At 39.9% G+C, this 564,809-nt stretch overlaps 7 protein-coding genes and 2 long non-coding RNA genes across 28 annotated transcripts; 4 read left to right on the forward strand and 5 right to left on the reverse strand.

The window, feature by feature from the left end:
• Positions 1-17,226: 17,226 nt before the first annotated feature.
• On the forward strand, positions 17,227-296,109 carry LOC139106073 (uncharacterized). 2 transcript variants are annotated; one of them, XM_070662553.1, is made up of 16 exons: positions 17,227-18,636; positions 62,580-62,752; positions 83,392-83,533; positions 109,504-110,310; positions 110,706-111,763; positions 198,393-198,582; positions 260,974-261,162; positions 272,000-272,093; positions 275,717-275,914; positions 286,794-287,006; positions 287,236-288,876; positions 289,515-289,763; positions 290,239-290,694; positions 290,852-291,127; positions 291,417-291,683; positions 291,834-296,109. In XM_070662553.1, exons 2-16 carry the CDS (start codon positions 62,589-62,591, stop codon positions 292,004-292,006), a joined length of 6,117 nt encoding a protein of 2,038 aa, XP_070518654.1. In that variant the 5' UTR covers positions 17,227-18,636; positions 62,580-62,588; the 3' UTR covers positions 292,007-296,109. The 2 variants fall into 2 exon arrangements, with proteins under 2 accessions (XP_070518654.1, XP_070518655.1); XM_070662554.1 differs by lacking the exons at positions 290,852-291,127; positions 291,417-291,683; positions 291,834-296,109 and having other exon boundaries at positions 290,227-290,354.
• Positions 147,628-149,399, reverse strand: LOC139105987 (uncharacterized). Its single transcript, XM_070662380.1, has 4 exons — positions 148,620-149,399; positions 148,469-148,519; positions 148,217-148,361; positions 147,628-148,116 (listed from the first exon to the last, which is right to left on the reverse strand). Exons 1-4 carry the CDS (start codon positions 148,788-148,790, stop codon positions 148,067-148,069), a joined length of 417 nt encoding a protein of 138 aa, XP_070518481.1. The 5' UTR covers positions 148,791-149,399; the 3' UTR covers positions 147,628-148,066.
• LOC139106076 (uncharacterized) lies at positions 176,862-333,662 on the reverse strand. Of its 5 annotated transcripts, none has more exons than XR_011546296.1 (6): positions 333,627-333,662; positions 333,407-333,529; positions 333,204-333,242; positions 255,970-256,536; positions 178,440-178,553; positions 176,862-178,341 (listed from the first exon to the last, which is right to left on the reverse strand). It is a non-coding gene; the product is annotated as an uncharacterized lncRNA (long non-coding RNA). The 5 variants fall into 5 exon arrangements; XR_011546299.1 differs by having other exon boundaries at positions 255,970-256,008; positions 256,203-256,536; positions 333,204-333,529; XR_011546297.1 differs by having other exon boundaries at positions 176,862-178,024; positions 178,219-178,341; positions 333,204-333,529.
• Positions 296,650-314,089, forward strand: Ndg (Nidogen). 3 transcript variants are annotated; one of them, XM_070663029.1, is made up of 20 exons: positions 296,653-296,956; positions 303,829-304,107; positions 304,306-304,511; positions 304,588-304,679; positions 304,924-305,070; positions 305,590-305,823; positions 306,147-306,675; positions 306,838-307,004; positions 307,304-307,432; positions 307,508-307,606; positions 307,946-308,110; positions 310,033-310,158; positions 310,561-310,683; positions 311,004-311,350; positions 311,705-312,041; positions 312,299-312,527; positions 312,779-312,954; positions 313,090-313,198; positions 313,295-313,413; positions 313,675-314,089. In XM_070663029.1, the coding sequence occupies exons 1-20, from the start codon at positions 296,732-296,734 to the stop codon at positions 313,809-313,811; spliced, it is 3,975 nt and encodes a 1,324-aa protein (XP_070519130.1). In that variant the 5' UTR covers positions 296,653-296,731; the 3' UTR covers positions 313,812-314,089. The 3 variants fall into 3 exon arrangements, with proteins under 3 accessions (XP_070519131.1, XP_070519132.1, XP_070519130.1); XM_070663030.1 differs by lacking the exon at positions 310,561-310,683 and having other exon boundaries at positions 296,650-296,956; XM_070663031.1 differs by lacking the exons at positions 310,033-310,158; positions 310,561-310,683 and having other exon boundaries at positions 296,652-296,956.
• Positions 316,986-413,183, forward strand: Neto (Neuropilin and tolloid-like). Of its 2 annotated transcripts, XM_070662556.1 has the most exons (10): positions 316,986-317,275; positions 320,528-320,885; positions 369,937-370,391; positions 371,169-371,406; positions 388,901-389,161; positions 390,606-390,763; positions 391,599-391,845; positions 393,278-393,393; positions 403,948-404,085; positions 404,595-413,183. In XM_070662556.1, exons 2-10 carry the CDS (start codon positions 320,738-320,740, stop codon positions 405,618-405,620), a joined length of 2,787 nt encoding a protein of 928 aa, XP_070518657.1. In that variant the 5' UTR covers positions 316,986-317,275; positions 320,528-320,737; the 3' UTR covers positions 405,621-413,183. The 2 variants fall into 2 exon arrangements, with proteins under 2 accessions (XP_070518657.1, XP_070518656.1); XM_070662555.1 differs by having other exon boundaries at positions 316,986-320,885.
• Positions 413,184-437,557: 24,374 nt separating this feature from the next.
• On the reverse strand, positions 437,558-445,463 carry LOC139106265 (uncharacterized). Of its 6 annotated transcripts, none has more exons than XR_011546318.1 (6): positions 445,365-445,463; positions 445,133-445,290; positions 444,699-445,056; positions 442,709-442,997; positions 442,196-442,285; positions 437,558-438,984 (listed from the first exon to the last, which is right to left on the reverse strand). It is a non-coding gene; the product is annotated as an uncharacterized lncRNA (long non-coding RNA). The 6 variants fall into 6 exon arrangements; XR_011546321.1 differs by lacking the exon at positions 445,365-445,463 and having other exon boundaries at positions 444,699-444,807; positions 444,940-445,056; positions 445,133-445,356; XR_011546319.1 differs by lacking the exon at positions 445,365-445,463 and having other exon boundaries at positions 444,699-444,807; positions 444,926-445,056; positions 445,133-445,356.
• Positions 445,464-445,815: 352 nt separating this feature from the next.
• LOC139106264 (homeobox protein unc-4) lies at positions 445,816-557,183 on the forward strand. Of its 2 annotated transcripts, XM_070662869.1 has the most exons (9): positions 445,816-446,108; positions 446,296-446,338; positions 481,061-481,229; positions 511,242-511,273; positions 517,975-518,101; positions 518,271-518,307; positions 550,165-550,337; positions 554,336-554,539; positions 555,065-557,183. In XM_070662869.1, exons 7-9 carry the CDS (start codon positions 550,287-550,289, stop codon positions 555,722-555,724), a joined length of 915 nt encoding a protein of 304 aa, XP_070518970.1. In that variant the 5' UTR covers positions 445,816-446,108; positions 446,296-446,338; positions 481,061-481,229; positions 511,242-511,273; positions 517,975-518,101; positions 518,271-518,307; positions 550,165-550,286; the 3' UTR covers positions 555,725-557,183. The 2 variants fall into 2 exon arrangements, with proteins under 2 accessions (XP_070518970.1, XP_070518971.1); XM_070662870.1 differs by lacking the exon at positions 445,816-446,108 and having other exon boundaries at positions 446,118-446,338.
• On the reverse strand, positions 460,130-467,852 carry LOC139106261 (5-oxoprolinase). Of its 3 annotated transcripts, none has more exons than XM_070662862.1 (22): positions 467,680-467,852; positions 467,013-467,200; positions 466,620-466,805; positions 466,260-466,495; positions 465,966-466,128; positions 465,807-465,892; positions 465,509-465,710; positions 465,122-465,382; positions 464,823-464,933; positions 464,487-464,688; positions 464,192-464,411; positions 463,986-464,124; positions 463,628-463,905; positions 463,261-463,521; positions 462,927-463,032; positions 462,695-462,862; positions 462,363-462,610; positions 462,051-462,162; positions 461,759-461,983; positions 461,442-461,623; positions 461,166-461,325; positions 460,130-460,734 (listed from the first exon to the last, which is right to left on the reverse strand). In XM_070662862.1, exons 2-22 carry the CDS (start codon positions 467,175-467,177, stop codon positions 460,510-460,512), a joined length of 3,936 nt encoding a protein of 1,311 aa, XP_070518963.1. In that variant the 5' UTR covers positions 467,178-467,200; positions 467,680-467,852; the 3' UTR covers positions 460,130-460,509. The 3 variants fall into 3 exon arrangements, with proteins under 3 accessions (XP_070518963.1, XP_070518964.1, XP_070518965.1); XM_070662863.1 differs by having other exon boundaries at positions 467,670-467,852; XM_070662864.1 differs by lacking the exon at positions 467,680-467,852 and having other exon boundaries at positions 466,260-466,442; positions 467,013-467,154.
• Positions 468,372-477,543, reverse strand: Fatp3 (Fatty acid transport protein 3). 4 transcript variants are annotated; one of them, XM_070662867.1, is made up of 14 exons: positions 477,453-477,543; positions 476,575-476,631; positions 473,028-473,178; positions 472,620-472,857; positions 471,955-472,186; positions 471,154-471,355; positions 470,816-471,008; positions 470,427-470,570; positions 470,149-470,286; positions 469,994-470,060; positions 469,821-469,911; positions 469,579-469,732; positions 469,440-469,495; positions 468,372-469,358 (listed from the first exon to the last, which is right to left on the reverse strand). In XM_070662867.1, the coding sequence occupies exons 2-14, from the start codon at positions 476,589-476,591 to the stop codon at positions 469,263-469,265; spliced, it is 1,779 nt and encodes a 592-aa protein (XP_070518968.1). In that variant the 5' UTR covers positions 476,592-476,631; positions 477,453-477,543; the 3' UTR covers positions 468,372-469,262. The 4 variants fall into 4 exon arrangements, with proteins under 4 accessions (XP_070518968.1, XP_070518966.1, XP_070518967.1 ...); XM_070662865.1 differs by lacking the exon at positions 477,453-477,543 and adding an exon at positions 475,132-475,427 and having other exon boundaries at positions 476,575-476,626; XM_070662866.1 differs by lacking the exons at positions 476,575-476,631; positions 477,453-477,543 and adding exons at positions 475,132-475,427; positions 475,496-475,856.
• Positions 557,184-564,809: the final 7,626 nt, after the last annotated feature.

Genomic DNA, 564,809 nt, shown 5'->3' on the forward strand with positions numbered 1-564,809 from the left:
TCTCGAAGTGCTCGTTCTCCGACGTCTCCTGTTCTGTGCTCAACTTACTGAAGCCGCTCCGGTTCGGCTTCTTCCTCGGGTATTTGAAACTCCTGCAGCGTGCCGACTCTCCAGAAGGCTCTCGTCAGCTTCAAGTTTTCCCTGTCTTTCGACCTCCCGGCATCTTCTTTCGCATGGTGAGTAGACAGCTCGTATACTTTACGTTAGCTTTGCTAGAAAATGCGTCGAAAGATCTCGCAAAATCACGACTGGGCGTTACGAATATGTCGTTCCACGCATGTGTGATGGTAAAAAAAAAAAGCGTTTTTTCCATCGAATTAATCATTTTCTAACAATGCTGATCTCGATCCAGCGTCGATTGGAATATTAGTTTTTCTTTGAGCGATGAATAACTTGTGTCAAAGTTGCAATTTTAATTTTCTTTCGGTTATCTTTGTCGATTCAATACGGAAAATAATTCATAAAGTCGAGATAACGAGTAACGTTGCTGCTGTAGTGATTGAAAATAATAAAAGTTTCATGCAGTGCATTAAGATAAAGACAGACAAAGGTTGAATAAGAATGAAAAAGAAGTACTGCAACTTAAAAAAAATATTTTAAAGTGTTTAGCTTATCGTACTTTATAAATACATATTTTAAAAGTTATTCTTATATATTGCTCTTTGGAAACGTTAACATTTTCAACGTTTAAATTATTAGTAACTTATGATTTTCCTAGATAAAGTATTTCAAAAGCGTGCATTGCAACAAGTGTAGATTCTAAAATACTGCATTACGTAAAAGCATGCATTTTTTTATCATCATCCATTAATAAACAATGTGGAGAAAAAAGAATTAAAGGAAATAGCATAGTACATTAAATAATTAAAAAAACATTTTTTTTTATTTTCTAACAATAAAAAGTAGGTAATAACGGGTGCAAATGTATTACAGAAAAAATTTAGAAAAAGCAGTACATTATTTTAAATTTTATGTTTACAAGACTTTGGGACATTCTGTACAATATTAGGAAATTATAGATCTAAATTTTTCTAAAACGCGCAACGTTTAATGTCATAGCAATTTATATACTTTTTTTATTATTCAACTTTACTTACATATCTCGGAAACTTATTTCGTTAACGTTAAACTGCGTGGTTGATCCATACTTTGGATTAAACGTAGATAATATCATTTCGGGATAAACATCGTACACGAAGCCTCTCACGATTTTCACGACTGCCGAGTTGGTTACAAACAGATTGGCAAGAATGAGATACAATTTTTCTCGAGCGTGGGCGACGCTGTAGCTTTTCGTACCAATCGCAGGGTGACTGTATTCTTTGTCGAATGTACCATTGTTGGCGAAGAAGCACAATATCCTGCCGTTTTCTCTGTCGACGAGATAAATGTAGTTCAATTCGTTCGCAAGTGTTAAAGCATGGGCGAACAAAAAATGCGTAGAGCAAAGGCCGCGAATAGGCTGGTCTTAAAAGAATGTGGACAGCTTAGTTTAGCATTTACTTTTACGCCACTTGTAGTTAATGCTATCAATTTTACCATTATTTCTGTTAGCGCTTCAATGTTCTCAACGCAAAATTATTTCATTTTTCTTATTACACTTAATTATTTTAGAATTGCAATAGTTATCAATGATAAAAAAAAAACCACCTATAATATGTACAGCAAGATCATTTAGTTTACAAAATCTCAAATTGCTGCGTTATATTCGTAAAAATATTTATTACTTGTTTATTCTGTTTTTATCATTCTCTGAAAGTTCATAGAAAAACATTCGAGCAAAAATGAGTTTTTTCTTGCGGATTTTATCAACTGTCACGGATATCGCATGATATAACACTAGGATAAGCTACGCTTTTAAACCAAAATTGCCTGTGCTTTGCGGCGGGAGCTCATGTGTCTCAAAGGAAACTCCACGGTTGATGACAAGTAAAAAAGAGAAAAAAGATAACACGGCGAGGTAGACCCGTTAGATTCTCCCTTCAGCTTTGTTCTATGTTATCTGAAAAAATTCGTAGTAAAGATATATTTACAACAGAACATTTCAACTTGCGATAGAAAGCATCAGTAATTTACGCGGATGTTTTAAATAAATCTTTTTTCGTTATTTGTATTGTATGTTTCTAAAATCTTTGTTGTTACTATCATAATAAATACGATGCACATATATGCTAGAAGAATAGCATATAGAATTATTTTGTCAATTCTATAAAGTAAAAAGCAAGATACAATTCGAGTTAAAATGAAAAAAAAAAGCTTCATTAACTGATTATATCGGGTTCGTGAGATATTTAAAATCTTGGATGTGTTGGCTTGTCGTATCACGGATGGTATACAAGTTCTTCACTCTTACACGCCTCTCGGTGGATACTTGAGGCCCTGAAGCATAGCCACTATACCGTAGGGGACTAGCTGGCTAGCTACCCTAAAAGTGCACCGTATCGGGGGTTGGTTCAACGAACGTGGGACCCTAGAGATCCAGGCTAGAACTCAGAGAGCGAAAGCATGATAGAGAAAAAGAGAGAAACAGATAGAGGAGGATGTTCGCCTCTTTGATAACTACCAGGCACTATTATCCAATTCGAGTGCAATTTCATAGTAAAACGGTCGAGGATATTAAATCATAAGCGGGTGCAAATCGATAACCGCAGTATGCAGTAACATAATTACCATTCATTATCGCAATTTATACGACACGGACATTGCTGCCACGAGCTACCGCTCAATTAAATCTGAGGAACGCGATCGTGAATAAGTCTATGAGGGACGTTGAAATATTACTATTTGATCCTACGATATCAGATTTAAGAGGTACCTCAGCTCAATAGCTTTAATTACTGAGATTTATTTAAAATACCCAGCCATTAACACATTTTATTATTGAATCAATTTCCATAATGTTATTTTATAATTTTTATTATTCCGATAAAGAAAATTTTCGAGTAATAATTTTTTTTCAATTGAATAAGAAAAAAATGCAATAGTTAATAATTTATTCGTCTTTGGTTCATTACGTCAGGATTCGGTTCAGCCGAGATTAAAACGTGATTATACGCGATAGCGGAAGATAATCCGGAACAGAAAAAAAAAAAGAGAGAATAAATGATATCGTGGGGACACGGAAACGTGGTGACATAAGCGTCTAGCAGAAGGATGATTACACGACCATATATCTAAATTAGGAACGAGCATCCATAACTCATTACGTTCACAATTCTCTTTCGTCAGGCGGTCGCACGCCGCTCGCATAAATCACAATTTGCCCTACTGATGGTCGCAGGTGGACAAGAATAGCGAGATGCAGATCTAAAAAGCTATGATTGCGTGCAATACGGCGCATGGCTGAAACGTGCAATGCGTGTAATCGATCTCTTAGGACGATCTTTAGTGCCAGTAACTACAAGAAAGATATTTCTTTTCTTTTTCTCCTAATTAATCCAATAACTCTTCTTAACACTGATGATCTAAAGAGTAAACGGATTAAATGCTCCTATTAATCAATTTTCATTAATTCAAGAGAACAAGGAGATATATTATTTGGTACTACTATATTAAAGAAACTAAAAACTTTGTGTAATTTTAAGCATTTTATTCACTTTAAACATGTATACAGAGATATACAGATAAATACAGATAAGTTAATATAACGTTATATTGTATTTATATATGCCATATAATAGTAATAGAGAAAAAAAGGACAAGAGATAGAAAGAAAGTGATATTCTAAGGTATTAATGTGACATTTTTTATATTTATTTTTGTTATAAGTAAGCTAGACAAGATATATGTTGAATGACGGATACGTGTTGTGTGTGTCAGCTGCTTTTACCATGATTAGAGCGCGATATGATGGAAAGCTGCGTGCACACGCGTAGACACGCTTATAGGCGCATGTAAGCACAAACGTTCAAGTGCATTGACGTATCTGAACATCATATGCACACATTTCGTGTTCGGCTAACGTTAATCGGCATAATATGTAAGATATCGATGTTTAAATTCGCTAAAAAATATGTAAAGATTATATTTTACTTGGTTCACATTGTATTTTTTTCTCAAGAAAATAGTCTTAAGTTTAATTTGACAATGACATTTTCTAATGTTTTACAACATGCATATATATTGTTATAGTATTATGTCTATTCGGGAGATAGAATTTCAAATTTACTACAGAGAGATTAAGGATACGCATGTTACAAACTCTGAGGAAAGTTTCGCCGTGCTCTCCGCGCATGGATCTGCATCGGTTAAAACCGATGTCTCGTTGCGACAAACCGTATAATGTGACTCGTATTACTTATTATACGAGTCATATTATACGGTTTGTCGCAGCGAGACATGCCGGAGATACGTAAGTGACGGTTCTTCTGCATGTACTTGTATGTAGTATGCTCATTACGACGTCTCGAGTTAAGCCGAGCGTGTTTAGCGCCGTTGACGGCCGATGCGCCAAAGGAAATCAGCTTTTCCTTCTCCTCGTCTTTTTTCCTTGTTGCGATCATGAAGGCGCCCATTCATTACGCGTCTTATTATAATTGACAAGTCAAGCGGCGAGCTGAGATATCTGTCTCTTCCCCTCTCCCTTCGAATCTCGTCTAGGGATAATTATTAAGTTTATGGGTATCCGCAAATCTCAATTCAATCCAGCATCTGCAAGAGTATCGTTCCGTGATCGAGTAATCGTCTGAAAATTAAATATAGATTTCTCTTTAATGCTCAATAAGAAAGAAATGTCAACTCGACGTGTCTTTCTTAAATTGTTGTCGAAGATTTGATTTTATTTCCAAGCTACATTCCGCGTAATCAATTCCGAATTAGGCGAGTTTTGCAATCTCACATGCGACGCACATTCATCACTAAAGGCTAGCGTTTAATTGCGTTTAATATTTCTGCTCGGTGGGCAGAACCGATGATTATCCCATAATATTACGCGAAATATTCAGTTTTGATTACACTGGACCGCAAACGTTACAATGCTAGAAATAATTAAACGCATAATACTTGCGAACGATATAATGTACGTTGTGCATAATGCATATCTCGCCGATATTTTTGTAGACATTAATCCATGCGCGATCTCAACGAAGCTATCAAGTTTTAATCACATTATTAATGGACGTTGCGATTATCGGACGTTTTTTAATTAATTTCGAACAGCATATGTAACTGTGAATAATGCAGTGCGTTTGCCGTTAATGAGATTTTTAATCTATATTTTAATTTATAACATTGAAAAAGATTTTAATTTTATAATGTGCTTCGAAGCAAAATACATGCACGCATCAACAATATATTAATCAATTGGTAATAATTATCAATACTTTGTCTCGATTAAGTTTGGCTTTAGTTTGATGTATAAGTAATTTCTTTAAAAATCTGCGCGAAAGATAACTTCTTTATTTCCCGGAAGTATTTTGTTTTTGACACTTTAACACGTCACAATTAAAGAAAAGAAAAGAAAAAAAAATTAAAATTTATTTTATTTATTCTTATTAATTTTTATTATTAGTTACAAATATTAATAAATTCACCTCAGTTTCTAGACTGACTAGACAAAATTGAGAATGCAACAGATTATAAACTTGGTGTCAGAAACTACATTTATTGTGTGTATGTGATGCACATAATGACACAAAGAATTTAAATGAAAAACTAATGTATCAGATAACCTATTACTATATCTAATCGATAATGTGGATCGTACTGAACATGTCACATAACTTTTAAGTATGTCATTTTAATACTTACGTGATATTAAAAATCTGCAGTTTTACAATCGCTGCTACGAAAACGTTTAAGACGTCATAAATGTGTCTTTAATTTGTCATAAAAATGTTTTAAATCTGTCTTTTTAGACATATCGCACGTATGATATTGCACGAACATTTACATCGTTCGCAAGTATTATGCTTTAATATTCCTTGAAATCACCGCGATTGATGTATTTATTGAACACGAGGTTGCATACTCATATTTCCACGTACAAAGTTAGGAAATTCGATAGACTAGTGTTCGATTGCATTTCTGGCTAGTAAAATACAGTGATCGTACGTCATTGTACGACAGGACTGTCGCATAGTCGTATCGGTTCTCTCGATTCTTCGTAATCGACACGGAATCGCTGGCCTTCGACATGTATAAGGCCTCCTCTTCCTATATGTAGCTTGCGCTACGTTTCCAGATCGATGTAGCCTGCCATAGTCTTCGGATGGTTTCGTATCCGGTTACACACCCGGTATGTGTTAAATGAGAACTGACAAAAACACGTGTAACTTTCAATCGACCGAGCAGTTGCTCAAAAGATTGCCGGCGGGGTTCCTTAATTGGGTTAAATAAATTCGGCCGGACAACGCCTGCTGACGTGTGGGCGACACGTGTGTACGTGTGTGCATGTGTGCGCATAATGCGCTTTAGTGTCTTCGTCGATATTACTAACACAGCATGTGTTGCAAACGTGAGGATGCGTTCTCGTGTGAATGCGATAAGACACACCGCCTTTTTCGTAGCAAAGGGTTGAAATTTGATGCGAGGACACCGTCCAGGAATTTAATAAATTTACCCTCGCGATACGCTCACGTATTGTAAGTTTCAGTTGTTTGTATATTTAATTAGCGAAATTGGTATTTTGAGCAATGTGATAAAAATAGTTAGGCATAAACTTTTTAAGAGCAAATGTAGGAAAAGTATTTTAGATTAGTATTTGAGACAGTATTTCAAAATGATCTGAAAAGCATTTCAGATTTAGGTCTTTTAGCTGCTCGAACGTACTTTTTTTTTCTCGAAACAGAAATAATTTCTTTAAAGAAATAGAAAGAATTTAATTCGTGGACAATTCAATTACAACGTAAAATTATTTTAAAAACGTTTACAAATTTTTATTTTATTTCGCATATTATATAAAGAAATATGAGACACGATTTCACAATTAAATCAAACAATTCAGTTTGTATATAAAACAACAGGAAATCGTTTGCCGAACAAAATTGTGTTAACCAATGTAAATGTAGAACAGATGAATATTTATCGATATACATCGATATTGTTCAAACGGTCGTTTCAATTAAAAAAAATTTATTTTTGTGGAAAGAGGAGGGTCAGTTGTTTTTTTAATTTACGGTGGAATTTTAATAATGACACGAGCTACTAGTGCGAATCGTCGATATAACGTGTAACAAATAAACTACATAAATGAGCTCCGCGGAATCAATCGCTGCGTTAAAAATATCCGTGGAAGAAAAGAAACAGAAGGCTAAAAAAGATTAAAACGACGAGTGAGAAGGACTTGACAGCACGGTGCTGTTGGGGCAGGCGGAGATGGTGAGATTGGAGGACGAGAATAAAGTGCTGAAACGCGACAGCGCGGAATATGAGAGTCGGAGCCTTGCAGCGAGGCGCAACAACCTTTAATAGAGATCCGCGTTCCTTATTTTGAATCGTAATTTCGACACCAACGAAGACAATTCCGCGAAATCAGACGACGGTCTTGACGACACGTCAGAAACATGAAAAATAATGGAGAACCGTAGAAGAACGCGGAACAAAAGGGATCATAATTGAAAACAAACTTGATGAGATTAATAAGAAGAATCATAATATAACTCATAAGTTTTGCACAGCTGTAATTACCCTCGATGCGAAGTCTTTCTAATTTTAAAGTATAACTCGGAATCGTAAAAGTTGAAATTTTTTATACATGTCTCTTAGTACCAGATATAATAATAATAATACAAAATATAAAAAAGTTTAATATTTCAATATTTGTCTTATAAATTCAATTACGTTGGAAAAGTTTAAGCATTGCGCGAGAGATTTAAAGGTCATCGTTCCTTGAATTGATTCAGAAACTTTCCGAAGGAAATCAGCGACAGCTGATTATATGTATGTAATACCACAAGATAAACTGAAAGAAAAAAAAAAAAGGAAATGAGCAACGTAATGAAATGAGTGAAGAAATGTAAATTTAGCAAACTAATTGACACTGTCATTATCTGCCAACTGATAATAAAGCTACATACGTTATATGAAGAACAGTGAGTTATACAAATTGAGTCGGCCAATTAGTATCATTAATAAGTTGCATTAATTTATTACGGGCGGAGTATATGCTTTACTGAGATTGTAATATCAACAAGTTACCCATTTTCATTATTTCTCCCAGCCAATTATGACGTTAATTAAATACAACGTTTAACAAATGAAGCGCATTTGTATACGTATTCATTTCTTTTATAATATCTGTCTATGTGTGAGGAATATTGTGAATACTACGTAAAATCCACGGTATACATATATCACTTATTATATAACATAAAAAAAATTTTTAACAGAGGAAACAAAACACGATGATAGCGAGTTTATTGGAGAAATCCGATTACCTCCATCTATAATAGGATTTATATCGCATTAGATTTGTAAAATATTTCTGCGGCTGGTGATTTAAAACGTACATGAAAATTAACAAATTTATAGTAAAAATGCTTCCTTATCTTTTTCATTCCGCAGCTTAAACTTTTAGCCATTTATAATGGAGATATTTATGATTCGGAAAAAATTGGCTTCGAGGCATTCGAAGGATTCTCTCATTCAAATGTTCTCAGCACGGCCCTTAAGGCTATTTTCACAATGATAAATTTACATTACTTAAAATAATTCATAGGAAGAACTTGCGAGCACTGAAAATGCATATTTTATGTCAAGGCGAAAGCTTCTTTTAATGCCATTGTCGCGAATTCTACAATTATCGAAGAAGAGTGCTCAAGACTGCTTCTGGGATCTCGTCTGTAATCTCGGTTCGCACGGAAACAGCAAAGGAGACCGTTCAACCGCATGAACTAATGAGAGTTTGGAGATCAGAGTTAAGTCTGATTGCTTCGGGATTCGAAGTCTATCATCGTCATGCGGCCGGCAAAGGGACACGAGGGAGGGTGGGAGAGAGGGATAGATAGATAGATATGGTAGGTCAAGAGAATATCCGAGGCAGCATCCACGGTAAGCCTCGCCGTCGTCCGAGCGGACAATGGGCTCCGTAAAATCGCGTGAATTAGTAAAGGGCCTCTCTAGGCGAGGGAATAATCGGGAAGTGACTAGATAAGATCTCTCTGTTCGACTCTGCTCGCGGAAAAGCAGGATCATAAAGTGCAGCGTGGCGCGCGCGCGTGGCGGGCTAGTCGTATTGTAAATTGATAGCGATAAAATCTACTCATCTCTCTTACTTTATCTGAAGTCGAGGACGAAGGGGAGTCGATAATAGTCGGTAACGTTTGGTCACGGAGACGCGAAATGGCGAGATTACTTCAAGGCGTACCTCTAAGGTCTCATGAAATTTCACAGGATCTCCATCGTGCATTCGTGTGTTGAATCTTCGCGGTTTCTTTTTTTTTCCCCCATTTTTCAGGATACCGCGGTCGATATATCGAAGGTATAACAGACGTGAATATTGCATGTATTTTCAAAACCGTGAATAATGTTTTCAGATATCTCTCTAACAGTATCGCTTCTTTCACTGTGCTCACACTATGCAGCGTATCGTTTTAAAATGTAATAACATTACAATAAGATTATTTCGAAATAAATTTCTAATAAAAACCTTTCGACAAGACCAAAGGTTTCAGATTTATTTGGTTTCGATGAAGTCTTTGTGCAGTGAAGGTGTGCCCGGTTTCGTGCGGTATCTTGAAAATGCGAAAGAAAAAAAAAAAAAAGAAAAGCTGACTCGGAGCTGCAGACAGCTCCTTTGCGATATCTATCTGCGCAAATATTAGGTAGATCAGTAGAAGCGAAAGAGAGACCGATGTTTTCATTTAATATCTGTTGAAGGTCCGCTCGGCCCGCGTCGACTGCCAACCGGCATTCAACGGAAAGATTGCGAGAGTCATTTTCCGCGAGTAGCGTAGATGTTGCCTTTGAGATAGCTCACTTCGAAGCAATAGGAAAGTCCTGGATGCTGCGCACGCTGCGAGTTACATTATACTTAATAATAGTTTTCAACCCGACGCAGTCACATGCGCGTTAAATACAATACCTTTAAATATTAATATGACAAAGCATCCGTTCGTTCTCCCTAAATATCTATAAAATAAATCCGCATGCAATATGTTCGGATATTAAATAGTAATTTCCATTAATGCAGATATAATGTGATTTATTATTGAATTAATAATATGTCTAATATTTATTTAATCAATTAATTTATTACTAATAATTCTGTTATATTTAAATTCATTAATATTCCATTTATTTAAGTTATAGGTAAATTATAGTTACAGATTTAGCGAATAAATTAATTAAATGAGTATGAGTATTAGTACATTAATTAACGATTTGATTTAATGGCGTGGCTCTCTTGTTGAGATACGACGTCAGTTAGAGTGATAAATCTGTAACAACGCGAGTGTAATGTCCCATGTGCGTCCATTGGCGTACTGCCAAGAATCACAACTGTACGGGACGGATGATTGTAGCATAAGTAACATTAAGCGTCGCTCCTACGCGTTGAAAACTTAATCAAGCAATTACTACTCTAAATAATTAGCTAATACGCGTAATTTCACGTTTAACGTGCCATGTAAGATACGTATCGCATCTTCTGCAGTACCACGTTGAAAATTATTCTGTGCCGAGGAGTTTTCTTGGAGGGAAGGGAAATGGAAAAGAGGCAAAAGTGTATAAAAATTTGTTTGTACGGTATGATAAGATGCGATCACGCGGCAGGTGCCAACAAATCTTTACATACGCGATCGGAAATGAATGTACATCATATTTAACGTGGTTGATTAATGCAACGCTCAGATATGCGGCGACAATACGGGGTGGCCGCTATATTCCGAAACGGAATTCCACCTGCCAGCGTAGAATTTAATGTCATCATGCTAGTGTTTCCTTCGTGCGAGCAATACGAATCGTCGTCGGTAGCGCGCGGAGACAGCGGTAGATTACCGTCGACGGCACGGCAATTCTTGCGGTGTGACACAGTGCAATATTTCAATGCCGTCTTGACGATATTTTTCAGCACTGCCGCTGTACCTAGGTGTATAAGGTACACGGTGAAAGTGGGAAATGTCACCGAATGATTGCAACCCCACGGCGCTACCACGTCGAAGAACCAAAACGAAAGCTCACGCTTCGTTCGAGCAAACTAGACGAGAGACGAGATTGTAATAATATCAACACCGATTTGTGAAATTACACTCCGAGAGTTATCTTCTTTTAGCAGTTTTGCCCTCTTTTACTTGCAAGAATTTTGAAAAGGGTAGATCGGTGAGATACGGAAACCGCGTTCATCGTGACGTGTTAAAGGAAATTACATTAAACGATTTCGCGGACGAAATATTTTTGGCAACGTTGACGGGGCGACATCGGCGTCGCGAGGAACATGATTCTGATTACGACGGCGAGCGCACGGTGAAGAAAAATAGCGAAGCTTCTTTCAGCTTCTACTCCGAGAAAAGAAGAATTGCGACCCTCGGTGAAAGCGAGGACGGCGAAGTCATCAGTACTGATAAATAAAACGTTAAAGCTGCACATCGTGCTACCAAATGTCTGTCGTCGCGTAGCGGTATTCTTATTACGCTTATACGCAAACACGCACAAATACATATACATATGTATGTATACGTATATCCTCCAACCCTTCGCTTCGTCTTTCTCTTTCAGTCGAGGGTGCGTTGAAAAGTGCTTGGCTGGCTACAGCGCGCACACGTGAGATCACCACCCTCCGCTTTTCTCTCTATCTCTTTCCATTGCGACGTCGCTGCCACCACTTCGAGCTGGTGAAACGCACGTACTTGAACCAAACAAAGGCAACCTTCGTCGTCACCCCTTTACCCGGGATCACTCTTAACTAGTAGCTTAGTATGTACAGGCCCAGCTGTAATATTACGATCTAACGTGTGCCTATACTCTGCGTAGGTACGCATGCGAGCTAGCTGCAAGATACGTAGGTTCCTTTACCGTGGAATGTAATTTGAGTAATTATTGTTCGCATATCGCTGTGGATTAATTATTTCCTAGGCCGTGGGATTATTTCGCGGCGGCGTTGCGCGAACTGCGTTCAATATGTAACGCAAAATTGCGGATGGTGTTGTGTCAATCGTCGCACATATTCGACAGAAATGCTTTTTAGGATATTGTATTACTATCGCTCCCTTAAATTATAACGCTGAAAATATGTACGCTTGTTTCTTCACGTAATACACGAACGGTGTAAATTCGCGAGATATATATATATATATGTATCATATATATAAAATACACGGTTAGGTGGAAGTAACGGTTAAAAATAAATCTTTGTAATCGCTCCATGTACATGCGCTCTTGAGAGGCAGCAATTTGTAGACTAGTTGAAAAAGTCGACGATGCAATTTTGTCCGCAGACACCGAGCCCGCATTCGTCGAGAGCCGCTCGCTCTTGTTGTGCGCAGCACCGCGATCCACCCTTTTAGATCTCGCCACAGCGAAAACAAGGAATAATGTGTTCGCCTCGTAACCGCATTGAACATAGCGATGCCTCGTCGCGTCCATTTCGCGTAGAATAATGTGGCGAAAATTGTAGGGGAGGGTCATGCCCTGGCACTGGCTTGTCCGGTCTTTACCGGACGGTATTTTCTCCTTCACCGTCATTATGTCGCGTAAGACAAAAGATTTATTCGCGCGACTTTTAACGCTCGATAAGAAAAAGTAAAATTGGTTTTAATTATATTTCTGTGAAATTCAAAGAGCTGCTGCATTTTGCGCTCTGCAAAATTTAACTCTTATATAAAAATGTTGCAACTTCAAAATGGTAAAAAAAGTTTTGAGCATTTGTTTGCTTTGTGCAAATTGTTGGAGCGGAAAAAAAAACGCGAAAATAACATTTTCAGTCGTCGACTTATTTTACGAACGGATTTCATTTCGTAAATCTAAAATTTTTTTATTTTTATTTTCCAGTTGTCAGTTACGACACACGACTGAATTCATTTGGCTGTTTAGATCAAAGCGCAATCGTTTACTGGCGCCAGTCAGGATTATATTTGTCCGTCGATCGTGCGCGCTTCCAAATTCATTTCCGCAAAAATCTCGGTAGAAGCACAACACACGCGTCGATAAGTTAATCCTTCTGGTCGAGAATGAGAATGAAAGGAATTGATGCATGCGCATTGCGCGAACTCACGATAAAAAGACCGCGTGTTTCTTACTTTTCTTTGTCGTCTGAGACGACTTGGCTCAGCTTTTCATTTCGGGCAAATTGTCAAATGTTTTGACGGTGCATTTATTTTGTTGATTACAACGCTTGACGATGTAAGAATTTAAGGAAGGTAGCGGCGACGTTAATGCACCCGTGAGAACGTTGCCGAAGCGCAAAATTTCTTGAACCGTAACGAAACGCGCAAAACCAGGTGGCGATCGAAGCTCAGGTTGCAAAATCTTCGTTCCACCGTTACCAACGATATTTCTAAAATATAACTCAGCGTAATTACAACATTTAAATTCCTAATACATTAAAAAATAATCTATTTTTTATACGTACCTAATATTATTTTTATAAAATTAATCAAAAGATTCAACGTTTATGATTCGTAAAATCTGTAACTTATTTTACAAACTATAAAATTAGAATTTCCGCTGTAATCCATTTTACGTAATTTATAAATCATGATTCAAATCTTTTTAATCCTTTATGTTTTATAAATATTGAATGGGTTTTTTCATATATGTGCATCTATTTATGCTTTGAGATTAATCCGAGCTTAGTCTGCGTTCTGCCCTTTCGGCAGATGAGTGGTCTCTCTTTAATGGAAGTGGTGCGTTTAGCTTATTCGCGTTAACGCTTTCTCTCCCGAATCACTCTGGCGTTAGGAATTGTTCGACTAGGACTAGTGCCGCTGCTGTTCTGGTCTGGTCTTCTCTGTGAACTGCGTTTTAGTGTTATGTATGTGAAATTATCCGAATAGTAATTACGGCACGACAAGTAGTGCACGATGACTCGATTCGCCGATTATTTGTGACAAAAGATTATCGTCGCGAACGATCCTTTGTAACGTCGCTTGCAGCAACGATATTCCTGCAAAGGCGGTAATGATTTGCTTGAATAGACCTTGTTCGCTGGCTCTGTATTACATTTAAAAGTGTGTATACACTCACCGAAAGGAGATTTAGAAAATCCATTACATATTTGTCCGACGTAATAAAAGAGCTCTTATGTCGCGCGAATGAACAAGTTACCGATGAACATTGGACAAACTGCATTTACGATAACGCGACGGCATTAAGCACGTGGTGACAGTTATATTTGCTGTACGCGACACATCACCGGCCGGCCGGTCGGCCGGCCGGACAGTCGCATTTCATGTGGACTAAGCTGCATTTTGACGTCGCTTACGCTATCACGCAACAATACAAGGGACAACTGTAGAATTTCCCATAACGAAACTTGTTTGCGCGCGAGTCCAGCCGCATTCGCCAGACGAATGCCAGAGTACAGAACGGAATGGAATAGGAAGTCTCTTTTGCAGTACCGGTCCGTGTTACAAGATCGTGCGGAAAACATAAAGATAAGGAAGGATACGGTATACGATCGATGTGTAAGCCTGGTATGCGGCGGGAATGTAACATAGTATCGCTCGAGAGAAGGCGCGCAACCGAGTAAGAACGTCTCAATGGAAGTAAAACACACGTGATTAGAGCGCGCTTAAAATTTATGGATCTGCGCAAGTCTTGGGTGCAATAAACGCGGCTGCGTGACAGCCAGCAGAAAAATGATGCCTCGAAACTCGTTTGTGTTCTTTGCATTCGTGATAAATACGGGACGGATTCAATGATCGCGTTTAACATCGAGAATTTTAAATGTAATTAAAATCGCACGACGTTCTTAATTGATTATTTTTTATATAAAACTTCATAGCAGAGTTTCAGTTAAGAAAATTGTAACGAAGAAGTACGAGTCGATCTTCAATTGATTTTCTTGCAGTTTTCGATAGCAATAGCATTTGGATTGACGGAAAGATCCACGCAGTAAATATACATATATGCTAAATTTTAGCTTGGTATGCGCCTCGTGCTTCGACGAGGTAAGCGCGGTAGCCGTAAACTGGAAAAGAGGATAAATAAGCGTTATGAATTTTTTGGCTGATTAACGTAATTTGATTAGATTTGCGGACAGATCATTACACTGATATACGCGAATTTAGAGGCGCGTAGCGCGCGAATATTGCGCAATTTTATGGTATTTCCAATCTCCCGTATATTTTTCTCTTTAGTTTTGCGATACGCCCTTTTCCACATTCCCGTAATATAAACCACTTCCTCTTTTTCACGCCTAAGGGTAAAGAAAAACGGTAGGATGTTTCGCAGGCCGTAAACACAGGAAAATTATCGCGCGGAAAGGATAAAAGGTGGCCGGTGCAACGTAATAGCGAATTCTTCTTTTCTGCGTCCGAGGTGGAAAAATAGGCTTCGCCGCACGTTGGCGAAAGCGCGCCGCTCGCGATTGCGCCGAATTTACGGCACCGTTTCGAATGACAACTCGATTTTTCGGGCATTAACGCCGAGATAATTTCTAGTGAATAAAAACGTAAGTAGAAACAAACCACCGTGATTTTTTTTTTATCGCAGGCAGGCGTGATATACTATTTACGATTGCGATAAAAGCATAGACTTCTGAATATTCAACGATGTTCCGTAAATTTATGCATAAAAGATAAGTTGTGCTTCCTGAATTATGTATTGTTAAAAAAAAAAAAAAAGGATAGAAGACAGGTAATATATTATCAAATTATCGTTTTATCTTCAGTTTATTTTGGAGAGATACTACAATTATTTGTAAAATCGTCTGTTACGTATAGTACGAGCAAGATGTCGTTTCCGATTAGCGTATATTGTTCTGTACGTGGCGCGGTAGAGCTTACGTCTAATTGCATGTGCGATGAATAATGAGAAAGAGAGAGAGAAAGAAAGAGACGGAAAGTAAAACAATAGGGTGTCTCGGAAACAGGGGCGAGATGCGGCCGCAGAAAGGAGAATAAAGGTGTCAGGTAATGTGATATATGGGATCGATTTGAATCCGGCGTTTAAGCCGCGAGCCATAATTCAATCTCGATCGCCTTTTCCCTTCCTTCTCCACCTCCGCGATTCTCCCTTTTCCTTCTTTTCATCCTCTTTTTCGGCACCCGCCTCTCGCTCTGTCGTGTCTACTATCCCTCAAGGGCATGTTCGATACTCGATATATACTTAGGTACATATCCGAGCTACTCTCGCGATGCCCGGTCCGGGGCAATATATGTATATACACGTATCGCGAGCCCCGCTGACTCCTTAAGACCTCGTATACCCTGTCTTCTTCGATTACGAACGGATTTCTTTATGGGATTATCGAGCCGCTCAGATTCGATATCGCATCCTCGTAATTTTCGCCTCGCATTAGCGACGCCGGCGGAACGGCCGGTTTGAAAATGTAAAATTTCAATTTTACAAAAGTCATTTTATTCTCTTGTCATCGAATTTTCAAATATTTTAACATTTTATACATGTAAAATATTCGGTGGGACACCTAACGCGCCGAGTTCTCGGCGGACTCAATGAAAAGCATGTGTCCGTTGATGCCGATTTCACGTAATTCCGAATATTTGATTACAGCTCTCGACGATGAAATACATCCGATAATGGTAACGTGATTAAATTATCGAAAAAGTAATCCGCCGCTTGCGTATCTCGTTCGGTGAATGAAATAAATCGATAGGAGCGCGCGGTGCGAAAGTCGCGCGAGGATGCGGAATTTATCTTATGCGGAATTCGGACGTTTTGGAAAACGCGCCTTACGTCGTTGACGCGACGAGACAGGGCACCACGTTTTTCCGCACGAGTGTGCGCAACGTAAAAATGCATGTCGAGACGTCTGGCTCTGGGGAACGTAAAAGCGGAGAGGGTCGATGATATTTAAAGCGAGAAATCTCAAGATCACGTAGCTGATCCTCCGCGCCTACGTAAATCGTTATCGTGCGTTAATGCAACGAAAGCATTCTATCGCCCATTTCTCACAATTTCAATGTAATTTCGCAATCTCGCAAATTTTCCTATTGATATCAACATTTTAAGGCCAATCTATACACATTGCAATGTACATTATAATATATTTACAACAGAAAAAGTTATGCGATACAAGTTTCCGATTAGTTTAATCCTATACATTGAGATTGACGTACAGATAATCAACGGCTTTTCTTCTTCTAGGTGCGATCGATCGCAGTAAAGTGTGACGATAAATGCAGATCAGTCTGTAAATGAAAACGGCCACTTTAGAAAAAAAAAAAGAAAACGTCGAGACGCATCCTCTGCCGAGGTATCTTGTTTGTGCAGCGTCGCGAAGGGGCTGCTTTGGAGCGTTTGTGAGGATGCGCATGCACACGATAGGTGGTTCGTCGTCGAGAGAGCGAGAGAAAAAGGAAGCTGCGGAAAACGAAGATGGTTACGTGTCGTACGCAAGTCAGACGGTGAGAGCGATAGCGCGGAGTCAAGGAAAGAAAGACGGAGCATGGGGTCCCGTACGCGTTGAGCGCTCGCTTTCGCGGCGTACGGTCGAGTGAGAGCGGGAGTGGGGGTAGGAGCGAGGGTGGCGGTGAGAGGGGGAGGAAGCGTAACCGAACGGGAACCGGGCACAAGGGCAGTTGCAGTAGACGCGCAGCCGCCGGGACGTGCGCATATTGGTGTCCGCGTTATACTCCGGGAAGCCGTGAGAGAGGGAGAAGCCCGCGAAATCGAGATCAACACCTAGGGCACTGTAACCTCGGGTCTCGCGGTTGCATCACGGCGGCGAAATCGACAGGACGTTTCTCAAGTGCCACGGAAGCGAGTGTCTCACCGAGTCGAGTAAAATTCGACTCGTCTTCGCGGTCCGCGGAGTATCCGCGCGATGACCGGCGACACGCTGGATCCGCGTGAAGTTGCAGTGCGTCGTTGTCGGCCGTGGAAGATGGCCACTCGCTCGTCGTCCGGCTCAGGCCGCGGCATCGTCGACTAGAAGAAGGTATGATGATTTCGGCGTATTCGTCAAAGAACTCTGGACGCTTTTGCGTAGGCGATCGCACTCGGCTCGCGATTTAACCGCGTTGTGTTGCTTTCGCGGCGCGTTGAGAAGCCACCGAGCGACCGCAGTCGATCGCGCCAAGACGTCGTACGGTGTGATGAATTTCGTCGGCGAATTGACGACGGTGGACCGATCTTTGTTTCATCTAATCGCGGGACGATCGAGGGACTCGTTTAATTAAAGTGCCAAGGCTCTCGCGATTCGAATTATTCCGCGATGAGTCGCGTATCGAATTATTTCGGTGCGATCGCGCGCGCGCGCCAAGCCAAGCCGGGCAAATTGAGCCGCAGAAAGTGAACTCTCGTCCCGTTCGAGATTCGAATTCCCCGCCGCGTTCTAGCGCCCGAGCTCGCGCTTCGTAATTTCGGCAATTTTACGGAATTCCGCGACCGCGAGTTCGCGAGTGTGTGTGAATACAACCGACGCAGTGTGGCCGAGTGACTTACAGCGATGGGTCCGCGTGGAAGGAGGATGCCGCGGAAGGAGGAGGACGATCTAACGATCGATGATCAACAAGCTCCGCGCCGTCGACACCGCTGAAGAGCTCCACTTCTACCACGACGTCTAATTCGCCAGTTCCGGTGAGTCAAACTTGTCTGCAACATACATTATACGTTCAATTGTTGAAGAATGTTTCTCGTTTTGTTTTTTCGCAAGCCCGAATTTTCAGTATAAATTAGGTAATGTCGAATCGAGAGAGCTCAGGGTATTTCAGCAATCAAATTTCCGCGAACGAACACATCTTTTTTCTAGTCGATACAGTATTATATAATTGTCACCGTGACTTTCGTGAGGCAGAGTACTTTTTCGCAAAATTCGTTTGCCAACTGTCGCGCGATACCGTTCAATTTCGGTTAGATATGTTCAATTTTTTGTCTCGTTATTACGTTAACGTAGATATTGGAAGCGTTGTATAATACCTGGTATTTCGAATGACTTTTCGAGGTATTTTAGTATACCTGTATTACACAGCATAGTTATGCATACAGAGTTACCCTGATTGCTATAATTGCAAGATCGTAATATCGGATTTACGCGATGTTTGTTTGCTGTGTAAACGGATATTATGAAAATAGGTATTCCTAGATATTAATAACACAAATGATTGATTATCCCAAACGTTATATTAAAAAAAGAAAAAAAGAAGGAAAAAAAGAAAGAATTTATGTGAATAACAATTAGGCGCATTTCGTAGCTTGCGAGATATTACGTAGAGCAAAGATCAAGCTCAGATTTTACAGAAACATAAAAATCATTTAATATCGTCTTTTACGGCAATTTATAATATTAGATACACGTTTAATTAGTATGACAAATTATGACATTATTGAGCTAAATCGCGACGACCTTAATTACGGACGTAGTCGCGGAAAAAAAAAAAAAAGAACGTAGAAAATGGTGGCGCGGCGTCCTGCTAGACGAAAAGATTGTTATAGTCTGGTGCATCTTCCGCGGAAGGTTAGTGAACGCGACACGATTCCGTTGAAGAAGACCACCTCTTCAAGAAGGCGCTTAAACGTCAACATCTTAGAGAGCCCAGTCACTCGCTACGAGTGCATCGGTGGAGTGCGGCTCCGTCCTCTCGGTGACGTCTCGCTTTCCTCTCTTCTCGGTCCTCCCTTTGCCCTTCTCTCAACGAGAAGCGGCAAGAATTAATGCACGATATAACGAGGAATTCATATCGGCGGAATATTTTCAGCCGTTCTATTAATTGCGCCTCCATTTCCGCTTCACCGATCGGCGCTCGTGATGTACGCGAAATATATTCTCAAGTTGATTACCGCACGGTTTGTATTCACAAGCGAGATAATTTGGAGGATAATGACACTCGAGGGGGATGGCAGCGTTTATTTAAAGGAAGGCAATTTTTTTTTTTTTTTTGAGGGTTTATTTTTTTCTTCCCGTGAAGATTATATTGGTGCGAAAACCGCGGAAAGTATTCCGCCGTAAATAATTTCCGTGGTTTTTGTTCGAAGTAATATCGGTTATCGAAGTAATATCTGTTATTGAAATACTTTGTTACGAACTATACCTCGCATCGGATAATTAAAAAAAAAAGAAAATAAATAAGTAAAATATAATAAAAAAGAAAAAAAACGGTCAAAAGTATTTGTAAAAATTTTGCAAAAATACTGCTGAAGAAAAGGGTAGCACTAAATATTTAAAGCACAGCGGTTGATCGTAAAATACAATACATTTAGAGTAGCACAACTTATCGCGCGCAAAGTGTTGAAGATGTTACTACTTATCGCGTCTCTTTCTTAAAGCGGCTTATCGTACAAGGAATATTCCGGTAACTTATAATAAACTCTATTAGAACGAGATAGTTTAAAACAAAGTATGTATGAAACTATTTAATATAATATTCAAGATATTCGCGCTATCATATTTCATTTCAAAATATATTCGGTTACACCATATATATAATCAAGAGAGTTTAATACATAATACACGAACACAATTTACAACAAGCTGTATTGAGCGTAAATATGATCTGTTATAGGATACGTTTGGTGCAACATTGTTTGTAATATTCTGAATAACGTAATATATCGCGGATTGAGGCAACATATTACAATGCGGAATATGTGTGAAACAATATCTAATCACGATAGACTAGATTAGTTCATTCCAAAGTATATTGCTCTTGGCGTGTAATGCACAGGAAAATTCGTATCTACGTTAACTTGGCATATGGGTTTATCGTGGTAATATTCGGCGCTTCGTAACTTATCATTATCTATATAATGTATTATATACAACACATATAATGCGAGATAGCTTATTGAAGATTACGCTTGAAACTACTATCGATTATACGGAGCATCCTAGCAATTAGTTACTTTATCGCAGAGTGCATTTAGAGCATCGTATCGCGACGGCAATCGCTAGACAAAGAAGTTGATAGGAAATGAACACAGGTGACGGAGGTGAAAAAGGGGAGGCGGGGTGGGAGGGGGGAGGGAGATGGGGTGGAGAAAATCACGGTGTAGAGGAAAGCCGGAGAAAATTGAAGAGGTCGCATCGTTGATGAGTGCGCTGAACCAGGCTCTTCAGATCTAGGGGAGGTCCTACTCTAATTTCAGCTAGACGCCCCTCCGCGCCGCTCTCCCCATTTTCGCGGTCTTCGTTTTAGAGAGGCCGTGCGCTGAAAGCGAGACTGTGTGTCACGCAAGTATGGAAGAAAGGCACAAGAAAGAGCAGAGACGAATCACTTGTCCTCGAACAAGTTCCATCCGCCAAGTGCGGTGAGAAGCTCTCCAAAATGTGAGGTGACGGGAAACAGAGGATGGTCTTCTGTCCGCGACTTTCCACCTCGCTGAGAAATTTTCCAATTGAGCGCCTAACCTTCAGTCAGATTAATGTTTAACCCCGTTAACAATAGACGCTTTTAAGAAACGTTGCCTGGGCCTAAGAATAAAAAAAAAAAAACCTTGGCCGGGATGCACCACTAAAAAATGCAGTACGTTACTTAAGCCGGTTGCACTTAAGCAATATTTTCAACCGCAACGGTAACTTTAGAGTCACGATAAATCACGTAAGAAGTTGGTTTTACGCGGTGAGATTGTAACATATTTTTTTCAGATATATAATTTTTTTTTTATTGTAGAAGGAATTATTTAAAAATATATATTATAAATTTATAATTTAATAAGTAATTGGACTTTTAGTTGGATATTTTATAAATTAATTGATTTATTTAATCGATTATTATCACAATTGCACATATAGAAATAATTTGCAATATTCTTGAACGGATTACTTTTATCAAGTGTAAGAATTAACACTATTACGTCGCCGTATTCACAATATTTACCGTAATTAGCAGCGTAAAATTTGCGAGTCATAAACGGACGTGACAACCGAAAGAGGAACGGAAATGCGTGTGGAGGGTGGCATAGCGTTTCATTTTGAACGAGGAGCATTCTCCACGGCCGGCTGGCTCGTACTAAACAGGCAATATTACCTATTGACTTTGGCTCGCAGAACTGGCGATGGTTGGCTAACCCGTATACGAGCTTCACTGAAATTTGTCTATATGCGATTTTATCTTATGTCAATTTTAACTTGAAGCTTAATTATCAAAATAATTAATTTTAAAATATTGACATAGAATCATAAACTCTTTTTAGCGAAAAAAAAAAAAAATTTAATTAAATTAAACGGTACTATGTTATATTGTGTACGTGTTTTTCTAGGGAAAAGCGTTAGGTGACTTTATATACTCGTTTTATACTCGTGCAGGGTCTCTTTGCTAAAAAACTGTGGTGGTGAGAGAGGAACAGGCGCCGTCGACGAATATTGTCTTCGGTATACCCCTATATTCCACCTCTGGATTACAGAATTAATTTGTCTCTCCAATAATTTTTATTTTTCCTAATATTCTTGAAGATTGCGTTTTCTGTAACGTATAGATCTGTTCTCGTAGCTGTACATCTAAATTAAAGAATTTTTTTTTTTTAGTTTTTAATGGATGGATTACTTTGCCGGAAATTTTGGTCAAAGTACGACCTCGCATGTTCATTCCGACAGCTGTCCAATTTGTCTCGCGTCTGTTGCATCTCCAGCATCTCGCGCGAGACCTATTCAGCTTCGTATCGGGTTCATGGACGCTCGTAAAATTTCGGTCTCTGCCCGCGAATACATAGATTTCTTTACGTTTTGTCCCTACGATCTTATCTTTGTATCTTACTCCTTTTAATCTCTTAATGCATCTTTACGGAGAGACATTCTCGAATTACAATCTTCTATTCCGTTTGTCGCTCCGCGTAAAATTTGATTTTTCTTTTTCTTTTTTTTCCCCTTCATAATTTACGTGATCACAACAAGTTCACCAGTTCTGAATAATTTTTCTCGGCTGAATAAATGCGTTTCTATCGCTGTAATTATTTTTTCCGCTTCTATTATGTAAATTTGTTCCGCTTGATTATTCGTTACTCGATAGAAATGTTATTGTGGAAATGATATTATAACGTGTTTTCTTTGTAAGAAATATTTTCCTGAAATTGTAATAATAAAATCTGCTGCCGTATAATGTATATACATGTTAAAAATAATATTGTTCCGACATATTGTTATCGTAATTTTTAATATCGCATTCCAATAATATCATGTTTGATTTAATTTAAATTCTATACGCCGTACGTGTTGTTATTCACATAAATCTGCTGTTCTAAATATATGGAAAGAATAGAACAAATAACATAAAAAGTTAAAACAATTAAAATTTAAAGTCAGTTTCAACATTGAATAATTTATTGAATTGTAAATTTTGTACATTAAATTAAAATTGTAAAAATATGAAATAAACTAAGAGCTCTCTCGTAGTGATAGGTGATGGCTTGCGAAACGGCAATGTACATTCTTGTATCTCCATAATGGAGAGTCAAATATCGATGGATTATCGGACAGTATGCGACATGTAGACTGTACGCCATTCGTCATATTATCGGTTTACCGATGTGTATATTTTTTTTACACGTTCTAATTATATCCGTCTCACCCTACGTACGGTCAATCTGGATTTCGGTTGGTCGACGAGCGAAATAACTCGAATCATATTACACGTGTGTTAATACGCCGCGCAACGCACTGACCCATGCCGAAACGAGCAACGAATAATAATAAATAAACGAATCGGTAATGGTAATGGAACGCTCGAATACAAGTCAACTTTTTTCTTTCAACAAATGAGTTACTTCGCCATTTAGCGTTGTTTCTAATTTTTATCGCAATATTTAATCGGAAAATCTTTGCTTTTCTGTGATCATCGAAGCGTTGTGGCATCGGCGTGTATACTGCCACTGTCGCGAGGAACAATTTTGCGATAATTTTCTCAAACACTATTAGGAAGTGCACGTACGTTTACAGTTCTGGCGTGTAATTTGGCTAGTTGATCTGTAGGAAGTCGCTGCGAAATCCTTGGCAATATATATTAGCCTCTCGCAAACTCGTGTCTCTTATATCTTCGATAATTATTCATTTTCCTGCGCGTAATTTGGTTTGATTTAATTGCAAACGATGGATCGTTCGTCGCGTTTGCAGAGGTTTGCCCGATTCTCCTCGTTGCACTCTCTTTCTCTCTCTCTCCTTCCACCGGCAACGACCCTTCATGGATTTCCCAGACTGGTTCAATATAAACTGCAATTTAATTGCCGAGCCGGCCAATAAACCATGCTTCCTCCGTAATTTTGCGATCGAGGACTGCTCATTGCAAAATCAAGGACGGCACGATCAAATTCGGCAACGATCGTAATTAAGACATTCTTCCGTCTTATTCCTGCTTTTTTTTTTTATCTACTCGTTTTTATCAGAGACTGCGATCGTGTTTTTAACGATAATCCTTTTAATCTTCGATCCTCGATGCTCGTTAAAGTCGTCAACTGCGATAAAATATTCATATAATTATTTAAATATTAAATATTAAATATCGCCAAACATTTCTTAATAGATTCCTCGCTCTTTTTAATTGCTTGCAAATTATTAGCCACTGTTGAGAATTGAAAAGTATTAACAATTTTGGGTGATTTTATGCATTATAACCACATGGCTTCCATCGCGCGCGCTGCATCCAGTTGCTAATTGGCAAGGTGAAATAAACATGGCTTAAATCAAATTGGTATTTTAAATGTACTTTATCTGGTTATTTGTGCATTTTCTCCGTAATTATTTATGTCCGGGCATAAAGTAAGAGATATCCTTTGAAAGTACGCCGCTGTGATTTTTGGTATTCCATAATATATTATTCGGACATCGGTAGCGATTATCATTCGAAGTCCGACGTTCTGCGTAACGGCGAGCGAATGAACGAGTGCTGCGCCGTTTTATCCGGCGACGACGGTAATTACCGGGCTACGCGAGGGCCGTTTCGTGCCATTAAATTAATCCGCCGCTATCGATATCGCCCGGCCGCGACAAAATCCGTAGCCTTACGGCGATAAATACGCAGCTACGGCGGCCGACCAGTCCCGCCGTATTTCATTTGCGGCTTGCGATTTGTCATCTTTTATGCGCCTTTTACGTCCCGACTTGTTTCTTAAACACTCGTTTCTATGCTCGTCTAACGCGTGCCTTACCTGTGTTACCGGGAATACGTGTCGCGTATCAGCTGTATTGTACGTTGCACGCCGTAGAACACGCGCGCTGAGGAAGAACGGCGACGCTTATAGCTACCTAGTAGGCGTAGACAGTGTCATGGGATATCGGTTAACATCCGATCGAATACATCGCCCAAAGCAATTCCAAAGGATGATATTGTTTCGCGGGAACAAGAATCTAAATCGACTGGCATTAGAAAAAAAAAAAAAAAATTTGTTTTGCTTACAACGCTGTCAATTTCGCATCACTTTAATACTGCACGTATTTGAAACAGCTAGTATATTTGTTAAAAGAAAACTTTAGCTATTAAAATTATATTTAATCTATTGAAAAAAAGCTAAAGCAATGAGGAAAAACTTGGATAGGATTTAAATTAAAGTGAAGAGTTGAAAAAGCAAATCTGTTTAACCGTTTACATTGATTATCGTTTTTAGTTTAACGATCGAAAAGAATTCCGCAATTTCTTACTATTGCACGTTTGCACGTCGGTGGGGTGATGAATGGATCGTCGAGTGAATAAGAACGGTTCCGTTGAAACTCTCCCTTTAATAAGTCTGTGTTTAAACGAAGGTTTTGCGTCTACGGCTCAATTGGGACTCTGCAGTTGAGAAACGGCTGCATTGAAAACCTGAGATACGTTCGCAATTTGCATACACTACAAAAAGGTTGCGCAGTCGTGTTTTTTTTTTTTTTTTTATTGTGTACGATTTCAACGAGTCTTTTGCAACGAGAATTACTCATATCGTTAAACATCGTTTTTATCCTGAAATATGCGGGGAAAATTCGTTAAAGCACTGTGGACGAAAAATGAAACTGTTCGTACAGAAATATAAATTTTATATATTTATGAAATACGGATTTTGTATAAAAGAACTGTATTTCCATGTTTCATATTTTTTTTTTTAACAACATTTTACTAGAAAAAGTATATTATTTTGAAATCAAATAATGCGACTAATTTTCTACGTTTTCTTTTCTTTTTTTTTTTTTTTAATAAAAAATTGTTGTTGCCTTTTTTAATTACTTTTTTTTTCAATTTGATTAAGGGAAATATTGTTCTCATTGATGGATTCTAAATAAGATAAAGACAAAAGCGCACCATCTGGTACTCGGAAATGTCCGTCGCATTACTCTTGAGAGCTCACGACTCTCGAGAGAGACGCAGCTCTCTTGTCGCGCGCGTGTATTCTTCGTGTAATTAACGTCTCGTAATTATAAGTGCGCAACAGAGAGGAAGAGAAAAGGGACAGGAGAGAAAAAGAAAAGTCGCACGTTTTACGCTCGCGCAAATGTGTTCTCACTTTCGATCGCAGGTATTACAAGCTTTCACGTGGTCGCGCCGTACCGCACCTCTTTAGAAACTCTAAAGAGGGTGTTATGTGCATTACGAACCTCTCGAAGATGGTTCAAGAGTTGGGGTTTACTCGCTGTCCATTGGCCGAGACCTGGTTCGTTCTTAGATCTTTGTCGAGGCAGTCAGTATCCTTGCCGTTCCTCTTTATTCTCTTTCTCTCTTTCTCGTTCTCAATTTTCTTTCTTATTTCTCATTTTCTCTCGGGCACTATTTACACGCGCGGTGTTTACGTTCGTTCAGCTGCATGGCTGGTCGTCGGTCGGTCACGTATTTTGCAAACGCCGCGGGGACGTTTTTAAGTCACCATCACGCTGAGAATCATCCGCGTTCGTGGGAAAACCGACATAGAAACACCTCTCTTCCGCATCTATCTCTCTTTCTCGACCATCCGGGACACCACTTCGGCATTGACGAATGGAGGTGGTTGACCTCTCACAGTTTTTTAAGAGACGCGCCAACCTCTCTCCACACCTGACGCCCGGCAATGAAGCTGTACGGCGATTCTTCACCGGCGAAGATAGGTCGGTTGGTGAGCGCGCTCAGGTGTCAATGGGATTAATGTTGCTCGATTAATGGGACGGTTCGCTGTGGGTGGGTGCGGAATAGCCGGGCTCGGTTGATAGCCGAGTGTTAGTAGCTCTAAATATACTCTTTCTCGTTCTCAGGTAATTTTCGCGAAGCTCGTTTAGCTTTATCAAGGTAATCGCAACTGAACGTCTCTATTCTCTCGTAAGCGAGAGAAACATTGGGATTTCCGATCTACCGCGTTGATAGCTATTGGCTGTCTACCTAAATCACCCCCGTCAATCGATTCGATCGATTATGCTCGGGTAATGCTGCAATAAAATGATGAAATAGAACTGTAACGCGAGCGGAAAGGAAGAGGAACAATAATAGTTTATCGTTCGCGATAGTACGTTAACACGAATAATGCGGAAAGTTAGCTCCGGCTGATCGACACCGACGTACCCGGGCGTTTTCTTCCCCTCGCCTCTTCCGGTTTTGCGGTCAGTCGAGCGAACGCAAGTTATGCGTTTCGATCGCTTCGCGTAACGCGCGACAAACTACAACGAACAGTTACGAACGATGAGGAAATTATTAGTTAGCTCGATAGGTCCTTCGCTCAGTTAGAAAGATAGTGCGACCCTCACTGTTTAATTGTTCAGTTTCACAGTTGCTCGTTATCGCCGCAATTCTCTAGACAACGGTAGACATTACTTTCTTCTGCAATATAACGTAGAAACTTTAAAAAAAAATTTTTTTTTAAGAGTACAAGAAAACTAAACTGATTTCAATACAAAATTATAATAAAATTTATGTTCTTACCTTTGAAAGTGACTACAAATATTACTCTTTGGCCCAATTTTCACGTAATTAGTGATTAAATTAAAAATATTTTTTTTTCTATTTAAATACGCGAATACGTGATTTTTTTAACGAATAGAAAATTTTCCGGATTCGCAGTCAGCGCGCTCATTGAAAGTTTGAATCACCCGCCATTCATCAAACTTATATTAAGCTTAATGAAGCGAAGTACAATGGCATAGCGGGAACTATGTTATTAACACTTGTTGGATTACTTCTTTTATTTTTCCAATATTCTGGGCTTTTATGCAGCTTGCGCTCGAATTCGGTTTTCACGATGCGTCTATGCAGAAATTTATATTGCCTCATTTATCTGCGCTTTTATTATCGTGACATTGTTGATTAAAATGATGCTTTTAATTGCGCTTTTATACTGCATAGACTATGTTGATTATTGGCTCGAGATAAATAAAATATCAGCAGCGCGATCGCGCGATATCATGATATTAAAACTCGCTATCAAAATTTCTGCACGACGCAGATCGCATATCCGATACGGACCTCCGAGAATTACGTCATTAATTCGAAAGTTTTACTCGTCCGACGTCGTTTCATCTTTTGCTGTCTGGTTACATTACTTTTTTTTTTCGAGCTTTAACTGCGTTCACATTTTTTCTCTTCTCCATTAATTACGATGAATTTCTGCCGCTTAACAAAACACTTTTTACTTTTGTCAAGCTCCGGGTACTCGTCGAATAGGCACGAATTGCTATTCGGTTGTGAAATTGGTCACGTGGCTGGAAATGTTTTGTGAACATGTAGTCGAGTGAGAGAAAAAAAAAAGATAGAGAGAAAGAGAGAGCCTTGATAGGGAGATGCACCATTTCGATCGAACCCGATTTGTTACGTAAGCTAGTATGCCTGGTGTTCTACGAGAAAATCGCGTTTATCACACCGTGAAAACCCTTGTCACGTGCAGACGCGGAAGATATATCTAAGTTCGTAACTGTAATGTTCCTCTTGCAATCCGCGCACTATCCGCACGTATTTCAATTTCGTTTATGATCCTGTCGTGCCCCAACTCAATAAATGCAATGCTGCTCATTTGAAGCGTTTCTAAGACAATAGCCAAGATATTTGCACTTTTAGTTAAACGTCTCGCGACATGATTGAAATTACAATGTACTCAATCTAAAATACTGCATTAAAAGAAAAAAAAATGCAATTAACTTAAGAGCACGGGAACAACTGACGTCGCATGTATCGATCGCGTTTCCATTCGTAATTTCTCGTAACAATCCCGATTCGAGCACGTAACAGGACCATCTTGCGTCGGACACATAACGTAATTATGGCTCCGGCGGACGTAGTCGCGTAACTGCATTGACGGAATGGCGAATGCCGAAAAAATATTACTAACAGTCTCGCGATTTCGTTCGCGATCTCCGACGCGTATCGATTCCCGGCGAGGCGGCCAACGCGGTTACTTCCGGTCGACGGCCAGATTTCACGGCGAATTAAAAATTTCGCATCCTGCCGGGGTGCGCTCACCGGTCGATGAATAAAACATCGTTCTGCGTGGTTAGCCTGATTATTTACACAGGTACACGGTGAGCAGCTGCGTGAACCGAAATCAATGTAGCCGCGGCTATCGCCTGTTTAGTACACGTCGAGACGCGCTTTCGCGAACGTGGCGCGATTTTTAACGTTACCGTTTCGAGCAATGAAATTGCTCGCGGTGAATATATTTTTGCATTCAAGGGAACAGACTATTTTTTCGCACAGAATCGTTCTAAATTGGAAAGACCGTCAATGCTCGCGCGATATAGACATATTCCGAATAATAAAGCACTTGGACGTAATTAAACGCACATGCTCGCTACACGAGCTCTCCTTCCGTCTGCTTGATCTCAATGATTAAAAGCTGCACGGTCGACGGTAGAGGATAAGGTTTGTACCTATCGCGATGATTCGCTAGAAAGAAAAGGATCGAACCTCAATAGTGAAGGGGCGAGATGCAGCGAGAAAAGTTAGTTAATGAGACTCCATGCAGATCGCTGTGTGATCGATATGCAGATATCAAGCTCTTATATAGGACGTGCATCCCAACATCTGTGATTATCTGGATAGATAATTGAGATGATTATTGCCAATCCAATTATATTCTCTCAGCTTAAGTGTATCTTGATATATGCACATTGAGCTTTGAACTTTAAAAGGCCTTGAATATATAATTAATATGTGTAATAATCTATTTTTTTTTCTTTCTATAGTTATTTTTCTGAAATATATTCGTCATACCAATGTACTAATTATAATATAAAAATTTAATTAAATTTTTTAATAAGATTTTAAATTTATACTTTAGAATGTTTGACTTTGAAATATTTTTGCACAATCTAGTCACAAAGTATACCTCATATTTCTCTGAAAAAAAAATCATAAATAGTGCTAATTAATTCTAAACAAATATTGAAGCAATGCTTGTCAAAGAATAAAATTACGAGCGTACTCTTGGTCCAAGGTCGATCGCTTTTAATACGTTGCAGGACGGATGTTCAGGGTGCCTGTCGAGGCGAGGGTCGATCAGTTCCCCATACGAATTGCATTTGCACGCGTTATAGACGGCCACGTGGCCTTATTCCTGAGGGATTCTTCCCGCGCATAAGCGAGTGGGCTGTAAAATCGTACCGAGCGTCATTCATTGAAAAAGGAGTATAGCGTAGAGAAAGATCTTGTTCGTGCTAAGGTTAGTTTCGCAGTGGATTAAAGGGTCGATCGTCGAATTTGTTCCGCTCATTAATTCTCGCCTAATTCGATCGACCTAATGTAACGCGTTTTCGAGAGCTAGAACGTTTACTTCGTATCGACGAAACAGTTACTTTGTTATCGCACGTAGTCGTATTATCTCGGATTTAGTTTGCGGTAAAGGAGAAAGCGCAATCCAATTAGGACTGTGATGTTATTATCATATAATACTTTAGTCATAATTCGAGTAAACGGATTCGCTGCGCCGTGTTACATTTTCCAGATTTATTCTGCAGAGATTTAAATGCGTATATTTGTTTATTCTCTGTTTAATTGATTACTATGATATAAAATTACAGGAATGAAATAAGTGGAGTAACAGTTTTTTTTTTGTAGCATAAATTATTATTAATGTTATTAATTTCTATAAAGAAGGAAATATCTCTGCATTAAAATAAATATGGCAAATACTGGATATGTAGACGCGCTTTCATTCGTTCCTTCCGTTAATAATGCAGTTGAAACGTCAGCAATTTGAGACCCTCACTAATGCGCCTGTAGACTTGTAGACTGCACAAACCATCTACGACGTGACTACGCATATCGTCGACTGCGGTATTAAATATTTACTTGCTCAGTACCGAGCATCTTCTTGAATCCTCCTGGATCCTCTTGGATTCTCTCAGACAGTTATGTCTATTCTGGATATTGCCACCTAGGGACAGTGTTAACTTCGAATCCCGTACGTTCGAGATATTCTATCTCTAACATCTCTCTGGACGATATACGCGTGGTGGATTGATAATGTAATATTAATATTGTACATGAAATGGAAAAAAACATCTTCCAAGTCTACAAGATTAATAATTTGTCATTTATAATTGAGTAAAAAATATAATTAAACTTCGAAGTCTACAGTAAAGTCTTATCCTATCGACCGAGCGTTACATTCGCGTGGAACGAAGATCTCGCAATTATTTTATCCCTTAATCTTGGCACGGATGACATCTAATTGTGCATTATCATAATACTGCACTTCCGTTGGTAACTTTCGTCGAGAGTCGCAATTCGCCAATCCGCCTACGGTGATAGCACAGCGAGAATGAGAGTAATGAGAGAGAACGCGCGATGCGGAGACAGATTCAGCAATGTGCACCGGTGAGTTTTACTTTCTATAGCGTGACGAATGAATAAAGCACTCGTCCTATTCAAGAATAAAATCGAACGGTTGCTCCAGGTTGCGTCCTTTACACTCGCATTTACTCTCGGCGTTATTCTCGAAGGACAAAAGTTCATCATTTCGGGATTTCTTTCTCTAAAAAAATTTCTACTTTTAACGTTAACTTTTTATTTATAAATCTTGTCGCATTCATACCAATCGTATTTCTCTCGTGCATAATTATCACCAAATTCTGTGCTCTCGTGTAAATTCAATTTTTCTATTAAAATAATTTCATTAAATCGCGATAGGTATTGGGATACATTGCAGAAATAAAACAGAGTGGCTGTTATTCGAAAATCTAGTAAGGCAAATGGTTTTGTAAATATGCTTCTATTTTATGTGAAATTGTTTGTACGTAAACCCTTGATATCCGCCTTACGACCACTCAAGCGATCTGAATTCGCATTTTATTGCTCTCTAATACTACGAACGCGAAGGATTCACTTCTCCCCTTTTCTCGTTTGGCTTTATCTTCTTCCGCGGATTTTTCGTCGATGTCGACGAGAGAAAACGGTCGGATATATACATTAAGCTACCGTGACTTTTATTATACCTTCTTCCCGCCGATCTTGAATTTCTTCGAAATCAATCCCCCGCTATTGAAGGCCGGACGACGATCCTGCGTCTTATCGTTGCGCGATGACACTGACATCATTGTGTACAGATATCTTTAATTCTTCTACGTGTATGATATAAGAAGAAAGAATGAAATTCACGAAAGAGAGAAAGAACTGGAGTTAAAGGACTAGTGATTCGGTCGAGAGCTAGAGAGTTCGTTCCAATCTCTCGAGCTTGGCTCAATTGGCTTCCGTCGCTTCGACAGACTCGTTATAATTGAAGAAGTATAAGAGAGGTTACATTGTTATGATAGTTACTACGTGCTTGATACCGAACAGATACCACACGTGTGATAGTTTTAATTTAATTTTTGTCGCATTTTCAGTATAGCGTATCTCAATTATTGTCATTAAGAAACTAAATACATTTTAATTATAAGGTAAATATTAAGTTAGATTTGCATTTAATTAATTAAATATACTTGTCGGTTTCTTAATTTTCAACTGACATAAGGCACATGGATAATTTATCATTTTTGACAAATAAATTACATTACAGATTGCATAAAATCTTTGTACATTTTTCGTAGGGCGACAATGACACGTTGCATTACTTTTCTCAGATTTTATCTAAAGACGCGATACAGTTTCTCATTAATTCTCCACGAAACCACAATTAACGTTCAGAGCTTAGACGATAAATTCGCGGCTTCAACGTAGCTTCGTAGCAAGTAGAAGGAATATTCTCTCTTTCTTTTTGTCTCTCTTGTTCACGACGGTCCTCTCGACAGGACGTTGAAAGCTCTTCGGGTGCCTTGCGAGCCAATATAAAGCGATATATATCCGTTTTCCCAGTGAAAACCAACCTAGTCAGAAGGACCTGCCTTATTGAAAGTGGAGAACATCGTAGTAGGGAAAAAGGGGTACGGACAGAAGTAGGAGAGGATTTATTGAAACCGCGTGGAGCACTGTTTCTATATCGTGCCATCGTCACTCGGTGTCGGCGTTCGAGTTACCGACACTCGAATATTTATACGTTGCAGGCATATGTATGCGGGTGCGCGTCTCATTAATTTGTTTAATAAATAACACGTTATCGGTATTTATACTGCGAGCGATATAACGCGATTCGTGATAAGAGACGACGGGGATATAGATAACGATAGACAAAACATCATCAGATTTATTGGAATTATTGCGTCGCACTTTTAATCAGCAGTCACAATTTTTTAGCCATCGTCGCGCTTTGAAGAAATTCTTCAGCGTGATACTAAATACAAAACTCTAGATTTAAACTGGATTTTCCGATATGTTTGTTTAGAGGATGCAATTTAGAATAGGCGTGCCTTTGATCGCGGAAAATAGTTTTTATTCATTTATATTGTACACCAAAGTTAAGTGATTCCTTTGAGAAATGCTACATTTAAATTGGAACGCTTTTATTGCAATACAAATACATGGTTACTGCCAAATCGATGTTCGCGTTGGTGTGACTTTTGTATCGCAGAAAAGTTCACATCTTTTTCATGCCGAGGCTTGCGAACACCTTTATTTGATGCTCACGGATAAAATGTGAAGATAATTTTGAATTTCTCAACGATTCCCTTGTTACATCGGTTATTCTTATCCCTGTGGAAAGTAAAGATTTTCACGTAAATTTCTGTTTAACGCAATATCTTAGATCTTTTGTTACAGACGCGTAGCAGGAGTTTTACTTCTCTAATATTATCCCCATGTATTTCTGGTTGCCGGAGGAATTTCCATTAGTGGAAGCACGAAATATTCTTGTATCGTCCGCGCGTGCTTTCGTCGTCGCGAGCTTCTCGTTTCCACGGTAGATCTTCGATACCGTTGGATACGTGTAATCTTCGACAGTGGGCATTACCTCTGGAGTAGCGAGCGAAACGTGGTAGTAAAGTAACGGAGTATAGTTGTGCGCGGCAGTAAGGAATTTGTCAGCAAATCGTTTTTCCGATGTCGCTTCTCCACGAACTTTCCTAGTTCGGGATGTATTACGAACCGACAAACGCAGTAATAAAATTCAAAATCGAAATATAACACATTTTATATTACACGGTGAAAGTAATAAAGAATAATTGAAAAAAAAATTGCTAGAATTATATCAGAAAGTGCGTTTAATTGATATATTATTTAATTTCGGTTTATATTTTGTCAGGATATTTGCAAAAATAGTCACTCGGCTATAAGTAAGACTATAGAAATTCTTACCTACCTCTGTGTCTATCTGTCATATTAACGGTACTATTTACCCACGATCCCATTCTATGTCGTCGTTCCACTTTGCAAGATTTGGGGAATTGTGTAACCGACAGCGCGTAAACGCCTAACGCCACAATGCGCGCAGGAAATTCGCATTAGCGCGCGGCCTTTGGCGTCGCGTCGTTTTGCGCCGATCGTTGGGAATTACGGTGTGTGCAATGCGCGACAGCCAGAGAACATTCCCAATAAGATACGAGCAATAAAGACTTGGCGTTCGCGGCGCGGCGGGATTCGCGTTTATCCATTCGTCCGTTCGTTCGCAGATTCGCAGGTTCGCACGCGCGTTACTGTATCGAGTGAGTACCGAGCAGAAAAAAAACGAGAAACATCTGAGAAAGGAGAGAACAAAAAAAAAAAAAAAAATTAAAGAGAACTGAGGGGGAAAGATGTCGTCATTTTGAGATTTATGTTGATCGATGCTCGATCGTTAATCGGCCAATAAGAGAGAGAGAGGCCTTATGCACAGTTGGCGGGACAAAGCCGGCTATTATTTTTCAGACACGCGTCGTTCGATCGACGCCTCGTATTTCGCATACTTTATTACACGGTATTACCCGGGCCCATCTTCTCTCTCGAGAGGAGACCCCTCCGTCCTTATGCCGGGCCCCGTGGGCGAGTCTTTACGAGTAAACCGAGCTCGGCAGGCGCGGGAAGAAGACACGAAGGACGAGGATAAAGGAAAAAGAAAAGAACGGAACGAGCGAAAATTCCAGACAAATCAGAAAGAATAATGGGGAAGGGAAAAGAGTCTTGGGAAGAGTAGAGAGATATTTTAGTTGGACGAATTTAATAAATCCAAAGTGTCGTCGTGCAGTTTAACATATTCACATTTTGTTTCCTTTGAAGCTCGCGTGCGCGTATTATCATATTTCCGCTCTTATTTTTATCAATCTCGAATATCTGGATCTCCATCTGGTTGATTTGGAAAAACGTGGAATTGATAGGGCAATAAAAAATCACGAGAAAAGAGAGGAAAAATCTGTCGAACTAACGTTCATTGGAAAATTGCAGCCGCCTTTGGTACAGGATGATTAATGCTCAGGCGGTCCGCGTACGTACTTGCGTTCTCCGCGGAGTGCATCGTCGTCGCCGGAAGTTTTCGGCAAACTTTTCTCGCGTCAGACAACTTTTCCTCCGGCGCTCTTCTCTTCGGAGTCAAGTCGTTGGAGCTTATCGCGCGAAGAAGAACGGGCGTTCGTATCAGGGAGTCGAGGGACCACTCAGCGCGGAATATCTGTCGAATGTTTTCGCTCGTCTCTGATAACTCGTGAGGATTCTCGCGCGTTACGTGCCGCTAGAACGTACGTTTCTTCGCACGTGAATATTTTACGAAATTTTATATTCATTTCGTATCTCGATCGATAATTAATCGATGCGTTCGCGCAAGATCGGCGCAAGCTGCCTCGAGTACGTGAAATTAATTTCGGCATTTAAATCTCGCGCGGCGATAAGGGTAATGATTTTATATGATTAGCATATATATTCAAATTGCGGCGACAGCTGCGTTCGGCAGCGTCGTCGCGTATACGCGTAGAGGAATGTAGTATTTCTAATGCGCGGGGACGTATTGATATATTAGACTTTTTTATTTCCCATAAAACGTGGATCCACTCGACTCGCGAATTACGACGGTCGTAATTCGCGCTCGAGTCGGATTACGACGCGAATGAAAGGTTTATCCTCCTCGTGCTACCTGCATTCAGAGCAAGGGGTAGGGGGAGGAGAGGGGCGGGGATGAGCACCGCTGTTAAATGGCACGATTATCTGTCTCGTGCTTTATTTGCCGCTCTTTGCTCTCGTTGCACTTGGCTCTCCCAGTACACTGCCACCGACTTTTTCTCCCCTGTTGCGCCGTGCTCCTTCGGCATCGACCGTAGCATTGACTCGAGTGGGTTTTTGCATGGCGCGCGACTCGGCTGCGGGTCCTTAAAAACAGATCCATTAAAGTTTTTCCGGCGCTTTTCCCGGTCGTTACTGCCGGCGATGGCTGGTGCCTCGTGCACCATCATTCGGATTTGCATTCACGTACGTGGCACATGAGAATTGCCACGCCGTTATCGCCGTCGTCGCTTGTCCGTCCAATACACTTTCGCGGAGGAAACTCTCGAGGGAACCGTTCTATTTTCACGCCGATTTTTCATCAGCATATACCAGCTGCATTCCGGCCCGAAACGCGCGCCGTCGCGAATTCGCGCCTTTATTCTCGCTGTCGATTACGGCCGCGAATATACGAATAATACGGAATTCGGATGAGTTAGCTTCACCGTTAACCGCGCGGGAGCATGCCACGGCCGTTCGCTCGTTCGTGGGAAACGTGCTCGAGGCATGCAAATCTCTCGGAAATAAGAAAAAGAACACTCGACATATCACGTAATGATACAAATTATGACTTTTTTATTATGCAAATGTTGAGAATGTGCAATGTAAAGTAACATTGTAGGGAACGTCAGCAGCTCCCGTTTATAATCACGCGGGCATGTGCATACGAAATCATCACCAATTATTTCGCATCTGCTTTTTATTCGACATGTAATATTTAAACATTTACATTTTTATATGTCATAATATTCCATAAAATATTTTTTAAGAATTTTTTCTAGAGTATTGGCTAAATATGCTAATGCAAAAATTAACGAATGTGCGCATGCGGCATAAGTATGCAAATGTAATTTTGTCAACATGCTCAGGACTCGTTAGTTTTCCTTTAAACGTATATGTTTTACAAGGAATCTTTTTAACAAAGTTGCATTTACTGTAATTCAAGCTACGCCGTAAGTAGTGCGCGTTACTCGGACACAGAATTACGTAAAAGTGATGTTTAGGAGTGGTTTCCTTTTTTTCTTTTTTTTTTTACGGGAACTTCTTTTTCATAAATACATGGTACGTTGCCACGAAATGAATTGCTAGCTGTGACGGTTGCGCGCAGGCTGCATAGAAATATCCATTTGGGAATGTTCCACTAGACATTCAATTTATCTACTTGCATCTATTCAGCTGTGCGATTTAAGCTTCGCGAATCTGACTTACATTTATGCTCTTACGAAAAACTCTTGGCAGTATTTCTACGGGGACACATCGATGTTATAGGCAATCCGCGCGACATGTGCACTACCTTGCTTCGAAAGTACGTTTTTCAAAACGTCGTTTGTCAAAGTGAGGAGTATATTACTGTATGTACCGTGTACGTATACCGTTGTATTTTCGGAAGGTCTCGAGTCGGATAGTTACAAAAAAATAAAAAAAAAATAGCAGAATAATTAATTTTTTGCGATAAAAAATTTTATTTAAATAAAGTATTCGACGACCGTATTATTTGAGAATTAATAGAAAGTAATTTCGTTCATTTAAATCAGTCGATCTGTACCGGTGCCGTAGTCTTTGAATAAAAAACTTTGCAACGCAACTATAATTTAACGAAATGACAAGAATTGATACCGCGAAACATTTTGTTTAAAGAAATCTCTGTCTCTCTCGAGTGAGATTTGCAGAAAATAATTCGTTGTTGAGAGAGAACGTGCGATCCCGGGACACCCAATGTACACAACGTATCGATAAAAATGTGAATATGTTTACCTTGCGATCGCGCGTATACATAGCGCACATATACATGCACGCGTATATGTACTTCTTTCTCAGAGTTTCGCGGAATGTGCTCGAGACTTATGCGAGCGAATAGGCGCGTAGTATCGGCTCGAACACGGTGCTCCGAGAATTTCGAGCGAGTCAGAGTGAAAAGTTTTTGGTACGGTCGCTTCTGGTAAATTCGCGGCATGCAGTGAATCAAGCTAACCCAATGCTACCGGCGCTCCTTTCCCACCCGGTCGTCCTTTCGCGCCTCCTTTTCCTACCTTTTCCTTTCGTAGGTGACGCAGCGAGGTCCCTCCTAATTTAACATTCCGCACCTCCGGGTCCGCCAAATCCGATTTCGCCACGACGTTAGATAAACTCGCGCGCTGTTAGGATGAACCGGTGGGATTGTGTTTCGATTGTTAGGAACGATGCTGGGAGAAAGGTAGAATTTTATTGTATCGGAAAGAGCTAAATTTTCCCAATCGGAGTAAACAATAAAAAGCGAGAAGAAAATTGGATGGTACTTGCACATGTTTCACCGCGCGAGTCGTACAACATACCTACGTAACAACTCGGTATTGTACGACTCGCGCGATATCAAATGATTAAGAGCCGCGCGAAACCAATGGCCATTATGCCAGCAGTAGTGTCTGTACAACGCTAAATAAGCCATCGCTAAAAGAACCGGGGAGAAACATTTTCAGAGACAATTGCGCCAGCGGAATCGAAGTAGAATTAAATTGGTAACTCGAATGTAAGAATATGCGTTCGGGAAGGCGCGTTCCCTTTCCGATTTGTAGGTGAGCCATTTTCCGATATTTGCCCTCTAATAATGCCACCGCATCCGATTTCCAATTTCCGATGCAGTGCTGCAGGAGGCATTGGAGATACGCGCACCGTAGGCGGAGAAGATGAATGGCTCCATCTTCGACGAGCATGAAAGTAGAAAATCTGTGAACGATGCTTTAAAAGCGTACACGATTGTGTGCCGAGGTAGAAAATCGCGTGGCGGTTGTATTAAAATTATTGGAGACGGTGTCTGTAATTTTTTTCTTTTTTTTTTTTTTTTTTTGGTCATATACACGTCTGGAACGTTATAATGTAATTGGTTGTATGGGAGTTACTTATTTGACTTGTCTTTTCTTCGTTTTCATTTGATTCGCTTAAGTAGCAGCAAACCGAGCTCCGCTAAAGTGTATTTGTATGCTCTTGGCTAAAGCAACATACTGAAAAGCTTCGCAATCCTCTTTTAGCTGTTCGATAGACTCGACGGTGTGTCAAGCAGAAAAGCGGGAAACCTCGCCACACGCAACTACTAGAGTTCAGCTTATACTTCTCTTACGGCGTATACAAATATTGAATTTATCTTACGTCTTTTTCTTTTTCTCTTTAAATTAAAATTAACATTTTTTTTTTATTTTATCAATATTGCGAAATCCAAACGTTAAATAATATATATATAAAAAAGGGAAACGATAATAAAATGTCACGCAAGGTTTGGTTACAAATTTCTGTTATTTTTAGCGAAATTATCATTTATATTCTACAATGTTCTTTTTATCTCTTATGAAGAAAAATTTTCGTTAAAACAAAACATATCTTTCTGAAATGCAGATTTCTCGGGGTGATTTAGCTAATGGAGGCGTAGCAGTAGTTCTTGGCTTGCCCTAAACGTGATCTTTCCATCAGAAATTATTGCTTTGAAACCCACGAAGAAACTTCCTGGCCCCTAAAGTTGGCGTAGGTCGTCTAGACGCGTCGCAGACGTGTTCTATAGCGCAAAGAAAATTAGGGTAAGAGGAGCGAGGGTAAAATTCTTCGACGCTGTCTAAAGGAAATTCTTACAAAGATTTCCCGCTTCCTAGTTTTGAATAATTCGCAAAATAATCAACGTATAATTTTAATAATCTTTTCGACGCACGTTGAAATAAAAAAAAAGAATAGTAAAAATAAAAAGAAAAACATGAAATCGAGTAAGCGATATTATTTTATGAATTATAAGTGCATTCGGTAGTCTTCTAGTTTTTAATCGTCAAAGATGAAGCTTTCGTTAAATTAGTTTTAGCAAGTGAATGAAAAGTTGCTGGAGTCAATTTAATTTTAACGAAGGATCTTTAATCCTGAAAATGGAGTCTTTCGATTTTCTTTGAGATATTATATCAGAGCGAAGAGTCGTTTTATCGACACGTATGATGACAAATGAGACCCAAGTCCCATCGACGGACAGATGGCCATTAGCGCTGACAAGAGAAATCTGACGGATGACTTAAGGTTCGAGGAGCCGAGTCCGAAGAGTTTAAAACTGAAAGCATTCTTCGCGAGTATTGACAAGGGTAACCGACTGCCATTACGTCCTCCGGAGGACCTGATCCCTTTCTACTCCTCGACCTTGCTACTCGGTTGAAAGCATTCTCATGGATTATTCACCGCGATACGAATGTCGTTTCGCTGAATGCAATATTTTAGCATAATTTCTATCTTAGGTGGGGGGGGAAGAGAGAAAAAAGAAAGAAATAAAAGAAAATAAAAATTAGTGTTATCTTGCAAGAAACTGCGCTTTAAACAATCAATTCTAAATATGACGCAAAACCGTGCAGGCATATCGTAATATTTTATCTCTGATGTTTTCATGCTGCCAGATGGTACTTGTTTTTTCGTCCTACGGTATAAAAATATTCGTATAACGCTCGCGGTTCGTAACAGTCAAAAGATGAAACGTACGCCGTGTATATTTCAATGACAACTCGTGGACACGCGTGTGCATCTCATGGATGGGAATAAATCCTATCCGGGCGGGAGATTGCTCCTGTATGACCGGCGCTTTTCACGGGCAGGAAATCCCGAGCAAATCCAAACAAACCGGAGGAGGACCGACGCTCGTTCGCTCGCCACCTACGATTTCGAAAGGGACGGCGTTTTATTTATAGGAACTTTCGCCGCGGCACATGGCGGAATTATGCGTGCTTCCGTGTGCGTGAGTTGCACGCTCATGGATAAATTATTTGGATAAGTCGGTTAGCCTTCTGTGTGCGTTATGACGATTCTACGAAACGCGAAACTCGCCCCCGTCTTTTTCAATCAGCAGGCACAGAGCGACGAACGCGCTTTCGATATCACTTTACGATTAATCTTGTTATTTACTTTGGTATGCTTCAGAAGTATATTTAAAAAGACGTACGCAGTTTAGAACGAATATATGCTGCTAAAAAGAAAAAAAAAAAGAAAATTAAGAAATTTTATTTAACTTTAAAATTTTAATTTTATGATGCTGAAATGAATTTTTTGAACGTATATAAATTAGATCATTTTTTTTTATTTTTTAGATTAATTTAGTTTAAGGCCAATACATTTGATGCATTATTTTTTTACACATCCATCGGATTGTTTTACCGTTTAATTGCTGAAAGTACTAAATAAAACAATACTGTGAGTAACGCTTTAATGGAACGTCTCGAATGAGTCTTGTAACGTGGCTATAAATATTCAGTTCTGCGTAAGCTGCTTTGAGCGAAACGGCTTTTCTTCGATATTGTATAAGTAGTTTTATTTTATAAAGCAACCTGCAATTATTACACTTCGATATTGCATTTAATTTTTTTTTTCTTTTATACGACTCGTTTATTTCTTACTAAAGTATTTCATTGTCTAATTTTTTTTTTCTCTCAAGAGAGAAAGAGGCTGTAAAAAGAAAAAAAAGTGGATTAGGACTGAAGGGTTAAAATCACTTTTACCTGAACTTGGCGCCTTCGGGACAGTCAATTGACCTTTGAAAGAGAAATCAGTGTTCTCTGATGGGCTGCGTGTTTAAACTCCATAGGTGGGTTTAATTTTTCCCGTGTAGCTCCTCTGACCCTCAGAGCGCTTTTGATGGATTATTCGTTTAATGGCCGGCTAAATATTGACCCTTGGTTATTCGGTTTGCATGTGACCTGGCTGTCAACGCGTTTCACTGTACATAATCCTGTCTATCTAGTTGGAATAGATATACCTGTGGATACAAATCTCCTAACAGAAACGCGGTTAAGCTGCAGTTTGTAAATCATTGAAAACGTATAATAATAACGGTAGCACTTTGCAATTAAACTAGATTGAACCCAAGTTAAATATCGATTATTAAAAATATAATGAGGAAGAACTTTTTCAAATTAAGTAAAAATAATATTTAAAAAAATCTGTCTTTTTTTTTTTTCTTTGATAGTAAGTGCTAATTACAAAGCAGATTAAATTACCTGAGATTTTTACACATCTAAAATCGTAATAAATTTAATAACAAGTTATCAAATTAATATCCGTAATTTTTAAGGAATGCTAAACTATAGTTATTACTGCGTAAAAATTCTTGATAAAAAAAAAGCACAAAGGTTACAAAATAAGTTTACTGTTGAGAGTTGATCGATGACGGATAAATCACAGAGATAGCATTTCAGAAAGAAAGTCAAACGCAAGAAAATTAAAATAATGTAGCTTGTCAATATTTTCCCGATCGTATACTTAGGCAAAAGAGCACGATTAACGGGCAGCGTAAAAGCGGTATATAACGAGCGTCGCGACGCCCGTTCGCTTCGTTTTCAAAGGTAACGTTCGCCCCCCCCTCGTCAACTGGTCGGTACGTGGCGGCTTGGTCAAATAAAACCGACGTGTTTTTAATGATCCGCGAACAAATACGCGCGCATTTCGCGTATGCGTTCGCGGATAGCGATGGCGTATGTCGCATGCGTGCATTCGTGCGTTGCGCTCAACGGTTTCAGCGGTCACAGAGGCACCGAGGGATTCGCAAGCAAAAATATATTCGACCGGCTATGTGAGGTCAAATTCATGGTTGGCTCGTACAAAAATCACGTTGCTTCCCCGATAACTGGGAACGTGTGCGTGTTTGCGTACGTTTGATAGTTAAAGTCGACCGGTTTTCACGATTTATACGCTGGCGATTCAGTAATTCCTTCTTTTTTTCTTTTTTTTTCCGATATGCACATGAGTGCATCGCCACGCACATATCGCGAGTAAATTACAATTACTTTTATCGTCCGTAGAGGCTGAGTTTATGAGTTTACGGAAAGAAAATTCTAATCTGGAGTAATCTGTAAATACATAATTAAATTTTTTTTTTTTTCTCATTAATTTAATTGTCAAAAATTGCCCCATTTTAATGAAAAATACAAAATTAAAATGTTTAATTAGAACCTTTATTATAATTGTAAAACTTTTATTTTCGTGTTTGTAGGTAGAAAGTGCAATTAATGTAAATTCACTTAATAGAATATTCTTCTTTAACAAAACGTACCGACTGCTCCATTACAATATTTCAACTGACTCGGCAACTATATTGGCTTAGTGAAGCACTGACGACACGATAAGACTCTCGAGCAAAAATTCATCAAACTCGGGGAAAGGCTTGCGACGCTGAGATTACAAACAGCGGAATTTTTCGTATTGCATCGCCGCGTTGTAGACTCTAGCAACAAGTGATATTCGCGTTTCTATTTTTCTTCTACCTATATTTTTCTTTCTCTTTTCTCGCGCTTTTACGTGGCAGCAGGAGCTTATGCTGCTTATGCCGTTTTCTGTCCATCCATCTGTCCACAACGCCTTTGTATCTTTCTTTGTCTCACAGATGTTGTAGTACACGTTTCGCCTTTTAGCAGCGCGTTGCACTTGCAGATTAAAAATCACTCTGTATCGTTCGTTTCTCAAACAACCGTTAATCAAATTAAAAAAAAAAACCGTCTGTGTTTTTTTTCCCGTAATTTACTTTTTGTTTATATTCTTGATATTTTTCGCGAATACTAATTAATTATCAATGAATAGAAGGTACAATTTATTTGTGTGTGCTTTTGTTACTTAGCTTATTTCAACGTCGACAAAGAACGTGGTGAAATTAAAATAAAAGAAAAAAAAATTTGTTTATGCATGACAGAGCAAAGGAAAATTTGAGTCGAGCCGATGCTACACAGGTTTAGGATAAGAAAGAGGAAAAGGCTAATGGATTCTGCGAGATGCTAATGGCTCGCAGTCGCACATCGAACTCTATTTACAGGTAGAACCAATTACTGGTAATTCGACGTCTATCTATTAGTCGAATATATTCCGTGAGGTTGCCCCTCGAGGATATCTTTATAGGCGATCTTTTTGCGTTCGATTATTCGTGGAATATATTTATGCTTCTAGATTTACTCCTCGGGATGTGCATTGCTAGATTAACATTTAGATATTCCAATGAATATACAAATCAAATTATTTAGATAAGTATAGTTTGGAGACGCGCGAAGGCATTCAGGACGATACCGATAAATTAACGAGGCGAGTAGCGTGTAATGAATATCATGTTATCATGAAATAGAACCTTTTACACTAACATATCAATTACCTATCTTTCTCTCTCTTTCTCTCTCTCTCTTTTTTTCTCTTTTTCTCTACATACGTGTATATGAAACATTATTAATTATTCAAATAGATTTTCATTAATTATAAATAATAAAAAGCAAATAATTGTGCCTGCTAACGATGATATTTGAATTGAACATGCAAACGCTTCGTCTCACGATATTATTTCTGCGGTAACTAACGACGTCAATGAAATTACGGAGAAAGACAGACAGCCTACGCGGTCGGTGGGACAAATGGTTTACGCCTTTCTCAGAAAGTGCGACCTAATTAAACGAAATATGATAGAATCTTGCTTACGGCTTCGTTTCGGCCGCCCGAGAAACGGTATTCGTAATGAAAGAGAAAGAGATCGACAGTCAAGAGGGAAACTTTGAAGTCACGGGGCTGAAAATAATTTACCATGATGCCTGTCGCTTTGAACGTCGCTCCTGAGTGCGGCATAAATACCCTCGTAATAGGCTTCAAGACTTTTAGGGAGATTGAGGGTGGGCAAGCGCGAGAGCCTAGAGATCTTAACTGCGAAGTCCCTTCGAGTCACGCGAGCCGTGGCCATGTCCCGGTCTGCCTCGCTGGTGTAACAAATCAATTAGCGGGATAATTATTGCTTTTCATTCTCGAACCGGTTCTGCGCATCATCACGCCACGAGAATCAAGATATTCGGTTTCTACCTTCACGTTTCTTTTTACTGGCTTTGAGCAAAAGAGAGAACTTTTCAATTTCTCCCTCAATTTTTACATCGTACCTTCGAAGTGATTACGCAACCTGTCATTCTTTGATAAATGAGTCGCGATGAATCAGTTGTGATAAAAAAATACTTTCGAGATTTACAAGTTCTTTTATGTAACGCTACTAGCGCGATATAAAACAAGAGAATTTTTTTTCTTTTTCCGTCATAAACAATTACGTAGTAAATCGATATATCAATATCAATTTTGGATTTTAAATAGTTGAGGTAAATCGGAAACAGGTAGTGCTGATTAAAGATAATCGAAACATCGGAAGACGGACAGACGTGAATCCTTATATAAAAAAACGGGTTAACGTCGGACGTGGTTGTTTTTATCTCCCGTATTAAATTACCTTCCTTTAAAAAGAGGCAGGTAAGCAGGTAACCCTCTTTTCTTCTTTCACTCGGAGAGGAAATACTTTCATTTCCTGCTACAGACTGAGTAAAATCGAAAATCGTTTCGCTGTGCTTTTTCTCATCAGTATCAGGCCGTGACTGTGAGATCGTTTCACTGCTAATGTATTATTTCGTAAAAAAATTTGTTTCGCGTAATGTTTTATATATACGCTATATTTGCATTTCCATATTTATACAATTTTTGATAAGCCGTATAAATTAATCAATATTATGTAAATTTAAATGGAATATTGTAATGAAGAGTAATATCGGTGATTTCAATATTTCAAGATAATAAATATCGTTTAATTATGAAGTTCCTTTAAGTACTCTTGGGAGGATTTTGCCTGCGAGCAAAGTTCGAGTAATACGAGAATGTGAAAAAAAGTCGGAGCGTGCAGGAAACAGCCCTGGAAGCGGAAACCGCAACGGGACGATCGCGGGGGGTTGGCTCGTCGGCTCGGAAAAAATCACTCTTTATTGTTTTCGTTAGCTCCCGCGTCTGTCCTTCTTCGTCCGAGACTCTACCGTATTCTCGACAAGACAGGCGGAAGAGGGTGGAGGAAAAATATGGGAAAGTGTAATAGGAAAGAACCGGCGGTGAAGGTTGCTGGCGTTGAATAATAAAGGAGCGCGCGATCACGTTCTCTCGAATGCTCGGAATTCCAGTAGAACGCTCGTTTTTCTTATCGTCGGCGCGATCCCAGCACTTAAAAAAAAAAAATAAAAAAAAAAAGAAAAAAAAAGAATCCTTGTCGAATAAATTTCTAATGCGAATAAAACTTAATAAACTTTTATAAAGCAAGATTTTCTTATTGTTCCTCAGTACTCGAAAGGAAAATCAAATTTTCGAGCGACAATACTGCTGCAATGAGATTTTTGATAGATGTCAGTTTGATAAATGTGATGAGAGTGTAATTTTAGAGCAGATGAGTAATCAGAATCTGTTTTATGCGATCTTTTTATCGAACATTTTGTCATGTGATTTATCACGAGACACATACGATTAAATGGACACCCCTCTACACGAGTATAAAGGGACTGAAAGTTTCCCTACGGCGAGGTGTTTGCGTAGGCCAGCTGTTGACGGGCTGCCTACGGTCGCAAAAGCTTAAATACCTACTCTACCAGAGCGCCATTCATGAAAATTCAGGAAAGGGTCTGTATTTCCTATGTTCCTGCGTGGGGCCTAGCTTAGCCGAAAGCTTGTCATGATCGACGACTTCGGTCCTGATTGTTTGTTCTTCGTCCGATAGACGATTAGGCGGATCATCCGAGCACACGGGCATATCAAGTACCGTTTTCGATCGTATCTAACAATAAGATGAAATTTTTATCACAATCTTTTTCACGATATACTACACCGAGTAAAAAGTCTTACTATTTCAAATACATTTTTTAAATATTAATATTATTATTAATCTTAAATGTAAAAGTGTAAAATAAAAAAAAAAACAAAAAAAAAAATAAATTGTAAACAATTATCTCGGTAACGAAATTAAGGGACGAGAGATAAAATAATTCTGCGGATTCAAAACGCGTTACGGGATCGAAATTGATGGGGGCAAGGTCACATGTCGTGCGTGGTGACACACTGCGATAATCTTTGGCTAATTGGACGCTCGTGCAGGTACGCCAGGTTGCGTGGAGAGAGAGTTAGGTGGATGCGTCGATAACAATGGATAATCCGCGCATTCACGGTGCTCTGCGGCAGCGCGTTCGAGAGTAGATTCTCGCGTGTTTCCCCTCGTCTCGCGCCCGCTTATATATCCACTCTGCGGCCCGCGAGGGCTGGAATCCGTACGCGCGGTTACGTGTAGACACTTGCATGTACTCCATAGGTTTACGGATAAAGGAACCCAGCAGCCATATGGCGCCAAAGCGGAGCCCTTACCGCCCCTTTTCGCTCTCCCCCTCGACCTTCCCTTCCTTCGAGGTTCGTTGTTCTGTCTCTCTCTCTGCGTCTCTTTCATCCAGGTTCTCTCGCACCCCTTTGTACCCCTATCCGCCACGCACGCTTCAATTCTCTAATGGATTTGTGCTCGCTGATTACGTCAGTCGACGTAGTACCTACCTTCCATGCTGCAAGGTATATGTACGCGCCGGGATGTTCATAATCAGGGCCCTCATATTAGCTCGTTACGGGGTACGCGTGTCTGAAGCCGTCATACACCGTGGTACAGTCGTCGTTGAATGGTGAAACGAATCCTTAATAGTTACCAGATTGACGTAATGGAAGGCATTTATGATAACCGTGAATTTTAGTTTTAATTATGCGTAGAAAGATATATGCAAGTATATAAAAAATAATCGGAGCTTACGTAATTTCAGGAAAAAAGAAAAAAGAAAAAGCAGGAATTATGAGAAATTATTAGTCGTTTATTTCATTTATAAAAAAATCTTTTTATTATACATTAAGTTATATTTGCTGAGACGGACATGGTATTCGCACAATATCGTGTGATTACAGCATAAAAATCTGCGCAAAGAGATGCGAGGGGGGAGAGTATCGGACCGAGTGATATCAATGAGTCCAAGTGTCGCCGGGTTGACGTATAAATAAATTAAGCGCGCACAGCTATCGTGCGGGCTGGTGTTTACGGGTGGTCCGGCTGGCCGGACGTTTATTTCAGGAGCGTTATATACGGGAAATCAATGGGACGTAATTCCATCGTCGAATTCTCTCGCCTCGCTTCGTCGCGGCGCGACGTGGTGACGGCACGCGTATTCGTGCATGTACGGCCGTTCGCGCCGCGGAATTATTATTATTCACAAGCTGATCAACGCGCCGGACAACATCACGAACGCTTCGCGCATATCAATTGGGCAAAGCAAAGAAAATGCAAGACTGTTCAAAAGCCTACGGGACTTTCAGCCATTGAATTATCGTAATATCGTGTCGTTTGTCCATCGATATGTAAAATTATTAATTTCCTTATAACGGCCGCATAAATATTAAATAAAATTTACGCCTGTCGATACGTCGCATTAACACTTTCTACAGCTTCTACTAATGACATCCCGATCGATCATAAACGTCAATTCAATCGTGTACCGCTGATAAATCGCGCATCGTGAGATTGATTGAATACCTCCTCGAATCAGCTGCACTTGTATCGTTCGTCGCGGAAAACATTTCTCCGAAATTTGAAATTCGATCACGCGCCGATGTGTATACGACTGAACGTATCGCGGCATGCATGCGGGACGTTATCGTCGCGGATATGATCGTAACGTGCATATTTATGGAACGGATTCCCGCGCCGAAGAGTCGTCATCGCGTCCAAACAAATGAACGGAGTTGACGTTAACTGTTTCCGCTATCATGACCGGGTCATCAATATTTCATATCCGCGCGATTACGACGTCGCTTTTTCCGCGCCGATCAAAATATCGGCTTGTTGGGAAACCCCCGTGTGCTGTAAAAAGATGCGTGTACGCTTTCGAATATGCACGCGTGCGATGCTGCATTTTCACATAACGACGCGCAAAAAAAAGAAAAAAAAAACAGATGTGTTAGCTCGTGGAACAATTCCTTTTTTTTTTCCTCTTCGCTGTACCGTCCCGAATTCGCTAACGATTGTTTTCGAACGGGATTTTGACGGCAATCGCATTTCCGAACTCAATCTGATGAATTTGACAGCGGTAAAAAACCACGCGCCATTGAATTTGTGCGCAAATCGGCTTACCGAGGACCGGAAAAAAAAAAAAAAAAAAAAAATGACACCCGACGAAACTAGGGATCGGCAGACGCTTTCGAAATCCCCGTGTCAACTGTCGAGAGTGCTTTCCACACTATCGGGCATTTTACGATTTCGCGAGATTCTCGAAAGCTGATACGGTCCAGTCGAACAAAAATGCGCACGAGCGCGGGGATTGCGTGTATCGAGCACTATAAATTGTCTTGTAGTTAGGTAGCGATCGAAGATAGTAGGAGGGACCCAGGCGTTTCGGGCGCGATAGCGTGCGACATCGAAGAATTTATTGGACTATAAGGTTCGCGGAGGACGTGAGAATATTGCGTCGTTTTACCAACAGTAAAACGAACTTTGTAGCCCGTGTAACTGTCCGAACGGCAATATCTAATCGTAATGACATCGTCACAGTCGCATCTTCGCTTACTAAATCGCGATTGAATTCTCTCTAGCGAAAACATGCAGACGAGCGCAAAATCTATGTTAAGAGTCTTCTCCGCAAAGAGCTCAAAAATAGCACAAAAATATATATATATTTTTTTTTTTTTTTTTTTTTTTTTTTTTAATTTGTTTTTCTTAAAAATGAGTACGGTAGTCGGACCGATTTCTCGTCTTGTTCACCATGACCCCTGTGCTTCAACATTGCTGCCCTTTCTGTCGGTGCTACCGCAAGGCGTAACTCCAAGATTTAACGAGGCATGAGTTAATGCTGCCTCTTGGTTCCTATATTCATGAACGTATGCGTCTCTTATGTTTGCGCACACGTTGAACCTCACGAGTTCACGAGCGAATATTACGCATGGCTTCATCGTTCGTAATTTCTTCGTGAAGACACACACCTCGCATGCGATGTATAATTTGTTTGGAGTACTCCTAGAATGCGGCTTGTTATTTCAATTGATATGGCTTACTTAACAATCATCGCAGTTCGTTGTCTGAAGAAAATGCACATTTTTTAAATACATGCATGAATATAAACGCGATTGATAATAGTGATATTTTAATGATTACCCGAGTGAAAATTGAGCCTAATCGTTATCTAATGATTAGCTAGTCAATCCGTGGTTTATCTCGTGTCTAATAAAACTATCCGGCATTCAGCCAGAAGCGCAACGCTCAAAACGTCTAGATAATTATTCTTGGCTAATAACGAGCCAAAAAAGCTAGATATTTAAACGTTTTTCGCCTCATACTAATCTATACTGCGCGTATTGACCTATGCCAACGCGTACTCGGCTGCCGAGTTCGTCGGCCGCCGCGCCGGGCCCGCCGTGAGCACGTGCGTGTGTTTACATCAGCCGGCAGCTATCATGCCGCACGTCCACTTGGCGAGGGACGCGCGGGTGGCGGGACTCAACTGACCAGGCGAACTCTGCAATCGAGCACGCGTTAGCATAAGTCAGATCGCGCATTAACCTATACGCGGTGAAATACGTTCAGATATTTAACTTTTCCAGCTCCGTTATGAGACGTGTTGAGCGTTAATCTAATCTGCGCGACCGCTAACCGCAAAATCAGAATAAATTTTTTTGATGAATTCTTATTTTACTCGGGTATTAATACCTACTCGCGCAATAATGTTTTTTTTTTTCTTGTTTCGATATGGATGATATATTTTTATATCTACTGTTAATTTTTTATTTATTTTTTATTAATCAACTATATCATACGCGATCCGTAATTGTCTTCTCGAACCCCGAAATAAGTAGCATTCTTTTTCTACTCCCGGTGGAACAAAATGCCGTTCTTTAGGTGAAATGACGTCTAGGAAGATCCGTGCGAGCGGCATAAGAGTCCGGAATTTAATATTAAAAGCTCGTTCGGCGTATGAAGCGCGCATCGAAGAGGACAGGGAGGAAAGGTTATATATACCAGACCGGAATTCTTGAAATTTATCTTTTGCTGTATGTATTCGTTAAGCTTCAAGTTTTTCCGCCCACGAGTAGTACCGAGCTTTACGATCTTTCTTTCTCGCTTCCTACCTTTTCCTTTATCTTTTTTCCTCGTTATCTTTGAAAGCCGTCGGTCTTCGCGTCATCTGGACCGTTGCATCTGCGCTTCGTCGTGTCGGTTTCCTCGTCATACTTGTGAGTAGAAATCTCTGAAAATGCTTACCTCGGCCAGGCTTCATCAAATATCGCACGTTGCGGAACATTTATTGAACCTGTTGACTCTTTGGGCTTCTTGCCGGAAACTTGGAAAGATCCTTATTGCCCGCGCTCCCAGCCAATTAAAACGTCGTGGAAGTTAAATATAATGCGCTGGATACTCCATCTTCCGTCATCCTCTTTTGAAACTTTCAAGATTTATTATCTTATCTTCCAATTACTTCTTCTTAGATCAGGGTGCTATTACAGATCTGTGGCGACTTGTCAAAGACCAAATATAAAACATCTCATTAATTTAAAACATAAATTATATTAACATTCTGTTTGATCTATACTTAATATTTCAGCATTTACGTTTTAGCATTAATATCGCATCTTAAACTCGTCGAAACACGCGCAAGCGTAAAAGAAAAAATTATTGCATTTAATCTTGTTTTTAATTTGTCTGTTTAAACGGAAAACGGAAAGCAAAGAGAGTGCTTGGCTGCAAACGAGGGATTTAGTAGAAAAGAAAAACGGAAGCAACTCACGTAGTTGTTACGTAGCATCTCTTGTCAGTAGAACGCTCTCATATACCGAGGTTTCTTTTAGCGCTTACGAGTGTCACGATACGCGGAGGTGAGAGATGTAGCATGTTTATTTGTAAGGCATATTGAGGGATGTATGTGCTGAAACGCCACGTTACGTACAATATGTGTGACAATTATCCCGTAGAATAATTGCAGGATAGCGACAAAGAAAAACGACACATTGAATCGTATAATTATTTAATTTTTATTTTTAATTATTTATCATAATAATATATTTGGGGGATAAAGTTAACGCGACAGGAGGCACCGAATTTATGTCTGGAATAGAGATATTGAACATTTCCGTCGCGTAATACGGTTTTGTCGGTTAATTAATTAACGAATACTAATTAAAGTGGAAATTCAAACAATTTATTTCCCTTCCGCGCTCCTTTCCCCACTGACCTAAATTACGGATAAATCCTTTATACTATTTCGCTTTGTTTCGTGCAACAAATTCTGCCGAAATATTTTCGTTTTTATTTTTAATTTAAAATACATATAGTATTTTAATATAATACTTTACATAAAAGAATAACATATTTCACGATAATTTGGATATTCATTTTCACTATTTTACATAAAGAGATTTACTGCGATTTCTTCAACGAGAATATTATTTCTATTCGCGATGAAAGGGGTAAAATTTGAAATTCATTATTTAATTAAGCTCAAGGAAATGAGCACGGAATCGAACGTAATGGAAGGATTAAAGGGATCCGCAGAGGGAACGAAACGACAACAGAACGAGCCGTCAGAGCTACATAGTGCGTAGGAAAACACCGGGTGGCGTGTATAGATACGTACGCACGTATATACGTGCGAATCGGCACGGTAGCCAATTTAAATGCAGATCGTGGTTTAAACGCTGTCGACGTTCGAACACATGAGTCTGTCGACCGTCGCACGCGTAGGGCACCCCCTTGAAACCCTATTTCTCTCTCTTTCTCTCTCTCTTGCCATTTTCTCGTACTAATGCCACTGCTGGGATTTTAATCACGAGTTTCCACTCGACGAACCGTGCGGTCCGTGTTTCTGCACGGTGATCCCTACGAGCCCGTTCCTCTTTTTTTCTTCGCGGCTTCGTAATTGCGACATTGTCGATATCCAGTTACCAGCTGACGTGTAACGATATAATTCGCGCGACATATTTCGGAATCGACAGGACCATCTGTTCTCAAATTGAGAGCTTACTAGGCGTTATGTCGCGAGGTGTGTTAAAAATTTAAAAATTATATGATTTTTACGAATTACTATTGTTAACGTTGTGATTAAAAAAAAAAAAAGAACTTTAAGAATTAAACTTTTTACAATTTATAATAAAAGATTATATGCGTGTATATTAGTTTTAATTCGACATGATGAGATTTTTTTTGGACAAATTAAAAACCGCGTGCAATGTACTCGTCGTAGTCGAATGACTTGGGAGGGCGCGTAAGTGTCGAGGTATGGCTTATGAATATTCAGAAATCGTGCGTGTCGTCGCTACGTGACGCATATATATTCGTAGGCAGCTGACACGGGGGTTCGGGCCAGCCGAAGGAAGGAAGGAAGGTGGTATCGGGATCGTAAGGGGTGCGGAATAGTGGGCCTGAAAGGATAGAGTGCTGATGATAGCAGATAAGAATGCCATGTCTTGCCTATCGGTCTTGCCACCCCGCTCGCGGCTCTCGGGTTACACGAAGGGTGAATCGCCGATAATCCGCTTACCCACAGTGGACAGATAAACTGTTTATTATTACTTTCGCTTTCCACGCTGATATGTACGGCTATGATATCTATCGTCGGGTTTGGGGTGCGCGAAATTCGACGGATGTGCCTTTGGCCACGGATATTAGCTAGACTAAGATGAATGGCGGTTCTCTTAATGTCGAAGCATTCACAACGATAGTTATTTATGTGAGGATAGATATTTCAACTTGAAAGAGTTTTGGAGGTTTATGTAATAGATATTAAAAAAATTTTTTTTATTTTATTGTAAGTAAACTTTACCTTAACAGCATTTTAAATTTTTTCCTTAATGTGTTGAAAATTAAATATGACAGACGTGATATAAAGAATTATAATTTTGGAGCTTATCAAAAATGATGCGGCTAAGAGGATTTTACCTATAATTTTAGAACGCCATGTAGATACAATCGGGTAAAGACACAATTTCCGATATCAGTCAGTCAGTCAGTCAGCAAGTCAGTCAGCTGCATTCTCACCCCTGCGTGTCATAAAATCCATTTTCCCGCTTCTAGAAGGGACGAGATTCGGAAGTTCGAGGAAGGGCCGTGCGAGGATCCACCGCGTAATCCACTTTTATTACTTTTCAGTCAGCGTAGGGAGTATAAGAGATATTTCCCACTTACTCGGGATTACTTCCATCGAGTCTGCACCAAACGAAAGAAAATATTTCTACGGTTCAGCTCTATTATTTTTATTCTCTGTAGTTAATTGCGCAAGTATCTTAACCTAGATATTAAAGTATTAGGTGATAATTCATCGTTGATTGTTATAAAAGTTAACGGTAAATCTGAACAAGTGTAGAATTGAAATTTTTTCACGTTTCTCTAACTTGTAATTTTGTTTTTTTTTTTCTTTTTGCTTTATTAAGTTAAAGATTGCAATTTTTATTCATTTACCTTTAATTACGAGCAACAACGACTTATTAATAGAATATACGGTACCTCGAATAATATTGTTATTTGAAGCATCCCAATTTCGTATAAACGTGACTATATATCTCTTCTGTTTCCATTATCGGTTAATCGAATAATAGAACATCTTCATTAGCTTCTACCGAAATATACCGTCGAAATCCATGAGCCAGATGGCTCGGACTTGATTAAGTTCTTCTGGTCCATGTCTAATGCACGAACGAAATTATCCATGCCCGCTTTTCAAAAATAACGGCTTATTAAAGCTGACGTTGTTTTATCTGAAATAAAACCGCAATTTCTAAGAATGGACATCAACTGTTTGTTACAACATAATAGAAGAGATTGCCGTTGTATTCGCTGTTCGGATAAATCGATTATAATTTAATTATTTCAGCTGTATTAATTAATCGTAGCTGATATTAGTAGTAAAGCGTGTTAAACGTCGTGTTTGTATGGCTGCTGCGGTTGCACAAAATTGTCGTTTGTGGACTGTTAGGGTGTAGTCATAATGCGACCAAGTAATGGTTGCAGCGATAATTAAACGCTACAAACAGGCACTTGGTACACGGTAACGTATCGACAATCTGTACGAGAGAGATGATGACTCGATACTCCCAGCGCGATTGATTATTCCCCGATCTACATCGCAAAACGAATCTTAACCGCGATCTCGCTTGCGATCGAGATGTAACGAACGTCGATGGTATGATTACAATGGGCTAATTGCTTTATTGCTCGTCGGCCGCTGCCAAATCGAATGAAAATGTTTATGACGGCTGTATGCCCGGCATACCAATTTACATACAGAGATGCTCGGAGTTTCTACTTTTGGGAATTCGATGATACCTCGTTTTAAAAGAGTGACAAATCAGTTATCAATGCGTGATTAATTATTCTAGCTATTAAAAAAAAAAAAAGAAAAAAAACTACGGTTGAAAATAATAGTAGGAGATAATCGACGAAAGTACGATTAGATGTCTCTGGTACAAGGAAGTCGATGATCTCGTTTGAAACTCATCGAAACGATTCGAGGATCTGTTTAGCTTCGTTCTGCTCTTCCTCACTTCGTGCTGTTTAGTCATATTCCGTCTCGTTAATTATCAAGCGTGCAGCAATTCTTGCTGGCGTATGTGCACTACCGAGAGGCCGTATCGTATCGAACTTTCATCATTGCCGAATTGCAAAATCCATTTCCATTACTCCGGCTGCCAAACGTACTTTACAGAGGCGGCGTAACAAAGCACGCGTTGCCGTCATTGTTCACAGAACTGGTAATTAATGTTTCTCGAGACACATTAATTAAATTCGCGTTCTTAATTAAATTACGAGGGTTATTTCTCTATGTGATCGAGCCGGCGTAAAGCGAGCGACGGCTAGCCGTGGTTAAGTATCATGAATTGTAACATTGCCACATCGACGTTTGAGTACTTTACTAATTATCCGCCGTGAGTAAATTTGAATGTTTTAACCACCCGCGCGCATAAACACTCCGGCGGGATTTACTAAACAGTGGTTACTTTCTCGTAGCTAAATATTTAATTACCGCGATAATTTATTTTACTGTGATAACAGTGTCTAGTTTAGGCGAATAAATCCTCGCTTAACATAATTATAAATTGTCAAAAAAAAAAAAAAAATTTAATTTAATATTTATAGGTAACGGTTAATTTTTATGCGATACAGAGATACGCGTGCATGATGTGTTATGTCGAGTACAAAGAAAATTGTTAAAAACGTAATTTCAAAGCACACGTAACCAAGAAGAGGATTGATATAACGTGAAAGGACGAAGAAAAGATATTTAGAAAAAAAGAAAAAAAAAAATTATCTCACTATATGCTCGACACTCCTTTTTGGAAGCAGCCGTGCAAGCGCGACAAGCACGTCGTTCCGCGAGTTTATAGGACTCGAGAGGGCCACGGCGAGGACCTAATTCGAGAATAAGTACGAAAAAGGCAGGGAGATGTACCACGGTCGCGTGCCTTGCGCCACCGAGGTTAACTAGGACTGTTTATTGTTCAAGTCTCGAAGTGCCCGAGACTTCATTAGCTAGAAATGCAGCGCGGCTTCCTCGGGTATGGAGAAGGTACGGAAGAGAGAAAAGGCTAAGAAGTTGCAGAAGAAACCCGACGTCTTCACGGTGTTCCGTTAATTAATTAAACGAAGGACCTGAAATTCAAACATGTCGCATTAGCCTGTATCAGGTGCACTATTTCGCTAAAGCAGACGGACCTTTCACTTTCGAAAATTTAGAACGTTGCGCTTTATTGCCGAGGACTCTCTCTTTCTCTTTCTCTCTCTCTCTCTCTCTCTCTCTTTGACTGCCGCACATAATTAACGTCTCGTTAAATATCGTCTTTATGAATAGGATGATGTAGTCGTAATGATCTTCGCGAAAAATATTGATGACAGCTGTATATCTGAATTACTTGAAAAGAAATTTAAGACAGGAAACTTAAAGCACACATGAGAGCTTTTAATTATTAAAAAAATTTCTTTGCGTATAAAAAGAAAGAAGGCATACGTTAAAATAATTTTGATATTTCTTTTAACGAGTACCTATTTCTAAATTTGGCTTGACGATATTGAATAAATTAGAAAAAAAGAAAAATGTTTTTAATTTAGACGATGCACTTAGCTATATTAAAAATGCCAGTAAGGAAATTATTTTGTCGGGCATTCAATACTTCGCAGCATTCGAACGATAAGCGCCTTCTGGCAGCGCGTGAATTCATCGCTATTCTTCTGTCCCCGAGTTCTCCATGGACCCCCCGCGAGTTCTGAGTCAGAAGTCATGTAATGGGAAGGGAGACGCGCACACGAGAAGGTGTAGTTGAACCGATTCGGCTGGCGTTACGGCGCGACGCCCCGTCCATACTGAGTTATGGCATCCATAACTAGCACCCACGTCTTTCATTAACCCCGGCATTGTCGCGCGCACCGTGCCGCCGCGTTGTTAAAGGGCCACAGGGAGATTTGGTCGCGAAGGGGACCGAAGCGGGACACCTATTTGTTTTTCCTACGTTCGTATTTGCCTGCCATATGTGCCGCTTACTACACGTCTAACATCGTTGAGGATCATGAAAACTTGCAGGATATTAATATACGACGCTCGCTGTAACTTTTACCAGACTAGGAGCCGCAGTTATTATTTGCAACGGGTATACTTTATTTAGGTTTCTCGTTAACAGACGTGAGTCGGAATATTTTCACTTATTGCTTCTGTAAATTTATAATTTACGAAATATAACTGTAGTCACGATTGCTGTTAGTTCGTTGTACATGACGACAAATAGCATGACCATTTGATATTTTAACCACATGTGTGAAAATTGACGTCAACAGTAACCCCTTCAGTAACAAACAGCATCGATCATAATTTTGTGTTGACTACTTTATCACGTCCAGTTGAAAGGACAGGGATGGCCATTCAGTAGAAACAAGCGTAAAAAAAAATACAGATAAACGATATCGATCGATCATTTGTTTGTGAAGGGAAATCAGCCTGGAGGCATGACGTGCAAAAACCGTTTGGCAAAATTTTGATTATACATTTACATTTTAATCATTACACTAACTTTTCTAATTACACAACTTTATCACAAAGAAAGGAATATATGTGAATGTTAATACATAATTTATATTAAATTCTTAGTTTATCTTTTATGTTATTCTTTATTTTACACATTGAATTCTGCTTTCTCTATAATTTTAAATAACCGCAACTACTTTGTGAAATTGTTTTACCTAACGCGTTATTGCATTAAAAAATTAATATTTATATATAATTATCCTTTCATACTCTAAATCAACTTCCTGGACAAACGTACGAAAGATAAAGTCAAGAAAGAGCGAGGAGGGGTGTTGCGATGAGAAACATGTTATATTTTTAGCGGGGCCTTTGATTTAACTGTGTGTGGGTGGCCTGTGCGGTTCCGCTGGCTTTTTAGTGTATAGTAAACATTGCTGGAAGATAAACTAATTTGTCCCGAATTTATAAAGTCTGCTCGTCCGTCTCGTGGCGCGGACAAGATACATAGATCATTTACTTGCTTAAACAAACATAAAGGGGACGGGAAAATCGTGCATGTTGTAGTCACACGCGCGAGTCTTCGGAAAACTTTCCGCGAAATGATAAATATGAATATGTAAATAACGAACACACACGTATCAAAAAGTACATTTTTTAATATTAATTATATCTATGTATAATATAATGTTATATGTTTCAGTAACGTTTACATAATTTTTATAGAACTGATAGCCAAAAAAAAAAAATTAAAAAAAAAGATTTAATAAAAATAAATATGGTATAACATAAATTTTTTAATATCGCAAAATAATTTTAATTAATATTTAAATTAAATTTTATTTTATTAAAATTAAATGTCACGTTCATACAATTTTTACAATTTTCACGATGTTTTAAATGTTAAAGTAACTTTATAATAATTATTCAGCTAAATGTATAAAATACATTCATCCGTATAAGGTATTAAATTGTTACGAAATTTCTTTGAAATTTATATTGTTGCAAATGAAGTGGTTTATCGCAGCGTTATGAGAAAGAAAGAGAGAAAGGGTATTAAAATGAAAGGTAAACGCGTGCCGCGTATGTGATGTGATACGCGATCGTCATGAGAACGTCGGGGATGTGGTCACATGTGGCGATCGCGTCGCAGCATGAGAAACTCCCGACATGTATCTTCGGCCAGCGTGTTGATATGGGCGCAGTTGTGCGCCGATGATTAATAGGAATCGACGGAAGCCGACATTGCGCGATGCCGACGTCGTCCGGTCGAGAAATATCGCCGATAAATTCTCTTTTGAATGCGGCCGACCTCCGTTTCTTTTTCTTTCTCTCGTTACTTGTTTTTCTCTCTTCTTCGCGAAAAGCGAAATATCTCTTTTTTTTAGTCGCGCGCCCTTTTTCTCACACGTTAATAACACTTTCCCGTCTTGATCCTCGAAAGCGCGTTCGCTCGCCTGGTGTGCGAATACAAAGGAATTAGGTGACTGCGAAATGCATTCTGCAATACTAATCGGCGAATCGATCGACTGTTATTAATTTAGCGTATTAATTCGCGACGATTGGCGTCATCACTTAATCGATTATCTCAATGCAGGAGATAATGAAGCTTACGTAAAATTCAGTATTAAATATTGCCGACGTAGCTCTCATTGAAATAATGACGTGATACATTTTCCTTCCGTTAGTTTTTTATTTTTTTTATTTTTTACTTACTCGAAGACACAAGTTTCGTAATAAAATTATAAATTAATGAAACGTATTGCTGTCAAAAATGTTACGTTTTAATGTTAACTGTATTTTATTTATTATATTAACGGTAACGTCGATGGCGATGCGCAAATTAATTATTTTCCATGTAACATTGCGTGTTCATTTCCATTAAATAATTCTGTGAATTTTATTTGCTAAATTGGAAATAATTTTTTTCTAGTTAATGACGTTTTTTGATCGCTGCCGGAAAGTGGATGCACAACGAACGATCGATGTGTAACATTGACGTGGTGAAAGAGTTCGAGGGATTGGGAAGCTCGCGCTCTTGTTAGGAACAACAATGTGCACGTCGCTCAACGGATGAGGCTCGGACGTAACGTGTCAATCGAACGTTATTAATTTGCGGTATTCATTATCCTCGTAAATAGATAGCGATTAGCATCATTGATAATGCCACGAATTAGTCATGCCAGCGTATTATGTCGCATTAAACGTATTGCTCGTCTATTTCCGAGTAAACGAACGGAATCAATAATTCAGATTGGTAATTGCATGTTTCTCTCTGGTTTCGAAAGCTGGAGCTCATTATCTCGATGTTATGTTTTACAAAGACAGAGGAAACTCGGAAAATCTCTAGCACCGAAGTAGCGCAGATCAATCGGTGAGGTTGATTTGGAGTGCTCGGCGGGAATCTTCGACAGGAAATGTGCGCAGATGATGGCGATGCATTCGCCTTGTCAAAGGCGCGGAAGTAAGAGTCAAAGAAGTCCCGGAATCGCCTTCGGCTGAACAACTCGGTATCGCGCGTGACAGGCATGCGCGTGTACGCGATTTTCCACGTATATACGTGACATATTGTTTTCGCGGATGCACCACTACGAAGGAGAGCTTCCACGCCGTTCGTTTTGCACCTCTCATCCTCTTCGTCCTCTTCATCGTCTGCCTTCGCATTCACCCTTCCCCGGTCTCCGAGTTTGCAGTTCCACGAGTGGGCGTTATTGTGTTACGATGTATACCACGGGGCAGACTCTTACGGTGCTTCGTGCTACGGATTCGGGTGTAAACGTTATTATTTTTCGCAATTTGCTAAGCAGATGCTCCCTATTGTGAAACCGCCACTGCCGCCGGTACCACTCCGTTGTTCGGGCTTTATTTTCCCGTCTCGTCTCCTACAGTTGCCAACATTGCGATATTTTTCCTCCGTTTGCATAGAGGAACAAATTTTTTTTTTTCTTTTCCTTTCTTTTTTTTTGCACACGAATCCGTGCAATCGTAAAATTTTCATGCCCGTCTATGGACTAAAATATACAAGGAAGGGGAGAAATGAATAAAGAGCGGACAGTCAAATAAGAAGTTAGTTTTAACGTGACATTTTTCGAATAATTTAGTAACAAAGTTTCTTTTTAATATTAAAATATTTTTTATAGAAGAATGCTTTCAATTTAAATTAGCGCAATAATTTTACAGTTTTTAAAATTAATTTCTAACTTTATCAGAGACCTTACAGAATTTAATACTTTTATTATACAGCTGGAAACCACTCTTGTTTCTTTCTTTCTTTCTTTCCTTTTTTTTTTTTTTAATTTTTTTAAACCATTGTTTTGACATAGTTTTAAATTGTTGCACCCGCGTGCGCACGAGCGTGAATAGCGTGTATTCGTGTTGGAGGTTGAATATTTAAACCAACTTGCTGGCGCGCATTGTTTCACCGGAATCCTCATCTCGGTGGAATACACACGTCGAGAAATAATGATCGCACCGGTCGTCCGCCGTCCTTTTCTTCTCGTCTCCTTCTTTGCTGGCGTCTCCTCTGTTCTTCACGCCCGCGCCGCTAAAGCATCTCCGACAAAAACGCTGCACTACCGGCTTGAGATTGCACGGCGTGCGTTTCTTTCTTCCGGTGACTGTAGACAAGAAGAGTAGAGTATGGAAAACGTTTGAATTTTCTTCGTGGCGCATCTGTATTCTATCTGTACAGACAAAACATTTTTTTTTTTCTTCTTCTTTAAGGAAGTTTCAGGATGAATTATAAACGAGCAAAGTCGCATATAGATAAATAATCGTATGCTAATCTTTAAATATATTTTTTTATCATAAATTTAAAAAGATGGAAAAATTTTATTTCATTTTTGCACGTTGATATATCAAATTCGTGCTTTCTCATTTTTATGCGCTCCTTATGAGATATTCCTAGAGTTAACGATAACGCTGCTGCATCGTATCCAGACCCGCTTGGCGTGTTAAACTAGTTTGAATAAACGAAGGGAAACAGACGCGAGAAAGATGCGAAGTCGACGACATACCGTGAAGCAGAAGTTTTAACATTGGTAGTTGTGCACGTCGGCAGGTTTTCTTTTCGTTCTTCTTGTCAGCGCTTTCCAAACATTCGTTCTTTTCGGAACTTATCATCATTTCTGTGATCTTCAACACTCAAAGTTACAGAGAAAGCGATATACTTTTATTCAAACCTCGTCGACCGCTTGCTTTTTATAATACTTTGCCGATTCTTCAATAATATATTTCTTTTTTTTTTATATAAATTTAATCTACTGTTTTCTTTTGAAAATTTTTTAATAAGGCATGTGTAATAATAATTTGTTTTTTTTTTTCTTTTCTTTTCCAGATATATACTATGGAGGTGCGAACAGAAAGACCACGGACCGCCGGTCGAATAGCACCGACCGGGAGAGTAACACCAACGGTCCATCAAACTGGTGGAGGCCGAAGAAAAGCTATTCCGGTTCCACCACCGAGAGTGCCGACTCCCATGCCCGTTGCAAATAACAATCAACAAAAGTGAGTACGCTTTTAAATCACAATTTTACGTGCATTAATAATTGGAGATTAATTCTCCCTCGCGTACCGTACAAATCGGTCAGACGGAAACATCCCGGTGGCAATGATCGTCTGATCGGCAAATTCGCGAAAGTTTTATGTAGCGAGAATATGTCGGGGATCATGCTTTCTGAACTCGTTACGGTGCAGTGGATGGAATGCCTATGTGTTCGACGATACGACGCTCAACTTTGTCCCGTGGTTTAATGGCGGATTTTACAACAAGTTTCCAGTCGCATTAATTCCTTGCGAGGATAAATGCCATTAACTGGGCCGCTTTAAGGTGCAGTCGCGGCTAGCACGGTTCGGGGATAGGTATGGCTGATTAAACTCAGCCAGGAAGCGCAAGGTCGTTGCTGCCCACTTCGTTGATCTCCTTCGCCAATCTGCTCCGGTGAAGCGTTGGCTCGTGCAGAACCGGGGATTTGCCCGCCACCACTCGCGGATAATACCACCCCCGAGATGTTAAGCTTTCGCGGTTGGCGTATTTTTCGGAGCCGGTGTTCACCAAGCTTGGGATTTTCGAGGATGGCTTTATCGGAGCGCCGCAAACTGCGCACATATGTTGGGCTTGATAATTGAAAAGCTAAGTGAACGAAGGTTGATACGCGACACAAAGGGATGATTACGTTATATCGACGTGAAACGATTTAATCGGCGATTTCTTAGGTATAAATGGCATGTACGATTAAAAAATTTTTTTTTTTTTTTTTTAATATAGCATTCTGTTTAGTTTTATTATATCGCGTGCTGTTTAGTCGTAGTACGTAATATTCAATGGTTACGGGAAAAAGATGCTTAAGTATTTAATTTAATTAAATCCGTGACAAGTTATGAAATTAATTTCGTATTTTTTAGGTTTTTGTCTCCTCTTTTATGGTCTTATGCTCAAGTTTGATAAAGGTCGTTCTTGAGTATGTCACTTAAGCGTACTGTCTAATTAAACTTCTTCCCGTCTAATTAAGATGCTTTCCTTTTGTGTTGGGAATCTTGGAAACTAAAATCTTAGATAAAAGTCGCTGGTAATAAGCGCTGTCAGAAAAAAAAAAAAAAAAGACAGAGAAAGTATATTCCCACGTTTAGTTCGATGGTTAATCGTTGGCATTTTGTCAACACTTTCAATGACTTACAGCGTGATAATTATTCGATCTGTTTTTTTCTTCGATAAAAAACAAAATACGTACACACATCATAACAGACAACATTTTCCCTCGTCTATTTATTTGCGTCAATTAAATAATAAAAATTTTTTAGCAAGTTAGTAAAAACGCGTCTATTAATTACGGGCGAACGACTATTTTTACCGCAAAAAAATATTTGCGTCGGTGTGAGTTATCGAGAAAAATTAAATGCATAGTGGTTAAATGCTGATCATTGAAATTCTACGATTTTCTGGTTCGTGGTATTTTTATGATTTCCGTGGCATCCCTTTTTCGATTTCTCTCTCTTTCTTTTTCTCTCTTTCTCTCTCTTTCTCGACATACGTACATTTCATTAAATACTCCTTTTTTTCCCCGCATCCGCGGCCACCCTTCGTAAATATTCGTGCGGCGAAGGTTCTACAGCTATTCGCAATGAATCCCTGTTTCCCGGGGGTGGACGTAGACGCGTAGCGGATGGGAGGGATGAGGTGCGTCAGGAAGTTTGAAGTATTTTCCTCATAAAGCTTTCGAGGTATCTAAAATATTTGCGACGATGCGGATTTCGCTTTCGAGATTTTAATTAATTAACGACCCGACACGCCGGCCCGAACGAACCTGTTCGGCCAGACGATGTGTACGTGGCCGTGGAGAGAGATGCAATGAAGGTGGATGGAGGAGGTAAAGGTTCATTAGAACCTCGTGCAGCTTGAAATTCTGTCGACCACAATGTAAATAACTCACTCGTGCTTTATATAAAGCGGAAAGAGAACCTTTGTGCCAAAGAGCTGCCCGTATGCGTTCATTAGGCAGTGTTTAGCTTTAGTTACACCGGTACATTTCGAATCGTTGCTGTCGTGCGTGAACACGTCCGCGTGTCATGTATTACACGTGTGAAGAGTCGTTGAAATGGATGTTGAATCGGTAGCGAGACAAGTATACGGAAATGTAAAACTTTGTCGTATTATGCTCGCCTTCGCGTAGTCGCGTGGAATTCGATCAAAGGAACACTTAACGATGCCAATATGTCAACAGCTTATTTAAATTAGAAAAGTCAGGCGAGATTGTTTTAAACTAATAATTACGCTGTTTTAATAAAATACATATAAAATAGTGCGATGATTCGCGATGCATAACTCAATTTATTTTGTAGTTAATGAGTGTAAAATAGACGGAGATGCAAAAAATGACCAACTTGTTCGTCGCGACAAATATAGAAAGATAAAAAGATATCTAGATTACAATTATCATTGCAAATTAATCGAGCTGCTCGGTCACCTCGATAAGGAAATAATACTAAAGACAATTCCAATCTCTCAAAGCGGTTCTCCAGAATCTGGTACGTCTCCTGGGAATATCGTGACTAACAAACGCCGGTTTCACCGCGGTGGAATATACGCCAATTAGCCCGTATTTTTCGTCAAAGAGATCAAACCCCTTTCTGTATTAGTACAGGACCCAGAGGTTATGGACGTAAAGAGTCGTTGGTAGAGACAAAGTAGAGGCAATGTTGGAGATAATATCAAAGGATAGTTAAGCCGTAGAATATATAAAATGCCAGCGTCAGAGAGCTTTTACGATTTCTGTTCAAGGAAAACGCGTCCTACGCTTTTTGTCAATTTAATCTATCGTATCTCGCTGTTAATTTATTCTCTTTATGTCGTTTTTTATATATTAAAAAATATTTTTTTTTTATTATTATCCGAAAAATTATCCGAAAAAGTTTGTTAAAGAAGTTTACGCGCGTGGAAGAAATATGATGTCGAAGAAAAATAAAACATGACGATTAGATAGAATAGGTTCGAAAAACTTCCGGGTTCGTAATTTCGATGATGAATATTAAATCGATAGTTTCCAAGAAAACTTTTCTTGTAAGGCTATTTGTTACGTTTTTTTTTTTTTAAATAAATCTTTTCTGCAACAGATAATTAAAACACAAATCAAGATTATAAAAAAGTAATATTTACAGCGAACGTAAATTGTGTAAATATGGTAAAATTTTATTACCTAATCGTATCTCGCAAACAGCGCTTACTTACTCTATTACCCTGTAAACAGTCGTTTACTTTATTACAGCGCTATGATAATCAAATTATTTCAATACGAATGACACGTCCGCGTTTAAACTTGGCCATCTCGTACTCGGTTCAATATCCTCTTGCGCGTAATGGTTCCGTACGAATCCAATTTGAGACCGGTTGAAAGACTAGCTCTCGATTGATTTGTCGCGCATGTCGGCAGTTAATTAGCTTGAAGTAGACGACGTCAACCTAGCTGGCGGCTTTTAATCAAGCAATTAATCAAGCGATAGCTGAACGTTATTAACTTACATGTGACAATCAAGATCGTTTATAATCACACGTTGATCAGTTTCATGTGCTTTTTCTATTATTTATATAAAATATAAAATAATATTAAAATTGATCGTCAATATGCACCAATGAATCAATATCAATCAAATTGTAATCAATCGAATTGTGATTATATCTTTGTAAATTATTTCATTATTATTTTCTTTTTTTTTTTTTCTTTTGACTTTCTTACGATATCCGAGATATATACGGACGCGAAACTGGTGTCTGCCTCGATAGCAATTTACTTTTTTAACGGCTTTTGATAACGAGCTGTTTCTTTACGGTCCTTTGAGAGCGATTTACCTCTTTGCAACTGTTGATAGAAACTCGCAGGTTTTATGGCATTTGATAGTGATTTATATTTCGCTACACGGATTATTTCGTTCGCTGATTTTTTTTTATCCCGCATTGATCTGCACCGACGAACCTATCGGCAGACGTGTACGCTTTCTGCTTTCGGTTTTTTGATGGATTGTGCGAGTACGCGTGAGTGCGCCACCTCAAATACATCGGGGTGCTTAACGAGGCAGATTTTTACGGGAACAGCCGTCAAATGGAAAAACGGATATCCCGCTATGAGAAGCTCGATGTCGTGTACGTTCGCGACTCGAATTGCGGCATTCGAATCGTTCGAGATTGGCATAGCGAGTCCGCAACGCGGGTCAAAGGTCCGCGAAACTTGTTTAACAAATTTTAAGAATCGTTTCTGAGGGAAAGAGGTGCTAAATCGCATTTTCTGAGATGGCACAAAAGTATTAGAAATTCCTTCATTTTTTTATTTCCGTAAATAGGGTTTGATAATAAGTAAGTTATTTTTTTTCCTTTTTTTTTGCCTGAGTTGTGCGTTGGATATATTTTCTTGTTTTTAAAATCTTAAATATTAATAAATAAAGCGCGATCGGTTAATTCTATCGAAAAAAAAAAATAGTATTATACGTGAAGTGCTTTTAACGATCGCTTTACTGCGTTACTATTTTTTCGAGTAATTTTTTAAAGAAATAAATTAGAAACAGAGAAATATTCGAATTATTTTTAAGGCTTGACTCGAACAGTTTTATAACGACGACGATCTAGGAGCTCCAAAGTAACAGGTTGGTCTCGGAATCGCAGAAAAATATGCTCGAGCGTGGAGCACGACGTTGTCTTTTGTTTTTTAGGAGAACGCCTCGAGCTCGCCAAGCGCACCTAAAAAACGTAAACAGACCAACTCGGCGTCGAGCTCGCCGAGCGCATCTAAAAAACGTAAACAGATCAACTCGGCGTCGAGCTCGAAGCTTCCGAGAACTCCGAGCGAAACGGACAACGGTCAGTTGACGATCGAACCTATCGCTCTCTCATTTCTTCGCGGTTCTCTCGCTTCCTCCAAGAGCCGAAATCTCTAACGGTATCGAAGCTTCCGAGAACTCCGAGCGAGAAGGACAACGGTCAGTTGACGATCGGACCTATCGCTCTCTCATTTCTTCGCGGTTCTCTCGCTTCCTCCAAGAGCCGAAATCTCTAACGGTTACTTCAGTCTAGTCGCGGAGGCTCGGGCGTGCGGACGTGTTGTTAATCGCTCCGCAACTATACGTAATTTCGACCGCGGACAGGAAAGCGTTGCATACGAATAAGTTTCGACGTCGTCGAATCGGAAACGGACGATCGTTCTCTGCATTCGTGCTACTCTACTCATCGTTCTATGCTTTGAAAAAATACTCCGGAAAGAAAAGGTTATGGCGACGGCAGAGCGCGCGAAGCGTCCGACGTGAATTGTGCGGGAATTGCATCGGGCATTTCCGACCGGCTCCGATTAAAATTTTTTTCGGCAGGTTCCGGCAACTGCCAATGTCGCGAGCGTGAGATCCGCAGCTCGCCCCGTCTTCGTCGCGGCCGGGATTCTCATCCCGCGTTCGGGATGCTCGCGTTCGGGCAAGTGTCTTTCGAGGAACTTAAAGGAAGATAAAGTGCGCGGGGAACGTTTACGTATCGCGGTCCGTCTTATTCGCCGCTACGCACGAGTTCTCGACATCCGTTCGTTTTGCCGACGTGAATTAATCGAAGAACATAAGTGATCTCGCTTTACATCGCAGCCAATATCTTGGTCTCGAGATCGAGCGAGGAAGGGAGCAACGCTACGAATATCGGGAATGCAAATTTCTGCAGCTATCGTTCGTCGCGCTTTATAATTTTAATCGTTAAAAATCGCCGCGGTAAATCACCGTCATTCTTTCGGTCGTTCATTTCTCGAGTGACTTTAAGTGCTACAATGCGTTGGAATAATCCGGAACACTGCCGCGAAAGGACGGAAGGACGGAGGAACAGATGGACGGAGAAAACGGAAGGATGGACAATAACCTAACCGGAAAATATATATGTAAGTAAACCGGCAACACGCCGTCGGCTACAGATCCCTCTCAATTGTAATTATTATAAAGAAATTAAATATAATTAACGTTCAAATTCAACAACGCGCGCGAAGCGCGCACTCTGTAATATCTGATATTTTCTAAAGACTCGTAGTACTATTATTATAGAAAAATATTAATAATGCTATTGATGGCTATCGCGGTAAGATCTGCCTTATCAGCGCGCGATGTACCCAGTGTCGCGATAGAGAGCGTTTTGCATTTCGACCCAGCGGCGGGTCTCGCAACGTTATCGAAGGGATGCTGCGTCGCGACGTCGTGGACGCCGATGGTACTCGGCGTCTCCGTTAGTAGGCGCCACTTTCCGGAGGGTTCTATCGGTTCCAAGGGTGTCTTTCGCTCCCGGTGGCGGCGCGGTCAAAACTTTTCTCTACCGAAAGGGAATTCGTGATCAAACCTAACTTGCGAACTTGGGGAAACGTCCACAGTGCCGCACTGTAATTAATTAGACCGTGAAAATAATGTGCTCTCGATACCTATCGCGGAATCGTATCAAGCTGCGTAGACTCGGGCGTTAGTTTGCGATCCTGTTTGATTTTCGCGACGCAAAAGTTTATCATTAAATAGCTGGAATTAATTCAAAGTTAATTTAGTTATCTTTGTATAATTTTTTTTCTTATTTTTATTTTTTTTTTTATGAATATAGTTCGCTGTTCTCGACTAACAACGCGCTTACGTTAACGCGTGGCTTAATACGGTAATAGCCGACGATGGTATTTAACGTTTAATCGCTTTTTCGCGTATGCGTTAAAGCGTTTTATTGTTACCCCGAGAATCACGTCGTATTTATCCGCATTGTGAATACTTGATCAGGCGCGGGTCGTTAATCTAATGGAAACGGCGTCGAGATCGAGGGGAGGGATCGATATAGTACACTTTCGCCGACGTCATTTACGGAGGCCGAGGGCAATCGTAAGAAAAGACATGGTCGAAAGGCGAGAGAATCCGCGAGCAGCTCTAATAGCGCGTGAACGCACTTAATGGAACCATTTGAATCATAATGCGGCCGATTGGGGCCGCGATTGGCACTTTCCACCCGGGGGATCTCAGACCTTGCGTCTTTTTTTCGATTAGAAAACCGGTATCGGTTAATCCCGCACCGTTATCAGGCAACTGCTCGTATAGTGATAAAAGGTGAATAATTTCAATACGAATGTGCGTGCATTACATTTCCTTCGATATCATTTCTATAAAAGTACATTAGTCCTCGCAGAGAAATCAATTATTTTTACCGTTCCATTTCTCTTTACGATTATTAACCAACGTTCATTAAGTTATACTCGTATTTAATGCGCCAGCTATCTTGGAGATTAATAAATAGCTATTACCGAAGAAAATTTAAATACGTAATATTAAAGCATTTCTTATACAATAATTACTTCTTGCGTATATGTATTACAATAAATTATAATGATATTTATTAATTTAAATTTGTGAAAATATCAAGTATCGGCAATTAGCTTAGTTATCTGAGAGCAAAGTTCCAACGCGCAGACAGTGCTTACAAGAGCGCACTATTTGCTGGCATCAAGATAGCGATCGATATTTCGACCGTGAAGCTTCGTTAATGAGATCGTTTAATTCCACGCTCGCGCGACTCCACATACGCGCTTACAGGTCGTTACAGCACCCGTTACCGTCGCCTCAGACGTCTATAATAATGATGCTAAATTACCATCTCTATCTGTCGTATCTCCCGTAACCCTCCCGGAGAATGACGAGGACGAGCGGGGGCGTAGGTAGCTTTGCAACTGATTTTATACCGAAATCTTTGGACAGGGAATAAACGTGAAAGGAATCTACCAATTAACACCTAATAACGACACACATAAATTTCTTTCATTTGAAACTTGCATTAAATAACTTATGCGTGTACACATTCTTTAAAATAAATTAATAAAAAAGAAAAGAAAAAGAAAAAAAACGGGAAAGAAATAAACGGGAAAAAAAAAAAATTAATTATAGTATTTTCTATTAATTGACTTATTTTGTTCATATTGTTTGCGTACAATTTACGTATTAGTGACCACCTGTAGGTCCGGGAAATATACACATTTATGTGTTAAGTATATACAGAGTGTACACACGTATAAACGCGTCCGGCGCCAATGATCCGTTGAATAATCGTCATTATGCGCTTACTCGCGTTCACCCGCGATGCTGGATGGATAAGTGGGCGTAGGACATGGATCACAAGATTATCCCGTCTAAGAGATATTTCGTTTGAGGTGTACCATCGTTCATTGTCTCGCCGAGAAAACTTTATACGGAAATACTAATCGAAAGAACATTTTATTAAACAGTTTGTTATTTATTTGTATTCACCTTTCGTTCGTTGCATCGTTTAATTACGAAGTTTTTATGAACGGTGCGGTATTAGTAATTATTTGAAAAAAGTTTCTTGATTAAATGCCACTTTTTATTTAAATAACATTTTAAAAAAAAAAGTATATTATGCGGAATAATTAAAAGTAAATCTCGTTAGTCAAATCATTATAAAGCTGGTAAATAGTGCCTGTAAATAATGAACGGTGGAGAAATATTAATTTTTATTTTATCAAGCGTAAAACAATAACGGAGAAGCAATACGTAAAACTATAAATACATGCATATGTCTATGTATGCAATTTATCTTTGTGACTGACAATTTACATTCTCTTTCGACAACGATTTTATAGGATACAAACTGTAAATATGTGCTTTGCGTTTGACAAGCGCACATTTATTCGTCGTTTTATCGCCATCGACAGCTACGATGAACATTGTGTCATTTCGAAACAACATCGATACGCAAGTGCATTGTTCGTGCATTTTTATAGAAACCCTAGATAAAAAGCCGGCTTTCCTTCTCGCGTATTTAGAATTTACCGTAAATCGTAACGCGTAACTTTTATCATTAGATTCTCACTGTCGATGCTTACGGACGTAAGCTTTTCTCCCGTTCGCTGCATAGACTAAAAGAAAGGCACGCCGTTAGCTGTATGTATTTCGTTATTGAAACTGGATCCCGGATTATCAATAATAAAAGACAGAGTTATAATTCATACGCGTGTGCGTGTGCTACCGTTACTGGCGATACATAATTGCTTACCGACATACTTCATCAATCATTATCGACTTAATTTATGTGCAACCGCCGCTGCACTGTCTTTTTTTTTTTTTTTCTTTCTTTTAAGGTGGTAATGAACGGATCTAATATATCTCCATCAGCATCGATAATATCGACGGTACCGATATATTAATTATCCTCGGGTCCGTTTGTAAAAGTATTGTAAAAATCGATTTCAAGTTCAGCCGAAAAATACGCGCGCGGTAAAAGTGTATAAAGCAGAAAATAAGCGACTAGTAAAGTAGCTCAATGTTGAAACGTTGGGGCAAGGTGGCGGGCGAGTCAGCGATCAATGAATTGTTTATGTAAATCTCCTCGGACGTTCACAATCGTTATTCGTGGCAGCGATTTGGCTGGCGTCGCGGACTCGCGACCCACCGGGGTCTCCGGAGGCGTCGGGCTACATCAGCGGCGGGAATGTAATGTGGTTCCACCATGTGGAATGCCCACGGGGTCGAAGGACGCGTGTCCCGGTCTGATGTTGATGGATAAACGGCCCGCGCCGCGTTGATGCGCGATTTGTCATCGCACAGCTGATGCCCGTGCACGCTGTTGTTCTTCACGTCCATATCTGTGTATCTTACTATTTGAGATAGACGTTGCTGCTAGACTCTCTATTCTGTGCCGGCGCACGTATCGCCGCGTTCGCTGCGTACCCCGAGAAAGGATGACGCGTGAAAGGCAATATTCTTGAAGGATTTATTAAAATATCAGAACGGGCTCTTTTTAATGCATTTAGAAGCGATGTTTGGATGCAAAAATATTTTTTGTTCTATCAAAAAATTATCTGATATTAAAGATCGTGGCGGAAGAAAAAATATTAAATTATTTTTCAAAAGACGTTCGGTGTTGATTAAATTGAATTAATACGTCGTTGATTTAACAAGGTACAGTTAAAGTACTTTTACAGCTGATGCTCGTTTGTTTTTACGTTTATGACACAATGATATTTTAACGATGAAATTTTCACGTGTCATTGATAAGAAAAAAAAAAAGAAAAAAAGAGGAAAAGAAAAAGATCGATACGGCACGTGGATAGATTTCGTCAAGGAGCACGTCCCTGTGAGGCTTGACGCGAAACGATGCCCTGTACAAGAATCTCAATTATTCATGACGACCCGCGCGCTCGGCTCTCAAGTGTACCCTTCACACGCGCTATATCGTCGCACCATGCAAAGCAGAAACCCTCCGAGGACTTTGCCTCCCGTTCGTTTCCTTTTGTTCTCTCCCGCGAGCGAATAACGATCGTCCGTGAAGCTATTCGCTCACGTCCGAGGCTTGCTTTACGTGCCAGTGAAATATCCCAAAATTATACGGTAATATCTGGCGGCGACATAAACGCACACACGTGCACACGCACGCGATGGGGGCTGTTCCTGAGGGAGCGTCACCTGTGCAACGGAGGAAGAGGAGGAGAAGGATACGAAGATACCGAGGGTATCTCTGGGGATCTTCGCTTCTTCCTTTCCCTTCCCCTCCCGTGGCGAAATTTTCATAAACTCCTTCATAAAGCGTTGCTCTCGCATCTCACCGCGCAGCTCGCCGGCGAAACGCAAAATGGATACATCGGCATTAATTGCGCTTGAATGGCACCGCGAGAGCGGTTTCGTAACTTTCCTGCAACAATCCAGAAATGCCAACAAGTGGGAGGTTCGGAGTCAGAGAGGAATAAACGATGAAGCAGATCGTACGACGCGCAACCGTAATGTCAAACAGACGGCGCGAGTGAATTGCGATACGCGTTTTGTTCTCGAGCACGCTCGCTTTCCAGACATCTTTTTCTTTTTTTCTTCTTATTTTTTTTTAGATCTATTTTTGATTCCGTCGCGATACGAATTTATGTCTTTTATTTTGTAAAAAATGTGGATAATTGAGTGTCGATAATTAATCTTAGAATTTTTGTTATTTATATCAAAAAAGGTTTTTTTTCGTTCTTTTTGCTATTTCTGTAATCCGCAAACAAGAAGCTTGGATAGAAGACGGGGAATTAATGTTGAAAATAGTTTCTTCAAATAGAACGTTAACGTCTTTAATGATCTGACTTTTTCGAGGGAAAAAAAAAAAAAACATTTTCCAACCGAGAAATTTCTAAATTCGTCTGGAAAGCAGTGCAAACTTTTCGCGTTAAGTAATCGCATGTTCACAATGATAGTTAAATGATATCGATTACAGTTCTTTTTTTTTTTTTTTTTTTTTTTGTCTAAAATAATATCTAATGGCATATTGCGATTATATCGATTCTTATAATATACCGCAATTAATAGCAGCCGTTATAATTGCTTTTTCCTGCCGCTCATTAAAAAAGAGTTTTCTAATTTTCGCTCATCCCTTAAACTGGCCTTCATTAACGCGACGGGATCGACCGGCGTAGAAGCAGCCTGATACTTGTCGTGCCTCGACAATTAACCAAATTAACGGGCAATTAGTCGGGTAACCTCGGCACTCGAATAGCGCGGGAGGCAGAGTTTACCTGGCATCCCGGGACCTATCTTCCCTTCTTCAGCCACGTCATCCCACCGCTCACCGTCAATTTCTATCCGACGTTCCATCATCTCGGGGGCTAAAGTGTCGATCGAATTACATTACGGCTTGTAGACCCCGAGGAGGACGTCTTTCGCGTTGCCCTCCGTGCCTTCCTAAGTCGAGGACCCTATTGCATATGAATATAAGTGTATTATCATAATATCATGCCGAGGGGTAGCTCCTCTTCTGGTTGGCTGCTAGGGGGATAAAATCTCTGGAATCGCGTAGGCGAGGGATGAAAGCCCACTTTTACGGGATGTATATGAACGAAAATCCCGATACGTTCTGCCGGAATGCGGAATCGCATCGAAGGAATGCGGATGAGCTTGCGCACACGTGACGGAACCCGAAATATCGCGATGCACCTTCACAACATAATACTCGACTCTAAATTGAACGGTAGGAATAACATAAAAATATTACGTGACATGCATTGTGTTTTTAAGTTTATACGTATATAATTCTTTTTTTGTTTTTTTTTCGCAGATAGTTTCTTTTAATGAGAATTTAATTAAACGCGATTTTTAACATTTTTATTATTTAATATATATCATTATAATTTATTTGAACTGATAAAAACTTTAGTTCTTTAATGAGTTCTAAGTAACAAGTTATCCATTATGTTTAATTAGTAAGCGACATGTTACGTGAAGTAAAACTTATTTAAAGAGCTTTATTAATGCACTAGAATAATGTAACGCAACCAGGTTTAATTAATGTCAACGAAATGAGTATTGTACCTTTGACGTACTTGCTTAATTATCCTTTCTATGTCGATCCTATATACATAGCACCGGCGGTGCAGCTAAGGGAATTGATTATCTCTCCCCGGGAAGCAGTTCTTCGAGCCGCTGACAATGCCATTCACGTCTCGATCGAGGTGTCTGTATTTATCCGCAGCCTGTTCGGATTTGTCCGTCAATTAACGACCGTGCTTTAATTAATGCCAGCTCCATCGCGTGTTGTGAGCTCGTTGGGATATAATGTCAAAGATTGACGACCTTCCTATAGGAAGCCGAGGGAAGAGAGTCGATCGACCGTCTACGATGACGAGCGTAGTCAAGAATATAATGCAAAAGGGGAACCGTAAACTGAAACTCTAAGAGTCCCGTTACGAAGATTACAAAAGTAATTAAGAACTGATTAATTTGGAAACAATTTCTTTCTTTTTTTTTTTTTTTCTTTTTTTTTTTTTTTCGAAAGACGTTCGATATAATTTTAATAAAGTCTCGTTATCGCTAATGAGCAAAACAAAGAAAATCTTATTCGCACAAATTAGATCCTGCATTATAATAAAGTGGCACATTCGGAATTAAAGTTGTGCATTAAGATAATCGTAAAATTTCGGACGTATAAATGAATTAACAAAATTATTTCAGTCTACCGTTGTAGATGCATTCATCCCGAGAAAAATTACGGTTCTTCTTAATCATTTCGGCATCTTGTCGATTACATTAACATTGATTGCAAAGTACGCCGACGTATGATGATGAAAAGCGTATTGTCAGACAGCGGGAGACTGTTACCTGTCTTCGGGATAATGGAATAAATAAAGCAGGTTTCTCTCAGGATAAAGAAGGAGCTTGCTTGTTTTGCGACCGCCCTCCCTGCCTTCCATTGTGTCATCCTGACTTCGCAAGAATTGACTTGGCCGGTTTATTACGTCTGTTCCCTTTCTTGGATCGTTCGAATCGAGCACGAGGCACTTCGATTTCCCATTCAAAACTTATCGAACTGAGAAGGAAGATTAAACAGATATTCAGTGTCGAATACACGGCGCTTTGTTTTTTTTTTTTTCTTTTTTTTTACGGACGCAAAACGAAAGTTTCAACGCGCATTTTGTTAAATTAAATTTAGTATTAAAATAACAGAAATACCGTAAAGATTTTTTTCTCTTTGTTTCTATTTAATTAATATTTTTATATACGTATCTTTATAAAATTTAGCAAAAGAAGTATACGTATTTAGAAAGTATGAAATTTAGAAAAAGTATTATACATATAGTTTTTTGTATTAAAAAAACGACACGATATATTTATCTATAATATAATTTGTGATTTAACATTGGAGGAGTCTATATCCTTGAGATCTAATGAGAATTCGTTCCTTCGATCGATACGAGTTTGTTCCCCGTCGAAGGTATAATATAATATAATATATAAGACGGAATACAGAAGCGAGAACGGTTGCGGTTCGCAGTCGCCGGGGTGCGTTCCGTAGTTTCCGTGGCAGCAAATCGATGGCCATTACTTTGATAGTCCAGTTTTTAGTTGGCCTTCCTTTCCCCGCGCCGGGTCCGCGGCTCCGTCGGCTCCCGGAGAACAATGGGTCACAAATCAACGGCGGTGGCCGCTAAATCTCGCGAGGTCCCATAGCCACGGCTACGTAAGTCCTAACGATGCGTGGAATAGAAGAAGGTGAACGTTTTGGTGCCAGGTCCTTTCTTTTCTCCCCGCGTTCGTGTTCCGTCTCGTTCGTGAAAAGGGTTTCGGAATTAATGACAGTGCAGCAGTTACGTTATATCCATTATCTTCTTCGCGACGTAGAAGCAGAACGGAAATTGCAGTCGTCGTCAGTTTTTCTTCCTACACGGAATCTAATCACTGCGCATTAGTTATATTCCAATGTTAATCGTACTTTTTGCAATGTACCCGTCGTCGGATCGCGGCGCTCGTTCGCTGCAGAAACGTAATTTACGGTTGACGATAATAGTTATTTTCTTTACTTCTCTTATTCCCCTTTAAAGTTATACGAGAATTTTATGCGCCTCGGAGTGGCGTGGTAGACAAAAGACGGTCCATTAGAGACAGCGCGATTTTCTGGGTGTTACCAGCGCCTCGCGAGTCGCCGCACGAACCGTCCGCGCTACTCCCTAAACGTTTATCATTCTCCGATAAGCGACTATTTCGGGACACATTAAAGACATCAAATGCAGCTGGATGGAGGGCTTGAAAACAGAGGTGGCTCTCTAAGGCGGCTTAGTACCTCTTTCGAGAACTCTGCCATAATATCGTGTGAAGAGTCCGATGTGTTCGCGGTGCTGCAGGTAGTTGTCAACTGCTCGACGGAGCGGGCGTGGAAGGTGGCTCCCAGCGAAGATAAAGGGAAATGACGCGGGCGAAGAACACGGTGCATTCTCGCCGATTATCCTTATCGTCGATACGCGGTTGCTACCGGCGGCTAGGTTGCCTCGAATGCCTTTCCTCGTAAGCGGCGGAATATGGCACTGGAATATTACAGATACCCGTTCAGCACAGGCGTAAGCGAGACATGAGGCGAAAGAAGTAAAATAAGACGAACGCGGGTGGAGCCCGAGGGGTTACCGCCAAGCCGATACCATCTGATAGCCTATTTATCTTTCGCCGCGCTTACCTTCGCCTCGCTCGCGTTGCACGGTGCGCCGTCAGCCTCTTCGGCTTGACACCTTTTACCTCATTCTCGCGGAGCTATCTTCGATAAATGTAATCGAGCAACGACGTTGTTGATTCGACCGCGGTCAATTTTGCGCGAGCGAAATTTCCCGAGCCGTTCGCGAATTTCCCACGGGCTACGTACAACAAGGTGTATCCACCCTCCGATGCACTCTACCGCTAACTCCGTTCTCTCATGATACATACCGTTATTACGAAATATAATTGTCTACTTCCGAGCTTGTCGCGACTTGAAAATCGAATTATTTTACTCCACGGAAGTCGTGAATATTGATTAAGCATTCCGATTGAAAACGGTCACGATACTTTTGGAAGATAGTTAAATAAACACAGTTGAAAACTGCTTTTACAATTCGATACGAATCGTTAGAAATTTGCATCGTAAATGCATGCGTATTCAAGAGAAATAATACGACCGTGTTCCATAATTACATTCAAACGTAATTAAAAAAACTCACATGTTTTTATTTAATGATGTAAAATGAAAAAAAGAAATGTAATTCGAATAAATAAAATAATATTACATTTAGATTGTTATCGTTTAGGGTTACGTCGTGAGTGCGCTGATGATAAGCGCCCGATCGATGCCCGGGTGGAAAAATAGAGAAAGAGATCCGCTGATCTGAGGAACGGACTCGATTCTATCGCGTTATGGGAGCGCGGTGCATCCATTGGCAGATCGATATCGCGGGTCTTAACGGATTTACGACCCGCGTGTTATCTCTTAAAGGTACCGACGAGCATGCGCGCGCGATCGCTGAGACGGGTTCGTTTAACGATTTCGTTCCGGAGTCTTACCTGTGCTCAATGCCAACGATTGTTCGACGTTTAGAAAGTACACGCCATAAACGATCTCAATTTCGATAAACCGCTCTTTCCGGGAAATTCTTATTTCGCGTAGCGCGAGCAACAGCGGGGCCTCTTATTGAGATCGTACCGAATCCGCTGTTCGTATTTGCATTGAATAGAATAAACGTGACTTTACATAAACGCGTATGATTTATAGAGAATTTGCAAGAAACGAGTGTACGGGAATATAAATTTGAATGCGTCTTTGTCTGATTTTGGTAACGATGCACTTTCTTACGCATGTCGATTTAGAAGAAACGCGCGTATTAAAAAATGGTTATTACGCGAATATTGATCCTTGGGACAGAATCTTATTTTAATAATTATTTATCATGTCGACGAAAAGTTACCGGACAAGTAGTGATATCGAAATGATAGAGCGCGATGCATCTAAAGTGTGATAACTTCTTAGACTGTTGGAGACCACGCTGTTAGTTTATCATTTCGAGTGTTATCGCTCTTAGGTGCGAGGCTGCTGGATGGTATCGTCTCGTCGAAGTAGACGTAGAACGTCATTATTTTCTCGAAAAATACATCGTTATTTCTCTTTGCTGATATACTTAGGCGGATTTTTTTGTCTGTTTTTTTCCGTGCAAATGCTAATCGCCGTCGGCTTAATATCACAGAGATTATTTGCACGCTGGATCGGTGGAGAAAGTATCGCGCGAGCCTATGCCGCTTGTAGAAAATTAATATTTCAAAGATTAAAGTTTAAATTTGATACAATATTCTTTTCAATATGTTACTTTTGTGTAATAATTTCGTTTTCTCTTTCGTTTAATCCTTTGATTTTTTATATAAAATGGCAGAAATATGATGCTTCTTTGACGGAGAAAATCACGTTAACGTCCAGCGAAGATTTATGACTATATTCGCAGTCACCTGAAGAAAACGGTCATCTGAGATTTCTACGCGAGATAATATCTGCTGCGTTAGTAGCTCTCTGCCGACTTAACGACAGTGCAAGGACAGGTATTGAGCGAGAATACTCGTTAAATTATCAAGTTTATCGCTGGGGTGCTCATAAAGTGCGTGACAAGGATTCCTCTATTAGCTTCTGACTTCGCCCCGAGTCTGGCGGTGTGAGTTGTAGTCTGAGCAAAAAAAATTCGAGTATTCGTTACTTCCGTCCTCCGCGCCCGCATCGTCAGCGTAGCGATGATGGTCGAACGAAACGAAAGCGCGGGCACAGATTATCGGAGTTTCCGCGCTTTTATTAAATTAATAGTCGAAAGAGGCAAAAAGCTTTCCACGCGTAGGAACAAATATTTGCCACGGACATTCTTCGTGGTTCGTAAATAAAAATTTGTATTCTCCCGAAATCGTCCGGCGGGGCGTTGTTTTTGACGTGGCTCTGTACGAGCGCCGTACATTTTCGTTTTCATTGCCCGCTCCATTACTCGCGGATGCGAGACGAAGTAAGTTTCTCAAGTCTACCGTGAATTTTCATTCAGCGGAGCGGCCGGCGTGGATTTTCGTGAGAACCGTCCCAAGAGGTTTGTATAGGGGGATACACCTGCAGAAAACAGGAGGGGAATGACTGGGCGACGCATTTACAGAGATTTAGAGCGAGCGTAACGGCGCAGCCCGCCTCGGCTCGGCTTTGGATTTCGTCCGCTGGCCGCCTCTCTTCACTCCTCGCCGACGTGTTTCCGTGAAACTTGCGGAGACGAGCAAAACGAGGTGTATATGCGTAGTCCTGAAGATTATCTTCCTTTCTGCGGTCGTCCGATCTTTTCTCGTCGTTTCTTTGTACCTCTTACTTTACTCACGCCTTGTGCATGGCTGTACAGATACGTGCGGCGGGACATTTTTTTTTTTTCTTTCCTTTTTTATTTTTTTTTCTTTTTTGCTACTTTTTTATCCTTCGTGTTATTAACTCCCACGTCTACCTTGTTGCGCCTTATACAAGAGAATAGGGAAATGCCACACGGCACTTTCGCCGAGCGTCCTGAACGTATTCGTGTCGGATGAATCGAGAGAAAGGAACGAGTGATCTGCCGATCGGTAAAGATCTAATAGGTATTGTATATAAAGGCTTTATATAAATTCTTTATTAATGTAACATATCTGAATTTGTTTTTAACCGGGTAAAAAAGCGATATTCGGTTTTGCATTCTATTTTGCTAGAGAAAAAACTGGTTAAAAAAAAAAAAAAAAAAAAAAAGCATGTGTGCTGTACCTATATTTTTGGTTCGAGAAGTTAGACCTGCTGTTCCACGAACTGAGAGAGGTAACCGGGTAAATTGCACGGCACTCGATATCGTATATATTCCGAACGGAGGCGTTTCGTGTCTTTAAGGTGTTCGAGGTGCTGATCCATAGCCGGGACCAATAATTTAGACGGTTTCAGGGGAGAGGGAGGGGGGGGGGAGCGGAATCCCGGCAATAATTTAACTCGCAGGGGAGACCTGAACCGGCAGCTGCGCCACGACAGCAGGCACGAGGCGACGGAGTCGCGATAAACTCTCATAATTCACTTATGGGATATCCACGGCGTATCCGCGTCTCAACCCTCGAGCCTCTCGCAGTCATGCCGCGCGTCGCTTAAACGCAAGCTTCGAGCCGAGAAACTCTCCATTGAAATGCGAATGAGTGTTTCGTAATGCTTGTATATACACACGCTCGGGAGCGCAATTATTCATAGGCGTGCATTGTGCGCGCGGGCTCGTGGTTTACAGGATCGGCTGAAAACTTGGGAATGACCGAAGAGTCGTGGCCCTGTACAAAGTAACGATCGTTAAATATAATAACAACTTATTATGCTAAAAAGGAGAAGAGATATATGTACGATGTGATTGCGATTGATATTTTTAACATAATCGTGATACGATAAATTTCTTCCCGCGCGCCATGCATGCCGGGCTCTTTCCCAAGCCAGCTGTGGCAGAAACAAACAGCGAACGTAAATTTCGGTACAACCTGCCGCTGGATAGGCGAATAATTAATTTTACATGGAGCAATGCCGTATACGGGATGCGCGTAAGACGTCGCGAGGGAGTTAAAAACTCCCGCGCATAGCGTAGCCCATCTAAGGATTAATGGGATAATTGTGAACGCACGATGGAGAATTCAGTCACTGTCTGGTTACGCCGAAGCGCGCTTTGCGTCGTTAGAATGCACGCGTGATGAATAACAGCGCCTTATAGTCGTATGAAATTATTACGAGGAAATTCTCTTACGATTATACCTTTCTAAACCTTACCGAGTACTACGAAGAATTTATAATTTTATTTAATTTTTCTTCCCGCACATTTTGCATATTTTTTCATTGGGCAAGCGTTCTTAAATATATGCAATTTGCAAGACTTCACATCGAAGACTTGGCATTAAATATTTCGAACGCTCGGTTAATTTTTGCTCGCCAGTTTAATTAAACGAAATGAAAAATAATTTATCGATGCAGCTTTGCACGCCTATGGCCCTATCAATAACTTTATTTGTGGCTCGTTAGCGATTTCACTTAAGTAACCGTCTGTAGAAAATTAATGGTCTTCTGTTACCGCGCGGGAATATATTCTTTCGTACGTCGAACGTCGTTGCGTTAATCCAATCAAGATGTCGATAAGCAGTTACGGCTGCAATGTTATAATGATCCCTCGTAGCCGGGCGAGATACGTATCGTACCGACCTCTCCTCCTCATTGCGAGCTGTTTCTACGTCGTGCAACGTGCAATCTGGCGGTCGGTGATGGCTGGTGACGGTGGCAATGGTGTGGCGCTTGCACAATAGATTCGGTTTGATACATCGTCGTACGGCACAGGAGACCGTTAATTTCGTGGCCTCCTGCCCCACAATGCCCCACACACCCGCATCCATTTCATCTTTAGATTGCTATTCTCCGTCAAATACCATTTATATTAATAATCCAATTAAATAACGACGTTTAACGTTTAGCAGCTTGTCACTACCTAGATTTTATAACATATGTTTAATGTCGCGTGCTATCAAAAGATAGAGAATTCTCTACCTGTTAGAGATGGAGTTTAATAATCGCAAATATTAAAGTACAAGATAATTTATATTATTAAATTAGTCCGGCGTATAATGTTTTTAAATGCAAAGGATTTACGAGACATTGCCATAAGTGCACTTCAGGAAGGATACGTAGAAAAATATATGCGCGCGTTACAATGACATGAAATTCAAGCACGTTCCGACGTACTTTAAGCAAATCGAAGACCTCGTTTTAGTTATACGCAAATGTTCTCTTCTCGAGAACACGTGTCTCGACTGTCAAGTTATTCTACGCATGCTGAGAATCTCGTGCGTGCACAAGTGACCTGACATCGTTCACCAAAATGTTCCGGCAAACTGCACGCTAACTACAATTATGATCGTAGAACCACCCCCTATTTTCTGAAGTGACATTCATGGAAAGTAGACAAATTGTGGTGCTCACAAGTTAGCATAATACATTTTCGTATGGAATTATAAACATAAATTAAAGAGTTATTATAATTTAAATTTTAACATAATTAATGTAACGTTTAAAAAAAAATTAATTTATTCTTTTTTATTTGTTCACATATTTATTGAATTGACTCGCTAACTTTGTTCCATTCCCGGAATGGAAATGTATAATGTATCTAGTCAAGACAAGGCGTAACTCATCTTTGTTCGATCTTAGAGCTCTGCCTACTCGAGCCTTCGATCGAAAATATCCCTCCCTCTCTCGAGTATCCCGATAATTATGTAACGCGATAATAACCACGGACGCGTTCGCTTTCTACGAGGTATTGATGAATCTAGGCTTGATCGATGCTTATGTCAATCCGTATCTGTTTCAGGAACAATGCGAACGTCGTCGTGCCGCCCACCGTGCCGGCCGTGTCGAAGAAAGAGCCGCAAGAAAACATTGCCCGGATAGCGAAACGGTACCTCGACGATAACATGCAGCAGGCGTGGATCAATCCTCGTCTAATATCGATGGTGAGTGAATATAAATGCAATGATTATGCGCTGGACCCGAGCACGTGCGCTCATCCATACCCATTATACTTCTTGGCCCGGGCGCGCCGCGTACTTTCCGAGCCGGCCAACAAATTAGTTTGCGGCGTACTTCCACATTGGGAAAGTTTCGTGATTAATTTATTGGGCGGGAATGCGCGCACACTACATCCGCGCCACTGCACGGAAGTCGAAATGCGGCGAGTTTCTAACTTGTCCGGACTATTTCTACGATTTCTGGTTAGAGGGGCTTGAGCCGCGCGCGATATACTCCGCGGAATCTCTCACGGAATCAGCGAGTAGTGCGCCAGGATTTTCACGGCACTGCTGTACGCGAAAAGAAAATGTCTTTACGATATCGCGTATCCCGTCGGTTCGACTCGGAATATGGCTGCGGCAAGCTGGCGACAAATTTTTACGATCCCTTCGAAAGGGCTTTCAACAGATTTCGTGTCAAACGGCTTTTCGAATTTGCGACAAGCGTTTGAAAGTCGACGCGTGTTTTTTACGACACTGAACCGGAGTCTCACCAAACGGATATCGGAAAAAAATTCCGATTTTATTCCTCAAGCCTAAATAAAAAGTTGTATTAAAATTAAGGGTTTTTTTTTTTTGAAACTTAAACGAGACAAACTCGTTTTATAATAAACTTTAATAATCTTTATGTTAATTTTGAATAATGTAATCTTTACGTGAAAGAAAATGTCTTGATAAGAATCGAGAACTTGATGCTGCTCCCGTGAATACGAATCTTATGCGCCATTAAGGTGTAGTCGTGCTGATGTTGTTCACGTTCCAAATATTACAGAAATAAATCACGCTTTCGTAGCACCAGGTCAAGTATCTTATTAGAGTTGCAAACCGAGCCATTCAGATAATCCGCTTGGCTTTAAAGTCCAAGATTTACTCACAGTCGACTCGTTGCATCTCATTCGCGACCTAGATACCTTTCGCGAAATATAAGTACAAAAGTAACGAATAAATGATAAAGTAACTCGAACGATATAATTACCTTCAAAAGGCTCTTTTTTTACATTATTTTTGCCATTGCTTTCTGATGCTTTAATACCTCATTAGCGAATAATATAGCGAGCGAATGAGAGAAGTTGTATATGATTCAAAAAAGTCTTTTATTTCCAATATACTGTAATTTCTGTTTTTATTGAATCATACATTATTCAATGTATACGGCTATTGTAGAGCTTTCAACTGCGGAAGCACAAACAAAATTAATTTTGCATTTCACATAATTAAATAAAAAATTTATAATCAAGAAAATATATTTTCTTTCAAAAAATTTTGATCAAAGTTTTTACGTCATATCAGTATGAACGTTTGCCATATCAGGAATTAATTAATGGTAATTATACAAAACTCAACAGTCGTTTAAAAATATATCACGTCATAAGAGTTGTTTAATTTTGTATGTTTAATATTGAAGGTGCCGACTACGAGCGGGTCAAAAAAGAAAGTTATTGTCGGTAATTTATTTGTATATACGTATTTTTTTTTTTTTTATCTGCATCTCGTCCATATGTGTAAATTCGGGTTATATCGCTACTTGATGTGATGACCGGTTGTGTTCTTGTCGGCTCTCGGCGTGGCGCGCATCGGACAGGTAGAATGAGCGGACGGGTCATTAAGCGAGCCAATAACAAACTCGTGATCCACATAACCCTTCGTTACGTTCGCGGGTGCTATTAGTCCGTGCAAGGCAGCAATCGTTGCCCGGCGGGTAGGACTCGTTTTATAACACGTCGAGGCAGGTCTCGGTCGCGCCGCGCCAACTCATTATTTCTATTTCTTTCCGCCGTTCTTTTCGCCCGTCCTCTTACCGCTGTTCCACGCCTCGCCGTTCGTTTGCGGGTGCTCTCTTCGGTCTCTTTTTGCCTCATCACAGACGTTACGTAATGTCTCAGTTGCGTGTTTCTCCGCGTGCAGCTTGTTGCGCCGATCACTCGACCGTGCGCACACCTGTTCGCGATAGCACGCGACGGCGACGCGAGCCCTTCCTCGCCTTTGCCCGAGCAGCGTCAGATGCGCCAACGCGAGTTCTCCCAGCATAACGAATCGACATTTTTGCAAGTCAGATTTCAGACGCGAACCGTTCAACTCGGAAATTTTTAAGGCACAAAAAAAAAAGACCCCCATTCGCATTAAAAGGTATATGTGGCAAGGATAGCAGGACATTTAAAAGTGGAAGAAATCGGACTGAGCTTCTTAATTTTCCCATGCTTTCTCACAATATGTAAATAACGAATAAGCACCGGCGAAAGATTCTATAACCTCGGCACCGACGTTGGCGCGTGCATACATCGACATCGCCAAGATTTACGATCGTTCCGTATTACTTATGCCCGGCGGGTTTATTAGCATGATTGGTCGGTCCGAGGATAGATGGTTGCGGGCGCAACCGGATCTCGGTTCTTAAGTCCCTTGCTCCTTAGGAGAAGCTCGATATCTCGATCTTCTTACCGCCGGCGCGAGTTCGAAAGAAGTCGTTTCAACGGTGTGTAAGTAGTTACCGGCGCTTCGTCAAGGGCCAACGACACTATTTCTAATTTGTTACGTGGGTCGCCTCGTTACGAGCGGCTCGAAATTCTTACGATCTTAACGTCGCTGCCCACGGCGATGGTGGCGGAGGGGGAGGTGGAGGAGGAAGGGTCCACCCGTTCGCTAAGTACCGCGCCTTCAAGCGTAATCCAAACCTCGGCCTTAATGAATTTTCTGATTTAATAAGGGAGCTCGTGTGGATGTGCGACACCGTGTAGTCGGCTGTGAGCGGCAACGGGAGGAAAATCGTTCGCCAAATCTTTCACGTAAATTATTCGAGGCACACTCGCCGCTCTGCTTTCCGCGTAATTACATGAATAATGGCCTCGTTAAGTATTTACATTAAAATCTTTAACGCACAGGAAATTCGTATTTACTAAATCATAATAAAATCCTACCAGCCTAGTTTTAATGTACGGATTTTGTAGTCAATAATATAAGCATTTGTTGAAGAAGCTTTTCGAATAACATTTTCAGATCAAATCTGTATATGTTTTACGTGTTATATAGCTTTGTAAATAATTATTTATTAACGAAATCATATTGATTGCGAAATGGGAATTAATTAAGGAACGACTTGTGCGCGAGACCATCTTCCCGTCGTCTCATCAGCAGTTTAATAATCCCGAAAATTCTGACAATCGAGAAGGTCTGCATATTCGCGTACAAACGTATAGCATGTACATACAGGAAGGCGGCTTAGTATCTCTCCCGTTCTCCCGAAGTGCCCTGCATTTGCCTTCTCTAATAACAATAATAATAAGAAGAGACGGAGGGCTGTTTTAATCAGAGGGTGCGTCCGCCTGACGTGATTAACTCGAAGGGCCAAGGAGGACTCAGAAAAGGGACGAAGAAAAGGGCGGATGCCGCTGTCATTTTCGGGGTGTTTATCATATCAGCGAACTCCGGGGTTGCGTTTCATCGCCTCGATCTTTACGATTTGACATTTTGTACCTTTGTTCGCCGTTTTGCTTTGCATTTTTTTACCGATCGACTCTTTTATTTCGCTTTTTCCTATTTATTCGATCGTATTCGAGCGTGGAAACGTTTTTTAAAATCTTCGTTATGGACGTATTCCGTACGAATACGATAAAAAAAAAAAGAAAAAAAAAATGCGGAGAAAACGAGGATAAAAAGAGTCGTGCAATATTAATTAGTCGAGCTTCGTCGGCAAATAAAAATAACGAAACGGAGAAAACGACTTTCCACGGCTAAAAGACTTTTTTACGTTAATATTTTAAGAATTGGTTATGAAAAAGAGCAACTCGAGAACGTAAGACATTTTTTTACATTTTTAGAAACTAAACGTACATGTATGCACCACGTTTCATTATATGTGAATACCGTCTATTATGAGTGGATGCCGTCTGTTTTTAAAGAGGATGTAATTTTCCTATTGCAAGGAGAAAAGGCGAGAGAAATGTGCGACAGCTATTCTTCCCTTTGCCGCTGAAGTCACGTCTGCGGAATTCCACAGAAGAAACTCTCTCGTTCTCTTGTTTCTCTTTCCGTTGATCTCAAGTCTCGCGCTTTACTCCGAAACTCTAATTAACAAGATTTTCCTGTGGGTGCGCGAAAATGCGCGTTCCGATGTCGACGTACGCAACAAAGTAGGTATCAAGTATCCCGAAGTGAGTCGATTATCTTTTTTTTCTTTTTTTTATTTTTCTTTTTATTTTCTGTCTAGAAAAAGTTTATATTGTTAATTCGAATTAGAGCAACTGTACCTTCTGTATTAAAAATGTACAATTGTAACGCGCTTTGCACCTACAGCTATATCAGATAACGTCGATTAATCCCGTAGAAACGAAAAAAGCTGGTTGGCTTCGCGTGAGAAATCCTTTCGCCGTCGCCTTCGGGGGATTTTCGCAGCGAGACTCCTCGAATAGTATCGAGTGTCAGTACTTTTGTCGTCGCGGGATTACTCGTCAAAGAATTGTTCACACAACTCGGGAGCAATATCTTCGATCGGACGCGATGTCGATGGTGTTCTTGTAAAAGTCATGAGCTCAGAGATCGCTTTGCTTGTGTTTTATACCCGGATGAACGGCGTCGCGAAGCGAGCCCGGATGTTTCATTCGCGTCTTGAGGGAATTTATAGACGTTATCGCGATAGCTTTGGCTTAGACCGCGAATGAAATTACTCTCTCGGAAGGTTCGAAATAGAAAACAGATTTTACTCCCCCGATGAAAAGAGGATAGAATTTTTTTTTATTATTATTTTGAAAATAAACGCTTGAGACAAAATTAAATACATTTCTGGCTTTTGGGGGAAACGGAAATTCAAATGAATTAGCGCGATATACGGTCTGTGAAATAATCTAAAATTTATTCTTCCCGAGGTTAAGGCCGTGCTACTTGGTGGGTTAAAGCTTATTGAAGAAACTAACGTGGCGTCGGAGACACGGAAGATAAGCGCGGAGCGGGATGGCGGATAGGAGGTTGCTTTAATATTCGGCTTTGTTCGCTTCATTAGCGCGGCACAAAAGTGGCTTAAAATAATTGAGTCTACCCCGGGTATAATGGCCATTCTGATATCCCATTGTTGCCTCGGACTCGTGATTCGCAGCATTATCAATGGGTGCTTATTTCCTCATTGTGCCTGTGCCCATTGTTTTTGTTTAATTTTTCAACCCCGCCTCTACTTTCGGCTCCTTTTTCCATCGCGCATCCGGCTACGGCCACGGCGATGACGAAAAATTGATTTATCGTCCGATTACCGCGCGCGTCTTAAACTTCTTGCGTCTACGGGGCATTTTTGCCCTGAGAAATGATTTATCATCAGAAATTCCTTTATCATTCTTTTTGCTGATCTAGCCCGGTGCAACATCTTTAATTTTTAACCACGGATCGAAAGAACAGATTCGTAAAAAGCCCGATGGCAACTGGACGATTGTATGTCATGTTTTCACTCTTCTTTTTTATTTCACTTTTAGAGATATTGCCGGTTTCTTTAACCGCAACTTTAACTTTTTAGAATTTCTTTCTTTTCTATATTACTTTCCACGTTAAATATCTTTACGCGTTATCCAACCTGTTGTTATAATTGCATGCTAAAAAAATTATTAAAGAAAGATTCGGTAAAATAAAATAGAAATCTAATTAATCTATTTTTATTTCGAGTTTTAATTAATTACTTACACGCCAAATTTACCAGATTTATCCTCTCACAAGACTGAGCTCTACCACAAATTGCAGACTAATGTCGTGTAAAATTAGCGCTACAGCTTCCGTGTCTTTCCTCATTTTTTATTCCCCTTTTCTATTTCTGTTCGTTCTGTCCGCAAAATGCAACGATATACTATACTTTCGTTCTCAAACTGTACAGGTCGCGGCAAGCTCGCTCCGGCGTGATGCTCTGGCCGTGTTTAATTGAATTTTTAATGCGAACGTTTCATTTCGTCGGCATAAATGAAGACAAAGACCACACTTTTTTAATTATCACATTTCACGAGACGAGCTACGCCCAACCGGGAAGGGGGGGGAGGAGATACTCTTTTTTTTTTCCCGCGGGAGTCCCGTCGCTACGGCACCTCAAGGTCTGCCACTAGATACTGGGTAAAGCGAGTCAAAATAGCGTTTTTACGAATTCACACCCGTAATAGAAGAAAAAGCGATACGCTGAAAAATAAAAGATATTTTTTAAAATTATTATTATAGAGCGATAAAGGAATTATTTATGATAAATTGAAAGAAACGATCGAGGATTTTAATTATATACATTATTTTTCGTCTATCCAGGCAACAGCGAAATAAAGATTTTTTTTTTTCTCGAGAACAAATATGACAAAAGTGTAAGAGGGAACAATTTTATTACTTTCGCTATTATGCAATTTCCGAAAATTCTTTCTCACGACCGTATAACGCGCAATCAACATTACTTGTTGGCTTTTCCTAGTAATATCCGGCTACACTTCTGCCGACGGAATCATCGAGTTTATGGTAAATTGGGTGAGGAATTCTTATCTTTTTTTTTTTTCTCTCTTTGCTTCTCTCTTCCGCATTCTTATTCCCGTTCTTTGTTCTTTTTTTTTCCTTTTTTATTCCTCGTTAACCGTGCGCTGTTGTCCTTCAACATTTCGTTTATCGTCCGTTTTAAATCTTAATGCAAAAGTAATATAATCTACTTTTATATCCTTAGAATATAAACGTCGTTACCGATAATCAGGTATCATAGAGATTATATTAGTTTCAATCTCCACCGTCGTCAATGTCGTATCGAGGAACGAGGTTGTTCGCTTATCGCCAGAAGGAACAAGTAATCAATGAAACTTTAGATTGATCCTGTACAATTAGCGTCTTAGAATGCACGCCTCTGAAATTCGCGTTGATGTTGTTTTCATAGCTGTATGCCGCAGAGCTGCGGGCTCGTTGACAGCTTCTGGATTTCGGAGTAATTAATAACGAGAAGTCGTGCGCACGACTAGGGTGTAAACTTACTCCCTCACGGCTCTTCAATTCCTTTTCTTGACGGGTAACAATGTAAATGATACATTAAAGCGTTTTCTTCATTTCGCGTGAAACATTAATATTTTTTTAAATACCTAATAAATTTAATATCGATTATAAAGATATTGCTTAATTTTTTTTTTTTTTACGTTTACCAAATCGGTTATTAACACTGTAAAAAAAATTAATAATTGCTAATCTTACAATTGCTTTGCTGATTAATAATGAAAAAAAAAAAAAAAAAAAAAATTTTTTTATTACTTAAAGTAATTGATAAGAAAATCGAATTTTGATTCTGTCGCTTCGTATAAGAATATGGTAGGAGAAACGGTTACCAGATGATGACATGATTAATATAATCCGCACCCCGAGGCGGGTTCTAATTCGTTCAACAACCGATTGACTTCCGACACGCTTGCCATAATCCAAACACCGCCGTCAGCGATCCCTCGAGAAATCGCCATGGAGAAACTTTCGGTCCCCCTTTCGCAGTTCAACAATTCACATCGGAAAATCAATCGAGGTAACCTCCCGTCTGCCTCTTTCCCCCTAACGGAAATACGCGGCCGTGTCGCTATTATTCAACAGCGTCATACGTGTAACATCGCTATAATGCTGCGGATAACGCGGAGTTATATTGCGCGCTCGCGAAAGAGAGAAAGAGAGAGAGAGATGTATGCATGCTCAAGGAGTAAGTCCGCGCGTAAGGGTGCAAGGGGTAATATCGCGGAACGAAGATACGGTCCGCAAATCCCCCATGATCCCTTTCTCAATGCGCGGCTCGGCGTCTTAAGATTATGATACCTACCCCCGAGCCCTCTGATCTCGGTTTAATATTTATAAACCGGATATATCGCGGCGCATACCTCCGTGCGTATACGCGCGTCGAAACGAATGGTGCACTTGCCACCAGAGATTGACTCGATTCCGTCCCTCGTTTATCTAACGACGACGTCGTTGAGACGCCGTTAACGGGTGTCGACGCGATGACGTTCTACCTTTTTTTATGTCATACACCGTTGGAGACTTTAATTTTGTTACATATTATGCCGATCGGACACGACCAAGCCAATTTTTGAGAATCGTCGCGCCTCTCGAAATATTTAAATTCACGAAGAAATCGCGATTACTTTCGACTGCGAAATAAATGCCATCCATTTGCGAACGGGAACGTGAGAGGTATCAAGGTGGAAGAGATTCGGCGTCGCGTAACACAGTCTTTTATGGTAGCTTCGACCTCCGGAAACGAATTCCCGATCTTGCTCTCGCGCGATTTCGTGCAGTGTCAACGACGCCGGTCGCACCCCTAAAAAGATTCGGGTCATTTGGTAAAGTGCTACTTTGTGTCACATAAAAAAAGCGTCGACGTCCCTCACTTGCCGGTAACCGGGCAGTTACTTTCCAGTCAGCGTTTTCGAACGACCAGAACCTTCGCCCTCCGCGGCGGTGGAGGAGAAGGGCGGAAAAGAATGGTACCGAACGCGGGACGCTTCCCTCTGATTTCGGGACCTGCGACACCTTTGCGTTCTTCCGGTACATTTACGTCGAGGAAAGCGGCCGTAATTTGCAAACGAATTTTGCTCGCAGTCAGTTACGTTAAATAGATCGCTGGCTAATTTTATGTGCACAATTAGAACGTAAATGCCGATAGAAAGTCTATTTAAAAGATCGCAGCGACCAAGGCGGAATACGAGAGCCCTCCCCCTCCCCGTGTCTGACGTTTTCGGCCGAGTCTCTTAGAATTCGTTTGGTATTATACTCGCGAAACGAATTACGCGATGCGGAGCAAGAATGAATCGCTGTCTCGGCTACCGGTGTCACAAACTCCCGCGGGAAACTTTTCCGGAGTTCCCCGCCGCGCAATCGTAACGACATACCCGACGAGGGTGGAGAGAAGGAGATGCAAAAAAAAAAAAGAAAAAAAAAAGCCGCGTGGCAGCTTAATCGCTTCGGAAATGCATAGTGCGTTGTCGGAGCAATAAGTTATCCGTGTCAAGAGAAAAGATTGGGCATAGGGTAGATTTCCGCGGGGTCGGATCGAAAGTAAGAGAAACGAGAGGAGGAAGCACGACGTGGAGCGCTGTTAATTTATGGACTTATTTTTCCCGGCATGCGGTCGCAATTAATCCTCCTCTGTAATTGCTCCCTAACGCGGCTCGCGAAAGGCCTCTTTCAAACTTAATCGAAATTGGTCGTAGCTGTCGTCGGGCAGTCTCTTTCATTGATGAAAGTCTTTCACTCTTTTCGAATTAGAGACGACACTAAATCACTGCGTAAACTGTCAAGACTCCTGTAATTTAAATAATTGTTTTTTTACATTAAAAAAAAAAATTTATTAAGACATGAAATTATTGCCAAATGAACGATTTAATCAAAGCCGCGTGTGACCAACGCTTGGAAGTTATCGCGAATATTTTACAAATAAAATAATCCCGTGCAAAATTAATACGAAGTTACTTTATCTTCGACGAGTTTAATAATATGAACCGATTACGACAATAGCAGCGTGTTTCTTAACGGTCTATCCAGATGCACTTGAAAAGCGCAAGTTCATTGGAGAGCTTGTTGCTGCTTATACGGTGGTATATATGCGATGCGCCGCACGACTCTATAATTACACGCGCACGGTTGCCAGAAGATAAGGATATCCCTCGCAACAAATCTCCCGCGATAGTGCACTGGACGGCGTAGAGAGTTTCCAGTTATCGCCGAGAAACGGGCGGTCTCTCGCCGCCGAGCCCCGCCGCTTCGTATCAACGTACGTGCGAACCCGTTCGTATTAATGAAGTCTCTCGGGTCGAAAACCGGGTGTATCGAGTTGCAATCTCATCCGGCCGCGCATCGGCTTCTTTTCCGACCAAACGATCTGACGAGAAACAAAGCGGCCGTAAATCCTCTCTCGCCTTCCACCTCTGGAACTCCTCTTACTTCCGGAACGGCGGCGGGAGTGTTTTGGGCGGTTGCCCGCCACTCGCCGGGAATATATCCGAGATTCGCCTATCTTTCCGCCCCACTAATTTCAGGGTCGGAGAGAAATGACCGTGAAACAGCGAACGATACGGAGGAGCACGGCGATCGTTAAGTGTATTAGGAAACTGTTACTCTTGCGACAAACCGCGTTTTGCGCTCCCTTGCGTCGCGAGGTAGCCTCCGATGGAAGAACGGATAAAGACGGAAATGGAAACTTCGCAAGTGCTTCGATAACAGGATACAAGTTCAACGATATACATATCCGACGGGCGTTATAAAATCTTTTTTTCTTTTTACAAAAATAAAACATTAAATGTGCAAGATCTACAATTGAACGTAATATTTACTACTTCATATATTGTCAATAGATTTTAAAGTTAATATTAAAAAATTGTAAGAGTAATCGTCTTTCAAAAAAGAAAAAATTAATATATACCAATTATAAAGGAAATATTTAATAAGCTGAGAAGTACTTGACTAAATTATATTTCCTGTGTGGGTGTGTATTAATTATTTCTAAGTAAATTATGTTTATATGAAAAAGGAAGATTGAATGACGAAACCGCAGCAGACGCTTGTACAATTTTCTAAGGTTGATATTTCTGGTGCCTCACGAACTGCAAGAACTCGAGTTTTTCTGTGGTAACCTCCTCCTTCTTATAAATCATACTTCTATTCGGTTGGTTAACTCGAGTTGCTTGCCGTATCCGTCGCCGACCCTTCCTCCGCATCCTGCGGCTATGTTTATGTGCCATTTGCTGAGAAAGTGAAATAATCGTTGTCGGCGCGCTTGCCATTTTCTCTCCTTTTGGCCATGATTGAAGCAATCATCCTATTTTTCCATAAGCCATTTCGTCTATTTCTTTAGTTTGTCGTATTAACAGTTACCGCTGTTATCAAATTAACTGGGTGTAAAAAAAAAAAATAGTCATTCTTCTACGTCGTTTCACTATCGATATTAATTATTACATATTAATTATTTCTTATATAATTACATCCGAAAGTGTCAATGCCAGAAACGTCGACACATAATTTATATTTTTACTGTAATACGTAATCACGATACACCTATGTTGTATCGAATCGGGAAGATATTTCTGAATGATCATATTAAATTGGAATTTTAAGCATATATACCATGTGTATATAATTCTTCCCATCGTTTCGTCCAATGATATTCAGTGATTCAACAATTACTCTGATATATTTTGCGGTCCATTACGCAGCGGAATTCTCGGTTGCACGCGCGCTCGCCAAAGCGTCGGATGTTATTAGCCAGTAATGATTTTAAACAAGTTAATATTTGCAATTTCGATATTAAACCCTCCTCGTGACGTATCGGAATTCGTTATAGGGCTGGAGAATGTGCGCGGATATCGACAAAACTTCGTCGCTACTCTCGAAACGGCCGTGGGCGCGAGGGCTCTCGGACACGATATATTGTGGTCGGATCGACGTGTGCTCGTCGGATTTCCATGTTCAGGAATTCCAGCGGAATTCGTAGCCTGTCTCATTTGCGACGATTTCAGCCGAGTATGCTACATTTTTTTTTTTTTTTTTTTTGTACTCCGCTCTGCGGCTTTCTCTGTAAAACCTTTACATTCTTCTCTGGAAAGTGTATTATATTTTTACACGTCCAACCGTTACATAATTTTAATACAATAAACTGCGAGTGAAAATGAAGTTACTTAGAACTGTTGACGCAGCGAGCTACATTTTTAGAACTTAGAACAGTGCTTTACTTCTTGAATTAATAAACTTATTTTTTAATTTATTGGGAAAAGTAGAGACGTTAAAAAGCGTAATGAGCAGCTGCAAGCTTGAGTAATATTGCGTAAGTACCATGCGAAGGAACGTTACAACTATACGTCGACGGACTTTGGCGGGTTTTAATATGAGAATACAGAAATGATATATGCGTGTGTCATATTTTAGAAATATCGAAGCGTTCAAGAGACCCTTCGGCAAGCTCTTTCCGTTATTTCCACTTTAACGGCGTCGGGTCGTGAATGTGTGTAAATTTCAGAACGGCATTTAAAAATGCACATTCACGGTTCCCACGCTGTCGTCGAGTAACTGTATGCACCCACCCGCGATTCATGGTGTGCCTCTATTGCATATGTCGTGAGAATATCTCTCATGTATGCTCGTTTTTCGCGACGAAAGCAGTCACTTTGTAAATCATCCCCATTAATTCACTTTTCTCAATGAGCCACGCTGACAGCTATTGATAACGGGATATATTGTATATCAAATTTTATGTTTTAAAAAAAAAACTTTTTTTGTGAAATATGATTTATTTCTTTAGATCTTTATTCAAAATTAAATAATTCGCGATGGGGTTTTAGTTAAAGTCGGTCTTAGGTATATTTCGCAATTATAAGTCGCACGTCGAATTCCAGGTGTGAAACAGTATTATTCTTTAAGATACGTGCGAAATATTTATAACCGTAATGATACCAATGGGCAATACGATACGGACTCGGAAAGAAATTCCGATGCTTGTCACTGGGGGATGGTCTCGGTCGTTCTACCCTCTCACGACCGCGAAGTTGACGGCTGATTGAAAAGTTAGTGCGCCCCCAATCGAGAAGATGAGTCGCCGGAATCAAATCACGGCTTCGATGAGGGTGGATACACAAGCGGGGTGGGTCTCTCCGTGCTCCCACGCCGGCAAGAGAGAAAGAAAGAGCCGTATGGAGATCGTCATGGCGTCTGTCTCCCGGGCCATTAAGCGGTATTGGAGCTCGCTTCCGCTAGGAAGATCAAATCTCTAGCGACTCGTTAGAAATGAGAACGACGTCATTCCACGACCCGTGCACCCAGTGCTCATCATTTCGTTTGCACGTACGCGAGACGTCGCGCTTCCGTGAATCAGCGGCTATCGATTTTATGGAATGTAAACGAGAATCCCCGCCGAGCAGCAAAGCGCAGTAGTGAAATAATAAAGACACAAATTAAAGATCTTTTATTTTTTGTAGTTAACGCCTGACTAATTGTTTCTGAATTAATACTTGGATAATTTAGTAATAAATTTTCAGCAACTTGAGGTTGTTCGTGGCGCGATAAAGAACTTACACGGAACATACGAAATCGTTTTGTCTCCACCCTGCGTCGGGGAGGGAAGAGGGGGAGGGAGGGAGGAGAGTTAACTGCAATTCTTATAGCCACGTTTGATCCCTCGCACGCGTTGGTCACGACTCGATCACGTGCGGTCACGAGAAACCACAGGCGGCCACGCGCCGCGGTTGCCCGAAAGCGGAGAAACGCGTGTCAGGATGCAATTTGTCCGAAATACTCTCGAATCGCGGGAAAGGGATTCGGATCGATCGTATTAACGACATTTTTACGTGATACGCCGTCGCGGCACGCATATGCGAGCAGTGCTGGCCACCGCGTCGCACGACGGACAGGAATTTTGTTTCGTAGAGCCCTGAGAAAAAGCACCGAGGGAAAGCGCCCGCGCATTTAGCTAATCAGATTAGCGGTGGTAATTAGCGGATCCCCAGAATTCCGTCTGCATACCCCCCCGCGCGCCGATAATTAGCGATAGCGGTCCGTTAATTACGCACGTTAACGAGAGGGCCGCCCGCTCTGTGTGCTGCATCGGCCAGCGGGTTTGTTTTCTGATGGATCCACAAATCGCGTGGCAGCGATTTTACCCTGCACTGCGTAATTAATTGTCGTGAATGTATAAAAACTCCGTTGCTTCCGCTCGGAAGAGGCACGACGGAGGGGTGGCCCTAAAAGGTCTCCCTCCTTTCCCATTGAACAGGCGACGATAAACAAAGAGAAATGATCTTTCTTTCTTTAGCTAAGACAATCTTTCGTTCTCCTTTGTTGTGCCACCCTGAGCGTCGCCGGATCTTATTAGTCTAATGTATAGTTTTTTTTTTTTTTTTTGAGTATCAACAATTTTATTTCGTATCTTTTTTTAGCATTTATTTTGGTACTTAATAATTTTATTTGCGCTCTTTAATGTGTGTACGTTATATGTATTGCATTTTATATTCATACATGACGAAGCAAAGCGTCAATTTGCTCTCATTTATTATATGCATATATAAAATGACCATTCTGTCTGTGTAAGTTTTCGGAGCTTAAAACATTCATGCATGTCGCGTATTGCGGAACGGGGAGAAAAGGGCGGGCTGCTGCGTTACGAAGGTTATTCGCACATATACAGCACAGCACAGCATCTGACGCGTCCATTATGCGCCAGTCGCGCGCATTAGGCGAGCATAATACGTGCGGAAAGACTTTTCTTTTATGCAAGTCTATCCCTCTTGAGCGCCGCTCAGGAAAAAATAGTCTTCCCGAAAGAGTGAAAGAACGTAGCCTGTCCCGAGCACTCTCCGGGTAATCGAAAATAAAGGAGCCCGTAATTATTAAGAAACATGAGAACGGTGTTTTAAGACATTACGAGCGGTATAAAATATGCGAACAACTAGCTCGTTTTTTTATTAAGGTCGCTTGAGATTGCAATTCAAGAATTTAATACGTATATTTTGCAAGAGATGTAAAACTTATTGTAAAAGCTCGAACTGGAACATTTCGACAGTGAGAACCGGTACTTCGCGCGAATATTTCATATACTGCACATCGATCTTTTTGACACGTGGAGTCATGAATGATGAACTAGGATTTAGAGGGATACGATGGGGCAAAGAAACGTTTCGGAGAAATCTGCAGTGCGCTTTAATCAATGCTAACAATCCGTTTATGGCACGAAGGGTCGAACGCATTTGCCAAAAGCGGAGGGCGAGAATGACCTTTTCCGGGCTTGCGAGGGTCAGTTTTCCTTTTGCTAGTGCGTGAAATTGCGTTATCGAGGTAAAACTCATTTCATCGGGGACGACACTGGCACGTTTCGTCCCTCGTCTTAAAAGGAATCATCTCCGTTAATGTCGGTTAAAGGAAAGCCCATCAACAATTGCGCCGATAACTTCCCTCGTATTATCGAACAAATAAAACATATATCGCGTGACAATAATTGATGGAGAAATAATTAAAAATTAAATTCTTTTATAATAATTATATTGTATATGTATAACGTTATTTAATTTGATTTTTTTTCGTTACTGTATTCTCTTATTAGTCAGCGTCGCGATTTCCACGTGTAACGGCATGAATGCATTCGACGCACTTCGCTCGTTGTTCGGTGTGATGCAACGGGGATGCAGCGGGACCGGCGGTGGCGGTGGTTTTAATTACAATGCAATTTTCCTTGCGGTGCCCATCCCTTTGAAATGCTGTTAGGCTTCCACTCGAATACACGAAGCAATCACGTACCTCCTGGGCTAGGGAACGTCTCTCATATCGCCGCGACGTTTTGATCCGCGAAGATTAAAGGGGTCCCGCCCTTTTCCCTGCGCCCTTAACGTGCCCGCGTCGTCACTCCCGTACCCCATTGCGGTGGTGTGCGGAATTTGGCACGGCCACCGCAAGTGCGTAAATATGGCGCGTAGGGTTGGCGCTATGTCGCGAGTTCTTTTGCTCTCTGATTTCGAAGGGTTTTACCAATGTTTCCACTTGAATCCATACCTGTATGTTTTATTGCCCGGCTAAATAACGATTCCCAATCCAAATGACATTCTCGTTAATTTCTTAACAGCGGCGTTAATAAGACTGAATTAAATATGACGTGTGTAATTAATTTGACGATTTATTATATCGTAATAGTCTGTAATTATTTTGCGCCGTCAAATTGATGGAATAATATTAATTATAAATTCATCTACATGCCATTTGATAAGTAATTTAATATAAAAAATATGCTGCGCATATGAAAAACTTTCATTTAACGAGAAATTTAGTGAATGTATACGTCGAACAGTAGCATTTCAACATTTCATTGATGACGATACTTCGTCAAGCGGCATGTTTTCTACCCTCGAATGCGTTTTTGCAGTCTACCCTCGGGCGAGCGTACCATATAAAACCCATTTACGATCCAATCCGGTCTGATAAATTCCAGAAAACGTACGAGTCACGGACGGGCATGCGTGTATAGTATAGGGAGGATGCAAGAACCATAATGGATTATCGAGGGATGGTGTTCGGTAATCGAATACCATTTAGGATTAAAACCTATCAAATTATTCTTTTCTTATTAGCGCGAAAGGACCATAACATTTTTCTACGCGTATTCGTTTATTATTGCAATTTTTTAGCAGTTATCTTTTTAATTCGAAAAAAAAGAACGTTTTTAAGTCCGTACAATTTCCCGATCTAATTTTTTTTTTTTTTTTTCGTACTTTATTCACATGACGCGCGCGTTTAAGTGTTTTATGCCCGCAGTTCGACGTCGATCGATGTCTTGAAAGTGCGAACATTTGTTCGCGATTTTAAGGTCCCGTGAAATTGGGCCGACGTAGAAAAGTTTGCTTTTACGGCGGCCGATGACTCCGTCGTCCCTTCGCCGGCGAAGAGAACGAGCCTACGAATGCCGAGTAATTTCTTTGTCGTCTTTTAGGAGCGACGTTCCCCACGTATAAATCAAAGGGCTCGTAAGGGCGTAATGATTCAGCAGAGAGCTTTTGTCGTAGACGAGTGGCCTTTCCTCTTTGGTTTTTCGTCGCGGCGCTTTATGTCTCGCGAGAAACTTTCGTAATAGCTGCGGCGCTTTTTGACATCAGACAAAATTTAACAAAAACCGGAAGCTACAGGTCGAAAGTCTTTAATAACGAACAGTGTCAACTGTGGACATTTGAACATCTTTCTATTACGAATAATGCTTATAGTCGTAGAATTAATTTTTATATATCATGCATTTAAATTAATTCAATAATCAATTAAGTTTTTACAAGTTTTACAAAGCCTTGCAACTTTTTTATTTTGCGTGACAATTTATCTTTTACATATTTTATTGATTGACGTAATAATTAAGACTCCGACATATTAATCCAACATTGTATTGTCAGTAACATTATTCTCCCTGATCGCGATCGACCCTCGCAGCACCTTTCTTAGCGTAACTCGAGACGCGATCGCTAGATGATCGATGGGTGACGCGAAAGTTTAGCGTCGCGGGACTACGCGAAGTTCGAAAGTGGACAGCGAAAGAGCGAAACACACTCGACGCACGGCGGTGCTTTCGTTTCGGGCCTTGACTTAGGAGGAACAGACACTGACGTTCTCATCCGTCATGATGTCGTCGGGCATCCAGTCGTTCTTCAACCCTCAGAAATGCGATCGAGGAACCCCATGTGCGCGCATCGCCGACGTAATCGTGCACCAGGTGCCACGCTGACGTCTCTTAACGAAGGACGCGGCTCCCTCATCACTCCTCTCGCCCTTGCGTTTCTCTCTTTCTTTCTTTCTCTTTTCTCTTACTGCTCCATTTTCTCCTTCCCGAAAGGAAGAAAGCGGTCCAGAATCGGGGCGCGTTTCTTAACAAGCATTGGTCGTGCTATAAAAGGGATTTTTTTTTTGCTTGTTAGATTGTTTGTTCTCCGTGGCCCTCGCTCGAATCGGATCTGGGCGACGACGCCACCGTTTTATCGAGATTCCATCGGTTACGGGAACAGATTTTTTTTTATCGCTTTTATTTTGGTGATCAGCTCGACAGGGTTAAATAGAGAAATAGTGAGACCGTCTTCATCGGTATTTATTACTATCTTTGTAATAGTGTTCTTTGCGATCTTTATATTTTTAAAATCTCGTATGTAATTGTATAAAAAAAAAATCTCAAGTTGTTAGAGAAAAATTATATAAAGTATTTTAGCGTTTCAATAATTAATTGAAAATAGGAATTCTATATATATAAAAAAAAAAAATGTAAAAGTTACATTTATGTTTCTTGCGTTAAAAAAGTGTACGGTGATAACGAGTAGTTTTTTTTTTTTTTTTTTTTTCCGGGTATTCAATTTTCACCCATATAGCAGTACTATTTCTGACGATGAACGATCAGTCGAGCGGAATAGATCCAGATTAACGGAATTTTTTAGTGGGCCTTTAATTTTTTTCTGGATACCTTGGCGCGAGTGAGCGCGCGCGACCGTCCCGTCAGACTTCACAAATCCTTTGGCCAAACAAGCGGTGGAGGATCTGGCAGGTGCCATTTGCCATTGAAATCCTGCTGCCATTAGAGACGTCCGATCTAAATCCCAGTGGCATTTGCGCAGCGGATTGTCGTCTTATCCGAATGGTGGTCCTATCCTCCTCGAAGCCGGGCATGCCAGGCCCGCCAGCTTTCTTCTTCTTCCCTCGTTTTCTCCCTTGCGCATTTCGCTCCTGTTATTTCACTACTCGTCCTCCCTTCGTACCTTCCGCGCGCGGCTCTCTCGCCGTTCGGCTGGTCGATATAGAAATTCTCCTGAACCGTTTCTAGCGGCGAACGTTACCCTGTTAAGATCCGCAAAGCAAACAGCGACCGGTAGATAAGAGTGTCCTTCGGGAGCCTGCCAGGGATAACAGAGGGCTTTAAAAGGCTCGCGGCGTTTTCGCCGGTGGCACATAACACCGGCTGCACCCCTTCGTCCAGAATTCGAAGCCCTATACACTCGTCTGTAAATATTTTCCAAAATCCTTGGCAGCATCCCGATAGGTAGATGGGCCGCTCAACCATTATTTTTCTAACATACTTTTTTCTGAGAATTAATTATCGTTTTAGTTAAGCGAAAAAAAAAAGATAAATTAATAAAGAAACGGAGAGTAATTAAAGAGAAGTGGAACCTCGCCGAGTATTTATTATATTATTGGATCGTATACGTCGAAGTTTCTTTCGAGCACAAGCGAGATTAAAATAAAATCATTTCGAGTCGCATAAGTGAGGGAATCGATTAAGTGGTTATAGATTACCGCGCGTTCACTGTATCGATGAGAAATGCGAGAAATGCGCTAAGTGAGCTTTGACGGATTAACCCCATCTTCCGATGACAAGGCGTGGTAAACTCGTCGACGGAAAATTACTTCGCACAGAGGCTGAACAAGTCAAACAACCCGAATGACTCCTCGACAAATGAACGCGAAGTTCACGGGCTCTTACTCCCTCCCTCCCCCTCTCCCCGCGGAAAGTAAATACAGCCTAGGAGTTATGTAGTTGATTTTGCCCAACAAAGCTACAATTCGATTGCTCAACGCCGCCGCCAGCTGCACGTGTCTTGCGTTTTGCCTTGCCCGGCGTAGCTTCGCGAAATGCTAATTTACCCGTGTATCGATGCTGGGCTATTTGTCGAGGGGGCGTAAAAACACTCGCAGCTACTCGCGCACGTAAGTACACGCCGGTACGTACGCGGCTCCGTTCGATGTAAAAGAATATTTTATAGCTCCCCTACCCGCGCAACTTTACAATTCGCGTTATAGACTTCGCGCGGTCATACATACTTTCCAAACCGTTGAATCTTCCGCAAAGATTTCTGGCATTCGTTCTAGCTTTTAACGAACGCTATTCAATATTTTCCTTTCCTTGTTGTATACCCAATTGGTTCCTAGACCAATTCGAAGTAGTTTCACCGAAGTTACAAATGTTTTCTAAGCTCGTGAAAGAAAGAAACGAAGATAGGAAGAGATTAAATTGGCAAAACACTCGAATATTTTAAGCTCCTACAATTTGCCGAACGATGTAATACTGCGTCGCTATGTCGTAAAATACTAATGTATTTACTGTAATAGAAATATTGCATTATACGTATATAAAATTAATATCAAGATATTTTTATCTAACGAGAAGAAATAAGCTAATAACACTTCTTCTTATGGAGTTGTTAGGGATGCGGAATGCACAATCATCTTGTTAATCAGTTTATTGCGTGCTTTGCCACCCGTCGTAAAGCAGAGTTAGATTCGAAGAAAGGAAAAGAAAGGAAATTAGAGAAAACGTAATAGATAGTATTACGACGTGGTGCAAATTGTGCTATTCACCTCAATTATTAATCATCTTCAATATTATATTTTTATTCTGAATATTTTGAAAAAAATTTTTGTTTTTTTTTATTAATAAAAATAGATTTAGAAGAATTGAGTATTAACGTGCTCTCTATGATCGATAGAAATTAATTAAACCGGTCGTTATTATTTTAACACTTCCGTATGGTAATGCGTAAGTACATAAACGCTGGTCGTTTTAATCCGTTTATCTATTTGTGACAGATTTATTGATAAATGAAATACAGTATCGCCGAGTGCAACGTATTTCGGGAAGCGGCGCATAATTTTTTAACGTCCCATTTAAATCGTTATTTAATCAAAAGCGTTAAGCGAGTCATTCGCCGAATGAAATGTTAACACGACGCGACAAATTTCATTATTGAGACCGTGTTGCGCACTGCGGCTATCGCGCGAGGACGGACAATTTTACGCAGGGCGTTTTATTTCGCGACGGTCCGCGAATAGTTTCGTTTTATTTCACTCGGGCGCATATAATGGCGCCCTTCAAGATCAATCTTCTTCTCACCTGTCCGCGATATTAGAAATGCAGGATCGTTATTTCACGGCCTGTTCTCGCTTTGTTCGAAGAATGTTTCTTTTTTTCTTCTTCTCTTTTCTTTTTCTTTTTTTTTCCCTCTCACTCTCTTTTTCGTTCGTGTTCGTGCGCGCATACATGTACGCGCGGAGTCTCCCTTTCGCAGATTTTTACTCTCGACTTTCTCATTTTCGCGGAGGCGATGATGCGAAAGCCTCGTGTGTCTCGCGATGATTATTCGGAGTGATCGAGGGAGGTTCCCCCGGGTGGTGCAAACTCAACCGTAAGAGATTGCTCGGCCTCTATATCTTTCCCGCGCGGTTCTTCGGCTGTTATCCGCGAATCATCTTTTTGTCTGGGTTTCTGCCCTGGTCGTTGTCCGCTTTCTTTGCGCGTCAGTCAGTCAATCGGGAAATTTATTTGTTCCCAATATGCAACCGCTGAGTAAGCCGAGCGATTTGATTACGAAAATACATACTCGATTTTACTTAGATGAAATCCAAAGAACGAGTTTTCTGCGAACGAATGTTTTATACCCTTTGGTCTTGCGTGTTAAATAATTTTCTCTTTTACAACCTACTTAATTAACGTGCGTGATTTTAATTATATTTTTATGATATTAACTTATTTATTCAAACAAAACAGAATAGATGCATACGAAATTTTTCAATTAATAATTGACATTTTTAGTTGTATTAATAAAACGGGGGAGGTTTTTTTTATTGCTAAATTCGGTTATTTCAACGAATAAAAATGTCCACAATGTCGTTTTTATTGATTGCGACAGCCGCAAAGTCTATAACGATGAACGATGGCGGAGTATAATACATTATTCGTGATTGCGATACGAGTGGTTGTGCTAATATGACGATAAATTGAGCTGCAATTGTCCGTTGCTATAATCCTACGCATTGCTAAAACAAAATACATATATAACAGAACGAACAAGGATTCTCATTCAGCTATCCGACGAAGCATCTCTAATTTGATTGACCGCGGCGAAGGGGCAGATAGCATTGAGACAGGTCAGTCCGCTGTGAAAATCGGATGTACCGGCCCTGATATCCCTTCGGGGAATGGAAAATTCAGTTATAACACCGAACATCGCCGTGTACTTTTCAGTTGCGGTTTTAGTTGCGAATAATACTCGTCACTCTCCTACGTTGCGGCTCTCTCTTTCTCAATCTAGATATACAATAGCTCTCACTCAATTTGGACATATACGTCGCTACATGCTGACGCAGTTGTTACATGCGCGAAGGTTTACCATCATTCTACGTATTTCGGGAATTTAATTAAAACTATAGAAAAAGAGAATGTTGCAAAGTTACCGGACGTTAGCCGGTTTGCTCTCTTGTTAAAATTAAGCCGTCAGAAAATGTTAACTTTTACGGGAATACTGAAGAGCAAAAAAAAAAAAAAAAAAAAAATAAGAATTTAACTGCGGAAATGTAAATTATAATAAGCTCTGCATAAAACACGGCCGGATTTAAAGGATTATTTCCTTGAGCCATATGGATTCCATAAGCGAATCACTTTCGTCCCTTATAACTTAGTTGCTTGTCGTTCAGCATTTTCATGAGCAACCAGCGGCTGGAACTAACCACGTTATCCACCTTTATTTGGTGTTTACACGCGGAACTTTGTTCATCGCCTCATTTACACGGCAACCGAGGGTACCACCCATCGCGCTCTGCCTCCGCTCTCTCCGTCTATCTGTATCTCACGGGCTTTCTATCTTTTTCATTTTGCGCTTTTGTCTCCTTTATTCAGTAGTTTCTATTCCACGCACTTTGCTCTTTATCTACGGGGGAAATATTAGCCGCCGGCGCAGTAGCATTAAAGGGGAAACAGTTTAATTAATAATTTCGAAATTGCGAAAGAGAAATTGCCACTCGTGGACCGAGTTCCTTTGTGTAATTGCAGTATTCCAGCCGGCAAAACTGCGCCGACGAGTAAATGAAAATTTGAGCCGTCGACTTTAAAATAAAAAAAATAAAATAAATAAAAATTAAAAAAAAAATCGATTTGTCTGCGGATAAATGTGTTCAATTCAGTCACCTGATACTTTTATACGAAACGATGTTATTACGCTGTTGTTATATGATTGAATATCTATTGTTGGCACGAGTACATTCTATGACGAAATTAATGTAGCCCTTTTTACTCGATTTAATTAAGTAATGCAATTTTTGTTTTATTTTTGTATACAATATTAAAATATAATATTCTATTATTATAAAATTTCTCTTCTTTTAATATTAGATTTACTTTATCAAACGCGTCTATTAAAATTCCACTAAAATAACATGGAATATTCCTTCGGAGTATACCATTAATTATCTGTATAAATTATTATCAAGTACCAGTCGTGGCGCTTCAGCCTCATCGATGTAATTTTTCCATTAACATGGCCCTGCGTGAAATACGTAACATCGGCTCGATTAATCCCGTTGATGGCTGTAATTTTCACACACGCGTTGATCTAATGAGAAACCAAGTTATTTCGCGGCGGTTTGGGACAGGAGAAGCACCGACTTGTACCGGACGAATCTTAGCGGCACCTGTAATTATGGGGTTTCGTTTCGAAACGAGCCCTCGCTGTTAGGAGTGAGCCCCAACGACGGACGGAGCTTGTTATTGACAGCGTAAACAACACGATTATCGTCTTCCGCAGTGGGATAGGACCCGCGAAAAAAAAGATTCTATTAATATTTATGACGGAATCCGAGCGTACAGTTCGCCGCTTCGACACCCCACGGGGAAGTTAGGCTTGCCAAATTATGCGGCGGGATGAGTTATAGGTCGAAGTTGCAACGCGTGATCGTTTCCTATGCTTTCATTATCATCGAAACATATCCGTTATGCTCGTAAATGAGTGATGAAGATGAATGCCAAGTGCATTTATCAATTGCGTGGACCGTTCCGTGACTTGTGTTCGCAAAATTCACATTTGAACAAGTAAATTCGTTTTCACACTTGAGGAAATAATTTTCTTTCTTTCTTTCTTTTTTTTTTTTAATTTCCAATTTTTTTTAATTAAGGATTCCGTGCGAATATAATGTATATGGGCGTGAAACTTTACCGATGAAATGCAAGTACAGTTACGTGTAAGTTCCAGCAGCGTTTCTCTTTAATGATATTTAATAATGCTGCACGTCATTCAGTATCATCGTGAAAAAAAAATTAAAGAAAAAAAAATAGCACCTTTGCATCGGGGTCAATGGCGCATCATATATTCATTTGGAACATTCTATCACGAGTCGAGTAACAAGTTTTTTTTTTTTTTTTTATTGCATCGAGAAATCGCGCATACGGTAGATTCGACATGCGACGGCGATATTTTATTTCGACATGTACAATATTTTTTATTCCTGACGCTTGATTTATGTACGATAAGCAGGGTACAATAATCTACCAGGATGGATAGCCGAAAACTCGCTGTTATTGATACGATGGCACGTTTTATTCGTTTATATAAATTTATCTGTTATAAATTTAAAAAGTAACGATATTTACACAGTAGTTGTGTTTGCCTTTGTTGCGTATATATTTTCGAGCTTTCGTAAAAAAAAGTTAAAAAAAAAAAAAACTCTACATCTTCATGTGTGAATACACTAACAAATTAAATTAAATAAAAGTCAATTAAAATTTAATATTTTGAATAATTAGATTAGTATCAAAATTATTGCACGCAGCATTAGTGCTAAATTTATTTTCGAAAATAAGACCAAGAATGAAGTTTTAACAGCGTGGAAAATCGCGTTTATCGTTTCGCAAGGTAATAACGTGACCTAAATGCTAGACAAATTGAAGAATGAGTATATTAATTACGTCATACTTCATTAGGATTTATTCGTAGACGTCGTCGCCACATTTCCGTATTACGAGCAAAGTTCCATTAAAATAGGGGGGCATTAAATTACTCCTGGCGACGAATTCCGGGTTAACATTCTTAAAACGGTCGCTCTAACGAGCTCCACGATAATAAAAGTGAAAGGCGCGCGAGCGCGCGTTCGATCTCACTTCGGTCTTCGCGTTTTTCCTGGTCGGGAAAGGGGTTGGAAGAAATTGGCAGAAAGTAAAGGAGGAGAGAGGAAAAAAAAAACGAAGAGAAAGATGCCGGCGCGACGTGCTATATTCCACTACCTTTGGACACCTTCTCAACATGTTAATTGTATATTTGAGGTGAAGCGATAAATAAAGCGTCGTCGGTAGCTCGCTGCTCTTGTCGAGGAAAGTCTTCATTACTAGCTGCAATATATAACGGCGGCTCTGCGGGAGTATTCCCGATTCGCGATGCGAAATTAAGCGCTCAGTATGTACTGGGTGAACCTCATAGAAACCAGATTAAGCGAACCGTCCGTACGTGATTGCTCTGCGAAAATTATAATCGGTAATTTTGTAAGCTCCTTCTTTCTCTGATAACTCGCGCGGCCATCTAACTTTTGGATCGAGGATCGTTTCTTTTAAACGTAGGTAAAATATACACAAGAACGAAGATTTTACATTAGCGATTCGAGTTTCGCGAAGTCGTTTGCAACTAATCGCGTCCAGGCATCTCGGTTGTTCATCCGTGCCTCGCAGCGTTCTGAATAAGGGCTCGTACGAAAAGGAAAGCGAAATCGCACGTGATCTCGGATACATCAGTTTCGAAGGTGGTCCTGCGTATATACAGGGTGTCCCGAGCTCATTATACTTGCCTCTGTCTACGCAATTTAAATTCAATTTTACATCCTTTTCCGTATTTAAGATAAACTTTTAAAACATTTTAATTTAAAATACATTTTCTTTTTGCGAAAATATTTAATTATGAACAATTATGAAAGGTAAAAGTGTTAAAAATTATTTTACGAGAAAATATAACTTCTTAAATGGGAGGATTCGTTAAAAGAAATGATAAACACCATTTAACTTGGAACTAAATTAAGTTTTACTGAAAAACGTATTAACTTCGCAAATTATTTAAAGAATTCACGTGTGAATATTTCTGAAACCTACTGTGTACATATAAACTGATCGGTCTTTAGATTCAGAGGTGCGAACCGGTTTCCTTGGTCCAACTTTCGGCACAAGCTCCAAGTCTTTTGCAACCCTTTCGGTCTGTTTCGATAGGGTTCTTGCGCGACATTTCTCTCTCTTTTTTTTTTTTTTTTTATTTTTATTAAAGTGAGTAAAGCTTTATTCAAGATACGACGTTGATAATAATGATATGCCTTCCCAGTGTCAGATTGAATTATCTCACGTAGGTTTTTGGTTCGTGCTAAATACTCTAGCATTTAAGAAGACGGTCTTCCTCAATTTATGGCCACCGTCCGCTGCATCCAGCCTTACTTCTTACTCCTCTTTATCTATCTCAAATCCACTCGTGCGTTTTGCGTGGATTCTTCAAGGATACTTGTTTCACTTTATCTGTCGTCACCAGTATCTCGTTTTATTCGAAAAATACGTTGACTATAGATTTAAAGAAGCGATATTAAAATTAGATTTGCAATAAAAACTTTAACGTGCGATAAAAAAAAAAAAAAGAAAAATTTTAAAACTTTTATTAATGTCTTGTTTAATTCTGTTGCAGATAAATATGGAAGCGGTGACGTCGACCAATTACGACTCTACAAATCTCAGCAGGAATTTTAATCAGGTCGGGTTCAATACCTACAATTATTCACAATACGAGGAGAAGTATAAGCCGCGGCAAATTTTCAAATACGGCGACGAGTATCTCGAGTACGGGCACAGGCTCGGCGCCCACGATAGATTCTCGCGGACCAAGTACCAAGATGGTTTAAAGCTCGATCAGCGATACTCGCGCAGCCATTCTCAGCCAGAGCGGCAGCATCACGTGTCTCAAGAGACACGCTCAAAGTCCCAGGATTCTCGCGAGCTCACGTTCTATCAGATAGACCCGCCTGTGAAATCGGAAAATCCACGGCAGCATGATAAACATCAGAAGTTGAAGAAGGAGCTGACCTTCTACGAGATCGATGGTCTTCCACCTAGTCAGGAGAGGAGGGACAAGCCCGAGGTGTGCAGGGAACGTGCCGATAAAAATATCAAGTCGTACGCCGACGGCCAAGAGAAGCCGCAAATCGCGAAGCACGCCAAGCAAAATCATCAGGAGCAGAAGGCGCTGGCGAGCGTGCCTGCGTCGGACTGCCACCAGCTGAATCGGTCGCAGTCGGATCTAACCGAGTGTCAACTGCCAAATTACTACGGGCACCGGAATAATCCGTACATCGATCCGCCCAAGTATCGACAGTTCGACAGGCCGCCACGCTATCAAGAGGCTCCGTTGAAATCGGAACCGCCGCCCAAGTATCACGCTGATCCGCCCAAATATACCGAGATGTCTAGACGGCAGGATGATTTTAAGAGAATTCAGGTAAGTTGTAATATGACATAACACGTTCTCGTTTACTTGCGAAATATCAACTACTCCTATCAGCTACTCGTACGGATCGATTATAAATATATTGAACAAATTTAAGTAGTAATAAAATTATATTGTCGAATTGTGTATTTTCAATAAAAAAATTAAATTTTGACAGTGGGATTAACAAGTGTTTTATGGAGTAAATTGCTTTTTTTTTTATGAATAAATTAAATTTTCGTTGAAAAACTGAATCGAAAGAGACTGTCGACTAGTCTCGATCGCGTTCTATCATTAACGCTTCGTTTTTCGTTGGCTCGCGCGGCGATGGTCGGCGCGTTAACGACGAAACATACGTGAATCGTAGTATTATACGCGGGCTACTATGTTGCGTTATCATTTGGCAGGAGGAGAGAGGCAAACGACAAGGTGGTGGCGGCGTCAGCAGCGGTGGAGGCGGCGGTGGCGGTAATTCCAGCGCAGGAAGGGGGAACACCGCCACTCATGGCGCCGAGACGCCCTCTAATCTGGCCAGTATCACGCCGACCGCGCGAGAAGTAACACGCGTCGCGGTTGCACGACAGCGGTCCTCCCACAAGACGTGTGACGTGCGCAACAGCAACAACAACAATAATAATAACAACATCAGCAAGGAAAATCTGTTGCAAGAGACCAGCGTTGATTGCGATTCTCGGTGTTACGTTGAACCCGCGAAAAGTCATCACCATCATCATTACCACCATCATCAAACTCGTGGAATCGGCGGTGGTAGCGTTACCAACGGTGTCATCGGGAATGTCTTCCCGGAGAGCGGTAGCGGCCCGTACAACGAGGTAACCACGTTCGACAAGTACAAAGGCACCGGATCGGAATCGAACCGGGCCGGAAGCAGCGACGCGGTTCAAAATCGCCCGAGCGACAAATCCATGCTGAAGATCGAGAAGCTATCGGGAAAAGCCGCATTGCACGGCGGGGGCGAGCCAGCGGGTAGCAAGTGCGGCTCGGAGAGAATGAAGTCGAGCACGCAGGAGGTCGGTTACAACAAGCACGAGATCAGTAAGGTCAAGAGCCACGACGCTGGGCATGGCTACAAGGTCGAGAATCTACGTTACTACGGCGAGCTGAAAGGCTACGCCACCGAGTTCAAGTCTTACGGTGCCGTGGACAAGCAGCCGGCGTCCGTGCTGGTGTCCGCACACGAGAAGTCGCATCTCCACGCGCCCACCTCGTGCGAAAAGTCCGACAAGTGTCACGGTAAAACGCCGTCTTCGTCCGCGCAGAGTTACGGCCTGGCCAAGATTGGCCAGCCGGAGAAGAGTCACCACGGCGAACATTATTATCATAGATCATCGCATTCGAAGCCGAACGTGTATCAGGTGTACCAAGAGACCAAGTACTCGTACAACGTGAGCGGGATGCCCGGGACGCCGGCGCAGGCCAGCGCAGCCGCGGCCTTCTTCGCAAGGTCAGTATTCATTCAATCTAGCGAATACGATAGCATGTCACGATAGCGTGCTGACGATGCACCTGCTGACGCATCTGACGCAAGCGTCCCAATTACCGTGATATCTCAAGTCTTCCGGTATCGCGAGTTTCAGTTAACTGCACGTGATCTTTTTTCGCAAAAATACGAAGTTCAAGAAATACATCGTACATAATCACATTTATGTACAAATCATTTATTATTATTATTATTACATTTTCTTTACTTTATCTTTTTAACGATTTGCATTTCGATAAATGTTTATTGAAATTTTTTTATCTGCTTGAAATTTGTACATTGCGTGAACGCACGATGCAGAGCTTTAGCGCGAGAATTTTAAAAAGAAAAATTTAACGCGAAGATCTTGTATTATTTTTTTCTTTTGATTAATTCTGGTTTTTTAATGCTGGATATCTCGGTACGTCGGCGTAATGACATTGCGTTCACGGTTGATGGTTAATAAATAAAAATGAAAAGACAGGAATTTTATTCAAGTGGCTCGAGCATGCGAAAGTTTATTGCGGCCGTCATGATTTTTGTTTGTTTCGAGAAATGTAAACTCTCATCTTATGTCGCGCGCGAGGCGATCAATTTGCAAGACCATAACCGGTGCGTACAGATTTTGCGTTCCGTTAGCATAAATCTATGCGTTTATTAAATGTAAAAAAGTCGAAACATTTTTCATCGTTATCTGGAGTCTGCTTCTTGGAGCGTGAACGCAATCGAAGCACTGTTCGCGATACGTTGGCAAAAGCATTATTTATTACGTGAATCAATAGCCTGTTTACTCGAGAAATTAGTAAACTCTATGCGCCGGCTCAATCGAGTACTCGCAAATCAAACTTTAATTAACAAGAACTTCCGCGTGCGCACCGGTAAACAACAGAGGAAAATTTTAAACGCGCATAAAAGCTCAGCCGTCTTGTATTTTCCTCGTGAGAACGCGACATCAAACGAACAAGCGCTCTATTGTCCCTCATGTCATTTTCTTACTTATTTGAAGCATGATTCTCCGCGTTTTAACGCGGATAATCGCAATTATGCGAGCGCAGAAGGCTGTAGAATGGCACTCGGGTTTGTCATTTATTCCTTTTCGTAATAGGTGCGAAGAGCCTCGGTTTTCCGACTTGTTGGTCTGATAAAGCGTGTTTTCATCCCACGGCATCCTCGTAGAAACACGCGAGACCTGGTTAGGCTCGGTCCCGAGCTTTGATCTTAGCTCGCGTATTTTCGACGTATTTTCCCATATGAAAGCACGTAGATCTTGCGTGCGAGGACGCGAGCACAAGTAAGCGCGGATTGCATGCGGTTTATACGCGGGAGAGAAGGAAGGGGCGGGGGGAGAAAAGCTCTTTCTCTTTCCAAGGGTTCCGCGGTCACAGCCGTCTTTTCCTTTAACCTTAGGCACGAACCTCAGCCCTTTAATAACCTTGCTCATAGCTCGTGGATATTGTGAAAGCAGAATGCCATTCTTGGGAGGGTCGCCTCCTCGCACATCCCCCGTCTTCACCTTTCGTTCTCGCCCGCTCGCGTATGTTCGCGTACAAAAGCGCGCGGGCGAATACGCGTGAGTTATTAGCGGCGGCTAATTACGTACTACGCTTAATAACGATGCGCGTCGAGAATCGAAAGTTTTCTGGACCGGGTAGGGGACCGGTGGGAGGAGAGAGAACGCTCGAGGGAGGGTTCTCCGTTAGCGCCGGACTTGGGCAAATTATTCAAAGCGAATGGAACTGTTATTAACCGGATGCTCCGCTGTCTGTGCATATAATAAGCCTGAGCTTTCAGCGAGCAAGCGCGACCGTGGACGGCTTTAGGCTTACGCGAGTTTTAATAGCGTTTTCGGCGCACCGATGGGCCCCGGTTAATCATCGAGATACGCGACCGGGGGGGATTCAAGTCGCAATCGACGCGGTCAAATTAAACATGCGGCATACGGATTTGCCCTTTTATCTTCAACTATCTCGCGCTTTCAATTATTTCATGCATCAAATGCGAATGTATCACCTATCGAGTTCGCTCTTCCTTTGAAATACGGCTGGCGTATCAACTTTCGAGTGTTTGTTAAAATATTTTTCACCTGCTGCAAAAGTACCTTTCGCTCCTTTAAAATAATTGGATATCGACGATACCGAAAACAAGCTGTCAAGAGAACGGCGGAGAGAATAATTGTTAAATGATAGAAATTTTCTGCGCTTTTTCTTTTGGTTAATTCGTCGACTTTACAAAAGTTATATTTTTGTCTTTACTTTTACTTTTCCGCGCCAGCTACAGTAAATACCGCAGCTAAGATGCGTCGCGTGATGTATGGCGTGTACTTACAAGTCAGTTAGTCGGATCGTCATTAACGTATAATAGCGTATAGCGACCGTTTGAGTGATCGTGCCTCGTGTCCCAATGACTTGAATGCGCTCGTGCCGAGACACACAGTGGCGCCTGTTCTGCACATACCGTCTATTTAATACCTTCTTCCTTTTGCTCTTTAACGATTCCTTAGAATGGACAGTAGTCTCGTAGGAAGTTGTTGTGTGACGAGAATTGAAATTAATTGTGTACCACGCATACATTAATGAGCGCTTTTAACTCTTTACAGCACTAATCGAACTACAAAATTTATTATTTTTATTTTAAACGTAATATAATTTATATTTATTATTAACGTCGATGTTAATTATTAGCATTTCTAATTACATAAAATATTAAATAGATATAAAATGAGCATTTATAATTAAAAGGAATATTGATCAATATATTTCTGCACGAGCAAGCGAGATATAAGTTGATTTAATGAAGATAACGATATTTTCTACGTATATAAAAGAATAGAATATTTAGAATTATACTTCTTTTAGAAATGTGTCCCGACTCTTCCTCATTTTCAAGATTATTCTTGTTCGCGAACTTGTTATTAAACTCCCGTATCTTGTTCGATATCGCGAGGACGATCTACCGCTGCGATCTGATCATTTCCACGGTTCGCGGAAGCCAGATGTAAATCCATTTCGTGAATGCGGTGCAAAGTTGCCAAGAGTGGCTGCGCCCTTTTTTTTTTTTTTCCAAATTTTCTCGCAGTCTAACTCCGATAGAGGTCGATTTCCCGATGGGCTACGCCGTGGCCCCCTCGTAAAGTTGAAATTTCAAAACTTTCGCATCGGAGTTACCTATGGCAGGTACGGGCAAATAAAATTGACCTAGGCTGCGCATTCCCCGGTATAAGCGGAAGAGAGAAAGAAGGGCATCGGGCGAAGAAGAGAAGTGGAGGATAACTGAAGGTGGTGGGCCAAGTCTACCCGTATTGTTGGCTGTCGTGATTTTATTGCCCCTTTATATTGCTTCTGCGATACTCGCTTCTTTCTCTCCCCCCCTCGACTCTTGCGCCACGCTCATTTCCTTTTCTTCATCTCACCTTTAAGTCCGTCGCTGTCTCTCACCTCCTGCCCCAGGAGTCGCGAGTGCGATTTTTACGAGGCAGCTCGTCTCGCGTCTCTCGACGATGCAGCCCGCCCGCCCGCCATTCTTGAAAATTGCAATTTCAAGGATTGCGATAGTCGGAATCGCTCGTCGTAATCGAGGAACGGGAAATGATATCGGAGCGCGGAAGCGGATTGCGACCCTAACTCAGAAATCGCGCGAGCTATTGTTAAAACCGCGCTTGAAAGGCAGCCGAGCTATTACACCGCGCTCGTTTCTTGTGCCGCCGCATGTAAACATATTTTATATCCTTTTCCTACGTCGAAAAATTATCATAGAAATGCAACATCGCGTATTTAACTGGTTATTTGAATGAACGGGTGGAGTTTTTTTTATTTGTTTCCGAAGCATTGAAACGCGTACACCATCGTGGAATCGCGGAAACGGAAGATCTTCGAATCTTTCCCCGAACGAGAAGCACGGAGTTTATGCCCGCACCTCCTTATCCCACACATATTTATTGCATATAGAATTTTGTTTTCGTACCCGAGCGTGGGCAACGTGATAGTATATACCAGTATCCTATTATACGTATTCGGATAACCTTTAATTAGACAGATGGGATGCGCGGGCCGAATAAATAATACTCGTAGAAACGCGCATCCTATTTAATTTGAGACTCGAAAGAAGATCGTTATCTCATTACATGTGCGGTGTATCGCGCTTGTGCGAGGCGATGATTATTAATGCGCGAATAAGAAACGTGTGTGAAATTGTTCGATAGAATGCAAATTCGCTTTTTTTTTTTTTTTTCTCTTTACAATGGAATTTAGTTTGAATAGAAAGTACATCGCGCGACACACAGCCAATGTGATAATAAAATATATTTAGCAAGGAGTCAAAGTTTGCGAAGTGCCTCGTTACGGGAGTCAGCGACAAGCCTACTGACAACCCCGAACACATCCTGTGGGTCACCCAGTGATCCCCAGGCTCTTCGTTCAACAGGTAGCGCTCTCTCGTAGCCCGAGTTCGCTGGCGACCTAGCCCTCTCCATTATATTCATATCATGTAAATGCGCCCTACCGCGCTTCGGTCGGCTCCTATTTTCCACCCTTGTGCCAAGTCAGACGTAAACTTGTACCAAACGAAAGAGAGAAGAGGAGAGGAAAAATGAAAGAAAGAAAAAGAAAAAAATGAAAAAAAGAGAGAGAAAGAGAGAGAGAGAGGAAGAGACGAGTTTGAAAAAGAAAAGGATGGGGAAATGCTATTTCTTGCTTTACATTTATTCTAATAGCATAATACCAGCTGTCTTGACATCTGGACGTGGCGCCTCGTTTGTCGTAATGCCTTCTTGGTTTATATCTCCGTCGCGATATCACTCGATTATCTTCGCCGTCGATTTGCTCTCTCGTTTCTTTTTTTAACTCCGATCTCTTCTTGAGAATCGTTCGCGCGTTGTAATTGAGGGGACGAGTAAACGGTGCGTTACATTAATAATTCCCCGCTAGTACATACGTTTATGGCTTATCGAATCTAAAAATTAATCGACAATCTCAACATGATTGGTGGACTAATTCTTTAACTGATCTAATTTCTCTTGCCGACAGCACGGAGGCAATTAAAACTACTTAAAGCGCGTGCTATCTTTATGCACTAGTTAATTAATGCGGACGTTACGGTAAACGTTCTCGGGAAGTTTTTTTTTTTCAAATACAAAAATATAATTTTTTTTTTCTTTAACCATTTAGTAATCTTTTTGTTTCTTTTGTGACTCCGTTATCTTTAATCTTAAATCTATCTTTATATCTTTATATTCTTTCTTGTATCTTTATTAACGCTGTGCATGTATTATCGCGTATTATCTTTCTCCACCTTCTGCACGTAGCACTCTGAGAGGATTTTCATTTTAGTACGTAAGCAATATATGTGCACGCATACATTTAAGGGCATGTATATGTATATTTACACATGTGAATGAATTCGAGATAAAATTAATTTTAGTTTTGTAGAAGAAAGAAATTTAACCATTGAAATAGTTTAACCCAAAGAAACAAGCTAGCATACTTTTTTTTATATTACTTATACATATATAGTTCACCGATAGATCGATTTATTTCTGACCGTGATAATGTATCTCGTATATAAAGTTAATCAATAATGAATAATCGATTTATTAAAAAGCTAATCTGAGTAATCCAAGACTAATAGTTCCAATTAATTTACTTTAATTGTTAATTTCAAGATGTCTATTTTTATTATTCATTACCTTCTTAGACACTAAATGGGTAACTTGGAACTCTCTTTATTATGGTGCACTTTATATTAGATTAAATTCGTGAAACAATCTCGACTTGTTACAAAACTCATTATTAACATAATGCGCTTTAATGGAAAATAGTTGAAATTTGATTGGTGTAGCGTTGCAAATTCAACGGTGAAGTTAAATATTTCCTAATATTAATATTAAGATTAATTCTCGCGAATACTGCAATCGTTCGCAATGTAGAAACCCGTTTTATCACTTCTCATCGGCTCTTCAATTCTTACGGGGCCATAAGAAATTCCTTCTGGGATTGAAAAGGCACCTTTATCATCTTTGTTGTAACGTAAAAGCATCAATGGTACTAAATGCGTGCACTCCGCAAGTCGTTAAGCAGCCTGCGTGCGCGAGTCCACGAGAGACGTCGTCGCCGATTCTTTTTCGGTGCTCCGATTGAGACCTCGATTTCGCCAATTAGAGGTGAAATGCCTGCATTACGTCGATTAACCGGCGGCATCTTAACGAGTTTCACGGGCGATTATTAAAAGCCGATAGTGAAGACAACCGGTCTGTGTATCAAGCGCGCTCACGTGGGAAGCCAACAGTTTGTAATTACACCCTTGCTCGACGTGCGCGCATACGCGAACCAATGTACAGGCAATTATGTCACACTTCGATCTCGATATTACTTTTCAATTTGATATTGCCGACGTCGATGGACGCGCCTGGCTACTTTGACGCTCGGATCGTATATCTGCGTTTTTGCGCTGCCTGCCAATTAACATGTGTCTGCGTGCACGCGGACGATCGCGATTAGCCGGTAAAAGCACCACGGATATTGAAATCGCACTTCAAATGACGGATACGAGAAAACAGCGAACATATCATTTGCAAACTTATCCGCGTAGCGTCGTATATAAAAGAGCGCATCTCGATTTATTACGATTTTATCAACGTCGGTGGTTATGGTAACGTTACACATAGTCGTTTTGTAAGCCTCTGAAAGGTTACCGAGTATCAGAGGAATCACCAAATTTATTCGAAAAAAATTCCTATCGCGTTATACAGGATGTTTCCAAACAACGGACACAGAAATGAAAGTACAATCGAGCGACTTGATGCAATTCAAACTGTTTTACAGTAGCTTTGTGTCAGGAGAATTTCGTACACGCGCCACGAGATTTCGGGTACCTGTCCGAGAATATCGGAAGCGCATGAGCGTCATTAGTTATCCAGCATTATGGCCGAGGAACGATTCGAATCAATTTGGAGGTTCGTAACCTAACCCCGTCTGCGGGGGGCCCGTGACCGCTTCATATATCACGGCGGTCACCGGTCGAAAGGCGTCGACCAAACGATAGGGCGGAATTCTCTCTCAGATTTCGGCTTTTATGTATTGTGACTAAAAGTACATGTTAAGAAACGAGCTAACGTCGAACGTAATTCTTTTAAATACCATCGCTAGGAGGCTGCTAGGAAATTCGAAATATCATAGTTTTGGATTAGAAATAGCTGAGACAAAACGGAAAACCCGCAGTGATCATTGAAATAATTGAATTTAATTACGCAACGATTTTTTTTTATCGTCGAATGCGCGAAGGACATTGCGTTTTATCCGCGTCATATATTTGCCTTTCGGCGTTACCGTGACCAAGCGTGATAGAGCGTGTCAAGTATTGTGTATCATGTAGACGTGGGAAATTGATCAGAGGGATGAATGTGTGACGCTAGAACGTTAGGTAATTTGTCGCCGAACAGCTCCGCAAGCACGAATATCTTATATCTAATTTATTATACTGCCAAAAAGATTTACAGCGATAAATCGGTAAACTGCGCGATGGAATAAAAATTGGCATAAATATTAAGACCCGCGATAATAAAATTTTAGCAAAATTGATAATTTACTTCAATTAATTTATCTATAATAAATTTTTTTTATTATTATTTATTTGAATTTGAATAAAGCAAAAAAATGCACATGGTTTTTGTGTCATGTTTATGCTATTGCAAGTAGAAGCAACATATATTTCAGAGAGATTATTATGGTTTATTCCGTGCTTTTTACGTTCTGATTGCAATATATGATATTATAAAGCATTATTATTTAAATAATATTCTCCTTTGTGCAATGAGAGATTTTTTGAAAAACAGAGAGAGAGAAAAAAAAAATAGAAATACGGAAATAAACAACGCCGATCTTCTCTTTACGCTTTATGATTTTTTTGACTCCGTATCACTGGCGTTTAATTTAATTTCGCTGTTAGAGTCGCTGCCGTAGCGAGAGCTCGCGTATACGATCATTTCATTCTCCTTCCTCTCGCCGGCATTTTATCACGCGAGCAACAATCCAATCGATAAACAAATATAAACGAACGCGAGCGCCGGCGGGGGAGGGGGGGTGGTTGTCAGCGAAACGCACGAGCGGGTTCTAGGCTGGGGAATAAAAAAATATATATATTCCGTTCCATATATGAGCGAGCGAGAGTCGTTGCGCGTAGAACTTTTAATTTGCAAAAAGCACAATGCCGAACCATAGTTTCAATGACTCGTATTTCTAGACAAATGTGTCCGCCGACATTTCGACGAGTTGTTTTTTTGTAACTTGCACTGTTATTTGTTTGCTTTGCAGCAGTCCGCAAACAAGCTTCCCCGCGTCTCTCTTTTTTTTCTGCTCGTTCTCTACGTATCCTCCAATAAATTTTTATATATAACACAGCCACCCTCTCGGGTTCATAAAGATCAGTTTTGTACTTATGCATCTTGGTAAATAAAACATATGACGCGACTGGCCGAAATTAAAATAAATGTTTCGCGACTTCTATTGATTTTCTGACTCCTTTCTATCTAGTTTGTAGTTAAGCGAATATTATCCACTGATCAACTCAGTTCATATTTATATGGTTCGCATCTGTACTATACATATACATATATTGGAAATGAAACATTCGCGTATCTATTTGTAAAAACGTAGGTTTGTAAAAGAAGTTTCACCAAATCCCGGACGATGCCATTAATATCACGGGCCGAGAAGTGCTTTGTGGCTACGAACACGTAGTCAGTTTCAACGATTCGCCGAATGTTTATATTTTATGCGTGCATGTTCTTTTACGCGTGCAGTATTTACGCTGGATATTTTATATAATAGCAATGAAAATTTGAATTTTATCTTTCGAAACGGACGCCGTGAGATATCATAAAAATTTTTTTTTTAAATATTTAGGAGGACCTGATCGCGTAATAGAATCAATTTCTAAATCGGACGAAATTGTTGAAATACTCACGTTCTCCAATATATTTAGTAGATAAAGAAAGAGGAAAAACTTTTAAAATTTGATTTATACTTTTGAAACATTTCTTCTTTTTTTCTTTTACAATGTCAAGTATATAACGTATTCCAGACGAATCCTTCTCGCAAACTCTAAGCGTCAGCTGCGTCAGCAGACTTTAGATCCAATTATAGATGCGACAAGTAAACGCATCTTACGAATTACAATTTTCCATCTCTTGGAGTTTCTCTTCCCACGTTTTATGTTGGTGGATTGCACTTAAAATATCGTTATGTTTTATTTATAATAACGCTGTTGGTTTTTAAAAAACATTTGTTTTTTTTTTAATATTGCCGCATTTATTTACCGATTTACTAATTATGGCGCCAAATAAAGGTGTAAACACGCATAATATTCGACGGGCTTCGTACGAATTCTCAATGAACTGTGCAAACAATAATCGGAGCACCGGAATAATTAGCGGAATAATTAATCACAGTTAATTCAGCGTGAATCATTATAAACTCTCTTCATGCTTCGCCGATCGGCGTCGCAAATTACTGTCGCCTCTAAAAATAAGCACACGCGTACCTGCAACAGTAACGTATTCGGTAGCAATGACTTTTTTCTTTTTTTTTCATTTTTTTTTAATCGGTCCACAACACGCTTGGACCTGTCGTTTTTCCCGAGATACAGAACACCGTGATCTCGTAACGGATGACGATAAAATACGCCCGTGCATGCTCGGGCGCCGGTAATCGCCACGACAAAATAACGAACAGCTCAATTAGACGCATCGTAAAATGCAAATGTATGCGCGTGCCGCTTGCGAACGTGCTAGGCAAACGTTTCTTGTGTCCGGGTGTACATGCGTGTGTGCTTGACCGCGTCTCGACTGGATACGAGGGAGCATAAGTAGAAAAGTCGTCCGTCCGGAACCGAACGGACGTAATAACTTTAATTGTTAATTAACGCTAGCTTTGCGCCGGCTGTACCCGGTTGAGGCCCTTGCGCCCCTTGAATATTATCCTCGACAGACTGACCCTTTGTTCTTTGTCTTCGACAACTCTTTGCAGATTCGAATGCTCTTTCCTGAACTCTCCCGGCCGCGTTTCGTCGCGAGATAATTAATCCTGTTGAATTTAATTACACCGGCCCCGCAATGCGTTTACGGTGGATGTTTGTGTGTTTTTAATTAGTGCAGCTCCCGCTGGTTGTACACTAAGATACGGAATATCGTGCATACATCGTGCAGTTTTAATTTAATCGCGCAGCTCGTGCGTACTTATACTCGGCGTTTTTATCGAATGTCGAATTGTTGAACCTTACGCGCATACCACTCCAAGCCAGCGTTTGTTTTTACCGATAAACAAAAGTATTTATCGGAGATGAAATGCATCGAGTTAAAAACTTCAGCCAGAGCATTTCAATTTCATTTGTTTTCTTCTCAACTAATTTGAAATTAATTCGTAATCTTCAATTTTTAATACGGGCATCAAAACTTATTGCGTGAGTACACAATTTCGTGCCTCTTCGGCACGTACTTAAAAGGGCTTCCTTTTAACGAGAGAAGAACTGAGTACCTAAGCAGCTTTCGCCTTATTGTCACGGAACAGTCACTTTTTGTTACTTCTTCTCCAGATTAAGAGCGCGCTTAATATTGCCATTTTCTCCTCGGCCGACTAGCCCGTTGGTACTTTATAATAAAAAGAGAGAAGCTTCTTAATCTTTATTGTTGCCTGTATATATGTATATATATATATATTTTTTTTTTATAAATTTAGTATTACATTATAAAATTTTATATTTTTTTATTCACGACAAGAATTCTTTTTTTTTAATTTTTTTTTGCGTCACGAATTAATGGAGCAATAAAACACAATAAGTCGGTAACGATATCTTTCCTTTGTTGCAATTTGCTGCCATGAATGAGTGTCGATTCGTAATCGATTGCGTGCATTTGACGTATCACGGTGTAACTAGAGTGTAAGAAGCCATCGCATAAATAGGATTTGTCAAATGGCCCGACGTAAAAAGAGCCGATCGTGCAGGACTCCTGCAAGGCGGCTCTTTGTGCGAACTCGATAGTCCATTCATCATCCTGGCTACTCGATCAACGCCTAGTAACGCGCCATTTTCATGAAGAAAATGCCGAGGAGAATGCGGATTACGTCGCCCAGTCAGACTTTCTACAACGTCAACTTATCACTTGATAATAACGTGTCTTGGAATATGCAAATATATGATTAAATATACGGTGGCTGTATAATTATTCTTCTTATGCATGGAGCGATATCGAAATAAGACGATAGCTTTGGTTAAATATCTCTGCGCAAAACGAAATTCGCACACTCGTTTTTAAACGCGAAATGCCCTTCCTCCGCTCGCGCTGTATGAAAGAACGTCGCGATTTCTTTCCTCCGCATTTCTCGTAACTTTAACGATGGTACGAGATAGGAAATACTAAGAGGGAAGCCCGTACCAGAAGATAGACCGATTCCTTCAGTGATTCTCGTCACATTCGAAGCTACTTCACAACTCACTTTGCTCTTGGAATTGCTTTCATTTGGGTGGTGGCGAACATTTGAGCAACAAATGGCACATTTTAGACAGCCGCACGATTTTCTTTCATTTTCTCGTGATTAACCGCCAGTTCATATAGCAGAAAAAAAAGGAAAAAAAAAAAAGAAAAGAGAACTAAACTATAAATTAATTTCACTTCTTTTATTTATTTTATCAAAGAGCCTAAGAAACTTGTTTATCGGAGAAGAGTATCAGAGAATCAAAGTATCAGGAACTTCCGGAAATATCGAGCGGCCAGCCGGGCGTATTAAGATCGTATTTGAGGTCGAATCGCTATATCCTGATGGATCGCTTGTCGATCACGTAATCTAATCCTCGCATCGCCACGACAATCCCCTCGTTGCGGGGAAATAATTTGTCATTCTGGCCGCGTTCGTGATCCTCCGCCCTTAAGATTTCGGCGATCGGCTCGGCGCGACGTAAACACTCGCTTTCCGTGCCTCGCGATATGACGATACATCTTCCCCGCGACTACACCGCGACGCCCGTCACTGCATTACGCCGGGGAGGGGGGGGGAGGGGAGAGAGAGGTGCAATGTGTGCTATCTCGCAAACAAAATGGATATGAAAGAACAAATACCGAATAAAAATGGCACGAACGCAACACGTCGCGCGCGGGATGATGGATCACGCGGACCTTTACAGTCGCTTTCTTCGAAACTCGATATCCAATATCGCATTCCTAAAGACTCATTTTCACGTGCCGTCGCGTTAAGGTAACTTCTGCCGTGACATTAAATCTATAGGCATTACGTTGTTACGAACCGGAGTTCTATGATCGTCGCGTTGTTAAGAGAATTATGGTCCGCTACGTGCGACGGCTTATGGATCGTCAAAACTTTGTGAACGGCGCAAGGTTGTAAGGCTCATCTTTATCGCGTGCTCGAGTCGTGGCAATTTGCATGCCGCTGAAGGGATTACGTTTTCTGGACATAATCTCCACGTGGGGAGAGATCGAATAGAATGTGGTCGGGCAAGTTTGAAAAATAATGTTTATTAGCGCGTATTTGTGTATTTTATTTAGAGTTCGAGTATGGTAATGATTTTCGTGCTCTCCATTAACGTGCGTGCGTGCGTGCATTTCGTTCCCGTTTCGATGCGTCTCGCGCATCGAGAGATGTCAACTCTTGATACAGCAAGTATTATATACGCGGACGACCACGAAAGCGCCGGACACGTTTCCGAATGCAGACTGTGACTGGCGCACGTGTGTCGACTCAGATCTCGAAGTTCGGCTACCCGGAAGGACAAGTCCGCCCTTTGAGGTCTGCACAGAGGGGTTCTCCGATATTCTTGAGAGTTGCGCGCGCGAAAAGGACGAACGAGCAGCTCGGACCGACGTGTGATTAAGTTTAATTTTCAGTCGCAGAGAAGACGCCGAAGTTTGCTCCTTTCACTCGCAGACATGTTCAAAAGTAGCCGAGTGTAGGGTTTTTTTTTTTTTTTTAACTTAACACCGTAACAAAAATTTTGTTTTTTCGAAATTTATTAAGTTAAGTTTTGATACACGATATACCGTCCCATTTTTTCGATAAGTACATTTATCTTTTTTTTGTGACGATATCTGGATAAATAATAATCGTCAGAATTCTTTAATTTTGAGATTAATATATAATTGACAAATTAATATAACCGGCAGATTAATGTAACTTATTATTTCTAGCGAGTACTTTCATGTCAGAGTGATCGCAACGTTATTATATTTATGTTAACGCGTGACATTATCTGCGATTAATTAATGATCTTTTTGATAGTAGTATTATCACATTTAATAAGACACGCTTCTCTTATCTATCGACATAGTACACGTATTACGGGAAGGAAGATCGTGTAAATGTTCCCAGATCGTGATCTGAAATCGAGTGTTCTAATGCGCGCATGTATCTACCCTCAAGTGCTATTAAAGTCGATGATTCGCCAATTAGAAGTCTCGCGTATATCAGCGGCACACGAAGCATCGTAGTACGTGCCGTTGCCGCTACCACTATTACTTCGCTCGTTATTTCGATGGTCACGCGAGAATGTCCCTCTTTCTCGTCTCGTTCCGAAGCCCGCATCCTCTGCCTCGCGAGTACACGCATTCTTTGCGTATCGAAGACAGACGTATCATCCGTCCAATCGGCCGCGTATTGTAACAGTTTAATCAAAATGATTGTTTGCCGCTTCTCTAAAGAGTCACACTGGCACAACGCTCGTTCATTTGTTTGATTCGAAAGCTCACGACTTTTTACGTACTTAAAAAGTAACCAAATAATGGCAGATTAAAAGATAGCGGTTGTATATTAGATTGGTATTTTAAGACAATTTAGTTTAATGGATTTTGATATGAGTCGATATAAAGAAAAACACATTTAGGTTAATGGACTTTAATTTAACGTAATTTAGTTGAGCCTCCCTACGATCCTGCATGTGACTTTCACTCTTCATTAATTTTTTTTTTTTTTTTTAAATTACAGAATAAAGAATCGGTATTTAAATCATAATTTTTATCTTTTACGTTTTGCAGATAACAAGTATGTACACCAGTGTATATTACGTAAATGAAAGAATTTAATCGGCCGGTATGATAATTTTACAATTTCTCTCTCTATTTGTAGAATATCATTACATTTTTACGTTCCATTTATTACGCGGGCGATAATAATTTAAAACCAGGATATCATTTCTGATTAAAAAAAAATAACTCATCCCGCTATAAATTTATTAAGATCAAGCTCATCGCACATGCAATTCTGCACCGTAAATTGCATCGTAATTTCTCACCGGGATACTTTCGCGATAATATCGCGCTCGTGAAAACGTGGTTTAATTTGTGGAACACGCGTTACGTAACAAAGTTGGCGAAAAATATTCACAAGTGAAAAGTATTCACGTCGACCGTGGTACCCTGTACTTAAATTGTTTCTCTTCGGTTCGTATTCGTTAAAAACCATTAAAGACGCGTTTCTTTCGCGATGTGACGATTCAGCTGCCACGGTATTCCGCTTTATTCCACCTCGAAAATTAGGTATGCGCATATGCTCGAGGAAGTCGCTGGTAGAAGCTGTACCGGTAAACACGAAATAACGAAGCTTCCGCTTCAACTCAACCTCCGGGACAAAATAGGCGGCAAGGCGGGATAGCTGGGTGATACTCAACGGCGCCTGTTTATACTTGGAGGACGAAATAAGTGAATAAATTTAATGGCGCCCTCGGTTATTCCATTACTTCGGTCGCCGATAAAATTGCATATAGATACGGATACCGTGGACAACTTCTCTGCTACGATTTCACGCAAATATTCCGCGCGCTGCGAAATACGCCAAGACGAAAGATAACCAAGTATGCCCTCCCACCGTTCCTCCCCTTTTTCGCCAAATTTAATTAAACCGCGATCTACAATCGCGTAACGGACCCTACACTTTTTATACGGCAATGAACACAATTCGGGCATCGGCATATTTATGGAAATTAAAAAGAATTAAATTTGCGTTTGATATATCAGCAGCTTTTAAATCTAAAGTTTTATTTTTTATTTTTTATTATTTTTTTTTTTATGCACGACATACAACGTGCAAATAAATTTTATATATATATAGAAGTATTTTTTTTGAAATTAGTGATGCGGTAAAAGGGGAACGTAATTAATTGTACGCGTAATGGGTGGAAGTAGCGATCGGGGAGATTCAAGGAAGGGATAGAGGGAGGGAGAGAGAGAGAGAGAGAGTGAGCTGGGATAGGGAGATACCGATATTTCTTAAACGAACTCACGCTGTCGTGGCGTGACGTTATCGCTTCATCGTGTAATATTGTAATTATATTGCTGCACGTCACGAAAGGCTTGGCAAGTAGCAAAAAAAAAGAAAAAAAAATATATGAGGCCACGATTCGTCCCGGTGAATGACGGTTACGTTATCCCAATCGTAGCCTTACATTTTACAATGTCGAGAACGTGCGTGACTTATCCGCTTCCTCGCGCGCACATAAAACAGTATTACCCGAAGCTCATTCCACTCGAGTTTATTAGATTTCGCGTGATTAACGCGGATGTTAACGATACGACATTTTTCAAAAGAGCAGCCATAAAAGTTTATATACCCTTGCGCGTTATTAGAGGCCAGTTGGCATTTGGATTTTCTAAGCCTTAATCTAATTCGAATCATATTTCAATATCTTTCGTTGCAAAAACTCCTGCGCGGTAAAAGGCGAAAAGACGAGAGACGGTCCATGTTCTTGCGCCCGGCATTACTTCTTTTTCCTTGCCATTATACGCGGTACGAAAATAACTTTCATTTTCCTCGCGCATCATCCGTCAACCGCGGCAAATTAATCGCCTGGAATCCATCGATTCAGCTGTATCTGCCCGTCTATCTCGATCTCTTAATCACGCGGCGCACCGCGTTTCTCCGCGCGTATTCACATACGTCCTCCGGCAGTGTAGCGCCGGCTTTATCTCAGATGGAGATTGGTCTCTCGGACCCGGGGCCGTGTGTGTTGGGTTGACAATGTTATGGATCACCAAGGGGGTGCCGTGCGTGCGTGCGTGCGTGCGTGCGCGCGTACATGCGTGCGTGCGTGCGGGCGTGCGGGCGTGCTAGTAGACGGGCCACACTCGGACAGTCGTGTAAGCATTCGTATAACGGTCCGGCCGGTTCCCCTTCGTCCTTCTTCAAGCATTGCCTCCTTATGAGCCCAGTCCCTTGGAAGGTGGGCGCCGCCACTAGGTCAAATGGAACGAACACGACGCCTTGTGTCGCTGCCGCTACCACAGATTGCTGGACCACCCTCTGGGTGGTCGGCCAGTCTTGGTTTTACACCGTGTAAAAGCACTCCGTAACATTTATGACTTCCATTTTTTAAATTTGAACGTGGAAACTAATTTAAAATCGAAATAACATAAAACGTTTATAGCCCGTAATATGACACGAGGAATATGTTTTCCTGTCAAAATTTTATTAGCATTATTGCATTTTTTTTTTTTTTTGTTTTTGGTCAATCGTTTCCTTTACGTATTATTGCCACCTCGCGTTTATGTTTATTCATTTCACTTTACTTTTTATTGATTCTTCGCCGTTATTTAAACTTTCCCGACGAACTACTGTGAAGCACGGATTGAAGCGCTCTCCGGAATATTTTTTATTAACCACGACGAGTCTCGTACCGCGTGCGTTCGTAATGCTTCGTACATGTCAGTACATTTTCATCGCTTGTGCTTCGCGCACGACGCGATGCTGCGTCTTTAAACATATTGCGTGCTTTTACGTGCACTTGCACGGCTGCGTGCTCCTACTCTCCACGCTATTGTTATATCGCTTGCTAACACGACATTAATACATTCGGGAAGAGTTATGAGGCGGCGACATGCTCGATTCGGGGCAGGAACTTTTTAGGACTTTGAAAAATCACCCCGGTACGCTAAAAGCGCTAGAGATTAAAATTAAATCGGAGGGCACTCCCCTATCGTCGGTGGTTAAAACCGCCGTATTCGTCGCCATTTGTCCTTGTCCCGCATGTGCGTGCGCCGGTGCGATTTTTCACCGATAATTAAGCGCCATCAAATTCCACCGACGTCAATCAGTTTACTGTATTACGTTATCGGCATTTACCTTCAAAATCCCATCCAAGCGCGAGCCAAAATTATTTATGACCTTGCTCCATAACGTACAATGCGAAACAAAGTTCATACATACGCTGCTTGTTAATGGAATATCATTAAAAAAAACCGATTGTATCATGTATTATAATACAGGCGATATGTAAAAATATTAATTCAATTATTCCGCGTCGTAAATTTTTTATTCGGCGTCAAACTAAAAGTATACTCACAGCTTAGTATTATATTCCGTACATCAGATACTTATCCGTCGATGCTCGATCAGTTTTAACGTAAGCTCTCTCTCTTTTTTTTTTTTTTTTTCTCCTCTCTGGAAAATAAACAATGGCGTATCGATGCCTTTGAAAATTGCAGTCGTGCGCATTTTATTTTCGAACGTTCGGCGCGTTTTCGGCGATCCGAGGGCGCAGTCTGCACTGGCGCTTTTTTTACATGCTCCGGCCCGAAGCAGAAGGTTTTTGACGGAACGGCGGTAGAGTCGTTCGGAATTTAATTACGGCATCGCGCACGAGCGGCTTTCCGGGTGAGTGACCCGACCGAATTTACCGGCGTATTCGCGGTTAAGCCGAAATTGCCACCATCCACGTGCGCGAACGCGCGAACCGACGCGCGAACCGATAATTGAAATGCACTTTTCCGCCGTGGACGGCAGGACACTGTATTTAATCGCTGATTTTTTTCCCCCGCCGGAATAACAATCCTCTATTCCTCTTTCTCTCTTTTTTTTTTCACCTGACAACGCGCCGGGAGCGCGTATCGCGCGAATACGAATCGACGGATCTTCCGCACGATCAATCCGTTTTTATTCTACTTTACAATTCGCTTCGCGGAAAAATTGACTTTGTCCAACTATTGCCCGGGTTGATGGTTCAAATATCACATTTTCCGCATATTAATTAATTTTCTTAATTACGAGAACGAAGATATACTATATCGTGTCTTGGAAATTTTCGAAGGACCTGCTGTCTTTTTGATATGTATGTTGAATATCTTCGTTTAATAATTTATATTGGAAGTGAATATATAAAATATAATATAATAAGTACGATTTAATTTTAAGAAAAATTATTTACACAATTAGAAATTTTTTTTTATGAGAATTAGTAACTGCAATTAATCGGATCGAAAGTTTAGTATTTTAATGTACATAAGTACAGTTGCAATTAATAATTTCCGTATTCGTAATTATATCTATATTGAATACATAGATTATAAACTTTAAAAAAAATCGTCGATCGTAACAAGACTTAAAACTTCAAGCCACATGGTGTATAAATCGATATCACTACGCAAGATTCCTATATTATCTACAGTATGTGTATTAGACTTGCAAAGGATTTGTACCAGTGCTTCGAAGATGGCGATAGCATTCTATCTTTCTATTTTAGAATTTAGAATTTTTATTAAATTTTATTTAAAATGTATCTATTTATTAAATTCATAAATATTTAATTCTAAACCTGTATCAAACAATTTTTTTTAAGTTTATTAATTTTATATTAATGTATGAATAACTTCGGAAAAGTTATTTTATTTAATTTAATATTAACGCAATAGAGTACTTTAGTATAATACCTCATATTTTTAACCATGAGAAATCGCAAATTATTATAATTATAAAATACATTCCTAATTGAATTCAATCGACGAGTAATTAAAATATAAATCGCGGTTGTCAATCGTCAGGCAGGATCGCGTTTACCGATCAGTCGTTTTTCGACGTTTTCGTAATTGCCAGTTACTTCCTTTACGTGTCGGAGAAATTTACCCCGAGACTAAGGGAGAAATGTGAGGAATCGAAAGATCAGAACCGTCCGACGATCTTTCGAGAAAGAGAGGAGGAAAAAAAAAAAGAAAAAACAAACGAACGAATCGGCGGACGTATTAATCCCCGGGATATATTCTACCACGGGAACGAATTAAAGACGATAATGCGCGGATAATAGCTTTTTGAGCAGCGGCCTAGCCTGCCTCTGACTTGCCGCCGAAGAGGCAATTTCGTGGTTCTCGCGATTCGCAATGCGATGCTTCGTCGTCTCCTTTTCTTCCTCCCGTCCCTTGTCACAACGTGCGAGGAGCGATGGTGACGAGGCGGGAAACGTGGAAACGAATTCACATCGGGATACGGACCGGGAGAGTTCGGGATGCTCGTGTCTCACGGCTCGCTCGGGGAACAAATATCGCTGGGACGAGACTAATCGTCGGGATGAGAGTTCGCCGTGTGAGTTCTCGAAATTCCACCTGCGCATCGTTCTCCTGAGATTTCGGTCAAACCGAAATCGAACGATCTTGACAAACGTGCGACAGGAATTCATTCGTTCGACGTATAAGAAAAGTAACGTAATAATGAAATAATAGAAAAAATATATAACCGTGTGTATTAGGATTTTTTAAAATTCATTAGTACGATATATGTACATGAAAATAATTTTTTTTTTTTTAATAAAATAATTATAACGAGATTTACAGTGCGGGCTGAGAAATTGGACGATAAATTTCAATTACTAATATATTATTAACGAAATAAAAGCGGTAATGGAAAATTATTGATTGGAAGTTTCGTTTGAATAACGTACGTGTTATTACATAGCGCACATATGTATAGACATAGATTAATGCAGAATAGGGGAATGATGGAGTAACGGTAATACAGTCGAACGATATAAATTAATTAGAGACTAACGGCGAGACGTGTATGGCCGAAGTAGAAAGCGGATGCGATTAATTAAGACGCCGAATGGAGAACGTTCGTAATGCGGAAATGTAACTGACTGATATTTAATCTAGAGAAGATATTCATCTAGGTTTTAAATAAAGAATCGATGTTATCTGGCGATTAAGGCAAGAAGCGGATCGCTTTCTAAACGTTTATGCTGCCAGGGCGAGTTATTTCATCGATAGATACATTACGATAAATATACATATATATATTTCTCATCATACATTACGTTCAAACTTGCATATACCTGTTAGACGTATATTTCCGCATTGATATTTGCAACTTGGAAAAGTTCAAACGATTTAACTGACATTTACTGTGGGATTCTTTTTTTTTCCACACTAATTTAGCACGTCGTTTTGAGACGATAATGCCGACATTTTCAAAATAGATGCATTTTAGTTGGCATCGTGAGACGTCCATCAAACTTCCCATTAATAAAGCAGAGCGGTTGAATATATTGAACGGTTAATATTTTGCTGCGGCGCGTACCTATCTCTCTGTTTTCCATTATTTTATTATTATTTTATTATCGAAAGTAATATTACATTTACATTTAAATAATTTATTTTGGAATATTATTTTTTAAAATATTTCTCCACGTACTGTTTTGTCTCTTTATCATATTTTTTAGCATTGTTCTTTTTTTTGTTAATTGCTTTTATAATAATAGTTTATAACAAAAGTGATAGCTGTTTTACTTATTGTTAGTATCTCTGTTAAAAATTTTATAAATGTACGTGACCGAGAAAATATAAATATAAAATTTTTATTAATGTTTTAATAGTAATAAAAATATGACGTTCGCGATAATATTGTTTAAGAATCGCGATATCAAGAGCACCAGCGTAATTTCGCCGATAATGTACGCGGGCCTTGGTACGGATATACGCGAGGGAATAAAGTGAGACAGGTCGAGCACAATACAACGCGCGATCGTGGGGGTTTGTTCCGATTCTTCTTTTCGGTTTCCGAGAAAATAGCATTCTCGAGGGGTGCATCGGGAATGCGGCACAGGAGAGAGAACCCGGGAGATTTCCCCGCTCGCCCCTATTCATTTGCGAACGTCGACAGAGACGGACGGAAGCACATCGCACGCCGTCGGTTACCGCCAAAAATATCCAAACTATTTGAGACCATTAGGCGAGCAACCGCTGATATTCTGATTTCTACGATCCGTAGAAGGATTGTCGCGCGAGTGTGGAATCAGGGTGACGCGCGATTTGCGAAATGTTCAGACCCCTTTGACACGAGAAGGCGGCTTGTGATCGGCAATCAATCCCGGATTACTTGCGGTATTAGAATTTTTTCTTTTTTTTTTTAATTATATGACAAATTAATTTGCATTCTATTGTGCGGATTTACGTCAAACTTAATATAAGATTAATTTTACCGACTACTTGGTTCTCGTTCGAGTGACGAGCATTATACGTTCGGTATGAAAAATTTCAAAAACATCCCTCTCAATTTCTCTCACCCGCCAATAAAGAACGGCGGATGGGATCATTTTACGATATTCATTATCGATGGCAGCTTGTCAGCGAAAGCAACACAATTACGGCGACGGTTGATCCGGGGCCAGGGATGGCTCTCGCGGCTTTCCGCATGCAGACCTCCTTCGGCGGACCGTACTCACCCTCCGCACCGGGCAAATTATATTCATATTTGGGGGATTACGTTGGCGATCCCCTTCCTCCACCGCCGGCAGGATCAGAAGCCTTAAAGGGACGGCGTGCTAATTATTTCCCGACCCGTTCTTCCACCAAGATTGAATTTCGCAATGGCGGCGCCGCCGGTCGCGGAGACGTTGACGACGAAGATGAAAATGAGACATCGCTTTGTCGAATTCGGTCCATTACGCGCGAACGTATCAATCAGGTTGCTAGCTAATTAGGCTAGTCATCCCAAGGAGAATAACGAGTAATAATAAGAACGGAAATACGCCAGGATTGATTTACGATTACAACGCCCAACTGACACTCGATGTTAATTGGATCGTAAAATCGGCATATTCTCTCAGTTTTATAAGTCATATTTCACGTCTCATTTCGCAAGATCGTAAAATCGAGATATTGCTAATTGATACGAAAATCTGGCGTCATTACTATTATTTACGGTTTTATTCTTTATTTCAAACAATTACTTAACATTTTACTAATTTCTATTTTTATTAATTTTATTTTTTTCTATCATAATATATATATTTCCTTAAGTGTAACAGATAATTGTTTGCTCTTTCACAATTTTCCAGTACTTGTCTCGCTAATGAAATTACGGTAACGACCTTCTCTTGGTGTTTTCGGAAGTCAGCGCGTGTTAAGTGAGCCGTTCAGCTAGCAATAAATGGCAGAAGTGGTTAAAACAGTACTTTAATGTGCTCGCGGAAGGCGGAATCGGCGAGGTCCAATCCACTTCCTGCTATTAATTTAAATGGCATGATATTCTGTACGGCTTGACTGAAAATGTCAGACCGCGAGTATTAAGCGCAGTTACAATCTCGACGAGAGCAACCTGTTCTCTGTCGCTCATATAAGTTGCATAACAGCGTGGCTGCACAGGGCACACGTTTCGCCTTGGGCTGTTTCGCGAAACTCCCCGAGTAGCTCTCGAAAACGCGCAGCGCGAGTTACTCGTAGCCGAAAGTCAGTCATGGGCGAAACATCAAAAAGTCGCGCTGGCAATACGCGTCGCCGTAAATTTTCACGCGCGGTGTATGATAACGTCAGCGCTTTTTTTATGTAAGAGATATCGTATAAAAAGTCCCATACGACTTTGCTCTAGATCGCGGTTGTCGAGACTACTTTCTCTGCATTATCTAGCTATCGATTTTATTCACGAACTGTCAGTCGCAAATGTGTCTGCAATCGTTATCTATCTCATGTACTATTAAAAGATATGATAAACGGAATATTTACATATCTTTTTTTATTTTATTTTCTATTTTTATATGTTTCGTTGGATTTTAATATTTGATTTAATATTGATTTAATATTTGAACAATATCGAATTCCAAATATATTTACACGCAAGTATTGATAGAGAAGAAGATCGATGTCCGACCGCGGCGTGAATTGCGGTTTAATTCACTATTTGAAAAACTTGGGGGCGTAAATATAAATTCGCAAAAGTAGAGGCTTCTCGGAAATTGTGGAGTTACTGTTACGCCGTATCTTTCAATGTCGACGCCACAGTCGTCGATGTGAAAATGCACTTTCGATTTGCGCGGCGGACTTGGCCCATCCGTTACTACTCTCTGTCCCGGCAAATATCGAGAGGTGTTTTAAACTTTTGCAATACCGCCGAAACGAGCCAATTCGCCGCTCCGGGGAACTTTCCGTCTCTTCGGATAACGCCCTCGAAGGTGTCGGCCGCAACCCTAACCACTCGCGTGATCATTTACTGTCTGCGCCCAACCGCCCGACTGTGAAAACACTTGTGATAGTCACATTTATATTCGGCGCAGGTCCATGCGCGATCCGCCGGGAGATCCGGGCCGGCATATTGCCATCCCACGGCGTTTTTCCCGGCCACGAAAATCTTATTTGCCCGATGCATGCGATATGCAAGAAAGACGCAAAGCGCCTTTCAGATTTGTCTTTGCCCTCGAAACAGCGCGAAGCATGTAAAGCAACGGAAAGGGGACGTTGATATTATCGCGTATTCCGCGATACACCCGTTGGCTCGCACGTAAGGAGAATTTATCGATAACTAGGGAAGAAACCGATGCCGTAAATCGGACAATGCTCGGAGAAGGGACGCGACGCAAGTCAATTTTATCGCTAATACGCGTGTCTATAAAAAATACTTGCTATCCTTATTTCTTCTTGAATTATTTTTCTTTATAGCAGAGGATATTATCAGAGGGTGAAAATTGCGGCGAAACGTAAAGTATATCCGACAGAAGGCGCGTATTTATATTCGTTGCAAGCCCTTCTAGCTATGGAACAAAATTTCTCTTACGCGGGTTTATATAATTGATATGAAATACTAAAAGATGATGAATTTACGTGAAATTATTTTTATTACACTTTCGTAACGATATCAAGCGACCCCGTCAATCATTAACTCTGATTCCATTGCGTCGCCACAGTTAAATTCCTAATTAAAACATTCGTAATTAAAGTCAGTGTTCTGCCACGCAAATCTCGTCGGCAGGCAGCTGAAATATTAAACGCGCGCGAGAAAGAGTCATTCGCTGGCGAGAATATGAAACGGATGGAATGGAATGAATACGTAATCGGTTAGACGACGTTGCCTCTTGTAAAAGAAAAAAAAAGACAGAAAAAAAAAGATAGCGGAAAACCCTGTGTATCTCCGGGAAAGAGATAGTATATTGCATTTCCAAGAGTCTTCGCGTAAAAAATTTTTGACGGATATCTTCAATTGCATTTTTTAATTTGAAGTACTGAAGCGTCTCTTAGAAGCAAATAAAATTTTCTCGTACAAAATTTCTTTAAAGAAGGATGTTTTTACATCTCTTAATTTGTTTTAAACTTATTTTAGCATTTCTTTATTTATTAAAATATTAATTATTATTGCAAAAATATTACAAAACTTTTTCTCGGATACTTATTTTATTTTTAAATGACTTCACTGTATTGTGCCTGTTATGTCCGTCGTTATCTTCAGAACTAGCGCATTGAAGGTAGGTTTCTAGTCAGATATCTTGGAACCGTATCTAATTTACATTCGTATCGTCTCTCAGGCCAACGCGGTAGCTGTCTGTCGGTTTACTACCATTATCCTCTAATTATTCGTCCATACGGGAACGGCTTACGAAATCGACGTCCTTTTCCTTGCGAAATTTGAGCACGTGTACGTTTGATGGCACGTAATCTCAAGATATTACAGTAGAAAGGAGATCAAGTTTATTTCCATAATTAAAGAAGGAGTAATATTTTATTTTCGTTCTAAATTTAGTTTATATTAATCTGAGCAACGTTGGTGGTCTTTTATTTTAATAATTTAAACGAACCACTTTTTTTAATTTTTACTTTTAGTTCTTATCCGAATGATACGGACTTTTTTTCATATTTCTCGGTAAATTTTCCGTATTTGCGGTTTCTGATATACCTCTAATATGTTAGAAAACGATTCGCAGCAGCGTTGGAAGAGAGTTAGAGTGAGACGACGTCGAGGGGTCGACAACGGGCTCGTTTGAGCGTGCTAAACCGCTGAGGTTAAACCGCAGTCAGTCGTCACGGACGAGGCTCGTAGGAGAGCAGAGGGTGGTTCCGATAGACAATGGGGGTGGTATCGTGGAATCGCGTCCTGGCACGCATTGTGCGTACCCTCTAACGACGAGCGATTACCGGCCCCGTGCGCCTCGTTTCCTGGGGTTGGAATGATATCGCGATCTCACGAATCACAGCTGGTTATCCGTGCATGCGTAGGAATTTTTCAAAAAATCAACGAAGCGAAAAACTGTGGAAAAATTAAAAAGACGCGAAGATGACTTTATACATATATTTCTCCAGATAAAGAACGACAGCTCCGATGGCTGCAAAATTTTTATTGCAGGTCAATCTCTATTTTTATTAATTATTCTTATTTGTGTTGTTCGTAGATTTTGTTTGAGAACATAGATAAACGCTGCTTTCTCTCTCTCTCTCTCTCTCTCTCTCTCTCTCTCTCTCTCTCTCTCTCTCTCTCTTTCTTTCTAAATTTTTGCTTGGCGAACATAGGTTATAAATCCACTGGGAAATCAATCACAGTTGCCGCGACTGGAATTGGACACCTTGTATATCCCGGCAGGATTCGCCGGTGTACAGACATCTCGTATACGGTCGATTCTGGGCAACGGTCCGGCGCTTTTACGGCACCGATCCACGGTGATCCTCTTCGCACACTCGACTTGCGCAATCACTCACGTTGATTTTTCTTTTCGCGTGCTCTCCCCGCTCGCGGTTAGACGGACCTATCGAGCTGTGTTGGGGTATGTGGAAATAACGCCCAAGCGGAATGCGAGGAACTCATTTCCGAGTGTAATATCCCACGTGCTCAGCTTTCGACTCGCGTGACTTGATTTGTCAATATAAAGATCAGATTTGCCAATATAAAGCAACAAGCTTCATTTATCACGTCGACGCGACCATTTATATAGAGTTCTTTATTTCATTCCGTTATTTTTATATCTTTTATACAAACTTATCATTATTTTATTATATAATTTATACATTGATTTATCTCCGTTAGCGTAAAGAAATATGAATGATATTATTTATGTCATAATAACGAGGGACCGTCGAAAAGTGACGAGCAGAAAATCAGCATGTGATTAATACCGAAAGTGAATAACTCGCCCGTATATCAAAAGTGTGATTTTATTTTGTTTCCGATTCAACGGTGAATCAGAAATTAATGCATGGTGTGTATAACACCGCGGATTTATACGTTATAAACGTGTTTACGATGTGTCGTTAGCGCCGGAGCGGATTTAGCTTCTAATCCCATAATTTTTTAACTGTCCCCAACGAACTGTGTCCTCGAGGGACGTAATTCCGGGTTCCTGAATCGGATAGATAGCAGTGGTCGCGACTTAGAGCTGCCATGACCTGACGAGCCGGGATTACATTTGATCCTTCTGGGTTTGCGCTCCCCTCGCGCCTTTTACTTAGTACGGAAGTCGCTGTATAAAACGGCACCGGACCGGCCAGGCGTAATTCGGGAACTTCCGCGTCATTGAGTATTCCGTTCAGCTTGGCCCGTGCGTTTGTTAACGCGCGCGTTATCGCCATGATTTATGGTGCGTATAAATATACCCGCGCGCAACGGTTACGTATGCCACCGATATCTGCTACTACTTTGTTACCGCTACCACCACAGCCCACCTCTGAACAAAAATGAGCAGATCCCCGTAAATTTTCCACGAGAAATGAAATATAAACACGCTGATCTTCGCTCAGTTAATTATCAGCGAACGTTAAGACGCGGGCGCTCCTGTGAATAACAAATTTATGACCCTCCGCGCGGATGAGATCGCCCCAATTACTCTATTCGCTCGGGAAATTTGACGTTTAATCGCCGTCGGAATAAAGAAGAGGAAAATGAAACGGAGATGTGAAACGAAATGGATCGTTGGCGTAGACCCGTTAGACACACGACATCCGTCATTAATTAACATAATTTGACAGATAAAGCTAAATTGAAAATCCAGTACATCATTTATCACTAATAACTTTGTTACTAGCGGTTTAAAAAAAAAGAAGTGTTGATCGAAGGAAAGAAAAAGCTAGAAAATAAATTAACGTATATGAAACTACGATTATGCGAGTCTTAAAGTTACAGAAAATAAAACAATAAAGATTAGTTCCAACTAAATTAAACGTTACAATAAATATCTACGCGACTCCTCTGCAACTTTCATGACTTTACGACGCAAACTATCGTATTAGAAGAGCGCATAATTACGGTTAATTTGAAGAAGTTCATGTAAAGAGGTGAAAATATCCGGGCGTGGATCGAAGATCCGAATGCGTGCAGAAGTTCTCGAAGCGCGAGAGGAGGCCGGGGTCGTTTTGCATGAGGTTGCGAAAGCGCCGGGGAAGGTTGCCGGCAGCTCGACCGCAAACACCTCACGTACCGTCGTGTAGATTAAAGCTCGGCGCTCCTCGAGCTTCCTCGTATGCGTGGTGAAAACACACGGGAAATCTCGCGGGTTCACGGCAAGGGTGAATCGCGATCGTAGAGACGCGGGTGGGAAGTGGGCGACGGTGACGGCGGGAGGAAAAATCAACTCACGAACTTACCCCCGTGATCAAACACGCGCCCTACACGGCCGGTGAATCCCGGGGTCACCCACTGTCGTCGGAAATAAGACGGTATTCCGTCACGAGATCTCCCCGTCCGGCTCTGCCCGTACGACCGTGTCGTATTAAAAGCTCGTCTCGTGACGAATCGCACGTGATCGACGTTACCGATTTTCAACGATCGGTCCGGGATTTCCGCGCGACACGTGAAATCCGCCATTATGTAGATTTCAGCATATTTGTTTCAGGATTTGATTCCGCTGTTTTATCACGCAATTTCGTACCGCGTTATCCACGGCCTCCCGAAAAGAACAGGGTTTCGTTAAACTAAAATAAAAACTTCTGGCCAACGTTTCCTCTTTTATTTTCATATGTTAATTAACGTCACGTTGGCTATTGAGTAATTACATAATTGAAAGAAAATATTTACGTTGGCGTGAAATTATATTTTGATTAATTTTTTTTTTTTTTATTCTAAGAACGTCATTTTTATGAAGAGATCTCTACGTCCTGTTATTGCAAAAATTAATTAATTCGCAGACAAAAAATTAAAGCGGTCGCAATAAGAAAATCCCCTTTTTTTCGTCACTAAACAAATGATAATCGCGATAAACGTCAAGCCCATCTCATCGTAATGTCGATCTCTGTCAGCGTAAAAGGACTAGTGCCTTGCGACGAGGATAATTTCAGAGCCGTTAAATGCACAATTTGCTCGAGAATGCCTAGCATCAGACTTTCCTCACCGAAGAGACAAAGCCCAATTTTGTGACGAACGCAAAACGCGCGCCGTGTGCGGGGTGTCTTAATCTAATAGCGCGAATTCCGAGGACTTTTATCGACGTGATTCATCGTGCATGACTGCCATTGTCTCCTGCTATTTCTAACGTGTCACTAATAGACAATAGTAATTAAAATTTTGAAAATAATAAAGTTATATTAATAATTACTTTTGTAGCACGAATTTAAGTAAGTTAAACGGAAGAACCGATCAGCGTCGCAAAAAAAAAAAAAAAAATTATTTATACAGATAGATATACACGAATAATTATTTTATTTGCCGAGACATTAGATGGGAGAGAGGGGAATAATATCTCACGCGGGACTGTAAATTATAATTTAATAAGATCGATAATATTGGATCAGACGCGGCTGGAAATTGTAATAAAATGCTGGGAGAGAAATCGGAGCCTGTGTGCTCGCGTACCACTGCTGTTAATTGCAACTGCAACGAAATTGATTCCCGCCGGTTTATTCCATTTATTCGGCGCTATATAAAATAGAGTGTAATTATGGATTCTGTGACATCGGTTTTAATTATCAAATTTTACGTGGCGTTTCGCCAAATATTTTTGGAAGATCACGCCGTGAGCCTGTTATTTTCGATGAAAGCGACGAAGCCTCGGCAAATAAATAGCGAGATCGCGCGCGGGTCCCAATTTAAAATATTCGAGGCGGATTATTTGTAATCTGCTTACGACAAATGCTTGATCGGAAGGCTCCTGGGATGGTCTGTAAAGATTAACAGCGCTTTACATCGACCCCGTGTGATCGATTCACTCATCGCGATGAGTTCGAGTTCGGACAGTTTTAACGCGACGCGATGTCGCGACGTTGTCGGCCGTAAACACGTGAGGGGTAGTGCGGCCATAATTTCAGGTCGTAAAAGAGGAGGCGCAAAAGGGGTGACTTAGACTCGCGTTACCTCGGATCATTATGGTTTTATTGGCTCTAAACGCCGATGAATATTTGAAGATTGCAAAAATCTACTCCATGAACGTCTCAAGTTCGTCGAATTGCATGTTTCTGCATATCAATCTGCGGTAAGCAAGAAAATTTATACGTCTTTCCGTTTTTTTTTTTTTTTTTTCTTTTCGCAGCTCTGGAGTGTGCACGATACAGATTGCGTTATCCTCTCACGAGCGATACTGCTTTAGTTTGTAAATCGCGAATGTAACTTTGATAGCTACGTTATTATGACGATCGCAAAATTTAATTAAGTTCCGCTGAAATGGCGCGTTGTATCGGACAAGTAAAATTTGCATAACGTTCGTAATATTACTGCAAAGTTGGTTTTAGTATGCCTATTGTCACGACATTGTTGAACCCATAAAATAATCTTAAAGCTCGACCAATGCTTACGCTAACAGTTTGCTAAACACGATTAGCATTTGTTCCACATTTTATTAAATAAAAAAGTTAATACTGGTTTAACTCGATGACAAATAACGTGTACAGCTTACTTTGACTACGGCGTTCCCGCGCCTTTAGCGAAAATTGAGCGAAAATGATCATTTAATATCTGCTAGCACTTTGGACTGCGTAATATCTCCGAACGCGAGATAAATCCGCGACTGCGCGAGAGACGAGTCTTAAGTAGTTAACAGCCTGATACATTTAATTAAGTACCATAAATGAGAAGTCTCGCGCGCGGCGCACTTGGAAAACCGTAACATTTCCGTGGCACGCCACGGAATTTCGCGGAGAGAAATCGCCGGCTCGCGCGCGCGAATTAAATTCCCTGTCATATAGCTTCCTATTACTTGAACAGCAGCCGTTCGTAGGATGACGATAAAATTTTCGCGTCACGGGATTACGTGGACCGACAACATTCGCACGTGTGCGTCTCATTCATAAAGAAGAGAACGCGGATTGTGTCCGTGCGCGTTAACGCTCGTAAAGAGAGTTCTCTTCCTCTCCCTCCCCCCCTTTTTTCGATAGGGCGAAGGGTCGGAGGGCGATAAAAGGGCAGTAAGAGATACCGTGCGACGGCAGCGCGGGGTGAGAAATGTAGACGAAAACCAGAGAAATAGCCCGGCTTAATTCCCGCACGCACTTACGCGGCGATGCGGCGCGGAAAAAAAAAAAAAAAAGAACGTGCGTTCGCCGCGTGGTGGCTCGCGCGAGAGCACGAGATCGGGCTCGTTTCTCCCCGGATATAATGCCCCGCGAAATAGCCCCTTTAGTATGATATACGTATCACTTACGGCGCGCGATAATGAAAAGATTTGCCGGCTCTTTATGACTTCCGTGCAGCGGCTAACAGGATCGTTCATTTCTCTCGCCCGCGCCTCGCCTCCTGCGCCATTCTCCTCGCACGTTTTTCTTTCTCACGCAGATTTTCCGGATTTTCTGTTTTTCCATTCGACCGACGTACCATGCATATTACGATCGATACTCTGTGTATATAGTATATGTATTTCTATATATATATATTTGGTTAAGCTCATTACCGGAAAGCTTTTTGATAATAAATAAATAATGAAGATAACAATAAGCGTCCAATTGTGAAGTGAATAATTTTAGCTTCCAGTGGTTTCGGAATAAATTAATTTCATTACCGAGTTCGGAGTCGACTGTCTAGATTCGCGAGAGTATAGCGTTATTTATCTTTTAACTCGGAAACTTCGCGTCAAATTAAATTGAAACTTTTCACATATTTCTTCGGCGTTATTATTTTTCTTTTTTTTTTTTTTACGCATGTAGACACCGGAATAAAAACGATGCAGCGAGATAAAGGAGCTTTATGAGCATGTCGATAGAGCGGCTTTCTACGCGATACTACGTTACTAAGTGCTTCTCGTTACTAAGTAAATTACGTTATCGCGATACACGATTCGATCGATCGTGAGACGATAAGCGGATCGTTTTGTGAAAGTGCCGTAGAAGTAGCTGATACTCGCGCCCACGTTATTTCTACGAAAACAAATCGTCACTCGCACATTTAACAAGCCCAAAGCGACAAATTGTGGGCGGTCGCGAGTGAGTTAGAGCGACGTTTTAGGGAATTGAGTCGAGTAAGCGTGTCGCATATCAGCCGGCAGTTACGCGGATGAACGATGCCAGGAAAACATCGCGCTTTGCTTACACTACTATTTTCTCGCACGCGCTAAATCATACTTAAAATCTGGCTCTTGAAAGCTTTTTTTATGTTCTTTATCTTCGCAGCGATAAATCGATAAAAAAGAAAAAAATAATTCCATTGCTTCGCTAATGTGGAAGCGAGATTTTAGTCATTCTTACTCGAGTAGAAATTGAGTCTAATCGTTATCTAATGACTAACCAGCCGATCTGTGGTTTATCTCGTGGCTGTCTAGCAAAAACTGTTCGGCATTGAGCCAAAAATCTAATGCTTAAAACGTCTCGTAACGAGCTAGAAAAGGTAGATATCTAAATGCTTTTCGCCGCGTACTAGTCTATTACGCGTACTGACCTTACGTGCTCGACTGCCAAGTCAGCTGGGTCTGCTGGATCCCGCGCCACGTGGACGTGCGGCGCGATAGCTGCCGTAAACGTACGCACGTGCTCATAGCGGGCCCGGCGGCCGGCAAACTCGGCAGCTGAGCGCGCGCTGACATAGATCAGTATGCGCATTAGACTAGTACGCGGCAAAAAACGTTTAGGTATTTAAATTTTCTAACTCGTTACGAGACATTTTGAGCGTTCAGCTAATCTGACAAATAAATTTCCACTCGGGTACTTTGACTAGTAGACAATTGATATTTGTACAATATAATTTTATTTAAAGTTAAAAATGTTAGAACGGCATTGAATTTTAATCTCTTTTTCACTCATTAAGCTTGCTCTATAAAATTCATCTTGTTATTTGCTTTTTTATTATTTTTTTATTTTTTTATTTTTTGATTATCTTTCAAGTCAACTTGCTCGCTCATCCTGTTTATATGCACGCGTGTGTCTGTCTCTTTGCTTCGCGGATCTCCTCTCAGAGCTTACACTCTATTTCCACGACGATCTTCTCCACGTCCCGTGACTGCGCACGTCCCGGTAACGAGCGCGCCGTACTGTCGAGGAGGAAAAAGATTGGATTCCCGAGAATTTCGAGAGAAGAATTTTTTAATACGCGTACATAAACGTTTCGCATCGAGCTGCGCGACGTTCCGACGACGTAAAAATGTTCTTTATGGCGAAAGGCTTTTCGGGGTCGCGAAACGTCGAACGAAATACTGCGAGCGCTCTCTGAAACCAGGAAGAACGCTAATTCCAACGACGACATCACTCGCATACTTTTTCGCTCTTTAGAAAACGCGGGTTTTCCGACGCGCTGCAATTAAACGAGAGTGGTATCAACAAATTCGTGGACTAGATTGTGAATGCCATTGTCACATTTTATTGACACAGTGACAAGTACATGCATCATGTCCCCCAGACATGTAACAATCAACGAACGTCATTTAATATTGCACTTTATATCTCTAACTACGATTTCATCTCGATCACGTTATATCGACAAGTTTGTTTGACATATTTGTTTAATAAAAAAAAAAAAAAATAATAACTAAAAAATAATAAAAAACTGATAGTAGTATGATTTTATCCTACAAAATTGAATATAAATCTTTGCAGTATTTTAAATATCAATAAATTAAAATAGCATTTCAAGTCCCGGTATTGCAGCATCGAGATTTTATACATATATTCGCCGCGTTGATTGATAGGCGGTGTATTCCCTGCGTTTCAAAATAGAGCAACGCAGCAATCCGAAATCAAGCCAGGAAAAACAGAAAATGACAGAACATAGGAATGCGGGCAGGGTTTAAAAGGGTCACGATCCTTTCCGACTGTCGTCTGTGCGTGTCTGAATTTGCAACGGAGAGAAGGAAGAATTTTTCTAAATACTTTCGCGAAAAGAAGACGCCTTACCGATCTGCTTGACTGCGAGAAAATCTTACGATACTTGCGGACCACAGAGAACGAGAGAGATCGTTAAAAGCCGTCGTCATTTTAACGTCTTCATCCTCAGGGAGAATTTTGTGGCATGTTGCGGGATGCCGTGAGATAGTGCAAGTTAGAATAAAGTTACGCCAGTTGATTCGATTACGTTAAAGTAAAAAAATATAAAAAATTAACGAAAGACATTAAGTAATTCAAATAACTGACCCGTGCTTACAAAAAAATTTCAAGAATTAAAAAACAAAGCAACTTTTTGTTCGTTGCAATTATAACTTTGATTGATATTATTTAATTAGGAATTATTTGAAGGTAATCGAATGACCGGGTAAAATCCAATTTTTAATCCGTTTAATAGGTTTCAGAGATAATTTCGCAGGCTTGTTCGATCGGGAGATAGATAAAATTAAGAATGGAGAGATAAAAAGAAGAGGAAGGAATAAAACGTCTCGAGCGAGAGCTCGCGAGCGATTAATTGTCGAAATAACTGAAGACGCGAGGAATCGTTTAGGTTAACATTCCAGGAACATTGTTTGCCGCGGATACACTCAGTTGGAACGTACGCCTCCGGACACGCGGGACATAATATACGGGGACAGTTACGGTCCTTGGTCCGACGTATATTATGTCCCGTGTAAGTGCTGCACCGCTCTAGACGTCCATCACGTAACGCTCTACGTACGTGAACATGCGCGAGGAATTCACCTCGTGAAAAATGAACTCTGTTTCTTTCCGACAATAAATTAACTGACAATATTCAAACGTGTAATCATTACGGCACAAGCTCGTTCGACAATCGTTTGCGAATTCTGCACGAATGCTTGACGTGCTCCGATTAAAAAAAAAGAAATTTAGTGTACTTTTCGCGATAAACTACGTTTTAACATAAATTTATTATATTGATTTTTTTTTAATCGGTGTAAAAGTACATGAGAAAATTTTATTCTCTTTTGAATGTGAAACGAGCAGCTTTCTTTTAACAGCTTTTTGCTCGAAATTCTCCGCCAGCTGTGATTTTATTTTCACCCTTTTCTAGGCGCACGCGACGCCAGACGTGGCCGATTTATTCCTTCGTTGTTAGAATCATTCGTACGATAAATAAAATCTGTAGGAAGAAGGGTACGCGGTAGTATAAGTGAAGCAACGACAAGCTCGCCACGGTTCGTCGCGATCTACGCGCGAATGCGTACGGTGGTTTCACGCCTGTCATGTAGACGACGTTTAAATCGAGCGCAGAAAAACGCGACTCGTTTCGCAGTCTCCGGGTGGCGTGTCGGAATTTTTCTCTCGCGGCGCCTATTTTTCGTCGACTCTCTGCGAAATGACTCATTATCGCTCAAAATAAACTCCTGTGCATTTTAATTCCCCACGCGTAGAATATATATTTTCCATAAAATACAATTAAAGTAATATAAACCGGCGGAACAGGTAAAGTGGACAGCTATATAAAATATGTATGAATAGTCCGGGATTAAAAAGAAAAAAGAAACAAGAAATAAAACGCCACAACTTCTTTTCGCGCTTTAAAGAGAAGAAAGAAGGTGACGGTTTTTCCAGATGCCGATCGCAGGCGTCGCGAAGACGTGTCTCGCTAATTGCACACTCGGCCTGAAATATTTGGACGTGATCGAAATTTCGGCCACCAGACACCGTGTGCCAACGAGTTGCGCAAATATTTACGACCTCTCTCGCCCTCGCGATTTTCCTCTGTGAGGCTTCGCCGTCGTTATCCGCGCTATAGAAGATCCATTTTTTTCGTATTAAAATAAAATTAAACGCAGCTCCGTGACGAGGGAAGAATGGCGCTGCATGAAAAATCACCGTCCACCTCTTCGCGAAGAAAGGATATTACGGATGTTACGGTTCTTCTTACTGGAATCGTAAATCTTTCCGCGCCGCCGTTGAGCTTCGTGAGGTTTTACGAGACACCAACTGGCTGTTCTCGTCGGGCCCGATGATTTCCTTCTTAACCGTATGATATTGGACGTACATTTGTTTTAGCATTGCCAAATGTGAAAAATAAAACGCATTGACGAGTAATTAATTATCTTTTAACAGTGCAATTTTTATTTTACTTTTACTATCGTTATCAGGCTGACTTTACAGCTCATTATAATATTTTATTAATACTACCGTCACCAGAGATATTTATATTAATGCTTTAAGATTTTTTTAATGTTGCAAGTTTTACAAAAACATTAACAATAGTCTCTCGAGCGATGTCGAAACTAACTTCTACGAACGCATCGCCAATATCCGATGGTTTCCCAATAAACTTGTGCAGGTTCGCGTGGCCTCATCCGTGCCAATTAGGGAGCTAATTGATTTCGAGTGTAAATCTCTAATGCGCAGTAAGATTTTTCAACGACGCCGCCGTTTCGATCGGGGGCTGCGGTTGCGGCGGGCTTGCAAGCAGAGCTTGCAGGCGAAAGCAGTTGTTCTCACTAAATTTACGACGACGAGAAGGCTAACCCTTCTTTCTTACAGCTCTTCACTCTCGCTGCTCAGTTTCTCCGCCGTTAATGAGTCCCTATCGTACGGCGCCATATGTTTCCCCGGCAATACTATTTGTTTTTTCCCCTTTTCTTTTTTTTTTCCTTTTTTTTGGTCTTTTTTTTTTTTTTTTTTTTTAAAGGGGTGGAGGGCTTTTACCGTTGGTCGTATACGTCTCGCTCGCGTTCCAAATCCGCGTGTAAAATGTAACTTAACCGCTTTACTACATGCGCTCGCGGCCGCGGAAGGGTTGGCCATTAATAGTCGATTTTTTTTTTTTTTTTTTTTTTGGGTTTATGTTATATTCATACGTTGACAATGGGTGGATGTACAGCGGGAAATTTCATCGGCGCGCGGAATACAAATAAGCAAACAGATATTGGCGATGATGGGAAATCGATCATTCGATTGATGCAAACGCGCTTATTGTTCGGCGAGGGGCAGCAACGAGGCGCAAAACATTTTATCGCTACTACCGTCGTCATGCGCAGAGACGCTGTTCTCCTCTTCACTGCATTATCCAGTATTTAATTAGCGGTCGGTTTTGGAGAATCTACGGTTCGCCACTTTCCCTCTACTGCCCAAAGAAGAAGAAAAAAAAAAAGGGTTGGATCATTTATTCCGAGTAGCGCGTACAGCTGCGAGCGTTGCATCCGTAAAAAGGTCATATTACGTACCGCAGGTCAGACGTGCTACACAAACTGATTCTGGGCCGCAGTCGCGATCACTTTTGCAAAAGTGCTGTTTCGCTTTACTATCGAGCTCGAGGACCTCTCTTCTTCGCCGATCCGGCAGTTGTAGAGACACGACTTCTGAGTCGCTCTTGGAAAATACAAATAACGTTGATATCATTACGGAAGAATTGATTAGCGATTGAAGAAATTTAAATCGATATCCGCGCGAAAGTGATAACGCGCGCGAGTACTCACGGACTCTTTGCTGGAGTCGTCCAAATCGATCACCTGAATGTCCGGCTTTCCCTAAGATGGAACGACCAAGCGAGATTAGCACGTAATCACTGTGTAACACTATGCTTTTCACTGCGCGTCTGAACGGCAAGATTAAATCGATTCTCCGTACCTTGTCGTGAATGATACATGATTTGGCCGAGACGGTGTATATTAACAACGCAATAAGAAGAAGTCGGCTCATGCTGTCGGGCGAGATGTGTTTAACGGAATAACGACGCTTTACGACGCGCGAACATCCTTTATACTCGATCCTAAAGCGCCCGTTGCGAAATTGTTCCATCAGCGCGTTCTTATCGAAGCGTCGTTAAAGCGCACCTTTAGAAAATGGATTGCTAACGCTTCTCTTAACTCGACCGGAAATTACGCAAACGTGGATGATTTCCGACGTTACTTTAAGTGTCTGCGGGATTTACCGCTCATTTTCTCGCTTATTTATCTAAATTAGAAAAAAAAATAATAATAATAAAAAAGAAGAGGGTGGCGCGTCGTAAAGTACACGTCTCGCAATTTTCTCGAAATGGGTCTCCATTATCTTAATTTCACGGTTTTTCAAAGTGCTGTTTCAACTGATCTTATCAACGAAAAGTATTTCCTACCAAAGTTTTCGTCAGGAGAGCTATATGCGTAATTCAATAAACAAGAATGCACTTCCCTCGCTTTGAAAATATACTCGAAGTAATGGCCGTCGTTCGCTGCACCGCGGCTGTACAATAGTAATAAAAATATCTTATCGATTATTTCGAAACGATGCAATCGCATGCTGCTTGTAGGCCGGCAATGCCTCGCGCATCCTTATTCGATTTTCCGGTATTCCCTTAAGCGACATATATTCTCAGTCTCTTCTCGGATCAGTCGGATCCTCGGGAGACAGAGAGGATACTTACTGTGCATTTTCCGCGGAATACCGCGCTACCTTCCGTAAAATAAGAAATACGAGACGCTCGTTTTCCGATGCCCGAGGAGGTCCGGTCCCACGAGTGCAGTATGCATTTTCGCGTTCACTCGCGCGTCTGGGCGAGGCGGCGCGAGGACGACTTTTCATCGGGGGCCCGACTTTAATGACCGACGATGCTCGACATTCGATCACGAACAAAGAGTACTGCCTTTCATTTTCCGCCTCTTCGGACGGAAATGCGCGCCGAAGAAGAAGAAGAGCCGGACATTCGGAATTAAAACCTTTAATCAGCCGCGCGCCATTAACTTTGTTAGCGGGGTACGTTGCGGTTATTGCGGAGCCAAAAAAAAAAAAAAAAAAAAACCCCAAAAAAAAGAAATGAAAAGAAAAGACGAAAACGGAAAGGGAGGAAAGGGTAGCATGGAAAATACGACGAAAGAGTAAAAACTGCACCGCATGCCGAAGTGCCCGGCCCTACCACGTTCCTTAGTCGCGTTCGAATGATTATCGCGCGCCCATTAGCACTTTAACTCACGCCGTTCGTTTATTACGCGAATAATCAAAGATGTTTTTAGCCACCGCCGCCGGCGAAATGGCTACATTAGGAAATTGCACGCCCGGCATCGCGCATATCGTTATTTTCGCTGCCTCGTTATCTGTCTTTGAGGGAGCTCTTTCATTCGCGCTGATACATTCACGTATGCCTGCTGGGATAACTTCGTGTTTATTTCGAGTGGAAGGGTCATTAATATCTTGTTTTTCTTGCATCATTAATTCCGAAATAAAATATTATGCAGAAAAATATTATATTGTAACATTTTTCATTAAACGAGCTTTCCCATTTATTGCATATAATTAAATAGAAATAATAATCCAATTATTTGAATTAGTTTAATTAAAGAATTACATGCCTGCTGCAACTGTTAAAAATTAATTATTGGACGAGAGCAGCACTTCTTATTTTTTTTTTTTCTTTCCCCTCCTTCCTTTCTCGTGAGAAAGGCACGCGAAATATTAGAAGTTACAAAACAGAAAGGTACCGTAAAAAAAGCTATGCAAAAATTTAAATTATTTTTTAGAGAATACTGTGTTGCGCGTCCATTATCATTAACGCCATACTATATACTCTCGTGAGGTTAATTCTTAACACTACATGCTAATAGCGAGGGAAGTGCAGCTATTTACATAGCACCGTACTGTTAGCGAAGTTGTCATGTGAAGGAGTCCAAATTAGACAGTGGCGGAGTCCTCGACGATCCGACAACGTGACCGGAAGTCTCTTTGTTCGCCCTTTGTTGATTGCCGAACAACGTGGAACCACTCATTAGCTTAGCAAATAATACTCCCGCCAAGTACGGCCCCTGATCCTTAGACAAACAAACCAGCACGGTGTCGCCAGTACTTGGTTTTATATCTTTATTTCGTTTATAACTCCGGCACGATTTACTTGCTTAGCGATTACTCGTTATTAAAAGATTAAAGCGCTGTTCATTGTATTACGAATGTAGAAGCGTTGAAATTAAGAATCGAATAATGTACTGTATAATATTCTCTTATATTATTAGAAATATTACGCATAGCCGTACGGCAAGTTTTGAATAAATGCACGATTAAATTTCTAATACCGTGTCTTCAATTTATCAATCTACTTTATTTATGCGCAAGCGAGAGGCGAAGTGTTCGACAAAAGAGCCTGGTTTGCTCAAGTCGCCGGGCTGCTTTAGGAAAACAAATTGGAAATAGTTCAGAAGAACAAAAGCAAACAGAGAGCTATACGGGCTTTTCTTGGCGCTCCTTGACTCTACGGAAAGAAATGCACGGACCAAATTAGTTGGAACAGTCACAGTCCAGACGACAGGTTGTGAATGATGAATGAATACTGTAGTAATACCCCGAGAAAGGTAATTTTGAACTTTTCCGCGGTAAACGGCAAGTCTAGACGTTTGCGAGAATAGTACAGGCACAAATCTCATAAACTGCAAGATATAGAGCTAAATACTTGAGAGAGAAAACCGACTACAGGCTTTCTGTCACGAATCTGTTTAATAACGTTAACTCGGGCAATTACAGTAATAACTAGCGCAACATTACAAGATATATTTTCAACCTGAAGACTATTTGTATTTATTTTACGTAAGATAAAATTTTTATGTTGCAAACTTTCCGCAGTTTTTTTTTTTTTTTTTTTTTAATATTAATATTTTATCATTTTAAAGATAATTTTTTCAATACATTAATTAATTGTTATATTTTAATAGATAACGTTAATGTTGATAAAATAAACCTCGTGCTTTTGCGTTTGTTGCTCATTTACATTTTTCTAAAGCGATCGTCAATCTTATTAATCGCTGAGAAACACTTTTTCGTCGAAGAGTGATTGAAAAAGAGGCAGCAACGAATGTTTCGTTGTCGTGTTAAATGGTCGACGTTGCGCGCAAGTATACGCGAGAAAAACAAATCGCAGATTCGCAGGGATCGTTTGTATATTTAGATCATGCTCTCTTACGTACAATGCTGTTTCTCTTTCTTCTCTTTTCTTTCTTTTATTTTTCATCTTAACTCGCCAAATGTATCTCTCCCAAAGTAATCGAAATAACTCGATACCAATATTTAATTCCATTCTTTTTTCACGCTTTTCTTAGATCCCGCGAGCTTTTGTGATCGAGTGTATGTCCGATCTAAAGCGGTTCATCCGATTACCACTCGAACAAGCGGATTACTTTTCACGAATATCACATTTTTCACTTTGCGAAAAGCAAAAAATTATTTAACGCCAGTCGCAGATCGCGCCCGAGCATGTGCGTGTACCCACGTACGGGCGAGCGGATACAACACATGGACGTTATATTCTCGAGCGCGGCGTGCTCATGCAGTATTCATTCGAAAGCGTTTAATAACCAATACCGTCGGCGAGCGGAATGTAATATTTTTTATATACCCGTATACAAAAAAAGAAAAAATAAAAAAAAAAAAGAAAAAAAAACGATGAAAATCCGATATATCGGCGTGAGGTGCGCGCGAGCTCCATGGACGCGTCGCGATTTGTTTTCACAGATTTTTTCTTCGGGCATTATCGCGCGTCGGGCGAAATGCGATCTTTATCCCGTCCCAATTCGTTTATCAGCGAAATAATCGGAAAATAACATACTTCAACGTCGATCGTCGTAACAAGACCCGGCGAATGATGATTAATGACAAAATCCGGGGCGCTTATTAAACGGCCCGGCTAATAGAAGGCCTTGCAAAATTATTCAACATCGATATACCCCGCGCGGTAGAACATCAGTGATATCGATCGCACGATGCAGAATTTATCAGAACGGTGGAAGAGCGTGCGTGCACGCACGCGGAATCCATGGGAAAGCGGCTTAATTGAAGCGATTATCCCCTCGTTCACAAAGAGATAGTGACCAGCATTTCGTGATGCACTTACGTAACGATTAAGCCGACTGCGTGCGCACAGCTGGAACGAGGATGAGTGCGTGTGTTTGAGACATATCACTGTCGATGGAACTAATGCGGGATGGAGATTGAGTCTTGCGTTAGATATGACGTACCCTCATCATGTTTAGAACGGCTTCGACGCATTGCGGCTCCTGCTAACGTCTCGACTTTCTAACGAGCGATCCCCTCGTGTCACGATCGATTAAAATAACACGAGGTGGACCAAATTTGTCACGGACTTACGACGCTTCAATTAGAGCTTCTGATTTGACACGTCAATATTTTTATTTGATTTGATTTTTTTTAATTATTATTGAAAACCAGAAGTATGGAGAAAAAAAAAACATGAAATTTAAGTAACGAACTAATTTCGTTAATTATAATCAGAATTAATTGTAATCGCGTTACGCATACAATTCTGTATTAATATTAGGATATAGGTACTAGTGAAACTAAATCGAGCGGGTTCCCTAAATTTCACAAAGACCGATTTATCTCTCCACGTTGATGCCTTGTCTTTTGGGTGGCGAACCGGCCGTCTAACTGTTTCTGCCCTCGCGCCTCTCGCTCACAGAAATAATATGGACTAATTTCGGCGGGCATCCCTCAGGAAATATCCCAGGGGAACAATAAGGGGGTTACGGAAACGTTCGTCGGCATTGAATTCTATCCATTTGTCCGGCCGGCCGGTCCACGGAGAGTAGCCGCGAAACTTCTAATATCCCCATATGTCACGCGTGGACATCACTCTAACACGGCCAATCTTACTCCTATCTCCAATCGCTACGAAAATATGTAGGGTTCGCGTAACCTCGTTAATTCTACGTGTTTAATCAGAAAGCTATATTCTATACAACAGGAAATAGATCGCGACACTTGTTCATTTTATTAAAAAAAAAAAAAAAAAAAAAAAAAACTGGTGGAATATGCAATAAAAAGATTTGAAAACTAACGCTAAACTGGTTCGATCGTCTGACGGCTGTCAATTTGAAGGCATCTATTTCATTGCAAGGATTTGCGATTAGATTAGCGCGATAAAAGTTTCCCCTCTCTTTGAAAGATTGCATCTACTCTGTAGAAACATGCGGGAACCTTCCCGCGAATCTATGGTAGAAAAGGGGCCTTGAAAGCTGCATGATGGCGGATATATTTCGCTTACGCGGCTTAAGGATACTATTCTTCTCACCGTCTAAAGCGGAAATCCTGGGCAGCATGCCGTCGTCGAGATTCTCGAAGTGGAGTATCGTGTTCGGATATCTTTCGTGTTTTTTCCGTCGAGGTTGATCGCGTCGCGCAAACCTCGAAAGAAAACGCGAACGTCGTGAATACGAATCTCTCCGCCATCGACATTAAGTTTTTATCGCGTTAAAAAAGTAAAAAAAAAATTCTAAATATTTAACGGCAATATAAGACGCGATATTTATGAAATTTTACTCTGCTTTCTTTTCCAATTTAAATTTATTATCATTATTAATATTATTCGTTGTTATCGATAGATAATACACCTCTCTCGCTGTTGATATAACTGTTTTAACAACTTTGATGATGAAAAGATTGAATGTACAGTGAGATGAAGCAGTTACGAAGATACTATCGGCGGAATTTCCACAGAGATAAGGAAGGAGCCGCGGAAGACGATGGAACAATAAATCTTCCTACTTTGCTACCCGACAGTAGAATTTTGCAGCGGCGAAGAAATTTCACCTCCCCGGCAACGACGGTTTTTCCTTCTCGATATGGGAAACGCGTCTAATGGACGAGCGGCCGACAGACGCTCCAGAATGTCTTAAAGGCCATCGATTCGGGCGAACCTGTCGGATACTTGGTAGTAAGACTTATCGCACGTCGTAGAACGGTCCCGAAGAGACAAGGGTCCTTCGCGAGTAGGGCAGTTTGTCGAAACCCTCGGCGACAACTATCTTCTACAACCAGTGGCTCTCTCTCGATAAGTGGCTTAGTAGCTCGCCGGCTCTCTTTCTCTTTCGCCGCTCCGCTTCTACTTGTCCGGTTGTTCGAGAACGATCCCTCGCACGGCAACGATCGAATTATCCGTTTTCCGAGACGCGTCCGGTTAGAAACACCGCCGCGTCGAAATGGCTCTTTCGTTCGGCACGTACGGCCGGTCTCGAGAAAAATAGTTGAAGATCAACTGCCACGCAATTTTGCAGATCAGAGATAAAATCGCGAGGATGATTGAATCCCTGCCGTTTCTTCGAAACCGAGAGAAAACGGAGCGCGTGGACGGGAACGGAAGACGGTAATTGTTTCTTTCGACCCCGTGATCCCGATCTATAAATTAACGGCTCTTTCGGACCTCTCTTCTTAATTGGCCCGCGTATTAATCCCCCTCCAGGATACGACCGCGAGGATTTATTTGCGGGACGACGCGAAGGGGAAAGAACGGTGGTGATAAGCGAGACGCAGAAACGTGGAAAGACACGTAGGATTACGAGGTCTTAACTGTGCGTGTCAAAATAGACGAGGATCTCCCTTCATTTCGTTCACGTTTTAGTATTAGAGTTATAAAAAAAAAAAGGAAAAAAAAAATTTCTAATCTATGCAAATAAATCTGGATTATGTATTATGCCTGATTTTATGAATCTTATTACGAGGAAATCTTTAATCAATTTAAATAGTTACATAATTTAGTGTAACTAAAAGAAATATATTTTCAAAATTGTATTTGCAGAAATTAATGACGCGATGTTAATGGGAAACAATCATGCTTTTATCCGGGTATGCCGATAAATAACGTTGCGTCGGTACTCGCGTTAAAACGTTACTCTGTAACATTACGTTAAAATATGCATTAATTGCACGCCGTAATTTTTCGGCATACCATTTGTTCCGTCGAATAATGCGCCGCGACTGAGTGAATACACAAAGGGGGAAAGTAGACAAATTTGATCAACGGCTGCGACACCTTGACGTCCTATTCGTTTCCGGTTGTCGCGTCAGCTTGCTGGAAGCGGCTAATTAATAATAAGCGTTTAATTAAGCGAATGGATGCGCGCTTTTGTCGATTGCGTTAACAGATACCGGACGAATGTCGCGTCTCGCGTACGAGAAAAGTTTATTCGAGAGCGTAATTCATGCAACATTACGTTGTACACGCGCATTTGTATAAACGGATGTACCGCGCACAGCCGCACGACAATGCAAGCTGTTACCGCTAACATAATTATTTATAATATTTATATAAAATGCACGCGCGTGCATTATCACATTTGAAAAATCGCCAGCAAGTAATCAATATTTAATCAGTCAGATAAACTTCCATTTTTCTGTTTGCGACTGATTCAATTTTAGCAGACAATCCAGTTATCTTTATATTCGCTAAAGTAAATTTTATCGAATAAGATACACGCGGAAAAAAAGAAAGAAAAAACGTGTCGTTGCCAACGACACGTTTCATCGGCAAGATTTTTGAATGACCCTACACGCCTTTGTTGACTGAGGGAAGTTAAATAGGGGACTAGAAGAGACTGCCGTACATTTTAGGAGTTTGCTTTGACGTAAGGTTGCTGCGTCCCAAAAGGTCTTTGTGAATAAATATATCGCCGGCATCTACGCCGACGTCGGATAAGGGATAAACAGCCGCAGAATCCATCTTAATTTTGGAACGAGACTCTCGTAAAGTGTAGTACTCGTGTTGCGATGGAGAAAGTCGGGCGCGACTAATTGAATCACAGGAATTAGCGCGGTGGCTGCGATTTGCCGCGAGGGTGCTTTTCGAAGATTAATGAAACGGCCTCGTTAACGGTCCGCGTCATCGGATCTTTTCGATTGTTAATACCGCCATTGTCCCACTTGTCATTTTCCATTACGTTATTATTTTATTTAAATATAATTATAATATTAAAGTATAAAAATATTATTATTTTAATTGCTACGAATTTTTAAATAGCTACAATATTAGTTTCTAATTTATTTTCTATTCAGTTTACATTTTTACATTGTCCACCGCTGGCTAGATCGTCCTATCTCGGCCAGAGCCGCAAGCAGTTTATCAAGAGAGAGACTTCCCCCCTCGTCCATATATTCGCGATTAATGACCGGTGAATGCGTGTATCTGTGTCGTCTATAAACGTACACAAGTGCGTACGTTGCGACCACCCTCGTAATCGTGCACTTTTGCGAGTAGGATGGAATTTTAACGGCGTTTCGCGGACACTCGCGAAAGGTTGTGAGTCGTGGGTGCGCGATAATTAATAAACAAACCTAATAGATATGCGATAGGGGCCTCTAAGGGACGTCGCGTGAGATTTACAAGGGGGACCCTTTTCCTTCGCTTATCGCCGATTAGAAACGCGAGTGCTCGCGCGAACCACGGCGACCTTCGATCTTCGTTTCGTTCGCGCGGAGTGGCCTTTTATTTTGCTTCCTCCCTGGGGGTCGGAGGGGTGGCCCCGGCAGTTACTAGGGGGTTAAAATGCTTTCGGGCGCCGACGGGCCCGAAGTGTAGGGCGAAACGAAATGTCGTACTTCGCGGTGAAGGTCTCGTTGCGTTGCGTAAAAACAAGGGTGAATTACGAGCGAAGGGTGCGTCTGTCTTGTCCACCTCTTTCCGTATCTACGAGTTTGCGTTTAGGAGACGGATAATTCGAGCGATACATTTGAATTTGCCGTCATTATCTCGACGATCGCCCTCTCGTTTGTCTTGGTCCTTCTCTCTCGAGGGTCGTTACTCATTAGATAATTATCGCTTTAGCGGATAATTGAATTTGCGTTCTTCTTCATTCAATTGGTTTTCTCCATATGTTTTGAGTAAATCTGTTTCTAATTACGCTAATAAATTGGGGAAAAAAAATATAAAAACTTATGCGTTTGTTATGCCTTTGAATGCTTGAAAAATAATTTTGTATCTTTCTTCCGAACATTATTAGAAATAAAATAATAAATCTTCAAAAAATTACAAAATGTAAAACGCGTGCTCGAGAATAATCTCTCGGTTAATCTTCAAGTATAACTAGCATGCGACGTGCAAGTCGAGGATCATTGTAAATTCCACCGAACGAAAATCGCAAGATCTCTTATCGTTATCTTTTTAAGTCTTCGTGTACACGAATGGCGAAACGTTCGCCATTACTAGAGAAGCCGTATTTCTTTGATTATCTTGCGCATGCATATCAGTACAAGCGAGAACTGCACCTTTTTATCATTTACGCCGTAATTAAAGCTCGGCTTGCAATTAGTTTCGATTAAGCGTTAAATCTGGATTCTTTTTTCAAATTGCTATTTTATGAAATTGAACGTTGCAAATTGATGACGTATTATTATTGCGTGATCCCATAAACCGCAGTCTCGTCCATCATGCGGCTTTATACTTGTTCGTCATTCCGTGCGCATAATTTAATAATTACTTTTCTCGCTTGATTGCAGGTAAGCGATGGCCCACTTGCGGGAAGGGATTGCACTCGCGTTCGATCGAGTTGCGGCGACGTGAAACATCCAGCGAGTCTTTTCGTACGGTAAAATCGAGTAAAAATATTTCTACGAACTACTCGCGTAATTCTACTTGTCTGGCTGACACCGGGCGCGTCTAAGGAATGGCGTGCTTCGCTATGTTTTTGTAGGGTTGCGCGATAAATTGCGCGGGAGGGAAGGGAACAGGTCGACTAAACTACCATTTACGTAAATATGTCCGCTCGCATTCGCGCGACGCTCCGTGTGTACCGAGGGCAAAGAGGATATATAATAAAACACGGTGAAGGATCGATATGCCGCGAAAAGCTAAGTGGATAACTCGTAATGGTCCCGGGGTTAACGTAAGAGCCGTCCACGACGACAACCGTGGTAGGGCGAAGGCGCCGGAATTTCAACTATTTTCCACTGAATCCGACGCGTATTTTTTTTTTTTAGAGGAAAAGAAAAGGAGGTAAGAAATCGTCCAGGTCGCCGCGATCTTACGTAATCTTATTTGCAATGTATATTCTCTCTCTACGAGAAAAGTGTCCCGACGCGAGAGTTCAATCTGTCCGCCTGGTATACTTGATAATCTCGCGCTTCTCGACGTCGTCGTCGTCACCGTTGTTTTCGATGTCGCCTCGTCACCGCCGATCCCTCTTTCTCCGGAATACGGTACATTTTTACGAGAGTGCTCCAGTAGGGACTATAAATTTCTCGGTTTACGTCGACCGGCGTAAGCGTTTTGCCGCAACGGCTTTTCTACGGCCGGCAAGACAATGCATCGAGGATGATCGGGAAACAATGCCATCGGCGTCGCACTTTTGATAACTCCGACGGTTAGGCCTGCGAGTGACTTATGGCGCAACTTTTCGATCGCGAAAACCACCCGCGTTGAGGGAGGCGCACCGTGACTTCGTGCTAGGGGTGGGTTCCGAGAGACCGTTTACGCCTTCCGCTACTTCCCCATCCTCCCCCGGGTTTACGGTGGTTTAATTATCGACTGCGAGCTAGGAAGGCGAAAAGGGAGAGAACGGGCACGCCGATAAATCTCGACTGCTGTGCCTCGCGCCCGGGATTGGTGTAAAGCTGCAGTCGCGAAAGACCGACGCGCAACAGTTCGGGAAAATCGACGTCTTCGAATTTTCACGGTCTCTTTTTGATAAATTCATCGTGTCGCATTTCACCTCGCGACGGCTGCGCGCGTTTCCCGGATAAATTACATTTGCGCTAATTTCGACGTTTGAACAGTTGATTCGGAGATAAATAACGAGGGAAGAAAAAGAAAAAAAAAAAGAAAGAAAAAGGGGACGGGTGATTTTAAAAGTGGGATTTTTCCACGAGGGAAATCCAATTTCTCCTCGGAGGCGCGCTTCTTCGCCAAAGTTCGCGATAAGTTAAATCGGAATTACGAATTAAACAGTTCAACGGGCGGCTTTAAATAAGCCCTGCAAATGCGGCGAGAACTTCCATAATCGTCGAAAGTTCGATGACTTCTAGCAGATATATCCTGCGATGAGATGACAAAATTTTATTTTTAAACAAAGCTTCCGTATTGAATAATTTCAATTATAGCGCAATTGTTTCAGAAATTGTAGGAAATTGAATCACGATATCTTATTATATCTAATCTGCGTAATACGTATTCAATATTTATTTCCGTAAAGAATATTGAACTTTTTCTATTACATTCTCGTCGATTTATCCAACGTATCTTAGGAAAAAAAAAAAAAAGCAACCGCTCTTTTTATTCGATTTCTAAAAAACCTATCTTTATAAAAAAAAAAAAATCCCATTTTTTATGCCGCCTCTTGAGGACACTTCATTAAGATAGCTTATCAAACGGTCTTTTGAATACTCCGACAGAAGGCCGTTTCCTCGACTTAACTTGTCGAAGTCCTAAGGGCCTGGACCCTTGAAACACGTTTATGAACGACTTATACCGAAGGACGGAGGACGTTCAATGAAAATCTTTATTTCTGAAGAGTTTTTGTCCGACGAATAAGAAAGTCTACACTAAAATAATCCTCAGTCTATCTTTTCTCAGCTTGGCAGTTTTTTTATCGCGAGTATTATCATTAACTTTTTAAATATTTTTCCAATTAATTATTTTAATATATTTCTAGATTTATCTGCTTTATACATATAACGTAAATATAATTTACTAATAGTTTCGAAAACTTTGCTTGACCGTGCCGTACCGAAATTAGCGATACATCTATTCTACTTAGTTCGCGTGACGCTTCTGCAGCATCCGCGAATACGACTCCCCATATTCGTTTTATCGACTTCCAGCGAACAGCTACGGCCCGCGGAAATGGGGTCCTAAAACTTCGATACTTCCTTCCTTCCAGCGACAAGACGTCGTCCTCGACGATCTTGGAGATAAGCTTAAAGACAATAGGGTGGCGCTAGTAGGAAATGACAGTTCACGGAGCTCGCAGATCTAACCCAGATTAAGGGTCGTGAAATCTTTCCCTCTACCATGTACCCGCACGCAACCCCCCTCCCCGTGCTTCCCTCGGCCCACCGTTTTTCCCCCGCGTCGTTTTATAAACTTGGCGAATTCCCTACTCACGAGAGTGCCCACTTGAGTTTCCCGGCCGAAACACTTGCCGCGTTACACGGTTGAGGAGGGAATGAAAAACTGTAAGACGGGGGTGAGGGGAGAGAAGAGAGAAAAGGCATGGGAACTAAGGGGGAAAGAAAAGCAGATACTTCGAAATATAACCGATGTATCCAAATCCTTCGCGAGCGAACGTAGGCACGGCGCTTATTTGCAGGTGAAGATGTACCGTACTTGAGAAAACTTATACCGTAATGGCGGGCTAGTCCCTCTCGTCTGACCGCGGCGGTTTTCCTTGCCTTGAAAGATTATACCTGAGTGGCGGTGCCCGTGTCTCTAAGCATTCTGCGTGTAACGCGACGCGTAAAGTGGCAGGGAAAAAACCGCGAAGCCACGAGAGAAGTATCTCTGAAATATGTGCGAAAGAATATTTGCTGGAGGATCATACGATCAATCGTGACGAGGAACAGTCCGTTTTATTTATAACGAGAGATCTTAATCGTTATAAGATAATAAATTAAATTTGTTGATTAAAATTAACGTGGCGCGATAATCTGATTGTCCGCAACACAACTTCTTTCGTGTACGTATCAAATCGTTCTCTCCGGAATCTCACCCACGTTCGCTAAATCAGCCGCGTTGTAACTATGCCTAATCACTAACTGTAGTCAAACGACGCGTTAATCCACGGAGCAAAGCCGATCTCAAATCTATGCAAATACAATTACCCTTCTCTCTTTGCTCGTCGAGCTCTTCAGCGCCCTCGGCGCAGGAGATCGGCCGGTTCTTATCAGGTCGTTCCTCAGATCGTGCAAACGAGGTAGGATCATCCCGGGGACTATGTTAATGTAATGGGGAGAGCTTTATCCCGCGGGATTAGCCAAGCCCGCGGAACGTTCTCTTTTTCTAAAATATTCCGATGCACGCTGAGAAGGATCAATCGCGTTTTATCATAATCGTTACAGCCTCTGATAATTTGATATTAAAACTCCGAGAAGAAAAAAAAAAGAGAGAAATAAAAACAAATATAGAGTACTTTTGCCTGAGTAAAATTATAGATTTGACTAAGTTTCAGATACGGTAATATTTAATCGAACCGCATATTGTGGATTTCACGTCGTAAATCAGGTTTTAAGTGAGGTCGATCCTTCGGATGAATAAAGAGGATCTTAACAAATCGAGGTGCCATATTAGATCACGCACCTGGCGCATATTTCACCCGTCCGGAAATAATGATCGCATTACATTGCCTGTTTGACGACTTGATCAACCCGAGGAAAAATGACGAAAACTCTGTTATACTACTACCATTTCGTGATCAATAAGACCGATTTGATTTTCATCTACCTATATTTAAATATTTATATAAAGTAAATGCTAAAATTAATTATTAATTTTAATATTTAGCTATTTTTTTTACTGTTATCTTTTCTTTTCTTTTTTTTTTTTTTTTTTTTTTTTTTCTTAATAAAATGAAATGCCGGGGAAAATGAAGAAAGCATTACGATTAAGTGGTATAGAAAAGGAGAATTCAAAGAGAGAGCCATGTCAGCAGCACACTCGAGGTGCAGATATGCTCGACCGCTCGATGGTAATTATCCGTGCGGACTCTTCCCACGTATTCTACAAGATCATCGCGTAGCCGCGGAAAAGTCAAATGCGTCCTGTTGGTTTTCCGCGAACGCAGGATGTTTTCGCAAGGTTCCGTCGACGGTAAACAACTTGCCCGCTTTCGCCGGCCAGAAATACTTGCTGGCTGCGGACAGCGAACTTGCATACGTAAAACCAATGTTACCGAGCTTGTCAGCTTTTTTTTTTATCGCACTTATTTGGCAGTCGTTCGCGCAGATAACGCGAGTAAGGTAACACGCACATGCGGGTGATTAACTTTTGGATAACCGGTTGCGTCACCTCGCGGAACTGTCTAAATCGATCGGGCGGTTAGGTTCTTTGACGGTCCAAGATAGAAGGTGGTTTTACCGTGCCTTTCGTCAGATGGATAAGACAGCGCGCGGGGCTATTCCCCGTGGCCGATACGCGGCGCGATAAAAGAAAATTACATGCCCGGCGTAAATCGAAATGCGCCCCGCGTCGATACCCGTACGATGGCAGTTACGAGCCGCGGTTATGCCCGCGTGCGTGCTGGACCTTTGATAGTACAAAATACACGCCCATGATACGGCGTAGTTTTCTTTTGCGACGGCGAAAACGCCGCCGGCGGTCGACAGCGGCGATTTTATCTAAATGCAAACAGCGAAGTTGGTAGAGAGTCGTTAATTTTTTTCAGTGCATATTTATCGCAACATTGTTCGCGGTCACGTGGCGTTGAATTTTTGATGTCTGGAACGTAATTTTTATGTACGTTGTAAGATCTTACGATTCAGAGCATTGCCTGCAAACTGACGAACGATAACCGAAGATCGCAATCAAGAAAAATGTTTTAATTCTAAGAGGGCATATTTGAATTTTTTAACTAGAAATTTCAAATGTTTCATATGTATAAGCTTATGTTAATACTTCGAATACGATAGTTCTTTTTTATTTTTTATTTTAGAGACGATTAATTTGCATTTATGCATAAATATTTTTGAATTATTATCATATTAATTTTTATTTAAAAGGCCAGAACTTAAAGTTCACTTTCGTTGTTCCGTAGTTCCGCAGTTGGATACGATTTTACCAGAAAATGAAGTGAAACAGCAGCGAGGGCTAGAAACTCGAGAATAATTATCCACTAGGTTTCAAGTTTCATACATTGTTTAACATAGAAAACGACTACGGATTTTATGAAACGCATTTCCTTAAAAAGTTTGAAGCGGCTGCGGAAAAGTTAAAAGAAATGAAGAAGAACAAGACCATTGCTAATATCTTACAATGAAGTGGCAGGTTTCTACGAGTCCGAAGGGCGGTTGTCTAACGTTATAGGAATTAAGTATAGTAAACCTTGTTATTTTTTTGCTTTACAGCGCGTGAAGCATTTCTTTTTTTTTCCCCCGCAATTGTCAGAATTATCTGTGCGGGAATAACAATGTTAATTGTCACAATTTAAAGAAAACAGTATTTACGCGGGTAATAGTCGGGCAAAGGTCGAAGGCCCTTTATTGCACGTTTTGTGCATAAAACGGGACTCCACTAAAATTATGCGCTTAGCAATAGTTTTCTGTTGTAACTTCATGTCCCGGTAATATACGAGGCTATATCCGTTTTTACGCCACTGCGATCTGGGATTGTGAAATCGCGTTAAACTCCCCTCTGATAGGCGATTATGTTCAACGAACCTTTTGCACTTACGCACGACATCACGCAGCTCCCCCTGGATTTAACCAACGGCGGGCTCGTGCCTCGACGAGACAAAAAAAAGTTCATCGCCAATAAAACCGGGAAGCAGATAGTTCGCCAGTTAATAGCGTAAATGAAATACGGCGTTCGCAGCCAGGCATTGTATAATGAAAATGCCACATCTCGAGGCTATAAAATCGATCGTTAGCGTATAATTAAAAGAATTTAAGCGTATTAAAAAGTCTTAAGTCATAACCCACCAACGAGTAATTAATTAGCGTTGCCAGCTACGATAAGTGCATGAAAAGGTGCAAAACGTTCAAAATAATATTGAATGTGAAATTAATATGCTGCTGGTCGAGGAGGTTGATCGGATAAAAATTTAAAGCTTGAACTCTCGGTCTACGTTTAAAGCAACATATACGAGGTTAGCGTAAAGAATTGTAAGTCGATAGCACGGCGAGCTAATTTCTTTTTTTCTTTGCGGCACAATGAAGCCTAATTGACCGGAAGACGTCAAGGCGTCGTCGCGCTCCCGAACGTCCGTCGTTTTCGATTTTCGCTGAATATTTGCCTCCTCGTCCGTCCCGATACTTCTCGAGTCGCGTTAGTACCGCGCACCGGATCGCTGCATAATGTCCCGCAGTGAAAAGTTTTCCTGTTAAGGAAACGTCTCTCGCTCGTTGAATTAATCAATACATTTGAAACGACTTGTGCGCGCCAGAGTTTCGGCGTATTTTAATGAGCCTCTTTCGGGCGCGAACGCGAGACGGCTGATGGATCTTTAATTAACTGACATATCGCATTAAGACGCCTCCGCCTCAAGAATCGCTATCAGGCGCCCCTCGCGAACTTCCACGCTATTTTATTAAACGAATTATTAATGCGCTGATGAAACATTTCGCAATTTCGCTAATTGTCGTTTTCAATTGCAAACACGGTAAACGAAACTGACAAATTATTAATTGCTTTAATGAGGTATCGCGTTAACATTGATTATTTTAAATAACAGCGCGCGTAGCCGTATAAAGTAGGGCAACGTGCGCCGCCGGCGTGCCGACGTTTAAGCCGCAGGCGTATTTTATTCCCGGGATCTATCCGATCCGAACGTGCACGGCGAACGTCTCGCGTGTCGATTGATGCCGACGCGTCGGTACGACGTGGTCGATGAAAGGTCGGATTTCCATATGCTGCTACCGCGTCCAACTCGTATTTCGGTTCCCGCGGCGATCCCGCGCGCAAAGTGCGGCCGCACGCGTCGCCGTCGGTTATTGCATCGCCAATTTCAATCGACAGTGTTTCAAAATTAATCGCCACCGCACTCGCCGCTTTCGGCGGTTTTCCCGCAGCATTATATTTTGAAGTAACGGAAACGGACGACGAAGATCGCGCGCGCATATGACGGCCAGTCTGATGAGAATGCACCTCGCGTGTTTAAAGGGAAACGATCGATGTCGTAGGCCGGATACCGGGAGTAATGAATATTACCCGCGAAACCGGACAATATTGAAATTGCGGAAACGCGAAGTGACGACGTACGCGCCGCGATATGGAGAGCACGGTGAAAATAGGGATGGATTTATTTCGGGGTGATGGCGCCGCTCGGTAATATAATTCGCGATCCAGCCAACGATTGCGAAAGTAATTATCATTTTCGGTCGGTCGCAATCTAGGATGTAAAAGCAAAAGCACCGCGGTATTGATTGGCGCCGACCTGTTCGCTTTTACTCGACCCGTTAATGTCGCGCGCTTCCTCGCCGAGGCAATCTAGACGTGTACAATTATTCTCGGACAAGAGCCATCCGAAGTACAACGTCGACAGCGGCAGGATCGAATTGCTCGTTTCCATTGGCCCGCTCGTCCTGTCATTCGACGCCGCAGGGCAGTCAAGGGCGGATACCTCGACGTCCTTCAGCGATGTTACATCGAAGTGCATCAAGCGCAAAGTGCACTCCGCCACCTAGCTATCCGCATTAACGCCGGTAGAAATCATTCTTCCGCAGAATTATTATAAATACTATCGCGATAACGTTACCTCCGATAGAATTCCCTTCATTAACGAAAGTTATAATTTTATATTTAATTAATTGATTAATTAATTTTTTTTTTTTTTTCTTTTAATTAAATATTTTTCTTAATTTCTCAGATATTTTCTTTGATCGATTATTTCTCGCTGGCCTGCTCATTTCTAAATAATTTCACTGGACGTTTTATAATTATTCCACGTCCAGGAAAATGCAACATGCTCGCCACGGTCGTAACAATGCGTCGCTTGATTTTGGGAAACGATTCGCGCGCGGAGTGTGCACGAGGAATTTTCAAGTCGGGCTCGCTTCGCCATCCAGGCGGCGATGGTGCGCGCAATTTCTATAGGCCATTAATGTGAGGACCCAGCGGTAGTGCTGACGCTGTTGTAGGACACGCTGTGTTTCGCCGTTGCCGAATAGTACGTGGTGTACGAGCACACGTGTACAACGCGTATACATCTCGGCTCGGGATGTCCCGCGAATTGCGTTTCCGTGCTGCAACCACGCGCAGCCCGGGAACCCCACGGCCGACGGTGCGTTTTATGGCCGCGCGCGGGGCACCGCGATGGGCCACGAGAAACCGGAAATGGGTCAGAGCCGAACAGCACGGCGCATTGATTCCTACGATTTCGCCTGCTGCTTTATTACCAGACGCGAACGGCGGCTGGAGTGGTCGTTAATGTAGCGGTATAAGCGGAAAAAAAAAACCCCTCCTTTCTCCCTCTTTCGCCATACGAACGATATGTTTATTTTACCTCGCGCGCGCGGAAACGGGAGTGACCGCGTGGTTTTTCTCGAACAATGGGGCCATATTTGGTGCCGTGGAAATAGAAATATATTTAATAACCGATATGGACGCGCGCGTTACGGCCGCGGCGATGTGGACACGCGGCTTGTTTTGTCCGATATGGATTATGCGCTGATAAAATGTGTACTGTAAAACTTTACGCGCCGAAAACGCTGTTCGGCACGACGCGAAATTTTTAATCAGCGATTTAATTAAGGGTGAAACACTTTTGTCTCGGTGAAGAAATTATTAATGAAACTTTCGAGGGACAGGTCGCGCGTTATATATTATTGGGTTTTAATTATCCGCGCAGTCTTTCCGGCGAAGTTGCCGTTGATCGAGAGGAACGTTTCCATTCCCGCCGTTTGTCCCGCTGCCTCGCGTCTTCCCGCGGGAAAACCGTCCGCGTGCGGGACGCGCCGACGATTTGTGTATTTTGACGAGTTTCGGGCTCGTCAGAACCGGATGTCTCCACTCCGGAGACCCGAGAGGCGCAACCAGCTGTCTCTGGTTTTGGCTTCCCTCGACACCCTGCCGCCACTCCGCACGCTCTTCAGAACGCATCGTTACAAATGCAAATAGCATCTCATACACGTTCTTTTTTTTTTTCCTCCGTTTTACGCCGCTACACTAGTATAGGGGAACGCATTCCGCTCGGTAGGGATTATTAGCATAGAAAAGTTAAATAAAATTTACGTGCTTGCCTCCGTTGTATTATATCGAGGTAAATACATGCGAACCTAACAACCAAATTACCGATTTGCGTTATAGCAAAAAGATTGTTTTCGGAGATTTGCTTTTCTTCACTGTTAATAGTACAGAAAATAACATTTTTGTAAAAGTTTAGAATTTAGAACATTAATAGGAATGAAATATCGAACCTAATGCCGCAGATTACGTTACACTGTTTTGCTAATAATAAAGATCGATTGTAAAAAGGACAATAGCTAAATTTATAAGATTTGTTACTTCATTTAACTTCGGTTATATGTTTTCTGTGAAAAATAACGGGGCCTTTCCTGCTCGCCTTTTTCAACGTATCTGACATATTATTATTTTCTTCACGCGCGCTTAATAAATCCCCCCGTCGAGATTTTATGAAAACATCGTAATATACACACGCAGGATATGCCGGTGTTTCTCGCTTTGCCAAATTCCACCTTCCCGTCTCGCGCTGGGCAAGAAATACCGGCGCTGAATCATTTTACCTTACTTTCGATTTGGTAAGAAGAAAAAGGAGACGAACGTACATTCGCACGCGCGACAAAAAGGGAAGAAAAAAAAAAAAAAAAAGAAACGGCGGGTGGAGGGAGAAAAAAAGGGGAAAGAAACGAGGGAAAGAAAAGGGAAAAACGTCAACGAACCAGTGTCGGTGGCGCTTGCGCGAGCGTGCACCGCCGAGTGTTCTCTCACGGCGTGGCGTCGCGACGCCAGGCGTCGTCAGTAGCGCGGCGTGCGCCGTCAAACTCGCACGTTACTCTTCATCGAGCCGCGCGTGCACATGCAGTGCGCGTAGCCGCACGTTTCTGCATAGACTCATTTACTCATTTATTATCTCTTTCTCTCTTTTTTTTTTTTTTTTTTCCCCTCTCCTCGCTAAACATTACCGACGCATTTAAGATGCTACGTAAAGAAATTCGCGATTGATCGTCAAGTCAAAACGTACGTGAAAACTTGGGATTTACAATTGCAAATCAATCAGATAACACTTCAATATCGGGAACTGTTTGTAAATGAAGTGACGAAAACTGTCTGACGTTGGATGATTAATTGCGTGTTTTAAATTAAATCGGCGCACGTCTTTTGTAATCAATTTTTTTAAACGAGTTTAACAAACGAAGAAGACAATGATGAAGATACGATTTTCGATGTCGAGTACGTATCGCCGACGAACGAGTGTGTGAAGTTCATTGTTATATAACGCTTAACTTTTGTATTTTCGAGGAAAAACGAAGTGGTAGTAAGAAGCCGAATTTGCCGAGGCAGGATAATTTGAAAAGTCCACAGGAGAAGTGATTGACGACCAGAGATATGTGGAAGAAAATGATGAAAAATGAAGAATTAAGTTATATACAACTTTTCGAGACCCGAAGCTAATGAACCTCGAAAACATTTCTCGAGCAAGATTATTGAGAGAGACGTACTTCCTCGCATACGTACACAAGTAATATTTGAAAAATTGTACGACACTTAAAGTTAAAAATGCGCGAAGTGGTGGCAGTGTAACCCGCGAGAACGTAATTGGTGAACATTTTCTACCTGCCGTCGTTCTTTCCTCCGACTTGGTGTGCAACACGGTATTCAATGCGCGAAACGTACGTTCGCCTACTCCTCGTGCCGGAATAAATCGCGATAAATCGCCAGTTCGTGCGAGCGAGCTGCGGTGGAGCACGTGTCACACTTCTACGGCAATTTTGGATCGATGTCGAATCGCGCTCGCAACGTTTTCGAATTATTACCAATTTAAACCCGCTTCCACGATCGTTATACCATGTCGCGGCAATTGTTACTGATTGGAACGTTTACTTTTTCGTTGCGCGTTCGCTTTCCGTCACGATTCGGCGGATCGAGCCGGTCTATCGCGGCGTCACCGAATGGAATTTCGTCCGACATACTCAAGCTCTTCGACACTTATCGGCATTATTTGTAAGATATCAAACGAATCGAGTGCAATATCGTCCGTCGTAAATCATTGCGGCGATTCATTTGAACGCGTGTAACGTCAGATTATCGTGAGGAACTGCGCTTTTCTACTGCCGCAAGGTATGACTGTTGGAACTTTGAGACTCTAGATGGTCTATGTCGTTAGTCGAACATCGCCGGCGGACTGTGAAAGTGTCGTGAGAAAATTGTGAACTTCCGGAATACGCTTCCGGAAGGCTTAAAAATCTAAGTCGAAGTAGAAGATTTCTCGAATTGGCGGAACGATATGGCGACTGGCCACGAGGGCAAGGAATCCCCTAGGTATAGTTTTCAATCAATCTATATATCGTATAAATATTTACGAGTGTTTTAACATATTGAATATGCATTTATATTGGAGCATTAGAAAGTAATCGTAAATAATTTATTTATACGTTGTTTTTCTTTTTTTTTTTTTTTTCTTAATTGACAATATAATATTCTAGAATTTTAATATCGATAATAAATAACAGATTTTTAGTCAGTCGTTATTTTTGTTCGAGAAAATGTTCACGGAAAGATATAGTATAGTACAATATGTCTGCAAATAATACTGCAATTCGTTAATGTTTAATGAAGCTTTCGGAATTTGTAATTAACGGAATTCTTCGTTCGATTTAATGTAATAATAACCTCATTAGCACGATGTGCGATTAATAGCTCATATAGATAATTATATTCCGACTAGTATCTCATTATCTCCCGTACGTTGTCGCGTGCGTTTCTCTATGATAACGGATTCGATACGGGAAAATCGAAGGGAAAAAGTTGCGTTTACGGTGACGCGTCGGTGGATCGCGCGAATGAGCTCGGGATTCCTTTTTCTATCGGAATGTTGGAATTAAATCACGAGGAGATTTTTTATGCACTCGCGACGGTAATCGCGGCACGTATCGCGACATTACGACGCGCTCCATGTGCGCCGGGGCGTCTATGAACGTGACTGACCATCACGCGCTTGCAGCTGCAGTTGTACGCGTCACTCTGCTGTCGAGCGGTACGTGCGCGTTCGTCCGATGTGTGGGGCGGAAAATCGCAACTGAAACGCGCGACGGCACAATGAATAATTAAAATTTCAAGGGGAATAATATGTGATAAAATTGTAATACCGTTGAAGCTGCTGAAGAGAAACTTTGAAACGGGTATTATATTATTATTTTTCTTTCTATTTTTTTTTTTTTAAGGAATTATAAAGGACGCCTCAATTTTATTTATCATATAAGATGAAAAATTTTTGTGCATACGTGACTACGCTTTTGTTTTAACTTTATATTGTTTTACGCGATATGAAGAAAGCAGACGTTGTTTCTTTTTCTTTCTTTCTCTCTTTCTCTCCCTTAGTGCGTGCGTACGAATATGAAATCACCCGATTCTGGTACGTAAGAAATTCCTTATGATATTGCATTCGGATGTACAGTATCACGTTCCCTTTGTATCTTTTACGAAGAATAACGCGGATTGAATCTTTCGCAAAACCAGGTTAAAAAAAGAAAATAGAAACGAAAAAAACATCCAGCAAATAAAGCGCGTGCATTTCTCGTGATGCGTTTGAAAATCAGAATGAAAATAATCACGGAGGCCAGACTTGACAAACACGGGGCGGAGGTATAGCGTTTCATTATCCGGCAACAATGATGTAGCGAAGAATGCCGAAGAAAAGGACCATCGCGATTCTTCCATCGACGGCGACCTCCGGCCTTCCGCGTCCTCGTCTTTACTTATTATGATCTCGCGTCGTTTCTCTCGAAGCGAGGCTCTCCCCCCCCCACCTCTCCCCCTTTGCCACCCAATATTCCGGATATTATATGAACCGCGACGGTCGATCATCTTTCTCCTTCTTTCGCGTTCGTTCTCCCTTCGGTTATTACGAAACTCGCTTTCAGCGGAAGGTGAAGGATGCCGAGGGTGGATGGCAAGGTGGGAGCAGGCGGTGGAAAACGTCGGACGTGTGCCCGCGAGGCATTGTCATTTTCATCGGCCTGCAGCTTTCCCGCGGCTTTTCCTTCTCCTGTCCCGCTGCTCCTTGCCGTCATCGCCGCGCGAAAACCCAGCGGCAATGAAAATACGTTGCTTTTTATTCGCCGCAAAGCGTACGCGTTCGTCTGGACGCTCGATTGTTCGCACGTCGGTGGACGAGATCACGCGAGATGATCGCGGCGATTCGACTCGAATTGTCGGGGTCTTTATTAAAAATTAACGTGTAAAACAATATACATCTGTAGTGTATGGTACGGAGATAATAATATATATATATATATATATATATATATATATATATATATATATATATATATATGTATATATACGCTATTATTCAGTCAAAAGCCAAGTTCATTAATATAGTAATGGTTTTATATGGAGATATTAATTAGCGTCTGGTTCGAAATGTAATTAAATTTTAAATCCATTTGTTGTACACATCCGTTCGAGCGTGAATAGGCTATTTTTCTTCAAGACAGCTTAATGTCTCAAACGGATAATTATCAGAGTTTCATAAAGCAGTCCGATCTAATTACGCAATTATGTCTCGTGTTATTCATGTCGAATGCTATTCATTCCTCTGAATTTTAATTAATTTCCTTCGGAACGTATTAAATTTATTTCTTGCCGAACGACGAGCCGAGAATTGATGGCGCGGGTTGTATCACATTGGCATGAAAATGAAATGATGGCTTATCCCGCATTTTCAATTTCGCAAATTAATTCAATCCCGCAAGTATTCACGCATCTCGTGTTATTCAGCGGGATGAGCTTAACCGGGCGTACCGGAGTGCGGTTTAACTTCGTGATTGTACGGCGAAATAAGCGTCGGATTTCCAATCGGGAGTTCGCCTAAAGAAGAACGGCAAGTTCACGGAGTTAGCAAAATTTCATAGAGGCGGGAGATGTTAACTTTCCTACGAGATTTTACAGCCCGGCCATGATCACATCGCGTAACACGTATTTCGTCGAGAGTCTTTTCGACAGCGGTTTACGACTAACGAACGATTCTTCGCTATAGAAAAGAAAGTGTCTCGTCAGCGTTGGTCTGAAAAGACGAGGAAAAGCTTGACGGTGAGGCTTCGCTGCTGGGAAAATTACGCGGTGGGATTTTGCGTGCGGCGAAAGGAGAAGGACTGGTGTAATTTGTTTTTGGTCTCCTTTGGCCGTTCCTCTTTTCTTTATCTTTTTCTTTCTCTCTTTTCCTTTTTTTTTTTTGCATGCATTTTCAACGACCGGAAGGGGAATCAGTCCGTCCCTCCGGACTGTGGATGAATCTTCAAGAAGCTCGATTGATTAATATTTCCCGCGACTGGAATATTATGTTTAATTCTTAAATTTACGCGCTGCGCGAGATTATACCGGCGGCTTTTTTATAAGAAAATAAATTTATTAAAACAAAAAAAAAAAGAAAATTATTATCGAGAACTATTCTTATTATTTTTGACATATACGTGTCTTGTTAATTACGACAAAAATATATTTCTCGCGGTAGTTGCATCTCGTATATACCGCTGTACGCATATTTATCCAGTGGTGGCTTATGTCGTACAAATTAATCCACGCGTCACTCTATCAACTACAAACGCCATGCGACAATATTCATGAGATTATGGGTGGTTCCCAGTCACGCTAAAGACCGAATAAAGTGTCTTCGGAAGTCGTGCAGTTTAATGAATTACTTTTCGCTTCCGGCTCGGCGTAGGAGAAGAACGACGTCTCCCTCGCGACCACCTCGCAGCTTTTCGAAGTCCATCGCCCGTCTCCTTAGAAATTAGTTCGAGGATCGCAGGAAGAGCCGCGCACGGCTGAGGAGTAGTAGTTAACCGAAGGTGAACCAACGTGAACTAAACTCGCACATAATGACGGCAGATTGAAAAAGTTTCCACGGCCGGCCGTCGGCGCCACGTATTTTCTTTCTCGCCAGCGGCGAGTCGCGGCTTATCCAGCTTAAACGAAAGTGGGATACGCGCGATTATGGTCTCTATTATTGAAAGGAACGAGCTCGGGCGTGCGCTCGCCGACTCGTAAACTGCACGACTCATGCAATATCCGCGATTAAAGAAAAAAAAAAGAAAAAAGAAGAGAAAAAATGGGAAAAAAGAATCTCAAACGACGAATCGCGTGCGTGTACGCAGTACGTAACTCATAAGAACGTATAGGATGTTACACTGGCTAATAAATGAGTGAGTTTTAACGAAAACTTCAATTTAGTTGTACTTTTTTTGTCTCGGTAAAAAATTTCACTATTCGGACATCGGAAAATCGAATTTGATATTTGCCGGAGGATTTTTATTTTGCCGGGGTAACGGCTTTGAGGGTCAAGTTTCTCAGTCCGCGGCATAGTGGTCAAGTTTGAAAGGGTGTCGGGTGATTTTCTAACACTTCGCACATTGTCGTCCGCAGTGACGATTAGCGTGATTGTCCGCAAAATTACGCACGCGGTGCTATCCCGTGAGCGCGGTAATTGGTACTCGTTTACCACGCTTATCTCTATACTTAGCGCGGGACTGGCGATACGGACAATTCATTTCTACGCAAATGAAAGTAAGGTATTAAGGTCGTGTTTCGCGTGGAATGTACTACGGTTCGCATGCTAATTCGACTTTCTCGCATAGTGAATTTAGAGTCGCGCGGACGTGCGGCGATACGCTAACAGATTCGGCGATTAAGCCCGCCGACGACCGCACGCGACCTCAGTCGAGCGATAGTCGTTTAATTTGCCTTTTTTTACGGAAGTAGTCCGAAGGTAAAGTGAAATAAACGTGTGTGTGTGTGCGCGTGCGTGCGTGTGCGTGTGTGTGTGAGAGAGAGAGAAAGAGAACATAAAATTTTTAATTAATAGCGAAACTCGATCTCGACCAAACATTTTGAATATGTTATTCATCTGAAATCTAATATAGCTGATTCTCATTATGTATTTATAGTTGAATTAACATATTTTATACAAATTTAACATATATTACGCGCACTCGATATGTAAATAAATATTACGTATTTATTAACACACGTACCACGTTAAAGGCTAATGAAGCGAGGCAGAGAGGCGCAAAGTTAATTGCAGCTTCTCTTCTTACTCGTCGTCATTTTTCACGTGCACGGATTTATTCGGTGACGACGAATCGGCGGCAAATAACAGAGAAACCGTGAACTAAAGGTAAAGGTGCAAAAAAAGGTGGAAAGAGATGGGAGATGGTGCTGGCAAAGGTAAAGCCCTTTGGCAAGATATACCGATGGCCGGCGCGGTAGCAAGAAGAGAGATGAAGAGCGTGAAAGAGCTTTTCTTACTCGAGCCCGCTTTCCGTCCTGAAAATCACCTTTAGGAGCCAATCGAGCTATTCAGGGTAAAACCCGTGGACCACCGATTACGGATTTATTTATCGGTCCTATTGTCCTCTGTCCCCCCTTTTCCCCCCTCATTCTCTCGATCTCTCAGCGTGCCCTGCCGTCGATCTCACATCGTAAAACCTTTCTTTTCCATCCGCGACATATTATCCTTCACTTTCGCTCCGTCTTACGATGCCTTTCCATCCGCGTCGGTTTTCGAGTCTCAGGCAATTTGTCAATTTCTGGCGTCCCGGCGTTATCTTAAATCAATGTTGCCTTTCTACCGGCAAACTCGCGTACGGTTAGTACACCGTGGCAAAGATTTTCACTCGTTGATGGTCTCGTCGAATTATTCTTTGCAAAATTTTCTGCGCGCGCGATAGCTCTTCGACGTATCAGCCGCGCGTCCGTGCGAAATATTACAAATTAAAATATTTCCAGAATTATTGGTAATAAAAGTAAAAAAACAAAAAAAAACAAAAAAAAAAGAAATTGAGTTATTTAACTGCAACCCAATTTGATAATGGAATTAATATTAATGGTCTTTGGAACAAATGTACATTACGCTGGCGCTTCAATATCCGCTGTGTTATTGGCAACAATATCGGGATATAAAACGACCGGTCCGATAAATACCGCACGAATATGGTATGCGTATTTTGTTAAACGCGTACGCGCATCAACCAACCGTTATTCCCGTGTCGATTCGACGGTGACATCGCGGGTAGTCATGAATGTTTAGCGAGCAACTTTCGGAAATTTATTTCAGTGTATTATATATAGATAAAATATCCGCATTTTTTTTAACGTGATCTCGCAACAGCGTGTTAGATTGAGCGCGTTCACCTTATTGTATTCGACAGATCGAGCGCGGATGTGCATGGGAATCCCACCCGTAAACCGACTGCCGCAAGTAGTTATAGTTATCAAGTCGTGTCTAACTTGCGAACTTTTGTTTCGCGTGATGCACGTTCGGAGTATCAGACTGAAAAATACTACTTGCGGTTTTATTTTAACATCTTCGTGTTGTATGTACAAAAAGGGAGTAAGCGCTGATTTTTACAATAATACGAACTAATAATTATAAAAAAAAAATAAAAAAACGATTATAATATGATTTATACACGAATAACTTACAGAAATTTTTAAAATAAGACCTACTAATTTATTAAGAGTTATTTATTTTTATGTTTATAATATTTCTGGAAAATACGTATATGCGATTCGAGAAGATCCTTGTTTCAAGAATTTTTTTTTAATAAAAAGAAAAAAACATGGAAAAACCTTTCCGCGGAGCCTCGAAAATATTCGTCACAAACCGCTCGATTCAATGCGTCGTTTTGAAAATTCTATGGGTTAATATAAAAGCCGAACCTCTCATGCAGAAAGCAACGAGAAATGTAATTAAAAAAAAATTCTCCATATCCGGCATGCGGCATAATCGGTGCGTATACATCGATCATATGGAAGTCAATTTCGAAGTACAACCGTGGCGGTGGCGCGTGTGTGAATCGAGAAGCGCGGATAAGTCTGCTGAAACCGGCCATTGGTCGTTGTTTTTTTTTTAATTTTATTTATTTTTTTTTTTGATGGAGCTTTATCTCTATACCACCGCAAAAAGCCGATATTTCGTAAAAACATATCCGCGGTATATTTCTTCGTTCCCGCGACTCGGTGGTTACAATGCGCGAAGAGCGACGGAGGGATGAACGAAAAAACGTTTCGCGCAAGCGATCGCTCGACGTTCATTTCCGCGCGTCCACGGTCTCTAATCTCTTTCTATCCGCTTAACTGTGCGCTGGTTTAAGGCTGTACCGAGGGGTCAGATCTACGAGAGATCGTCTTAAGATCGATATGCGCGCTATATTGCGCTGGGCTTCACGGACTCGACATTATTGATGCATTACGAAAGGTGACAAAACCATCAATCTCAATGAAGCTTTAATAACAACGTACAATTTTTTATCGCTGCTTAAAAAGGAGATATTAAGATTTCATTGTCGTGTTTCCACAACGCCGATTGGCTCTCGTTTAGCTCAATTTTTGCCGCAGGAATTAATAGATATCAGCATAAATTTTTAAGTTAATTTGTAAATTAACATCAGTCGTTAAAAGTATTACGCACGAATTACGCGAATTTTTAAATTATTATTTTCTTTTGATACGTTTCATTATTTTATGCAATACTGTATATTTTATTTTATTGTACAATTTGTACAATTTCCTGGAACGCTGTTATTAGAACGCATTATAAAATTGCATGCGACTCACCGGACGATGCGCAGCAGCGGAGTTGACGATGCAGCAGGTGACTGTAACATAAAAGTAAAAAATATTAATTGTAGAGATGCTGAATATTGTTTTTTAATTGGAAAAAAATACATAAAATTATCTGATAATAAAACGTCAAAAATAAAGAAAAATTGATTCTCACCTAAAAGTTGCTCCGCTGGTGCATGACGCCCGTTCCGGGCCTCCTCCTCCTCTCAGTTGGGACGTGTCGAGCCATCCTTCCGCGCACTAGACACTCGCGAACGCGCCCGAATTAATTACTATCGCGAGAAATAATAACTGAACGCTGTATCTCGCGTGATATTATATGACACTCCCGTTTATAAAACTCGGATAAGAAAATCTATCGCGCGACTACTTTGGCGAAACTCCCGATACGTCCGACGAACCGGCTACGGTTCGTATTTATTTTAATTTCGGCGTGCGGCACTTTAATTTCTCCTTCGGATTTTTATCTAAGCGGAACTCTTGTTTTACTTTGATAAAAATCCGAAGAAGTGTTGAGCTGTAATAATATCAAGTTAAATTGCATACAGTTGTATGCAATTTATATTGATATATATAAAATAAAAATTAGAACACAAAATATACAATATATAAATTGGTTGAGTCTTTCTTAATTTATTTTATTTATTATTTAATATTTCCGGCGCGGTGTATTATTTTACTTTATTAAAAAATTCATATTAATATCTTTGAAATATAATTTTGCCGCGTGTAATATCAATAGTAATTTTTCCCACCCGAAATTCTATTAATCTAAAAAAAAGAAAACATGCAACTGACTTGCTACTTTGATGTGCAGCGGCGGAGTTGTTGATACGTAGATCTGTAATAAAAAATAATAAAAAATTAAATTGTAGACATTTCAATGTTAATTATTTAGAAACAAAAATTGCACGTGATTGAATTAATTTATTATATATAGTATTATATATAGTAATTTTTTAAATAAAATAATAAAAAATAAAGATATCTAGTACCAAAACGAGCTATTAATTTGTTAAGAAAAATGATGCTTACTCCTGGGTTGCTCCGCCGGTGCTTGATGCCTCTCCTAGGCCTCCTCCTCCTCTCAGCTCTGTTAGGGACGTCAGGTTGATCTTTCTTCAACACGAGTGCGATAATTCTCCTCTAGATACTCATCTGAAACAGTAAAAAATTTTACCTTATTAGCATTTTCAAAATACTAAGTTGAAAGTCATTATACTTATATATTTATTTAAATAAAACTGATGCTTTACCCTCGAGTTATTCCACCAAGGTGCAGTATCTTTTCTGAGTTTTCTTTTCCTCTTAGAATATCCGGGATATTGAGCTGATTCTCTTTCAACGAAAGTCCTCATCTGGATCGCCATCTGAAACAAAAAAATATGTACTAGTTAGTTTGGTGAAGACTAAATCTCAGTTAATATTTATATTCTACTCTAACATTAAGTATTATTCAACGCGTACACAGTTAACCGTGTGTTTTGGTGCCAGTCGACTGGCAGCATATTCAAACGCTTTCATATAAACACCGCGGGAGCGTACGCTGCCCGTGGTTTGATATAACGTTTAGTATACGTAAAAAATTAATTGTTTTATTTTATAAATGTTTTAACAATGTATGAATTATTCAGATGCAGATAGTTTTTATTTTAATTCATGTTTGTATATACTTATACATATATAAAATCATATTTTATAAGAGACGTGCAAATTTGCAGTAATCTATTTTCACACATACCGCGCATTATACGTTAGACTGGCAAATTTACGAGAATGAACAGTATCCGCGTGATTTTACGAGGCGTACGTGAAGGTAATACTGCACGGGAGCGTACAGCTGGTAGCTGATTTTGCAACAGCGGCGCGAAACGATAACGCTTGAAATTTACTTGCGTTAACGCGTTAGATTTCGTTTGGTTTTCACGGCGCGTTGAGGATGCCGTAACCGTGTAGATTTTTTATTTTACGCATTGACAAAATATCTTATGGGGGACGAATTTAACGCGCTGCCGCCAAGGCAAGGCGTGTCGGGTGAATGTTAATATCGCTCCCTGCCGTTGTCCCCGCGTTCTCTCGCGAGCGATTCACATAATCTCGTAATCGTTGATCCCGGCTTAGTTGCGACAACGTGACGCAATGTCAGCCGTAAATTTTTCGTCAGGAATTCACTATTGCGCCATTCAGTCGGCTTAATTAGCGCCGTTACAGCGCAAGAATAACAATGGCGGAAAGACACCGAGGAAAAACTCCCGGATGGAACTTTCTTAATTATGCTAGCGTGCGTAGGGCTGTCGGATAAACTCGCTCTGTAACTTCCGCGGTTCCTTCTATCTACCAACACTCTTCCTCCATCATTTCTTCATCCTTTTTTCTCATTCTATCGACACCGTCGCCGACGACGTCTCTGTTCCGTTTCTCTCGTCTCACCTCGGCAAGCGATTTCACCTCTACGTGACATGCACGCTGAACATCCGACATTCGTCGCTCGATATACACCCTTAGGACTTGCCTTCGCATCCCCCTTGCATGCGCCAGGACTTTCCGGCCCAGGACGCCCGCCTCAGTCTTTGAACCGTTTTGTTTTATCTTCTTCCCCCCACCTCCCACTTTTTCCCTTCGGCCGTCTTTACCGCGGTTCAGACTGCCGATCTAACCGGTCCTTTCGTCCACGGCGTGCTTCTCCCTCGCCCTTCTTTTTCTCGATATGGAAATAAAATCAATACCATTGTTTCGCGGTTTGCACCGTGAAATTGGGTCGTATTTTATTTTCGCCATCAAGACACGCACGATGACGACGACGACGACGGTACCACCCTCGCAGGCATTCCAGCAAGAAAACGTACACGCCCTGATTTATTGATCGCTGATATTCCGATCGTTTCCCGTGCTCTTCTTTACTCTTGTTTGCCATATTTCTATACGTTTTTTCCTCGCGGCGCGAGCGATCTGCGGCTGAGCGCATTTCCAGATTGCATCGCATCACGTTTGAGAAAACAAGATAAGTTTGTTTAGGAGCAACGTTAAACGAAGGAATTGAAAGACTTTAATTTGAAAAAAAACTTAATCATATATTAAATTGCACATTAAACATTTACCGTAGATCGTTTGTGGTAACGATACTTGATGGAATGCTTAATGAAAAGTTAAAAAGAATATCACTGCTTGCCACACGAAGCGAATGGAGGAAACGATTGTTAACATAAAAAGGCAAACATATCTGCGGAAACATTAAAAGACACGGCAAGTGAAACGAACGGCGTTGTACGAATTATAATCGCGAAGATATAACTCAGCCCTTTCGCCTCGCTGATATCTGCTTGAGCAGTGTCTATAGTCTGCATTATACAATCCCGTGAGTAGGTCGAGACGTAGCCGAGTCGGCATAAAGGTATTGTCCATTTGTCAGATATAACTACGAGGGCAAATCGATAAAGCGGTTCTAACCGCAGATGTAAACGGCATCATTCACGGAAAGCAATTACCGCATTTACACCGAGTAATGCGAATAATATTTCACATTAACGTGCCGGGATTAAGTTCGCAATATTATTTTTAATAATTTCGAGTAATTAATTCACCTTTGGCTCAATAGCTTCCAATCTGTCGTCGCTCTACACACATAAAACCTGGAAAATTATCGATACCGTCGGATGTGACGAACAATCAGCAGTTGCGCCACGTTGCGGTTGTATTACTGGTCTCGGGACCCCCGAGCGTTCCGCAGTGCGCTTTGAAGAATTTCGCTGCGGAATCGGCGTATCTCTTTCTGAATCGTGGTGGCTCCTCCGGCGAAATGAGGCGCGCTTGTACATGCGTTCTACGACGTACCGCGAGGTGTGTATTAAAAAGAAAAAAAAAAAACAAAGAGACGAAGGAGAGGAAACGTGAGCGTACTCCATGACGTCTCGGTACTTATTACGTTACCCGTCAAACCCGCCGCATCCATCATACAGTCGACGGCGTTGCGGACGTGCGACGTTCTTCTATGTGAGCGCGCGTGCACGTGCTAAAACACGATGATGTACGTACACACGTATAAGTACATGTAGCGACGAGAACAGTCGGAGCGGAGCGTATAGGCACGCGCGTTCCCGCTCGAGGATATTCCGGGTTTGTCTCTAGGGATAGCCGTGTGGCATCAGCTGCGAAACTGACATGACCGTCGAGAATGACGCGTTGTCTTGACACTTTCAGAAATATGCGCAGGAAGATATCTCTTTTTCCGGCGATTTCGAGCTGGGTGTCGTACGAAGCGACATTCGTTTTCCTTCTTCACGGACGTATAAAAAAAATATCGCGGTTCCATTTCGTTTCGTATAAATGATGCGACTCTGAGGACTCGATTTGACTTTACGACTTTATCTTTAACATTGCTTGATAAAAAAAAAAAGAAAAAAAAAATGTCTTTCAGAAGGGTATGTCATTACGTTCGCCGCTTCGGTTTGATCGTACGAACTTTAATGAAACATATGTGCCTCGCATCAATCAACGCGCATGCATTTCTACGACGATAACAGATCACGCGGACTATTTTCTCGTCGGGCAATTAACGCCCACATGTGGCGACGAACGAAGAGCGTGCTTTCGTCGCGATTAGCACCGGAGACACGAAAACGGTTCATGTTTTACTATTTTCGATGTGTATTCTCACCCCTTTGAAAATGAGTTACGAGCGAGGTTAACAGAGGCAAGACGTCGGTCAATAATTTTAATTTGAAGTCGGGGAAAGATGTCCGTTGCAGCGAGTGATTTAAAACACACGGGTAAGAAAGGTACGGTAGCCGGTGAGTCATGCGCGATGCCTTCGAAGATATTTTAATTGTAAGGAATTTACTATCGTCACGCGCGGGACGATCCATAACGAGCCTTTGATCTTCAAGGCGGCACTGACACTCCCAATGAATGTTTCATGGATTCTTGCCGCGATCTCTCGACGAACGGTAAAAGTTTGATTAAGTACCAACAAAAGTCTCAGCTGACTTAAAAATGATGCTCGCGAACTTTTGCGCTTTTATATAATTTATTTCTACATCCTTTTACGCCGCTGTTTTTATCGCGATTTTAATTCGGATCCTAATTAGATGTAATATATCACGCGCGTGCTTATGGTTTAACGATTATAATGACTTCGTCAATTTTATCATCCGGTTTTAGAAAAATTGCGAGCTTGCGAGTGCGTTCTACGGCGAGACGCGAGTATTATCGGCGGTGCCGATAGTTCATTAATTAACGTTCATCTCCGCGGCTCGTAGTTTTTTTTCCCTCGACATACAGCAATGACGTGACAAATAATAGCTTTTTCTTTACAAACGAGGCATGCTCCTCTGAAGCATGACTTGCTGCGAGCGGCGAACATTCCAAAACACTTTGATTCAAAATAAACAACTCTGAGCAGCTCGTACGTGTCTCGACTATTTTCACAAAAGAGAAAATACGCGTTCGGTTTTTTATTCTTTTTTTTTTAATTCTTTTTTTCTTTTTTCCTGCACGCTCTTTTATCTCGCTATTCCACCGTATATAAAATAAAAACTAAGATAATCGAAATTGAAATTCTCGCGTAAAATCTTTTCCGAGCTACTGGCGTAAAACGTAACGAGACAACTCGCGTGATTTAGTTCCCCAATTAATTACTGATGTGGACGGTGAGAAAGGGAAAGATGGAGGGAATGTGATCCTCTTACGTCAGCCGTCGCTCGTTTTCTTAGGTAGGATTATGAAGCAACAAGCGAGGAGCGATCCTTTGTTACTCGCTGTGCGTCCGGTGAACGAGAGGAGTGTGATGAGGGTGGGCACGTAAAGCTCGTCGAAACTTGGTGAACACTTGGCCGCAAACTTCCTTCTGCATATTGGTCCAAGGATGAGGGATTGTCGGCGAATGAGGTGGCGGAAATAGGAGCTTCGCGAAAAGTCGGCACTCTATTCAGGCAAAAGTTGCATCGGGCGTTATCGCTGCAATTTTATATAGCGCGAAGCAAAAGTTACTGTTACGATGCTGTTTCGCGTCGAGGCAGCGTTTAGTTTGATATAATTTTTTTTTTTCTTGCATCTGCACGTCTTAAAAAAGTTTTTCTTTATTTCTCAGACGCGTAGTTAAATTTCAGCAAATTAATTTTATCAAATTTTACGAAGAAAGGTGTAGTTAAAAAAATTTTTGTTTTGTTTTGTTTTAATTAAAGATATTTGTGGGACGATTTTTCTGGTAACATTGCGGAAAATCTGACGATATCGTATTGAAATGCGAGATGATTTATTGCATCCGGTATAATCGTAGAGCCACGTTTGCTAAGCCGTCGAGATAAGCGAAAAATCTGGGATTTAAATCTCGCCTGAAAGCTGCTTTCGTAGGTTTGAGGTATTGCGATTGAGTGGAGTGCCTGTAGATTCTCTATTGTGCCAAAACTTAATTCTACCGTTGCTTTGTGTTCAAACGCGGTTCTATGCGCACTAGAATTGTGGTGCGTGTACTCGCTTAAGACTCTTGAAAACTTGGCTTAATATTGCTTGAGTGACGAGGGATTAGAGATAGCTGCGAGAGGCGGACGGTAGAGAGGAGGAGAAAGGGGGGGAAAGTCGGAAACTTGCACCGAGTCAGAGTTGTGTACTCACAGCGGATTGCTTACCACGTCGGAAATGTTACACGCAGACTGACGCGAGACTGTTCTTACACCATAATTCGCCTCCTTCGCCATGATTTGGTTATTGCTTCGCGTTATACAGGTATACGCGACTGCAATCGAGCATTCCAATAGTTTAAGATCCTCGAATAGTCTCGGGAGTCGTGGCTCGAAGGTTCTTGCAAAAGTTTAGTTTCTCTGTAACGGCTCAGTTTCCGAAACAGAAAATTTAATACCCTCGTTGTTAATAAATGTGCATTTCTCGTTATCGGAATAGTTTAATTGTCGATAATAATTATTATATCTTGGAAAGAGGGAAAGATTTATTTTTATTTTATGTTAACTAAAAGTCAACGTGCCTGTATTTCTTCTCGGAACGTCACCTCTCCCGTGCCGTGCCGTAGGTATTACGCGAGCGTTAACACTTTCCGGCCGTGGTACGGTAGCGGATGCCAAAATGAAAAGTCGGAAATTGCATGTTGAGCTTGCGACTCCGCGCAAGATGATTTTTCGCGGTCGACGTGGTTTAGATCCGCGGAGCGATACGGCCGCGATCGATCGCAGCGGTGGCTATACACTGCAAACTTAATGTCAACGTAACCCAAAGCTCCGTCCGGCGAGAAGGCACCTGCCAGGCACTACCGGTATATATTAGCGCCGGCGGGTGCGGTGGCAGGTGGATGGCTCGGGGATCGGGGAGGTGGCTTTTGAAGTCGCATAGTTTCCTGCACCGGCACGCAGACGTTGCGTGTCCAGAAGACTCCGCGTTGCCGATCGAGGTCGACGGTGGTTGACGGCGCGCTTGTGTGCGTGTGCGTGTACGTGCTCGCGTAACTATGCCCGGTTATCGTCACGTACGGTATTACGGGAATAGTTTGAAAATTAAGATCGCGTATGCCGCGGTAGACGATCGCGCAATATTCGCGACGGTAGTCTCGATACCTCCGACGCGCCCAAATCTCGAATGACGCTAAGACTCTGGTGACGTGCCACGTTTGACGCAACAAAACTTACAATTCACAATCGTTGCGAATTATCGTGGCCGCGACAAGATCTGAAAACGATGTGGGTGAAAGTTGTAAGATAAATATAGGAATCCGCTCGCGTTCTCTCTTTTAATCTTTATATTAATCCTTTTTCAGTTTTTTCGCTCTCTGGAGTCTTGAGTTTTTTTTTTTTTTTCCTCTCGAAATTTCATCTCGTGTTGATTTTACCGAGTTGAGTTTTTATCCGTGGAATTAAGAGAGACTAAAGCAAAAAATGTATTACGGTTCACTGAGGACATATATTTTTAGTTATGTTTCTAAGGTCTAGAGATAAACTGTAAACAAACAGAAATGAAAGAGCTCTTGGTTCGACGTCGCATGTACCGTAATATTGAGATAAATTCTTTTTAAACGAACGAAAGAAGCCTTTTACGCGATTATTCCATATAAAGTAGCACCTATAAAATTACATTTGCAGCAGTAATTATCTTCCCCTTCGCGATAATTATATCTAATGTGTACATTTAATTAATATGATCGCTTCTGCATATGAATATTTTAATAAAATATGTTCGATAAAATTTTATTGGTATTTACATTAATAAATATCAATACGCGTACGTTTTTCGAAATAATTTTATAATATAAAGCAGATATATTTTTGTTATCGCGAAAAATCATTGGAAAATTTATCGTCATTTACGATTTACCGAATTAAATGTGAATTCAGTTATCTTTTCGGGATTACAAAAAAAAAAAAAATTGTTTTTTTTTCGTTCGACAAACGACGATGTGACCAAGCTTTTCCTGCGCAAATCACTTAAAGGATAAGCTTCCTTTCGCTACCAGTTCCTCTGTCCATCCGAAAGCGAGCACCTGTCGGCCTCCATCTAGCCGCAACTACTCAGAAGCCGGCACGACTGACCGCAACAACGTCTGTACCACTGCGGCGTCGTATATCGTCTTCATCGTTGCAGCGGTCAAGTATAGCAGATCCCGGTAAGATCCGCCCGTCGACTGGTACGGGCTCTCTCAAGGGACCGAGCGAGTCTCTTGGCGAATAATTGCGTGAAGAACGTCGACTGAAGATAGCCAGGGCGAGGATATACGTCGCGAGGAAGGCGTATTATCGGATGGGTTTATTTTTTTTTTTTTTTTTTTTGGAGATAAACCGGAAAAATCGTCGCGAGCAGAAGGAGAAAAACATTTTCAAAGACGACATATTCTTCGCGTATAGACGAACGGATTTGAGGCTGCGTGCGACGTGCGGATAACACGGGAATAGGATATCGTCTTTCTTCTCTTTCTTTTTTTCGTCTTCCTCCTCAGGTTTTCTAGCGGAGAAGAAAATCGCGCTTTTCCAGAAAATTGATCTCGGTAAGCTGTATTTGACGAGAGTACAACGTTCATCGAGATCGAATCCGATGCGAATGGTCTTTTCGTGCATTGTGCGATAGCATATTTCGCAGAGCGCATTCGAGGTCGGAAAAGCGTAATATGCGCGCCCACGGCTCGAATAAGGAAGCGCTACTTTACGCGACAGGTCCTGCGATCGCGGGACATTGCGTGTAATCGCTGGATGGGGCTAGGCGAACTTCGTGCCTTGGCTCGCAAATGAAATTCAACAACGCGTTTGTCCGTCCGCTCGCAAATGGGCATGGCGCCGGTTGGGATTATCGAGCCCGAGATACATCCCGTTATATCCCGCGCACGTAAGTCTTCCCCACATCTTTTATGGGTAAATACATATTTCGCTTGCGTCCAATAATGGCACGACGATATGGGGAGCTATAAAGCGCCCGACGCGCGAAATGGCGGGCCCGGCGCGCGCGTACCACTTTTCCTCGTTGCGATGAAAAAAAATGGTGGTCTCGTGTCTTGGCGTTTTTATCGAGTCCCCCGGCTGGGGATTAAGCTGATGGAAAGCACAAAGGGCGAAAGAAAGAAAGGAAAAGACACCCGCGAAAAAATTGATTGTGTAAAGAGAAGGACGAGACGGAAAGAAATACGTGTACATGTATATACATATATGATAGAGAAGGAATATGTGTTCTGGCTATTGTTGCATCTACAGCTTATTACCACGAGATATAGGTATACACTCGGGTTGAATGCACCAGAATTCCCGAGTTATAGCCGCAATACAAGCCACGGCGGACAGAGATCGTTTGCCGAATGATGAAAGATCTTCCGTCACCTGACGCGGTGTCGTAAACCTGAAGAGACAATCGGCACCGCATTTCGTTTCGCAGATACCGGTTGCATGCAGATGAAGATAGGAATTTATAATAAGCTGTATCTTTACTTTGAAGCTTTTCTCTGAAAGTACTTGACAACGAACAAAAATTAATCCGACAAGCTATTTTTTTTTTCTTTTTTTTAAAGACTGTTCTGCTGGAAAAATCTATAGACATTTTTATAGTATTCGTTGTTTCTTATAATTATTTTATTTCGTTCGAAAATTAAATGGTTGAAATTTATATATTATCGATATTTGCCTATATTAATTATTAAATCTTATATTGAGCGCAATGAATGCTTTACGCGAGAACGATAAGTAAAATACTACTTTCTATCGAAATATTTCTTTCGCGCGATGAAAAACGCATGTCCGAGGTGGATGGAAAAATTGTTGCGCGCGGCGGGCGCAACGTGTAAATTGCGCCGAGCCCGTCGTTCAATAATACTTGCAGTCGTAACTCGTTCGCGCCTTCGGGGAATATTTTTTTTTTTTTCGTCTACGTAGCTTTCCGCGCCTACTCCACTTTATCCCGCACTGCCGATAGCTCGGAGTTTTACGGCAAGATGCGTAAAGCGGCGCGACTAGCGGCACCGGAAGGTGCATGAGGGCTCTGTCTGACATTTTTAAGAAATTCCACCGCCGCTCTCACCACTTCCGCCCTCGCTCATCTGTCGCACGCCGTTTTTTCGCCGTCGCTTCGGGCCGACATTATGCTAACCAGTTTCCGACCCTCGATATTTCGAGCCCGCTCGTCGCTCCCGTTGATCTACGGGCTCTCCACTCGTTCTCTCTTTCCCATTCCCGTTTTTCTTTTACGTTCTCTCTTCGGCACTTGTTAACGCTTACGAGACCAGAAGCTGCATCTCCCGGGACGAAACACCCTTGAACTGTCAAAATGTTACAAACCCCGCGGCTCCCAAGAGGGCCCTGGGTGCGAGGACCACCGGAACGACGGAACGAGATTTCGTCCTTCGCAACGTGAGTTATCGTTCTCAAAAGCGATATCGGCTGATAACCTTTTCTTATCCGGATTACAATCCACCCGCGTGCCGCATGAATGGGATTTCGAATGAATCGAGTTAGAAACTTCCATTTTAGGAAGAAACCAATGGCAGGGATAAAAGCAAAAGCTACTTTTACGATCGGGAGAATTAATAAGCAAGTTTAAACGATAGTGGCACGATAAATAAAGTTTTAGTTTTAAATTCGATTTATTTTCCAGTTTATCTGTCGATAATATAAGATTTAATGCGAATTTATTAATTAGAAATTATTATTTACTTGTTTACACGTAAAGTAAAATTTAAACGTTACCTGTTCGTAAAATATTGAAACGTTCAAACCAATGTTATTTGGCGATTAATTAATTTTAATAAAGAGATCACGATATATAACTTTTGTTCATATCAATTTTGTGTGCGAGTAAGTGCATTCGTGGCATTAAGCAAGGATTACTTTGTATTATCCGTTACTCAGACGTGTTCCTGTCACACACGTGGCATATTTCAGCGTTATTTCGACGACGGGAACTCGATACGCGCCGCCGCGCCATTTCGATAGAGCGAAATCGGAGCGATCGTCGCCCGTCGACGTTGGATTATCGAAAATTTATTCGTTCCCACCGACACGTGACTGCCGCCCGCTTTGAAAAGGACCGACAACCGCTAGCGAGCGTCGTTGCGGGCCCTCGCAAATGAAAGTTATTCGATATTGCGTCAATAATAGTTCGACGTGCGCGACGAATGGCGCGTGGCAGTAAACGGCCAAGAAAGGTGGCAGAGAAAGGAGCAGACAAACGCTTTTCCATCAACAGCGGAGCACTCGTAAAAATGTCATTGCACCCGCGGCCAGAATCCATACAGCCTCGCAATTTTTAACTGCAATACGTCATACATCCGCAGTCGCGTCGCGAACACATTAAAAAAAGAAAGGGAAAAAAAAAGAGAAAAAAGGAGAGACCGGCGAAACGCCACGACGTATGATTTTAGTCGCGCTGTATATTCCATATTGAAGACATTTGTTCATATTACCGGTACACTCGCTAGCTACACTGACGTCGATTTATTCCCGACGCTTCGTTGGAAAGTAGATGTGCCGAGGCCAGTCAGATCCAAGCTGTCAAAAAGCTAATACTGTTTTCTCTAACATTACGTGACACGAGCGTTATAAATACGGGGGAGGAGGGGGAGGGAAATAGATAAATACCGCAAGATTACTCCGGTTTGCGGGCGTGCTAAAAAATTTATGCGACACGTGTTTTTGGCTCTTTTTTTTTAACTTCCACCCAAGCGATGAGAAATGGTCGCCATCGTCTGGTTTTATCCAGACACGAAAAAAATTATGTGCTTAATATACATATATGTTACCTTAGAATCGAATTAATTCTTGCCTCTTTTCCGTCGTCCGAATTTCGCGAAAGTACGATGAAATTTGGTAAACGCGAGAGTTGAAAAATGACGCCTGTCGAAAAGAATCTGCCGTGTTTATTTCGTCTATATACTATACCGCAAAGGATCAAGTATTTAGGTTCTCGTATTTGCCTTCGCACTCTATAGATGTGCGAACACGCAAATATCTGCATCAGGAAACTTTTATAAACTTCCCACGCTCGTCAGGAACTTGCATCCGAGCATTACGAGTATTTACATGCTCATTCTAACTGACGAGGCATCCCTTCACTGCTAGCGAGGCGCGCCCATACATTCTTAATTCGTGGATCGTTGCTCTGATAGCTGCGTCAACTTTTAATCGTTAACTAGTACGCGGCGAAAAACGTTTAGATAATCTAGCTTTTCTAGCTCGTTATTAATCAAAAATTGTCTCGCTAAAAGACCCGCACTGGACAATGTCTAAACGGATGCTAAATAAATTTTTTTTTTTTTTTTTTTTTTTAACGACACAACCTCACTTTTTAAATTTTATACAGTAACAATTAAATACTAGCTAGATAGCTGCATAACAAATACTTACTAGCTAAGGAATATATTTAATTTAATTAAAAAAAACCCAGCATTCGTTATTTAATATTTACAATTCTATCTTCGTTTGTAGTTTATATTATTATAAATTTATTAACTAATTCTCGTAATAAATGCGAGTTATTACTTTCTTAAAAAATATAATTAAGTTTCAGGAAGGATTCGCAGCTGAAGAATTTCGAAGCGCTGCATAAAGAAACTTGCAAACCCCCGCGACCGATTCCAATCGGCAATCAAACTTTTCCGTAACACAAATCTGATTTCCGCGATTCCTCGCACGGTCGGATCACGCGCTTTTTCGAGGGTCCGTGCTCCTTGTTGGCGCCTTCCTGAATATTTATGGCCGTTCGTTGAGAGGGGTGCTCGCATTCTCGCAAATCCATCGACAATTGAGATAGTCTTGTCATCGGCAAAAGAGGCGAGTTTTTTTTATCTTAGTCTTTTATCTTACTCGTTAATGCGACAATAAATCAGAGCAATATTCGAAAAATTACGCGTGTAACGTGCCATGAAATGAACCGATCGCCCGTCAACCGGGCTGCGACCTGCACGGCAGGCAATAATCGTATTTCACGATTGCCACGGGATTCCTATTTAAACCATTCTCATCTTCCTACTTCGCTTATTTTTGTTTTTAACCGTTGTGAATATTTTACACCTGCCATTTAGATGTATTATGTGACAGCGAGTGACACGTTGTTAAATGGAGATGTTTTGTACTAAACTTTACACTGAGTCGAAGTATTTTCACGCTTAAATTTCTATTCAGTTATGTCATTTTCTTCGTGTATCATTTATGTATTTTTTTATTCTCATTTTTTATCTCCTGTATTTGTAAGTTTTACGACATTTTTGTATGTGAATACGCGAATTTCGAGTCTATTAGCAGACATCAAATACGTCTGTCTGATTCTCAGTTTCATATTCAGTTTAATACAGCAGAATAACGTTCAACATGAGACGAGAACCAGATAACCGTATTCTGGCGTTGGCTTCTTGTCATGTTCGGTGCAATATGCGTCAGAAGCTGCATCGTGTTACAGAATTGCGCGGGTCATTTCTCCTCGTGTCTCGTTCATGGACCGCGAGTACGCGTTCGCCGAAATTCAAGCTTTGCGAAAATAATCTTTTTTCTTTTCTTAATTTAGCAAATATTTACGTTTTCATATTTTAGTTGCAAAGATTCGTAACTTGAAATTAATATCGACATCCTTATATGCGAGTATCCTACCTAAATAAGTCTTCTGTCTGCAAAACGAGGGAGAAAGCAGCAACGAGAAGCAATATTTCGTACCCGCGTATCCATGAAAGTGCAAGAATACAGAGAGCGAGTAATGCTTGTCGCAAAATAAATGTTATTCACGAGCGATTGCGGATGAATTTATTTTGCCACTCGCACGCACTCGTCTCTGCCGTGACATCGGATGTTTCGTCAAAAACGTCAAGGATTCTACCCGTGCGCAAAGTAACGAAAGCCGCATCCCTCATGGATCGCGGGGATGCATTCTTGATGCCTCGAGGGCGAAATGTTTTTTCCCGCAACCGTTCATGTAGAAAGGAAATTATATCGACAGCTCTTACGGAAACTACCGAGACGAGCAATGGGCGCTTTTCTTTTCTTTCTTTCTTTTTTTTTTTTTTTTCCACCGCGATCGGCACGGCGCCTTACGAGATTCGACAGCGGCGAGGTAGACGAGGGTGTAAAGGGGCTTGAAACGAGGGTTTACGAGGCGTTCCAGAATTTCAGTACCGATCTTCGAGAGTCCCGTGAAGTTCCTGGACCAACCAAACCGTTCTCTCGCGTGAAATTGCTGTTAATGCATCTTAAAGAAAATAACGTTCGCGTCTAGTAAAAAGAAATTTCCACACATTTTATTTCTGTCGTTATAAACGCAAGTAAATAACGATTTTTTTTTTTTTTACATTAATAACTCCTCTGTACCTTTCTCGCGCCGTTCTTTTATTCTCTTACGATTACCCTCTCTTTTTCGTGATGCAGTTTCTCGATGTTGAAGCTTACACGTTGCACAGACTATTGTCTACGACAGGTGGTTTGTTACTGGCAAACGGGAGCAATTCAATCAGAGTTTGCAACATTGAACAGCTGTGCTTCCTCTGGGTCATAACATTCAAAACCTTGTTGCTTCGCGATCTTCGCGATGTTTCGTGTGATTTACGATACGATAGTCTCGCACGTACGCCAATGTAAGTTGAACGATTTTCTCTCATGGGTGCGATACTTTCGCAAAAGCCTGCAGTGGAATTACTGCTGCGCGTGCTTGGTGGGGGAAAAAAAAAATAAATAAAAAAGAAAAAAAAAATTACCCCGTCAAGTCATTCCCGCGAGGGAACGCGCGGAAGTTTGCTTATCCAACGAACGAAGTGCGTTCGCGAGTTATTGTCGATGGTGCTTTTTATACGAATATAAACCTTCAGTTTACGAGTGCACACTTTTCCTCGAAATATAAAATCAACCGTGATATGCGGCCGGCTGCGTTCACTCGAGGATATTAAAATGGGAGAACCATAAAGAATTGGTTAAACAATAAATTTCGTAAAGCAAAATAATTATGCCAGTTTTAATCATATGCAGCGTGTTAATCTTTATAAGCGTTCTTGGTCTCGCGCCACCGAGACGTAATCAGGGTAAGTAGATTAACAAAACAATGGAAGCAACAAAAGGATGAAACTCACGTTAGGAGACGATTCGTGATTATTAATAAAGGAAATTTTTATCGAAAAGGAGAGACTACAAGATTGCCGATTCAAATCCCGAAAAAATAGACGAGCTGCGCGAATAAAGGCGAGCGCGGAAGGCAAAGAAGGTTTGATAAGGATTAAAGCAAATGCACTCTTGATTATCTCGCCGGGATGAGGTGTGAGAGTGAAGGGAACCTGGGCTAAGAAAAACACTGGGAGGATGGAGGTAATGCGAGAGGCCGTTGAATACGCGGTCGGGATTTTTCATGGATCGATTATGGCAATTCAATCAGGAGGGAAAGGGGTGGCGCGGGCGTACGAGGGGGAGGGAAGTAGAATTTGTCGTTTCGACGTGGAAGCGACGCGATTTATCCAGAGGAGGGCCCCAAAGAGCGGCGCGACGTCCTCTCGAATGTGCTCTCCATCTATCCCGGCGGGATTCCGCCGGTGTTTTCTTTCCGTTTCCGGGCAACCGAACAGAGAAAGGTGCGTGATGGAGTTCTGGTGGAACGGGACAGAACGACAGACGGGGTGGAGTTAAAGGGGGGAGGGTGGATAAGGGGGAGCGCGACCACGGTGGTGCAAACGGGATTGGCGAGTTTGCCGAGCCACCGCGTCGCGCACTTCGGGCACGGGCGCGAAGTAAAAAGAGACGAGAACGGGCTGTTACGTAATTTATGGAGTGGTTACACATTGCCTGTGGCTGGTATTCTCATCCCTCGCCTCCGGGGGCTTGATCGCATAACGATTTGCGCTCTCTCAAGTGCGTGCACCGAGAAGAATTATTCAAACATTTGTCGCATCGAGAGTGATATGCGCGGCTGCGAAAAGCGAATTTTAAGAACGGTAAAAAAAAAGCGGAAGAGTTATCGCGAGATAAATGTATCTTGGCGGAAAAATTAATCGTCTCGCGCTCTACAATATATGCAATGTAAAGAACAAAGATTCTCATAATGTGTAACACGCGTAAAACGTACTTTTATTTCTTTCTTTTTCTTTCCGTGCTTTTTAGGTTTAATTTAAGCATAACAGACTCTTCTGTAACTTTATTATCTCGTCATTTTAAGTCTCCGTTACAAAAATATCTTTTTATTATCGTGTAGCGTATATATTTGGTTTCAGGGTAGAATTCTAAATCGCACTGTTCTGAAGTGTATTTTGCCATTTTGTAATTTACCTGCCATAGAAAGACTCGTCCAAAAGCCGAGCGCGTTTGAAGCGAGAGCGATGTAAAATTTATAGATCGTAGAGCCAGCGTAAGAGGCTTAACTTTTTGAGCGATAATACTTCACTAGTAATAGGTCGGGAGCCGGATTCACGTAATAATACGATTACTGATATCGGTTGCAACGGGTAGGGAGAGTCGAATTTAAACTACAATTATCCCCCGCTATGAGATACCGTGGAGTGCAACGCGCGTGATAACCTCAGACACGCTGTCGATGCTCTCGCGTAACAATACGAGGGAGGGGAAAGAAAAGAAAAAAAAAAAAAGAGCTTCCTTCGCGAGCGTTGTGCGCCTATAAAAGTGTTGGAGATTTTGCACCGGCCGTCCATTAAGGTGTTTACAGAACGACGGGGAGCTTTGTAACTTCCTGCAGGCAGGAAAAGCAGTTAATGAGGATGCAAATTTAATCCGTCCGGAAGAAATTTCGTTTGCCGTCAGTCTCGACAAATAATTTGTCGTGGCTTGGTGAATCTGATAACTTTCAACGTCATCGGTAGCTATCAAAACCCTTTCGTGTAAAAGACAGCTCGAGGTATCACTGACAAAACTCGATATTAATGTTCGTCAATGCGACACAACAATATATAATTTCTAAGTTGTAAAAAAAAAAATAAAATAAAATAAAGGAAAGAACGACTTTAATGAGTAAAAGATATTTTACATAATTTTGATACTCGTGGCGTCTAGTGTGGCGAGTGTTAGTCTTGGGCGGGCTGTTTAATTAATCCGCCACCTAGAAAAATCTCCCGCTGGAAACTCGTAAAAGCTCGTCACGTGCGGCTCGTCAAAAGTTTTTAATTCACGCGCCCGCGTTGATATCGAATGTGTCGCGTCGCGAAATACGCGACTTTACTAACGGGGACGGACGTTTAGAGCGATTCGTGCCATAATTTCCTTGATGAAACCGAGATACGTGGCGGATTGCCAAGAAGGGCGGTGTATCTCGACCTCCCCCCCGTCTGTTCCCTCGGGGGTGGCCGGCGAGTGTCCGTTCGCTCGTAAATAACATCGCGAATTAAGCGTGTAATTTCCACGCGAAATACGAGCGGACCCCGCGGGCCCTCACGGTTCTACACGTGATACTTTTATTACCGTAAAAACGCGCGCTGCGAAAAATTTACGATCGCTCGACATGCGGCGCGACAAATCGTGAAACGTGTTTTTCGCGGCCGAACGACGAATGTTTAATGCTACATCGAAATCTCCGCTGGGAAAATCAGTCAATACGGCTGAAATTAGTCATTTCACGAAAAGCATTTCAAATACGGGTGGGCAAATAAATGACTTTTACAGAGCGCGGGTCCAGACACCGCCGAACGATTATAGAAGTTCAAATAAAATTTAATTTTGAAGAGCTAGTCTATTGCTTCGAAATTTTCTTTATCTATCACGTTAGTTGGGCGAGATGTCGATTACAATCCCAGTAATTTTCATATTTTTATTTGTAATAGCGTACTTTTAGGTATCGCATATTATCACAGAATACAATGAAAATTGAAATGCAACATTTGGATGTAAAAGTACATTTCGCACGTGTAATCAATAGATTTGCGATATCAACTATGGAGATTAATGCGACGTCATATTTTTTTTTTTTTTTTTTTGCGCGTGCAGTTTAATATTCCATTTATATCGGCATTTTGTGCCTCGCTTTTAAGATATTAAATGTCAATGACAACGGTAAATATGGGGATTTCGGCGATATTTCATTGGAGGTTTTGAATACATGTATGAGACCCAGTACGCATCTGTTCCTCCTGATTGATGAAATAGATTGCGTCTTTGTGACACACACCTGCGTCTACCACATTCGTTCGCGTTCTATCTTGGATTTTCCTTAGGCACATATTGCGAAGTATAGAAGATACATTACTTTTAGAATAGGCTTTCCGGTTGCTTTCGTAACCTTACGACCGTCAGCTCGCGATGCGATACTTTACAATTTACATTTTATTTTAACATTTTAATTTTATTTAATTAATTTTATTAAACGTTTAACTACTTAACGAATAAATATTTCGATGCACAATTCAGGTAATACAAATGTATTACTTACAAGTTATTAAATTTTTAACTGCTGTTTTACATGCCTGTCAATTTTTCTTTGCGTTGAATTTTCGTTACCGCGTAATGTTGAAAAAATGCTTATTCGTCGGTGGCTCTCAAGCCGCTAATGAGACAGACTGCTTAATTGTGTTTGCGTTCATTACAGAAATATTTCGCTGAGATCAGTCATGTTTTATTACGCATTCTACGTCTCATGAAGAATGCGCGGCAGTATTTGATGTTATTTTGCTGACAATTATTCCACAATATTTCAACCAAATTGGTATAGGTACGCATTCATGGTAAAAAAAAAAAAAAATAAAATTGCAAAATAAAATGTCTAATAAAATTGAAAAATATAATGTCTAAATGATCTAACTATCTTTTCTGGCATAGACTCAGTATCGTTTTACGGCCGTAAAATAGAAGATATCCACATTGAAGAAAAAAAAAAAAAGCAAAGTACTATCTAAACATAGTCAAAAAGTTTGGACGTGACTAATTGTTCAGCAAAGTTCACTCTCTATAAGCCCTCACGTTTTTCCCTTCCCGCAATTCGTCTGAAAAAGAACCGTAAATAATTAAACCGAATATAAAACTCGGTCTTTCGCGAGACAGTATTTTGTTTTGTGTTAAAAAAAAATTAAAAAATTGCATAAATTTTCGGAGCACGTAACACAACGCCGTCAGCCTCACAGACGGTGCCCGTGCTTGTTAAAAACGACACGACGAGCCGCGATCTCGCGGATCTTGTACAGTCGCTTTTTTTTTCCCCGCTCTGTCGCTGCCATTTATTGCGCGCAACAGCGTAGATAGTGCGCGAAAACAATCCTTTAGAACGTACCGGCAAAACATTCCGCTTGTCAATGGATGTTACGCGGCTGCGACGAGCCGTGCGCACGCGTTACGCGAATTTGGCGTCGTTGAACCTAAATAAAAAAAACACCCGAAAGCTTTTGCGCTATATTTGCCGGGCACTATAATTGCCTTAAGGGTTTTACACGGTTTGCACGCGCTGCGTGCGTATTCTGGCTATCCGAGACGGGATTGAGAATTTTTAACTGGTTTCGTAATTAACTTTGAAACATTCTTTTTTTTGCGTGGCATGGCATTTTGTCATTTTGCACAAATTATTCTCAATTCCACTTAATTGAATGGTATTAATTCTTTCATTGCTAACGTTTTGTAATTTAATATTGAGAAACCGAAAAAGGAGAGAAAAAAAAAAGTAAATTAAAACATACATTTTTTTTCAACTGCAAATATGACACGTAACGTTACTGTGTATTGCTGTTGTTTGCTGTACAAATTTATAAATACTCCCTGATCAAACATTTACTCAGACTTTATTTTAAAAAGATATTATGCAGCAGAAACTTTAAGAACCGCTACTTTAGGGAAGTATAAAACACGTTTTTATACTTTATCGATTTTGAAAGCTGCGACCATCTAACCAAAATTCTATTATTTCACTGGGCTGCAAAGGGACTTGGGTTTGAACGGCGTGATAAAGTCATTCGATCTCTCTTTCTCTCTTTCCAAGATCAACTTTGAAATCTATTACAGAAATCGTCGACCAGCACATGTCGCAATTCTCGTAAGTCGTTTCACGCGTCGTTCGTTTGCACCTGCTCGAGCGGAAGCGAAAGACCGGCGAACGACGTGATTCGCCTGATGGACGGACGCGATCCGGCCGGCGCAGTGACTGCGTTTCGCGACGATAACTGCGTCCCGACCGATCGCTCGTGGCATCCCCCATACTTTCCATTTTTTATGACACTTCACGAGCCGACGGAGACGCCTACCGCAGAAGCGCGAGAATGCGAGGGGGAGGATCCGACCTCGTCGCGTCGACCTCGGGGGCGAGCGAGTGCGCGAGAGAGGTCGCTGGTATTTCCAATTTCACAGAGCGTGGGTTAACGAGGCCCACGAGGGGTGAAGAGAAGTTAGGGCAACCACCCTGCGTAACTCCCCTACCCGCCGCCAAAACTGACGCCGACATCGGGCACCAGCGAGCGCTCTCGCTCCCGGTACACCCCTTTAAACGCAGCTACCTCGGCGCACGACCGCGCGACCGGAGGTTCCGGCACATTACCTTCGCTGATTACCAAGCTCGCCCCGCGGAGTATGTCACCTAGTCACCCTCGAGACACATACCTTCCGAAATACGGCGACCCTTCCGCAGGTACGGCCGCCAAGTCTGTCGAACCAAGTGCCGCCCGAGAAAGTGAAAGCGAAAGTAAAATGTCGCTAGATGGAAGCGTTCGACAGTTCTTGCATTCGCGTTCGAATTTTATAATGGCACGTAAAATTAGAATATTAATATTTAATGTCAACGGCGATAATTTTACAATAACTAATACATGATCGATGATATGAGAATATTAAATTACAGAATTGTTTGTATTACAGGGCGGCACAGAAATTGAATCTGTCATCGAGCCCTCATCGCAAGCGACGTTCTGGCGACGAAAACATCGGACCTGACGAGGTGCCCATTTTTCCCAATGGATACGCCGCGCTTCTTCTCAAGTCACCACCTCCGGCACCACCCGCCCTACTCAGGAGGATAGGAGTAAAGGAGCTCACCGGGATCGGCAAGGTAAGCCCTTATCGATATCGCAGCCTCGGGCGCAGGCGACCAAGTTTCAGTCGCTACTTTGGAAAATACCCGACCATGAATTTCCCCGACCGATCGCTTCCATCACACCAATGGTGAAATCTATATAGACGTCTTTCCTCGAGATAACTCTGCGTGTAGATGTATACGCACACGTATAACTTTTACACAATTGAGTTTTATAAAAATAAAAATATAGAAGACTCCACGTACTACATAAAAAAAAAAAACTGGGCTATTCAAAAATTTATTTGCAAAATTTCGTACGTAAATTGTAAAGAAAATTATTTTTAAGAAATAGCTGCTCGATATAACGAATTAAAAATTTTAATATTTACGGTTGCACAGTAAGCTGCCTTTGAAATCGTTTAATCAGGTACGTAGTCGGAGCGTGTACACATTGCGTGATAATGCCGTCTGCGTTTCGATAGGATTTCCGCGTAGTTTAATCGGGGCAGAAAAGCCCGCAGCAGAGACTTTCGCATAGCCGTCTGATCCGGAAGCAAGGACGACTTCCGGTGGTTTCGTTTGCGCGGCGCTTACCGTAAATCCGCGGCCGTTCAATTTCCACCACGGGAGTGGAAGTGAGAGAGAGCGTGGGGTCCCCGCGTCAATTAGGTAAAATGAGTGGTTGATTTAATCAACAAGTATTATTGAATCGCGTGGATACAATGAACGCGGTACCGGTTTCGTATATTATCAAGCGTTTCCCTTCGATTTTAACGTTGCGCAATTGTTCGATTGTCCACTCCGTACGACATTTGGGCCCACGTTCAGTAGGAAGGTTGCCGCGCGTACAAATCTTCGCGTGGGCGTGCGATTTGAAATGCAGATGAGCGTCTCGCGCTGCTATAAGCCGCCTGAGTGCCGCCTGTACTCCGCGCGCTCCGAAACTACAACCCTTTCGCCGTTTCCATTCTCCGTTCGTCGGCGAGAGAGACGCGGGTAGAACGGACGGGGCAAGAGGTGAGGAGGGGGGGAAGGGAGGCGTCGAATATCCGGTTTAAACTATCAAACTGGATATCCGCAACGGAAGCCCTCGGAAACGGTCCCAAGTTCGGCAAACGCGCTGGAAACGCGAATAGAGATGGCGAAGATAGAGATTGGGTGGAGCGAATCGGGTTATCCGAGAGCTCTCTCGACTTTCAATCGCGCTTGTAGACTCGCGCCGATATAGCCGGGGCTGCGTGTACGTCTCCGGTGTCCCTAAGCACTTTATCTGCATGCAAGTCCGTGCAGATCAACATCTATATTCTACCCACAGTGTCACAGGTTTCGCGCAGTAAAAATTACATAAAATATCTGAGACGTTTGGCAAATCTGAGACGAGGAGGTTGTTTTTTGTAAAATAAAATTTAATTATGTATGCGTCGCAATAGCATGTAAAGTCGTGATTAAATAATTAAAAAAAAAAAAAAAAAGATAAAAAATAGTTTAATTATACTATTCGATTATTTAATTCAATTATCGAGTGTATCATACATGGTAAATTACAAGAGGTAACATGATGGCTTTGTATTAAGTTTACGCGCCTAGTAAAGTGGAACAGGATTGATCAGTGTGTTGATAAAATCGGACGAAACGAACTGAGAGCTTGACATATAATCTACAGAGTGTACAGACGCGGTATGCTTAAATATTTGCATAGTGGATAACGACGAGGATCACGCGGCGACGACAAAGCGATTTAACCGGTCTGAGTGTAGAGCCATCCGTGTCTTGTAACGGGAAATATATTTTGCAAGTACGCGGTGAAAGAGGTATGGCACGGTATGACCAACATGAAATTTCTCCGCGACACTCAATTACGATCGAATTATACGGGGATATACAAGATCTACATTAAATTTTCGAAATATTTTTACGAATTTAAAATTAGCCGAATTAAAATGCTATTAAGTAGTTATTTAAAAATTAAAAATAAAACTTTTATTCAATTAATTTTTTTTTTCCTAATTAAGGGATATCGAAATTTAGATTTATCTAGTTCTCAAGAACGATGTAAGGTTTTGATAATAAAAGATTTCAACATAGTTACCTTTCAGAGTGCAAGTTTTATAAACGGTGACTCGATAATTTATGACGGGATTGTTAATAACTCTGCGCGGTTCCGTTCGCCGGCAACGACGGGCGATTTTCTTGCAGTCGAAGGAAATCCTAAGGGAGCTTAATACGGCCGAGTCTCAGAAATTCCGGCGAAGCGTGGGCCACGGTGTACTATTACATGAAAGGGATGCTCGTTATGTTTCGAGACGGTGCATCTCTCAGCGGAATAAAAGCTGGCAGTTGCGTCGTCGCACAGCCGGCGACCCGATAGACAGAATTGTTTTTCGAATTAATTTGTCAGAAATAACGGCTTATTGTTTACTGGCGGGCGAAGCTAATTAAAGTAAAGAAGACGCCGACCGCGGAAGGATGCGAAGGTAAAGCGCCGTTTCTTCGGTAGACCGGCCATATTGTTACGCGGAGAACTTCTCCGGGAACTAAGTCGCTCCGCTTTTCCACTCCCCCGTTACCCTCACCCCGTCCTCCCTTCCCCCCCCCCTCGTGCGGTATCTTCTGAAAGGAAATATCCTTCAGCGGGAAATAAAGTTTGCCCACTGAAAGCACCAGCGCTAAGCGCGTTTGATTCGCATTAATTAACGAGCTTTACCGCAATCTGATGTCGATTCCTTGGATTTCGGTTTATTCAACCCCTCGATTATCTGCCTATTTCTACGAAAAATTTGTTATGCGAGTAAATAAAAAATTTTAATATAATTTTAATTGTACAAGGTCGAACTGGTAATAATTTAGACATATAATTTACAATACAATTTTTTAATTAATTTTTCCTAGGGTTTATATTTAATATCTCTACGCAATATATTATGTTTGTAATGTGCCGTACACGTTTTATCGAGCACGTTCATATGCGACGAGTGCCCTGACGATTCTGCTGTCGCATGATTTCACCTCCAACGAACGTCTCCAACTCATAATGTCGCGGTCTTATAAATAGATCCCAACTTACCGCGGGTAATTACCATTTTCACAATAAGCGATGGAACTGTGCATGCGGGAGCTGCTTTCGCGAGGGATCTGTCGGATATTTAGTATCCTCGCCGGAGAGGAGAGAGATACGAATTAAAGCCATTCGCGTAAAATGGAGAACGCACGCGATGCTTTACCACGGCTTCGTTCTCGTTTAGAAGACGAGTTGTCTGCAGTTACGAGTGGTCGCTCGCCTCGTATCTAAGCACGCCTACGTTTGAGCGCGTTTTGCCAGAACGTCAGAGGGGACTTTAGAGTCGCCGCAATCCCGTTCCCTTTCTATCCTCCGTTACTGTTTCCGGCGGTACTTTCGGCCCGCCCTGCCCGGATTCCAATTTGTACCTCGGAGTATCGCGGCTGGTCATTTTAACCAAAGACGAGACAAAGCTGCAATATTATACCAATAATGGCTCGGATATCGCAACGCGAACATCATGCGCTGAGATGTGCAAGATCGCTTCGATCACGATAGAGTATTTATACGTCAGACGATGAGCTTTAACGCCGTCTCGTCAAGAAATGATCAGGATTACATTTTGGATTATCTGATAAATATAATTTCCATCTCTGTTTTCCACTCGTTGCGTACAAATTTTTATGTTACGTGAAATTAATATGAATCTCTGTATTATGTTTGTTATAATGAAAAAATTTAAATTAAAATATTAATAAAAAAAAAAATGTATGTTATTATTTGTCTCATGTTTATCAATTAGTATTGATAGAAAAACTATTTTATTAGTACAGTTGATGGGCACACAATATAATTTCGTGGTTTATTTCCGCCTGGAGACTATTTTCATTATCAGACTAGTCGTCCTGAATCGAGATCAAATTTTAGTTACGGTAGAGAAGATATAGTTAGAAAGAGATCGCATGCGATACAAGCCGGATACGTCCAAAGATGCGAGGGGGTGGCAGATTTATGGAGAAGAATACGATCCCGTGCGCAATACACAAAGCTTTAGAAACCTCCGAGAAATCGTTCCCTTAATTCGCGAGGAACGGCAAGGCAACTAACATATACTCAAATGTTTTAGTATTTGAGAAAGAAATACTGCATTGTATTTGCTGTATTTCACAGATTAGAAAATTTTTCGACTCACGCCAGGCGTTTTTACTTTTCCTCGCTTTAACATAGGAATTTTACCGAAATAAAGTAATCACGTGCGATTTCCTTACTAAAGAGAAAAATTATATACTTTTTTATTTGCGCGGAGAGAGAAATCAAATTTATAGTGTTACAAAAATCCAGATAGTTTGTGATTACACATAATTATGCATAATTCAGCGGAATTATATCTCATATGCGATAAACCATTAGTAATAGCACGCGAGGGAGAAATCGTTGCATGTTTCTTGATACTTCGTATAATGATCGGTACGCACGAGTCGCCGGTGTCGGTCGTCGATGGAAATGTACATCGCGGTGATCAATTTTACGTGGGCACTCCGCGGCGAGCCTAATAACAGACGAATATTAGGAAATCTCTGCGGAATCTCTTACTTCTATCACGCGGGCGCACGCGAGGATCGATCGATCGTCTTTATTCTGACGTGTCGCCTCGAAGGCACGCGAAAAGGACATGCGCAATTTCGTCTGAGGAAGCTGCTGACCAGAACACGTCGCGGTTAGCGGTTCGAACCTACGCATTTGCCGAGCTTTATTGAAATGTCCGGTCTTAGGCTTCCCTCGCTACGGTCACGTCGTTACGAGCAAGACGAAAGGGAAGTCGGTCGCCCTAGACACCCTTTCTGACCCTAGAATGCCTAATGAGGACCTCTGATTTCACCCAAAGTCCCGCTCGGACGTTGCACCCTAAATTCTAGCCAATCGTGCGTGGTATTAAATACTGAGATCGAACTTGAAGTTTATTATTATTATTTTTTAATTCGCGTATCGTATTGTCGAAAGAAAATACCGTAGCCTCTAAAAACGACGATTTTACATCGACATCTCTAAAAATTCTTTTATAAATTATAATTTTTAAAGTAATTAATGTAAAAAAAAATTTTTTTTTTTTGTTTTTTTGCTAAGTATAATGTTCCGTTTCAACGTTCGCAGATTACACTGAGAAGATTATATTCAAAGGCATGGTTTTGTCACTTATTCTCATATAATATTAATAACTTTTGCTACTCTTTATAGATCCTTTTTTGCGAACGCTATCCGCACCCTTGTTAATTTCGTTTTCTGCACGCGTTGCTCTAATACCGGGCGTTAACAAGGTTCCGCCAATGGGGTTATTTTAATAATGAATTAATCTAGGAGGCATTATACAGGAAGAGACGAAGTAGGGGTGTTTGCGGACAGTCCATAGGGACTACCAGACCACGTGGGCCACGTGGTACCCACAGGATAATTGGAGGTCACTGTGGTTTTAGGGACTCCTCGAGTCCCTCGCGAACTATTCTAGAGGAGCACCTAAATACGGACTACGCTCGACGCTTTGACTCGCATAATTATCCGGATTTCTGCTTCGATTTGTCGTGCAGTAATTAAGGAATAGCGACTGCGGTGATATACTGTGCAAACCGCGGCGTTATCGCCGGACGATTAAACGTATTTTACGACTACGGTGGTAATTCATGAGTTCACTAAGCTCAGATCAAATTGAATTTTAAAATGACATTTTACTTAAATTTTCGAAGGATAATATGTTTAACTAATTTTATTTTATTATTCGCTAGATTATATGAAATAATACGTATATCTTTAAGATAACGTAAAAAATATATTTAGAATAATTAATGTTTTTTTAAGACGATTAAGATGTTTCTTTTTTTTCCTTAATTTTTCTAAATTTGTATTTATTATAATTACCGAATTAAATAATACGTATATTATATATTTACAAGTTGTGTTAAAATATATTTTTATAAATTATGTGCGGTTGTCATATCTGTAGATATACTATTAGATGGTTGATCTACAAATATTCTGGAAATAGTCCGATTGGCATTTAATTAATGAAAAGACTTCGATTAGATGGAGAGAGGAAATCAAATTAGCGGTAGAAGGAGAAACGGTTAGTAAAGTAAAGTACGAGAAAAACCATTTTGTTGTTAGCTCCCGGTATTATCGATTTGTACTTTTTTACGAATGTCCCCACCACAAAAGAAACTCACTGCGATTAATGTTCTTTTACTCAGCCGTATTCTGTTACTCGTTATTTATGATCCGTCTAATGACTTCATCCAATTAGTGACCTATCAAATGCAGACTTTCGATTATACCGAAAAGTTACTAATAATGCATTCCTTACTTTTATACTAAATGCAACGCAAATCAATCTTATTCTTATATCTTAATTAAAGGAATTAATTTTAATTACGTAAAATTCACTCAAAAAGTCTTTATCAAACGTTGAGAAAGTACAGATTAAAGAGAATTCTAAACTAGTACTCTTCTTTACATTATAAGATTTTTAATGACAAAGACGTAGAACAAACCCTGCGCGCGCCTCGGAGAGGCGAATGCATAAGTAAGGATATAACTTACTAAGGAAAAAGGAGACGTAATCACAGGTACTTTTCGCACATTGAAAATGGGGAGGAGAAGGAAGGTTTTCGCGTTGTACGCAAATGCGTATCACTTTCGGAATGAACAGAGCTGCTTCTGCGTATGTGCGTATCACTCAACCGCTGGAAAAGGACAGAAATAAAAAAGAGTGAGAGAGAGAGAAGGTAGTGAGGGAACGTACATAGCTCGCGCGCGGCACGTACGCCCGCCTTCACCCCCCATTCCACCCTCCCGGTCATCTGTACGTCTCTCTCTCTTTCTCTCATCTCTACACGATTCAACGCGTTATAAAAAATTTTCTATGCCGAATATTAATTGGAAACTGAACCGATACCGAACCTCAAATTCCTTCTCCTTGACAGCTGACGTTTGCTGCCGTTTTATTTCTACGAAAATTAAATTTGCAGCGATATTAATAGTAGCCTTGAATAAAGCGAGGGGTTTAACACTGCTTTTCATTAAGAGCCCTTCGTACGTCTTCCCGTCGATGTTTATGTAACACGCGTGAATTTCGCCGGGGCAAATGTTTCGAAATGAATTCCTGTTTAATTTAACTGCCGAGAAATGCGTTTCTCCCACGGGACGCCCACCACCGGGGCCAAATAAACCAATTAATAATTATCACGCGATCCCGTTTGACCCTGCATCGACGTGATCAATTCTCCATAGCGATAAGAATGAAGCATTTATGGAATATCTGAAAAATTCTGTTATTGTATACTGTACGCACGCTTGCGATAATCGCGATCATTTGCCGCGGACATCAATGCGTTCTTCTGTATCGAAATAATACCAGAGGATCAAAGAAATATAACACGTTGCAAAACATATATGTCGTAGTTGTGCAATTATTTCCAAGCTTGGTGTGAGTGCGATGCGCCTACACCGCGCACACATTAGTATATCCGTATGCAAATTAATCGTAATTACAACATTTGATTAAACCATTCGTAAACAAGATCGCTGTTTAGATTATAGCGATATCATTATTAGCGCGACATGTATTCGTTGAAATTCGCCTGATTATATTAATTTGGAAAGCACATTATTGTTTTATCGTCCTTTTCTAACGGACATGATGCGCAATGATAACAGCGCTAATTTTCATCGAAGATGTTCAGCATTAATGTGAAACGATGGTCAGAGGAAATTTGCAGTCCCGTCGTACAGAGTACATTTGTTAATGTATATCGCTTAAATCGCAGTATTCGCTATCGGTGCGCATTTCAGAGCTTATTCGGCGATTTGCTGGAGCGGATCGTTTGCGTTGCATATCTAGAAAGCGAGATTCCGGTTCTCAAGCGCATTAGTTCTTCGGTCCTAGCGTCCTGAGCTCGAATGCGCCCACGATGCTCGTTTCCGGGGTCACCGTCATAATTACACGTTTCTAAGCGACTTAACGAGCATCGGTATGTTCTAAATATACCGTCAGGTACCGTCCCGCCATTTCGAGATTAACTTAGGCTAAATGCACGTGTAACTTACGTCGCCGAAACCACTTTGCCTAAATGGCAAATCCATTAGTGACTGTTTAGTGTAAGTTGCCTGAGTGAATTAATACCTATGAATGCTTTTTTTTTTAATTCGAAAATAAATAAGTACATGATTTACATCATTTCGAAGACTGTACGATATAGTGCAGGAGATTATTTCCGGCAGTGTTATTTGAAACGATAATCGGCGCAGCTTTGAAATTGAAGCAAGGTTTCCGTATTAGATTTCTGCCTCTCTTTCTCTTTCTCTCTTTCTCTCTCTGTTTTTTTTTCCTTTTTCTTCCACTTTTATAACGCTGTACGCTTGCATGGCCTTTTCACGCTTCACGTGCAATTCGAAAAAGTACCTTCGGCACGAGCGACGAATCGGTCTGCCCACTTTCTGTTTGTTCGGCCGATGAATATCTCAGTGTAAACGGGACACGAGGTAAAACGGAAGTGCGCGTTACTCTGGGGGTAGCTCGCTCCGCCGGACCATCGCGAAAACGCTGTTTAATTTTGGCGAACACGTTTGTTACGCGTCCGGGGTTTCCGCTGTTTCATACTGTAGACGATTCGTCTGGGATAAAGAAATTGTTGTGAAAAACAAATCTTTGTGTTTCACTTGTACGACGCTAATAACATTAAAAAAAAAAAAAAAAAAAAATGTCGCGTACTTATTTTACATCAACAACCGGATTCACGAGAACTGGAAAAGTTTATGGCTAATTTTTATTTTAAAGAATAGCAGGTATTTCCAACTAGCAAAATTATTAACTAAGACTTAAACTGTCACAACCGCTCGCACGTGACGATTCACGGCAGTGCTCAGCCTTTCGATAACCGCAGGTCTCAGGAGAGCTCGCGGGACACCCTCTCTTTCAGTCTCTCCCGAGGACGTGGCGGCGACGGCGGGGGCGGTGGTGTCGGTTTAATAAATGTCCCTGACGCGTGGTCGGCAAGGGTACAAATCGCCTAGAACCGCAGACACAATGCTTAGTAATGGTGGTCGACGGGTTCGCGCAATGGGTCTCCCTCGGCCTGACAGGTTCTCCAGGTTGCTATACCTCGCGATGACCATTCGTTATACTGCTTGAACATCACTGCCGCGCCGATGTTCGCGCGCACGATCGCTGCGATTTGATTTCGGCACAAATCGGCGGACAAACGATCGTAATTAATCCCGGTCGTTGGCTCGCGGCGCGTCTGCCAGATGTTCCACCGGGGTCTATCGGAAACATCATCGTATTGATACCTTAGTATGACGGTGCCTGTAATTTGAGGATATTAATCCAGATGACGTAATCCGAGACAGCCAATTCGAATTCGGAGATGTTATATTCGAAAGCGTGAATTATTTAATAAAAAAATGCATATACGAGATGCGAATCGAAATTTTACTTAATGTATAATTTCACTAATGCGCGAGCTCTTTTCAAGTTCAACTATTGATATTTTACATATTCTCGTGTAGGGTGTCGTCGTTGAATTTTACAGCGAATGTTGTACACGCAACTGAGATTCTGAATAAACAATGTCGCCGATGCTTACACGAGCTGGGCCAGAATCCTTAAAGGATTCATGCGCGACTGGTACCTCGTGCGCTCGTATTCCCTTTGAATTTGTCTTTTTATGGTAGCGCAAAGTCGCATATTGCCTCGGCAAGCCTCGGCAAGTCCTTTATTACGACGCCGGTGCTAGTCAGTATTACATAAAGATGGTCGAGAACACGCGTGAAATATACAAAATCAGTCTGAGAGTAATACGTTTCCGGGACAGAGGTATGCATGGAAAATCGAGTTTCACTCGTCTGTTTATGACATTAGTTATGACGTTATTGCGTACGTGTATGTGCGACTGCATCGATCGGATGATAGAAATGCGTTTATAGATAAGTTGTTGTTGCAATATTGCCCTTAAAGTCTACCACAGCGATCTATTGAAGCGGATTACAACTTCGTTTCTTCGACTTTTGAGCTTATGTTACGTATTGCGAATCTATTGGAAAATAAATTGATTCCGTTCAGCTCCGACCACAATTTCGTTTACAAATTTACGATCTTGTTTCCGCGTAGCTTTGCGCTTTTCTATCTATGAATACATGATTATTAAATATCGATAGTGTAAAATGTGAAAAAAAAAGTTATCGTATCGATTTTTTTATTTGCGTCATATCGTCCGTTTTCAAAATTGAATTACTTGTCATTAATATGATAATTCACAAAGGTATAAAATAAATTCCTTTTTTTCATTATTTTTATAGCTAATTTTTAACGGTAGACCTAAAGTAATTGAAATAATTATTGCGAGCCAGTCTTGAAGATTCTTTTTGAATATCACGTCTGGTATGGAAACCTGTGAATCTACTAGATTTATAAAGTTGGATTAATTGGAAAATTAATAGTGTACCGGTAGAAAACCATTCAAACCAAACGAACCCAGCGAAACGTACGGGAAGAACAGAGGGCTGCGAGACGGATGCGCACGAAAAGGGTGGCGGGCGGGTGAGAGGAACGGCGGAACGGAGGGAAAATTGCGTCGCGAACGAGTAACACGAGTCGTTAGTGGCTAATCCGCCATAGGGGACGAAGGGGACACGTTTTGGACCGTTGGCGGCGTGCACCCACCCACCCTCCTAGGTCGCGTGAGCTCAAGAGTTGCGCGAAAACAAGAGGACAGCTTTTTGGGGCTCGCGAGAGAGGAGAGTTTAGTTTCGTATAGATGAGTGACGAGAGAGAGGAAGAGAGAGAGAGCAAGAGAAAGAGAGAGACAGAAAGGGAGGGAAAAACAGAGATGCACCGAGGGTCCAACCGAGAGGGCACGAACTAGTAGCGGGGGCTTTCTGTTGATTCAAGTGGGCACGTGATAAAAATGACAATGATGAGTTAATGCAATAACTGTGTACCTTCCGACCCTCGTTCGACTGGTGCCACGCACACTACAATTGTAGGCGTATCGTCGGTGTGCAATCGTGCGTGTAACGCACGCACACACGACCGGGCGATCGGACGACGACGGCGACGACGACGTGTTAGTATAATTTTCGGGGAGAGAAGTTCCTCGACGGGCGCGAGCGAGATGATAAAGGTGGCGCGTTAATTACCGATACAAGATTCAAATTTACGTGACTATCGTGCCGCGAGCTGAATTAACGACGGCAGTATCGAAGGCGAAGAAATTGATTTTAGTGACGCGCAGAGCGCCGAATAAATCTAGTAGATAAATATATTAAGACGCTTTTAATCTTTCCGTCTGATGCTTCGTTAATGGTATAAGTGATTCTAGTAAAAGAATTTTTTTTTTAATTACTTATCATTAATTAGCGTTCACGAGATACAGAATTTTCTTTACTACAAATTTCTTAAGTATTCATCGAAAGATTTTATTAATATTAATATTGTTTCATTCAAAAATGAACGAATGAGATCTCTACTTTTTTATCAAATATATCGTAGACGGATCACTATGGTACAAATAGATGGAACGGTATGTTACACGTAAAATTAATTGATTGGTGGACGCTCCTCGATACATATAATACATATATATTGTACATATGCACATATTGTATATATACACTCACATTTATACATATATTGTATATATACATATATATGCACGTGCATCCATTTCACTACTGAATTCAAGCAGACCAGTCTTTGTGGAAGCAGATTGGGGTAGAACGAATAATCGCTATTGCCGATGGAAGCCGTATTCCTGGTATTTAGCGCCGGCCGTTGCCAATTTACTTCGCGCGCACGATAAACCTAGCTGAACAGGATTAATGCCCGACAACGGCTACCCCTGGTCTTGCCTATGTCACTTTGCTAAAAACTTCTTTAAACGTTAATTTTTTTTTTTTTTTTTTTTGTTACAATTCTTAACACCGTTAAAAGTCCACAGCTTATACTTGATTGAAAATATCTACACCAATCTCTAATTTAGAATAAATAAAATTATGGAAAAGGAGGCATACATGTAAGAAAATTATATTTTTAATCTTCAAGTTCGATGTGTTTATCGTAAAATTATCTTCAATTCTACAATATAATATATATGCAAACTTTCTCTGTATTTTTATTTATTTTTTTTATTTTTTAATATTTCTGTAATTCTCCATTATCGCAAAATATTTCTCGCAGTTTACATAGTTCGAATACGATTAAGGCTGAACTGTAATGAAGCTTGATTATTAAAACGCGCGAGCGTCGGCTATCGATGAGGGAATTATCAATTATGTGCGACGAAATGGATTAACATAAATCGATCTCGTGACCGATTTAGCCGAAGCGTATTATACGTATATATGAATTTGAGAAACGGTAGTCTCGAAATACCGTCGTGAGGAGTTATTTACCGAGTTCTGACGTTTAAATAATTATAAATATATTCCCGTGTATTTTTTTTTTTTCCATTTAAATTACGAAGATGCATCAGCCGCGCATTGAGTGATTCTCCCGCACCGCTCGCTTCCCTGACCACCTTGCAGAGTGACACACCAACCGCTTGGATTTCGTGGCTCGTGGATGTTTTCGGAGTTAATTGGCCGGTGGACAGGCGAACATTGCACCGACCCGAGGTCCGCTGCATAATTAATCCCACCGTCGGCTGACCTCACGGTGCACATTGACTGCCGGTGCTCGCGCAATTCGAATGGCCGATAGCCCACCCTGTATGCTCGATAGCCAGTGAGTCGGCCGGCCGAAAACATCAACTTACATATTCAACGGGCCGTTGTACTTGCTTACAGTTTGCACCGATACACTGATAGCTTGACAAGATGATTTAAAGCGCTCAGATATCGACCACGTGATAAAGGAAGACGTATACGGGGTGTTTCGCGAGGTTCTCAACGAATTTCAGTAAGATATTCTCAAACGACGCGAATTTGTTTATTAGCAATTATTTCAATAGCGGCATAATCTTTAAATTAGATCCGAGAGATAAAACGTCCGTCATTTCGGTTTACGTTTGTATTTTTATCTGTAGATATTATATTTAGATATTATATTTAGATGAGAAGTGAGTCTTTAGTTGAATAAAATGTTGAAGAGTTTAACCGATCGAGTATAAAATAGCACGCGATAACGATCGTGACATAAAGTATTATACGTCTAATATTAATTTATTAATGACTTGGCTTGTGATACATTATCCTCTTTGTCGACGTCCGCATCAGCCAAGTATCCATTAATTTATCCGCAAAATAATCCTTCCTCCATTAAAGCATTGTCGCTCCGTTATAGTACGAGGGCGGTCATTTACTGGCGCAAGGTGCCGCGCTTACTGACATTTTCTGAGTGAACGAGTGCATCAAGGGATCGTCACAAAGAGAATATTCATAAAGTCGACCAACGACCGCTCTCGTCCTATCCTTCGTGGAAAAGCGCGCGGGGTAGAAGGACGAACGTCGGATGGTGAAGTAGTTGAGCCGCTTAACGACGAAGCGATACCTATCTCATCGGTCTATTTCAACGAGCGACCCATCCCCGCGGCTTCCTTGCGCTAGCCGGCTACGCTTCGATCTTAAACACGCGTTTTTTTCGGCAATTCGTGCCTAATATGCTCAGTTCACATTTCCATATCGACTTTCGAGCGAATTAAATTTTCAAGGCTCACACTAATGCAATATACGTTGCGGCAATAAAATCAAGGATAATTAAGTTTCATTAAGGCGCCCCCGTGATATTTAAACGCTGCAGTTTTCTTTTTAAGTGGTGCACGTTCCCATTACACGTGAAATGATTTTATCTCCTCGCGGCGTTCACTCATTTGCCATTTAACAATAGCATCATCCAGGAAGTTTACGAAGAGATGCGCGGACGAGTCTGAATCAAATTTTATCGCGAACTCGTTCCGTTAGCGCCGTAGGCCTTAGCCTGTTTTACATTTAAAACGCATTACCGCGCCGGCCGCTTCGAGCCCCGCGCGACGATAAAATGAAATTAATGGTCCTGCCCACCGATTCGAGATATATCGACAGAACGATGGCGGTGGGAGGAGGGGGGGAGAGAGGGTGACAGCAGGGAGAGAAAACGCGCGCAAGTTGGCGCAGGAGGAAAGAAAAGACGCATTGAGATAACGCAGCAGTCTAACGCCTAAGTGTCGATCAATTCTCGCGAAATAGCCCTTTACGCGCGAAACAATCCAATTCGATAGATAAGGTCGAATTTTAATTACGATAGCGATCGTGAGTAAAAAAATTTCTGGCTCCTGTACACGTTTGGATTTTTAAACCATTGTTATTTTCATCGCTTATCTGGCTACGTTGTTATAACTCGTTAAATATGGTTAATTAACGAAGTGATTAAACACCGTTATCGCATCATTAAACCATGCAGAGAATAACATAATTACATTCATTCAATTGCAAACGTATATGATTTTATGAATTACTATTGTGCGAGAACTAATTGAGCGACCAATTAATCGATAGGATCATCTTTCATTATGGAACGGTATGCAATTGTAATTAAAATTTTTATCATTTTTAATCTTAATTCTAAATAATTATACGAAAAGAGAAACTTGTTAATCAAATCCCTTTTCTATTCGTTTATCCGTGGACTTTTTCTAAAAGTATTCAGCTTAATTCGCTTCGTTTAAAATCACAGTCTTCGACTCGTAAAAATTAGATTAGCCATTTAAAACAATCGGTAATAATTTTCCAAATGCGAGTATTTTACGTAATCGCATTCAAAGCTGTGCAATCTGGAGGGAAATGTGTGGGGAGGGATACGGGCAAAAGTGTTAGAGGATGAAGCACAAACAGAAAAAAAAAAAGTTGAAAACATAGGAAACAGCTATTTCCCTGCATTAGCCGCGCCGCTTTTTGCTTCTAGAAAGGGGGGGAGGGTGAGAGGGGGGTATACCCGGCGGGAATACCTCGCGAGGGTCAGAAAATATGAGGAGACTCGTCCCGGTAATAGACGAGCACTATTAATTAGGTAGATTAAACTTTAAGTGCCCATCGTTAGCTGGGACCGTGCAAAAGGCGGTTCGTTATCCTCCGGGAGGCAGGGAGCGGGGGAAAAAAAAAAAAAAAAAACTGCAGGGTACGCAGGCAGGCAGAAGTCCCGTTCCGATGTGACATTTACACGCGGCTAGGAAGAGAAAGAACAACGAAAGGTAAAGGTTTTCCTCTCTACCTTTTTGTCTTTTCCTACCTTTTTTTTTTTTTTTTCGTCCGAGTGCTAATCTCGGCAAGGGAATTCGTTATGAGAGTAATGGAGTAGCGCGAAATAGATTAACGCGACACGTCGTCTCGCTTCGCGTCGTGAACATTGTGATGCCCATTTTATTTGGCAGACGGCGGACTTGATCGATTTCCGAGACCTATATGCACTCCGGGAAAACGAGACTTTCGACAGCCTTTCGATGATACATAAATAGCGAGGGCGGCACGCGACGCAGCAGATAATTCGAAAGGTGGTGGGACCGCGAGACCGCAGAATCCGTTTAATACCCAACCCGTTTAGTATTTTGCACCCTTTTTCTTCGCTACTTTTTTTTTTAGTCCACTCGACAGTCTGCTTTCTACTACGCTTTTACCGTCTGCAGTTCCCTCGAGACTTCCGGTACCCGTCCGGTCATCCGACGTTAATGGGCTCCCTCAAGACCCGGCGGCTTCGTCTCGGACGAATAGACGGACAGCCGGAGAAAGTAACTGTTTTAACAGAAATTGTATTTGATATCTGCCCGGGCTTTTATCCGGGCTTTATCGGCGCCGCTGATGTTAATTTCGTTTGTTAGACAACGTAAACTGATTTTCCACTTCGAGGAACACGAGTTCCTTTTGATCGCTTTCGCAAGTTCGATGCGGAGGTATTGCTAACGTACAGTACTCTAATTTATATTATTCTTCGAGTAAACCACATAAAAAAAAAGTAATTAACATATAATATATATTTATGCAAAATAATCTTGTAAAATTCTAAGTGCAATAATATATGTATACGTATACATATATATAACAGAAATTATTTTTATATCGAATTTATGAGTTCATATTTATAAAAGAAGTGAAAGCGACCGGAATGAAAGGGCGTTTTACGCTTTATCGTAGAGATTTTCGACGACATATCTCTTTCTCTCTTCCATTTTGAAATTAAATCTTCCGATTTTATCCGACAAAAGCTCGGATTTCCTAGGAGATCGCGGTGGAAGAATGCGAGGTAGGTGTATTGCTTCCACCTTTGCCACCAAGTCAATAATCGATAGTACTCGTACTCACAGGGCTATGAACCCCCGACGCGACCACATTCCGCCCCCTCTCATCTCTTCGCTCGCCCAACCCCCCTCTGCCCGCGCGTCGTGGCGCGATCGTGGCCCGGTTGGAACTTTAATAAAATATCTGAAATACCAATATTGTTTCACGCTCACATTCGAGCATGTCATTGTATTAGGACCCGAACCGATTAAACGCGCGGATGCATTCGGTATATGGCAATTTTGCTTTCGGTGCGTGCAAATTACATAATTCGTTCGGAACTTCCGCGTCACAGAGCAATTTGTTGAGCTAGGTTATCAATGTTAAAAATGTTATGGCAAAATCCGCCGCTCTGGAAATACCATTCCGTTAAACATCGCCGGATAAAGCGCGCTTCGTAAAATACCACGCTTTTATTCATAGATAGTTTAACTAAATTTTAAACAACGCCCGTATACACGCACGCTTGCAGGCGTATAAAAATAAATAAATGATATATCATTACAGGAGATATTGCGAGAGGAGGTATTACGGGATATTAAAACAGTTTAGTCGAGCGCAATTTACGGACTTTTCGCGCGCGAATTACGTGTTCATTTATATACAAAGTAGCACTTTTTGAATTGGACATAAAAAGCATGGCATTCCGTATTTCGGTCATTTCGACATTTCCATGTAAAAAGCTTGTCAACTACAAAAACGCATCGGCAACTTGGCAGAATAAAGTGCGAGATGACGTCGCGAGAACTCGCAAATAAACTATCAATCTGCGTAGTCTGCAGAACGGAAAGTATCACTAGACGCAAGTGAACTTCCGACGGAGAACAAACGCACGTCGTTAAACATGAATTTTCAAGTTCAAGTCCTCGCCGATCTTTCCTTTCTCCCACACTTTTTTTTTTCATTCTTTCTCCCTTTCCACTCACGTGCGCGGCTTCGATATGAACTTTCTTCCCGCTTTCTTCCACCCGCTTTTATCCGCGAGCCGGAAGAACGCCGGCGAGGCGAAAGGAAGACCGAGCAGGCACGAACTTCTCGTCCGAAAAAGTTGAGAGCTCACGCTGTAACGAGGAGACGGGGATTAAACAATAACGAGTCCCTTTACCGAGAGAAGTTGAATGCCACTCTCGGCGTGTTCTATCCGTGTTTCAGCGCGCGCGAGATCAGTGGAACCGGAAATGACTGTTCCGGAATTTCAAGGTCCTCTAAGCACAGTCGTTTGATACTTATATCGAGACGTACCGTCTGTATCCTATTTTTTTTAAAAGCAATCTTATCTTAATAAAAATATATCGATATTTTTAATTCGTAACTGACCAAAATGTGAAAAAAAAAATTTGCAAGTTAAATATCGCGCTTGATTTTTAATTAACGTACGCGACGTCAAACCAAACTTACGTACTCTATTGTTGTAAAACGTTACGTTATTGTATAAATCCTTCAAAGGATTTGCAGGATGGAAAACCGACGGTTCTAACTAATTACGTTTCGAGACGTGTTTGTCATCGCTTACCTAACACCGCGATTGTCGAGCAGCGCATGCGGTCGCATTATGGAAGACAGTAAAGGGTGACTTTCGGTAGTGGTATCGTGGGAGTACTGCCGGTGGAGGCTGCTCCGTCTGAACAGGCTTGTATATCAGCCGCCGTAAACGCGTTGGCTACTTATTATCGTGCACCGCGGGCACGGAGAAGCTTAGATTGCCGAGCACAAGCTTTAAGAGGTGGCTTTAAGCAACCGGGGGGTAAGTCTGGCCAGCAATTACTCCATTGTTCCCTCTGTGAGCATTAAGGGAGCAAATAATGATAATAGTAATTAATAGCGCGAGCGCACAGGTCGCGTTTATAACGTTGAAGATCCTCGCGAATCTGCAGTTTGCTGAAGCTCTCTCGAGCTAGACGTGCGGAGTACGTCGCGGTAAATCGTTTGAAAAGTTTCAACGAGTCAACGCCGAGTGGACGAAGTTGAGAAGAATAAAATCGGCATAATTGCAAGTAACAACAAATCACGCGTTTTTAAAACTAAAATTTGACACGCCGCGTTTTTAAGCGCTCGTCGTGTATCGTAATAAAAAGTCGTTCTCTTATTTTAAAAATAGTACGGTGTATTTGAAAGCTTTTAAGAGTTTACGAGTTCTAACGGCTGCATTTATTCATTTCGGAATAATTTAAAGATAAAATTTAATTCGAGCAACCAGCATCGTGAACGTGAATAAGAAAATCTCGCGCTATCCGGGAGATAGATGTGCACATTAGATAGATCCGTTGGGCGAATCTGTTGGTGAATTTTTCACGGGGTATCCGTCCACGGGCGGCGCTGAGATTTCTTTCTACGTGCGTGTCGACGAGCGGTTAGCGGAACGCAAGAAAAACGGGTTCGCGAAATGCGCGAGCAGGCGAAATGGGCATCGTAACGGCAACAGACGCGACTGCCGCGGCGAACCGCAAAAAGTGCAGTTTGACACGAAGTCGACCCTACTCAGACCGGAACAATCCGGCGGAAAACAATACCGGCTTCCACTCCAACTTCCGCCGTATTGCTTCCGTCTTCCTACCCGCGGTGGCTGTCTAGCCGCGAACGTATTTCGGCCGCCCCGACGTTGTTTCTTCCAGCGTGTCGGACCGTGCTCTCCGGGTTTCTTGTTTGTCCACTTAATGGATAACACGCGAATTAACAAAAGGCCGCGTCGATGTTTTCGTTGCTCGCGAGGCGAGTAAATTGCGCGACGAGTGACGCCTAAGTAACATTCGTGTTACCTTCCCGGACAATAAGGTGCGAAAATGGTGACTGACATTAATTAATACTAAAGAATTTTCCGCCACGACGAGCCACGTTAAACGTTTTACGACGTAACTTTCGATTACGTATAAGTATTTTGTTTCTCGTTGTTGTTTTTCTTTTTTCTTTTATTTTATATTTTTTTATTTTTTTTATTTAATATATATCTTTTATAATTGTGCCCGAAAGCTATCTAAGTTACGCTCGTTGACGACTTGAAGCAATACGAAGTTCGGAAAAATAGCGCAAACATGTTAGAGAATATGTTGGAGACTTTTCAACGTCCCATAGGACGGCCAAGTCGGTTCGTTCTATTGAAAATGGCAGTCAGCCTAGAGAGTTGTACAAACTCTCTTTGCCGAGGTGCCGAAACACTTCTATGGAGAACAATGGTCTCGTACCCGGACTCTTTTTCTCGTCTTTTCTTTGCATCTTTTTTTTTTTTTCCTCCGTCTACACAAACAGTTTTATTCTCGATCTCGATCTTCGTATACTTCATCACGACGGAATAATGCAGCGCTGCACTATACCGATCTATTTTCCATTCTCTTTGAGTCACTTCGAAAGCGTTCTCTCGAAACAACATAAGCGCCGTGAGAAATATTGTTTTACGAGGCAACTAAATGCGAACCGATCGATGGTTTCGATATTTAAATGACGAACGTGTTACATCGATAGACAGAGAAAAAAAAAAAAAAAAAAAAGAAACATACGTGGGGCACTTTATTAATTTCTTCGTAACGTTTCTTCGAGCAATCGTCGGAGTAATTGACGAAAATTCCGCGATAGAGAACGTACGCGGATGTATTTTTTATTCACGGTAAGTCGGCAAGAAAGTGTAGCGCCGTAAGAGAAGAGAGATAAGAAAAAGGATCAAATAAAAAGGAAAATCCTCAAATTGGAGAAGCACTTACGCGATCCTCCGGCCGACTTTTATTTTTAATGGCATCGATGGATGGAAAAAGTTGGGCGCCCAAGTAAATAAGCGGCGAAGGTAGAAGGAAACTCAACCCTCTAAGCTCCGGCCGCCCCTTTTAAATTCTCAAGGCACTGCCGCGACGAGGGTGAACGTTGGCACCTCGAGCGATATATAAGAAACGTAAATCCACCGATTCTCTCTACGTCATCTCTTTCTCTCTCTCTCTCTCTCTCTTTCTTTTTCTCTCTCGGCCTCTCTTTTTAAGTGTGTATGTACGCTACTTTTGCGAGACGACGACGACGAAAACGACGAAGAGGCCGTAAAGACGAAAGGGAGACGTTTCTCCTCTATTTGAACACTTCTCTCTTTCACTTTCTCTTTCTCTTGTGAAGAGCCACAGTTATCTGACTTGCTAATGTACCGGCGATATCTCTCAGGATTGCGGCAACGTGGAAGGGAAGAGACAGCTTTGATTATTCGCACAATGAGTTCGGTGTTCGTTGTACCTCGCGCCAGCGATCGAAATAAATTTTTCGCATCGATTCACGAACATATTGAGACATGCTCGCAACGCGCGGCGCCAATTAGTCAGTTCGTTTGCGGCTTTAATCCCGCCTGCGAATGTTTCTGTAAAGACGTGTATGCGCTTAGCGAACGAATATCGAACGAACAATGAACGTGAATATTCACAAACAGATCGATCACCCCAAAAATAACAGACCAACAAGACGGATCACCGAGAAATGTTCGCGGTCGCTGTGCTCGCTAAGTGTGTATGCACTTTTGATCTCATGGTTTATCTCGTGGTTGTCTAGCAAAACTGTCTAGCACTGAGATAGAAAAGCTAGATATCTAAATGTTTTTCGTCGCATACTAGTTTATTGCGCGTGTTGACCTATCTCAGCGCGCGCTCGACTGCCCAGAGTGCTGGTCGCCGGGCCCGCTGACCGCCGCGGTAGGGTGAGTACGTGCGTGTGTTTACATCGGCTGGCACCTTGCGCTCGAACTTCGCATGGTGGAGGACGTGCGGGCAGCGGACAGCAAGAACCGGTTTGCCACGTGAATTCGGCAGTCGAGCGATCGTTGCGTAAGATTAACACACAACAGTAAACAAGTACGCGGCGAGGAACGTTTAGATATTCTAACTTTTCTAGCTCGTTACGAGACGTTTTGAACATTAAGCTAATCTGTGCAATCTAACCCCTAGCTGCAAAATTAGAATAGCTAAATGAACTTCCACTCGGGAAGTAGATAAAACGCGCATATCGTAATCTAATTCCTAATGCACACCCATTGCGAGTTTTGACACGCACGACGCGTGCCGGTGGAGAACGATACATTCCAAAGTAACGATTGATATTATCCCTACATCAAGATATTGAGTAACAAAGTATATTGAATTGTTTACAGTCTTCATATAACGCTAATAAATTTTTATAGATTTGTTTTTCTTCAATTACTTTGAGAATAATATGTCAGTTAAATGAATAAAAATGTTACGTTATTTATTTTGTTTTGCTCGTCGAGGCGGTCCGTGAATTTATTTATTCATGATTTAATTAAATATTTAAATCGTGATTTTTATTTTTATTCTGCGGAAAGTTCGTGAAATTGTGAAAACATATTTTCGTATGTCTACCGCAAAACGATGTTCGCCTTTCAGTATAAGTGTTATATGCTGATCATCCGCCCTTGTATGTCGGATATTGGGATGTCAAGAATGGGCGTATTCGATGTATTATTAATCCCTAGATAACAATGAACAACGGTGTAGGGCCGAATGGAATTCGCAAATTGAGACCATGAAGAGCATTCGTAATCTTGATGGTTGCCGTCATTATTATTCCATGCATGTATAGGTTGACATTCCCTTTCTCCGGATTACAGAGGAAAAATTTTTAATCGCATTTCGACCGACATATGTATATGTGCGTGTATGAAATGGTTCTCCGAATAAACGAAGATGATTCGTTTATTAGATAAATTCGCGACTTAACATATCGCGACTTCGTGAAGAAACATGGTTTAGCTTAATTACTTAATTTCGTAAGCGAGATAAAATATAAGCAGCCAGTAATAATTAAGAAAATTGAAAAATTAAAAGACGGGTAAACGTAAAACTCATGAGCGGGCAAATGAGATTCCAAGAGAGCTGTTTCTTTTAAAATTTTAAAAATGTTTCAGTCGTTTAATCCTTAATCGTACCGTCGGCTACTAGTCACTGCCATATCCCCTTCTTTAAGAATGAGTGATGTCTCGGGGGTGCACTATTCGAGATAACCTTCTGTCCCGAAGGGCGAAAAAGTTAAGTATATAATTACTTGGGGATGACGAAGCTGGCCGGATGGAACCTTGTAAGAATGTGCTGACTGTAATTTGAATTAACTGTGGACGTTTTTCCCTATTACTTTTACTAAGTATAACTATTCCATTTTTTTTTTTTTTAGTATACGTTTTATTAAGTAGATACGTGTTGTAGCGATATTTATTTGAACTCAACGTGGGGTTAATCATTATTTTGTAATTAAATATACAAGTGAAGAATTATGCTGTACTTGTAAGGATTACGCGTAAAATTTCACGAGGTAAAAAATTTAATTATTGAGCATTAAGTGAGGAGGGTGACGAAGTAATTTCTTGAGAAGACTATCAAAGGGCACAATCACGATTAAAGTTCGACATTAAAATGTAAATAACTGGGGCCGCTAAATTGACAAATAAAGAAAAAAAAAAGATCCAGAAAAAAAAAGTTTCTGACCCATTGTTCAATTCCATCAACCCTCTCTAATGTCTACCCCGAAGCCGTTTCCTCTCGAGAATAACCGTGTCTGTCAGACGTCTTGTTATCGTGGTTCGGGTAAACCCGCTGCCAGAATTCTTTTTCGGGGGACTTTGTGCTTAATGAAAATGAGCGAAGTTGCAACATATCTAAAACGCATATACTGGGGATCTGAGTTAATTATACCGTTCTAAAGAAATGACACCTCTAAAAGTAAAAAAAAGTTAACATAATTATAGAATGTCAAATTTAACGGTAATAATATTGAGAAAAAGCATTATTAACATTACGCTTAATTTTTTATTTCTTTTTTTTTTTGTTTTTCTCTTGTTACACATGGAAGTTTTACGTGCGCATATTCGCGTAATTGTTAGACGCAAAGTAGCAATTTGACAGTGAGTTCTCACCGACATATTATGAAGCACTAGTCTATAAATCTTTAAGTGCACGGCTTAATTGTGCTTTTGAATCAAGGTGCTTTGAATTGCTACATGAAGAGGAACTCGGGAGAACGGCGTATCGAAGGGTGGAGAGCACCTAATCCTTGCGTACGTGTGTTCTCTCTCTCTCTTTCTCTTTCTCTCTTTCTCTCCCTCTTTCTAGTAGTCGTCTGATATTCATGCATAGATGAAATGTACCGAGAAGCGAAGCTACTATAAAATGTATTAGAAGAAGAGAGAGACCAGATGAAGGTGTTCGCGGTGCAACGTGAAAATGCACGACCGAGAAAATTGAGAATACGCCGCGAGCGTCCGCGAATTGGCTGTAAATTAAAATTAAATTTTATAGACTCTCGCATTGACTGCCGATAAAATTTTGTATCGCGCATTTTCGTAGAAAGAAAAGGGGAGACTGTATCTCCTGTCACAAATATATTTTGCTTATTCGATATTGACCGGATATCGGAGATCGATAATCAGACTAAGTACGCGGTAAGTCTCGGGCAGCAGGTCACAATCGCAGTAACGGTAGAAGCATTTTACTTAGGATTGGCGTCTCGATATTTCTCAATACATGTCTGCGCGTTATAGCGAGCAACTTCGATCTCGATGACACCGTACGGCTTTACCGAAGCGAAGATTGAAACTCGACAAGTAGCTATAAAGGATCGAAGAGTGCTACGAGCGCGCGAAGCGGCGCGCTCGAAGTCGAGCCACCTCGGTAGGGATGAAGGTAGTGTACCCTCAGGTGCTGTTTCGGGGTGGCAGGCAACCCTTTCTGGGTAATAATCGGGAATGATACCCCAGAGAGGCGTCTGGCCGGGCACGCGGCCTTCGTGTATTAGAACGAATGGTAATAATGGAACGGTGCATACTAACGATGTTTATAACCGAGGGTGTGCGCCATAACTCGTTATCCGTGCTTTGTGCATTTCTTTCGCGGAATTTTTCCAAGGCGCGGTCGTAGGTACCCGTAGGCATTTGCGCGACCCATTCGTATCACTGATCGCAAATAGCGAGACTTGAAGCACTACATTTTTAACAATCTATTTAAAAGCATCGATGTAATGTAATATTAAAGCGGAAGCTTTTTATATATATATATAAAATATGTACTATTTAATTCATTATAATCTTACTATTTTATTAAATTCTTTTTACCAAATAAGCAAATAATAAATATATATTTAATTTGTTGATTTCTAGCGGAGGATTTAAAAGATAAAATTCATCGTGTAAGCTGTTATGCTTTTATTTAGCTAGAGAGATCTCATATTTCTCTTTTATTACTTAGATATGGAGCATAAATCCGTGGGCCAAACAGTCTAATCCTTAAGAAAACTGGGCTTATCTTAATACCAACAAATGATGTAATATATACAGATATACATATTGCTCGAGGTGACTTTAATATCATCTTTAAAAATAAAACAGTCAAATTAACACGTAGGAATCGAATTTTTACAAAACCACATAATTTTAATTATTGTATTTAAAGAAAAATAAACATATACACGTATATATAAACGCGATATTGAATATTCAATTTAAATAATACTCTGCTGTCAATTATAATCAAGTAAAAGTTTATATCATCTTCTCAATAATCTGACTCGTTCTACTATAGGTACATTGCAGTGTGAGACCGATATAGATCTGGCGCGGAATTGTATTTTCCGTCTGGTCATTGAACCTTATCTATAATTTAGGCACCGCCACGCCGCGAATTCTCTTGATATAACTCAGCGAATTATCGAATCTCGTCGTCGAATTAAAGCAAACGAATCAGGTGTCGCGGCGAGAGAACGAATAAAGGAGATCGATTTCGAGAGATTTGACCTGCGTGGGCGACGAAGGAGGATGAGGTTGCAGGGTATTGCCTGGAAGGGAGACGGTGCAGCCGGGGTAGATCAACTGCGGTTCGCGGGGTGTAAGGATGGACGGAATTTAGATTGCTTATTAAACGACGAATAAATAATGGTGGCTGTACCGACTTCCGAATCAAGTACAACCGGCCACTTCTACGTTCCAGAGATTTTTGCAAGCTTCAACTCCGATCGAATTACATCTCGCTCTTGAAAGGCAGGGATCATTCGTATTAACCAGATTTTTTAACAGGTGCATTATTCTCCGACGCTAAATACCGATATCTATTTCGTAAAATTATCTGTAATAAATAATAGTGTTGTGCTCCTTGATTTGGAAAAATACGAGAACTCTTTTAACGATAGAAACAATCCGCGCGATTGTCTGTTCTTGAATAACCGTTTCTTAATATTTGCAATATGCAAAAGCTGAAATAATTTTTACAACTTTCAATGTAGTTTCATTGTTTCGTTTAGACAAATAGTTGCTAAATAGTTGTTAAATTGCTTTTTTAATTTGCCGAACTCGGAAGAACTTGCGTTCCGCCTTCTCTGCACGTTTACAACTGCGCTGCCCGGTGTAAATAGTTGCTGACTTTGTTTCATAGTTGTATTAACGCTTTTCAACATTGTGAAATACCAGCTAACGATAGCTACAACTGCAATGTTCGCCGTTTCGTAAGAATAATACGGATGAGAATTCGCGAATTACGTTACGCAAAAAATGCTCAAGAAATTAAATTACAGCAAGACGTTTGCTACAATATATACTATATTATATTAAAAAATGGCGCAAGATAAACCAAGATAATTATTTTATCATAAAAAAAATATGTATATATATATATATATATATATATATATATATATATATATATTAATATTTGCTCCATTTTCACATCCTGACTTTCAAAATTCAAATTAAAATTAAAAAGAGAGCAACTAAATAAAAAAAATATAGAGGGGGACTATTAACTAATAAATATCAACGTTAATATTTAACATGGATAAAATTGAGAAAGAAACAGATCTTATTTGCGACAGTCTAGCATGAAAAATTTATCGCTTAAAATTATATTCGCTCGAAGTATATATTACGAATGCGACACGTTATCATGTAAGCGACTTTACGGAATAATTTCTTTCGGTCGTTCACCGTATGTCACTCTCCAGAAAATTCTCGTAGCAAATAATTCACAAGTACAGTCGGAGAGGATTTAAATTATCGAGATAGCGTTAGAACTTGCGAGTATGGCCTCAAATTTATGTACATAATTTTATTTGTTACGTTTCCATTTCTGGCATGAGTGCATTATTCGCGTTAAATTTTCTAAGCGCAAATACGTTCCTCGTGTCACGTTAAAACGTGTATACATTTAGCGAACAAACACCAAACGAAAAGCAAACATTCAGTTGTTGCGAACCTTTCGATCCCTTACGAGTAAATCCATTTAACCAGCTGTACGTGGGATCGTTTTAAACTTTTGCATACCGCGGTTTTTTTATGTTTCTTTATCTCGATTACGCGTTGCATACCGCTATTTAAACATCCACGACCAGCCGGTCGAAAAATATAACGGTGTTCTTTCATGGGAAGAACTTTTGCCGCGGTTAAGCGGCCCGCAAAATCCGAGATAGGAATCCGCGTGCATGTCCTCTCTTTCTGTACTCCCTCTCTCCCCCTCCTCTCCCCCCCTCTTTGTCTCTTTTTCTCGTGAGCTTTTGTGCGAAATAATTCAGACATAAAATACGTTCCCCGAGTCGCGCGGGTTTTCGACGTAAGCGTGCCATTGTTTTCGCCGCGAAAAGGCGGCAAAAGATAAAGAAGAGGGACGGCCAAATGAAAGAACTAAGCGTCACTCTGAGAGACGTCGGCTGAGAACTGCAGTCCAGACTCGTTGATCAAAGCCCCATGCTTATCCTCGACGGTGTCTCGTCTTCGAAATCAAATACGCGTGGTCTTCGTAATCACGATCAGAACGGACGAATAAAAATCAGCGGAAGCACCGATTAAAAACTATTGATAAATAACGTAGACTTATATATTACTAAAATAAAAGGCACTTCTTCCATTACGCTCTTATTCTTTGGCAGCGAGGAATAATAAAAAGCAAAGATATCAGCTTCAATACACCGCTGACACGTTTTATACCGCAACTCCGTAATCAGAGAGACAGTACCGTCGCCTGTCTGGTATAAATGCAATGAAACATTTCCTATTACTTCGTCGACGTCGCTTATTAATTTACGACTGACGCGACGCCGTTATTTTTTTTACATATGTAACTTTATTTTACCCGCGTTTTTACTTGGCGTTTACATTTATTTCTCCCGGGATGACAGAGAGCCCGTTACAATAAATCGGCCGGAAATCAAGCGCGAGCCTGAAACGCGGGGCGGGTAAAAAAAAGAAAAAAAAATATATATATATATCCTCGTCGAAGATTTCATCTTTCATTAGCCCTCGGCCGTAGCTCGTGACGCATAAACGCAGTCTGTCGTGCCACGCTCGCATTTTGCCGCGGCGTCGCGCACGCAATCGCTAAGTGCAATCTGTCACTATGCATGTCGCCGGTGATGGCACCGATACCCTCACTCGATGTATCGAATACTTGCGGTGCGCGCCGAGTGAATTGGGGGATTATCGCAATTACGACGACAGCAAGATAAATAAAACATTGTCTGGCTGCGGGGGTAAAACCAATTTCTCGCGGGGAAAAGTTACATACGTAATGAGATTCTATAAAATGGCACGCCACCTAAGATTTACAACTGCTTCCCGAGTTACATAGCGCCGCTCGCGCAGTGAATAATAATGCACGCTGATAATTTACGTGCGTGATGTATGTACGTATTCGCAACGCGATGCGCTTTAAGCTTGTTAAGTCGCGCGCTTCTACGGCGCGTTATTTAGACGCGCATCACGCATCATCATAATTCAGTTGCGACGAGTTCTGAAAGCTTACAGAAACCTCCGAGGAACTTCTTCACCTTTCAAGAGGACCGACTCCGCGCTACGTTCGGATTTAATCTCAATTCCATTCGCGTTGATTTAAAAAAAAATTTTTTTATTTTTATTATATCATCCCCGAGCTCGCCTTCATGGCGAGACGTCGTGCTCCCGTTCGCCACGTACATCGTGCACGATGTACGATTTTCTCGAGGACGTTCGTTCCAACGCATAATCCAACCTTAACGAACTCTCGCTCGTATAAACATGCGCGATCGACCACAAATTACATAGCGCGGTCGAAACGCCGTCCGATATACGTTGCAATTGCGCGCGCTGCAATAGCTAAGGCGAGGCATTAATTTCATAAACACGCGGGCGAAAAACAATTAGCGGTGAGCGGGGATTATTTCAGAATTTCACAGGGAAAGAAAATTACGTATTAAAAAGAGTTAAACTAATAACTATTTTGAACGCATTTCTAAGTTCAATTAAATATAGTTAAAAAAAAAAAAAGATACGAACGTTTATACGTTTACATTTTATATTGACTATTAATTTAACTGTTTTTTTTTGTTTAATTATTTCGCAATGTTTTAATTTTTTATTTAATTAGTGTTCCTGATGTAACTGATTTTGTTATATCGGAGTGTCATTTTATTCGACTTTAATTGCGCAGGCAATAAACCCGCGTCTCCGAACGGTGACGAGCTTCGAATGCAGAAGTGCATAATACGTTTACTTGTGAATGCAACGTACGCGTGCTAACGATACATCCCAAATATGTGCACGCTGTAGCAGCTGCCTAACGACTGCGACTCGCTTCCTTGGCATCGTGCGCCATTCAATTATCCGTCTCTCTACACCTCTAATGGGAATATCGCGCTTGTGATAGCGCAATTCATGCTAACGCGAATACCAACGTGAAGAGTATGTTCATACGGAATTTATCGTATTTCTGAGGCATTCGATTCTGTGACTTTTACTTTTCAACGTATATTCCCCGTTATTGGAGGCGAGAAATTTAATCGACGAAATTCTTACACCGTAAACTCTTTAGCAATATAAATTTTTTGAAAATTATCTTAATCTTTTTTTTTTTTAAATACAATAATGAAATAATTTCTAAGTAATAGTTTAATATATGTAATAATAAATTGGCACGTTTGAAATACCTTTGAATTAAATTCTGCATGTACAAATTTAGAAATCAATCCAAAGATCACCTGCCAAGATTTACACCCAGAAAACGCTGCTTCTTATCAACGCGTGAGCTTTCATTTATCTCTCCGTCTCTTAACCGTCTTTATTTTCCGCGGCTTGTCTTTTTTTTTTTGAAAACTCGTGCCTTACAGGGTCTCTCCATTATCCCATGTCACGGTCCAATCTCTCATCGATTGTCTGTCGTTCCGTATCGGTATGAGATGCATTCATCCTGTTCGCGATCACTCGCTCGAGTCGGATTAGAGTTCTCGCGAGAGTTTGACGGCCAGCAGGTGAATAAAGCGGTTCATATTTACACGTATGGCGGGATCGCGTGCCTCGTGGCATAATGCCAGCGGGAATAGTCGTGCATTCAGGACCCCATCCCAACGTATTCTATCCGGCGCAAACCACCTCCGAACCGATCGGTGCAGCACACAGATTAGCTGTCGGCATCGAGATCGGAGTACCGTATCAGGTGCGTATTGTATATCATCGATAAATATCCATATCGCGAGCCACCCTCGCTGCTATCTTCCAGCCGGCCGGATTTAGCTCCTTCCTATCCAGACGGCATAATGTATTCTAATGTGTATTGTTTCTTGCCTAAACTACATTTCGAGCCGATACCATCTTCTGCTAACAAAACGAAGATTAAGCCCGTGTCCAGTAATGATTCGATTAGAAAAATGGGGACCACTAACAATTCGGAATTAAATTGCACGAAGAAATTACTTTCTCCAGAAACACCGTGCGCACTTTTATAAAAATCTGTGTGATTTTAAATAAAAATCACATTTATACGTAATTCTAAACATTTTTATAATTTCGCACGTAGTTTTTTTTTATTTCTAGCAGTCGGTTTGTTTAACCGGTATTAAGGATTTAACATTCGACGAATAAATCCTGCGAATAAAAAAAATCTTACAATTCGACACGCTGGCGCTGGAGGGATACCCAGTTAAATACGAAGAAAAAGAACAGACTCATACATTTTTAATGAGGAACGTTTACATCTTGCATCTTCTAATGTTCTCGAGATGGTGCGCCCGATGGAACTTTAATGGCGTATTAATGGCTACCGCGCGTGTCTGCGGAGCCCAGACCATGCTCGGGAGAAAAGGATGGAATGGAAGTAGAGAGGAAGATGAAGAAAGGAAGCAAACGAAAAAAGAATGCCGACGAAGATCGCCGTGACGGTCCGCACGTGTCGCTGCCATGAAGTAGCGAGTGCATTTACTCCTGGGTCGACTTTAGTTCCGCTCTCGGACTATATTTTATTCGTGATTCCAGACACGTCATTGTTCGCAAGTTTTTTCTCTCTCTCTCTCTTTTGTCTTGTTTATGATAAAGATAAATGTATGCTTAGCGTTTACAAATAAATATCGTACTCTAAATAATAACATTATTTTATTTTAGAGATAAAACCCTGTAATTATTGTTCTTGTCTAATGCCGCAATATATAATTATAATAATAAATATAAAATTTATAAAATGTCGCGTGCGTTTTAGAGTTAATATTTTAAGACCGGTTTATATTTGACGTAAAACTTTAATCATGCGCGATTGTAGTCGTAAAAAAAAAAAAAAAAAAAAAAAAGAAAAGAGAAGCCGTAAGCATTTTCTGTATAAATCGCAGTGTGTCGTAAGCTGCGTATCGCACAACAGCCAATGGCAAAACGGAATAAAAAGAGTTACGACGATTTTCATTGGTCGTACCAACACCGAGCGTTGCGGCCGGGAGAGTTTGAGTCAGCTCTTACAACGACTACTACGTATGATAGTTATTACGGATTAAGCGTTACGATTCTAAATGCAAGCTGGCTTTTGTAACGCTCAAGGGTGAAGAGCGCATAAAAAAAAAAAAAAAAAAATCGAAATTCGGTGCTCGAAATTGAATACTTTTTCACGCCTTCGTGTCGCGGGTCGTGACGGCTAATTATTTTTATTTTTATAGACTCCGCATAGTGTTTCCGACCGATATAGTGAGCCGCGACATGCCGAACACTTTAGAGACACTCCCGTTTTATCGAAACAGCTGCACCAGCTGGCGGCGGTTGAAAGGGTGGACCGGACAGCGGGAGCCGTCCAGTTAGCCCTCAGGGATACTCGCGGGATTCGGTACGGCCCTGTTGGGGGTGGATGGGCAGCACGGCAGGTACCGCATGATTCCCATGTTTCCAGGTTCCCAGGACTAATGTTCCCTGGGGCGGGATACCCGGTATATCTGCCCGCCGCCCCTCGACTGTTCTTCCTCCGTCGGCTTTCTCGTAGTCGCCCCTTACTACCGAGTGTCATAATAAAGCCTCGATCTTCGAGATAACGGCGCAGGTCGCCATAAAGCGCTTTACATTCGCAGTAAAAGAAACGTTAATCACGCCGCCAGCTGGGGAGAGGCCGCCACTTTTGGATGGCTTTTACTCCGCGCGGCTTTTATATCGTATAATCTAGCCACCGGCAATAAAGCGCGAATTAACGGACCGCGGATACTCCAGCGATATGTGATTTCATCGTGAATGAGCGAGACACGGTGGTCACAGCTGATAAATCGCATATAACTATTTTGTTATTCAATATGTTTCTCGAATAATGCGTTTTTACACAGCCGTCATTTGAAATATTGGAGCAGCATATTTTACCTTTTTTTTTTATTATTATTAATGTGAAAGTATTCATCATTTGATGAGACATTAACAGAAGGAAAAAACGTAAGCTCACCGTTTGAGTATCTCGCGTAATATATCTTCCAGAATGAAATTGCAAAAGAAGATGACTGTTTGGTAAAAAATTAAGTTTTAAAGGATTAAGACTTTCTTTTGAATATACGGCCTTATCATAAGACTAAACGTTCAGGCATCAGCATTGCAAAGTACCGCGCCAATTAACTTTTCGGCCAATCGTTCTGTAGAGTAAATATTATTCTTCGTAACTCGCGAAGAATATTCATTTCACAAAACGCGCCAGCCACGCGCGTTGTCGCGACGAATTAACGTTTCCCGTGTCTTATCGCGACATCCCGGCGAGCCAGTTAACGTTAAACGGTGTAAACGAGTGTTCCCGTAAGTTTCTCGACCTTCCAATAGAACCGCCATCAGATAAAAGCGCTCCGTGAGCGTTCTTTAACAGTGGACACTTCCATTCAGACACAACGAGCGCAACCGCGACGGTATTACAGCACTAAACAGGCACAGCGGCGCAAAGATAGGAGAGCGCAGGGGTCACGTAATTTTCTCAAGAAGCCACGGCATCTCCGGCTCGTCTTGCCCCGTTAAGACCTCCGTAAATTTTCCCGTAAAAGTGTCTGGCAACGATCCAACCGATGGCCTCGAAAGACGGCCGAGGATGCCGCCCGGCGAAAAGATGCGAGCGGAACACCGCCCGAGTGGATAGGCTACCGAAAGCTGGACCGATATTTTTGCCGATTAAGGAAGCATGGGGGGAGGCGATCATGGAGAAAAGGAAATTGAATTTTACGATTTTTCTATCCTCTCGCTCTTTGTCAATGGAGTTCTTTTTTTTTTTTTTATCTCTTTCCTATTTCCTCTTTCCTTTATCCTACAAAGCCGTTATCGTTGGCGCTTCTCCAAAAAACATAACCCACTGCCGGCTGGCGTGTACAACCCTCGCCGCCACCGTCATTCACGGAATGACCGGCCTAAGTGCTAACCGATAAATATCGAAACACTTAGCCGCTATTTTGTTAACGATTGTATTCGGTACGCGGTTCATTCGCTCGTCGCATTCTTCTCTCGACGTTAACTCTCGCGCCATTGTAATCGTAGATAATGAGATATTCATTGTTTTTAAATTGTTTTTTAAGCTTTTCAAGTTTTCGAAGTTTTAAAGAAATACATCTTCTCGGTGAATAGGTGGAGAGGGAGGGAGAGAGGGGACAATGCGTTTTTAATTTTCTACGTGTTCTTCTTTCAGACTTCTTTTCGCCAATATCGTAATATCGGGCTTCATTAACATCAAGTTCTTTTTCGCTTATTCTTAGAACGCGCAGACTTGATATTTGACCTGAGAACGGACGCGAAGCGCTCGGGAACACGAAATAATTATATGGCTCACTGGACAGTTTCTTTTGCATCGCGATATCGAGTTCATCTTTATGCGCCCGACTGAATAAAACGGACGGGAGGCCGGAACCGTAACGGATATCCTATTATCCATTAACGTGTACCACGCGATGGCACCTTTTCTCTTTCGTTCCGTCTCGGTCATCTCTTTCCGTTTCGAGACGATTTATTGATTTCGTCGGGGTTCTTTCGCGTGTGATTTAAATTCGCGAAAATTTCAAATGTCGACCAACTGTGCTGAAATGTTAAGCGCATTAACGCACGCGGAATGCAAGGAAATAAGAGACGGTTAAACAGTTATTTCATTAATTAATCGGTGACATATCGCGTCGACCTAATTAGCATTCACGCCTAAAAGCCATAAGTCAGTGTCAAATCTCGCTTTATAATCGCGAAGACAGGCATCAACAATTCGAGGAACTCTCACTCATTTAAACGGGAGAGGTCAGTGCTGTTGGTCGTGTATTTGGTTAACTCAAACTGAACTATTTGCATTCTAACAATGGTAGTTCCGCAATGAATTTCGCGTTTCCACTACCCACAATTTTGCGGCAACCGAAACTCGAATTGGAGGCGCAGTGATAGATTGTTCATTGAGCCACTGTAAACCGCTTAATTCCACCTCAATATATTTATTCTACGATCATTGCAATTGTTCGATTGTAGCATGAAGTTATTTGCAAAAGTACTATTTTCGATTTGTGCATGATTTTCTACAATTAAAAATTCCTTGGAAAAAAAAAAAAAAAGAATTAGTGACGTACAAGTTTCTGCGTCAATATCGATACGTCGTAATTTTTTTTCTTTTTATTTTTTTGTAATTTTAACGAATTCAGATAATTAAAAACGCAGAAATATACGGTACATAAAAAAAAAAAAAATAAAATTGAATGTTTTGTGCGACCGATTCGCGAATTTATGTGTGAAGCGCGTACTTTAATGTTTCAGAGGTAAGGAGCAATTTCCGTTCTGTACGCGATGTGCATAAAGCCACTCTAATGAGCTCCACCGATTTATCGAACACGCGGTCGGCTGTCTCTCTCCGCGAACGCTGTCATTATAGGCTATTTTGCGGTTTGCCTGTTTGAAACGTTAATCAACCGTCTATCGCTGCGATGCCTCTGAAAGCGAAGTCTAAATACCCCGAAATGTAAACAGTGTCACAACTTAAAGTATCATTTCCCCTTTGTAACGGGTATTCTACACTTAGCATCCTCGTGCTAATCAAAGGAAAAGCGATATAAACCACAACGTTTGTAATTTTGGACTTATTAAAAATATATATTTCTCTTCTCTGTGCAGGAAATTGAAAGATTTTAGATTAATAGATATTTAACGTGTCTTCTTAATACGTGATTTATATCAAGCGACTTCAATTTTACGTTAATGCTTTGAAACGATTGGTTGACTTCAATTTTATGAAATTGCCAATTACGCGATTATGTTCTAACTCTGATAGAGCAAAAATACTATTTCACATGAAATGACGTACATAATCTAAAACGATTTTCGGCAATCAATTCGCGTTTAATATAATATGATTCCGTACCCGCAGCGCCGATTTCCAGAAAATTTCATATTACAGACTTGTGTCACAAATTGTGAATCTAATTTCGTTTAATGTCCATTACGGCGAAAATAACCGTTATATCCTCGGACGTGTTATCGAATATGCACAGTATATACAAAATATAATACTAGTTTCATCAAGACGCCTCGTAAAAAATTTCACACCGCGCGGAGTAGGTAATGCTGGTCGCTGAATAATTATAAGTTTATTACTATTCTCAGCCTGGATGATTCGCGCACGGCGTAGTGAATTAAAAAAGCGTCCAAACATTTTCCGATAATAATGTCAGCGCGTCGCAACACACTCAGTCATCGATGGCCAGGAAGGAGAGATCAATCACGCGACGCGAGAGTAATGCGCAAATTAAATGAGCCGCTGATCAAAGCTGACCTTACATGCTTTGACGTGTCTTTGGGGCAACGTGGACAGGGACGGAAAACAAGATTGCACCGTTGCAGGCGAGAGAACGAAGCGGGCCGCAGCTGATCCACGCGTGCGTGCAGTAATGCGACTCCGTAATTACGTTATTCGCGGCTGATCGGCTCGTCGGTACGTCCGCGTTAACGTAATTATCAAGGAATCGATCACTTATTCGGCCGCGCTCCGGTATTCCGAGCCTCTCTCTTCTCCATTCACCCCTCCGTGATCCTCCCGCGCTCGAGCCTCTCTAATTCCCCGCCGTTCTGTCTCTCCCGGCTTGAGCTTCGTCCGACGAAAACTTTTCCGCGATTGGATGCCGGATGCAATTAAATTGCAACGACGAACACGCGACGGGAAATGGTTCGAAATGAAGAAGGGGCTAACCTTTTTGTACGTGATTTGAAAAGTTGCTGCCCGCGCGAAGCTGTTACGTCAGGATCGGTAATTGGATACGACATACAAAAACACCGCGATTACTCGCCCTCAAAGGTTTTTTTTGCGTCCGCTCGGTGTCATATCTGTTTAACGTCCCGAACTAGCGTTGTAATTTTCTTATAATAAACTCCGAAATAAATTTCATTAAAACGCGCGAATAAAATATTAAAATTCTCGCGGGACAATCTTATCAGATAATATACGCGTAATAGAAAATAGATTTGATATATCTGCAGATATAGATAGATGAAAACGCCGATAGATGAAAACGTTGAAAAAGACACCCGGCTAAACTCGTCGGCTGTTACGTCCCGGAGTCGCGGCGAACTCAGAAATCCCTCGAGTATTGAATGGCACTATCTCTGGTAACGCTCTCGCGAGATATCTATCAAGCCTTCATTTTCCGAACGCCATTTGAAAAATCGAAACGCTGCAAAGACTCCCTCGAGTCCCGCCGTGCCACTTTCTTTCTCGCCGGGACCTTATCGAAGGTATGCGCGCTCCGGCTGAAGCCGAACCACGGTTTTTGCGACGGATGGGGTAGTACGCTGAATGGGGTTCCAACGTTTGCGTGCTAGCGGAACCGTCTCATTTGCATAATGCTGTTGGTACTGCTTGGCTGCCGATACGACGGGTGGCGGCACGGATGCGGAGGAGCAAGATTGCACTTGGCGAGAAAGTGAAACGGCAACGATATGACTCGACGAGTAAAACTGTTCGAGATAATTTACTAAATATCTCCCAGCTGTGCCAAATATGACGTAATTTATTAACGTAAAAATATTCTTTTAACTTTTATATCGTTTTCTTTCGAAGTTTGTATACCGCAGCTTAAATGGAAAAGCTATTGATTGTGCGATAATTAATTTTTTTAAATTCCGAAGTAGATGTGAGGGGAAGTGTTTTCTGGCGAAATTAAAATTAAAGCCACTAAAATAATTTATTTTCCCTAGCAGAATTGATCGGCGCTCGGGACAATATCACTTAGCGTCATAATGCGTTATAAAATCTAACAATAATATTATGTATTCAATTAGCCTTTAGCAAATTTATCGGAAACAATAGAAGCGCCGTCGAAAAATCGCTTATTGTAGAATTGATATTGCATTAAAAAGGGAGTACAATTCGCGTAACCGTGGGGAGAGGATTTTGAATGACGGGCACGTTCCTGCAATATGCATAACCGGGACTCGGAACACGGGAAACCTCTTTGTGAAACGCGCGATCGGCTCACTAAATCATTCATTACCTTGGACCGTCTCGGATGACTAATTAACGCTGGCGCAGATTGCTTCAGAAGCCTTTCCCCGCTTATCTAATCAGTATAACTCGGAGAATTCTCCAAATAGAATACGTGTATACTATTAACTATCTAAAAGCTAAATAAAATTTATCGCTAACAATGTATTAAATTTCACTTTATCGATCGCAACGTGCGGTCGCTGCCTATTGTGCCCAGATTAAAAAGATATTATAAAATGTTTCCACAAGATAATATTCAAAGACGCACATATTTATAATGAAATTTAAAAGTGTATTTTGGCGTTCGAACCTTTGGCGCGTTTCGACCCTAATTGAGTAAATCGCCTTCGCGACATTCCACGCACGCTCACAGAGCAATATTCTTGGAAGAAAGAAAGAATCTATCTTCTTCTTTTGTGCCGAGGCAATAAGGCACGAAGGGTGAATGATCCCGACTCTTTATTTCCTCTTCGACGTCGTTAAGCAAAGGTGGAGTTCGTATCGCGCGATCTGGCCCTTTCAGAGCGATTGAACGATTTGAATTAACGGCTTTTCGAAAAGAGGCAGGAGGGAGGATGATTTTTATTGTGCTTGATACGAGAGTGGCCGATGTCTCGGGATAAGGTGAGACTATAAACTAGGAGCCGCGCGAACAAATCAATGTGAGTGCTTTCCAGGCATGAGGCGGCGCATGGGAGAAGAATAACGGAAATAACGGGCGAAAGTTTGCTACACGGAAGCCTACGTGAATGCGTGTATATCGATGCAAACTGTGCGTTATCAATTCTATTGTCAAACGATACCTCGGCGCTCCGTTCACGTCGCAGGCTATGGAAATGAAGTAACTAGCGCGCTTAGATCTTTTGCTACTTCAGGCAATTTGTTTTTATAACGAATTTACCGAAAATCTGTAGCTTCGAATAAAGTATTCGGGATTGCCACTTTCCTTCAATCCTAATCGATAAACTAAATTTTATATTCCCTTTCGAGATTTAATAGTTCGCAAATTCAATCTTTTTTCCACCATGAATATTTATCGCGAATATATTCGTTGCTATTAAAAATATCATGATGCTGCATTGCATCGGTCGAACGGGAGGTAGAACGGGAAGAATAACGAAAGCAATGAAATATTGAAGGCACGGACTTCATAAAAGCACGGAATTGCAGGCGGACTATAGATCGCACGAAATCAGTGAAAATATTGCGGACTCGCTTTCCTTAAAAACGGTAGCGGAGGGACGATCGCCTCTGCGAATGAAAATTTCCGGGACTTCGGATGGTTCTTGAAATGGGATGAGGATTTTCTATGGAAAAGATTTCATGAAAACCCGGACGAAGTATCTGCGTCTGACAGTCCACGCTATCGAGCCTGGACAGCAGAAGTCTGTGAATTGAAAACTCGTATGCTATGAAAGTGAGAGGGAGAGAGAAAGGCAGATCGTTGAGGTCTATGAAATACACCGAGAGTTCTCAAGAACTCTGAAGTTCAGTTAAAAGACGATAAGCAAACAAGCAAACGATTGTAAAGTGATATTATTCCTCAAAAGATTCATTATAATTAATATCTAAGAAATTTTATGAAAATACCAATTAATTATTAAAAAATAATTTAATTACTTCTTGTTATAAATATTAAAAAAAATTTGCAGGTAAATCTTATTGTCAAGGGATATGTAGAGATTTAATTGTTATCACTTTTCCGCGACTTGGCTCACTTTGTCTTTTTTTATCTTTAAATATACCTATATAATTTCATCGAATGTAAAGAGATGCTCTTTTACTAACTCTTTTCATGTTCTAACCTTTCCCGTGCGCAAATACGGATTCAGATTCATAATTTGCATAAAAAACGCAATAAAAGAAATAAGAAAATTGTGATTCTTCTTTCTTTTTGTTCACCACATACGGCCAACTCTAAGAATTCAAGTATTCGAAAGCGCTCGACTTCAATAGAAACGTTCAGCAAAAGAAAAAAAAAAATAGATACAGCGGAGTAGGAAAAAGATAGGGGAGTTCACCTGGGTGGACAAAGAGGGTGAGTTTACGAGCGAGATAGTCAAGAAGATAGGACAAGTCGGGTTTATCGGACCCGGTCCGGCAAAGCTATTGAATGAACAGCCGTTTAGACCAGGCGTCGTATTGTCGAACCAGACATCACGGAAATTCGAGTACGCCCCCCCCCCTCTTTCCCCCCTTCTTTCGTTCCGGACTACCCTCCACGTGCGGTCTCCTTGCATTTTTTTTTTCTTTTTTTTCTTTCTCGCTACATGCCGGCGACGGCGAGAGACGCAGGCAACACGTGAAGACGCTCTAGCTCCGTCGTCATCGTCGTCAACATCGTAGACGCGTAAACGAATGGCCTCATGCATTTTTGATAAATGCCGCCGTCCGACACTACTCACAACTTCCTGCCTTTCGGCACTATGCAGCTTTAAAATGTACGTGATGGTGGCCCTTGAAGAGTCTCGATGGATTCTCAAATGCTGTTAAGGGCCGTCTGGCACGTATACACCGCCGATAGCGATAGCAATTGCTGTCAGAGAGACTGCTACTTATAACTCGTGATATATCGTATTACAACTTACTGCTTCATTTCAGCATACTTTAAAATATGTCGTTACCTCGTATCCGAAAATATTGCGTCAATCACGAAGATTAAATTAATAAAGATTTAAAATAACAAAAAAAAAAAAAAATCTAACAATTTATTTTTAATTCAAACATGAAAATCAGAGTGGATCTTGGAAATATATTCTAGAGATTTAGTAAGAAAGTTAATGCAATCAGAGCGGGAGAAAATTGAATTTGAAGCTTGGTCATAAAGAGTCGCAAATGTAACGACTTACGCCAAAAGTTTTTTTTTTTCTTTTTTTAGTGGTCTTAAAACCGCGTCGTTTTCTCGTCGAGATTTTGACGTCACCGTGTTAAACTCACGCAAAAAGTGAAATTATAATCTAGTTTCGGTAACACGTATATCCTTTTAGTCCGTTTCAGGCAATGAGAATACGCATTCGGTTTAATCAGCATCGCGGGGTATAATAAATCGAAATCCAGGTAGAATAACCGGGCGGATTTTACGAGGTGTAAATTAAGACGCGTCGAGATCGATAACAAGTGAAATACGGTGGGCGTCATCACCGGATAATCCGATGTACTACACGTGTCTCCCGCCGGCGCGGGAGACACGGATACAGGATAGTATTCCCTCTCTCCCCCGCGCCGCGTAATACAATTTGTCCGCGTGGCGGATTGCGAGAGAGCGCCAACGAGTATGCGTGTCGGGGGTGGGTAAAATTTTTTTTTTTTTTTTTTTTGGAGGCCACTCGAGGATCAAGCCCCTTTTATTAAGTGTAGTCTGGAGGACGAAGGGGTAGGCGACACGAGCGCGCGTTGCCAAAATTTCCAGCAATTTTTCATCCCCCTTTTACTCGCCTGAAACGAGCGGGAATGAGGTTGGACCTCCGCAGGTCCTGATGCTCTGCGTCGCGAACGCACACGCGTCTACGCAGCCGGCGGAAAGGCCGAGTAATAAATGGAACGAAGGTGCGGACGCGCGTCTACTTTTCAATTCGGGTGCCTTCAGGGGTCAATAAGTGTCGACGGATGATGTACAGTGCTCCTGCCAAGCGTAATAAGGAGTGCCCGCTATTCACGGCGCGAAAGGGCGATACCTCCGCTAGCGACAGTATAACATCAATTGGTCACGTTCGAAAAAAATTTCGCGATAGATCCGAAAAAGACGTTCAAAACGATATTTTCAACGAATCACTTTACTAGTTTAGCAATATCCATAAATACTTTGCCTAAATAAAATGACGTTTCGTACGCGATCGTATCTTCGCGAACATTAATCACTGTAAACCGATACGCTAAAAATATATTAAATGCAAGATTATCGTTAAGTGTAGCCGCTTCCGTCAAGATATCGATAAGTTAAAGGTATTTAACGAGTTTTTTTTTCTCCTCATGCTCTGTTTGACTATGTAGATGTATATGTCGTCAACTGGGAACGTGACTAAAATTACTTGCGGAGGAAAGGCTTTTAATATAAATTCATACTTGTCGGCGTAATGAATTATTCAGAACGCAATTTGGAAAAACAAATGGCGAAATAGCGCGTACTCGCAGTGTTTTGCCTGGCCGAAAGGAGCCAACGCCGGCGGCTGCGTTGAGATTATAGGAAAAAGTAAGAGAAGAATAATGCAGAGGGTACTAAATTTTTCCCGTTTCAATTCGCTACTTGTAGCGCGGGAACAAATGCTGTAAGAACTTATGCATTTTTAATAGCACGCGCGACATGTTAGTATTTTCAGGAATATTTAATTATTACTATTATGTAAATAGACACCTACTAAAACTCCCAAATGCCATTACGTATTTCACGCCTAACGCTTTACAACCGCGTCGTTTCCCCCTTTTCTTTTTTTTTTCTTTCTTTTTTTTTTTCACGGAAATTTCATTGTTGTCGTCATGATCTGACAAGCTTCCGTACAGCTGTTACAACACACAGCAGCGGGACGGAAGAGCGTTTTAACGGCCGATGATAAATCCCACCTGCCGGCAGCTCGCCGATGAAATCACTGTCGAGGCGACGAAACGCGGAAATTATTCCACGCGTTCCTCCGCCTCTTCTGTTAGCGGCGGCTACGATGAAGGGTAGGACGGGTCGCGACGTGTCCTCGAAACGAGTGGATTGTATCCCGAGACGCTCATATGTACGCGCTGGACTGACTATCCGTCCGGAACACGAAAGTGCACTCCGGCGAGTTACGACTCGGCGAACCGCGTCATTAAGAGCGTTGTTTGCCTCGCTTATTAAGAGTTATTATGATTGCACGAGATACTTATTAACTTCCTCCTACGCGACCTACACTTGTGGCTGCTGAATCCGTGCATGTCATTACAACGCCGATCCTCAGTCGGCTTCTCTTTTACGAGAATCTCTCAAAACCGTTTACGACAACGTCAGGTAACATGAAATTTTACTTATTTAAATAATTTTTTTTTTTTCTTTCCAACTTACAGCATTATATTAAATTTTCCGATTCTCGCGACGCCTTACATTTTTCTACTCTCATTTTCATTTTGTCGCGAAGGGGATATACTTCGGTAGTTCGCCCCTCTTGGATGCCCCTCGTATAATGTCTGTGTCCGGAACATTTTGGCAGTTTAACGAGACAGTTGGCCGCGGTTGATCTACGTTTAGATATTTTTCTCATCAACGTTCATCCCAGTATATGGCGCGGCCGCGAAGTCGGATTTCTGGTAGCGCCGGGCTTGAAAAGAACAAGGACGCTGCCTATGGGGTGGACGTGACAGCGAAGAGGAGGAAAGGGAGGGACATATTTTTCTTGAAATTTGTCGCGACTATCTGCCCAAAGGGATCTACCCTCTTGTATAATTCCCAGATGGAGAAGCTGCAAATCTCGACTCTTCTATCTCGTCCCTTCTTCCGTCTTTTTCCCACCCTACGTTACGACTGGAGGCTGATATAAACGTTCAAGTCTTCTGCGCTTACGCGCAGCAAGGGTGAAAGAGATAGGGAGGAAGGTGGATTTACGCGTAAATCGTACGGTGGCTTAAGTCTAACATCCGGGGGCCTCATGATGAAATACACCGGCGCGAAGGCTCAAAGTCGTATTCTCAAACTTAATCAGTGGAAGACTTTCCACGTCCCCGAATATAAACGAATTCTAAAGTGGAGTGTGTCAGATTGCGCCAGTCCAGTATTTTACAGTAATTTAAAATAAAAATTTTTTTTTTAATTAATAAACTGATTATATATTTTTTTTTCATAATAACGACGTCATCGTTCCAATACGTTTCCCTACGATTAATATAAATGCATTCGGACGTAGACGATAATTTTATTTATCTTTAAAACGAAAGCTATCATATTTTCTCAAACGTAGATCTCAATAATAGACCCCGACAAAGAGCGCGAAACCATTTCTCCGAGCTGAAATCCACCCTCAAGACACGCGTGCGATTTTAGTGCCGGTGCTTTCTACCCGCGGAGCTTTAGACACGAATGCACACCCTCTACGCGGCTCACAAATCTTCCCGACTTCGCCTAATGCGCGTTAGGGCTATTCGTACGAGGCGTGTCGCCGAGGAGTTAAACGCACCGTCGATTGTCGCAGATGCCTAAAACGGATTTAACGATTCGCTTGCCTCGTCGGGGCACGGATTACGCACTCACACGTGTCCCCAGGCACGTTCATTTGTCGAAAATCGCGCCATAACTTAATGGGAGATGCGTATTGCAACACAATCAAATTAACCTAGTATAAATAATATTATATAATTATATATATTAATAAGAAAACAATCTATTCTGATTTTTTATAAATTCCTTGAATTAAAATTATCGTGCTATTAATCGAACAATTAAGTTAAGTATAGTAATATTTAATTAGTGATTTAAATCGTTTTACAATCGAATAAAATAAAGATATCGCTTTAAATAATTTAATTCTCACAATTTGATCGTTTCGAAAAAGGCAGAACTTGTGGCTTTAGTCAATCAATAATATATTCACGTGGGCCGATATGTAAAGATTGCTTTTGCTACTCGTCGTGCGTGCCTAATCGCGCGATCACGCGGAAAATTTGTGCCCCCTCATGTGTATCGGACCCTAATGTAGGTTAGTGGAGTCAAGGCCGCGTTCTTTAATTCGTCGGTTCCCCGAGCACATAAATGGAGGAAATTCGCGCCTCCCCCTCCTCCCCCAACGTCCTCGTTTTTAGGAAGAGAAAAGGGGCCGGGGAAAAGGCGTCAAGGCGTATTGCAAGAGACAGTCGACTGTGAAACCATCTTCTTCCCCGCCGCTGCTCTGCCATCGAGAAAGCAACCCCATCCCCCGTTCGGCTGCTCGATCCCCATGGAAGCGTACATATTTAACGTGACCCCGCGTGAATAATCGATGGGTAAAGGCGCTAGCCATTTGTACTTCTCTGGTTACTAACTGCGCCTTCTTTAAAGATTCAGACCATCCCCACGAGCGAGAGACATTCCTTTCTACTTTTCTAGTAGCGAAGTGCAGCCGATCGCGCAACGAAGAGGGAGAGAGGAGGGGGGGGGGTGGGAACGAGGGACAAAAAGAGTACTCTTACCTGTCTTGACAGTTTGATGGCGACGGTTGCACCGTTCCAGACAAACTTGCCAAACAGCATTTCGAAACGCGTTGTACAAACGTCACTTTCAATATAGTTAATTTAAAAAAAGAAAAAAAAAAATTACAATGTTAAATACTTACGCATTTTATCCTACTTTTATCTCGATTCAATCTATCAGCGATGAACATAAAAGTAAACGATAATGTTCTCGTTCTTTTTATTTCAGAGTATGATTATCGTATTTATAAAGCCGTATTTATGTTACGCGAAAGAAGTTTCTCTTTTTTAACTTGCGACGTTAAAACAATCAATCAATTAACATAATTTATTTGTTTTCCTCGTATTGTTTTATTAATTAGATCGCCGCGTTGCGTGTAACCGTATGTTATAATATAATATTTATAGTTGCGCGAGAAGTCGAGAATATACCTGGACTCGTAACCCGTGCAAAGAGGAAGTATCCGTCATAAGTCAGACGTTCTGAAAGATGCATTGTGAATTATTTACTGTGGCGCGCGGTCGAGTTTCTGTCTCCAAGGTGACGTCTTGAAATGCACTTCGAAAGAGAGAGGAAGAAGAAGAGAGTGAGAGAAAACGCGGGAGAGGGGAAAGAGAAATTTCTTCAGAGGGCAATAGATTCGGTTGATTTAATAACGCGAGTCTAGCGCTTAAGTATTATTAATATCGCGGGATATCCCAGTGCGCCCTGGTCACGAAAGGGTTGAAAACAGTATTCTAATAGGAATAATGGCTTAATTTGGTCGGCTTAACTCAATTTTTTGATACGTATAAAATCTACATTGGCTAAATATTTTACGAAGATATTTTTATGTTTGCACATTAATAACTGATATCAGTTATCTTTTTCTATTTCTTTTTTTTCTTTTTTTTAAATGCCCTTAAAGTATGGCAGAAATTGCAATGCTACTTCGAGTTTAAGTTGGATTATTTTAAATTCAAAAATATAATTTATTAACAAGAGATGAAAATTTTTTAAACATATTTATACGTTTTCAAATAATTTCTTTAATTGACAAAGATTTGTCAAGCACATTAAACGATAACGTTACGATTCGCTGTTCAATCGTTTTTTTTTTTATTTTTATAAAGCTCCCCGATTTATCGTAACCGCTTCTGCTTTGCAACTTGAGCAAATGCACTTCTTGTATTCGAAGACGTATCGAGCTCCGTCTTGAGCTTGTCGCGCGAGTAAACAGCCCAAGCTAATGAAAACAAAACAGTCTCGCAGCCAGCTAAGGCTTCCCTCGCGAAAGCAAGAAGCTTCGTGGCTGCGCTGGCAAGTCTACAGGAACTGATAACAGACGCTGAAGAAAGGCGGATTACGGACTGAGGATCGTCCCGTAGAGACTCGGTAGACTGCACTGCGTTTCTGATTTGCCTATTCAAATATGCCGCTTAACAAGAGTAATAATTCAAACGGCATTATCTTTCAGCGTCAATACGATTAAATGCAAGCAGCTCCCTGACAATATTTTACGGCAATAATCATAACGAGCAAAGTAATTTTTTTCTTTTTATAATTATAACTGTAGAGTAATATAACGTTGATTCTAGATACAAATTATTATAAAAACGAATATTTAACAAAATAAGCTCGCAGCGAACGGTCGCTGCGACTTGACGCATTTTGTAGATCCTCCCGGACGCTTGGAAGCGCGAAATTGTTGGCAGCATTGTTGGCAACAACGAGACTCCTAAATTACCATTTCCGACTTCATCAAGTCTACGGGCGGAACTTGCCGTTTCCCACAGATCCGCTCCGTGGGATTTTCTACACCCAGCACCACCTTCGCGCTAGCACACTCCGCATTGATATTAATGTTACCTCCTTCTCCGTGAATTAATATTAATCGTCGCAACCCGTACGTGTTCGCGTTGCATGCGCGAGGCCCCGGAGGCCTGTTCCTCCCGAAAACATTCATCCTTACCGGGCCTTTCGCGTCGTGTATGTTCAGCCTCCGCGAAAATTCGAGCCGACATTCACCACGAGTCGGCAAGGGTTGGAAAAGCGTGGTGGGGATGAGCGCTATTTCCTAGCGGATGGTATGAATTCGTTTTAAGAACTCCCCCGTGCAATTCTCTCGAGTAAAACGCTTGCTCACTTGCTGCCGCAGTTTACGACCGCTGGTGTGAATTGCGTGCTACGATTATATATATATATATATATATATATATATATATATATATATATATTTGTAGTATGACGAAATTGGAATATTGATTCTTCACTACATTTCAGCAGTTCGAAAATCTTCTCGGGAAAATTATTTATTTACTTGTAATTTAATTTATAATTATATAATTATAATTATAAAAGATTATATACTAATACGTCGAAGAAATAATAAACTTATTAAACTGCACATTTTGCAAGGCAACGACTCGGATATTACTTCAGAATCGACCGTAATTTCTTTCTTGTTCGACGACTCGTTACTCATGTGATCTTGTGCCGCGCATAACACACGAGCACATTACTTTTATTACCAATCATACCGACTCTCACGGGGACATTAATTAAAAGTAAAAAAGAAAAAATATCCCGACGATAAAACTCCGGGATCCGACTCGGAAAAACCTTCCTGCTTCTTTTTTTTTTCCACGAGTAATTATGTCATTCGTTTAACTGCGCGCCTAACAAAATTATATGTGCGCTGGCGGAGATCTTTCTAACCGGCGGATTACCGCGATTCAATGTTATAACGACGAAATAACTGGCGAGCTGTAGCCACGGATGATTTTATAAATGAAAAATGTAATTCTGATGGAACGAGAAGTAATATTGACATCACAGAAAAATACTTTTGCCGGGATGATGTTTCCCCATATAATTTGCTACGTCTGCAGGAACAAAGAAAAATAGAAAAAACAAAGAGCGAAGTAATTGCAATTCCATCCTTCAATATTTCACTAGAGGCAAATACTGTTCCGATAATGCTCGGAGAAACTCGCGACTGAATGTTTTTGTTCACATTTAACTTAAAATAATTTACACGGGCGAAGACTTTCTCGCGTTCGATTACAATAACGCGGCGGCTTCGTGAAGCATTTTCTCTCTCGCTCCACCACGACGCTCTTCGTCCATCTTACGTACGACTCGAGCATCGTCACCGCCATAACGTTAATTAATTTCCGATTTACTATGCAGCATCCGCTCGCGACAAATCGACCGAATAAGACATCGTGTAATCGAATTGTAATTATGTCATTACCAACGTAATAACAAAGAGCATCGAGCATGTCGCGACAAGACGTGAGATTATGTAGCGCAAGATTTATCGTAAGACAAAACAGAGCAGGCGCATGTAACTGCCTTCGAATGTGATTTCAAATGAGCAGCTCGCCAGTGTTGAATTTCTAGAAAATTGGTACAGCGCTTTCACTCGCTGCGGGACTATTGAATCAATTTTTGAATACGCGCGAGTGGGGTTTGCATAATCCAAACGAATGAATTTTAAATCGAAACGAACCGCGCCGTGCGTTTATGACGATATGTATTATCCTCGGAACGAACTAGAGCTGATTGCTTTTTTTTTTTTTATATATATAAAATTCTAACGTGGCACCTACCATAATATACACACGCCACGTGAAAAAGCATCGCAAATTTGCCGGTGAGCTTACATTCGACCGAAACGGTTCAGCGACCGCATATTAGTTTCCGCGGTGTACGAACCGGTTTAATGAAATATTATTGAAAATGAATTATTTCTTCTCGTCTTGTACCCCAAATTTTTTATTAAACCACGCATAAAAAAAAAGAACGGGTAAGATTAACATTTATAATTTACAAAATCTTTATAACACGACGTGTTATATATTTTCAGTGTTAATTTTAAATCCGAAAGGATATTTCTCTCGCAACGAACGAATAAATGTAGTCGCCAATACAAGAATTTTCCCACCAAGCCCTATTCTTCCGACAGAACGAGACAATTACGTGACTGTCAGTTCGAGCGTGATTCATGAGCCGGAAAATACGAGGCAATTTTCATTTTTTATCGTTCGCCATGTGCTCGAGAATCAATCTCGAGGCGACCGTAAAATCGCGGCGCGGGCGAATGGGATGTCATTTTGCAGCGATGCTAAGGCGGAAAAAGAAAGGTGGGCTACGTACATACATATATGTGTGTGTCCTGCCCGATGAAAGTGGCAGGAGCACGATTTACGAGCGCCAGTACGTACGATGTGGGCTAAAGTTCACCGAGTTTATGCTCGACATTAAACGTTTATGCGCCACCGCTATAAGTCACCTGCGCTCAAGGTACGACGACATTTGAATGCACTTTATCGATAACGATGCCGAGGGTCGAATTAGGAGGGAGCAAGGGACAAGGAAAATCGTTGACTTCACGAGATGCAGGCCAACAAAGGGTGGAAACGATCTAAAACGAAGTTCGTTATCGCAGTTGAGAATCTTGTGACAAACGCAGCGAATACGATTCTAGACTGATGAATTATAAATTCGCCATACCGCACCGCGAAAAAGCCATTTTAGTACCCGGCCACTTTTCTAGACGATTAAATTCGCATGAAACCCGTGAAGCGGGAACAAAAACGAGACTACGATGAGCTAAACGCGAAATTACGTAATACCATCAAGACCGATCGATAAAAAGCAGTAATTGTCACTTAATCCTAACATAATCCTTGATTATTTTCCGCTTGTTAAAATAAATTTACATTCTTAATTTTTTTCAATATATGCGCGTTTTTATTGCATCGACCTATAGTACAATTCGTCTTCTATTTTTGTCGCTTGCCATTCAGCCCGTCGAGTAATTGTTTACGCGCCACAGCGGATTATCGAGCACGACGCATACGAGCCGAGCCGTCGACCTGTTGAAAGCTCCCAGGTGCGAGCACGGCCAAGGTCGAACAGAGTGGGCTCTGAACCTGGCGTCACCCGGTGGCTGCCCGTTTCTTCCGGGTCATAGTAATTCGATACGTACGCGAACGGGCGCCTTTTTGCATCGGCGCGCTTGTTTATGCCACGCACGCCCCCGACATACCGATGGAAAACGGGAAATTGAATAAAGTTCGCAGCGGGAGAGTCGGCCGCACGAAAGCGCGCTTGGGTATATCGAGCGGAATGATATATTTGACAAGGTTCGTATTGATACGTGCATATTACATGCGCCGTAGGGGGCCACGTCGCGTCGCAGCCTCGGCCGTCTGACCATACGCGAGCACGTATCATTTACGGTCGTTCGGTTCAACTCATCCCGTCGCCCCCGTCTCACGGAATCGTGCTTTCGTTGTACTACCATTGTACGTACACACCGACCGGCGCAATAAAGTTCCAGAAAAGATAACAAAATTACAGATAACAGAATCGATGAATATTTTACGTTAAAATTCCAATTAATTACTATTAGAAATTATACTTATATTACCGTCGACGAGTTAAGTATATACATATTTTCACGAGGATCTGATACGAAGTGATAAAGTAATAGTTACGGTAAAAAAAATTTATTTAAAAAATATTTGCGAAATTTTACTGCGTCGATTAAATATTATTTCTTATAATAACGAGTAGGTTCGATTCGGATGGACCGGAAGCAGCCTCCATGCATCGTGATTCATTTATGAATATGTAGAGGCGCGTGATGGTGGTCAGACACCGGAAAACTCTGGATAGCTAGGGCATGAATATGCTAAGCGTAACGTAGTACCGCGGGGCTAAAGTAATTTTTTTTTCGCTGCATCGATCCTCGCGAGTTAAAGTGTGAAGGTCTATAGTAAAAAATAATTTTGCAATTTTATCTGCTTTTTTTTTTGGTCTCTCGCATCGGTTGGTCGCACGGTAAAAAGGCTGTTATTCTTTTCCAACTTCAATTATTCGACATTACGAAGTGGAAAGAACAGATTTGCAAAAAGCGGAGTCGAGGAAGTCTTCGCTCTTCTTAATCGCGAGCAATCGAGCATCGAATGTGAGTTAACTTCGAAAATTAACGTTTTACTTATTAATTCTTTTCAACAATTGCAACTTTGAGAACGAGAGAAAAATTGGTTTCAGATAATTCCAGAATTTTTTATATCGCATATTTGCGTACAATAGAATAAATAATCATTACTTATCAGTTTTCAGCAGGTTGATTTTTAGCAGACTCAATTTTATTCAATGTAAACTAAACATATAGTTAACGATATACCATTTTCACCGGAAATGAGAAAAACGAAGAAAGCCTTTTTAACGTCTACCGAAATAACGAATTGTTCACCAGAGTAATTTTAGCGGTACGGTCGAAATTAGTTTTAGAAACCGAGTACGGTTCGCTCGGCAGAAACAGGCACGAGGAAAAACGGGTTTTCGATATGGAGCATAATTCCTGACCGCGCCCATCGACAGAACCCTTTGCCTTCGCCGAAAAGTATTCGCGACGTCAACGCTCCCTTCGTTACGACTGCTCGTCACGCAGGCTGTTCTTCGGATATGGAAACCGAAAATTACGAGCGCGGGGAAAGTTCGGCCTTTATCTTAGACTTTTATTACATCGGCTGTCAGACCGTACGGTGTGTGGGAGAACGCGTGCCGTAGAAACACGTGCGATTTAACTCGCGACGACTATAATTGCGCGCTGCACTTTACGGCTGGTCGTCACGCTGACGTCATTGATTCCCAGAGAGAGTTATCCCGCCCTCACATAACGTGTGCCGCACGACGCCCGGTGAGCTGCCCCGCTTATAATTTCCCAACAAATCGCAGCGTCCAGATAATCGCTCCTTTAATCGAGAAACAAAGCCAGCCGTTCTTGCCGGCGAAAAATTGCCCGGCCATTTGATCATTCACTTTTTTCGGTGTACCGCGAGATATCGCCGCGGAAAACACACGATATCGTCGAGCAGAGCGATAATTACGCACGCGTGTAAACGACTTGTCGTCACGCGAGTCGCGCATTAATCCGCGGCGCCGACCGAGAAAAAAAGGAAAGAATTCGCCCACTCGGAAAAATAGGAATGTACGTTTTATTATAATTACGCGATATAATCACACGTTGTTGGATGTCATGGTCTATTTATGACGTACTGTGCTTAATGTCGATAGCAGTGATATTTCGTTTCGATAAAAGACACGAGCGCAAGCTGGCCAAACGTAAAACTTTTTTTAATAAACTTAGTAACGCTTATTTGCTCCCTAGCCAATTCTTTGATACTGAAATGCAAACCGCGTATCCGAATTAATCGATCGAGAAACGCGACGAAAGGAGAACGCTTTTCGCCTCGCAAGCGCGACTAGATTCGCGGATATATTCGTCGGAGGCGAGTATTCGAATTCAGACGTTTCTTAACCCCCGTACGCGTGATTTCGATACGTTATCCCTACCCGATAGACGGCAATCGTCGTGTCTTCGTCGCCGAGATTTATTACATCGCGGCTTTAGGCAGAAGCGAGCAATTTACATTCCCCGCTACACGTACGTTCGGTTTCTGCGGCTCGACGGTATATCCAAACGTCGAGACGTCTCCCCAACTACTATGCTCTTCGTCGAAATTACCAGGGATTACGTACGGAGGAATTGCCTGACGTGCGGTATGGCGATGACGAAATACTCACGGCACGCTATTAAATACTTCGATTATTAACGATTACCGCTTAGGAGAGAATAATGTTAAAAAAGAAAAAAAAAACATTTAACGTGTCATGAGTTTCCAAATATAATATGGTATCGCTTGGTTGTTTTTTAAATAATAAAATACAGATAAATATACGTTTAAAAATAAAAAGTACGCTAATTACCACATATATAAAGTGTTTCTACTGCTTAAAATTTAGTAAGACTTTAAATCTCTTCGCTATGTTTATTAATATGTTAGTAAAGACAGCACTATAAAAATAATTCTAAAATGCCTTATTTTATCGAATCTCGATACGTCTATCTTGGATTATCTTAAGATCGTCTAAAATTTCACAGAAGAACGAGTGAGTAGCGTCTAATGGACCCCCCACCGACCGATGTTGTTCAAAGAACGGCGAGATCCTTCAAAAGATCGCAAGCACCGAGTCTCATTTGCATTCGAGATTGCGAAGGACCGCGTACAGCGTTACTTTCGGTCTTTTTGCCGCGCACGACATCGCAAACGCTATCGTTGCCGGTCCTTTCGTAGACCAGTAATTGGGTCAACGGAGTTAGGCACGGAAAAACGGATGACTGACAAAGAAACGTGAACGTTCGATATAGAAAGATAGGCAGAGACAAGCCTGACGAAGGCTGACTTTCCGTCGAAACGAAGTGGCTTGAAATTAGTTTACCTTTGGAAACCAATTTCTTTCTCTTTCGTTGCCTTCCACTCGCCTGCCACTTCCTGTCTGACATAAGAGCGATTTTTCTCCTATAAGAGGAGGGGCCCCCGCTTAGAGTAACGAGAGACGAAATTGCCAAAGGGAGGAAAAATAATAAATAAACGGCACGGGACGGCTGATAATATGATAAGTAATACAGGCGCACTTTATCGCCTTTTCTCTTCGCGCGCATATATTAAAGAGATACGTGTTCGATACGTCTGTATTAGCAATTGTATTCTATTTCTAGTGTCGCGTACGATTTTATTACGTCGAAATATGCGCGTTTTGAAAATACACGTTTATATTTATTCGATATTAAAATTTTATGCGCGCGAAAACGTTGGATTATCGCGACAAAAGTTAAAGCGGATTCGCGCGTATTCACCTTCGTAAGTTGCAGAAAGTATCAAGTGTTTTTGATTCGCCTGAGAAGAGGAGAGGCGGGGTAAGGAAAAGAAGAAGATAGAAACTGGCGGAAGTTGGTGGCGCGAGGAAATTTATGACTGTCGTACTTCACGGCACGTCAAGCTGTGTTCCTTACGGCCCGGCTGCTATAATCTAGGCACTTAGCATCTTGAATTTTAAAACGCGATACTTTTTAGCTCGAAGAAAACGTTCCTCTTACCATTTATGGAAAGGAAGTGATATATATTTGCGTTCGAATACTGCAGCTGTTTTCCTCAACCGCATTAAAATCATTTATTAAAACGCTGAGTGCAGTTGGCTGCACATCTCCGGCAAATGATAAGAAACGAATTTCGATTATTTAATCAATTGCAAGTTCGTGGACGTATCTTTTTAAAGATGTCTATATATTTAACGAACGTGAAAATCGACAAAAAAAAAATTAATCGCTACTAAAATAACACACATCCGACGAATGTTCGCATTCGTTCATGTTCGTTCGCTAAAAACATACGCACCTTTTATGATCGAAGAAAAAATATTACAAGTGTGACTCGAGCAACTGAATAGAAAAGGGCAGGGGGTGCGAGGATTAAGAAGAATTAAATAGACCGATGTTGTAAGAACTAGGCGAACGATAAGTCAGCCCGGGCATTTCAAAATGTTCCTTTCCACATCGCTTGTGACGCCGCGATATTAAGCGTATGTACATGTATAGTCGCTATTATCCAGCCATTACAACGTCACACCGTTGTACCAGCGTACACCGCGAGCGCGACGCTCGGTCTGGGTTAAAGTAGCGTGCGGCACGCTTCCACTATGCCCGCTATCGCTACTTGACTGACAACCCTAACTGACACAGGACCCCTTTGCACAAGCCAGCCAGCGAGCCGGTCCGCTTAACCAACCCTCTACCGTCGTCGTCGCCACCGCCGCTGTTACCGGCCTTCCCTTCCCTCGCGCACCTAACCCTGTCCACCCGCGCCTTTGTTAGCGAGACGACCGCGGAAGTATTGCGTTACCCTGTGTACAGGTACACTCTTGTCTTGCGCCACGTCGCAGTGCCTACGTACTGAATCGCAAAATCCCGCCCGGCCGAGATAAGCATACCGAAAGTGCACGCCGGCGAAGGGAGCCTAGCCGAGAAATAGAGTTCTTAGATGATACGTCAGAGAACACGTGAGATTTTTCGCACGGTAAAAGTGTGCCCTTAGATTAGCTCGTGGAAAGTAATTTGTAACTCGATTCCAATACAGCTTGACAAAATTTTGTTTACGGTAAATCAATGAACGATTATTTATCACGGTATAAAAAATTAATATACAAACTAACATAGAAACGCGTATCTAAAATATACCCGTTTATATATTTATTATATTACGGCGTTAATAAATAACGTCTTTCGTCCGAGGAAAAACCCGGGATATAAAAACTTTCTCCTAAGCTGACTTCTGACCACCAGGACGGGGTGCGAGATTATATTCGTGTCATCCTATAGATATTTCATCGTCGGGGAAAATTCGACGTTGATGGGATTGCATTCGCCACGTCTCACGAAAATCAAATTTGTCGGTAGTACACCCATCGCGAGGGGTGAAATACCTCTGACCCATTTCATGGCGTAAATTTCGTTCGAATCGCCTGGAGGTCTTCACGGTGTAAATTCCTTAACGACCGAGTCAGAAACTTTAGCCCTTTGCCCCGAGGCCGGACATTTAGATGGTTTTAGCGATATCAAGCCATAAATATGCGTCTGATTATATCAGTATGCATAAGTGTGTTTAAAAAAAAAAGCACTTATTTTAGAAAGATATTGTCTTTCATAATAATTTCGACAACAGCAAGCATTTGCATTGATACTAAATATATAAGTAATAATATTAAAAATAATATCAACTGTTAAAAAAAATTAAAATAATAGCTCTTTCTAATAATAGAAATACAAAACTTCTTTATTTACTAAATTAAATTAATTAATTAATCTAACGTGCGTTCGTGTGGCACATTTATTTCCCTGCTTACGAGAAATATGACCGGTTTACATGCGAGATCGATTATTGCGCGTTCGAAACCGAATGTCGTGATTCCCTCGGAGCGAAAAGATTGCTATAGCATTAACGAAGGGATTCCGCCGATAACTAGTCTCTCAAAATGGCAATTACTTAAATGAACTGCATTTACTGAATAATCTTTACTTAAAGAGCATGCAATCAATGGCAAGCGCGGTCTTTGATGATATTCGTGTGTTGTCGAAGTTAAATCCCCCGGGGTCTTCGCTTCGCGTCTCTTATAAAGGAAGGCCACACGGCGCCAGACTGCGGAGCACCGCAGTGCGCCTTGTTGGAAACCGAAGTTGAGACGCACTCTCCAGTTTCAACAATTAGTTTCCGTCATTCACGTCTTTCTCTGTCTCTCTTTCTATCTATCTATCTATCTATCTATCTCTCTTTCTCTCACAACGCAGACTCACGTGAAAGAGCTTTGCGATCGAGCAATCAGATCTCTTTCATGATAACCAATATCTCTATAACGCTGAGAAAGAAGTGTAATCTAATTTTCGATCAATTTAGTTCGCACAGATAGAAAGCCAAAGCTTGAACTTGTATCGAATAATAACGCAGTAGATCAAAGCATAACGGATGAAAGCAACTGTTGCGTATTATTGTGAAGTTTCCGTTCACTGCATGCTAAACCATTGACATTTGCACTACTACAGTATTTTAATTTATATTTATACGTGTAAATATATTGAATTACTATATGTTCAGTATTTTTTTTTTTTTTAATTTTTAATTCGACATTTCTTTTTTGTAATTAATTTCTACTCCTAGAAGACATATAATTTTACTTTTTTAGACGTCGTTCTCAATTTACAATATGATCTACAACGTAGCATCCTGCTTCGCGTTATATCGTTTATCGCGTTACGTTATTTATCGCGCGTACGCGAATCAATCATCGCTTGATTTTATCGCGCAGACGATGACCCGATCGTGGGTCAGACGGGAATTTATGTGGAACTTTACGCGACACATCGCTCATTTATAAGCGCCGAACATGTCGCGCCATGATCGTAAATTGGCGGATAATACCTCCGAGGACGAGTACCGTCATAAAACACTTGTTGTAACCTAACGTACGTAAGCGCCTCGATGTTTCGAACGTTAAAGAATTAACACGCTACTTCCGTCGCAGGTGGAATTTCCGGTGATATTATCCTAACGTCTATGTAACGCACGTAAAAAATATTTTATGACAGATAGCTATATTTGCAAATGCAAACTTTTTAGAATTTAATATTTTTTTATTGCATTACAGGTGAAATGATTGATGTTGTCGAAACGTGCCGAGCAAAATTTTTCTTAATATTTTACGATAGAGTTGCTTCTTCAATGCTAAATTTACGTGTTTATTCATAAGATTCTGTTGCAAAATCAGATATTTAATAAGTCAACATCTAGTGTAATATGAGGAGCTAAATGTAACGATTTTATTTTTTACTATGGCATTCGAAAATAATTAAAACTCCTATCTCCTTTCCTTCTTCTATCTTAAAAAGAAAAAAACTATAGACTGACACTTCTGAATGACTATCGTGATGCTTCAGTAACATCTTCGAAGTACTTCGTTAATTAATATATAATAATTAGTATTAACGCACGAATTTCGCAAATTTTTTTATTTTTAATATTTTTTTAAATTATATTATTTTATGCAATATTATATTTTTTATTTTATTGTACAATTTGTACAATGTCCTGGAACGATGTTAGAACGCATTATAAAAATGCATGCGACTCACCGGACGATGCGCAGCAGCGGAGTTGACGATGCAGCAGGTGACTGTAACATAAAAGTAAAAAATATTAATTGTAGAGATGCTGAATATTGTTTTTTAATTGGAAAAAAAATACATAAAATTATCTGATAATAAAACGTCAAAAATAAAGAAAAATTGATTCTCACCTAAAAGTTGCTCCGCTGGTGCATGACGCCCGTTCCGGGCCTCCTCCTCCTCTCAGTTGGGACGTGTCGAGCCATCCTTCCGCGCACTAGACACTCGCGAACGCGCCCGAATTAATTACTATCGCGAGAAATAATAACTGAACGCTGTATCTCGCGTGATATTATATGACACTCCCGTTTATAAAATTCGGATAAGAAAATCTATCGCGCGACTACTTTGGCGAAACTTCCGATACGTCCGACGAACCGGCTACGGTTCGTATTTATTTTAATTTCGGCGTGCGGCACTTTAATTTCTCCTTCGGATTTTTATCTAAGCGGAACTCTTGTTTTACTTTGATAAAAATCCGAAGAAGTGTTGAGCTGTAATAATATCAAGTTAAATTGCATACAGTTGTATGCAATTTATATTGATATATATAAAATAAAAATTAGAACACAAAATATACAATATATAAATTGGTTGAGTCTTTCTTAATTTATTTTATTTATTATTTAATATTTCCGGCGCGGTGTATTATTTTACTTTATTAAAAATTTATATTAATATATTTGAAATATAATTTTGCCGCGTGTAATATCAATAGTAATTTTTCCCACCCGAAATTCTATTAATCTAAAAAAAAGAAAACATGCGACCGACTTACTACTTTGATGTGCAGCGGCGGAGTTGTTGATATGTAGATCTGTAATAAAAAATAATAAAAAATTAAATTGTAGACATCTCAATGTTAATTATTTAGAAACAAAAATTGCACGTGATTGAATTAATTTATTATATATAGTATTATATATAGTAATTTTTTAAATAAAATAATAAAAAATAAAGATATCTGGTACCAAAACGAGCTATTAATTTGTTAAGAAAAATGATGCTTACTCCTGGGTTGCTCCGCCGGTGCTAGATGCCTCTCCTAGGCCTCCTCCTCCTCTCAGCTCTGTTAGGGACGTCAGGTTGATCTTCTTTCAACACGAGTGCGATAATTCTCCTCTAGATACTCATCTGAAACAGTAAAAAATTTTACCTGATTAGCATTTTCAAAATACTAAGTTGAAAGTCATTATACTTATATATTTATTTAAATAAAACTGATGCTTACCCTCGAGTTATTCCACCAAGGTGCAGTATCTTTTCTGAGTTTTCTTTTCATCTTAGAATATCCGGGATATTGAGCTGATTCTCTTTCAACGAAAGTCCTCATCTGGATCGCCATCTGAAACAGAAATAATGTACTGGTTAGTTTGGTAAAGACCAAATCTCAGTTAATATCTATATTCTACTCTAACAATAAGTATTATTCGACGCGTGCACAGTTCACCGTGTGTTTTAATGCCGGACGACCGTCAACATATTCCAGCGCTCTCATGTAAACACCGTGCGAGCATACGCTGCCTGTGCGGCTGACCTCGCTCGCTATACAACTCTCTATATAACATATTATTTAGAATAATTTTTGGAACGAAAATTATGCTTCGATAAGACTCTCGGTAAAAGAAGCTGTAATATTGTGAATTAGTGACATGTATTGTATACACGAGTTACGTGAGACTATTTTAATTAATACTTTTTAATGGTTTTATTTTATATTATGTTATTATTACTGTACCATGAACAATTATTTTACGCCGCGTATCGAGACCTACTCGCGGCGCCCGCTGCACGGTTATCGTGGACGAGACGATGGACAGACACCGTGCGCGCGAGCTACGCCGCCGAGCTTACCGAAGGTTGCGCGTTTGTCGTAGGTCTGCTCACTGCGTCAGCTGTGTAGCCGGCCGTCGTGCACGAAGCAATGACCTCCACCGTGCGCGACTCGCGTGCACGGTGCCGGCTGTGTGTCGACCATGTTTGGAGTAAACGGCGATGTGTACGCCGCGCGCGCGCGAGTCACGATATCGCCTGCGTTACCGACCACTGTTCGCCTATCGTTCTTTATGCAGCGGTTACATGCGTTACATCGAAACTTTACGCCGAGTATTGCACTCAACATTATCCCGAATATATTACGCACTTCTAGTTATCGAATATGTCGCGGTTTTCGTTACTCTATCGACTGGAAGAACTGAATATAATTCACGTGGAGATAGAGATGTAACTTACGTTAAAGAAAGGACAGGTGCTTTCCGTATTAAGAACGTGGACAGAACAATGTATTATGCGTCGGGGTTGCATCGTCGATCGTGAAATACGCGTAGAATTCCGATCCGAACCGGACGTCTCTTCCGTAGGTCTTTCTCGATCGGCAGCTCGCCGGGGAATGGAAAGGAGACGACGGTAGCTCGACTCGCGCACCGGCGCGCATGCGCTCGTCGCGCCTCTCGCGCTCTCACGTACTCTACTAGTGCGAAATTTAACTCGGCATAAAAAAATTAAAAATTAAATTCCATGGAGAGTTTTATATCAAATATTAATTAGATAGTGAGTTCAAAATATTGCGAGTCTCTAACTAATAGATGCGTCGTGGTATTCGATTAATTAGATCAATTATTTCTAGTTAATATAATTAACCAAAAGAAATAAATTAAATTAAAAATAATTACTGTCCGAATGTATATACAATAAATTACATTTAAGATAACTAAAATCGTTTAACGTGCCATGTAGAATATATGCGTTTTTATTCGTTGTTTGTTGCTGGAAAATTATTAAATGTATAATAGTTTTCTTTAACGTAAAAGAAGTTAGAGTAGATAAGACCCACGAAGCGCGCGCTTTGAATATGTATGTATATCGTATCATAAAAAGTAGACTTGCGAACATTATTTAAATGAAACGAATATTAAATTTATAAAATTAAAAGAAAAATAGAACAACTTGAATATGTTACTGGTTGGATTAAACTCTTAATAAATCTTGAAGAGATTTCTATAATCACTAGCGCGTTGATCACAGCTTATCGCTAAGACTTTTGTCCGAATCAGTTACATGTTTCAGGCTGGACCGCGGACTAATTAATTCCAACATACTAGCGCGTAAACCTAGATTCATAGCTCGTGGAGAGAACGTATAAATTCGGGTAGAACGACGATAAAATCCTTCTCCCGTTTTAAGGGTTGTACGCACTTGGTCGAATTTTGATGGTTACGAGGCAAGTTTGTCGAAGATCTCCATCCCGAAATGTAATTTTTAAATAACTTATTATGGTATAAGCCTATCCAAACGGTGAAACTTAGAACTTTTAAATAAAAATCGTTTTTATAAAAACGTATCGTATTTTTTTTAAAAACGCATGCATACAAATTATGCATATATTAATCATTAAAAAGAAACAAGCACTTAAAGAAAATAAAATATTCGTAGCAAATAACGGTATTTTCTTAACGTCAGAATTTCACGCTGTAAATTGTTGCGCGTAAAGGCTGTAACGCGTTACGAGTCGGAGTTGGTTCGGTGCAAAGTGTCCTTCAGCAGCTTCGAGGACCCGAGACCGATCTTACTCCGACCGGGCCTGTTGGAGCGGAATTGATATCCCCCTTCGAAATCAGCTTCGTAACGAAATACCGGGTAGCTGCGGGCAAGCACGTAGGACCACCTCGCAGATAGCCGGGTCTCAGAGAACGGATGGGACAGAGGGCATCGACTCACCTTCGAGTAGAACACCCTTCGTAAAAGGGTGAAGGGCGCTGAAGAGGCCCGAGCGATCGATGCATGCAAAGTTCCTCCAACAAGGCTGTCGAGGGAGCCGTTTTATTTCCGGTCTTTCGATCAGTAGCGCTCCGGTCTTTTCGCGAAACTATTACGTGGCGAAGAGACGCTGGGAAAGAGGCGACAAAAATGCCGAGGAATGGTAGAGGCTGGGCGGTCGGGGGGGACAGAAACAAAAAAGGCACGTGTCTGTTTTTGTACCTGTGTGCCGTCGGAGCGACGGGGGTGTTTCCGCATGCAAGAGATAGGACGTGAACCGCAATCTGAACGAAATCTCCAAACCCAATTTCCTGGACAGACAGACAGACAGACGGACAGACGAACGTAGCCGGCGCGAGCGAATCGTGGACCGCTCGCGGTACAACATCGATCTGGTTGCACCGGAACCGGATGCGGCTTTAATAATGCATCGCCGTGACTTCGCGCGGAGAAACGCGTGCGCCACACGTCTTATCGGGCCATTTGAGTTCTCTTAAATCACGCGCGAACGTAAAATATAGTGCAAATTTTAGATAAGAATAATTGAGGAGCTTACTAGGAGAAACAACTTAATACCAACTAAATCCTTACTCCTTATCTTCATTTTATAGTTCTTCATACTTAATTAATATAACATAAAATATTAATCCTCGCAAATGTGCTCCACCAACTTATAAAAATAATTAATTATCGCGGTATTATCACGGTGCAATAATATAATGAATTTGCTTGCATCTGAAGGTATAAATACGAAGAAAATACGTTAACCGTCACTATAATAAGAGCAATACAGAAATATCGGATTTACGAAAAAATCTCAAAAATGCTGAAGGCTGCTGATAAATAGAGTGGCAGGTCGCTATCCTGTGTACGGTTTTTAATAAAGCAACCACTTGTTTGCCAGAACGCTCAACTGTGCTCGACATTTGCGAGCAATATTCGATTTCACAAGTGACCAGCAAATATCTCTTCGTATATATGAATACACGCGTTACTCCACTATTACATTACCCGGCGCGACCATTGTGATACGAATATATTGTAATTGAATAACGTGTTTGATATTTTTTAACCTGTAATTGTTAACATTGCTCATTTTTTATTTCCCCTGATAATAGATTAACTCATTTAAGATTTATACGGTAAAAATTAACTCTTTGTATTAAAGCGAATATATCCTCTGTAACAAGAATTTAAAAAACATACAGGGCGCAACATGAAAGTTTTAATTAAATTTTTGCGAATGAAATGGTTATGTGTACATTTCGTAATTGGTGTAATCTCGCGCGGACGAAATATTATACACATCATTACCACTGTTATTTCTATATTAATTACACCACATTAATCATGACATTAACATGTCAAATAATTGATAAAGCTATCACGGATGGTCCTAATGTAAATATAACTGTGACCGTTTTATTAAATGCAGTTTGTTTTAATAATTTTATGTGCACTTAATAAATAGGTATTGTGGCTCGTTCAATGACCGATCGGATAACGTGGGTCAGAATAATTTTAGATCTGACATTCGCTTACAAGTAGAAATTGTCTATCCATTTTGATGAGCGTATTATTCAGCGCAAAGCTAATTTATTATACAATATTCATCTATTGAAGCGGATTCGTCAGGCGCTTAAGTGACGGGAAAGCTTTATCTTTAGTCGCCAAATGTAATCCGCTGTCTATCCAATTGGCAGATTCCGAAACTAATTCAGTTTCATAATAATTAACGAGTTTATCGTTAACTACAGTAACGTCCCGCAATCACGGTTGAAGGGCTATATTTACGCTTGCAATACTGAATGAATAATGCGATTAACTTCAATGAATCTCGATACATTATAATATATTTCAAAATATTAAAAAGCAAAAAAAAAAAAATAGAAAACAGTATTTCTCTTTCTACATAAATTTTTTCCGGTATCCTATCTCAGATTTAATATTTTTCAATTTACATAATAAAATATTACCGTCGTTTTTATGAGGAATAAAGTTTATTTGTATTTTCTATGTTGCACAGGTAAAAGTTATGCTGAGGGTGTCGTCAGGAGACGGAGGTAGCTTCTTCAACGCGGATAAACGCAAGAAGCAAGTTACGTTAGTGGACCCAACATCTGGGCAATCTTCATCGGCGGAAGATCGACGTCCTACCGTGGCGGCACCGAAAATGTTTGCGTTCGACGCTATCTTTACCGAGGAAGACTCTCAGGTAAGCGATAAGATTACAAAAACATATAAAAATACACGAAAACTTCTCCAACTAGTTATTATTTAATTAAATGGATCTAGAAACAAATTTATAAAATATATTTAGATATTTTTTTCAACTCACTCTGAAAAGTGCGATAAAAATAATTTACAGATATTAATAATTAATTAAATTAAAAATAAAATTAAAAAAAATAATTACAGATATTACAGATATTTTAAACTTAGCATTATTTTCATCCGTAATATTAGTAGAAAAATCTTAGTTTTTATTTTTATTTCAATCTTTTGATATACTTCAAAGTTGTGTAATCATTTAATTTTAATGTGAGCATGAACTTCACGTTCTCCACTTTATATGCGGACTTGGCACGGATGCTTGTGTCGCATAAAAATACTTGAAATACCTTGCCATGAGATTAAATCGACAGCGAGCGGGACTTAATTTCTGCCATTCAGAGTACTCCGTTAACGTTTTAAATTTCAAATGGCACTCAAGTGCGACGCAACGAACAAAGCGGTACTTATAACGAACGCGCTTAAGATCGCTCGATAGTCCGGAGAATCTGCATGAGAGAGGGAGAGAGAGAGAGAAAGACGGAGGTCTCGAGTCAATGACGTTTTCGTCAGCCAGCTGTTCTGAAGTAATAAGTAGCAACAGTCCTCAATGTAACTCCGTACTTGAAGACTCTCTCCCTCGCTCGCTCGACTTTGGTCTCACTCTGGAGAATTCTCTTCCCCTGGCTTGATCCTTCGAAGACCGCTAGCCGGCTCGATTCTTCGGAATTCGTGAGAAGGAAAACGCGAGTTGCGGAGAGAAAACTCGAGAAAGTTTGCGAGAAATAAAAGAGAGAGAGAGAGTCGCAGAGCGCGGAGAGGAGAAAAGGAAAGTTAGAGAGAGAGAGAGAGAGAGAAAACCGGAGAGAAGAGGAGTGCTCTAGAATATGTACGTGCTCCGCCGAGGTCTTACATCAGTAGTGGAAATGTAAGAGACGTCCCTGCCGGGCGCATAACTAAACTAATTTCCCGACCTCTAAACTCCACCTCTGACAGGAAAATCCATCCCTCCAGGCGAATGTTGCTCTTTGCCTGTGACTTCCCCGTTTGCTACCGAGCAAACCGAGCTCTACCACCAAACAGCGTCCATAAGACATTTTATCGTGTTATCATACAGGCGGAATAATTTTTTACGGTTATTATCTCCGGTATTAGGTAACATATATTTTTCTTTTACACATTTTATAAAAAAATCTGTATTAAAAAAAAAAAATTTTTAAGCGTATTCCTACTTGAAAACATTTAAGTAAGTATAATTTCATACACGCATATTTTTTTCGATATAAGCTATAAACGCAGCGTTACAATCACTCATTCATTAACGCGGGAAATTATTACTCGTCGCATTGAAAATTCTTTTAAAGATCTGCGACGGATATCAATGATTTTAACGAATTGTATTATTCGATTTTGATGGATGGCACCGCCGAAGTAAATATCGCCGGAGATCGTAAGTTACGCCACAGCACGATGTTATATACACATATTGAGATATTTCGGTACTCCTGAGGGACATTATTGAGCGTCGGATTCAAATGAGCCTGGAGCTACTGGATATTCCTGAATCCCCCTTTCCCTTTCCGCTCTAACAGTTTCTCTCTCTCGGTTTCTCTACCATATTCCTTCAACCGCGTCTGGTACTCCAGAGACACTGTCCCACCTACACTTTCTCCTTTCTTCCACTTTTTAATCCCTCCCTTTCTCTCAGTTTTCCCCTTTGCCCTAGCCTATGTTTATAAGAACCATAGAAACCAATCGATTGATTTGATCAAATGTCCGTCGGCCACGGCGATCGTCATTGAAAGACACAATAGACTCTTTCTCCCCTTTCTCCCTTCTGTTCTTTCTTTTTTTTTCTCTTCGCGATCCATCGAACTGGTCGCGAATCAGTTGAACTTCTGGGGGTGAGCTCCACGGGAATAAAAGAGCCGAATTCGAAAGAGCGAGTCCGGCGCGACTTTTCGTCCTTTCCGATTGGCCGTCAAACACACTCTCGCTTGAATATTTTAAAGACCGCCGGGCTGCACCGCCATTCCATCGAGCAACCCTACAATCGTTCATCATCAAACTGGCGATCTCTTTGACGTTTTTTTAGACTCGAAAGGATCGATGGGTGCCGATCACCGCCTTTCGAAGGTTCCGATTATCAACATCTACCGACGAACAATTGAGATCGTAACAATGAAGTCTTTCTTTTAATATCAAACGAACACAGATTATCGTAATAAAATTGAATAAAAATAAATTTTATTCACCGCAATAACGGGATAAACAAAGAACGAACTTTAAAAAAGAGTACTTTTAAATTAATCGTGGTAGAATTTTTGCGATATTTCGTGGGAATAAAATTTTATTTATTTTCTAAATATAAAATAAATAAAAATATGCCGACGTTCGCGCGTCATTCTATTGACAAGCAAAATGATTGTGACACAAGTGGACATTTATTCCTGAATTGACAACGGTTATTTCGGTAGTGGCATAAATCCATTTGACAAACTATATTTGTGCGATGTATCGAACAGTATTTCCATAAATATATCCAGCGGGCACGTGGTATCTATATACGTGAGCTGCAAATTAACAAGAATGTCCGACGGCTAAAGAAAATACGATTAACCGGAATTACAGTCGAACTGTTTGCAAAGAGTACGCCGCAAGCGCAATTTCAATTATTAACACTTCCACCAGTTAAACATTAATGGGATCTGCAACGACAGTAGTGCAAATTCTATCGATTATTTGATCAAGTTTGCGATAAACTTCGATAAAGCTTCAGATTGATTTAAAACTTGTAACAGGTCTATATTTCCAACTTGGAGAATATCGTGGAAATACTCGAGCGAGAAGCGATATTGAAAAACGTATATATCAGATAACCAAGTTTATCTCTTCGAACAGGAAATAATGGGAAGAGACAGAAGGAAGCGCGGTAGAATCCTTTTGAAGATTTTTCTCCAGCGCGCAATTTGTGCAAAACTTTCTTTTCGCGTATTCGATCACGTGGACACACGCCGCTCGCGAGTATAGCGAACTATTTATTGGAAAGAATACACGGCGAAGCGGAAAACGCACGCGGTACGTATTTTCCCTCCCCCCTCCCCTCCCTGCGACGGTGCAAAGTCTCATTACTTTCCAAAGCGACTTCGCGCAAAATTTATCACCGTAAATTCTTTAAATATAATTTATCGAAGCGTGCGATATATCTTCAGCATCACCGGTCACCCGGCGGCGCGTTCTGCGATAAACTGAAAATCACGTGGCAACTGAAGCCTACTACTTGAGTGTTAACAATGAGCTGCCAATAGACGGACCGCGGGAACGAAACCTAGCCGCGAATCAATCGACATCCATCTCAATTATGCGCGTCATACGCGCAAACAGCCGCGCATTCGACGTGCACATATGCGGCCGGCATATATCGCCATGTGCGTGCCCGGCCGACAATTCCAAACCGGCCGGCGACCCAGCCAGGACAATGCATCTCGACCAGAATAATTCACCGCGGCCATTATAGCCGCGGCAGGACAAGGGCTTTATTATTGACTTACGACTAATAGTCACGCTGTGGATTACGTACGCGCGTGTATGCGCATCTACGTCCGTGTGTGTACGCAGAGCACACAGCCGACGTGTATGCACGTCACCGATCTATTGCTCATTTGCCAGGATATGCTGATTGAACGAGCCGTCCGATGAGACCTATAAGCCGACGATACCTCTTACTTCCTGACTGCCGCGAGAATTCAGTTGCCGCGCAAAAATGTATTATCAAACGTCTCGCTTTGCAATTTCGTTTGTAATTGAATGAATATTCAACAAACAAAAAAAATTAATTTTAAAAATGAAGAACACAGGCAGCGACGGAATAATATATTCATCGTACGACTGAAAACGTGCAAGCAGCCCGTGAAATAAATCAATATAATGTTACTAGTTAGCGCATTTTTATTAATATAAGTTGCAAAGCTTTCGTATAAACTTATGCATAATACAATTAAAGATCAGTTTTTTTTTTTGTTTTTTTTTTCGTCTACTTCACTAAGCGAGCTTCTTTTATAGTGTAATCGTTATTAGCAAGCTGCAAATTATTTATGACTACGGATATAAATTGTTAATATTAATATCTGAATTTATCAGCTTCTGAAATTCCTTTCCGCAAATATAGAAGATATCCAATATTCGCGAATAAGCATGATCGGCGCGGTGTTCGTCACTACCTCGAGCAAATGTACGATAATCTATAAACCCATCATACGGTTCTGTGGCCGAGGTATCCTGGCCTCGTATTCTGCTCCGCGCTCCTTACCCCTTAGCCCGTGAGCTGCTCGGCCAGTTATCCGTCGTATCCTCTCGAATGACGTATTTCCATATTACAGCGGGATTAATTTGCACCGTGACGCGACCGAGTGTTAAGCAATGCTGATGAAGTTTGACAGGTGCCAACCGAGCAGCGGCGAGAACGAGCGGACAGTCGTTGCACCTCACTGCACCTATAGATACTAGCTCCGACGGACTACGGCAAACTATAGCCGCTTTCGTCTTTGCGGAATAAACTTAGTTCCTACGTGTATTGAACAACGATACGCGATAATGAAGTTTGTAACTTAATATAAGATATTTTATTGAACAAATTATTTGATACTTGATACTTTTAATTTTTTTTTTTTTTTTATGTTTACTCGTTTCGAAATAATTGCTCTCTAACAAAAACGTTCTTTTTTTTTTTTATTATTTTTTATTTTAGTTATTAAATAACGAATTAGATTCGAATTACCAATAAAATAGTATACGATCGAATTTAACAGATTTGTTTTTTAGGAAATCGGATATCACCGGTGAAATAAATGGTGAAAAAAAAAGAGAGAAAAACAAACGTTGGACAAATATGAAGGATAAAGAAACGTGCGGTAAATAGTGTTACAGTTTTGATTTTGTATAGTTCAGGCAGACACCGGGATTTCCCGAATGCTTTTTTTTTTTATCTGGCAAGCTACTCTTACCCACGCAGGGATTAGAGGGTGGCGTGATCGGGGTGGAGGGACGAGAAATCGGGTAAACCGGGGGATAATGCTAAAAAAGGAGAAAAGAGAGGTGGTTCTCGCTCGTTTGCTCCCCAGGCGCCAATGATGCCAATCTTCCGTATAAATCGCGACATATTTCACGACATCGCAGTGGAAGGACGTTCACGCGAGCTCATGCTTTGCCATCCTTTCTCGCCTGTTCGTCAGTCTCCCGTGTTTATTCTTTTCCGCCACTACCACGAGTCATTTTGCGGTCTCAAAGGTGGATGACAAGTTTTGCGAGTTGTTACCTCGAGAGTTATTGCGCCGCGTGTCAGCGAAGATTCGAGTCGAAAGCTCCGTGATGTAAATGCGATCGTACGTTGAATGGTGGACCGCCGGGTATTCTTCGATTTTATCGGTTTTTAATCACTTGGCACATCACTGCCAAGCCGTCATCAATTATTCGTCAATTTTAAAACAATTTCTTTTACGGGCGTTTGTTTCTACATTAATAAATTATGGTATTAGTAACTAATTATTAAATTACTAGAAATCAATCAACGCTGAGCGTTGTTGGACCCAAACGTAGTAAGGTTTGTTTAACATTTATTTTTCGATCGCCAGCGGAAATTATTTGTAAACAGCTAGAGTGAAATAAATCGTAATACATTGCACAGAAAATGTGTATTGCAATTTTCGGAATTACCTACTCGTAAATTTCAACAAGAATATTTTTTTTTCATTATTACGCGAACGTGAATTTCGCACGTTTCGTCTCCCCACTTCTTTTGTTCAATGTAATCTAGGTCACAATCGCTAACCGTTCACGTCTCGCGGCGACTATACGAGGGCGAAAAGCATCCCCCCAGGACTGTTTGTTTTTTATCTGATTTTCATCGAACAACTCCGACGCGATAGACATTTCGTGACTCGCGTCTACATGCAAATGCAACTACAATTTCAAACAAAAAAAAAAACAATCTCGTAACCCTTGACTGTGACATTTATAAGTATTCAGATAAATAGAAGCCTACAAATCACTGTGAGGCATTGCAAATCGTTGCAAATTAACCAAGAGAAATACCGATTAATTATTATACATTTTTAATTGAGTATCGAGAAAAAAATTCGAGTGTGTACAAATTAAATATGTATAAATGGTTGCGAGAGAAAAAGAGAGAAAGAGAAAGAGAGAAGCTATGAAAAAAAATTGTCATTGCTGAAAGTGAATAAACATGATTGGCACGATTGTTAAAAGTTAGGCAATGGACGACCTGGCGCTGTCACGATAAAAATGCTGATCGCATCTTTCTTCAATTGATAGCAAAATTTCTGTTCAACACGTTTTTCCCATTTTAATGTTCATGATCGTGCCAGAAGAAGAAAATTACGTGACTCGCATTTGCTATTGTGCGAATCGAACGAGTGAACAAACAAGCGATGATATAATTATCTATTGCTCGAAAATTGCGCGGCACTTAGCGGTGAATTTATTTGATTCTCATCGAGAACTGGAAAAAAGTGTTTCGCACTGAATATCAAAACGACAATGAAATCAAAACAATTTCGATCTTATTTCCTTGCGCGCAATGCATAATTATTAGTTTTTAAATATTAATTTAATTATCACGAATAAATATTATCGATAGTATTAATATTCAAATTATAATATTCAATTATGTTATATCTTAATTTAATATTATGCATATATTAATTTTAATCTAATATTTTTTGCGCTTTCCCCCGGCGTTGTATATTTTAGTGAGGCTCCGTCTTGTTCTATTGTTTCTAGTTATATTAATATTGATACGTCAGCAACATCGCATACTAATTTGCATAAGAACATCATCATAGCGTATAAACGAGTCGACCAATGAAGCGCCCGACGTAAGCCGCTGTATTGTACTGCAAAGCTCATACCAGAAGCCTCGTTGGCCGGAAACGCTTATACGCTATGCTCTTATGTAAATTTGCCTGTGATAGGCTTTAGCTTATGCTTTTGCAAAAGCACAACGCTAAATGGCAGTTCTCGTATTTTGATATTTTAAAGAAACGAGACAATATCTATTGTCAAAGAAGCAAGATAATTTCTCTTTTTAATTTTAATTGCTCGGCATTTCTGTTTATAATCTTATTTTTTTTTTTATATAGGTATATCATATATATTAAAATTGAGTCTCTCGGTAAATCAGTATTAAAATAACTTGTTTTTAAAGCCTCGCTTGGAACGTTAAGGTTTTCCTTTCTTAGATAAAAGTGCAATTATTTCATTTAATATATTTATGTAAAGAAATAATGAGAAACAATTTGAACGGAGTAACTTCCTGTGTACTTTTAGCGTCGATAAAAGTATTTTGCAAGAATAAAAAGAAGTTAGTTCGAAGGTAAGAATACGAATTTCACAAACTGAAAGTGCCGTCGCTTGTGAGCCGAGAAACGTCCGCAGCGACGTCACTTCGATTCGCCACGAGACATTGCCGTTGAGGCATCTGGAAAACTTGCGAATTAAGAGATTCGTCGACGCGGACGAAAGGGAGGAGGAAAAAAAGATCATTCGATTATTTCCAGCCATTAAGGGGAGCCCTCTTCCTCGTTCATCTCGCCTCGCGAGGGTAAAACGTTTCTCACAGCTTCTTTCCAAACTTTCGACATGAGTTTTACATTTCGCGCTCAGAGAAGGGTGAAGAGGTATCGGAAGAAGGGGTGGCAATAAGAGGAGGAACGAAGCGGTGAGCGTAGACGGCAAAATCGAAACCGGGAAAAAGTGGGAGAAAGGTTCTTCGTCGTGAATTCTTCCTCGCAAGCCGGAGGTAGGCCGGCGAGAGCAAGAACGTTCGACCCCTCCGCGCGATTGGTATTCCGGTCCGGTGCGCCAATATTGCGTTACCGAAACGCGTCATGCAAGCCGAATTCAAACGGCTACGAGCGTGATGACACGAGGCCGCTTGTAAGTCACACCGCGGCACGTGTCTTTTAATTCGCACTACCCCGTTCGAAATAAACATCGCGAGATAAGCGTGATTGAAACCTCACGTTTGCACTGAGCTACTTTTTGTTCATTATGCAAATTGCAAATGACTTGGCGAGCGCAAAAAAAAAAATAAAATTGTTCTTTCGATTAACTTGAAATTAATATAATTAAAAGAAGTAAAAAATTACCTGTTATAAGTATTTTGCGTCGAGTCTTCGCTTCGGAAATACTCTTCGCGAATAGATTAATGATCGTGAAAGTTTCCCCATGTCGACCGGCACCGTCATTCGTTAAATATAATATTTTTTCGGTACGCAAAGAGCTCCGCCACGTGCGTACCGACTTTCTTAAAGAATGTCGTGCGCCACAACGCATGTTTGCTACCTCCATCCTCACTTGCCCGCCCGACGAGAGATATTTGTTTGTCCCACCCCAAGCAACTTAACGCGTTATAAAAAAATGTAATCGCTAAATATTATAACAAATATTACATCGAGTATTTACTTTAACGTAGCACGAGTTTTTAACTGCTGGGCATGTCGCGGTATTCGTCAGTTGTGTTAATTATTTGTAATTCACGTAATCAATTTAAAGAAACATAATGTGTACTTTTTATTTTATTTGATTATATTTTATATTTTATTTTATCTTTGAAGAATCGTTCCGTAATCGCATCCGAAAAAAAAAATTTTACAACTAATGCAAAGGCCTCGGTCAATTAACTAATTTCCACTCGATTCGATTTCCGGTTATTCTCCGCGCGTATCACTTTTGGGGGAGTCCGGTGATTATTAAAAGGACATCAAAGCGGAAAGTGAATTGCTATTGTTATTGATTTTTAACGAAAATCCGAGAGAGAAAAAAAGAGAAAATTAAACATCATTGCGTACTGGTGTCTACCCTGAGGGCGGACATCACAGAGGGGTGGCCTCGCGCCGGTGAAAATTTTCAAAGGCTCGACATCTATGGGCAACCAGCTCGCGCGCGCATCAAGAGTGCGCGGCAGGATCCATTCCGCAATTTCTCCCGCCGCACGGGCGCGGAATCAAGTGTTTGAGATTATGACGGTGGCTCCGGTCACGTATTTCATTAACCGTCAAACCGACGCGCGACGGTTCGGAGAGTTCAAGGGCGAGATCTCCGGCAACCGAGGGTGGAGGTATCTGCGAAATATGTTTGCTTTGCGTTATATCTCACGGGATGATCCTGTTATAATTATGAATATCGTTGTTGGTACCATAGTAAGTGTCGGTTATTCCGCCATCGGTTTTAGATATTGGTTTTCCGCGGATCTACATTTACGCCTCAGGCAAGATATTTGCGTTTTAATATTTTAATTTTATGCTTGTCAATTAAACTTTTTAAATAGTAAAGTAATGTTTGTGAATAATTTATAATTGTAATTATTTATCAAATTGTTACAAAAAAAAATACAAATTGTTACAAAAAAAAAAGTTTTTTCGTTTAAATCTATTTCGAAAAGTCAGTGTAAATCTGCGGCAATATCGACAGACTCGTTTGCGGCTACTCGCTGTGCCGCCCCTTTGAAACGAGCAACGAACAGATTGGTATTACCATATTAGGAGAGGGACTAGACTCCTTATTTCCCTATCCTTTTGCCGCCGCGGGAAATAAAAAGGAAAAAGGGAAAACGATCGACCTCTTTTTCTGTTCTTCGCAAGCGACGTCTTACTTCGACTTCGCATTTCGACCGCCTTTCCGAATCTACGCCTTTCCGTTCCGTCTTCTTCTTTTTCCGTCTAACCCACGATACGTCTCTACCTTCCTTTCCGCGCTTTCTCTTTTCACGAGCCTCACATCCACCCCTTTTCCATCTCGGGCTCATCCGATTCTCGTCCACGAAGATTTCAATCTTGTTTCGCCGAGGCATTGACACGTCCTCATCTTCCTCCTGATTTTCTTCGTAAACTGCGGAACCTTCTCTTATAACACGACCGTTTTTCCAACCTTCTCGTCGTCCGAATCTCCGTTTGTTATGCGCCATCGAAGCGAGAAGGACCACCGATCCAGCGGCGTTTTTTATATCGATCGCTAAGAACGCATCAGCCGCAGGCTCAATTCGAGATCCTCGGCAGCTTCCGCAGGAAATTCGTGAAACCCACCGCCTGAACGAACAACCCTCCGATTTTCCCGGCGTCATCTACCTTTCCCTCAATTCTCATCGATACTCGGTATCTCGGCATCAATCGACGGTCGGCTGCTGCGACCATTTAACCGTGGACTGGAGCCTTTTTTAAAGCCTGATCCCACTTGGGCCGGATCCAAACGCTGTTTCCCGGCGCAGTAAAAGTCTTTTCCACTCTATGAATACATTAAGAGCAAACAAAGGACCATCTTCCGTAATCTCGTGACCCCTTCCTTTCTCCCTACGTCTTTCTCCTAGCTTTTCACTCTGGAGATGTTACACGCGTTTATTAAACCCGGCTCGCCCACGTGCTTTCTTAAACACTTTACGAGGACCCGGCAGAGCTCAACGTTTTGTCCTGCAAAAGCTCGACACGTTTCACCCCTTTCTTCCGTCGCAGTATTATTACGAGACAGACGTAATTAAAATCGCACTTGTTTAATACCCTAAAAGCTACGTCGCCAGTGAGAACGCAAATAATAATAACGGCAGTTATTCAAGTTACTAGAAAATATTAATTATTATATCGCTCGAAAAGTGAATCGACATTTTAATATTTTTTAACAGTATTAAATTAAATATATTTAAAAATATTCATAACAATTATTATAAAATGTATATGCCAGTTATTTCTTTTTCTATTTACATTTCTTTTCAGACCGAGATCTGTTCGAGCGCTCTCACAGATGTAATTCACGCTGTGATTAATGGAACGGACGGCTGCCTATTTTGTTTCGGACACGCCGGTTTGGGTAAGTTCAGACGCCATTCGTAATAAGATGGAGAGAATGAAAGAGGAAAATGCAAATAAGAATAAAATATGTATTGATATGATATTTCGTCTTGGGAGAAATGTCGGGAGAATTTCTTTTTTTTTCTTTTTTTTTATTTAAGTATTCCTTCCTTCGTTCACTCGATTTCTTTTCGTCATGCTGCCGCGAGGTAGGCACCCGGCAGAGGCGCAGAGTTGTTTTACATTTTAAGTAGTGATATCGAGTTTGCATGCAAATGCATGATTATGCGTGGAAAATGTGAGAGAGAATCCTTGGATGGTAATATCAGTGCCCGAAAGCGAGTGAGAAAAGAGAGAGATCTCAGGACAAGGAAGAACAGAATAATGAAAAGCGAGAGAGCGAGATCGAAAGGAATAGCGATAATATATGCCACTGGGGCACACTTTCTTCTTTGTATTTTTTTAAATTTTAACATACCGCAATCCACGAGATTATCTACAGGTTGTTGCATTTTTTTCTTTTTTTTTTTTTTTTTGTTTTTGTGTGCGAAAATAATTTTCAGATTAACACGAGACATTTTGTATAATATGTATATGTATTGAAAAAGATATAATTGAAATGTCTTGTTCTATTTATTAATTACGTATTAATTATCGTAGTTTATACCGAGAAAGTGGCAGCGCGCGAAGAAGGGCCGTTTCTAAAATATACTTTACTGTAACGTAAATTAACAGTTTCCAAAGTGCAGCCGTTTAGCTGGCTTCCGTCGTTCTTGGAAACCGATATGGTTTCATAATTCCGCGGCGCATTCAGAAATTGTCGACCTTCAATGCCAAAGTTCACGTAGTTGCGCGGGATTCGCGATGCAGGAAAGAGAAATCGATAGAGCCGAAAATGAAATAAAAGGCAGCGCGTCAGAAAGATAAGAACTTAACGGCCGTAGACAAAGAGCCGCGTAAAAGGAAGCCAACGAACTTGCGCGGCGTCTTCCTTCTCTTTTGCGAGGTACTTCGAACAAGTCCGCAAGCAAACTGCTTTTGATCATCGCTATGCGAACGTTTCTCTTCTTCTTGCATTCCCTCGCACTTTTTACCGTTTTCTCAGCCGTTTCAACTTCTTCTTTTATCTTTTTTTATATATACTTTTATTATCTTGACTCTTCTCTTTCCACCGCTTTTCAACGCAAAGAGAAAGCAATTATAAAATAGCAAAGAGATGAAAAAAGCGGGACTGAAGTTAGAATAACTAGATCCGCATAGATTTGCAAGATGAGAAGAAGAAGAAAAAAAAAAAAAAGCGATTTACGGTAGGAAGCGATCAAATTAACAATTTTAAAAACGATGACGTGTATTTTATTTTAAAGCAATCGCCGATGGAAATGTGTAGCGCTTGCACGTCTGGTATTTGCGGCCTGGAAAATCGCATGCAAAGAGCGGAGGAAAGCTCTGAAAGGAAGACGGAGAAATATAAGCGCGAAAGTGTCGAGAGAGAAAAGTGAGGGGGAGGGGGATGAGAGATTTGTGCTTTAAAAGCAACGAGACTTGTCTCTTACGGAGGGATCGAGAGGGGACGCGTATATAAAGCTACATGTATATAGATATAGCGGCGACAATGGGCCCGTTTGTACTTTGTAGCGCATTCCTAATTACCCACGCGCGCGCGGATCCCACAATTGCGGACACCCCGCCGATGCCTTTGAGGTCGCGGAAGGACCGTGAAAGTGGATTATGCAACGACGGCGAGGGGAAGAAGCACGCGTGTTCGATGCACCGAGAACCTCCCGCTTTATCTCCCTCTCTCAAAAACACGGAGCTTTGACAATAATAATCTTCATAAACGATCTAGTCGAAGAATTTTACGTGATACGCTCGTTTGATTTCAGCTTTACGCGGTTAAAAAAAAACAAAGACTGATTCTTTATAATCTCGCTTCTACACAAGTATTTGCGCAACCTATATACGTGCTAGTTTCATTTGTATCAAAGTAATATAAAATTATTTAGAATTTTTTGTAGTTAATTGTTTTCCAGTGAGCGAATGAATCGTTTTATACTTTCAAGTAATAGCACCTTTGCAGTCTGTCTTGAAGTTCGAGAAATAATTGTTACCGAGAAGTGACGGGGAACAGTACGTAGATTGCACTAAACATGCAGCTCTTGTAACGCGATCTGTATTTACGCGAACGTAGTTTGCGTATAACGAGGTATTCGAGCGGAATTTTAATTATCACTCGTATTCGTTTCAAAGTATCCTTATGCAGGAGTGTTATACCGATCGTCTGAGAATGCAGCGGCTACCGCTTCGTTTTTCTGCCTTCGTCGTCAGCGATCTCGTGAATCTCGTGGCGGCATAGCGTGAATTCTTGCGGAATTTTTGCGGTTCGACCGCTCGAATCTTGCCGGGCGGAGCGGGAATTCTTCGAAGTGGAATCGTTGAAAAGTTCCCGAGACGTAAACGCGACCCGTTACCAGGCGAGATAGGCCCGACCCTCGCTCACGCCGCGTTTCTAATTAAATAACAACATAATTCACCATTTTACATTAAGACAATTAAATAACGTTTAAGATTCAACGGCGGCTGCTACTTTTCCATTACTCCGCCATCGCCGACGGGGCTTCCTTTCGCCGGGATCTTACGCCTTTCGCTTCAATCTCTCGTCCTCCGTATCGTGCCCCTTCTGCCATAAGTCGTCTCTCCGTTCTCATCAGGCTGTTTTATGATTTTAATAAGAGCTCTTTTATTTCTCTGTCAACAGCGGAGCGTTTGAGCTCGACTTTCAATTTCGCCGAAACTTTCGTGCTAAAGTTTTGCAGGGTGTGTGAACCGTTATCGCAGGTCCGTTCGCACTCAAATCGCTGTTAAAAACAAATCATTTTTTTTTTTTCTTCTTCTTTTCATTGCGCAAGTTGTACTTCGTTATCGCTATTTATAAGAATTACGTCCGATGTTCACTGTGCGATATCGACCGAAATAACAATTGTTTTTCTACTTCGATGTAATCGCTGATTGTTATTCTGCCCATTACGTTGCCGTCCACTAAATAGTAAACAAATTAAGCGGCTCGCTCGAGCTCGACCACAAATCTGGCATCGCAATTATTGCACCCAGTCGGCTCGTGCGCCGGCCGGATGCATAAACAGGATTTTCGAACTCATCCATGTGAATTGATTCGTCGCGACACACAAGGGGGAAAATTGCGATTATGCCAATCAACAATGAAGCTTGTCCACGTACTAGTCGCACCAGCGACACGGTTACGGGCGTTAATACGATCCCTACGTCAATAAATCTGTCAGTCTGGCAGAAATCGTAATATTAGCTTTAATCCGTCATCACTTGTATCGAAACGGAGAGACATTCGACCCTAACTTCCCCTTGTACATCGCGGCGCAGAAAATACTGAAGGACGGATATTCGAGCTATACAAGTTTAATAGAACGCGACTAAATGGGCGGCGTAAGCGGACAGTAAACTAGTTATAATTAATTCAAATTGCGGTGAATAATTTTCGTCTACGCCATTTGCATTTACATTGCACGTTTAAACGCCGAATATCGCTGCCGTCGACATGATCCCATGTTTACATTGCTTATAATCGACAAACATACCGCACGTTTAACAAATTTCTTCGCTCTAATTTAGGGAAGTCCCATACGATGCTGGGAACTCCGGAGGCTGGCCATACACTGGGCGCAATTCCTTGCGCCATAGCGTGGCTCTTTCGCGGAATATCGGAGCAACGGCAGAGAACCGGCGCCAGGTTCAGCGTAAGGGTCAGCTGCGTGGAACTGACCACCGGCCAGCAACAACTGAGGGACTTGCTTGCGGCGCACGCGAACGGTAAGTAATCTTCCAATTAGTCGAAGTATCCTCGCGTGAACAAGTCCACACTTTTTTTTTTCTGACGTTTCTCCTAACCAATTAACGTTATCCACTTAACGCCAATTTGTTGTATGAAGAATCCACAACAAATTACAAATATATTCGCCTACGTGCACAGAATGTGAGAATAACGTGTTATTTTTTTTTTAAAAAAAGAAATTAATAATAATAAAAAAATAAAAAACAATAAAAATTGCAATTATTACTCGAACCGATTATTTTAATTATTCGATTGTGCTTCGTGCAATTTTCTTAATACGCCGTCTCAGTTGGCATCTTCATCGGATTAAACAACGGACTTGTGCCGGTTCTCATTAAAGAAACTTGTGTGCCGTAAGAGCCACTTGTCTAGAACAACCCCCCCCTCGTCCCCCCTTTTTAAGGGATGAGGCGGAAAGTGCGGGTCTCTCGTTCGAGACAGAACTGAATCTAATCTCCCGAGCGCGGCTGAAACTTTCTAAAGCGTTTTCACTTTCCCACGGTATAGAGAGTTTAGCATTTCTCGCAATTAATTTGACGCTTCAAACAACGCAGCCAGATACGATCGTTCAGATTGATTAATGCCGTGATAGCGTGCCGCAGGTAAATCGTATCGGTCGCGACGATGTCACATTACATCCGGCATACAACCCGTGTACGATAACCACGTTGATTTGCAGATCATAATTCTAATCGTATCCGAACACATGAAGAGAGCCTCATGCAATCAAAATTAATGCAACGGTGAATAATTATTGGCTGAAAGTTTGATCGTATCAAAGTGTTCAAGTCGAACTGATTTAACGCGCATAGAAATCGTGGAATCTATACAAATTATTATTATTCCATTAAAATATTGCAAGGATCAATTTAACGAGAGGTCTCGCGATTTCGTAAACGAAACAGTATGATTACGGACATTTTGTGCCACGCAATGTTCGAAATATCTTGCGACGCAATCAGACAAGAGAACGTTCATTTTACTCTCCAGATTGTCAAAAGAATGGCCAAGGGCATACTTGCGAAAGTAGGAACGTTTCATGGCTGCGATCGAGTTTAAAGACACGGGCATGACCAGACCGGAGCTACGTCGCGTATAGAATTCCGTACGGAAATTGCAATAGCTCGCACGTTCCATTTGCCTGATGCGCGCACTCGCCCGAGTCAACCTCCGCCGTCTCTGAATCGACGGGAACCGGTCGTGCGGCCGACGCTCGAAAGCACGGAACGTCGAAATTGTCTCCTGCCTCAGCCGAGAGTGATGCGCGGAGGATTTGGCGGTAATATTCAGGAAGTAGGATGGGACCTAGCTATTGGCCGCAATTTCGTTCGGTCTTCACGGACGGACGGACGGAGTGGGCGACTTGGTCCGTAAAATTGAAGGACAGGATTATTTCCTTTCTCTACTTCATCTTGACCACTGCCCTAACTACTTTTTCCCTTTTACCTTTGTCATGTCCCCGCGTCTTTTTGTACCACCCATCTCGAAAGACTTGCTGAACTAATAAAAAGCTATTTCCTTGGAAGATAAATCGTTACGACGCACTTATGGAAATAACAGTCAAAGGCAATCAGGAACGATGGACTGAAAATTAATTGTACCGTCCGTCTGAAGCGTTGCCTTTCGTCGTGCTTCAAAAATGTGATCTATAAATCCCGCGGTATTTTGCCAAATTACTAAACATAAAAAAAAAATTATCAACACACGCTTTAATTAATTAAATTCCTTTTTTTTGGACGATTTAAAAGCATTTACATGTCCTTAAGTACGTGATGTAAATTTTCGGAGTTTTGAAGTTGCAAATCTGAATTTTGCCGCGTGAATTCGAGCGTGGTGAAATCTAATTTTCTGCCATATTGCGAAATACTCCTGGGAATTTTAAAGTCGTGAAAATTAAAGCATTCATTACGGTGAATTACCGAATGTTTCGAGTACGTAGGATGCGTGTACTTTATGTAAAATTCGTGTTAGACTAGTCGTTTGAATACGAACTTAACGATCGCGCCGATACAACTTTCCGCTTTCCTCTAGTCTCTAGACTAATTAAAATGCAGGGGAATTACATTTCCAACTTGATAAATAATTAACTCATATCTATATAGAACTACCTTGACTTCGTGCATACATCCATCCCTTATTCCACCTTTTTTTCTCATTTATTTCATCTTTCTTTCCTCTTTGCTTATTCTCTCTTCTTTTTTTTTTTCTTTCTGCATCTTATTTCGCAAGTAGCATAATATTTCGAGAAATAACTCGCGGAATACTTAAGTGTCCCTTTATTCAGAGCATTAAAAATAAAAATAAATTATAATTTGTAACACTTGCGTATTATAAAATTATGCGCTAAATAAAAAAAATTTATATATATATAAAACAGGCGCAAATCTAATTTCTCGCATACTTTTACGTGGTCTCCTAACCTTTTTCTATTTTTTTTTTTTTCTTGTATTTTTTTCTACCTCTTTTCAGTCTGCAAGGACATTAGTTACGCTAGTACCGGATGCTGCGAGCGCGTTCTTCGCTCGAGATTTAAGTCGAGTAGCAGTACCCTCCAAGTTCGCATTTCCCCCAGGGAACTTGATAATCCCCGCTCGGTAATTATTTAAAGTTTTCGACGTCTGGATCTTACGCGGGTGCCGCCGACGAAAAGGGGAGTGTCTCCGAGTAAAGGTTTACCTTTGTTACTTCTAACTGTATGCAATGGAATATTTAATTAAGCTTACACCCTAATGCAATAATTGAGGCAACTTGCGGTGGAATATTTAACACTTAACCAAGCTTAAAACTAGAATAGAGCTACTTCTTCTCATCGGGTGTTATAAATGGATACGTTTGTAAATGAATAACTTTGCTTACTATTGATTTACGTTCACTGTTAATACGCTATCCATAAAGCCTTTCAATAGAATTTAAAAAGCGTGTTAAATATTAATAGTATAAATGTCAGAGACCCCTTTTTTCCATTAATATATGAATTAATAATATGTAAATGTCGATGACGATCAAATGGTTACTAAAAGCATACTTATTAGTTTATTATATTCAGTATAGGAATTTATATTAAACTACTGGCAGCTATTCGAAAAAAGGAAAAAGAAATTATTATATAGATAATTAAATAAAATCAATTAGATATCCTTGGACAAAATCATTTATATGACAATTTTTCGTCGCGCTGTTGATTATTTAATAATGAAATTATTTTGTGGCATTCGACATTACCTGCAACCGAGCCGAATATTTACAATAATGTAGAATAAATAATAAATGCGCCGATGAATGTATCGATCACCCGCACATGTAACGCTACATAAGCACGAGGGAAAACCGATAATATGCACTCGCGTAAATATATTCGATATCAGTCTGGTTCTCTTCACGTGAAAACGATTTCTCTCATATGACAACGAAATAATTCTGAGTGTCTCGTCACATACAAATCATTAATCGGAATAAACTGTTTCCGTAAAATAATAGATGATATTCCAAATTATTTTCCCATTATTTCTATATAACTACCGTATTAAAAATACACGACTGATGATTTAGCATTAATGATGAAGACGTATTTACCAACGTTGCTCTGTATCTTCGAATAAAATGCTGCAGCGCTTATAATTTGTAATATCAACTTGGCAAATTAAAAAATAATTTATATACTTATAACTTAAATCCTTTTTCGTATTGAAAATATTATTGATACCTAACAAATTTTTTTTTCATTTTTTTTTTTTTTTTACCGAAAAAGATAAGCTTTGAATCACTCCATATAATCCCTTTGTGGGGAACAGAGGATTCTCTCGGTTCGTATTCATTTTAATCGACCGTATGCATATCAACGCACAGCGCGGCAAGCGGGACAAAAGAATCGATAATATTCTCCCGCTACTCTACGCCTACAAGAAAAGACAGCGATAATTTTTACGACGCGTTATTGTTTTATATATTTATCCCGTATCGGTTTCGCACAGATAAGAAAGAGATGACGGAATAATATGGAAGGGACAAAACGAATACTACGTGTACGGCTTTTAACGTATAAAAGTAAAGCGAACGGGGAAGGAAAAGAAAAAAAGAAAAAGAAAAAAAAACGTAAAAATGCAGAAATGAACTGAATGGAACGAAAGTCGAATATAAGATACGACGCGAGATAGAGAAATCTTTCCGCACGTTTTGCATTCCGCACTTTCTTGATTGCACAGGATGCATACATACATACACGCAGACTACTGTATATTTCTTGGATGAGAAACCATTACTCGAATAAGAATTTGATCGATATATTTCGAAAAGAGCATGAAGTAGGCTCTTTAAAAGCGCGATTCTTTTTTTTATAAAAATATAAATACTTGGAATAATAAAACTAATTTTTAAATTTTCTTTACATTATTTTCTTATTTAAGATCATAAACTTTAATTTCTCTTTAAATTAAAAATAAAAATAATAATCTTTAACGTTTTATTTCGATATTTCTAATTTTTTAACCAAAAAAAAAAATTGTATACGGCAGAGAACATTGTTTTTGGCAATGCTGGATAGCTATTTTCAAAAATCGAAGTTTGGACTATTCATACACTAAGCCGACTATTGCTCCGTGAACGATTACGTGAATTGTTTGTTAATATTCAATTTTGCTGGTAACCGTCGTCGATCGGAATACTCACAATACCGATAACCGCGATACCACATCGACTCGATGGCATAGAAAATATAGCAACTCGATAAACCATTAGCGTTACCACTACGTATTCCTCGCATCCTGGATTTCGATCAAACGATTTCTAAACCTATGAATAACAATCACGATACACTGTCGCAAATCGGTATGTCGTACATCAATATAAATGTAGTTAGTACAACATGCGCTCTATTTTCGATTAGTTATACATTGATCATTAAAATATTCGGCAAATTTAATATTAATTTTTTTTTACTATAGCACCGTGGTAGAATATAAAATAACTTATACACAATGAATCGGCGTTGTCAATATCTTGCCAGCGTGCAAACAAGTCGAGGCTAACCATCTCTCATGTAATTGACAGCGAGAATAAAAAATTCGAATATAAATGTAATTAAATCTTAATTCGCCAATTAATAACTTTCTGTGTTATTTTATTCGCGCCAAGTTTTTTTTTCTCATTTTTCTTTTTTTTTTTTAATTATTCGAATTTGGTTTAATTGTGTCTCAAAGCTATAATTTTATGACAGACTTAAGATTATTGTAGCTGGCGCGTTGCCATGTACCTGAACCACAAAAGACGAGCGCCGTTAAAGTGCCGAGTGGCGAGAGCACGGAAGGCGTGTCGTTCCCGAAATGGCCGTAAGTTTTCCTTCCCTACGGAGAAGTCGGCCACGGTCCATTGCCCAGCACCATTCACTCGGAAGCCACCCGGTACATAAGACGACGGTTTTCTTTAATTGCTCGCTACGAAATAGATCCGGCAGCCTCTATCCCCTCGCAAAAGTTACGGAAACGTTTGCAGTGAATTATCTCGTGACGGGGAAAGACATTCGCGCTAAATTTGGCAATTGTTAACGTATAACAAGAAATGTCAAAATAACGATAAGTATATAATTTAAATAAATTAAAACTTTTTAGTAATCTAAAAAAAGGAAAGAAAATTACAACAGTGCAACTTAATACAAGTACGCCTAATATAAATGCCCTTAACGTGAACAAAATGGAAATAATGCCAGTAGAAACAGTAGAAGGAAAGTCTTTAACTATCCGACTGTGAATATAATGAACAAATAAAAAGAGTTTGAAACTATGTTGATTTTTCTAAGGAAGAAGTAACATTACATCGAAAGTATAGTTTGCTTTAAAAGTTTCTTCGGCGAGACGATAGAAAAATTAAATGACTGGTTAAACGAACACTCCTTTTAAGCGCTACAGTAAATACTAATTTTTTTTTTCTTTTTTCTTAAATCAAAATGTTTGCACGAAGAAGATCGTACTTTTTTAGATTCCCTTAATTTTTAGCTTCGATGACGAACAATTTACTTACTAATTCCGACTTCTTTCGCTCGCAACGAAATGCCGGCTCGTTTAATTTTCTTTAATCTTTTCACGTCGCCTTCATATCCACGTCGTTCGCCTTAGAAAAAAGATCTAATAACATTTATTTCAGCAAATGTAGATACCCCGAGCATATAAACCTCCCTCGACATCCCCGATGAACGCCGACTCCTTCCTACTTTAATACGCGATCCCGAAGGTTCGTTAATTTTCTTCTGCTCTCCCTTCGTCTCGTTTTCGTCGTCGAAAGGCCCGCGATATTGCACATGAGCACACTCGGTGTCCTGCGAATCGGGGCATCGCCTTACTCCTCCGCGCAGACACGAGAAGGTCCCCTCGTGCAGTCGATATATCAATCTTGACACTTTCGGAAACGCCGGCCGCGGCGTGTCTCTATAATGCACTCTTACGCTCGTAGCGAAGTGAACCAAGAAACAAGAATGCTCCGAGTGATGTATGGTACTTTAACGTGAAACACATTCCTCGAGTTTATTATCTGTCGAACGTTACCGAGATAATGTTATGTCTTTTTACACGATCGCTTACCTATGCACCTCTTTACATTCTCGTATGATAGATACGTCACCCGCCGTAAATTATTTCGCAGCATTACGGAAGGGTAAATTAAATTAGAATGACCGAGCATGAATTTTCCGGTGAAATCACACCGTAAAATATAAATTCTGTATTACGTATCGTTGAAGGGAGACCTCAGGGAACTCGTGTCAATGACCGTGACGTCTTGTCTCTCTAGAGAGTCCATGAAATGAAAGTGTTTCAGGATATTAAACCGCTTGAAACCCGTAAGACGTTATTAAACCGTAAAGGACAAAATTGCTTTATTTCAGAAAATAGATATACCGACGCATAATTCTATTTTCACTTCAAATTTTACGTAATATCCCTTCGCTTGATTATATTTCAAAGGCCGGCTAACAAATTTGAGCGAATGTATTTAATGCGGGCGTTACTTTTAGCTTCTACGTTTTACAGTTAAAGAATTAACATTGCCTAATCTATGAATCTCCACATCAACCATCTTTAATAACGATACATGCGAATGAAACTACCCCGAAGAGCTCTGATTCATAACAATACGTCATGCGTGCTTTCGGGGCGAGAAACTTCTCGTGGAAATATTGCGAAACTCGGGAAACAAGTCGCGTACCAACGCGCAGCCGGCCGTCCGGAAAGGCGAAACAGATTTCCTTTACTGCCCTTCTGCCCCAGCGACGACGAGGACCGTTACGATCGAAGGGACCCGGGCTTGGAAACTGTATTCGAAACGCGTCGAAAAACGATTTATTCAGAAAGAGGGTGCGGGCGTTTTCCTTTTTCGAACCACCACGCGACGCCACGAGCCGGCGTAACAATTGCCCCGAGCTGAAACCGCATCCATTATACGTCTCTCTGTGTCAGAATGAAGGTGCTACTCGCGGATCACTTTTCTTTTGCCACATTTCGTACTTCGTTTTCCCCGCTGCGCGCTTCGCGTCGTAACCGTCGTCGTCGCGGACTCGTCGTCGTCGTCGTCGCCTGCTTTCTTCGCGGTACTTCTACACCACAGGGCACAGATGCCGGTAATATTACATCCCTCCCTCCCCCAGTCCCTTTTATGGATATTGCTATGCCGCTTCCGCACCGTACTTCTATGCTCATGTCTGTGTGAATTATTATACACGAACGGTGTATATACGCGCCGCATATATCCGTATACGCCGACTAGGCCAGGCCGTCCTTATTATTACCTCGATGTGTAGCCTGTCGTGAATTTCGGGGTATCATGTTCCAGTTGCCAAGTTTAAGCTTTGTTTCAGAGTCGTTCGCGTCGATCCTCAGCCAGGAGAAATTTACATCGAGTCAGTCATTCAATTATTAAACTACTTTTACAATTATCAACCTTCTTCCATTCTTTACCGCGGCGACTTAATACCTGGCGGTAAAACCGCGCACTTATTCAGGCTACTTCACTTGCCTCATAAATATTAATATCCCGCTTAATCCAGATTCTTATCAAGTCTCACCAAGTCTAGCGCTATCACTCATTTTCGCGCTTCTATTATTAAGGGCCTTCGGTATAGAAGATCCGCGGAATTATCTAAATTTCTACAACAGGCACGCGCGATCGTCGATCTACGCGAATACTCCGATCTCGCCCTCCTCTCTCTTTCTCTCTCTCTCTCTCTCTTTCTCCTTTCCTCTTCACGGTTCTCGCTTTCATCGGATACGCCTCGTCGAATTTCATTATCGAACATCTACTACGGTTAAGGTTCCTCAGGACTTCGCAAATTACGGAAATCAAGGAGGTTCTGGTAAGTCTAGAGGATACTCCCCGCTTCCTGCTTTCGCGCGTGCTTCTTGTTCCTTCATCGCACGTTCAGCCGGCCGACGAGGCAACTAGCTCAAACTGTATCTCTTGTCTAATATGATCGGAAATAGTCGAAATCAATCGGTCGATGACTCAACGGAAACTCGAATAGAACTTGCTCACCGGAGCTCGGTGCGCGGCTTGCGGCCATTTCCTCAGCGCGGTATAAAGGAACGGTAAAAGGTTTCCGGCAGGAACAGATGTGAAAAGTCGCAGACGGCCTGGCGGAAATAAACTGCGGCATATGTCGCCGTGCAACCGTTCTTATCCTTTAACGTTCTCCGCGTCCTTTACGATGTTGAGCCAACGGATAAGAGACGAAGTTTGCGCCTGGCAGTGAAAAGGCTAATTGGCAATTTGCGAATGTGGATGGGGTTATCTAAACATCGTATAAATACTATATAAACGACGTCCGGCGTCGTATCAGTCGTAGTTTCCCCGAGTGCATAAGAGGGGACCACATAAAAATACACTGCGCCGACTAAAGCGAGGTGAAGTAATTTCAGACGAATGTGTATACGGGGTTTCCGGATATAAAGCTAGGCGGGAGTTCGAAAAGCATTACTTGAATTAAATTTTAGTCGTATGTCCACGCGGGCGCTTTTTATAGACCTCTCACGAACGCGAAAGGAGCGCGTATTGTCAAACATTCCGCCGTAGCGGTACTTACGTTTCTCTCTTTTTTTTTTTTTTTTTTTAGATATTTTTTAAATAAATTTCTTACCTACAGATCGCGCCTACACCTAATAACACCATTCAGGTTTTTCGCATTTACATCTCACGAAATTTTCATGTTACTCTAAAAATAATCCTGGAGAAAACGTAATAACATTTTCACCCTCCCTTTCCTATTTTCATTCACAACTGTCACAGCTTATGGAGCACAGGCGTTTCCTGATTGAAAATCCGCATGAATTCGCTATCGCAACTTTTTACGAGCATTCTTATAGATCGCTACGGATTCCGGTGCAACGGCGCGAGGAAATCCTTAGTCTGCATTTTCAATCCACCCTCGCGCACGGGACATACGGTCTCAAATATTCCTACGCGAAAAACGACGTGAAAGTGTACGATACGAGCGAGATATTTGTGACTGCCACTTTTTTTTTCTTCTCTCTCTCTCTCTCTCTTTTTTGTTTTATATTTTATGGCTTAAAACATCTTTCTTGTACAAATTTGCCTGTACATAAATATCGATTTAAGATATTTATTTTGCATCTATCTTCCACGTGCATATACTTAAAATATTACACAACGTTTCTTCTTATATGCACTTTAACGGGTCATAAATAAGAGAAATAAAACTTTCTGCATATTTTTTTTTTTTTTTTTTTTTTTTTATACAATTAAAATTTTACTTTATCAGCATTTTAATGTTACGTGTTACATAAAAGTATACGCATTATTAAATTCTTCACCGGCCATTTCTTTTCTATTCAATTTGCTTTATTACTCGGTTTTAGAGCACACGCGATCGCGACATTCGTCGTCATGTTCAATTCGAAATAACTAACAGCTCGCAATGCTGTCTCCCTTACAATTCTTTTATCGAAGTAACTGTCCTCTTAACTGTCTTTCCACGTTCGCTCTTTTACGACCGGACTGTTTTATTCGCACGGCGAAGCAACAATACGAAGATTGCTTTATCTGATTCGATCGCTTGATCCACGAGCCCGCCTGTCTCACAAGTCTCGTAATTGCCCTTACGTTGATCACTATTTACCGTTATGCCTCGCATTACGCTGATTATTCGCGTATATCCCGCCTATCGACCGTCCCCCAACGCGAACGCAGAATGCGTGATAAAGCGCGATAGTGAAACGCGGATATCTCTTGCTACGTATCTTCCAAGGTTTTATCGTCGCCGTAATTCAGTACGAGGCATCCCGTGGATACCTCGGGCCTCGCCTCGACCGATTTACTACCTCGAATAGCGCGCACCTGCATCTCGATCCCCGTGTCGCCCTGTCTTTCGCAGATATTATTTTTTCGCGAAATAATGGAATCAAATAAACGGAGAACGTGTTAGGAAGCTTATGTAACCTGGTGGAAAAACGCGCGCGACGCAAAGCACCGCATCTGCTTGGAGCAGCCCGGCGAGCCTGGCTTTCGTCATATTTTTATGATTGAAATATTGCGACACTTTCACGTCGCCTTAGCCGCTAAAGATAAAAGATCGATGGGCGCATGACATATTCGCGTAAAATATATACATATTATATCTATACGAAATATATATTTATTACGAGAGGAACATTAATGATGAAATACTAACGGTCTTGTCATACCAAGCATGAAAAATGTCCGATATGCTGCGAAAATAAAATTACATCCGTGACAGATGCGAGGTATTATTATGTAAAAGAATTCCCTGAGAAATGTCTATCGTATCTTCTTAGCGACGTATTACATGGGATATGAAACCAGATAAACTTTATGTAACACCGGCGGTTTTTTCGTTCCCAGACTCGGAACAATCACCGGCGGTGTACCTCAGAGACGATCCGCTGTTCGGTACTCTACAACTCCAGCAGCACAGCGAGCTCCGCGCGCCGACGGCGGAACGTGCGGCATTTTATCTCGACGCCGCGGTCGCCGGTCGTCAACGGGAAGACGGGGACGCGCACATGCTTTACACGCTGCACGTGTACCAGTACAGCGTCGCTGGCAAAGGTGGAGGTAAGTAATAATTTTATCTCGAAATCCTATCACTTTCCGTCCGAAGATGGAAACGCGCACCATAGAAAAGAGATCCTACTCTCAGCGTCTCAGACGCCTGATTACATGCGTTTCCCCTTGCCATTTCGAAGCTCAAATATACATCATGTTTGCGTTATTTTCTCGCGTCTCTCTCGCTCCGCTCGTTCGATATATGACACTCAAAGTGAACGCTTCCTCAAATGTGCAGTTGCCGGTGGCAGAAGCCGGTTACACTTAATGGATCTGGGAAACTCGGATCGCGGAAAATCCTCAGGCGGAATCCCTCTCTCCGGCCTAGGCAACATTCTGCTCGCGATCTTCAACGGCCAGAAGCACCTACCGTACAAGGAACATAAGCTGACTCAACTACTGAAAGAATGCCTCAGTTCTCTGACTTGTCACGCGGCTATGATAGCTCACGTGTCGCCTAACGCCCAGCACTACACCGAGACGTTGACCACTGTTCAATTAGCGTCGAGGATCCACCGGATGCGACGCCGGAAAATCAAGTTCGTCGGAAGTAACGCACAGGGTACCGGAAGTGGCGGCAGTTCCGGTGAGGAAGCGACGCGACAAAATAGCGAATGCGACCCGAGCTCGAGCGATCTATCGGCCGATACGGTGATCTACGTCGGGCCAAGCGCCGATGACGCTACTGACGGCGAGCATCCACCTGTCTACATACCCAGCTTAAATTCAGGTGACAATCGTTGCGCGATGGGACGAGTGCTTCGCGGATCTGCCGCCGAAAAGCCGAGTAAAATTCCGGAGGAGCGCAGCCCGGCGCACAAGTCTTCGAAAACGGTAAAGGCATTGACGCAAACCGCGTCGAAGCAAACTTCGCCGGCGCACAGCGCAACGCCGAAAGCGAGTCCGGCGAGAAAAAATTCGTCGTCGAAAAACTCTTCGGCGTCTAAAGTTGGAGATTCGCCTAGCAGCAAGATACCAGTGGCGGCGTCGAGTGGTGGATCGGACGAGCAATGGATAGACGGGCCGCGGATCTCGAAATCGAAAGTCGCGGAGGCGAGACACATGCTGAAGGACTCTCATCACAAACGCGAAACATGGATCGACGGCCCGATGCAACTTACCGGCACCCCGGGATTGCAAATGCACGCGCATCAGCACTCTTCCGGTTATGGTTTCATGGACAGTCATAAAAAAAGTATGATCAGAAAGTGGGTGGAAAATCAATCGTCTCAAATACAACGAGCAAAACACGCCTTCCCGCGACTCGAATCATCTAAGATGTCTTCCGGTCAGTCGTCCGGTCAATTTAAAGAATTGACTCAGTTCAAAACCTGCAGCGGCGCGGACGACGACACGTCGTTGTCCACCGCCGAAAGCGACAGTTTGAAAGTGAACGAAATCGAGGATATAACCGAAAAACTGAGTGCCAAGCTGAATTTACTTAATGTTAAATCTAATACGGATTCAGGATTAGATCTGACCGCTAGTCCAGTGATGGACGGTAGCGTCGAAAAAGGGAAGCTCGACATGCCGGATGACGACGATGACGATGAAGAAATTATCGTACCTCCGCCGCTACCATTAATTGAACCACTTAGCAACGGAGTTAGTCGCGAGGTATCCATGGAAAGTCTGAACTTGTCGCACAAGGACATTGTCTTACCCTCCAGACACTCGTTATCATCTGAAGACGAAATTTTAGAGATCGTTGAAGTAGAAGATTCGGAGCCGGTACCTATGCAAGACTCGTGTCTACAAGTGACAGAGGAAGATATTGCACTCTGTATGGGTGAGAATCCATTACCTGAGAGCGATCAAGAAGAACATCCTCTAAGAATTCTTAGCCAAGAGAACCTCACCGTAGTTTCAACTTTTACAGGTATATAAAAATTGAAATTTATTCATATTTATTTTATTTTATTTTATTTTTTTTTTAATAATCAATTCTTTTTATGTCAACAGTTTTTTTTATTTATTTATTATTAATTTTTATTAATTATTTTATATAATTTTATATAATTCATTTATTATTATTAATTTCTTTTTTTTTTTTGGCTTTTTTCTTTTTTTTTTAATTTAGAGCAAACATTTGTTACGTGCTTTTAATTTGCGAAATCTAAGTAGCTCAATTTTTTATAAGTAACTTTAACCAAGTCAATATAATAACTTCTGTAAATGTTTTTCTTTCACGTGAAACTACTTTAACTTTCGTCTCTCTACGACTACTTCCTTAACGACCACTTGAACGAACTTGTTGAAAACTATTCTCCACATCATCGTGAAATTGACTTTTCGACTAAAAGCACGTAACAGGCCATGCGATAGAAAACAATAATTCTCTTTTCTCGAAAAAAGAAACCTCGCCGATGTAATTACATGTCGTTGTAACCATTTTTCGAACCAAAGTAGACAGCTGCCCAGTATTACTTTCCTTCGTCGTTCCTACCTACTTCCGCGGCTTCTTACGCGACGATGTACGGACGAGCAAAGGGTATGAGATAGAAAAATCATTTTCAGACTCTATGTCAGTGATGTCGGACACGGAAAGATACAGACCACATTATCCGCCACCGGTCGGCACGGGTGTTCTGCCAAGACCATACTTCGACCACGAAGACTTTCTCGAGCAAGAGACCAGGCACAAGTTTGATCAGTTGGCCCGCCTCCACGAGCTCTACCAAAGCAAACTCGCGCTCGCCAACGTTTCCAACTCCATAACTTACCAAAGGGAAAATGCCTCGGCCGTCAACATGCGAGACGCTCCATGTAAGTTTCGTGATCGAACGTTCAGTTACGCGGGATTAAAAAAAAAAAAAAAAAAAAAAAAAAAAATTCTTTACTATCAATGATGTCAAATTCTTTTGAAGATAAACGTTCTCTATGTATTCGCTAGTCAAAATACTCGCGTTGTATGCGTTTGTAATTCTTTACGGGCGATGTCATGCCGTGATACGTTAAAAGCGGTTTCTACGAGATTTTTGTTTCTAAAAAGACAGCTTCGCTCAAACGACAGTTCTTTTGCAAATCCATCCGGACTTTGACTGACGATCGACAAGTAGATTTGCGAAATAAAATAAAATCGCAATACTTTAGATTAAAAAAAATTAAAATCAAGATCGCTCGATTACAGATTTAAAAAAAAAAATTAATTTCGGTAAGGGTAATTAATTATAATCAAGGCACTACAGCTAGTTATCTGCGGTCTACAATCAATATGACATTAACGCAGGACAAATTCCAGCAGCGACCGCCTTCTGTCCGCCGTCACGCTGTCAGTCTTTATCCCTTTCGGATGTCATGTTCAACGACAACGCGAGCAATCACGGCAGCATATACAGCGAGCCCGCGTATATAGCCGGCAAACCCGATCAAGAGAAGATCTGCGATAATTGTCGTCAGAGTATGTCTAGGCCAGCCACAGCCTCTTATTGGTATCCTAGCAGCGTTGCTCATCTCGCCAGTCCGAGAAGGTACTGTGGTAAAACGGGTGATTGCAATATCTCTAATCTGAGGCATCCGGACGGTGCATCGAATCCTAATCTAAAGGAAGAGATCGAAAGGATACCCGGCAACGGCGCGTCCGGCTCGGATCCCGAGGAAGAGTACATCGAAGCGAAAAAGCTGTTTACGGCCGCCGAAAGATCCGAAAGAACGGTTACGGGAAAATCTGACATCGAGGAAGAGTTAAAGATTCAAGGTATGAATTTACTTTAAGATGTTACGTAATATTTTTTTTTTATCTTACACGTCAACGAACTTTTATTTTGATAAAATAATTAGCGATAATCTACGCTGCATTTCTCATGTTAGATATATGAATTATGTTATTTTTTATTGTGCATATTATATTTTAGGAGGTCTGCCTTTGCAGCTATCAATACCGTCTCCGGCGCCGTCTCCTGGACGGATGCAACGCAAGATTCTTAGTCTAGGTTCTTCGTTCGGTTTAAACAAGGAGGGTTCCGATTCCGGTGCGGATACAACACCGCGGGCGGCCAAGCTATCGCCAGCTACACTGTCCAGACATCGTGCCGAGAGCTCGGGTTACGACAGCATCGTTAGAGACAGCGAAACGAGCAGTATTGCCAGTGACTCGTCCCGACAAACTGGCGCATTACAGGAACATCAAGGTAATTAATAAGTTTTTTTTTTTTTTTTCTTTACTTCCTCATAATTTTTACTTCCTCAACTGATTATTACGCGTTAAAGAAAAAACTGCCGTTTTTCGATTATTTATTTATTATTTAATTTTATTCTAGTACGCGGGGCAATAAAATCATTACGGGGAACCTGAGCGTTTTTAAAAAGAAAAAGAAAAGATGGAAATACGCAACCCCTCTAAAACGATCCTGCCGTACAATGATTCTCCTCAGGTGGCGCGCTGGGGGTTCTAACTTCGACGTTGTGCGGGTGTTTCAGCGGTGGAACTGCGGGCGGCAGGGTGCGGGCCTCGGCGGTCGCGGGTCCACTGCCGAGCTCAACCGGGGCCGCCCGCGGGGTTGGCGATTCTCGCATATACAGGCGAGGACGTAGACATCCTGGACAGGCGCGCACGGGTGCGCTCGAATCCACATGGAACGATGTCCAGGATACACAACCTACGCCTGCGTCAGCGCCTTCTTAGACTGGAGCTACGCGACGCGAAGAGGCGCCTCATGGTACCCGACACCCGCTGGGATTACAACCGTAAGAATCAGCTTTCCGATGATAAAATTGAATAAAAGTTCTTAAACGTTTCAATTTTGCTTCAAATTTTTTTTTTTTAATCCAAGAAATTGTTAATTATAAAATATTGCTACGTATAATGATATATTTAATTGTTTGTTTCAAAAATAGTGTACGTGGAGGACGGTATGGACTGGAGAAATCCCTCGTTTTTGGAGGCTTTAACGGCCGAGACATGCATTTTGCAGAAGAGAGTAGAGGCTTGTAAGAGCCATGTACTTCTGGTCACTTGCTTCGATTCCTGCCCTCAACACTCGACATCGACCAAGATTAAAACCACCTAACGTAGACTCAGATCAGCACGCGTGACCGTCTGCTGATCGCACATCCTGCCCATCCACCTACGAATTTATCGTTGAAACGAGACGAGCGAAGTCGCCGAATAGAATAAAGTAAAATTAACAGATCGTGACGTCGATGTCGCTCGACTCCGTCCAATAGTTGTTAATGATATATCGTGGTATCATAATCGTCATCGTACATCACCATTGTTAAATTTAAAACTGCATTAGCGAAATTAAACGAGGAGTAAAAGGGAGCTAAAGTAAAAAAGTTTTACCGAGATATCGCACACGTGTGCACACACGCGCGTGTCTTATCGGAGTTATATTATGGAGTTATAGAACGAAAATGTGTGTATTCGTGTTAAAGATTTTGCAGTTACTTCAGTTTCAACGACGTTTCTCAGGATACCGAACGAAGATGTTAGATAATTTTCGCGGTCGTTACAATAGCGAGACGAGTCTCAGTTTCGAGTACGATGTTTGCGCCGCATTTATATCGACATTAATGATTTAACGTAAGAAGTTGGTGCTTCGTTTATACGTCTATTATTCGTCAGAGTTATTTAGAACAATATTGCTGCCATTTTCTATCTGATGCCATTAGTAAATTGTAAGAAAGATATTTCCGACCTAAAGACTGTTGGCCAATCGGCCGAACCACATATTTATCGGGAACAGCGACGAAGGTGATGGAGAAGCGTATAGTCTTCTATTGTCGCAATAGGCTAGAAATATTCATCTCGATCTAGAAACAATGCAATACGCGTCGATAATCGCGTCAATCGAGAATTGACGAGGGTCTAAAAGACAGTAAATAGACATCGAGAAAGCCGACTGTGAACAATTGTAAATTATTCGATGCAATTATGCGAGCAATTCTGATTGCACGGTATCAAAAATTCAAATCGGACATTACCTGGATAGCAATCGTAACAGATAAAATTATATCCTTTTCTATGTTATCGTTAGGACTGTAATATCGGGAGAGAAAAGAAATCGTTAAATGACGTTAGTCAATCTAAGTTGCCAATAAAAATCACAATAATATATATTGAAATATTAGTAAATGAAAACTTGTTCACGGAAAAATCGAGCTTCGGTTTTGAGAAAAAGCCAAATGAGAACAGCACACTGCCAAAAGAGTGCAGAAAAATCTTCTATACGACTAAAGAACAATCGATAAATTGAACGCGCCGTATGTAATGTATCTAATGCACGCACGTTAATTCATGATATTATCGTAGCTTTAATCGTTATCAGCAGTTACCGCACTTCGTAGGGTTCCGTAACTCATTTTTAGACGCAAGAGAGAATATATTAAAGAGAACGACAGAGAAAAGAGAGAAAGAGAGAGTGAATGAGAGAAAAGAGAAAAGAACGTACGTACGGAAGATAAAAAATGAAAAAAAATAAATAAAAAAAGAATTGAGAATACATATAAATGGTAAACTTTATAATCGTAAGAGATGCTCGATTCATATAAATATCATTGAAACTAAACGAAGAAAAAAGAAAGAGAGAAGCAAGGGAAGGAAAAAAATGCGTGTTCGAAATCTCGTTTCCAACATGAGAATGTTACGCACAGAGAGGGACGCGGACATAAGCACAGGCGGAGATGAGACCGGGGAGAATGAAAATAGATGGGATGAAAATAAATCGGTATGGGAGTAATGCGAGGCAGAAATAGAGATATTCTAGATTTCTGATGCGAGTTGCGGTGAACCGAGGAGGAGAATATCGATGGAAAATCACCCATTTTTCTCGTCCCGAACTGTTATAACTTGAGGTTCATTTATGCATGATACATACATACATATGTATATGAATATATAATGCACACACCTATGTACACACAATACAAACAATACCGATGTAACACGCATGATTAATCGTCATACATACACGCGGGTCCATGTTTTAGATTCCGTATTTAGCATTAAAGTCGGCATCTAAAATGAGCTTTTTGTTGTTAATGTCTTTAATATAATTTTAAGTGTAAAAAAAAACGCAATCCATATATATTGTTATAAATTATAAAATTTATTAGCCGCATTTAATTGCTGAATATGAAATTTAGATCGGACCAAAATCAGGAACATCATTTTCTTCACGGACACGATCTCAGATTGCTAATTGGTTTTCATTTCGCGAATCAAAATGTTTTGTATGCTTGTTTCTCCGTATCTCACCGGCGAAAAATATAAATTTGTTACTGAAACTGCGTCGTTATTTTAACTACTCTCTGATGAGAATAAATGCTTAATGTATTGTTAAAAAAATAATTTATCACGAGATAATCACAGCTGACGATTTTCTATGGTAATCGATTTCTTAAACTATTGCGCGATCAGCTGCGACAATTACATGTAATTAAAAATGTAAATATTTTATTTATACTTTATCAACGAAAATTATATCGTAGAAATAAGAAGTTATTTTTACTTTTTTAAAAATCGGAAGATATCCTTATAGTTGATCGCGTAAAACGTTAAAATTCCTGTATATGATGTATATTTATTTATCTATCGTCGCATATTTGCATTCAATCTAAATTAAAAATATTGCCAAGAGCGTGTCAAGTCCATCTACCGTGAATACAACATTAATAATAACGAATTATAGTGATAGTAATTATTAAATGTAACTAGCCATTTACTTCCACTTTCCATTGGAAAACACGCGTCTCTGTATGATAATACATGTATTATATTTATATTTTATATGTACAAATTAGTCATGTAATTTCTTGTAATAAAGATCAATTTACAATGTGTAAATCCCGAATTAATTTTTATTTCATTTATTCCTCCTGTTAAAATTATCATCCTTTTTTTTAAATTAAAAAAATTTAAAAAGATTCTATACGTATTTTTCAGCTTGCAGTAAAATATAAAGTTATTCTAAATTTATCCTAGTTTTTTTTTTTAATGTGGCTTACGTCACTGCCAGAATAATATCTCACATATCATCAAATAAATTAGCGCTGGAAAGAGAGTCGACCCTGACGAATTCCTGAGACAATTTATTGGGATGTTCTAGGCCGGGACGCAATTCTCAACGGCGTATGCGAATGTAGGTCCACCTCCATTTATCTGTCGACGTTGATACTTTGTCTCACAATGCGCGGCTGCACGCGACTTCGCGCAGAAAACGGGCACGACGTTCAAGATGAATCGGATACCGTCTTGGAGAAATTACGTGACGGATGACCGAGCATAATAATGCAACACGGATGAAAGACGAGGAGCTCTATCAAAATTCAATGCGACGTTTAAACGTCAATTTGCCTTAATAGACGAGCGACGAGCTGACCGATTATTGTAATAGAAATCAAATTTTGTTTTTTTTTTTAAGTAATAATAAGGTTCGATTCTGATGTGACAATGGACAAATAACTACTTTTCTCAGTTATATTTCCGCATTAAAAACTGATTGTTTTAACTTCTTCGTGATTTTACCTGACTGATAATAAATTATGTGTCTTTATTCATTTATATAGAAAGAATAAAAACAATTGTACAATTATCTAATAGATAAAGTTACCCAGAGATTGAAACAATTGGTCCTAAGCTAAGTTTATTTCAATTAAAAAATTGAATTGTTATGAAAATATAAACGTGAAACTTTAACTGATAAATTAAACAACTAAAAAGAAGCGTTTGTAAAGTTTCTTAATATTTAAAGATGCAAATAAAATACAAGAAACGATGCTTGAAAATCACCGCGTTAGTCAATTCAGTCACGGGTCAGTTTAATCACATGAGTAACCTTCGAGCTCAATTATGCTTATCATAGATAAAATACGATTATGGTCACAATTAAATTCTTAAAATCCACGTGCTGATTACAGCATGCATCACGTAATTGCGAGACCTCGGCGTTTGAATGGATCGTTCGAAGATACAATTGAATCAACGACGGTTTCACATGCGAAGAGAATACATGGCATAAGCGTGCCGCTACGAATGATACGCAGCATACGCGATGCACACGCGGTATTTGATCGCCCATACGCATCGCGTGATTTATAAATCTATTACTAAAGTTACATTTTTATTTCAAACCATTGCCGGATTAAATATCAAAAATGTTTTTTAATTCTTTAATTTTACGTGCAAGTTGCTAAAAAAAAAAAAAAAACATATTTCGGATAATATTATAAATACTTTAGTTAAATACATATATCCTTAAAATATTAAAATATTACACTTGTACATATAATAAAAAAAATTAAGTTCCCTTACTTCTTCCCTAAAGTAATTTTTTTTTATTACCGCGATGTGATACGAACCATTTAATTTGAAACATACTTTTCTCCTACAAAATAAAAAATTAAAAAAAAAAAAAAACTTATTAGTTTGCCGTGATATTCTGCATGGTCATTCATGGCAGGAACCTGCACATCACTGCACAAGTGGTCATTGCACAGTATGAACAATTCATAGAGACTGAGAGAAAGAGAGACGGAGAGGAGCTGAAGAACTACATTCGAGATACACTCGATTGCACATTAGCCTATTAGTAGCGGAATCGAGGGTAGGGATCGGTGTGCGGTGTCATAAAATTATCATCAAGCGCGGGAAGCGAGCATGGCGTTTTATGTACTCGGAACAACGGCGGGCGGCCACGCCGATCGCGGAGCAGCGGCGGGCAAAGACGATTAGGGGGCAGCAAGAAGAGACGTAGCCAAGTCGAACAGCAGTAGCGTTAAAGCAGTCTGAGAGAATGGCTCGCGGTGCAGCACGCTGGAGCGTTCTGCTGGGCTCGCTGGCCCTCGTCCTGGCCCTAATTACGCCCTTCACCGTAGCCCTATCCAAGAGGGATCTTTACCAATACACGGGACCGGGCTCCAACGTCCTCGATATTGACGACAATGGAATGGTATTGTCCACTGAGGTTTTCCTCAAAACGCCCATCGCTTTTTACGACAAAGTCTACAGTTCGATATTTGTGAGTACAACCAATAAGTTTGATCAAAAACGCCGGGTGCTCGTTAACAATAAAATAGCCAAATTGATAATTATTCGAGCCGCGAAATATATATTTTTTCTATTTAATTACGAAGATAAATTAAATCTGCATTTAAGTAACTTGTGACTAAAAGTTTTTTTTTTTCTTTTACATTGATGTATAGAATGAAAAAAAATTCTGCTTTTACTAATGAGAGTACTAATGAAAATTTTCAGAATTATAATCACAATTTGTACCGAGATAAATATATAATTAAATTCCTAATTACCTAAGCCTAACGAAGATTAAGTATGAATTTCCACGCGTAAATAACATAAAATTAATGCGATTTATGTACGACACATAGAAGACGGAATTGCACATAATCTGAAATAATCTCCATCTCACAATCAGGAAGAATATATCAAAGCATAACTTAAGAAAGTTTTCTGACACGGTTATGACATAATTATAACATGCGAACAATCTTAATTAAAAAATTGTGTTATGGAGTAATCTTTTTACGATTGTATTTAATCTTGATGTGAAACATGATTCTTGAGAATCTTTCAAAGATTTTAAAATCTAATAGCTAGCAATGCACGAGCGTGACAGCACGATTTCTTCGAGTATTCGGAATAAGTGTGGGTTAATAATAGCACTTAAACGCGAATCCGCTATTTTCGTATTTACGTTTGTAATTTAAACCGATCATCGGCGAAAAACACCACTTGGGAAAAAAGAAAAAGAATTCGCGCATTCCTGATAACCCGTAAATCTGTTCTCACGCAATATGTTTATAATTAATGAGATACTTATTGCTGCAACTATAACGTAACGTGATAGCTTACTTAATTTTATCACAACATCAGAAAGTTAAAATTGAAAACAAGACGTATCTTAGTTTACGTTTACATCTAGTTATCTTATCTGTAATTTTCAATAACAAGAAATTCTTTGATTAAAATATATTTCCGGAAAAGAAAAGAAAGAAAAAAAAAAGAAAGATTATTTGCTACGATCTCATCAAATTTGATAAAACAAGAACGATAGCGAAAGTGACGTAAGGCCGTTCATCGCGTTTTAACGTTTCATCGCGTAGCGGCAAAAAGTTAGAAAATTTCTCCGAGCGTGTTACAGATTAGGAAACTTAGCGCAGTCACCGCGTGACGAACTTCAATTTATGGCCCGGTCTAGAAAAAGTTTCGAGACGGCGAGATGAGCGGCTAGGCGGCGGCGGCGCGTAATTTCCTTGGTTAATATCAATTTGCCGCGCGGTAGACAACGACGGAGCCGTGTGCGCATTCGGTCATTCTCTCAATTCGGCTCGTGGCCTAATCCGGTCGACATCTTCTGGCATGACACGAATTCATTGCGCTCGTGATGACGAACAAACGACTCTCTGGGCGGCACAATCGCGCTTAATTGCGGCGGACGCGCCGCGCCGCTCGTCGCGTACAATTTACGAGGGTCCGTTAATTCGTATGAATGAACGAGCGAGAGCGGCGCGAAACCGGAAGACGATGCAACCCGCTATCTAGAGTCCGAGGCGCGTGCAATAAGATTCCGGTGAGTGTTTACGTGGCCGAAAGTTCGACCGTGAGCGAAAGCACACTTTGAGAAAGTGCTGAAGCACGTTGCAAAAGCACAAGAGCACGATCGCGACCATCCATCTGCGGTTTTAATTAGGTTCACGTTAAAGACAGACAAAATAAAAAGCTTATTATTATTATTTTTTAATTTTTAACAATTAACGGTTTCGAGATTTAACAACTGTAATTGTCCCACCCGAATATTGTTTTATATATCGTTCTTATTTTCTGCACTGTTCTACTTCCCGTAAAAAATTGAATCGCAAGGCACGCGCATAAGAGATATTTTAAATAAAGTTTTATAAGGTTAAACAAAAAGATTATTCCATAATCGTATTATTAATATTTCGAAAACGTTTACGCTCGTAAATCAAACATATTAATAATTTAATCCTATAATCTCTCATATTTCAAGCTAAATTTACGACATGCTCAATTAGTCATTAAAAATTGAGACACTTTTAATCGTTTCCGCTTTGTAAGCTACAAGCATATTTCAGTTTTAGTGTAATTTTGACTCATCGCGCAAACACCGACACAACGATTAAGCAAACCTAGAGACAAGCGGCGATTAAAAGAAGTCCGTAGGACACCGCATGATATCATTTTTTTTTTTACCGTGAACGATTGCACTATCGTAGAAGTAACAGCCTGAATGAGCGTTAATTATGTACGACCAGTCGTGTGCGGATTAACGCGAAGGATTCATCTCTCCAAAATGATTTATTGCGAATCAAGGTGCATGAGCTCATACGTGGAAGCGTTTATACGCATTACGCCTCCACGAAAAGCGTACTCGTACCATTGTATTTTCTCAAATGTTTTCCTCCAGCTAAACTATAACGTTGATTAATAGCAAACGGAATATCCTCATTAATCTACGTACCAAAGATACCAGATACGCGGTAAAAATATAAATCTTATGTAAATACCAAGAAACATTATAATATACTATTAAAATGTATTATTAATTTATGTGCCAATCAATTTGTAATAAATTACATGTCGAAAGGCTGTTAATAATGCAAGCTGACGATATGGGTTTTTATTTTTTATTATTTATGTTTTTTTTTTTTTTCTATTTTTAAACACGACAAAAGCTATTGAATATTGAAATTCACTTTGAAATTGGGTACGCCGATTATTTTAGCAGCCGTCTAAAATACGGTATTGGAATCATGATCCGCCGTGATCCGTTCCATTCATCGAGATTCGTCAATAATTCAAGCGTCCGGAATCATAGTGGCGTTATTGATGACGTGCGTACGTGCAATTCGCTTAGGGATGCGCGTCGAGTCAAATCACACGCAGAAACTCGGCCGGCCAGTCGGCCGGACGGGCTTAAAGTATAATGACGAATAATTGTGGGAGACTAGGCGGATTAAAAGCTTAGAATGGGAGATTCGATTTTGCAGGTATTGGAATAATATGCGCATAGCAATCGCGTATCCTTTTACGCAAGTGGAACACGTGTGCGCTTATGACGGCGTTGCGGTGCAGCAGTACTGATGATTATAGAGGTCGCGAAATTACAGACGTATAAATACTCCTCATAATTTTAACAAGATTAACTTTAATAATTTGTCATAAGAATCAAGTTGAAAATAATTTCAATTAATAGAAAAGACCGCGGTATCCAGCTAAGAAGACACGTTCTGTGGGAGACTCGCTATTCAATTTTCTCAGAAGTCCGCTAAAAATACATCTTACGCTATTGTTTACCTTTATGGACTAAGTTCGTAAAATTCAACGGAAAACTTTGTATCTCCCGTGCTCAATTAAGCATTCGCGTCAAGATACAGAGTAATACGACAGACAGCTTACGCTGCTATACAATTAGCCTCGGCGTTTTCCCACATTAGTTAGCGGAAACTTAGTAGGAAGAATTGCGAATTTCCGCTCGCGATTCCTCTCTAAATCGGTACTGTCGTTAGCTCTATCATCGCCGATGAAGTTCAATTAGATTTAACGTAAAATTTCCAATTAATTTTATTATGCCTTCTTCCGTCTGTCTCTTAGGTTCCTTCGCCGGACTTCCGGTTAATGGTTATCTCGTCGTAACCTTAAGGTTATCCGCGTTTCAATTTTTCTTCATATGAGCCGTAACGTTACGCGAGCTTAGGTCAGTGACAAATCGTAGCTTGACACAGATGTGCGTCGCGACGTATCCGCGAACAGAAGGCACAACGGTCTACTTTAAGGATCTTCCTACACGACAATCATCTCCATTTCGTCAGTTATCGCCGACGATTCGCAGTCATCAAAATGATTGCGCCCGATTGCGCGATTACGTTAGCGCGTGCGGCATGCGTTACCGAAATCGCCGTCTCTCTTACCGTCGTCTCATTGACTCGCGGCTGCTACTGTGTTACGACGATTGCACATGTACCGAGTTTACCACGAGCAATACGGGAATCTCATGATTAACATATGAATTCGACGCAATAGTTCCTATGCACCGCATGAACAAGACATTCGAGCGCTTATACTATTATGGTTCCATAAAGTTTCGTTACAAATTGTTACTTTAGACTTTTTAGATGCTACGCGAGATTAATTTAAAATAATAGGAATATTTTAATAATAAATTAGTATGATGCGAATGATACGTAATATTGCAATTTTGTAATTGACTCTAATAATAAATTCTTTTAATAAAAATTGCAGATTTTTTTTTATTTAAGTAAATAATAATTGATTATAAGATAATTTATAATTTATCATCCAAGCTCGCGTTGCAATATTATACAAGCGCAACACATTTTAGAATCGAAATGATTTTCAATAGAAAGAAAAAAAGAAAACTATCGCCAAGTGATTTCTCTAAAAAGTTCCGTCTTGATTATTGAAATATTTGTCAATGCGAGAGTCGATATCAAATAATTTTCAATCCCGCGCTAGACTTGCCGGACATTAGAACGTTATCGACGATATCAGGAAGAGAGTTGGTAGTCAGCATGATTCCCTTCTGTTACTTCCAGGCGGTACTATCAATTTTTACCGTTTTACCGCGATGTGCATATGTGTGTGTCGTCGGCTCGACTCTGACCTACGACCTCGGTGATAGCCCCGGTAATGATAGCGCATCGAACTTTCCCACTAGCTGACTTACGCGAATGTCGAAACGCTCGAGAACATAAACGAACTTCACCGGGACTATCAATACTAGCTTGACATTCCCAAGCATCGATTATCGGATGCCTCGATGACCGATACTGATTCTCGGCTCGTAAACTTTCGTACGTATAATGAATAATATTAATTGAACATTGCAGAAGAAATGTTTTTGCTGATTTAAATTTAATTTAAAAGATTATACTGCTGCATGAAACAAACGTATTCCAATAAATATATAATATTTAAAAAATTTAATACATTTTTTATTAAATCAACGGTATGCATGTATTAAATGATTTTAATTAATGTCGCTATGTTATAAAGTTTAATAAAACAGTTTTTTTTTAATAAAAGAAAAATTCTTTTATTTAAAAATTGCAATACTAAAATAATAAAGTGTAATAGAAATATTAAATTCATATTTTTTATCCGCATTAAATAAATGTCCTGTTACTTAACAAAATTATGAAATGTCTAACGATAGAATAGTGTCACAAGAAAGATTATTACTTTGTCGCCCTAATTTGTGTCAATTCACTTGAACCGGGTCGTTCGTTAACAATGTGTGACTTAAGCGTTAAATTTGATGCGGCGCCTATAATATTGACCTCACGTACAAAACAATATAGGTCATTTGAATAATTGGATGTTTCAGCCTGGTCTGAGGCGCATAAAAATTAAAGTAAATGAATACGAATGTGGACGCAAAACACGACTCTCTCTATAGATCAAATGAATATCATATTTATTAAGAAAATTAACAGCCTTTGCTCTTTGCTTTTTAAAAATTGTTAAAATATTTTTATACTTAAAAAAAATTTTTATTATTTATTAAAATTAAAGTTGAAATTATTATGTTTTAATATAACTTTTTTTTTTTAAAGAAAAAAAAGAAACATCATAAAGTAATATATAATTTAAATATAAAGCATTTTAAGTTTTTATTAAGAATAGTAGTATTATAATATACTACTTTTTTAATTTTAAAATTAAAGCTACATTAATTTCGTAAGAATGAACAGTGTGAGAACCATACCAATTATTTCCTCCCAGCGCAATATTTTCGTTGCACAATTTCTTTCGGGGAAAGAAGGTAATTTCTCTCTTAATAAGGAAGAGAGTTTTTTTTTCTTACAAAGAAACGGCTTTGATATAAAGAGCGTATCGCGTCGAATATGTGCGCACGTTTGGCGCACATCATTTCAGCCAATTGACGAAACAAGTCAGCGGGCTCGGCGAGATAACACGACCGTATTCACTACTACATATCCTAAACCTTATTTGTAATTATTATATTTATAATTATATTCATAACTAAAGAATAAAAAAAAATAACTACGACGTAATAGTATTTTCGAAAAATACGTAGATACCGAAAATTTCTGACATCTCTCGCTCCTAATTTATTTGACTATCTTAAAAAATAATTATTAGTATCTCGTCAACATATTTTGTCATTTTCACCGCTGGTTCCTCTACAAATTTTCTAATCTAGATCGTCACAATACCTTCGCCAGTTTACGCGAACGTGACACCGTCCTCGTGCCGGCGTTATAACGAACGCGCGTCGTTGGGTGAATGACTCCTCGACGACAGGCGCTCGCTCATTAACGTGCATGCGTGTCTATTGCGATACTCGCGGAGGCTGACCAGACTGACGACGTGGGGCAAGTCCCCCTTCCCTAACGACTATCATTGTCGGATTTCACTGGTAGCACGTGCCGACGATTTACCTGCTGACCCGCTGACGCCGTCCGACCTTACACTATGCGCGCATCACCGAACGGGATTTGATTTACTGCCCACGTTCCAATTGTACGCGAGAATGTCTTTAAGCGGAAAAATCAACTTTGTTAACATCTATTACTTCGAATGCACTTTGCGATCGAAAACTTGTATCGTATTGTAGAAAAAATTAATTGCATTTTTTAAATACTGGTAAATATATTTAATTTAAGAATTAATAAAATCAGCAAAGGTCTAGGAAACTTTAAATAATTTGTTACAAATAAAACTTTATTGTGCTCGTCGTGAGCAAAATAAAATTTTTATGAAACTTCTTCCGATACTTTAAATGTATAAAAATAAAATTCAAGTTACTTCGGTATACGTATATCTTCTGAAGGAGTATCAATACTGAAAATATGGTTATTTCAATTTCAGGTAAATGGAAATGGCGTTCTTTCGTTCGCTAGAGCTATGCAAAGGTTTTTCAACATCGCATTCCCTCTTGATGATCCAGTCATATCGCCACTTTATACACATGTCGATACGGCAGCTTCCGGAACGATACATTGGAGCGAAACCGATTCTCGCGACGTGCTCGCTAGAGCCGGAGGATTAGTTCGAAGTGCTTTTAAAGACGCTAATACCTTTGTACCCACGCATGTTTTTTTGGCTACTTGGATAGACGTTGGTTATTACAATGAGCGAAAGGATAAGGCAAGTTGTCACCTTTACAATTGTCAAACGTTACATGTTTTTTCCGACTTTCCGAATAAATTTTTCAATTTAATTAAATTAATCTTAAAAATTATATTGTAATATCTCACTATTAAGGAAAAAAGAAAAAAAAAAAAAAAACAGTAACATAATAAACTTTTAGAAAACTTGAGTAACGTTCAACGAGTCGTCTTTCAGGTGAATACTTATCAAGTTGCTATATCATCCAACGGTACGCATTCCTTTGTTGAACTACTGTATCCGGAAAATGGTATACAGTGGATTCAGGCTGAGTCGCATCCCAACGGTCTACCAGATGCCAAGGCACAGGCAGGATTCATGAGCGAGGGCAAAATGTATACCCTGAGGGGCTCGGGCACGGACCAAATTCAGAATGTCGACAAGTGAGTAATGGGGAGAGTGGAAGCGCCGGCCGTATTCACGTGCGACGTATTCATGGACCTTTGTAATTGTTTTCAGGTTGTCGAATGTAAATCGGCCCGGCCAGTGGTTATTTCAAGTCGGTCCCGTCGACGAAGGCGAAAATATAAAGACCCCCGATAATATCGAAGGTAACGAATAAATAATAATTAAAAATACACCGTGTACTCAAACCCTCCCGCCTCCGCCCCTTTTAAATTTACAAACGATACCGCGGTGCAAAAGTTCAAGACGATCTTTTTCTCCGTGCGCGATTTATAAACCGCGCGGTGACATTTTGTTATTTTAAAACGACAAAACCGCACGTGGTCCCTAAAGATATTATCTTTTATTATCTCCACGACGTTGATCGAATTAAGCAATATATCCTGTTAGACACGATGACTATGCATCAAGCGACCAGCTGTAGGTCCGGCGCCACCACTTGCCACAGCAAAGCGACCTGCATTGATTACGAGATCGGATTCTGCTGCAGTTGCAAGCAGGGCTATTTCGGCAACGGGAAATCCTGCCAGCCAAACGGTAAGCTATTTATCAACTATGTTTGTCGAAATCTCGCGTGCTCGTTACAAGATAAGGCCGAGCTAATGGCATGCAAACGCGGCCTTTGAAGTGTTTTCGAAACGGGATAAAAAAGAGATCTTTCGTCGTTTCTCTTTTTAAACTTCCTACGATGCTTCACTTGACGCGGACAAAGGTACGCAGAAGTCGTAGGGCAAATAGACGCAGCGTAGTAAGTAGCTGCATTTACTCGCGCTTTCCGGTCTATTCATAGTTTACGCGACTGGTTCTTACGACTTCCACGGTAACATCATATAGACGGCGATACCGTGAATACCATGAAACGAGCAGCGCGGCTCTTTGATGGTCGTGTCGCTGTCAGAGTCTCGACTAATAATTTTTTTTTTCATAAGAAAGATACGACTATTTTTTAAAAATTATTAAGTTATATCTTTTATATTATTTTAACTAAACAATTGCATGCAAATATAAACAACTATTTAAAAAAGTGTTTCTTCTTTTTTTTTTTTTAATTTATAGACGTGCCTCTTCGAGTTATTGGCCGAATATCTGGCACTCTAAATAACATCGAATTCCCCTCGAGAGATCTTCAATGTTACGTACAAACAAAAGATGGACGAACATACACCGCCTTGTCAAGAGTACCGGAAGAAATCGGTGCTAGTTTTCAACTTTTGGCTAATTTGGGTGGTATTATTGGCTGGCTATTTGCAAAACCTGTCAGCGAAACCGAAAATGGATACGAGCTTACAGGCAAGAGGCTTATGTTTTACTTGCACGGACCACAGGAATCACTAAAATAAATCTTATCTCTAGGCGTAAATCGATTTTCTCATTTATCTTATTATTCTATTTTTTTTTCTTCTTTTTTTTTATTAATTATAACGAGTAAAAAGTTATATGTACATATCGATATACGTTATGAGTTAACTGTCTAAAAACATTGTCATATTAGCAAAGTTTATTCGATTATTAATTATTAAGTTTGAAGAATTGAAAACGCCATAAAATAAAGCTCCGAAGGAAAGCAGGTTTACGATTACGCAGGTATTGATACGAGCGTATTTCACGGGCAGGCGGCTTATTCAATCACACGGCGGAACTGAACTTTCCCTCGACCGGCGATAAGGTGACGATTCGGAGCAATTATCTTGGATTGGACGTTTTCGGTCAATTGAAAATGGAGGCGGAAATCACGGGAAGGCTGCCGCACTTAGAAAGGGACACGAAGGTAGAGTACGGCGATTACGATGAACTCTACACCCGCGCCCAGCCGGGTCTGATTCGTTCTCAAAGTGAACGCACCTGCAAACTCTCGCGCGGCGGCGGAGACGAGCGAGAAATGACGTTCAAACTCGATCAGATAATCAGTTATCAAGAGTGCCCGTACGCTGTCTTCGATCCCGAGGATGACACGACCAGGCTAAAGTTTTTCAGGGGGGTCACGGCTTACGAGGGTACCGAGGGGATCATTCGATTTGCCGTCAACACCAAGACAACGCCTCTCGAAGAGGAGGACCCGTGTATTCAAGGACGACAAACCTGCGGCGATCACAGTTCTTGCGTGGTCGACGGGGACAGTTTCAAATGTGTATGTAACGCGGGGTGAGTATTTCAAACGTTATTTTTTTTTTTTTATAAAATTGACTTATATAAAAAAAATATGTCATTGCATGGTTAATGTTACTCTATTATATTATGATTTTTTAAATTATATGATTAATTATGATCAATTATGTAATTTGATATCGCTTGATGTATGGAAAGGTATCAGTATCTGTACGAGGAAGACGGCAGTGCGATTTGCGTCGACGTGAACGAATGCACAGCCGGTAATCACATGTGTTCCCCAGACGCTCAATGCATTAATCAGGAAGGCAGCCACATGTGCCAATGTAGAACTGGTTTTACGGGAGACGGCCGTGTTTGTGAAAGTAAGCAATATTTTTATTTATTATGCAATAAATTATCTCGCATCCCAAAATCAATTTTACCGTATTACGATAACGTCCCACAAAGTCGATCGAGTTCTTACCACTGATAGCGGTGAAAGTAATTTTAACGTCTGACGAGAATATTCTCCAACAATATACTTCTTCAACCTACTTTTTTTTTTTTAAGTTTAAAGTAAATAATACATAAAATATTTAATTACGTTAATATTTCTCAATTTTGATCAGCTACCTATTTATAAACATTATCGAAGTCTACATCGATAATATTCATAATGCAGGATTGCCATCTTGCGAGGACACTCGTTGCGGAAATTATGAACAATGTGTGATGCTCGGAAGTACACCTACATGCATCTGTTCGCCTGGTTTCGAGGAAACGGATCAAGGGTGTTATCCTTCTCAACATGGTAAATTATTTTCCGTATCAAGTACGAATTTTACTTATCTCTTTACTGATAAGTACGGTAACTGTATTTCTACAGCACCCTGTAACGAAGAGGATAACTGTTCCCCGTATGGGCTCTGCAGCTTCGACGGGAACAGAAAGAAGCACGTGTGCGTTTGTATGCCCGGTTACGTCGGTGAGTAACATCTTAAAAAATTCTTTTGCCTACCGCTAATAATTTTCTTTTGTTTCTTTTAAGTATAAATTTATATATACATATACATATGTAAATCCTAACGATTTAAATTAACGATTGAACTAAGAGAATATACAACATTGTTTGTGTATAAATTTCACTATTTTACGTAATATGACTCTTGTAATAATCTGAAAGTGGAGTAATTAAATTGAAATGAACGCGAAATACGACTCGACCGCTATTCGTCGCGACGATTGTCAATTCAAACGCATGAGACCATATTGCAATTTTGCAAAGTGTTTTCCGCCTGTTATTCACATATGCGATTATTTACAGGCGATGGGTACACGTGTTACTCTGAATCCGATGTCACCACAACAGACGAACCGCCGCAACCACAGTGCGTGGTTGGAGTGTGTTGGTGCCCGAATGGCTGGGAATTTCGTAACCATGCCTGTGTGAGGCAAGAGGGAGAATATACGACAGTTGACTATCGAGATTGTAAGTTGCATGAAAAATAATTCCGTGATTATCCGATGGCTTTTCACAAAATGTAAAAATGTTACGCTCGGATAAGATCGAATTTAATTCCTGCCTATTATTCGACTGTGCATTCATAGCTATTGCGCATATGGCATGTATCATAGATAATTATTACTATCAGTAATTAAATAACAATAATTAAGATCATCTCTACCAACGTAGATATCTAAGAATTAGACCGAGATTAAAATTATATTGTCTCAGTACAAATAGGTATAAAAGTAACTAAAATCTCAATATCGTAAACCTCAATTATTAAGCATAATATAGATATGCAAGAAAAAATAACTGCAGATGTTTATTAAATAAGCAGTTTTAAAGCACAAGAGCAGAAAATGCAACAGTGTCATTTAAGAAAAAAAAAAAAAGAAAAAAAATATTAATTAAAACAGTCCAACGTAGCTTTCGTGTATAGTAATGATTGTCTGCTAAAATTATCACGTTTGATGCATTCTTTTTCCCGAGAATTATTTTGTCAGAAATGAAAATTGAAATATAGTTGAAAATTAAAACAATCCACAAATGAAACCTACGGCATGATAACTGCATGCAAATAAATTAACATGAATAACTTGAATCCCCACGATGCAAAAAATCAATATTTAATAACGTGCGAAATGATCGTTAATAGTATGCGACGAACATCGTTCGTCGATGCATCATGCGTTTTAGTATCGGCACATCCGCTCCCAGGATGCTTCGGCGACGTCTGCATATGTCCCTCGGGATACGATTACGACCATTTGGAACGAATTTGCGTTCCGCTGCCAGGATACCGATACGAGACGAAGGGTCCATCAGGATCTAACCGTATGACGCACTCAGTGCTTGGCTTAAAGTTATTTATGTTCATTAACGAGTATTAAATCGTTTCGAATATTAATGAATATTAAGTTACTTTCCGTATCATTCTCAATCTGATCATCGGCGTGGAAAACAGGTTTTTACTTTCACGTTTTAATATTCGGCTTACCTAACCGCGTAATTAATAAAAAATACATGCCTGGGCATTAATCAAGCGCACGGAAGCTTAGTGACATATTTGTAACAAAGCTGCTCGCAGCATAACAACATAAACATTCATTTAAACAGCATTCGCATTAATTCGCATAAACGAACTCGCATATACTGGGTTTTTCGTCACGCAGTGCGGACAAAAAAGAATTTCTCTCTGTAAATAAGTGTACTCGAAGTTTCGCCATCTTCCAACTTCTTAAACTCACTTCCAGAAAACTTGTGATGCGCAACCTTTTAGTGAATAGCGAGATAGAATATTACCCTGGGAAATTAAGAAGTGTGTCTATGTGCATGTAATACTCCTGAGAAAGAACGGCATAATCGTTTTCGCAGACGCGATTGAAATATTTTAATTTCATTAAACGTTTAACATTTATATTATAAATAATGCAGAAATATTCCATCTTGCAATACGCTTTATGCATAAATGAATAATTTCATTTCAAGGCGGGTGCTTATCTCTGAAAATGTTTTCAGTGTTTTCATTCGAGGTGCGAGGTGCTTCAAGTTACATATCACAAAATGTCGATATCCTCTGATAATAGCGATAAATTTATTAACTTTTAAACAATATTTTCTCTGAAAACTTTCACAAATTTCACGTTGTGCTCGCCATATCGATTTCTCGCATAATTTAATAAATGAAATTTTCTAAAATCTTTGCTGCAATATTTAATGAATTTAAGGTACTTTGTATATAGTTGAACTTCTTTCATTTAATAATACATTCATTTACTGAACATTAGTTCACTGTCCTAAAACTGTAATTTAATTCAAGATTTTTATTGCTATCGGATCGGGCCAGCTATCGTCGCCGCTTGCTTATGAACATGTATCATAATCGCGCACATGCTTGTGTCTAGTATCTTGCAACGTGGTGAATAGGTGTCATCCCTACGCTCAGTGCATCTACGTGACGAGTACCGGCGATTACGAGTGCCGTTGCAACCCGGGATATGAAGGTGATGGTATGGAATGCGCCAAGACTGGTACGTGAAACGCATCTTGCACTTATATTTAGCAAGGCGATAATTGATAAAACTATCGGAGAGCGATAACGTTAAACATTTAAAAAATGCCAGTTTAAAATTATTTTTAACTTAAAGCTATCTTGTATATAATTATTAAAAAATAATTTAATTAATTTAATTCGCAACATATCCATTCGACTAACGTGGAAAAAATTTACGTAGTTAATTAACCTAGTTATCGAAAGCGGCGAGATATCATTACCGCTAAATAACTGCGCGATGCACCACACAGTTATGCTCTCCAATATTTTTATATATTTGATAATTTAATTTCTTTTTGAGGAAAAAGCCTAAATTGTGAGAGCGGCGTGAAGGTACGTTAACGATAATACAACGATACGACTCTTCTTCTTAATACAGAAGTGTCCTGCTTGGAAGTGGATATCTGCGACTTGAACGCGTCCTGTCAATACGAGGAGCCAACGGCAAGATGCGTGTGCAATCCAGGATACGTGGGCGACGGAACAACGTGCAGTCGTATTGGTGCTTTCACTATTCATACCGCCCCCTCCCTCTTCTTTTTTTATATATTTTTCTTTCATTCATTTCGCGCCATTGCGCACGTCGCACGACGCACTTCGGAATGTCAACGCGATTTCTTTTTCTCAGCGATTCCCACATTGCGCATACATATTGCCTCCTTTGCATTCCGCATTACTATGTAAATCGAGAAATTGACGAGCGAGCTCCAAGTTGAGCTACATACTATTTCAAATGAGAATAGAGTTTGCACCTTTGTACATTACGCGGAATCGAGTGAAACGGCCCAACTGACATCACCTATTGCCTACTTGCCGTTTTAGACGAGTGCAGCGGCAATTCCGAATGCGAGAAGAACGAACAGTGCACCTATCACCCGACGAGCTCGCGCTACGAATGCACCTGTAAGCCTGGGTACAGCATGAACATGGACGATCGATGCGTGCCGTCCGACTGCTCGACGAATCTTTCTCAGTGCCACGTAAACGCGCAATGCGTGCCGTCCGACGACGGGGGCTACAAATGCATCTGTATAAGCGGCTATCACGGCGACGGTGTGCGCCAGTGTGTGGAGGACCATATCGGCTGTAACGTTTTGAACAACTGTGGCCGAAATGCAGTTTGCGCATATAATCAGACGTCCGCAAATTTTGCGTGCGTTTGTCAACCGGTTCGTATAAACGAATATCATCACGTTAGATAATCGAATTTGGTACCACGTCGTATAAACGTTCACTCGTAGCACTACTTTATGCTCTGTGTAAATGCCGTAGCACACTACGTGGTATAAAGAGGCGAATGAATTTAAATAGTTAAGGTTAAAAAATAAAAAAAAAAATTGTTTTTTATTTCGAGAATTTCGCGTGCAAAAAGTATTCATTTGGGAGTAAAAATACGTGAGCTTTAAAAATTTTTGCATATTTAAAAAAGGACGAAAATGTAGACGAAAAAGTGGTAGCGTGCAACGGTTAGTTTCTTTTAATATAATTAGCGGTATCAAATGTTGTAATTTGATCGCTTTCAGGGTTACTACGGTAATGGTTTCACATGTCGGCCACAATCCTCGTGTAGACACGATCCAAATCTCTGTTCTTCCGAGGCAAGGTGCGTGTCGACCGGTGAAAATCAATTTGGTTGCGTTTGCAACGAGGGTTACGTTGGAGACGGCATAAATTGTAAACGTCGGTCGAGATACGATTCGAATTTTTTGTTAGTAAACCAAGGAATGGCCACGCATCGGATACCGTTCATGCCCACACGACAGAATCCAGGAAATCCGATCTACATAGCTTACTCGCAAATGGCGATAGCCCTAGATATCGATTGCCTTGGCGGCAAAGCTTACACCAGTGATATTACTGGTAAATTTATATTTAAAAAAGAAGAATCTTATTTTAAACTTATCGATGTGTGTTAAAATTTATGAAATTAATTTAATTCTTTTCGTTAAAGATATAATATATTAATATAAAATCGAAAAAAAATTCTGTAAAAGACACGCTTTCCACATATTAAATTTTTCTTTAACTTTTTAACATACTTCTCAATTGTTAACGCAGCGAGAAGGTGTTTAAAAATAAGATACCCATGTAAGATAAAATCGCAATCTATCTCGTAGGCAACAGGATAGTCCAACTATCTTATAACGGGTCGATGGCAGAGACATTTATTCCAAAAGTTACCAGTCCTGAGGGACTGTCGGTTGATTGGGTCTCGAGGAACATCTTTTGGACCGACTCAGGCAAGATGACCGTCGCGGTTGCCAGTTTAGTGACAAAGAAACGCAAAGTCCTCGTTTCCGATGGACTGGTCAATCCGAGGGGAATAGCAGTTCATCCATATCGCGGGTAAGAATAGATAAGAACATCGAAAATCTATTTACGAAACTTCTTAGACTCGTTTACTCCGCCATTTTCCTTCAATCTTATACCCACAAAATTATTTATGTATTTAATATTGATACTTAAAACTAAATAAGCCATTTTTTTTTAATTACATTTATAACTTCAGCTTATTTTCATGTATATTCTTTCATACTTTGTGCGATATTTAAATCAATTATATTTTATAAGTTATCTAACAAACGTTCTTGTTTCAGAAAAATATTTTGGTCCGACTGGAACCGCGCCTCCCCCAAATTAGAGTGGGCTAATGAAGATGGAACAGATCGAGCAATCTTCCTTCAGGGTGATTACGTTAAGCTGCCAAATTCATTAACTATCGATTGGGCGACGGATGAGCTATGCTGGGCCGACGCTGGGACGTTCTCGATAAGTAAATACAGATTTTAATCACTTGAACGCGTCGAAATAGCACCCATTAATCTTAACAGGAAAACGTATGAGAGCGCGATGTGCAGCATTATCGTAAAGGTGCTACTCTAATAAATGCATAATCTTTCGCTCTCAGGTTGCATTGAAATAGACACCAAGAGAGTCACTGTCGTCGCAAATCAACTTACTTATCCGTTCGGCTTGGCAATTTCTCAAAATCATTACTACTGGACCGACTGGAAGACGTAAGAGAATAAAATATTCATTCGCGTGCGCGTGCAGACAATTCAGAGAGCGCCATAAAATGTAAAAGTTTTTATATTACGCTCCTTTCATTGCAGACACAAGATCGAAGTCGGCACGAAGACGAACGGCGAAAGACGCACACCATTATCTATTCCAGCGGGTGGAAGTGGAAAACTATACGGTATCGCGGTCGTTCCTGAGTCATGCCCAAGAGGTAAATTTTTCATCTCCATAGAGATCTATTTTTTTAAAGCAGTATATTTCTACGTAATATATAATTTTAAAATTTTAGTCAATTTTTTGCCAAAATCAGATTATTAACAAAAATTAATTTTCTGCAAATTTAGGATTAAAAAAAAAATATATATATACATATATACATATATATATATATATGCCGAGTAACGAGAATTTAATACTGTCAGAAATTCCATACATCATGCTCCCAGAAATTCTGTATGTCGCTTGTTTGCAGTGACAAATGTTTGCCAGTACGACAATGGAAGGTGCAACAAGAATCAGCTTTGTCTACCTGACGGTCAAGGGGGCAGAACGTGTGCGTGCGCGGATGATGCGACAGGATCCTGTACCGACTCTCGTTATCTATCTTAAATCCGTATGAGATCATGCATGGAAATAAAACAACGACGAGACCGTCTTCGCGTTCGATAGTACGGTTAACTGATAAGATAATCGCCCACCGGCGTTTACATTGAGCTAAGATCGCAATAATTATTAAACCAAATGTAAATTAAAACATTATTTGTAATATTAATTAGCTGTCACCGATAATCTCAGATAGCATCTACTTTTGTATCTATCAATCGCAATACGCGATGCAAACTGTACTGTGACTTGATCTTATTTAATAAAAATAAACGAAACAGAGAGCGAAGCTTTGCACTGAAATATTCATACAATCACCCACTTCCATTCATTTTCTCGTTTAAATTTCTGTCGAGTTTATCCGCTTGATTAATTTCATAATTAACTATGAAAAAAGGATTTTTTAATTTAAAGTGTCTTATATAAAATTATCCTACGTAGATTAAACGTTATTATCATAAGAAAGAGAATCCAATTAAATACGGCAAATACACACATATGTATATAATTAAATACGCGCACGCACACGCGTGCATATTTATGTGCGCCGTTGAAGCATTTCAGCAAAAAGTATTTAAATAAAAAATTGTTACATATATGATCCTACGTGCTCTATACATGTAATACTAAAAAAAAAAGTAACTGATATAGCTGTCTATCAAGAATAGAAAAAAAATATACTAAATGTAAATATGACTTTTCTTTCTAATTCAGTCGTTCAATTTATTAATAATTCATTTCCTTTCCTCAAGATTCAATAATAAGTTAGCATACCATTCTATGTATATCAAATGAGAGTAAAAGCAGGACTTTGATTTTTACGGTAGAAATCAGGCTTTGGCTTGCATTTATGGTAAAAGGTTTCAAAGAAAAAAAATTTACTTCAATATTTTCAACGTACTTTTTTCGAGAACGTGATATTTAATCGGTTGCGTTCAACGAACGGTGCAATAAAAAAGAAGACGATGTAAAAAAAAGAGCAGTAAAGAAACGATCTTAAAAATCGTCAAAGAGCTCGGTGCTCTCCAACGGATTCGTACAGAGTGACAAGAATCTCTTGGAAATGCATTTCTACTTATCTTCTCGTGACTCTACAATAAAATGGTAAAATTCTACAAATAGATACAAACCTATGTAAATTGATATAAATCGGACAAAAGAAAGTGTTATTTTGTTAATATTCTTTCTTTTTTAGTACAAATATGAATGAGTAATATGATGTAACATGCAAGCCAAAATAAAGTGACTTAAAATAAATCGGAAGGCCAACGCGCCGCACATAAGGACCAGAAAAGACCATAGTGCTTTATTTTCTTAAGATGCGCATTTTCGTCGAAATGTAAATGTAAAAAAATTAATGTGAAACATCTTCGAAATTAGTCACGACCAGTCGTTAAAATTAATCGATCGTACGCGTGAAAAATAATGAGCGTTATTTTATTACAAATTATTTATGTTTCTTCGTATTTAAAAAATTTTTTAATTAATGATATGACATATTTCTGAAGTCGGTACTCCTTTCGTGGAACAATACAATTACCTAGTTATGTAAAACCAGTAATTACATAATTAGTTACATTCAATGCGCATAACAAAAGCGTATTGTGATCTTTTGCATCTTTGAAAATTAATTATTTTAATATAAACCAATAATAGATGGTATACGACTTTGTTAACATAAATTTTCTCATTAATTAAATAATAAATACACGCGAAAAATTAGTTCTCGCTGCTTTCGCATAAAGTCAGATTTATATTCCTAAAGGAAATTATTTTCTTTTGTTTCAATTTTCAGCTATTAAAATTCCAGACTCAACCAACATGTTACGAAGCTTATTGCATTATTAAAAAATAATTATTTAAATTCTTATAATCAAATAAAAAAGTTTCACGTTTTGATGATTAAATTTCTTAATTGTTAAGCGGAAGGAACGAAATGTCTCTGTTAAAGCTCATTGATTGTCATGCACGCAATTGTTATATACAATTTGCGTAAATAAGCATCGTTTATTGATGATTGGTGATCGGCAGCCAAGTATTGAATGCCTAGATGGTAGATTGAAAAAAATAAAAGAACTGGCCAAAGTCTGCCATCGACAGGTTCTCAATCAGACTATCATGCCATAGTTTTTCAATAAGAACGCTCGCCCTGGAATGTAATACTCATTCACGTACAATGTTCTATCACCAGACTGCTATACTTTAATCATAGCTGACAAAAACCTTCGCTTATTGATTTTTATACGACTAAAGATTATTTTTCCAATATTTGTTCTTAATAACCCATTAAAATAATAAAACGTATAAAATAAACACATATCATCCAAAATAAATTAAACAAATATTCTAATTAAAGTTTTTTTTTTTTACCTATTAATAGCGCTAAAAATGTTTTACAAAAGTTTAGAAGAAAAGGAACTGTAACGTTGAAATTAGTTTTTCCTAGATTGGTTATTCAACTTTCTTCCGACGTAACAAAATATCATTTACCATAAATTAACTAAATCATAAACTTTCATGAAGAAGTTGTGGCTAACAATTATCGTAACGTAATCAAAAAGACCTCCTAAAGTTTATTTTAAATAAAGAGGGCGAAGTTAATAACAAGCTAATTTTGTTTCTATCATAATGCCATAAAATCGGCATTTTTTTATAATTGAAATTCTCACTGTTTACCTTCCCCTGACTAGAACTCGTTTCTAACAACTTAAACCAAAAAAGAAAAAAAAAAAAATTATTATTCTGTATTTAATATCTAAATATCATTTTTAAAGAAAAAGAACCTTATTAAATGTGCATGTAGAAAATTTATATTTCGTTCGTGTAACATGCAACGATATATTGCAAAGTATGCAACAAAAAAAAAAAAGAAAAGTTTTTCAATTAAAAAACTAATTGCTGAAAAATAATTACTTCACAGGCGATATTTCAAGCCGCACTTTCAGCGCATTTTTCGTGTGATCGGCAAAAGGCAAAAGGCAATTATTATCGTAAATGCTTTCTTTGAAGCGGCTTTTATAGAAGTTCCACGCTAGAAGAAAAAGAGCGTGGCCTCAGGTCTCAGGAGGATAATGCATCAGCGACGAGTGCAACGCGGACAGCGCCAGAAGAAGCGCGCAAGCGAGACGGTAGAAACAGCCACCGAGGCCAGGCCATGACTAGTAGTCAGTCGGCGGTTGGAGTCCGCGCGCGTCGGATCGTGGGAGTGATACGGTTATACTACTTGCTCGTTCGTTTGCCGGCGCAGCGCGAGGCAACGATTTATTTCGCGTTCTCGTAAGTAACGGCACGTGAGTATGATCACTGGCGGGTGCGTGCACGTGCTTCGTGTGCAACGGCAGTGAAAAGTGCGAGTTTCCCCGAACGCATATTCCGCACGAACGCGCGTGTCTTTGGTGATACAATATTTTTCGAGCTCCGGATACCGAGCAATCAAGAACGCGCGAATTCTCTCACCTAAACCGGCTCTTGTACGTATTTTGTTAAAAAAAAATAAAAAGAAAAAAAAAATTCGCGAAAATCACGTTATCGGAATTGCAACCGGCGTCCCGTATTCGAAGAGCACCCTGATAGCGGCGGTGGAGGTGATTTGGACCGACGCATCTCGGTAGCCTACGCGATAAAAATATCCGTGAAAAATCTCGGCAGTTCGCCAAGCGGTCTCAAGAGCTACTTCGTGTCGGCGTAGCTTTGATAAGATAATTCAAAGGTGATCCCGAGATATGTAATGACGTGCTGAGAAGTGTGAAATTAAAACGGTATTTATATGACACTGTTCTTGTCACCTCGAAGGGTGAAATTGAAACGAGAAAAAACAAAAACCTAAATCCGTGGATTTTTCAAAACGATAACTGCAATTTTCTTCAATGTCGAATCGGCGTACGTGCCAAGGGACATAATAAACCCGTCCGCGTCGTATTGAGGTTCCTTCTTACAAGAGGACGAATTTTGCGCAAGCATGACGGCATAAAGGCGTCTCCGCGTCTGGCGTTTATAGAGCTCCGAGATTCCTCGGAAATTATACTGCACCCGAATGCAGATCGCGGTAGGAGATACGGAGTGAGCACATGAATGCACGGCTATTCTTGAAGAACGTTCGCGGCAGAAGCTGTGCGGCGTTCTTAACAAAAAGAGTCACACGTCAGTCACTGAAAGGGAATACGTGCGCGCATAGAAAGGAAACGTCAAGTATTCTAGGCACGCATGTATGACAACGAAAACTCGTTCGACTGATCATTCCACCTTCATTCTTCCAAATTTTCTCAATTGCATAAGCCGAACGTTTCGAACGTGACGAGTCTATCCCGGAATGTTTCGAAATAAGATATTTACGCGTTAAGCTAATTGTTGTTGTTCTTCAACAAAGAGATAAGTATCGATATTAATGATATAAAAAAGACGATGTTAAAACTTTCTATTTTTTTTATTAATAAATTAATGCGGCGTATTATAAAAATGTCTTTCTTTTTTTTTTTTTATGTATATATGATTTTTTGATATCACAAAGAGTAGTGATAAGAATGATGAAATATGATCTTATATATGATTAAAAAAAATTTACATACGTGACAACGAGTGCGGTTTAAAGAGATATCTCGTACGATGTGCCAAAAATAGAAAACTGATCGAATTACTGCGAGGACTGATGAAATTGCGATAAAATTTGAAACCGTGTAAACGGAATCCGTTTCTGCCAAATGGCTCTTCGTGATCATGCATATTCAGCTGCGCATGAGGAAAAAACGACAACGAACTCAGATCAGAGACATAAAATTCTTTGCAATATGAAGATCTAGCGTGAAATTTAGAAAACGTGCGGTGCCGATGACTTTTACTCCGCGTTGCCTATGAATATGAAAGCTTTTATGAAAATATAGTTTTCAGCTCACACTGTTAAAGAATTGATTAATATTAATTTATATTAGCTATCGTGTAGCTTTTTTTTTATAACGAATTTTTCTCTTAATAACTATTACGCAACGCCTTTTCTGAAATAATTTCGTTGCGTACAAGATTACAATATATTTCGCTCTTTGTAAGTGTCATTAAACAATTTCATCTAAAAATACATTAAACATCTTCATAAATAATTTTCAGTAAAATAATATTCTCTCTTCACATCTCGATAGAAAATATTCTTAATAAAATATGGCTTTCGCAAAAGAAATATTTAAGTAACCGATCTAATAGCATTAGATAAAGCTTCGACGGAAAGCTTACACTCGTAGCACTTTGCGGTGCCACCGAGTGTCTCGCGATTTTTACAATCCGCTCTGTTGATGCTGTGGCGCGAGCTAAACGACCGTTTTTATTCGCTGCAGAGAAAAAGTGGTTCTACGTTGAGGAGAGAACGAGACTGAGAGAGCATGGGCGTAGAAGATCCCCGAGGAATAACACTGTTCGCGTAAACGCACGTTCGCACTTTAATCCGATGAAATTACGAACAATGCAGAATACTATTGCTTTGTCGTAATTTGCTAAACCAGCACCTGCATTTAATTCACGACCGCGTTGCTCAATTGTCATCTTTTTCAACGGGTTTTTTCTTCCCTCTGTCTTTTTTTTTTTTTTTTTTTTTTTTTTAATCTCGATACGACAGTAGCTTGGTTCCATTATTCGCCGAGTTTCTATTATTCACGGAGTGTAACGTGTATTATTCACGGAGTCCTTTCGTCTACGTGTACGCAAACCAACGACTATTTGCTTGCCTAGAATATTATACAGATACGAAATATTATATATAGGTTTATCTCACCACTAGTTGCACGATACAACACGGTCTTAGAGCTCATTATCTGACAGATCATGTTAATCTCTGAATTCATGACATAGTTTATGAATCTACAGTTTTCGACTTAATTAAAATAATATAAAAATAGAAACCAAAAACTAATCAAAAAACATTTCCTGTATGCTTTAATGATCGTCGTAAATTAATTACAAATCGTTGTAAATTTATAGAAGAAAAGAGATGACAATTTGTACGCGTCGAAATGCTTTTCCGAAATCGCGAGCATCGTTAATCGTAAAAGACATCCCCGAGACAGAATATGACGGCAATACGATAACTCGTGAAGGAGAAAAGTTCTTATTGGTTTTCCACTTTTACCATCGTCGCTACAGTTCTTAAGGATACAATTGTCGCAAAAATCCACGACGATTGAAGGTGCGGCGAGCACATATACTACAAGGTTGTGCGGGATTGCGCAGACATGCCGGATTCTTAATTCACTTTATATTACGTTTCGTTTCTTTTCTAATTTCTGTCAACGACAGAATCGGAACTCTGCTTTTGTTACCTTTACCGGGCCGATGCTATCTGACAGGTGTCAAGTTATATTTCACTTGTAAATTATTTTTTTCACGGGTCTATCTCTTGATACTCCGTTCGTTCGTTCATTTCTCCTATCTACTATTCTACTCCCCCTAGCAAAACGTATCTCTAAAATATTTATGTGCGCAGATATCGGGCTTCGAGCGCGGTCCAATCGCCAACCACCGCACGCGAGAGTGCCGCGGGTCGATTAATATCGGACCACCTGACTAAATCGTATTCGGATCGGTCAAAAAAAAAAAAAAAAAAAAAAGAAGAAGGAAAAAAAACCCCAACAATAAAAAAAGAAGAAAAAAAAATATGTCATTCCCGAAACGCACGCCGCAGGCATTTCACACAATTGCGTATAACTACGAATCGTTTCCATATAAATTTCCGCGAATTTCAGAAATCGTACCGCCGTGGGAAATTAATCGGGCGCGAGTGTGCACAGCGCGGCCGGCGAAAGTGGCTGTTCTTCAAGTGCTAAAACATTCCCGGATTCGGTGAATGCTAATAGTGAAACCGGAAGCATCAAGTGCGGTCAAAAGGAAGCTTCGCATGCAAACGGACGAGAGCATAAATCCACGTAAGGAAAGCCCGGCGGGATATTAAATGAATGTTGTTACGGCGAGCGCTGGCGATCGCAACGAGAAAATTGAGGGGACACAGCAGAATCGCTCAATTTAAATTCATAGATGTGCGAGCGAACGGGTCTACAATGCTGGCTCGGCTCCCGCAACAAGTTCTGCTGCTACTCGCACTCGGTGAGTAAGAATATCCGCGGATCATCTCAAATATGTCGAGATAATCATACTTTCATTGAACAAAATTCAATTCCAAAAAAAAAAATTTTTAACGACTAAAACTTATGTTAAATAATATAACTAAGAGAAAAAAAAACCTTTAACATTACATTAAAAATATAAGTTTAATTAAAAAATATCTATAAACCGTTTTGTTTTTTAATAACTTATTATAAGTATTTGTGTTTTTAAAGTTCCAAATTTAATATCATTATAATTTCATGTTATTTATTAATACGTTTAAAAACAGCTTTTTTTAAAATAAAAATCTGTTATAAAAATTGATTGTTCTTTGAAAATTTTATTTGCGTTTCTTTCAGAATAAGAGACTCGTATATCCTCTATATTTAGACACCGGCAAGTTAACCAGTCATGTGTACACAGACGTGTAAAATAAACGTGCATAGCGCCAGTTGATTTAACGCTTTCGACGTTTTCTTTTTTTCTCGGGCGCCCAGCACAAATTCGCATCGTATCAAGTTTCGGTGTTACGACACTTAGGCTGGTCTGATTAAGAACACGAGTAAAACGTAAAAATAAAAGAAAAATATATATACTATATGTAAACTTGTTAATGCACGATGATTATATTATTTTTCGGCATAATATTAAAAAAAAAAAAAATACATTATTCAAATATCTTACTCTATTCTTATCAGTCGTTCTATCGCTAGATCATTACCTAAAAAAAAAGTACTCAACTATGTCACTTCGCAATATTGAATCACTGGAAGTGTAAGGGGGGAAGGGGGAGGTTTTTTTGTTTGATCCAAATCCAAATCCGGTATGGACTTAAGACGGTACGTTCGGCTAATCCGCCTTAAAAGCGGAATAGCGGGGTGAGAAGTGGAAGTTTAATTAAGTCAGATTACAGGGACCGAAATGAATAAAGTTTCATCAAAGAGGATCACGAAAGACACTTTGCCGCGGAAAAGATTCGTCTCGACTAAAGTAAGATCGAACGTCGCGGCAGCGAATAAATAAAACACCAAATTACAAGACAGAATACCAGTAATAATTTTTTTTTAATTTAGTAATAACACTGTATTATTAGATAATTAATCGCGCTACGTCTTAAAACAAAAGAGCTAAAAAAGATACATTTTTTTTTTTTTTTTTAACGAAAGCTGAGCTCAATTTTACACTAACAGTTAAGTAAATTTTAGAAATGGAGCAAACATAAATAAACTACGTGAAAGTGAATAAGTTAAACCTTTTACTGCTTTTGCAATTAAACATGTTTGTTAAAACAATTTTACTGTTCACACAACAGATGTTTAAACGCCGATAATGTTTTCCTTTTCGGAATAACGTCTCGTTTTCACGGCAGAAAATACAAAACTTTGGCGCAATTTCGATGAATACGACAATGCATTTCGGTTTATATGTTAAAAAATTCCGTTCAATTTTACGAATCGGCTCGCACAGCCGTTCATGCACGTACGGCATTTTTTCTCATAGTAGATCGATAACATCGGGCAAACGCCGAGAGAGAGAGCTCTTCTCGTTGATCACGTACTGCGTCAGATACTACCAGTTGCATCGTTAATTCACAGAGATACGCTCAACGAATATACGACAATTTGCCGATGCAGTTATAGATAGTGATCATCCAATTTGCAGATCTCCTTGCCACTTAGCAGGGCCCAATCAAATAATATAAATGAATATTACTCGCCTAATTCATCTCAAAACAATCATGCTCTATCGCGCCAATCGAAAAGTGATCGCTATACGACCAATATAATTCAATCCAAATACGAGCATCGAAATTGGACCGTGGAAACTGCATGTGTTACGAACATGAACGATATTCATTGATCACGGGAATTGAAAACGTAATAACCTACGATTAACGGTGCAATTTGCAAGTTTTGCCTGTTGGTTACGTGACGTTGACGATATTTCTGTTATTTAGAAAAAAAAAATAATAATAATAATGTAAATTATTTTTAAGATCAATTAAATTCACCATATATAAATTCTTTCGTGACTTCCACTGTATTGTGGTAAAAAATTATTACTTGTATTCTAACTTGTAATTTGATGTTTTCTTCATTCGCTACCGTGACGGGCTCAAAATTGAATCAAATAGTGGAAGTTTGTAGAAAAAAAAAAAATTTTAATAGAGGAAAACAAAGCAAATCACACTTTGACGGGTTCTTTTGGTACGATTCATCGGATTGTTTGCAGGAATGCAATAGAAACTTTGATGAGCTCTTTGTCGATTACGAGTATAGTTGCTACGTGATACAGATTGCGTCACTGATTCCCGGCTAACATTCATTTGCGGCTTATTGCGCCACTCCTATAATTTCAATCGTGTGATTAACATTCGCACGCGTCCGCTGCGATAATTAAACGTTGTTTATTATATATATGCCAATTTGGAGCGCGCAAATAATTAGCAACACTTCAAGATTAATTGTTTTTCTTGTTGAAGTGGCTTCTAATAGGCGTAAAAACGCAGATTACCAAGCAACGTGCTATTCGATTCTCCATTAAAATGATTGGCTTGCATCGCGTTGAATCGAGTCACAGATTGCACTCTACTGTGCATTGCGTATTGCCAATGGCAGTGTTACAACGAGATTCTCGTCACGCCATATAACGTTTGTCGATTACTCTCGTATCAATTTCGATAACTTTTCAATGAATTTTACAGCGTTGCGCTATTTCGTATCAAGAGCACAATTATTTCTAATTAATTACATCATACATGTATTTGTTTGATTGAATAATCGAATCTTTGTCTTCTCCATTTGTTAATTAATCAACACACATTCTGATTATATCTTGAATGCCGAAACCGGTAGAGGATTATATAATATTGTTGTAGAAATAATAATGTTCTTTTTTTGCGCAAGATGTTGAAAATGACAGAGAAAATTATGTCATATATGAGAAAAAAAAAAATATGTTGCAATTATATGTATAAAAGATTTAAGTTATACAATGTTTAAAAAAATCTACGAAGCGTCAGAATTTCTGGATCGGCGACATGTCCATTGTAAATATTTGTGATCGCAAACCTCTCTCATGTCGGTGCCGTGTAAACACATTATGCATTGTTTTATTTTGTTTTATTTGAAAAAGAAAGTACGATATGAAGTCTCGCAGGTAGAAAATGTAAAACCGTCCTCGTTTCGTAAAAGAACGGGAAAGCGTTCAATTTACATTCACAAACAACAAGAAATGCTTGATGCATCTATCATTGTATTCAAATTTTTCTTTCGTCTCTCGTGTTCCCTTCTGTGAAAACAGGCGTAACTATGCGAAGTTTGCTCTACGAAAATATTTCTTTGGTTGACGGATTAACAGGATATTTTTTGTCTTTTATTTTTATCTTTTAACTCCTTAACAATACACGAAATTCTAAAAACAATGTACTTCCAGCGCCATCGATCTTAATTTATATGATGTATTTCAACCAATGTAGTTTCAATCTTCATATTGTCTAAGCGCGCTCACGTTATTTCGTTCTATATTATTACATCAAGGCTTTAATATTTAATATCTGACATTTAATGAAATACATAATTTTTTATTAATAAGTAATGTCTGTACCCCTGATAGTAATTTAATAACAGTCATCAGCGTGCATCAATTAAGATTTTATATTCTATTAATCGTATAAATTATTATTCTTCTTGTATATTATGCAGGTAGTACATTATTTATCAATCTCCTATAATTTATCTTTTAATAAAGAACAATTAAAATTTCTTCGTCGCGTTAAAAAAAAAATTACGTTTTGCATTAACCACGCTTTTAAAAAGTTCCTAATAAACCGCAATGGGCTGTCAATATTAGTCGATGAAGAAGTGCCTACGCGATATTGTAATAGATGATCAAAGTTACTAGCGTGGATATCTATGAGCACGTGACAAGAATCTAATGCGAGTTATAAAACAAAGTAATCCGATCGAACATTGACCGTGGCTGCATGGTTGTAGATGTCACATAAATATATCCGTTTGATATGCATTGCATTCAAATGCATCGCCGCATTCATGAGGGAGATTCTCGGATGTACTATCAGATCAATTTGTAAGTTTCGAAGGGACGTTCCGTGCTTTGCATCGCGGACCAGAAACGTATGATAAAATAACCGTGTAACTGTGATTTACTCGAGAGAGAAGAACAATAACGGAATACAATATTACGAGACTTCCCCATGTGTTCGCCTAATAGTTCACCGCTGAGAACAATGCGGGCCGAAGAATATTTCTAGAGCATGTGATCCGGTAATTTCCATCTTTCGGATATACTACGATTCCCTTCGAGAAAACCAGTCTTTTCCGCAACGTCAGCGGCAGATAAAATCCGCGCGATTAATAGGCCGTCCGCCGTCTTTTTGTCCCGCGTGCGAGTTATCATTCCCGTATGCGAATTGTTCCGCCCAAGCTCGATGGTCCGAATTTTGGCACGCTGACAGATCGTCGGCGATCTATAAGTTATTCGTGATCGCTTGCGGCCTGAAATGTACCGCGACGGCATCCGTTTCGCGAACAGCGAATAATAACTGACGATAACCGTGATGAAAAATGTACAGTAGCTTCGCGCGAAAAAATGAAATGCCATATACGAGACTGGCAGGAATAAAAAAAAGAAAAAAAAATGAGAGAAAATTTTTTTATTTTAAAATAGACAACGAATGAAAAGGTGGTTTTCCGGAAGACTTTACGACTACGACGATGTGAATATAAATTATAGTAATTGAGACTGAATGAGAATGAATGTCGACAATGACAAACCTTTACATTCGTGCTGCATTTACCCGAGTGGAAATTTAGTCTAACCGTTATCTAATGACTAGCCAGCCCACCCGTGGTTCATCTCATCGCTGTCTAGCAAAACTGTCTAGCCCTGAGCCAGAAATCTAACGCTCAAAACGTCTTGTAATGAGCTAGAAAAGTTAAATATCTAAACGTTTTCTGCCGCGTACTAGTCTATTATGCGTACTGATCTTATGCGTTCGACTGCCAAGTCAGCTGGGTCGGCTGGGTCCCGCGCCACGTGGACGTGCGGCGCGATAGCTGCCGTAAACGTACGCACGTGCTCACGGCAGGCCCGGCGGCCAGCGGACTCGGCATCTGAATGCGCTATAGCATCAGTACGCGCAATATAGGCTAGTACGAGACAAAAAACGTTTAGATATCTAGCTTTTCTAGCTCGTTATTAGCCAGTATTAATTGTCTCGCCATATGGCCCGCGCTAAGCAATAGCTAAATGGATACTAAATATATTTTTCTTTTAACGAAAGGATAATTTTTTTTTAACACCACTCCAGGAAAAATAAAATAAGAAAACGCGCTGCTAAGACTTAAGTAAAATTTTTTCTATTTAAGTAGATATTTGTAAGAATGTATATCGTAAACCCGAATTATTAATTATTGTAGAGAATATTTATTGTAACGAAGAGATATTGCTATTTTGACAACATTAACAAGAATTGTAATTTATTATTTAAAATATATAGAGTGTATAATTGGTGTATATATATGTATATGAAATAAATGTTAAAAGGCCTAAAGTCAAAGCAACTAAACCCATAAACATGTGCATACACATATGCTTTATGCACCTTTTTATAAATAATTAAATTTTTGTTAATTGTCATAAATGTAATATTGCCTTTTATCTCGAAATTTTGCGGAATCGGCCTACTGTTCTACCACAAATTTAATATTTTACCTGGCGGTTACGTGCACATAACAATTTACACACCGCATATTACTCATAAAAAAAATAATTATATTTTATATACAATGGAATGTTTCAACTTTATCAAAAATTAAGGACTGTAAAAATTTAAATAAATATATATTAAGCGTTACAAAAATACTACGCCTATCATTATTTTGTCATTAATGCGATCGTCAATCGTATTATTTAATATTAATATAACCAACAACGTAATTATTATTACAAACAATTGTAAATTATCAGTACAAAAGTTTAACGCTTCTATAATATTCAAATTTTATCTAAAATTGTTCTGTACTATAGTAATGAAAGTAAATTAATAACGATTCACTGATTTTATGAATCAAAGGCAAGGTATAATGAAATATGTGAAATCATGTGAAGGTGTCGATTGCTAAAATAAATCACTGAATTAATGCCTCCATATACATATACAGTACCTCCTCTGAATACCAAGTTAAAATTAATATATTTCGAATATTAATATTTAAATAGTATTTTCAAAAGAAGTATTATTGAATAAATATGAACTCGTAAAAAGTATATGCTCGAATATCTATGGATGATTAAAAGTTAACCACTTTTTTCGATAAAATATTAATTAACGTAACAAATAAACGTATGTTTTTCGTGTCGTAAAGTAAATTGTTACAATCACTTCGAATGATAATAATAGAAAAAAGTATCGCGGAGCAAAAGAAAATACATTGTGGTGGGTCATTTCCTGTGGCATTGCAATTCGCTTCGCGCCGAAAACTTCCGGTTGCAATACTGGATTCGAAAATGCTCTGCGGCAACTTCTGTTCTCTCGCTTTATTGTTATTACACACGAGCGCGCTTGCAACGAGGCGTGCGACCAAACCTATATATACGTATCTGTCTATGAAAAGGTATAGCTTTTTCCCTCAAAGAAAATACTATACTAGAAATTTCGAGCTTTCAAGTTTGTACGATTCGTTACACAATTTGTTATAGGTATGCGCTACTGTTATATCTTAAATATGATACACATATAATTTGTCTTTTAGTTGCCCTCCCGTTATGTTAATGCTTGCAAACAACGAAAATGTAATCAAGAATACTTGAACAATTGGATTTCTAAACAACCGCTTTTTGCAAAATATATGTATATATATTAACAATTATATACTCCCAAGAGAATAATCCAAATTTATCAATGTGAAAGTTTAATTAATTTATATTTCCTTTACCATTTTATGTTCAAAGTACAGAGAGCCACAGCTAGAATGCAGAGTGGCATTCAAGAAAGATAGAAAGAAAGAGCTTCTTTTTTACTTAACTGTAGAGCTCTCTATTAGCATTTAAAATTTGGAAGCCGTGATTACATTTTCTTTCATTTCGTAACAAGTTTTTTAGTATAAAAGTGCAAACGAATAGTTATGGTCTCGTAGAGTATTCCCTAGTTCGCAACTCCACGGTAATCTCAGCAGTGTTTGTCATGTCACTGTTAGAAATTACTCGACCACCTTTGTTGTGGTTCTCTTTGCGACATAAGCTTTCTCTTTTGCAAACACCTTGTTAGAAGATGAAGAGAGAACTATAGTAAATGAGAACAAGGGGGAGAAAAAAAAACAACAAAGAACAAAAAAAAAAAAAAGACAAACTAAAAGTGAATAAAACTAGGGATGGATGACTGTTGCGCGTATTGTACAAGAATTTCTCGTTTCTAACAAAAACGACTTTAACATGCTTTTCAAAAATAACTCTCATTGGCGCATCGGGCAAAGTTTTCAAATCCACGAGTAGACGACACGAAGGACAATAGTTGCACAGTGGAAGTAGACGATACGAAACGATATGACACGATGCCACGCGGCGAACGAGAACTGGCAGTAGTTTATTTCGATCTATGAGGCGAAGTACAGCCGTCGACGGAGACATAAGTTTCTGAGTCTCTTGTAATCGAACTTGTCGAGTGCAGTAAATACTTTTTCACCCGACAATACATTTAAAACAGAAAATAAAAACCGTATATTTAAAAAAATATTTTAAAGGTGTCTAATGTAATAAATATTTCATTTTTTTTAATACAATGCAATGTTAATAAAATAAACGGATATTAAAAAAAAAAAGTGTCAAACGTAATACATATTTAATTTCTTTTAATGCGGTGCAACATTAATAAGACAATCCGCCAAAATTTCTCCAGCGTTGTTGCAAGCTATAGGACTCGCTGTATCGATGAAACCGTAGAGGTTCTACGACCTGACCGACACGAGATATTAATATCTTACACACATTCTCTTATACACTCAACGCTCTCTGAATCTTATCCTTCTTAATCCACTCATTTTCTACATATAGTTGCGTAACAGATCTAATTAATTCTTGGATACTGAGATAATATTCAGATATATGTTATTTAAAACTTCAAAAAAATATAAATCGCTGCTACTGATTGAATTCTCCCTACTAAAGTTGAGTTACTTCGCGGTCATTTTTTTTTTTCTTTTAACATTTTTTAATCGTTATTTTAACAAAATTTAAATCAATCGTCGTCTGTTTACGGAGGATTAACTTCTAATAATTTTCTTTCCGTTTATTCCATTTTGTAATTTGATCCAACTACGTAAATTAACAAAAGTAATAACGTCAGCACGAGATAAAATTTTAATCATAACAAAGAAGAAAAAAAGTTAATTCCCAATAAGATTATCAATAAAATCTTAATCAGTTTCGTTACTTAACATAACAATTTTCTCTTTGTAGCCATCCGCTCTAGAAATCCATGAAACTTATTACTTCACGTAGAATTTAATTACGTTTACAATAATACAACGAGGGGTCGCGCGCGTGTACCCACTGCGTCCGTATTTCAATCTTGGATGGCGCGCCGACGAAACCATGCCGAAGGTTGGCGTATTCATTTTGTTAATAAACCACGGCGTGCACGCTTACTCGCACGATATATATACATACGGGATTGACCTAATTCTCATTAAATTCCTGGCAGTCGTCACAACGCTCGTTGCTTGCTTCTGCGTTCGTTATACGCGTACACTTTTTCACAATATACATATGCATATCTCAAGGGACTAAATCAAAAAGTAAAAAAAAGAAAAAAAAAAATAAATATTATAAATAATTTAATTCGCAGAATTAATAACTTTTGATTCGAAATATTTGCGTCTATTGAAATGACGAAACTTTATCTCAATCTAAATATCGAAACATATGCGCAAACATTTTCCACGGTAAACTACCCGCCTTTGGACATGAATTTTGCTACCTCGCTGATTCACGCTATATTGCATTTATCACATATAATCAGATTAAACAAAATTGAACGAGGAAATAGAAAGCAATAATAGAGAAATCAATCCGCCGTGAATAAGTATCCCCCTCCACCTACCTTTTATAGATTGCATATTTTTAATACTGCGTTTATTTTTTGTCATCGGTAAACCGTGAATTGATAAAATAATATTGTTAAAATGTATGTGTATAATAAAACCCGATCTGTGCATGCGTGATAAATGAACACATTTGACTGTAAGTTTTCAGATTTTAAAATATTTGTTATTTCATTGTTAAAATTATATTTATTTTTTTTTTTTAACTACAATCGTGCAAATAAAAATTTATCAACCACGTAATAGTTGCACGTTAAAGATCAATTTTATAATATTTTACAATACGTAAAGTGTTAGTATAATTTCAGTTCAACAAATAATTATTATTTGTATTGATTCTAACTGAAATATAATTGCATTAAATGCACGATTCTATTAATTTAAATTGAAGTAAATGCTATGACCATTTAATGGATTATTTAGTCGTACCTACAAAATCGCATAACTGTCAATTATACCAGATTTTCGCGATAGAGTGCTGGTACATAAATAATTAATTAAAGAGAACCTACAGCTTCCTAGTGTGCTACGGCCATATTGTTTCTGTCATTATATTATCAATTTATGTCCGAAGCAACTCTAATTACACCGTATCATTAGAACAGAAAATATAAGTTCATTATTAACAACGCGAACAAGTAAAGACTGACAATGTAAATAATTTTACACCGGCGATTGTTCACATCTATGACTATTAATAAATTGCTGCAGTATCCACATGTGCATAGATCGCGAACACAATTTAATTTCATTATTCGCCATGGTCTGCTATATATTTACTTTAAACTCGCTTGCATCTCGAATTTGGGATACTCTCGTGTAATCATGTATAACTCAAATTACTCTCCGTAGTCTACACCCGTCGCGTACGTATTAAAACATTCCGAAATCAGAAGTCCCATTTTCGGTGGTTACGCAAAATGTTCTACATGTCATCCTATCCTCCGCACAAAGGTAATATGTCATATTTGATTAATAGAGGATCCGAGATTAAGAGGGATTTAAAGCTACAGAGATTAATAACTAAAGAAACTTCTTATTGTTCTCGTTAATTTGAAATCAATTTCGTTCTAATATTTATTGTCGATAATCCGTCAAGGCGGTGCTCGATATTCGATATCTTGTATGTGACGTAAATTACTCAGCGAAAACGCTTGGAAAACTACACGTCGCGACGATGTTGACATTTAATCACTCCTGACTTCGTCACCGGCACTTCGTAGCCGTTTAGTCATCGTCGACTTTTTCCCTACGTCAAACGGTCAAAACCGAAGAGTGATGTGTACATCAAGCTTTTTAAACGCAACAATGACGGTAATACCGTGACGAAAAATGCTTGAAATCTTTATCTTCGAATAATACTTTTTAATTTTAATTTCCTGTATATGTAATTTAAACGTAATGTTCGTAGTTGTTCAAAGTGTTATATGCAATAAAAAAAAAATGTAGAATTAAAAAATTCTATTAATATTTTAATTATTAATACAAGAACTACTCTGTAAAACTAAAATTATAAATATGTTACTTACAATGTTTGTAACTCTGATCTTTTTCGAAAACTCCTAACAATCTTCCCCTAAGCTCGTAATGTTATAAGAGAACCGGCACAAATACTTTACGAGCATATAGAAATTCTGTAATATGCACCGCGTTAACCTCTTTACGTAACCTACAGTGTAAATTCAAATTTGCACGAGGTTGCCTTATACGCATGTACGTGCGAAAATTATTCTGCGCATTTCAGATCGAATAAAATTTGACTTATGTAAGTTGTATCGCAGAATATATTCCTATTAAAGTTAAGAACTGCTTATACGCGTGAAATAAAAAATTAAACTTCATTTATTAAAAACAAAAATTGTTATTATAAAAAAAAATAATAGATGATGTTACGTTTAGTATTGTGGTTAAACGGGGGAAAAAAGAGTGAATGTTACGATAATGTTCTATGAGAAAATAAAGAAGAACGACATTCGACCAGGAAGTCTCGAGAAAAGTCGGAGAACGAAGAAGCATCAAAAATAAAGAAACCACTAGACGTGGCAAGTTGAAGGCAAGAATAGAAAGTCGGAGCAGAGCGGAAAGAATGAATGGGTGAATCTGCCACAATCTCTTTGAGATCAACCTCAAAGACCAAGTACGAGAAATGAAAGACAAGAGAACTAAGCAGAAATATAAAAAATATCGATATCACGTTAGAAATCATTTTCAAATGTACAATACGCACGAATTTCGGTAGTTTTTTATTTTTAATATTTTTTTTTTATTATATTATTTTATGCAATATCATAATTGTAATTTTATTGTATAATTTGTACAATTTTCTGGAACGCTGTTATTAGAACGCATTATAAAAATGCATGCGACTCACCGGACGATGCGCAGCAGCGGAGTTGACGATGCAGCAGGTGACTGTAACATAAAAGTAAAAAATATTAATTGTAGAGATGCTGAATATTGTTTTTAATTGGAAAAAAATACATAAAATTATCTGATAATAAAACGTCAAAAATAAAGAAAAATTGATCCTCACCTAAAAGTTGCTCCGCTGGTGCATGACGCCCGTTCCGGGCCTCCTCCTCCACTCAGTTGGGACGTGTCGAGCCATCCTTCCGCGCACTAGACACTCGCGAACGCGCCCGAATTAATTACTATCGCGAGAAATAATAACTGAACGCTGTATCTCGTGCAATATTATATGACACTCCCGTTTATAAAATTCGGATAAGAAAATCTATCGCGCGACTACTTTGGCGAAACTTCCGATACGTCCGACGAACCGGCTACGGTTCGTATTTATTTTAATTTCGGCGTGCGGCACTTTAATTTCTCCTTCGGATTTTTATCTAAGCGGAACTCTTGTTTTACTTTGATAAAAATCCGAAGAAGTGTTGAGCTGTAATAATATCAAGTTAAATTGCATACAGTTGTATGCAATTTATATTGATATATATAAAATAAAAATTAGAACACAAAATATACAATATATAAATTGGTTGAATATTTCTTAATTTATTTTATTTTAAATGTTTTTATTTATTATTTTATATTTCCGGCGCGGTGTTTTATTTTACTTTATTAAAAAATTCATATTAATATATTTGAAATATAATTTTGCCGCGTGGAATATCAATAGTAATTTTTCCCACCCGAAATTCTATTAATCTAAAAAAAAGAAAACATGCGACCGACTTACTACTTTGATGTGCAGCGGCGGAGTTGTTGATATGTAGATCTGTAATAAAAAATAATAAAAAATTAAATTGTAGACATCTCAATGTTAATTATTTAAAAACAAAAATTGCACGTAATTTAATTAATTTTTAAATAAAATAATAAAAAATAAAGATATCTGGTACCAAAACGAGCTATTAGTTTGTTAGAAAAAATGATGCTTACTCCTGGGTTGCTCCGCCGGTGCTAGATGCCTCTCCTAGGCCTCCTCCTCCTCTCAGCTCTGTTAGGGACGTCAGGTTGATCTTCCTTCAACACGAGTGCGATAATTCTCCTCTAGATACTCATCTGAAACAGTAAAAAATTTTACCTAATTAGCTTTTTCAGAATATTAAGTTGAAAGTAATTATATCTATATATTTATTAAAATAAAACTGATTTTTACCCTCGAGTTGTTCCACCAAGGTGCAGTATCTTTTCTAAGCTTTCTCTTTCTCTTAGAATATCCGGGAAATTGGCCTGATTCTTCTTCAACGAAAATCCTCATCTGGATCGCCATCTGAAACAAAAAAAATGTACTGGTTAGTTTGGTGAAGACGAAATCTCAGTTAATATTTATATTCTACTCTAACAATAAGCATTATTCGACGTGTACACAGTTAACCGTGTGTTTTGGTGCCGGCCGACCGGCAGCACATTCCAGCGCTTTCATATAAACACCGCGCTAGCGTACGCTGTCCGTGCGGTTGACCTCGCTCGCTATACAACTCACTATGCAATATATTATTTAAAAGAACTTTTAGAACGAAAATTATGCCTCGATAAGTTCCTCAGAAAAGAGAGCTGTAATATTTGGAATTTAGGACAAATAATGTACACATGAGTTACGCGCGAGTTTATTTTAATTAATACTTTTTAATGATTTTATTTTATATTATAGTATTATTACTGTACCATGAATAAATTATTTTACGCTACGTATCGAGACCTACTCGCGGCGTCCGCTGCACGGCTATCGTGGACGAGACGATGGACAGACACCGTGCGCGCGAGCTACGCCGCCGAGCTTACCGAAGGTTGCACGTTTGTCGTAAGTCTGCTCACTGCGTCAGCTGTGTAGCCGGCCGTCGTGCACGAAGCAATGACCTCCACCGTGCGCGACTCGCGTGCACGGTGCCGGCTGTGTGTCGACCATGTTTGGAGTAAACGGCGATGTGTACGCCGCGCGCGCGCGAGTCACGATATCGCCTGCGTTACCGACCACTGTTCGTCCCTCGTCCTCTACGCAGCGGTTACATGCGTTACATCGAAACTTTACGCTAAGTATTGCACTCAACATTATCCCGAATATATTACGCACTTCTAGTTATCGAATATGTCGCGGTTTTCGTTACTCTATCGACTGGAAGAACTGAATATAATTCACGTAGAGATGGATATGTGACTTACGTTAAAGGAAGGATACGTGCTTTCTACGTTAAGGATGTGGACAGAAGAAGGTATTATGCACCAGGGTTGCATCGTCGTCCTTGAAACATGCGTAGAATTCTGTTCCGAACCGGACGTCTCTTCCGCAGATCTTACTCGGTTGGCGGCCCGTGGGGAAGTGGAAAGGAGACGACGGTAGCTCGACTCGCGCACCGGCACGCATGCGTACGTCGAGCCTCTCGCACCTGCACGTACTCACCTGTTACAAAATTTAATGCGACATAAGAAAAAAATAGAAAAAGTAAGTCGGTATTTAATTTTAATGTAGAGAAAGTAAAAGTGAATAACGCGCGTAAAACACGCACTTTGTAACTTCTAGTTAATCTAAATGTATATTTCTAATTCGTAATTTTTAATTTATTGCGACAATTTTTGTGGCTCCAGTTTTAAATATATTTAAAACGTGTAGTTTATTTTATCCACATTTAAATTAAATAATTTTATTACATTAGAAATAAAAATCATTAATACGTTAAACATTAATGTTCATACTTTACTATATGGATAATGAAATAATGTACATGTATAATATGCATGTATGAGAATCATTAATATGGCGCAAGATAAACAATTACAAAGAGAATGTACATCACTTTCAAACGTAATTTCACAAACTTGATAATTAACATTCTATTAATATCATAATTGTTAGTATAGTCACTTCAATATATTATACTACGATGTAAAATTACTCAATATACAACACGATGGCGTATTACCATACTAATCCATATTTCAGTTTAATCAAATGCACGACACTGATCAGATTCTACAATTACTATTCTAATATAATCAACTATCATCTGCATTTCTGATAGTGCAATTCAAGTCACGAAACGTGCCATTACTGAAGTACAAGTACCGCGCTACCTTTTCCCATATATTGACTGTAATTTTACGACCTTTTTCATTACGTACATTTACGTTAATATATTTGGCTCGCTGCCGTGTCGTTGGTCAGAATTTTCTGCATCTCGCTTGACCATTCTGAGTGTACGAAAAATAAAAGTTTTAATACACAGCCACCGGAGTTCTCGTCATAATTTCAGTTTTAATTTTGTTAGCTTTACTCTGCCAGATTGTTGTTAATATATCTCTAACCAATTCAAAATTTTTTAATGACCTGTGAAACTCGAGATTGATTTGACAAAACTTTGAAAGTTAATTGCATCGAAATTAAACGGACTGTTAAATACGTGCCAAAAATAATCCATAAAATTATTAAAAGTGAGAAAAATTTATATTTCCTAAAATATTTTATTTTTAATTTATTAATAATTACAAGTCTTTATTTCATTTTTGCACGTGTAAATGTCTTTCTGTAAAACTATCACGTCTTCCCTCAACCGCGCGTTACTATTGTAGAATAGCATTATTCTCCGGGAAAATACGTAAGCATGCTCATTTCGCGCCAGCAGGCTTCCCCCCATAAAACCAACGTCGCAACAAATTTCCTTTATTACAACGTATGTAGTATGCAAAAGCGTAATAGGTGCAGCTATTATTACCGCCATTAGATTTCATATTCTGCGTAAACGATCGTTATTGTAAGAAGTTTTTTACATAATTATTTTCAGCTGACATGATTTCTACGCACAAGCCGCATTCCGTTAAGGCGGACTTGTATTCATGACCGGAAACACTATACTTTGTCAAATGAATAATAAATGTAGCGGTAAAACAAAATTATAACAAACAAATCTTTTTATATAAAGATATAATTAAATCTAAATAAAATGTAATAAAAATATAAATAAAAAGAATTAAAAATACGTTAACATTTCGATATATATTATTTTTTTTTTTTTTTACCATTGCCACGATGACATACTTTATAATTAAGAAGTCGCTTTTATTTTTCCGCTAAAAAATGTTCAGAAACTTAATTGATACGTGGTTCGAAATCCCCCACAAGCGATATCGCGTACGTGCATAGGATGAGGGATTACGCTCGTTTAGACGACACACGACATACGTCGAGCAATCTTATTAGCCGAAAAACGTTGCGGAGTGTAGCGAGGTACTTCCCGAGACTCGAAGCAACGCTTCGAAAGCAAAACGGACGATAAAGCCGCCAAGGGAAAGCGCGATGTAGGTATCCTGGAGTATTGCGTTTCGCCCCGGGAGATCTTAAACCGTACGTGCTTTGTCAGATTTTCGAAAGAGATAGAAAATCGCGATTTTCAAGATCGTATTCCATGTTCTATCAGGGGAGATGTGCCTGTGATGTTTTTCACCAATGCAACCGCTATTTTTATTGAAATTTCCACAATGAAATACACGTAATACATATAAAAGATTCTGATTATTAAAAATTGTCTACGATACAAAAGACTTTATTTATTCGTTACGCGCAGCCCGTTCTTTCAACCAAAACCAAAGTTTAATGTAAACTAGATAAAAAAAAAAAGATTTTTTTTTTTAATCTGAAAAAATGTACGAATACTTTTAATTGAAAGCATGCTTTGACCTGTTTTGAATTCTGATACACACAGAAATGTACCACCAGCTATTTTCGTGTTAGCTCTTTTTACCTCGGCATGTTCTATGAACTGTAACATAGTGTAGATATTTCCTGTTACAACTTTATCCTACGAACACTTTGATAGACTTTTTTCATTTTTTTTTTTTTTTGCAACAAATTTTGTTTTATTCGTGCACAAATCTGAACAACCGAACGTTGCAGACGGAAGAAAAATGTAGACGTTTCTACTGAAATCCCAGTCTACGTACGCCAGATCGGTTAAGCGACAAATATAAGTTTGTCCATCTTAAAGCGGATACGTTGAGACCGTCTAAGATGAAATGTTGGGAACAATCGTAACTAACGTGATCCAGCACAGCGTTCGGAGTTTCAAAGAGAAACTTAGAAAAGTCTCGGCCAAGTTTTGTGATACCGTAAAACTTTGGAAGATTTCAAGCTATTGTATAATAGCAGAAAAAAATATTAAAAAAATATTAAAGTTTGATTGATGCAAAATTATATAAAAATTGATGCCAAAACAGACGTTTTCTTTTTTTAATACTATTACGATACTAATAAATTGATCGTAATAATTTCTTTCACATTACAATCAAATGTGTAATTAAAATTAAATTACTGAAATAAATTAAAATGTCGTGAAACTATATTCTAATTAAAATTTCAAAGAAATGTTCAAAGTAATTCAAGTACTTGTCTATCTTAGAAAGTGATAGCAAATTATCAATTAATCGTACAATCTAATGGTTTTCCGTAGCTAAGTAAAATGAAGACTAACGAAAGCTTAACCGGCGAATAAATCAATTTTATATGTAAATGGTCCTTTTCGTTGTTCGGGGCCGGCCAAACCACTGAAACGAATTAACTGCGACCGTGGGAAGTGAGCACAGCTTGAAAAAAAAAAAAAAAAAAAAAATAAGGAAAACGAATTTCGTACTACAACCAACGGGAATGCAATCCGAAATAATGCCCACAGGGGAACTTTGGATCCTTATTTATCCATGGAAATGAAAATTGGCGAGTACAGCGATGTAATTCAGGTAGTTCATGTGTATTATCGCAAAAGTTCGAAACTATGTATACAAAATCTGTATAAAACGTATCAGTTTTATCGCCTCTGGTTACTAAACGTGATTGCGCAACACTAGAATAAATTTATCAGAATTCCGAGACTACAAACAAATGTATTGTATACATCTTATTTTGTCTCTAATTTATACACAATAAATAAATAACGTGGAAATTATTAATTTTATAATTTAAATTGATTGCATATTAGCATATTATATTCCAAGTGCATTATTAGAATATTCAAATCGAAAACCGATAGAAGAGTGTCTTTGGGTAACAATATCTTTCATTTACTACCAACGGTCACAGCATCATTGCACTTAAGTACTTAACTTTGCAAAGCCTATTATCTCAGTAATTGAGGATTGAAATTTAATTACGTCATCAACTATATACACACACATATATATATATATATATATATATATATATATATATATATATATATATGTATGTATATATATAAATATATATATAGACTCAAATAACATCAAAATCAATCAATATGATGCAAATTATCTGATAAAAATAATTGATCTAATTTGACTTTGACTCTAAATCAATCGGTGAAATTATCGAAATTACATTTTCAATACTGAATCAGAAATAGATCGAATATTATCTTCGCAATTATTATTAAAATTTGAATTGTACGAAAGACCGTAAGCAGATCTATAAGGCTCACGAAGGAAAAGTATTTCGTGAAAGACAAAAATAATTGAGCACTTTGTAGCTTTTCCTTTTGTTTCTGTTAAGATTTACACGCGATATTTTTCAAGATAAAAACCGCAAGTCGAGATAATAACCGCGTCTGCTAGCTTAGAAAGTATTTCTCGCTGCTTATCCTTTTCTCGTTTCTTTCACTTACGATTTAAATCTCCTCTGCCAACGCCGTGCTACAGCTATTACGCTGAGAGCGAGATATATATCGCCGAGCATGCAAGAAGTAACAAACAGCGATATAATTCTCGTGGCCAGCGGAATGCATTTGCAACTTCTTAACATCCAATATCTTATGGCTAAAGTCAAAGGGACGCATAATAGTATCCGTTTGTGCGCGTTGTAGTAAACCTGGGTAGCAAACGCGACATGATATTGCATTATGATTAAAGCTGACGAAACTTTAATTAAAACGTGTCACGTGTAAATGGATAATCATTCTCATTATGCTCGCGAATATGCGTAGATAAAATATTCACGCACTCAGTGCATTTTGCGGTCATTTCGTTCGATTTACAATTTTCGGTTGATCAAATTTTACCTCACGTCAACCTTTAATTACACGCAACGAGTTAAATGAATAAAATGAAAGCCCTAGGCTTGTCGACCACAACCAATATTTATTAAAAATTTAATTCTTTTCTTTCACATGTATATTCTGAGCTTTAATAATTTACATAATTAAAAAAGAATTAATTCTTAATTGTTCTGCATTTAACAAAGATTTTAAATTTATTTGCGTCTTCCTAAATAGCGCTGAATTCTTAACAATATGTGTAACATTTTAATTGTACATGACTATTCTTTTTTTTTTTTTTTAATACAAGACACGGGGACTTTTTCAGAAAAGTGTAATCGATGTATTTTCATCAAAACCACTGTCCTGCAGCCGAGACTTCTTTGCCCTTTTCATGCGCAAAGCGAACGTGGCGCACTGCTTTTTACGAACATTTCATCGTTCTACCACATCACGAGAATTCAAGCTCCTGGCGTTTCCCTAGGAACGCCATACGCGAACCCCGTCTATTAAATTTTTCCACGTTTCGCTCCGTTCTCTTCTCCGGAGAATTTCGCGTCGCGTCGCGCCGGGTGCTTTACTCTCTCGGATCCCTCCACGATAATTGAATTTCAGCGACCGATTTAGCAAAAAGGGTTGTGGTCATCGCGCGAATGGGGGAAAATAATACTGCCGATATGCCGTTCGCGGGCAGCGCTGCTAATTACCGGAACCCAGCACGAATTATTAACGGGCCGTTCACGCGGCACTTATTACCACCAATATTGATTCGGCAAATTTTATTTGTCCCTTCGGCTCTCGTGCATGACGTAAATAGAATACGTACGCGATCGCAATACGAATACTGGCTGTAATATTCGACATGCCGTCTATAACATGCACCCAGTGATGAGTAGCGCGTAAACGGTATAAATACTGCATGCATACCGGCATCATTTGCGATTTAATTATCTCACCTGCACCGGAAATTAAACCGTATTGAACTTGAAATAGATCTAATATCATCCTCTGTGTGGTTAGCTTATCGCAAGAATCACACAGAGACAAAGCTTACCAATTAATATAATCTTTGTAATATAAAAAAAAATCTATTTATTTTATTTAAAATATAAGTTTTAATCAAAATAAAAAAATTTTTTGTTTAATATCCACTTCGTTAAAAATTTTAATATAAGACATATATTTTAGCGGCATCGTTCAGTTTCTTAAAAAGTGACGAAAAATCGCGTTAGTGCCAGAAGTGCCACAATGTGAGATAATTAAACAGGTGCACGTGCTAATGCAAACACGATTCCCAGAGCGAGCTACGCGACGGTATCTTGGGGGAGAATAAACAAAGTTTCGTTTCTGGTCTCTGGTAGAATAATGTTAGACTGTCCCATTTCAGAACGCTAATTAACAAACAGCAACACTATATAAGAGCAATCTGAGTAATTCGCACAAAATGCGAATTGTCTTACCAGAAATCTGATTAATACTTAAAGACATTTGCGCCTTTTTTTTTGCTTTGTTTATGAAACCGGTCGATGTAAAAAAAAAAAAAATTTCTATTAATTTCACAGTTTAAACGAAAGAGACATTCGTGAGCGCTTTAAAGTCTCCGAGAAATTATCTTATCATTGTCAAAAAAAAAATCTTACTCTTTTTCGCTTTCGTCAATAATTTTATTAATATTTTTAATAGTCGCAAAATTAATTAAATCTAAAATATCGTGAGAACACCATTACGATTAGCGGAATGATATTTGCGCGATGGTCAATATAATCATTTTTTTTTTTTTTGGCTTAATTGTATCTTTAGCGTATTTTTTGTATCCGCTATTTGTGAATGCGGAACACACACATACACACACGTGATGCGCATTCCCCATTTTTTCCGATGAACAAAATACTTTCTATTCTCTATTTTATATCAGTGTTTTCGTAATGTATTTTACCGTCGAACGTGCCAACGCAATACTTACGATCCGACGAAAATATCGTATACACTGGCGCGTTTCGCACACGAACCAGCAGCAATCATCTCCGACGCAAAAACGTCCACATGCGAAATTTCGATCGCCGGCTTCGATAAGAAAATGATTTACGTTCGAGGAGTATCATAATTCCATTCACAAGCTTCTCGGAGCTTGTAAAATATACGATAGGTTGCGGCAACGAATCTGCGGAATGAAAAGGCGGTTCCGCAAAGTTTCCAATAAACTTGCATAATACGATACTTTTTAAATCAATTATTTATTATACTCCGCGAGTCGACGTAATTCGTTCAATAGGGGACGATCCTCTTTCGCATTAAGAGATTTCGTGATTCTTTAGCATCCGCGAAACGCGCTGGGAATTTACATGAATGCCGCGCATAAAGATGGAGGGGCCCGAGTGAGAACAGAAATCCGCTTACTATCAGCCAAATTCCCAACGAATTCCATGTTACTATCCTGCGCCAATTAAATCTCCGCCTGGTCCAAACAAAAAGGCAAATCGACCGCGATAACGATTGGGGCAGCAGAATATCGCGGGCTTAACGATCTACGGAAATGCAGATTACGGAACTGTACAATACATATTCGGATAAATGGAAATCGCGCAGAAAGAACTGGATGTACGTTAGATTACCGTATACGTACATTTTCGGGGACGTTTAAAAAGCGCGAATTAAATTTATGCGTCTATCAAGTCGTCCGAGCGTTCTACAACGTTAAACGCATTGAAATGCGAATGTAAGTAATCTCTCTCTCTTGCGAGATTACGGTTGAATAAATGAGATAGTCTGATTCAAGAGGACGATGCGTACTCTGCAATTTAAAGCATGTCGAGTCTATTTGCGAAACACTATACTCATATGTGCGCAGCACACTTGAGTCTAAATGCGATTGTTTGATTTTCATCTCGTGTTTAAATTGAATGCGATTTTCATTTGAGATAAACAAAACTCATATTCACACAGATTGTATTTAGCGCTAAATACGAGCGATATAGCTGGTCTATCTCGTTAATAGAACCGTTTGTTGAGTAAGCAGTATCCTTACGCAAATATGTGCTACATGTGCGAATTCCGCGACATGATTAATATTTTATAAAGATATCAGAGATAATCCATTTGAACGGATTCTGTTCGAAACCACTGGTCTAAATGCCTTATCTACTCAACCTGATTTCAATGTTTGTTAAGATGACAAAGAAGAAAAGGCTAAATTGAGCAAGTCACGAGACTAGAATTAAAATTAAAAGGGACTAACTTCTTTTTTTTTTTTTTCATAAATAAACGTAGAAAAGTACATTGGATTTAATACGCGTTTTAACCCAAATTCAGAAGTCATTGCGGTGAGCAATGCATCAGAGTGTGAACAGCGGCATACATTTTTCATCGGTCTCCCGATGCTTTCGAAAAGGTTATCTGGCACTCTTCCCACACGGTTATAAAGGCGGAAGATGCATATATAGCCGAATGGGAAACGAGAGGCATCGATTCGTGGAGCTTAACGAAATTTCGCAAAATCGCCTTTGATGCGGTTTTACAGTTCGCGTAACTGACTAACGCGAATTAGAGCTAGAAATTTATAAATATGCTTAACCGCGCAATAAAATTTTACCGAAAAATAATGCCTAAGCGACTTAATATTATTAGGTTGTAAATATGGAGGATTAATATAATTAAATTATTATTCATCATTGTGCAGTCGAAGAAAAAAATCTTCATTAATTTAATATTTACGTGTAATTTAAAGAAAAATAGTGGACCTGTGTGATATCAATTTAATTTTATATTCAATATTTTACTATATCAATTATATGTTCCCAATACCGACGTCTAACAATTTTTCTCAATAAAAAATCCAATAATACATTTGAAATTGGTGAAATATCAGATTTCATAAAATGCAATGCACGTCGGGGCATATCGTTTTTAATCACTTACGTTCGGAACAATTTCAATACAAACGCTTTTATTCCCGATATTAGTGATATCGAGAATACTCATTCGCGTTGCGAGATACATAGAAGCGGAGCTTTTAACACGGATGCAGTAATTTTACGGCGCTATATTTCTATCGTCTTATCGCGCGTCGTAATAAATTTTCGCGCGGCGATTATACGAAAAACGTCCAAAAATCGTACGATAAATTATCATTGTGCTGCCCTTGTTGGCAAACGCAATCGGATATGTTCCATTTACTTGGTTGTGCATTTATCTATCGATAAATTATAATAAAATAATTCAGCATAAATGTTTAACCTAACATTTTTTTCAACAATTAAGAAAAAAAAAATTGTTACAATTAATAACGATATTTAATAGACATTTTTGATTTAACTCACTTATTTATGCTTTCGGAAAATTGTTGTTAATTAGACTATTAAAAAAATATCTCGACATCAAGCTTGATATGGCAATTGTCCTGAACCTGAATCCTTTTGAAAAGGCTTTGAGACACGGGTTTCGGAACTCCTCGATCTACGGTAAGGTAAATTAATGCGGGCTGGCTTCTCTTCGCGAAGAGTAAACTATACTGGCGTACGAATGGAGGCGACCCCTTTGGAGCTGAGGCGACTGGGCAATCAGGAAGTTAATTACGACAATGTTATGCAAAGGCGTCCGTCTTCTCTCGCGTTGTAATACCGCGGGTCGCAATCTATGGCGAGAAATTTTCTCTTTACCTGCGTTCGACTTATAACCAAGCGCGGTGGCACATTAAACGGGAAGTTTTGCCCCTTCTCCCTTTTCTCAGCCTCGAGATGCATAAATCCCCTAACTAATGTCGTGCAATTTGTAATCCGCGGCAGCTTCCAGTACATAAAGTTCATATATTACACGCCTATGAATCACTACTTTCCACGTGGCCCCCGCTGTCGCTCCGCTTTAGGAATCGTTAACCGCGATGTATTCCAATATTTGTTGTTTCACCCATAATAACGACGTAATGAACAATGATATAATTTCCTTCCATTTGCGATACCTTTAACGTGTTGCACTTCTTTGCAATTTACTAGTTCGTATTGTTTCTATCGAACGTCGTTATTATCGTCGAACGTCAATTACGCGTTACTTCGATAAAATGGGAGCTGATAACCGCGGACGTTCCATTAAGAACATTTTAAATACGGGAAATACTTAGTGCAACATTTCTACTTACGCGAAATTGTGAAACGAGACGTTTCGCCGTTCGAAATGAGAACTTACTACAGGAACGAGGTGATGATTCCGAGTATTAAGTCGCTTCCACTTGTCGCCGATCGATCCTCGAAGGATTAACGGTCGTTCACGCGATTCGCAGCCCACATCGATTCATATATGTCGACATTGAGTTCAGTGACCCGTGACACTTTATATTACGCATTCATGAACTTGCTTCTTATTTTTCCAGTTACTTTTCTTTTTTTTTTTTTATGAATAAAGTTTTCCGATTAACATGTTAAAACATTTACAAAAAGAAAAAAAAAATTACGTATATATCTAAACGCTCATAAATCATGTAACTATTTCTTAATAATAAAATTTTTTTAATTAAAATGCAAATATACGTGAAAAAACGTTTTATATTTAACTCTTTATTAATCATTATAATTTAAGACTGGGTCAATTATAAGTAGAACTCGCAGTGAACTCTGCCACTTGAAACTTCACTTTAGAATAATTTTTGTAAGGAAGAATTCAATTTAGCTAAGAGCCGGATGTCTAGAATGGCTCTTAAAATCATTTCGGTATAAACGTAGCTACCTAGATGCGGCCGCGGAATTATTTTCGGAGCATTTGAGACAGCGACAAAATGAACGGGCAAGAATCGCGCTGAAATTAAAGTTACATTTATAGATCGATAAAGAGGATGTTTACAATGATCTATCCCGATTTGAAAGTATACATGTAGGTATTTGCTCGCGGTTGGTTATAAGTATCTTTCGCGTCACGAAAATCTCGAGTAAAGGCGAATGAAGACGTGCGCGCCCTACGGAGAATACGACACCTCCGAAATAATAATCAAGTCACACCGCAGAGCTCGCGCCTGCCATTCCGTCTACCCTCGGCATAGTTCGCTACTGCGGTGCAATCAGGTTAGCGCCTCGACGACGAGGGAAAGTTACCCGGAGTCTGGTTCGCGAGGACCGTCATATTTTCCAGGTGTCACTCGTAACTCATTCCCTTCATCCTTCCTTTAAGCGCGTCGCGTAAACCGGCTTAACCCGTTCGCAAAGACGAGCCAAGTTGGTACATTATGTACGTTTCGTTAAAGCGACAAGTCCGCTCGTGCTGGAGACACGGTTCTACGCGCCTGTACAACAAGAAAGCTATTCAATGAAGAGAGCCCTCGTCCGTCCAACTTTCTTTTTCTCCTAGCGACTAAAGATTCAACAAAAGTTATAAGAAAATATTCCCGTCACAGGCGACAACTACCTCGACGAAGTGACTGAAATTTATCTGAAAGCGCTGCCCCATTGTGAAATCAAAATCGCTGTCAATAATTTAGTAATTACGATTGCCTTCAGACGATGAATTCGAATGTCGCACAGTCAAATTGTTGAGAAAACACTAAGAAAATGACTTACAACCCGGATGACTCAGAGAGATGGTAGAGTTAAAATTACGCATAATTATTTTGTAATCATAATAATATCATCGCGGAGTTTCCTCAAATTCATTTGATGTAATTTACGTTTGGTTATTACTAGATGTTAGAATTATCATGCTTATAATTCATTCTCATCGTATGTTAATTAAAAGTGCAACAAAACTTAAAGTACAGAAAAATAACTTTTTAAAAGCGATAGAAATTTTAGTGAATCTTGACGCCAATTGAACATGAGCGTTTTCATCATCCATCAATTTCTTATTTCATTTGGGAAAATTGATGTTCACTTTTTTTTTCGAGCTCACAACGTTCACAAAAAGTTTCCTTTTAAGATCGATCATGGTCTATTATTTAAACTATCGTTACTCTAAATATTATTTAAAAATTGTGAAAGAAATATATTTACATCGTATCTTAAAAGTAATACTTAGTGGCAAATCATAATTAATCAAGAATTTAGAAATTTAAAATTATTTATCTCGAGCGTTATTCATTTTTTTTTATCTTTTACGTAAAACGTGAAACTGAATTTCAATTTAGAATTCAGGTATAATAGAATATATCGAGATATACGTTCTAAATTTATATTAAATAATAATTTTGTAATTTATTTAGAGATCCTTCAAAATTATCTATTCTCTAAACTCAGTACTAACACGATGTTCGGATAATGTGCATATCATAATTTTGCGAGTTAAACAATATAATGACGATGATTCTGATAATGCTGCAGTGACGGATACGCATTAGTCTAGACTTGCATGCTATTATCTCGCTGCTACGTCTAGCAAACTGGTCTCATCAATGCGACACAGTTCCCCGAAGGTGCAATAGGATCTCCTTCATACACAGATTATGTCTCAACCCACGATAAACGAAGCAGTTTAGGTCTCATTATCTGGCAACATCGAAAATCTAATAGATATTCAATGGTTTTGTTTCCTAATTAAAATAAGAAATTGATGGATGGCAAAAACATCAACAGTTAATCAACATTTATCAAATATTATCTTGTTTTTAATTTGTAATCGGATTTTAACTACTATAAACTAATTCCTTGCTAAGGAAGTTTTTTGATTTTCTCTGTGTGTAATAAATTGTTATAGAAAATCTTTACAATACGAGAATCACGTGAGTCAAGTAGAAAGGAACGCGCATTGGCTTGCTACTGGCAAATATATATTGCTCGAAGTATTTTCGTGATCATGCAATGTTTACGACGATATTGGCGATATTGACTTGCCGAAAAATTTGAAGATATTCGTATTTTTTTCCTGGGTTAGCCCCTTATAGTCTTTCTACAAAATAAACATTCACGTGTGCAAACAGTACGAGTACAGCGGAAACGTATTTGCAAAAGTGGTTGAAATTTGCAATCTCGTGCACTTTATAGGCACCGCCGCTCTGTCCTATACCCAATATTGTTTTTCATAACACGATGTGAAATACGCGGCGATGACATCTGATCGTCTATCGAAAATCAATGCCTATCTTATACCGGGCATAAAAACACACACAAACGTGCGTGCACGTGTGCGGCCCGTAATTATATATTGATGTTCGCAGTCAGTAAACGTTCTGCCGGCGCGAAATTAATCTAGAATGTTTGATTAATAGGCATATAATATCTGATAATCATTAATTTGCCTTATCGACGTATTATTCGATTATCGAAAAAGAAAAGGGAATCTGCCTTTGAGAGCGTTGCTCTTTGTTTAATAAATATCCGACAGAAAAATCGGACTCGATAAAGACGTCACGGAATTTAATTAGATTGTACATATATCTGCGAAGCGCATATTGCAAAAAGAAAAATATAATCTATGATTATTCTCTCATCTCGTAATTTCTACGAAACTACTTAGCACTTACGTCACAAACTGCTAATTAGCACATCAATTATACTTCGCTACGCAGATCACCGAATTTCGCTCTAACCTAAAACAGTTACTCTAGCTCAAGTCGGCGCGCATTCGATGCAGTAGCGTGCAATCCGCTTATAACGCTGCAGTTGAAATTTCCCGCATGGCGAGCCATCAGCTCGACCATTATTTGTTCGAAGTCCTGTAGCGGCGGCAGCCGCGTTTCGATTCTACCGGATTCCCGTCGTGACATTTACTGCGCGTATTTTCCTCGGCAGCAGCTGGCACTGCACCGCTTTGTACAGCGGCTCAAATCGTACACGATGCTCGTGAGTTTGTATACGCGAACGCGTGTTTCTATCATTTTCGAAACAAGAGCGCGACATTAGCTTTAAGGCAGGGCGGAATAGTTATCCGGGAGATATTAAGAGCGTGACTTGCAAAGCGAAAATCATTATCTTAATAACCGTAGACGTTAATGAATATTGCGAGAATTTCACAAAGTTTTAGAGTTTGAAAGAGAATACCTGAATTAGTTTTCCTCCTCGACGTGTTAATTGACTTTTATTTCAATATTTAGTTAAAGTGTTCTTTTCCGTTATCTTGATACAATTATTATGAATTCTCATCTTACGTTATATTGCGCCACGTTTTGTTATTGCGGTACAATTATAAACTCGCGAAGGTAATATACCTGTTAGTCTGATAATGTTCGATACGATCTGCTTCTGACGGACGCCAGCAGATGTAATGAGTTACAGTATAATCAAAGCCTCGGTACGGAAATGGTTAATGCACTGGATGCAAACGGCTCTTTGCAATGTGTTTGTGTGCGCGCGTGTGTGTATCGTATTACGTTAGTCCGACAATCTCGTAACGGCCAAGCCTAAGGGACCCCGATACGTCGGCTGCATATACGTGTAGATGCGTGCTGCACGTGATAAATCGCGACAAATGAGAGAAAGACGTAATTAACAAAATGTACAAAAAAAGAGAGAGAGAAAGAAAATTGGGTATACGAACTATATCACATAATTCTCAATATTCGCAACGGGTCTGAATGAAATTGCAAGCTCGCATTCCACATTTGAATACCGCGATGCATACAACGCGTACGAACCATTTAAATGCTAAGCAGCAGACATGTACAGCTCGCGTTTAATTATTTTTCTTTTTGCGTTTCTGGTAATCCACTGTGTGGAAACATTGCGGAACGCGAAATGCGCTTCGTGCGTAATGTCGTTAATTATTCCAACATTTTCCTTTCACCGTAACGCCACGTGATAATAAACTACACGCTCAAATCTTTAAAAATCAAATTGGCGCGCAAGTAACATTAGCAATAAAATTCTAATAAATCGCGAAATAACAGATTACTTTTTATCAACGTCTCGCACATGATAGAACCTAGCAGGTCTTTAGGCGAGTTTTCTTTTTTTCTTTTTTTTTTTTTTTCGACTAACCGCACGATAAATAGTCTTCCATGTCAATTTTTATTTTTAAATTAATGCAGCTCCCAGAAGAGGGAAAATTTCAATTAAAAAATACTTAACGTCTCGCTGGGAAAAGTGTTCGCAAATATATGTTGGCGCGTGGGGAGTACTTGCGTTAGCGGGCAGCTTGCATAAATTGTTCGAGACATTTCAGACACCGTTACGAAATATAAATCACAGACGGATAGAAGGAAAAAAAATCTTAGAAATTCACACGTATGCGCGGAACTTACGAGCAAAGTTAAAGCAGTAGTGCTTGCTGAGTTAAAGCTAACTTTTACGCGTAAACAAGGAGGTAGTTTTAAAACGTAAATGCGAACGCGATATCAAAGCACAGTACACACGCATGCGAATATAGGTTACGAAAATATCACCGTGCAGCCAGAATTTTTCCCATGAATGACACGGCGCCGTGTAAGCGGCGGATCGTCGAATAGTCGACGGCATGTTATGTAATCGTACGATATTTTAATAAATATTAACGTTAACAAATCGTGAAAAAGTCAATGCGTGTTTCCATCAGAAGCAGATGATCGTTGTAAAATATATACATGTGTATTTACTTACCAACCGATGCGCTGGCTGCTGGGTTCTCTTGCAGTTGCCGTTGCCTGCAAAAAGAAAAAGTACGTACGTTACAAACAATGCATTTTACGTTTTACAAAAAAAAAAAAAAAAACAATTTTCTACAGCGAGCACTCGCAAAGTCGCACGCGTTGTCACGAAGATCAGTGCGACCGATCGAAATTTAGAAGCACGTAGTAAATTCGTTGAAACGATTAGGCGCGCAATTATAGTGCTGCGCGGATCAATCCGTGCAAAAAGGAACTTACTCGATAGCGGATGCATCGCCATTAGATAATGCCTCGCACGATTGCCCCGCATTATCGCAGACGCACACACCCCCAGGCCGGAGATCGCCCGGCTAATTGCGATTCTCGCCAATGCTAATTAACGCGATGCGACGACGATTGACGAGCACGCCAGTCCCGCGCGATGCAAACCCGACGTTTATTGCGCACGAGCCGACGAGCGAGCGAATAACGCGAAATAGCGGCTTTTGCGTGCACGTCGCGGTAACGAGTCCCGGGAAAATCGCAAGACGCGACCAGCGTTATCAACACCTCCGACGTAACTGTACCGCTCACTTCGCGGCGTTCGACGATCATGACGCCGATAACCTGTATCCCGTCGAGACTCCTGGAATGCCCGATCGCCGTGTCCTAATAATCCTCTTCGACGCACAACGCGAAATTACCCTCGCCGGCGTGAATAACTGACCAGGTCCGCTTCCACGGACGCCGACCAGCCCGCCGGCCAAACGACGCGACACGACGCGACGCAACGCGACGCGACAGTTACAACTACCGAAACGTACGATTAATCGCGATCGCCTCTGATTAGTACATCGCCCGTCGTCCGACTCGACACTCCCGATCGTTTACCAAACGAGAGACCGCCTAGACACCCCAGAAAGATATCCCCGATGCGGAGAACACGCACGCGACACAAAGCCGCTCCCGACATTTTCGCGACCGTCGCGAATTACCGCGCGGTAAGCGCTGAAATAGGCGCGCATTCATGATGGCTGCCAGCTGATTTCCGCGCGCCAAATAGCCGCGCGACTTTTAAAACAGACAAGGATAGCAGTGTGTCCTGTCCCGCTGTGTTTTCGCTGCCCGCGACGATCTGATTATACCGAAAGTATGTGATTGTAATGTATTAAAGTAATATAAAATACTATAGCTACAAATGAAATACATTTCTCTCTCTCTCTCTCTCTCTCTATTTCTTTTAAGTTAATTATAAAAATTTTAATTATAAATGTAAAACCACGGATTTTGAAATGTAGGAAAATTTTTTTTATCTTAATCGTTGAAGTAAAAGACCGCATTTAGAGAAGTATTTAAATTCGAAAATCCTCTACGTCTCCGTTAAATCTTAATGATAGGAATAAGGCGAATGGGATGGAGAATGGGCGCAATTTGCCACGTAAACCCTCGGTCTCACCGTCGGCCGATAAAAATCGCCAATCCTTCCTTCGTAGTTGCTGCATTTTGTTCCTTTACCGGGCAGAATAGCGCGGCGGCCGTTTTAAATCCGCGAGCTCTCGCATAGTCCCGGAATAATAACTAGGATGGATGTTGCTTTTAAGGTCGATAAGACGGTGGCTCGCAGGTGAATAGAATGCAAGAGTGGGAGTTGGGGCGGTAGAAAGTAGATCGTCGGAACCGCCGCTCGAGGTAACTCGCAGCAATTTAAAGCGATTTAGCATCGCCCTCGCCTGCCGGCCCGGCAAGGATTAATCGGACGGATGTGACTGAAAAACGCGTCGGGAATCTACAAGATCCTCGCCCCTCGGCAGAAACCAAAGAAGTAAGAGTAAAGGCAAGAAGAGCAAACCCGAAGTTTTCGATCTTATAAGAATCGCGAATCGTTTTCCGAACACTTGAAGCGGGCGAATTTAATTTGTTAGTCTCGAATATTTATTTCCCGGCCGTTGCCAGATAATTAATTGCCTCCCCAAAAAAAACAAACGTTCATTCGTGAAGAATGTGCTAACGAATTGTCGAGCTTGTACTCGAGACGATTAAAATCGATTTGGCTACTGAACGTAAAATTAAATGCCTTTCTTGATCATTATAATTTAATAAAAACATTTATACAGAATAATTTATTTTTAGAAAATTCTTCACACACATTTTTATACCTTGCAAACAAAATTTTGTTCTCGTAACGTTAGACAATTAACCGGCCACAGACATTGATTTCTACGCAAAACGCTTTATGTTCGCAACAATGTCTTTGCAAGTCACCGATTAAAAAAGTAAATTAAAAACTGTACAGAAAATACTAGAGAAAGAAAATTCTTGTATAATATGGTATTGTGTTATCTTCTTTACAATACATTTTTTTATCAAATTATTAAACAGTGAAATAAACTTAATTTTGATCCTTTGTTTTTTATAATATTGGCGTTTTCATTCAGAGACATAGACAATACCTCCAGAGCTATGTAGTTTTGTTAAAAAATCATTTTACTGTTCAAAAAGTGTCGAAACAATAACTGCATCGATCGACACGCTGTAAAGTCGTGAAACCACACGGCGAAATTTTTACAGCCGGCAGATTGTGCATATCAAAAACTATGGTACTCTCGCAAATGCTGATAGTGTCAAAAAAAAAATTTCCAAATTTTTTTAATAAGGTACCAAATTCACAGAAGCGTACGCTGTAGTATGTTTCAGTTAAAAGCACGAAATATAAGTTACACGCACGCACAAGGTGCGTGTAGTATCGATAACTATGTAAAGAACACATATATCTGACCTATTCATTGGTTGATGATTCTTTTGTCCGGCAAAAGACACAATCGGCGCGTTTGACTCGTGCACGGCACTGCATTCGTATTGTGAAAACTGTCGAGTGCCACAACATATTTTGCATTCTAGCATATAAAGCTGAAGCAAATTTGAAACTGATCGACAGTATGCATACGCGGTACGTAATGCACGAGCGTAATATCCAAAATTTAATTACGCGCCGTTTACCTCATTCATTAGCATTTCCCTTCCTATAAACTTCCGCGAACTATGCGTCGGTAGTCGATATTTGATATAGTCTCGGCATTCGGCCAATTAAACAAATGGAAAAAATCATCGGACTTAATGAATTGCTGATAAAACTATTTAGTACTTGCGCTCGTGATGGGTCGATGATACGCACGTGCAGTCCACATTATGCGCGAGATAACAAGGGGAGCTTATCAATTAAATTTTGTAGTTGCGTTTCTTTATCTTAGAAGCGTCTCTTTTTCGTTAAGTTATTTGATTGATTAGTTTACGAAATAAAATTTTCCGTCTTGAACATAAGAAAATGATATACCTAGATCGTTTCGCCCTCGAAGATATATGTATATTATTAAATGTATTTCTTTTAATAATAATAATAATAAAAATATCCAATGTAATAAAACGCATATTTCCAACAATGCGAGGATACATGCGAGTATCGAAAATATGCGAGTCATATATTTTTGACATTGCACATTGACATTTCGCCATTCACGCCGCGATATCGAATACCTCGCGCGGAAAAGGGCGCGCACGCCATTGTTCACACTGCGAAAATAATATATAGACGTTTATTCATTTCACGCTTCCGGTGGAATCCCCCGCTGAAAGATATCCGCGAACCGCTTTGCCGTTGCCTTTCCTTTGATATACGACTTACGTACATTAAAACGTCATTCAACGCGGAAGTCCATTTTATACTATATGTCAGGTCGGCATACACGGTTTATCCAGACTGTCCTGTCTTGTGTGCCGTTCGCTAACTTGTCTTTACTGATACGTCGCGCAAAAGGATGAATAGCGAGATGTGCGTTTGCAAACCTCTCCCTATTAAGCGGAATTTTCAACACGGCACGAATGTCCAGAAGCTTTATTCCCGAGCTCGGGGATTATCCGTAATAATATTAGGCACCGTGAAATCCACTTTGTCCACGCGGTGGTACCCGATGCCGGCAACTTTGCCCAGTTGATCCATTTAGTTTACGCAAAGTCAACCCTCGCGACAGCGACGTTTTGAAATCTTTACACTTTTGACGTAATTCCCTTAATTTTATTTAATATCAAAGTCGTGCAATTAAATTAGCCACTCGTGTTTAATTATTGTTAATTGCTTGGAAAGGAATGCTTCCTTATATGCGGTAAGGTTGATATGTTAGAAAATATGACGGTGGTATTAAACATAAGAACTTTTATGTGAAAGTTGCGATGAATGATTTTCGGAGGGTCCTTACGGAAAGATAAGAGCAGTCAGGTGCGTTCAAGTGGAACGCGGATGTTTCAAGTGCACGAAGAAACTGAAACGACCAATGGAGTAGAACCACTTTAAGATACTTCGTCGAAACTTCTATCGAGCGTCATAAAAGTTTTCGTTGTTGATGATATTTATACCATCGGAAAAGAAAGCTAATATTTTCTTTTTTTATAACATAAAATATGAAATATTTCTTCTACTTTTTAAAATTGTTCGTGTACTTGTAACAATACTTGTAATAATAATATGCATCTAACATTACTTGTGAAATCTTTAATTGCATTGTATTGTCAAAAAAAAAATTGTAAAAAGATGGATTTACTAATCCTCGAGCCGCGTGATAAATAAAATGCATCGCGTATTTTACATCTCGATGAAATATCGGTCGATGTAATAAATGTTGCAGAAGGCTCCTGTGCTCGTAAAAGAAGCATGATATATTCTATCCTCGCATCACATGCGGAAATAGTTGTCGGAATCTGAGACGTTAGACGCGCCAGATGACAAATCTATATCGAGCTATTATAAAGCAAAAAGTAGAAAATGTTGATGTACCAACTCTTTTAACGGGATCAACAATTTTTATGGCATTTTTATAGACCAATGAATGAGACAGTTACCAATAACATGCCTCCATCATAAAGAATGGCTCATATAAGTAGATAAATACCAGAGTAAAATTTTTCCATTGATTTTAATTGCTATACATCAGTTTAAACACTGGGATATTTATTTTCATCAATTTTAATTAAAGCAAACAATAAATATACATCTTTTATTCGGCAATGTCCGTTAAAACGGTAATAAAATCGCTTCTCTTTTTTACGAAATCGTTAAAAACCGATGGATCATCAATTTAACATTCGTTAACGAGAATTTGATGAAGTTTTTGAAGCAACTAGCCAAAACTCCCTTTTATGTATGGCAATAGAGATAAAGTCTATTGTTTCGTTTAGGTACTCATTAATGAAGCCACTCAATTTCGCGGTGGTAGAATTTGTGCAGAACTGGAAGCGTGATTATTTATTCAAGCGACGATGGTGATAGCGCCATTGTTTTTGTCGTGTGTAACAAATGGGCCGCACTGTATATCCCACGGCATACAGTGCTCTTATATCCATCGAAATTACATGCAAAATAGTGCAAGCTCAAATAACACTCGTCTCCTGTTATACAACAGTCTATTAAATGTGCATATTAAAAAAAAAAAAAAAAAAGAAGAACTTATGCAACTCTTTGTCACGTTTAATATACATAAATAATGTATAGGCGTATCATTTCTAATTGTCCTCAATTTAACCCTCCTAATTTCCCAAATTTTGTACTTTACTTGTCAATTATTCATTCACGTACATTATTCTTAATCGCCTCTTAAATGCGAGATTTCGACAAATTTTGCACGATACGGTGTAACGTTAAATTCACCGCGGTAATATCATCTCGGTTTACCACGTCGGCCAGCTTTCGCGTAAACATCATTGATGTTTCTACATATTCTACTGGTTGCTTGAAATACCATCGTTACGATCTGCTAAATATTAACGTCGGGTTTATCGACGAGAAAGCCATAATGCAGGCGCTTTCTTCATACACGATAACTTTATAGCGCTAAACCACTGTCGTGGTAGAAACTTTCGAGCATACGCATCATTCAAAGCACCAAATGTATCGGGTTAAATCCAGCACTCAAAAGCAAGGCTTCAGGGAAATTAATGTTACGACTCCTCTTCAACGAAAGCATTGCATGACGCGAGTGCACGGGGCTCGGCGAGCTTATATTAATGATTTATTCGAGGTACTTCAGATTGCAAACCCCTATCGAAAGTAGAGCGAAATACATTTTACTTCGCTAAAGATGGAACCAGACGTATCTCGCAAATTATATTTACAACGTAGGGCTTCTGTAAATATTTGCCCGCCAAGCACACAATTGCATAGTGCCAAGTATTCAACTAATGTAAGAACAGCAAACAAGAAAATGAACTAGTTCCACACGCCGTAACAAAAATTCTGCATAAAAAATTGCAATATATGTTTTGCTGAAAATATCGTTTTGTTCGTACGCTGACTTAACTAAATTTATAACAAAATGTATTCAAAAACAAAATTCGATTTATTAACGTTTTTTTTTTATTAAATAAATAACTTTTTTTTTTTAATGCTAGATCAATCTTCTTCCGATTTTAAATTAAAGTATAGCATTTTTTACGATAAGGCAACATAATTACTTATACTTCATTCATTATATTGCTAATACTGTTAGAATTAAATATGTCTAACGTACTCACACACGTATTTTCTCTCTCCCTCTCTCTCTCTCTTTCTCTTATGGATAATACCTCGGCATATTTATGCAGGCAGCCACACGAAGCCACAAACAGACCAACCCATCTATCTTGCGACGGATAATCCGGCTTACTGACTGGGCTACCTTCTTTTTCGTACGTTTTGCAGCAAAACTTGATTGAGATATGCTGCGATAATGCGGGGCTCTATTATTCCTTCCTTCTTTTTCTCCGTGGAAAGCGGGAAAAAAGGAGGAAGAAATTGCCGTCTAGTGGGTATATCCTTGGTCGATCTTTATAAAAGAACGTTTGTCTTTCATCTCTATCGTTCTCATATCGATAGCGCAATTTTCCCTTAAAACGTTCATGACTACAATAGCTGACAAAATCTCAAAAATCGCGTTATATCCGTATTTCTCGTGAGAAGTATATCAATTTAGGTAGTTTCAAATTTCTTTTTAACTTTCGCGGTTTTACGCAATCGAAAAATGTTTCATATCATCGAATCGCAATAACGGCAGGAAATTAAATTGATATTTAGACGCGATACTGGTATCAATAACATGAAAAATATTTTAAATGCGAAAGTGTAAAAACAGAAACTATGTTGCTAGCTATTATATTGAAAAAAAAAATAAAATAAAAAATAATAAATTTTTATTTCAAAAGCTGGGCGAGTTTCAAAATAACAGTAAAAGTCATGCATCTGAATGTCTTTTAATTGCTGTTTGTAGCAAAAACTTTGCCTATAATTTGCAGGTTTACATGAACTAGCGGAGATCGGTGGTGCGGTGTTAGTAAAACTTATCCACTTGGTAAACTCATTATCTGAGGCTTTAATTGGCTGACTTTATAGACCGGGAAAACAACCAGAACAGTGGGAATAGAAGTATGAATAGACTACCTTGTTAGGTGTTACAAAAAATATGCAAATAAATATATATAAAGAGTCGTTTCAAATTAAATCGAATATACATATATAAATTACAACGTTAAATATTTAAGTACGAAATAATTACGTGAATTACATACACTACACTAATTATATTCTGTATAATTATTGAATTTTTGTATTTCTAAATTAATTTCCTATATTTGATATGTAATTTCTAAAACACGAAATGCGACCACGTGTTATAATTACACAGAAATTTTAACTATTTAATCGAAAGGAAGGGGTTTCAGTTTAATTTATCTTTCGATAAATAATTCTCATAACTCTGGCAAATAGAACACACATTAATGAACATTATTGCGCCGTGTCTCGTCAAATTCTGCAAAATAATTATTACGATCTGCTAATATATGTATGATCGTTCAATCGTTGATTGGCAATCACTTTCTGTCAACATTTCAAGTTTTACATATTTTACTTCCAATCTCTGTAGCGAGCTAATGCCTCATTTTTCCTGCAATGCATCTTTACATTATCGTGCACATGCCATATTGTAAAATACGCGCACACATTGTCTGTATGCGTATTCAATTATTTAGACAAAAATCTCACGTGAATGGAAAACTGTAATAACGAAACGTTATCAAAAATAAAAAAAAAAAAAAGTAGAAATCCGTTATGTAGAAAAATGTTGAAACTCTGACAGCAAAGGACGCAAAAAATTTCACAAATCGCTTATTCAGAGAAAAATCTGCATTTTGTAGTTGCATCCGATATTCTGATCGAAATGATCGTTTTGTCCGTCAAGGATGGTTGACGTAACATTTTGCGAAAAACCGGCAGTGTAAGGATCTTTTTGCAGTATTGCGAACGAGCATCCCTAATGATCGTACTTGCTGCAACGCATTAGTTGTATTAGTACATTTGGCATGGCTGCAAAACGTATTTGATGCTAAATAATCGCGATCTACCCAAAACACGGCCGCAGCAGCCATGCAGCATTACCATAATTCTGATAAGCAAACAGTGACACATGCAATTGACGTAATTGCCGACACGCGTTTGCAATGGCAGGCGTCAGTTGCAACTACACAGCATTGCATAAAGATTTGCTATTTTTTTCCACGTTTTGAAATTCGATGGCAATACACTTTTGATCCACCATTTGTATAATTTACGTCTGTCTATTTACTTTCGGGCCGCATTTCAAATTTCTATTAATACTAGATCATTTTTTATTATTAATTATTATTGATCAATTAACAAGGCATAAATTCTACAGATATTTATTTCACGTCAAGGAAAGTAATGCACTATTGAATTTTAATTCCGATTTAATGTATCTACCGTCTCGAAGATAGACAATTAAAAGTATAATTAGCAATGGAATAATCGTTTTTCTTCAAAAGAATTACTAGCTTTAATTACTGAGTTAAATACTGCTTTTTTTCACCGTTATACAGCATTTCCGCGAATCTATGCAGATCGCGTCTATCGGTTGAGAGAATTCGGATTAAGCGCGTTCCGTTGAAAGAACCATTCACATTATGGAGTGATTAAATTTGCAGGCACAATGCGCTTATTTAGGATCGTGAATAAAAAAAAAAAGGAACAAAGGATGCGTTAAAAGCATTTTCACGCTACTAATTCGTATAAACCAATTTTACAAGTACGCCTAAATTTATACATATTTATAAGGTAATCCTTTCCAATCAAATAATTTTATTCAATATTTATTATTCAATATTATTTTTAAGCACCTTGTTTTTCTTTCATTTTTATTTTAATTTGTTTTCTACACAATTTAAAAAAGTTATGTATTTGGAAAATAAGATACTGTTTACGTGGTTTAGAAAAAAAAAGATATGCGCAAGGTATCTCATGTATAAATAAGTGTAAATATTTTTTAATTAAAAAAATTAATAAGAAAAGATAGCATACGTAGCTGAACTATTTCATAAATTAAAATTCTATTTTAAATCCTTGTAGTACATTAACTTTATTACGCCCAACTGCATAACGTAAGAATAATAAACAGCCGCGAGATACAATAAGATCTGAGGCAAGAAACTCGACTTCAAACTTGAATATCACACTTGTAAATGTACTATTACGTTAAAACTACATTTCACACAGTAACTTACGTTTGCGCTATTTATTATAAAACTGCATTTAAAAATTAATGTACCCAATTCAAGATCTAGAATACTAAAGTATATTTCATCAATGTTTTGTATTGTCAAATGTATTACACGATGTCGTCTCGGAAATTATTTTATAATTAAGTTATAATTACATCTCATGCGTGTTCTACAAATTTTGAACCAGCTGGGAGATCCGATGACAAATGCATTCTGACTGCACGCATCTATATCGCCGAGCGGTTTCTGCGTGATGTATAAGAAACAATCACGAGATGTATTAATTATCTTAAAAGCACGGCATAGTCCGCTTCATTAAGCGTAAGACCGTTGATTAATGTCGCCGCGTAAGAAGCGGCCACCGTAACGACGATGAATTAGTAAAACCACGCGTACCGCCCATACCTGGCGCGGCAAAATAATGTGCTTTATAACAATAAAAACACGAGACGGCATCACTAGGTTACCGCATTGTTAACTACGAAACGCTCGCAGTTTTGCTCGTGGACCGCGCCAAGAAACTTCCCGGCGCGCAGGTATGCATCTACCGTGCCAGTCACGATGCAGTAAACTTTCTATGTATGCGAGGAGAATACTTTAAGTTCTCAAGTGCTTCTCCCGGGATAGCGTGAGGTTTACACACTCCACCCTAGCGGGAAAGAAATTTCCCCCGGGCGACGGTGGGATGTAATTTCAACGCGGGACATATCTGATTAGTGCGAATCGGCCCTTTCACTTTTTTGCCCGCAATAAGTTTCGCCTGAATTGCAATTTCTGGAATTTCTCGATTACACTCGAGTTTCTACATTTACGACATTCGAGATGGCCGTTGCACTTGTTCCGAGTTTCCCCGAGGTAATCCCCCCGCGAATAAACTTTCCGCGTAAAGCTTATGGGTAAAGCATGAAGATTTTCTTGGAATAAAACGCGCACTAAAAAGAAAATTTACAATAAAATCAATTTTAACTGTTCGATTTAGGAAGGGAAGGATAATCAATACGAGAATAACTTTGAAAATAAGACATTGTTAAATATACGTTCGTGGATAACCTTGGTGAACAAAAAGTTAATGTAGAACATAAATTCTACGGTATTTTATCTATAACAAAAATACAATATAATTAGTTTAAAAGCCACTACATTAACGCAATTACTATCTCGTTGTATGATGAATGAATCTAATTATATATATATCACGTACTTTAAAGGTATTATGATATTCAAGGAGTGCCTTTTCATAAATTAATAATTACCACGACAATGTAATTAATTAAGGAACAATTATGCAATTATTTCTTTAACGTTGTTTTACGTATTTAAAAATACCGTTTTATTTCAGCTCACGAGCTAAGTTTAATTTAAGAACTCGATACAGGTTTATTTTACGTTTTATTAAATAGTATGGCTATAATCAAAAGAAAAGTAAGAGATATAAGCGTTGTTAAACATCCGGAATTAATTAAATATTTTTATAATTACAAATATAACTTGCATAATAAAATTTATGTAACAATTCCCTTATTTTATTTTGTTATCAACTCCTGATGTTTTATAAATTATCTTTCTTTATTGTTAGACTTATATTTACTATAATTCATAAAATTTAATACTCGGGAAAATACGGTTAATTAAAATTGTGTATATTAAGTTTTAATAAAATAATTATATGGCATTATGAATGGTATTTCTGACATTAATTGAACGCGACGTTCATTTTACTATTGTGATGAAGACAAGCGTGAAAGAGGTATATACGATAAAAGCTTCTATAATCCGCTTTATAATTAATACTTGGAAATCTCGCAAATTAGCGTAAAGAATAAAATTCCTTATTCCGGTTGTACAATGGTACAAATTGCAAATCCGAAATTTTCCCATGCTAGCGATTTTTCCCACACGTAAAAGTTTTGACAATGTCTAGACAGATGCTAAATAGACTTTTTAAATTCTATACAATAACGAGTAGACCCTAGCTATATTTATAATTACTAAATAACAAATATTTTCTTATAAATTATGTTAATGCTTAAAATTTCCAATGAACAAAAAATAGCGTCTTTATTTGCTTCGTGGAAAAAAATAAATTTAGCCCGCGAAGCTAAAGATAGATTAAACAGTAACAAAGCGTAGCTTGAAAGGCAAAGTAGAATAAAAACGTAATATTAACTGTGAAAATGCGATTGAAGTCTACGCACACAAGGCAAGTTATTAATCTTATCGTACAACATAAAACACAATGTGAATCTTGCAAGCCTTCGTTGTAACTTTAAAGTATTTCGCGGATCCCAGAGGTGAGTGGTAAACTCACATATTCGTATTATGTGTTCCACCCCGATAGGACGAGGATTTTGTCGCATTTACACTTTGCCGTGAACTTTCGGCCACTTGAAAAGTTTTCCTCCCTTTTGTATACCTTCTTTTTATCTATTTTTCTCATCTCGAGTGAAACGAGTTACTGATGCGAAATTTACTCATTAAATTGAATTCATAAATTTAAATCTAAGCCAATAAATCTATTACAGAATAAATTTGTTTCTTTTTATTGAAGTTTCACACAACGTAAAAAAAATTTTGTTATTTGGCAGAAAGAATTCTTTTTTTTGTAATTTAGCATTCAGCAGTAAATCTCTCGTACATGGTCTTTGAAGCGACTAAAAGTCATTCGTTAAAAGGAGAAATTAAAGCAACGTGCCTTGTAGTTCGTGAAGTTACGGACGGATCTGTAAAAATATTCGGGAGTGATGCGCTCGTTTTTCACTGGATGTTTTTGTCTTCAACCGAGTGGCCGTCAACGCATTCGCCGTGCCGTAGAAAAGCGGGCCATAATTCTTCCCTAACACATTCCTGAAATACTCCGCCGCTCGTGCGGAAGAAGAAGAAATGACAAACAATAATTTATAATTCTCGCAAACGAGATTTAGACTGGAACTAAAATTATCAATCGATATATTTGTCGGTTGTGGAACTGATGACAATCTCTACGTGTTCAAGAACGAGCGAAGGACATCATGTGACAAACAAAGAAAAATTATCCAATAAATTGATCGTTTTCTATTCACCTGTACACTTTGTATCTCAATTAATGATAATAAATATCAATTATATTTTATATTATAATTTTACGTAATATTACAATTTTTCGTGAAGCATTCCATTCCGTATTCGAGACAGTAAAAATGTTTGCTTCGCAAAAGAGATCGATAGCACTGCGAAAGACAACTCTCGGACGGTTAAACGGAGCATACCGAAGGAGGATCGAAGGTTGCGTTTCTATCTTACAACGTACTGGCTTCGAGCCCGCAGTTTTAACGGAAATGTCCTCCTACTTGCTTGTTCTTCATGCCGATTTCCGATGTTCACGAATTTCCGCGCGCCATCGTTCTTTTCGGACAAGACAAAAAAAAAAGAAAAAATAAAAAAAAAGAAACTGAATGTAACAGCAAAAAGCTCAAAATGGAAACGTATTTTAGTTTGCACTAATTCGCTCTGCATGCTACTTGGGATGGTATTAAACACATTCAACGGTTGTCTCGCAACCGTACAGCTGTATGAGAAAATAATGTTTCGCGGGTCATAGTTTTGTGACTGGCCAAAGTTTCAAAACGATAACAACTGTAAGCTGTATCTTTAGTAAGCATGTCCATGAATTATTTCAAAAATATTCGCGTCAAAAGTTTTTGTTTTTTAATTGCACGTACATATTACCTCTGTAATTACTTTTTTATCTTTTTATCCTGCGTATTTTAGCGCAGATTATAAATGTAAAGTATGAAAATATCAAAACTTCATATTTTGTACATTTTTGAAAAAGGAGAGAAGATTGATTAGCGTGGTTAATACAAATATAAAGTAACGAAAAAAAAATATTAATCCTTTACGCAAATATTACTTTAATATTTGTTTCGATATTCACGTTTGCTGTTACGAGAAAACGCGCGTTGTTAATCTTATCTTAATAATTATTTACTTTTAATCACCTCGCGCAACATGATAATGTAATCTAATCATTTTTGCGACTGGGATTTTTATAGAAATTTACCAAAATGTATTTTTGTAAAATTTTAATCGTTATAAGTAACGTGAATATGTCATACGTTATTAACGGTTCTTCGGGTTTTACCGAGTTTAATCAATAAATACGAGTGATGGACGTTTAATGATTATTATAACAAAGTAAAAATAGGCACGCTTTAGAGAAAACTTGTTCTGTTGAATTTAGAAGAAACAAATTAGATACATTCTATCAAGCTTAAAAAAAAAAATATCTCGACGAAATTTAAGAAATACACACACAAAAAAAAGAATACGACGTGTAGTTGCGTAAATCTTTTGTTGAAAACGAGATATCAGGATGTGTATTAGTCATAAATTCACGCCGTTGCTGTACTTGGAACGTGTCGCGCACCGGTGAACCCAGGAAAGATTTATTCAGTAAGTGATTTAGGGACAGACCCGTTCGCGAATCGGTCAGAGAGACTGACCGACCTGGTCAGTACGCTAGCAGCGCATTGCGTTGATAAAAGAAGTGAAGCTCGGGGAATTGGGATTGGACGAGAAATCGTGTTCGATGCCGAACGAAAATATCATAGGAGAAAATATCGTCCGCAAGGAAATATCGCTGTTCCAAAGAATCGACGTTATTCTTATTACATGGCACCATATAAATTCTGGTCGATATTACTTTTGTAACTTTCTGAAAATCGGTCAACCGCCAAAGTATTGTCCGGCTATAATCGGATTGTAGAATAAAATTGTGCTAATTTAAATAATTTGATTGTAAACTTAATGTAACCTACAATTTTTCTTTTTACTATTATTTGCATTTTAGACAGATGTATATCACGCGTGTTTTTAAATATTATATTAAATAAATTAAATTTGTTAAAGATAATTAAAAATATATGCCTTGCATTTTATGTAACAGAGCAATGCATATAATATTTAAATGTATAATAATTTTTTCTGCAATATCATAAATGTGTATAAATGCTTGAGCTAAAAGAAAAACGGCAATATTACTCTTGCACTTTACCAACAAAAGTAATAAGATTGAAACATAAAATGATCATTGCTATAACTGTTCCGCCAAGATCTTAAAGCTGATTGCAACACGAATCACTGTTGGCGAAATGTGTTTTGTATTGGTGAGGGTCGTTGGAACTTCAGAATAAAGCGAGGAAGGGATGACAATAAATCTGACTCCTATGTACGACATTTATGCCAACGAACGGAAGACGTGCATTAAAGGTGATGACCGTGAATAAAAATTTACTATTTGCTGAGAAATATGTAAAACACTGTATCTAAAATAATAAATTCGTTGTACATCGCCAATTAAATGCAAAATCAAAATTCGTTTTCTTTTCGAGCACACATGAATTATATGCATGTGTATTTAATATTAATTGACTCGATGAAAAATGATTTTAACACCGGTGTCCTAATGTATTTGCACTTGTTATGCGTTGTCATGTTGTCGTCCACTTTCTTTTACTTTTTTTTCTGACTAATGGATCTCTTTGATAGCTCACTTGGCACAATGCTTTTTGCTACTCAGTAAAAAGTAAAAGGAATAACATAACAGGCTATCTTTTCAAGTATTGTAACAAACTTCCAGAATCTCGTAATAAATCTAAAGTAAAGTGGTTCCGTCATGAAAATGTACTATCATAATTTCTGTTTTCAGTAATTCATCTTTTACAAGAAAATATCTGTTTAATACCCGTAAAAAGTAATTTATTTACTGAACGTAAATTTTTCTATCATTTGTGGGAAGGCAGCAAAGGATAAAATTAGAACAAACAATAAATTGAAAAAAAAATTATGTTAATGGGCTGTCACATGAGTGACGTAATACTTAATTGTAAAGGCCTTTATGAAAGAGTTGTCATAAAAAGGGAATTTGTCAAAAAGTAAAGAAACTACGAAATCAATTAGAATTGCGTGGAATGCGTTTTTCGGATCACCGATGACAAACAAACGCTAACTTTATTACAGAACAAAGGGCCCGCATTGAGTGATCTCGTTTTACGGTAAACGTAAAGCAGAAATACGGGTCGACGAGCTCGATGGGGCACGAACCGTGTGAGCACAATTTTATGTCAACGATCCCCTTCGGGATGAAGAACGTTCCCTTTAATAGAAAGTCGATTTAATAGACGCGAGAAAGGCTAGTTAGATATTATCTCGAAAAATTATCGACGATATAGCGAAATTATGAGCAGTATTTCGCAAGGTAAAGCTCCACATACTTCACGATAGTATCTTTAACAAAATTAAAAAAGAAAAACAACTTAAAAAAAATCTTTAAAATAAATTAATGTTAATCTTAAAAAAAAAAAAAAAAAATCTCAAATTCTGTTACAACACTTTATCCATGCGAGAAACATTCTTTCAACGAACAGCGATCACAATTCTACGTAACTAAGACATCACAGTTTTCTTTACTTTTAAAATGGAAGTTGATAGAATTCTGTCTTTGATCATAAACGTGAAGACCTACCTACTGTTATCACGTTTTCGATTCCATGGTGGAAGCATGAATATCTCGTTCTTTTCGTTTTTTGTGAAAACAATATCCAAGGGGATCGCAGTGGGAAAAATGGAATTCTGCGTGGGTTTTCCATTCCGAGTACATGAGAAGGTTATACAACAAGTAATGGTATTCGCCAATATACACGACCGCACGTTGTAAATACGTATACACTCTCGGGAGAGATGCAGATGGAAATATTACATACTTATATGATGACGTTGCGCACTATGTGCACAACAATATTTTGGCTTCTTCAAATAGAAATATTTAAATGCGCACGTAACGCATAGTTATCCCAGATACTAAAAAGCATAAAATGTGTACATATTGCGTTCGTTATATTTCATCAGAATTATTACGTATTTTATTTTGAAACATATATCAAATGCGCTTAGCATAATTTACTAGAAATTTCAAATGTACACCTACACTTTAAATAGATCTTACAACGTGCGCTATATTATGATAATTTTTTCCTGCCTCTTTTTAACGTAAATTATAATTAGATTTAAAATTAATTTTCCTTGGCGTTACTTTTGTCAAAATATTTGCTAGCAGAGATGTTCGCGATTAAAACTTAAATTAAAAAACGGCGTTGTTTTCACGCTTGACTATTTTGTTTTACTAAAACGTCAGACGCTATCGAGATAAGGGATTTGCATACCCATTGAAATATTTCGAATATATATTATTCCAGACGTGAAAACTCTTTCTTTTCTCACATGCTTTCTCGTACTGTGCATTTTACTTTCTCGCAACTGCAATGCGAAATATAGATTTTGCTTTATGCTAGATTTCTTATGCTCGTAAAGATTAACTTAAAACTAAGTGAAGATCGATTTACAGTTACATCGCGTCGTAAAACAGCAATACGTGTCGACGTGCAGATACATATATTACCAATTAATAATAATTTTATTTTAACTTTTTTTGAAGATTGAGATTAACTTAAAACTAAGTGAAGATCGATTTACAGTTACATCGCGTCGTAAAACAGCAATACGTGTCGACGTGCAGATACATATATTACCAATTAATAATAATTTTATTTTAACTTCTTTCGAAATTGCACGTTGTAAAATAAACAAGCCACTACAAAAAAAATTTCCGTCTTAACGTCGAACTATTATCTTGATCTTAGAAAATTCAAAATAGACAACGTGTAAAAATGACGCGTCGTAAAATAAACGGAGTCATTATTATAAATTTATGTAACAATTATCCTTTTCAAATGCCGTAATAAAACTTAATAAATTTTGCACTGTTAACTCTATTTCTTTTTTTATGTCCTACATATTGTTAACATTATGTTGCCAGTCATTACGGGCACAAAAGTATCGCTCGTTGTACTTGAGACGCGCACAATGCGGCCATTTTCCAGATGAGATGGGCAACGTGGGCTCTCCGAAGGAAAAGTGATGATGTAAACAGCGCGATGAATGTCTTGAGTGAAAAAGGGATTATCACGGGTATGCTGCAATATTCCTATACGCAAAACGAAAAGAAACTAACGCGAGAAAGATAGTGCGAGGGGAGAGGAGCAAGAAACTACAAAATTGTTTGCCGAGAAACAGGAAGCCAGATAACCGTGTGGGGAAAGAACGAGACACCTAGCAGGCGAGGATTTGATTTACTCGCTCCAGGTGGATGTAGATTTCCGCTGTCGTTCTTGCTTTTAGAAACCGGATGCTTTTAAAACATGGCGTTGCACAAAATTCTCGAAATTCAGTAATATAATCGATTTGTCAAAATTTTAAAATGCGTTAAAAAAAAATGTTGATTTATAAGTAAAAACGTGAAACACTATAAACTTTTATGTATAATGAAACTGATTAGCAGCTATAATTTATTGATAAATTGCATGTAAATTATTAATAGTAAAAAAAAACAAATTAAATCTTCGTCTTAAACTTTTAGCTTTTAAAATAATTAATATTATTAATAAATAATTTTAATTTGCAACTGGTTTAAAATTATTAAGATGTTTACGAGCATTCTCGTTAAAAATTAAAAAATTAAAAGCATCTCTTTCACCGTTTAATTGTAAGATACAATACGAGTCTATCAATTTCAAAACTTTACTGCAAACTCTACTTTGCAACAACAATAACTGGAGGAGGTTATTACGTCCTGATTCTGTCTTTAGGAAAGTGGTAAATGGAGCGAATGAATTTTGACCTTATCCGTGCTCAGCTTTCTACGATAAGAACCACCGAGCCTTTATCCTGAATCTGGAAAGCGATAGAGCCGGAATGCATAAAGCCCACTGTTTATGAACCGTGGAGCAATCGTAAGGAAGTAATCGGCGTAGAAAATCTGATTTAATAAATACCGGGTACATTCGAGAAGAGCAAATTTGCGGCGGTAACAGTTAATGGAAGACAATATATTCCACTTTTTCTCTCTCATTAATTTTACATTAACGTAACGATATATGTCTATTTAATATCGACATTATTTCCGATAATAATTACAAATAAATTGACAATTTTGTCGCGATATTAAAAACACGGTAATTAGATTTTAATTGAGTGCACATAAATTGTTCGGAACTTGCTGGAGTAACTCGGTATCTCGAGGCCGAGCAAGATAGCCCGGTAGTTTTTTAAAAGTATCAAAACCGAAGTGCGGGGATAAAAGCACTCTCGTCAGAAACTTAGCTTATCACACTTTAGAATCGTACGATAAAGAGAAAACCTCCTGTAAGACATCGGCTTAAAAATTTGTGAGGAAGCCCTCGCGATGTCGGATCGGTACAAGAGCTTTCTTCAGTAAAATACAAGACTTAGCCACCGGCATAGTGGGTGCAGTCGCACGAGGTTATCAAGTTTTAGCCCGAGGAGAAAAGGCATGTTGTATCAACCTCATAAAATAAGGAAAAGAAAAAAGGAACGCTTTAAAGTCTTATATTGAGATGCCCTTTTCTGAATGTTGCAGAAAATGCAATACCATATAGGTAACCATCCTTGCTTTTCAAGAAGCAATATGCGTTCGACAAAGAGATAGTATACATAAAATAGTATACCTCTTCTGCAAGGTATTACTCTACCATTACGTGAATTAATTTGATTTGTGTCTTTGTACCATTAGCAATAGAGACATCTGTCTGAATCTCATTTCTCGCTTATACTAAGTGCTAAATGGATTATTCGCATTAAAGAAATAATAGAATTAGACAATATCGTTAATTACAGCTGATATAAAATTATTATTAAAAAAATGTAATTAATTAAAGGTAGCATTTAATTATCTTCTAAACATTTTATTTTTTAATAATTCTTAATATTTCTGTAGATATATCTGCGCGAGAAATTATTTGTGTGGCGAGAGATAGACAATAATTTTAATTTAAGAGGAACAAACAGCTTTTATAAGAGAAACAAAGGCCGGTATTTCTCCACTCGTTAAATCAAGGCAGATCACTTTATTGCGAATAAAACTGCTTGTAGTTTCGTATAGGCAAGCGACAACGTTAATCTCGTTAGTTACCAGGCGTTCAAAGCAATAAAAAAAAGAAAAAAAAAACAACGGCGGAAAGTTAAAAAGGCATGTACGAGAACTGTTGATATCGTATTCATTTTCAAGGATGAAATTCGAACGGTCGGCCAATTTAGTTCTTTATTTTTTTGCGTGTTACTCATACGTCTATCGTTACTCTGTTTAATCGCGTTAAAAATTTAAAATGAGAATCGATGGTTCTCGAGGAAAACAAGTTTTTCAAACAAATTTTAAATAAAGTGATTAATACATTAAATTCCTTTTACAATTATATTCTTAAAGATTATAATAAAACCGAAAAAAAAATTAATTTTTTGATTTATTTAGTTAAAGGTACCCTTTAATTTAATAACGTTAAAAAGTATCGCTTTTACTGTTTCAGTTACTGGGGCATATACAAGAGAAGCTGAGGATCCACGATGCAGCACGAATAGCGATCGAAAAACTAGCCGATCCTCATTGCCGCGATTCTGGTCATCCCCGAGTTTAGAGCATGCCGCGAGGGAGGCCAGACCCTCAAATAGCAAGCTCCCAGAAACTAGCACTTGGAGCGTAGACAGATCGAGCTCTGGAACTCGATCGGATCTGAGTTTCCTGGGAACAGTAGTCGAAAGATCCGAAGAGGACGAGGACGGGAGGAGGGTGCAGCCGCCGGGGGGCAATGACATCGAGGACGTAAGGATCACAAGCCATAACCCGTCCATCTCCTCCAGGAGCAACGAAACGAGCCAGACAGATCCGTCCAATCGGATTTCCATCGAGTCATCGTCCCCGCAGTCGTCAACGATTGGCTATCGCCCCGTGAGAACCACGTCAACTTCTACAAGCTCTTATGACGTAATTCATACCGAATCTCTTAATCAGTAGCGATTATTTGAAAACGTTGGTCACGATTAAGGCTGCAGATGTGCCAAATGTTCGAGATAATTAGGCTCAAGATCAGTAATTCAATTTCTTCATGAACTTCTTGATCTATCTTTTAATCTGATTTGTTGATATAATATAATTAAATTATAATTTAATCCACATTAATGAGATAATGGTTTATTCCAATTATCTTATCAATAATTAAATAAAAAGAAATAGAAGTGTCTGCTTTAATTTCTTGTAAAGTTCTGCGCAAACCTCCATAGATTTTCACGAGCAAATTGAACACTAATTAGAACATCAATATTAAGCGGGAGTAAGGATTTCTCTATATAATTTTCTCTATATGTCTCATCAATATCAATATCTCCCACGACACGATAGTCGTAATTATTCACTACGTTTCCAATATCGTAATGCGAGCGATAACTATAATTTAGTGCTATTGCAATGCCAATTATCAAAGTGGAATTGAGCCTCCATTTAATTAACGACATAATATCTCAGATTACAGGCTTATAACCTATTGATCAAATAAATATTCTATCTTGCATAGATCAAATCGATACGATACACGCGTAACAATAAAATTTGAAAAGAGCTTCTGCGCGTTAAAGATGCCCGTGCGAACGTCATAACATCTTTTATCGTTTTTCAAAGTTAAAAAAAGATACATTATAAAGTTTATTTTTTATTGTATAATAACTTCGACATAGAAATTTAACTGTGGCGTTACGATGTGTGCAGATAGTGCCAACGTCCGAGACACGACTACCACTCGGGACGCTCCTACGCAAAAACTTGGATAACACGACGTTGATGACGACATTCACAAAAGATATCGCCATGCCACGTCGTCGCCCAAGACACATTCCCGGCATCTGCGAGAAGTTTGAGGTTGGGAATGAGGAAAAGAGGGAATTTTACAGCCCGAATTATCCTGAACACTATCCGAATGTGACAAATTGTGTTCGAATTTTGGAAGGTAAGTCTAAAAATATTTTCTTATAATAAAAGAAAAAACAAAAAGAACTAAGTTATATAACAAATTGAAAATCAAGCTGTGTCTAGAACCGACAATCAATTATAAAAATATGATTACCAGACTTGTGTGAATAATCATACTTAAAAAAAAACCAGATATTAAATAAAAATCTTAAATAATTATATTTAATAATGAATATTTGTATAATTCTAGTAAACATTTTTTATAAGAGAAGATAATAATTATTTTTAACTTATTCACGAGCTAAAAGTCTGTGATCGGTTACGGAGGGGCTGCAAAGTTTGAATTAATTGAAGATAAATAATTTATCAGGTAATTATAGCTAAACCGCAATTCTCGCATCGGTGACCGGAATATTAAGGGAGCAATCATTTTCGCGGCGGTGGTTCAATGACCAATAATCGATTTTCTACGCACACATATCGCATCTCTCTGAAAAATCGATTTTCGAGCGAGCTTCGAGAGAACTTTTACAAGATTGCTCGCGGCAAGAACACGCTAGCCAGATTTCACTTTACTGCTGCGCACCGTTCGCTGATAATGCGGGGAAAAAAGGCGAGCGTGTTGGAATGGCGAACTCTTTCCGGACGAGGAAAACCTTTGATCCACGATTCTCTGGCATCCCGGGGCAAATGTTTTGAACAAACATCGTTTCCTTTCGAGCGAAATCCCGGTTAAGTAAAGAGCGTCAGATCTGACTTATCTCTTGAATGTAGATTGTATAATTGCACGATCCAGTTATTACCCATATTCAAGTGTTATCACAAGCCGAATATTTTATAGAAATTTAATACGTATATTAATTAAAAAATTCCTTTTAAATTTCTTGCAACAATGACACTTTGTTACTCTTTGGAGATCCACTCTTATCTTTACCTAAGTCGAGTAGCAATAAAATCGTACATTTTACAATGTATAAAAAGAAATGTTATCTAATGTAATCCGTTTGATAAATAAATTTAAACACGTTTTACGAAAATGCCGGTGTTATTGCCGAATAATGGCAAACATGACTACCGAAACTATCTACATTCACATTTATTCTATACTGTGAAACTTTGCAAAAGTACTGTATGCTCCACCCCGTTTCATATGTATAAGTTTAATGCAACTTCGTGGCTTGAACATGACTGAACTTTCTGAAGGGGTAGGAGAGGCCTCGAATGATTGATACATCCCGGTGGTTCGGCTCGTTGGCTAAGGATACCGCGAGAAGATAGTAAATTTTCCTAGACCGGCCCACAAAAGAGTCAAGGCTGCAAAGCGGAAGAAACGCTGAATGAACCCCTTTATTCCAACGACCACGGTTTTCACTTTGATCGAACCAATCATTTTTTTTTTTTTTTTTTAACTGATAGTCGAGGTTCGGTGACATTTAATGGATTACCATACAGCACCTCGAGAAATATTAAAATAGACATTAAACTTTTCAATAAGTGATATTATCAGTCTAACGACAATATTGTAGTAATTACGAATTGATGCCTAGACTCTTCATTTTGTGTTTATCTATTACGCTTGGTCTGTTGTATTTAATACAAGAAAAAAATCGTGAGATAGTATTCTTTTATTACTTATGTAACTTTCGCGTCAAGAAAAATAATGCACAACGAACAATTTCTCATTTCATGCCTTTGCACATTCAAACGTAGCGACGCGAGACGATCGTAGGTAGAAAGAGAGAAAGAGAAGGAGAAAGAGAGAGAAAAAAAAAAAATTGGCGAACGTTCGGTGAAATCATAAATCTTCGTGAATCCAACCACTCTCCTTGTCGGTGGCTGCACGAAAGCAATATCTCGATAACGAATCGATGTATCTACGAACGACCGGAGAAGCTGCTCCTAGTCGTTCAGACGAAAAATGTCTCTCCGTTTCGAGTTACTCACTCGTGCAGGGTTCAAAGGATTCAGAGATGCTTTATTTCTTTCTTCCTTTTTTTTTTTAAATTATATTAATTAAGATAATTTATACGTATCTCAAAATAATTTAGCATAAAATGTCATTTGCGCGCCAATTAATTACATACGTAATTTTAACAGCTTAATTTATAAAGTCGAGATCTTGTTTTTAATTTAAAGCCTCGAAATATGTCGAATTAGGCAATGCGCGGCAGCTGGCTCTTGTTTGAATTTGAGTCAGGGTCGACGAGCCCCGCTTGTGAGTTATCGAGTCTTCTTCGTGTATACTAAAATAGCAACCGCGGTGATTACGGTGGTCCTCGAACAAATCTCGCAGACTGTGAAGCATAGTATATATGCATAGACAGTTTCTACGTGATGTTTTTTTTTTTACGATTAAACACCAGACATATATTTAGACGTACATTGAAACGTTCCTAAATCCGGCTTTTCGTCGCTCCGTTCTAAGCTCGGTATAACAAGCAAGAATTGTAATTGGCTTTGGCAAAGGGACTAGTTTGTCATTGCATAATGACGATTGTATAACTGTGATTGCACTCGAAGAAGTAACTATAGCATATTAAGGCTTTCTATGTAAATTACGTCACGTAATTATGTCAGTGCCGGTGTGACTGGAATTAAGGAAGTTCGTAACGACAATCGCTGTCGCTGTGTTATACGCCATTTATTGTTAACGATTTCAATTATCAAAAAAACAAAAAGCCTAACATTCTGGTGGTAATAAAAATTATTTCGCCAATTACGTGTCGAAAGCTAACCAAATTGGTCTACAAAATTCTATTTAGCTAAAAAATATATTTTCTACATTTTCTCTCGCGCCCGCCAACTATTCGCAATCGTCACACGTTATTTCCAATAATATAAATATTTATATTTGTTAATGTTTTATAGCAATATAAAACTGGAAATAAACATTTTAAATTTTAATTATTAATATAATAATGTATAAATTAAAGATCATTAATGATAATTAAATGGACAATTGTTATACCTTTATAAATAAAACATTAATTTATTTATGAACTAACAATGTTTCAGTTATTATTATTATAAAATTATACGACACCAATTTGTATGAGGATTAATTTGAATTAGCTCTTTAAAAATAATATGTATCTGCTTTAGCGTAAAATTTACACAGTCTATAGCTGCATATAAAATACGCAGTTTCGTCATATTTTTATTTTAGTTTTGTTTCAATTATCTTTATCCAAATAATATGTTAAGCCATCTTTTATATATATATATTTTCTTTTTACAAGATACGCTGCCAAGTGCCAATTGTTCAGTTGCATAGTTATGATTGCACCTTTTAATTAATTAAACAACGTGACAAATTTAATCTAGATACGAAAATATCTTGACAGTATCTCGAGTCACGTTCCTGGAATTTCCAAAATATATGGAGACCCCGCACACCGTGTAGCAATCCGTGGTCGTCACTTGGCAGGCTATCAGCAAGAAACTTCTACAGAATCTTGAGAAGGATCTTTACCGCCATTATATGCCACGTGTCCTACTCAAACATTCTCCCGTCTTACAATTTGCTTAAACAGTGTAATATAATTTACATATAAGTTTCTAACGATAAATTAATATTTAAATAAAATATATTTTATAACAAATTATTTATTATAAAAGAGCGTACGTTACTTTTAAATATATTGTACGGATTCTTAATTGCCGTTTTCTATTTTTTTTTTTTTTTTTTTTTACCAGTATCTCGTTATATTCTTTATTACGTGCGAAAGATGCGAAGGCAGTGGAACAGCTAGGCGACTCTACTTACGATGTTGTAAAATGACTCCACCCACAAAGGGTTCATTATCTCAATGACTGTCGCAAACGATGCCCACTCGCAACGCTCGCCCACTCATATAACAGCGTCATGTAATCCTCTTATCATAGCGCGAACCCTTGGGCGCCATTTCGAATTCCGCTTTAATTGCAACGAACGAATGGGCGAATACCGATATTTTCCCCGTTTTCGAAGCAGACGAATAATTCCCCGCAAATACTCCCGCGATATTCTCGCCGAGGCAACTCACGATGCGGAAATCCGCTAGGAGGGTCCGCGAATCGCGAGGATGTGGCAGACTGTAACTCCGATTACACAAACTTACCATCGTTCCGGAATCTAGAGTGATCGATCGGAGTGACGGTTCGATGTCCGCGTTTGACGTATCGTATATACTATCGAGCATCGCAATTGCTCCGGTTGCCTCTGTGTTGACTACGTTCGACGATATTGAACAGATATGTAAATCGACGTCCGCACCGTAAACGAGAGCAATAGAAAGATTGAAAGCTACGCCGTTGCAATAATATTGCTACGCGGTAAAAAGTCGAGAATGAGAGACAAATCAATCTGCACGTACTATCACTTTTGCACGTTATATGTCATTCTTACGCAAATAGTTAAACGAGTTTCCGGTATTTTTACATCGCCCTTATTTATATTAAAATTATCAAGTCCGTTATTAACTTTACATCGAAGTTTAAACACGATAATCAAATTGTTCGGATTTTATACGCAATTATTTCTTAAACTGACTATATCATTATTTGAATACGCAAACATCGAGGTCAATCATATTCTAATTAAAATATCGAATTAAAGCAAAAAATAAAATAAAATAAAATACAATAATAATAATAATACATTAATTTTCTGAAGCTTACTTATTTATATACTAGATTTTAGGTAAAAAAAGATAAATCAGAAAAAATATTTATCGCTACATGTTGTACCACCGTTTTGTATATTCTGCATTCAAATATTTATTTTATAAATTGCAAAGTCTAGTGATATAAAACTGTTAATGAAGAGAATATATCTAAACGATTTTCACCGCATACTGATCGACGTTAACGCGCGTTCGATTGCCGAGTCCGCCGGGCCAGCTGGATCCCGTCGCCCGCCACCCGCGCGTCCCTCGCCCATCCGCCCGCGCGGCCTCCGCCATGTTACGCAACATGATGGTTGCCGGCCGACGTAAACACGCGCACGTGCTTACGGCGTTCGTGGCGGCCGGCGGGCCCACAGGTCAATGGACTCACCAGTCTCGAGCGCGCGTAAGATCAGCACGTACAGTAGATTAGTAGTATGAGGCGAAAAACGTTTAGATATCTAGCTTTTCTAGCTCGTTATGAGACATTTTGACCGTTAAGTTAATCTGCTCGATCTATCTACTACAGTTGCAAAATTAAAATAACTAAATAAATTTCTACTCGGGAAAAATTCGATAATTACTTTACTGTAATGTTAGAATTTTTTTATGAATCAATGCTCTTCAGATATACGCCGATAACCTAACACATCGACTTTTCTAGTCAGTTAAACGTATTCATATAACTGTCTACCGTCGCTACATTTATGCACGTACGCTCTTTTTTTATTTTAAATATTTTATCGGACGAAAAAATATTTTTTACCGTTAATGCTGCAGAACACGGCATATACCAGGTACAGGAAGTGTTTGTAAATATCGTGAAATATTCTACACACTATGTGCGGGTGGCTGGCTTTTCAATCAATGGTTGTTTGAGTAGCTATTTCGTAGGAAAAAAAAAATATTTAACTTCTAAAAATATCAAAATATTTTTAATTATAGAAGCCACCGATGCTCTCTTTTTATTATTATTATTTTTATTTATTTATTTATTTTTTTTTTTTGAAGAATTATATTTCTTCTATAAATAAAAAATTGAAACAGTTTTATTATATCAAATTTATTAAAAAATTTTTTTTTTTCTGACTACTCGCACGTTTTTCCACCGCATGTTTCCGTCGACAAAGTACGCCGTATCGAGAGGCGTGAGGTTAATATTGTCACCGGCTACTGTCGCCACAACGATACGGATTGTCATTACGGACAACGAAGAAGCTAAAATGACCATGGCCTTTATATACCTTGTGTGTCTCCAAGCATATCAAATCTTTACAGTCTTGATTCTATATTTTCGTATACCACATAAGTGCATTTTTCCTATCTAATATCTATTACATGTTTCTAAGTTTACCTTTCTTTTCTTTTTTCCCCCTTTTTATTCTTTTTTTTTACATCTTTTTTTTCGTATCTTTTATTTTTTCTATTTTTTAGATTTTTTGTACGCCAACGCTTTCCACCCACCTTGCAATAAAAAATTTAACTACGAGTTAAACGGTTTTTCTTCGACGTTAATTAATTTTGACATGGAAATTGCTGAGCATGACATACTATAATACGCTTTAGCATAGCGACGAGTCCCTCTTTACCTGTCAACAACGTAGAACTGACAAGAAAGTTATTTATTTGTAAATTATAATTATAAACTAAAATTTTTTCAATTTTCTTTTTTTATTGGCAAATTTTTAAAAATATATTTTATTATTTTAATAATCGTTTTCAATAAATATTTAACGAATCGGAAATCATAATGAAATTTTATTAATTGGCGCCCGAATGAGAACAAATATCGCGAAAGCTATCAAGAAACTTGCAAACTGTCCAGTAACCTCTTAACGGAATTCCTACCTTCTCCGATTATCTTCTTGAGATTGGAGTACGTCATAGTACTCTCCTAACCCTCAGTAAACCTATCATTTAACTAACTGAAGTGGTAGACAGCCTCTAGGCATTCCCAGTTAAATCGTTTGCCATTGAATCTCGCACTACTGATTCTCTGACTGTTACTGTCAGTTGCATTAGATACACGATTGTGCACGGTGAATAATTTCTGGTTAAAATGTGTATAAAAATGTGTCTATATTCCAACCCGAGCTTATTTAAACAGTTATCTATTCGCTTTAAAAGCTCTCCGCCAGAGCAATTAATAGTAAGAGAACGAACTTGCCAGAAACTAATATGTATTCAAGAACAACCAGTCTCTTAAATTTTCATATATTTACTTTTCAATAAAGATTACTTTACTTGAATCAATTCAGATTAAGTAACAAGTACGAAGAAGAAATAGATCATTATCAAGTACGTCATAATTGTTTATTCTCTTTGATTGCCTGTTAATACTTGCGAATTAAGCACGACTGGAATCTGTAGACAACATTGTTTCGAGTTCACAGAGAGTGAAGATAGAATTACCGTAACAGTCGAAAGTTTTCACTGAAATCGTAATTTCAGATAACAAGAGAAAGTTTCCTACATATATCGCGATACGTACGAAATACTTCGATGAATAAACAATTTTTCTTTCCTCGCAAATTTATTAGTTAACTCCGCCACGTAACTTTGTCGCTTACGATAACATTGTAAATACTTAAAAAAAATTTTGTTCGAACGTTTAATCGATACGACGTAAAATTACAACGCGTATCTCCTTTACGACATATTTCTAGTGTTACTGTAGTGTGCTGTAAATTCTAAGCCAAGACACGGTGGTTTTTTTTTTCTTTTTTTATTTACCACACGCTTTACGTTAAAAGTTACAGCATCAAATTTTTATATTTTATACTGCGGATATTTTTCAAAACATACTTGTATATTTAACACTTTCGTTTGGTGACCGATATATATTCAAAAGTTCCGGAGACCGAGTGCCGATTCCGTATAAACATGTCAAAATTCGTATCCAGATATCGAGCTCAGAAGTGCCCCGCTTCCTACGGAATATCGCGACGTATTCCGACGTTCTTATGTTTCCCTATATTGTGCTTTTGAAGATGTCCTTTTCGTGTAATATCTTATGACACGGCATGAGTAAATATTGGTCCTCCATTAGTTCTAACCTGCGCAACAGCAGAACTCCGTCTACTTGCTAGAGCAAGCCCATTTCCTAATTACGAACTTGTATACGGGATTCTATTATGCAATTTACAACGAACGTGAACCAGTACATTGTCCAATATTCAAAAGTGCTTGTCATCCTTTATGAGTTGAATCATCAATTACGTTCCACGTCGTACGAGCAAGTAATAGCGAGGAAAACTCGTGAAAATCTCACCTTAATAATAGTTAGTCACATAAACACAAGTTAATTCATTAAATTTAATACAAAATTATATTACTATAAATTTTAAGAAAACTTTTGAACAACGAAATAACATTATTTAAACTTAAAGATTATTAAAAAGAGAACATACATAAAGCGTATCACTGTTAATTTTTTTTCTTTTTTTTTTTATAAATTATATAAATTAATATAATTATATAAAAATATTTCTCACAAATATTGTATTCTACGCACAAATATTTAAACGTGCCAAAGTGAGCCGTTTTCTAGGACCTTAACGGAAGGAACGGATGAGTACATTTTTTATCGCTCTTCCGTCTAGTATGATAATGTGAAAGCGTATCATTATACGTGCGCGGGAGGACTCTTTTAAGCCGAGATAACCGTGCACGTTAATGAGATCACGGCCGGTTGAAGGCTGGATGAGGGTACGGTTCTCGGATAGAAGTGAAATCGAAGCAATCTTCCACGGCAGTAAGATTCCCGCAACCGTATACCAGGGAAGAATTCAGCGCTGCTCCTCCGAGAGAAGATCGGAGTTCGTTAAACAAGTGCGCCTGGTCGTCCTCGTTATCACGTCGTAACGAGATGGAGAACCAGCAATCGCGCGCGCAGCTCTCCCTTTCAATTAATCCTTCGACATCTTATTCCCCTCTCGGCGCCCATTCCGGGTGCACACTGGCCGCGAATTTCAATCGGCGATAATGGAGCCCGAATCACGATCGACTGAGAAAATGCTAAAGCTATTTTGTTGTTTTAAACGGTCCGTTGTGACGTCGATCCACGAACGTGATTTCCATTTGAGAAAAATTAAAGATAAGTGGAAACTTCGGCTAAAATATTTTTCCATAAGTAACTGTAGCTCTTGCTTTTGCGATAGTCGATGTTTCAGCTTGCGTCACATTTACGTACATCGAAAACCATTCGCAAATATCAACATTGGAATATGTATTTTTAGCATTGTTGGAAATCTTGCGTAAAAGAGAATAAATAAAATTGTTATTTTTACTAGAATCCCGCTTTCATTTCAGTTTGACAAATTAAACAATTATTTTAAAAAATGTTAATTATTTTTAGATTTTTATTTTACAATCAATAATTTATTTATATTTTTTTTCGCTATTATCTCTGAGAATCGTAGAAACTAAAGTGTACTGGCTCTTAGCTCATCAGTTTTCACTTATCCGTTCAGATCGGAAGACAATTTTATGACATAACCGCGTGCGATCGTCAGCCTGACATAAATAAACTTTGTTCAATCGAGGCAATTCTTTGCTCTTTCTTAGCTTTCCGAGATTCACAGAGACCACCGTCATAGTCCCGGCCCGTACATTCTGCGGATTGCAGTCGAAGTTCATAGAAGTTAGTGGTAAACGACTGAAGTTACAGGCGACACTTCGTTAAGATCGATCGGAAAGTTCGGTCCGCGACGGCAAGTTAACCTGTTGGCTCGCAGTTATACATCCGAGAGTCTTTCTTCACAACCGCCGGCTTTCTCGTATTCTTCTTATTCTCTTTTTCCACCGGTCTTGTTACCTGTAACCTCCAATTCGTCGTCGGTGTTCGCAAGTCCAATTTAAACCGTGCCGACGACAGTACGGTTTTTCCATCCGGCTGTCGCTTTTTCTACCCACCCGACGAAGAAACATAACAAGAAGTTTCCCCACGTTCCGTGGAGGAAACTTACATCGTTTCTCATTAACTGCCTGGCAAAAAGAGCGGAGCTATTATAGGTGTTACTTGCTTATAAACTTTGGTTTGTAATGTTTCGTCGTACCAGAAACTTTTAAGAGAAGCACGAGTTAAAGATTAAAATATTTAAAGCAGATACAATTTTACGTTTAAATAAAAGCATCGATTTTAAAATGCGTGCAATAAATTTACTTCTTTTTACGAAATAATTTATAATGTTAATATTCGATGAGAAAGTGTGCATTATATTACATGCGTACTAGATATTTTTACGATATGAAAAAAAAATTTAATAAAATTGTTAATTTCGTTTAATGTAAAAAAAAAAAGAAAAAAAAATACAGTAATCATTTTAAACAGTATTTTATACTAAGTTTTCTCAGCTCTAATAAAACGCACCGTTTCGAGCTCTGAGCGGTGGCAAATCCTTTATGTATAATGCATACTTTCCTTATTCTGTTGCTGATATGATTATACTAGTACTCGCGAATCTGTCAGGTGGAAGAATAGGGCAGGGAATAGAAAGAACGGTGGACAAGGAGAAAAAAATTGTCCCTCCCGGCTCGAAGTGAAGAAAGCATTTTCCATGACGTCAGAACAAGGGGGGAAACGGGGACGCGGAGTAAGAGTCGTGGCTGAGTTCCAAAGTGGGGCAGCAAATCAAGTTATCAACCACTCAGAGAGGTAAGGGGCCATCAAAGAACCGTTTAATGCGATCGCGCGTAAATCAGGTCCAGGCGAGACTCTGCCGTCTGCCGTCTCCGTGTTTCGTTGAACAGCGAAATACTCTAAGACCGGGAGTGCCATCGTGCCGCTGCATCAGGGGCCATTAATTGCGGTCACCCAGTGCACGCGCTTGTCCTTGAACACGAGGCGACATTAACGACCGTCCGCAGAATGTCCTACCTATTCCCGGTCGCCAATTAACTCCGCCAAAATCGTCGTCGAGTGAAACCACCGTACGATTAATTCAATTTTTCGAGAATGTACGTTTCAAGATAGCGGGTTTTATAAAGTGAGACATGCGGCATTTCGATTATGAGTGAAGGCTTTAAAATTTTGATAATCAAAGATAATCGAGCAACAATTTTAGAGGGAATGTTAATTTATTTGGTTAACGCTGCGTCGTTACATTTATTTCATTACAATAATAAGAAAGAAAGAATAAAAAAAACACTGAGAAAGCTATCAGATAAATTGCTGCTCTGCAAAATTCCTTCAATGACATTGATAATAAAAAATAAAACAGCTTTTGACTGCTTAGTTCTTTACTATTAACATCCACGATCGAAATTATTTAATCTCTTCTTCAAATCACATTTCTCAATAAAACTTCGCAAAGCGTTTAAAATTGAGGATTTAAATGTAGATAGCGATTAAGATAGGTAAAGCCCGGTATTAAGCAGAGTTAAACTTTAAACGAAGTTCCTTGAATTCACGGTAGCTAAATTTAATCCGCGGTTAAGTCAAAAGTCTTCGAGCATAAGGAATCCAACGTGAAAATAATGGTTTTACGGATAAACTGCTCTAACCCTTTCCAATAAAACGTAATAAACTTCATAAAGTTTTATGAAAGGTACGTACATGTCGCGTGGAACTTCTACGCGAAACAAATATGTTTGATATTGCGTGCCGTGGAGGTTCTTTTCTTTTCGCGGATAAAACGTACTCGCGATACCTCAAGAAATGAAGCTGTTAAACAAGTACACATAACGGCTTACGTAAACTTTCGATCTTTCAGCAAAAGCAAGATGCACAAGAGAAACTATCTAGAATAATCTCGGTGGAAAAAGCAATTAAACTAAAGTTTGTCCCAACTACGAATCCATCGTACTGATAGATGCGTTTCACCTCAGCTAACATCTATTGGAGAATGTTGGCAAACAAAGGCAACGAGATTTGCCTTAGCTGCGGGCTATTGGAAACGCCATATAAAGAAACGCGCTAACATCAAACGTAATTTCTTTTATACCGTCGTGAAAAAACTGGAAATACAATCGGAAATTGTTCAGATAAAACGGAAGCAGGTGGTAATAATTAAAATAATTTTTAAAAATTGAAAGACGTATAGTTAGTTACTTCTGAACAACTAATCATTTCCTAATTCTACTCATCTAACTCTCTGGACCACACCGTACCGTTTGGCCATTGTACTTGCTGACCAATCAACGTGACGTTTCGCCTCGCGCTTTGACCCTATGAATCATCGCGAAAACGGATATCACTTCATGCAGGAACGCGAATGCACGTTGACGGCAGTCACGCGCACGCGTTTCTATGTATGTGTACGTATATGTGTGTGTTCACGTGCTTACGGTGTATGAACGATGTTTAACCGCGCGTTGGTCCGTGCTCAACCACGATCTGGTTCGAATCATCGACGGTCGAGGTGGCAAACTGCGTTATCTGAATAAGGTGTATCTTTTGTAAAATGCTAGGAATGACACGATCACGGTAGAAGAGACATAATTTCCACAACTTTTGCCAGTCGTTGATTGATTGGAATTTGTTGCGTTTCAAAAGTAAAAATTTTCCAACTTAACGCAATGGAAAATTACCCATGCATACGCAGAACGTATTCATTTTGGTTTTAATTTTTATATAATTTTTTTTCTATCTTAATTTATTTTGTTAGAAAATGATAAGAAAGAATAACTCTTTACGAGAAATAACTTGAAATGTCAGGGAAGTCATTTTAAGACAAGAAAGAAAAGAACTGCTACTACCTCGCAAAGATATTATACATTATTATTTCTTTTGTCAGGCTCAATTAACTAAAGTGCGCGCGCAGATTCTCAAGAGAATTTTCTTAAAGAAGATGATTTTAAAAGTACCAGGCACTTCAATTTTTTAAGGCTTACAAACTGAATTTTAGCGTCTGTTGTTTTACTTTTTTATTAATACATTTCACTTAATGTACGTATATGCATATATATAAAATTATTTTAATGACCGATATGCATAAAAAATGTGAGTTATAATTAAATCTTTTTTGCAAAATTACTTCATATAACAAAATGTGTGCACGTATGTATTTAATTTATAAGCATGATGCTAGCATGACTTATTGATTGACGAAGAATACTAAACTACTAAGTCATATACGAATTTTGCAAATATTTTATACATAAGAAATTATGTAGCAACGGTGCACGCTATATTTCTCATAAATCTTGAGATACTTCATCATTTTACGAAAGCTCACAAAGCTTTAGCATTAGTTTTGTCTCGTAAACCATAAAGGCAAATTCATCTATAATATTTTCAGTTTTCGATTTTTTTATAGTAAAAAAAAATGAGTATTAACGATTTTTAACTCGAACTATTTGAATAGTTCGAGCACCCTTTACATTGCACTTTTCAACATTGGAAAATCGATACACGTAACAATATCGTATGTAAAAAAAAGTTATATTTAATAAAGAGTTCTCATATCTAATTCGTTAAAAGTTACAAATAATACCTTTAATCCAATACCTTTAATCTTTTTAAATATATAAAAATGTATTTTTATTTTATTTATTTACTTTTTTTTAATAATTTCTAAAACATTTCACAAGATAGAATATAGAATTTTATATTTTTAAATAACATTATTTAGTTAAAATAATTCTTTTTATTCTAATTTAATATACCATTGATGGGAATTGCCTCAGATTATTACAGCATTACTTCTGTCCCATAAAATTCTAATATATTGGCATCGGAAATTTCTTTTTTCTCTCATCTTTCACCGCTCTAAGCCTTCTAACGGCGAAAAATCCGCGTGCATTATCTCACACAGCAGTATTCTAGCAATAAACATCCAGTCCAGATGAGGAAACGTGGTTTGGGATCGTACCATTTTCCAGGAGTTCCTGGAACAGAGCGGTTAAGCTCGTGCAACTTCCGGCAACCATGCGAAACTCACCCTTATTCGGCGAAGCTCTATGGAAAATTCGATAGCCTCCCTTCGGGAAGCTACCACTAGGCGTCGATCGTTACCAAGGGGACCCACGTATCCCAGCTACCGAAAAAAGAGGAACATTCGAAGAGAGCCACTCTCTACCACTTTTTTTTACGAAGCCGTATTTTATTTTAAACGTAAAACTATTTATTTGCTTTATTGTGCGCCTTGCAGAGCGCATTTTCACGAGGCGGCAGCGTTATTCGCTTCTCCGATGCTATAGTTAATCTTTTTGTTTTTTTTTTAATATACATATATATATAAACAAAGCTATTAAATTCCGATAAATTTTTTAATTTGTTTTATTAAATCTGAACCAAAAAAAAAAAAAGGAGAGAGAAATGTTTGTAATATTGAAAGCACTAGACTGGCATTAATAGGCTTAAAAGTACTTCTGTTTAATTATTCGCAGCGGTGATCTGTATCTCTTCGATTTACATTATCTACTTCTAGCGAACACTCCTATATTATTCACGTAAAATCGCCGATATTCCCTAATTATATAAATTGCGGGAGAGGCTACGTTTACTTGCAGTCGCATGTTTCTTTAATGACGTACGTGAAACCAATACGTTAGCTTGCGATATTTCCTCGGATCGATACTATCCAATTTTCTTGGCATTAATTGCGGGGTACATTATGAGGTCGTCTTTTAGCGAAGGTTAACCAAGATAAGACACCACGAAAAATTCGATGGTTTTACTAAGAAGAGAAAGAGAAAGAGAGTAACGCCATTCGTTATCAAAAGAAGCCCCATACAAACGCGGTAGTCGAGACAAAGTGGCATAATTCGGTAGCGGAGACAAACTGCAGTTCGAGATCTTATATGAGCACAAAGATACGCACACAAATTAAAGTACTCGGCGAAGGTATGCTATAGCACCTAACTGCGGCAACGTGAAGTGAATATGTGCGCCGCGGCTGCGGCGTTGGAATTTCACCGGCGGGACCGAGGAGCTTTCTCCGTGACAGAAATTGTTCTGTCTTCGCGGAAACGCTCAAGTCACTAGAGCGGTGACTTCGCGATATGAGACTTCGCGCTGCGTCGCGCCGACTCGGACCAGATATTATCAAGCGAAATGAAATTCAGCGGGTTACGGCTTATGTCGACGTAACGATGTCTCAGCCCGATGAAGACGTAACGGCGGAAGCAAGAGAAACGAGTTATCGAGCGTCGTATTGTCTGACTTCTCGCTATCGATGAATAATTGTTCAACGATTTTTTATTATTTTATATTGAAAAAAAATTGGCGTAAAAACTATCTAGGAAAGAGAATTTAAAATAATTTTTCCGAAAAACAATGGTTAATGGAATACAAGTTGGGGGAAATGTGAAATATTCGAGGAACTTTGTAATTTTCCTGCAAAAGGCGAACATTTTGAAAAAAAAAAAATAAATAATAAAAAAAGAATTCGTCAAAATTTTTTGCTTTGAAAGCTCACTGCTTACTGTCCATATATCTCCGTTTTTCCTCTCGTCTAGCTGGTTTCAAGTGTACGTCCTTGCCAAAGGAAGTCCAGAGGAAGGACTTATCGAGCCGTCATTCGAATGCAACGCGCGTAAGCGAGAACATCCGGTTGCAAAGACGTGCGGCGATTTTTGCGGCATCCGTAATCGACGCTATATTTCCAGCACGATCTCAACATAGCGATTTTTCTCCGCGAAATCGAGTTTTACACGGGAAAGTCGAATTATTATTATTACACACTCGTTCTTGGCGAATAGTCATGCTACGCGTGAGTTTTTCCGGAAGAACCAGCCAAATTTTCATTCATAGAAAAAGTTCGGTACCATACTCACGCATTCCTCCAACAGAATATTATTAAAAGAGTCAGTTTTTTTTTTCTGGGAATTTTTTAAGTACGTGCAATTCTATTGAAAATTGTTTGGCAGGGCCAAGCATACTTGTGCAACTTGGCACAAACACATTCACGCGACCTCTAGAATAGATTTTCCAGTGAATTGAGTCATTATCGCATGCTATGCTAAAATCGTATCCACAGATGTTCGACAAATGAGAATTGCCGAGGTATAAAACATATTACTTATTTTATCTAAGTCCGGGAAAAGAACTTCGGTACCGCGTGAACCCGTTCTTGGCATCTAGAGTGGACGGATTATTTTCGGAAGCGCATTGAGAACTATTTATATCCAAGGATAAATATACCGGTGAATCGCTATACAGTTGAGAGTCAATGTTTTCTTCATTACACCGATGCGTTACCTGCTGCTTAATCAAGTCACTGGAAATCGGATTGCGTGCGTTCGATTGCGAAAGCTTTTCTTTTATAAATGCTTCACGACAAAAAAATTATTTACTTTACAATTAAATAAACGATTGAAGTTCGGCCTGAAATAAAAAGTTTCCTACCTTTGCCGTACACGTAAATAGACACAAAACGCAATAAACGTTTAGTAATCACGGCTCCAATAACGTGTAGACACGTATAAGGGCATGTTACTTGGATAATAGGATGATTCTGTGGTTGCCCAGGGTGATGTCTAAATGCGCATAGTCAAATGAACTGGTGGTCCATATATACCGACGACATACACGATTGTGCCGACAAACACACGGATGTATAGCGGGAAATCGGGATATCTAACTAGAGCCGGAAGATAGAGCGTATCCTAACGATCGGTCTCACCTGAATAATTCTCGGATAAGTTTCGTACGTGCAGGGAAAGTGAACCCGCGCTTGCATCCCTACGGCCTCATTATAGATCGCGTAGGTACAAATTTACCGGAAATAACGGCGACACGTTTCGTCCGCTCCGCGATTTCCTGAACCGCGATGCGGTACCTCGCCGTGAACCGCTAAAGCTATTTATTTATTAAATTATTACGCTTCCCTCGGCCTTATGAGACGTCTCTTTAAAGAGCCATACGAAATAAGCCGGTGACCCTAAGAGTTAAGCAAGAAAGTGCATGCGAAATGGGAAAGCTATTTTAAAAAATCATCAATGATATGCAATATTTCTTTAACGCGATAAATTATCCTGCATTTTCCAAAGGCTGCGTATTTGTCACTACATTATTTATCACTGCAGAAACTGTATTACTAACGCTCCTTTTGACGCAAGTATTATATTACACAAAAAAAAAAAAAAAAATGCTTTGTAAGCGCAGACCACGGTGGCGCAAACGTGGTGACCAACAAGAAAACAACGGGGCTCCGTGTCATAGTTCCTGAAGAACAATTTGGCTCCGAGCCAGAACTGACTTCCGGAGCTAACGACATTGGAATATTTGTTGAGTAATCCGTCGGATCATAAAAGATGTTCGCGTTGCAGAAGCAGAGATAAAAATACGTTCTGCGTATTACCGTTTCGTTTATATTTTAGGAGATAAGCTAAAGCAACGAGTCGACGTAATTGAAACATTAAATTGATTCAGATCAATTGCTGTACGTAATATTATCGAATCACGTAGGATAATATCATATGCAAGCTTATGTTCGCGTCACGTTTTAGATATCAAATTGTACGCATAATTAGCTCGTTGATGATTGCAAGAATAGCAGCATTCATATATTAATTGTGATTAATTAAAATCGTAGCTAAAATATATGCCTATTATCATAATTCTAAATTCTAGAATCATTATAATTTTAAGTCGGTAAATAAATAAATTACTTTGTTTCGCAATTTTATATTGTTACTAATTTATTACTAATAAGCACTGATAATTGAGAATCTGTTTATTATAAAAAAAAAAAAAAAAAAAAAAGGTATTTCTAATGGCAACGAAATTCTCGCACATACGGGAATTAGAATTTAAACATATATTCATGTAACAAAAAAAACGATAAAGTTTACATTTACTAATTTAAGTGTTTAGCGTAACTATCACGTTCTATTATTACGTTGGACATTTCACAGACACAGCGATTAAGCTTATCTTCCTTCTCTTTTTACATTATACTTTAGAGTACACTAACGTTTATGTGCCTCCTCTCGTTTCAGCTGAAAAGGGTATGCTATTGAAGCTCGACTTTCGGGACGAATTTAAACTCGAAGACAGCGAGGATTGCCGTTACGATTTCCTCGAAGTACGTGACGGTCAGTACGGTTTCTCAAATCCCCTCGGCAACTTCTGCGGCCCTAGTTTTCCTCCCGAGCTCACATCGAAGACGCGACACCTTTGGCTACGATTCCACAGCGACGAGAATATTGAAGGCAAAGGGTTCAAAGCTGTGTGGACCACAATACCGAGACCGACCTACCGTAAGTCTTAAAGTCGGAATCTTTTTGCGAGGAATTTTTCTCCGCAGACTTTTTTTTCAAACTAATTTCGATTTAAATGTAATCCCAAGCGTAAACTATAATACTTATACATATATTTAAATAAAGCATGAAGAAGTATTGTAATAAAATGTCAAGTTAATATTTAAAAAAAAATGCTATTCTAATTGCACGATTTATTTTATGTTTTAATTTATTACTTCAAAAAATCGACGAGTACTTTTCAAAAAGAATATATTGCTTATTGCATTTTGTTTCCTGAGATCTCAAATTTTATCGATACTATCCCAGAATCTCATTTTTTTCCTCACGGGTCAGAACTTACAAATCTCAGTTGTGGATTCTCTCTAATTCTGATTTATTGGCGACCGAATTTTCTCCTTGGATGTGAGATATATTACGGCGTGTAATCATGGATTAGTCAAACTGATCGATAACGAACACGAGATCTCTCTCTCTCTCTAGCTTTCCACTTCTCACGCTTGTTCACATGATTCTCACGTACTACAGAGCTTGCCACTGAAATAATTACATCGATGCAGTGACAATTGAGACTAATTTGTTGCCTGTTAATTCAATGGTTTATAATAACAATTTAATAATACGGTTTATTATAACTCTGTTCTTAATAAACTAAACTGTACTAAATGAATGTAACTTTCTTCTCAGACTTTAACAAAACGCGATACTAAATCATACTCTTAAAACGCGGTTTTAAAATCGATCATCGCCGCGTGTTCATGTTCAAAAAATTACGATACTAGAGAAATAGATGGTCTACAGCAGAGAGAGTCGTGTAATCATAACTAAAGTCAAATTAATTCATAATAAACCAATAAAAAAAAAAGAAAGAACTATATATACCCGGAAAACGATCACTGACTCTTAATTTAATCATACGATCTGCAGACCGATGAATAAATTTTCAGAGCAGAGACAATTGCAACCACCGAAATCAAACATTGAAATTTTTATGCCTCGTCGTTTGATTGGATTAATTCATTCGTTGAAGTTTTAATATTAATGTCTTGTATTGAAACACCTGGTATTGTACCCGTCGGATATATGCGCGATTTATATCACTTATAAACCAACACGTAGTAAAAGCATGTTATATACGCAGACTAATATCACTTTTATGTTATATTTATGAATGAGAAACTATTTAACCGACGAAAAAGTGACATAAAAACGTAAAGTAAAATGGATCTTTCATGTTGCTTTTGCACGAAAAAATATATATCGCTTTTCACATAAAACTAACGCGTTACAAAGTAATAAAAAATCTAAAAACGTTATAAACTTTACCAAGTTATTTGTATTATGTACGATTGTTTTAAAAAACGCAGCGAGCGTCGTAAATTTTTCATTTACTTATTTAACTAATAATACAAAATAAACCTTTATTATTGGATTTTATTTACAGCGGGCGTACTACCGGAGTTAGAACCGTGCATATTTAACGTAACTGGTCCACAGGTGATAATTGATACCAGCGACATACAAGACAGAAAGGCTCAGGCCGAAAAAGAAGGATTCCCATTGGATTGCATGTGGATTATTCAAGTGACGCAAGGATGGAAGGTAAAAGCGTTTCTTTTTCAGTGCTGCGCAGTAAATTATCAAGATACATCGTATTATAGTCGACAATTTAATATCGATAAGTTTAAGTATATAAAGCATTTCTTCCAATATTTCTCTATCGTCGTATAACGTAGCGATCCTTATTTGATCCAAGTGCACTTTACTAACTTTGACGTTCAATCGATACGAAATGTTTGTTATTGCCCGCGGCAACGTGATTTCAAACGCCGTTTCGTTCAAAGTAACACACTTCTGAATGATTTACAATAGCTCTTTGCTATCGCGCCGCAGAAATAACGGAGTGGTTTTATGTAAATACTTCGTCTACGATACATCCGTTACAAAATTTACATAGCGGCTGATAACGGCATCTGCTTCATCATAGAAGAATCTTCTACTTCCCGAAACTTTATTATTAAAATTGTTAATGAAGCTAATATATCTTCGAAACTATGTATGAAATTATTCATTTTTCTCGCGTACGCGCGACAAAACCGCGAGGTTGCCATGGAAGTTACGTGTCTTACGCGTATTTCTTACAAACCGCGACATCCTCGAAAAGTTTTAGCAATGCCGCAGTCGGGTCTGCTGTATTATTATACATGTTACTTTCGCGTATTCCGTACATATTAGATACTTCCATGTTCTCTTCAGCTTTAGGTCACCATTTGTCTCACCGATTCGCGCGCGGTCACACAATTTTAATAGAAATATAACAAGCTCTGCGCAGTAATATCGCATTAAAGCCTAAAAAGCTCGTCACTTCTAACGCCAAACAGACGAGTCGGGGAATCATGTGTTCATTTAGGAAGCTAAAGACGTATGCAATTTTCAGATTCAGTTCGTTATAGATCACTTCGACCTACAGCATCCGAACGAGTGTGAGGCCAATTTCGTAGACATATTTAGCGACCAAACAGACTTGCTCTCAAGAGAGAGCCATTTCTGTGGCAGCATTGCCGACATCGTCGTTATTAAGACCCATATCGCTCATTTGAGATTCTATGCTGAGCCGAAAGCTCTCAATAGCACTTTCGAAGCAGTAATTACCGCCGTAAGAGACAAGGACACCAGTGACAAATGTGAGTCCATACAAATACAATAATACTAATTTTGTATATATATGTATTATAATAAAAAATGAAAAATAAAACAAATTGACAATTGCTAACAAATTGTTCAAAGAGTAATCACCGGTTACTCATAAAGAAATAAACATTGTAAAATAAATATTTTTACGTAATAAAATTATATAAATAATAATAAAAAATATATTTTATTGAAATAAAAACGTTAAATATTTTTATTACTAAAAGCCAGAAAAATTTTCAGAAAAATTATGGTCGGTGTTTTACACGCGACCAATATTTCTAACATTTTTTAACAGCGAGATAGCAAAATGTCCATTTGTTTTTGGTAGTTGCGAAAACTGTGAAAACGCCTATCGTTGCGGTAACGATAACAACATGAAAATTTTTTACACAGCCCTCCAGAAATATCTGTTACAATTTCACAACTTTTTTCTTTTTTTTTCGTATGTGTTGAACTCGTGCATGTATCATTCCTATACTATATAAATTTTTATTTTACTATCTTTTGAATCGAACAATTAACAGCACAGTTGTCACGTTAACTTGCTTCGCGTTAACAAGCCGTCAACTATTAATTCGTGCGAATAATAAATTTGCTGACTAATTTCAAACACAACCTGTTTTACTTTTTTCCTAAAACGCGATGCCATTAAGTGACGATATCGCTATGACAATTATAATATAAAATACAAGTTAAAAGATCGATACGTTTTATTTTAATGAGCTTCGACTTTAATTTATGTCTTTAAAATAAGTGCTTTATGCGCCAGCTCGACGAATTTCTAGGGAAAATTGGATTATTACAAGACAATGGCATTTTAGCCTATAATTATATACATGCCACATTCAATAAGCATCTTACGCTTAGCAAGGAGCTGGGGATAATCGTTGGGTAAAGGAATCAAATTTCAAATTAATAGCGGCGCACTTGTCTGAATGTTAAATGAGGTGGCCCGCAGAATCGCAGTTACGTGTGCGGAATTCACACGGGTTCCAGTATGGCATGAGAAGAATTTCCGGCTTTCCACACCTGCCGCCAACGCGGAACTAATATCTTGCTCGCGACTATACTCCAACACACTACCGTCGAATGACAAGACCTTAGACTACAATTTTCTCACGCGAATTAAAAGTCTATCTACTATCGCCGTTATTTCACGTGAGCGTCGTCCCGCGTAAAAATATTTAAGCTCGTTAAATTTGTTCAGAGTTTCACATATCTCGCATACATTAAACGTTAGACATTATGTACACGTGGTGTAAGCTGCGATTATCATGCCGCAGTAAAATTAATTTTAAATATAATTAGAATTTAATCTTAAACATGCCTACAGATAGAATTAATCGTAATAAATTTATCAGTAGAAGAAAATGTTAATAGCTTGGATATATTTATATGATGTTATCTTTTTCTGTTTTGTAGCTTGCAAAGAAAACGAGTACGACTGCGAGGACGCAACATGCATCGCTGCGGAATTGCAGTGCAATGACAGATATAACTGTCGCTTCAAATGGGACGAAGATGAAACGAAGTGCAATGTGAGTTTTAGCTTTGTTAAATTCAATACGTCCGTTTAACGATCTAACGACGAAACGTCCAATTTTCGAATTTCGACTTTATTTGTTTTTTACCCGGCACGTTGCATTTCATCGCGCACACTATTTGCTTTTACCTTCATCCTTTCCACAGATTTCCACCTTCTCCTAAAATGTATTCCACGGCGATTAAATTGCGCGAAAAGACGCGGGCTCACACAAAGTGTGAGATTAATTTAGATTGCAAGCTATAAAAGTAACTTATGGTAATTCTGACGTCTCAAATTAAGAGTTAAGAGGTCCTGAAGAATAATACTAACGCGAGAATCCCAAGGATACGTTTCAGAGGTGAGAAACTCGCGTTAATAATATAATCGTCGAAGATATAGTCGAAAGAATTTATGTAATCACGTCGTCGGGCTGTAAGTTTCCAAATAACGTTCTCTTATGTCGCAGCCTAGTAAGATCTGTTGTTAGCTCACTAAAACTATTCGCGTATATCCTCGTTCCGTACCACGGAGGTGTACCCAATATTACAGCGGCAGCAAGAACGATACGTCGCGTAGTCTTAATTGCCCTCCGAGCTTCCACTTTACTTGCTCCCGATCTTCCAGGTTAATTAATTTATTCGAGGGAAGTTTTATGGTCCCCTTTCTAGTTTAACTGGCTCGACGAACAAGGCATCTCAGAACTCGTAATCTAGAGCAGCAATTTGCTTCTTCTAACTGCGAGGGAAATCAGTTTTATAGGCTGCTTTTTGCTCGGCCCTGCTCTCCTTATTGGACCCTTTCATTTATACTTTTACTTATACATCGCGTTATTATTAAATATCGCCGTTATTACGTTCTCATTTTCGCGTTATCGCGTTTTATTTGTCGAGCGCGAAATCAGAACAATGTTTACGTTACTTTCAATCGAGTTGATTGTAATTACACATTAATGCAGTAGTTGCTGATTTGCAATTGTGACGCGCGTTGAACAGAAATAAAACTTTATAAAAGAACATAACTTGATTCCCGATAGAGCCTACTAAGGGGACCGTTGAAAGCATGATTACTTTCACAGTTCAAATGGCAGTCTCTTTAGAGCATGGCGAGCGGTTCATGATCTTACGATAAATGTTAAGAGAGTACCTCGTCCCGAGAACTTTGTAGTCTTTTAGTTGGGATTATCTACGGCTTTCAGAAAGCTCATTTCGCCTAACTTCGCCTGCAGGATATGAAACCTTACGATAAGGTGTTGATGAGACCTAATCATTCGACGATCTTTTTATACTTCATTCTAATGCAAAATAAAAAAAAAAAGAAGAGCGATGAAAAGATGTGCGGGACTTGATGTGGCATATCGATTCGACGGTAACCTCAATGTAATTTCATTTACCATCGCATTAATAAAATTAAAACACTCAAGAGAGAACATTAATTACTTCGGTTTAACTTTGAACGAGCCATTAAAATAAAATGCTCGTAATTTGTATATGGAAACTGCAATCACCGTTTGACGTTTATTGTACAATAGTTACATCATTCTTTTAAATAGCAATTATTAAAATTTACGCTCCTTAAGTATTTATCATTAGCTTAATGAAGTGGCGCGCTTTCGCGTTCGTAATATATGAATAATTTTGCGCGCGGCGTTAAGCAGTCTAAAATAGCGCAACTGTTCGCCGCGATTTACAGTCTCTTATTTGTTAGCGCCAAACCACGGGGTCCGGCATGCGTGCGGGATCTCGCGAGGTCGTCTCCGTCGACTTAATCGCCTTTCAACTCCACAAAACGTCCCGTCTCCATCTCTTCCGCTCTCCGTCCCTGCCCGTAGCACCGGAGCTAATTAATTTATTCGGGCGAAGTTTTGCAACGAGCACGGCCCACTTCAACCTGGGTTACGCGCGGCAGTCTCGCCGATCTCGAGGCTGCGCAATTCCAGGGGTGCTCTCTCTCTCCCCCAGTGATATTCGGATGTGCGCCCCGACGGTTATACGGGTGGGTGTTTCCGGTTCCGGTACGTACAATACTACGCGCTTTTGGCAGACGACCAGAACAAGGCAACGACGAAACGACGGCACGATGCCGCCGACGGGATATTAATCTAACGACGAATAATGCCGCTCTGATATTGCCGCACGCGACTCCGTCAATGTTACGTCGTGATTTTTGTCCCGATCATTTCAAACCGCGGGTTCAGAATTTAAATCGTGCGGGTGCTTAAACAACGATTTTCATAATAACGGTGCCAGAAAACTCTTTCGCCGAGATATAATTGAGTAAAATATGGTCGACAACGAGTTATCGCTTCAAGAGATCCGATTACTAATTACAACAAAAAAAAGTCAATAAGTTTAATAAAAAAAATTCAACCAAAAATCAAACCTCAAAACCTTTTCTTTGACGGCTGACATTTATTCTCATTTGACTTGCTTCACGCCAAACGAAAGAGAGTCAATCAGCATGGGTTTTAATAGGAAAAAAATGTAAAAATATCACTTTATTGTGAATTACTAAGTTGACGCGCAAATAGCGTGCTGTTAATAAAATATTCACGATTGCCTATTACCAACCTTTGATAATGTATATAACTGTTAAATCGAACAGTTATTGCTCTTTAAAAAGCATAATTGCCATTTGCATACGAGAAAGTATTTTCCTATAAATTTTTTATTTACAACGATTTTGATGTAATAAGTTGATTACTTTCAATGCTCACTGGGAATGCACTATCAATAGTAATTGCTTATCAAAAACTATTGGTAATTTTGCAGCGCTTCCCGTTAAATCCATTTAATTTTTGTGCGTACGGGCAAATACCGAATTATTATTTTGGTTTTAATAACCGTGGGGAAAAACTCGAATATACGTACTATATCGGAACAATATACAATCCACATTGGAATAAAATTAATGTTCATTGCTTACGTAATTAAACTACTGTTTTTATATTAAAAAGCAATTAATTTAATATTTGCCTAGCATATAAAATTACAAAATTCTCATTTACGTATTAACGTCTTTGGCTTGTTGCTATTATCATTTATTAAGTTATCTCTGAAAGGTTGTCAACAGTTTTCAGTGATTAAACTTCTATTGTATTTTACACACACGTTTCACGCCCGGTATTTGACGCCGCAGATAACTACAATTCGCGCAAACGATTGTTTGCTAACTAAATGTCCAACGACTATTAATATTTTCTACTGTGACTGCGAACAATACGCGTTTTGCCGCTCTGTTAGTCAAAAATAAACGTTCTCATTCACTTGTCAGTCGCAACATAGTGGCGAATTTATCGCGATGAAGAGGTGTCTGTTTATCCCGTAGTATGTACGTTCAAATGTCATTCCAACGAATAAATCGATGACAAGCAACATATCTATCGTATTCATTCGGCAATGATTAATTATCGAAGCTCTGTCGTACAGAAAAAAAGAAAAAAAAAAGTATCTTTTATTTTAAAAAGGCACAAATATAGCACAAAAGTATAAAATATGTTCTTTACAGAAAGATTTAAAGTCATAATATTCCTACTTTTACGCTAATACCTAGTGCATTTGCTTTTACATCACCGGCAAATGAGCGCGTCCTTGTGATAATACTTGAAAAAGATCAACCTCTGTGAAACGAACCGGAATTAAATCTCATTTCTTCGTGCCAATTCCAATTCTTTTACTAACAGATGCAGCTTCGTTCCGAGATTCCTTTAATGTCGACATCAAAAACAAATACTTTGAAATTCTTCGCGTCAAGCGTTTCGTATTACTACGTACCTTCTCATCAAAAGTAAAAAATAAATTTCAAATAACGCAAGTAAATGTTTTCGCATTACGTAAAAAAAAAAATTCATTAGCTGACATTATTTGCAGATATCGAAAATGACACTCTTGTCGGTCTAAAGCTTTTGTTCAACTCGAGTTACAGATAAGATGCTCGCTAAAGGAAAGTTATTTCTCTTTCTAAGTAATTACATCGCGCGATCTACTGTGAGAAGATGCCTGGTACCAATGTAATTTTGAAAGTATATAGTTCGCAAATTACTCCGCAATTGAATGAACGTTACGCGAAGAACAATTCTAATTTCACTCGCAGTAATCACAATTAAGACACACTTCTAAGCAACGTTCTGACAATTGCGCGCAAAATTCTTTGATCTCTAAAGGGCGGATGAGCGAAAACGAGATCATAATAAAATTAAAAGTAGATTCTTGCATTTCAGCGTTACACGCCATCACATCGTAATTTAATTCAGCCGTGCACAAAACGGCGATTAATTAAATTAAGGACTGTAAAAGTCAAAAATGCTACCCTGTCTGTACATTCTCATCCGAACCCCGGCACTTTCATGAAACGGCTAGTTACACGCTCGTTTTTTTTTTTTTTTTATAATTGTAATTCTATGAACTGGTATATGTACGCCGCAAAAAAGAGGAATGTGATCCATTTGAACATGTGCACAATAATTATTCCATGATATTTAAAATCTTCGTATTATATTTACGTTACGCATATTTTAATTTTTCTTTTATCATTAATTCCAGTTTTCTACGCGCAGCAAAAAACTGGACACGATAATTGTTCACTGAGTTTCAGAATCCAAGAGAGCTCTGAGTAATTTTTTGTGGTTGATCGATCTATCAGTTTATTTATTCTTTGCAAAAACGTCATACATTGGTACTTGCATTTACAAGTTGTTACTATATTCGAATAACGTAACATTCAATTATACGTAAGAAGTATTGAGCCGAATGTTATTAAAGATCAAGATAATATTAATGCTTTTTTAAGCCAAAAGGCATCAGAGATCATGTGCAAAATGAAGATAACTTTATACCCGTTCAGCTCCTTCGTAAATCTTTTAGAGACTTGTCTGAGAATTATATATGGGATATTCCCGAAAGATGAAATTTGTATTAGCTCAAGCGCGAGTTTTAATAACATATTATCCGGAAATAACGCTATATAAAGTCAAAAAATTTTTTAGAGTTTATTTTATATTTACTTATCTAATGCAAATGCCTTAACTATATTTTAAATATAAAAATTATTATTAGAAAAATAAAAAAAAAAAATATATATACTTTACGCATATAACTCTGATAAATAAAAAATTGCATAATTACAAATTCGTTTAGATTATCAATGCTAGTATCATTCCTAATAAACCGTTCAAAGTTTCCACTGGGTTATAGTAAACCAAAGACGAAGTATAACCATGATAACGCTGTCGTCCGCGTGAGAGAACTCGACCGCGAAATTGCTCGTACGGACGAAATGCGACAAAATCACGACCTATAACGCTCATGCGGCGCACGAGAAAGCGCGGATTCCATCCAATTTTATACCGATGTGTAGCGGAAGGGAGATTCGTTCCCTTTATCGCGCGGCGGCATCGTAATAGCTGCAAGTACACATTGTGCAGGCAGGCAGCGTAAATCGTAGGAAGGAAAATCCCGTGCGTAGGTAGGAAAAATGATACGAGAGTGCGGATAGAGAATAATCATATTTCAGTCTCAGAATTACGAGAATCAATGACGGAACATGTCGCGGAAACAGTAGAATGATATCCGTTATATATCACGCTCGAATCTTTATTGCGAGAAAATTCACAATATTGGCAATATTAAAGTTAAATAAATTATATAACGTCGAACTAATTCGCCGAGAAAAATATATCAAAGTTCTACCTGTTGTAATTAAATTTCTACATTCAGCAAATTTCTTTTTTTTTTTTTTTATCGAGAAAAAGGTATAGCAAGCTTGAACAAAGAGTTTAACAGTTTTCGTGCGAATCTATTTCTCGTTTGAGTTTGTACTTTAATGTGTTAACAACAGACAGAGTGAAGGAAATGTTCTTTAATGAGTAGCCTCTTTAGCGAGCTTGTTCATCGAACAGGAGAAGGCACTGGGAGAGTAAACAGGAAGTGCATCGGAAAGGCAACAAGGTGCTCACGCGTACACAGGGTGTTTTCATCTCTCTTGCTAATGAGAGGTTCTCCAACCTTTTTCTCGGTAATCCCGGTAGCGACTAATTATTTCCGTCTTGCAGAAACTTTTCGCCAAGGAGTGACTATTTGTTTTCTTCTTTTCCAGTTACAATATTTGTGTGCACGTTTATACAGCTTGGTAAAAAATATTTCTAACACCAATAGAGGGAAGCTACGCGAAGACAAATTTAACGTAAAATCGAGAAATAAAATGGTTGTCCCAAGATAAAAAGATTCTCAAAGTTTATTCCGGTTGAATAAAACCAGACAAATTTTAATCGGTCTACATCTTTCTCATTTACAATCTCCTACATTTTTTTATTAAAGCATAAAATGCAGGAGACAAAAAAAAAACGTAAAAACTTTAAGTTGCTCGTAAAATCGCGTTGAACATTTTGTATCAAATATTATTGCAGTACATATTAAACCCTGCAATGTCGAGCCGATTGAACGACATTAATTTAATATCTCTAGCTTTAAATTCGGATATTAATTCGTTTCACTGTCTAGCATAAAGAAAGTATAAAACAAACATTTACGATTAAAGTATGAGCCGATTGAAGTACGCGTATGAATACTTACGAGCCTGTAAGAATGCTTTTTAACGGGCTGACACAGAAGCCGACGTGAATGAGAGAACGTAAATTTTACGAACGTAACTCTATACATTTCCAGAAATTGCTTCTCACGCTTGAGAAGAAACGCGTCTCCGTAGACGATGCAAGAAGGTTGTACACCCGATGCGAGATTTGCGCTTAGGTACAAGGTCCTAGTTAGACTGTGTCTATATAGAGTATAGCAACTAGTCGATACCACGTAGAACTTCGAGGTCTTGACGCGGGAACACACGGGCGATGCGTGTAAATGCACGATAGTTGTTGACTTTAAACACCGTTCCGGACGAGCGGTGTGTCCGAGCTCCCGTGAAATACCTTAATGAATAGCACGCTTCCACCAACTCAAATACAGTAGATCTAATTCGCAGGCCATGTGTTATATGAGACAGTTTAGTATCCTGCCGGAAAGCCACTTTGTGGAATAGAGCTCGAGTTTATATGTATTTTTATGATTTTTTTAAAAGAACGTTATTAGTTTTAAACGAGATGCTTTTTTTTCAAAATATGCCAATAGCTCATCGAAATTATTTGATATTAATTTTGCGTCAAATTCAAAAGCACGGGCTCCATACAAATTTTTATTATTGCAAATTTACGTAATTAGTGCATGGTTGAACGCTTCTATTTAATTTATATGCTAGTAATTCAAAGCAACATCCCGCGACTGGCATTTACAAAGTGAATGCTGGCATTTATGAACATTGAATACGACGTCATAAATAGCAAAAATATTTAAAATAGCTCCGGTACCTTCGTCTCTCCGGGAGCTCGTTCTACGCGTTTGTACTACGTCCGTGGACAAGGTGGTCAAGAATTTCTATTGGTAAAATAGTACGAATTTTCCTGCGTGAAAAGCATACTAAAGTTTGTCAATTAACTGATATTTCACTTCAGACGCATTTTCGTATCGCGCTTTATTAATATTCGTAACAAAGATGCAAGATGAATTTTAATAGAATAATAATGCATCACGTTGACGTTTTAAGAATCTGGCGCAACAACATTCGTAAAAATGATAAATCGCGCTGGTAAATTCCCCAAAAATTGGGAATCGTAGGATAAAATAAAAACATTTTGAACTCTCTCGAGCGTGGATTGTATCGCCAATCACCATAAATCCAGGCAGTCGTTTTATGCACTTTGTACGATGGCCAATACCGATCACACAATTGCACAAAATAGTAGCAAAAATAAACTGGCTGTTTTTCGAGAATCTATTTCGTAAATTACGATTAATAATTTTACAATTAAGAAAATACGCAGTTTTATTACGCGGAAACCTTTAAGGGCTCGGAAGCGCTCTCTTTACCCGTTAATTGCCTTGGTATTCGTGCAATTATGTGGCGACCGAAAGAGTAACGTCTACATCTTCGCGGTCCGCGTCGTTTATCGTAGTTTCTCTACGGTAATGCCGAGGAAAAGTGTCAGTTGTTGTACTCAGCAGTGGGCTGTTCAATGCAAGAACGGTGTGTAGAGCGACGTATTCATGAAAACGTGCAATGATTCCGGGCGTATGAGCATAACAATAAACCACTCTGACTCACGGAAGCAGAAGGAAGCATCCACTTGTGCAATCTCTCCTCCCGAGTTCCTCCCTTACTCGCTTACTCATACGCCCGTACGCTGCACGGTATCACGATTTTACAGCTTAATTCTTAACAAGAAAAAAGAAAAAAAGAAAAAAAAAAAGTATAAATAAAACGATTTAGAAATGACGTCGAAAAATTTCGAGACGACTGTTATAATGGTATATTCCGGCATATACGATGAGAAGAGGGATTTAATATCCGTCGTGATCCTCGTAATTACTACACGTTGGTAGAACATATCCGTCGATTTGCGATTTCGGCACGTCGCGTTGCTTTCCTTTATCGACCAATTTACCAGCGCGTTTTTCGCACGATGTTCAATAGAAAAAAAAAATAAAAAATAAAAAAAATTCTCCCTTTGATAAAAATATGATTGATGAACACGTTTGGAATGTAATAAAATACTGCAGTGTAATAAAAATACGACAATACGTTCACTTTTCCTCCATTAATTTTTTTTTTTTCGCATAAAAACCATCACGATTGCAATAATTTTGCGCGTTTATATTACCGTACAGGCCGTTTGATTCTGCTTTCGCGGCATAAAATACATATATATTCTAATTTTAGAAATTAAATTTATGTCACACCAATTCCATTCTCTGCTAACTGATTTTCCATCGCGTTAAGCATTCTGGATTTAGGTGGACATGTTCTCGCAGTCGGGGCAACGAATTCAACTTGGGGTAGTGCACGAAAGATAAACGCCGGGAAATTATAGCGCGACCGCCGGGAGAAATATACGGAAGAAAGGGGAATAACGTCTCTTTGAGCTGGCACACGTAAGCGAACACGAATGAACACGGGCGACATGTGACGTCGATATAAATTACTCCATAGTTTAACGGCGCATTCCAAGCTGAATGTACCGAGTAGCAATAATGTGGGTAAACGTTACTCTATGTCGGTGACACGCAAGACCGGTCTGCTAAAATTAGTTATTACTGTGTAAGCATTGAAATACATAACGTGACTCGCATACAACGTGTTGCATAATACGGTCGTAAAACCGTTCGCATGTAAAGTTACTCGATTAGAGTAAACGTATCGAGCTCACTACTTATAACAGTGACCATCACTTCCGGTATTTTTCATACACGTAAAAAGAAACAAATTAAAAAACGTGGGTTATTTTTAAATTAATTTTCCAAATTTAATCCTCGGATTTTAAATTAAATTTTTGACAGCGATTCCAACAAAAGGAAAAATTAAATAATTTATACGCTCCCCGGGAAATCGGATATTCCTCGTATAAATAAGATTACGTGATCGAGAAATCGTACGAGTAATTACTAAGTTCGTGAACTTAATTTATCTTATACCAAGTCGAAATCTTGCTCACCGTCTACGGTGTACTTGATAATTTAATTATGGCACTACTTGTGCAAGTATGCAAATTCGTAACGTTTTGTGCGAGGCACAAGTTCCTATATTAACCGAGCGATTTAATCTTTAGAAAATATGTTTGATGCTCGCGGAAAGAAAGAGAATCGGTTAAACGCGATAAAGATATAAATCCTGAATGTAAAAAAGAGTGTATTAAAACAAAATGCTGACAGAAAAGAGTCAGGAAGAAGGAGATAGTTAAAGCTAATCTCGTAAATATATTTTTACAAGAAAACTCCACTGAATGAAATGATTCTTTCTGAAATATTATGAAAGAGATTATTTGATTCTTTGTCAAACGAAATCACTTTGTACGTTGCGAATGGTGCTGCGTAGCGAACACTTGATGCTTAAACTCCAACAAACGCGATATAAAGTAACATTTCAACGAGTTACTCTCGCGCTGCAACCACTTAAGTAAACGAGGAGCAAACAGGTAAAATCCGCGGCGTCGCTGTCATTCTGCGAGACAAAGGACAGAACGTAAGAGACAGCAGCGGGGAGAGATAGGGGACGAAGATGGATCGCGTCGATCCTACTTGCTTCCATACATTCTATGCGCCGCGATGTTTCGCAAGTTTCTCCTTTAGACTAGAACCGGGCGTGATGTGTAACGCTTCACGTGAAATTTCACGAAGGCATTTAGCGCGACACCTGTGTAGCCGATAAATGTTGAAAATGGGACGGAACGAGGGGGGGTGACAAGAGAATGTACGTCGTACCACAATGTCGAGGTGCACCGACGAATCCGCGCGAATCTTAAGACACCATTGTCGCGAGAAGCTTGCCCTCGTAAGCTACATAGGAAAGCTGTAGCCGGAACAAAATGGCATTTAACACCGGCCTCCCGATTATTCGATTTAATTTAAAATCCATTTAAATTAAAAAGAGCGTTTACTTTAAATAGTGCAAATTTCTACCCAGCATTAAATTAAATATAATAAATAACAATTCGAGATATTAAAGACACGATCAATTTCTTTATTTGCAGAAGAAGACCTCACGGTTGATTGATTCGCAGCATATCGTTATAATTCTCGTCGTTTTCTCCTTAATTATGTTTGGCATGAGCTTTGCCTTCGTTTTCAACTGCATTCGGAAGCTCATCCGCGATCACCGCATCATCCAGGTGAGTGAATTTTATTTTCTCAGCGCGAATTGCGAACGCTCTCTCTTTCTTCCTTTCTTTACCCTATCGTGCCTTAACTTACAGTAAACGAGAGATTGGAAAACGAAGTCTCTACGGAAATACGCAAAGGTTTCCTGCTACATTTCAGAAAATATTTTATAAAAGTTGTTCTGAAGATGTTCTCCTTCGTAAATACATCTCGTATTATTTATACAAAGTTGATGGTTACGGTCAAGATTTACTCGCAAGTTTTATTAAAAATCGACAATACGTTCCTTCTAGTTTAATAAAACGAGAATATAACTATTCTTTTTATAACAATACAATATTTTAGTGCGTTCGCAAAAATTATAATGCTTCAGCAATGTAACGTTACTTTAACGATACACTGTCTTAAAAATTAAAAAATATTGATATTTCATCGTTCTATTAATTTTCATAAATTACAATTAGTAGGTCAAACCTTATTTGTATTATCACGCACACTTCGTTTCTTCGCTTTCTTATAGGAGCACATAAGACAATCCAGAGAAAATCGTTTAGATGAACTAGGTCGAAAGTCGACGCCGTGCCCGATTTCGGTTTCTACAACAGATTTACACGACCGTGGCAGTGAATCGCCTAGCTTAGAAGTCGTGCCTAGCAAGGAGCTAATGCCGCCTACAACTATGATACTCCAGGAATACACGAAAGACCTCGTTCTCGAAATGACTTATAACACAGGAGATATCACCGACATTCATCAAAGCAATAACGTAAGCAATGCTACGCAGGAACGCCTACAGGAGTCCAGCGAGGAGCCCGAAATGCGCGACAATTACTGCCAAACGCGAGAAAGTCTTTTCGAGCCGCGAGTAATGGACGCGGGGATGCCGCTAAGTTTCACGACCTTCGGCATTCGTCCGCCTAGCTCTCAAAATGGGACCAATCTGCATCAACATTATCATCATCGTCATTTTTATCGTCAGCAGTTGCAACAGAGTCCGCAGCAATCTCATCACAGCGCTCAATCGTCTCAGCCGAGCTCGCAATCATTGCAGAGCTCGCAACAACAAAGCATTTCTCAATGCTCCGGCTGCAGTCCGGCGTCTCGCGGGCGGGACGGGAGTATGGGTGTTTGCCCGAAGCACAATCCTATACCGGCACCACCCGGATGGTCCTCGACGACCGAGTCGAGTTATCCATCGCCGCAAACTGCCCAGTATCCGGAACAATTAGACTACCCGTCTTATCAAAGATTTCAAAGTCCCAAGCCTAGCAGAGAGCCTAGCGGCGTTTATCGACAATCGCCTAAATTCGTACGGCAACCTACTGCAGGCTCCGGCGAGAGATACGGAAGCTCTACGTATGGATCTGGTCACGGTTCTAGCAATACTACGTCCAGCGCGTCGCAACACTCTTCCGGGAATACGCCTACCAAGCGACAACCGCTGGATCCGAGGTATCGAGCGGAGGCGGTGATCGAAGTGGATCAAAGACGACCGTTCAGCATAGAAAGCACAAAAAGCGCCCCGGACGTGATCGCGACACACTGACGCCGGGGTCATGGGGACTGGGAACCTTACAAGAGACGCCATCCCCGTCAAAATTATCCGGTGACAACTTGCAGCGACAGTGGGAACAAGGTGACCGTCGCGACGCAGAGTTCTCTCGACGACGACGCCTCAACAAGCTCTACCATAGACGGAAATTTCTCCTCTTGATCCGCGCGTCATAACGAGCTTGATCGCAAGAAATCGTGCGAGAAATTGCTTACAGTCAGTAACTTTTGTGATCGTAAATTCTCGAGAAGCGACCAGGAGTCGGCGATCGGTGATATATTGATTCATAGCGAGCCGGCTATAGAGAGACATATCGAAGAACTCGCCTGCGGCTCAAGCAAACCAGAGGGATCGACAGCGGTCAGTAACGCGTCTGATTTCAATTCGATCAACATCGACGCGAAGTCTCAGTTTGACGACTTGATTGCCATGCCGTGTTCGGTAAATCGCATCGGGTGGACAACGACGGGCGATACGTTGATTTCGAGACAGTGTCGAACAAAGGCGGCCTTAAAGCTGCATGACCTACCGATTCTGCAACCACCTGAGGGCTTCAGAGTACCCGTATTCAGGTGCAGGACTCCCACACTCTCCTGGCAACATTGCGGATGTCTCTCGCACACGCATTTACAGCCGTGGCAGCCGTCGATCGCTTGGAGTACCTTCGAGCGATGCAGCATGGACCCTATGTATCGCACTTGGCCTAATCGAACCGCGAGGAGATTTGGTCGCCCTTCGAAGAAAACGGTCGGTACTCAAAGTTCTCTCGATGGAGCTAAGTCGTCCCTTGGCTTTCTCCGATGCGTCGTCAGATCGTTCGACATGACCAAAAGATCGCTCGACCAGGAGATCGGAGCTTCTATACCTTTTTAATCTTTCTTTTACAGCTTAAATCGTACCACGACCGATTTTCGCGTCACCACTGCTACATTTTTCTACGCAGCGACGCGTATACAATTTTAATCTTAAGTGCGCGTGAGTCGCCGTGCTAATTTTTTTTTTTCTCTCAAAGGAAAATGTGAATTATCTCGAATGCGAGGCTTGATGTTAATTGTATCCTCGTTAAAACAATAAAAGAGTATCAATCATGTACATAGCCGCGTCTACGGTACGTTATCGTGAGCACGAGTGCGTCCTAAATAGGCACTGACAACTGTATTCACTTACAGTTGAAATGTTTCTTAGAGAAAGTAAAAGTGCTACTCAATCTGTTGATAGAATCACGCAAATAAATTTCTGACAGAAGCAATTGAAAACCATTTGTCTCATAAACAATCGTTTTCTTTCGCGCTATTTGTACGACAAATAAGTAAATCGCGAGACAAAACAAAAAAAAAAAAAAAAATAATGAGAAAAAGATCTGGACCGTAACTTAGACTCGAAGTTAATACTTGAGCGCGATTAAATCGAATCGTCTGATAAAGCGCATTCACGCAGGCAAAAAGATGAAAAACGCAGTCAGAGAAGATTCTTTTACTTTTAAACTTGCACTCAAGTATAAAGTATACTTAACAGTATTTATATTACATTTATAGATTATTCTCACGATTTCTTTTAGTAATATATGTATAACAATTTTACTTCAATGATATATTAGTATATTAAAACTTGCAAAAAAGAAAAAAAAAGAAAAAGAAAAAAAAAAGAAAAAAAATTTAAGTAGCTCGTAAAATGTTTTTGCTTTAAACATTTCCTTATCTAAAACTAATGTTTTCCAAAATTTTCTGGACCACCGTTGTTTCCATTATTACGATGTTAGTTTGCCTAGGAATATATACTTTTGTCGCGTTGTGGCGAAACTTTTTTTTCTAAACGTCCGAATAATTTTCTTGAGCGATAAAACAGCGCGAGATAAGAAGCCGCACGCTATCGATACCGATTATTGATTTCTGCGAAATCTTACGGGCTTAATGGAATGTAACATATCGGGAGCGGAACTTCATTCGTTCTTACAAGTAACACCGCCTGGGAACAGAAGCGGGAATCGAGAGCTATTAATCACTCGTTAATCGATGAGAAAAAACAAACCTCCACGATGGCCTGTGGTCTTCCTCGCTTAATCGCAAAGAAAGACGCGAACGAAGTGGCTTGTAGGATTTCTTCTTAATACATTAGAGGCGACTAATTATTTCGATCAACCGTGTGTCTTCTTCTGTGAATTATCGTTGCCAATGTAAACTCGAAGAAGAAAAGCGTATACTTGATAAAGCCCATTGGATTCATAAAACATTTTGTTTCTCTGACACCGAGCGTATTCTCATCACGTAGTCTAACTGCATGGTTCGCGAAACGATACTTTTTCTTCAGCTACGCTACGTGTAGCGTGCCGGAAGACGTTTCCAATAATTCTTCCTGCGAATCCATCGCGGCCGGATCAAATCGGGATTAACGTGGAAAGTAACGCGCGTTGTTCTAACGATTTTAGGCATGTGTTCATGGTCCGCATTTAATCATAGACGTTACCGGAAGGCGTACTAAAATGCGACTAGATAGAAACATAAATCCGCGCACCTAACTACCTGGGGGAGCATCGTTTGAAAGCGATATTTCCGCGGGATGCGCGACTGGCATCGATTGGCGCCAAGAGAAAACTTGCGATAATGTGCAGACGTGTGCACGGCGATAATATTAGGCGAACTATTTTTACATATGGTAATTACTGCGGAAACATGCGAGTTTGCGTGCGCCCGGTCGCAGCAGGTACTTCGCAAAATGCATTTATAATTCGTAATACACACACAAATACTTATTTCACGCGCGTTATATGTATTTACATACATACTTTACTAATTAACGTGCATACGCATGCACGCGCACGCCCAATCATGTCGAATTTGTATCAGCTGACACGCGCAGCTGTTTACGGTCCACGAACGCGATACTTATTTTCATCGGCGTCCCGAGGCGCAACTTGAATATCGGACAAACGGCGGCCTTGCATCTATTTTACGAATGCCACCGGGGACGTCTGAAATCACATGCGATCTGATAATCACTTGAGCGTGATAGCAGGAGTACGTATACCGGCGGCTGCACAAATTTCCGCTTAATAAGCTCTACGTACAAATTATCAGAGATTATTTTGCGCTTTTCCAGCTGTTTGCTATTAATTCTTGTACGTAGTTAATTCGTTGTATATGTTAAAACCAATGTTATACGTATCGCTCCCTTAACTACTTTAAAATTTACCTGTCGAGCTGAATAACATATAAACTATAAATAAATAATTATTTCTTTTTGTAATGTAAAGTACGATGCACAATTTATTTTTATGCAATATTCTAAGTTCTTTTGATAAATGTATTTTATTCTCATTCAAATGTTGACTTTTTCAAATCCTTTTGTTGAAACTTAAAAATGCTACTTATATTGCTGCTTTATTTAATATTTATTAATTGTACTTATTTCTTTTATGTTTGTCACTATACTTATTTAATTATAAAATAGCTTACTAATCGTAAAAAAAAAAAATTACGTAATCGTAAAATTTAGAAAAACGGATTAACGTTACCTTAATTTTTTCCCAAACTTTTATCGTTTAATGTTGTTAAAATTAATTAAAATCAATTCTTTTTTAATTTAAAAAAAAAAACAGCATGTGTCGTTATTGCTACTAATATTATTTCTACTAACAGAAAGTATAGAATTAATTGCATATACCTGTGTGTATTACGACAAATCTGATTTAAACAAATTAAATACTTTTTGAATAATGGAAAAAAAAAGATCGAGTATTAAGTCAATATGTCGTAACAAGAAAAATCAACTTGTACACATATAGGTATAATCGTACATATCCGATGGAATAGCAATTACGACGATATCTGTATGCTTCATTGATGAGTATCGTTCATTTCCGCGTGTCCTTTCACACCGTTTTAATATTCGATTCTGGTATAATAAAAAATATATGTAAACCAAAAAATGTGACCGTGTGTGCGCAGACTTTTACATATACCCACGACCAGATCGCTAATTAAATTAGTCAATTAAATTACATTGATCAAGAGCGTATGGAAATTCACGATGCAGTTTTGACACAAGCCAAGACCTAATCGAGTATTCGACATTTATGTACAGATGCGCATGTTAACGCTTAACCTTTAGAAGACCGGTATTTGTCCACTAAACTTCAAAAAATGTTTTTTTTCTTTTTTTTTTCTTCATGTAAAATGTATACGTATGCATAATCTACGTGCTCCACATAGTTTTTCAAGTTTATTGATAGCTCATATACTGTAAACCATCCCGATCTGGTGCGACAGAACAACATATGCATAATGGAAATTTTCAAAATTTAAACCATGATGTTTCTTGGATGGATTTTGATGTCAAATATTATCGAAGTTTTACAGAAAAACGAAGAAATGATTTAATTTAAATACCGTTATATGTCATTATATGTATACGCCTGCATATAAATGTATATCTTTATGTATAAGTATGCGAATTAATTTAGTCCTTAATCATGTATAGACACAACACACATACACGTGTAAATGTAAATGCACATATTACATACCGATAATATTCATTAAATAAGTGTCTATCTTATTGTTAGTGGCTTGAACATAAGCCACCCCGGTCTTCTAAAGATTAACGTATAAAACATAATGTACGGAGTGTATACATTTGTACATAAACTCACTACAATACGAATACTAAAAAGATACATATGAAACAGATATTACAAATATAGTACTTTTAAAGTAAATTGTGCCTATTTCTTTTTTTTTTTTTCTTTTTTACTTTAATCATCATCTAATTCAACCGAAATGTGTTACAAGACTTTCAGTAAGCTTTCAAGGTAAGTCAACTTTGAGCGAGAGCTAAAAATAAACGAAGATATGCTTTTCTTTTTTTAAGACTAAATGCAAATTTAATGATCGTTTTATTTTATCTTATAATTAATGTTAGAAACCCAATTCGAGAAAGTCAAACATAAAATTTATCCTGTCACATAATTAAGAACTAAGACAATTTTTCTTTTCTGTTGTAAAACTTCATCCGCAGCTTTACATTACAATTCTTTCCATTTTTTGTATCTTTATCTCACTGTACAAGCGCAATAACGTCATAGGTAAAGCCACGTAATTATGTGTAGGATGAAAAACCGTATTATCCGATTTTCCCTCCATATTTCCCACGTCGTACTTAACAAATCAAATTTATTACGCTTTTTATTTATTATACGTAAATAAGTTCATGTTTCTTCCTGTTCTTAAAAATTTCTTTCGACGCATTACGCTATTACATTTTGTTCAGAATACTATACTAATAATTTAATAGTATGTTTTTCTTCTGTATAAAATTGTTAAAAGTTAGATATTTGGAAAAAAACATTTTTTGTTTCAAATATATTATGTTTGCATTAATAAAGCTATTTTGAGAAGATTAAACGTTGTTATAGAAAAGTAAAGAGAACAGTATCTAAACTATCTTGTTCGCTGTGTAATAGGGTAATTTTCATGAATGTTGCTACGATTTTTCCGAGACTTTACGACAAAATAAAACGGCGGACGAGTAGACGCAAATAATGGAGACAAATGTTGCGAGAAACTGTACACACGGTGGGATCGATGGTCACCGCAGTTTCCCTCTGTTATATAAAATATTATAGCACAGTAGCTTAAACCACTAGAACTTTTCAGCACCTACATTATACGAAAAATATTTTTGCATTAGCAAATATATCTACCTATTATTTTATTTTCTTTTTTTTTTTTTTTTTTTTTTTTTTATCTGTATCAAGATAAAACGTGATACACATGTGTGCATGCATGTTTAATTATTGACACGTAAAATTTTAAATTTTTACTTTGCTGCAAAATTCCATTTAACTAGGAAACCGTTCGATTTTTATAAGAGATTACAGATACATATATTTATTTAATATACACTTGGTATAAACGTAATAATATGCATAAATAAAAAATAATAACTTTCATGTAAAAATCCGATTCATGTATATACATAGATTTGTATGTATATTTGCACATATCAATCGCCATAATAAAACGATTTGGATTTCTCGGTGCTTCCCCGGTTACAAACGCACGTGCAGTCACTTCTCATGAATTTATTCATAGCAAATATAAAACTATTCATGAACTAGATCCGAGTGTGTGGTATGTCGCTGGTCGAATCGTCGCGGAGAAATGGCGCGTGAGTTATGCCGCTCGTGCTGTACCTTTGCGGCACACTTGAGGTACAATTTATCGCTGCGGTGACATTGAGCGTGCATAACGACGAAAAGTTTCGATACGCAAGGGAAAACGGCGTTCGCGATGTGGATATAACAATTTTTAGGCAACTCATTTTAGCGAAATACAGCCGCGCTCAAAAGCGCAAAATATCTTGAGGGAATTGTGAAAAGCAGGTGAGTAGTCTAAATTTATTGACAAAGGCAAAACCTGATCAATATTTTATTATTTTTATATCAGTTCTTGTCTGAAATCTATTATATGCATAATTTAGTGCAAATACTTTTGTACATAATACTTTCTAACTTTTAGAAATTGAAAAACATTTTAGTTTTCAACATACTGTATAATTTAATACATTTCTTTCATGATTAATAATTGAACGTAAAGCTTATTGTACGGTTTTAATAGACTGGGGTACGAGTATTAAAATTTACTAAAAATATATCGTACACGTTTTTACCGAGACTGCACAAAAGCGGATTTTCGTTGTGCATCCGTTTCACCAACTGTTTGTCAACGCTAACTAAATATTTTTACTGTACCGAAGAGTTGCTACCAACCGTGGTACATACAAATAAATGTATGCGTGGGCAGAAAAATGACTACGTTCATCTCTAGTACAGCACAATGTATTACGAGTTTTAAGTCGTAATATAATCTAAATGGGTCTCTTACATTTATTGCGAGAAGAATGTTCTCATCCAAGATGGATTTTATTATGTAATAATAATGTAATTTAAAGCATTTAGCCAGCCTATAAATTAATTTTATTTTGTATAAAATTTTCTAATAATTCTAATACCTCTGCAATATATTTTTGTTTAACCGTTAAATCAATAATGTGTAATATTATACACCAGAACATATATGTAAATTTAATTAGATCGCGATTGCTATCATTATGAATATATACATTCAAAATTTCTGTGCTCTCTTTCCCTTTGTTAGTCGAAATTTAATCTTACTGCACTGAAGTCAAGAAATTCGACGAGAAAATCTGGACGAAGCCAGACGGGTCTAGGTCGGGTTAAACTTATACAAAACTTAATAAAGAAACATAAGAAGACATCAAGACTAAAATATAATCCAGGTGCACGATTGTTTTCTGCTTGTATCAATATTCTATTTTCAATTAACGTAATAAAATGTTTATACGCGTAAGTACATATACCGAACGTTTTATTATCTACGTAGAGATTTTTATTTTATCGCCCGATAAATTACAGTTCACGTTTAATAGGAAGAAAACGTTAGAAGAAACAAATATTAAAAGTCTAACTTTGACAGCGGTACTTTCTTTCCTAAATGTCCTCGCGATCTCTCAAGAGGATACGATAATCGGAATAAAGTAACTACGATGGAGTTCGAAAGAACCAAGAAAAATTCCAGTGATATGCGGGCCGTGACGTAGCTGGCGAATTACGACTGTGAAAGTCTCACGACTGGCCGGGAAAAAAAAAGGGGGGGTGGGAGGGGAATGATAGGGTGCAGCTTTCCGCTCTATCTGTATTTATTGTCGGGCGAGTTACGGCAACCGAAGTTGAGAGTTTTATGCTCATTGGCGGACCGTGTCTTTATGACGCTTTGCCGTAAAATAAGCATTCCCTAAGCTTTCCCGGAGGATACCGACGACGTGATGCTCACGTACCGTCGACGGAATCGCAGAAAAATGGACTTCCTATACGTACAATATATGTACAGTACACATGCATAGAAACACAGTGCACTAGACACCTCGATAAATCGAGCTCTGTATATTTCAAATACATATGTATCAAATACATATATGTGTATTCATTAAACAATAATTTTGAAAACGAGAACACCTAAAATATCATTATCACGAATATTCAGAACGAAACCCAGAGAAACTAGAGGCTTCCAAAATTGAATGTATTCCTTTCTTTCTATTTCAATATATTAATAATAAGATATAAATTTTAATTAATTTATTCATGCCCAAATAAAGTGTTAAAGCGAGGACGAAAAAAAAAATTAGATCAATACCACCCACATTCTTTGTTCCTTGTATTACGTGTTTAAAAATGTATATATGAATCTTCTCGTACCAGTAAAAGAATTCTCGAGAGTACAGCCGTAAAATAAATTTTACTTTCTTTCATGCCTTTCTGTTAAAAAAAAAAATTCACTACTATTAAGTACGTAAATTCATAAAAAGAAATTAATTTCTAAAATCTATATTGATATAATTGAAAGAAAAATAAGCTCCTGTCTTCACGACTGAATTTTTACTTTAAGTAATATAAATAAAAGCTGTATGCATGAAAGAGCAGCATTGCGGATAATACTTCACTGAATTCTTTTCTTCGCTTCCTCAGCGACTTCGTCTACGACGAAACGGATACTAAATTCGTTTCGTCGAGAGAACGTAAAACTTCATTGAAGGTGCATTTGTCGCTCGTCCCGGTATCTTCATTGCCTGGGGACGAATTTACGCTCATTGGAAGATCACGATTTCATGACGCCTTGCCGTCTAACGGACTGACATATGGCGCACTAAAGACACCTCTAGAACGGGCTCATTTTGAACGGCCTATTGGAAAATTACGTTCTTCCTCTCTACTCGGATAGTTTCGACCTGACAAGACTATTACCTTTCAAAGACGACGTATTTTCCGACGTGTCCCACAGGCATAAATAACACGTTAATGACCTCCATCCATTTTCAAACGCGGCCGAACCAATTATTTTGTTCATCGGATTCCCACGAGTTCGATGACGCGTCTCGTGCTAATGTTTCATTAATAGTTATATTTTAATGGCCTTTATACATATATACGCGGCAGCTATGGGTAATGTGTTTAATGTTGCACGATGCACCAAAAGTTTGATTGCCAATAATAATCAATCATTAAAACTGGGTAACTAACAAGTTTGTAATTATGCTAATTATTTCGCCTATTAAAATACGTTAGATTAAAAATATCGCGTCAGAACGTATTTGCTGAGCAATCTGCGTATTTAGAATTTAAATTATAAATGAATCTTTCAATTTAGCTTAGAATGTCAAGAACGGTTCACGAAGCGAGTCTGAAAAATTGCATGCTTCCGGAAAACAATATACGGCCATTAGCCGTCACCTACCGGTATATCCACCGTATTTCATAGAGAGCGTAAAAGCGTTAACAGCCGCTGCAGAAGGCGTGGAGACTTATTTCGTGCAGGAACGCGCGAGTAGAACAGTGATTTAATTATAACGTTTATAAAAGGCGCGGCACTCAGAACGTAGAAAAAATTTACATAATGTCAAGAAATATTTAACGGTGAATATCACATCGGTGTGAAAAGCTTGAAATTCACTTTAGTCCTGGCGCTTGTAGCTCCAGCTCGGAAACTGTGCGCATGAGTTATCATTATGACCTCTTCTACATTCCTTAATAAGATTTATAATTACGTGTAATAAAAAGAGAAAAATTAAATAACAATGATAATTCTGATTTGCGTAATTTACTACGTAAATTAAACTCGAGCTTCTCCAATGGAATGATTTTTTAGATTGAAGTAATTTCCGATATATGCCTGCTTGACATTTTTATCGTATACGTTAACGACGCGATGTTATGATTTCCAGCAAACGTGCAGCATGCCGTTCCGCTGTTATCACTTACGTGCATAAAGTAATCAAATTATCGTCGGTTAGATACGGAATCCGAAATGGGAATTATTGGAAGAGAAAGGCGAGATCAACTGTTAATGCATATTAATGAGCATTAGCATAGTCATGCGCCAGCACTTTGCGGCTAAATAAATTAATGGCCGAACATTGAAAAATACGTTTTCGCGGGATTAATGCACCGACATGCACATTCCGTGCCTTAAACTCCAGGCCTTAATGGGCCTGTCGATTAGGGATTTAAGGCTAATGCTCCGTGCGAATACCCGCTCCCTAAAACTGCGGTTTCCTGTTCCTTTCGTGTTAGCTGCCTTTAAATAAAAGAAGCAATCTTGCGGCGACTGATCGAAAACGGATAGCTCCTTGTACCAGTGAGAAAAGATATGGGCGAAGTCAAATAAAGTCAAAAAGAATTCTAATGCGGCGATTTATATTCTATCCGCGTTTTTCGCAGTTCACTATGTGAATACAAGCTTTTAACATAGTAATGCCTCACGTTTTCAAAATTATTCACAATAACGGACACATGAAGATCGTGCAGAGCGGGTTTTTTTACGAAATCTGTTGCATCTGTATATTTTATTTTATGTTTATATATATAAATTTCAATTTATATGCATATAGCTATATACTATTATTATAAAAACGACGAAGCCATAAAAATGATTGATTTTCTATTACATAAAAATAAATTGATTGAATGCATTAAATGTTTTAAATGTTAAAAACGAACTTTAAATCGAGTGTAACAAATTCACGATTTTTCACCGTTTAAAGAGAATCTCTCTACTTTCTACAAAAGGATCTTGATGCAAGCCCTCTCGAAAGTCAAGAAAATGCAATTCAAATTGAAGGATACTTTCATTCTGACGTACAATTCGGGTATGAAGAGACGGATTGTCAACAGTGTGTTTATCATGATGCAACACGACAGTACGAAAAGTTGTGGGAGTCGATATAAAATCTAGCCTCTGGCTCTACGAGAAGTTTCATATAATTGCTTTCAAAATATCGAAAATAATATTTCTTTTCGGCATAACACTTCTTCGAGAAATCCTGTCGAATCCATACTTGAGTTATACATATATCCAAGTGGAAATCGAGCCTGATCTAATGACCAGCTAGACGATCCGTGGTTTATCTCGTGTCTAATAAAACTATTCAGCAATGAATCAGAAATTTAACGCTCAAAACGTTTCAGAACGAGTTAAGAAAGCTAGATACTTAAACGTTTTTTGCCGCGTACTAGTCTACTGTTGCATTCTGATCTTACGCAACGCTCGCTCGACTGCCGAATTCGCCGGGGAAACGGTTCTCGCCGCCCGCCGCCCGCGCGTCCTCCACTGTGCGAACTTGGAGCTCGAGGATTGCCGGCCAGATGTCAACACACGCACCTACTCACACTACCGCGGCGGTCAACTGCCGAATCTGCCGAGACAACCGGTTCTTGCCGTCCGCCACCCGCGCATCCTCCACCTTTGCGAATTTCGAGCGCAAGGTGCAGCCGATGTAAACACACGCACGTACTCAACTACCGCGGCGATCAGCAGGCCCGGCGCCTAGCAGTTTCGGCAGTCGAGCACGCGTTGGATAGGTCAGAACGCGCAGTAAACTCAGTACGCGGCGAAAAACGTTTAGATATCTAGCTTTTCTAGCTCATTATTAGTCAGGAATAATTGTCTCGCTACATGACTCGTGCTGGATAATCGCTAGACGAATACTAAATAGATTTTCTTTTTTTTTTTTAATGACGTAACTTCTACGCATTCCAAATATTTATATAAAAAATTAATTATTTCGTATTTTAAAAAGTTTCCATTATTATAAAAATTATATTATATAGAATTCAACAGACATGTGGCATGGTACTCGATATCATTGAAGGACCAGTAATATTGGACTTGTCGAGCATTTCTAATTTTTACAACCGAACTGAAAATGTGAGTCAAGATTATCAATTTTCCGTACGATATGCCGGAATTATAATAATCATCTGTGCGCGTAATTCAAAGCAAATAAGTCCGTTTGTGCGCGAATACGTCGTCGACGGGATCCAGGAGGAAAACTGATCTCGAGAGGAAAGACGATGGCGGCGAGATAGCGGAATAGAGTTCAGTCTTTACGACGTAACCGGCGTCTGCAGATAGCTGGGGATCAAGCGCCGCGCCGCCGCCGGCGCATCTACATCTACATCAACGCGTGCATCCAAGCTCGACGGCCACAAACCGCAGAATTCGCAATACCGCTTTGGATTGGGATTTATATCTGGACATCGACGGCTGGTGGTTTTAATAAAATGTAAATACGCGCTGACGGGTTCTCGAAAACGCATTAATTCCGCCGATCGATTCGCTGAACGTTCTCTTTCTTCTGCCATCGAGACGGCGACTAACGCAATCGTACGGAAGCGTATAAAAAGCGATATAAAGCTTCGCACGATTATTCACGAAGGGATAAAAATTAAATTAACTGCGCGATGTATAACGGATGCCAAAAAACAAATATTTGCTCATTAAAATTCCCTTTAATGTGACTTAAGAGACTACTTTGCGTACAACTTGATTTTAATATTTGAAGTTGAATTAACCATTGTAGTTAACTTCTAACAGTGCTTGTTAAAGAAACCAGATCTTTCCTGGCGTACTTAATTAAGTCAACTAAAAAATAGAAAGTGGATGTAAAAACGAATGAAGTAATTACGCCGTGATAAAAGTAACCCACAGCTTTTAAAGATAAAATTAATGGCTATAAAGTAGTAAAAATTAACATAAAAATAATAAAAGAAAAAGATAAGATAAAATAATAAGATAATTAAATTTCAATTACGACTTCTTCTTTTTTTATGTATTTTTAAATTAAAAACTTGATACTTTCGCTATCTAATACTTTTAAAGTTCTCACGGTGCTCACCTTATTTTTTTTCTTACAAAATCGAGTTCTTACAGATTACCGTAACGAAATTGGCTCTGCGGGGATCGAGGCCCATGTATATTTTCGAACGGGATATATGTACGTACATACTGCACCGTGCGACATGTGTTGGTATTTCATGTTGAAATAGATTCGTTGCCTTTCCGATTATCCAGTTCGATCGCGGAACTGACCCGTCGTATCCTCTTAGCCCTCACAGAAAAAATACTCCAAAAGAGCAGTATATCCAATTGCGACGGTCATAACTTTTCCGTGGAGGTTCTCCACATCGGAAAATTGCATTTGCGACAGCGTATAGGAAGTACCTTATCGAATCGCATAATGAAGAGACAGGTAAAAAATAATACGCCGCCGTGTTACAAACGACGCCTCTGCGTATTAAATGTCCTACCCGAGCCGAATTGTTTCATCGGAACTATGCAAATTGGGAAAAATAAACTAAACCGAATAGCATTATCCTTGTTACACAAAATGGTCAATGGAAATAACAAACGTAAATAATTAACAACGTTGAAATCCGTTCGGGCAGTAGTAGGAATCTTCAATGCATATTGAATAGGAATCGAACTCAATAACGCCAGCATTTATCGGTAATTGCAACCAGTTACGACTTTATGGGATCCCCGCAATTATTTATCGCGGAGATCAATTACCATCATAGACCACCTAGCGTAATACAACGCATTGCTGCGTAGTTTTCTCTGTCACGTGTAATATTATTACAGAATCATCATGTTCACATTTATACATTATAACATTATCGTATTATTAAATACAACTATATTGCATTAAACGCGATCGCATATGAAAGTACCTTAATACAGTGCATTTGCATCGTTTGAATTAATAAAAATGATTTTTTAAAATTAAATATAAGATCATTCTTCTAAAACTGTAGAAAAATTATAACTTTTTCATGAATTAGATTAAAAATTTAAAGTAATCAAACCGTATAAATGCGTGCGCTAATTATTATTTCGGTTAATTTTAATTAAAAATATGATATTATAAAAAGAAATATATTATTAATATAAATGTATTACGTTACGAAGTTTTATATTATATTATATTTAAATTTAATATCTCAGCAGAATTTCGATCTATGAGTCAAAATCACATGCCTATTTTTTTTTTACTGCCACGTATTTATGAAAAACATAAAATTTTGAATAAACTACATATAACTTCAGGAATCATTTTTATAATACTTCGTATTATTAATTTTTGTATTGCGAGTAATATGTGTGGCGTGTGTGTTATATACAGCTGTTACATATTGGCGATACGTCAAATTCATTTTACCGAGTATAAAGGAGAAAAGCCTATTGAATTATATTCTTTATCTTTCCATCGACAGAATTATTTTTATCATTTAACTTTACAAGTCCAATCGTTCCGTTTGACAAATTTAATCGGACAGCCATCAAAATCAGTATCGTCGAAACGTTTCGCGGATCCTATAATCGCCTATGTGATTTTGCCAATTAATTAGTCAATCGCGATCGCGGATTTCATGCAACTAATTATTCGCGCGTCTGGGACAGACCGTTGACGTCGGTCTGTTAGTTATTGAGGGGAAACACGAACTTACGAGACCTAGTGCACGTAATGGACCCAGTACATTCGTAATATTTGATCGTTAATACCGCGCTCTATAATTTGCATAACGTTATTACTTGCCAGTACGTCAATCGCGATGCGATTTTCCAAACTCTACCTCTACATCCACTAATTCTTCAACCTCCGATAAAAAAAAAAAAATAAATCACATATATCTACGTGATATTTAATTTTATTCTTTTACGTTACATAATATATATTTTCCGTTATTCTTTATTTATTGGCTCTGTTAGATTCGAGTTTTAGGAGACGTCGTTTAGTTTATTCCGACACGTTATCTGTCCCCCTTATCGCGGAGCATTTCGAGTCAGCGACACGAAAAGAGCTCTTACGAGCTCGGCGACAGTTGTATCAATTCCCCACGCACTTGAGAAAGTATCGTCATGCGGATTTCCGTCTGCAAGGAGATCGCGTTTCTGCCCCAAAAGGCGCCGAACTGCTCCGGGAGTTGCACGCTCTTGATTAATTCAAGGATCCGAGTCCCTTCTCACTCTCTTCTCACCCCGATCGCGACAATCCGGGTAATCGAGTCACTCGCGGCTGAGCGGATCTAACAATGCAGATACTGTTACGCGCAGATAGCACTACGAATGGCTCGGGATCCATTAAGACTCGAATCACGATGTTAGAGCACCAAGCAGCGCGCATCAGAACTTCCCGGTGCATTATACATGCACTTTACGCCTATAATACCTATATTCGCGCGCTGACGTATCGCAAACGGCGACGTCAATTACACTCGATATACCGCCCGACAGTATTGCGCATTGAACGAGATAGCGCGGATATTTCCGCTACCGGGTCCCGAATACCGCGCGGTTATCCCTTCCGGTCGTATGCCAGCGGACAAGTGCTCTAAAACTTTGCACCGCACTCTTGCATGCTTATTAATTTTTACGTCGAGCTAGCGAATCGATGTCGAATTTTGATGCTCTGTAAATTTGTCAAACAGATCAAATCCCTCTTTTTTTTTTATTTTTTATTTTTTTTATTAAAAAAAAATTTTTTTTTCTTTTTTTTTTTTTAATATTACGCGCATGTATGATATTTTCTGTGCTGCCTTTTAAATCGTAACTATGAATATGCATCGTCTAGGTTGCATATACCTATTTCGAATGTGAACTGTTTGTTTGACACAGATATATTTTATTCAATAATTTTATTGACATTGAAAAAAAGCTCTACTATAAGATTTATGTAATATCGCATCAACGCGTCCACAGCGTTATAAAATTAATTTTATTTCTATCATTACGTTATCGTTAATGATTTAAAAAAAACCTGCTGTTAATCTAATCGAAACGATTTATTATCTTTTCGGAAATTGTTGAATAATGCAGCGCCGTCACTTCGGCCTCACAACGATTAGAGATTGTGTCTCGGGATACGCATTATTATTCAGAGCGTACATTTCGCGTGTTTGACTAATAATGTAATCGCGAGGAAGCGTGAAACCAAACATCAGCCCTAAAGGAACCGCGGCGGATGAAAACGAATATTCCGATGTATTGCTGCATTTGACGAGTGAAAAGAAGTTACGAGAGTAATAAACTTCCTGGTACGAAAGCTGAATCACAAGTGTATACATTAATGAAGAAGTAAAATAAATTTACATAAAACAAATTTGATGAATACATCTGAATAATTAGTTTGCAATACCGTTGATGCTGCTAACTAAAGCGACTATGTTGCAGACTGAATATATTTCGAGATACCAGTTTTGATTTGCACGTGTGCCTGTTATGCCGCACGCTGCGTCATGTGTTGCTGTTTACAATTAGAGACACTCAAGCGTTTCAAATCGTAGTGCCAATGGCCCAAGTTCCATTTTATGGCGAGATCACACCAATATACAAATACGACGTTGATATAGATGCTCCAATTTAATTCTCATAAATGCAAAACTGTTATTAATGGGCTGCGCCCGCAATTCAAAATCGGGCCACGTTTATTGTACATGTATATAGATTAACTAATCGTGTAATTTGAAGCTATTACTATCTAGTAAACACAGATTTATATATTTGATAATTATTAAGATAATAATTCGCGCATAATTAATTGTGTTTAATTTGGGGGCTTAAGATCAAATAAATCGAAGGGAAAAGGCCATATTGCATTACATACGTTATTCATTACATATTGTTTATGAAGCTACTGTGTAATTTAGATCGTTTAAATAAAACTTGGGCGTAAAAATAAACAGCGGGGGAATTATATAAAAATTTTTAAGTAGTTTTTCTAATTTGGAATCTATAATAATTAAGTATTGCAAAGTGAAAGCGAACTTAATTTGTCTCTGTAACGGCTAAAATATGAAATATGGTCAACCAGACAAGAGAAATTGTTGCTATTGTAGGTTCGTAGATGATGACAATTAATCAAACTTTTGGAACATCAATGAGGTTGCTACTCCGGATTAATTTGCTTCGAGGTCCCACCTTGATCACCCGGTAACCCTGTTAAACTCTAGCTATTATTTCGATCATTAATCACTTCACGATATACATACCATATATCTATGCTTCCTTTCAGTCAAACTTTCACCTTGCAAGGATTATGTATTCTGAACTCACTTTAATACAGAAAGGAGCTTTAAAATGGTGATATATTTTACTTATCTCGCAAAATTATCGGAGGGTCGTTAAATCGCCTTTAACGTGAGAATAAATAACAATGTCACGAAATATCACGCGTTAAAGTATTTAAATCCAAATAATAAAGATATCGTAATTGACATTTTCAATTTCATACGATATGACAAAAGATAAAACATCTGCCGAAACAAAATGCAATTAAATTGTAAAACGATACGTCACACGATTCAAATATATACAATATACCGTTTTACAATTTAATATATATATACATACTTTTTTTTAAATCCTTTTACGCAAAAGCACTGTATTAAATCAAAAATATTAGTATAATTCATAGATTAATAAAAATACCGCGCAATGTATTCGGGCACACATCGAAACGTATCAAATAATCCTACATCTATGTTGTAATTCGTTACGTTAAGAATTTGATTTATAAATACACGATAACACCCTGAGAGTGTTTTTCGCGAGAATTAACTGCTGCAAATCGCACAACCCTACACCCTGCGGAATATTAAGCTTTATCATAATTACTAGCTAGGCGGCGATACACTATCCCACGTTTCTGCTCTCTGATTGCGCCATTAAGGCATTTCATGCTGCATCATTTTTCACTCATATTTTCCCATAATTATCATGTAAATTAATCTTTTTTTTCTGCCCTCGAGAATGCTTATCATTTATCCCGCACGCGTTTGCGCTTAATCATTTTTTTTTTTTTTTTTATAAATATCGTTATCTTTCAGGAAATAAAACAGATGTAGCTAATTTTAAACGCAGCTAACAGAGAGACTAACTTTGTTTCTTTAACCGTTCCGTATTATCAAATATATGTATCTAATTTTTAGCGCACAATTAATCCGAAGTATCAATTAGCAGAATTGTTCTTGTCCGTCTATTCGTGTAAATTGCATCAACAGGAACATCGTTTTGTTTCCATAAATGTCACGTTTCATTTATATTTCATAATTGTCGCGACAGGCAATTTGTTTGCGAGACTTGTAAATGATCGATAATAGACGCGCGATTGCGATGTTGCTCAGCTGCGAATGACAATATATTAAACTTTATTTTGCACTCGACTGCCACGTGCATTTAATAAACGTCAGGGCGTTTCCTGTGATGTAGAACTCAACACTTTTCGCAATCCTCATTTCCCTTTGTAGGCTCTCGGATTAATAGAACAATTATTTTTCGTTAGATAAAAAGACCATGGAAAGGCTCGAGCGCGATATTGGCATAATCGTTCGCCGTAGCGACCGCTCAATATTCGATAGAGCGTCAAAATTCATCGTACGTTTTATAGAAGTTGACAGCGCTATAATGACAATAAGCACTGAACGCACCTGATGTTCGTCTAATATTGCGATCAAGACTCAATACGAGTTAAAAAAAAAATAAAAATAAAAAACTAATTTTACGATATAGAAATTTTATTTAACAAACAATTTAATAATTACTTTACATCAAAAGTAAGTGTCGCATAACAGGAAATGCCCTGCAGAAGGTACTTCAGACCGCTTCAGCTAACAAGATATATTATTTACTCCTAGATCGTTTAGATAAGCAAACGCAGCTAATTAGCATTTTACTTACTGCGACGGTATCTCGTTCCTTTTCCCTTTAGACAACGCGCCCCGAAAGAAAGGAAAGCACCGTCGACGTTATGTCAGTCCATTACAGTTTCACGGCGTCGCAGTCACGTACCATCGCGCGCGAGCATGACGCGCCACGGCTCATTAGCATGAGAAATAATCAGAAGCGTTTGTTCCGCGCGCATACGACTCCACGATTTTTAATTGACCGCGGTGCCGGCACGTACGACAGTTAAAGAGCTTTCGGCTCGGAATAAACGAAGAAGATTATCGTGCCTGGATCCCCGCGCGCCCAAGACGACTTAGGCTCGAACCGCATCATCTATCCTCATTGCCCGAAGACCTTCGGCAGAAAGGTAATTCCTTCATCGTTCCTCGCGGCATCCATCCCCAATCCGCTGGGGAACCACTATCCTCGGACTAAGGTAAACGCAACGCGGTAATCGCCGGCACGGTCAAACACATCGGCAAGTAAATATCGGGTGTCCCCGAAACTCTAGTTTCTTCGATCGCGTCAACACCCAATTATAAATTTCAAACGAGAATCTCGAGACGCCAACAGGCGCTGATTAATCGGAGGTAAAATAATTTTTGCAACGCCACTTTCCATGCCACGTTCCATTGGGTAATAAAACGGTGCGGTGCGATTAGATTTAAGTTTGAATTTTACTTCGATGGAGTTGAGACTTGCTCGCTTAAATTAAAAAGTTGCAGCATACGTCGATCATTTCGACGTATAGTCGCGCGAACGGATCGCTTTTAAATTGGCGCATAGATATGTAATTAAAAGAATAGACTTTCGAACACCCCGTGTACACACACACGCTTAGGGAATTACGAATACAGGCGCGTGTCTCTACTACTGGCTCATGCCCATTCCTCTCATTCTCACCTACAGGGATTACTAAAACCCAGACGTTGAATCGAGCGCACCCCTAGATACAAAAATCACGCTTTTTTTTTTCTTTTTTTTTTTTTTAATCTCAATCGCAGTTTCACCTCTTTCTCTTGTTCTCTGCTTCCAATTTTTTCGACCTTTCTGTTTCTTTCTGATCTTTACATTCGCGTCGCGTTTCGAAGGTTGATAAAACTGAGAACAATCTACTGGGATACAAGTGAGACCGTTGACCCGATTTGAACATCAACCTTTAGCGTTATAAATAAAAAAAACAGCTACGTTGTAGAACTATGAGATAATAAAAGAACGAGGGAAGAAGAAGAAATCAGTTTACTATTCTTAATCAACCTAGGTCCGTCAAAAAAAATGCGAAAAAGTACAAAACTGTAGCACGTAATAAAAATATGCAAGTAAAAATACACGAAAATTATTTCCTTTTACGTTTTAACCTATTTTTCAGTAAAGAAAAGCGCTAAATTAAAAGTCAGTTTCTCTTCCTATAAATCAGAAACATCGTTGAAAGTTTGAAATACACGTGCGTATGCAGATAAGAAAAATTGTTCACTCGTTAACAAATGTTTGCCTGTTTGATCACGTTTCACAGATTTTTTTCCATGAGATAGAATTATTTTATTTTTAAATCCTTTATGAATATTCAGGATCACGTCAATATTTTTTGGCGTTATATATATATATATATTTTTTTTTTATATAAAACTAAAATTGCACGTGATATGCAGTAGCATCTTCAATATATATTAAACCCAAAATTGTGCGAAAACTATAAGTACCGGATGCAAAAAAAAATGTTTTTTTTTTATCCTTTACAATATTATTCTATTATTGCAACTTTTAGAGAACGTCCATAAACAAATGTATAATATCTCTAAATACAGATTAGCACACAAGAATGAGCGCGATTACATCTCGAGGATGACAATTGCGAAGTGTGACGTGCTATCCAAATTTCCGTAATATTTCTGGATTGACGTAATCAGTGATCTTTATTAACGTGGCATTAACGGCGCCGCGAATCCTGACCATACGACTAAGATAATAGCCAACTAATGGTCGATATTTTATCGAGGCTGCCCACGCAACGTTACATTATCCCCGCACCGATGTCTAATTTCACGCTGATTAATGCTGCCGGATATTACGCGTGTATATTTACGCGCTGTCCCAAGATAGCGTAGCTGGATCTACATTCGTTGTTAAATATTCCCGTAGTACCGCTGCGTCGAATTTAACATTGACAGCAGGCTCGCATATTACAGAAGCCGGCAGAAAATAATTCGCACTGGATATTACTTAAATTACGCGAAATGATATCGATTTAATATTATTTTAAACGATTTATCACGATTATTATTGCGATTATCATACGAATGATAAAGATACGCCGAATGAATATTGTAATAACGAGCATCGTGTATTATAGGTACGTCACGAAAGCGATTAACAGTTTCGACCAATTTACACGTGAAATTACGCCATTTACGCCAGCAACCGTTTTGATAAAGATCTAACAGTTGCAGAGTTGCTAATCTACTGCTTAACCGCCGGTAACCAAAATTACATTGTACAGAGATTGTCCGAATAATAGTATTGTACTTCGGGAACTTCAAGCCGCAAGTCGTAAGCATCTGTCGCCCGAAAACCTCTAAGTCCATTTACAAATCTCTGTTTACCAGTGTAATTTATATCACTAATATACGTTTATGCATATACAAGTGCGCCAAGATCAGTCTACTATCAGATCGTAGTAATTAAAAAAGTAACGTTACATTAATTCATAAATTAAAAATTATATTAATTCGTAACGATAGCCTTGCTACGTAAGTTATGCCAATATAATCTTCATCGTTATCATCGAGGGCTGAATTTAAATTCATGAGAATAAATATCGATCGTTATCATTATTTCTAAATCGGCATTTAATATATCGGGAAGTAATAAGTTAGAGCGACCGACAATTAATCGCCTTCGGAGCTTTAACGTGGCGAGAAACTGATTACGAGTTTTAAAACTCATCTTTATCGCCGATAAATCAAAGCCATTGAGGATAAGATGTAATTTGAGGATACGAAACGGGATCGCTCCCGAACACACGTGACCTCAAAAGTAACAGGATCTACGGGTAGAAGGGGGGGGGAATTGCAAGAGAGACGTGAATTCGATATAATAAAAACATTTAGCAAGGGAAGTCGTTTCGGTCCGTTAATCACTCCCGTGCGAACGAGCAATAAAATCCCGTACGTTTCAACCGACGGTTTCGCTGAAAGCTCGCCTGCCCACATTACGAGTTATAGGTGCACGTGCGACGGTGAACGAACGAGTGTCTCCGAACGTAGCGAATGGTACGAGGTGCGAAAAACGAAAGAGAGATGTTCCGAAGGTGATTAAAGACTTTCTATATATAAACAACGCGGAATAAATTCCGGTTTCCGCGTGCGTACGGAACTTTCGCACCGTCGAGATACCGTTCGCGGTGAGAATCGATTTCTGACGTGACGATTTTCTCTCGAACAAAATCGCGAACAATTTTGCAAAAATATCTCATCGAGGAAACGCGCCGTAAGAGGAGATAACTGTACGCGATAATATGTTTACACGCGAAAAGAATCGCCCATAAAGAGGCTTGGCTTTTATGCTAAACGCGGCATAAAAGACATCGCGGTTGACGACGCACCTTTTGTAAAAACGATCGGGGTAGTTCGGATTCAGCCGCGAAAACTTTCGGGGCGGTACTTCGAATAATTATATTTATACAAGTTCGACGGACTCGCGGTAGTTTCTAATAGCATATAAAACTGCAACGATAGCTCCTGCCATTTCCGTATACGCATAGCGCTGCATTTCCGGCGCACGTTTCAGACTGTCTATCGAGAATACTGCAGAATTGCCCTTGGTTTTCTCTTTTCGGTCGATTCCGCCCCTCCCTTTTGTCGTGTCTTGTATCTGTGATTTGCGCGAATTTATTGGTAGAAATGTTTGAAAGTTCCGCAGAATAGTTGGTAAAGTTTGCTTACGGACGCGATGCACCGAAACGGGATTTTATTTGAAACTTCGTGAATGGAGACTCGCAAACGAATTGAAGTCTCTTGTATAGAAACGTTCGTAAAAGCATTGATCCGTATGAAACAGTAAAGAATCGTACGCGTTACCGTTATGTAAAAATAAAACTTTTAATTTTGATCCGTGTTCCAAGATCGCAAGAGCGTTGTGAACAAATAAAAATTAGGTGTAAAAATAAAAACGTCTACGCGAACGAAAAACTCATATAACGTTGGTAATCACATGAAATTTTTCACCCTACATATGTATTTTAATATTCAGAGTACTTTTGAAAATACGTGATGGAATTTGAGAAAATTCTGAGGTTTATTACGATTGTAGTTTTTCAACCGTGAATTCTCTAATTCTCTCCGGATCTCTGTATAATATTACTTTGGCGAAAAAGAGAACAGTGGCTCTAGACATTTCCGCGGTTAGTCATATCTCTTTTATGTATGCAAGATTAATAACTAAACCGCTTTGCTAATTAAAAAAAAAATTTGTTTTAAAAAAGTATTTTATATTTAATTTTACATACAACAATTTGTTTTTCAACGTAAAGCGCGTATGGTGTTTGATATTTGATTTGTTATAAACGTGTCGATGATGGATTGTCAAGCAAAACGCTTTTACAGCAGAAAATGCACTCTCCACGCCTGTGTCTCGTATTATACTTGGACCAGCCCCAAACTCTGTCTACCGCTTTGATAATTTACATCCGGTCAAACTTTACGTTACCATAAGCTGCAGAAAGTGCATCTCGACCCCGCCCCAATATCATTGGCTAGTTATCGAGGTACCGACCAACTTTGGTGGCGCGGAACCATATTTAATATTTTAAGACCGCTAATACATCGCCATTGTCACGTTTGGTATTCCGATAATTTCGAATATTATAAAACACAAAATATTAAAAGCTAGTCAATAAAAATTTATTAAAATAATAAGCTATTACTAGAGATCGCTTAATTATTCAAGTAAGAAAAAAAAAAAAAAGAGAAGTTAATAAGCATTGGCTAATGGTATCTAACATTAAACGCAGAACGGTTGATTACGTGTATAAAAATAAACGAGCGCATTTCTTTTAAACTCCTTAAAATACCGCTTGCTCGCAACCCCGGCGTAAATTTTCGAAGTTTAAGAATCACTAGTAAACATTCTTAAAGTTCAGTGCTCCGTCATGTTATTCAAACTGCATTCTATTTAAAAAATTGCATTCTATATTACTCTCCATCATTCGTGAATTCGGCACATGGCTCATACAAAAAGTAATTATTCGCGACTATCTGCATTAAGCATTATCTAATAAATACACGTATTATTTTACCGATCTACACATTTTATTGGTGTTGCTGCTATAATATTTTAATTTAATAATTAAAATTTATTAGAAGAAATTTGAAGGAACGTACGTCAACCTAATTTTTAATGTATAAAAGTGCGTAAAATTTTTAATTAAAAGAAATATAAATGTGTCTTCTAATTTATATTTCTCCAATAAACTTTTATTCCACCCCAACGCGACGAGACTTCGATAACTACTGTCGTTCGTCAGTTACTAACTAAAATAAAAAAAAAAAATAGCCACACGGAAACTAGCATATCGAGTCGCAAAAGTTGAAGAACGATGGTATAACTTCTAAAGCAAAAATTCAACGAGTCTGCGAAGTCTCTGATCTTGTTATTCGCAATAAATTGGTGAAATACAGATGGATTGAGTTATTAAGTCCAACCAATTAAAAAGACATCCCCAAGTGCACATGAAAGATTCATACATTAATAAACATTACTGCAATTTTTTACGTTATACCATAATTCACCATCTCTTATTTATTTTTACTAATTTTTAATGCGTTTAATACATTTAAGAAAGATCAATGTTCCACAACTTTACTTTGATTGTTAATTAAAAAAAAAACAGATTATAGCTTTGCTATTATTATTTCGAATTAACATTGTTCTCACGGAAAGGTAAGGTCGCCAATTCAATTTCTTGTTTAATGCTTAGAGCTTGCGGGCTTATTCCGTCTGCCTACTAAATTCCAAACAATTTCGCCGTTATACGTAATTGAAATAATTTTCAGAATCGTATCGAAACGCGCAAGGAATACAACACACGAATATTCTCACGTGCAACAAGATCCCCGCGACTCATTCGAGAAGCGGCCTGAATCTAATCTTCCGATGTAACAGAACTTCGCGGACTCAGTACATATCTGGTTTACGTGCTAGGCTGTATTCTCACGTTGCGAACAGAATGCAACTGTGACACAATTGAGACCTCTTTACCCGAGATTGTCGAACTGCATCTTGATCGCGAGACACCGCTTTATTGCGTGCCCTGAGGGAAATGTTTTAAGTATTCTTAAGCTGTCTAGAAAGTCTAAAGAATAGTTTTTCCAGCTATCATTTCAAGTAGCATTCTCATACTAATACCGCGCTTAATGTAATTATTAACATGTAATTAATAAATAATAAATCGCGGTCACCACCCTTTAGACCCGGGGCTGGTGATCGAGAAGACGGGGGGGATAAATAGTGGGACTGTTCTCTCCCTCGTACGCAAAACGCGCACTTAAAAATTTCTGCTAATATAAATTTTGTATTTATAAATAATAACAATCAATTCCAATTAAAAAAATTTGTGCTGCAAAATATTTTAACAAAGCTTTTTTTGCGTACCTAAGACACGTGAAAAGAAAAAGATTTATTTTATACATCCTTCTAATAACAGATTTACGACAAAGTTAGGCTGCGGAAGTGTGTTTAACGTTTCAAGCATAAAACGACAATAAATGTGATTTTCTTGCTTTTTAAACGCTTTCAAGGCAAAAGCGTCTTGTCACGCTAACGACTTCTCCCCATTATTTCGCTTGAAATATATATAATATGCTTCCAAAGCTTACATGGCGTGGGTGCTTTCGCCATGATTACCGCTTTAGTTGAAAACGTTCAAATACCTTATCATTTTTTTCGAATCTAATGTACTCGCCTATAACGATTACGCTCCGTCCGACAAGATCGATACGAGCCAAGGTGTAAACAATCCCAGGACATTTGCATGTTTTATGATGATCGCGCGGTGCAAAATGAAGTCCATCACGAGATACGGGTGGATGTTTTAAAAACTTCCCGACGCTACCCGTTTATCATTATGAGCTGCGCGAAGAGCAGCAAGATGATTAACTCGAAAGAAAATGAGAACGATGTGAAAAGAGAAGCCTCCGTAACAGTTCAACGATGATTAATAAGCCGGCTTTATCAATGTGTAACTTGTGCGAACTCGTTACAAATTAATTAAGCCACGCGAGTGCCAGAAGAATGTGATTTATTGCGCTCGACGTTATTGCAACGTACAATTATAGCCACGCAGACCGAATATGAGTTTCCGGATCCTCCATTACAACCACAAGCGATTAAAAAAAACCATAAATTATGTTATTTTCAAATTTTCGCATAAACTCGAGCATAATTTCTTTTACTTGCTCTTGAAAAAACAATTTTCATTATAAATTTAAGAATCAGGTTTGAGGATGTATTAGACGTGTATTAACAAAATATGTAATAAATTTTCATTAGTACTAATATGCAGTAAGTTTCATTAATACATAAAACGTATTATATGTTAAATAGATTTTTGTTATCTTCGCGTGATCAATTAAAGTAATATTGTGGTTTGTTTCGTAATATCTATTAATTTTCTTCAATTAATGACTTTAATAAATAATTATTATATTAAATGGTTCAAATAGAAAGTTCAGCTGCAAATTATTTTAATGATACATTTCACTTTTCAAGCAATTTATACAAAACAATTCAAACAGATTTGTATATAAATTAATAATACGTAAACGATTTATTATCGATTATCAGTTCAATAGTCGTTAAATACTTTTTTATATCAAGTTTATCAAAGAATTAACATGTTTTGTAGCATTTTACAACGTAACAAGATAGAAAATCTTTTCAAGCTTATATCGTTGATTTTTATTTCGATCAATCTAATTTCGAGCGTCAGATGCCGAAGTACTTTACAATAATGCGCTTTTATCGTACCAACTGCAGGAAGGAATCCAAGCTTGGACAATGCTTTCACGATCAAAAGAAACTCCAACATCACTTCATACCTTTGTTCGTTCACATCAGAAATTTCGCCAATTTTCACGTTGATGTAAAGATTCTTATCGAGTTAATTAATTTTTCGTTAAATCGAAAAAAAATCGAACGAGATCAACCATAACGATATCGAATATATCACGAATTAATTGAAAAAAAAAATGTCCAACAATGTTTATTGCAAAGAAAAGTGAATTATCTTTAGTGTCTTAATAAAATTCCTTAAATGGACGAGTCCTTTTTAACCTATTAGCAACCGATTCCCACCTTTATCCAAGAGTAAGACAATTGCTGAAACGTTGCCCTTTCAGAAATGCTGACGCGGTGAGCACTATTCCGAAAACAATACTGAAAGCGATGAAAGAAACTCGCTTACGCCACTATTCTCCGAAACTTTACAATCGTTGGATAGAGTCCATTGCCACGAGAAGTTATTGAGATTATTATGACGGAAATAATATCTAAAGACTTGAAAATTAATTTTTTGCGGAATAAACAAAAATGTGATATAAGCTCTGTTCACACATTATGATAACGGAAAATATGCGGCCTTTCATCAAAATGAATATTACAGTGCGCGTGTTTCGCGCTCGTCATTTACTCTTATTTCTTCTATATGTAAGGAAAAAGGGTTTTACATAAAATAATTTTTAAAAATGAACTACAGTCACGGATCTTTCGGGACCAGGCTGTATCAGTTTATCTATCGCGTTACTGCTGCGTAGCGAGCAGCGTTGTAAATCGCTCGCGCGCGCGGTGTTCGCATCGTTTCTTACGGGGCATGAAGCCCGACTAGCCGACTCCGCAGTAGTTGAGGTGCGTTAGCTTACGCACTGGTGATCTACTCTCATGCCTCTGCCACCAACCGAGCAGCGAGCCATGTAACGCGTGTGCGTATGCGTGTCTCACGCGCGCGGTATCCCGTTATCGTTTTGCGCAAAGTTGTATAATATGTAATAAAAATTTATAATAAAATAATAAAAATGAATAGTCTCGCGGCACGAAGTTAACTAACCGAGAGGACAAATAACTATCGCGGAAGAGCGGCGATAATATATTTAATTCGATCTAACATAGGTTTTTTTAGATAATATTACAAGAAACACTGCGCGCGCTATTTTTTTAGAAATCCCAAATTTCAAACTACGAAAAAAAGTCATGCGACTTACCAATCTGCATGAGCGTCAGCGGAGTTGTAGATTTCTGCCGTTGGCTGTAACATAAAATAAAATATATTATTGTAGACATGTAAATTGGTTCATAAAATTAATTAAAAAAAAAAGGTAAAAGTTTGTATTTAATATTTTATAAAAAGTAATGTATGCTTACTTAAGAGTTGCTCCGCCGATGCAGGATACCCGTCCCGGGCCTGCTCCTCCTCTCAGATGGGACGTGTCGAGTCATCCTTCCGCGCAGTTTCAGTCACTCGCGAACACCCCGACCGTGATTTTACAACCGCGAAAATTATTGATTACTTTCGCGCGTTTCTGTCCGACACTCGCGTTTAAAATAAAGCGAAAAAAATACGCCCGAATATTTTGCGGAACTCCCGGAACGATAATTAATAATTAATAATATCGGCGGTGACGACACTTATGTTGATAGTAGTGGATCGCTGCTGCATCAATCAATAACAAAAAAAAAATATATAATTTAATAAAATAATAAAATTACTTTATCAGTTGATTTATGCGTAATACCGATTTTTTTAATAGGGAAAAGAAATCATACGTGCGCTACGCGCGAGTTATTGCATTCGAATGTTAATTAATTATATTAATTTCTTTATGATAATTATAATTGAGTGATTTATGGTCAACGGCGTGTTGCCGGTTTACTTACATTGGTGTCTTCCGATTAGATTAGAGTAGGGTAGGGAACTTTTTATCCTTCCGTCCTCCCGTCCGTCCGTCCTTCCTTCCTTCCTTCCTTCCTTCTGTGGCAGTATTCTGGATTATCTTGACGTGTTGTGGCACTTCAAATTACTATATTACACTGCTCTGTTTTTTTTTACTATCACTATTACTCGACCGACGAACGACCGAAAGAATGAAGATAGTTTATCGCGGCGATTTTTGACGATTGAAATTAAGAAGCGCGACGCGCGATTAGCTGTTGTACGAATTTGCACTCTCGATATTCGTAACCTTGCTTACTTCCACCGGGTCTTTACTAGAGTCTTCGTCGAAGAAACAAACTGGCTACGATGTGAAACGAGGTCTAAGAGTTCCTTTTGATTCTTCGATCAATTCTCCTTGGCAGAATGTACGAGAACCTGTACCAAGCGGCGATCAAGTCGGGCCGCGATATGCCGAACATCACGTTTCAGTCCAATGAAATGTTCCTTGCGCACTTTATCTTCCCCAAGTATAAAAACCACGTGTTCGAAACGGGACGAAAATCCTGGCCGCGACGAAGAAGACGAGTAAGGTCAATCGTTGTTGACGAAACTGCACGCTATGGTAACAGTGATCGCCGGAATCCGCTGAAGGTTGTAACGAGGTAAGCAAGTTGGCAATGCTAGACACGACGGAATTCAGATCGGACGCTCCGTCCGCTCCGCTTGCTGTATAATCTTGTCGTTCCGAAGCACTTTTTCGACGCACGAAATGTAGCACGGAACGACGAGTGGAGTAAGACTGGAGTACAAAAAATGATCGTAGGCTCCCGGGTCGACAACGTCGACACATACTCGTACGCGAAAACGTTCTATCCGCGGTCGAAAATACGCGTAATTGCGGAGCGATTAGCAACACGTCCGCGCGCCCGAGGCTCCGCGACTAGACTGAAGTGACTCGTTAGAGATTTCGGCCGTTAGAGGGAAAGAGACAACCGCGGAGAAAGTGAGAGAGACGATAGGTTCGGTCATTAACTGACTGTTGTCCTTCTCACACTGAGTTATCGAAAGCGCAGAGCCTAACGCCGAGTTGATTTGTTTATGGTACTTTGATATGCTCGGCAACCTCGAAGCGTCCTATCACTAAATAAAGATCGTCGTGCTCTACACTCGAGCATGTTATTCCACTACTGTTACTTTCCAGCTAACAGATCGTCGTCATTATAAAACTCATATTTGATCAAGCCTCAAAAATATTCTAATAACCCGAATATATTTCTGGCAATAATTAAAAACTAACGTTTAAATGTATAAAAAATCTCTTGACAAAAAAGATCGAGAAACGAAAGAATAAAAACGATAAGAAAATGTGTTAACATGCTAAAATGAAGTCAATATTTTTCATTGTCGTACAAAATAGAATATTTACCCAGAAATATTCATCTTCTCGTGTAAAACAATATACATGGTACATATTCTGTAACAGAAATTGTGCCGAAAAAGACAGGAAACAAATTTTATTTATGCTCACGCGGAGGAGATAAGTCACCTAGGTGAATCTCGGAGTATATTGCGGTCCAGGTTTCTCTCTTTTCTCACGTGGAGGTCGACTTGCAAGTCGTCGACCGATATAGTTCGAGGTGATGGTGCAGAAATATACGATCTTAATGGAAGAGATTTAAAGGGGTTTAATCTTCTTATATGAAATACTGGCGAAGTCACTTTACGCGATATACATATATAAGATTATTTAATGTGAGTTATATATTCTAATCCTGAGAACTTGGTAAAATCTTCGAAGATATTCAAAATTCTTACATATAATATAAAACTATTTATTTAAAATATATATTTAACGCAAGCAGAACAAACAAAAGAGAGAAGCATGTGCATGTATAATTTTTGCCATTTTTTTTTATAAGCAATTTCAACTTTAATCAAGACAGCACAGTTTCTGACAGCAATTCTTCTGAAATTAGTCTCGCGTCAAAAGGAATACTTTCCGACTATTTTTCGACGGTGTAACAGACGGCTTAGATTGCTAGTGAGAGAGATATAATTGACTGCTGACTGTACGTCACTAAGTGAAAAATTTCCAATAAATGCGCTTGATTCTCGAAGACGTGGTCGCGTCATTTGGGAAAACGAGCTAATCCGACGTCAAGATTCATTATTTGATTCGTCGAAAGAAAACTACGCGAAACCAGAAGCAAGTCTCGTACGGAAGATCATATTTTATAAAAGTACGCATAAAATACAACGTATCCGCTTTCTCGACCATTACCGGTGGATGTCACGTTCAAAAGAAAGAAGTAAAAAACTTTACATCGTATAGTTAACATCTACAACAAGCTCTCGCAAAATACGTCAATTACAATTATTTTAACAACGTGCTACACATACATACACACACTATATTATATATAATCATATTAGTCCCAAAACTGTAAAGCACCTTTGATAAACGGCGCATAAGGGATGCTAACTACCGCAGTCTCACATCGTTGAAATTTATTTCTGGGTGTATACCAGAAAATTAATAGTTACGTAACTAATGTGATTTTATTGAGAATTTATACTTCGAGTACTGCGTGCTATTCTACATTACACTTTAACGCACATATCTTGTTTATAACGTTTAATAAATGATCTTGTGTGCACTAACCATCTATCATATTTCATTATTATCTTAAAATTGCTGTATAATATCTGTTTGATGATACTTAAACAGATTCGTATGCTATTACTGCAAGATACAAACGTGAAAAAATTTACAATACAATGTTAGAAGCGAAATTTTATACAAAGTTTATAAAACCTTTCCAATAGATAATATAGTTCGTTGTAGTATTGCAACGAACATCCAATATCACTTGCAATTCAACTTGATCGGGGAAACGTTGACGTTCGCAACGCTTGCGCGAACGAATGTAAGCGGAGGCAGACATATCGGCTTCCTATCCTCCTTCTCTTTTTTTTTCCCCCCCATTTTTTTCTTATTTATTACGCGGCGAGAGCATTCGCTCTATTACCCGGCCCGATGGAAGAAGCTCGCCGTACCACTTTATCTTTCTTCGCGGCCTTTCGCGAGGAACGGCAGCAAAATACGTTATCGCGTCATCGTAAAAAGACATGTCGCACGGTTCGCTGCCGCGCGGCTCTTCGATGTTGATAAAGTCTCACGAGACTCCCTTTTTCGGAGCACTTTTCCCTCGCCAGTCGTCGTCGTCAGTCGTCGTTGTCGCCGAGCTTCCACGAAATCCTCGTTATTGGTCGTTGGAAAGATCTGACACCGACGAAACGAATGGGAAGGGTGAGTGGAATCCAGATGGGATCTTCTTGAGTTTGGATATCCTGCTTGATTTGAAAACAACGAGGATAAGTGGAGGACCTTCTACTCCCGACTCACTTTACGACGCAATAAGAGTGAACGGTTTTACCTCTGGGATCTTATTTAATTTATAATAAAAATGGCGCGCGGAAAATCGTTAACAATGAAAATGCAATTTGCTCGGATACAGAAAGAATTAAACATACACACGCTCTGTCCATACACATGCACTGGCCACATTATCACATCTTGATCGTGTTATTGTATTACTGTAATACGCTATTTAGTAGCACACACGCGGCGTTTGGTCAATTAAGTACTCAAATCTATTAGTTCGCATTACGTGCAGGTCATATCACCTGCGCGTACTAATTTATGCGCATATAAATTAATAATCCATTAACGATGCAATTCAATCTTACTAGGCGTGAAATTGACACATTATTTGAAGTCGCATGATTAAAGCGTGCACAACCGTGCGTTTGATATGATGTTTGTGAAGGATTAAAATGTAGTTCATAAATTAATATAACTCAATAATTTCGTTAGTGTTGGTATTATCGAAAAAATTCATATAAGGAACCTTTTCGTGTTATATAAAAATAAAAAATAAGACACACTTTCGTACAATTGTTCACTGATTTAAAGCGCGCTATCTCGAAGTAATATTAAATCAAATAAATATATAGTGGTGAAATTCCGTTTCGTTCAGAGAACGACGAAAAATTTGAACGTCGTCAGAACGATAAGCCAAGATAAAATAAATAAAATAAAGGACCGAGAATACATTTTCCTGCAGTGTGAAATATTAAATCGACCGACGATTCAGCAAAGCAAAATACACATACATACATCTTTTATGCAAATCGCTGAAATAAGGCAGGAAATGTATTTACCAAATGTTCTACGGGCGGTATTTTTATATTCTAAGAAAAAGCAATATTGAAAATAATTGTCTTGATATTGCGCTTTTATGTACGTGTATTGACTTTCACGAAGAAATTTTCGATTAATCGGAAAACAATTACTTTGAACTTGGTAATGTACGTTTAATAATCCATAATCTAAAATTATCCTAAGTTATTGCACGCAGCTGCGGAATTTGATAGTTTGCAGTATGCAATAATTCTTGTGATAACGGCGCTCATAAAATACCTTTTATCACGTCATTTCTGAAATAGATCCACGACACATTGTGCGTATAATGCTAAGTGACCGAGTAGAATTCGCATTCATGGCATGAAGCGCACGCAGAATGTCTCTCGTAGTGACAACGTAAAAAACTTTAGTTCTCAACGGTATTATTGAACGCTGTATTTATCTTCGGTCATATCAATATTCATAATATTAATATACACGGCCTGTGGGTATCACGCATTCATCTTCGATCGTCCAACGACTCGACACTCGAACGCCGTAAAAAATTTATTTCGCCACGGCAGGTGCGATGTACCGGTGCAGCGAAGAAAACATATCGCCTGGGCTGGTGAATTTATCGCTGCGTCAACCAGCACGCGGCTTTGCCTGCTCCTGCAAAATAAAGAGAAAATAAGAAAAAAAGCTGGCCGTGCCTCACATCGTCGTATAAAACAGAGACCCGGGCTAAGAATCTGGGCCATCTAGTGCGAGCGAAAAGACTGAACTGTGTTTTATGCTAGGCTTTTCACGCCAAATCGAGACACAGTACGTTTCACGCGACAGCAAATAATGAAGATTTAGATATTAGCTGTCCGCAGATTTTGTCACTGAACATCACGTACACCGTAGGTTCTTTCACTCGTCAACTTGGGGCAATTAAACGCGTATTATAATGAATGCAAAATATTTTTTACAACAAATTATATATAAGTATATCAATTAAAATTTAATACACATATACAAAACTGAAAGATTTAACTTGAGACACTTTCTTTCTTTCTTTAATATAAATATACGGCGAACAATTTAATTTTCTTCTTCCATTAACGAAAAAAGTAACAGTCAATCACAGTCTTTTTGCTCTTAATAGACGACAATGTCGACTTTAAAAGATCCCACCTGTTCCTCGGTGTCTTGTTCAATTTACCGCTTTAACATGTACATTGGCATTTGTCGTAACAGAATTACATCGAATCGAATCGAATCTATTTATCTCAGATAAATTGTATGTCGCTTTTCCGTTTACTTGATGACGTTACATCGAAATCCGCGTACGGTCAAAATCTAACACCCACACTGAAAGGCAAATATAGCGTTTAATTCGGCTAGCGTACAGGACACTAGTGTGATATGCGTCGAGTTTCACACAAAGCATATAATATGTATATGTACCGCAGAGCGCCGACCACTAAGGGCTGAGCGAGAGAACAGCCCTACTACTTCTTCTCTTCCTCTAGATCACTCCCCTAACCGCCAAGGGAAGCCAATCGACATTTACATATTATATGCTTTGTGTGAAGCTCGACATACACCACGCTAGTGTCATGTACGCTAGTCGCCGTCGCCGCTGCAAACACCATATCTGCTTTTCGGTGTACACGCGCAAATATGCGCACGTGGAATTGTATCGACAACGGACCAGATTGCATTGTATTTTACGTATTGGTGTGTACTGGCCCTGGCCACAATTCAGCTAGTTAGGTAGCCAGGGCCAATCGTCACCATGAAACAACAACCGACGACCGAGAAATGAAGTAGAAACGTAGTATCGCTTGTGATGTGGTCTCCATGAACCCACATGTCATGAAAAGGAAATAAGAGTGAGAGGGTAAGCGAATGTGTTTGTGTGTGTGTGTGTATGTGAGAGAGAGAATGAAAGAGCGAGGGCAAGAGAAATCTACTTCGACACGACAGCCATGGAGCTTCGTTGGTTAAACGGCGGATTTATCGCGCTCCGTTAAGTCGGCGTAATTGAGATGTTCAAGCTCGACAATCGGGAACTCGATGGTCCGAAACGATTTAAGGGGACTAACGAAGGAAATATTGTTGAAAAGATCGGCAAAAATTGCATAGCAATTTTGAAAAACACACGTATATGGTATCGAATTATTCATCTACACATAGATATTGGTGCAAGTAAATTATTATAAATAATGAAATCGTAATACATAAAAAGAGCAAAAGCTTAAAAGTACATTCTTTATAAAAAAAAAAAAAACATAAATCTTAAATTTAGAATTTAAAATTAATAGAAAATTTTATTAGAAATAAACTTAATATTTTTAATCGACACGAATTTTATTGCCATGCAAATAATTATAATGTTTCCAGAAAGAGTTCACAACGCTCAGCAAAAAATCAGTGACGAGTAGATAATCAAATTGCATCGCAATCACGTCATTCGTTTGATTAAATGGATCCTTTGAACTTCAAATTGATAAGGAAGATAAATGCTTTATACCAGAAACCCTTTGTAGTTTTTATGAATAATAAGCTCCGCATCGATCATGTACCCGTATTAATTTTGTCGTTCCAGTATTATTATAATTAAATTTTGTACCATTCATTTTAAACATAAACGTAGAATTAATACAAGTTTAGAGGAAATCAGAAATATGATTAAAGTATTTCTTTCGTTAACCTCTGTTGAGCAGGTCTAACATCTCGTATGCATAATGCATTATTTTAATTTTCACGGTATGACAACGGTAAAAGTAAGCATCGGGATGCATTGCACTGCAGTGTGAATGGTAAACTGCCCCTTCCTACACTGCCTTTCCAGTTTATTTTAATAATTTTGCATTTACTCATTCGCATTTACCGTGACGTCAACATGAAAGCTCATATTTCACGTAATAGGACGTAGGATTGCCACGCATTTCCAAAACACCATTTTTCATAAAATACTCGACAATTAACTATTAAAATGACTATTATTGTTACCCAATTGTAAATTATTATTTAATCATCTAATGAGCGTGCTCGCGCTTTATCTTTACTGTACGTACATATATCATATTTCAATTAAATATTATTTAAAGAAAAATGTATTCAGACAGATATGTATTATTTTTATACTGTACTAATAGTAATGCATGTCTCTCTTTTTCTTGAAATGCGTTTTTTGTCAAGCGATATTTCATTAAAATGCACATTTTTCAAATGCGATACATAATATAACTAATACAACTTTGTCAAATATTTTATTTGCTAGAAATTAAATGTCAAAATAAAAAATACGACATGCAGAACAGTACTAGCACTTTTATATTGACAGTTACGTTATTTTTTATCTTTTACATCTCTCTAGCGATAAAAATAAAGTTTTCTTTTTTATTTAAACTACTAATATTGCCATTTAAAGTTGTTATTTGAAAAATTAAAATTTATTTTGTTACTATCAGAGCTATCTCACGTGCTGTAATCAGCACCTTCATTTTAGCCACTTCAAACGACAGAAGACAAAAGCAATAATAAGATCAAAGCATCCTCATACTCGTTACGATTTTCATTATGTGCTCTGGTGCATGCAACCTATATGCATGGCTTAACTCATTGATGAGTGTACTAAGAAGGTAAGCTACTTCAAATTACGTAGTTACATTATGCTTCGCATAAATATTGTAAAATTATATATTATTTATCCAAAAAGATATTTAAACTGCGTTTGTTTTTTAGAAATTTCTTTCCTTTCTCTCTATATACATAAATGTGTTTATCTCGTTATCAACTCTATCATAGTTCCTAAATACCAGTCTAAACTACTCCTAGCAATTAATTGTTAATTTACTAACTATATTCAGATATCAAAGCGTAAACTTACTTGTTGTCGTTTCATGATGTAAGCAGTTATGTATTTAATCGCTCCGTTGCAATATGAACTTGTTGAGAAGCCCAGAGTAAGCTACACAATCTGTAACAAAACCAAAAAAGTTAATAACGTATCAATTGACTTTTCTTAAACCTTACTTTAACAAAGTATTACACACACGTATGCAAAAGAAAACAAAATCTACTGTAGATTTTTAATTTAGTTTAACTGAAAGTGAAGAAGTTTTCGATCTCGCGCTGCGATTTTCAGCTTATTCTAGTAAAAGCTCTTTCTTCACAAAGTTGTATTACCTTCCCCCTTTTTTTTTTCTTTACTTGTGTGTATAATGCAATACACAGGCTATTGGAGTGCACCAACATGGTTTGCTAACTTCGGTACAGAAGCGTGCGAACAACGACCTGCTCGATGACTTTCAAGAGAAACTTCCGCTGTCCGGTCGTAAGTCTCGCGGACGGTAACATCAGAATCTTTGAAAAATGCAGACATTGAAAAAGATGGTCGTACCGGCGACGCGATGGTGATGCGTTACTCCTGGAGGGAGGCCATTTCTCATTCCGGACCACCCTCTGCCCCGCACAGCGATACGGTGCAATATGCACGATACAGAAGCACGTGTAGACCGGCGTCGTACTTAAAAGGCATCCGATGCATGTACGTGTACACGCGCAAACCATTCACCATCCGTCGTTGTCACCGACACTTCAGAAAATTGTCTGCGGCACCGTAAATGCGATCGTCGTCAATTACGCCGGAAAATTGGTGGCTGGGAAACCTCATCCACGTTGCAATAATTCTACAAATATAAATAAAAAAATTATTACATTAGGAATTGGCTGGAAAAAGAGACTGTAACATATAAAAAATTTAATATTAAACGTAATCTAGAATCAGAGATATAGGTGTTCTAGCAAACAATATACGTATATAATTTATCTCAGTTTGCAAAATACATATAAAATGTTCATAAACAATTCACGATGATATCCATATGTATTAAAATATGCTAAAGAATAAACAAAAGATCGACGTTATAAATAATTAAAGCAAATAGAATGCAATTGTTTGCACGGCCGTAGTCCAAATCAATCGCCTCGACGTTGACCCCGACGCTGATATTATTTGAACGCGTTAACTTTTATTTTAATTGACACGTAGTACACGATAAATATGTACTTCCTTTTTAACATGGCAGTTACATTTGCTCATCAATGTAATATTAAAAAGGAGTCAACTAAAAGATTGTATTTTAATATTTAAGTAATATTTTTATCCAAAAAATTTAGCAATTTTATTTTTTCTTTATAAACATTTCGCGCGCGAAATGTAAAAAATATGCATTTGATTTTACTTCCTCACGGGAATTGATTAAGTATACAACGGACAACAATAATTATTCACTTAATACCGTCTAGAGATGTAAAACACGAGTATTTGCAAGCTGTAGAGAAATTAGTCTATCGAACGCTCGACCATCAAAGTCGGCATTCTGTTACAAATGATAAGTAATGTTGGCCATACAAAGTGCGAACGGACAGACAATCCCATTAGAGAAATCCGAACTGGCAGTAAACCTAGTTTAATTCACCTTAATGTCGCAATCGCAAACGAATTTCCTCTAATGCGAACGTTGCGCTTGCGACTGTAATGCTCTGCCATTCCTGTTTCATGACAATATGCTTAATCGATCACCGATAGAAGAGAATTCGCATTGCAGAATATCGGCGAGCGAAAGGCGGGACAATGAATTCCAACAGCGCGCCATATAAACGATGGAATTCCCAAGAAAATTAATTAACCGAGTTTAAACAGGCAGTGCCCGTTGGTTTCCTGATCACATCTAAAACTTGTGGATTACGAACCCCGTAATAATCGTAAACAAGGTAAATGGCATTGACAGGACTGGTATGGAGTTTGACATTTTGAAATATGAAAGTACAGCCGCAGAGTTTATTGCTGTATAACGATGACAAAAAAAAAAATTCAAATAAACTAAAGATTCTCTTTGCCATAAATTATGACAAGCTTTTCATAATTTCAATTTAACGTGATTTATCTGATAAGATTTTAATTTATTAATAATTTTATATCTGATATCAATACGTTTTACGTTTCAGAAATAATATAAATTACATACTACATTATTTTACCTTTATAATATTAAAAATACGGTTTACGTACAATTATAATAAAGACTGAACAAATCAGACATTTGCAAATAATACCTGTTAAGTAGGTTCTCATAATAATTACGAATATGTTTGTCCCTCATTTATATTGAGGTAAAAGCACACAATTCATGCAGCACCTATCGTTAATCTAAACAGATAATAAATAAGTAAAAAGCCACCTATTGTACAAACAGAAAATTAAATTAAAATTAAGCTGACAAAACGTGTGTTTAATTATAAGAGGTAGAATTCACCGAATTAACTAATTAGATAATACTGAAAATAAGTTTGATTATCTCTATACACTACAAAAGTAAAATAATTACCGTATTAGAGAAGCGACACACGGACGTGGAATCAATACAGCAAATAAATGGTCCGACCAGAAAAGCTCAGATAGCTTTAATTCCTCTGCGACAGCGAAGTCTTACAGGCCTACGAAAAGCGCCGATGAGTCTTTTAAAGCTAGGTTTATCGAATAAAAAAAGCAAGGAAGCGGAGTCAAGATTAACCGGGTAGCTGAGTTCCTTTTCAATCGGAACCGCTGACCGACCTTTCGTTCGTAACCTTTTACTGCAACTATGTTGCCATCGGTCCATTTGAGACGGACAAAGTCGTTGAACGTCGAGGTACTTGCAGGCCATCTCTCCTCAAGTCCCCCTCTGGCAGTCGTCTACGATGGACCTACGCAAAACACGCTCTATTTGTATCGAAAGTTTTACGCATACTTGAACGACGATGCAACTCCGACGCAAACTACCTTTTCCTAGCCTTGTTCTACGTGCGGAGAGCACATCCTACCATCATTTTGCTTCCTTCAAAGTAAGTTTTATAACCTCGTTTATACGTGAATTACATTCACTTCTCCGGATTGATCACAACCCACAAATGATCCCATAACTGCGACGTATTCCACGGCTAAATGTTCGTAATATATTCAGAGTGATTTTAAGTTTAATGTTCGGCATAAATTCTTTTGTGTAACGACTCACCACTACGTAGAGAACGAAAAACAAGTAAAGGTCAACGGATCAACGGCGCACGGAGCTACGTAGCTTGTGGGGACCGACGAACGACGTAGCTCACATCAGTGCTTCTGTACTCTCAGTGATCACGTGACCGCCGCGCTCATGGTGGGGAGAAACTAGTCCCGCCAATTCTCACTAGTCACTGCACGATCACGGCTGGCGCGTAGTGACCTCAAGCGGTGTTTGTCGTTGCTATACGCATGATGGCCGACCACAGTAGTTCAGGAATCTTGGAGTAGTCCGCTACCGCCGTTATTTATTTCACTTATCTGACTCGTTCGACCTGCGACGATCGTGCGACTCGCGTACGGAGTGTATCAGGTGTATGTCGCGTCGTACATAACCTAACTTGGCGCGAGGCACTACGCCTCTTGATAACAGACTACGCAACTAACGAATCTCACTATGCGCCCGGAGAGTTGTATGTATATTTGATTAAACCAAGCAAAACTTTTATTCCGTTTCGGGTAAAGATCCAAAGGAGAAGTTGCATGGACATGTCCCTGCCGCCGAGGTTTAATAAACGAACCGCGGTCGGTTCGTCGGTTTTTTTCGGGAGTGTCGAACAAAGTGTCGCGCGATTTTAATTTAATATCCGCGATTCTCGCGAGTGTTGTGTGAGGAAGAAGGTTCCAGGCTGACATCCAACATCCTGAGAGGAGGAGGAGGCCACGGAAAGGCAACATGCATCGGCGGAGCAACCCCAAGGTAATCATCTCGTTTCTTTTATACATAAAATACGAATTTTGTCGTTCATTGTCAATTATAAGTAACTAAATTCTTTAAATATTTAATTGAAAAAGTAATTAAAGACGCGTGAAATTTATTTTTTCTTTAACAGCAGACACTAATTCAAGCATCTCTACAATTAATTTTTTTTTATTGTATGTTACAGGATCACCATAATACACAACTCCGCTGCTGCGCATTGGTTACAGGTAACATGATTTTTTAAATAATACTAACACCGTAGAAAATCTACACTGCTCATTAAAAAATTATATTAATAATGTTATATTAAAGTCTCACACCACGTGTGTAATTAAAAGGCTTTCTTTGTAAGAGAGTAAATTAAAAAAAAAAAAACTTAACGCTATTTTAAACATTGAAACAAATATGTTGCGTTATGCATATAATTCTTATATGGCATATATTATTTTAATATTTTTCATTGAATATTATATCAGAGAATTACAAATATTATCCCTCCGATTTTATCTCAAATCCGATGATCGAGAAAATCTATTCTGCGCGAAGAAATATAAAACATGTGTACTCTACATCGTGAAATATCGCGATTTTCAATATAATAACATGGCATTAACGACACAATCGCCGGCGACATCGTTTCCAAGATTTTCCACGGTTAAACTTAGCACAATCCTTTCATCTCCACTTCTAAAAACTGTACCATACTCTACGGATTTTCCTGCATTGTGGCCTGTCTTCTGGCCAGCTGAGGTTCCGGGGGGGATTAGAGTGCTGCAATCGCTTAAGTTATTTTCATTTAAATAGCTCGCCAGATAAGAGACAGTTTTACCTCCGTCTTTGTCCTTTACACGTTTGTATGCACCTGTTACGCTCGTGTTTACGTATCTTCCACCTTTAGCAGTTACCTCGAGGGTAGGCAATCCGGACTGCATTTACGTAGCACTGAAACGGTTACTCGATCTCATAAACGTGCCACGACCATTTTCAGAAGTGTACCGAGAATTTTCAACGAGAGATCACGGCTTAAACCAACCCACTCTGTAAAGTAATGGAAAATTTCAACGAACGAGTAAAGCGGAAACGCAAATAAAAAAAAAAAAAAAATTAAAAACATTTACGCCGCGACTGAAAACAATTAAAGTTTATCGTAAAAATACTTGCAGATATATCAAACATTCCAAATATTGAAATATTTCAAACATTACTGCCAAGTTTGTTTATTACAATTTAAAATAAAAAGTTTCACAGCTGATCCTAGTTAGTCCTAGAAAGCAAAGGTTATAAAAAAAATTAAAGTTAAAATCTGTAATACATATTTTAAACAGAAATAAGAATTTAAAAGAAAGAATTAGTATTTTTTTTTTTTTTTTGTTTTTTCCAAGCATTTTCTCGTATACGCGATGACTTGCAACGAACTGGACAAATCTTTGTATTCGGCACGTCGAAATAAAACGCAATCGAAATTATGAAAGCGTAAGCCTATTAAGCAGATATTATTAGAGCGTGTTGCAACACATTCATTCCATTGCTACGTGTGCCCCCGCTTTTGCTTACGCGAATAACAAATCCGGTTTTAAATTAGTCGTCGCATTAAAAAGTCGTATTTCCCCTAAGTTTCCGGCGCAACAACTTAATCTTCTTATCTCAACACGAGCATTAAATTGTACCGACAAATATGTTTTTCAAAGTTTCTCTGAAGAGGTCGGGGTGTTTGACACGGGGGAAGTTTCGCGGTATAAAGCTCGGTTTGCGAGAGAAAGAGAGAGTAGAGCCGCTTAATAGACGTCGAGCTTGGAAACAGTGTGCAGTACATCACGCGTGTAACACGGTTTCGACAGCGTGCCGATACCGACGGGGATCGTTTCTCTTCCCTCGGATTCGTCTTGCCTTCTCTGCCCATGATATGCAAATGTTCGTGATTTAATGGCAATGTCTTATATGCATGCAGATCTACGTAACATCCTCAGACGCGCGAGAAGACCTACGACATGTTACAGCGACACGCTTGCGTCGCCGGTATCCTTCGCGGAGAAATTGCCGAGGTCTTCTTGTCGCACCTGCGACTACCGCGGCGAATAATTTACCAGAAAATACGTGAACTCGTGACGTGGAATGGTAAAATTGACGTTGACGGCTGAATTAATAAAGATTCGTCATTTAAAAACCCGCTAGGAATTGTAATCAATCGGCAGACAGTACTTTTAATCTTAAATTCGATTAAATCGCGCGAATAATTGTGCAGCATTAATTAACGGCAGATTATACTAACATTGTATTATAATAATTTAAATATATATCTTCTTCGGGTTGAATCATAACGGGCAATAATAATTAAGATAATTGAAAAGTTAAAAAAAACGCGAGACACTGCCGTGTCTCTTGATATAAATGTAAATATACTTTGCGGAAGATAATTCCATAACGAAGTCATTTTGTACCGGCAATTAAAAAATGGAAAAATAATAAGTGTTTAAATCAGAAATGTAGCTCGTCGGTTTATTTACATTTGTAGTTAGACATGTAAAATATGTTAACGTCGAATATTTGGGGGAATAAAAATTAAATGGTAATAATTTTCGCGTAATTTCACTCTGTCTTTTCTTATTATTTAAATATTTACATTTAGCACATTTTTATATAGAAAAACGAGTATGACGAGTACTGACCGACTGTCAGGTGACATTTTTAATTTAAAGAACAGAAGTAAATTTACAACATATAATCGTAATATATGAGCGATTTTATGTCACTGTCCGTATCATTATGAAATACGTGCTTCATTAATATTATAAAATATGATATTTGCGATATAAATATATATAATACAAAAGACCTCCAGGTTCATAACAGCTTTTTAAATGTTCAAACACGCATCTAATATAGTATTACAAAAGGTTGAAATAAACCGGTAATATAATTTTACAATACTTTTCGTTACAATGTTGCGTAAGTTTTATTGAATCGTAAAAAAGTCATATAAATTATACTTTATTAAGAGAACGGTATCTAAGGTCAATTGCAATGTGGAAAATGACGGCTTTATAGCAAATAAAGTTACGGCTTTATTAGAAATAAATTCTCAGCTTTATTGCGGAAAATTAAAATTTCATCTCGTGGAAACTAGCGGGCGCGCGAAAACAAATCTCGTTTTTATCATGCCCCTGAAAATCCACCCTCATTCCTTGCTAAAGAAATACGATCTAAAAATCAGCTCGAAGTTTAAATCCGCAAAAACATTCGTAAAAAAAAAAAAAGAGAAATGCATTATCCGCAAGATGATTGATCTCCGCAATTAAGAGCGTGATGAAGAGGCGATGTTCAGTTAAATCGATTAGTCTGACTAACCGCAAAGTTTCGAGAAAATTGAAATAAACTAAACTCCAAGTTTTGAAGTTTATCGTACTTACGACCAGTTACTCCGCACGTAGATTCGAGCTTCGAACTTCGAGATGCTTGGGAGTTTTCCTTTAAATGCATGCACCTCGTTCGATGTAAGCACATTTTGAGATAACCATCTTATTGGAATCTTTAATTTGTATGCCTTGCCGTGACTCGAGAATAGAGAGAGATCGTCAAGCTTACATGTGCATCTAAGTTGGGATTATAGGTAGGTTGCAAGTTACCCGAAAATCTGCATCAATGTCTCTTCTGTTATGCTTCAAGTTTGCATACACTTGAATTGCGATCGATATTCGTACCGACATGAGAGCCATTGTTATATTAACTTGCTGAAATTTAGTTTGTCGCCGACGAAAGTCACTTCATCACTGTCTCTTTGATTGCTTTAAGTTAAGCATTTATTTAACCCTTTATACAATTATGTAACTACGCATCTCGTTATTGTATACATATATTATACATATATACGTATACGTACGGTCTTTAATTAAATTATATTAAGTTATACACTTTGAAAATTATTTTTGAAAATTGATGTTCTATGTTTTATAAAGAAGAATTCAATATCCAAAATTGTAAAATACATAGAAAGATGCAATTTTATGCCTGCAAGAGCTAGCTAATGTAAATCCAACCAGCTTTAAAAAGTGGTGGGATTATCGCATGAACCACATTAATTTCCAATTTCAATCTGATAAAGTCAAATCAGATCGTGTTTTAATATATGCAAAAAGGGCAATACGTGCAAAAAGCATATCTGGCTTAACAATACATACAAAATCTCATAACGCGCGCCATTGTTTGTTATCAGCCTCGTAAAAACTCATCTGACAAAATATTTTGGCGCGGCATATGGTCTCGTGATAAACCCACTGCGAAAACTTTAAATATTTCTATGAAAATTGCATTTAATTAAAATCTTTTCGCGCCGGCGAGAATTTGCAAATACACAGTTTCTGTAAAATCTCATCCCAAGTTTCAGACCTCCTGAACTTTAATAAAACACGTCTGGCACTCTTTTACGTGATGAACTCCGAGAAAAATATTTAATATAAAGCATCTTTAGTAGCGAGAATTTACTTGACGAAACAAACAGGTCGCAAGTGAATTTTACCCTTCTTCCGCCACATGTAATAACTCTAGAAAAGATGACCCACCGGGATATGATATTTGCATGTGCCATATTTATTCGCCGTAAAGTAATGGCGCAAAACGTTGTTTAAAAAATTAAATGTTGTTTTTTTTCTTTTTTTTTTTTTAATTATACCCACTTATATTAAAGCAATATTTTTAAAAACGTAATCTGAAAAGAGATTCTTAAAAAGTACATCATATTTCCTCGAATTACTATAAGAATTTCCGATGTATGGAAGCATCCGGTTTGATATCAGCAGATATTAGAGAGTAAGCGAATTTCATGGAACACTGATTGCATCATAATTATAAATTGTCTGTTGATGCGATTTCAGAAGATTATGCAATAATTGCATGAAATGCATAGCTACGTGACATAATTTCCCATCGACGTTTATTGTTATTTTTGATATAGAGAATAATTTCAAATAACTATAAAAGTCCAGTAGAACGAAAATGCATTATCTGTCTTGACATTAAATTATCATTAAAAAAAAAAAAGTTTATTAGCGCAGCAAAAGCTTCAAAAACCGTAACGTGTTTCTTACTTTAAGTAACAAATCTACCTTTCAACCTTTTTTTTTATTTTTAAGATTACTACGAAAATTGTGTATTTAGAATTACGGTCATCTGTATAATGCATTTGTGTGTTCAGTCTCTGTATATTCAAATCTAAAGCGTTTTATTCGCTAATAATTGTAATTAACTGAATTAATTAATAATTGTAATTATCTGAACACCGTAGAGTTTATTGAAAGATTATTTACATATGTTCAATTTGCTCGTGAATCGGTATATAAAAGAATTTCGTTCAATGCGTGTATATGATTTCTAATAGCCTGAAAGCTTTACTTATCGTAGGGTTTCATCGACTATCCAATTACTGACTTCATGATCGACTTATTAAAGCTTACTGAGTTTGCAGGGATCGAAATTCTACCGTTTCAAATACCTTTCCGCTCTGTAAACCATCTCGTATATCGAACAATTAACCCTTTCGACTTGATAACCAAGTTGTTCGTTTATCAAACTTCCTGCCGCAATGAGAAAATACTTTCTCCGCATATTACAAAGAACTTTCTTTTTTTTTAACGCTATGATAAAGTCTTATTAAGTACAAAGGCGCATATATCGTTAGACCGTATCTATTCTATTTTCTGAATTTCTTTTTATAATTAAATAACAAAATCAGTGTAGATAAGATGAAAGTTTCGCAGTGATATTGAATTTATGTGTAATAAACTTTTATATTGCGCAAGAAGGAAGAAGTTCACGCGTTGACAACATATAGTCCTTACCTTTCGACAAAGTTTGACAACCCATTACCTTTCAACACAGATAGGACTTGGACAGCACGTCGCGCGAACAATAGCATCGTCTATGTTACAATACCTTACGATACGTTTGACTTGGCAATTTATTGAACACACGCTAAATTTAGAGTAGAATTCGAACAGTTTAGAAACGCAAGAGAGTTGCTAAAGTAGTTTGTTTCCGTCTAATTGAATTTAAGTCTTCCCTCCAAACAAATTTCAGAACTTATTAAATCAAAATCAGGAAAAAAAAAAAAAACAATAAAAAAATTTCATGAAAACTTTGCTGTCTCACTGGTAAAACACTTGATTCTTCATTCACGCAATCTATTTACCTTAAGTGAGCTATGAAAGTTCTCAAATTACTCTTTCTATTACGCAGTTATAATGTAATGTCATCATTGCTAATATTATAATAGCTATCGACAGAGAATGTCCTTTTATTCTGTCTAGAACAAAGAAACTTACGCATCAAGAGCCATTCAGATATAGCTATTCATCTAACTCTGACTACCTATATTATTCATCAGTCGATAAATCTGTAAAAAAAAAAAAATAATAATAATAATTTAAGATAAATAATGTATCACATAAAAAGTTTACTCGAAACTTCCGTAAAAAATGTAACTATACGTGCATTTAAATCATAATTGTTAAAACGTTTGTGTTTATCAGAAATTATTAGAAACGTCGCGTCTTATACATTCAATCGATCGATATTTACCTTAAAGTTTCAGATCACGTTATAGCATGTGCCAAAACTTCATCTTTGGTCTTGTTACGGATATCAAAGTTCATCAAGTTAACTGTGACGTTTCCAGACATCGACGTGTTGTATTGTTAGCAAAAGTCGTTTGGCTACTTGAGCCTGTGAAACTAATCTGTTAGTGTCTAAAGTGTTTGAAATGTTTGAAACTTAATGCCCTAGAACATATTTACGATTGAAAGGAATAAGACAAAGACCTCGTTGCAAATATAATATTTCAACGTAATTCTTTAATTATAATTATCACGATATTTTTAAAAAAATATTAACTTTAATAACGGATTAAAAAGAAAAGAAATTTTTAATGTGTTTTAATTGACTGCAAACTATTCTATAAAATTTATAAACTTCGATACGTGATTTCATGAATACGCAACGCTTTCGTATAAATCACTTACCGTAATGGCTTATTAAACATAATAATTTCGATACACAAAGCGGCTCATACGTAAATTAGTGATTTTGCAACGCGCCATATGATTCGATTGAAATGTGAATTTAATTTCCGTATTGACGAGAAATGAAACCGAACAATACCTGCAGGTAATGATTGCGGTATTAAACGGCAATGACATTGCTTTGCAATATTTACACCATCAGCGAAATGTTAATGTTGATAATTAGATCCCACCCTGTTGCGACACGCACAAAGTAATAGTAATTTTTACACACGATTAAAACATTTATTATGCAAAGACGACGAATTTCTCTATGTAGCTCATCGATTCATTTGCACGTTCTTACCGTGCTCGCGAGAGCTTTTATTCTCTTAGTTCTATTTATTCAAATTAAATACTCCGCTGTTTGTAAAACTTTGTCGTCGCAAACGCGACTAGAAGCATCGAGGAAACGTGTATTTTATCATGTGGGTACTAAAAGTAATTCAAGCACTGGCTCTCCGAGCAAGTTGATTCTGGAGATGTAACTTGGATGCGCTTTGCAATAAAATGGCCTTCGCATATTCGTACGTGCTATTCATCTCTGTCGGCATGGACTCGTGAAATCACTGCGCGAAAAAGTAATTAGAATATAAAAAGATGCGAGCTATCATATACTATACATATATGTATATGCATATTAAAAAAATTAAATTAAGCTTTAAAAATAAAATTTAAAAATGCTTTAAAAAAAATAATGAAATACATTATAGTAAATTCATATAGTTTGTATTATATTTTAATACAGTTCTCACCTATGTAACTTTATTCATTAATGAAGTACCTCGAAATAATTGCTCATTCCGTTACGTTTCCAATGGGATTAAACGAGTGCAATATAAAACAATTTTAAATAAATAACTGAGGCTTTTATTTACTTAGAAAGACGTGGCTGGATAATATTCAGTTCTCTTCTCTTCAACGTGGATAAAATTAAAATGCTCCCTCAGTCGCGCAATTCCCTAAGCAGTAGTTTCCGTTGGTGGGAAAAAAAATATACAGTATTCCTTTTCCCGTCAGATGGAAACTAATCAGATGTGTTTCATAATTTCAACCTGTAAAAAATATATTTCATAAATATTTTACCCGAGATAAAATACATTTGTCTTATTCAAATGTAAGCTCATTATTTTTCGAGAAAATTGATTTTTAATCGCATACTTTGACGGCCTCGATCAAAAAAAAAAAAAATATATATATTTTAGAAACAACGTGTATTTTATCATATAATCAACATAATTTTCTAATATACTCCCGTAGGGTTTCCCATCAGTGTCTAGAAGTGTAGTTTCTTAGTGAAACTTTGATGACAGGTCCAAACTTTATGAAAAAGCTTAAAATGAACTACTATTATCTTATGCTGAAACAAAGTCGAAGTTTTCTTCGTAATGGCAGGAACTCGATAACGTTACTTGACCAAAGGGGCGGTGAAAAATTCGTCGTGTATAGTTGCCCAATTAAGATCAATTATTTTATTATTCTTATTTATACGTAAACCTGTAGCGTCGCATTGATACTGTTGGTTTCCTTCTTCAATTACGATCCTCACTCGTTTCCCGAGTGGAAGATAAATGATTGCGACAATCTTGCGATTGTCTTAAAACATCCACTGAATCTCCCCTCTTCGTTTTGATATCTCTGTACTTTCAAGAGACCGGAGTTACTTAGCCGAAATATTTGAGGGGATCGATAGACGCCTTAATTTGACACGTCTCGCGCTTGATGCGAGTCGGACAAAGAGGTAAATCAAATGAAGCGGACGCAATTGAAGCGAACGTTGTCAGCGCGATTATCCGAAGCGTCGTCGTTAGAACTATCGAGTTATCGAATGAACGCCATGCTCTCAGAGACGCCTTAGTGAAGTTCCGGTCGTTGAAAGCGTGGCGCGTGTTAAGTGTCCAAGGGACCAGAGAATTAACATCGTTTCGCGTTGTTTCTGGCTGAATAAGCGAATCTCTCTCTCTCTCTCTCTGCCTTTCTCTCTTCCTCTACGGTGCTTCTAACCATTGCTCGTATTCGCATAATCTTGCACGAAAAAGGGGAAAAACAATAGACAAAATAATGCGATAAGAATAGCATTTTATTTCAGGAATTTAAATTAATTACGTTGAAGATTATCTCGAAAACTGCTATCAGTTTACTATTAATCAACCAAACCGTCTACTTGTTGTTGTTTACCCTCGTTTAGTTTGAGCTTCAATCTTGAGGCAAAATTATTAAAAAAATATCCGATTACGATAATGAATAATGAATATGACAATCACTGTCTAAAGTAATGTAACATTAACTTCTAAAACTTTGAAACTAAATAAAAACAGCAAGCATCATAATTAAAATGTGGAAAAAGAAAATAAAAAGAACCTGTTAGGACGGATTTATTCTATTCGGTTAATTGATCGTCATTCGAAGTACAAAGTAAAAGAATTGCGACGTCATTAGATCCTCGTGTGACTTTTCAAAATTTATGCAAGACCATTCGCGAGGAAATGCGCATCGTGAATACCATTCTCTTGGCGACAAACGTAAACGCATTTCCGCGTTCTCATTCGTGAGTCTTTTCCACGAGGCTCGCGAAATCATAAAGAATTCAGTACGCGAACTACCAAGTATTGGCTAACTCGAGATAAGAGTGCGGGAACCACGGCGACGAACTTTTTACGACTCGCTTTAACTCGTAAAGTCGACGCCAGTCGTGCGTTACTACGATTAACTCTTTCCTCACGGGAAACCCTAAACGGGGCGTCGCGGCCGCGTTGGAACAGTAATTCGCCAACACTCGATCGATCATTAAATAGACTCGAATATCAGAGTGCTTTCATCTTGCTGCGTGGCAAAAAAAAAAAAAAAGAAATTTATGGAAAATTGCAAAACTTCTGCCGGCCAGAAATAAGAAAAGTTTGTCGCGAGAAGATTGACATACCTCGAGAAGATATTTCCTGCGAGAAAGATATCGAACAGATAGACTTATTTGAAATCTCAGCAAGAACTTCTCAAAGGATTATTAACGAAAGTCTATCAGCCATATAAATAAACGTGTAATTTAAATAATTAAAAGTAACTTTTGCCAGAAGGATGTACGTTAAATTAAAGGTGCGCCGTTTATTTGTTCGCCGCGAAATAATAATTTTTTACCTTGCGGAAACGAATCGGCCGAAGGTGCGGAAATGAATAGCCGTGGCAAGTACATATAACGATATACTCGCCGATTTATTATATCATGCAAAGCAAAGGCAGGTTTTCCTTTCCATTCGTAGTAAATTTCGCGTAAACAAATCCGTGGATTATACGTTTCTCGATGTAACATGCATATGCAGATGGAGAAGCGAAATGTGATGCGCTATAAATTTGTCGGGGTATAAATTGCATATTGCATTTTCGGAGATGTTTTCGACACAGATCAAATTAAAATTTTAACGTTACAACTCTCTCCAAAACAAAAAAAAAAAAAAGAAAATAATATTTTGTTTGTAAATATTACAATAATTATTTTTAAATTGTATAATATATACGTATACGTATACAATAAATTACTAGATTGCAATATTGCATCGCCATATTCACTGATAACGACCCATTTTTCTGAAAGTCACGAGGTAGAATAAACCACAGCGTAAGCGAACTTACAGAATAGTTAACGCTCAATGTTTGAGAATCAGTCAACCGGTTAAAATTTCGCATCTGTTTGGCTCGTGAATTCTGAAGTTGGACTTCTGACGACTAGCATTTGCAGTTTGAAACGACAACTCCTACTCCAAACTATTATCTTGGATTTGAAGTGATACCTAGTCGAGATCAAGTTCGTAAACGACGAAATTAAAATAATTTACTTCACTAACCGGTTAGCTCTGTCTTTCGTAATTGTGACAACCATATTCGTTTATCTCGGCTTGCTCGGTTCGGATCTCTTTCATGTACAATTGAGATATCGATACTCCATATCCTGCTCATACGTGACCTATTTCTCTTCAGGTATAGATATATCTTTAGGAAACTCAGCTGCGATGCGCGTATGATGCTGCAAAGCATGCAGAATTGTTACATGCTTTCATTCGAGAAGCACTTAAGCGGAATAACAGAAAAGTCAATTGCATAGTCGGAAAATATTCCCGAGGTTCAAAATGTAAAAAAAAAAAAAAAGAAAACGAAATACAGGAGTTTCTCTCGTTAATTCTCACGTTGCAAAAACTTTCAAGATCAAACATAAAAGAACGTGAATGCCGAAAGTAGAGCGACTTTATCATGTGCTGTATCGCAAGTTCCTCGTGAAACGCTATTGCCATTTAACAAGTCTTAAATTAAGAAACCTCGTTAAGCGAATTTAGCATTTAATGAAAGAGGTGTCTTTAGTTCTTTGAAGCATAATGTGATGTGCTGCGTCGACGTTATTCTTATCCGACTGGCATATAATTATATATACTATATAAGTATATTATAAATTTGAAAGAACTTGTGTGTAACAGCAAAAATCCAGATCAGCAGATCGTTACATCAGTTAATTAATTTTTGTTGATTACAGTAAATCTAAACGTATACATATACACATACATAGAATACAAAAATTGTAGTTAAAAAAAAAATGCTTTTATTAAAAAATAGAAAAAATATTAATCAAATAAGAAAATTTTTTTAAGACAAAACAATTGTTTATACGAAAAAAAGGCGAAAGAATTTTTCCGAATATCTATATTTAGCGAGTTTGCGTCGCGATAGCAAAGATTATCCGGGATTATAAAGAAATGTCAAAAATATTAGCATGTTTTTCGAATATATCTATTCCAGTGACTGGTATGTCACTACGTTTTCCGCGCATCCCCTATAATTCTTTCTATTTTGCAAAAGCGGACTTGCGATATGATTAGTTGAAAGTGAAGCGGATCGAAAAACTGCAAAACCTCGCAAAAATAAAACTATACCGGAGACACTTTGTCGAATAACCGGAAAATGAAGGAAAAAAGAAAATACAAAACGAAGAAAAAAAAGCAGACAGCATGAAAGTCGTCTGTGTAACAACGCTTTTGCGAGCTGTGCAGCATCCTGGTCGATTTTCGTATCGCTGTTACATTTATCCTGACGCATATTAAAGTAACATCCACAACACCGTTCTAGTTTCTGGCAGTCTTCCTATGCCAATTTTTGTGTTGACGTCAGCTACATAATTTTTATTAATATAGGTCGAATAGAAATACAAGTAGAAGCAAAAATATTTTTAAAACCGTGCACTAATTAAACTTGAACATATTCTTTAAAATCGCAAAAATTAAAAGGGGATAAAAAATTAATTATTTATTTGTATTTAATAATTAGACACGACAACGTCTCTGCAACAATAAGTACACAAGGGCCGTTGAACGATCATAATACCCAAAAAAGAATTTTTTTGTGCATCGTTTTGTGGAATATAATATCTTTTCATAAGCTTTTTAGATACTTTTTCACGAAGTATCGTGAAATTTATATATATCAAACCGCGTACGCGCAAGTAATTTTCTGAATGTCCAAAACGTGATGTTCAACCGTCAGGACTGTTTTAAACAGAGAAAACACTTCTGGTCTGTATCCCTGTGTTACGCTCAATGCGCTCTGATGAGTTGCATAGTTGCGACGTCTCCACATAACGCTCTACGTGACGAAACTTTCCGATAATTTAGGTCCAACTATGTTGCAGCGTAATTAAACATATCGTAAATTATCCACGCCATATATGTATAATTGAACTGCACATAAGTGTACACATAAATACAACTTCTAAAGTTTTGAGAATTATTTTATTCGAAATTGTAATTTAATTACATCCACGGTTAAGGAATTATCGGGATATCAGAATATTAAACTTTACACATCGTGATCTTCGTTAAAGTGATAAAACTGCGAAGTGGAAATCGCGTTTCAATAGCACCGCATTCAGTATTATAACTTCTTACGACCTCACTGAGTAGGGAAGAAATATCTCGATTCCACCGGCAAGAATTGCAGTCGAAAAGAAACTCCTGTATCTATAAAAGAAAAAAAAAAACGCTCCCTGCTGTAAGAGTTTCAAATTGCGAAATCTCGATGAGATGAGCCCGCCTCTTGAGAATAGTACCGATTACGATAGCACGATTCTTCCTAAGAACGTCATGCACCGTAAAAACTTGTTCGGAAATTTTTGTATACCGTGCACTTTGTCTTTCCCCCAAGTATCCACTTCGATTTTCATCCCGTAGCAAAACGTCCATCGATAGCAACTCCCATCTCGAGTACAGGTTTCGCCCTTTTTTACGAGCGACACTATCTTTTGCGTTTCGGCTGGCTTTTATTCGGTGGCAGGAGTAATCGCGCCGCAAAACCACTCTGGTATATATTGCTATGAAAAGAACACTCTCACCGAGAAGTTCCGTTATAAAAAGTACTATTTACCAGTTAAAATGTTACAAAATAAAAAATTATTTAAATTGTAAATTATATTTTCTTGTTTATCAGTTTTTCTTTATTATTATTATACTCGTAATTGTAATATTAAATATTTCACACATTGGTATAAAAAGGAAAATCTCTTTTTTCACATAAAGTATAATAACGAACAATTTGTTAAAATATTTTAAACTGCGTTTTATGGAAATGCAATCATAATTCCTACTACTATGTAGGTCACCACCAGTGACATTTCGGTCAATAATTATTCCTGCCGGAAATGAAATGGCAGCCATCTCGTACCTGCAGCAAATCGAACGAACTAGTAAATCGAGGAAATTAACCAGGCAAAGAGCAATTTGATTCCTCTGGGAATTGACGATTTCTCGAGAATGCAAATTAACCGACTTAGAAGTAACGGTACGAATAGAATAAAAAAGCTAAATAAAGTTTAACGAGAATTATATAACAAATATTAAAAGACTAGAAATATAATTATTAAATACACAAAATTAAAACTTACGAATATTCAGCTGTGTTAATTTTGTATTAATAAAAAAAAAGTATAACTTTAACATATTGGTGTTTAAACACACGAATAAGATACAATTTATTCAAAAAATATTCCAATACTAATGTGCATTTTATAATGTACGCTAAAAGACAGATATGGCGACGGCAGCTAGCGAACGTGACTTTAGCGTCGTGTGCGTTGAGTTTCACATGTACCGCATGTATTATACCGCGCCGGCCGGATTGCCGATGACTGATTTCTTCCCGTTCTCTCATTCCCTGCCTAGGATTACGTACGTACGCTAACCGCTGTCGCCACAGAAAACGCCATATTTACCCTTCGGTGTACATTTACTATTATATTTGTATGTACAATTCATATCTATCTATTGTCTTTAAAATACAATTTGTTATATCTCATCTTATAACAATAATTATAAGTTTTACTAAACGGATTCCTGTGCCATACGATACTCAAATACACTTCCACGTTCTGCAAAATTGTTCAGACTACTGTTAAATCTTGGATCCTTGAATTTTAATGCAGATTTCGTTACTAAATGTTGAGAATTGTATAAAGTTTTTGAACAGATTGAAAATTCCTCGGTCTGTTTTTCTTCACAAATGGAACCGTAACCACCACCACCTGGAGTTTCCATGATAAACTTATCCTGTAAAAAAACCGTAAAAACTTGATGAAAAAATGTTAACTAAACTTACATAATAACAATATAATTGTATTTTATTAAGATAAAAAATTGATTTACTTGAATATTGATAATATTAAAAACTAAAAAGTAATTTATTCTTCATAGAGTTATACACATATATTTTTTAACTGTTGTATTGAGTTACAAATATATAATTATTAAATGCAATAAGAATAGGCAACAGAACCAAAAATAATGACATAACATTACGTTAGTAGTACGGATTTTCATTAGAAAAATGTTTAAAATTTATTAATATTTTATTTCTGATAGAATAATCAATCGTTGTAACACTTTGAAGAATATTGATTTTTTTTTTTTTTTTTTTTTTTAATAAAATTTATAAGACACGTCAACTCTTTTAATAAAAGCTATCATTTAAAATTATTTACCCCCGCATAAACTGGAACGGCAGCTTTCGGACCTAAATTGATCCGTCTACCATCAGCTCGCACCAAAATATTTAAGCCACATGCTCCATCCTCTCCACCATTAAATCCAGATGGATGATATACTCTTCGTTCGGTTAATACAGATAAAGTCATCGGAGCTCTAAAAATATTTACAAAAATAAATAAATACAATAAAATGTACTTTTAAATAACAAAAAAATTATACAAATAATCATAAACGTAAAAGATTTTTGAGATTTAACGGCAATTAGTCACCTAAAGATCATCTCACGAATAGCACCGTCTCCACCAATATACGTTCCTTTACCACCACTTCCAGATCGAATCGAGAAACGGTTAAGTATAATTGGATAGCGAAGCTCGAGTATTTCTGGATCTGTGATTCTCGTGTTGGTCATGTGTGTATGAACGGCACTTCTGCCATGCCATGTTGGTCCCTAAGAAACACAAATATAAAAAAAGAATTATTATTATTATCTCTATATTTTCTAATTAATTAAAATTAAAATTTTATATTTAAATTAGTTTTTTAGATAATTAAAGTATGATTATAGTTATAATCTTCTTCTTACTGCTCCACTACCCCCAGCAACTGTTTCGTAGTAACCCCATTCTTCAGTACCAAGAGTTACGTTGTTCATACAACCTTGTGATGAAGCACAAATTTCGAAAGCTGCCAAGATTACGTCGACAATGCGCTGAGATGTTAAGACGTTGCCTCCCACCACGGCAGCATCGTCTGAGGGATCGAGTAACGACCCCTTAGGTATAATTATTTTCACGGGCTTTAAACAACCCTACACAGGAACAAATTCAAATAAAAAATTGTTAAAAATTTCCCCAAAAAATGTAAAAACACTTTACCTGATTCAATGGAATATCACGATTCACCATACACCTCAAACAATAAATTATCGCAGACAAAGTTATAGCACGGGGCGCGTTGCAATTACCCCACACTTCACAACCTGTTCCACTATATAATTAAAATGTTTTAAAACATCTTCTAAATTTTATATAAAATTGTATCAAAAAATTTTTCAAAAAGCAATGACATAAATAAAATTTACTATGTTGAGAAATTTATAAGATTTAAAATAATAAAATAGCAAAGATAAATTGTTAATAAAATTAAACTACAAAAATCATAAATACCGATACCAATTAAAAGCATACCTAAAATCGAAAATTGCTTCACCCTTATTGATGTCGAGATCCACGTGTAACTTGATAGGGCTGCCGTTATCAAGATAATCAATAGCATCGATGTCGGTTTCTCTTCCTCTGCGCATTTTTATTCCCGTACCTATAGATTTTAACATTTCTCGAACCGCAATTTCGGCATTACGTTGTATGTAATCCATGTATGCTTGAACTACTTCAAGGCTGTATACGTCAATTAATTCATTTACCAGTTGAAAACCCTTACAGAAAAAAAATCATGTTTTATAGCACATCTAACTAATGTAAGTTCTATTAAACTTAAACAGACTATTAATCAAATTTACTTTTTTATTTGCTGCAATTTGAGCTTTAAGGTCGCTGATATTATTTGAGAGATTTCTGGTTCCCGAACTTTCTGGTATTTTACCCGGTGCCATCAAAGCTTCAGTTAGTTCTTTTTCTCGGAATATTCCTTCATGTACTAGCAAAAAACTTTTAAAAACTGCACCTTCCTATAAAAAAAATACATTTTTTATATGCACAATTTTTTTTTATTCTTTCATGAATATGTTGTACCTGACTCAAGCTTGTTGAATGTGGTGGCATAGAACCGGGTGTGATACCACCTATATCAGCGTGATGTCCACGGCTAGCCACGAAAAATACTGGTGCAGGCACATCTCTGCATATAAAATTCATGTCAAAATAATTACTAAACTTTTAATTTAGAAAAAGGAGAAAATAAGAATACTTAGATTAAAATGTTAACAATATTTCCTCTTCTGTTAAAGCATTGTGTGTAATAAAAATGGCATTCGTATAATGTTTCTATTTATATTCGTATAATGTTTCTATTTACTAAAATTGCATTTTTAATTACAAAACGCAAGAAAAATTGCACATATCTTACTTGTAAAATACTGGTGTGATAACTGTCAAGTCTGGAAGATGCGAACCGCCTGCTAATGGATGATTAGCCAGAATAACATCTCCCGGCGTGAATTCACCATTGAACGCTTTCATCTGATATTGCACAGTTTCTTGCATAGCGCCCAAATGCACTGGGATATGAGGTGCGTTTGAGACTAAACCACCGTCAGGGCCAAATATCGCACACGAAAAGTCTAATCGTTCTTTAATGTTAGTAGAAATCGATGTTCTTTGAAGTACTCTAACAAAAATAAAAAAAAATAGTAGTTATTACTCACAGTCTTCAAAAGTACAAAAAAATAATGTATCGAAATTATTAAAGTTACTTGTGTTAGTAATGTACGTACCGACCCATTTGTTCAGCAATGCTCATAAAACGATGCGAAAAAATACTCAGTTGAATACTATCGAGATCAGTAGTAACGTTCGTTCGTCGACCTTCACCTATTGTTATTTTTACATCACCGCGACAAGTAATTTCCGCAACACAATCCGGCTCTACTAAAAGTGTGCTCAAACTATCCATAATAATAACGGGTCCTCGTAAAATATCTCCAGGAGATAACGAATTTAATTGATAAACTGCTGTTTCCTGATAACCACCTTCGAAGTACACCATAGTGGTCTAAAAAAATTAATATAATATAAAATTTATAATTAATAATAAGTTTTAATATTTCAATAAAATCAAATTCTTCATATAACCTTTTCAATTTTTGGTAAACCTTGTGAAGGAGGTAATATCGGATCGTCAGGAACTTCAGTTTTCCCAGCTCCTCGAACTCTTATGTCGTCGACTAAAATCTTACGATCTGGTATCGTGAAGCCAAATTCTGTCTGATATCTAATTATAATTAAGATAAAATTAGTTAATAAGTAATTAAAGATTTTTTTTTCAATTAAAAGATTACCTTTCTAGAAAAGTAATAAGAAAATCTCCATGTCTAGTGGTGCTGCCTATTATTTTTTTATTTGCAGCAGTACACATTAAAGCACAATCAGTGCCTTCATAACGTAAATGTAGAAAAGGTTCTGTTTGTATTTGAGAATCAGTAAATCCTTGTGCGCGAAGTTTACTTCTGACTTTGGCTTCCATTGCGTCCAAACGATCGTCCAGATGAGCGAAGTTTTCTATAGAAATTAGGAAAATATATTTAAAAAAAGAATATGCAAAAAATTAAAGAAAGTTCTGTTATCATTAATTACCGTGACTGTAAGTATCAGCACTTGGTTCTTGAGCCTCTTCGACAACATCTGCTAATGCCATTCCATAAGCTGATAAAATGCCAGCATATTTATGAACAAACACCGTATTTATGCCCAACAGTCGAGCAATTGCACAGGCATGCTGTCCTCCGGCACCACCGAAACATGCCAATACATGACGAGAGGTATCATAGCCTTTTGCCTAATTCAAGATAAAAATCTGATGATATTTTAAAAACAATTATTATGTATTAACGTGTTAATAATAATGCATTTGCATTACAACAAAAACTAAAAGCTAATATTGACTAAAAAATAAATTCGACTTAACTGTACCTGAGTCAAAGCACGAATCGGTCGACACATAGTCTCATTCGCAACTCTGATAAATCCCATTGCCACTTCATCGATTGTCATGGCTTCATCTTTTTGTAAAAATTCATTAATCTGTAATATATTTGAATATTTTGTAAGTTTAAAGTCCTTAATATAATATAATATTTTTAATCGAAGTCCTTAATACAAAATATTCTTTCTCGAGTTTAGAAAAGTTTAGTCTTTCACAAAATAGGAAATATAAAATGTAGATATTTTTGTATAATATGGATAAAAAAGACTAGGAAATTATGACTTACCTCGTAAGTTAGTGTTGTAAACATACTCAACGTACGAGATACATCGAGTGGCTCGTTTTCTTCAGGTCCAAAAATTTGAGGAAAGTACTCAGGCAATAAGCGACCCAGTGCAAGATTAGCATCTGTTACAGTTAGTGGACCGCCTTTTTTATAACACGCAGGTCCTGGATGAGCTCCGGCGCTCTCAGGTCCGACTTTAAAAAGACCTGACCTGAAGAAAAGCATAGACCCACCTCCAGCAGCAACTGTATTAACATCCAACTTAGAACCAATTTTTTATTTTAGTAAAATATATTCTTCATAAAAAAAACAATATTAAAAAAAAGACCAAGATTATCTTTCCAATATTTTAAGTATTAGATAACTTATTTAAAAAAATTAAGATACCTGAGGAGCTTGTATAGCAATGCCTGCCGTAGTGCTCTCATAAACGTGTTCGTAACTTCCTCCGTATCGACTTACATCAGTAGATGTGCCGCCCATATCAAATCCAATCACTGGTAGCTCCGTCTCCTTTTCATAAGTCGTCATCGCGTATCCAACGACACCGCCAGCTGGTCCAGAAAGTATAGCACGTGACCCATTAAAACTTTAATGCGCCAATAAAACATAATATCGTTTAATTTTATATAATAATAAAAAAAAAATTTTTTAATAAATTTCAAAAATAAACTTTAATAATTACGAATTCATAGGTGTTAACCCGCCATCGCTTTGCATAAATAATACATTTATATTTTTCAAATTGTCTTTAAATCCCGAAGAAAAAGTCTGAAAAATTAAAAATATAAATAAAATATTTGTAATTATAAATGAACAACTTGTATTTTATATATAATTTTACCTGGAGATAATTTTTAATGTGTGGTGTTAAATAAGCATCTGCACAAGTTGTAAAGCCTCTAGGAACTATTCTTGTCATTGGCATTACTTCATGTGAAAGAGATATTTGCGAGAAACCTTCCTCTTGCGCTAATTCACCAATTCTGACTTCATGATCTGCATAACTATATTGTAAAAATAATAATAGCAGCATTTAATTAAATATGTGATTAAGATTGAAACAAATTTTAAGTAAAATATATCGAAAAATAATAAAAATATTTAAAACATTTTTATTTAAGATGTATTTACTAACGTATAGCTGTGCGCCAAAACGACAGCGAGACTATCTATTTCCAGATTACGAAGAGTTTTCAAATCTTTCTTTAATTGTTCCTCATCGAGTTCTTGAATGACGAACAGATCTTCACCGGTAGAACCTTTCACTTTTCGCCATGACTGATTCTCCATACAACTTCTCGTTAAAGCAGGAATTACCCTGCATTTTACTCCAATTACATATTTATACAAAACTTCTGGCATTATTATCTCCTACAAATATTTAAAAAAAAATTCAAAAAAACATTTACATAATAAAATTAAAGTGCTTATAAATTTCTTTATTATATATATAATTTTTTAAGTAAAATTACTTATTTAATTAAATTGTACAAACCAGATCGAAAATATTTGGTCGAGACTGATTACCGATGTATAGAAGATCTTCGAAACCTTCATTTATTAATAGTGCTATTTTTGCACCTTTTCTTTCCAATAGCGCATTTGTGGCAACTGTTGTTCCCATTCTGATCCATTCTATATTCGAGGTATCAATTGTATCTTTAATTTCAACACCAGTTTCCTAAAAAATTACAAATGTTTAAAATACATTAAATATTTTAAAAAAAATTCAAATTATACGTTTTGCTTGTAAAAAATATTAGTAAATTATTTGTTGCAATTTATTGTAGATAAAAAAAGTATAATATTTTTGAAAAAAAGCTACATAAAAATTATAAAATTATTTTTCATAAATTTAAATTACTTGTCTGCCACCATTTATAATTACCTCTGCTAATATTCTACGAATACCTTCTGTCGGCGCATCGTTATAATTATTCGGATCTACCGAGAGTAATTTCATAACTCTGATCTTTCCTCCGGGACATCTAGCATATATATCAGTGAAGGTGCCTCCACGATCTATAGAGAATTGGAATTTATTTTCTGCCATTGTTGATTTTGCTCTCCTATGCGCTAGAAAATTAATAAATTATTATAAATTTCTAAATGTTATTAAATTTTAAGTGCTTGACTGTAATTTAATTTGCTCTCATAAGCAGTGCAAACAATAATAAATCACACATGGCTCTTCTGATAAGAAATTAATTATCATCGCTCGCATAAAAATAGATTTAATTATCTGATAAAAAATTTTCCACAACTTCCTTACATGTAATAGGACCTTTTGGTATTAATATATTATTAATTAAAAAAAGTTATGAAACAAAAAAAAACATTTACACCATTTAAGAAAACAACTTGAAATAGAATAAGGTAAAATATTTAAAAATCTTTTTCTTTGTACGTATATATTATGCACAATATATTACATGCCAGATGTATTTTACTTCAAAATACTGTCGAAACAATTTTACAATACTCTGATAATGACTGTTGCTATGAGAGATTATTTCTTTACAGTGTAACAAAAGTACACACATACACACACATACCAGAGCTGCAAGAATAGGTGTATCACTGATTATCTTGATACTATATAGGTAGTTTCTTACAACAGCAACGTCGATCACTTTTGTTTACGAGATTACCTCAAATGACACCACTCCACCTTGCTTCGCCTAGCATATAGGCAGTAATGACGCAACGACCCAACTGTAGCACGAGATAAGAGTATCGCCTGGCAACGGTGGTGCCGCGTTTTAGAATTCCTCGGAACTAAAACAAAAAAGGTTTTATTTGATTGGTCCATAGTATAGTCGAGATTTTGCTAGTTTCGAGAAAATTTGCTACGAGCCGCCACTATCGCCAAGTTAGAATTCCGTTCCCGCTAATTCCATGACCACGCCTTTTTTGTAATGGTTGCTTCCCTCCTACCATGGTCACGGCATTGGCGGGAACGATACTCTGATTGTGTCACCTTACTCTTTCTGATCTTCCGACACTTTTCGATTGTTTTCGGATACTCTGCGCTAAAAAACCCAAGGATTGACGAATTTATCATTCTGTTTATTTTAAATTTTAAATTATTTGATGTGACATCGTGATTAAATTAGTCTTCTTGTTTAATTATAATTTAAAATTAACAATTACTTATTCGATTATTCATGTACTTTCTAATAAGAAATTAATGCAAAGCAAAGTAACAGGCAAATACGTTTTCAATGTTATATAAATATTTTACGAATTATTCGTTAGTCATCATAAAACGTTTTATTTATGTAACAATTGCACATACATTTTCAAAAATAGACATTTACAGCTTTATGAAGTCTTATCTCTGAATATGTACATATATTCACAGAGATTTAAAAAATATTGTCTTTTTGTTAATAGTATGAAAATAATTACGCAGCGCATAAACAACAGTTTCTATGTTAAACTGCGTTAAATGTGAGCATATATGTATACTATCTGCTACTTATATATACATATATTGAAACTTACGGAAAAACATATGTTACGCATAAAATCAAGAACTTATTATCAGTTATACTACCCATTTTTTAACATTACGTTAATTAAATATGTATACTTTTACATAAATATATAAATTTTACTATTTATGGAAAAATTTCAATTTACAATATTAAATAACAATTGATAGTTTTAAATGTTATGAATATCAACAATTTAAGTTAACAAAATTACACACAAATTGAACAACTATAACTTATATCAACATTGTAGTTAACTTATACATATAGACAATATGATTATGCTACACATTATAATTTCATGTACAAACTTTTATCTACAAAACGCATAAGATATTAATTATATATTTGTCGCATTGTTATAATTCTGATATACAAATAATTTATAAATTATAGAAATATCAGTCGATATAAAAATATATTCTATAATAGAATGGAAAGTATCTCAAGTTAGTTTTTTTTAAACAGCGCGTACATTCACGAAAGATAAAATATTCTTAATAGTTTGTTGGTCCACAAAATAGTAAATACTGAATATAACTATTTAACACTGGAAATTCAATATCGTAAAAAAAAATCTATTTTGCTTTAAGTTAAAATACTATTTTATCTGAAAAAGGACATTTTTCCTTAAAAAACAATTATAATCGGATTTTTTCTTGGACGATGTTATTATAGTCTGCATCAGTCATTTTTACATAAATGTCATTGTTGAGGAAATAAATTGGATCTTTAACCTGCAAAAATAATTATACTAATGATTATTCTTTCTCTAAGAATTAATTATTAAAAATTATAATATAAAGCATAAAACTTACTTTTTTAATATCAAAAGCATCTTGCTGGAGATCTTTCTTTTTCAATTTAAAGGTTCCTTTATAAACAAAATAAATTGTATTTTTACAAACAAAATACCATCTAGCTTAATGTGTCATTAATAAATTTAAATTTCATTACCAGTCATTGGCAATTCTGACAGAATACGAACAAAACGAGGTATGGCATAGTTCGGCAAAACTTTCTTCAGATTTTCTACCAATCCTTTCAAATCCAAAGAATTTTCTGGGTCGTATATAGCCACCATTCCCGCTTTACCCTCGTTTCCAGGCACCTGCAAATAAATAATTATAAATAATAAAAAATTTATATTTATAAATCATATTTTTTAAACACAATTAATTACTATAAATAATATTTACATTAACACCAAATACAGTTGCATCTTTCAAACCTATTACGCTACTCACGACAGCTTCCACTTCTGAGGTAGCAACATTTTCACCTTTCCATCTATAATTTCAAGAGCATCTCTTAGTTATTTCTTAATTTTCTTTTAAGAATATCAATTATCATAATTATCAAACAGTATCACCTAAATGTATCACCAGTTCTGTCTTTAAAGTAAAAGTATCCGAGCTCATCCATAACTAAAATATCACCTGTTAAAAAAATGTTATTTATGTAAATCGTATGTAACTGTTCTTCACAAATCATATAAATTGAACTCTATTTTATATTAATACTAACCAGAATCGAAAACGCGATCGCCTTTCTGAAAGACATCTTGGATAATTTTTCGTTCTGAAGCCTTCTTATCAGCATATCCACTAAAATCGTTTATCGCTTTCCTTGAATTAATTTTACCCACAAAAATACCAGGCTCACCTAATTAAAATTTAACATGTATAATATTTGTTTAATAATTATATATGGAGTAATATTTATTAAAACAGAAAAACATTCTGTTTTAAATATATCAAAATCTTTATCGTATTTTTTTTTACATAAAATTTTGCAATACGTACCAGGTTTACATGGTATGCAGAATCCATTTGGTCCTCTTAATAATTCTCCTGTTTCTTCATCAATTTTTAATAGCGCAACTGGATACAAACTACTAGCGTATCTTGGAATGAAACCAACAGCACCGATTTTATTGTCAATATTGACTGTAAATTATATAAACATTTCTGAAAATAACTTCACACTTTACAATTATAGAATATTAAATACTGAATTGTTCTAGTTATTCTTAATAGTTTTGTAAAATTGTTTAAAAAAAAAAAAACTTGAACGCATCAATAATTTTCAAAAAAGCACATTTACAGAGGAAAAAAATGTATTATATACAATCACTATTTGAAACATAGATTTAAATAAACAATTTAATGTTAACTATAAGTAGTCAAATTACCGAGATTTGAATTTCCTTCAGTAGCTCCGTAAAACTCGCCTATTTGTCTCACACCAAATCTTTTAACAAAAGATTCCCAAATTTGCGGCCTCAGACCGTTACCAAACATTAGACGCACATTATGAGTTTTATCATATTTACTTGGTGGTGCTGCAAGAAGAAAACGACAGATTTCTCCAATATACTGCGCTACCTAAAATAAAATTTTTTATGATTAAAAAAATTAAACACTCGCTCAATAATTTACAAACATACTAATAAAAGACAATTTTTTAATGCCAACAATCAATAGATTAAAAAAAAACTATAAAATTGTATTTAAAAAACAGTGATCTTACAGTACATTCGTAATGAATGCATTCCGACCAATACTTGGACGCGCTGAATTTTCTACGAAGCACAACGGTAACTCCTCCCATAAGTGCTTGACCAGCTCCAACTATACCCCCTGCAGTATGATAAAGAGGCAAAGGATCGTAAATTCGATCGCCTGGTTGAAGGTTAAGCATCGATTTTACGCCACATGACATTAACATATATCTAAAATGTAATGTACATACATTATTAATAAGATATTTTTTCTATAAAATATTATACACATAAATAAATGCAAAACAAAAAAAATTATATTAGTCACAAATTGTCTTTGTTCGTTGGAAAAAATTAACGTAAAATTTATTTTGTAAATTGTCTTATACCTTATTAATATGGAAATATGTAAATATTGTTTTTTTCTCTTAATTTAATACTCACAATTAGTGGAAATATTAAGAAGAATTTATTGCAATAGCATTTAAGATATTTAGTCTTAGCTTGGCAATAATTTTAATTGAAGTTGATTAACGCAGTATTTAATCAGAATTTATTAAAGTTTATTAAGGTAGACACGCGGCTAGATGAATTTCGACCATCGAGATGTCGCTAAATATGAAGAATAAAAACATAAAAGTAAGAAAGACAAAACTTTATCATTGACATTTTTTTTTTTTTTTTTTTTTTTTTAAATTAGTATGACATATACACATATATATCATAAAATAAAATTAATTGTGTGTTAAAATTATTATAAATCATCATACTTTCGATAATTTCATCTCTAATATATTATTATTTTAATTAATTACTTCATTAAAGCTTACCTTAAATTATTAATAACAGCAGCCTTCGGCATGCCTGTCGTTCCAGACGTATACACGTAAATTAATTTGTCCCGGGGACTAGAGTGATCAAGTTGGACGATAAGTGGATCGGAATTAATACTCTTAATTTCCGTATTAATGTCAATCGCGCCTTCCAAAACTGGTGTGCCTGGTATTTCTGACCACTGGTAAAGCTCGACGCCGGGTATCTTACTCCTGATATCATGGATTGCTGCACACGATACGCTTCAATAATATTGGCAACGCAAACGAGTTTAGATATTATAATAGAAAGTACATTTAGAAAGTGTATTTATCAGAGAAAATCTCGTTAATATAATGAGCATAACCATATGCGTGAGAATACGAATTAATAATTAGAATATATGTGTACTGATAGATACAGGTTTGACTGAAATCAACAAAAAAGGTACAGAAAAATTTATATAAATTAAAATGTTAATAAAGCCTAATTTTAAAATCGAATTAATAATTTTTCCATAGCTGATCAAAAGTATCAATTCCAATTTAGTTATTTGTACGTACATAAAATATACAACGGTTGATTTTAACAAATGTTTATAAAATTTATATAAATATTTCGCTATTGCATTATAAGTAGAGAACTTTGAAATAGATATTTGTAATTCAATTGAAACACTTACCGTCCTTAAGTTCGGATCCAAAAATGACTGCTTTGCAACCGGCGGCGTTGATGCTGTGCAAAAGAACATCACGTCGAAGATTAGTGTTAACCAATGCCGCTATGAAGCCAGCTTTGCTAAGTCCCAACCAAGTAGCAACGTATTCTGGACGGTTTTCCATAAAGATAGCTACACTATCAAAGTGTGAAAACGGCCTGGTGCGGAAAAAACGTCCCATGCGATTGCTGTAGTGCTCTAACTGCGTTCGATTCATAAATATTTATAAAAATTATTAGTTTATACATTTTCATGCATTAATTACAATAGTCGGCAGTTAATTCATTCCAATTGTGTTCATAATCAGAAAAAAATGTTAAATGCGTCATGTAGTCCAAATGAACAAGCACAATCTTGTACGTCAAACATTACCTGCTGATATGTCCATTCTTTGTCCTCAAAGATATACGCAATCTTATATGGATGAGCTGCCGCATACTTTGAAAAAACCTTTGCGACCGTGTACTCACGTTTTTCCCACCACCAGAGAAGTAAGTTAAATTTAAAAAATCGAAAAGCACCCCTGGAACAAAAGAAAAAAATTTAATGAATATTTATAAAAGTTGAGGCCATATGTTTTTTAAATTGCTAATACATTCTTCGTTGTTGGTCCCCTCACGTAATACTTTTCTCTCTAGCAATTGGTTAATATTACCACATCACACTTATGATGTATGTCACGCAAATGCAATTCCTCTATTGTCACTCATTTAACACGTGGTAAAATAATAAAAAAAAAATTTCTTTTTAATACAACAAAAAAAATTATTGACGCCAAGATTCATGAAAGACTTGACAAGTATGTGCGAACGCGTTTGAATAAACTGATAAAACTTTATTTGACTAAAACAATTTGAGATTGGTTATTACGAATTACTAAACTCATATCACGCACGCAATAATTGTAATTAAAATTTTATTTGTCTATTCGTGTAATGTAAGAAGTAATGTAACAAGTATTATAAGACAACGTACTAATGTGACGTATCTTGTGATCATTTTATGTATCTCAAATACATACACACACATCGCAGCCTATATGTATACATATACATGTACACACTAATATGATTCTAAAAAGTTATCGATAGTATTATTAAATAAAGAGAAATATATTAATTAATTTCTTAATTAATAACGTTACTGCACTAAAAATTATATAATTGTTACAAATTAACATAATGTTCTGATTTATAAAATTAAAGATCACTTTGTGAGCACAAATATTTATAAATTAACCAATATTAATTATAAACCACGCCGTTACATTGCTTGTTATATTACACGAATAGAAGTAATTAATAACTAATGTAATTAGATGTATCAGTGTTCTCAGTTTGCATGGCTGCATGTTAAAGCGATATAAATTATATGGTCAATATATATACATTCAATATGAATATAAACAGATTAAGCAGTGAAATGCGTATACATTAAATTTTATCTGATAAAATATGTATTTTAACATTTTGTTATCTTCGCACGTACAACAGATAAACTGTACAATGTCAATCATTGCTAAAAAAAAATCTCCATGCGACTATTTAAAAAATTCTGTATGTGATCAGCATATCAGCTTTTCTCCTTGGTCTTATGTTAGAACATAGGTCAATCAGATTCATAATTTTTACATGAAATTTTTTTGTTCTAATGTAGACGTTACAAACACGTGCAAAATTATGCTACATAAGCAAACAAGTTCTAACGTTCGTACTTCGATAGATGAATTAATTATAATCTCAATAGGAAGAAAGCCAAATTAAAGCAATATTAGTAATTAATTATAATCTCAAAAAGAAGAAAGCCAAATTTTTCTAAAGAGATAATATATAAATTTTAAAATTAACAAATTCATTAAAATGATAAAACATTAAAGATTTCTCATCCGAACGTAATAAGATCAAATAAATAAGTTAAGTTACAATTGAACAGCAATTTTTTTTTTTTTTTAGAAAGTTATAATAACAGGAGGATGCATCTATAGAGCTTTTACACACTCCCATTCCTCATGCGCAATACATTCCAACGATAAATGAAACATTAAAGCGACTAGTAATCATGCATCTCGGGCATTGAACACAAATTATCAATCCATAACATAGCATGAGGCATGAAAGTTTACTGTTGCCAGACTGAAACAAATACTGTTACATCCTATAAATAATTTGCTACATTTTCTAATAATGTTTTTACTGCCAGCCAAATAATTTGCAACCATTAATAAAATTAATTTATATATATATTGATAAACAAATGCATAAAACGATATATTACATCACAAATTAAAAAAAAAAAAACCAAATATAAACTTTTTTCTTCTAGTCTACTTTTTATTTTAGACAGCATTCAAAGAGATGCACAAGACACTGATACGTCTCGGTTCATTTAACTAGCAGTCTCTAGATCTAATCGTACGTTAAAGGAACATTCAATTTTCTCCTTTTCGTAGACCAACCGTTTCGCATTTGTTACTTACAAAATGTCTCGGGGTAACGTTTTGTAGAGCACGTAAATAAATTGGCGGCGACTTCCAGTGAGGAGAAAGCCACCGAGCAGTAAGCTCAGCGCGGTAATAACGACCTGATGGAATTCCGTGGTTATCATTTTTCCGTGCGTTTTTTTATCCCCAAATTTGGAATAATTAATCGAGCGTACAGCCTAGAAATGGCGCCAGCAGCCGCCGGAACGGTCGGTCGACTCGATTTGCAAACGCCGGTGGTATTTATCGTGTAGGCCGATCGAGAGCTGATGTACGCGAGCGTTGCAGTGAAACTAAAACGGAATTGAAGGACGATCTCGGTATATATTGCACAGTTCACTCGTGTATCCCCCACACCCACCGAGTGGACGGACCCACGTCCCGAATCCGCCTGCCACCAGCTGTCATGTGGCTTGTAACCAGGCGCCCCAGGCGGTGGAAGCCGTGGAAGTAATAAAGCTAATATTACACGCTGCGAATGATAACACATGCGCAAAAGCTCTTGCGAAAGTCAAGCTTCGCGAACACGGACGCTCCGAAAAGCGGGAAGACGTAGGCGTACTCTACGTAAATTCAATAGGAAATTTTCCATCGCGTGTCAGGCTCCATTTGAATTAATTCAACAAATAATCGAATCGCTTATCTACTACTCTTTGTGCATTATGATTTGAAAAAGAATTTAATTTTAGTACGAATAGATCGTTAATAATTAACGTACGTACTTGATAGGTTTTCGTGGCGTTTAATAATGATGAGAGAGGAGGTAAAACGTATATAGGTATCGCGTCGCTGATTTATTGGAGTAAGCAACTAAAGCGAAAGATGAATCTAATATTTTCAACAGCTCATGGATGTTCTCGCACGTTTATGATAATTTCTAGGTCATAGGCTTGTTACGTATAAATAAATTGGTTTATAACGTATCATTTTCTATTGCGAAGTTATAAGCTTTTAATAAATCTCTAACGAAAGATTTTTTATATGCGTTATAAAAAGTATGCGTATGTGCATTTTCATTGCAGTTCAAAGTTAGGTAATGTTATACAATATAAAAAAAAAAAAAAAAACGAGAGACAAAAAAAATGCAACGCCAGTAATGTTCACATTACTGCCAATTTTATTAGAGTCACTGGCAGTGACTAAACATATTTTTGAACGCACCCAATATTTAAAAAATCTGCGCAAAATTATGTAAATTATTTAACTTTATCATTTGAAAAAACTTGATGCGCAGTAAAAAAAATTTGAATAAAGAACGTAATTTTATTTGTAGATAAGTTTGAACAATAACTAAAGTTTTATGATAAGGAAAAAATGTACAGGAATACATATATGACATGCACTTATTGAAAAATAATAGAAGAGATATATTTATGTAAAAAGACAGAGCTAGAATACTAGTAATTAGTTTTTAAAAAGATCTTAATATACAACACGTACAGGCATACAATATTCATACTGATCTCTTCGGTCAAACATATTCTGCAAGGATGGATACTGAAACAAAAAAGAAAAAAAAAATTAGTTTTTGTATGGATTTTTGCAAGCACCTATCTTGATGATTCTGTGACAAATGTCAATGCTATTAACTTAGAAACTAAAAAACGTAATAAAAAGATAAAATAATACTTAAAAAAAATTTTTTTTTAGTTGAATATCAATCTAATTCATATTAATTACTAAATTTTCATCTAAATCTTCATCAGTAGTCTCTTTATTTTTTGTTTCAACTCAGCTTTGTTAATATCAAATTTATTATCACTGGAATTATTGTCTAGGCCATCTTTCTCTTCTAAATAAACTGCTAAAATCTGTTTTACTTCTTTAATATGAATATATGTTTCTTGACTATATTCAACAATGCAGCATGCAACTTGCATTTCATACTTTGACTTTACCAAAATATTCAGCAAAAGTAAGAAAGATTTTATTGCATAACAGCATGATAATGGCTAGGTTCAGCAGAAAAAGCAGCTTTGCAACTGTTGTAAAAATGATGAATGTGGTTGGCGTACTCTTTTATATAATTTTGATAAAATCTAGGAGCATACGCCCAATCAGGTTCACCATTTTTGCAATAGTTGCAAAGCTGCTTTTTCTGCTAAACCTAGCCAATGATGCAATAACACTTAATTATATATGTATAAAAAATTAACATCATGATATATTAAAGATTGAGGTTAGGTGGACTAACCAGTGCATTACACCACAATAATACTTAGTTATACTAAAAATAAATACTTAGGTAAATACTTAGTTTAACTAAAACCATTTAATTCAATCTAGAAACTATAATATTAATTAGCAATTATAAATACCTTTAGTAGGACCATTTTCTCCTTGTTTCCAAACAACTTGACAACACAACTTTACATTTCAGGTTTTGGGATGCAATATAATTTTTATCTCGTGTTATCGTTTGAAGGATACAGTTGTAAATTCGATAGTAGATAAGGCAGAAAGAAATTCATATCATTAGCAGATAATGCAAGTAACGTACATTCGTTAGTAGAAGTTATCAAAGTTGTAAGTTTATTAACTGTTGAAAATGTAATGTGAGTCTTATAACGTTTGATGATAAATTGAACATTTGTAGCAATCTGAGTCAATAAAATATCACAGAGTGCATTTCAATGCAATAAAACCAGGTTTCTTTTCTAATGTTGCTGACAATTTTATTGCTAGACATTTGTTCTTTTTTATTATTAAATACATGTGTTATTTTTAAAATTAAAATTAATTATATTTTTATATTTTATATTAACGCTTGTTTTAATAAAATACACACATAGTGTGTGTATCGTTTTTATTTTAAAATTTTATATCAAGACTGCAAGCCAAAGTCTTAAAAATTTTTCAATTCTAAATGCCATAATTTCTTTTTATATTATAAGAAGTTTTTCTTTTTTAAATTATTGAAAATAGTTGCAAGCTTTCTCTCTTCTTCTTTTCTTTTTCGTGCTATCCTTAGTTTTTAATAAACTGTAATTGTAATTGGGAGAAAACGTTATAAAACTCTTGACAGAACTCATCAGCTACGATAAAGGGTGAGATATGATTTTTTTATCGGTGGCTTTTCAAGCATTGCGCAAATGCTCACGGCCGACGAGCATATGTCACTCGAGTGTGCGATAAAATCAACACCGAATTACACTCAGCCGCTAAATGATACGGAGTAAAGTCGGCAAACAAAAACATGCGCAGTTAAAGATGTCAAGCCGCCGTGTATTAACTCGGATCTCGTGTAACAACGCTCGCATGCAGGACGGGTTAAAAATGAGAGTCGACGCGGCTAAAACCGAGAAGGAATGAGCGCATAATAAAATTTCGCTCGTTAGTTTATTAAAAAATTTTAACTAAGGTACGGCCCCGATAAGAATTTAGGATTTCGTTTCTGGTCAACCCGCGATCAGATGTTCAAAAATTGAAAATTTTCAATGAGAAATAAGCGCTCTTTGTTTCTCACGAGAAAGAACGATTTTTTTAGCGTTTCCCGTAAAACGTGAAGAGCGATATTATAGCGATTATTCGAAGGAAACGAGAGACGCGTGTGGGGATAAAATTTCAGAGTTCAAACGTAGGGTGCTGGCTAAGTATGTAGTTAGGATATCCAGTAAGGATTTACCCCGTTTCGTGATTCGGGAGGAGAGCGACGCGACGTGACTTTTCGATTGATATGGATGAAGCGGCCCGACTTTTGATATACGCTCGATTTCAAATGGAAAATCATGCCTGAATTGGATTCGCACGTGAGCTGAAATAAAGTTACATCGTCAGGTCGCAGCCGCTCTTATGTGTGCCGCGATCATTCTGTCGATTCGTGCGAAATGCCACGTGGTTGTACGGCCGACTCGAGACCAACTTCTCTTTCATTAGGTACAACTGGTTCTGCAGCTAACTAGCCTTAGTTCGAAAAACATTTCGACATCGTTTCGCTAATTTGTACTTCCGAATGTTTGGGGCGTAGAATTATTACTAATTATCGTACGATTGAAATGACAAGTGTACATATAATAGAGTATTTTTTTTTTCTTTCTTTCTTTCGCGTACGCCGAGACCGTGTCACGCGAAAGCAACGAAATCAAATTACGCAAGACGTCCGCAAGTTTCCTGAAATCTTCGCGCGCCGCTCGGTGGGGTAAACCAATTTACTCGCCCGCCTCTTTTATCTACTTTTCGCCGCGCTCTCACGCGGCCGCTCTCACTTTATCTCAATTCACCGCGACTCACAGGATTCCTTCGGAATGAATATGCACGGCAAGTTTGGGCGAGGGGAGATAGACGGGGGGAAGCAAAAGGAAGAGCGAAAAGATTCCGACAGAAAGAGAAAAGAGGGTCCGCCTGGGGTGGACGAGAAGCGGGGGCGGCTTGGCCCTCCTGCAAACACTGTAGCCCCTCGCCGCAACTTAAATTGACTCGATAAAAGTTCGCGGAATAAAGCGCCACTATATCAGAAACATCTGCCAAACGTTATTACAACTTTGAATAAAGAACGCCGGGGCCGGGGAGGGTGTCGGCGGGGAGGAGACGGTAGGATGGCCGCTTCCTTGTCGTCCTCGTGATGACGAGGAGCGACGGAAAAAGTTCCAAGTTCGCGCACGCCGAAGGCACCGTGGGAAAGTTCCCCCGTAAATCAAGTCGTTATTTTAATTTCGCCGTGGCCTCGCATTAGCCGGCCTGGCTGTTTCCGCCCGGCGTTTTCGTTCCGTCGATATCTTGCCGCGCCGCGGTTCCCGGTGATAATCTCGCGAGGAAAGGATACGGGCCGAATATGACCGTGGGGAGTGAGAAATCCCGATCAAGAGAATTTTATTGAGATAGGGATATGTGATAGGAATAGTAAGGACAAAATTCCAAACGTACGGCGAACACGTATTTAGTCTTTCTCGCTTTTCGACGTCACCGTCGAGATCTTTCTTCAGCGCTTTATTAATATAAATTTATCTAAATACAAATTTCTGAGTTCCCTTAAATAGTTTTCCGCCGTAAAAAAACATTCGTATTGATGAAAATAGATATACGTCTGTAAGAAATAGAGGTTAGCCGCGAATTGGCGCTTCACTTTTTTCGCGGTTGTCTCTTTCCCTCTAAGGACCGAAACGGTCATTTCAGTCTAATTGCGGAGCCTCGGGCGCGAGGACGTGTTGCTAATCGCTCCGCAATTACGCGTATTTTCGACCGCGGATAGGACGTTTTCGCGTACGAGTATGTGTCGACGTCGTCGACCCGGGAGCCTACGATCATTTTTTGTACTCCAGTATTACTCCAATCGTCGTTCTGTGCTACATTTCGTGCGTCGAAAAAGTGCTTCGGAACAATAAGGTTATGCAGCAAGCAGAGCGGACGGAGAGTCTGATCTGAATTGCGTCGTGTCCAGCATTGCCAACTCGCTTCTCTCGTTACAACCTTCAGCGGATTCCGGCGATCACTGTTACCATGGCGTGAAGTTTTGTCAACAACGATTAACCTTACTCGTCTTCTTTGTCGCGGCCAGGATTTTTATCTCGTTTCGAACACATGGTTTTTATACTTGGGGAAAATAAAGTGCGCAAGGAATATTTCATCGGACTGAAACGTGATGTTCGGCATATCGCGGCCCGACTTGATCGCCGCTTGGTACAGGTTCTCGTACATTCTGCCAAGGAGAATTGATCGAAGAATCAAAAGGAACTCTTAGACCTCGTTTCACATCGTAGCCAGTTTGCTTCTTCGAAGACGACTCGAGTGAAGACCCGGTGAAAGTAAGCAACGTTACGAATATCGAGAGTGCAAATTCGTACAACAGCTGATCGCGCGTCGCGCTTCTTAATTTCAATCGTCAAAAATCGCCGCGATAAACTATCTTTATTCTTTCGGTCATTCGTCTGTCGAGTGATAGTAATAGTAAAAAAAACAGCAGTGTAATATAATGTCGAATTATTTGAAGTGCCACAACACGTCAAGATAATCCAGAATACTGCCACAGAAGGAAGGAAGGAAGGAAGGAAGGAAAGAAAGAAGGAAGGAAGGAAGGAAGGAAGGAAGGACGGGAGGACGGGAGGACGGAAGAATAAAAAGTAACCTACCCTACTCTAATCTAATCGGAAGACACCAATGTAAGTAAACCTGTTAATGAAAAAATGTCATTTAATTAACGCGTTTCGATGTAAACACGCGCGGCTTCCGTTGCTGATCAATTAGTTTGTCGATATCAAATATCAGAAAAAAAAAAAATCTTATCTCGGACTCGGGCGGAATCACCGCTTTTAAGTGCAATCTAATCCCTTCTTATGATACAACTCTATCAATTTATTTCGACGCTCGTTCCTTTACGGATCCCCGCTCGATACTCGCGCGTCTTTCTTATTCCCGTAATTGAGGCAATCCTCATCTCGACGGTTTTGTTCGTTCGCGTCCTGGCCGCTTCCTCGCTGAGATCGGAGACCGGTGCTCATTTCGGCGTCTCGTGGATGCTGTGAAGAATCGATTAGCATCGTGCGAGAGCACCGTGACGCATTCAAGGAAACGCAGCGAAAGCCAAAAGGCCCGTTCCGAAAGGAGTCAAAGATGCTAAAAATTATAGGGCTAAGCGGCCCCGCACGCAATCTGTCCTTCCCTTTCTTTCTCTTCCCCTGACGTTGTACGACAGGACAATCGCGACGAGATCCACCGGCATTGATATGCCCGCGAAATTAAAAAGTAGATCTATCAACGTTAAGCCCCGAAAGGAATAAAAATAGCAAGAAGTTTAACGACAAAGTTAATAAATACAATGTAGATATTTTAATGCGAATTCTCACGCTTTGCGAAATAAAAAAGGCTATAGATCGCTACAAAAATAACATACCGAACGTTATCCGCTGCATTTGTTCGCTCAGTTGTATACACACTTTAACGTCCGCGAAGCTATCTCGGCGGCCCGGGAATTTTATGGAAAAAGATATTATTATTCGGTCCGAACGGCGCGTCGGAAACCAATATCCAAGATGAATCGATATCGCAAGCCCCGAGTATCTACCTATGTTCCGCCGCCGTTTCAGCGTCCAGGTATCGCAGGCATCTCCGCGATAATTACGGCGTGCGGAACGGCGCCGCGGATTAATTGTAACTGCATCGCAACCGCTACCGATTCGCCTAATTAATTCGGTTACTAATGGCCGCCGCCACGGCGTCCTCGACTTATCCCGGGATCGAACGTGCCCGGCAGCCAGCGCAGCCGGCGCGGGCAGAGAACCGAATGGGAGATTCTACGGTTGTCGAGCGCGCGACGATGGAAACTCGTCCTGGAATTAAATCGTTAGAAATCCCAGCCCCCCGCGGCGCCCTTCTCACCTCCGTTCCGCGCGCGGGTCCGATTAATTCCGATCGATCCGATGCGGGGCGGTGGCTTCGTTCGATCTGCTTCCGAGCCCTTCGGCATCCTCGCCCTGCAACGATCAGCCGATCTACTTATGATCGGAACAGTTTCTCATACCATGGGCTGCGTTCTCTATAAAGCATCGGTATTTACGGCACAATATCTTTCGTTAAGACGACACTTCCTTTACCATAGATTTCTGGATGTCTCTCTCGATTTTATATGCCAGTTTAATATTTTCAAATCGTCAGAATCCCTTACTTTATGCTGACTTTAATTTATTTCGTTTAATTAAATATTTGGCTTAATTAATTTGAAATTGTAAATTAAACATCGCTGTTGATAAAGTATAATTTGCGTTATATCTTGTATGTTTCGTAACTTTTTATTTTGACGGAGTTATTAATGTGAAGGAAATGTTAAAAAAAAAGAAAAAGAAAAAACAGTTTTTAATATTTTATGAGACTTTTCAATTCTATTTGATGCATTCGGTCGTTGAACTTTACGAAGCAAAAATTAACTTAAAGAGCAGTGTGCGTGCTACTTTATGTTTCACGGTGTTCATACGTCAGCGAGCACTTATGATTCCAATTCGTTCGAATGGTTTACAACGAGAAAGAAGAATGAGGATCACTAACGTACCACTCGTAATTCTTGTTTAAGCGTGTGCCGGAAATGGCGACGAAATAACGTTGAAATAATGACGGAAGCGTCGACGAGATAAATGCCCGCTTAATGCGCGGACAAGGCAATAAATCTAATAATCTAATAATTCAAGACCTTTCGACGAATTCGAAACATGTAGACGCGAACTCGGGAACAATCTTAACTTAGGAAGATTCCAACTTTATATTACGTCCTCCAGCCGAGTTTCATATCGCGAGTCATACTCTCGTTTGCCACTGAAACGTAATTATATTAAGGTATTGATTCTGACATAAATAAAACGTTTTACGTAAGGATAGATCGTAGCGTTATTATCTACTTAAGATCTTGCTCTACATACATACGCGTGTCAGTACACAAGTACAAAAACACGAGGGCATGCACGTGTTGCTAGAACATTTATTGTGTGCGTTTTTTAATATTCAATTAATATCTTGTTACTTTATCGCCATTTGATAGGCGCTATATGTATAGCAGACTTTCCGTGCTTGATAAGCAACTTTCTTCTTTCTTCCTCGCTTCTTTTCGTTTAAATCTCGTAATCAGTGCGCTGTAAAGATTTTATTTAATTATTATATTTAAAATTATAAAATGTATAAAAAGAATTTAGGAGAAAATTTTAAAAATCACTACAACTATCGGGAAATAATTGTTTAGCTTATAAATAATTTTATACTTATTTCATGCGTTACTTCGTCGTATCGCGATAGAATTTTTTATCGACAGGAAACGAAATATTTATCGGTTCACCGAAATTCACGGGCAAAGAAATCCTCCGGGAATTCTCGATTTTCGCGGTGCTCGGAATGATTTAGTTAGCTCATTGGCGTCCGCCGTGCAGATCTCGCGGCATCAATAACGTCTAATCACCTCGGCGCGGAGTCGATCCTGCTCGGTCGCGCGGCTCGCAATTTCGTCCTCTAAACGTTCACCACAAATCACGCACCACCGTCCGATGGTGCGCGCGCGCGATTCAGGAAGCCCCGATTCGACATTTAAACTCGGCCGGATTACGGCGGGACCGATAATTAATCGCCGTCCGCGTATCGCGCACAAACGGCCCGCGTAAGTGTTTAACATCGTCGAAATGGCGATCGACCGATCGATCGCCCGAGAACTTAATAACAAGTTGGAAGACTGCATTCGCACGTTATTGGCACGTCTCGTCCAACTGCTTTTAAAAGATTTGATGCAATTTTGAGTTTTTTTTATACTCCTCTTCTCCCCTTTCTTGAAAAATAAAAATCTCTTTCGCGCTCGGCGTGTTTAAAAATAAGACGCGTAATAAAATTGATTGTTTTTAAATTCAGTTATCAGTCGTAATTATTTTCAAAACGTACGATTCTTTATCTGCAGGTCTAGGATAAAAATAAATTAATCTCGATAAAAGTCTCGTTATCTGTGAATTTCTATCGTTCGCTTAGTATTAATTTCGAGCGCGGGCGAGTTATTTCGTGGATCAAAATTTATCTCGTTCTTATATTCCTGCTTACGAATTGTAATCGAAGGCGTAGTTCCTGCAAATATTTTCGCCGCCCATCCTACGTCGGATGCCCAATGTGATACTTCCAGGATCATTGCTCTTTGATCGGTTGGCTAGAAACGATAAGAAGTGCATATTTATTTCCACGTGAACCGAAGCGAATAGCGAAGACGTGATGCGGAAACGATGTCTGGATATACGCGAAAATAACCGAGGCACTGCTTTGTACAGTTCCGATAGAAAACCTGCATCAAAATTCCTTGCAAAATTTTCGTCCTTTTCTAAAATATTTATACATAGAGATTTATATAAATGTAATATAAAATTGGGACAAAGTTGCAATCCAATTTATCATACGATTCTTTTATTTGATTGTGCTAATTATCATATTAATTGTTAATTGTCCGGTTTTGATTTGTTGACTTTACAAATATTTCGCATATATTAAATAATGGATTTAAACGACGCGAAATGAAATATTTTTTGTACCTCAATACGAAATTGCTCAAATGCGTGATATTTATCTCTCGATATCAGTGGTCGGTGCGATCTAATTCGCCATAGCGATATAATCTCGGTGATAAAAAGCTCGTGAAAAAAAATTCTGCGGCGAATGTACGGTATTTTTCATTTCGGTTGTATGCACGGTTTTATATTCGAAAGAGGCAGTCGTGTGCCGCCGCACATCTTTCTGATCTCCAATCGAGTCGTCGCTTAGCGGAGCGTGAAACACATTTGCCCGAATCGCGGTGCCTTAACCACGCGAGCTCCTACGTATGATTCTGAATCTGCTTTTCGCTCCTTCAACTTTTGCTGGCAAGGGGAATACATCGTGTCGCGATGGCTGATTCGTGAAAGGAAAACGATGAAAAAGTACGAGCGATGAAATTGTATAAAAATACCGGAGTTTTATTAAAAAAAAAAATCTGATTACAATTTATCTTAAAATTACTTGATTTTCTAGCTTCACACTAGTAGTTTCGTTTCTATCTTTGTTTAACTAAAATAATTATTAAAAAAAAACTTTATAATTATCAGGTTTTAAAAACTAGATTTAGTACTTAACTGTCAATTTCTAATCTTACGTTTTGTATTAAAAAATAATTATCGGGTGGGTTCATATGTTTGTCGATAAATGTTGGGAAATGTTTAGCCAGGTAATTTCCATTTTATTTGTGTATCAATTAATCGATCAGGCTCGCTCGGTCGCTTGTTACTCCTATACAAATTATTCGCAAAATAATTCATGAGGTCCAGCCAATTCATACATTTATAATACTCGACATCGGCGCTAAGCCTCTTAATCTCGCTAATAATATAAATCACAGATAAAGTACTGACATTTGCAAAATGCTAGGTGCACAAATTGGCCGTAGCCGACCGTCTTAGAAACAATTTGCCATCGACAACGACGCCAGCCACGCGGTGTGTCGTCGTTGGGGAATTTTTATTCGCGTAAACGATTTGCGAGCCGGCGCGACGTTCGTGAGAGAGAATGAAAGAGAAAGAGGAGATACGCAGCGCGCGGCTACGAGCAGAATTGAGCGCCGGATAATTGTTTCGAACAATCCCGGGCGACGCTTTTCGTCGGTTTCCATGGCAACGAGAACCACCGCTCGCCTCCTCGTCTGGCTGGCAATCGAAACTGTCCTCCGCCGCTCGGTGGAGGAAGGAAGGGTGAAAGGGCGCGCTACCCCTACTTCATTCAACAGAGGGGGAGGGGGGAGGAATATGGAAGGGAAAGAGGCGTAGGCGGAGCGAAAGTCGCTCCAAGAAGTTCTCGCTCTCGCAGGATCCGCCTCTTCCGCTCGGGCCCGTGCGGACGTCGCGACGCTTCGCTTCGCTCCGCTCTGCTCCGAAAACGTTTCGTTTTTATTAACACTCTCCTGGAACGGCCGCGACGTCGGCGGGCCGCATCGATCCGATATTAGCCGCTAATTTCGCGTTATTACCCCCGCCACTCGGACCCGGCCGGCTTGATTTTTCAGTTTCCGTATCCTTCCGCCTTGCGACCCACTTCCGGCGCTCGGGCTCGGCTAGGGATGTGCCTGGCGTTCGTCGGGAACGCATCGATACCGGCTTCTCGTCAAAATTAACTGCTCGTATATTATTTCATCGTCTGAAAATAGTTTTCGTTATTGTTTTCTTAAATACGTTTATATCACCTCTAGCTTATCTAGTCTTCACTGCGCACACTAATTAACTGTTTTATTATGTCACATAGTGACGCGATTAACGTAAAAAAGTAAAACTTAGTACGGAATAATTCCAAAGCTATTTCGCTGGAAAAGTATAAATATACCCGTCGAATTAAGACTTTGTTAAGTTAAATAATTAATTTGAAAGTACAACCAGCGCGCAAAACGGTATTCGAGTGAAAGAAATAACAGGGCGCGGTTGAATTAAAATATATCACGACCGAGAAAAATCGTCAGCGTGACTACGCGTGGCGCAACATAACGGATCCGTTTACGGTTCGCGCGAGTGTATATCAATCGTAGTACGCGCGACGCAGCTTCATTAGCGGTTCTAATTGGGTGGAAGCGTGAGTTCGGAATGATCGATGGATCGCAGCCTCGATTCCGATCCTAGAGACCGTCCCCCGGCTTTTCACGGGCACGCCGGATTCTGCAAACGCGCGGGGTGCGAGCCGCGCTGCGCTACGCGCGGCTATAAACTATACGCATCGCGTGATTTATGGTGGTGGGCAGCAATGTAATTAGCGGGCGTTCGTTTCGCCGCGATATAATTTGCGATGAAATCGGTGGCAACAACATAAACAACGCCGGAGTAGAGAAGGGCCCCGCCGCGAGAAGAGAGCGAGCGTACCGGAGGATGCGTACCGCATTGCGTCGCGTTTCTTCAACGTCACTCTACTTCGCCTCGACGAACCGACGTGCGACAGGAGAACGGGAACGAGCCGCGGCTCGGACGAATCGTAATTATAATACGTGCGAAAGTCGACGCGCTGGAAACAGCTTTATCGCCGTAATTATCTTGATAAACTGCGCGAGAGCGGCGTGTATCGGCGTCACTTTTATTTATTAGACAGAACTACGCAATGGATTACTAACGGCGCGGCGGTTTTTCACTCGCGTACGCGTGTTCGAGTTCCTTTGACCACAGCGCGAGACTCCGTCGAACGACGCGATAGCAGACAAATAAAGCGTGCACGAGGCAAGAAAGGCGTCTACGTTGTTAATAAATTACTCCGTATAAAGAAGAGCGATGTGACGTCGCTGTCTTCAGGCTCTTTGTCTAAATAAAGTTAAATTTTTACCGCGTCGAAAGTTGTACGGAGTTAAAACACGAATGTGTGAATTAAAACTGAAATTTATTTCTGGCTTGGCTTTTCTAATGAAAGAAAGCAGCAAAACGATTTCCTGCGCGCACAGGAAGCTCGCGTGTAGAAAAATTGTCCACCACCATATTTCGAAGTATTGCATTTTTCGCCTCACTTTGCAATTTGAAGTAGCTGACGTGCGTGAATAGTGGGGCGATCTAGGGAATATGGGGCGTGTCTTTGCCCTATCAATGCGAGCATTGGCGTGAAACGGAAGGATTCTTTGTCGCTTCATGTGCACGGTGCGTGAAACAGTCTTAAATAATATGGCATTACAAGTGATGGATTTGCATGCCCCTTTAAATCATAAATCTACGTAGGTATTTTATAAAAAGTCTTCAAACTTGAATTCCTAAAATCGTAAAGATCGCTGGCCTGTTTTTTCTTCTCGAATTCTCAATTGCAATGCGTTTTAAATTTATTAAGCGTTTTTAGAATTTTCTGCATCTTCAGATTCATGAATTTTTAAATTCTAGCGTCTCGAAATTATTTTACCGAGTTCTAGCATCTTTGAGTATTTAGATTAAGCGCCGCGTAGTTTTATTTATGATCTTAGTCGATTTAAACTCAGCGTCGAAAATCTGTCTCGTTCGTTACAAAAAAAATTGCCTTTTTAGAGGCGAGATGCGACTTTTAGGATTGCTCCTTGTTATTAGAATTTCTGGTAGGTAGCTGTGACAGGAAACAGTCCAACAATGTAAACAGTATTGCGGCTAATTAACTTGCCACGGAGAAACTTTTGCCCCGCGAAGTCGAAGAAGTATCGGGCGGATCGCACGATGATTATCGAGCGGCCGAAATTGCAGGCTTCGCCGTAATTCACGGACACCGTGACTAATGGTTGTAATTAATACCACGCAATACAACCGGATCGTGCCGTACCTTCGTAATAGGCCGGCGCGGATACGTGCGCGGTATACCTGAAGTGCCTTCTGCGTAAGGTGTCATTGATACGCCTCGTATTAAGATCGTCTCGGGTATAATATTGGTACACGGATAATCTTCCCCTCTTCCCTTCTTTACATCAGATATAAATTGACGATATCGCGCACAAGTGCAATGCACGTAATGAAAAATCGATCTGGAAATCGAATCCTTCAGATTCCTTCGTTAAATCTACAAATAGCGAAACACGAAATAAAATACATTACTAGCAATTAATTTTATTATTATTTTTTTTTTTTTTTAGTAAATATAAAAATAAATTATATGATTGACAAAAGTAGAACGCTTGAGTCTGAAAATAAAAAAAAGGTGTTAATTTAAAAATATTATATAGGTATGTAAAATCTTTAAAAAAAAAAAAATAAAAAAACACGTAACGTCTAGTAACGAGATTTAATCAACTCAAGAGATTCAATAATTTTTTTGCAGTCTTTCTGAAGGAAAGATAAATGGAAAGTGAGATTTTACTAAAGTTCCGTTCTCAGAGTTGTCTGCTAGCTAAAAATTGACGCGAGATTGAGTTTATATTTTTGTAGTTATAAATTTTTATGAATTTCTCGACAAAACTTTTCTTTTTTTTTTTTACGAGAACAGAAAACGACGAAAATTAATAGAACAGGGCGTATCGCGCGCATGGGATTCGCATGGCGCGAAAGCGGACGTATTAATTCACCGCGGAAAGACAGGCTGAATCTCCATCACGGCGTTCTGGATATTCCATTTCCACGTGGTTATAGTGCCGCGGTGATATAAATGCTAATTCGTGACGGGCATCTCCGATCGACGCTGGCGAATCCGCCACCTAATTTTCCTCCTGCCAAGGGAGCCGCCGCGCGCGCGGCCGAAGGACAGCTGATCCGCGTCAGGGAGAACCTCTTTTTCGCGCGAGCTTCTTGTTTTCGGTCTTTTCCTACGTAAAGAATATCGCCCGCTATTAATTTTTCGCAACATAATTGCGCCAGCTTAAATTATCGCGATCTGATTTACACTCCGTTGCCCGGAATCATTTGGGGAGAGAACGAGATGGTGGCTGGGTAGCGAAATAAGATTAATTTAAACTGATGTGTCTTCAATGAAGTGCACTTGGCTGGTTTTGTTGTTTATTGCGATTGACGTTGCATTTAACGAATTACCTGCAAAAAAACTCCGCGCGGTTTGACTTCGTGTACCGTTTAATTGTTAATATACATTCGTTCGCGAAATCTCGCGAAATCTTGTCCGATTGAAACTGACTGATCGGGCAGGCACCCCGACTCGGTCTCCCGGGAGGACGGAATTATTACGCGATGCGAGAACCACCACGAGGAACTTCATAGGATCTGGTAGAAGCGACAAAGGGCTGACGCGCGAACATCGCTTTGTCAGCGCGCGATCCCGGGAGTATTCGGGGACCGATTGGTGTCACCAAGCGCCCCGTCAGTCTTCCGGAGCACAGGGGTCGATCGCGGTGGACAAAAGAGGGAAGAACTGGTTCCGCTTGGTGGCCGAAACGATAACTTGTCGTTGACGGAAATTCTCGTGTTATTTCCCTAGAAATTTTACGCAACAATCTATAAGCCCGTGATATTTGCAACAAGGTATATCATCAATATTGCAGTTTTTTTTATCGCCACGAAATGGTCGAGATTTACTTATCATGTGTGTCGAAATTATAGGAGATTATTATAAGCGCGGAAATATTTTTAAAGGATTTATCGAGGGATTTATTAATCTCTTTTTTTTTCTTTTTTTTTCTTTTGATAGAAATGTAATATATTTACATGAAAGAACTACTAAATACACCCTAAGTGGGGTCTGTTGAACAATAAGTTCGCACCCACAGCACGCGCAGGGGTTCTGTCGGCTCGGAACACGTCAGCTAGCCCGGCAAATCCCCCCGTTGCGGTCCTGCGGGACTTGTCCCGGCCAAGTCAAGTAGAAAGATCGATGGAAACGATAAGGTGACTGTTTTTGATCAGTCGCCACATCGCGTTACGAGACATCTCTGATGATCGGATGTTAATTACACTATCTCCGGATTTAATCGAATCTTTGTTCGCCGTTTCGAGCGTAGCTCGACAACTGGTCCAGTGGAAATTTGACTTCGTACTTCGAGAGAGGAAATTCTTGTTGGTTTTTCACGGATTCTCGATTTACGCGGTTCTCTTTGAAGGTTACCACTTCATAGCGCCCCTCGTGCCCTCCCCGTTCCATTATCACTCGAGTCAAGATCGCGCGTTCCATTCGAGTGAGACGTAAACACCTGAGAGCGAAGCCGGCACCTAACAAGACGCAAAAATAAATTGAGAGACGCGAGATTAATGAAACGCCCGCCGGCGGCGGCGAGCACGAAAGGGCGGAGAGTAAAAAAGGGCCCGTGGAAGAAGCGGACGGAGGCGAGAGAGAAGGATGATCGGAGAAACCGATAGACGACAGGCGCGAGAGAGAGGGACCGATGCGAGTCTACTAATGCTAACCCTGTCGCTTCGAAGACGCAGCTGTTCGATCTAATTTATTTAGCGTTAATCAATTTAATCAGGCGGCTTCAAAGCTAAAAAATTATTTCTGTAAATGCAACCCCCATTAATCCTTAATCCCGCGATCGCGTATTCGTGCTACGTAGGATGCATTTGCTTCGCCGCGTAAAAATTGCACGAAAGTAATACGTACACGATATACATAACTTCTTATTTATATTATATATGAATACACGGAACATTCGTTTGCACGTGAGCTACATTATAAAGACTCTACGCCGTGAGTATTCCCGATAGCCGTAAAATTAAGTTAGGTGCGTTGGATTTTATGTAGTTTTTGAGAAAGGTGATTCAGAAAAATTTTACATTTTGAGAAGGTCGAACGGGAATATATCGAGCTTCATTAAAATTAATTACAAATTAAAAAAAAAGAAAAAGAAAAATTACATCTTTGTGCGCGTACCGTTGAAATTAAAAGGAAAAGATTTGTTCATACTTTCCCGAGAGAGTTGTGAAAACTGTCGAAAACTTTCTTCTTGTTCTCCGGTCCGCGTAGGCGCTTTAATCGTCGGGGACGTGGCTAATGAACTTACGAGCGAATGTTAAAATGTCCAAAAGTGTTTGCGGGTAAATTTTTCACTCGAAACATCGTCACTCGCTTTCGATTACCCACCATCTTCTCAACGGCAGTTGAACGTTAAGGTTTTAACAGATCTAAGGCGAGGGGGTGCACTTCGAGGCCCCTTAACGAGGAAACTTTCATCGAAACGAGCCACTTGGAAATTTTCGGCGGTAGCTTTAAATATTTGAAACTCCGTGCTCTTTCTCTTCTCCCTGCTTTACCCTTCCCCTTTTGCCGTTCTTTCTCTTTGTGCTCTTTGCCGATGTGGCCGTTCTAATTTAACGCTAGCTAACGCGGCATCGACCTCATCCCTGTTTCATTCTTGTGCTCTGTACTTATCGATGGATTATTTCCAAGTTTAACAAACGAACAAGTAAAACGCAGACTGTCGATTTAATTATTAAGCGTCTTGCGCGGCATAATTTTCCGAAATTAACTCTGTCATTATGAATTTCTTTGAATAAGGATAATTTTATTTAATATTATTATCAATAATGTTAATATTGTTGTTTAATATTATTAATATCGTTATTAATATTAATATTGGAAGCAATTATAGAAGCAAGTACTCGTTAAATGATAATAATGTCTCGCTTTATTAAAAACCATTATAAATTATATTAAAAAAAAAAGGTTTATTTGAAAGTTTAATAATAATTTTTTAGCGAATATTTCTAACTTTTTAATATGTGCGTTTGAGCAGCAAAAGTATATTGGATGTTTTAAAATAATAAATAATAATTAAGTAATAATAATTGTATTACTTGGTTGTGAAATAAATTTTTGAAGAATTAGCTTGGAAGGGTCCGAAAAATATCGCTTAACGTGGACATGCCACTTGTCATCATCAGCATTAACTCATTAAACAGAGCGCGTTACGGCGGTCTGCGCACGCGAAGTGCAGTATTCGAAATTCCATTTCGCGCTTAGTCAGGCGGAAGGCTAACGTGTCCGGCAATAATGAAAATTTTCAAATTTCACGCTCGATTATCCGACGGTGTGCCATTTGGCGCGTTTAGAATCGCAGTGTCTCCGCACGATCTGTTCAGCCTTTCCATTCGATCCAGCTGCTCGTTCGCCGCAGCTTCCTAAACAGTTTGAAGAAATTTCAGATTCCAACAACGTTCACTTTTTCGTGAAAAAGTTATTCCTTCGTGCTTTCAGCTTGTTGTTTAAAAAAAAAAAAAAAAAAAAAAAACTATAATGTTGCATGTAGGTATGTATACATATAGTATCGAAGAAATAATTAATGCGCGTGTTCAACAACGGAGCGAATGAATTCGGCGTATTATTACGATGATAAATGACTGTCTCCCTGTACGCCGTATATTTCTTGCCGCGATGAAATAAGGAAATAATACCAGGTGGCAATAAGAAAGACGCGGGCGCGCGAAATTACTCGTGTGGGAGACGCGCATCTCGGCGCCGCACATTTCGCACGCATCGTTTTCCATCGCGTTAGTCGCACCACTCTCAATCCGCGCTTTATTCATCACGCAACGTTCGCGCTCCTTCGTCCTTTCCGCCTGGCGGTAGGACCGGCGCCGTAAATCACGGCCGGTCTCTGAGGTGTCGCGCGCAGCTCGTCTCGTTAAAAAATCATCACCGAATTAAATCGACTCGCCCTTCCTCCGTGTAAACAACCCCCTCACGTTCCGTGTATAGATTTTCGAGCACGACCCCTGTACGCTCGCTCTCTCTCTCTCTCTCTCTCTCTCCCCCTGCCCTTCCCGCCCCACCGGGGTTTCCGTTCTCTTTCGGGACGGGGGGGAAAACCGACTTCGGCTGACCCTCGATAATAGATGGCACCCCTGGGTACCGCAAATGAACCACGAAATGCTGCTGGTGTCCAGGACCAACCTGTCATTGGTCCTTGCCGGGACCGGCGGCCATCTGTCCATCCTGGACGATCGCGGCGATCCTGCGCGAGAGATAACGCGGATTTCAAAGTGGGATAACAGGATTCCCGCGACGTCAATCGCGCGCGGTTGAAGCCTCCTAACGATTAAGTTGAATTAAGTCCTCGCGCATCACGAGCGAAAGGAAGAAAGCGCGATAATTGCATAGAGAATCAAGGGACGCGACACACCGCGAAGGCAATATCGCTTGATTATAAGCAGACATTATAAAATAAATTAAAATGATAAATCTGTCGTTTGTAAAGTATCTTAAATTATAGTTTATAAAGAATACTCTGAAGAAAATGTTGGCAAAAAAGTGTAATACATATATTGCATATTATAGCAGCCAAAAGAAAAAAAAAAAAAAAATATAACACTTTTGTTAAAAAAATTTTTATTAGGTAGTAATCTTACATAATAGAATGAATTACTTACAATGCTGATATTTTTTTTTAGATTAATTCTGTTCTTTATAGAATCAAAGTTATAAAAGTTTCCAGTAATTTATAATTACTCAGTTCAGAGCAAGTCTTACAAATTATATATTTACGCCGTCTCTATGCGTTTCCTTCGGGATTGAAAAGAAAGAGAGAGAGAGAGAGAGAGAGAGAGAAAAAAGATTTATCTTAAGCAGCGCCAGATAATATTTTACCGCAAGAAAGGTAATCTTTTAGCTGAAACACATGACGCCCGCGCGGCACACTCGCGAGTTAAATGCATATATCACTAAACGGTATCGTTATGGCGTAAGCGCGGCTCGTTGTTCGATCAGCAGCGGCTTAAAATTCCGCAGAAAAGAGCACAAATCATCGGGGGCGACTCTCCCGGGAAATATCGAACGCGGCCATAAATTGCAGATCAAAACGTGTCAAACGGTTCGGTCGCGAAATTAAAAGTGACGGGCGTAGCGGCCCGCCCGCTCCCGGCGCGCTATCGGCGCGAAAACCGAGCCGCCATAATTGTGAGTTACGGTGATCACGCCGGCATTTATTTATTCGCCGTTGCATCCGTTATTTATGATGAAAATGCATCAGCAGGCGCGCTCTGTATATCCGGCCTCGGCCGGATGTATATTACGTGTATCGATGACGCATCGATATTTCATCGGAAAGTCCCAAAACGTAGCGTCCCGGTCAGCTCCCGACCTCCGACCTCTCCCATGCCAACCCCCTACAAATCCACTGCCTTCAAATCTGTCACCGTGAAAATTAGAAACGATGTGCCGTACCTTTCAGCGGTGCCGCTCGATCCTGTCGGTATTAGATTGAGGTATCGGGGAATTTTTTGACACCGTCGCCCGCGTCGCGATTTACTACTTGCGCGTCGAAGATGATCGAAGTATACTTCAAGCATGGTTAATCGTAGTTTACTGACGCCGGGATTGACGTTTTTTTTTTTTTTTCTTTTTTTTTTTTGTTAAAACAAAACGGAGTTTTATATTTTGTCGACCATAAATCGATTTAAGAATCGAAATACAGTTTTATTTATATATTTGTCTATCTTTTCTTTTTTTACTTACGTACGGAATTAATAAATTCAGGCGACGTTACTTGAAATTACACCCTCGCAGAAAGCATTTTGCAATTCTTATCCTCCGAAATCCGATTCTGTAATGTCTCCGACCTCAGGCGAAGCTGCGCGGTGCATGGGAATAGAAAGTGTCGACGATAGGGGTGAACAACGAGAGGGTAGGTAGCGTTACAGGCGCACAGGTGCCACCAGGGTGCCGTTACTTAGCCGCGCACAGCGCCGGAAAATTGTTTACCGGATTGTTTAAACGAAATTTACTAAAGCTTACTGATTTTATATCACGCCGACGCAGCCCCTGGGAGTCGCGCGGGATTATACATTAACGAAGTTAGCCATGCGCGGGGGAAGGTGAGAGGGAGGGAGACAGGGGTGAAACGAGGAGCAGGGGAGGGTAAAGGGTGGTTTCAAGCTCGTTGGAAATTAGCCGCGTGCTATAATCGTCGCGAAATAAACGCGCTATTTCACGCTTCGCGTAAATAAATTGAAAAAAAAAAAAAAAAAGGAGATAAAAACAGAAAAAGTGAGTGATTACCGAGGGAAATTTATGGACCATCGCGATAATTTATAATAAATTTGTGAATCATCAAAGACGAGTTTACGAGAGCTCCCATTTACTCCCAAAATTTACCCTTTCGCGAATATTTTTTTTTCCAGCGTTAATTACTTTCCCCTACCTTGTCATGTATCTTGCGTTTAACATTTATGAATTTGTAACATTTACGAGTTTTGCGTATTTCGGGCCTCGCGTAAAAATTTCACACCACGTACCTAAGTGGACGTCGCGGAAGTATTTTCCCCCGATTCTACGGCACCTCGCAGCCCACCGCGAAAACGCAATAAATACTAATAAGTAGTCCCGCATTCTCTCGAGCGGCGCGTTCGGGCGGGCGCGAAATCGAGAGGAAGCTGCGGAATATTTATGGAACGAGACCCATATGCCGCGGTATAACGGCGGCGGTGGTGGATCGCCACCGAGAACCGATCAGCCAGCCGACCGACCCATCTGGCCGAAGTGGCGACCGTAATGTCCCGCCGGTTATCACCTATAATTTGGGGTAATATATTACCTGGTAATTCGTTGCTCATTGGCGCAAGATGCAATTACGAGCGTAAACGGGCAGCGGGCCGTACCGCGTTCGCCATATGTCCCGCGGATCATTTCGAAGATCAGCAATTTCTGATTTCGATCTCGCGATGCCTAAATCATTTAAGGACGTTGCGTCACGCCCTAAATAACTTAATCCAGCAGGTGAGCGATATCCGCCGACGGTGCGCGCTCGATTGCGAAACCGTCGGGCAGTTTCGTTTATTCCAAGTACCGTTTCTGTAAAGGGTGGCGTGCCAAATAAGAACCGTACGTGCAACTGAAGTATATTTAATTTTTATGTACACTGAAAAGCAGATATGGCATTTGCTGCGGCGAGCGGTGACGGCGGCTGGCGTACGTGATTTCCCTCTCTCTCGGCCGCCGAGTACGGGGAGGTGTAATAAAGTGCGTTCTCCCTCAGACCTTGGTGACCGGTGCTCCACGATACATCTACGCGCGCGCTTCATGTGAGATTCGACGCACACCACGCCAATATCACGTACGCTAGCCACCGTCGCAGCATCACGAACGCCATTTCTGATGGTGAGTGTACCTTCCTCTCTGAATATACGATACCTTAATAGGTACACGTAATTTAATTAATATTATATTGAGCGCTTGTATTAATATTATAAATTGGAGTGTTAATTCTTTTTTCGCTTTTAAATTTTTCTCTTTGACGGAGCCGCGATATTTATTTCAACGTTTTTATGTTTTTTTATTGATTGCGAATAAATAGAAAACGGGGAAGGATCATATCTGGTTTAGAATCCGTGAGTGGCGTGGACGGAACGGGGGTGTGGTTTCTTTGAACCCTACTTGCCGTCAACATCTTTAAGACGGTGTACGTCCACGCTTTCCTGAGGAAACTCAAGAGCAAGGCAATTAGCTCCGGGGTTAAATACCTGCCTCCCGCGCGCGAGATGCCGCCTTGCGCCGAGACAGATTAGACTCGTAATAAAGTGCTGGGGGTGTAGTCACGGCGGAAACGGCGCACGAGGGAGTCACTAAGGCGCCCGCTCTCGTTGGAAGCCGCTCTGAAACAGATTTAAACTCGTTTCCTCGGCGCGCCGCCGCATGCGCCGCGAAACTTTCCTCGCGTTTTAATTAGTCGGCCGCGCTCGCCTCCATGTCCCGCTCCACTGCGGCTCGAGATCTCGGCCTGTAACGTTGACGCTAATATCCCGGCTGAATTTCGCGATTCAGCTCAAATACCACTGGATTATCTCCCGTCTAAATTGGAGAAATACTCAACAATAATAAAACAATTATCTAAATACACAGAGAGAGCAAAGAACTTATTAATATTTAATTGATAGAATTTTTTATAATGGATATAATTATGCGTAATTATGCGAAATATATGTAAATATGTATGAGAACTTGGGATACATATATAAAGTAATTTAAATTTTTGTTTTAAAATTATTAATCTCATTAAGGTCCATTCAGAATTTCTAATTCAGTTCGTACTTTACATTTTATTTCTGTTTCTTCTAATTAGCACGAGTTCTTTAAAAAATTTAGATTTATGAAATAAATCTAAAAATTCTGTCTCAAAGTTTATTAATTTTATAAAAATTTATTTTTGATGTAAGTATCGCGTTCTATATTTTTTTTTTTTTTTAGCTATCGCGTCAAGTCCTTTTAAAATTCGGTCTATAGGTGCACTTCTTTTCTCAGACTCTCGATAAATTAAATTCTGTCCGCTTAAACGATCCTACGAGCGAGGAGATTCGATATGAAATTCGGTAGTGAAATAATTAACTCGTCAGTACCGGAATCGAATTTTGCGACGGACTTCTTTTCTTTCCGAAATTCCGTCTCGTGCCGATCCTGCAGGAAAGAGAAACTCGTTCAGTCAGCAGGACCGAGGTAATTCGTGAGGAGAAATTACTTAACTCTCGGATGATACATAAATTAAGTCGGAATCGTAAAGGGGCCCGTACCACAGTCGCAGCCAGTTAGCGTGAGGGTGCCCCAGAGGGCAGTACCACCCCCGCCACTGCCTTCGCCGGTTTCTCTTTCTGCCCTCTCCTTATCCCCCTGCCACCCCCTCGTCGGCCACGCTCCTTCTATTTCGCTCTCAACCCTTTACGCCGCCGCCTAATAGAATTACTCTCGGAGCTAAAGTTAGCCGGATTGAAATTGCCGCGTCACATTTTTATCAAATCTTATTAATTAAACCGTCAGTTCCGATGGGCACCGCTTAGACTTTCTATCGTAAACCCGATCACGCTCGCAATTATTTTCTGGGATAACGAAGTGAGAAAGTGAGGAAAGAAATCGAAATACCCTCATGCTCATTTTTAATGTTTGCCTTAATAATAAAGTTTAACGATAAAATATTAATCTTATGCAAATTTTCACAAAGTTTTTTAATTCAGACATATTTTTTGCTTATTATTAATATTAATTAATAACGATGGGTAATGCTGATTGTCAGGGAAGGTTCAAAGGGTGTTTTTGTCTGAAAATTGTCGGGCACACAGATAATTCGCCAAAGTTCCAAGGGTCCCTGCGTTCTGACGCTTCTTATTTATTCCCGTCTAAAATCTCATTTCGACTGAAATATCTGCTCTATACCCGGTGGTACGTGCATTCGCGGTATGATTTTTCATTAAAGTGTCTCCCGCAGCTGAGATATGGCCGGCACATTGAATGTAGCTACTCCCCAGAAGCGTGCGGGAGAGAAAAAAGGATCGAGGAGGAGAAAGAGGGCACAGGGACGGCGCGAGCTTATAAAGCGGTTTCGCGAGCGGGTAGGGAGGTAGGCGGGCGATGCGGCGTTAAGCGAAACGTATGCGCGCGTTTTGCGGAATATTGCGGCGGTGATGTACATTCGGCCGCTATGTTCCCACGAGTGCGATAAAGATGCCGTCGCGCCAAGTTATGCCGGCGGCGAAGAGGAATGGCGCGAGCCCGCGTGAGTTTCGCTTCTTCAATTCGGCATCTCGCGGTATGCACGTGGACGCGAGTCAGATTAAACCCAGGCTTCGCGAGAAGCAGTAACTTATTCCGCGCGCGATCGGTCCGAAACGTGAAGCGATTTCTGCGAGAGCGGTAGGTACCCGATCGGCGCATTTTGTGACCCGACGGGGGATAGCCGGTCGGAGATAATCGATACTGAGGCTTATACTTAACGTAAATTAGACCAACGAAACATGTCCGCTAGCGTGACTCACGATTTACAAAGACAATTCGCCCTTTTCATTACTATCGTTATTGGTGTTCAGGGTTACCGGCCGCGTCACGACGTCCGATTTCCAATTTTTCTCGTCGAGGCCGAAAAATTAGCTTATCGCGAACGATAATCTCGATGTCCCCCCGAAGGACATGGCACCGAGAGCGCGTGTGCGCCCGCGGATTATATATCGGAGAACATATTTCGTAATCCGCAAAGAGATATACGCGCCCCCGCGTCGAGCCTCTTCCCCACCGAGGGTGGCGAGCCCGCCGTATCGAGAGCTACGAGTTATTATTACGAAGATTCTCTTGTATCTCAATGACGCATCGCGCTTCGCACGGGACTTAGGCTTTAATGGACTCCCGCTTTTGGTCCCTTGGTCTTACCAACGCGGCAATATCGGGGCGCCGGCCTTCTGGGGTCGCGATGAAAGATAAGTGACACGTGAACGATGCTCGCGATATTGTTGCTCGACGTCTGCGGAACGCTTGCAAATTCAGATTTGGGCGTTTCTTTTATGGGACACCGCGATGTAATCGAGACACGGACTCGGACAGAATTTCACAAAACCTCGAGGTTTTCCCGAAAAGCTTCTAAATTCTATTTTCATATCTAAGAAGTTGGTAGTTTTTTTTTTTTTTATAATTATTTGTAATTTTAATGACAAAATCTACATGTTTTTGAATAAAAATTTTGCGTTTCACGATTCTCTGATTCTCGCGGAAGATGCCACGACTCGCGACTTCCGCTCACGTTCCGTCGCGAAGTTAAACGGATATCGATTATGCGCTAACGAGGCTCGCGCCGATCGAGGTACCTCCGCTGGTCGTCCTAATCAAACACATTAGCCACGACTTCCGGAGGAAGGAGGCTGCCAGAGTGGCCTTCATTGTTGGTGAGCTCAATGACGACCCATTGTCGCCTCGCGCGTTTCACGACGGCGTTCGTTTGTCGAGGAAATGGGAAAGTCGAGTGGCTCTCTCGACCCTTCGTTGTGTCGAGTGGGTTGCCGCAAAATAGGCACAATCATCCACGAATATTTCCTGCGCGAAGAATCACCCGCCGATGACACGACGAGGTCCCTCGCCTCGCGTCCATCTGCTAACCTGTTTGCGATATATTTTTCACGCGCCGTATTTACTTTTCCTATCTTCACTTACTCGACGTGCTCAAAAGCCCGAGGGAAATTGGAAAAATCTTTATTATACCGTAAACTGACCATTTCATCTTTGTGGTACTTAAAAAAGGCGCGACATGTTTTTTTTTTTTTATCTGGTGCTTAAATTATTTTTTATATGTACGGCGTTCAATAATGTGAGAAGATTTTTTTTTTAAAGCTACCGTCGGACGGGATTTTTTGCTGCGTAACGAGAAACGCTGGCGTACACATCGCGGTGTCGCGCTCGAAAACGATCCCAAGACCTTTCGCCGACGGCTTTACGGTCTCTGATAAAAATTGATGAAGCCGCCAAATTGGTGGCGGGCTCGGTACGATCGATCTTGAAAAATTCCGAGGTGGTTCTCACGCGTAGCCTGTGCCGCCACCCTCGGCGTCCATTGATTCGCGTATCATCGTAATTTCACGGCGCGTTACCTACGCGAAATAACTCGGGGGGACCGCACGGCGTTTCTGACTTCGGCTTTAAACAAGCCACGAAATTGGTTTACTTTTCGGTGCAGCCCTCTCGCCACCCCTCAGTGTCGCCCGAATCACGCCACCCCTCGCGAAGCTGCCAAAAAACCAGCCAGCCTAATTTCCTATCCCTCCCTCAAGACCTTATCTCCTTCTTCGACCCCCTCCTCCTCACTTCTCTTTACACCCTGCGACTTTTTCGTCGTCCCGTTCACTTCCGTCCGGGAATTAGCCTTTTAAATTGCCTCACCTACAGTTCCACCGACGTCGAGTGGCCGCAGTTTCCCCAAAATGAATGACAGTATTTTTCTTTTCTTTTTTTTTTTTTTTTTTCTCACAAAACTGGCGAGAACTCGACGGAAGTAATTAGCAGACCCAGAAATCATTAAAAAGCGTCGTCAACCCTTTAACTCTTTAATAGCGAGAAACCAGGAGAAGTCGTGTAATAAATGTGGTTTTAATAGAAATATATGTATATTTAACACGTAAATTTTTTTATTATTAAAAATAATTTTAAATAAAGGAAAAAATTGTTCTAGATTACAGAAAATATATGTTGGCATCTTTACAGCGTGTCCGCGATATAGCTAAAGGTGAATAAGATTTCCTCGGATTTACTTTACGCTGTCTTTCCTTTCGCGACCAAAGTTCGTGCTAGATCACGGGGATAACATCCCTGTGGACGTCTTCGCCCGCAGAGGGTGGCCCCATGGCGATACCGTGAGGAATCAGACAATTTGCTAACCTGGCGAAAATATGTCTGGGATTCGTAGTCCCTTTTCCAAACGGCGGTATCCGTTTTACGATTATCGTAAAGGCACAGCAGAACGGATCGCTTTCTAGCGCGCGTTTTCCCTCGTTTTCCTCCTTCAGCGCTATTCAGAGGCGGTCCCGAAATCGCGCAAACCTTTACCTTGCGAAATGATTATATTATCATAGATCTTCACTTTTTGCGATTAAAAAATTACACGAGTAAAACTTCGAGCCGTGTGACACGAAACAGCACCAGTGACAATCAGATAACAAAAGAATAATAGTATAATTATTTTATTTTTTTACATACCATACATATTTACATTATATATAATCATTAATTATAAAAATTAAAAAGGTTAAAACTTTTGATATATATTTCCGCGCTTTGTCTTTTGAGATTACTTTTTTCGTTCAACGTTCGACATTTAAATCTACATTCTATCTCGTCGGGAACGAGTTAGTCCCGGAAAATACTATATGTGTTTTAACGTTCGTTGCACGTGCAACGACATCCTTAACGCGTAACCACTCGTGCATATGGCATCGAGGCATCGGTACGCGATAACAGCGAAGGATATCCCCGGCTTTGTGTCCCCCTAGCTGCGTTATGGGACCCGTGGGACTTCGGCCGCAGGCTACGCAACTAGCCCCGACCCCTACGACCGCGGTTGCGTAGACACACGCATTACAGGCTCTTCGGGGTTGAATTTGCTGCGCCGGCTCTCGCTCTCCGCGACAATTATCTTCCACGAATGCCGACGAGAGCGAAATAAACTCGGTAGAATTGGATGAACAACAGAATGATACACGACACGTTTTCCAGAGGTAATTTCCAAGAAGTGGATTTTATAAATTCATTAAGCGGGATTTTATATGAATTATACAGAAAAGGATAGGAAAAAAAAAGGGGAGAGGAAAGGGGACGATAGAATTTTAGAAAAATGGCTAGACTAATATCAAAGATTTGACTGTCGGGAGAGCGAGAGTTTCGAAATTTGAGATACGTTACGACTTTGAAGATTAAGGTATTGCAGTGCGCTATTAAAAGCCGGCCCGAGTACAGCCGATATGTGTAGCGGAAGAATCGTCGATGAAAAAGTAGACGCGATTATCGTTAAGTCCCGACACGCCCCGGGCATGCCGACCAAGAGAATTCAACTTGTGGAAATCCCAACAGATTGCTGCGGGGATTGTCGAGCTGCCGCGGCGGCGGTGGCGGCGGGTCCCTTTTCATGGTGGTTTCCTCATAAATAAAAATAACCATCGCACCCCCCGAGGGATACGTATACGCGATATCGCTTTCGTGTCTCCCTGGCGTAGGAAATCAGTAAGAATCGGCTCGCTGCTCTCTTCCTTCTTTTTTTTTCTACGCACGTCTCGATAGATTTACTTTTTACACTGTATACTCTTGACACCGATACGATACCTTATCATTGACATTATAAACTGCCCCGCACTCTAGCCCGATAATTTAGAATTACAAGCTCAACCTACTTTAACCAAGGAACCGAATTAAATTTTTAATATTAGCGCGATATTAAAAATGTACGATCGATAAATTAATTTACTTAATATTTGAATGATATAAATAATTATATTTAAATATGAAATTAATTTCAAAAATCGTTAGGCGAGGTGTTAGATCGAAATTTTTGATACGCAGCGGCGTGATAAATAAGTGGCTCGCAAGGTGCAAGTTAAAACGACTCATCACCCAGTCGTTTCTGCGATATTTCCTCGTTACACATCCGAACACGTGAAATCCCACGAGCGATATGTCAGAATCCTAACGTTCTAAGATTGTAACCACGCGATGGTAGTCGGCATTAAATTATTCTTGCGCATATATATATAATCGGCGCATAATGGCGGGTACTGAAACACAAATAGAGCGAATCATCATCGCCAGTCCGTCGTGCGAGCGGAATCGAGGAGCGTTCTCTCGGCAGAAATCTCGCCTCGTTACCGGTTCGCAACCCCGAGGAGAGTCCGGCAATTACGAGCACGCGAAGCCTTCGGACAGTCATGCGCGAGAACACTCGTCAAGTTCTCGCGAATGTTTGAAGACTGACGCAAAAGAAAAACTAGAAGCATCCGCGGCGGAAAGAACCTAGCTAAGGGGCAGACGCCGAGAGAGACAGAGAAGCGAGACTGGGAGATAGATCTAAAAGAGAACTCGTGAAATCTGGGTGTATAGAAACGGCGGAACGTATGTACGGACTTACGTCGGAGATTATTGTATTTACATCGGGTATATCGGGGGTTCAGTTCTCATCTCGTAGCCTTTAATCCCGAATTAGCGTCGATATCACGAAGGTGGCGTTTCACGCGGACCGACGCGCAAAAGGCAGGGCTTAGCACCCCCGTTCCAAGTACCCGCTAAGCTCGTTGGGGTGATTTGCTAAGCCCGCTAACAAATAGAACGATAGATGGCAACGTTCCAGCCCCCTCCGACCCCTCGACCACCCCGTATTGCGCTCCCTGACTCGTTCGGCCGAATTATACGCGGATCACAGCTTCTTGAGCTCCGATTCGACGCACCTCACCGAGATAAATTATCGCCGTTATCTCGATAAGCCGAGTTCGTCGCGAAACCAGTGTCACCCCGAAATACTATAATTTGAACGGCTCAAAAATCACATCGCTCCTTTTCGCGCGTCTTTTTAAGCACACAAAAAACTTATAAATAATTCTATTTTGCGTGGAAAACTTATTTTAACCATAAAGCGTATAGAAAGATTTTTCTAATGTCGAAAAACGAGGAAAAGCGGAAAAGCGAGATTTATATAAAGTGAAAATAATATACAGGGTGTCCCAGATCAGTGGACGATGCCGTAAATAATAGGTAGATTTAATCGAATTAATACGAAAAGTCCTTTACCATTTTGAAAAATTCTCAATAGTTTTCGAGAAAAAAATTAAAATATATAAAATTTATAAGCGTAAGAGCGACAAGAAAGCTGCGCGTGAGTGAGCGCGACAGACGAATGACTAGAAATGGCACCGTCGTCTGTCGCGCTCACTCAGCCCACGCTTCCTCGTCGCTCTTACGCGTACATAAATTAATTTTTTTCTTGAAAACTATTGAGAATTTTTCAAAATGGTACAGGACTTTTCGTTTTAATTCGATTAAATCTACCTATCATTTTCGGCATCGTCCACTGATCTGGGACACCCTGTATAACATTGACCTGAGAAAGTATAAAAACTGGAGGAAGAGAGGAGAAAAGAGAAGAGCACGCACATTCGCGAGAAGGGGAAAAGAAAAAAAGAGAAAAATTTATATTACTCTGGGGTGGAATCTTTTAGAAGCATACGGTGAAAAATTACAATTTTTTTTCTTTCGCATAGAATACCTTGCGATTGCTACATAATATTTTAATAGCGTATTTTAGAGATCGAGTTAGAGAAAACGTCGGTTAGTTCTAATCCGTCGACGTTAACGATATCTCACAAATGCATGAAAATATTAAACGTATAAAGTAGCGGGGAGACGGAAAACGTGACAGATAAGGCGGAAGGCAGACGCAATTGGGGTGGCTTAAATAAAAAAAAATAAAAAAAAAAGAACGTGACCGTGCCCGTTACATGAAAAATCAAAAAGGACTAGTAAACGAAGAACGTGCAGGACCGCGCGGGTGGCAGGGGGGGGGAGTCGGCTGAATTTCCACCCTCGCGACAATCGAGCTCGTATATTCCGATTAGAGGGTGGCATTCACTTATAAGCCATATCATAACACTTGTCCGCGGCGCGTTACGATCCCTCGCAGGCTATAGTACGCAACGGCGGCCGGGGAGGTGGGGAAGGGGGTGAATCGTTCGGTCGCCGGGGGCGAGACGACAGAAAGGGGGTGGGTGGTTGGCTTTTCCTCTGCCGGGCTTGCCTCTGGGGGACAGATTTACGGCCACCTTGGGTACTGATTCACCGGTCGCCGCCAACGCCGCCAGGAGGTTGCTCCTGTCCGAATGGACCGGCGCCACTCTGGGTGCGCGCGGGCGCGAAACAACCCCGGGCGACGCCACATGTTCGTTCGTTCGAGGGCGGTCTCGCGATGCCGTAATGGTCCGCCGGCCGCGTTGAATCCCGAGCTCGCGATTATTACTTTATGAGCAACGAGAGCGGACCGTAGATTGTATCGCTCTCAACGCGCCCGGAATTTTGCGGACACGGCAGCAAGCGTTCGTTCCGAGAGACGCCGATGCCGTTTTGCTCGCGGAAAAAGAGAAAGAAAGGGCAATTCGAACAGGGCGGTTTTAATAAAACCATCGGCGCACCGCAAACACGCATCGATTGCTATCGGATACAAACGTCAGTGATTATCAATGACTAATAATAAATGGTAACGGTTAATGACGGAGTAGGCAGGACTAATAATCGGTTTGTATAATTTAGCACTAAGTAAAGAAAATAATAAAAATGTTACAACCGCAGGTGCTGCTTGTTTCCTCATCTCGCGATACAGATCCATCATTCGTCATTAAGTCGGTCTTGTATCTCGTGGTTTGTTTACACAGCTTTAACGGTAATTATACTTTCTTATGCTTATTATTTCAACTTCGCGCATGCCTCATTTTCACCGTGCGTGACACGCACGCATACACGCACACGCGCCCGCGTACATTTTTGCTTCCGAGAAATTTCTACGGAATACAATATATCTCTCTCGGTTTCCCGCTTGATCTCTTATGTTTTTTCACTCTTGTCCCTTCCCGCCTTTCGCTATGCCTCGTTTTTTAAAACCGGCGGGCCGCTTTCACGGCGCTCCTTTTACGGCCGAATTTGTAACTTTAAATTGACGGGCTCGCGCGCCGCGCCGCGATGCCCCGACGTCGGTCGCCCTTTAGCGCGGCTCGCGCACCGTGAAATTTCGTGGTCTTTTTTATTGTCCGCTTTACGACGCCCGTTACGCGGGCAAAAAAAGGGCAAGAGCAAGGCGGGAGGGCGACGAAGCGAAAAAAGAACGACGATAGAAGCTCTTCTCTCCCCCCTCCCTGATCATCATTAAGACGATCATCGTCTGGAGACCCGCGAAATTTAGAACCACCGAATATCGAGAAAGCACGCAGACGTTAATTACACGTTTATTACACGCCTCTTTTTTTTTCCCCTCCTCTCCTCCTAAAATAATTACAACACGTGAATAAATTGTACGCGAAAATCGCACCTCCATTATATTTCATCATATGGTAATGTCCGCAATACTACTAGGAGTAACAACCCTTTACATGGTAATCTACGCGGCGTCGCGTGAATCACATTAAACACAGGAAACTTTCGGCATAATTTCGCCAAGCGCGTTTCCTGAAGTGTCAGAAAATGTAAATCGGAATATATCGAAAGAGTATCTTTGTTTCATTCAAGAATCTTGTTACAAAGAAAAAAAAAAAAAAAAAGAAAAAATCAAATAAGAGAGAAAGGAATCGGATTTTTATCCCCGAGGCGTCGCATTTGCTCCCGAGGGTGTTCGGTTAAAATACCGATTTAAGGGAAATCTGCTGTGTTCCGTGCCGAAAAAATACCGGGGATCGCGGCGCGAATTGCTCGCAAGACACCGGCGGTCTTTCTCGGGACGTTATTTGCGCAGGGCGAATCAGCCCGTTCAATTAAAATCCTCTCGTTGCCCACGGCCGTCGAGCGATCTCCTAACGCACGTAACATCTTCATCCTGCGATCGTTACGCTGACGCATAACGAACGCGCGCGCACACAGTATCCCGACAGCCGCCGCCGTGCGTTTCCTCCTCCTCTCCGCTTTCCGGCGGCCGATCCTCCCTCACGACGCTCGAGCTGGGTATGATTAAAGGTAACGTTGAAGAAACCGCGTCCGGTGAAAAGCTGGAACCGCGATGATTACAGGGCGAAAACGCGCGCGGCCGCGGCTTCAAGGGACAAATCCTCACCGGCGTGTTAGGTTAGGTCTCGCTTCTCGCACCGCGCGGCGGTACGCTTCTTCACGGGACACGAAAGACGTTAAGCCGGACGCGTGTTTTCCTCCATCCCCGCACGACCGTGGAAAGATAAAAGATATATTTCTGTCGGAAGATATACCGGCGGGGCCTGTCGAGGGACGAGAAGTTTCAGGCTCGAGTTTCATTAGTTTCTACGCGGACCGGCTCTCGGAACCTGCCCGACGCGAACGCGCTGGAGTAAGATCGTCCTTAGACCCTGAGTGTGACGAGGTAAGAAAGGGAGGGGAAAGGGGGGTAGAGGAGGCGGAGGTGCCTCTCCAGAAGGGAAATAGAGCGAGTGGAAGAGGAGCAACGAGAGAGATTGCGCGCGTACCATAAAAGCTACCGTAGTGGTGTCGAGATGTATAACGTTTAACATTTAAGCCCTTAGAAGGTTGTAAGGTTGGCTCCCTGTAATTATCGCCGAGGCGCGGCGCCTTGAGGTCTTCATTATGGCGCGAGTATCCTTGTTATTTTTCTTCACCGAGGCGTTGCACGCATATACGTAAGCGTGCACGTCCGTTCGCCGCGAAGGGTGCACGGGAAAAAAAGGGGCACGGTTTAGCGTCGTAAAAAGATGGCTGGTGTTGGAAGGGGGCATTCACGCAGCATCCGCATAATCGAGGATTTTACGTCAGAAAAGGAGCGAGATATAAGACGGTAACGATAGCGGCGAAGAGCCTTTGAGGCTGTCCGATCAATCGCGTAAAAGTTTTAATCTTATTGTTCAGTTTTACAAAATTTAAATTCTGAAAATTTAATTAAAAAAAAAAAATTACAAACTATTTTTTAATATTGGCAAGAAGCTATAAGTAAATAAGAGAATATTTTTATTTAATTCCAAGACTAACTTTTTCATTATAATTGGACGCAAAATATAGCTAATATTTCGTCACTTTTTCTTTTCCTCATTTATTTAATAAGCATCGCGTTATGTCTCAGAAAAAAAAAAGAAAAAAAAAACACTTCCAAGGCCCTTGAAGCAAATTAGTCGGAAAAAATTAGCGCGATATGAACGATCTCATATCGTTGTCGCGAGAACGCTTAAATACCGTAATAAAATCTATGCAGCGCAACGCGCGTGAAGCGAAAACGATGGCAGAGAGACAAAGCAAATTGAAGAGAAAAACAAGCTAGAGAAAGAGAGAGCTGAAAATGCGATTTCTTGCCGCCGTTTATTTTAATTTCGCCTCCGCGCCAGCCATCCCTTTGTTCTGCTCGAATGTGCCGCTCTTGTTCCTCGTCTCTTTATCTGCCAATCGTTGGCATTCCAATTGCACAAGTATTTATTGTTGGAGATAAGAACTGGTCGCGTTCGCGACGCGCGTACGTTCCTTATGAGAGTAATGACAACGGGACATGTTGCACGTTTAGAGCAATAAACGATTCAACAAGGTCCTCAACTTCTTTCCTTATTAAATACAATGAGCGTTAAATAAAATTTTACTGTTTCCCACGAGTGCGACGATAAAAGCCTCATTAAGCATAAATAAAAGAAAAAAAAAGAGAGAAGAAAAAAAAAATCGCGCGACGCTAAGGATGATCAATTAAGCGCGATTACTCGAAAGCGTGGTATCCGACAGCGATATCAATTCGAATGTACGTGATTCACCCGCGGGATTCGCGAACGCAAGTCTCGGCATCGAGATGAAGATAAAGTCGACCCACGGTCGGTCGAGATGAAAGCGTCGCGTTCCGGGGCGTCCGACACCTTGTTAAACGAGTTGGGGCACGCGGCGCCCCTCAGAGAAAACGACTATTTGTTAGGAGCGGTCTTTCCACCGCGTACTTTTCCCCCCACGGTGATGCCATCAACCCGCGATCTTCCCTGCCTCCAATAAAGTCGATCGATTCACAATCAGGTTGCTTGACCAACAAGTAGACTCGCCATGCCGTTGGATTTTTTTGCAAGTGAACATTTTATAAGTACAACATATTTTGTTCGATCAAATCTTCGCAAAAAAATGATAATATTATCTAAAATAATATTAACAATAAAATATTTAATCTCTTTTTTTTTTTTTACAATTAATTTATGAAATTGGGTCTGTTCGATAAGCAATTAGATAAATGTGTGTTATAATTAATTATAAAGAAATCAATGAAACAGAAATATCGCGTGTCAATCGAAATATGGGGCTGAAGCGAAGGGGAAAAACAAATTCTAGGATTTCGAGAGCGGTCCTAGCAGTCCTAGTCCTCACAGCACTCGAAGGATCCGACCACGAGAGGAATTCGAACTCGCTTTCGGTGTTGCCATGGCAATTAATTACTTTCATCCCTCCTAGGCCGTAGGTGTGATTATAACGGGTGTGCCAATCGGATGATATCGGAAATCTGTCTACTCTGGGGAACGCGCAATAAATACGATAATTACGTATAGATTATCGTCTGATGCAAATTAGCTCGTTTCGTGCGACGATAAGTTCGGCATTTACTTAAATTTATCGATGCCATTTTCTTATAACGATTTTATTTAATTCTTTTGCATTACGCTTTCGAATATATTTATAAATTTATACGTTTATTATTGAAATAATACCTATATTAATGAGTATTAAATAAAAATTGGAAAACTTTATCCTGTCTTTTGCGAGATTTTTTAATTATGATATCGATGAGTAAGAATCTTGGTAATAAATTAAAATATATACATATATATAAATCACACTCTGCAATTTATTATATTTAACAAAATAATTTTGCGAAGATAGTGAAAGCACAACTGCATATATTGTACTTGTTTGCGCGACGTCAATAAATGGAACAGTTCACCAGAGAACTATTTAGGGTTGAAAGGACTATTTCCTCGGTCGACGACGGTAACTCCGGCGAACCGAAAATTAGGCGAGAGAAGGGAGAGAAGCGAAAATAGTAAGAGGAATGGCCGGCGTTTCAGTTGGACGTTGCTATCAGTTGTACTATTATCTGGACGTATTTTTCTTGCATCTTCGCACGCTCGAGTCCACTGATTCAAAATAGGCACATTCGAAGTGCCTAAGTCCGGAGATAAGACAAGATAAAAAAAAAAGAAAAAAGAAATTAATTTTATTAATTATAAAAAAATTCTTACGAAATAAAACAACACGTTTAATAAAAGAAAATAATTTATTATAAAACAAGCGTGACTTGCATTTTACATTGTACTTTTTTATAAATTGCATATCTTTTTGGTATTTTATATTTTATAACTTTATATTTTGTATCTTTACAGATCACATCGCAACGTAGCGACGGGCACTACCGGTGAGTCATTTCTTATTTTAATCCGGCGGCAATGGATTTGTTATTACTGCGAAATAATTACGCATTGCAGAACGTCGTTGAGACGTTCGTATATAAATTTATCGGTTACAATCGCCGGCTGTTAAAAGTCTGCGCTAATAATTATCGCGAACGCCCGAGAAAGCTTTGTTCGACGCGCGCAATGTGCTCACCTGCGCACCTCTCTCTTTTTCGCACGATCGGCAATCACCACGTGGTGCGTTTACATTTCGACGTAGCGCGGCATAAAATCATAATCCAATTTGTCCGAGAAGACCGTGATGGATACGGATAGATCAATGAAATCGTCGCACCTCCGACCGGACCGAGCGTTTAATCATCATAAATTTCGCGAGAAACCGCAAACCAGCTTCTCCTTCGCGGCGCGAGCCACCTGCGAAGATCTCTCGGGACTCGCGCGAACTTTCAGGCATTAAGATCCAAAAGTTAGAACAGAACCGTCTTCTACATGGGGCAGTCTCACGAGGAGATTGTTCCTAGGAAAGAAAAAAAAAAAAACAAAATTTTATATACAGCAAATACATATATTTCTTATAAACTGAGAATAATTAATCTAGAATTAAAACTCACGATTTATTTAAACGCAATAATTGAAAATGTTATGTATTGCGTTTACTGTGTGAAACCGCGCGAAGATTTATGCGACTTCGTCAGTTTATTTGCTTCTTATTCCTCAACTCTTCTTATCGGAGCCCGTCAGATGCGGCTCTGCTCATCGTAGCTTTAGCCGAGGCTCTCTCGTTTATTGCGCACGTAAGAGCTCGTTGACTTTACTGGAACGCATTCTGCGAAGCAGTTTTGCCATCGCTGTCGCGGTGCTCCATAAATTTCGCGGGCCGCGACGAATTATTTACGGGCGGCGCGATGGCGGGTTCCACGGGAAGATTTCTCGAAAGCGTCGCTCGGCCGTCCGTGGGGCCGGAGTCCGGGGCCTCGGTATCAATCTAAATTACAAATTCCATTGAACAATGGCGCGAGCGGAGGGAGAACCTCCGGCCGTTAATGCGAGAGCGGCCGAGAGGAAGATTGCGCTTGCCGGCCGTGTGTGGAGCGCATTAACTTAATTTATTTGCCCTTTATTCGGCCGTCAGTTGCGCCGCCAGACGTCGACCGGCGGTGCCACTTAACACCAAAAACGTATGGGACTTTGTTGGCTACACGGGAGATTAGTTATTTACGAGTGGTGCGCGAATTGTGCGGGCCACATAATTTAGAATCGTTGAAATTATTGATTGAAATTAATTTCCACAGAAAAGTAACGCAACATACGAAATAACTGTAGATTAATTCCTCGTTGGTATTCATTTTAATTGCGACCATACGCGCTCGCGTTAATTCACTTTGTACAATTTATTATTTGCGATATTTATTTAAGAAAGGAAAAAAAGAAAGAAAAAAAAATTCGTCGAGTATCGATTACAGTTGCATTTGACACGTCGAGTCATAATGTGACATTATGAAATAGCAGAAAAAAAAAAATTACAAGGGTGATTAAAATTGTTTTAAAATGGAGACACCGATGGGCGAAGTTTTCCCGAAAGAAAATGAGAAGGCAAAAGTTTGACTGTATAATTCTGGAAAACGTACAGTCGACAGGGCAATAAATTCTCTACACGGGACAAAGTTCACGGTAACCGCGATAGACCGACCCTGAGTACGGGGTGTAGTTCGGACCGAGTTCGTATTAAGTTTTCGGGGCGATGTAAAGCGCCGGTCGTAACAAGGGGTGGCTTTCCTATGATTTCGGGACGAGGCCACTAACACCGGCAACCGAGGGTGATTTTGACTGTTATTGCGCCCCACTGACAAAAATTATATTTGGATCACGAGCATTATTGTCCGGGACTATACTTGACTTTTATAGCAGCGAAATCGTTTTGGGGGTTCGCGTTTCGCTCTTTCATTCACCCAACTGGGAAATTAGGCCGATGATCACCGCCGACTTGTGTAACTGGCGTTACGTATTACACTCTTTCATAACAAATTTATTCGTAAATATTAATAATAAATGATTTGCTAAAGAAACTCGGAGAGAATTAAAATCTTATCATTACTCGTGGTTTGTTTTAAATGATTTCTGTACGTGATTAATGAAAAGAAAAACATTTTTGACAGAAGGAAGAAGCGTAAGATGCAAAGGAATTTGATATTAATTATTTGCAGATCTTTTAGGAGATCTGCTCGTGAGAATAAATGATTCTGCGATATTTACGCTGATGGCGTCGCGTTCGCTTAATACCGAATGTCGATTAGGTCTGCGATTTCCATCCTTCGCGCGAATTCATTTCCCTATTATTTCGCGACGTCGCCCAGGTGATATATGAATTGTTTGGTACGAGAACGCACGCGCGAATTGTCCTAAATATCCATTGAGCCTCTCCTCGGGGTGTTGAAGCGAGTCGCGTGCCGGGCATCCATCATCCCTTTAAAAGGGCCGGCAAAGGGAGGGAAAGCCGGCCCGCTAAACGTTGTCAAAACGTTGACGAAGTCACGTGCGAGGTCGAAGAAACGCCCGTTGATCGACGAGCGCGCCTTCGGAAATTTTGCCCCCCCTCCCCTCCCCCCCTGATTGATCTCTCAAAGATGCATCGCGCACTTCTAAAATTTCCGTTTAAAGTACGAGGGTTATGGAGAGGATCGACATTCATGTAACGCGGGCTATTGATACCCTTTGAAATTTCGAGAGATCGGCGGATCAGTTTTCTCTCACCGCCAATTGGTGATAACGGGGCAAAATTAATTCGTTGATTTTAACGAGGCGACGCGTTTCGTAGTCCAGCCGATTTTCAAGCAGGTAACGTAGTGGGATTTAATTCAGACAATCTTAGGTAGTTCGAGGGTCGACCTCGCGGCAGATTCTTTCGTTTCGAGCGTCGGCAGTGATTTAAAATGATACGCGCAGCAGGCTGGCGTGCCCGCCTGGCGCGCCCGGGGTCATCCCAAGAGTGCAGTACCTTATAGTCAAGCCGCCTCCGGTTTCACGCGACGCGATTAAAAAAAGCTTCCGCCCTGGGCACTGCGAACGGTACCCCGCGAATTTATCGGCCCGCGAGACAAGTCGGTCTCTAAAAACGGGGGTCTCGAGTTATTCTCCGCGTGATTTCGCGTTCAGAGGAGCGGACCGTTAACGATTCCCGAGGTCGACCTCACTTCCTTTGATAGCGGCGTCATAAAGTCTGTCACGGTCACGTCGGAGCTGGCTGCGAGCACTCCGATATCTCGCTTTCATCCCTCTCTCGTCCTCGGTCCTCTCGCCGCCTCCGTTCCCTCGCCGAGGGATATTAATTATGCCCGGCGATAATGACCACGCGCGAGCAACGAATCCGTTAATTGGCCGGCAGATAGCCGGCCCGCCGGCTTCCTAGTGCGAGAGGCAAGTGTGCCGATTGATAGGACGGAAATAGATCGCGGCGGAACTTTAAATCGGAACGGCGAATTCACGACTTTCCACGCGGGTGATTTATGTTTCCTCTTAGAGCTCGGAGAGCCGCGGCCTAGTTCGCGTCGCCGGAGCCGTTGCGCCGCGCGCGCTAATCGATATCGTTCTGTAATTTTCCAACGGGCCCTCTTTCGACGCCCGGAATTTCTCCGACGTGATTTAATGTACGATAGATTTAGATATGAAAGATATGAAAAACGCGACGTTATAGGAAACGAAAAACAGTTGAAGGAAATCGTCGTTAGATTCTGAACTGCGACTCTGCGGAAATCGCGGTTGTTGACCGGTTTTCCGAAAAACGGGACCGATTTATCGGATCGTAAAAAATGCGCGCATCAATCATTCACGCGTCGACTGCCGTAGCGATGAATCAATCAACGATGATTAAAATATAATCGTGTCGATCGTATAAAGAAAATAAAATACTTATACTATTTTGTGTAATTTTTTTTTTTTGTCTTTGTAGTCTTCCGACGCATCGATATGTTTTCGGAAGAACGAAAAATTTCAGGTCTGCCGGGATTTTTCTATCAAAGAAATAGAGGAAAGAGAGGTTTTTGTGAGACAGGGAAGAAGGTGATAAAGAGGATGTTGGGGGGAGGGAGGCAGAAGGCCAGGGCGAGAGACAGATCAGATAGAGTGGCGTACAATGTTGTAGCGGGATCGCGAAAAGAGCAACAAATCCAGTGGCTTTATCGGCCATCCTCAGTGTAATCCTATAGGTGCTTAGCGTGAAATCCCATAATCGATAGTTTGCTTAACCCAATGCCACGTGGCGCCGCGTGCGAGCCTCCATTAGAGGCGAGCTACGCACACCTTCGATGCAAAATGTGTTACAGAAAAGCGAGAGAGAAAGAGAGAGAAAGGGGAAAGGGAGAGAGAATGTAAAGCTTGTAGGGTGACCGTATCTCTATGTTAATATGGGAATGTGGACCCGGCGGCCCATGGGGGAATTCGATACGCCCCGCGCGGCGCATCTGGACGCGGCTTTCCCGCGGCCGACTTAATTACCGAAGTCTAACGAGCTTCCCTTGCGGAAAATCTTCTTCTCCGCGAAAGTACTCAGGGACAAACTGACTCTGCGAAAATGCGACGACGCCTGCGACGATTAGCCGAGCGAGGAAATCGACGCCCAAGTGGCCCTTCAAAGATCGTCTTACAGAGAATCTTTTCTGTAACGTTGAAGTAAAAGTTTTGAAATTCCGAATAAAAACGGTAATAAACTAGATTCATTTTTTGTAAGTACTTTTTTTTGTTTTTTTTTTTAATTCTAAAACGGAGCCGGCGTTGCTCTCATGTATAATCGACGCTCGGGGAGGAACGTTCCCAAATAATTTAGCCATCTTCCTAGCCCCTGACCACGTCGAATTGCCGGTACACACGATTAACGTACGCTTCGTTTCCGCGTCATGGGAACCGGGCGTTTCGGTGGATCGGTCGGTCGCTCTAATTCGAATCGCCGTGAAAATGGTTTCAATACGCAGCGCGCCGATTGGCTACAGTTAATTAAGCCGACGGCGCGCAATAGCGCGACTTTTCTAACATCTCTCGCTCGACGGGTCGGATTATAACCCGGGTGCGCATAGAGACAGAGAGATGACGGCGGGAGGAAAAAGGGGGATGCGAGGCTCCGATAAATTTGCGATCGCCGTATCGCGCAGGCAGTTTCTTTATTTGCGATCGGGTCACGTTGCGGGCTGTCCCGTGCGCGCACAAACGCCGAACCTAATCGATTCCCGACGTTCGATTGCACGTCGAAGCCGCTTCATAAATAGAAGCTTAGCGATTTCCTCCTCCATGCGGCGGCGGCGCGCCGCCTCTTTGCTCTTATTGGCAACGATAGAGGCGGGATTCAATACTTATTCATTAAACTCGAATTCAGTCGGGCAGGATGCTAGGGTCACATCCACGAGCTGACCTTGCGGCTATCTTCAAAGGCCTTATCTCCCGCCGCGCGCTCTCGCCCCGCCGTTCTTCTGCTCGTTTTCTTCACCGACAGCGGAGCTATGTCGAGCCGTCGAGAGAGACCGGTCGATATGTCCGCTGGTGAACGATTGGAAATCGACCGTCTTCTATCTGCGACGTGCCGCTTCCTGCTTCGGCATTTCTGTCACGAGTTTGCACGCGGATCTTCTCCGGACGCGAGTTCGCCGCGGATGTCAACGACCGCGAACAAGCTAGAAGTGACAACGAAATAGCAAACGTCTTCTTTACGCTTGATTTGTAATTAAAACTAGCAGCAAGTAGCGTTAATACCAATTATATTTTATTAGCCACGTAGCTTTACTTTCTTTATAAAATTGATAAAATTAATTTTTCCCGGCGACTTTAAAAAAAAAAAAGAAAAAAAAATCGATATTCTAGTTGTCACGTACGTTCAAGTATTTAATCATTATATGATCGCGGATGATCGATCGTGAGTATCGTCGATTACGATCTCGCCCATATGATTAACATATTTTTCACGGGAAGAACTTTCAATTCCAGCTTTTAATAAGCCCGGCTTTATCGTAAACATCGTTCGAGAAACCATTTTCGTGCATTAAATTATACCAAACTTTCAATATAATATCCGTTCACCGCCACAAGGAAACGATGTCTCAAGATCGCCCTTATAATTTCGAGACTCTGGCAAGGCAAATAAAACCAATACTTCACGCATCATTTATCTAAGGTTGTCATCATACATTTTCAACGTCACATACGTTACATTTCCTTATTACCGTCTGTATTAAAATTACGAATGTATAATTGTACAGTTTTCTTTTTTTATCTAAAAAAAAAATTGGTTATTTGCTATATAAAATTTTGTATAATGCATGTAATTGTATATGTAGAGGTGAGAGAGAGAGAGAGTGAGGTAATCGGGGGTGAGGAGCGAGGGGAGAGCACTGGCGTACGTGCCGCGCACGATTACGTTCTCCCACTACTCCCACTCTCGCTCTGTCCTTCTCCAGCGGTCGAGTGAGACGCACGTATGTACGCCGGAACCACGTTGTCCATGCCGAAAGTGATACGCATTTTTGTTCAACGCGAAAACTCCCAGCATGAAAACTACCTTCTCCCTATTCTCCGTGTGCGGAGAGCACTTACAGCTACGTCTTCTTTACTTAATGTAAGCTACATCCTTACTTATGCGCTCATCTCTCCGAGATAATCTTTCTATTTCAGAAGTGTTGTACAGACTCGCGTAATTTTAATTAATTATCCGGGCTTGTTGTAGGTGACCAGTGCGTGGACGAAGGCTAGATACTCGGAGAGGAAGCTAGCCATTCTGACGGGAAGTCTAATAATCTGAGAGGAGGAAGAGGCCTTGGAGAGGCATCGTGCATCAGCAGAGCAACCCCAGGGTAAGGATTACTTTTTCTTAACACAAAACTATATAGCTTGTCGTAACAAAACACTTTATTTTTAATTATTTATTTGAAATACTAATTAGAATCGCGTTAACTTTTTTTTTTAAGATTTAATGTTTTGTAGCATCTCTACAATTAATGTTTTTTTAATTTTCTGTTACAGTCTGCTGTATCGTCAACTCTGCTGCTGCGCATCAACGGTGAGTCGCATTTTTTTTTACAATTTCAGCGCTTGTATGAGGAAAATTGAAAGGCAGTGCACGCGAAGCGCGCGCAAGGTTTGCTCTAATATCATAAAAATGCTATATATATTTTTGAAACCGATAGACAATCAAATATTATAAAAAGATAACAAACTTTTAATATTATTTTTTATTAAATAAAAAGAATTCGTAACTCTAATTATAACTGAATAAAACTGGGATAAAATTTACGCGCTAATAAATAAAGGAACATCTTTATCGCACTGTTTACGATAAGATCTTGAAAGCTCTAAGACATCAATTCCCATCTATTACGAGACGCCACTGCCCGTTCCCATCATCGATTCCGCCACCCCTTGACCGGAAGATCGTGTCCCTTTCCCCCGGCCTACGCCAATGTCCGATGATGAAGTTATCCAGCGATAATGGCTCCATTACATCGCGGCGTGCTGCGGCGAACCGTCTTTCCTCGTCCCCTATCGGGCCCCGAACGGTCCCCCTCACTCGAACGGAGGCGCGGCGGGTCGGAGGAGGAGGGAACGGGTACCGTCGCACCGTATACTTATCATGGCGATTGTTTATGTTGGCTGATGGCCACTTATGCTGCACACACATCGCATTACGAAGCCGTTCTCGGGGCCTCATGGTCCGTTACTTAGCCCGTGGCCTGGGCATCGTAGGGTAATGGCGAACGCGTTACGGATAAAATGTATACTTAGCCTCACAGCTCGATGGCACCGCCGTTTCGATGCCCCAACAATATCGAGATTACGCCATTTTCCCTCCCGCGCTTGCCCCTCTCCCCCATTTTAGTTGAACACTTTCTCGTTTTTTTTTTTTTTTTTTTTTTTTTACCGTCACGAATTTCGATTGCCGTTTTCTGAGGCCGAGAGAATATCTCGCGATATAAGTCCATCGTGGCGACTATACAATAAAGCAGCCCATCGTGGCGATGCATCTTTCTACATTTTGCCGCGTTGGCTTAACTCGTGAACTTAGATGTAGAAATCGATCACGAACGATCGAGATCACGCGTGTATGTTTTAAAAACGTAGGTTCCACCTCCCGTTGTTAGTATCTGTTTTAGTTATACTGACGAGAAGTTACCGATTTTTATTATTACTTTACGAATATCGTAAGATTACGATGAAGGAGGAAGTTTCAGGGGATAGTTTGATACTTTATCGCGATCGACTTCGCGTCGACACTTGGCTCGGGGCGTGTCGCGATGACGAAAAATGGCAATCGACCGAATGCAAACACAGGCATCGTCTAAATTCGCACCGGGCGTATCCCGCCGTGTATCGCAACGCGCTTAGCATAATTCGACCGTTTCGTAAACGGCGAGACAGGTGCGCAACCCCCTCGGGAAAAGGAGGTGGGTGACGTCAGCGCGTGGCGTTCTCTCCGGTGTAAAGGGATAAGGGAAAGGGCAGCGCGAAAAGTCGGAGGATAGCCTCGAACGATGTCCGATGCCCAGCGTTCTCGCAGATTGACCACCTCCGATGTTAATAGGGTCCTGATTACAAAGCACGCTCCAGCTCGGCCCTGCCCCCTGTTTATATCAATATCTCGGCATTGCACGTCGCGCACGCACACGCACTCACGCGCACGAGCACGCACGTGCATTCTCGCTGTCTTATCTCCTCGCGCGGCCGCCCTTTATTAAAATACGAAGCGTCGAGATATACGTATGCGGAGTCGCGGCCCGTTCGGAAATAAACTGCAAATTAATTGCTCGTGATATCTCACGAGCGAACCCACCTTAATCGGTTCGTAATTCGCCGCGGAGTTATAAATAAAATTTTACTCACAATTTCGCGCGCCGTGTAAAAGATTAAAGAACCGAGAAATCCTGAGAGAGGGGGGAGAGTATATTATATGAAATGTACATATTAAGATTAACGCGTATGTGATATTTAGCGAGATTGTAAATTGTTTGAGAGCCTGAAGAGTAATTGGATTAAAAGTACATCTTTGCAAAGTAGTAAAAATTTGTCTTACCACCGTGTAAATTTTTTTTTTTTTGTCGCAAAAAGCAAACCCGGCAATTCGATTTCAAAGACAGTACCATGTAATCGCAACGTATTATTCCGTTCAGGTAATTTTATTAGATAAATAACGTGGCGATTTTTTTTACGACCAGTAGGAAGAGCGCGAATCGATTTGTGGCTGCGGTTTCGACTGAAATTTCGTATTATCCGAAGTCGAGACGGTCGTGACGCGAAAATCTTTCTCGGTGTAATCGAGCTGGGGTTTCTCTCGCTTCTCTCGCGTAACCCCAAGCAAAAGTATAGCGACGAGACCGTAGAGGTGTGCGCCACGAAATACAATCCAATCCGCGGCGGATTCCAGGCGGGCTAAATCCTCGGGCCGCCGGTGGTGTTTTCAACGGGAAAAAGCTACCCCCAGAGGGGGCGCTCGCCTTTTTCTTCGGTCCACGCTCGTTCGGGGCGGAAAGCGCGGCGTCAGCGCGCCGATGGTGCCATTCGTGCGGACCAAATAAAATGTATCGGACATTTTATTCGCCGCCGCTCTGTGTAGGTTGGACGGCCCGTCGATTTTCGATCCCCGCGGCGTTCGGGGGTGGCTGTGCGCGATTCGGATTTCGATTTCGTCCGCGCATTCAATACTCGTCCCGTTCCGCGCACGTATACAAGTAGCGGGGGCGCCAAGTGTACCGTCCCTTCTTTTACGAATGCCGTATATATGAAATTCCGATGTAAAGGGGACAGTAAATAAAACATCGGCGCGGAATTGAGGATGTTTCACCACCACTTTTATACCCGCGCGACCGCATCAAAGCGTAATAATAAATGCTTATTAATGAATACAATATTTAAAAGGAAACGAAATTGCGTAAGAAGGAATTGCTTGTCAGGGGCATTATCGCCGACGTCTTTACGAGACGTAACTCGGGAACGATATCGACGCGGCGGGATCCGGCCGATCTCGCGCGGCCCTTGCGGCCGTTTTGAACCGAGGGCCCCGACAAAACATTCCCGGTCGTGGCGCGATGGAACGTATAATAAGAGTGTGATTAGCATTATTTACGGCCGGTTAACTATTAACTCATAAATCAACTGACGACTGTATTATCCAATGCTCCGCGTGTTCGTGCGCGGCCGACCGGCGTCGACTCGAGGAAAACAGTACGGCACCGAGGTGCCAGGGTCCGTAGATTGACCGCTCGATAAGGGACGATTCGAAAACTCGAAGGAGGAGAGAGACACTCCCGGAGAGAGGGCCGACTATCCGCTTGGTGATTTAAGGGAACTCGCTTGGACCGCTTCCGCACCAGGCTCTCTATATTTTGCTCGACTTTTAAGAGGATGAGGGCAAAGAGTCGGCCCTCGAGATATAACGTCGGTTCGTAAAACGATCTCCTTCGAAACGCGAGCACCGTCTAAACGTACATTTTTTTTTTACTCTCGCCTTAATTTTAATAACTTTCCTGCCGAGAAAGTTTTTTTTTTTTTCATTTATTTTTCAATTTTATTTACCTCCTTCGTTCTTACTCTTGACTCGTCACAGGGTCTTCCAAAAATTACCGAGGATTTATTATTTCTCGTTTTCTTAATAACTTGTTGATACGCCAATAACCGTCTCCTAATTAATTAAAAAGAACGTAATATACATATGTTTATTTGAAGAGGTCCGTCGTAATTCGTTCACAGCTCAAACGTCTCTCGATCGCTCTATATTTGTAAAGCAAAAATCAATTCGAAATTCCCAGATAAAAGAGACCGGGGGGATTTTAGTGTGGGAGAGGTCTCGCGTACACGCTCCTCTGATAATATTATCAGTCGGAAGGCATTTATATTTCCGCCCGATATATTGATACCGATACTTCGCCCCGATAAAACATGTCTGGCAGAAAGTGCCTCGTAAAACGGGGCGATGCCGATGGGAGAAACCGGAGAAAAGCACGGAGCGGAGACGCGAAGATGGCCGCGGCTCTCCTCCCTTGCTTCTTCCTCTTTGTTTCGCCGATGGAGGATGAAGATGCGGGTCACGCGTCGGCGGTTAGTTCTGATTAGCGACAGAGCGAATGACGTACCGCTGCCAGGTTCTCGTGCCGCGAATACTCAAGCAGCGTGACTGTATATATGCGCCAAGAACGGGAGATCCAGCGCGGCCGTGTCGGTTTATGGGAATTTATTTAGCGCGCCCCGGTCTCCCCACTAAATAAATTCCGAGGAGAATCCGCGCGACTCGGTGATCTTTAGATGGTGGCTGCGAAAATTCTAACCGCGGACTTAATTGCCGTCACCCTAACAAACTTGCGCCGACAAAAAGTACCCGCGATCACTTCCCGTTTTTAATTGTGCGACGATAGCGCTTAACGAGCGATCCTATTTCGAGTCGGCCTCTCCTCCTTATCTGCATCGCGTTTAGAAATAATAAAGATAGTAAAATTACTTAAATTATGAATGTATCTTTATCGCGTACAAGTAAGTAGGACATATAATGCCGATTATATTTCTAATATCGTGTATGCTCGCGTGTTATCGGGCAGCAATAAAATACAGTTGATATGGTAGAGATCGTGAAGAGGCCCACTATCTTTCGTAATAACGGTTCTGTAATTTATGGCCGTTTACACGAGTTAAACAAGAATCAATCTTAGGGTGAGAGATATCGTTTGATTCACCCGCTCCGGCGCCTTTTTGCGGTGCAGCGGAAGAAAATCGACGACCGCAATCGCGAGGAGGCGATAAAGCCCTCGCGGACGTCATTCGATGTAGCGCGGGGTCGCGTCGGGCGGAGCGTTGCATTGAGAAATTTCAATTCGTAAGGTCGGACGGAGCTCGGTTTGATCCATTGATCCCAGAAATATCGTCGGGGGGGTTACGCAACGTTGAATGAGCGAAGAGCCGGCCGGATGTCGATAACAATTTCAATTTGTCGACGTCGGAGCCGACACTAGCCGTATCGCAGGTTTGACATTTACGCCGAGCGAGCGAGCATAATGCGGCGTAACAATAATTCCGTCGATTCGCCTTCGATTCTGACCGACGTCAATGCGATGTAAACGCAAACGCATTGTTACATCGGAACCGGGCGCGATCAAAACACATTTATAACGAGCTAAAATTGATTTCGCAATGCCGCTTAAACTCTGAACAACGAAATTGGCACGAACACGTTTTCTGTCGAGGTGTTTTTACAAATTTATGAGGCTGTCTAATTGATTAATTGAGTACCATTGACGCAAGCGTTTTTTTTTTTTTTAAAAGAAATTGTTCAGAATAATATAGAATACATCGGGCGCGCGATTTCGCGTTTCGTTGGAATAGAGTGATAAAGATGAGCAACGGTTGGGCGTCGCCGCCGGGAAAAGGGCGATCGACAAGACCGATTCCGAGGGCGCTTTGCGAGCCGCGGCGTGCTGGCTCGGTTAATTAAGTGCGCCGTAAGTTAATTGAGATGCCGCGCGTAGGAGCGAAGCCGAAGATACGAGGGAAACGTTAAACTGCGTAAACATCGGGCTAATTACTTCGAGACTTTATCGCGCGACTCCGCTTCTCTGGGGGTAAGTGTGCGCGTGCGAAAAGCGGGAAAAGTGAGGGGATGGAAAGGGCGCAGCGGGGCGAGACACGAGCGAGGGAGGCCGCGTCTACGCGCCGGAGGAGAAACGAGGAGAAGGACCCGGCGTTTATCGATGGAAACCAAACAGGATTAGACGGAGACGAAGGTGACGCGCGCGGTTCGCCGCGTCGTCGGGAAGCGCGGATTCCAAGTAGCGCCTTGAGCGAGAAAAACGAGATGAAATTAAACGAGATTACGTACTCTCCCCCCTTTTTTTTTTATACCGCGCTGATATTTACTCTATATAAATTTACTCCGTATAAAATTTTTTTTTTTGCCCGCGCGCATTTACGAACGTTCAGCTCTGTCAAAACTCGCCGGCTGATCCCCGCGACTGATAATCTCTAAACGTTTAACCGTTTAATCTGGTCGCGTCGGCGATATCTCGCTTCCCTTTTTTTATCATTAAGCGGTGCGATTATATGCGTTTTTACGCGTTTCGACGTATTTCGTCCACGCATGTTTTTCCGCCGCGTCGATTTACATTCCCCGTCGACAATTGCTCGCCGCGAGGCGCCACTCTTGCAGCCAGAGAGCTGAATAATGCAAAACAAGCGAAAGGGTGGGAAAGGGGGTGGAAGTAGAAGACGGAGTTTCGGAGTGCCACCGCCGTGGCGGCGGTAACTGCTACTCGCGGAAGGTGAGGAGACCCAGTTAATTACTAAAGCGTTTTAATCGCCGGCAAAGTTCCGTCTGGGCCGGAAAAGGGCTTCGAGGATACGGCGGCGGCTGTGTAAATTAGGAACTCGCCGCTTTCCTCTTCGCTCGTCCTTCCCGCGCCCGCATTATGTACGCCCGGGTCTCCCGAGACGAGCGTCAGCCTAATTTCCGGCAAAAGGTGACTTTTACGTAATAGCGCGTCGCCTCGAAATTAACTTCTCTGAATTACGTGTACTCCGGGAAATTATTCGCGCCTCGCTAATCGTCAAGACTTTGGACTCGAGTGCTGACGCGTTTGATGCATTTTTAATATCAAAGTGAAATTACCAGTTGATTACTTATTCAACGCGTAGAACATGCACGTAGATTTAATATGAAAATCAATTATTATTGTATCGAGAACGAAGCGAACCTTGTTAGACTCGTGCCGTCTGTATAAAAATAAAAATATAATTTGATTTTAATGCGAATTACGTCCTCGATTTGAAAGTGTTTTCGCGACGTCTAAAGGGCAAGTTACAAGCACATCTCTCGTTACATCTTACCGCGGTTTAATTCCCGTCGTTATTTCTTTTCGAAAAGAGACTTTCATTTAACTCGATTATTAAATGCCCCTCTTTCTCACTTTACCCTCCGGCCCCTCCTCGCCCTTCTGCGGTTTCTGGCGCATATTTAGGGGTCGCTGGTTACAGGTTGCCCCGGCAACCACATCGAGAAACCCTCTGTCGTTGCCAAGGCAACGTTCTCCTTCGTCTTCTCACCCTCTCCTCTCCCGCGGAGAGATTCAATTCGAGAGAGCGAGAACGATTCCAAAGGAAGGGAGAAAGGGTGCCGGTTCTTGCGAGGCAAGGAGACGAGAAAGGAGGAGCCCTAAAGCAGAGGAGGGAAAAAAGATGGTGCGCTTTCTGGTGATTATATTTGATGGCGCGAGCGAGGACGTGCCAAATGAGAATTTGACCTTGATTAAAGACGAGCTCTCTCTCTTTCTCTCTCACATATATCTCTCCTCGCCCCGTTCAGTTTCTCATATCGGCGATAAAACGATACAGAGTGCCATTATGGCAATCCGCGTTAAGCGACATTAAAAGAAATTTGTCAAGCAAATCAATTTGCAATGAAGATTAGAAGAACGAAATTACAAATCGATAAGAAACACAATATAATGATCGTAATGAGAAATTATTATTCTAAAATTTATTCCAATAAATTTCATCAAATTAAATATAAATTAAACATGATAGAAATTAAAAAATTTTTTGACTGTTTCTCTACGATTTCAACTGTTGAGGATTGTAACTCTTTTGAAATTATGAATACTTGATGGCTCAAACTCACATCGATTCAAGTTGTGCCGCTGGTTGTGGTACTCGCTATGACTTAATGGCGACGGCTTTGGTATTCGCGGTCGAACCGGGTGAAGAACTTATTCATAAGATTATTCTCCATTTTCGTCATGGCGCTCTCGCTCTCTTGTATGTGTCGTTATTTAAGTTTTATATTAAAGCACGGCGGCGCGCGCGCCCGCGTCGATCCTTCGGGTGTTTGATGTATGACCCGCGCGTGTTCTGGTTCCCTCAAGATGCACCTAAACGTGAGATATCGTGCTCGATCAATTTTTCATGGCTTCACTTCACCCCTTTCAACTTCCTCCCTCCGTCCTTCTTTTAACACGATCGACCTCGTGGTTTCTCATTGGCAATCGATAAGTAATTTAATTACTCGCATGTTGAAAAATATATTCTTAAACGTTAATCACGTTCTACAATTTTAGACAGGTAATTCGAATATTAGACAAATTAATCATTGTTACGAAAAATATTTTCTGTACTAATATATTAATATTGCGTTACATAAATTTTATTTGTATAAAAAGAAAACCGCACGATTATCTCGGGAGATTTCTCGCGGAATAAAAATTAAATAAAATGAAATAAACTTACGATGAACGTGGATCAATTTGACGAACATATTTGAAATAATATACTTATATCAATGTTAGTATGATAAAAGATTTCGGTGCTGCATATTCCTTAATCGATTAGAACAAAGTTGCTGAAATTAGAAAGCTGCTGAAATTTCATTTGGATATAAAACAATGAACGCTGAAGTATTGTCTTTTATTAGTGTTACTCTGGCAACAATATCCAGAGATGATAGATGAGTGCTGGACGAGGTTCTCGTCGACGAACAGGGTAGGAGAGGGCGGGAGGAGGGGGAGGAGGGCAAATCGCGTGCTAAATAACTTCGCTAACAAGCTGCCGCCGTCACTGTGCAAAAAAAGATTACGTAAGCGGTAATGGCCGCCGGCTCCTCCTAAATTCGAGAACGAAGTGTTCCGGTCGGGCGCGCAATCCGAGAAAGGGGGCTGAACGGGTGAGCAAGCGCGCGCGGCACTTCCGGGGCGGAGGAGGAGGTGAGGGCGGTAGGGGTTAATTTTAATTTCCCAATTTTTCCCACGCTGACCTGGCGTAGGTAATTTCCTCCCCAGCAGAGAATAGATGTAATTACTTAACGCCTCCGAGCTCCTTTTATTAAAAGAGGATCGCGCCCTCGGGGGTTGGAGGGGCGGAAGGAGCCCCCGAAGTGGGGGTTGTCGCGCGAGTGGTGGCGCGTGATCACGGAGAGGGTGTTCTTTTGCTCGCGAGCTCGCTCGTCCACTTGAGACCCGTGGAGAATTTCCTATTTCATTAATTTTATCAATAAGATATCTCATGTAAAATATCATCCACGACATCCGAGACTGAGAGCTCGACGTTTTGTTAAAAAATTTATTAACAAGCGATATTAATTGATAAACGTAAATTAAACCAGCTAGATTTTTATTGTATGCTCGTTGTACATCGTGTATTAATATATTGAACGTGATACTTAAATTTAACTCGTCAAGCTTAAGTTATCGTGTTTGGAAGAAGAAAAAAAAATGACTTTTATTTGAAAAAAGAAAGTGGACAAAGGCGAAACAACAATGCTACGCAATAAACAACGGCAGACATCACTGATATATATTTTGCCTGTCTATTACGATGAATCCAACTCGGTTCGAATCCGAGTGTCTCGGCCGACGAGATCGGCAAGGGTATCTTGCAGCGGCTGTGGGAAGGGAGGAGCCATCTTGCGGCCTGTTTCAGGGCAGCCGCCAATTGATTCGCCCCCACCAACCGCTGCAGCAGGCGTCAATTCAATTCCAGGACGAAAAAAGCGTCCGGCGGGCGGCACCGTTCATATAATTCTCGCACTCGCATTGGACCAGCATTCCATATCACCCACGAGTTTGCCGTGGAATCGACCAATCCAGCGCTGCTGGGCGGTTCCTGAAACCAGTTTCAGCTTTGTAGACAGAGGGGAGTCGTTGACTTGAGTCACTGGGCAGATAGTATTGTGCCGTTGGCTCATGCCGTAGTGGTCTTAACACCAGCAGGTCCTTGCTACCAAAGAAATCACGGAGACCCGCCTGTCACGCGCATGTACTCGACAGCCGCGAGGACCCGGAAGTTTCCTCGGTGATACGTCGTGGCCGAGAAAGTGTCGCAAATGTATGAAATTTTGTGATTTGGTCCCAACGTGCACGGAATACTGGAGTACACCGCAAAGAAATCGTTCCCGTAAGTCGTGAGACGGTCAGTAACGTTAAAAATCAAAGACTCTATGCTGGGTTAAAAAAGAAAAAAAAAAACATTGTTTTCATCGAAGATTATTGATCCTCAATCAGCAAACTTGGCAAGTGAAAGTTTCTACACATTTGTACGTGATGAAATCATTGCTCAGAATTGTCAGTCGCAAATGTATGGTCGATATATTGTAATTTAATTTGTGATACTGATTGAATTTAATTTAATAAATTAATTGAATTGAATTTAATAAAAAAAAAGATTCTCTAGAAGCTGTAGAAACATCGTTAAGCTAGCCGTCGGCTGATAGAATTTTATTAGTCATTTGTTGGACAGGCAACTTATTATAGTGCATAATAATTTAAAAAATAAAATAATAAATTTAAAAAAAAATGTGAATTATTGTTATTGCCATTTAAGACTGTAAAATTGATCTGTAGATCTTCAAGTGTCCAAAACGTCAATAATTAAGAGGCAACAAGACTCGGATGATTTAAATTTTTTGTATAATTACCGCTTTTTAAAAAGAGCATCAAGATGAGTCCAGGCAATGATCTGAAAGACTTAGAATGGAAGACACAAAAAAAACACCGCGATCAAAATTATCGTAAGTGACTTTACGATCGTCGCAAAAGTGACTTATAGACTGTATTTAGTGACCATGCTCTGAAGAGCTTGAAATGAAAGGCGCAGACACGCGTTAACCAGAAGCACCGAACGTCCGTCGAATATTTTCCAGCCTTTTGTCTTCTCGACAAACACATGAATCCAGTGTACCAGTGATCGAGTGACTTTTCCTCCAGTAGTGATTGAGCCTCGCCGGGGATTGATGCAAGCGGACTGATCGCTCTCCGCGGGAGAGACAAACTCCGGCGAGTTGGTACCGAAGATGGTCCTGGAGCCCGGAGGCGGTCTGTCCTTTCCGTTGCCACCCGGCAGCGGCTCCAGTGCCTCCGGAGGATCCTTGCTAGCCCCGACGAGGCTGTTCCAGAGAACGACGCCCGTGTTTCCGTTCCACCTAGCAGGATGGCCGCCGCATCATCCGGTTTTAAATCAGGTGCAGAGCCAGGTCCAGCAGAGTATGCAGGCTCAACACCAGGCCGCTGCCGCGGCGGTCAGATTCCTCAGTCATCATCATCCGCATCACCCGCACCCGACGTTGAGCAATCACTCCCTGGTACCGGCGATCACCGGTCACCATCCCAGCGTGCATCATCTGCATCACACTGCTGATCACGGCGAAGAAGAGGATGAGAAAAAAGGCGAGTAAAAATCTGACAGTTTATACGTTTAAAAGAGGCTTGAAATTAATATCATGCGACATTCAGCGTAATTTCTATTTAAAAAAAAAATATATATTTGAGTTGCAGTTACTTAAAAAAAAAAAAAATACATTATTCTCTCTTTATATTTTTTTTTACAAATTACAAGCATGTTAAAAAAATAATTCTAACCCCTTACACATTTTTTTTAATCGAAATCGATTCTATTGTCGTAAAGAATTAACGTAATATTTTTTTTATCGCATTTTTTCCTCTTCGAAAATTTATAATAGTGTATCAAGTTTGCGTTCACGATATTAATAGGCGATGCTTCCTTAAATGCGTAATCTAGTTTAGAATAATTCTCTGCGATCGATCTTTGAAGTGCATTGATGGTGGCAGCGTTTCCGAAATGACTTTTGAAAAACGGTCTTCTGGGAGTGGCGTAACGCGGTCAATCATAAGATCGTTCCTGACGAACCCCTGGGATCGCTTACGACGTTAGTCCCTATATCCCCTTTTCCCGCCCTTCTCAGCGAGCTCCCGTCTGAAATCGTGTTTCGTGCGCGAGAACGTCCGCGGTGCCGAGGGTGGAAATCTGTTTTTTACGTGATCCCATTCACGTCCCTAACACTTGTTTATGCTTCGAAGGGAGCGCCACTTAATTCGCCTGCCTCTGGCTTTCGATTGTTTCCGCCGCCGTGAATTTATCGCGCGCTACCGCGAATTTGCGTGAACCGCCGCCGGTCCTTTGACGAACGAAGGCGGCAGATTGGCGCGAGGTATCGGTATAATTAAAACGGCATTCGTGTCGAACGCGCTTACTTTTTCATAACTCGCCGGTCCTCGCTAATGCCACTTGTAAAATATATACATTTGAGAAAAGCCGTTATTTTATTGTAGATTATTCATGTGTGGTGCCTTTATAAAAAGATTTAGATGCAGAAATATTTGAGGTGTACGATACTTTTTTTATACTTGTATATTTCGCGCGATTTCCTTATCAATGCGAGTTACGTCATTTGTCTGGACGAGAACAATTCGGCCGATTGTCAGACCGCGGTTTTTCTTTTGTGATTTCATAGCTTTTCTCTCATGCCGCGTCGGATAACACACTCGGCGGTTTTGTCGGTCCCGCGAAAGTACGCGGCGGTCAGATTCGTTATAATTGCATAATGATTTCTACGTCGAGGAGAAGCGCTTCGTTCATGAACGTCAGCCGTGCACGCGAGCGTGTATCAGATCGACCCGACGGTTATTTCGGGATTTATGAAACCCTCCCGTCCCCTCTCGCCATGATAAATAGTTTTATTGGCGACGGCAGAAACGCGCGCGTAATTGCGAGTCTGCTCTCTGATCGAACATCGTCCTTTATAGCATCGCGTCGAACCGAGTTTATTTTCGCGTTTAATGCCTTTCCTTTATGTCTAACCGAACCAGATTCGCGCAACGATCCCATGATCGTTTGTATATTTTTCCTGCCGCGGAAAATCATTATTGGCGTTAAAAAGATTTAGGAAATCATGCACTGCGTTCGACAAAAAGAAAACAGAAGAAAAAAAAAATAAGAGACGTCCAGTATTCTAATTTTTTTTTTTTTTTTAAATAAATTCTCTTTATTATTAAATTATTATTTAATAAAAATGTTTATACACATATAAATTATTTGCTAAAAATTAAAAATTATCGATCCAATATAAGGTACTTAGAATAAGAATTCATAATTTTAAAGAAATTATCTTATAAATCCAAAATCGTGTTTGTCAGCGGCTAAGCTTCCGATTAGTTCACCCGCTAGAACTTTTGCACAAATTTCTGAAATATCTGTGGCCGTTTCGGAGACTTTCAAGAACTTTCGAGTACTTGAGAGATTTTTTTTTCTCTTTCTCCCTTTCTCTCTCTCTTTCTCTCTCTCAGCTTTAGAATAAATTCGCGTCTTTAAAATGGGAGAATTGGGTCGAGCGTCAAATTGACTCGCCGCGCGAAACCACATCGTTCGCTATGCTCCATTTCGCAATCGCGTTTATTACGTTCCCGGATAAGTAATTACATCAATTCCTAATGAAAAAATTCGCGATTTTATCCCGATCGATGTCGTCGAGAGATAGGCCGCTTGTGCTAGGGATTGCAGATCTCCCCTTTTTTTTTTCTCTCTCTCTTTCTGCGTCTCCCTAACTCCGCGAAATTCCCGTTTGCATAATTAGCTTGGCGGCGTCGGCGGTGGAATGCTCGCGAGTGATTCGCGTGCGTGCGTGCGTGCGCCTCTACGCGCGATCGTTAAACTTTTTCGACGTTAGCGCGATCGTTAGACCGGGAGCGCAAAACGTCGCCGCGAAATTACGTCCCGTCGGCTGCCAACAAAGCCGCCGTATGCCGCGACGATCCCGTCGTCGTGAATTAAGATTCAGACGCGAAACGAGTGGATTAAAACATGTCATTTCACGTGTTAATCTGACGCTATCGATGTCGAGTCGGCGGAATGCAAAGCGAAAACTAAAGGGCGGTTGTTTTACAGATTTTATAGATCTCACTCGAACGTTAGATAATTTCGACCTTTTCTTCTTTTTTTTTTTTTTTTATTTACGCGTACTTTGGCAAATTAGCTTTTCCTCTTGCAAAAAATATTGAGACGAGAGTATTTCGTGTAGAAAACCGATGGTAAAAATTTATGAAACCGAGCGCCAAATTATTAATCCCAATTAAACATCTTGCGCAAATTGGAGTTAAAATAAACTTTACGAGTTACGCGCAACTGCTTAAATAAGCCTCCTTGTCTTCCCCGACATTCATTTGCTTCTCTTGAATTTTTGTTAATCAATTGGCTTATGTAATTTTCCCGATAAACCTTATCGCGTCTTACAAATGCCGTTCATTTCTCATCCCGCGTTTATATCTGCACGTTCGCGGATTTCCAGCTCGAGCGGACTCGCCCGATCTAATAAGTTCGCGCCTGCGGTCGATCTTATTTTTTTTATTTCGTCTCAACCTGTTCCGAATTAAGATCCAATCAGCGACAGGCGGTGAACGTGCATGAGCATTGAACTTTGCGCGGCGTTTCAATACCCGCTTAATGACCTTTCGAAGTGCCTCGTAGAACAATGACTTTCGTATCACGCGTGATATTTGAGAGACATAAATTTACGGTGATATTTTTGTTCCGTTCTGCCTCCGTTATCAAGCCTCTGCATCTGTATACGTGCATCTAGCAATCGCCCGTAGATCATATCGCGGGAGGACGCGGCTGTGAAATAGATAAACCCACCTCGCGGACGCGTCAAACCGCGGCAAAAAGGTAGTTATACATAAACATTAGTCATATCGGTAATTCCTTGATTGCGATCTCCAGAGGCGCGAAGTACTCGTGAATCGTGATTCATGTCGCGCCGGTGATATTAGGCCTGGAATTATTGTGTTTTAATTGGCGACTCTGGTGCGCCGAGCGTCGCACGCCGGCGCGTCGTAACAGGTGTTCGAATTGTGTTTTCCGCCTGCGATACGACGCCTCCTTGAAACGCGGCTTTTCGCACCTTGGCCAGTTTCAGCTGTAGACTAGGTACCGAGATTAAATTAACAGAAGCACTTTGCACACGGCTCAAGACGCGGCTTGTCTATCGTGTCGAAATTAAATGTTTTTCCGCTGAGAAAAAAAAAAAAAAAGAACAGACGCATACCTGCGAGCGTTTGTCGGCTTGCATCACGTTCGATGATGACGTTAAGGTAATTTCGTTCCCTCGAATTGGACGATTAAAATTCTTGCCGGGGTTTGTTTCCCTTCTGGAAAAGAAATCGTTTGCGAGGCGACGGATCCGCGGCTCTTACTCGCCCACTCGAGAGTCGTAAGCTACCCCCGTGATTATAACGAGCAAAATAACAGTGTCCGTCATAGAAAAAAATGCGAGGGCAACGCGGCATGGGGATACAGGTGAAACGAGTCGGGGCTTCTTGGGTAAGCGGTCGCGTTATCGTGGCATCCTGTCATTATTTTACGATTAGACGAAGAGGGAGGACATTAGGGCGGTTGACAAAAAAGTGCAGCGCACTCTACAAAGACAAAGGGGAAGCGGGAAGAAAAGGGAACGGCGCGGAGAGAAAGTCCGTGCAAGACTCACAAAAATAGTTCGCGCGCGTCGAAGGATCGGAACGAGACGGAAATCGAGGGAACGGACTTGAAAACGCGTCGCTGGGTGCCGAGGAGGAAGTCGCAGCCGCAATTTTGAGCGTGATTGAAAGCAATGAAACGTCATTTTCTGCAGATGCGAGTTCTAATTAGACATTGGCGCGCTTTATTTCACAATAGATTGTAAATGGACTGAGATATAAAATCGAAGTTTCCGGTGATTCGCCTTATTGACGCGAGCTTCGCTTCAGCATCCGGCGCTGAGTAGTGAAAGTTTAATTAGCCGAAGGACAAGGAAGTTTAAAGATGGTACTTTAACGTGCAAAATCTCTATTAAAAAAAAAAAATAAATAAATAATAAAATAATAAAAAAAATTTTTTTAATTAAAAAGTAAAATAATTAAATAAAAATAAAAAATAAAAACAATTTGCAAGATGTTGAAAATGCGTAATAAAATCTTAACGTCGAGCTTCCGCAAACACGTCGTTTATTTATTAGTAACGAGACGAGACTTGACTTCGGACGTTCGCGTGTACAAGCATAATCATAAGGAACACAGGTCGCACGGTTAATATTGCAACCGCCGTCGAAACGATATATAGGCAGCCGCGTTTCGAATAGCAATTCCTAATTATGAAAAATGATACACATTTTATCGTTTTCTTACGCCCGTGTAAATTGCAGCGTTCAAACGATTTCAGCTACTGCGACAACGACGTGTATAATTTCGCGCTGGAGATACAGACGCGTGATTATAAAAATTGTTACCTATCGGAAATCTGTCGGAAACAGTTAAAACTTCGCGGTGTTACGCATATCGCGGGTGTGCCGGAGATATTGTCGATCATTGTTGCAATAACGACGCGATTTTATTTGAAACGCTGACACGCGATTGAAAAAAATCGACCACGCGTGACGGAATACGAAATCCCGTCTTTGCAACGCAAACGCATCGTTACCAGGGTGTGCGATAATGATAATGGATTTAATCAGCGTGGAATCACGCGCGCGTTTTGTCATCGGTTCACGTCGCGTGTTTGCTAATGCGATAATTCTGAAATCGCGGCGGAGAAAATTGAAACAATCGCCACCGAGATAAACTCAAATTGCATTAGAAGATTCTACCGGCATGTAATAAAAATCACGCATTGTTGGAGTAATTGCTTATTAACTTTAAGAAATTTTTAGTCGAGAAAAAAAAAAGTCGTTTGCACAATTAAAAACAACAGACAGCCCTTTAAACGCATATATAGTTTTGTTAACGCATACAAAAATCTCTAGGTAATTAAACTTGTGAATACAGCTATAATTTTCGTAGGAAGTTAAACGTTTTTTTTTTTTTTCTTTCTTTGCGTGAGAGGAAAATCAACGTTGCGTAGTAATTTTTTTCAGTAACTTCTACGTATTAACGAAAATGTCACTATGCGAAGAAATATCGCGGGAAGATGAGATCGCCGGGCTAAGAACTGCTCTCGGCGGACTTGCGAAGGTCGCGGATAAAGCTCGGCGCGGGATGCGGGAAAGCTCTCGGCCGCGGCGCGCACGCGGGATCGCGGAGAAAACAGCCAAGGCAGGCAAAACGCGCGCGCGGCTCCGGGTAATAACTTAATTTAAACTAAACTACAGTTTAATAATTCTCCCGGCCGGGTCGGCCGTAGAAGATGCGCCGGCAACCGGCAATTTCAGAGCCGCCGTTAACTGCCGGTCGTTAGTCCCTTTTCAAAACTCCTCTCTTTCTTCCCTTCCCGCGCGTCCCTTCTCTCGGCGGCCGAGTGCCGCCTCGTCTTCCCCGCGGCTCCCTTTGCCACCCTCCGTTCGCGCGCCCTTGCCCTCTGCGCTCCTCGCGCTCACCCTCGCGCGGCCCGAGCTACCAACGTTCGGTCACGAGCTAATTTTCGAGCGTGCCTTGCGTGTCGTGAATATCGCCACGGGCCCTTAGAAATACTCGCGCGGCGCGGCGCGACCGGCAAATTGAATCGTCCTCGTCTTTCCGCCGCCGGGCACTACCGCGCCGAAAATACCGGATCCTGGCCGCGCGATTCCCCCGGTGCTCCCGCCGCTGACAGATTTCACGAAGGTTACGAAGAAACGTCCGGTGCTAATGCTTGGTAATAACGATACTTAATTTACGGCGGTAGACGAAAGGCCTTTTTCAAGTGCTTTATACGAAGTTAAGTTACAGGCAGGATTGTAATGTCGTTTAATAACGGCCGATAACAATTCATCGGGGAGTTAAACGCCTGCGCTTTGGGACCCTCATGATCCTCCTATCGCGCAATCTTTGGTATCGTCGATATACCACGAGGAATCACGCAATAAGCCAACTAGGCAAGCTAGGCGGCATTTACGAAGCGCCGTGTCTGCAAGATTTCTTATCGTTGGTTTTCTCTCCGCGAGCAGAAAGAGAGGGAGGGAGAGGGAGAGAGGGCCAGGAGGAGAGGAGAAGGAAATATTAATTAAATAGTTTGAGTTATGATGGAGAATAGGTGGGGTGGTGATTGCATATAGTGGGAAGATATGGCTGACAGACTATAAATACGTCATATTTATATGCCCCGCTAATTGTCTTTGACGATAAGGATCTCTCTTTTATTACTTTCTGAGTTACTTCGCCAATTTCGCCTCCTGGCCCCGAACTTGCTTGCCTCGGTGTCTTAAAATGCGATCCCTTGTCCGCTGAGATTCTTGCTTGAGTCTTGCTTTGGGTGGGCACGGTTCTCACCTCGTAAATACACATAAACCGCTCTAGATAAATTTACGAAGGGGTACGAGCGATTATTTTAAACAAGCGAAATCATATAACGCTCTGAAGAGCCCCGCGATATCGAGCAATCTGATAAAGACTTCGAACATGTCGATTAATCTTCATCTTTTTTACCGAAGTATATTCTACGTTATTTTCCTTGCGAAAAGAAAAAAATTATTTAATTAAAAAAAAAATTAGGTGATTTAAAAGATTCTTTCAAATCTCCAAAATGTCTACGTCGCAGGAACGGATTGTTCGCCGCAAATTAAGACGTTCTCGCGCGATCGTGAATAATTACGAGGAAAGGGGAACGTTTATCAGCTGGCGAGCGGATTTTTCAACGTGGCGACCCGCCGCGAAAAGAAAGAAAAAAAATGGAAGAAAAAAAAAAACAGTGAACGAACGTCGGCGAACGCGATGTATCGACGATATATCTCATCTGGAATTATTTCAAATAAATTATCTCGTCCGCCGCGCGTCGGACCGTAGTGCTCCTCCGTTTCTCAGCGATCCCGTTCTTCCTCGGAATTAACCCTTCCCGCGATCCTGCTTGGCCCTTAATGTCTTCGCTCAGGGAACATAAACGGCTGGATGATTTGTGAAGCGAAACGCCGGTGCAGTAGAGAACGGTAGCTAAACAGCGCGATGTAACACAAATTTGCTTACGTTGATCGTTAAATGCTTCTTGCGTAATTTACTGATGCCGATGGCGTAGAATCGACTGTATTCCCGATATGCAGGCAAATACTAAGTATACTTCGATGCAGCTCTAAAACTATTTGTTACAATTTTCTGGCATATTTACTTGTCAAATAGACATGTTTCTATCTTTATGTATTTAAATAGAAAGATGAATACGGATATATGATTACTTGCTAAGTAAATTTATCATAAAGTTGAAACAATCGAGCTCTAGTCTGCTGAAGAGCAGCATTTCTCTCTAATTATGAAAAAATATCAAGAGAGGTGGCTCGTTATTTGCAGTATGAAACTTTTGCCGCCTATCGGCGATCTCATCATGAGAGAATTAAATCACATTTAAATTAATAGAATAATTAATATAAATTGAAAAGCGACAGAATTTAAACAAAAAATGAGATAGCCTTCGAACTAGTTCAACGCATATGCCCGCATACAAATAAGATCAAGTGAAATCGATCGCGAGTAAGCTCTCGCGAAATAATTCACGTGCTAAAGTCTCTTATCTCGAATTCTCGGGATGTTTTCTTTCGCGGTTTGATTTTGGTCGCGATCTCGGGAATCGGCAAACTTACGCCGCGCCATCCTCAATTAGGAAAATGGTGCGCGAGATTCGTAAAAAAAAATACCTTTTGGCAATTTTGAATTTATCGCGAGGGCACGCCTACGTCCGCGTCGGATAATGCAGCCACGCGGTCGCCGTTTGCATTCGATTAATCGACGGTGCAGCGTAATAAATCCGTGTTCTTACGACCGCGCGCTCACCCGGCGAGAATTAACATTTTCAGCAGCTCGCTACATTCTATTACGCCGCTACCGTCCGCCGTCGAAATTAACGGCGGCTCCTAACGCGTCGTAAGTGACAATCGAGGGTCCGAATAAGTCGCCTCGTCGCGTCGAAAGAATTTGCGGTCCGACCATCAGCCTTCAGCGCGCCCGTTTTCCCGGCGGAGTCTGCGCTCGAAACGATCCCGCCAACCAAGCTGGGAGAAATGTTTTTATTTCCGCTCGCATCGTTGGTTAGCGTTTCTGCAATTTGCGCTGGAATCGAGCCTGATAAAACGCGAACTTATCACGAACGATATAGTACACGAAGACGCACACGACGAAGATTAATTAGTAGATTAATGAGGTTTTTAATTTATTTTGTGTATTATTATTAATTTACATATTTGCATATTTTTTAATAATAAGCACCATAACGCATAATATTATTTATATATTGATTTTGTTTTTAATAACTTTGGTTATAATAGATTTATGAAAAATTATTATGCGTTGAAAAAACATCTTCGTATTTTTTTTTTAACTAAAAAAAAATAATAAAATAAAAGAAGTTAAATTAAAACAATTCTGTAGAGTCAACAATTTGAATAGATCATAAAAATATAATTTATAGAAAGAAATGTTATATAAATATTCCTCAAATATCGAATGCGTTTTCTCACTCGAGGCTGCGAATATTCAACTGCAATTCACGATGCCGATCGGTCATTTAAAACAATCGACTCGCCGGTTCGGGATCTCACGCGACGACGAGGATATAATATCGCCTGGCAAATGACACGCCATGGGGTAACAATCCGTGGCCAGTAGTTAGGGGTGGTTGTAAGCCGACGCGCCGCGGCTCGGCACGCAATTTCTCCTTTTTAAGCCGGACGTGGTTGTAATGCGCACGTGGAATTGTACAATATTGACCTTCCCCCGCTCGGCTCATGCATTGCATTAATAATAATTGGAATAGGCCGGAAAATGCATCGCTCGCATCGAAAATTTACTCGCAAAGGGCGAATGGCGAGATAATTAAATACGACGCAGTTTTCCCCTCGTCGTCTACTCTGTCGAGTCGCTGGGTTTAGGTGGAACTTTCAATATAACGTTCCGTAAATAATAAAAATTGCGAAAGATCGCGCCGCCTAGCCGAGCCATTAATACAAATCGAGTCTGGTTTTTCTGTGAATAACGCGGCGGTACTAATTTCGCGTAAATATCCGACTTTTCGCACAGTTAAGCGGGAATACCGAGGCAACGCCGAAGGCTTTTGAAGAATCGTCGGAGCCACGCTCCGTATTTCTCTCGCCGCCGCGTAATCTTTCTAATTGACACGTTAAATAAACACGACAGGTAATTAACTCGCGAGTCGCGGGGCGGAGAGGAGGTGGGAAGCGGTGAAGAGGAGCGCCAATAAAAAAGTTGCCGGCGCGAAATAAGCGCATAAACTCGCAATTACATCTCGCGTCGCAGAAACAAGTTCGGGACTTGCGGACGCGTGGGATTTAAATGCGGGTATTTATTACCGGCCGGTTAAATTCCCAGTATTTACCGAGAATTAAGAGATACGCCGGCCGGCACGGCCATATATTTCCCGGCTGTCGCCACACGTGTACCCGCGCGTGTTCCGCTGCCGTTTGCCCGCCCGTACCCAAGTTTTTCGACACCTTGGAAAAGCCCTATCGAGCGCGGCGCTATCGCGCCTAATCGCGGCCGCGATTAGATCTCGCGCGTAAATTGAATGGCTTGACCGTTCTCGAATTAATTACGGCTGGGCGAAACGGCTTTTCCGCGTAGAGCCTCGAACTGATTCGGGCAGCAAAATTTGTTCTCTTCGCCGCGAACGCGACCGTTGACATTACTTTATTAAATAATAATTGCATAGCGCGCTCGCGCGCAGTTATGTTTTATAATAACAGTAATAACGATAATCAGATAAAATATATGTGGCGTTAATGAAATCTTGGGTTAAAACATCGAATTCCAACGTGATCCGTGAACGATTAGTTTCTAATTATATATCCAGGAGCAACTCATTTGTGCATACAGTGGGCACTCGCTTTTTACGCCACGAAGGTTCGTTTTATTGATAAAGAGTCGATCGCGTTCTAGAGCCTGCGGAGTGCTTCCGATATCGTCCCTTCTGAGCTAACCGACCAGCCCGGCAGGGCCCGGCCGGCCCCTCTTGATTCTGGTTATACGCAACCAAGGATCGCACGCAAAGATATTAATGTATAATTAACCAGCCTGGTTGTAGATCGTATCAGAAAAGCCCTCTTATCGGCTGGCCGCTGGGCTACTCGTATTATACGAGGAATCTTTAGCTCGTTCGAAGCCTCTTCGTACTCTTTTCCTTGCGCTCGGGCTTTACAATCAAACGAAACATCGAGACCATGCAGACGTTCGAAAGATCCGTGCGATTCGGACGAAAAAAAAAAAAAAGACATAAATTCGAGGAGTCGAAAAGTCGACCCGGGAATCTCATTCGATAACAATAATTTCTGACGGCCAAGTGCGATCGTTGACGCGGATAAAAATAGACGGGCGGCATCGGACGCTGTTTAATTTATGTTCGCATCGATTACATTTGATCACGCGTATAATTGAATGCGCGTTACGTAACGGCGAGTTCGTCCGCGTCGGTGTTCTCTTCGAGTTTACCCGCCGGGTGTCCCGGCCTGGTCTTAATTAGGTCCTTGCTCTTCGGGCGTCGCATAATCAAGACGATCATTTGCATAGACTCGCATGCGGGATTTAATATCTCGGAACTTTTGCCGCGAGCGTTAATACGCGCGTAATCGCGGCGCGCTATAATTAAGCGAGTTAAGGTAAACCCGGGAGAGATATGACGCGCACACTTTTATTTTCACCCCCTTTTCCCCCTCCCTCCTTTCTGAAAACGTTCAGCTCGAAGACGCAAGTTGTGGGATAAAGGTTATTACTTAAAAGTTTCGTATCTTGGCCTCTCGGAAGGAACAAGTCCAACAAAAATGCTTCGAAAAATGAAATATTTATTATACCTTGAGATACGAATACTTAAGCGATTTTTCTTTTTTCTTTTTCTAATATATTACAACGATGTTTAGTATTTATAGTTCTCTCATTCGCTCGCGGGATTATCGAGAGACGTGACTTTGAAGTCTCTTACAATATCTTCGAGTCCCGAAAATAGTATTTATCTGGAGCTGATAATGCGTCTCGGAAGCCTAAATCTTTTAATTTGACAAACATATGGGCTCCTATCAATCGAGCGAAAACATAATTTCGTTTAATTAATTCGACGATGCCGCTCGCGATTACAAACCTGCTGCAGATAAACGAACGAGTTTTAATATCTCGAAGCTCCTCGAGCAGTAATATAAACATAATTGCTGTGTTCCTTAATGTATTATCGCGCCGCATTAAATTATATTACCTTTCAGGTGAAATCAAACGATATCTCGCTTTCATTATAATACACACGTAAAGTGTCCGAGGTATTAATTTAAAACGGTCAAAAACAGAACAAACAAAAAATAAAATTTTTTATTTTGCATTAAATTTACAAGATGCACTTTTCTGCGATTTTTGTTACATTAATTTACTCCGTTTAATTGTGATAATAATTAAATTTATTAAATAAAATTACTTTCCGTATATTTTCTATCAAAAATAAATTTAAGATGTGTAATGGTATAGCGTTAAAAAAAAAAAAAAGTAGATACAGTAAATACTCATTTTTTATTGAATAAAAAAAAAGATACATTTCGAAAATTGAGGTAACTCCAACTCTCAAATATGGGTCAAGAGCCATCCGTGATCCATGCGGGCCAAATTTCGCCGTTCGTCCGGTCGTTTCTCCCGTTGCCGCGAAGAACGGTAATCGTTAAGCAATAGCACCCCCTTCCGCCGTTCTCCGGGTACTCCATGGATCTTCATTTTGCACCTCGCGAACCGGGTATGCGATGTTAGAGCAGCCGTTCTCGGAGCAAGTCAAGAAAGCCTCCTTTCCCTCTTCCCGGGGCTCCTCGGCAGGAGATGGAAGGGGAGGGACGAAGGGGAATGTAACCGGGCGTCAGGAGGATTGATGGCGTCTAGATGCAAATGCAGTCAGTCTGGCACGCAAGCAACGTATCCACCTACCGACGCCTTATGCCAGTTAACGCCTTACAGCTTAATAATCTTGTTCTCTCTCTCCTTCTCCCGCTCCCGCTTTCTTCGCCGTCCGTGTCCTTTATCACACTTGCCCGCTCTCGCGCGCCAGACTAAATTACTTTATTAACCCCCTTTTCCCGGGATCGCTCGCCCGCTCACCCTCCCCCGATCTCAGCGGACTAGAACGACCGGTCGGCGGTCCTGAACGCAGAAGCGATCCAGCGGTTTGTTAAACACCGACGTTATTAAATTTGTATTAACGAGAAGTCGCGCGAGCGCGCATAATAAATAATTTATTTATGACGATGTAAATTAAAGAATAATAAAGGTTTCGGTATAATAATCGAAAGCGCGTAAACAACTTGCGTATATTAACGAACGTCTTTCCGTGAGAAATATCGTACCTGCGTCTATTAAAATTATTTTAATAAAATAAAATAAAATAAAATAAATTAGTAAATTGTAGTAATATGTAATTATACTTGATATCGAGATAGCAATGAACGTTCTAAGACAATATAAAAAAATTACTCGAATCGCATTTATTTAATTTAAAGACTGCTAGTTTCGAGTTCTGAAATAGTTTAAATAGTCGGGCGGAAAAAATTGTGAAACGGGCGTTACAATCGCAGACGTAAATGGCCAGGCGCTTGGTGGTTGCGTGTTGTCCCGGTCCTTCAGCAGGGTTAATCGCACTTTAAAGGGATGGGAAGGGAAGAAGGGGAAAGGGGACGAGATGTGGACGCAAAGTTCGGCCGACCCGAAACGGGATAGCGTCGGTGTGTTACCGCCTCACCTGGAAACTGGCGTCGCTCGCCAGGTAGGAGACGACCTCGGTCTCCTGGGTGCCAGGACGTCGTTCCTAACGCTAATGACGTCGTTGACTCTCACTTAACAAGAGACTACCCTCTAAATGGGGGCTTGCGTCCTGGAAGCGGCCCGGCGGCGCTCACCAAGCCGGTGATTACGAAACTCAAATTCACTTCTGAATTGCATTCGTCGTGTAAGCGCGTCGTGCACGAGAACCGCTTTGCGTTCGCGTTATGGTTATATACCGCCAGTCGTCGGCAAGCAACCTCGCCACCGAAGCTTTAATCAACCGCCAAGCCTAGGTGGTTGCCAAGTACAATGAATATTTACAATTATAACGAGAAACGTCGCGATTTAATGGTCATTCGAAAAATCCCCAGGTCGAATAATTCTTATAGTCGTCTCAGAACACGATTAAAGATTTGAAAAAGATAAAGAAACGATATTAGGTTTATCGTGGACTTATCTAGCTTTGGTTTTCATTTTTAATACGCTTTAGCAGCGTTTAAACAATCAATGCACCGCTGTCTGCTTGCGCCGCCACGTTTAAGCCGAAAATTGATGTTTACGTCGCATATTTTCGCTTCGCAACGCTGCGCTGCGTAACTCGACACGGCGCAGTGCAACGTAACGAAAGGCACGCGAATTGCCGGCCACTCGCGCCGGTGCAAGGCCGCGCATAATGCACAAAGGTGTTAGCCGGGACGACCCGGGTGTAATTTCAATTTAATTGCACGTTATTTCGGGCGGGCGTACACGTGTGACGTAGTAGGACGAAACCTTATTAAACGCCTTCGGGCTGTATTTCGCTGCCACGCTGACGAGCTCGCTCGTTTCGCCTTGTCTGGCCTCGCTTGGCCTGCATATTCCCTTGCGTTAAAGAGAAATACGTGTAAACGCTTTTTTTTTTTAGATATCTCAATTCTTTTGCGACGATTAAAAATTAAGCAGACAACTAATTTACGAAATTTAATTAAATTATTGGCGACTGAGGCGTATGTCTCTTTTGTACTTTTACTTGCGTCCGCGACACGACGAGTCGCTGGAAATTAGTTTGTTGACGAGATACAGTCTGCACATATAAAAAACCACGATCTTAACATACGGGAAGGCTTTAAAATAAGAGTAGGCTCGGTTTAATATAAATTCATAATCAGAATAATCTCGCGGGGTAGGCCATGTTAATTACAGTTATTACTATTATTACTTGAGATCCGTTTTCGCTCTCATCCCCTCAATCGTTCCTGCGATCAAACTCTTCCGGTAAAGGATTATCGCCCTTCGCGGAGAACCAGTTCCGCCGATATCTGTACACACATATACGCACACGCGCACTTTCTCTCTCGCCGCGCTCTCCTCTCCCTTTTGTTCTTTCATCTCTCATGCATTTCCCTCACTCGTTTTCCCGGCAAGTAAGACGTTCGCATAAAGGAGAGCTGGCCACGAAGGGTCGCGTGCGTCGTTAGAGGCGAGTAACGTATCATCATGCGATTACACCGCGCTAAAAACGTGCCACGTCAACGCGTATTAAACGCACACAGCCGCGAGCGATCGCGCACACCGACGCGAAATCGTCTACAAAAACGGCTCGTTCGCCGGCAAATTGATTGCGGCCCCGACGGTCCAGAATTTCGCGCGAGAGCTTCGACCGTGCCCGGATGATGATGCTCTCCGTCACCGGTCGTGCTGGCCGCGCCTCGAGAACGGAAATTTTTCTGTCTCGTTAATCCCGCGGTCAAAGAACGTTTATTAAGTCTCACCGCTGCCTTCCCGTTACGCCGGATAAGCATGTATCGAGAGAAATAAAAAAAAAAAAAAAAAAGAATCAGCTTTTTACGATCGAAACTGTTCGTAATGATAGAATCAGAGGGAACAAAGCAACCAGCAGCAACATTAATTAATTTTTGCACGAAAGTAATTTACGAAACGCCCGGAATTATAATTGGAAATGATCGAATCGCATGTCTCTATTAGAGAATCTTAATGAGAGCAAACCCGCAAACGAATTTACATATCAATTGCATCTTAGAATAAACGGCTGCGGAAAGCTCGGTAATTTTCGAGCGCCCGACAGCTTTGAAGTAATCAATTTTACACAATAATCTAATAATTGATACGCCGCGGACGTACGAGTACGAGAAGCTCGGAAAAATATTTTGTTCCGTATATCGGGCGCGGGTATAATATTAATTTGATCGACGGCATCGATACTTAATGCACGCAGGATGTTTCCGCGGCACGCGTTTCAATTTGGATCGTCATCTTAATTGCACGACATAAATCGCCCCGCCATCGAGAATCGTTAAACGGCTTATTAGCTATTCAGCCGAGTATTAAAGGCACATTTTAAGAAGTGGCAGGGCCCGCGACATTGAAAGTAAAAGAATGGATAGACCGTGGCGTAAACAGAGTGGAACGCCCGAGAAAACGGCCGCTAATTGGATCATTATCATTGGAATCGCAGACAAGAATCGTGTTTGAGGAAGTGTATATCATTTATTAAAACGGCGGTCAGAGGCCGAACCTATCATTAGCGTATTTATTACGTTTGGTAATGAAAGACTGGTCCGATACAGGAAGAGGAAGAAATTTGTTAGACTAAATACTTTTATTGAGGTATTCTATTATTATTATTATTATTATTAAAAACAGGCTTGTAAAAAAATTGCTTGATTTTTATTATCGTCATTAAAAATTTGATTTTTTTTTAATTGATATAATATTTTAACGTTGCCACTAGATTTCACAATCATGCAAATTTACGATATCAGCTTCTTGATGACGAATTATTAATTAGTCAAAATTTTAAAAAGTCACATTTCATTGCGAAATGGAATAATTGAATTTGTGTATGATACAGTTGATTATGTTAATTGTATTTGAATAATATTAATAATTAATAGATTCTAAACATATAAATTTACGTTATTAATATCATATTTCTTGAATACATTAAATTACGTAAGTTTCTCACTTTTTTATTATGAGTAATTATTTTTTTTATACAAAAAAAATGAGTATAAAAAGAAAGAGATAAAAGTAGAAATTAATTTTAGTAAGTTGTAATGTCATGGTGAAAGTAAACTTACAATTTTTTAATGTAAATAAAATATAATGAAAACTACGATACAAAATGTAATAAAAATGAAATTGAAAGACTTAATTCGAAAAGAACGGAGAAACAGAGGTTTCGATATCTGACCTAAATTCCAAACACGATTGACATTACTGCGAGTACAGAAAAACACGATGACAACATGGAATCTTTTTATCGTTATTATGTATTACGATTCAATAAAAAGTTATTTTGAAATTAACATCTTAATAAAAAAATAAAAATAAAATGCGGTTGTGTATTATAATCAAATACAAAGAACGACGAGCAGAAACTTCAATTTTAAATATTTACGACTCAGGATTTAAACTCTTCTACAACTGCAAGATAAAAATTTCACGATGCCGAGTATAAAATGTTAAAACAACTGATAATTTCTTATCGTAGTTTTCTATTAAGAATAATTATCTCTATATTTATTTAGAACGCCTCGGGCTGGTGTAGGTTACGTAACGGGTGTAATTCCTCTTGTCAAATTTGTCCATTCGTCAAGAACAGTTACGAGGACCCGCCGTAAATGATATACAATTCTTATGAGGCCGGGACTCAACACGCACGAGCCGTCAATACAAAGTCGATAATGTAACCGTAAATTGTACGGTGATTTCCGCGATGGAATTGATTCGCGTAGAAGAGCGCGATCGTTTTCTTTTTGTTCCAGCGGTCGGCCTCGGCGAAATCACGTGGATAAACTCGCAACACCGTTTTCTTTTTCGCTCCTTGACGTTCGCACGATTCGGTTGAAACGTATTTACGCGGCTGCACTCGAGGCCGTCCGCAGTCTCGACCGGCCGGGCACGGGAGTTATTATCGGGCGCGGTTATCAAAGTTGATAGATGATAGCGGGCGGCGCGCTAAATAATTTATGAGGGAACGAGTTAAACAATTTTCACGTCCGGTTTGATCGCGGCGGATCGCGCCGTCGTTTTAATCTATTTTCGTTGCGCGCTCGCCCCGCAGCGGAATTGTGCATTTCCTTCTTAACGAGGGAAGCGGCTGTCTCCCGGCGTAACGCACTCGGCGCATAATGAACCTGACACGACGATAATGAGCCGACTAATTTTACGATACAAGCGCGACAACGCTTACTGCTTCGCAGAGGACGGTGACTTCTCGCAGCAGTCGCGGCAGAGAGAGAAAGAGAGAGAGAGAGAGACGTTTTTACATAATTATCCGCCTTTCATCTCCTTTCTTTTTCTAATTACAATCGTTCGACCCAACGGAGGCACGTCCAAAATTTTTAAATCTTATCGTCCGGCTTTGTAAATAAAATTGAATCGGGCTATCCAGAAAAAAAAAAAAAAAAACAGACGTATCGATGTACGCCGACGGTCTCGTGTAATTTGCCTTTCTCGCCTCGTGAGATGTCGAAATCGCCTCTCCTCCGTCACGTCCGATCGCGATTATTAATTATCGCCGCTCTCCATTATGAAATTTGGACCGTGCCAGCACGGCGATTGGCCCGACACCGCCGTGATAGAGGTATTATCGCTCGCGACGATCCCTCAACCTGCCATTGCGCCTGAGTGCTTATTACGGATTACGGATTATCAATAATGGCCGAGATGCGGAGACGGCTCACGAATAAATGGCGTTTAATTACGCTGATCAATGCCCAGCCCCGCCGATTTTTCACTGGCTACCTCGGGTCGAGTCGCGAACGGTGTGCCTACCTGCCATCGACGGTGAATCTCAATCGACCAGCTTTTCAAGCAGTGATCGAAATAAAACGCGACGTCAATGACTTTTATCTTTCGATCCTGTGTTTTACATGTTAACACTTTGAGCCCATTTGATCGTTCCACAGTTTTATTGCGTATGTTTGGATATTGGATTATTTTTTTAATTATCACGATAAAATTAAAAAAAAAAAAATTATTAAAGTAAAACCAGAAAATTTAAGTAACTATCATACAATAAATTTATATTTATTAAGTAACTATTTCTTAAATATTATCTAGATAATAATATCAGGTTTAATTTTGCGTTTATATTTTAATTTACACGAAAATAAAATTGTTTTATCTTCTCATCACAACGTAGTCAGTATCAGAAGTCTGCAATAAGGGAGTCGAGACTTCCCTACGCGAGTCGAGATCTCCGGGATCGAGTCGCTCATTTTCATCTCTGTTTCACCCCGCGCCAGATCGAGGGAAGAGAGTTTTGGCATCGGCCGGTCGATCATAATTTCCGATCCCTTATTCAATTCCGGACATTAGCATGCATACGCGCGGCGCGGAACCGCTGATTCTTGCCGGAGATACCAGATTGTCATCGTAAAATCACAGAAATTCCATGTTTATTCAATACGCCGGGACGCCGGGACGTCTTATCTTGCGTACGCCCCGGGATAAGATGGGAAAGCGATTTTCGGTGCGGGTCTCCACCGCGAATCACGCGCGGTTATTGCTCCTCGGACGTCGCTCGGCGTCCGGAACCAACGCCATTTTAATCAATACCGAGGGGATTTTGCGCAATATCGCGCCGAATCGCTTCCCTCCTCCTCTCGGATGACAAATTAAAAAGAAGGAAAAAAAAACAAAACAAAAAAGAAGAAGAAGGACCTTCCACTTTCAGTCGACATTTTATTATCGCGCGTTACACGGCCGTATTTGTCTCTTCTTTTTTTTCCCCTCCCCTCTGCATTATTTTACGGCCGTTAATATTCGACGTTGATTCCCGTCTCAATATCACGCATATATTTACGTCTACGCGTAATTTATCTCTTTTTATCTCGTATTAGATTACGTGTTTAAGGCCACTTTGTAAGGACTCAATTCACTCGACGCCTGGCGAGATGTTTACCTTGCGCCGCGATTACAAATGGCGGGGAAATTAAGATAAATTCGCGATCGTCCGCCATCGACGTCGTCCACCATTCTCGTGTCGCACGAACATAATAATTCCCGTCGAAAGTATACAGTACTTAATTTGATATCGATATCGATCACGCGCGAGATAGGCTGCCGCAAATTACAACGTTTCGCTGCCCGGATGCAGCGATCCCGCAACGATCGTTTCGCCGAACCTCAAGCCCTCGAATAAAGAAAAAAAAATAAAATAAAATAAAAAAGAAAGGGTTAAATTATTACTCGCGTCGCCGTAGTTTTCCTATAATAATTAACAATAACGAGCGATAACAGTTTATTTATTTTATTTTACTTTTTTTTTTTCTTTTACGCCAGTAATAGACATGAAAATGAGCGTTGAATGAATGAAGCGGAGCGCCGGAGTCGATATGGCTCGTGATCTTTGGCAAATTGGTGCGATTGAGAGATTAGACCCCGAGTCGAGTATCAATCTGCGAAAGCGAACCCTTTCGAAAGTTTCTTCGCTCTATCGGCGGTATCTATCCCGGCGATACGCGACTCTGGAATTACGTAGGTACGGCCCTCGCGTTAAGAATTATTACGTCGTTAGGTTATGTCTAACAATGATGATTGGCCGCTATAATCTCTCCGTTACTCTCGCGTCACGCTCGGCTTGACACCGCGCCGTGAACAAAAGGACCGGGCCGCTCGCGCAGTGTACGTGCGTGCGCGCGAATTCATCGATTCACATCGGCAAAGTGGCGAGCACGAAAGCGAGCGGGCCGTTGCAGCTGCTCGATCGGAGGAGAAGATTGAAGAGGAGTGCACACTTTACTACGTGGTTAACTTCATTATCGGTACGCGCGCGTCGGCCGTTACAACTGCTGGGGCTGCATTATTGCCCCGGCGGTTAGCGTAACTACTGCATTTGTTTTCGCTGCGAGACATGCACTTATACGCGCGATTCCCGGCCGCGCGGCAACAATAGCTCGCGCCGATTAAGTAATTGTGGGTGTTCGCTCTGTGTCGCCGTTATCGCTTACTCCTCCGTTCCTAAACCGCACCGCGGATCTTCATATATTTCCCCCCCCCTCTCCTCCCCCGATCTGCGAGGCATCGAATCTTGAGGACCTCTGCTCCCTCGGCTTTTTCCTTGATCATTACGTCCGCGCACTTCGCCACTTTCGCCAGCGTCAAACTTCTTGTAATTTTGAGAGAGTGATTCCAATGCACGTTCCGCAAATTTTGGTCCTGACTTGTGAGGCTGCAGCCTGCCGAATGGCTGCCTTTTTATTTCAGATCTTTTTAAGACTGTTTGTGCATTTGCAAGTAATTTTTTTTTTTTAATCCTGAATTTTTTACCCGCGAAATGTCTGTATTATATATAATCAAATTACACCTTCCCAACTCTGATTTCTAACCTGAAAGTGGATTTTAATCTCGAGCCTTCAGACACCTGTGATCACGCAGGAACTTTACATTTCTCAGGCTGAGTTTATCTATTTCTGAATATACGTTCTTCTCTTTAGGCTGCGACGGGGAATCGGACGAGGGCGGTAACAAGAGACGAAGGAGCAGAACTAACTTCAACAGTTGGCAGCTGGAAGAATTGGAACGGGCCTTCCTGTCGAGTCATTATCCCGACGTCTTTATGCGAGAGGCACTGGCTGTGAGACTCGAACTAAAAGAGAGTCGCGTGGCAGTAAGTCCTTCATTCAGTCATGAATGTTTTACTATTCGAAGTCGAAGCAATTAATTTTATTTAACCCAATCAATTTACTAAAAAAAGAATATTTTTTTTATCTGATCATGGGACGGATTTTAACAAAATTTCTAATTTAATTACAAAGACATTTAATATATTAAAATCTAATGTTATTTTTCGCAGTTTCTCATTCACCTCTCGCTGAATGAGCTCTTATTTTAGCCGAAAAATCTGTTACATTTAAGATGTACGCGATTGTTAGATATTTCTCACAAATATGTTACGTCTTGTTTAATATACGCTGCAGAAGAAACGGACGAGAAGTAAAATTGCAAAATAATATCGGATTGTTTGCGGAATATAATGCGAGTGTGATGCGGAGATAAGATAAGAATAGAGAAGAGGTTCGCGGAAGAGAGAGATATGTAAAGCGATGAGGTGCATCGATATGAGAGAACGGAACGGATGTATGCGCTATTTGCGGGACCTAACACGCGTGTCTAAGCGGATAAATATAAATATCCGCTCGAAGGACCTAAGGGTAACCGTATGTCCGACCGGCCGTGAAATTGAGAGAGCTCACCCTCCGCGCAGTCCTGTCGAAGGATCTGGCCAGACTGCATTCGACGAACGCGGGCGTGAACTGTCCGAAATACCGGAAGAAGGCCAGCCACGTTCGGGTAGACTTAGAGCCAGTCTTTCGCGGAACCTTAATGACACGCACACGTCATTGCCGTAAATTCTTACGAGGAATCTTTATTTAAGACGGCCTAATGAAATAGGAAGCCCTATTTTGAAATTCATAATTTTACGAATGCATGTTTTGATTCTTTAAACACGCGAAGTATGTTATAAAATTGAATATTCGATTTTAGCCCCTGAATTTATTTAAATACGAGCTACGAATATTGTTCTTGATAAAATTAATATTTAAATAAACGAAGAGAAAGAGGGGCCGATGGAGGTTTACCCTTGCGGGAACGTTATTAAGAAACAATAGTCCTTTATCGACGCCGATGTCGTTCGTACGGACGATCTTCGGGCGGATAAATCTGCGTCAAATTTTGCACCCTCGAGTAGATTTTCGAAGGTAGCGGGCCAGATGGACTAACTACCCCCTCGAGACGGGACCAAAGGGCAAAGGTCCGCGGCCGGAACCAACCCCCGCCTGTCTGTCGACCCTCGAAAATTCGATCCCGAAGTCACTTTAAATTCGTGTCTATCGCTCGGTCGATCTTTGATAGCCGTCGCGGACCGAATAAATCTGCGCGCGGGCGACGTAAAGTCGAGAAACTCTATGCGCACGGTACAAGGATTAAGATTGAAAACAATACTCGTATGAAAGTAACAGGGGCGGGTTTTTTCTCAGTAACATTCGCGAGAGCATCCTCGGATTCGATGCCGCGAATCGATAACGCTGATCGTCGGCCGCGTTTATCTGGCTGCTGCGACACTCAGAAAAAGATGCGCCCGCAGCGGCACATACGGAGGGTTATCGTACGTGGTGATCGATGTTATCTAATCTGAGCGCTGTTCCCAGCCGCGAGGGAAGGAACCCATCGAAAGGACGCACCGGCTGTGTGACATCGTGTCACATTGTGTCACCGCTCCGGCCGGGTTATCGTCCCCGCCATCTTCCGCCCCGGCAGAATCCGATCTCGTCGCGATCGCGGGAGAGAGGCTCGAGAGATCCGAGGGAATCTCAAAAGCAGCACCTCAGGATCAATATTGCCCGACGCGAAAATTCGCGAAATTCACGCGAGCGTACTCTGGCAGTAAACAACATCGGGAGCCGTGCGCGCTTTGATTTATCGCGTAGGAGCTTCTCGCGGGCGCTATCGCCTAGACACTATTTGCATCCGACGCGACGAGCCGCAACGGGAATCCACGCCGCGGTGAAACAGGCGGGCTTGCAAAACGAGCCAGTCCGCTAACCATGAAGACGATTACGCCCGCCATTTTATTAGTTCCATTGTTTAAACCCGACCCGCGGCGAGGCTCGATCCGCGAAATCGTTTTTCGAGTGGGACGATACGATTGAATGAAGCAAGCGAGCGTTATAGGCAACGAAGGCTTTCTTCCGCTCGGCGTTTAGCTTGCCGCATTTTTGCGGCGCGACCCTCCGCGCGCGGCGGAGCGCCGACCGGCCAAGTGCTTCCTATTGCGATAAAAACAGGAAGAGCGCGAGACGAGGGTTAATTACGGTACGAAACAATTTAATCGGTCAAGCGAGAGAGCGCGGCTTATCGGCGGCGCGGAAAACATCGTTTATTAATTGACGGAAACGTAATTACATTAGAAAGCATTATCTCCCGTTCGGCGACGGGTTCCGTATGGCGATTACCGGTTATCGGCGACGAGCGACGGATCGGTTCTTCGAGTTTTTGCCGTCGTAAAGATACCGTCTTACGCCGGGCCGGTCTCAGAGCTTACAATGTAAATCGCGGCATGAAAAACGGTGTTATTCAGCCCGTCGGGGCACAAGATCGGCCCTTCGTCGGAACAGAAACGGCTTCTTAAAACCGCTATCAGTCGTCGATAATTCTTGACGAATAGCCGCGCTAAGTGCTGCCCGACTCGTGTTTCCCACATATCGCATAAGCGTAATGCGTTACAGCTGTGCGCTCGGGACTACGGGCCGAGACGGGCCGAGCCGGGCCCCACTCTCCCCGATGATCTGAGGTTTCGGGGCCGCGGTAGCAATCCTCCTTGACTAAAGCGATCTCTTTCATCAGCGGGAACTGATTAGACGTTTAATTTCGGTTTTATCTGCGATTAGAAATCAACACCGTTCGCCTCGGTTTGTTCGAATCCCCGTCGTGTGTTTAAAATGACAGCCACGATATTATTTCTTAGGCTTTACTTTTTTATATATAGAGCTGAAATAATTTAGTAGAAAAAAAAAAAAATTTAATTGCTTTTATTCTACAGATGAAAATTAGAATCGACGACGTGAAATGCAACAAGCGTTAGGATGTTATCGAGCTGAGAATGATCCTCGGTGGTTGTCGCAGCCCCGAGACCGGGGAATTAAATAGCGTAAGCGCGTGCGACGGATTCTAAATAGAGCCGTCGAAGTAATCGAATTAATTACGATCGCCTGAAGTTTAATCGCGAGTAACGGCAGGACTCGCGCGGATACCGGCGGGCGAAGGAGGCGAATGAGCGGGGAAGGGTAGACGAACGAGCGCTCTGGGGAGGAAGGGGGGTTCGTAAAGTGTCCCGGAGTCGAAGAAAGTTCCGTAAAGCTACGTGACGCGAGGAAGGTGTTTCAGGGCGCCAAGGGGATCTATTGATCTTCGGCTCGCGTGAGCTCAGCGCCGCTCGCCGGTCGGGCCGTACAACTAATGTCTTCATCTCTCCCCCTGCGGCTGCCCCCTCGCGCCAACCACCCCTCCTCACCCCCACGAGAGAATACCCTCGCCACCCTTCGGCCGCGTCGTGGCTCACGCTAGCCCTAAATCGTCGTTCATGCCACGAGCGTTCACGCGAGCAAAGGGTTGTCGTCCTCAATGAATCAGGACACCCGGGAGGGTCGTTGGTCCTTCGCTTCTGAGACAGGAGCCTTCCTGTAATTTCGGAACTTAATGCATCCGCCCTTCGTGCCCGCTTCTGATAGCGGCCGCGGCAAAGGCGGCGCTGTGATTTAAAGCAGACTCGCCGGGAAATTTCGCGTGGCACGAGGCGAGCGATGCCAGGGAAGATCCGAGGGGGAATTTACGCGACGTCCGCGTCGGTTTCAAGACCCGCGGGGAGAAACGGCGCTTTCATCGGCGTCAATTGGCGCGAACTTGTGGCAGATTTAATCTTTCGGTAGAGAGGTGGATAGAGAAACGACGCGAAACTAACCGACATTGACAAAACGAACTTAAAGGTACTCAGATTTTGTCTCTTGATCAATGAAGAAATTATTTAACCGTACGAAAATTTGGCCGGCAAGATTTCTAATAAGAAATCGATCGCTTTTTAACTTACGACGACAATCGTTATTGCAGGTGTGGTTCCAAAATCGAAGGGCAAAGTGGCGGAAAAAAGAGCACACGAAGAAGGGCCCCGGAAGGCCGGCGCATAACGCTCATCCTCAAAGCTGCAGCGGCGAGCCGATCCCACCTGAGGAGCTGAGACGGAAAGAGCGCGAGAGGCGACAGAAGAAGTTGCTGAAAGCTCTCGAGAGACAGCAGCGGAAGCTTGCTGCTAAAGTAAGCCGCAAAGCTTGCAAAAATATCCCTTCTGCAATTAAATAATTTTTAAGTGCATTTACTTTAGCATTAATATCCTCTTGCGAGAAAATTAATTTCTTTTGGGAAACAAAAGAAATCTATTTCGCCTCATTCGTCAAAATTCTTTAATACATCTAGTAGTTGTACAAGAATAAGAAATAAAATATATATTTTATTTTATAATATTTTCGTGCACGGGTGATTATAATTTAGATATTTGTGCAATTTTTTTTTTAATGTTTATGAAAACTTATCTATTCTAAAATTAAAATAAGTTGAGGTAAAAAGAGGCACGCGGAAGATCAAGTTATAATTAACGAAAATTAACAAGCCGCGAAGCCTAATAAATAATTATTGATTTTATACATCCGCGACTGCACACAGATTATGTTCCGAGACCGTGATTTCACGTCTGAATGTGGCAGGCCGATTACATCTACACGCGGAATTATGTAATTCAACAGTAGTTACGTAATACAAGTTCTTTCATTCTTCTAATTCCAGGGCATAACGGTAGACTTATCGACGTTGCGTGCCGAGTGGGAGTCTCGCAGCGAGGCGGCGTCGGGACGCAGTTCCGCGAGCGGTCCTCTGAGCAATTCGTTCGGCCAGCTCGGATTGAGCAGCGACGGCAACATATCCGCGTCCGGCAATGACGCCAACGAAGAGATCGACGTAGTCGGCGGGCTGGACTCCTGCAGCGAAAGCGGCAGCGAGCGGGTGGAATCGGTGGCCGATGGTTCCGTGGATGGTGAGTGCTTCCCGACGCTCAACAGCGGCGGCGCGAGCGAGGTCAGCGAGCCGCGGAAGAATCCGCAAAGCCTACCGATGGAGCACCTAAATCACCAGCCCGGCATTCACCACTGGGGTTTGAGCTTGCTGGAGCGACGGCGCGAGCTGGTGGGAGTCGGGGCGGGCCGCCAGCCGGCCGGCAACGGCACCAGGAATCTGATCAGGCAGGCCGCCAGCGAGGAGGAGGTCCAAAGCGGCAGCATCGATCTCTCAGTTAAGGGCAGGGAGGAGAGGAAGAGGCTGAACCCGTTCTCCATCGATAGCCTGTTGGGGAACAATCGGACTAGCGCGACATCGGATCGCAGGCCGGCGACGCCGACGTCGCCGACGTCTCCTGTTTCGTCGGCCTGCACGTCGCCCTCCACGACGTAGTGAACTGGCGGTGTAAGCGGCGCCGGGGTGCGCCGGATGAAAAAGGCTGACGCAGTCGAGGGTGGCAAAAAGAGTGCGATCGGAAAGGCGGCGGGGGAGGAAAAGGAAGGTGTTCCCTTTGCCAAGGTCGTCGTGAAGTGATCGTCGGGACGAAGCGGAGGCTGAGGCGTGAAAAAAACGGAACTTGTGGTGCTCCCGATTGTAAAATCCCACGGACGGAATTAGGTACGGTAACATTCCCGATTCCACCAGAATTCCCTGTCGCTTGAGATTGAAATCGCTAGTTTCATGGATATCTTCGCGTACTTGTAGACATTCTCACGTCCAACGGCGAACGCGCGCTCAGATTCTCGATGTCCCGAAGCCCTTCGAAAGTCTGCGTGCGAATCCGAAGCCATAACCAATTGAAAGGCGGACAAAAGAAAAAAAGGAAATATAGAGAAATTGAGTATTAGAGAAATTTCGCACGTTAGAGTCGACTTGTAAATTAGATTAATTAATTATATACGCGCAGGACTCCGGAAGGGATTCGAGAATCCAGGCTTCGCGTCGTCGTCGTGGACCGGCAAGACTTATATCAGTTCGACATATCGAATACATGCGTGGCCGTCGTAGATCGAGTGCGTTTGATTTCGTCCATTGTGTCTCCTTTCAAAGAGAATAAAAAAAAAAAAAATGTGCAATAAATGTGGACTATGCTCGCCGGCAGGCGACTTGTCTATCTTTTCGAGGTAAGGCAAAGAACGTGAGAGAAAAAAAAAAAAAAAGAAAAAAAAAGAAAGAGAGCGTGTGTGTTTGCGAATAAAAAAGTGTATGCGTGTGTGTGTGAAAGAGATAAAAAAAGAAACAGAATCACAGGTCAAGAGAACGAGTTTGCGAGAACGTATACGCGTGTATTTAATGTAAATAGTGGGAAGGAGGTCCGTTTTATTTAATTCTTGAGTAGTTGATACCCCAGTGTTCGTCAATCGCGGATATTATTTAAAGCAATAGAGCGGAGGTCCTCAACTTCTCGGCGAAAAACTTATTAAAGAAACCGATCGTAAACACGTAATTTTAATTCCGGTAGAAAAGACAAATCAAACATAAATTAATCCACTTTTTTTTCAGCGCTTTTGTTCGTAGTGAAGCAGTGATTTAACATAATCAGTGTTATTCCGTTAATCAGTTTGACAAAAAAGATAAAAAGGTAAAATCGCAATAGAACTAGGATGAAAACTGAGGACTTCTGCGATAGGAATTCGTTTGGCGTTGTATATAAATATTAAAAATCATATACAGGCGTGAGTACAGCGCGGTACAAAGATTCGCTCCACCCCCGTAGACGAGCTTGATCGAGCTCCGTTTGTGGTCAGGGGTGATTAAGAGTTGCCATACACGATGATCCGGGATATGCGGAAAAAAAAACCAGTACCTATCATATATCCATTAAAAATATATTAATTTATTCTCCAGACCACGACGGCGTTCAGTCACTACATCCCTCGGCCTTTGTCCCATCCACCTTGTTCTCCTTTATCGCGTCTGAAGAAAGCAGTGCAACGGAGCGGGAGACGTAATCCGAGTGTAAGTATGAAACTGAATTAATCTAAGTTTATTAATTATGTAAAAAAAAAGTTTTTGTTATTTCGATAAATGAAAAAAAATCTTTTCTCTTATCGAAGATTACTTTTCTCACAAGGCATTTCATTAAGTCCCTCAGTGGGCTGGTATAATTTAGAATAATGAATTAATTTTTTTCAATTATACTGACGAATTAGGTGGGATGTTATTGATATAATTAGCACCAAGTGAGATCGACAGTTTTTGCTATAATCAAATCGATAGTGGAGATTGAAGTGTGCGAAAGGCCCGACGCGTCCAATTGTCATCGGACGAAAGTCAATTCCGAGTTTACTGAATAACAAATTGCATTCGCCACGTGGAAATTTATGTAAATTCGCGTGAGCGCAATTTATGTCCGCCACGAGAACCGTCCAGGACTCTCTCACTGAAAGTCGAGAGCTTTTGTTCGTTTAACCGTCGATGCGGGAGGGGGAGTGAAGGAGGGAAAAAGGAGGATGGAATAATAACGATGTACGACAATGTGGCCGCTGTCGACGTCGCATGGCGAACAATGAATCGCGCATAAATCATAGACGCGATGCAGCGTCGCTTCCGCTGTTATATTGCAACGCTATTTATATTCGGCGCCGTTAAAAATATCGCGCCCGCCGATTTCTACGACTTTGAAAGCGAAACTTTCCACGCGCTCCGGACGCGATCTCGCTCGAGATCACTTAGGCTCGAAATTATGCAACGGCATGAAACACCGAAATGACGATACGACGAAAATACTATATAAATTAATAATATTAATTAATTAAACGAACGCTAAAGTCGGAACGACAAAGAACAGTTGAGACTCGCAATTCGATACAGTAAAAGATCAATTGATTTACCGCGCCGCTCTAACACATCCGCCGTTACAGATTTTTTTCACGATAATACAAGATAACTTAATATTAGAAAAATGAGTTTTGCTTCAAAATTGCGTTGTTACTTTAGAAAGTGGAAAATTACCGAAAACCGCAAAGATAAAACGGATAGGAAAGGAAGAGTATCGTGGTGGATGGTGGTGCTTGTCACGCGAAAATAATAAAACGCGTCGCCGCTCGCGATTTATGTTAGAAGTGTTTACGCGCGCGTGTCTGGGCGCCTCCGCAAAAGGCCATTGTGCGAATGCGACGTGGCGCGGTTATTATTATTAGCTGTCCACGAGGAGTAGCGCTTAAACGGACCGATGTTCTCTGTCCTTGCCTTCACCTGAGGATTCTGTTACCATCCAATCTTCGCGGCAGCCTCTTCTTCCTCGTTCATTGCGCACCGGTCCATTGTCATCGGGCACGAACGGCATCGTACACTCTTCGGTCTGAGAGAATCGTTATTTCCCGACCGCCGAGAATCCCAAAGTCTCTAAACGTCCAGAAGAAAGACGATACACGATTTATTTTGCTTGCATCTAGTTGTGAAATTAATAAATTATGGAAATTTAAATCTTAATTATTTAGGAAGCAGCGGAATTTTTTTTTATATCCCGTGATAAATGAATAGCTTAACTGTTTTTTTTCTCTTTTTTTCTTTTTCTTTTTATTGTGTGTATCAGTTAAAGTTTTTTCTCAACAAATTTGCAATTTTTTAATTTCAACTCCTTCGCATGAGAATGCAAGACTCCGAGATCGCCATCGTGTTTCTTTGACGTAGTCCAACGGTGCAATTGTCTTCATTTCTTACGCGCGAATGCCGCAAGACTTTATAAAGCGCGTGGTGATTCATTCGCATCATTATACGGATTTCTCTGGCCGTGACAAATCGCGTCGGTAATTGTAGCAAAGCCGTTGCACCTCGCTTGCCGGCCTGTGCAAGAAATCTTGGGGTTCGTACGTCGGCTTTCTTATGCATACACATGCAATTTAAATTTATTTAAATGAATTTATACATTTATTTATACACATACACATTTTAATACAGGAAAAAAATCTAAATTTAAATTAAAAATTTTAATTTTAAAATAAATGCAAAATATAAAAAAAATAACGACAAAATACTTTTCAATTTTAAAGCTATTATACAGCTGCTGTAAAAACCGCTCAAGAGATTAGGTATGACTTCTTATTAATAATAAAATATAAGTAATGACTTGTGTCGTCGCTGAAATTTAGCTACGGCGCGGTTGAGGCTGCGTAAATCAGAGATCGGAAGACGTCAAAGCTCGGAGATTGCACATGCATGCCGTCACCTGTTACGTGATTGGCGCGATCGAGAATTACGCGAAAACGGTGCTACACGACGCTCATTAACGCTCCCGCGATGATTCCCGAGGAATATGGGTGTAAATTATTCCGGGATCGCGATTAGAGGGACCGGACACCTGCCGGATTTCACGGAGATGCCAGGTATTAATAATCCGAGGATTTACGAGATCCCCGATCGCCGCTCTCCTTCATTAGTAGGACGCCCTCATTGTCGAGCGGATAGTACGGCTTCGGCCTGTGGCTAATCGATCGTAATATGCAAGAGAGCGAGCGAGCGAATAAGAGAAAAAGATAGAGCCGAGAAGACAAGCCTATCTCTATCTTTTCCCGAACGTCTTATTTATCTTATTTATCGCGAGCTTCAAACGATCGCTTCTACAACTCGACATCTCGCCGGGAGGGGCTGTCACTTTCTTTATCAGAGTTTTGGCGCTGATTGCGACCGCAAATTCTTCCTCCGGACTGTCTCGTGTATTTTGTGTCGTCATTTCCGAGGTACGGCTTTGCCAAATTTCAGATGATTCTTCTCTCGAGCTGATGTCGATTCGGAGTTAAAGCCTCGTTTCAAATTTGCAGAGGAAAAAAAAAAAAAAAAAATATATGACCCGGTGGGAATACGACCGGCCCTTTCCGCCGAGGTGTAACTCGATCAAGTCCGATCCAATCGGGCGGCAGATTCTTCGCCGGTTATTACGAGGGGTCGGAGGTTGATCGCTCGCATAAACCATTTAGCCGCGATCACCTATCGATACCGATATTTCCTAGAGGTATCGGCTATCTCACCGCTCGATCTTCGCCCGACAAGGCCCCGGTCTCCTTGTCTAGATGAGCCTTGCCCACTCCGCGGCCAGATTAAATATCGAAGCCCGGTCTCCTAGCCCTCCCATTGGCCTCTTGGTTCACGTATTCGAGAATTATTCCTCGCGATGAGCCAACGTGATAATTTCCTGCAAATTAATATCCCGCGCCCGTTATATTTTAGCGCGGGCCGAAAAGAGGCGCACGAGATGAACGAATTAGAGTAAGGGCGAAATGGAGCAAATCGAAGTCTTTCGCGCTTTCGACGAATGTTACGATGTTTTATTTAATTATTTTAATTATATGAAAATTAATTAAGTGTAAGAGATTATTACCGCATGCTTGAAAGCGGATAAGATTTCTTTTGTTTGTTATTTTTTTTTAATTTGCCTTGCTTTTCTTTCTTTTTTTTTTTTTTAATTTAATAAACCATCGAAAGTAGACAATTTTCTCAAATCGCTTACCTCGCGCGCGAGGTCGAGACGACCTCGGCGAATGACGAGAGCCGGCTGGGCTCGTGGCCAGCTCGTCTCGTAAAGTGCCGGCGACTTGGCCCGGCGATCGCCATTATGTATGTACATAAATCGGTGGTGCGGGGCGAGTACATAGCTCGCCCGTGTACGGGAATACGCTCTACCCACGTATTAAGTCGTTTCTCGTGCTGTACGAGGGACGTTGCTCTTACTTCCACGAAACGCGCGCACGTCGGCGGCGCACGACGGGCGCTCACGACTCCCTCAGTAAAAAGAAAAAAAGAAAAAGGAAAAAAAAGGGAGAAATCAACGATCCGGCTCGCGAAACTTCAGCCTACCCACGTTAACGTATGCGTGTCCCGGAGCCGATCAACGCGCAAGATTCCGCGATCCAAGCCGGTCTCCTGTTTCCCGTGCGCTAATCACGCGGAATTTCGCACTTCGTTCCTCGGCGAGAGGAGCCGGGGGGGTGTGCGTCCGTCGTCACGCGAGGCCGTCGCGTTATTAATTTTCGGACATCGATCGGCCGCGGCTTCGTTTTTCGTGCGCGAGCCACGGACACGCGGCCGCGCAATCCTCGGGTGGATATTGAAAAGCATCCATCCACGACGGATCCGGAGGCGGGATCGGGACTCTCGGCGGGAGATCGAAGGCGCGCGATAAAGAATTAATAGCCGCTTTTGGCAGCGGGCCCGGTCTAACTGGCGGGAACAAATTTTATTACCAAATTTTCCTCCGCCTGTGCGCGCCAAGATGGGTAGATATCGCCCGCCAGCCGCGAGCCGTTCGCGGACCACGAGAGCTGTTTGTACGTATATCGCGTATATACATATGCGTGTATACGTATTGTATCCTTGTTCGTGGGATCGAGATACCGCGCGTTCCCTCACGGGCGGTCGCCACGCTCGTTGGATTCACTTTTCTGCCAAAATCGATTCCCGATCGGTCGGGCCCTCCGGGCCGACTCGGAACCACCGCGAAGTTCTCCACGATTCGGGCATTGGATTCGAACCCGAATTTTGCCCGTTGTTTTAGGTCCCGTCCGGAAATTCGTTCCAGCAGCCCGGGAAAGGCTCGGAGAAAGTCGTCGCTCGCGCATATCTTTATTTCATAATTTATATCTCTCCTCTTTTTTCTTTTTTTTTCTCCTCGCAGATATCGATCTCACCATTTTGATAGATTCTCTCTATTTACATAACACTTAAGCGCGTTGCGTAACAACGTCTTCTCTCCGCGGTATATCGACGCGCCGGTCGTTTGTCTATCAGTACACGACACCTCGATCTTCCAAGATACCCGGGATTCTCGCGTGGCGATCGAATTATGAAACTACGTTGAATAGAAATGAGTGGAAATAAGCAGTTTGCTCCTTCACTCCGGAGTGCGCGCCGGGGATAAGAAATTCGCTATCGTTCCCGACCGAAAAGCAAAGCGGCCGGAGTCGGGCCGGGACTCTCTTAGAGCAGCTCTTCCATTACGCGGTATTTTCTTTCCCGGCTAATTCATACAATTTCCACGAAGCGTCACGCTGGAAGGCGCAATCATCCCGCGAGATCGGCAATCTCGCCCGACACCTGCTAATGCTCGAGTGTGTCTGCGGTGACGAGGCGGCCGAAGAATGAAATTGAGTATTATGCTAATGCGAAACGGCCGTGTATTCTCTTCGCAATACTACGTGCAATAGAACGACATGAGACGCGCCGTGGCGGGCACTAAATTTTTTCCGTTATTACGAGGAAAAAACCAGTCTCCGCGGAAGAACGCCGCGCGAAATATTGCCATTTGCGTGGACAGGGAATGTCCTCGGACGAGAGAGAGAGAGAGAGAGAGAGAGCGGCACGGATTATCCGCCGGCGTTATTTTATCAAGCACCTGCTGACGCGCGGTCCCTTCTTCCTGGAAGAGGCGGCTTTTCTACAAGTCCTCGATACGCAAGCGAGATGCCGCCCCTAATCGCCCGCCACCAATTAGGCAACATTAAACGAACTCTCAGCTACTTTATTGTACCTCCTTCCTGGAAGCGTCAACGCTTGAAAAGACCTGTCAAAATGACATGCCTTCTCGAAGGGAGTCGTTTTACACGTTCAACGAGGCTCGCAAACGCACTTCTCTCTTTCTCCCTCTCTCTCTCTCTTTCTCAACAAATAAGTTAATCGCGAGGATAACAGGGCATATCTGTGCGGAGTAATTAATTGCTCTTTGTCCGACGTTCGTTCGAATACGTTAAAGATTTTTTTTTTCTTTTCCCTTTACGATCGTTTTCGCGGCGAAAATCAATTAAAAAAAAAACAATTCGACAACCGGGTAACAAAATTTCCGACTGACGCTTCAAAGTTTCGCTGAAATTTACTTTTTCGAGCGAGAATTCAGGAAAGTTTACGGTTACAGTTTCTTCGAGTTTTCCGACGGGCCTCAAAAATCGTGGCGGAGAACAGGGGAGGCCCAGGTGTGCGTTTCTCTTCCAACGCGGGGCGAGGGGCGGAAAGCAATCGGCTCTCTTCGCGGCAATATCGCGATAAGTATCTCGGGGGGGCCTCGACGCCGCGAAACACGAGGAAAGGATCCGCGTAGTGGTGTACGGTGCTTTGATGGCGGCCAGCCAGGAGTAAATCTAAGGTTTACGAGGCAGCACCGCCTCTTACTAGCACCTCCTCGAGCACTACCCCGCGTTACCACGGGGCACCGCGAGAGCGCGAGCCCCTCATAATTCTCATAATAAATCGCCTCGAACAACTGACGCCCGCTCCACATACAAAGGAATCACCGGCCGAAAGGAGGATCGAAGGGTTTCACGCGAGAAGGGGAAGCGCGGGAGAAGAAGGGAGAGGCACAGGGAAAGGGCCTCGCAACAATGGGTCGACCCAGATTGCGAGGCCGCCGCTGTTGCGAAAGGCGTTGCTGTTGCATCTCGTTCGGTGCTCCGGCGAGTCTACGAAACGGCCTCCTCGCGGAGATCATTCATCTCGGGACGTTTAAATCTCCGCGGATCTTTACGGCCCGCGGATCGTCGTTACCTTCTCGAGCTGGTTTCGTAACCGAAGTTTTCCGGCAATTCGTAGATCACGGAACTCCTCGCTTCCTCCGGGTCGGATTTCGGACTCAAATGGAAAGAGAAGGAGCAAGGAAAGGAGGCGAAGTACAAGGTTCCCGAGCGTCTCGTCCTCGATAATGACACCGATATTCTATTCTCACATGTCCAGTGTGTTCTCGCCGACGTTACATTGTATCGCGACCGAAGGCCGGCCGGACGTCTCGGAGCGCGTCTTCGTGTCCCGCGAGCCGTATAGCGTGCAGCGATGCCCCATGCGCGTGGTCACAGGCCCCCGATAATATAGTTATTACCAACAGGGGGCCCCCGCGGCCACAAGAAAGCGACGAACCCCGCATTAAAAACCAATTTTTAGTCCCGAAAAAACCTCCGCTCTCAGCCGTAATAACAGGCCTGATAATCTATAGTAGGTTTTCTATCCCGAGCCCGAGGACCAACCTGCCGGGTTCGTTCCCTTCTTTCCTCACCCCCGCGTGTTTCGTCCTCCTCGCGTCTCTCGTTCGCCTAACTCAGCTGGGATAATCGAGCAAATTGATGCTCTCTCGACCCCGCCGCGACGACTTTTTTCAATTAAAATGGCCCACAAATCCGACCGACAGCTGTCGAACGGGGCCCACAACGTAATCACGCGAGACTTCGATTTATCAATCGATCGGCCGTTTGACGCGTGTCCCGTTCCAGATCAGTTTCCGCGTGGGGCCGAAATAATTATTCACAAGCGCAAGCGAGAAGAACTTGTAACAGCTACCGGCACGCACAAGTGTGCGCGATAACTGATAATTAATTTATCCTGTGTGCATTTCGGCAAACGGAAAAGGCACGAACGATTGAATTTCGATGATGAAACCGGCGGCGTGATCGGGATCACCTGGCACGCTAATTGACCCGGTTAAGTAATTTTTCAAGAGATCTTTTAGCGCGATTGTGTACTAAATTGTAGAGTCAACGCGGGATTATTGCAGCTAATGGTC

The sequence above is a fragment of the Cardiocondyla obscurior genome, linkage group LG10 (genome assembly GCF_019399895.1).
Source record: "Cardiocondyla obscurior isolate alpha-2009 linkage group LG10, Cobs3.1, whole genome shotgun sequence".
Classification (NCBI taxonomy): domain Eukaryota; kingdom Metazoa; phylum Arthropoda; class Insecta; order Hymenoptera; family Formicidae; genus Cardiocondyla; species Cardiocondyla obscurior.

What these genes read in the sequence shown, in the direction of transcription:
- LOC139106073 (XM_070662553.1), top strand. Translation starts at nt 62,589, where the DNA reads ATGGAGGTGCGAACAGAAAGACCACGGACCGCCGGTCGAATAGCACCG. An exon ending in CGTCGCTGGCAAAGGTGGAG is followed by an intron (nt 287,007 to 287,235) that starts GTAAGTAATAAT and finishes TCAAATGTGCAG; the next exon opens with TTGCCGGTGGCAGAAGCCGG. An exon ending in CACCCGCTGGGATTACAACC is followed by an intron (nt 291,684 to 291,833) that starts GTAAGAATCAGC and finishes TTTCAAAAATAG; the next exon opens with TGTACGTGGAGGACGGTATG.
- LOC139105987 (XM_070662380.1), bottom strand. Translation starts at nt 148,790, where the DNA reads ATGGAACAATTTCGCAACGGGCGCTTTAGGATCGAGTATAAAGGATGT. An exon ending in CATGTATCATTCACGACAAG is followed by an intron (nt 148,520 to 148,619) that starts GTACGGAGAATC and finishes GTTCCATCTTAG; the next exon opens with GGAAAGCCGGACATTCAGGT. An exon ending in ACGACTCCAGCAAAGAGTCC is followed by an intron (nt 148,362 to 148,468) that starts GTGAGTACTCGC and finishes GTATTTTCCAAG; the next exon opens with AGCGACTCAGAAGTCGTGTC.
- Ndg (XM_070663029.1), top strand. Translation starts at nt 296,732, where the DNA reads ATGGCTCGCGGTGCAGCACGCTGGAGCGTTCTGCTGGGCTCGCTGGCC. An exon ending in AAGTCTACAGTTCGATATTT is followed by an intron (nt 296,957 to 303,828) that starts GTGAGTACAACC and finishes TTTCAATTTCAG; the next exon opens with GTAAATGGAAATGGCGTTCT. An exon ending in AAATGGATACGAGCTTACAG is followed by an intron (nt 305,824 to 306,146) that starts GCAAGAGGCTTA and finishes TTTCACGGGCAG; the next exon opens with GCGGCTTATTCAATCACACG.
- Neto (XM_070662555.1), top strand. Translation starts at nt 320,738, where the DNA reads ATGTTGTTACGGCGAGCGCTGGCGATCGCAACGAGAAAATTGAGGGGA. An exon ending in TCTGCTGCTACTCGCACTCG is followed by an intron (nt 320,886 to 369,936) that starts GTGAGTAAGAAT and finishes TTACTGTTTCAG; the next exon opens with TTACTGGGGCATATACAAGA. An exon ending in CTTCTACAAGCTCTTATGAC is followed by an intron (nt 370,392 to 371,168) that starts GTAATTCATACC and finishes CGATGTGTGCAG; the next exon opens with ATAGTGCCAACGTCCGAGAC.
- LOC139106261 (XM_070662862.1), bottom strand. Translation starts at nt 467,177, where the DNA reads ATGGCAGAAAATAAATTCCAATTCTCTATAGATCGTGGAGGCACCTTC. An exon ending in TTCGTAGAATATTAGCAGAG is followed by an intron (nt 466,806 to 467,012) that starts GTAATTATAAAT and finishes GTAATTTTTTAG; the next exon opens with GAAACTGGTGTTGAAATTAA. An exon ending in TGCTGATACTTACAGTCACG is followed by an intron (nt 464,412 to 464,486) that starts GTAATTAATGAT and finishes TAATTTCTATAG; the next exon opens with AAAACTTCGCTCATCTGGAC.
- Fatp3 (XM_070662865.1), bottom strand. Translation starts at nt 475,259, where the DNA reads ATGATAACCACGGAATTCCATCAGGTCGTTATTACCGCGCTGAGCTTA. An exon ending in TGGATCCGAACTTAAGGACG is followed by an intron (nt 472,187 to 472,619) that starts GTAAGTGTTTCA and finishes TATCGTGTGCAG; the next exon opens with CAATCCATGATATCAGGAGT. An exon ending in AGAACTGGTGATACATTTAG is followed by an intron (nt 469,912 to 469,993) that starts GTGATACTGTTT and finishes TTGAAATTATAG; the next exon opens with ATGGAAAGGTGAAAATGTTG.
- LOC139106264 (XM_070662869.1), top strand. Translation starts at nt 550,287, where the DNA reads ATGCGAGAGGCACTGGCTGTGAGACTCGAACTAAAAGAGAGTCGCGTG. An exon ending in TAAAAGAGAGTCGCGTGGCA is followed by an intron (nt 550,338 to 554,335) that starts GTAAGTCCTTCA and finishes TCGTTATTGCAG; the next exon opens with GTGTGGTTCCAAAATCGAAG. An exon ending in AGCGGAAGCTTGCTGCTAAA is followed by an intron (nt 554,540 to 555,064) that starts GTAAGCCGCAAA and finishes TTCTAATTCCAG; the next exon opens with GGCATAACGGTAGACTTATC.